The 557,549-nt window shown below is 40.6% G+C and overlaps 24 protein-coding genes and 1 long non-coding RNA gene across 48 annotated transcripts in view; 11 read left to right on the top strand and 14 right to left on the bottom strand.

The window, feature by feature from the left end:
- The first annotated feature begins 17,476 nt into the window (after positions 1 to 17,476).
- LOC141773345 (caM kinase-like vesicle-associated protein) lies at positions 17,477 to 31,971 on the top strand. The gene is made up of 11 exons (XM_074645247.1): positions 17,477 to 17,617; positions 26,742 to 26,882; positions 26,983 to 27,114; positions 28,438 to 28,512; positions 28,664 to 28,802; positions 28,924 to 29,044; positions 29,152 to 29,227; positions 29,329 to 29,459; positions 29,575 to 29,653; positions 29,780 to 29,867; positions 30,524 to 31,971. Exons 2-11 carry the CDS (start codon positions 26,788 to 26,790, stop codon positions 30,836 to 30,838), a joined length of 1,251 nt encoding a protein of 416 aa, XP_074501348.1. The 5' UTR covers positions 17,477 to 17,617; positions 26,742 to 26,787; the 3' UTR covers positions 30,839 to 31,971.
- Positions 31,972 to 33,934: 1,963 nt separating this feature from the next.
- rbm6 (RNA binding motif protein 6) lies at positions 33,935 to 47,109 on the top strand. Its single transcript, XM_074645244.1, has 23 exons — positions 33,935 to 34,136; positions 35,358 to 35,426; positions 36,279 to 37,812; positions 37,912 to 38,001; positions 38,168 to 38,237; positions 39,145 to 39,218; positions 42,443 to 42,517; positions 42,634 to 42,931; positions 43,074 to 43,231; positions 43,356 to 43,456; positions 43,551 to 43,620; positions 43,712 to 43,787; positions 43,898 to 43,956; positions 44,054 to 44,177; positions 44,513 to 44,610; positions 44,731 to 45,078; positions 45,168 to 45,326; positions 45,460 to 45,525; positions 45,717 to 45,944; positions 46,031 to 46,105; positions 46,197 to 46,288; positions 46,375 to 46,426; positions 46,513 to 47,109. The coding sequence occupies exons 2-23, from the start codon at positions 35,380 to 35,382 to the stop codon at positions 46,606 to 46,608; spliced, it is 3,990 nt and encodes a 1,329-aa protein (XP_074501345.1). The 5' UTR covers positions 33,935 to 34,136; positions 35,358 to 35,379; the 3' UTR covers positions 46,609 to 47,109.
- Positions 47,110 to 103,391: 56,282 nt separating this feature from the next.
- Positions 103,392 to 161,383, top strand: LOC141773305 (semaphorin-3F-like). 2 transcript variants are annotated; one of them, XM_074645208.1, is made up of 19 exons: positions 103,392 to 103,752; positions 105,586 to 105,739; positions 135,160 to 135,320; positions 135,409 to 135,471; positions 138,166 to 138,285; positions 139,672 to 139,758; positions 140,976 to 141,069; positions 144,199 to 144,318; positions 146,796 to 146,935; positions 148,021 to 148,135; positions 153,627 to 153,696; positions 154,517 to 154,661; positions 154,812 to 155,034; positions 156,198 to 156,286; positions 156,449 to 156,490; positions 157,152 to 157,309; positions 157,395 to 157,477; positions 157,599 to 157,732; positions 158,635 to 161,383. In XM_074645208.1, exons 2-19 carry the CDS (start codon positions 105,628 to 105,630, stop codon positions 159,061 to 159,063), a joined length of 2,385 nt encoding a protein of 794 aa, XP_074501309.1. In that variant the 5' UTR covers positions 103,392 to 103,752; positions 105,586 to 105,627; the 3' UTR covers positions 159,064 to 161,383. The 2 variants fall into 2 exon arrangements, with proteins under 2 accessions (XP_074501309.1, XP_074501317.1); XM_074645216.1 differs by having other exon boundaries at positions 103,393 to 103,752; positions 157,410 to 157,477.
- A 1,590-nt stretch (positions 161,384 to 162,973) lies between these two features.
- gnat1 (guanine nucleotide binding protein (G protein), alpha transducing activity polypeptide 1) lies at positions 162,974 to 166,939 on the top strand. The gene is made up of 9 exons (XM_074645236.1): positions 162,974 to 163,277; positions 164,908 to 164,950; positions 165,041 to 165,182; positions 165,275 to 165,432; positions 165,514 to 165,642; positions 165,733 to 165,862; positions 165,965 to 166,118; positions 166,223 to 166,439; positions 166,519 to 166,939. The coding sequence occupies exons 1-8, from the start codon at positions 163,172 to 163,174 to the stop codon at positions 166,411 to 166,413; spliced, it is 1,053 nt and encodes a 350-aa protein (XP_074501337.1). The 5' UTR covers positions 162,974 to 163,171; the 3' UTR covers positions 166,414 to 166,439; positions 166,519 to 166,939.
- Positions 166,940 to 167,293: 354 nt separating this feature from the next.
- Positions 167,294 to 179,312, bottom strand: edem1 (ER degradation enhancer, mannosidase alpha-like 1). Its single transcript, XM_074645228.1, has 12 exons — positions 178,651 to 179,312; positions 174,949 to 175,021; positions 173,984 to 174,087; positions 173,562 to 173,733; positions 173,209 to 173,392; positions 172,849 to 173,023; positions 171,880 to 172,000; positions 171,616 to 171,786; positions 171,447 to 171,520; positions 171,242 to 171,338; positions 170,434 to 170,619; positions 167,294 to 169,393 (listed from the first exon to the last, which is right to left on the bottom strand). The coding sequence occupies exons 1-12, from the start codon at positions 179,139 to 179,141 to the stop codon at positions 169,304 to 169,306; spliced, it is 1,938 nt and encodes a 645-aa protein (XP_074501329.1). The 5' UTR covers positions 179,142 to 179,312; the 3' UTR covers positions 167,294 to 169,303.
- A 2,943-nt stretch (positions 179,313 to 182,255) lies between these two features.
- On the bottom strand, positions 182,256 to 188,913 carry arl8ba (ADP-ribosylation factor-like 8Ba). Its single transcript, XM_074645196.1, has 7 exons — positions 188,673 to 188,913; positions 185,380 to 185,460; positions 185,190 to 185,263; positions 184,973 to 185,066; positions 184,813 to 184,880; positions 184,277 to 184,347; positions 182,256 to 183,200 (listed from the first exon to the last, which is right to left on the bottom strand). The coding sequence occupies exons 1-7, from the start codon at positions 188,793 to 188,795 to the stop codon at positions 183,151 to 183,153; spliced, it is 561 nt and encodes a 186-aa protein (XP_074501297.1). The 5' UTR covers positions 188,796 to 188,913; the 3' UTR covers positions 182,256 to 183,150.
- Positions 188,914 to 191,757: 2,844 nt separating this feature from the next.
- On the bottom strand, positions 191,758 to 196,959 carry LOC141773290 (tumor necrosis factor receptor superfamily member 5-like). Its single transcript, XM_074645183.1, has 6 exons — positions 196,822 to 196,959; positions 196,575 to 196,697; positions 196,316 to 196,447; positions 194,831 to 194,932; positions 194,590 to 194,730; positions 191,758 to 193,975 (listed from the first exon to the last, which is right to left on the bottom strand). The coding sequence occupies exons 1-6, from the start codon at positions 196,946 to 196,948 to the stop codon at positions 193,809 to 193,811; spliced, it is 792 nt and encodes a 263-aa protein (XP_074501284.1). The 5' UTR covers positions 196,949 to 196,959; the 3' UTR covers positions 191,758 to 193,808.
- A 4,717-nt stretch (positions 196,960 to 201,676) lies between these two features.
- On the bottom strand, positions 201,677 to 206,477 carry LOC141773275 (uncharacterized). Of its 2 annotated transcripts, none has more exons than XM_074645167.1 (7): positions 205,861 to 206,477; positions 205,643 to 205,753; positions 205,245 to 205,379; positions 205,088 to 205,160; positions 204,679 to 204,941; positions 204,491 to 204,586; positions 201,677 to 203,930 (listed from the first exon to the last, which is right to left on the bottom strand). In XM_074645167.1, the coding sequence occupies exons 1-7, from the start codon at positions 205,952 to 205,954 to the stop codon at positions 203,845 to 203,847; spliced, it is 858 nt and encodes a 285-aa protein (XP_074501268.1). In that variant the 5' UTR covers positions 205,955 to 206,477; the 3' UTR covers positions 201,677 to 203,844. The 2 variants fall into 2 exon arrangements, with proteins under 2 accessions (XP_074501268.1, XP_074501273.1); XM_074645172.1 differs by having other exon boundaries at positions 205,088 to 205,154.
- A 6,174-nt stretch (positions 206,478 to 212,651) lies between these two features.
- Positions 212,652 to 223,388, top strand: ddi2 (DNA-damage inducible protein 2). Of its 3 annotated transcripts, XM_074645153.1 has the most exons (11): positions 212,652 to 212,786; positions 212,907 to 213,116; positions 214,975 to 215,104; positions 216,228 to 216,548; positions 216,655 to 216,781; positions 217,031 to 217,158; positions 217,605 to 217,733; positions 218,052 to 218,155; positions 218,293 to 218,485; positions 220,402 to 220,450; positions 220,772 to 223,388. In XM_074645153.1, the coding sequence occupies exons 2-10, from the start codon at positions 212,979 to 212,981 to the stop codon at positions 220,410 to 220,412; spliced, it is 1,281 nt and encodes a 426-aa protein (XP_074501254.1). In that variant the 5' UTR covers positions 212,652 to 212,786; positions 212,907 to 212,978; the 3' UTR covers positions 220,413 to 220,450; positions 220,772 to 223,388. The 3 variants fall into 3 exon arrangements, with proteins under 3 accessions (XP_074501254.1, XP_074501234.1, XP_074501245.1); XM_074645133.1 differs by lacking the exon at positions 220,402 to 220,450; XM_074645144.1 differs by lacking the exons at positions 212,652 to 212,786; positions 220,402 to 220,450 and having other exon boundaries at positions 212,837 to 213,116.
- A 1,262-nt stretch (positions 223,389 to 224,650) lies between these two features.
- On the top strand, positions 224,651 to 229,171 carry LOC141773256 (rho guanine nucleotide exchange factor 19). Its single transcript, XM_074645105.1, has 12 exons — positions 224,651 to 225,075; positions 225,162 to 225,329; positions 225,400 to 225,464; positions 225,548 to 225,849; positions 227,046 to 227,206; positions 227,279 to 227,431; positions 227,517 to 227,646; positions 227,752 to 227,826; positions 227,980 to 228,072; positions 228,179 to 228,327; positions 228,453 to 228,617; positions 228,708 to 229,171. Exons 1-12 carry the CDS (start codon positions 224,858 to 224,860, stop codon positions 228,751 to 228,753), a joined length of 1,725 nt encoding a protein of 574 aa, XP_074501206.1. The 5' UTR covers positions 224,651 to 224,857; the 3' UTR covers positions 228,754 to 229,171.
- cplane2 (ciliogenesis and planar polarity effector 2) lies at positions 228,993 to 232,289 on the bottom strand. Its single transcript, XM_074645121.1, has 5 exons — positions 231,880 to 232,289; positions 230,846 to 230,998; positions 230,607 to 230,731; positions 230,369 to 230,508; positions 228,993 to 230,253 (listed from the first exon to the last, which is right to left on the bottom strand). Exons 1-5 carry the CDS (start codon positions 231,992 to 231,994, stop codon positions 230,031 to 230,033), a joined length of 756 nt encoding a protein of 251 aa, XP_074501222.1. The 5' UTR covers positions 231,995 to 232,289; the 3' UTR covers positions 228,993 to 230,030.
- A 2,385-nt stretch (positions 232,290 to 234,674) lies between these two features.
- LOC141777530 (heat shock protein beta-7-like) lies at positions 234,675 to 236,526 on the bottom strand. The gene is made up of 3 exons (XM_074651849.1): positions 236,254 to 236,526; positions 235,962 to 236,095; positions 234,675 to 234,822 (listed from the first exon to the last, which is right to left on the bottom strand). Exons 1-3 carry the CDS (start codon positions 236,327 to 236,329, stop codon positions 234,685 to 234,687), a joined length of 348 nt encoding a protein of 115 aa, XP_074507950.1. The 5' UTR covers positions 236,330 to 236,526; the 3' UTR covers positions 234,675 to 234,684.
- Positions 236,527 to 237,823: 1,297 nt separating this feature from the next.
- Positions 237,824 to 252,242, bottom strand: epha2a (eph receptor A2 a). The gene is made up of 17 exons (XM_074645092.1): positions 252,068 to 252,242; positions 250,698 to 250,765; positions 248,211 to 248,847; positions 244,323 to 244,478; positions 243,885 to 244,217; positions 242,824 to 242,951; positions 242,542 to 242,719; positions 242,345 to 242,447; positions 242,032 to 242,084; positions 241,810 to 241,935; positions 241,532 to 241,717; positions 241,369 to 241,430; positions 240,803 to 241,012; positions 240,468 to 240,617; positions 240,022 to 240,215; positions 239,582 to 239,737; positions 237,824 to 238,646 (listed from the first exon to the last, which is right to left on the bottom strand). Exons 1-17 carry the CDS (start codon positions 252,141 to 252,143, stop codon positions 238,538 to 238,540), a joined length of 2,925 nt encoding a protein of 974 aa, XP_074501193.1. The 5' UTR covers positions 252,144 to 252,242; the 3' UTR covers positions 237,824 to 238,537.
- Positions 252,243 to 258,823: 6,581 nt separating this feature from the next.
- Positions 258,824 to 272,498, top strand: h6pd (hexose-6-phosphate dehydrogenase (glucose 1-dehydrogenase)). 5 transcript variants are annotated; one of them, XM_074645016.1, is made up of 5 exons: positions 258,824 to 258,945; positions 268,136 to 268,802; positions 268,899 to 269,016; positions 269,880 to 270,149; positions 270,257 to 272,498. In XM_074645016.1, exons 2-5 carry the CDS (start codon positions 268,161 to 268,163, stop codon positions 271,600 to 271,602), a joined length of 2,376 nt encoding a protein of 791 aa, XP_074501117.1. In that variant the 5' UTR covers positions 258,824 to 258,945; positions 268,136 to 268,160; the 3' UTR covers positions 271,603 to 272,498. The 5 variants fall into 5 exon arrangements, with proteins under 5 accessions (XP_074501117.1, XP_074501107.1, XP_074501126.1 ...); XM_074645006.1 differs by lacking the exon at positions 258,824 to 258,945 and adding an exon at positions 261,297 to 261,466; XM_074645025.1 differs by lacking the exon at positions 258,824 to 258,945 and adding an exon at positions 266,664 to 266,780.
- Positions 270,477 to 275,178, bottom strand: LOC141773237 (uncharacterized). The gene is made up of 6 exons (XM_074645069.1): positions 274,287 to 275,178; positions 274,105 to 274,167; positions 273,939 to 274,018; positions 273,711 to 273,841; positions 273,562 to 273,628; positions 270,477 to 273,473 (listed from the first exon to the last, which is right to left on the bottom strand). The coding sequence occupies exons 1-6, from the start codon at positions 274,358 to 274,360 to the stop codon at positions 273,394 to 273,396; spliced, it is 495 nt and encodes a 164-aa protein (XP_074501170.1). The 5' UTR covers positions 274,361 to 275,178; the 3' UTR covers positions 270,477 to 273,393.
- Positions 275,179 to 276,927: 1,749 nt separating this feature from the next.
- cenps (centromere protein S) lies at positions 276,928 to 282,032 on the top strand. The gene is made up of 5 exons (XM_074645077.1): positions 276,928 to 277,142; positions 277,250 to 277,373; positions 279,736 to 279,769; positions 279,910 to 279,976; positions 280,790 to 282,032. The coding sequence occupies exons 1-5, from the start codon at positions 277,113 to 277,115 to the stop codon at positions 280,901 to 280,903; spliced, it is 369 nt and encodes a 122-aa protein (XP_074501178.1). The 5' UTR covers positions 276,928 to 277,112; the 3' UTR covers positions 280,904 to 282,032.
- On the bottom strand, positions 280,759 to 289,072 carry tardbpb (TAR DNA binding protein b). Of its 4 annotated transcripts, XR_012595040.1 has the most exons (7): positions 288,283 to 289,071; positions 285,650 to 285,697; positions 284,896 to 285,059; positions 284,661 to 284,801; positions 284,396 to 284,566; positions 283,221 to 284,305; positions 280,759 to 282,543 (listed from the first exon to the last, which is right to left on the bottom strand). XR_012595040.1 is itself a non-coding variant. In XM_074645048.1 (6 exons), the coding sequence occupies exons 1-6, from the start codon at positions 288,521 to 288,523 to the stop codon at positions 283,805 to 283,807; spliced, it is 1,266 nt and encodes a 421-aa protein (XP_074501149.1). In that variant the 5' UTR covers positions 288,524 to 289,071; the 3' UTR covers positions 282,614 to 283,804. The 4 variants fall into 4 exon arrangements, 2 of the variants coding, with proteins under 2 accessions (XP_074501149.1, XP_074501161.1); XR_012595042.1 differs by lacking the exon at positions 285,650 to 285,697 and having other exon boundaries at positions 288,283 to 289,072; XM_074645048.1 differs by lacking the exon at positions 280,759 to 282,543 and having other exon boundaries at positions 282,614 to 284,305.
- A 3,044-nt stretch (positions 289,073 to 292,116) lies between these two features.
- Positions 292,117 to 305,401, bottom strand: gnb1b (guanine nucleotide binding protein (G protein), beta polypeptide 1b). 3 transcript variants are annotated; one of them, XM_074644841.1, is made up of 11 exons: positions 305,258 to 305,401; positions 299,663 to 299,771; positions 299,466 to 299,504; positions 299,278 to 299,384; positions 298,906 to 298,969; positions 297,380 to 297,542; positions 297,214 to 297,280; positions 296,890 to 297,091; positions 296,543 to 296,759; positions 296,291 to 296,406; positions 292,117 to 293,855 (listed from the first exon to the last, which is right to left on the bottom strand). In XM_074644841.1, the coding sequence occupies exons 2-10, from the start codon at positions 299,717 to 299,719 to the stop codon at positions 296,300 to 296,302; spliced, it is 1,023 nt and encodes a 340-aa protein (XP_074500942.1). In that variant the 5' UTR covers positions 299,720 to 299,771; positions 305,258 to 305,401; the 3' UTR covers positions 292,117 to 293,855; positions 296,291 to 296,299. The 3 variants fall into 3 exon arrangements, with proteins under 3 accessions (XP_074500942.1, XP_074500934.1, XP_074500951.1); XM_074644833.1 differs by having other exon boundaries at positions 304,945 to 305,362; XM_074644850.1 differs by lacking the exons at positions 292,117 to 293,855; positions 305,258 to 305,401 and adding exons at positions 293,946 to 295,793; positions 304,945 to 305,167.
- A 163-nt stretch (positions 305,402 to 305,564) lies between these two features.
- On the top strand, positions 305,565 to 314,209 carry LOC141773170 (calglandulin-like). Its single transcript, XM_074644925.1, has 5 exons — positions 305,565 to 309,047; positions 309,220 to 309,394; positions 312,489 to 312,633; positions 312,905 to 313,005; positions 314,108 to 314,209. The coding sequence occupies exons 1-5, from the start codon at positions 309,045 to 309,047 to the stop codon at positions 314,149 to 314,151; spliced, it is 468 nt and encodes a 155-aa protein (XP_074501026.1). The 5' UTR covers positions 305,565 to 309,044; the 3' UTR covers positions 314,152 to 314,209.
- Positions 314,210 to 314,514: 305 nt separating this feature from the next.
- c1h3orf18 (chromosome 1 C3orf18 homolog) lies at positions 314,515 to 321,630 on the top strand. Of its 5 annotated transcripts, none has more exons than XM_074644913.1 (6): positions 314,515 to 314,951; positions 316,598 to 317,037; positions 317,255 to 317,280; positions 318,309 to 318,438; positions 318,826 to 318,860; positions 321,005 to 321,630. In XM_074644913.1, the coding sequence occupies exons 2-5, from the start codon at positions 316,774 to 316,776 to the stop codon at positions 318,829 to 318,831; spliced, it is 426 nt and encodes a 141-aa protein (XP_074501014.1). In that variant the 5' UTR covers positions 314,515 to 314,951; positions 316,598 to 316,773; the 3' UTR covers positions 318,832 to 318,860; positions 321,005 to 321,630. The 5 variants fall into 5 exon arrangements, with proteins under 5 accessions (XP_074501014.1, XP_074500984.1, XP_074500993.1 ...); XM_074644883.1 differs by lacking the exon at positions 318,826 to 318,860 and adding an exon at positions 316,400 to 316,422 and having other exon boundaries at positions 314,531 to 314,951; positions 321,005 to 321,619; XM_074644892.1 differs by lacking the exon at positions 318,826 to 318,860 and adding an exon at positions 316,400 to 316,427 and having other exon boundaries at positions 314,531 to 314,951; positions 321,005 to 321,619.
- A 932-nt stretch (positions 321,631 to 322,562) lies between these two features.
- LOC141773177 (uncharacterized) lies at positions 322,563 to 335,732 on the bottom strand. 2 transcript variants are annotated; one of them, XM_074644947.1, is made up of 6 exons: positions 335,445 to 335,732; positions 331,323 to 331,492; positions 330,770 to 330,853; positions 328,765 to 328,815; positions 328,592 to 328,627; positions 322,563 to 327,065 (listed from the first exon to the last, which is right to left on the bottom strand). In XM_074644947.1, exons 2-6 carry the CDS (start codon positions 331,425 to 331,427, stop codon positions 326,982 to 326,984), a joined length of 360 nt encoding a protein of 119 aa, XP_074501048.1. In that variant the 5' UTR covers positions 331,428 to 331,492; positions 335,445 to 335,732; the 3' UTR covers positions 322,563 to 326,981. The 2 variants fall into 2 exon arrangements, with proteins under 2 accessions (XP_074501048.1, XP_074501038.1); XM_074644937.1 differs by having other exon boundaries at positions 331,323 to 331,523; positions 335,445 to 335,731.
- Positions 335,733 to 337,773: 2,041 nt separating this feature from the next.
- On the bottom strand, positions 337,774 to 357,313 carry mst1 (macrophage stimulating 1). 2 transcript variants are annotated; one of them, XM_074644759.1, is made up of 19 exons: positions 357,251 to 357,313; positions 356,671 to 356,729; positions 355,172 to 355,316; positions 351,865 to 351,980; positions 351,662 to 351,776; positions 350,660 to 350,796; positions 350,075 to 350,195; positions 349,748 to 349,866; positions 347,114 to 347,288; positions 345,962 to 346,092; positions 345,243 to 345,345; positions 344,209 to 344,345; positions 344,043 to 344,075; positions 343,830 to 343,944; positions 343,671 to 343,748; positions 342,337 to 342,483; positions 342,098 to 342,204; positions 341,657 to 341,796; positions 337,774 to 340,381 (listed from the first exon to the last, which is right to left on the bottom strand). In XM_074644759.1, exons 2-19 carry the CDS (start codon positions 356,717 to 356,719, stop codon positions 340,220 to 340,222), a joined length of 2,130 nt encoding a protein of 709 aa, XP_074500860.1. In that variant the 5' UTR covers positions 356,720 to 356,729; positions 357,251 to 357,313; the 3' UTR covers positions 337,774 to 340,219. The 2 variants fall into 2 exon arrangements, with proteins under 2 accessions (XP_074500860.1, XP_074500852.1); XM_074644751.1 differs by lacking the exon at positions 357,251 to 357,313 and having other exon boundaries at positions 356,671 to 356,928.
- Positions 357,077 to 364,950, top strand: abhd14b (abhydrolase domain containing 14B). The gene is made up of 4 exons (XM_074644862.1): positions 357,077 to 357,291; positions 360,012 to 360,226; positions 361,265 to 361,506; positions 363,605 to 364,950. The coding sequence occupies exons 2-4, from the start codon at positions 360,013 to 360,015 to the stop codon at positions 363,782 to 363,784; spliced, it is 636 nt and encodes a 211-aa protein (XP_074500963.1). The 5' UTR covers positions 357,077 to 357,291; position 360,012; the 3' UTR covers positions 363,785 to 364,950.
- Positions 364,951 to 367,727: 2,777 nt separating this feature from the next.
- On the bottom strand, positions 367,728 to 542,542 carry LOC141773060 (voltage-dependent calcium channel subunit alpha-2/delta-2-like). Of its 4 annotated transcripts, XM_074644714.1 has the most exons (39): positions 541,965 to 542,542; positions 535,590 to 535,671; positions 492,377 to 492,493; positions 452,130 to 452,189; positions 433,503 to 433,547; positions 428,453 to 428,591; positions 413,983 to 414,114; positions 413,697 to 413,754; positions 401,022 to 401,072; positions 400,593 to 400,692; positions 398,979 to 399,140; positions 396,510 to 396,620; positions 395,589 to 395,667; positions 390,630 to 390,679; positions 387,961 to 388,050; positions 386,506 to 386,574; positions 385,866 to 385,940; positions 385,700 to 385,774; positions 385,505 to 385,576; positions 385,287 to 385,358; positions 385,047 to 385,108; positions 383,049 to 383,125; positions 381,947 to 381,961; positions 379,399 to 379,459; positions 378,452 to 378,549; positions 377,166 to 377,256; positions 377,021 to 377,083; positions 376,761 to 376,864; positions 376,544 to 376,642; positions 376,247 to 376,338; positions 375,390 to 375,437; positions 375,211 to 375,282; positions 374,969 to 375,121; positions 374,741 to 374,793; positions 374,518 to 374,573; positions 372,741 to 372,867; positions 372,325 to 372,434; positions 371,997 to 372,079; positions 367,728 to 371,660 (listed from the first exon to the last, which is right to left on the bottom strand). In XM_074644714.1, the coding sequence occupies exons 1-39, from the start codon at positions 542,078 to 542,080 to the stop codon at positions 371,538 to 371,540; spliced, it is 3,342 nt and encodes a 1,113-aa protein (XP_074500815.1). In that variant the 5' UTR covers positions 542,081 to 542,542; the 3' UTR covers positions 367,728 to 371,537. The 4 variants fall into 4 exon arrangements, with proteins under 4 accessions (XP_074500815.1, XP_074500824.1, XP_074500830.1 ...); XM_074644723.1 differs by lacking the exon at positions 381,947 to 381,961; XM_074644729.1 differs by lacking the exon at positions 433,503 to 433,547.
- Positions 542,543 to 544,566: 2,024 nt separating this feature from the next.
- The window catches only part of LOC141777523 (uncharacterized), a 20,373-nt gene continuing 7,390 nt past the window's right edge, over positions 544,567 to 557,549 (bottom strand). Inside the window, exons 3-5 of one of the 2 annotated variants that reach the window (XR_012595913.1) lie at positions 547,372 to 547,507; positions 547,102 to 547,199; positions 544,567 to 544,635 (exon numbers count right to left, since the gene is read on the bottom strand). This is a non-coding gene — a long non-coding RNA (uncharacterized LOC141777523). Of the gene's footprint in view, positions 544,636 to 546,887; positions 547,200 to 547,371; positions 547,508 to 557,549 lie in introns of those variants that run through there. The other variant, XR_012595912.1, reaches the window with a different exon arrangement.

The following is a 557,549-nucleotide window of genomic DNA, read 5'->3' as shown; positions in this document are numbered from 1 at the left end:
AGTTTTTTTAGTGCCAATGTTTCCTGTTTCTGTTCTAAGTTGTTAAGGGAGAAAGTAAGCACTCTCACTCTCTTTTTTTTTGTGTAAAATACTGTACATCAAACATTGAATGACATCAGATCTAAAATGTCATTCGTTCATTTAGCGCATAGATTTCAAAAGTGGCAGATCAAATTTCTGAGTGGCAGACAAAATGAATACTTGGCAGGCAGTTTAAAAAGTTAATTGCAGACCCTGATTGCACTTTGTCTGTTTTACATTCAGGTTAAATCACCTTGAACGACAGAGTTCAGCTGACATGAGGCATCCATGTTTGCCTTTTCATGCACTTTATGCTAAATCAGATATATTGCAAGTTTCAGAACAAAAACAGCTTCCCTTGTAATAATTTTTTCTAATGTTGACATGATATTTAAAGGTAAAACCTAGTATGTACAGTAACTCCAATATGACATGGATGTGGCATAAGCCTAACTTGAGATAACCCATATGACATCACCAGGGTTATTTTCTCTTTAGACAACTCCTCCAGAACCACAGCAGACATTATATAATTGTTTTCACAGGCTGAGTAGTACTAGCCATGAAGTGCAAACTGAGTAAAATTCCTCTTTAGGGACAAATAATTAGCTGAAGAATGATTGAACCAACCATCAATGAAAATCCTGATTCTCACAAAAGAGTCCCGAGCACCTACACCAAGTCTCAGATGGTCTATTTATTCAAAGGCACCACATATGTTCCTCCTCCACACACACACACAGACACACACACTCACACACACACAAGACACACACACACTACCCCATCCAAACCCAGTAGCACAGTGAGGGGGAATAGCTGCACTGAAACAAGCTGAGAGCAGATCCCTCAAGTATCTCTGGTCTAAAATTCCTTTTGTTGTCTTCAAGTGTATATATTTATAAATATTTTACACTTTTATTTCACACTGCCCCGGTTTTGAAGCCGGGTTTCGGTTGAAATCTGCGAAACTGCAAATATCATACAGCAGCTGTTGTGTGATCCATGACAAACTGGACAAGGGAAAAGAAACTGTGGCTAGCTGTTTCCTGTCGAGATTTATGCAAATGTGTCCTCCACAGACTAAACGGAAGAGCACAAGAAGATTAGGACAGCCAATTAGCACTCCTAGTGTAGCTGCCAACATGTAATTCTTAACTATTAATCATCGGTGTAGGGACATTAGAAAAGTGGAGTGGGGTTCAAAATCAACTTCTGTGCATGGGTGTCATTTTTTTTCTAGCCAAGAACTGAAGTGATGAACAAGGAGCCAATATCGTGAATGGACCAATGCTTTTTAAAGTTCAGGGATGCGAGAGAGACTGTGCTACATGCTTAAATAAAAACGAAATTCTGCACGGATATGGAGTAGCCAGCCAATGGGAAATAATTTGTCCATAAAGGCCCAAACTTGGTTCCTCTGGCACACTATTCCATCATATACACTGATTTGAATTATTGCATGTTTTAATGAGTTTGCCTGCCTAACTGTAAACATGTAGTGAATTATTGTAAAGGAGAATTAGGCTTCTTGTGCGTTTAAGCCCACACAGTCTATAAATAACTATTAATATTTAAAACCACACCTATTCCTGACTGATCAGAATTTATAAAGAATCATTAGACCTTATTTATTATTATATATATTTATTTCTTTATTGACACCTTCGCTGTTATGTTCATCAAGACATGCCACAATGTTGGTTAATGTATTGTTTTACTAGAAACATAAATGCACTCTTATTCAACAAAAATGAACAAGGTTATTTTAAGGAGGAACATGTTTCAAATCCCATGTCTTATCTAGCCTAAACCTAGCCCTGTGATAGTCTGGTGACCTGTCAAGGTTATACCCCGCCTTCACCCAATGTCAGCTGGGATCATCTCCATCTCCCCCCCCCCCGCGACCCTGAACAGGATAAGCGGTTACAGATAATGGATGGATGGATAAAATAAACCTATTACGAAAATAACTCTAAAATATCAAAACATGTGAATCACTTGACTCAAATCATGGGAATCTAATGTATTATCTCAACTTCTAAAAGCGCAGTGTAAATAAATATAAGTCATTCATTCACACTGAGCCATACAGTACTGGGAGCGAGTGGTGTGTTCACAGACAAACTTCCTGACGTTTATTTGGATTAGCTAATGATGAGCTGAGTGAGCTTTAGCATTCTGGTTGTGTATGTTGAACATATAATGTAAGCTAAAACATATGTGGTCGTACCGGGCATCAGATGTTCTGCACTGCACCACTTGGTATGAAATGGCTTGAGCAGTAGAGAAAAAAAAACCCAAAACAAACTTGCCTGATTCACTGTTGTTGAATCTTTCCTTGCTGGTGTTTTGAACTATGCATTCACAGTCTGAAGTTTTTCAACATTGCTCGAGGTCTCTCAGTTTTTCAAGATGTTGGTGAGAAAAAGTCTGCAGAGGAAGACAAGGAAAGAAAAATGCGAATACAACAAAATATTTCATATTTGATTAGTCACAAGCAAATGTACAAGGTGTTGGGCTGTCTGGTTTCTCCATTTGTACTTTCATTAAGAAAACTAACATTTAACAAAATAATTCTAAATCCCTCAACGTACAGTACAATGTACTTTTCTCAATAATATAGACAAAGTTCTTAACAAATATGCATATTTAAAACATCTTCAAAATTACTATAAAATTACTAGTAAATAAGTTAACATTAAAAGTGCTCTATGTCTATACGATATCCAGAGCATTAATGCAGCATCAAACTATTTGCTATGTAAAGATATAGAGGCGTAATGTCTACCTGAGCAGAGAATGAAGTCACTCTCCCTCTGTTTGTGTTGTAATCAGAGCTTCTCCGTGCTTTGTTGACATCGCTGGCCGGCCACGCATGCTTTTAGTCTATGTTCGTGCATTTGAGCATGCCCCGCAGGCTAGCCCACGGCCGACGCTGTTAGCACCGTTAGCGCCGTTACCTGCGAGTTGCCGGCTCAGCTGTCACCATATTGAGAGTCGTGCGGAGGCAACAGAAATGCACTCAATCTTGCAATTAGCACCTTTAAGTTTGTTTAAAGTTTGTTTTGCGTGTGTCTTTAGTGACATCAAACCTACAGCATGGTCTGTCATATTGCATTCTCATAAAATCATATCTTTAATAACCATTTTTCTTAAGAAATGGGCTGACTCCTTTCCATCTTAAAAGCCTAACTTTCTGTGCAAAATATCTTGCAAGTGGGTTTGTAGCCTTTCTCACACTTTTGTTCTCTGAATTGAATCTGCTATCCTTGAGCTTGTGTACCAACGGTAGATACCTGAATAGCGAGGCAATCTTCCTCCCTCTCCCTTGCTCTTCTCCATTGTTGCATTGCATTCAGAGGGAGGATGAAGAGCTGGAAGGTCACAGATGGAGAGAAGTGTTATGTTGTTCCCGTCTCTGCACTCTGAGTGAATGTCTCCACAGATGGGATTATATTGAAAGGCAAACACAAATTTGCAGAGCAATGAAAGCGCTTTAGAGGCACAAGGCCATGCCAGGCACATAGCTAACTGTACTTGTTAAGAGTTTTTCATCATCCATCTTGTCATCAGTATGCCTCAGTATTTTGTAGTTTAAAAAATGCAGTGCCCACTTTGTTGCTGCAAAGATTTCTGTTATACACACTACATGCTGAATATGTTATTAAGATGAGCACACAAAATGCAATTAGAGGAGATGCAAATATGTTCAGACTATAGACTGAATATAGGCTGACCCTCTATGTCATCATTGCTGTTTTTATGTAGTGGCTTATAGTTATTTCTGCATTAATAATTAAACAGATTTCGTCAACAACCATGCTTATTAATTTTTCACACTGCGCATGTAACAACAAAAAATGTGCATTCACATAGAAAACTGTGTGTTTATCGGTTTTATGTATAATACTACTAAAGCGGAATACTGTTTATGCCTTAGTACTCCAGACATGCATTGTGCGTTTCAATACCCATACTATCATACTGTTTAGTATGCCAGAAAAAGATTGAGTATGCCCAAATACATTGTATGTCAAATGCAGTATGCCAAAAAATACCAGGATGTCCTACTGGCTATTCTGAACCACAATCCTCTGCGCCACGGATATATGAGCAAGAGGGTCAAAGTTCAAGGCACAATGTTATGAAGAAGTAGTAAGTCCCAATTGTATGCATACTGCATGCAACAATATGTACGTACTAAAAGTAAAAAGAAAAGTATGCAATTTGGAACTTAGCCACATATTCCTTATGTATAAAAGATTAAGTAACCAGCCATGTTTATATCCACAGAGTCAAAAAATGAAATTCAAGTTTGGTTAAACAGACAAGAAACAGTAAAACCAATAAACTCACCTGTGTAACCCATTCCTAGGTAAGTACACCCCGCTCTAGGTTCAGAAGTTTTGAGTGCAATAAGCATAAACACGACAACACAAGTGAATTAAGTAAACTGCAACGTTAGTTTGCCTATGAATAGCAAAACAAATGCAACAGTTACATGGATATTTTTACATGGACTGTACAATAAATTGTACAATAATTCAACTGTGCAATACTCTGTCATTAATACTACATTTATACTGTACATTTCAATAAATATTCTTATTTAATTATTTCTTATACTGTTCTTGCATTTCTATTTAACCCACTTAATAGATCCCACTTCTCAGCATTTTTGTATTTACTTATTTACACTGTGGTTATATATTGTATGTGTTTGATGCACATTTTTGTACATATTTCTTATATTTCTAATCTCTTATTTTTTATTATTTATTTATATTTATTTACATATACTTTGTTATATATTGTAGCATTGTGTACATAATGTACATGTTAAATACTCCCTTATTTCTATTTTCTTATATTTCTTTATGCTTTATATTAGAGCAACTGTAACGTCCCAATTTCCCCCCGGGATCAATAAAATATTTTTGATTCTGATTCTGAATAATAAAAGAAGTTGGCCCTTTAAACCAAAGAAAATTGTTCTTTAAATAAGCTTGGTTTGGTGATCACCTATTATGTATATTTGTCCTTATGTGGGATTCCTCCACAGTTTCAAATAACTTCCAAGTCAGTGTCTGATGACTTTACGGAAAATTGGTCAAAGTCAACTTTGTTTGAGTTCAGATTGGATGGAGGTCTGAGTGAGTCAGAGTTCACTCCCTAATTGTATGTTAGAGCTGGTACCAGTCTGGGTGACTGGCACGATCCTACCACAAGCAGATCCGTCATCCGTCTGTTTCAGTGGCAAAGTAGATCCAGGTTCATGGAAATCAAACTAGAAGGCTCGCCATCTACTGGACTGGAATCTTTGGATCTTCTTCACTGGATCTTCTCACTCAATAAAAGACATGCAGACATTTACAAATATGCTTATAGCCGCTGTTCTGCTTTCCTTCATATTTCATAAATGTTTCTCTTATGTTGCACAACATCATACCAGATACTCACATCAAAGCAAACGCTGACTGAGTGCAAATATTTATCCATCCATCCATCCATCCATCTTCAACCGCTTATCCGGGGTCGGGTCGCGGGGGCAAAAGCTCCAGCAGGGGACCCCAAACTTCCCTTTCCCGGGCCACATTAACCAGCTCTGACTGGGGGATCCCCAGTAAACACAGAAATCTTTACAAATACTCTCAGCAGTAACAGTAAAACCAAATTTCGTAATTCAATGTTTCTTATCAAAAATACTGATTGACAAATCACTGAATTATCTCTAGCAACATGAGGAGTATGTGATTAAGAACTCCAAAGAAATTACCTTTTTTTCTCTTTTAGTAACATGGTGAATATTACTAAGATATTAAAACTTGCAGTAGGCAAAATATTTTGGGCATCATTGGACAAACATTCCATAATAACCTGACTTCTGCACCTCCTCATGGCTCTGTTTTCAGGCCTTAAAAAATCTAGCCCGTGACGGGAAACTTTGGCCATTTCAGAGAGAGAGCGTTCCTATTGGCTGTTCATTCAACGGAGGCAGCTGTCAATCACTCGCGAACTCCGATCAAACGGTCAAACTAGGCAGCGCTGATCAAATATGAATCAATATTCTGTTACTGTAATGCCTATTTCTCTCCTCAAATGTTGTCAGAAACATCTTGTAGTGTAATGTTTAGCTGTAAAATGAGAACGTTTGTGACCCATGAAAACATGTGAGGAGAGAAATAGGCATTACAGTAACAGAATATTGATTCATATTTGATCAGCGCTGCCTAGTTTGACCGGAGTTATCGAGTGATTGACAGCTGCTCAGAGACGGTAGGCTCCAGCTCGGCTTTGATTGGTTGTTTTCCTCCAGCCTGAGAAATCTTGCAGATGCCGTTAGGAGCACCGGAGGACACAGATTTTTTCAGATGACCTGTCTCATGCACTACTGTCAGGATACAGTGACTGTTTTATAAAAACAACTTTTTTTTAAAATCATATTTGCTCCATTTCTACCAACTTGCAGCTTTAACGTACACTTTAAACATCAAATATATTTCCCTTTAGACACTTGATATTCACAAACCACAGTAAAATGCTAGAATAGGCTTTACAGGGAAATAACTTTGTTACTAGCACACAACAAAAAATAGAAATAGAATAATTAATAATAATAATAATAATTAAGATGAAACCAGCACTTCTGGCGGTCTTGTGGCTTCTGCAGAGAAACCATTTCACTGTCATTCGATATCTGCTCGACTTCAACAACAGTTTGACTTAGTTCCTACTGCTTCTCAACGTTTGTGAAGCTCAACTTTGTTACGTGGAGCAAATACTTCTAGCTCAACATAGCAACTCGGAGGAACTCTCTCCCGACATCACGGATTTACACCTGTGCTCAACTGCACCTGAGCATCTCATTTGACTGCACTGCAAAACTTCAGGTTACTTCTTTCTTCTTCTCCGTTGGCGGTTAGCAAACCACTTTATGGTGCATTACTGCCACCTACTGGTCTGGAGTGTGGATCAAGACTCTAGAAAAGAAAGAAAATGAAAATAATAATAAAAAAACAATAAATAATAAAATAATAATAATAACGATAATAATAATTATAAATAAATAAATAAATAAAAAAAGAAAATAATAATACAAAAATAAAAATAAAAATAAAAAATAAAAAAAATAAATACAAATAAATAAATAAAAAGGAATGGGTAAAACAAAAGAATTGACCAATTATCACAACTGTAGTGTCTTAAAGGTCCCATATCGTGCTAATTTTCAGGTTCATACTTTTTACTATTTTGTGTTTCTACTACAACATGTTTACATGCTGTAATGTTCAAAAAACTCTTTATTTTCCTCATACTGTCGGCCTGAATATGGCTGTATTTACCCTCTGTCTGAAACGCTCTGTTTTAGCGCATTTTGACGGAATTGCAACAGAATTGCGTTTCTAGGCAACAGCTTGGGTCCATGTGTACTTCCTGTCAGCTAATGACATTCACATACACTGCAACCAGGAATAAACTGGGACACCTTTATAATGTTTACGTTTAAATCTGTGTCAAGGGTCTAAATATTGTATATTGTGACATCACAAATGGACAGAAATCCTGACAGCTTGTTTCAAATGCAGAGTTTCTGAATACAGGCTGTGTGTATTTCCCTGTGGATTGAGTATTTCGATACTTTCACAGTATTTATATAGGATTTTTTATAATATGGGACCTTTAAGTTAAAACTTAAGTCAATAGTTCAATTGTTTAACTTTAATTATTTATTTGAACCCATTTTGTTCAGCTGGGTTACACCTGCATGGCTCCTTACTTTAGGGGAATCTTGCACTGGCCTATGGAGGGTGTGTCTCTTTCTTTATGTATGCCTATGAAATTATTGAACCTAAATCCTACAGATAAATGAGATCCAGCTATACCTCTACGTGAGGTACAACTATATGTGGCTGCAGTTATTTTATGTTGGCAGTTGTACCACTTTAAAGTAGTTTTGAATACTTAGAAATACTGGTGTTCTATTACATACAGAAAAGACAACCCTAATGGAAAATGATGTCATCTTGTAGGCATAATCATTTTTGTATTACAGATTGGTTGGTCTGCAGTGTAACTGCACTGATGAATGATTTTGTTCACATGATCCACCATGCGTTGGCAGTACTATGCTTTCTCCTCATCCATTCAGTTTGGTTGTTTATGGATACTGCTTCAGCCCATGGTATTTTTGGGTGACAGGATAAAATCCATGTGAGTCTCATGAAACTTCCCCTTGCTATCAAGTCCCAGAAAGTCAGGTTGGTTATGTTAAATAAGGCAACATTTGGTATTCACTGTCTGCAAGAGAGCCAGTCAGACTACCCTTAAACAACCAGCTTATTACCTGAAGTTAGGAGGAGGACAGCACCAGCATGCATTCAATCATTACTGTCGCTCATCAAGGTTGTGCAACGACACACTTGGCTGCCATATGACAAATCAAAAAGCCAGCCAGCCAGTGCTTCAAATGATTATTTATTTATATTTAAATCATATTTGGAAGGGAACTCTCAATATCAGTTAAAAATAGTGTATCATCCGCATACATTGACACAAAATGTGTTGTGGGATGTGTGTTTTGATTGGTCAGATTAAAATGCTATTGGAAATAAACTGAGCAAGTGGTTCCATGAAAAAGTTGAAAAGTAGGGGTGAAAGTGGGCAGTCTTTTCTGGAACCTCTAAATATGCCATTTAGTATGTACAAGACTAAAAGTCCCTTCAGTCCCTTCTTCAGTCAAGGACTGCATCACCCCTCCTGCTGGCAAAATGTGTCTGAGGGTTTACTGGTAAGAAATCCTACAGTGAATATCAAAAGCCTATTCAACCTCACAATAAGGTTTCATGAACAACTAAATTTAGCCATGATTAATCAACTTTTAACAAACACAAGTTTAACACACGTTAACAAACCGTGCTTGCATTCTCACCTGGAAGTGCCACAGGACCAATTTAATATTTTGGATGATCAAGACAGGAAATTAAACTACAGTTACAAATGTTACATGTTACATAAACATTATTTGATATCACAAAAAGTTCACAGTGATGTTTTCATTTCTAACCTCCATTATTATAGCTAGTTAATTAATCTTGACAATATCTTGACACCAAACTTGATCAAACTGCGATATGTTTGAGGTGTTTCTTTGATACGTTTGATATATTTTAATTATCGTATTGTTTTTTTTTTCTTTACAGACATAAATGAAATGAATGAATGATAATAATTTGATCCACTCAGTGCAAAGAGATCTCAAATACACAGAGAGGTTAATCAGATGCAGGGGAACCTCATCGACCAGCTCGACCAGTAATTCCTCCTTCATCAGCGTCCTCCTCATTAACAATGGGTTTGAATCCTTCAGATTTAAAAAATATCACACATCGACATTTGCTGAAAGTGTCACGTTTTTAGTTTCACACTAAGCCCGAGCAACAGTGTGATGTGTTTCAGTGTCTGGTGTGTACTGACTGTAATGGACTGACAAAACATTCAGTCATTTCCTGTCAGTGTCATATCATGTAGCTTCAGGCACATTGAACAAAAATGTCCATACCTGCAACCAGTCAAGCTGTTTTCTTCATGACAGTTTAATTATGACGAGTTTAATTATTTCTGAACTCTATTACATTAATTAATATTGTTAAAAGAATATAAGGGCTTGAGTTGAGTTTTCTCTCGTGTGTTGCATGTGCATAATTACAAATATTTAAATGATGGTCCCTTTGAGGCTTTTTTTTTTGAGTAATTTGTTTTCATTTCCTAGCAGCTTAGAAAACAGCTGCACACCATTAATTTAGGATGCTTATGTGAGAGCCATTTCTGGGATAAATCCAACAAAATTATAGTAATACGGTGTCAAATTTTCATTAAAACTGTTGTTAAAACCAAGTAACTGTGTAAATGGCAATGTTCTTTAAATATCAGTGGGCTACAGTATATGTTTAATATGAGCAAAGTAGTTAACATCAGTAAAACTTAAGCTAAACTTGGATGTTTGGGACAACCTGTCAGTGCTAGATGGGAAGTTGTATCAGAATGCTGAAACTAGACTACAACATCTACTTTACCATGGAGTCATTGATAGAGAACATGCCAACTTCACACAGATGTTTCTAGATTGGGTTGAAACGCAGGCCCGTCTTTAAGTGTTGCAAACCACTGATCCGCCATGCCACCCATCCCTGAAATGGCACGTATCTATTAGTGTATGTTATTCAGTGACAACATTAAGTTGCCCGTGTTACCAGTCATGTCGTTGTGTCTTGTAAATGAGAGAAGCAAAACTCAATAATGTAAGCTTTCGTTAGCGGGGTTTTAGGACAGGTTTGTCGACAGAAAAGGTGGATAAGAGAGATTTTCTGTTATGCTGATCTGTATTTGTCTTCCAAAAGCCCTGTTGTGGCTTGTGAGCCTGTTGCTATGGCAACCACCATTTGATACCAGTGGTGTGTAGGAAGGCATAGAGATATGGATGGAAATTAGCAAACTGCTTTATGCATGTTTTATAATCTATTCATAATTTTCACGTATGTGTGTTTGTCTCAGGGTAATGAATAAAATGAGTTTGGAAGAGCAATACACACAAAATAACATCCATTCATGTATTGAGCAACACAGGGTCATATTCCATCCCATGATTAATTCAAGGATTATTATACTGTATATGCCTCAAAGTGAATTCTTTACTGTGAGTACATTGAATACATATTTTTCTTTCACTAACTCACTGAATTGCATATTTTACTCATCCTCCTTATGGAGATAAGGTGACCCACATCATGAGAATCAGCACCAGCCCAGTCCCCGCAAGTAACATATGTAATCAAATGATATGTTATTTCATATGGGTATGTAAAAACACCTTTTAGGGGATTTCGAATTTGGACTTTTGAAAATGCTTTACTGACTGAAGACGAGTGATTGTTTTCAAAGTAGTGGATAGTGACCATTAAACCATGTCGATATAGACGAAAGTAGGATCATGCTGATCATCACGGTAGGTCTTATTTAATATTAACATGATTAGCAACAAAGGTGTAATTCATAGATGAGCAGAAACTACATCCAATTATCTTTCTAAAATTATGACATTTTGTCATTTAAAGGTTAAAGTCATGTTTCAGAAAAAGAAAATCCATCACAGTTTTTGCATAAAACTAATCTGCAAAAGCTATTTTAAAAAACTGTGGACATAACACAGTGTATGAGACGTAATAGTTCTGCATCAGCTGTAACCTGCAGCAATTAGTAAACAAAGTCCCACTGTTTATGGAAGTGGTTAAGTGTCGGTGCAGACCCAAAGGCAGCCCTCATAAACTCTGAATTAGCACAAGAGAACTCAGAGATAAATTGCCTTTCCACATGAGCAGAGAGACCACAGTAATTACCTTTAAAGAACGTTCATTTATTTATTGTTGCTGCTTTGTCCCAAGAGCACGAACCAATAAAAAAAATGTACCAAGTTTGTTAACATTGAGTTGTACTCTTTTCACCGTGTTCATACTTTAAATTAAAAGTTGGGGACTTGGGTTACACAAGATATTTTGCAATTTACCTCATTTCTCTTCGCCATGAAGTGGATTGTTTGCTTTGACACAGAAATCATAGATGCACCACCTGTTACGAGCTGATCAACATTATGGACATCCGGTCTCGCTGTGTTGTGGTAGCTATGGTAACCTCGAAGAGCACCAAATGTTCTACTTGAAGTGTGAGGGTATCATCTGTGACACTGTGCCTCCCTCCCTGTATGGAAGCAAAAACTTCTCCAACTGTCGAGATGATTTACTCTTAAAGGGCCGATCAACCCAAATTCCTAAAAACAAAAACAACAGCATATTTTCTGAGATTTCAGCCACAGTTCCAATAGTTGGGGATGATTTAAATGTCATTCTTGGTGCTCACACCATAATCATCTGCAACATGTCTTTTATAGAAACAGTGTCACTGTTATTAGTCTGGATAATCCACAGAACACACTGTCAACAGTTTTAATAGGGACTGTTTCATTAGTAGATATAGTGTCATTGAAAATTGCCACGTAAAGGATTTTAATTTTAATTTTTCAGAATGTTTGAGCAGCACAAACATTTACATCCGCTGTGGGAGATGGACAGGCAAATAAAATAATAATTAATAAATCTATCTGCAAGGCACTGAGTCAAAACATATTTTGTTGAACTGACCCTTTAAGTGGAATTTTGCAATAAAGTGTGAATTGCAAAATAAAAGCATACATATAGTATACTGAATTAGGAATTCATAAGAAAAGGGTTGATGAAACAACTCAAGCAAGCAGCCGGATTTGCAAATGTTGAAATTACATTACATTTATTTAGCTGATATCCAAAGTGACTTACAATGAGAACATTCAACCATGTGTACAACCACAAAAAAGTGCAAGAATAAAATAACAATCAGTTGCTGAACTTTTCCTTGTTATTGTAAAATGCTGCATATTGTAGGAATACTAGAAGGCATGAAACTTGACTGTACATATCTCAGAATTAGGTGCATTTCTGCTACATGAATATGTCTGAATTATACGGCTGGTTTAGTCATGATTCCATTCATCCAAAACATATTTCCAAGCCTTTTGAATACAATCCACAAGGACCTTCAGAGCAAAATACTTTTTTATATATTTTAAATAAGTTCATATATAGCACTTTTCTATAGCTGAAACCTTCTTTTACATTATTTATTTTCTGATAGAATTTTAACAGCCATGATTTTATGTATTCACTTACATTTGGGTTATTATTTTTAGCACTGTTTACATGCTACATTGTATAATTGGAGCTGTTTTCCCAGGAAACATTTTAGAAACTGCTGTAATAGCTGTCAAGGTCTCCACTGATGCTTGTGAGAAGCATGCCTTCAGCCCTTCAAAGGTTTCCATCACAGACCCCATGACTATTGGTTTTGGTTTCTATGACAACTAAATTGAACTATAAGTTGACTCATCTTTTACGAGCTTGAGTACAGGATTGTGTAGAAAAAATATTTTGGTCAGAATATGATTTCAGGGCCAATCCTGCACTGCAAAAACAAAAGAGAAAAATCCAATTTTCTTAAAACAATGTAAAAAAGTCTGCAGTCTTTTTTTCACCTGCTACCAGAATATTTCTAAAGCAAGGGAAATTGCACCAGGATCCATTCATGTCAGGTCTGAATCTGAGGCAGTGTGAGTTAAGAAGGATATTTTTGCCGTGTGTTTTGACACATAGTCTGCTGTACGCCTTACCCTGCTCTGGTGGGCAGTTTTACTTAGCGTCTGTGTTTTTAAATACATAAGCGAGGCCTTATTTACATTTTTACATATATAGCATCTGCCTGCTAAGAGAGAAATACACCTGAAATAGAGCTTGTCAAGTATGATGATATTGATATTTTCATCACTGTTTCTCACTTTGTTTTCCTAAATCCCTGTGAAACAGCGCAGACATCTGATGTGATACAAACATAGCCCACATTATCTATTTAAAACTCCTCCATGAAGAGACTGTAAGGGAGAAGACAGACATGTAGAAACAGTGAAGCAGGGGAGTTACTCGAGTCCATTCATAGACTTACAAATGCTGGATTAACTAGATGCAGCCATGGTAACATAGGAATGAGCAGAGCATTGATAGTTTCAGAGAAGCACAGTGAGGTACTGCCTGCGAGCTTCGTGACGCAGGTTCTACTTTTGCGTAAGCTTCTACTGTATGACAGACTAATAAGCTTTCTGGTGGATAATTACAGCAGATATAAATCACATTAGAGGAATATACTAAACGGGGTATTGGAGGCACTGTTTTCAATGGCAGGCACAGAGAAAGGGTTTATTCTAATGTCCATATTGTAAAAAATAACTTGAGCGATAGCGATGACGTGTAGGGATCCTTTCAATTCTACATCGCCTAAACAGCTACAGTTACCAGTTTGTCCTTTATCAGACAGCTACGACTGTTGAAGGTCAAATGTCTATGTGAATCTACTTTCAAATAGCAATGCAAGTGACGATTGTAACTGATTTCATGGCGCAGCTTCAAATATTGAGATAAACAGATTAACTGAATTAGGACTGTGACTAATAAAGGACAATAGAGGATCCCCGAATAATAAAAGGAGGGTGCACTCTGAGTTCAAAGTCAGAGAAAGACCTACGAACTTAGTCTACAAGACTCATGAAATCCTCTAATATGATTATGCAGACTATCCAGCCACCAAATTTATAGCATTTGAGTTTAAATTTAGCAATAATCGTCATTGCAAATATCCCTGGAGTCTCATTGGTTTGAAAATGATCCTCAAAGTAGCTTTAGGGATCCTCGCTGTGAGATTTGTTAGTGCAAAATGACTTTTATTATAGCTTTCTTCTTTCAAATGGCACTAAACACTGCAATATGTATGTCCCTGAAGAGGCTGTTACTATGGCGACAGCGCACCAAAATCGTAGATGTAAACGGCAATTTAGCTGTTGTAATAATCGCATAGACATGCAATTATTAGAGCATAAACACGTGAGTATGGAGTTGAGCTTTATTTTGTAGAATGTAAAAAATCCTTCAATATACACTGATGAGGTGGCCGGCAGTTCAGATAAGACACTGGAGAGTTCAGTCTTAATTCTATCATGTTATGTTTATCATTTATATATTGTGCTAAACATATTTGTGCTTCTGGCAATATATGTCATACGGCTGTCTCTAAAAAGGGAGATGCCTCACCTTTAATCTGAAGAATATCCAAATCTAGGGTGTACCTGAGCACTAGTTGTGATACAAACTCTGCACCTCCTAACTGCCTTTGGTGAATACATGTTTTTGTTCTGGTTATATTTCTATTTCCAAGTAATTTCAAACTTAAACTTAAACTTTATTACATTTGTCAAATGGGTACATACACAAAATTTGACCTCTGCATTTAACCCATCCTAAGCATTTAGGAGCTGTAAACATCCGGGGAGCAACTTAGGGTTTAGTGTCTCGCTCAAGGACACTTTGACATACAGACAGTAGGAACCGTGGATCGATCCGCTCTGAAATAATGACAGTGATATAAGGGATTCCAGGACTCCGATTTGTGATACAGCACAACCTGTATTGCTACAGTAAGTTCCGGAGAGCCATGTGATACCGGGAGTCAGAAAAGAGAGAGTAGGTGGTTTTGTGGGTAGGTGGGGAGCAGGTTAAAGATGCTCCACCACTCTCTTTCCTGTTATCCCAATGGCCTTTTAGCGGCATTACTCATTTTAGGAGAGAGACACTCATGTTACATAAGCCAATACAGAGTCTGCCTACCAGCTAAAATCCCTGCAGATCCTCTGTATATACCTGTACATAATTGCAACGTGCTACCGCTGGTCAGATCAGTTTTTTTCTCTTGAAACTGCTCAGCTGCCACCTGCACACAAAGGTCTCTGTAAAAACGAAACATTTCTGTGGTAGCCGGGTAACTTTGAAGTTTTTAAAGCCAAATGTTGACTTCCTACTTCCATAAATGTACATTTTCACAAAAATGTTAGGATAGAATGTACTCAGTCCCACGCAACATGACACATACTGGTCTCATCCATAACAAGTACACGATCAAAACACTCACATATACCTGGTCTCTCCCCAGGTTAATTTTTACGTAATGCATACAGCCATGTATTATTAATATTACTTAAATTACTGTCAGTCAAAGCTGTTTGGGAAATGCATTTTCATACCTTCCAAGCTGCCCTGGTTTTAATTCATTTTAGTACAGTTTTGAATCAAAGTTGGTTGTTTCTCCAACATATTTAATTTTTCTACATGTGACCAACAGGTATTATTATTATTACCGACTTGCATTATGTAAGGTCAATCAGGCTGTGGTTGGGCCGTGTTTTCTACCTTCCTGTCCACATGAGCTAACCTGTGACCAGTCACTGTATCTGTTCATCTTTTCTGATTTAACTTTCATGATAAAAAATATGCAATAATGTACTGATTAAGTTTGTAAATAAAACATCCATGTGCCATCTTGTCTCTCTCTTGGTCTCTCTAAATAAATACAACTTTGAAAAAACTCTGTAATATCAAAGGGAATCACAAACAACTGGTATTTAAAACCAATGAGGTTCAGGTTCAGGTTCAGGTAACTTTATTTGTACCCGTAGGTAGATTTGTTTTGCAACAAACAGAGGATGGCATCCGTATTGACAATAAGGTAGAGCACAGACAAGAGACCGACATACCAAAAACATGACAAAGAGTACTCAAAAGGCTTACTGGGATCAGGACCCAGCAAAAAGAAAAGAAGGCCACAAGAAAAATATAAAAGAAACCACTGAAATATCAGGACAAAAAAAGACACAATAAAATGAGAAAAGGGATAAACTTTCCATAAATATGTGCAAAAGCTGCTAGGACTTATTTAATGAGCAAGCAAACCTATGACCACAGCTGTCCTCTCTATGTGGGGGAAATCAGGGAGATTGTGCAAGGAATTAAAGGGACTATTTGAAACTTTCAGAATTGCTTGTTAACAGCGACACCTGTGGCTGTTAAGTCAACGAAAGTCAGCGTAGGGCTCGCGCTTGCCCGCTCTAAATAGACATGAACGAGCATCGCTAACACAGTGAGGCGACACATGTCAGCTAAAACCACAATATCACTGTATATTTCAGCTGCTTGGCAGTAATGTTAGCTGACCAGACGGAGGTCTCTCCATGAATCACTGCTGATCCTAGTGATGGCTTTTCCTGCTTCAGCCTCCGGGGCTGAAGCAGGAAAAAAAACAGTTTCGTCTCCGACCGTGGTGGAAGGGAGACACCGGCACCCGGTCGAAGACGATGACGTTACTCGCTGCGGGGCCCCGTCACTTCACAAGACAGGGGAAACCTCTGTTGATCTGGAGGAGCTGCAGCAGTTATTTCTGCACAAACGTCCACTGTACATTCACTAGATATTCTCACTACGCACTTCTGCAGTGTTTAGTGTGCGCGCATGAACGTGAGGTGGAGCGAGTACGAGCGCGTTGTGTGAGTGAAGGCAGGCAGAGGAGCGGTCTGAACAGCGTAGCCACACGCGAGCGCGCATATGAGAGCGTGCATGGGAAAACCGACCGGGTAGATTTTTATGTGTAAAAAGTTACAAACAGTCCCTTTAAGTTTTTTTGTTTTTTTTGGAGAGATGGGAGAAGCTGCTTTTATTCTGGGATCAGATCTTATTGAATAAGTCTCTCCAACTTCCGGAGGGAAACAAATCTTTGGACCCTGCTCAATCACTGTTAAAAGTCCTAAACATGATGACACTATTATCAAAACATTTGCTGCACTGTGCGTGCGCACACGCACATTGTAGTGGTGCACCGTGCACGCGCGCACACCCTCCCCCCCTCCTTCCTGCATCATCATAGCCCGCTGTTACCATCACACGTTCACGTAATACTCCCGTGAACAAGCTGACTTGTTGGAAATGCTGGAGGATCTGAAATCTCTCTGCGAGCACGCTGGCTGCTAAAAAAATCAGAGGGAGAAAAAAAAGTGAAGCCGCAACAGGAACATACTGAAACATTAGAGACACAGATAGAGCTGGATATTATTGATTATTACCAGTTTACTTCATTGAAGGTAAGTGAACGTCATTTTGCGTAATCTTTTGGTTTCCCATCATAACATTGCTGTCAAAGGATGTCGAGGAATGTTATTCTCAGAGGTTTTTATTCATTCAGTAACTGTCGTCTTGACACATAGGACGCATGATTGGTTCAGAAAACTTTTGCGACAATAAAACATTTTTGGGTATAAATATCAGACGCGCTCACGTGATTGTGTGACTGTGAAGAAAACCTGCAGGAGAGTTTTCTGCAACATCAGTCTGCTGGATGATGCGCAAATACTCTATGTAGCCTTATATAGCCTTAGTATTTAAACTGTCAAGCTGCTTATTGAGCAGTGAGGTTGTCAGGATCATCACATCTGTCAAACCTGTTTAAAGTCAAAGTTTAGGCATAATTCTGCTCAACAAGTCCATTCACAATCTGAGCTTCATATAGTTCATAAAGACTTGCCCAAAACTGCGCTTTACAGATTTACATAAGGCATGCTGCTCATGCACTCAGACTGCAGCACCTCTTCACTTCACAGTCTCAGTCTCGCGTTGTCCCTGCCTCCTTGTCAGTTATTTGCCATCATTTCACACCTAAAAGAGCTTGTGAATGCAATACCCACCACTTAACTTTGTCAATGCTATAAGCCGCCTCTTCATACACCCCAGAAGGAAAGAGGGCAGGAAGTTCTCTGACAGTTCAAGGTTTTGATGAAGGTGGCTGTCATCTATACTGAATAAACCCGTTAAAGAGAGGCACACAGGTGTGTGGACCTCCAGAGGTCGGTACTTGCAAGGGCTCCAGTGTTGGGAATTTCAGCATTGGGGAAAAATGCACTTGGATCAGTGACAGGGCTTCACATCAGTATAGGCTACATGTGAATTGTGCAAAAAAAAAAAGTTTGGGAACGCTGGCTGCTGGACTGCCAGTTGGTTTGACGCAGGAAACTTGCGATAAGAGGGGATCTTGTGTTGGAGCACGCTTAAAGACCGGGGTTTTATAGACACAAGATGATGCTATTGGAAAGATTTACGTCTAATGCATCACTGACATTTAAAGACTAAACAAGATCTATAAGGTTTATAAAGGAAAATCGTTGAAAAACAATAGAGATACTGATACCTGATGTACAGTAGCTGCTGCATGTTCCACTGCTTTTCAGAAATACTGCCACACACCTTTGTTTTCTCTATTTTTTTCTCTTCCCCTTAACCTTGGTGGTTCGTTCTGAGAAACAGTGAAAGATTCATCATTGAATCAAGTGTTTAAAAGGCTTATTTGAATAGAGTTTTGGCCTTTTGTTTATATAACAGGCTTCACACTGAATTGAATGTGTTACCTGAGTCGTGGTGCCTGTCATTGGGCGTTCAGGAACTGGGCACACAGTGTTTTCAGGTTGACATGGTAAAATGAATTTAAACACAATGATTATTTGTCATAATTAGTTTGGTTAATATGCTGGACTTTGTTTTGTAAACTGTGTTTGAGTTCAGATCAGTAAATGGAGTTTGCAGTGGCAGTGGTCTCGGGCAGTGATGTCGACGAGTACGCAGAGAGCTTGTTCTGCACAGACAGTACCACGGTGCATACTGTATGTAGCACTTGGTGACCATGGCAACAAAACAACATCAGAAGAAACTGGTCAGATGAACCAGTGATGCCCGCAGAAGAGATGAATGGTCGACTCAACGCATAGCAGAGTCAAGCACAAAGGAGGACTGATTCATACTCATCAAAATGTTCTCCTCTCTCTCTGGACAAACACATCTCCGTGCTTCTGTTCAAGTCTGAGATAATGTCCTTGAAAAATAGAAGTGTGAATGTGTTCTTTGTGTTCACAGCTAGCAAGAGCATTAAGGCCATAAATGAGGCATTACAGGCTTTCAAATTTGGCTTAAACTTCACCGTCGCCATCTGCCTCGTCACCAAGCCGTTCCCTTTGAAGAGGCTCGGCTGTGGCCAAATCCACGGCTCTCTCTGGCCCGCTGCCACCGTCTGACGTGACTTTGAACAACAAAAATAGCAACACGATTATTTTTACGTAACTTGTATGCTTGTATGTTGTTATGTAGCAAATAAAAAATCACAACAGTAGCCTACATCTTCATTCAGTGATCTAACAGAAGAGACGGGCTGTCTCGGAGCCCCCAAAGTGCATTCAGAAGATGCGTGAGGAATTTCAGTTGATAAATATCCTCCTACACACACACACACACACACACACACACACACACACACATAGTTACATGCTCCCAAAAGATGCTGGTAGAACAAACAAGTCAGCTCAAATTAATTTCTATAGCCCCAAATAAATACACAATAATTCAATCATTTAATCATTATTTGCTGTGTTAACGTGACATCATGCAACCGTTTTCTATTAATATTTTAATTATTTCCGAGGCTATACCTTACGTAACTGTGACTACCGCATGAACTGTATGAACAAAGAGCTACACCTGAACAGCTCCTTAGCTTCTTGTTATGTTGTGTGAGTGTGGCTCGTGGCTGAAAGATGAATGTCATACATTCCCCCCACACACATATACGCTCGCCTCTTTCTTTGCTCTTGTGAGACCTTCTGTCAAATTTGAGCTTGTCGCCGGTGTGGGAGGCGTTATGTTTTTGTGTTGTCTGTACGTCTATCCGGTCCATGCTCGTGACCGCGATATCTCAGCAACGCCATGAGGGAATTTCTTCAAATGTGGCACAAAGGTCCACTTGGACTCAATGATGAACTTACTAGATTTTGGAGAGATTAAAGGTCAGAGGTCAAGATCACTGTGACCTCATGTTCATCCCATTCTCGTGATATCTCAGGAACACCTGGAGGGAATTTCTTCAAACTTGGCACAAACTTCCACTTGGCCAAAGGTCACTGTGACCTCACAAAACACATTATGGCCATAACTCAAGAATTCATATTCTAATTATGACAATTTCACACAAATGTCTAATAGGATAAAATGATGAAGTGATGACATGTTGGACAGACATGGATGTAAACTGCAACTTGACAGGTTGGCGGAGGCGTACAACTGCGAGGCGGTAATTCTAGTTTCCCCCTGATTTGCAGTAGTTGTTGCCATTTTTAGTTTGTATCATTGGTCCTGTCACTGCCAGCCCCTCTGTTTGCCTCGGGGCAGTGATAATTTTGCTCAAAGTCATTTTACACAAGCTGGTTTTATTCCATAACACCCACAAACATAACCTGACTCGTCTGGAAAAGCTGATTTGACACCATTGTCTCGGTGGCAGTAGGCCAAGTACCCCGACCTCAGAAGCTCCAGCCTTGGCTATTGCTCTCATGATAACAAATTACTTATTTTCTTCATTCAATTTTTCATAAAACCATGCAGTAAGTCATCATTTAAAATATTACTGACATGTAGAAGAATTCATGCAAGTTGCTAATTTTTGCAATATGCCTGTTTGTATGTTATGGCCATTATTTGAAAACAAAATAATCTGAATTGAAGAGGCTTTACCTTTACCTACTTTATGCTACTGGAAAATTAATTAGACACAGATTTGAAATCTGTTTATCAAATGAAAAATAACTTTCCCTTTGTCCCCCAAGGGTGTCCACAGTTAAGTTCTGTCAATGCCGAGCTCTGCGACAGTCTGAATTTGGAACGGCATTTAGATTCCCATTAATGAAGAACACTTCATTCAGATCGTTCAAAAGGCAAAGATAAAAGAGCCCTGATTCAGCAATAGTCAAGTGCCTTCTATCTTTTTCTTCCTGTGGTGAAGGAGAACAGCCTTTTATCTCCAAGATTACTTTGAAAGGGGGAAAAACAAGTGCGCACAAAATTGTGTCTGACTTATCATACTTACTGTTTAGTGTTTGGCGCATTGTGGCGCTGTGAGTCAAGCTTCCGAGAACAGGTGAAGGGGTGAGTCACTGAGGTATAATGATGGCATTACTGTAAATGGTCCCACGTCAGACCCTTAACTCTGCTTGACATGTATGCTATTGTACGTCTACGTGAGGTGGCTATCTGGAGGTGTGGTTATTTTGAGAGAAAGTGTACCAAAGAGGCCCATTCAAGATGAGATGACATATATTGTTTGATACATTTGGTTTGAGCCCTTTCAAGAGTGACCATGAATCTGATGACGTCTGTTGATTTAATACACCTTGTAAAAAAAACATTATGGAACAGTTTAGACATGAAAAAAAAGGAAATGAGAAGTATTTTTTCTAGTGTGCGTCATCTGTGTGCTTATATTGGTCTGATCGAGCATCACGGCACAGGATTGAGGCATGTATTATGAAAAGAAATAATTCAGATACCCAGGCAGGCAGCGCAGTTGTGTGAATTTAGGTGAGAGCCAGAACACACTAAGGGTGAGTGTATATTGTTCTGGCAGGAATTCATGCAGAGGATGTGATTTAGCAGGAGCACATAATGCGTAGCGTACTTCAGACTAATTGTGAACTGACCGCCCTCCTCTTTAAGACAGAGGGGCATGCTGTAAGTATGCCGCATGTTGATCAGGCAAGTGGTGTACTGAAATACGCCACAGAAGAGATGGGCTCCAACCCTCTTTACTCGGCCCTTGGAAATGTGTTCTTTACTTGTACATACTTCTGGAAAAAGTACAGCCTTGAGTAGAAATCTTTGTCTGGGATGAACTTAAACAACAAAGGTAATGGCTGAATGGAAGAGACTTGATCCCTTTGGCTACTCCAAGTTGACCTCAAAATGCACTTAAACAAGATTAAATCAAGTCTGGCTTATTATAGTGGCATGTGGTTTACTTTTTATTACGTAAAGTAATAGTGACTTAGAGACTCTGGTAGTTGGTGCTTGCAATGACATGCAGTACAGTTGATAAACCACTGTTTGCTCAGCTCGTGTTTCAACCATTTTGACAGACAGACATTAGAGATATAAAGGAAAGGCAAAACTGGAGCTGCTCAGAAACCGTCGTGTCTAGAAGGTAACCCACGACTAGGAAAACATGCAAAATCTCTTGGGAGACTCGCTGCCCGACGCTCAATAATAATCTTTAGTTATACAGCACTTTTCAAACCACAGTTACAAAGTGCTTTACAATATAAACAGAACACCTTTAAAACACAAGGATATGTACTAAAAGCCAATAGCTAAACACATAAAAACCCAGAGAGTAAAACAACTAAAATGTCATAAAACATAAATAAAATCACAGAAAAGCAATTCTAAAAAAGTGTTTTTAAAAGTGATTTAAAAGACGCGACAGAGTTTGCAGCCCTGATCTCCTCAGGCAGGTCATTCCTTTGTCTATGCCTGACTGCAAAGGCTCTATCACCTTTGTGAATGAATCTAGACTTTGAAACCACAAGTAATGATGCATCTGAGGATCTCAGAGTGCATGAAGGGATATAGGGCAATAACAGATCTAACTAGAATGACACTCGGAGAGCGCAGACCTCCGCCAAGGTGCGTGACTTTAAAAACAGATCACAGCTCACAGATGGCGTTACCGTGAGGTGGTCGGCTTATTATTAACACGGTGTGTTTCCGTGTAACGTATCGGCGGATGCCTCTCTCATTCAGCAGCCTTGTTATGTCTGTATAACGTTACACAACGTTGTCTCTCATCCCGTCATCTACCACTTTTTTCTTTCTCACCACGGACGGCCAGCACCTGCCGCCGCACCTCGGAGTCTCGCCACACATCCACACACGTATCACTCTGCTCAAAGAAGGAGGAAGGTGGGGTCACGCGTCATCAACGCGTCATCAGTTACACTGCGAATGTGTTATACCCTGTGGTCATAATGTTACGGCTGATCGGAATCCGTATAAAAATTCCTGAATCCAGATCATGATCCAGATCGCCGCCAAAATCGAATGGATTGTTCATTGTGCCACACCTCACTCCTCCAAAACATTTCATTCAAATCAATCACGAACTTTGGGAGTAATCCTGCTAACAGACAGACAAACAAACAAACAAACAAACAAACAAACAAACAAACCAATGGCGGTGAAAACACAACCTCCTTCAAGGCCCCTGGCCTTGGCAGAGGTAATAGATAGCTTGGGGCGAGGCCTCTCAGGGCTTTGTAAGTCATCAGTAATATTTTAAAATCAATTCTAAAAGCAACAGGTAGCCAGTGTAAGGAAGCCAGGATCTGTGAGATGATAAAAATACTGCCTCTGTTTGATATTAACAGCACCACTTATGTGCCGTATATAGCAGGGAGCGTTCAGCTAAAAGGACCTTGCTTGTCCCAAATAGTAATTAACTGCATTGAAGATCAGTAACCTACATATGAAGCCCCACTGAGAAGTTTAGGTATAACATCAGGGGCAAGTAAGAGATTGAGCACATCTTAGAGAGAGGGAAGTATTACCATAAATGTACTAAAAATGTATCTTGTTTCGCTTGTGTAATTCTTCTGGCAGAAGAAGATTCACACAGTATTTTTGTCGATGTGTGACATACCTGTCCTTGAGAATCAATCTAAAGTTGCAGAAAAAAGCAGCTTCCTACTAATTGTTTGGGCGTTTTTCATATCAGAAAGGGTAAAGTTACCAATGTCAGATTGTTTCTCCCAGTCCCACGAACATGTTGAGACTAGTAGTGTCTATTAAAAGTAACCAATGCCGCTGAAAAACGAATATTTAATACCAATTTTGACTGGCAGGTTTAAAGATGTGACTAGATATTGTATTGACATGTTGACCAATCCCACCATGTGAAGAAAAAAGGTCATGTAATCTGTCTGTGGGGGAAAGAAAGAGACCTGCAGAACTGGAGCACAGCTACTTTAATACCCTGTTGATGTATAGGACTGTATCCAAATGTATCGAAAACCGCATTAATTATTTTTTCTCCCCGCAGTATATGGATCAAAGACAGATAAGCTCCATTAAATCAGTATCAATAAAGAGGCTAAAATGAGGAACATCAGTGGAAACGGAGTCTCTTAAGTTATAATAACCAAGCAATTTACATAAGGTAACACTTTTTATAATGAGCTCCACAGCGGAGATCTGAGGAGACTGGATCATAGAGTAATGAGTCCCCTTGTGGACAGTAGCACACTGCGTTCACTACAGCCTACTGTCTTCAACTAAAGGGCTCTCTCTTGATTCACAAAACATGAGCTCCTCGGCTTTGTTGCTTGCAAGTAATAAACAGTAATAAAGCGCATAAACAGACCGTCCCCTTAACATGTGCAGTCTTCAAATTCCATTTTTTTATTTATAATACCACTATTTGTTGTACTACAGATACTATGGATGCTAAAGTCTCTGATAGGGTCTTGACTGAGGCTCCAGACAGCACCTCAATCAGAATTTCTCTACTCCCACTCTCCTGTGCTGGCTGCCATTTCTACTGTAAGGCCTGCCAAAAAACTGGGTCTCTTTTCCATACAAAGCATCCTATTTCACCAGTAATATTTAGCTTCTAGTGGTGCACCGGTATAGGATTCTGCTGTGCAGCCGCAGCAACTCAAATCACCCTTATTTAAAGTTGTATATTTATATGTGTAACTCCACTTCTGCAGTTAATTGCAACTAAAAGGGTCCACTAGTAACTAGCATCCTTTACTAAAAACACACCAGGAAGTTACTAATGAAGTAGACATTTAATTCAAAACACTAAAGGCCTAATTGCTCAAGCTACTTCAGAAAAATGTTAATAAGCCAGCTGTGTTACATCACCCCATATCCATGGTGGTTCTTCAGTTTTCATGGTGAAAAAAAGCAGCAGGGTTATGTTATTTATTAAGTTATTTATTTATTTATTTTGAGGCTGTGAAATTGGCATAAAAATGTGTTAAAGGACTTCATGTGGGTGAACTTAATTTATTGGGCCTTTTGTTGTCTACAGTTAGAAATGTTATGTTGAATGCAATGATTTATCTGTTCAGATATACAGTCAGCTGTGTTACCTTGGTCAGCAGAGTGACCACTGAGTTTGACTGAGAGTGTATTCATTTGTTTACACTGCTATTACGTATGGTTGGACAATATGACAATATATACTGTGAGATTATATAAATGTGTCTACCATCATAGATTTTTTTCCAATAATATTAACATTGTGGTATCTATTACTTTACAGTAATATCTATGGCTGTATAAATCCATTGTGGGCAATGTTGCAAATCAATGAGCAGCTCTGCTTTATGGTAATATTGGATTTCTGTATGATTTTTGCATCAATGAAATCAAGAGATTAGTAAGAAATATTACTATATTTTAACTAAATAATATCTGAAATTTCACACTGTGATACAAGATTTATCCATATCGTTCATCCCTATTGTTAATTCCAAATTATAGCTCTTTTTTTACTTGTGTGACACAAAAACTACATAGCACGATTGTACTTTAATCATAGCAAATGTCCTATGATCATGCAGTATATTGTAATGCATATACAGTAATTGTTATGCTGACCCCATTAAAACACAAAACTCTTCTATGTTTGTTTCTCCAGAGCTGCAGAGATAATAGCTTTCAAGAGTCTTTCAAATTATAAAAAGAGGAGACAAAAGTTAGAGCAACAGCACGGGGTCAAGTCCATCTGAATATTCTTTTCTGTAAAAAAGCAGACAGATTAATAATGTTACAGCTGCTGCTGCTGCTGCTGCAGTACAGAGCTGACTCACTGCAGAGTTGAGAGAAACAAGCCTGGCAGTCTGACAGAGTTCACTGAGGATGATTATGTTATTTGAAATTTTTTATGTTGTTTTGCTCTTGTGGTAATTTGAAATAATTCGCTCCCACAAGCTCAATTACACTTATACCTATTCTCAGATGTATGAAACCAAAAAGGTTTCCCAGAAAGAAATAATCATGTGCCCGCACTGCTCCCTGTAAATGTGTGCATTGATTTACTGCATTCATTTTGTGTTAAGTGCCATCACTGAGCAACACTTTTCCTCCATTTCTATTATTGCCATTAATGAAACATTTTATTTCTCTGTAAAGCAATTTGCGCTGCATCTTACATTTACAGTAATATTGTTTTATGTTATTCAGTAATGAGCACACAGCTTCAGCTCGGTGGGCTTTTCGATTCAGGTGCTCACCCGTGTTCAGATCCGCCTTATACTGCGGAGATGCACATCTGTCTAAATGATGAATGCTGTACTACTCAGGTTAATCTAACATGTTGCACTTTGTCAACAGGTTGTGTTGTGGCAGGACATTCCCTGGCTATAGGGCACGAGCTGCCATGCCATTTGGTTGTCTGACACTCGGGCAGAAGAAGGATTACAACAATCCTTCAGATGTGGCTGACAAATATGACCTTGGAAATGTTGTTAAATCGTGAGTACATCAACGTTGTAATCTTGATGAGTGCATAAAGACTTCCTCTCTGCCCAAAATATGATGTACTGTATGCTTCTTCTTGTCCTCATTTTAACAGAGAGGAGTTTTGTGAGATATTCCGGGCGAAGGATAGGAACACCTTGAAAATGTACACCTGTAAAAAGTTCCACAAAAAGGACGGAAGGAAAGTGAGGAAAGCTGCCAAGAATGAGATAATGATCTTAAAGATGTAAGTGAAATCTTTCTCATTATAGACGTCTGAGGGACTGTCCCAGCACTGAGACAACGTGTAATCACAAGCGATCAGCATAATAATTATTTCTTCAGGTCGAGCCAAAGACACCGCAAAGTGTGGTGTGCAAAAGCTCAAACCAACCAACATCCTGAAGTTTTGCCTTTGGGCATTCTTAGAGTAATTCACAAAGATAAGTGTGGGGATATTCTAAATTTTTCTTTAAACCATTGCACTAGATGTCAGGTTCCTTTATTATCATAAATATGGGCACTGTAGTTTATATACACCGTCCCGCTGCAATACTCATGAGCGTACCAAATCCACAGCTGAAAATTGTCCCCAACAAATACACTATTTACTCCTGTTTGAATAATGTGCCCTTCTGTTTGAGGAAATTACTGAGCCTTTTTTATATATATATGTTTATTTATTTTATATTACCATATTTGTTTTATTGACACAATTAATTTATGTAGTGGTTAGCACTGTCACCTCACAGCAAGAAGATCAAGGGTTCGATCCCCTGTCTGAGCAGGGCCTTTCTCTGTGTGGAGTTTGCATGTTCTCCACGTGTTCATGTGGGTTTCCTCCGGGTTGTCCGGTTTCTTCCCAACACCAAAACATGTATCTCCCCCAGGTGCTGTGAATGGGGGGGTTGCGTCAGGAAGGCCATCCGGCGTAAAACCTATGCCAAACTAAAAATGGGGATCATAAAATCAGATCTCCGATGATCCGCAATCGGGAACAGCCGAAAGACAAACAACATTTTTTATTCAAATTGTTTTTTTAGCTGTTTTTTAGGTTCATGTCTTCAGTAGGAACTAATGGGTTTGTGGCTGAGTGCCAAAGACAGGGTAGGAAAGTCAGAAAGTATTAAGTGATGAATTATCACATTGTTGTTTTTGATCATGTCATTGGATTTGTTGACAATAAAAGAAATATAGAATGTCACCAAACTTATCCTTAGGTTGGTGGTATCGTCATGTCTTGGGAAATAATTGATGCTGAAATCCAAGAAACAATACATAGTAAAGACCAACAGGTCCACTAGCAAATGAAAGGATCATTGTAATAATAAACATGCATGGCCCACAATTATATTAACCTGGCAGTTTTCAAATGTTGTGAAAAATGTCTGGTGTAGTTATCAGTTAGTAATTTTACCTCAACAGTCCTGAATGCTTGGCATAAGACCGTGTAGCTCTATAGCTTGCACTACTCATTGATTCTATTTATTGCTCATTTTAACCCCACTTACATCCCTCCATCCTCCTCCCCCTCCTATTACTGTCTTCCCCTTTTTTCTGCTTTTCAAAGGGTAAAACATCACAACATCCTCCAGCTGGTTGACGCTTTTGAAACGAAGAAAGAATACTTCATTTTTCTGGAGCTGTGAGTATTATTAGAGGCACTTGAGAGAAGTGTTGGCGCAGACTGGTGTGCACTGTGCTTCCTCAACTCACATAAAACTGATGTTTTATTCAACATGTGTTGTCATTCAATAAGTGGCGTGCATTCAATTTGGATTATCCTGTCTCTTCAGCGCTACAGGCAGAGAGGTGTTTGACTGGATCTTAGATCAAGGATACTACTCTGAGAGGGACACCAGCAACGTTATGAGGCAGGTGTTGGAAGCTGTAGCTTACCTGCACTCTCTGAAAATTGTCCACAGAAATCTTAAGGTATGTTTCACTGCTGACACCTAGTGAAAGATAGTAGCATTTCACCACAGGCCAAACAAGATTAACCGCTCTTTGGGAATGCTTTGCAGTTAGAGAAACCTGGATTTGTTTACTCACACAGCTGGAGAACTTGGTGTACTTTAATCGTTTGAAGCACTCCAAAATTGTTATCAGTGATTTCCAGCTGGCGAAACTGGAAAATGGACTCATTAAGGACCCATGTGGGACTCCAGAATATCTTGGTAAGTGACATAAAACCAGAATGTAGATAATTAAGTTTTACTAAGTTCAATTGATAGGTCAGTAGTCGTACAAAAAAAACAAACGTTGTTTCAATTGTGTTGCTCAGCTCCTGAGGTGGTCGCGAGGCAGAGATATGGGAGACCTGTGGACTGTTGGGCCATAGGTGTCACCATGTATATACTGTAAGTGCTCAGTAATGTACTGCAGTGATTTGATGTATATTTAAGTGATTTTATCAGAATGTGTGTTTTCCTATAATGCTCTTATTCTGCCAAATCAACAGTTTGTCTGGAAACCCTCCTTTCTATGACGACGCTGATGAAGATGATGATCGTGATAAGAATCTTTTCCTAAAGATTTTGTCAGGGGACTACGAATTTGATTCACCATATTGGGATGACATTTCAGATTCTGGTAAGAAATACTCAGATGCATATCAATGTAATTGTATTTCACAGATGATGTGTTTAAGGTCTGAATTTTGGAGAAGCAAGTTCAATGTTGTTATTATTTATTTATTATTTTACAGCCAAAAACTTAGTGGCATCTTTGATGGAAGTGGACCAAGATCAGCGATTAACTGCACAGGAAGCTATTGCCCATGAATGGTAAAAAAGTTAATCAAATATGAATAGTCACTCCAACAAAACTTACATTATGAACTTTGTTATACAGGGACAAAAAATATAATAAAATGCTGGGAAAAAAAATCGTTCTCGTATTCCTTCTGTCAGGATTTCTGGAAATGCTGCCTCAGACAAGAACATCAAGGACGGCGTTTGTGCTCAAATAGAAAAGAACTTTGCCAAAGCCAAGTGGAAGGTATATTACTTTTCATATATCTCATGTATCAGTACAGTTTTGCTCATATATCATTAATTATTACACCTGTTGGACAAAATGTGTATATGTTCATATATATATAATAATAATACAATATATTCCCAAGTCTCCAAGTACGGTAGGAGGACTGTACTGCAGTGTCTTATGACAATATTTTGGTTTAAAATATATAATTTTTTTATATTACCACCATTTTAAACTGAAAACGTATACATAGTATATTCACTGCTATTAATGACTATGATAACTTTAATCAGGTGCTGCAACAATTCCTTTATGTTATCCATACATATGGTTTCTCCCCTTATTTCCCCACAAACATAATAAACTTATCATGTGTAAATTATCAAAAACACATTTATATATCCCTACAATTTGTCCAATTTGACTTAACTGCAGTTTAAAACACATTTAAAAGTTTAGAGAGACTGCGTGTTCAGCCTAAAAAAATATAAGAAAAAAAGTTAGTTATCAAAGTAGCAGAGCAGCAAATTTCTGTACACCTTCATATTTGTTTTAAAATATGATTCATTTCAGTCATGCCTTCCTCAGAGCATGTATCAGGATCAACCGATAAGGTTTGTTGCATGTTATCACTTAATTTGACCCCACCGTATTTTTTTAATTACTCACAGAAAGCTGTTAGAGTGACCACCCTCATGAAGAGACTTCGAGCGAATGATCAGGGGGAATCTGGGGCCTCCGGTCTCGCTGAAGGGGCTGCAGCTGACCCCAACACGCCCAGCGGCGGCGCTCCTGCTCCTCCAGCTGGCAGCGGCGATGGTGTTGCTGCCAGCATAAAGGCTGCCCTTAGTGAAAAGGCTCCTGACACACAGACTGCCACCGTCACTGCACTCTCCCTGCCCAGTGCAGCCAGACAGGAGGAGCAGCCACAGTCGCGGTGCAACGGCGATGTTCCCCAAATGTTACCACAAAGAAAGGGAGACTAGGTGTCAAACAAATACAAGAAGAGGACCCTCGCCATCCAACAAGCACATGTGCAGTAGAGCCAATACATTTGGCATGATGATACCATGTCTATGCTGTTCGACTTCCTTCCCCCAGTTTGCAGAGTTATTTCACAACACCATGCATTTCATCATTTTGCCTTCTGTAGTGATTAGTCTATTGAATAGTGTTCTCCACTCTCCCTTGTTATTTTGTGTACAAGTCCCTTTAAAGCTAGTTGCAAAGTAGCTCTTCTGTTGTTTCCTTTTCCTTGAAAACTGTAAAAAGTCACAGTGTAATTTAGTGGAATCAGCTCATATTTATTCATCATCTCATTGTATATAGGTGTATTTGTCTGTTTCAACAAACTGCTAGTTTTCAGCTTCAGAACTTACAATCTTGAGTTCATGTCTTGTGACTTAAAATTATGAGTTGAAAGATTTGGTTAATTGATCATATCAAGATTTGAAGATACGTTAATTTACTAAAATACTTTCCTGCATGCATATTTGAGTTAGCTCTTCAGAAACCATGCCTCTATTTGGCATGCATTGAGTTATTGTTAGTTATTACGTAACAATCAGATACAATCATCAATTAGTGGATTCATGGTAACACCCAGACTAGACATCTGCTGGTTTATCTTCAGTGCAACTTCGGTCAACTTACAATTTTAAGGCAGCAAGAAAGCATATTTTTAAGTTGAAGTGCCTTAATATTTGTTGCAGTAACGTACTGAAATGTTTCAAAAGAAACAACTTGATTATAATTACTTGCTGATTTCTTTGAAACGTTTTAGCTGTTTTCATTTGCCCTTCTGTTTAGTTTTATGCTGCTGTAATGATACTTGTGTTCTGTCCACTTTCACACACACACACAATTAAAACACAGAAAACTAAATTTAGAGCGTTTATGTGGAGTGATGTTTTAGCTGTCGTTGTTGTGTTGTCACTTGTAATAAGTAAATTTCAGAGTTTATAGCCGAGTCCATGTACTGTACCACTATGTATTTTTGCATTGTATACATGTGTATTTTTTTATTTATGTGTGTATTTAGCAACATTTAGCTGAGCTAACGGGTTGCTACAACGCTTGTGAATGAATAAAATGAGCAATACTGATATTGCTGAAACTGTGACATTTTTCTCAAGTTGTCCTCGCTCACACTGACACTGTATTTGACAACACAGGCCACCAACCACCATTTCACTTTCATCCAACTTTTTTATTACACAAAAAATGCAAGCAATCTTGGTCATCAGGTTATATTTTTACTAGGGCTGTCAAAGTTAATGCTATAATAACACATTAACGCCAATTCGTTTTAACGCAACTTGCTTTTAGTATATTTTTTTATGCTAAATGCAGAACATGTGAGGGTTTCTGGACAATATTTGACATTGTTTTGTGTTATTAATTGATTTCCAACAATAAATAGCCTATATACACACATTTGTATAAAGCAAGAATATCTGTCCATTCCCATGTTGATGAGAGTATTAAATACTTGACAAATCTCCCTTTAAGGTACATGTTGAACGGATAAAAAATGTATCTGCGATTGATCGCGATTAACTATGGACAATCATGTGATTAATTGCGAGTAAATATTTTATTCGACTGACAGCCCTAATTTTTATATAGGCCTACTTGTTTTTTGTCAGTATAGGTATTGGTCAATATACAGTATATGCTTTAAGAGGACATACTGTATTTGACATATGAGTGCTCATATCAGAACAAAATTAACATAATGTTTTAGATGTTTTATTTTCTGTAATAAATGTCAATTAACACAGAGGATGAATAATGCATGTGACATATGCATATTTTCCACTTAATAAAAGCCATAGCAGAAGTATAATCTTTGTTATGGCCTCTCGATACTGATGTAAGCCATGATATTTTTAAGCCAAATTAAACAAATTATGCAGTGGTAAATTAAATAGCAGAGGAACTGTTTTTTTTCAACTAAAATGGATCTGGACTTCAATCCAATAACCTGGAATCTTACAGGTTTTGTAATGTATCAAAGAAATAGTAGTTTGATTAATTTCAATTCAAGCTTTTGCACTGATGTTGCTACTGAGATTTGGTGAGGCTGTTTAAAGGTCCCATATTATAAAAAAGAGAGATTTTCATGTTTTTTTATTATAAAGCAGGCTAAAGTCCTATATAAATACTGTGAAAGTATCGAAGCGCTCAATCCACAGGGAAATACACACAGCCCGTATTCAGAAACTCTGCATTTGGAACAAGCTGTCAGAATCTCTGCCCATTCGTGATGTCACGAATATACAATATTTAGACCCTTTACACAATTTTAAACGTAAACATTCTAAATGTGTCCCAGTTTTTTTCCTGTTGCAGTGTATGTGAATGTCATCCGCTGACAGGAAGTACACATGGACCCAAGCTGTTGCCTAGCAACGCAATTCTGTTTCAATTCTGTCAAAATGCGCTAAAATGGAGTGTTTCAGACAGAGGGTAAATACAGGCATATTCAGGAAGACAGCATGAGGAAAATAACGTGTTTTTTTTTAACTTACAGCATGTAAACATGTTCTAGTAGAAACACAAAATACAGGTATGAACCTAAAAATGAGCATGATATGGGACCTTTAAAACCGAAATATAGCCTATGGTCTTTTTTTTTTTAGATAGATAGATAATTCAAGTTTCCAGCATCACAGTTCCATAGTGCAAAACATGTTAGTAAAAAGGCAGTAAAAAAAGTTAGTAGAGCAAAGTAAAAAGTACAAAAAAATATACCAGATATAAAAATACAAGGAGATGAAGAAAACTGTTAAAACTGAATATAGTGCAGGGTAACAACTGTGATACACGACTATTAGAAAGTGCAGAAGAGACTGTTAAAAATGAGTATATTATAGGGTTATGGTTAGGTTTAGGGCTCCTGAGATACATTGATTTTCTATGGCTCCTAGCATGACATGACATGACATGCAGTGATGTTTTTTTATTATTATTATTTGTTGTTATTTTAATCAAGGCCTACATTAGGTCTGCATAAAACCGACTATGACAGGTGTTGCATTCAATGACCGCTAGGTGGGAGCAGTTCACTACAGCACACTACTGTGTGTAAACCGGGGATTCAACGAAGAAGAAGAAGAAGAAGAATTGTTCTCCGCTGCAGAAGCAGCAGAAGCAGCAGAAGAAGAAGAAGCAGCAGCAGAGGACGTTGTTCTTCGTTTGTCATCAGACGCTGAATCAGCCGTCGACGGTCTGAACAACAAGCCGCTGCAACATCCACACTGAGCTCCAAGAACAAGCAAGGTGGGCCTTTAACAAACACTATCTACACGATAATAGTGAACTACATGGTCAGTTAAATATGTTTATCTTGTAACGGATGCTGCTCGCGGCAGGCTAACGCAGAGCTACCGGCTTCTAACGGTAGCACAGTTAGCTCCGACAGCGTCACCTATATCTGTTATAATGCTCTTTACATCCATACTTTAATCACGATAACATTGAGATTACAATGCCATCGTTCCTTTTAATGCGTTTGCTTAGCTCAGTACAGTCCGTTTAACACGTATGTGATTTATTTGTGTTGTGGCGCAGATGTGTGAGGCCTAGTAGTGTTAGCTGTTAGCTCTGTGGGCCAACATGATCATCCCACCAGCTCAGAGTCACACACAGACCACTGTGACGTGTGCAGACATCTTTTATGTGACGTCACTGTAGCACCAAAATAACACACTCAACCATCATATCAACCAGCACTCCGTCTTCTTATATGTTTACAGTATATATACAAGTTTCGTTATCCTGATTGCTGTGATTTGACGTTGGTCTATTCTTGGGTTATATAATTAAAAATGCATGTGACTGTTCTGGGGTACTGCCGGTAGCTCAGTCCATAGGGACTTGTCTTGGGAACCGGAGGGTGGACGGTTCAAGTCCCCATATGGACCAAGTACTGAGTGTGAAAAAAAACCAACAAGTAATTAGAAATCACTTCATGTCATGCTAGGAGTCATAGGAAATTAATGTATCTTAGTAGTTATTAAAAAAAATACCATAGGCTATATTTCGGTTTTAAATAGCCTCAACAAATCTCAGTAGCAAAATCAGTGCAAGAGCTTGAAGTGTGAACTGGTAGCTGGAGAGATGCCAGTTTGCCTCTTGGGCACTGCCGAGGTGCCCTTTAGCAAGGCACCAAACCCCCAACTGGTCTGACCCCCTCGCTCTGACATCTCTCCATTAATGCATGTATATAGGTCCTATTTTTGCACATTTGTGTATTTCAGGCCTGTGTGTACCATGTACCATTGAATCAATAAAGTGCCTTTCTTCTTCTTCTTCTTCTTCTTCTTCTGTGGCCATGGGCTCAAATATTTCTAAATCGCTCTAATTCCTGGTTGTGCTGTCAAAGTCCATTTCTTATCAGTTTTATTATGATGCACATACCTGGCCCACGCACAAGTCAAAAATGTAGCATTCTTCTACCTTCATCATAAAATGATGCAAACCCTTTAACTTTGCTTCCAGATTAAAATACTGACTTACAAACATGTGGGATGGACCAGGGCAAGGACCACGGGGAGGACCACCCTTTCGGTAAGCAAGCATCTTTTAGTCATAGGCATTGATTTAAAACCTATTTCAACTTGGTAGTAAGGAAGAAACGTGATTTTTTTTTTCTAGTAACTGCAATTTGGTGTTTGCCTGTAATACTGTTTGCTAGGAGTGGGCAATATGTTAAAGGAGACCTATTGTGCTTTTGTGCTTTCTGCCTTTCCTTTAGTGTGTTATATTGTTTTTATGTGCATGTAAAATGTCTATAAAGTTATAAAGCCCACTGTCCATGCCAAAGGGAGTTACTAAGTAAGATGTCACTGAGTAAAACACTTTGCCTAGTGGCTAGTTTGTCACGCCCCTGAACAAAGCTAGATAGAGCGGAGCTGAAGTGGAGTCCAAAATGTTAGGTTTGGTTGACCAATCAAAAATCAATGTTTTTTTAACATTAAAGCATGTGAACATGTTCTGGTAGAAACCTAAAATATAAGTATGCACCTGAAAATAAGCATAGTAGGTCTTCTTTAAAATCTGGTAACACATATGTAATTTTATAATATATGATGTATATGGTGATGTAGCCTAGTGTATGTTTTGGAAATCATATAGTGTTAACTGTATTTGTGTACATACCGGTATTTAGTACGTAAAATCACAATTCTGCATTTGATGGCTCCCCTCCTTTTTATTTCTTTAGGCTCATAGTACTCGTTACCAGACTGCCAACCCCATCTGCACACCTTTAGGGTGATTGGTTGGGCAATTTTTAAAATTAACTTATATTATATTTTTTCCCCTCCATATTATTGTGTTTGTAAGCTTTATTCTTTGCTTTTGTGCATTTCAAACAAATCAGTAACCTAATATGTTGACATATATATATATATATTCCAGTGGTGATCATCGTGGAGAAAGGTTTGGTGGCGGCAGAGATCGTCCCATGCCTGATTATAGAGGTAGAGATGGGATGAACATGGGTCAGATGGGCCCAAGACCTCTAGATCTGCCACCTATGGACATGAGAAGGATGGATGGGCCACCCATGAGGGGGCGCGATATGGACCCTCGTGATATGCGAGATAGAGAGCAAAACAGAGATTTTTGCCGACCTGGAGAAGAGCCAGACTTCAGTCCTAGAAGACACTATGAAGTTTCCATCAGAGACAAACTGAATTCTTCTGGTTTCCCGGGACCCGGCAGGAACTCGGGAGACATGGGAGGGAGGGGTATGCCACCACGGGAACCAAACAGCAGATTTACGGACATGAGAGACAGAGAGTCATTTCATTATGACATGCCACCGTTCAACCATCCCAATGTTGATGGAAGAAGAGGGTTACCCGTGGACCGAATGGAGCGAAATGATGGATTTAGGGACATGCGAGACAGGCCCTCAATGGACACAGGTGACTGTGATGGCTATGATATGGACTTGCTGCCACGTGAAAGGAGACTGATGGACACTGACCGAAGAGGAGGGCCACCTCTCAATCCAAGAGGTGGATTTGATTCAGATATGGATTTCAGAAATCGTCCATCAGCTGAATTTAGAGGTAGGGATCGATCTCCCTTAAGATTTGGAAACAGTGATGTCCCTCCAGTGGACAGGTCAAGATCAGACATGCCTTCAGATGTTGCTGGCCCTCAACGATCAGCGTTTAGGGGTGCAGAAGACGCACCCAGAGAGAGAGAATATACAGATTCAAGTGGCAGCCCCCTTATGGATTATCGATGTGGTGAAGAGATGACTCTTGCAGAGGAATGGAAGAACCGTCGAAAGGACAAGAGTCCTTTCATAGAAATGGGTAAAGGTATGGGAGGTCCACCCAAACCTGGCTTCCCTGTAGGTTTTGGCAGAGATGTGAATGTTAGAGATCCACCACCATTTCAGGAAAGGGATAGGCCATCTGTTGATTTCCCGGGGAAAGATGTTGGCTTTCCTCATGGTGACCACTTTCCTCCTATGAATCTACCATCAATTGCCAGCAAAGCTCCACAAGACCATCCACGCCAGGAAATAAGTCCCCTAACCGGCCCTCTTGGGAGAGAAAATGAGAGTGAACATTGGCTTGGAGAAAGAAACCCAAAGCATAGCCAGAATAAATCAAATCGTGACGAAAGGCTCCCTTACCATCAAGAGAAGAATCAGCCCTCACATATGATTCAGGAGCCAAATGATTGTTTTAAAGGGCTGAAAGATATCCCACACAATCAAGGACCTGCCAGGGGTAAGATGGGGGCAGAACGTGATTTCCAAAGCAGCAGCAGCACTGTACAGACGAGAGACCAGGACTACCGGGACATCGATTACAGAACAGGGTCCGGGAGGGTTTTCGATTACAAGCACGAGACGCTTCAGGCACCAGAGAAACTCATCAAGGAGTCTAAACCAATCGCACCGTCGAAATTTAGTGAGTCTGTTTCTCAGGTGAGTGTCTTTTTATTTTGTCGCCATTTGTTTATAAATTATATTTGCATTTATTTTGATGTTTCATAACCCGAATTTTCAAAAATATTTCTGTGAAAGGATCAAGATTACAGGAATGCATCAGTGGAGGACAAAGTTTCCAATACAATATCCATAATTGGTATTCCAAAGACTGCCACAATGGAGCAGGTAATAATCATACAGAAAAGCAACTTTGTGTGTGTATTATTATTATTATTATTATTATTATTATTATTATTATTATTATTATTATGATGGTTACCAGACAGTGTCTGTGTTAGTTTGCATAGAAAGCCATGGCATAACTCACTCATTTTGACACTTTCTTTTGCAGATTCTTGGTGCCTTTGCAGTCCGTGATGGTGTGCCAATGCAGGGGATGAAAATCAAGAATGTGGTGCCAGGTAAGAATTAAGTTTCCTTGTAGAGCTGTTTGGGGCAGTCGATCGCTAACATGTCCCTCAACATTTCGCTTTTACGACATTCGAAACTCCGCATTCTCTCTTTTTTTACGTTGTTGGTTGCTTTTGTTGTTGGTGGTCTGTGTGAACTCGCTCAGTAAAGAACGAAGGGGGGGGGGGGGGGGTTCTGTTATGCCATCCTTTTTTTTATGTCCGAGGATGTCGGGTCATTGTGACAGTTAGAGGACTTACCAAGGATTCAATATTAGGAGCTTCGGAGTGGTCAGTCACACAAGATATGTGACAAGTGACTCACTGAACGTGTCACTGTGACACTTCTAAGTACTGAAAAAAGAATGTCAACAAACCTGAAATGGAGACGGTGTTGTTAGTGCTTGGTCCATCCTGCTGATTTAAACATCTGCTTTAGAGTGTTTCCCCGAGTGGATCGCTGTAGACATGGTTATAGATGATGCTAAGCCTTTTTGTGAAGATTATTATGTTTTAAAAGGCTGTTAATTTTGCATAATACACCAAACTGTCCATCACAGAAAAAGATATTAGGTGCCTTTTTTTAAATTTGATATAAATACTGTATGACTGGCAAACTTTCTGTCTCCATGGTGCGCACCACGCAGTCATTCACTGCCACTGGTTTGGCTTTGATAAAGCCAAGCCTTAACAGACAAAGTCTGATATGACATCAGTCGTCAGAGGACTGAATAGGAAAAAAAAGAATAAACAAAATGTGTTTTCCTGAAAAAGGTATGTGTTTCAGTAAAGGTGTAAAATTTCGCTCACACTGATCTCGATGTATTCACGAACTGCTGTCTTATATGTTTTAGTGGGTGACTGTCATTACTGGCATTGACTAACAAAAACCCATCTGTATTTCAAATGCTGTCCCCAGGTTACAGCTACGATACGGCCTATGTGGAGTTTTTAAACCTCGAGGATGCAGTCCACTTCATGGAGTCCAACAAGGTGGCCCATCCTCGTCACTCTACGAAGGCCGTCTCTCCCATCAGGATTATGAGGGGTTGAGAGGGCATTTAGTAGATGGGGGAGGGAGAGAACGTGGGAAGGGGTTGCTTTTACTTCATAGTGAGCTTACTTTGGTTAGGAAATGATGTCAGTTGTTGACATTTTTAGATGCTTTAAACCTCAACAGCTGGCCATAGTTTTACATAAATTAAATTATAAGTACTTATCCACAAAACCATGGTAGTACTTCAGGTTACTTTTAGGACTTAGGAAGATTTAGAAAATATATTTAATCATTTTCAACTGTGTATGTGCACAGACATACAATAGGTTTCCCTCCCATTGTTTACTTGGCCTACTAGTTTCAACCCCAAACTGCCCTGTAATGGATTTAACCAGAAAATACAGATGTTTGAGAAGAAAAATGTGTCCTTCCGTGGGACTGTCTAACAGTTGGGGCTTTCTAATTTTAGGAAGACTAAATGATGACAATGAAGGTACTGTACGAAGCCACCATGTCATGTGTTGTGATTTAGCCTTTGTTACGAAGAGGATCAAAGGAAATTGTTACCACTTGCGGCACTTTCAAGACTGTGTGTCTTAGAAAATATTGGTTTCCTCTTTGCTATGCGCGACCCTCTGTTGTCAAGGAGCAACTGCAGATTTTCCTAACCAATGCCATAGCTGACGTTCAGACCGCAAACAGACCCACAATAAAACAATGCAAGGGGCTGGAAGGAATGCAAGGGTATCTTATCTTTACTCGCGATGTCAACAGTAGACATAGTGTGTCAGTTTACAAAATAATCTACCAGGAATGCGTATGTAACTGAGATTCAACTTTTCTGCTGGACAACCCTGCGTTTTTTGCTGGAGGCCATTGCGTGGGACTGGCCTCATTCAAATGGCACAGGGCGAAAGCTGGTCTGAACACAACCTTATTAGTGAGAACCCTGCAGTTACAGTTTAACTGTTAACATACAGTTGTTAGCTTAGAGAAAAGACCATTTTTGAGATTAGAGTAACCATGAAGAAGAATATTTTTTTCAATAGGAATTTTAGGGCAGGTAAAGCATTGTAGTGATCCATGACTTTGGTATAATGTTCTCAGCCATGTATAGGTCTACATTGCTTCTAGGTTTTTTAGCCATGCTAATGGCGTGGTTCTATGGATGACATTGTTGACCGGTATTGGTCCACCACTTAGGTACAGACTGAAATATCTCAACAACTATAGGATGCATTGCAGTGAATTTTTGTACAGATAATTGTGGGCCCTGGTTGACAAAGCCTACTGATTTTGGTGATCCCCTGACTTTTCCTCTGGTGCTACTCTGAGGTTGGCTTTTTTTGTTTTTTTTTGGTGAAATGTCTCAACAACTATTCTCGTTAAATTTGGTTACAGATATTCACAGCGTCCATACGATTTTGGTTATCTCCATTACTTATCCAGTGAAGTATCTCTACATCTACTTCTGGCACAACCTTTGATACAGATAGTCATGGTTCCCAGAGGATGAATCCTAATAACTTTGGTGATCACCTGACTTTTTGCTCTAGCACCACCGTGAGGTTGAATTTGTGGTTCAGAGTGAAATTTCTTGTCCAACAACTGTTGGGTTGATGACAGTCATGCATTTTGATGCAGCCATTTATGGTCTTCGTGCACTTTGGTGATCCCCTCACTTTTCATCTGGCACCATCTAGTCAAATTTTTAATTTGTCTTAATACTTTCGCTTATCTATCTAACCGTTTGGTTTTCTTCACATTGAGCATTGCAGCCTCACAAAGCCGCTGGTGTGCCTGCAGACTCTTGTTGTCCTTCTGTAACAAAATCCTTTCACCAGTTCAAGGCATTTTCAGTAATCTGTGACTTTCCCGAAGAGTGCATGTCCTCTTGATGATATTCTCTTGAACTCATCATCAATGAACTTTGGGCACCAGGATTTCCACTTTCTCTTTAATTGCTCTGAGCACTTTGTGAATGAAGTTCACATCTTGACACAATGAACAAAGTCTTGCAACACTAGCCGGGATTGGTGTGCTTTTATTATGTCTGTACAACAATGGAGTAACCCATTAGCTTGGGGTTGTTGGGATCAGTTCAGTTGTTGCTGAAATGTGTAGCAGTTTATTGTTTGGCTTTGCTTTTGCTATTATTGGGAGTATTTGGTTGCTTTTGGCACAATGTTCTTGATAGCTCAGAATAAAAACTAGATGATGCAGGTAGTTACGTGGTCAATGATTTGAATATCAACGATTCAAATTGCAACTTAGAAGCTATGAGTGGTGAAGGATTTTGCTTTGTGCTTTATGGAATGGCTTATTGTATGCTTTTAATGGTAAATTCAGTTTTTTGCAAACGAGGTATTCTCTGGAATTAACCACTGGATTTAAATACAGCTTTCAGATGCACAACCTGAATACGAATTATGGATAGCACAGTTTAGCGTGGTGCTACCGATTTGCAAAGTACATTTAGATCTGCCACGATCTTCCCTTTTGAAACTGCTGATTTCTTATACTAATGCAGTCTAGCTTTGGAAATGGGGGGCTTTTACGATGGCATAGTTAGATTAGAACACTTAACCTACCGAGAGAACCGTTCTTATTTGGCACTAAGTAGTTCTGTTGTTTTCTTTTGGATTATACTGTGCACAACTATCAGCGCCTATTTTGCTCATCAATCGATTTGTTTTAGTTATTTTCAAGCAAAAATGCCAAACTCTCCCTGGTTCCTGCTTTGAAGTTGTGCGGATTTGCTGCTTTTGTTTCGATTTTGTGGTAGTAAACTGCATATCTTGGGGTTTTGGTCGGACAAAACAAGCTATTTCGAGATGTTACCCTGGGCCTTAGGAAATTGTGATGGCCACTTATACCCTTTTCCTGACATTTTCTCAACCAATCGATCACTTGATTAATTGTTAGAATAATTGGCATATTAGCCAATTATAATATTTTGAAACCGAAAATAATTTAGCCACAGCCCTAATTTGTAGTTCCCTTTTAAATTATTTAGCATAGCGTGGGGGCAAACTGCCTGTGTGAAGCCTGATCCTCGATCTGGGCTTTGCTCACCACCATAGATGTTCGCCTGTCATCCTCAGCAGGGAAGAGGAGGGCTAAACCTGCCACAGTGCATGTTGGGTATCATTGGTATTATTTCAGATATAAGTCACCTATGTCATATCATGCTGATTGATTATTGCTGTTCTTCTTTCAGGGATCCCTAAAGGTTGGCACTAGAACGACATCCATGAAGTACATTCAGCCAGACGAGCGGGAAAGAAGTGTTCATGTGAGTGGAGTGAGAGAAAATGATTATCTGTTGTGTTTTTATCAGAAATACTCAGACAAAAAAGTAATGGAATGTGTCCCTTCCTTCCTTCCTTCCTTCCTGTCTCTGTGAATTAGGAATCAGATCACAAAGTACCTCAACTCAACAAGGAGCCCCAGTTGCCAAAACCAGATGAGCCTTTAGAGGAGTTGAAGACCAACCTGAATGGGTCCAAACCAAAAGACCCCATTGAGCCCTTGTCCCACAGCCAGTGGCAGCGTAGCTCTGACCTGACTCCCGAGGCCTGGCAACAGCAGGTGGACCAACAGCTCCAACAGCAAGAAACGGAGCAGCAGCAGGCAGAGTCTTGGGGCAACCGCAACCATCCTCATCACGGATCACACCAATCCGACTCCGTCTTTAGAGACAGCAAAAGTATGTCGACTTAAGCTCCTGGTTCTTTCTCTAAAGCTTGTAGCCATAAACACGAGCAATCCCGTGGACATATTTGTTATGTGCTATTGTAATTCATGACCAAGTCGAGTAAACAACACTTTTCCCTCGTGTCTCTGTACAGCCATGATAATAAAAAATGTGAAGCCCACCACCACCGTAGAGAATATCTTGAAATGCTTGGATCCCTTTGCATATCTGGATGAAAGAAATGTTCGCCTGGTCAAGGCCAAGCCACCAGGAGCCAAGTGCTTCTGTTTTGTTGACATGGACTCCCATGAGGTACCTAAAATATGAATGCACACAAGTTTGCTGTTGATTTATAATTTCACATTCTATCAGAGTTTGTGATTGCCATCTCTGTCCAGTGTTTCCCAGCACTTACCCATTGTGTCTTCTTTTGTAGCAAGTGACGCGTCTGGTTGAGCTCCTCACTAAACCCAGACCCCTTTATATTGATGGAGTCAGAGTTTACGCTGAGGTTGCAAAACCTCTGAAGAACCAAAAGTAAGTCACCTTTTGTGTAATGGTTTCCTTATCGGCTGTGTCTAGCAGAGGAATCCCATCTCATTTATTCCTGATGGTTTTCTTTCTGTTTCAGTTTCAGAAGAGACTTTGATAAACCAAACAGTTCCATCCTCGGGCATCCACCTGAGTCCAGCATGATGGGGGTAAGTTGTGGTCTTAATTGTGTTGTTTTATTATTTATTTATAAGTTATTAAAAAAGAAGAGGGTGACCTGTGATTTCACTTCTTCTTCAGCAGCAGCAGTACCCACAACCTCCACAGCACTTGCAACCTCTGCAGCCTCCCGCTGGTGCCCCCGCTGGAATGCAAGGTTAGGACTCGGACACACATTCTTGTATCTTTTTCCCTAAGCACTGTTTATTATTACTAAACTGGAACATAAAACTGTCCCTAAGTAGTCTCAATTTTTTTTGTCACCAGGTGATATGATGACAAGCATCACTAATCCTGCTCCGTCATCAGACCCCAGCATGGGACAGGTAGGTTACAAAGCAAAAAGCAAAGCCTTTTTTAAAAATCGATATCTGGTCTCAAAGCTGGGCACTAAACTGTACATCTCCTTTTAACACCTCAAAGGGAGTAGGCTATGGTGAGCCTCCAGCTATGGATCCGTCGTACCAGGCTGGTGGACCCCGTGTGCCCCCGTGTGAAACAGCTGGAATGCCAGTCGCCGCAGATGGATCACAGCCATACATCTATGGTGAGAAACAAATCAGGCGTTCAAATCAAGAAAAGTATTAATCATCTTCTGTGTGTATTGTTAAAACAGTCTTGTAAAGTACTCCAGTGTGGCTGATTTGTAACAATAGAAAATGGTGAAAAACTATAACTTAAATCTGACATTTTGGCAAAGTGACAACTCCAGAGAAAGGGTCTTAAATGTATAAGATGGAGAACGTTGAACTGAATGTTGAGGCACTTTTTTCTCAAAGACTTGATCTACTCTGGCTTGGATCGCACCTCATTTCTACCTTGCTTTGGACAAAAGCCAATGCCAAATGAATAAATATAATCTTTTTGTCCCAATTCTTCCAGGCTCTGAGATTCCAGACATGACCAATTACTTGTACGATTCCACATCAGGCTTCTACTACGATCCTGAGACGACACTGTACTACGACCCTGCCTCCAGGGTGAGAATACAAGACAACACAGTTATCCAATAATGTACAGCAAATACACATCTTATGTGTCTTAAATGATTTGGTTTTGGTTGTCATTTGACTTTTTTCCCCTCAATGTTTTGTGTCCAGTATTTCTACAATGCTGTAACCCAAGAGTACATGTACTGGGATGCTGCATCAAAGACCTACATCCCAGTTCCAGGAGGGAACCCTGCAGCGACCCAACCTATGATCATGACCGCTGAAGACCAGGCCATTCTTTCCAACCCGGCAGCAGATGCTCCTCTGGAAATGAAGAAATCATTGGAGCCTTCCGACACCGCAGCAGCTCCGGCACTAGTTCCCGTTCCTGATGCCGGCTCTGCTCCGGAGCCTGCCCCGACTTCTTCAGCAGCTGCTGAGAGGAAAGACGACGACGACTCCAAAAAGGACAAAGACAAGGATAACGACAAGCCAAAAAGTCTTGCTGCTGTCAAGGTAGCACTTTGGTTACAACGCCAGTACACAGAATGTGAAATACAGTTGTGTAAAGGGGAAATAGTGAAGACATTTGTTGCCGTTTGCAGATCATGAAAGACATGGAGCGCTGGGCAAAGATCCAGAATCGTCAAAAGGACAGTGTCCGCTCGGCATCACCGGTCATCATCGGTCAGCGGATTGTAATGGACCATGATAGCAGGCAATCCAAGTCGGCTGACGCTGGTTTCGCTATCTTTGAGAGGAAGGTTAGAGACTCACCTTCAACAACCACAACTATTCTCTGCATTCATTTTTTTTACAATGACTGTAGATATAAGAATGATTTATTTATTATATCTTGTAATTCATTTTGGCCCTTTTCTTGTTCTACATCCTAAGATATCGGGTGCAGATGATCTTTTTAAGAAGCCCCTTGCTCCTCCTAAGAAAGATGATAAGTCAAAGGTAAGAATCCTCATGTTCAGCCCATTTTGCATACTTTCATGGTGCACCTCCATACCTGACTCACTTTGTTTACTTCCTTCAGAACTCCATTTAAAAATTGTAAAAGTGACCAACATTTTTAAACAGACTTTTTTTTTTTACATGATTGAGAAATTGTTAGTTTTAAGCATTTGTCTGGCTTGTTTCCCCAGCGTCCAATGGGCTCCCTCGGTATGCTAGCGTCAGACTATGCAGCTGGAAGTGATGAAGAGGTGGAAGAAGATAAGGACGACGGAGCTAAAGGCAGTCAGGGCGGCCAGTCCGAAGACAAAGACACCAAGCTGACAGACTGGAAGAAGATGGCCTGCCTACTGTGTAGGAGACAGTTCCCCAACAAGGACGCTCTGATCCGCCACCAGCAGCTCTCCGACCTGCACAAAGTACTACCCATTAACCTCTGCATGAACAAAAGTTGACAGTGACTCTATAAATATAGCATCTAATACTCAACGTATTGTCTCAACAGCAAAATATGGAGATCCACCTTAAGATTAAGAGGTCGAAGAAGGAGCTAGAGGCACTGGAGAACCAGGAAAAAGAAGTAAGTGAAAATTAAACGGGTGTGGAAAATATGCTGAGTATCATGTCAGGTTGTCGGTTGATGACTTTAAAGTGAAATGTGTCGTTCACAGCTAAATTCCAAAGAACCTTCCGGGGCACCAGAAGCGAAAAAAAGAAAACACCATCAACAGCCGCAGCATCACGGTTGGGCTGGAGGCTCCAGGTAGGTGTGCTTTAACTGACTTTGTCATTTAAGTGACTTTATTACTGACATTTCTGCCTTATAACCGTGTGTTCTCTATGCTTTAGGGAGATGAATAAAGTCAGCGATCGACCCGGTTTAGGAGCTGAACCTGCCCCGGTAAGTGTGAAGCTTTTTATTTCCATCGCACAATGTGGTGTCTCTTGCTAGTTTATTAAACCTTTCTTTGCACTTTTTCTCTCCAGCCGAGGAAAAAGAAGGAGCCCGTCGTTTGGGACCACGCCACCTACAAACAAGCAGTACGCAAGGCCATGTTCGCACGGTTCAAGGAACTCGAGTGATCTCATCTGAACACCTCCTCACTTTTGATAATATGTGAATTGTTAATATGACATGCTTGCCCCACCTCAGCATGAGAAATCCGTTTGACTGTCTTTACTGTTTCTCTGCCTTGGACATTATTACATTATAGAACCACATTTTTCTACACTGAAATGGTGTGTAAATCACACTACAAGGCTACAGTGGAGCTAAAAAACAAAACCCCTCAAAAACAAGAGTTATTTGACGTCCTTGACAATGGATGTTGTACAGAAAGTGTTTATTCATGCTGTTAATCTCTGTATTTTCGACCATGTTTTGTTGTGTGTGGCCTGTATGTAGAATTGTGAAATGTCTCCAGGTAGTCTTTTTTTTTTTTTTTTTTAAATAATACTGTCAAACTGGCCACAGTTACATTTCGTTTTAAAGCTGAGAAATTTTTACATTTTCATTTTCATGGGTCGGAGTTGCTACTGTATGTATACACATTTTTAAGTAAAAAAAACAATATTATGGACTAACCTTTCTGCTTCTAAAGTGTTTGCTTTACTTGTGTTGATTATGTTTAGCAAGATCCTGTTTCTGCTGTGTGTGTGTGTGTGTGTGTGCACCTCACGTTCACTAGGTGGCAGCAAGAGACCATGTTCTGTTTTGTGTTAATGGGGAAGTATCCAAGCAAGAACGCTGAATCAAATCATCAGTATTGGTACTTAATATCAGTATTTACCAAAATACGTGATACACTTCAAGTGTATGTATATGCAGTCAGGATTTTGTCTCATGGATTCCACTAAAGACTCTTAAAGGTTTTGCCAACTTGCCTTTATGCATTTGACATGATTTCACTTCTTAGTAGATGCAGCTTTAATGTTCCCCAGTTGTGCACCGCAGGAGTTGGAACATGAAGCCTCCCCTCTGACCTTTACTGATATGAAGGACCGAGCCGTCACCCTCCCTATGGCTGTGGTTCAATGAATGTAGAGGATAGCGTGGGTTTAGCGTGCTGACATACTAGCAGCTCCTCTGAGAGCAGTAACAAAACACTGGGGAGCCTGAGGAGCTGCAGTCAATGACAAACAGCAGAACCACTTGAACACTGTGGAGAACAGGCAGCCAACACCTTTTCATCTGTACAAGAGCAATCATGCCTCCTGTTGTGTGTTTACTTTTGGACGGTAACCTAATGCGGAGATTTAGGCTTGTGTCGATCAACAAGTAGCTTGCATTTTGCTTTCATGCCCACCACGACCTGGTCTTTCTCCAACCAGCAGTGGGTATAATGGGAAAGGTGGACATTATTATTTTTTCAGAGTGACTGACAGTATATGGAGTCTCTCTGTCTGAGGATACAGCACAACATGGTGTAAACTGTTCTGTGGCTTGGCAACAAAACAGAGAAGCACAATAAGGTTCAGATGTGCAGTGAAAGCCTGACACATCAATGTTCCGTTGCTTTTGCTTTTCAGTTATATAATCTACTTTAGTAACCCATATTTATATTAAACAGTTGGTGTTTTAAGCTCAACTCTGTCTAGAAGGGAACAGAAGTAACAACTCTACACCATTTAGTTTAAAGTCATTAAAGCAGAACTGGACAAACTAGTAGGATTGAAGGTGAAACCTGCAGCCTGCTGTTGTCAAGGTGGTCAGGATTCATCCCTCTTTATTTACACTTATATCTAAATCACATTCTTTAAAGTTCGCCAGCCGGCTTTCAAACTCTGCATCACACCTTCCCCTCGGGAGAGGAAACATGATGTCGTATTGAGTTTAAACTTGTTCTGTTCATCTTAAGGCTACATGTCTGCTCCTTACAGAGACATCTGTTTTGTTATGTATCTAATGTCGTATCTTACTATTATACTATACTACTAGTCTAAAGATGGTCATCAACATTCCCCACAGCCTTCCAAAATATTAACTTTAAAATATATATATTTTCTCAGTTACATGCTTCAGATCAGACAGGTCATATCAAATGAGCCAATGTTACGGTTTTAATGCAAAAGTCATCAAATAAAATAATGTCTGTTCTCTGTTTACACACAAAACCCCGCACAGTTGAGCAGATTTTGCAGTGATATATTAGGGACCACTGCTATAAAAAGGAAAACAATTAGACTTAGGCTTTATTTCTCTTTAAAATGATGGTAGTCCTTCCATGTATCCTTGAAATAATGGACTGCTGGCACGTCTGCTGAAGTCCAAGGTTTGATCACATCTTTAGATGTTGTGAGGTCTTTTAAATTACTTCCATATTTGCAGTATTTTTTTCTCTGTAGGTCAGTAGGCTATACATACAGCCTATATCCTATGACATCAATCAAATAAATACATTTTCAGAGCAACAGATTTAGCCACTCAATTTAACACACTCAGTGTGTATTTGCATATAAATAGAGTATTTATTACCGAGATTCACATGGTGTTAGGTTTTATACACTTTATTTTATCAGCCCGGTCATGAAAAGATAAACTGCAATCATACAGAAGAATGAAATACACATTTCAGATTACAGTCTTGGGGAAAGCACAAACTGCTGTTGGATAATGGAAAGTCTTTGCTGATACCAAGGTTACCATCCAGATCCTATAAAATACAATTGTGTAACACATGTGCCAACAATATTAGTAGATTTTGATTTATGCAGACATCTCAAATAAAAAGCCACCGGGTGAGGGACTAGCTGGCATTTCCTTTTCCCCTCCCAAATAGCAGAAGGGAGGGGGGGGGGGCATTTGCAGAAGGAATCTCTGCCTATTTTCTGTTATTTTATGTGGACTCATTTCCATTCCTCTTTTCTCCGTTCTGTCACAAGACCCCAAAGACACCCCCAGCTCCCAGTGACAGATGTCGTCATTACCCAGTCCTAACCGTCTATGGAATGAAAATGAATGTGCAGTTAGTCTGCGAGGATGGGCACGGAGAGCTGCCGTGTTAGTGTGAATGTCAGAGAAAAGGTGGACAGGGGGGCCAATTATCCCAGCTGGACGGCTCTTAGCAGCAGTCTGGGGACGAGACGGGAGAAGAACACAGTCAGCAGGACTCTCAGATGTTGAGATGTGCTGTCAGTCCACACGGGCGAGGAGAGGAGGGAGAAGCATCATTTGATTGCTTTTAATGGAGGTCTGACACCCTGCTGCTGCAGATGGACAAAGATGCTCTAAATGCTGAAAACACATCAAAAAATCTCATCAGACTTGTATATATTTAGGTTATTTTTTTTAACATCCATCCACATCAACATAAATAGACAGGCAGTTCACCAGACACTAGTTTTTCCAGTGTTTTTTTTTTTCCTTTCAAAGAAGCTGATTTCTGTATGAAATTAAATCCATGTAGTATTAAACATGAAAAGGATTATTTTTACAATATGCGTACATGTTGGATGATGCTGTGGTTATCTCAAATCTCTTCTTTGTCCGTTAAGACAAATGATCAAAAAACATGTCCCATGTAGAATGAGTCCCTCAAGGAATAGCATGTGTTTGTGGTCACTCCATGCAAACAAAAGAGACTATATATACCATCACAGGCTCATAGGAAAACCATGCTTGTCTGAGCAACTTTCACCATCTGGCTTATCCTTTCAAGTGTAAGTTGAAAAATGATGTCTGTTATTGATTGCTTAATCTATAACATCATCTTGAGAATGTCCTTGTGACTGTCAGGCGTGGGACATACTTCAGAGCACAGCTTATGTTGAGTTTGGACCATTTCTCGCAGCAGAACCAATTCCACTGGCAGACTGTCACTGAGAACATTATATACATTCAAAACATTTGGAAATGATGTCATGGTTCTGCACGCCAGCACTGACGGAGAAATGACAGCAGCGGTAGTAATATATTAAAATAGACATCTGGAATGTTTCCTTCTATTCTTTTCTGATACTGAAAAAAAAAACATTGCAGTTTTGAATAATTTACAGTTGTCTCATTTAATTATCACTCAGATGACTTGACGACGATGACGTCCTCGTGCACATTATTACAACTGTGAATTGCTTTTGTAAACACTGTGGGAAAAAAACACATTATGAGAGCTGTCAAAGATTAGTGCAGCATTTATGAACTACTCAGACTGTTACAATTGCACTGTAACCCTGCTGCCATAAAATTGAAAGTTCTCTACATCATTTTTATGTCAGCAATTATGAAGCTTGGCACTTGGTCTGAATGCTCTGTGAATTATTATTATCCTATGGCAAATAATAAGGTGTATTTGACCAAGTTTAGACCCAAAACATTTCCTTGAAGAGCCTTTAACTGGCTCTCTTGCCTCACTTTATGTTCGGTAGTTGTAGTTGTCTTCACAATATTAAAAACAAAACTTAAAAGTTGGTTTTAAATGCTTTGTTCACTTACATGGTTCCGTGACTACAGTAAGAGACAGAGTTGTATGCCTGCAATGTCACAACCTTCTTCAGCTTCACCTTCTTCTTCATTCTATTCTAGCTAATTTGAAAATTAAAAACATGCAGTTGAATTATCAAATATTAGATTGAAAAGATAATAAGATAATGAGACAATGACGTAATGATTTTGTATGTACTGTGTAGGCCCATAGTGGGATTGGGTGCCACTGCACACAGATATCTATATGTATATCCTACTAGTGTACTTGCACCTTGCCAAATGGCAGTTCTCATAATACCCTTCCACCAGACACAAACCTATTTTAGATACATGAGTATTTATGCTAATTGTTTTGTGTGGGGACAAGGAGGTTTCTTCCACCAAAGTCAAATGAGTATAATAAGGAAGCATTATATTTGCCCGAGGGCAGCAGCATAACCCGTGTGAGTAATTGTCTATTCAGTCTCCTCTCACAAGATCAGACCTGCTGCGTCTACCAGGACGACAAAGTGTTTAATAACCTTGGTGTGATTAATTCATGTCTAGTGGGAATTTACGGACCTTACTTCACCAGTCGGCTACTCAAGTAACCAAAGAACTAAATAAAATAATAACAACTTGCCAAAAGAATTGATTAACTGGAGTGTGTAACGTTTTTCTCAGAATCAGGTTCTGTCCGGCTTATGGCCATGGAGTCCAAGCACTCATCCTTGTATATTATTAATGGCCTGTTTCATTTTTAATGTAATACAAGGCTGAGTGAGCAAAGGGCTGAGGGACCATGAGGTTGAGGGAAGAAACAATAATATACTGAGTCAATATTAGCAGGAGGGAATGTCTATAATAACTAACTAACACGGTCAGGTAGCACATCTGTTCAATAATGGGAGAAATGGTATAATGACTTTGGCTTTTTATTTGTACGTTTTTTTTTTTCATTTGGTGTGGAAATACCTGTCAGTAATGCCGTTAACATTTTGCAGTAATAATGATAACCCATGGGAATATGTCTGATGAATTTAACATAGGGGCCATATGGATGAAACATCATTTCAGGTCAATTCCCTGCCTCTGTTTATTATTGCAAGTCACATGAAGTGGAAATAACCGTCTGTGCAATCAGCCATTACTGCTATATTGTGCATTACAATGTTACCTCTAATAGACCATTTTGATTCCATATTAGCTGCTTTTGATCCATCATCTCCTTCTCACGCCTGCATTGTGTCTTCTCTTTATCCAGTTTAATCCTCTACAGTTGCATAAATGTACATCAGTTCAGCCTGCAACCTGGCAGCTGATACCTTTGTAGCATGACTGTGCTTGTAGAAAAATTGTGTTTATTAATGTTATAGGAAAAAAAAAAAAAAAATTATAAGCGTGTTGCCTTTATTTGTCTGCTGTTTGAGAACTAGCTGACCATCTTGTCTGACATTTAAAGGGCCCTTTTTAATTTTGAGGTACATGTCTGTAAAAGGAAATGTTCATCTTTATTGTGCGTTATTGCCAGACAGGTCAAATTCTCTCACTTTAAAAAACCTTGACTTTTTCTGATTTATTGTGAAGTCTTGCCACATGAAAGTTAACTTGGAGCTCTTTGCGTTCAACATCTGGAAGGTCAGTAGTGTAAAATGTAGTCCCCCTCCATCCAGGATGTCCCACCTTTTGCATGCTGCCAAATATTATGCTGGGAACACCGTGGGGAGTTGAAGCTAAGACAGCAGAACAGCCTCACTCCTCCTCTGGAGCTCTGTCTGTCTGTCTGTCTGTCTGCTACTTTCTTTCCCTGTCATAAAGTTCACAAACACAGCCTCCTCAAAATACTTCTGGAAGTGAGAATGATCATCTCCTGCTGCCGTACCTGTATTTCTCAGGATATCACTAACGTTTTACACGGCAAGTACACATTGTCACAGCTGGAGCACAGACCCTGGTTATGGACCCCTGATGACAGAATCATGGCCGTGCTTTTCAACCTTCTTACGGGGCAATACCTGTGTAGTGGGGCCCTGTAAATGTGCACTGAATCAGAGGGTGCTGAAAGGTGCTCACGACACCCGCGTTTTACCCCAAGAACAAAAGCTCTCCTCCACTCCGTCTTCCCTCTGTGGGAAGGAACCAGAGAACACATGGCTAGTTTCATCAGCAGTGGGTTTACATTAGTTCTCTTCAGCTGATAAACCTATCAGCACAGTGTTGGGAAACAGATGAAGACGTAGCGTTGCTGCCTTTTCTCATTTGGCCGACGTTACAACTTGATCCGCTCTAAACTGGCTTCGGGATATTTTCATTCCTGCTCTTGGCTTTACAACGTTCGGTGCATTTTTTTTTAATACGACAGCATTGTTGTAACACAATCACCTGCGCTGGAGTCAATTCCTGGAGTGAAAATGACTGTACAAATTATTCATTGTCCTGGAGGCACAAACCAGTACAGTGACAACATTAACAGCCATATCACGATTGTCAGCTTTGAGGGATTATAGCAATCTGTAATGTTGCCTGCACTCTTACACAAATGAGAATGGGTATAGGGCTGGTGGGGAACATGCAAATGTTATTGTCTCCTCTTGATTTTCCCCTATGACAGGTAAGTCCCTATTTGTGCTTATCTACCGTATGTAATGGAGTTTGCATATCAAATCTAATGTCTATATCTGTGCATGAAGAATGAAATCAGGACCACCATTTGCTTCCTGTTGCTGCTTGTAATTGTAACTTGACATCAGTGAAATCTAGGAGAAAGTCAACTGAAAGAAACACCGTTTCTGTAACAAAGTCAGCGTGTAAATGTGAAAGGAACAGAAGTCTTTGTGTCTTGTTAATGTCATTTGTCTTCAGATGAAGTGCTTGAAGCCCCGTGGGTGACAAACGGAGGTCATAAATCATTGTGTGTCTTTCCGAATCACAGACCTCATTATACCAGCACCAAATCACGTCAGATAAAATGCCTCCATATAAGATTTAAGTGTATTTAAATTGCATCTAAATAGCTTTATGTTTAAAATGAGTCCACCTACCCACCAGCCTTTAATTTCCTCTCCTTCTGTGCCTCACACAGAGCCTCTTAGACACTTTCACCTCCCAGGAGAGAGTACTGACGACAACGCAGCCATTTGGGGCAGCCGATCCCTGAATGCCGCGTGGGTGTGAGAGCAAAGAGAGAAGTGCTGTAAATGTGTGTGTCTTAATGGGAGCCTGTTAAACCTCAAGTGTGGAAGAGCATCTGCATGTTAGCAGGGGTCTAGTTTCTAGAGAATTTCTCAGGTTCAGGAGAGAAATGGTTCTGGCAATTGGGCTTTCATGAAATGCATTTACCTTGGGATTGTAATGAACCAGCTATTTCCTGTTGGTTAAATTATGCTTTTACTGAGAACTATGCATAGAGTGGTGCAGGAATGAGTCCTAAAACCTGGAAATGAGTTAGCCTTTTTGCACTTCCGGCTCCCTCGTCTCGAAGTCAATGGGTTTTTTGAATGGGGTTTTAGTTAAATGTCTAAAATAAGGTCTGTGGCTAACACAAGCTTAACCTCTTAAACTGGATGCTGGAAGGTGTGGTTCGCTTAGACAGACATACTCAAAATAAATCAAGAATAGCTCCACAACTACCAGGTCTATATGCATGATCTTGGTCTCCATGGATAGGTAAGACTTCAGAGAATTCATCCCCATTGTAAGTAACATTGTGACTGTTACTATGTCTGAGTAAATTGTGATGAAATTTACATTTTTATCCTCGCCTAAAATGTTTTCTGGATTAGACAGTGGATAACACCGTTATAGCAATGACGCCACGCACAGAGATGCCACTGAATTCAGCAGCTCCTTGACTACAACTGTGCCAAAGCAGATATAAAGAACACAAAGCCCATAGATTCTACAAAGGTTTTAGTAAGGATAGGACCAGGCGGACTCGTCATTTGGTCACTTGGATACCCAAAGTGTGCCAAATGGGTTTTCTACCACTTGAAAGGGAATCTGGCTATAAAAAACTACTGATATCCACTACAGGAGGCTATGTGCACACAATGGAGCCTTTGGCCATGACATTTGCCCTGTGCATCATCACACTGTGCACAGTATAAAATCGATAAAAAACAACTAAATTGTATAATTTTGACTCCAAATGGAGTAGTTTTATTATAATAATGAAATATGATCAAGTAAAACTTAGATAATAACAAATAAGATCAATAACAATTTAAATAAGATTAAAAAAAGAATCCAAAGTCAAGTATTTTTTATTTGTATTATTTATTTAATAAAAAACATTTTAATTTGTATTTATTTTCTTGGCTTATGTTTTTCGGTTAGGCTGTTAAACAGCAGATAATAAATCACCATAACCAGTTCAGATCATTTATTGTGATCTGCACTCAATATATTGATGCTCCCTTCAGGCACTTGTGTCACTTCTGTTTAGTCCTCCTCTCCGTCTTTGAATATCTTTGCTCAAAACATCTGCATGTAAATCTATGTGTGCTGCGAGCGTCTTTCAAACTGTTTCCGTCCCATTGCATCTGATCTCAGATTCTTACCTTTGGATGTCAGACTTTTTCCCAAATGTTTTTACAGTTCTAAGTTCTTCCACTCCGTAATTAATGTCAACACCGTGACTCTGGCCTCTTACGCCTCCACATGTTCTTTTAATCTCGCTTCTGCTCGTCACATTGGTAAATCTTTTCCCTTTGAAATTTCGCAAAGCAGAAATGAAAGACGTCTGTGGAGCTGGTGCATTGAAGAACCAAGTGTACCAACTTTAATACAAACAGGAGGAGCCACATGTTGCTGTGACCCTCAGTCACAGATCAGATTGCTATCAGGGCCAACACCCCCTCTACCTGTCCAAAGAGCCTCAACTGTGAATGATTACTGTCAGCAGGTCTGATTGATGGCTTCACAGTGCAGAGGCAAGGCAAACAAGTCTGGAGGGGTGATTTCCCCTTGTCTTTTGCTCTGGCCTCTATAAGAATGACCATGGCACAGTGATTACTGATGCAATTTTTCATATCAAATCTCTATCCGGAGTACAGATCTGAGTTCAAAGCAACCATCACAGTAAAGTGTGACAAGGTTACGAAGGGCCTTTTGCATCAAGTGTGCTTTAATTAATAATTGTGGGTTGTAAAACTGTGATGCATCATACAAATCACTGGACTACATCTTGATCGGATCCCATGTAGCTGTCTATATGTCGATTTCATGCACAAAAAATACAAATCCCAGTAAACTGTAAAACCAAAGCAGCATCCACTATAATATCATGCATGAGAGTCTGTTATGAACGTTCAAATCTGGACTGCCATGATTGCAGTATGATTGGATTTAGATGTGGGATTACTCTTCATCTGTGCACGTTAGGACATTGAAAGATTTATAGGATTGCAGTTATTTAACAGGACCTTAAAATGACACATCTGGTCTGGCCTTGCATTGAAACTGTAATGGAAATGTTGGTCCGCTGGTCCAGAAATAGCTCAACTGAAATTTTGTACAGATATCCACGGTGCCCCGAGGATGAATCCTAGTGCCTTTGGTAATCCTCTGATTTTTCCTATAGTGCACCAACATGAGGTTTACATTTGTGGTTTTGACTCAATATCTATTGTATGGGTTGCCATGACATTTTGGACATACATTCACGTCTCCCTCAGGACTAAATTTAATGACTTTAGTGACCCAATGACTTTTAATCTAGTGCCATCATCGGGTCAAAATGTATTTTGCCCATATGACCAAATGAATACAAAACCAATGGCACTGCATTTAGTGCCAATTAGCAAATGTTAGCCTACTAACACATTAAAACTAACATGGCAAGCATGGTCAACATTACCATTATACATCAAGCTATTAACATTGTCATTGTGAGCATGTTAGCATGCTGAAGTTAGCCTTTCTCTCAAAGCAGTGCTGCTGGCTTGGCTGTAGACTCTTTCCGTCAGTACGAGTTATTCTGAAAATATTGAAATACGACTGAAACGTTTACTTGCTTTAAGGTAGGAGGTCGTTAGTTTGTAATATTTGCCATTTCTCCTTTGATATTGATGAAATGCTAATTGTTGCAAGACTAAACTAATGGCAATGTCTAGAAGGTAACACGCAAATTGTGAAACTCTCGCAAGCTGGTTAAGGTTAGGCATTGACCTCAAATAGTTAAGGTTAGGCATTGACCTCAAATAGTTAAGGTTAGACATTGACCTCAAATGGTTAAGGTTAGAAACTGACCTCAAATTGTTAAGGTTAGGCATTGACCTTGAATAGTTAAGGTAAGGCATTGACCTCAAATTGTTAAGGTTAGACATTGACCTTGAATAGTTAAGGTTAAGCATTGACCTTGAATAGTTAAGGTTAGACATTGACCTTGAATAATTAAGGTTAGGATAGTTCGTTGAGTTTTTGCAAGTGTTTGCGATTTGCGGATTACCTTCTAGACACAACCTAAACCAACGGTTATCATGTAGATACATACAGTGTATAGTAAAATCGGTATATGAGTGCATAATAATGACTTTCTGTCTCAGACTCAAATGTTTCTCGCACGTGGCCTGTATACGTGTCTAAAATTGTCCTGAGGTTTACATAAGGGTCACATCACACATGTGATCTGTCTTCATTTTCATGCATTTGTTCGATTCTGTTCGGCTCTGCCATTAGGCGTCTCTGACCATTGATCAAAATGTTATGATAGTCATGGTGTGCTGTTTGGGGCCCGTGGTCCAGGAACACAGATCATCAGTACTATGCTTGGATCACCTCCAAGAAGCTAAGACTCCCAGAGTGCCTTGCATGTCTTCCCTTTGACGTAAACCTAATCACCATCATAGATCATCGAACTGTATCTGGCTGAGGGACAGAGGAGATCCTGTTACAGATGCACCTTTATGTTGCATTTGTATCGGGCCTGGCTGGTGTGCGTGCCACCTCTGCAGCTGTTCAGGCATAAATCAAACAAGGAAACTTGATGAGGCTCTCTAGTAGAAAGCGTGTGGGCTTATTTGGCTAATCAGTGACCATGAATGCCCTCAAACTGGATTATCTCGATCCCACCAAGTGTTCGAGGTTGTTAACAGTGCAGTCAACGGAGGGAAACATTGTTTACTTTCATAAATCTAAATAAATGTTGTTTCTCTTTGAGACCTGATGCTATAATGTGACCTTCCCCGCTAGAGTATAATGATGTGGGTCTTTACTAAGAGCTTGTTTTGTGTTGCACGGCGTTCTCCTGAAATCCTAGAAGGTGTTTGATCTGTTCTGCATGTGGCCCGGACCATTATATGTCCTTGGCATATCAAATGGTTCAACAATGGCATGTTATCCCTCCTGGCCTCGACTTCCATTTGAATATCATCTGTCAGGCAGTACAAGAGGAGACCTGCTCCAACAGAAAACGCCCATAGCATCTGAAATTACACAGCAATTTATATGTCATCTGTAATCGTTCTGCATCCACTCCGTATCCTGTGACAGCCATTAATTATCAGTACTTTTTGTCTCTCTCTTCTGCTTCAGAAAACTACCTGGATTCTCTGGGCGTTCAATCACCACACAAGCTTTGATATCGGAGACAGTTCTGATAAAGGTGGACTACATTATACTATAGGTGCTGATAAGATTTCAGAGCCTCCGACTGAGAAGCGAAAAAGGCAGTTATCTGACCCGCTTTGACGTGTTGTGTAATAAGGTATGAGATGGATATAGTAGCTGTACGGTTAGATGAATTATTCCCTTAAATTGAGCTGCTGCAAGCTGTTAATACAATGGCTCATACAGTTTTTTGCCCTAAAGGAAACAGGTAATTTCTTTTTCTCAGGTCAAATAAAAGATCAACGCAGGATTAAGTTACTGCGGCTCCGTGCATCGGGTGCCAAACACAACAATGTATGGCCAAAGAAGTGTCGCCACACGCATGCAGCCAGAACAGAGATTATATGCACAATGAATTAACCACAGAACAGACTCATTTAACATTTTATAAACTATACAACGCCACATTGTGACCACATGACTTGGTCATATGTTTAACAGGGTGCTTGCACTTAATGACTATACGTAAATCTGCATCAGTGTTAGTGATTTTTTTTTTTTTTTTTCATTTAATTTTTTTAAGATTATATTTTGGGGGGGCTTTTTTATTTTTTGATAGTGACAGTAATGACTCAGCCTTGGTTTATCGTGCGACAGCTCTACCAGGTAAGCTACCAGGGCACCCCATCATTAGATTTTTCATTTTTTAAATGAAAGGTTAATTTGTTTTATTTATAATATAATAATAAAAACACATTTTTAGTCTCGTGGGTGGTCTAATCACCAAAAATCTCCTCATGATGTTTTGTCACATTTGGTGGGGTCACATTTCCATAGATTATTGTTTTTCTTTACATTTTACATTTCACTTTACTCGTATCTTTGTAATAGTGTTGTTTGTTGTAATAGGCTTACTGAGAGATTTTTCAGGACATTTCTGTGCACAAAATAAAATCCCTCATCTGTGTGTGAGCTAAGCTTGGGCGTACTATACGGAGACAAGGTAAATAAGCTTTGGACAGCATTTATAATCTCCCTGTTAAGGCAAAATACACGATCCTGTATCCTACAACTGAATGTGAAACAAAAGCATACCTAAGTGCCCATTAGTTATAAATTAATTTGGAGTTGTGAACATTGATGTTTGAGGTTCAACGCTATGTAATATTTGCCTCATCACTCTAAACACAAGTGGAGCAAACGCCTGGAACTGCCACAAAGTCTTAATCACAAAGCACCTCTCTTATCCAGTGTAAGGTAACTGTCCATCACTGGGATAGAAACAAAAAGACATTTCTCAAAATACACTGCTAGTTTCCACTCCTTTTACTTCCTGTCGTCTTAGTCCTTTTTGTGCTATGTCAGTAATTTCAAAAGTGCCTACTCAAAACTTATTTTCACGTCAAACACAAGGCAGAAAGTTTCATGACAAATGTTGTATTGGCTAAAACGTTATGTTATCACCTCGGCCAAAAAGCTGTTTTTAAATGTGTGCTTGTGGGCAAGCGAGGAGTCTCAGTCCACCGTGGTTCACCGACCACAGTCCTACTTCAACATCAATGCACTACTGACACTGAAAGCACTGTGTTTAATACAGGCGTAGGAGATATATAGCTATTTGAAATTATCTTTAGCCATTTACATTATATAACAGTTCAAAAGTACAAATTATATTTGTTATAATGGAAGGGTAAATTTTAAAAAGTAACCACTGCAGAGACAGTCTTCATTAGGACTTTGTCTTCAGTACAAAATAGTTCCAATGAAAACGGCTCACAGTGTGGTCTGTGGTTTATGCTGAGTGACTAGGGCATTGTTTCTGGAAAGACACACTGTTTTTTTCACTGGTATGAGCACCATAAATTTAATTCCATTCAGCTCTATTACAATATACTGAGATGTCAGCAGAAATCTCAGATCCTGATATCAAAACCTGGGTAAAATAATAAAAAAAACAACATCTGTAGATCTAGAGCTGTCACTAGAGGAAAGTGAGAACATGTGTAATTTTGAGATTCAAATGACCCGACTCTTTATGTTTTTTACATTTGCCTGTAAGGACAAAAATAAAACAAACCGCTACAGTCTCTTTGTCCCACTGCTTCAACCTGAGGCTCATGAGAAATAGTTCAACAAAGAAAAGATAATTGGATAAATCAGGCTGCATTGGATAATCCTCAGGTCTGTAACATGTCTTTTTGTCATGGGATCGCTTTCACTGACGCTATAGCTTGAGACATATATAATCAGCACAGGAATTGTGAGCAATTAGTCGTATCTCTGCGTCTCTAATCCTGTTCAATAGACTGTCCGTGGAGTTTCCCAAGGATGAGGAATTCACGTGGCCTGGAAGTGAACTTTAAGCATGTCCAACACATATCAACCTCTGACCTGTGGCGAAACAAAAGAAACAAAAAAGACACATGATTATGTTCTGTAAAGTTTTACTGACTGATAAGAAGCATAACAAAAGTCCCAGGTTGTTAATGAGGCACATCAAAACCTTTGCCAAAGAAGTCAAGTAACTGATTTCCATATAAATAAGTCATGTATTGTCTGAAACTGCACCAACAGAGCTTCCAATTATATATTTTCTCTTTTTTTTCAATTTGCTTTTTCACATCCTTTATCTTCCTATCAAGCTGAAAAATGAAGCGCCTAAATTATATCGCTGTCCCGCCGTAAACTCGCTTAACATTTCTGATTTCTCTGTAGACTGCAGGCTTAATCTCCTGCATAGTTCAAATCACCACATCTGTCCAATCTCTATACGCATCATCTGACATCATGCAGCTGTTGCCATGGGGAGCCCTCCCTGCTAGAAACGAGCTTTGCCTGCACTGTACCACAGTCACAGTTTACACATGCTACAGTAATATCGTAACCAGTCCTCCTAAGTGTATACATGAACACACTCAAGCGCACTTTCTCCCCATCATGGCATGAAGTGTCAGTGGAAATGGGAACCCAGAAACTGTCGGACACCATATGACACCATATTTGATGTATTACATAAACTAAATGGCAAAACGTCATTATTGGCTTTATGGGTGTGTACCGTCGTCTGTATCTGAGTAGCTGAAAGCTAATATTACTATCATATAAACACGCAACCGGCTAGACTTGCTGCACTTACATAAGCCGAATCTTTTCTTTCAAATTAAATAAAAAAAAAAAAATGAAAAGCTGTCCAGTTCACATGCTTCACAGTAATTCATCACAAAAAAATGTCTCTCACATTAGCAAGACATTAAAGGTGCAGTGTGTAGGATCTGGCTGCATCTAGCGGTGAGGTTTCAGATTACAACTAGCTGAAACTTCTGCCTTGTGCCAAGCGTGTAGGAGAACTACGGTGGCCAATGTGAAAATGTGAAAACACGAATGGTCCTATCTAGAGCCAGTGTTTGGTTTCTCCGTTCTGGGCTGCTGTAGAAACATGACGGTCGGCTCCCTGAAACAGACTCAACCCGTATGTAGATATAAACAGCTCATTTTAAGGTAGCGTAAACACAACGATTCTTTTTTCCAGGTGATTATACACTAAAGAAAACATACTTATTAATATCATATTTAATTTCTGCCAATAGATCCCCCTATTCGTTACACACTGTTCCTTTAAATCCATCATTTCACGGTTGGTGAACTTTTGAAAAAGTTGTACATGATCAGAGAGTGCATTTTAATGACCATTTTAGGAAAATTCATGGATTATAGAAAATTATAGAAGGTTTAAAATTGAATAAAGAAGGTTTGTATGACCCTTTTCAAACACAATGGACCAAGTAAATGATGTATTAGTGTATCATGTTTTAATGCACCATCAAACAAGCCCTTCTTAAATACATAAAAGCACTGAATCTATGGGTGAACATGCACCTCCATGTCAGAAATCAATCTGAGCAGAACCTGTGGCAGTTTGGTGAGCCCCCGGAGTCTGCAGCTCCTCTCAGTTCCGTGCATCAGACAGGGGCCTCATCTGGACCACATCTGGACCTCATCAGGCCTCCAGCCAGCGGAGGGGGAGGCGTGAAACAGTCTCACACAGAGCATGAGGGTGATCTAGTGAGGAAATTAAGGAAACAAAGGTGTGACACCTGGGTGAGCCAGAGTCACCTTTAGGTCTCACTTCATTTTCAATTTAAGTTTGTCCAGATGAGTTCAGACTCATCTTAAAGTCAAAGCTTTGATATAAAAGCTGTGTGGACATGAATAAAAGAGGGCTCTGGAGTACATGAGAGTTACAGCATAATGTGATGAGATAGGACTTTTATTCAGTGCTGGTCTTCTTTGTTTTTAATGGATTTAGACTCCAAAAGACTGATTCAGACCAGCCCCTATCATTTGACATCAATATATATCCATTTTGACAAATTCCACAGCTTCCTTGAGTTAGTTTCAGGTCACATAATACTTCCCGTATTTCAGAGTGAGAGTCTGGTCTCCAGAGAAAGGTAAACCAGTGCAAGATGGAGGGAGGGCATCATGATTACTGAGTATACTTAATACATATAGGACAGCTATTTTCTTCTTTCATGTAGTGATATCATCCATGCCGCATTGCAAATGGTCTTTGGATCCAGTGACCGCTAATCCAAAAATTGCATCGTGAAACCATGATCAGAGACTGCTGGTGCATTACCTTACAGAGATGTCCCATAAATACTACCATTCACTCAGTAGTGAGGTTAGGCAACAGCTAAGTTCTCCTACTGGTGAGTTGGGTCCTCGTGCAGTTAGTTCATGTTATCAAATAAAAGTTTGAGCTTGGAACTAAGACACTTTCTTGCAGACAGGAGACAGTTTTATTTCAAAGACATGCCCTTCTCTTCCTGTGGTATTTAGCAAACTTCTCTGCGGAAACGGCCACTTGGCGTGGTGTCCAAGCTGTTCATGTTTAGCGCGTTGACAGTATATTTGACACAAGTCTTGCTCCAACTTCCTCTCAGCCATAACAGACCCGAGGGCAAGAGCAGGAGGCAGCGGTGCGTTTTGAAGGTTAACGCTGCTAATGAAGCCAGGCTGGCCAGCAGGACAGTCATCCACATGCCACTCTGCTGGAGAGCTGGACTGAGAGGGTCCTCGTGCTTGTTACCAAGCTGCTGCAGGCAGCACCACGGACAGCCCCGGAGCAAAACCACTGTTAATGAGGAATGAGTCCACTCAGTTATTACTTCCTTGAGACGGATGCTGATCAAAATACAACAGGGGGCACTTTTATGCCAAAAGACAATAAACTGCTGAAGAGTTCCAGTTTACAGACTTACAGTAAACGGTTCATACAGTTCAAATTAACCCCTTAACTTACAGTTATTTCCCCTTTTGTAAGTCCCTTCAAAGCTGAAGTAGGCGAGATTGGAGAAAATATGATTAAAAAAAAGTTATTTTTATAAAACGGTCACTATATCGTGACAGCGGTACATGAAAACAGGTAACCTGAAAAAAATCATGTGCCTTTGTGTCCTCCGGTGTCCTCCGGTGCTCCTAACGGCATCTGCAAGATTTCCCAGACTGGAGGAAAACAAGCAGTAAGAGCTGATCAGAGGTCTGCTGTCCAGCTGCTGTCTATGAGAGCCGGCTGTCAATCACCCGCATACTCTGACCAAACGGTCAAACTAGGCAGCGCTGATCAAATGTGAATCAATTTGAAGGAACGCCAAGTTCCGGTCACATGACCGAAGCACAGCCAATAGGAACGCTCTCTCTAATGACCTGTGATTGGTCAAAGTCTCCTGTCATGGGCTAGATTTTCTAAAGCCTGAAAACAGAGCCATGAGGAGGTGCATCTCTCAGAACACTTGAATTACAATATGCTGAAAGCTTATTATGGAATTTTTGCCAAATGATGCCAAAAATATACTGTCACTACTGTCACTTTAAGGCAATATCTTATTCCACACTGTCTGACAGTATCATATACTGCATATTCAACATGTTCTCATCCCAACTCGTCACATAGTGCTGCTTTGTCACGGATAGGTTTAGGGCAATAAAACCACTTAGTTAGGTTTAGGAAAGAACTTCATGTTTGGACTTAAAACTACTATGTTTGTACAGTGAAATTGACACTGAATGTTGTGAACACGGGACACGAATGATTGATTGTAACGTGAAACTTAACACACAGTACACGGACAGCGATCTCCTAGATGAAAGCCTTGTCTTTTCGGTCTTTAAACTGCGTCACCACAGTCACTCCTGGTGCACTGTATCTGACTGTTGCCGTTGATGGGTTTAGATTGTAGATAATGGAAAGCCCGGTGCGTCTCATACCGGTGCTAAAGGGTGCCAGACGGCCGTGACAAAGTCTCAGTATTTGATGCCCTGGGAATGAGAACAGTTGTGTATCAAGTTGGTGCAGCTCTTCATAGGAGCTACAGTATATGATTTTTACACTGAATGAGATAATCAAACCCAAGACTCCATGCTTTTTATGGCTGCACCATTCCATCAAATGGAAATATTGTAGTTGCATTGTGCTTAAGTGCATAATTGTTAGGGAACTTTAATCTCCACTAGCATTTATAATAGAAATCTGTAGGTTTGAGCAATATTCAGCTGCACATCAGCTTATCGTCGTTCTGCTGCTAATTGAACAAACAGAACAGATCCGAATGTGACCAAATGAGTTTTAGGAAAAAACATTTTTTTTCTTTCATCTGATTTGAGAGACAAATGCCTCATCTATCTCAGAGTTGAGTGTTTTATATCACTTTCTGGCCCGACTTTCTACACAAAAAAGTGTGAGAATGTGAGGGATGCATGAACTGGAGTCAAAGGGTCAGGAGCAGTAGAGGTTTTACTCCCAAAACTGGCCTCATTGAGGTACGGCTAATGTAGTGTGACTGGAAGTTTATTGTGATGATGTGTTACAGGACAAGAGACTAATGCAGATTCAGTAACAGGACAAAGAGCTTATTGATAACAGAATACTATTATAAGAAGTTGATGTAAGATTTATAGCAATACAAGAAGTTATAATTATTATACCCATGTATTCTCTTGTATTTCAACACACTGAAATGCTTTGAAATGTCTATGACTGTTTGGTATTGCAGAAATGTCATTGCCGCTAGCATGCGGTCAGATGACTGGTTGAGTGTCCTGATTCTCTGTCATGTACAGATGCCACGTGGACAGACGGTAATGAGGTGTCCGCCTAGAGTCTGGGATGTGCTGGAACTTTCCCTCGGTTGGGATAACGCTCCCGCTTTGGTCCTTTCCTGTTATGATTTCCCCTGATACAAACACCCGTTTTGTTCTGTGCATGCGTGAGGAGATGGAGAGCGATTCTGCTCTGAGTGACTGATTTGTGTTCACATCTGGAAGTACACTCGCTGATGAGGAGCTCATGGCTTATACATGTACAGCTGTCTACTTAAAACACTCTCCTGATGAGGAATGTTCAGTACACTTTAAGTCTGTCTGCACATCAGGACAGGTGTGTGCTTGTGTGTGTACATTATCTAATGTTTGCAATGTCTGTGCATCTTTAGGCATGTGCATAAGCAGGCTTGTTTACCTGTGTATATATACTGTGTGGGAGACAGAAAGTGCATTGATGAGAGAGGAATGTACTGTTCTGGACTGTACGTTGGTGGTCTTATGAGTATTGTTACCAGTTTACACGCACGCAATGAAGGCTTAGCATGAGATTGCATCTTCTGCCTGTTTATTCAACATTTCAGCAAAACACGGTGATTTACAATCCCATTTTTGATCCATTTCAAACAATTGGATTAGAGTCCGTTTTTGGCCCGACCCAACGTAATTTATGCCCCGAAAGCAAACTTCTGTCACATTGCTTTCATACCCATGACAAAAGATGAAAAAGACTTTCTGAGGATTTAACCTTAGTTCATGTCTCCGATACAGGAGGTGGGGGTTGGGCTGCGGCTTGAAATGGAAACTAATCCAGTGTGAAATGGGCCTTGAGGCCAATCCGTCGGACCTGTCCAAAAGGAAAACATATCACACGCAGAGAAGTCTGATGTCATCAGGATCTGGGGGAGAGAAACCTGACATGTTGTTCGCTCAAGTGGCTGTTGACAGCATTTAAATTTATTGTCCCCTCATTATTTTTGTTCCATGATGAGGTATCAACAATCTCAATAAGGGAGTCAGAATAACAGCCGCAGCACTCATAAATAATGCAGCTGCTTGACTGGATACAGGCTGAATGGAGACTCCAAGGGCTACAAACCCAAAGTGAGCTCCCAAAGAGACCTCACAGAATGAGCTTAGGGAGGTTAAAAGGCCTGTCAACAATATAAACAACATCCTGAGTGAAAAAAGAGGGGCCCTCCGGTGTTTTAATCTCTCCTTTTTCCTCTTGCTCCGCTTCTTTGCAGCTTTTGCAGAAATATGTGGTCGTTTTCCATTTCCCCCCTCGCTGAAACAAAAAGAGCTGTCTCCTGTTGCTGAATTCTTCTTCTACACCCGGTCCTAATCCTCATCTGAAGTGACTCTCCAAAGAGCTTAAGGCATCTCGGAGGTCACTGGCGGGATTGTTCAAGCTGACACTGACACAACAACCAGAGGCCTATACAGCCTATAAAACTATAGTTGTTATTGCACAATTGGAAGAAAACCACTTGAAATGTTATGTCACGTCAGACGAGTTCATTTACTGCCTGTGTGCTCACAGGAGTCTTCTTAAACCTTTCATTTGAATCCCCAAACTACAATTAAATTATTGGTTGAAGCACAGAAAAACATCTCTTGCACATTCGTATTGTCTCTGTTATTCATTTAAGGACTTCTTTGTATGTAGAGACAGGCATTGCTGGTGTATTGCACATCTGGATTCATTCCAGGAAGAAGACATTTATTGCTCCTCTGTTCCCACTTCATACTCAATCTCTCCTCCCCGGTCCATCTCTCCGAGCTAACAACACTCAGTCAACCATGTGCATTAGCTTGATCTTCACAGAAGTATCGACCGCTGGATTTCTGTGTTATGTTAAATTTATGTCAGACTCTGGACATCTCTCGGAGGCTGCCAGCTCATCAGGTCTCTGATGTTAAGAAGAGTAGAAAACTCACATCCTGCTCAATGAAACTGAATAATTGATGCTTGTAGCACTCATTACTCCATTCAGGGCTCGTGGTACTGCCCACCTTGAGTTGTTTATTGATGGAATGGCGGTCAAGGTTTTTAATGGCTTTGGTTAATACAGCTGTTTGTTTGCACGCAGGTGACATACTGTATTTACTGTATGTTTACAAGATGATAAAGATATCCTCCATCATTCACTGTTTTCATGAATAACAGTTGTCAAATTATTCTAGTGACATGCATAGCAGCTATACTATCAAGATGCACCGTCACATAAGTAACTCAATCAGTGTAAGTGTATTTTCATGGTGGAAGCCATACTTCAAATACAAATTGATCAGATAACATTAGTATGACTCTATTGAAAAATTCCATAACGCAATGAATGACATAATATGAATGCATAGATGTAAAGAGAGAAGTAGGTATTTTATATTAAACATTACTACTAATATATTGAAGTATGAGGTTTAGATTGGGTCAAGCGAACACCTTAAAGGGGTATTTCAGTGATTTAGAATTGCACTTCCATAGGTTGAGTGACTAGACACAGATGCAGCCAGCCCATTGTCATTCCCAGGTTGTAAAATACCAATGCTTTGTCAAACCCTTCAAGTGTGATGCCGACGCACAAGGCAACCTTTAGCGCCTGTATGAGATGCACAAGGTTTTCAAGTAACTACAATATAAACCCATCCACATCAATATTAAACGCTCAGGGAAATGGTCGGGGAGTGTGGTGATGTAGTTTAAAGACCAAAAAAACACACACAGGACGGGTAAGAGGGGAGGTGGACGGGCCCAACAAACACAGGTCTTTCACCCAGGAGATCGCAGTTTGTGTCTTGTGCATTAAGTTTCACTTTCACTTTACAATCAGCTTTTCATTTGTGCCCAGTGTTCACAACGTTAGGTTTCATTTTCACTTTACAAATGTAGTAGTTTTAAACCCAATCATGTTGTTTTTCTCCTAAAACTAACTTGTTTGTTGCTAAACCTAAGCAAGTGTTTTTGTTAGAATTCACAATGTTAAGCATGTATTTATCGCAACTGTATGCCAAGGGGTCTGACAAAGCGTCAGTATGTGACGAGTTGGGATAAGAACGCGTTGACACAACAGATTCAGAGATATCCTGACTTTTATTCCTGATATGGATCAAGCTCCTAAAACTCTAGATTCCGATTCCTATAATGTAATGACATTTGATAGCATCTGTCATTCTAACATGTTATCATCTCAACTGGTCACATACTGCCGCTTTGTCACGCCCCTTGGCGTCACTTTAGGTTTAGGCAACAAAACCACTAAGTTAGGTTTCGGAAAAAACAACATGGTCGGGCTTAAAATGACTACGTTTGTAAAGTGAAAATGAAACTGAACGTTGTGAACACATGGGACCCGAAAGAACTGCTGATTGTAACGTGAAAGTGAAACTTAAAGCATGACAAGTAAACTGATCTTGATGTGTATAATTGGTGGAGTGCCCCTTTAAACCTCCATCTCAGAGCCACATTCAACTTTTGTGATTGTGTGTGGGCCTGTCAAACATGATATCATCTCTCGGTTCACATTTGGAGTGTTTTGGCAGGCAGATGGACAGCTGTCACACATCAGGGGACATATTAACGTCCAAGGAGGGAGGTTCCCTCAGTAGCTAAAGGGAACTCCCTGGCCCCGCAGTGTCCCTTCAGTAGTTGTGGCAGACTGTCCCTTGAGACCCTCATTAGCAGAGCAGTGATGACTGCGACTGAGTGAAAGCTGTGTGGTGGAGGTCCACTGGGGGCCCCAGTCAGGGTGACCATGCCAGTGGGTTGATCTGGGCAAGAGGAGGGGGGGCCGTGGACTTGAAAGAGCAGGGGACACAGTGTGTGCAGAGAAGCTCTCCAGCGGCCCTTTTAGTCAAGATCAGGTGTCAACACCGCATGCCAGAGTTTATATAGCATCGGGCAACAAGTTGTGAGGAAATTTGATCCTCTTAGAGGCGGCGGGTTGGCTTTCCTCACACTCAGGCAGCCCTGTGGCTAGCCACCAAGCCACGGTTGCCCTACTACTTGAGGTGTGTATTACCTCTTCAACAGTACTAACCCATCCCTCCCTCACCTCTTGCCCCCCAGAGTGAAGCCTGTCCAGCTACGCTCAGGTTTCACAGACACCGCTGGTAAATCCCTCTGACGACAGCCCTGTCGGCGGCGTATGAAACAGAAAGAGGATCGTCTGACGTGGGCCGCTCCCCGGGCCTGGTGTGTGTGGAATGGCCCGGAGAAAGAGAGGAGGACATCGCCACTTCTAAGAGGACGACACTCATCTCTGCATGTACATGTAACACAATCTCTCCTCGCGTACTATGGCAGTGTAGTTTACTCATTTACTCTGATTGAACTTGTACCTCCTCCCTCCACCACCCATCTGACTTCATCCTATCAATGTCTCTCAGGTCAGAGCAAGCTTGGGTTATCTCTTCAGATGAATGGGGATGATAAATCATATCTGCATTTAATGGTTGGATGAAAATGTCAGGTGAATATAAAAGAAAACACTTGATCCTATTGACAATCCCTGAATGATGCTTTCACTTCAACTCATTATCGACCGATAACCCGCACTGAGGGAGAGACAAGAGGCGCCATCTGGCACTGGCACAAGAGGTGTCCTGAAGAGTCACATCTCCATGGGCGACTTGGTAAAAACAAACAGAAGCACTAACTATGTTTACAGTAGTCTTATAAAAATAAGATAAATGCAAAATGAAACAGAGAGATTGCTCATGGCGGGGCACATCAATCGTCTCCGAAATAAAGGGGGTAGGATTTAAAATCTCAGAAAGCAATTTATGGGACTCCTCCTCATGGGAATAAATCAGTTTAATTGGTAATGCATGTGTTGAGCGTGATGACTTCTCCATGAAACTCATTTGTGGCCCAAAGAGGGAAAAGCTCTGGCAGGACACGTTGCCCGATCCACACTCTCTGAGCCTGGTTTCGTTCTGAAGTGAGTATTCCCATGATGCTTCACTTTATATGAGCTCATTCTGGACCGCTATGCGAACTGTTTTGTTTTTGCTCCTCAGCGAGGCATGTCCTGATAGCAGCAGATGGATGAGCTCTGTTTAAAGTGTGAGGATAAGTCTTCTCTACTTTGAGAAATGACCCTCGGGGAAAGTTGGAATAAGTAAGATATGGGCATTCCTTAACTTGATAAAGTGTAGTCTAACATTCCTTTTTAAGTCCTATATCCTGTTATATTTGGGTGCATTATATGATCAGCTGTACCAGGCACCCAAAGGCACACTACTCTTTTTAACAAGAGGATACAGAAGATGTAACACTGTTGTCTATTAATAGTTTTATCTGAAGACAAATGCTTTCACAGATGCCGTATATAGCTCTGAAGAGCCTTCTCTGCTCCTGTAAACAATCCTCTCATGTATGACGGCATCTCTGACAGGAAGCCCAGTCAACACTCTTTAAAGTAATCCAAAATAAATGATCCTCTCATTTGGAGATATAGTTCGGATGTTGTAAATATTGCTTTAAAATGGTTTACACATGGAGGTGAGAGTTATTGGTTTATGCAATGTGAGGCTGGTGATGAATACAACAGATACTCAAACCTCACAGTCACTCTCCAGGTGATGTATTATCCTACCAAATATTTGTTTCCGCCTCCTGTGGCGACCCTCTCATTGTGTTTACTTTCCATTCACATGGCTTACGTTAGACTGTACCACCTCAGTGACTAATACAGTTCAAGATAACTGTGTTAAAAGCCTGTCTGTGATTTAACAAAGGCTTTGGTTTTTGCACGGCTTAAACAAACAACATTTAACGTATTAATTGTGATAATTAGTGCCATGTAGGCGGATTTTGTTACCTTTGGACAGACCATAGACTGTTTATGTAAGAATTGGACATCGTCACCCATTGGTTTGTGGACTGCCGTTTTGAAGCCTCGAGGTCGGCATTTTAGCCGTCCTCATCTTGGCTTTTTGCAACCAGCAGTGACACGAGAGGGTGATACAACCAAACGCTGAATAAGACGTTTTTAGGCGACCAAAATGGTTATAATTAACTTTCATGAACTGAAAACACACTGTGAAAGGGTCAAAGTTCTACAATGAAAACATGGACAACTCCCAGACCGGACAACGCCGTGGTAGCAACCTTTCAATCACAAGGTAGCTACGCCCTAAAGCATACCCTGCTTTATGGTCTAAATGGGACCATAATTTACTAAATGAACGTCATGCTGTATAGAAGAAGACTTGAAACTAGCAATTGAGACCATAAACTCATGTTTACAATGTTTACTGAGGTAATAAATCAAGTGAGAAGTAGGGTCATTTTCTCATAGACTTCTATACAATCAGACTTTTTATTGCAACCAGAGGAGTCGCCCCCTGCTGGCTGTTAGAAAAAATGCAAGTTTAAGGCACTTCAGCATTGGCTTCATTTTTCAGACCTGGAGGTAGCCCTCTGGTACAAACATGAGAGTGGTATGGATCTTCTCATCTAATTCTAAGCAAGAAAGTGAAAAAGCGTATTTCCAAAATGTCAAGCTATTCCTTTGAATGGTCGGCTGAGAACTCTGTGCTGCTGAGGAATCAAGAGAAAATAGAGAGGCTGTTATAACCCAAACGATCAACAGCAAACAAAGAGGCTAAACAGGCCAAAATGCTGCCTTAGCACGCAATCAGTTTGGTGAGGTAACCATGACGACAGATGCAAGAGCTGGTGCCAAGGTGGGTCGCGCGTGTCTGAGCAGAGATGATAACCTGTAACCATAGCGTGTCGTCTCCTCTGGACGTTACGTCTGCGGCTGGATTCCACCCAAATCACTCGCAGATAAGAAGTCTAAGGAGATCAAAACAAAAAACCCAGATCACATCTCCCCCTTCAGTCTGTCAGCTTTACCAGAATGGCCTCCGATAAGGCCAGTCCATCATGCCATAAAAAGCAACAACATCACTGGGCTGTCTGTCTGCAGGAGTCTGCTTTGCCAGTTCCTCCTCCAGAAAGGCAGACAGCTTGGGAGCATGAGAAAGAGAAAATATGAACTCCATTCACACATTTGTTTTGTCATCACATTGCAAGCTTTCCTTATACCTAAGAGTAACCGACTCTCAAACATTCCCAAAAATAATAATCAGCATCTCAGTATGAGCAACTCTGTCAGCATGAAAGAGCCTTGAGTGAAATGACATCTGGGTGCTCCAAATGTTATCCAAGAGATCTAACTCAAATACCCCCATCTCCTCCATGCAACAACAAAGGGATGCTCTGCTGATAATCTGTATTCCGTGCATTGACAGTGAAAGGGAGGCGGGAACCTACAAGTGAGTTGAAAGCAGCAGGAGCATCTTTAGCGTCTGTTAGACAATGTTTTTTTTGGAGTGACTCTTGTTTGAAATGGGAGATAAGAAAGGCAGAAAAAGGATGAGAGTCCAGCAATACCCAGGAAGCAAATAGCGTGCAAAGCAATGGCAAAACAACACTGGCGTGGTCATTATAATACAAGGATACATGAATCCAGACATTAAATGAGACAAAGCCCTTATCATAATCTAAATACACAACACATTCTTATCCCAACTAGTCACATACTGATGCTTTGTCAAACCCGCGGCATCACTTTTCGGCCACAGTAAACACGTGTTTAATGTTGTGAATCAAACAAAAACACCTGCTTAGGTTTAGGCAACAAAATCACTCAGTTATGTTTGGGCTTAAAATTACTACATATTCATAGTGAAAATGTGACTTGATGTTGTGAATGCGGGACACAAACAAACAGCTGATAGAAATGTGAAAGTTAAACATAACGCACGGGACACCAACGGCGCTCAACACTCTTTAAACTACGTCACCGCACTCCCAGTGCACTTTCTATGAGCATTTACTGTTGCCAAGGATGGGTGTATATAGAAGTTAATGCGCAGCCTAGTGCGTCTCATACTGGGGCTAAATGGTGCCTTGTACGGCGGAACCAACACTGACGGCCGTGACAAAGCATCGGTTTTTGATGCACTGATGAGCAGCTGAAATAGGGCACTAAGAGCATATATATGGCTTTGTTTACTACGACTGTGAGGGCATTCTGGTCATTGACTCTAAATAAGGGCTGATATGTTGATTAGAGGCATGTTTAAGGAACCGGTGACAAAATACGTGAAACATTGAAAGGCTAAATCACGTTCATTTGTATTCTAGAAAGAAATAGTCCAGATCATAACCCTCTGTAAAACCACAACTTGTTGTTTTTACATTTGTTTCTTGTACGGATTAAACAAACAAGATGAAACATGTCAATTAGTGAGCTTTAGAGGTGGAATTTGAGCCAGTTTGGCTGTTTCCCCGTTTCCAGTCTTTAATGCTAAGCTGGGCTAACTGGCTGTCGATGTGAGAACAGTGTCGCTCTTCTTAGCTAACTCTCACCAAAACTATTCCTATAAGTCCAATTCCAAAAGTCCAATTCACTCTGAATTCATAAAACATGATTAGAGCAGGCGTTTCCATCTCTGCTGTCCAGAGATGCATGCAAATCACGAGTCCATCACTTGTGCTTCATTGTTACTGCAGTGGTTGAGTGTTATGTTCCAATATTAAGACATGACTGCCAGTAAATGTCTCAATTCAGAGACATGGGAGGTTGGAGTCTGAATTCTCCCTGTGCAGTTCCCTTAACATGTTACATCTTATCATGTTATGTCTTGAGCGGAGTGGATGTGCTCCAAGTGACATTATAGTTTTCCACAATGTTATCCAGTTCTCAAGATCCCCATTAAAGCTGAACAACTGCTGCCAGAGACAAGAGAGAGCCAAGATTTTTAAAAAAAGAAAATCACTTTCTTAATGCTCTAAAATGAAGGAAGGAGGACCTCAGAGAGGAGAAAGAGGAAGAGAGCATTTGAAGAATGGATGCAGGGTCGTGGGAAGTTTCTGTCATCAGAGCAGATACTTCAGAACTTGAAAGTTGTCACGACAAATTGTAGCGGTGACATTGTGCAGATGCAGAAACACAACAGTTCAAGGGCTTACAGAGAAATATTCTCAGACTTTTTAGTATTCTGCTATGAAACTTTCTCTGTTTTGATGAGAAACATTCTGACTTCATTTGAAAGAACTTTTGACATATGGAAACCATATATTTTTCACCGTGGCAGGGTGCATAACTCTGACTCTCTTTTGGCATGTTTTCAACTTGCAAGACATTTGTGAAGCTCTTTATTTCATGCTGTCATTGATGGTTTTGGTAATAATAAAAAACAGCCAAGTATCCTAGGAATTACATTCATTGGACGATTCTGCATCTCATAATTTACACGGAATGTTCAAATGTCAATGCAGGAAGTAGTGTGCCCATTATGTAGAGAAGCGAGAATTACGGGCGGAGGTGGTGGATGGTTGAGTAGCACGTCTGACTTTCATGCAGTAGATAGATGCCCAAACAGATGTAAAATTTATGTTCGTCTTTTTATTAACCGCAACCCCAATCTTTACATTCTTTAACCAGGTGTTTTAGTTGGCTAACCATAAGCTAACCAAATTTCATTTGTTGTAGCCATAATCTTTCTCTAACCATTGCCATGCACAGAGGGTTTTAAAAACATTGCCATTAAAAAGCATTTATTTTATCTGGGGCTTTACAGCAAGTTCTTTTCCTGGCGATATATTCCAGCCCTAAAATCATTACACATTTTATAAGGATACGATATTGTTGTCGTAAGTGTCAGTCAAGGATCGAAGAGGGAAAAAGAGGACACGATTTAGATCATCTATGATCTAAAAATGCAAGTTTTCATGACCTCTGAATTGCATTTTCATCACTGGACATCAGTTTTGAAACTTTTGATACAGTGAACACATATTTATCAAGGCAGGTGGACTCCATATTGCAACATAAATGTGTGTCTAAACTAGAAATGGCCAGTTGAAAAAATAAACTAAAAGTTATTCAACAGTTGTAATTCATCCAGATTCTATTTTCTACGAAAGAAAATGTGAAGACTTAGAATAATGTAAAACACAGTGCATGATGACATTAACATCCCAGGCAGACACGTATGATGGACTGATGGACACTACAGTGAATAGACCAGATGAGGCTCCACAGTTCTTGCAGCCTGACAAACATGCCCTGATTTAAAAAGTCCATGCTGAATGTTGCTTGATGGAAAATTCATTTAGAGGCAGACTGAATAATTATCACAATTAGTTTCTGTGTATAAAGGCCTCAGCTCGCTGACACTGACTGACAGGCACCCCTGCAGACAGTGAACTGGTGGAGCCAATACAGCACACACAATCAGAGGAGAAAGGATAATGAAATGGAAGTATTGTTCATTCTTCATAAACAGTGAATCAGTGTGGTTGACTTTATAAACAGGTCACAAAGTGGAATTTGGGTCATTTTAAATATATGAGTCACCTTATCTCCCCCTCTATGCATTTAAATAAACAAACTGCACAAAGTAACTTTTTAGCTGGGCATAATGTATTCTCTGCGGTCATTGTGCCGGTGTTGTTTTGTGCCGTGGGCTCTCATTCAGTTTAACAAATGGTGCCTAAGACAATTGTGGCACTGGGTAAGCCTTGGCCTAGTTCTGCGGCCGCACATGCTGTACATAATACCACATGATGTGATGTCAAAACACCCAGCCATAAAATGGTCGACCACCGGTTTAGTCAGTATTTGTTGGACGTATAAAATCTGGGCTCCGTATAAAAGCTTGGTGAAACACATTTAAAAAAAAAAAAAAAAAGACAGAGGCTGTCAAGATGCTGGAGCCGGATTCACGGCCAAATTTGAATTAAATTGTTAAATTGGAGTTGTTTTCTTTTACAGGGGAAATTTTCATCTTCCAGTGTGAAATGGCATTTGTTCATACTGGCTCACACAAAAGCAACAAAATGAGCCATGCATGTGTGTGTGAGTGGATCATTCTCTCAGTCTGTGTCTTTGCATTGCATGCCTGGCACTCCAACTATCTGTCTGCTTTGGCTGTGGCCCGGCTGTTGTTTCTCTCCAGGCTCACGCTCTAGAGATAAGGACAGGAGAGGAGTCGAGATAACGCAGAAGCCCAGACATACCCCCCTTAATCCCCGGAGAGCCAACACTGTGATAGCCTCATTCCAACCCTGATTTAGTGACTCTGACACTACATAATTACCCCGTAAGCACAGATAATCACAATCTGTATCAATGAGCAATTAGTGTAGACATGGGCGGAAGGCTCCCCCGGGGATGCCAAGTCGGAAGCTTGCAGGGATGGTGAGGGAGGACTGGTGCTCTATCTGGAGCGCTGAAAGACCTTATGACAAAATGTTGAGCCACAATTAAGTATGTATCTTCCGTTACAGACATCTGGTATTGTATAACATTACATATTTGGCCCTCACAATAGCTGCAACATCACTTCGGTACGTCTTTGGATATCTGGAAGCAAGATGTGATCCAATCCCACTGTTTTGACGATCAAATTAGTCCAGCTGTATACTCCAAACACAAGTGAATTTGGCAGGTTCTCCAAGGCTAATGAACTGCTGTTGAATGTGCTTCTGCAAACAAATGCCGCTGTGGCGCGGGGTCTGTTTGTGTAATAGCAGCCACGTCATCTGAAGGAGCATGCAAGTTCAATGGGGAGCAGACCCCACTCGCAAACCCCTTGAAAAATTAAGTAAATACTCATCAACTCACTTGTGCAAAATGTCAAACAATCACATGATATTGCTGACTGACTGGACAAATTCAAGTGGCAAACTTGTGGATGCTGAAGTGGTCAAAGCACAATGAGGGGTTCCTTTTTGGTTGAAAACTTGCAATTTTGCGAGCGTGAAAATGTGTGAAAATGTATATTTTGCTTGGAGTATCCTACTGTTTTGTGCTGCCTCTGCTAGTTTAAAACCATGTCTAAAATAAGGTATTTTTAAGCTTTGATGACATGGGATCCATGTATTTATCACCTCAGACGGCTTCCTTTTTCGTAAATCCAATCTCAAGTCAAAAACCCTCTCTCCCCTGTTGTTAGTACCTCCCACCGACCAGTCCCCTAATTCCTGACCCCTTGCCGTCTCGTCAGTGGCGTCCTCGGACTCCCAGACCCCTTTACATGTCGGAGGAACAGACATAACCCAATAAGCCTGTTTACTGCAGCGGTCAGAGGTCAGACGTTTTAACAGACAAGTACACACACACGATCGGCTTCTGCTTTGGAAACTGGAGATAACTCATAATTTGTGCAAGTTAGCAAAACATGAAGGTCACTAGTGTGGTAGTGAAGAAAATGTGATTTTCCTGCAAGAGTAAAAAGCATTGTTTCCTAGTATCGCAACAACAGTGGAGCCATACTTTTAAGTTACGAGTCTCTTAAAGTTTAAAAAGCCGTCACTTCTGTCTTTGTAGACCAAAGTTTCCATTACAAATATGTAGTTTCTTTCAATTACATGGAGGACTTGTGTCATCTTATATCAATTATATAAAATTATTGATTTTATGTGCTAAATAAGTCCCATGTGTTCTGAGTAGAAACTGGGTTAAGGGCGATGATTCCCAAAATAATAAAGAATGTTTTTTTTCTTTATGGTGAATTAAGAAAACTGAGTATAAGAGATTCCCTGACCTCCCCTCTGTTTCAGCTTGCTAAAATGTTTGAACATGTATCTAACCGAGGGAACACCCAGCCATTTCTATTAAGCTGACATTTCATGTGGATTGGCCCGAGGCAGGATGTGAGAACAGTGATCCCCGCAGTCTCTTAAGACAGCATAATTGAATAGTTAAAAGGCTGCACCATGATAACTGGCTCATAATTGGCTTTATTGTTCTAATCTAATTTCCCTAATTTTATTTTCCAAGGGTATGCGCCAGGCTTCTACCAGGCATTTTCCTTTCACTTGCATTCTGCGAAGCACTATAGTTTTGCAAAAACACTCTCATAAAGCTCCCTCAGATTACAAATTCTGACCCAGAGACGGCTGCAGTGCATTATCATAAGCACTCTTGTTTTGCTGCCATGTCTTTACAAACCTAAGTGCAATGGTTAGAAAGGAAGCTGCAAAAATGTTTTTCTCCTGAGGTTTAACATTCCCTCACTTCATCACCTCTTTCCCAGCAAGTGTGTCCGAACAGAAAGTGGAGGCCTGCTCAAATCAAGGGCCTTATGTAATCATACTCCAACAGGGGCAAAACAATCACAACTCAGCACGGCAGAGAGTCAAAGTTCAAGAGAGACATGTTATTCATTTTGAGAGAATTCTCCAGGGTCCTCAGAGCAACTTTGTTGGATAGACTTTCTGTCAGGAATGCGTGACGATGATCTGATCAGTCGAAGCGGCCGTGTTTTTCCTCCCGAATCCCCCAGAGAGAGGTTATCACTCCACCCAACCAATCACACATACCTGACCACTTTGTTTTGCGATTGCATAGTTTCCAAACGTATCTACTGTGTTGTTCACTATCCTATAAAAGGTATGGTATTATTTAATTTTTTTGTTAACAAATCCCATGAATTAATTCTAACAAGTAGTAGCCTACCTGGTAGCCAACGTCTGATGCAGCTTATTCTTCTGTGCCATAGACCTCAATCTTTGTCCAAAACCTGTTAAAACCCATCAGTGAGTCACGCTGTTGAACTGCAGTGACATGTTCCTTCATTATGATGAACATGGGCACTAAAGCACCAAATCTGCAGCTGAAAATAGTCCCCAATAAATACACTAATTACTCCTGTTTGAGTAAGGTTTGCTAAGAACTACAATGGCCAGCTGTTTTAGGAAATGATTTAGCCATTAACAAATGGGCTTGGATCTGAGTGCCACTGACAGGTAGGGTGGGGAAATCAGAAAGTACTGAGAGATGGACTAACACTTTGTTGGAGAATATTGCCAACCATATCCTTTAACTCAATATTCTGTAGATAAATAGATAGTGAAGAATCAGCAATCATGTTATTGTGCAATATGGGTATATGCCATATATATATATATATATATATATATATAGTGATATGCACTACAAGGGCAGAAGTTTAAATTCCTCCTTAAAGTGTTGGATGGAGTTGAGCTCAGAGCTCTCTGCAGGCCAGTCATGTTCTTTCATATTTAATGGTCCAGTGTGTAGGATCTGGCGGCATCTAGCGGTGAGGTTGCAGATTGCAACCAACTGAAACTTCTCCCATGTGCCAAGCGTGTAGGAACTCTACGGTGGCCAACGTGAAAACGTGAAAACATGAAAACGTGAAAACGTGAAAACGTGAAAACGTGAAAACGTGAAAAGCTCTATCTAGAGCCAGTGTTTGGTTTGTCTGTTCTGGGCTAATGTAGAAACATGGCGGCCGGCTCTGTGAAGAGGACCCTTTCTGTATGTAGATATAAACGGCTCATTTTAAGGTAACGAAAACACAACGATTCTTATTTTCAGGTGATTATACACTCATAAAAACATACTTATAGAGCCAATAGATCCCCCTCATTGTTACACACAAGTCCTTTAACAAAACAATTTATTTATGGACCTGGCTTTGGGCACACGGACAAGTTGAAATTGTCAAGTTGAAACAGAAAAAGGGCCTTCCTCAGACTTATCTAAAACTTAGAAGCACGCTATTGCCTAAAATATCAGTGTGTGTGATGTAGCATGAATATTTCCCTTAACTGGAACCACCTAACCAAAACAGCCACTAAACTACCAAAATGTATGTAAGCAGATACTTATGGCCATATACTGTACCATGTAATCTTTTAATCAAATATTGCTCAGTGATGTTATTGCCTTATGTGAATCTGACTATCTGGCATGTCCACGTAAACATGAACTCAGCTGTATTTGACCTTTGACCTCATGCTGCTGGATGAGCCTCTGATGACACTGCAACAGCTGTGGCTACTATTCTTTCAGCCCACAGACGCTGTGTGAATGGAGCATCGTGTTTGAAGCGTGAGGAGTGAGCACGGACAGTATGTGAAGGACTCTGTAATTAGAGACCCTCGGTGCGCAGGGGGAGAAGTCAGTGAAGCTGTAAACACTTCCGAAGAATATCCCTCTCCTCTCCTTTAGACTCCTGCCAGTGCGTTAAAAGTGCTACAGTAAACATTGCTGCCCCTCTGGTTTCAAACATGCTTCCAATAAACTTTCAAATTTAAAAGCATCCAAGCTGTGTGGTGCTGTCTTGGCAGTTTTCTCATTTTTAATTCCTGTTTTCTACATTACACAAAAATGGTTCCAATCTACAAGGAGCTCCATCAACACTGAGTTAAAAGGTATTTGTTTAGATTTTATGCATGTGCAGATTTATGTGTGTGGGTGCCGGGGTCTGTGTCACTAAGGTTGATTCATTCTGACACAGGTTGACAGTTCTCTTGCAGCAGTGATGTATTTTACCACACATGTGCAGGGGATTGGAGAGCATTTAAACTGGTCACCTTTCCCCTGTGAGAGTATCCTTTTAGCTTGATAGCTGTGAAACAGGTCTGTCTCTCCTAATCTGTCAGAGCGGCACTGAAACGGCTTGTGTGATTGAAGTGTAGTGAGGGAGCTAGAATAGTAATAACAGGCTCAACTGAGACAACCAGGTGGTTTTCCACTATCAAAACAACATTTTATTATTTAACATTTTAACTTATTTTTTGATTGTGTTTAGTGAGAGAGTGGAAGGCTCACTATTTGTATCTGAGATACAGATTTTGGTCCCATCCATATCAAGACTCAGGTCAAGGATAGCCTTCCAACACTAGAATATATATATAGTAACTTTCCGAAATACAAAATATGTCAATCACTCCCACTTTACACAGCAATTGGCAAAAGAAACACACAAAAGACCACAGACTGTATATAAGAAGTGGATGTAGTCACGGTGACGTCACCCATTGGTTTGTGGACTGCCATTTTGAAGCCTCCAGTTTTGGCTGATTTTGACTGTTGCCATCTTGGTTTTTGCAACCAGAAGTGACACGAGGGTGGAGCTTAGTACAACCGAAAGGCTGAATAAGACATTTTTAGACGACCAAAATGTTACATTAACTTTCATGAACTGAAAACACACTGTGAAAGGGTTAAAGTTCTAGGACGAGGTAGCCACGCCATAAAGCATACCCTGCTTTATGGTCTATTCGACTCTAAATGGGACCATCATTTACTAAATGAACATCATGCTGTATTGAAGAAGACTTGAAACTAGAGATTGAGACCATAAACTCATGTTTACAATGTTTACTGAGGTAATACATCAAGTGAGAAGTAGGCTCATTTTCTCATAGACTTCTATACAATCAGACTTCTTTTTGCAACCAGAGGAGTCGCCCCCTGCTGGCTGTTAGAAAGAATGCAAGTTAAAGGCAATTCTGCATTGACTTCACTTTTCAGACCTTGGGAGTTGCCCACTGTAAAAGACACAGAGGTCATGGAGAGAGATCAGGGAGGCAGTGTTATGCAGCCAGGAGGCAGCTATGACGGTTGGCTTTTGGCCCAACCTTTAAGCATGTCCATGCTTTTAGCTTTTAGACATGGTATAGGGTGACACGTCATATGACCAAATTTGTTTCAAGCATATTGAACCCTTTACATTTGTGATATGTTAATTGGTCTGTTCTGTTTGGCAGGTCATGGTTATGAGGGAGCAACTAGATTGTGATTTTTTTTCATAAATTAATTTATTAATTAACTCTCCTCATATACTGTATATAGTTAGTATGACTAACTGGTACAGTCTGGGTAGTCAGTGTAGAGTATTCAATCAGCAACTGTGCAAGAGTTTGGATTTGATCAACCCAAATATGACACTGTGGAATTATATGGGGCACAATGCAAATATCCATCCAATGAGGGCACAGCTCAGTCATTATCTGAATAATATGGGAACAAGATCAAAGCTTACTAGACTGTAAACAACACCCAGGGTATGTGTATTATTAAACTAGCTATGGTTATTATTCTTTGGATATTTTAAGCTGTAGGCAAAAGTCAAAACTGCTCTGCATTGTCAGAGTGATTCAAAAGGCTAACAGACGTCAACAGCCAGCCCATTACAAGGTCCAAACCTCCAGGTGGAGTTGGTGTGGACAGGCCATTTCGTTGTCAAAGGCACACAGAGAGACCGACCCTGGGTAATCCCATTAATCTTTTGTCCCGTGACACCCAGACCAAAGAGAATAACAAGTGGAACAATGCCATTGGTGATCTCCTTAAATGCATGAAGCAGCTCATCAGGGTTTGATTTATGGTGTTACTCGCTTTGGGACCGAGGAAGAAGAGAGTAGCAGATCTACAGTGACAGCGGTTTGAATTAGTCACCGTATACGCGCTTGTATCACAACAGTCTGAATGAGATTATTTATGTAACACACTGTGAGTTATATTTCCGTGAGTCTTTGGATTTGAGTTTTTCAAGTCATCATGAGAGAAACAGGTCATGTCTCCAGATTTTCACATTTATTAATATAATTCTGGCACATTGAAGTAAGCGACACTGACATATTTTAGTATCGAATGTACAGTAAATGAACACTGACAAGCTTCAGTATGCCAACACCACCGCCCCTGCTACTTTTCTCCTACCAGGCTGTGTGCTGAATGATCCAGGGGGATTATGGGATGCTAGAAGCACCAAATAAAATGCCATCATGTTGACAGACACGTTAAGCTGTCTACATCTCCTGTGTAGCTGTAGCTGGGCATACGTATCAAATGTGAAGCAATAATTGCTTGCACTTGTTCCCAGCAGGCTGCTGTGCAGTAAACGTCTAGCATACAGCATCTACAAACATAAATGAAAGAAATCAAAGGTGTGTTCAGTAGCTACACTGCTGTGGCTGTTAAACTTGGTAGAAACTGTGAGCTGTAGTAAATAAAACATTTATAATGTACGAACATTTCAAACAATATAAGAATTATGGGAGTTTTTATTATTTTTAAACAGAAATATAGTGTAAAGTAGTCTAACAGATGTGGATGAGGTCAATCATTTCCCCCAGCTGTTGCTTATTCCCCTCGAGGTCGTATGACCTTTACCTGAAGCTTCTTGTTGCAGCGCCTCAGACATTAATTGCAGGCAATGCTAAACATGTCACAGAGCCTGAGTGGATCTGGAAAGGAAGAGCGTGCCGCTTAGGAAGTGGAAATCTCTCCGCTCAGTCATCAGTGGTGAACCGTACAGTACGCACGCATCTCACAGGCTGCCTGGAGGCTGCTCAACGCTCTCCAGAGCAGATGGACTTCCTTTAAGGTGCAAAGGGCAGAGAGTTTATTGAGCACAAATCCTATGGGTGTCTGACTGACTGAAAAAGGGGAAGTTCGTTCGACACATACACACACACACACACACACACACACACTGTATTGAACCAAACCGACCAGGAGAGATATGGTTTTTAGTGTTGTGGCCGTTGCACCTGGGGTCTGTCATCCTAGTCTGGAAAAGGGCTTCTATTTCACAGATGGCAGAGCCGATGTGGGCCGTGGGGTTTTTGATTACATGACCTGGTTTCAGGGCTTGAGAAAGGTGTGGAATGTGGAAAACAGTCTCTCTGACAATGTGCAGCTGGTTTAAAAAACAAGAAATCAATTCCCTCTCTGCCGTTAATTAAAACGTGTGACTGTAGTAACATAAAGCACAACTTGCTCTGAGTGTTATCGTTTAAAATGATTTGGACAAAGTCATTCAATGAAGAGGAAATTGGCCTATTTAAAGCTGTAGTAGGTGAGATTGGAGCAAATATCATTAAAAAAGTAATTTTTATAAAACGGTCGCTATATGGTGACAGTAGTACATGAAACAGGTAACCTGAAAAAAATCATGTGCCTCTGTGTCCTTCGGTGCTCCTAACGGCATCTACAAGATTTCACTTACCGGAGGAAAACAAGCAGTCAGAGCTGATCTGAGATATGCTGTCCAGCTGCCGTCTATGAGAGCCGGTTGTCAATCACTCGCGAACTCCGACCAAACGGTCAAACTAGGCAGCGCTGATCCAATATTAATCAATATTATGTTACGTTAATGCCTATTTCTCTCCTCAAATGTTTTCAGAATCATCTTGTAGTGTACGGTTTAGCTGTAAAATGAGAAAGTTTGTGACGCCGCCGCCATTGTGAAATCTGGTGAAGGAACGCCAAGTTCTGGTCACATGACCGGAGCACAGCCAATAGGAACGCTTTTTTAAATCCTGAAAACAGAGCCATGAGGAGGTACAGAAGTCTAGTTATCTCTCAGAACACTTGAATTACAATATGCTGAAAGGTTATTATGGAAGTTTTGCCAGATGACGCCAAAAAATATACTGACTACTGCCACTTTAAGCATGTGTTGAGTAAGTTGCCTGCAGCATTATCTGCTGGAGTGTCAATAGACCTGTTCATCGTTCTCTAAAATAAAGGATTTTTTTTGTCCGAGATGTTTCACCAACAGTAACTTCGTCATCGATCTAGTGCTGTTCTCTTCATATACTCTGGAGACCACTAGATTAATATGTGTTGCCTTATTCCATTGATCCACTCCACTAATCCACTCCCACATGTCATTGTCAACACCTCTAGGTGTCAAACGCATGCCCTTGTCTTGTCGGAGCATGAATACACACATGACACCGAGGCATTTAAATGTGCACGAAATATAAACTCTGCGTAATTATTATCATTGTTAATATGCCGTTGTAATCTATACTATTATAATTTAAAGGCTTTCCATTTTTGCATGACATTCGACATAATTTGCATTCTTATTTATGGACGTCTCCTGTGACCAATCAGAAGTTTGAGTTTGCTTGTTGACGAGGCAGAAAGTCTTCAAGGTCATGGGAGTCAGAGAAAATCCTGTTTTAGCAGCCAAACGAGCCATCTGCTTTATCTCCGCTGTTAATTGGCTGCAGTTTCCATCCTTTATCCCGCCTCTCTGGACATACGGATTTATCATTCATTAGGTCTGATGTCACAAATGGAGGTAAGGAATATTATTTATCTTAAAAGTTCACTTTTTAGAGAACCAACCAATAGATATATGCAATAAGAACATTTTGGTGTAGTAATTATTTTTTCTCTGCTACAGTCAGATAGTGTTGCCGTCAGGCCAAACTCAGCTAATAACCCACGCTGCTTCCCATCACCTGCCCCTACCTAATGACACCAGCCCCCCCTTGTATGTAAACACACACACATATTCACGCACAGAAACACACACCCTGCCTCATTAGTGGGCTTGGTCTCCATGGAAACACTAAACAGGTGACAGTATTCCAAAGGGGGAAGGTTTGGGGAACTGACAAGGCTAGCATCCTGCATGTGTATCTTGGAACGTGTGTGTGAGTGTGTGTGTGGTTATCTGTGCTTCCTGCGTTGGCTGTGAAGCGTAGGACTTTGGCTGTGATTGCGCTCAGGCTTAGCTGTGTCTGTCTGGAAAGGCAGGAGAGTGCCAGGTCACAGTGACAGGACGTGTCAGCTGCCTCCGGCCAGTGACGTCCTCCTCATGCCTGAGACTCGTGCTGTACATGTAGGTAGCTCAGTCCCTTCGCAGAACCGTATCAACACACACCTCTGAATAAATTCAACACACAAAACGACACACACACACAGAAGGAACGTGGCTGCATTATCTATCGTCTTGTACAGCTGTTCCCGAGGATACGATATCTCCGGAGATGCCAGAGGAGAAAGAGATTATCTATGTTTGAACTAGTATGTGATGAGCTTTTGATAATAATCTATTAATTCTACCAGTCTGTCACTATTATTAAGTCAGTTTATTTATAGAGCGCATTTTAAAACAGCAAATGTTAAAGTGCTTTACAGATTGATGACACAAAACCATACATAATTATGAAAAGAAATTAAGAGAAAAAGAAAAAGAATCAATCATTTTGGATCAAATTAGAAAATCACAACAGGCGTAACCAAGAAAAGAGATGGGTCTTATTATGGTTATAGCTTTACTTCTTCCATTTTCTATGTAAAAGATATTTATACATACTGCATTAATTCAGTATTTGGGTCAAATTACAACAGGATTATCAGAATATCATGATAATCATTCCCCACACGCCCCCATGAAGTGGACTGGTGACACTAGCTAATGCCAGCGAGTGAAAGTCAAGGAAGTGGTGGCTATAACAGTTTACTCAGATGTAAAGAAATGCTTCGATGTGATGGCACGACCAGACAGTTGAAAGTGTGGCATTTCCTCTTCATGCCTTAACAGCAGGGATGAATCCACAGCGGATTAGTCGACCTCCTTTGTAAATAGCCTTGTTACCACAACAGATAAGATTGTTTGTGCACATAAGGAGAAGCAACCAGAGGGTGGTCTGTCGGAGTGGGTGCAGGGATAACCCCAATTCAGAGCATGACCAGTTTAATATGTAGGGCAGCCGTACCGTCATGCCCGTGGGTCAGAGATAAAAAGGCACGGCGTGCTGACGGATTTCATGTGGGGGGTCGGAGTTCATCACGCTGGGTAGGTTGGGAAAAGCTTCACTTGGTGCTAAAGTGCGACAAAGGTTAAAAAGACATTGTTAGAGCCATTTGTTCAGTAGCAATATCTTTGGTTAATTTACATGTTGTTTTATTTGCTTGAGATAAATAACTCTGTAGTTTCACTGCAGTGTGCTCAATAAGGACCAATTGTGACTGCAGCCAGTCCTGTATTCTGAATGGGCAAAAGCTAAATTGTGCTGCATGTGCTCGTTAAACGATTCAGTTGAAGCTATGGAGCCTGGAGAGCACACTAGTCTTTGAACGTGCTTAATAAACCTGTTCTTACCTTTTTACTGCTTATGTTTTTGATATTTTGTTACCATTTTTGTATTTGAAGACTAGAAATATTATCAGTAAACGGTTGAAATGAAGCACATGGACTACGGCGTTTTATTGAAACACGCGTCAACTACATGCTTGGACTCTATAGCTAAAGTGGGCATTTTCAAGAAATAGACGGAGCCCCACTTACAGAGATGTTGACTGAACACTGGCGAGCCAGCATGCACAATACCAGCTGAAGCAGCTAAATGGAATTCAGCCATCATTATGTCAAAATGTCTTCAGTGATAAAAGCCTATAGGAGATGCAACATAATGACAATAACTTTAACATGAATCCCCTTTAGAGACATGCTATATATCCCGCTGTGCCTGTAGACTCGTTGCACGAGAGGTATCCCAGAGAGAGTTGTACAGTTTACATCGCCATGGTAACAGAACTCAGATGGGACTGGAGGGAGGGGGAAAAAATGGTCAGGCGTGTACAGTATAGATTCATATGGCGCTACAGGTGAACACACATCACCCCACATGGGCTCTGATGCTCTGACATGCGGGGGCTCTCAGCTTCTGCACCGAGGGATGACATACATGTAGGGAGGATGGAGGAGAGACTTAAAACATCAGCATCTCTCTCTCCACGGTGGGCTGTCAGACATGAACGAGGTCTCCCTCCCTTCCTCTCGCTCGCACAGTCCGCTGCACTGCAGGTGAGTGTCAGGCTCCAATCTGCTGAAGCTTCATTAATATTAAAAATTGAACCCAACAGCAGGCAGCGAGAACAGCTGTGCCTGAGTACTCAATGTGGGTGAGGCGGAGAGCTCCTCCTGCTGTGAGAGAGATCTGCAAAACACTGAGAGCATGGGATCTTTCCTGCACCTTCCTGATGAAGGTGCAGGAAAGATCTTTGTGTGGAACTATAAAGTGTCATGGAAACGGTCCAATTACAGAGCAGCCAAAGGCGCAAACTGTCACATCACATTTTTTTTAAATGCCATTCAACAGGAAGTACCCATAACTGCAGTTTTTATTGGAAGTAGAGAAACTCACTGTCAGAGGTTTAAACAGGTCCCTGTGTGGATATATACAGTAAATGAGTGCCCTCCTCTCTTACCTGACTTCCTATGTTAATGAGAAGTGACACTAAAGATGTGGCTGATTTCCTACATGGCCCCGGCAGTCGCTTTGCATTAGCAGGGATGACAGATGATTAAAGGGTGAGGCAGAAAGTGGTATCTCGCTGAGTGACAGTCAAATAAGGGGAACGCAAGTAAAGCAACAACCTGCGAGAGGCAGGAGCTTCATTACTCGATCGCTCCCTCTCTGTGTGGCTGCTGTGAATACATGCAGGCTCCCCAGCCATTTTTAATGAGAAAAAGATGCAGATGCAGATAGTCCAGCTGAGTATCTATTAGCACTGGAGAAAAAAAATAGACATTGAATGAATTTTGGCACGTGTTATTATTTATGCAGCGTAGAAAACAACACTTAACACCTCAGAGGAATCTGAAGATGTGCCATTTATAGACTTGTAGCTTTTTTGCTGTTGGCATTTCACTATTTGCATCTGGCATTTAATCATGGCACATCTTATAAAAATGAACAATAAACCACAGTAGCTCAAAGTACATAATGTCATTGTGTATATAGTGTATCATTGTTGTTCTGATGTTATTTCTGTTAGTCTATGCAAACCTGCAGACCACAGTATTGACTTAACACACACTCCTAAACTGAATGCAGTGAGAGGTCACCTAATTTGTTGGTTTGCTAAAAGCATCTCACCATCCCCCTTCCTTCATTCAATAGCCGTTTCCTGACATTTACAAGTCTGATAGTCATTGTCTGGATAATAAGGGGTTTCCACAACCCCCCCCCCCCCCTCCCCAAAAAAACCCCTATTTGCTGGCATGTCAGTCCAGAGGGGACCAAAGAAATGTGGTTGCTGATGGTCTTGGCGCCTCAGGGAGAGCCACGTGGGGTTTTCCCCTACTGTTTTCAGGAAGGGATTAGTACATTTATTGTGATTACCGCTGCTTTGTCTTCAACCTCATCTCTAGTTGTACACAAAGCACCAAGGTCTGCTGTTCCTCCAGCGTCTCAGCCCCCGATGGCTCTCATTTGAATTTAATCCACATTACACTAATAACCTCAACTAATTAATTACCATGTTCTACACAAATTAACATGCCTCACCCAATCTTCAAGACATTTCAAAGGAAAACAACAAAGCATGCACGCCGCTTAACATTTCCCATACATATCAGTTTACATAACATTGGTTGGGCGAGTGAGTACTGGAGAGGTGAGGGGTCGTGTCAGAGCACAGTGACCCGGGTCGTGGGCGTTTCAGGAGGGAAGTCCCAGCATGGCGTTCTGGGGTGGCTCATATTGCAAAGACGTCTAAAAGTCACAATCCTTCAGGAAAAGAAGGCAAGTATCACATCCACTGCTGCGCCCCTCTGACCCCTCAGTCAATGTGACGAAGACTTCAAGGCCTTAATTTTCCCCCAGTGACCTCCTAATGCATGCAAAAAACATATCTGCTGGTTCGCATTAAAAAAGCAATAACCAGCCATCTATAGTTGTAATTTCATAAATCCATTGACATGTTCATGCTAGTGCTGGGAAGTTTGAGTGTTATGTTGCCGTGGTACCCAGTTCTAGACCTCTAAATATATCCATCTTTTGAGTTTTGGGTATTTTTGAGTATGCTTTGCATACCTACAGAAAGCCCTGAGGGGGAAGTCATGCAGACCTACTCAAGTGAGATACTGTAACTCTGTTCAATGTATCCTCATACAACAGTTCGTATAATATCTTACGAAAAGTTATTTCTCATTTTTTGTGCGTTCTCCTTCGAATGTCCAGCAACACAAGTTTTAAGTGCGCCTGCCCAAGCCCCTGCAGTGCAGAACCTGTTTAGGCAACAAAACTACTTGTTAGGTTTAGGAAAAGATTGTGGTTTGGGTTAAAATAAGTATGTTTCTTACAAAAATAAATTACAGTTGTTACGTACCTTATGTAGGTGACGTTAGAAAGTTAGATTGCAAAAGTAAGGTAGGCTAAAATAAGTCAACGTTGACTTGGTTTCACATGGGACACGAACGGCAGTCTCCTGGGTGAAAATCCTGTGCTTGTTTGACTCATCTGCCTACCCCATCCTCCTCACTATGCAGACTTGGTCATTCTTTATATTACGTCCTTAGAGGCAGCCTTGCATGTCCTGGCCCACGATTACAGTGCATTACTTTTCATATGTATAACTACAAACAGTGGATAAGAACAGCCTGCAGTGTTTAGGGTTGTACTGTAATGCTTCCATTTAGATTGCTGGCAGTTAGATTGGTAATATATAAAAACATAAAAACAGAATAGACGGAAGATGTCCTTTTGTCATGTCAGATTTAGATTGCGAGGCTGTGGCTACTTCCTGGAAGCAGTCAGTGCAGACCTCAGTAGAAAAGATGTTTGTTGATTTTTGCCTGCACTAGTTCGTGCTCGAGAGCGGCACTGCCTCGTATCTGTCTTGACCCACCTTTGGCCTTTATCACCACGGATGCATCGAGCATGACGCACTGCATGCCGATCAGACTCCAGCATGGATTAAATGTGGGATACTTCATATATCTCCGTGGGTTGTCACAAATCGAAATGCTGATGAGGGTTATTAAACACTGACGCATTTCCTAGCGCCCATCCTCAGCTCTGTAAATAGCCCAAATTATTTCCATCTTTTGCCAAAACTATTTCTCAATTTTACCAGCCCCAGATTTAGACGTAATTCAAATGGACTTTGTATTACGTCAGCCAGCGTGTCAGAGATTGCTGGGAATCCTGATCTGCTTTGAGTGAAGCTAGCACAGCCTTGACTAGCATGCTTGTCAAAGTGAGCCATCCATGGCCCCTGTCCTGGGCATCATGCCACAGGTCTATTGCTGGAGACATGAACTCTTGGGAATGTTGGGATAAACAGTAGGTCACTGTGCGATTACAGCGCATGTTCTTTTTCCTGTAAGACAACAAGACTGAAAAGAGGAAGAAACTGAACACGGAGAAAGGCGGTAGACGTATACTGCTACTAAACAGCATTCAAATCAAGTTTATTTATATTTTATAATATGTTGCAATCAATCAGTGTTTGCCTGAAATCCATTCATTTTTCAAAAAAAGACATTCATTGTTTAGTCTGTTTTGGCAAGTTTTAATTAACTTAATCCCAGCAGTGATTTGCATATTCACAGTTATATTGCTATTCATCTGCATGTACTGATGGTACTCGACATTTTGGGAAATGTGCTTATTCGCATTCTTGCCGAGAGTTAGATGAAAAGATGAATACCACACTCATGCCTTTATGCTGATATGGAGCTGCCACCAGCAGTCAGTTATCTTAGCTTAGCATAAGGACCGTACAAAAAGCGAATTATAAAAACAATTTGTGGGTTTACGGGGGATCATGTTATGTCTCCTGGCCGGTGCAGTGACTTCCTGGAGTCTTGTTGTCACTGCAAATCAGTGGATTCAGTGGAGACACAAGTCACCGTGGCCAAGAAACATAACATAACCCCCCGTAAAACCACAAATCATTAAAAGTATTAGTGATACAGAGTGTGGCTAGCTGTTTCCCCATCTCCAGTCTTTATGCTAAGCTATGCTGACCACTACATACAGTAGGCTATAGAGAGCCGAAGTCGTTACGTAAAATATGGGTTGCAGTTGGATGATGTTTCCTTTATTTGTTCAGTTATGTTTTTTTCCGGTCATACTTATAGAGTTCTTGTACTATTTGTTCTAAATGAACCTCTGTTGTTGGTGTCAGAAATCTAAAATGCACCACTTCCTGTGTGCAGAAGATGAATCACAGAGAAAACCTCACCAAAATGTATAACACTGTAGATGAGTTGAATATGTTACACTGCATTTCAGTGATAGAGAATACCAACATTTGCACAGAACGACTGTACACAAAAAATGTTGCTGGTCATATCGTTATCCTCAATTTGGGAAGGAAAGCCTCAGATTTCAGAAGTGCCGTTTGTGAATTATGATGTCAGCTTTTGACAAACGCATGTTCAACTCTCAGCAAAGTGTTTGAGTTGTACAGGCTATTTTTCATACAAATAAAGCAGTACAGGTTCAGAGAGGCCTGTGAGGCTGCAAAACAACCTGATACACCGGGGAAAAGGTGGAAAAGAAAAGGTCTGCTACCACCTGCCTATTGACACAGCAGGTGGTTTTTCTTCCTTCGGATTTGAGGTGGATGTGCTCGTTTGTTTCTGTGATTGGCAAGCCAGAGGTGAGAGGTTTGACGGAGGCTGCGGGGCAACCATAAGAGTCTGCCTGGACCCACTTGGTATGCTGCGGGCTCTCAAGGGGCAGAGAGGAAGGACGGGGGGCTTCTGTCCCTGCTAATCTAGTTGGCAGATGACTGACGTCTCCCTGTCCATCAAAGTGTGACCCGGGGCATACTTTTAATGAGATCCATTCCACATGACAGGCGCCACCTCTCCGTGGGCCGTCTGTCTGATCGCCGCCTCTGTTCCAATCAGATTGCTGACTACATGTGTTGCTGCTTTACGCACAGAGTGACTGTGTGTCAATGTGTCTGAGTGTATGAGTGCATTGTGTGTGTGTGTGTGTGTTAGCTGCTCAGTATGTCTGTTAAAATGTCTCAGAAAAGGAAGTGCTGTTGAGACCTCCGCCAACAAAAACTGAGTGAACATGTCAAACTCACTCACACAGGCCTGTCAACTGCTACAGTCAGCCACCAACTCATTTTATTTAGAAAATTAGCCCGTCAATGTTCAAGCCCTTACAGCCAGTACAAAACTCACGCTCAGACTAGAGATGCTCAACAGTTTACATTGTGTAACAGCAAAAAATGTGCCCTACGTGTGTGAAGACGAGGGTATTTATTCAACAGTTGAATCTGTCAACCTCGCTTTAGAGTGCATGTGCTAATGTGGAATCTATGCACAGGCCAACATCCATCACACGCCCAGAAGAAAACTGCTGGAGCATCTAAGCCTTGGCTGAGCTGACTTGGCCCGTTGGTTTGTATCAGAAACACATCTTGCTGGGAGGTTGTGCAACCTCTGCCACACATCTTTTTAAAAAAAAAAAATACTCAGATTTAGAGAGACAGAAACAAAGAAACATATCTATACAAGCTAACAGAGGAGAGACACACGGAATCTGGGATCCTGGCTCCTCCAGTATTGCCCAATTTTTCCAGTAATTATTACTTGAAAGCTGGTATCCATGTGGTCTAAGACAATAAAATATCTGCTCTGTGTGAGTTAACAAAGTGAAGGAACCTCCTTTCGAAAAATGACAAATTCATTCAAACACACACACAGTCTCAGTCCACTTCATTACCGTGGACAACAGCAGCAGGTGGGAAAATACAGAGGCAAATTATCTCTCTGTCCACGTCACACAGAACAAGATGAGGTTAGTTTACTTTGGCTGGCGACTGCTGGCACAACTGGTTGGACTGAGGGCTCTGCTTCTTACTGCAGAATTAGGAGCCAGATGTGCCATTTACTGGCAGCTGTTTGGGGCAGGACACTGTCCCCAGTGACTGACCATTAAACTGTCAACATGTGGTAATACCAGAGTGTAATATTTGTGAAGCAAATGGGTTTTAATATCTTAAAAGTTTAAAAACTGACCATTGTGTTAACAATTTGTGACATGTTTTCTGTTTCTGCCAAATCTAAAGGAACCACAGCTGAGATGCAGACCAAAAGATAATTCAGACTTGAATGACTAACAATACAACAATCCTGCGAAACAGAATTTTTGGGAAATGTGTGAGACCGAACAGTAACTCGAGTGTCGGGAGTGCTGATGGGAAAGCAGACGGTGATAAGACTGAGGGACTTTCTTCTGGGATTGACCGGGGGAGCCACCGACAGTTGTGACATCCCCCCTACAACATTTTCACAGTTAATTAAATTGAGGACTAAGCCACAGAGAAAGACATAGATCGGAATATGCGCTTGATGTGCCATACTGTCTCCAGACAACTTACTACAGGATCTTTTACAACACAACTGCTGCTGCAAATTCTGGGAACAGATGTCCACGGAGATTTGCTCTCTTTCTGCAGAGCTGAAGAGAAAACTTTTCTTTTAGGCCGTTGTTCGATTTTTCATGTTACATAGAAAGTATTTCTTCTTATCGTCCCTATATCTGTTTCAACTGAACTACAATGTCATGAAAGCTTTTGTCTTGTATAAACTGTTTAATCTGTCACTGCCGCCAGCTCTTCATTACTTCTGTTACTTTCGAGTCAAGATGGATTTCATTAACTTTAATTTAATTTAGGTGTGTTGTGTTCTGGCAACAGGCTGGCAGTCTTGGCGGAGAGAGGAATCTGAAATAACTCTGAGAGAGAACTAAAAGAAATGTGGCAGCAGGCTTTGCACAAATTATCAGCAAAAGCACCAAGTAAACAATTTTGTATTTTGTTTGTTATTGTTGTTTTTGGCCCCTTCCTTTTTTCTTCTTTCTTTCATGAACACACGCAAAATCTTTCTCTGCTTCTCCCTCTCACACACACACACACACACACACACACACACACACATAACTGTTTGGTCTCCATCCCTCCCATGTCATTTTGAATTCTCAGGCCACCTGTTTCACGCACTTCAGAGCAAGTGATGACAGGAGGATGAGACGGGGAGAGAGGGGAATAAGGGTGAAGGACAAGGGACTCGGCATAGTGCAGTTAGAGTTGTTGCAAAGGGAGGGTAAATTAATAACAGGCATCGTAAATATATATTTTAAACACTGTTTACTAAAGCTTTCAACCTCGTATGAGCACACATAGCCCTGTCCTTGTCGGTTGTAGATTGAAAACAAGATTCTGCAGCCAGCAGAAGCTCTGTGAGGCTGTAGTTTACAGCAGTGCTTTGAGTTTACCGCTAACATCGGCTCACAGTGACAATGTTAACATGCCGATGCAAGTATAATGTTTACCATGTGAATCTTAGTTTAGTGTGTCAGCGTGCTAATGTTTGCTGATTAGCAATAAACACAAAGAAAGTTTAAAAAAATACATTCTGACCTGATGAGGACATGATGTAAAGTCAGAGAGAGAGAGCACCAAAGTAATTATAATTCATCTTGAGGGGGACATAAATGTGTGAACCAAATTCCATGGGAACCCCTCTAATAGCTGTTGAGACATTTCACTCAAAACCACAAATGTGAGGTGGCAAAGAGGGGATCACCAAAGCTATTAAGATTTATCCTCTGGCAACCATGAATGTCAATCCATCCAACAGTTGTTGAGATATTTCGGTTTGGACCAAAGTGGTGGATCGACTGACCGGCATTGCCGTCAGAGTCATGCTAAACAGGAGCGACCTGACAGAGGAGATTACACCGGTTAAATCTGCATCTGCACAAACCTTGTTAATTGTTCTTGTCTTAAGTTATATCTAATATTTCTTTCCATACAAATCAGAGGGAAAAGAGGAAGGGTAAAGAAAAGGAAGAGTGGAAGAAGAAGGGAAGGGACTAGTCTGTGATGCGGTGTATTTTGTTAAAGTAAGCCAACACTTCTTTTCTCAGTCTTTCAGTAGCTGCAACCAAACATAATGCAGGAAAATAAGCAATAAACCATTGAGAAGATTTCCACTCTGAGTCATGGCAAAAACACAAAAGTCCCATGTATTCCCCTATCAGACCACAGACTACATTAGATTGAGTCCAACTACAAAAGCTGACCACTTTTGAGTGCAGCGTCGAACAAAAAGCACAGTCATTTCCTTTCGCTGTCTTCAGTCTCTCCTTCTGGCCAGAGACCTGCGGCTGGATGCCGATGCAGAATGACACTGACGGACCGGACCCTCAGGAGGCCCACGCCAACAACGCTGCGTGGGAAAACTATTACACAAACCCCCCTCTACCAACCACAGGTAGCATGGCCGGGGCACCTCCAACCACAAAGTCATGCTAAATATAAAACCATTGTTTATTCTCACAGTACATTTTACTGTGAAGAACAAAAAGACAAGCGGGGAAAAAAGAGCTGATGTAACGTAATATATTCTCTCCTCTGGTTGATACTGGTGGAGAGAATCCGCCAGACAAGCAGGGGACAGGATCAGACCCTGTGGAGCCTGTTAGGAAACAGCTTTAATTCATACCAAATCATCCCACCACAGCTGCCCTCCTCCCTCCGTTTCCCAGGCAGGAGACGTGTGAGCCAGATACAATGAGACAAACTTGTGTCATTTAAAAAAAGACAGCTGTCCCATTTTTAGCCCCGCAAAGCTCCAGCTGAGTCACAGTCAGCTCCTGTGACAAAAGACGTAGAGACAAATACGAGCAGAAAAATGACAATCACGCCACACACAGCGAGATGTGGATGAGAATAATGTGCATGAAGAAAAGTCTTCTACATCTATTAGCATTACAGAGACGCCATTGTTTAAGCTTCACAGTGTCTTGACTATTACATTGTTAAAGTCAACATTGCCAGCATCACGCCAGGCCAACAAAAATAGCCCAAATCTAGTTCGGGTTCACTCACAAACTAACAGTATGTGGTCTGAATGGGAATCTCCAAACAAGGGCTGGATGTCTCTCCAGCAGGCATGAATGTACTTGAAGAATAATAGACACATATTGCTGTATTTATTAAGAGAAAACAAAGAATTGTGGCTCTAATATTACAGTCTGGAACAGAGGCTGACCTCAGAGTCAACATCTCTGTTTGAGTTTTTACATTCAATTAACTTTTGTATTGTTTTGCTACTGAGCACATAAAGGAAGCACTCTGCGACTTACGTTACCGTATTTTCACAAGCGTGTTGGAGAACTACGGTGGTCTTTGGGTAACGTACAAACGTGAAAGAGCCAGTGTTTGGTTTGTCCATTCTCCCCGCTCACTGTGTAGATATGAAGGGCTCGTTCTAAGCTAACAAAAACACAGCGATTCTTAGTTTCAGGTGATTATATACATTAATGAAAACATAGTTATGAATATTATATTCCATTTCTGCTAAGAGATACCTCAAAGTGTTACACACTGGTCCTTTAAAAACAATATATTTTTTGCCCAAATTGTATGTATAAAGTTAGATACACTGACGTTATAGTATACATGAGGTATAAAAGCAAAATAAAACACTTAATGACACAATATCAGTAATAACATGCCACTATTTCCACTCCCAGGTGTCTAAATACAGCCAAAGTTTTCAGGCCCTGATTCAAGTTTTCTCCTCTGTCTGCCAGCTTTGTGATGGAGGTATGACTCTGCGAAGTGCGGCGTTATCTTTTTCCCATTTAAATGCTAATGAGCGTGCTGCCGTACCAGTCAAAGCGCTGCGGAAACAGTGTGAATTTTTAATATCTTATCACACCAAAAGGTAACAGCTCTCCCGGTGAGGTGGAGGGATGAGTACATGCTCCCTCATTAAATTCCACACAAACGATGTGTCCCTCCGAGAGCGCTGAGGGCCATTCTGTGTGTCACAGCATCCTTAGTGTGTGTGTGTGTGTGTGTGTGTGTGTGTGTGTGTGTGTGTGTGTGTGTGTGTGTGTGTGTGTGTGTGTTGCTAGTATAATGTGCATGGTCAATTGTGTGCACTCACATCTGCCCGTGTCATTTAGATGTGTGCGTGCATGCAGATGTGCACAGCGGTGTGCGGGTGCACTTGTTTCTTCACCTCATCAGTAATGAACAGCTGTTAATTGCCTCCCCATCATGTGGCAGAGCCACAGACAGAGGTTAAGGTTGTCACAGCCTGTTAATAATTACTTTCCGCGGCTGGTGGAGTCATTGATGGCAAAAAGGTTAGAGGAAAATTCATTGAATGTAATGAAACTCATATGAGAGGGTGACCTCTGCTCCTCTACTGCCTGGATTTGTATTCCCCTCTGGCACCTGTTTCCATGAAAACCACCAGTGTCTTCTACAGTAAGTAGATGTTAATGTGTTGTATCATTTCCTTCTTATAGAGTAGCAGTGGATAAATAAATGTAAAGCGTTTCTTATGAGCAATCCTCAGAGAGCTCAGTATGAATGATAACAATAATCTATTCAGCGTTGCGTTCATGTCCTCCAGGAAAATGACAAAAAATTTTAAATAGATATGTTCGACTTGGAGTCAAACTCGCGTTGTTAAAAACTGGCAGGTTCAATTTGGCTGATAAAAGTGAAGCATTAGAAGTGAAGTGATGTCACAGACATAAAACTTCTCCAAAGAAAAAAGAATAAAATCTCCAATCAGCAGTATTAAAACTCAGATTTATAAACCTGGCATCTCCTCTGCAGAACAAAAAGACCTTAACGTCACTTCTTTTCTTTTTTGGTCGCAGAATTCCTCTAAATGTGTTGCCGCTGTGGTTTGGCACCCAATGATGATCTTTGGTTTCAACATTATCTTTCACATTGTACTCCTCACATAGCTGCTAGAGAAAGCAACGCTGGAGGAAAAACTGGAAAGCATGAGGGACTTTTACGAAGGCGGGCGCTCCTCAAAGCCAGGATTCAATAATTGCTTTCCTCTTGTCTCACGCAAGTGACAGATGGTGAGGCCACCAGAGGCCTGAAGATGGGAATAATATTGTTGATTAAAAAGAAATATAGGAAACAACATGCAGCTGTTGGCTACAAGACAGATGAGGGAAGACAGAAAAAGAAAGAAAGAGAGAAAGAAAGAAAGAGAAAATAGGAGCAGAGCTGGGAAACAAAAAGAATATTGCTAATGACACAATTGCACTTGGCTGGCCACAACACATTTTGATTGGAGATTGTTTGAACTGCTGATATGTGAAGTTTGAGGAGAGATTTTATTGTTTGACTGTTTTATTCTTGGTGGGTCCTGAGGGATTATGAGTCGTGTTCCAGGTATTTATGAAAGTTGTTATTTATTTGGCTCTGCACAGTGTGGTGCTCAGACCACCCTTCAAACATGAACGCCCACCTGCACATGTTAAGCAGTTTGTGAGAAAAATATGATTTTTCAAGATTCAGACGGTCTAAAAAAGAAATATCAATATCTTCCACCTTGTGTGCATGAGCTCGTCAGCGTGGGGGTAATTGTTTCCCACAGCTCTTTGCCGGTATCAAGGGAAATTTAACACTTTTAATGGCAAATGCTGATGCTGAGCTCTCTCTTCCTTTTTTCTGCTATGAGCATCAAAGCTTGGAGTCACACTGCGAAGCCTCTTTTGCATAGACTAATGTAATGATTGTCTTTCAAAGGACAGAAAAACTCAAAGTCACAGCCGGAGATCCGGTATCTTTTTGTTCACATTTAGCATAAAGGTGCCTTTTTGTTATGAATCCAATTTATTCCCCGCAAATCAAACATTAGAAAAAAATGGAAAGTATACATGTTTTTATCAAAATAAATGACAAAATCAACATGCAAAGTCATTCGTCACCAAATTGGTTATTTTAAATGTGCACGAGTAAGTTTCAGTGAAATTACCACCCAGTGTGCAGCGGTGCAGGTTTTATGGGTTTGTCAATGTAACATTATCTTTCCTGTGAACTAACAAAGGAAGCAGTAAATCAGCTACACGGCCACGATTCAATGAGAGAAAGTCATTGTATCCTCCAAATTCTTATCTGATTCTAGACATTTCCGCAATAGTAATGTACGCAAGACAAACCTACGCTACTGTATTTATCATTTATGGAGTAATAAGCATGCACACTGGGCGTCAGCTGCGTTGTGCGTTGACTGGATAAGAAGCGAAATAAGCCAGTGTGATCAGGGGAGGGATCGAGTGAGATTAAAAGATTTAAGGCTCCATTTGCCCATGAATATCTGATGCCTATCTGAGGCGAGAGCCAGTGATCCTCTGTCAGGTCGCCGAGGTGTCGGAATAAATCTACCTTATCTCCATCTGGCCACTTTTCAACTGTTTCTGACGTGAACGTGCGGCCACATTCCTGTCTAGAGTCACGCAGCAGCTGTTTGCATCAAATATGAATGTTTCTTCTCATCTGAAATCACTGCAGCTTGGTTTTATTCTATCTTCTACTCCTGAGTCAAAATATGTGATTCATGTCTCATTCAAAAAGCAAACACTGTTTCATACTGTGAGACTGCCAATACCAGCAGATACTGAACAATTGTTTGGCTCAGACCTGGCATCTGAAAGCTTCTCAGCACAACTCCATGTTGGCACCAGCCAGCAAATAAAAATCAGTAACTGGCAGTCGCAAGCTAATGATCAAGTTTTGAAATGACCTCAGTCCTATTTTGATACTCAAGTTTCTTCTGGACATTCATCTATAGAACTGAAACATCTGAATTCAGTGTTTTAGACCTCATTGTTGAATGCAGTTTGGACACAGGTTGCATTGTTGTGGATTTCTCACGGCAAAATATCACTTCTTTGAGGCAAAATATAGCCTACATTACATTAACACAGCTCCCATGTGTCCTGTATGACAGTGAGTATGTGTATTTTGCATTGTTTATTCTGCAATAAAGTCATTATGGGGATATTTTGATTGGAAATGTTTCACTGTTTGGGAGCTCTTGCCTTTGCTTGTTTTATCTTAATCTATCTTTATCTTAATCTTGATCTTAATATGTCTGGTGGCAAAGATAAATGGTAATGGAAATGAAAACAAACTGCATAATTCTATCCAACTAAAGGCTTTAGGTTTCGTTTTAGTATTTCATTTCAACAGAAGCAGAAGTAGCCTAAAAGCAACTGTTGCCACACTTTATAAGAAAAAATGAAAACCCAAATTCCAAGTCTGAATATATGGGAGATGTGATATGATAATTACTCGTCAGCGGGAAATACTAAGACACTGAGGACGTATGCACAAATATCTATTGCCAAATGCTATTAAAGATTGTGACCATTTCTATCACCTCTGCACGGCTCTCAACATGATGAAAATGAATATGTTGTTTTTGAAAGGCCAAACTCCAACAAATATGGATTGAAGCAAAATATGTCGTTAGATAAAAACATATTGTGAAATTTGGAAATGATTACATCTTTCTTTTTTTCAATAAATGTTGACTTTTGGACTTTACAACGCTCTGGACTTATTGGAAATATTTGGATCGCATGGGTCGGAAACAATCCTACGCAGCCACCACTGGAATCTAATTCTACAAATCGTATGATACTAATAATATTACTGGAGCCTGATCTTTGTCTGCAACTGTGCACAAATACTCTGTTTAAACAGAATGTGGCCTATGAGAAACACAACATATATATATTTTTTAATAGTTTTATATACAGACTTTTGTATAAGTTATCCAGTGTGTTATCATGATTTTAGTTATATGGCCCAGATACACTAAACCGAGATCAAAGAACTAGCGGCGACAAGTTGCACTTGAACACACCGCAAAGACTACAGCCGACGGCCAGTTACAGTACCATGTACGTTCTGCACCTGTGTGAGATGAAAAAACTCTCCACACCACCAGGCGGCAGTAGTCTGTATTCGTCATTCAAAAAAGGAAATCGGAAGACCGAGGACGGCGGATATACAAGCCGTCGTTATGATACGTACATGAAACAAAGCAGCATTTTGCCGAACATTTTCGCACCACTCTCACTCACCACTTAGCTTCATTCCAGATGATCATGTCGCTGTAAAGATATCCGTGTATCGGAATGATCAGATGAGATGAAGATGAAAAATGAGAAGAGCCTTCTGTGTGTGCCCTCCTGACTTTACTGGTTTTCTTGCTTTCCTCATTTCTCATGTCCTGCACTGATTCGTTTAAGCTGAACAGCCAATCAGAGTGATTTATCTCACCGACAGTTAACGCCACCATTTCGACGTGCTGAATCGGCAGAAAAACCTCAGACACAGGCAGACTAGAGCCGACGATGCGTGACACATCGCAAAATCTAGGCCGACAGACGCTCACCTATACGGCTCCAAACTGTCCAACGGCCGACCGTCGTCGGCTTGGTGTGTCACGGTCTATACGTGTGCAAATCTAATTTTGACAACTTCAGAGCAGGCAAATCCTGGAACATACCTCTGTGATCTTTGGTGCCCCCCTAAGTGGGACCCGAACCACAGGTCGGGAACCACTGGTATAGAGCTCCTTTAAAGCCATTAAAATGAGATTTAAAATCTAAATGTCTAAATCTTTATTAAAGGGACTGTTTGTAACTTTTTACACGTATAAATCTACTGGGTCGGGATCCCATGCCCGCTCGCATATGTGCAGTCGCGTGTGGCCGGAGTCTCTGCTCCTCTGCTTGCTTGCCTTCACTAACACACCGCGAGTGTTCTCGCTGTCTCGCTCCACCTCTAGACGTGAACGCGCGCTCACTACACACTGCAGAAGAGTTAGTTTAGCTCTGAGAATATCTAGTGGACGTTTGTGCAGAAATAACTGCTGCAGCTCCTCCAGACCAACAGAGGTTTCCCGTGTCTTGTGAAGTGACGGGGCTCCAAAGAGAGAAACGTTATCGTCTCCGACCAGGTGTCGGAGGGAGACACTGGCACCCGGTCGGAGACGATGACGTTTCTCTTCCTGCTTCAGCCCCGGCATCGACCCGCTTTTCCTGCTTCAGCCCCGGAGGCTGAAGCAGGAAAAGCCAACACTAGGATCAGCATTGATTCATGGAGAGACCTTCGTCTGGTCAGCTAACATTACTGCCAAGCAGCTGAAATATAGAGTGATATTGTGGTTTTAGCTGACGTGTGTCGCCTCGCTGTTTTGAGCGATGCTCGTTCATGTCTATTTAGAGCGAGCACAAGCGCGAGCCCCAAGCTGACTTTAGTTGACTAAACGGCCACAGGTGTCGCTGTTAACAAGCATTTCTGATTCTTACAAACAGTCCCTTTAAAACGAGATTTAATGTTATCTTTTTTAAGGGAAACATATGTTTTGATTGAAGTAGAGCATTTTGGACATCTCCCCCTAATGTTGAAGGGAACATGACATCTCCTCCAGCTGCCCTTTATCCCATAGTATAGTTTGTCCTTCATCATTTTAAGTGAGTTTACCTCTCTGGAGTGGAAGAAGATGCAGATCAGACTTAGTTTCGTGCTATATTTTGGGGCGTTACAGAGTTTAGGGATGCTAAGGTAGGTTCCTCCCTCATGGGTGTGTCCACTCAGTGCCGGAGACCTCAGTGGATCCTCAGTGGATCCACCTGCAGAGCGCCAGCCTCCTTCCTCCACTCCACTGTAGAGCGCCGCTCCGCACGGTAGACGCGCCTCTTCTCCAGGAACAACTCCTCTTTGTTTCTAACCTCCTTCAGTGGAAAGTACAGAAATCTGTTGATGCGATTTAGAGATCACTTCAAGTTAAAGCGACTGCGTCAAGTTAATTTCAATCCAAGCTTTTGTTTGTTGCTCTGGGAGATAATCGTGCAGGATCTGCGGCGGATACACTGAGACTCCTGCGTGCAGAGGACAGAGGAGCTCAAAGGATCTGGACTGGATGCTTTTAAATGTTGACCCGCTTTATCACAATAAGATTCACTGGACTGCACAACTAGAAAGGTAGGTCATATCATGCAAGTGCTTTGATGCATACGTGACATGTCAGATAGATGATTTGTATTGAGACAGATGTGCTCATAAATCAGAAGGAAGGCACATTGGTGGAGTAGAAGGGAAAGGAATGATGCATGTGTGCAAGATTATAGGGCTCAGTATTTAAAATATGTCTTTAAAGTTCTGTCAAATATTTATGTCCTGAATATTTGGAAGAGTTTATTTTAAGCAACAGACTTCAGTTTGCCTATATTTATTGCTATGGTGTGTTTTTCTCTTTTTTGCGTATGGGACATATTAAATGAGCAATCCTCTCAAATACACATTTAAAATCCTGCAAGAGCAAAGAGCAGTGTGTGTTTGGTGGACACTGAAAGTTTTATCTGCATGTGATGCTGTATCCTCACAATCTGATATTCACAGTAATTGAATGTGTACAACTACTTTTTCCTCAATCTAAACCCCTCTTATAAAATGACACGTGGTTCATGTTCATGTCCTCATAAGTCAAAAGCTCAGTCACGCTTTATTTTGGTTATCGGTCTGCTTTGGAGTTGTGCCTTCAGGGCTCAATGTGGAACTTGATCTTAAACCCTGACTGACAGTTTGACCTCAGACTCAGATCCACGTTTACGAGCTGGAGATCAGTGCCATGCATGGAGAATTACAGCAAAACACCCTCTCTAAAATGCTTTATTGTCTCCACAGTTAATTCATTGTACTAAGCTTTTTTTTTGTGTGTGTGTGCCACATCACATGCAGCCTGATAACTTGGAGCGTCTTTTTATATGTGGATATTATTAACTTCAGCTCCCTTTGTGGCTGATATGTTGATGCGCTCTTGGTGAAATTCAGCTCTTGGATGTGTAATAGTGATAATATTTCTTGACTAGCGGCTTTCAGGAACACGTTTTGTGTCCATATGTATGAAAAGAGAGTGGAAAGGTGCAGGCAGCAGCGGTGGCTCCTTCTGGTCTCTCCAGAAGGAGACTTCGTCCAGCAGCAGACACCACAGGCAAGAAGAAACTGTGGGCGGTGAGGAGAGGCACATCATTGCAATGAGAGATTCATCATAAAAATCCAGTAGCAATGATGGAAAATCAATGCTGAACCAGCAGAGTTTCTTTCCAGACTCCTATACAACCCTCAGGTTTCATGGTTCAGGTTAAGTTACTGGGTCTATACCTGTTATTATTGCACACCCTATAATAGAATTACCTGGTCAAGATTTTAACCATTTACTTGCAACATTTCAATCAATTAATCGATTAGTTGTCAACTATTTAATTAATCGCCAACTGTTTTGATAATCGGTTTGAGTAATTGTTTAAGAAAAAAAAGGTTTACATTTTCTGATTCCAGCTTCTTAAATGTGAATATTTTCTGGTTTCTTTACTCCTCTGTGAGAGTAAACTGAATATCTTTGAGTTGTGGACAAAACAAGACATTTGAGGATGTCATCTTGGGCTTTGGGAAATACTGATCGTTCTTTTTTTTTACCATTTTCTGACATTTTATAGACCAAACAACTAATCAATTAATCGGGAAAATAATCAACAAATTAACCGACAATGAAAATAATTGTTAGTTGCAGCTCTTATTTATACTCCCCCATTAGATATTCATCCATTAGGCAAAACACTGCAGATATATAAGGCTACATAACAGATCCAGTTTTTAGCTTTGTGTCTGAGTCCCTGCGTGATGTTGACTTCAGTATCCAAAAGCTGTACTAAGACTGCACGATGTAGCTCAGTGGCCGAGAACTGTTGCTGCAGGTGGTTTGTGAGGTGGAGGTTCAGGCTTATTGTGTGACGCTCGTCCCTCTCTGTCCCTCAGCTCCTGGATTCTCCTTCTCCTCTGTTAACAAACAGAGGGACAATGTTGTGGGACAAACTGTGCTGGCTAGCGGCCCTGCTGGCCTTATCGTCCGGGGTGCTGCCCGCCATCAACGAGCCCCTCTCTGCTCCCAGGATCTTCCTGTCCTTCAAAGGTAAGGCACTCACAATACTTGCTGTTGTCTGTGACCCACTTTGTTTAGCTCTTGTGTTTCTCTACAGACATGTAGATGTGATCACCGGCGTAATGGTCGCTTCTGTCATCAGTCTTTTATTTCTTGGTCTTGTTATGGGTAAACTATTGGCACTCTTTGAATTCATGGCTTGGCAAGCCTGGCATGTATTCCCTCACTGCCTGACAGAGAGTTTGATTGTGTGTCGGTGTGAGAGAGGCGTGATGATGAGAGGGATGAGGAGATGTGCTGCTGATGTCCCGACTATTCAGGACCAAGAGAATATGTCTTCATTTAATCGCCTGGCTGCCATTAGTTCCTCCAAACAGGCCTTTGTGCGACCTCGGCTCCCTTCTGAAATCAAGTCAGATTTAACACTTGGCTGGGCACACACTCAGGGCGCACATCCAGCATGTTATGAATGTTTGCCAGTGCCACATGAGACCCTGTGTGTGTTGAACTGTCCTGTTAAAATAGGTCTCAGCGGTGTGCAGTCTCCGGTGCTTTGTCATTCCAGCGCTGGCGTGGCCATCGTGTCCATGTAAAGCTCTCGAGGTTTTATGGTGTCTCTGAAGGAGACTTTAATAAGCATCTGTCATGCGGAAGAGTTGGGAATACTGAATGGGAACTGGAGGTTTCTCTGCAAATCATGGCAGTGAAATCACACATGAAAAATTAGTAGAGTTGTGGAAAATCCTGTATTTGCATGACGTTTACGATAATGTCAAGTGTTTAAATCAAATCTGCCCTGCAATAGCAGAAGTAACTTCTTTGCTTTCATTTGTTTGTTCATGTTGTGATATTTCCTTAAGCTGATTGAAACTTTAAAGTGAAGGGCTTTGTGAATTTCCCAGATTCTTCCTCTAGTTCAGACATTTTGCTTACCTGTTTGTTTTCTCTCTCACCATCCCATCTCCTTCTCTCCGTCTGTAATCGAGTTGGATTTCACCCTCCGCTGGTCTCACATTTACTTGGTAGAAAAGAGTTAATTTATTTTCTACTTCTTTTAATTGAGTTCCTTTTTGTTTTTAATTAGTTTTGGAGGTTACTTTATGCCTCGCGGAGCAACTTCAGATAGCTGGAGACTAGAAATGCACCCTAAAGCTGTGCATCCCCTAATTGTATTGGTTTTGCACCGTGCTGCTGGGAATAGCTCCGTAATGTGCTTTTATTAATTTTTGATGTGCCGGTGTACTTAACCAAATAATTGGCTTTAGGTTTCGTCATGATAGCTGTCTAGTGCTGCCATACAGATTTGTGCTTTCTGATAAAAGAATCCAAGCAAATTTTTTTATAAGCGTTTCAATTTTGATGATAAAACACAGAGACGAGCTACAAATGTCGGCTGCCAACTGTAGCAGCTAATAGAATCACTGTGTTGTTGAATTTGCTTCTGTCTGTGACCCAGCCCCACATGTTTATCCATAAAGGTTATGACACAGTATCACATCCTACTGATTATTTGCATTTTCTAAAGCTGGTAGAGAAGTTGCTGCTTTTGGCTGAAATCCAAAACTTTGACACAAATATACAACACTTTGTGTTTGCTTTTCAATTATTTGCCCTCTATGGAAGCAACAGACAAGAGGTTATATACATACAGTAGATACACACACATTGCTCTAAAGAAAAACAATAATATCTTGTATGGCATATATAGTAGACGTTATCAGTACTGCATTTCAGTTTGACTGTACATACACTGTCATTTATTTATCTCTATACCTTTCAGCTGTGTCTGTTTTGTGCTGTTTGTACAGTTTTCATGGAACTCTGCATAACTGAAAGCTAAAGGATTCCCATGCATAAAAGCTTCACCAGATCAGATCACATGCAACATCACAGTGACATAACAGGTTAAGTCTAATTGCTAAAGAAAATCCTGCACTTTGGGATGTGGCTCCGATTTTATTACTTGAACCAGTAATTATGTTTTAGTTTTTGTACGTATTTTTATTCATATTAATTGTTTTATCATTTCACCTTTTATTCAATAAATGAAATTTAATATACTAGTGCATTTTATGCACTTGTAGTCGGTTCATTCTTGTTTGACATTTAAACTCCATGTCTGCGGGATCCCCTAATAAAAAAAACAACAACAACAACCCAGTCAGTATTTTTTCATCACCAGATTACTGAAAACTACGGCTTACAAAGTAAACAACCGTAAGCAACCTAAGCTGATAATTTAGTCTAAAGTAGCTACTGAGTGTGTTTGTGCAAGCTGAGTTATTAACAGTGATAAGGGCCGAGGGAGCAAACCGAGACCAAAGGAATGTCCATTCAGAGCTCGAAGGGATAGATCATCAACCCAGACTTCAAAAGAAGTGCACATATGCACACACACACTTACAAAACAACGGGCTGCAATGCATCTCTCAAACTAAACATTGTGTGTTTTCCAAAAAAAGTACAATTTAACAGCATGCTATATTCTGCACTGTAACTTTTTTCTCGTTTGATTCAAAAGTGTAGTTAATTTATTTTACAAATAATAGTTATTGGATGATATAACATAAACAAAAGGTCACGTTATGTAGGTAGGTGTATTCTTCTCTCTCATAAAAGACTGGACGAAGGCTGGCTTAGATCAGCTGCCGAGAGCTCCTATATTTACTTTTAAACAAGGTCTATAATCACGTGCTATTTTAGTGTGCAGGGCTCCGCGAGGTTGTGACCCTTTAAACAGAAGCTAGTCACACCCGAGGTTAACTGCCCTCAAACTGTGGGAGAATGGCACCACATTAACAAGTAATAGCTTGTTACGCTAATCCCCGGGCCCATTCGAAAGTGTTTAACTTTGTTTCTCTTCGGCCTCTTCAGCCCTCGGTGGAACACCTGGGTGCAAGGTTAGCTCTGGGAAGAAAGCCAGACAAAGCCAGGCGGTCCTGTAATTCTCAGGGACAATCTTAAGGTTACCCCCAGCCTCTGCACTTTTCCCCCCAACAGTCTTTGTGTCCCGCGTAATGCGTCTATGATTGTCACGCCGGAACAAAGACTTCAGTATCGGCTCATCTCTCTCCTGACAGTTTTCAGGGTTAAGATCAGAAATGTCCTCTCCACCTCTTTCCTCTTTGAATAATTAAGAGCTAGTACTGAGTTTGAACTTGTTCCCTACAACAATAGACCTCGTCTTCCACAGATTATGTTCTATATGTGTATATATAGGACATGAGAAAAGCCCTTTGTCTTCCTCAAGTTATATCAGTGTGACGTTCCTTTATGTACAGTAGGTGGTCCTGTACTGTTGGTGTCCTTTTGACTTCTCTGCTCAAAGAGATTTCAATCATAATCATCCTTCTCATGCACCGAGATATTACACCTTTTTCCAGATTGTAAGAACGATACCAAAGCAAAGTTTATCTCCTTGCACCTCGCCCAGCCTCTTCGCTTCTTATACAGTATATATAATTGTGACACTGGAGACAGAGCAAAGTGCCTCAGCCAAGCCTCGCTGCAATCAATGAGCTGCTGAAAGCTTCTCTACAGCTAACCTATCTGCTAGCACATGACCCCCGGACTCTACCCTGGATGGATCTTTAGTCCGGCCAGTGAAGTCCAGACAAACCTGACAGAAAAAGGTGTTCACATGCAACAATGCCACAGACGCAAAAGGGGGAAAAAAAGCATAAAAAATCACCATAAGCCATCTAAAGGTGAACCAGGCTGCATGTGATCGACTAATCATCAGGGAGATCGCTTGTTCTCATAACCCAGAAACCCTCCTGCTGTAAAAGTATTGTCATTAATTAACCATACTATTATCAGACCACATTACAGTGCATTATATTCCATGCATCATCAGAGATGTTTACCATAATGAGACATGCATTGCACAGTGAAACATCCCTGGCAGATTGCCACAATATAATCGTTAATTTATTGGTAATAATACGCAATGATAATAAGAGTCATCTACAGTGTCAGGTGCTAATGTTATTGCTTTGCCTGATGAACATTTATGTGTGGTATGGAGGTGGTCAACATGCCCAAACATGGAGGGAACAGAGGCAGATTGTTTGTAGATTGATTTTAGAAAGAGACGATAACAACAAGCAATGTTGAGCAAAGAAAAGTTTAAAGCTTTAGGAAATAAATGACGTGCCGGAGCAACATTTCCTCAAAAGTACATGTTTATTTTTGAGAAACAAGCAGCAACCAGCAGCAACACTGGTGTGTCCACTGTGCACCATTTGAACCACTCACATGCAGCGTTATCTAATTCACATCCTCCGCGCCCCTCTACCTACCAGCTGTGCTTGTTTACTTCTTTCCCAGCAGATAATCATCATCAGCACATGAGGGTTTGTCACAGCCTTTTACTGTTCCTCTCCTTTCAAATTCTTAGAAATTATGGACGGTAATAACTCCAACCTAAATTGGAAACTAATCTGGCAGAACATCCAACTATCTTCCAGGAACCCCAACCATCAAGTTATACATTTCAATTTCATACACAGAACATATTTCACCCCCCACATATTGCATAAATTTAAAGCTTTACCATCACCAAACTGCACCTTATGCAATCAAAATGCATTAGGTACTTTTTTCCATATGGTTTGGGGGTGTCCAAGGGTTGCAGAGTTCTGGAAAAAGGTTGCAGAGATGCTATCAAACATATTGTCAAATACAATTCCTTATTCACCTGAAGTCCTGTTACTTAATGACAGCTCCAACCTGGAACTCTGTGTTAAGCAGAGACGTCTCTGGTTAGCTGGCCTTACAGCTGCAAAACGACTAATAGCTTGCAGATGGAAAGCTCCACATTCTGTCAATATACAAAGATGGCTTCTTGACTTCTTAGATATAGCAGGTATGGAACACTGGGCTGCAAACATGCATTTGGCAAAAAGGGAAAATATATCACATTGGAAACAAGCAATCACTACAATTAAATCCTTCATATAATTGTTCTCCGTGTCCCAAAGGTCTAGGGTGGGTGGGATGGGAGGGAACCAAAAGGGAGGGATTCGGGGGTGGGGGGAGGGGGGCGCAGAAGTTTTTATTTAAATGACTTTTTGTTGTTGTTTGTTGTTATTTTCCTTCTTCCTGTTTGTTTGTTTTTTTTGTTTTTCATTTTCTTTTTTCTGTAGCTGCTTGCCAATTCTGTATTGATTAGTACATGGACATTTTTGATTATATATATATATTGTTTTACTTTATTGGTGATCTATCAATTTGTAACCCCACCCTATATAATTTTGCTTAAATACCAATAAAAAAATTTATCACAAAAAAAGAAATTATGGACGGTAGAATGCTTTTTGATCACGTTGCTGCTCATTTGTACATACAGTACTTGGTTGCAGTTTTCTCTCTTGGTATGCATCACGCATGCAACATTGTACCTGTTGGCAAAGCAGCCCAAAGCTGCCTCCCTCCCTCCCTCTATTATCTCCATTAGAGGATGTCAGGGCCACTGCAAAATGTTTCCACAGAGTAATGTGTGGCGGCTATGGCACGCAATCCCGCAGCAATTATTACAATACTTTGCTACTTTCTCTCCAGAGATGCTGCTGATGGAGGAGGGGAGGAGGGGAGGAGGGGAGGAGGGGGTGTAGTGCATCCCAGCAACCTCTGCTCTGCAGGATGCATGCTGTCAAACTATGATTATTCAGGAGAGAGAAACAGAAGGCGACAGCTCCATTGCTAAATATAGTGTCCTTCCTGTCTGTTTCTTTCTCTTTTTATCTCCCTCTCCTCCTCCTCTGCCTCATCGTCGTCGTCGTCCTCCTCCTCCTCCTCCTCCTCCTCCTCCTCCTCCTCCTCCTCTGCCTTTACTCTACACTCACACACCCTCTCTATTTGCTTGTTGATAAGAGGCTGGCAGTGTGAGGTGAGGGAGGAGAGCATCCAGTACGCCGCCTACAGCAGCTGTTTTAGTACACTCATAAGGTGAAAGGGGACAGGGCGGTCTCTAAAGTGCCCCAACTTTCCTTGAGAGGAAGGCACAGCGGTGAGGGAGCAGGGGCATGTATAAGGGAGGAGTGGGTGGATATATGCACAGAAAGGTTTTTGCATACCAGCTCAGCAAACGTGCAGAGCGCTAACTTAGATCGCAGGCTTGAAAGGAAATAATGTGTCTCCGTTCATTGTGTTGCCATTTTTTAGTCATTTTCACTCAATAAATGTCTCTGCGGTGTCACAGAGAGAAACACAAATCATCGCTCCCAGTGAAAAGCTCCAGATTGAAAACAGTTTTCTGCGATTTGAATATTTCTTCTGGCAGAGCCCATGCCTAAGCACTTATTAATGCTGGGATCTCCCCCTGCGGTGATACAAATGCACAAAATCCAAATGAAATCACTCTGCTATTTATTATTCCAGTCTTTAGCTATTAGGCATTTTAATCATAGATTTAATTATTTGTACGGGGGGAGGAGCAGATCCACTCATCCAGCCTCCTCAGAATGAGCTCGTCGTCCTCGGTGAGATGTGTTGAAGAAGATTCAAACAAACATGCACAGTGGAAGTGCAGCACCTCGTGTGTATTTTTAATGATTAAGGTAGTTTGATGACAGTGTAGAAGTTTTGTTCAGGACTAGTAGAGACATAGAGAGAAACCTTTTGAGTCACAAGAGTGTGGTGTAGACAATGACGTATATGTAATGTTATATTAGGGAGCTGCCAACAGACGACATGAGGTTACTGTTGGTGCGAGCAACTCTCTAACTACTACACATTCACATCTTTAACCTAAACTCTCTCCCCCTTACCTTGCAGTGAGACTGAAGATGTGCTAAAACTTGTGTCTTGATGACTTTATATTTGATTTTATCTGCGTGTGCTTCCTGGGAAGTTTTATTCTGTCACAACTCAGGTGACCAACAAAGTAAAACGAAGAGGTAGAAGCCTATAACACCCTCAATGTTCCTCCACTTGGAAGCACAGAAGTCTGGATAATGTACCAATGCTAAAGGTTTATCATATGACTGTCAGTTTATTTTGTTTCAACTTTGTTTCTGAGAAATCTGTCATTGGTTTGATACAACAAATGGCTCTAAATACCACAGTACCCATGAGCATCAGTCAGCATCGCTACAGAGAATAAAACACTTTACCGTAGTTGCTGATTACATCTGACATTGAGGCAGAAATGCGAAACTAACCTGATCTAAACTTCTGCATGTTTCATCAGGTTTCTATGAACCATCAATCTCTAGCTTTCGCTTTCTGTTGGCATTGCACACAACAGAATTTTAAGCTCTGTGATTGCATGTTCCTAACAGAAACACTGGACTTATCTCCTTATCGTGTATGCAGAGTTGTTCCATTGACTTTGCATCAAAGAACCAGAGATTTTCAAATGCACTTTCTCATCTTTTGCACTGTTGATGAAGAGTTTGATTCCCATCCAAGCCTCGGAAGTGCTTCAACTAACCACAGTCACCTAATGATGCAAAAAAAAGATCAGGACTTTAAAGACATTCTGTGTTAATAGTATTTTGTCATATGTAAATGATAGTTTACTGCACGTAGGGGATGCTTTGGCAGACTCGATAAATAGCCATTCTTCCTCTGTCTGATGTGTAAAGGGGGGCAACACTCAGCAGGGGGTGAAAGACACTATGATGAAAGTGTGTGTGTGTAGGTGAGTGTGTGATAGACATCCTGGTGTGTGTTTGTGTCTCTTGGTTTCCTGCTGCAGCCAATGTTTTAGATCGAAATGTGGCAGACAGGATAAAAATAGGCACAAGCCACAGTGGTACATCAGACCGATGTCATGTTTGAGGAACTTGATTGGCTTGTGCATATTAAAGTGGTTAGTGTAGTCTTTGTAATTGTATTCTGTCTGAGCACTTTACATAATGTCTGAGGTGTGATTTTAATCATTATTAGTGGCAGATTATTATGCCTGGCTGTGATCAACCTCACCACCTGCAGAAGAAGAGCAGGAGGGTTGAAGAGGACGGCGGTTGTTGCGGTTAGAGAGACGGAGTTAGAGAGCGAGTAGTGGCTTTTAAAAGAGGTGGTTCTCTAAAGATTCAAAGTGACAGAGAGGAATGGGGAAGAGTCTTTTAATATTCATCATGTCAAGTCCATATGGTTGTGTCTGCATTGTTTGTGTGTGTGTGTGTGTGTGTGTGTGCTAGCAGAGCTTCTGTAAAGAGCTATATATGTGACACCGCTTTGGTCTGGTTGCCATAGCAGCGTCTACCTGTCACTCCTCACAAACCGAAATCGGGTTCAAATGATTCTCTCTCCACAGAGGAGAGGCGGGATGTAATCACAGCACCGTGCTTATTTCCCCTGATGTCGGCTGTCTCGTCTGCTCTCAGGAAACCCTGAAGTGGAGCAGCGCGGAGGCTTCAAGGAGTTATAGTTAAGACGAACGATAAAATAAATTTGCTAAAACTGTAGGCTTTCATAAGGCTGCTGCGGCGTGGTCTTGTGAAGGTGTCGGGGAGGGTTGGAGAGTTTAGGGAGCGAATAAGTGAAGGTTGCTCTCCAGATGTGTGCCGAGGTGTGGGAGTCCTCTGGGGGTGGGGGTGGGGGTATTGCAGCCCGGACTGAAATTAAGGAGACAGCGGGTCAAGGGCACCTCTCTACTTGTTTACTCAGACAGCTATCATTCATTATCATTTGTCTGTCAGTGTTGGGATCATGTTACTGCAGTGCCATTGACCTCCTTCATATGGTGGCCATTGGGAACACTTGGGGTGGGAAAACTATGGGACACACACTCTTTCCTATATAGCTACATATACGTCGTGTGTGTGTGTGTTTTGAAAGTTTGATCCAGTGTTACTTTAATATGGGGAAATCAGATCAACTTGCAAAGCTACTTTTGTGTTAGCTTAGATGATTCTACTCTGTGGTTCAAGGTAAAAAGTAGGGAATGAAATTGTGTTCCTTCAGTGCTACATTGTACACAATAAAGAACAGAAAGGTACAATACAAAGACAGTAAAGTGCAAGTAATACCTGCAACCGATATTCCTTTAACTAACACATCATTTAAAGTTTTATTCAACAAATCCTTCAACTGATTCTTCCAATAAAAGAAAATTAATTGGCAACAATTAGAATTTTCTGTCAAAGCTTTTCGCATAAACAGTGAAACCTGTTTAAACAAAGCTTCGGTCCAGTGATTCAGATTCTCCAGACTTTGTACCACTTACATGACTGAGGTGAACAGACAACAATTTCAATAACCGATTAATCATTCGATCTACCTAACAAGCAATAATGCAAAGCATTTGCTGTTTTCAGCTTCTTAAATATAAGGATATGACATGTTTCTCAGTTGTATTGCATCATAAGTTTGATGCTTTGGGGTTTTGGATGGTTGGTCAGACAAAAACAAGCAGTTTGAAGATCTCACCCTGGGCTCTGGAAAGTTTTTACTATTTTTCTGACATATTATAAATCAAATGATAAATCATGAAAGTACTTAATAGATTAATTGATAATGGAAATAATCATTTGTTGCACCCCTTATATATGCAATGCAAATTCATTGACATGATCAGACAAAACAAGGTAACCCAGGTATCCAAGGTTACAATTGTCTACACTAACCAATGGATAATCATTATTGCAGCTCTGCTGGACAGGGAGTAACTGTTGGAGGTGGAGAGCTCACACTGTAGGAAAAGACAACAGTTTGGCGGTCCTATCTGTGATAACAGGTGTGTCTGACGTTACATTTGACAGGCTGGAGGAGAGTTATCTGTGTCTAAGGGGATTTTCGGCAGCCTCGTCACATTAATGTTATCTGTATTGTACATGAGTGACTACAGACTTGTTCTCCTCCCCATGGACAGAGGATGACACGTTGAACTCGACGAGCTCGCCTCGTTCCAGCTCAGACATCCTCCAGGAGGAGAGGAGGAAGGGAAGGAGACAGAGAGACAGAGATAAGCAGTGCAAGAGTCAAAGTGAGGACTGTCAGGGAGATAGGGTGAGTGGAGGGAAATGTGAAGGGAGCAATAGTGCAGACTGAGACGGGACTCTCTGAGAGCACTAATGGACTACAGGGCATCAGTTTCAGGTTTGCTGTCTCAGCCCCAGCGCGGTGGATAGATGGAGGGATTTGAGAATGAGAAGGAGGAGAGGAGTGTGGGTGCGCAAAGGCATACTCGGGACAAATTGTGTGTCTGCTTCCCATTAGCGGTGTATGAGTGTCGGTTGAGATGGTTTACCTCAGCTGGTGACTGTTCAGCTCCGTGCCAATGCCCCGGCAGTAACCTCGCACCGCAAGGTTCGATGCTAGAGTCAATGAAAAGTGCTGACTTTATTCACACTTTCATATTGTCACACAGATTGTCTTAGTGTTTTTGGCACCTGGGAATATTTGGACTAAAGCCCAAAGTGCGTTCCGAAACACACGTCTATTCATCGACAATACAAAATGAGCCAAAGTAGAAATATTTCTTTTTGCGGAGTGTTTATACGATCAAAGTACTGCAGCCTGCTCCGTGCCAGTTTGGCAAAGTTTTATAGAAAGTGCTTCCTTTCATAAATTAAAGGTCAAAGTTATTTTTCAGGCAGAAGCTGGGTAACCTCAAACACCCACAACCTCATGAAATGTTTCAGGTGTGGGAGATTCAGACTAATAGTCTATCAATCCTCTCTGTGTGTGAACAGTGTATGTTGGAGGAAAACCAAGTGGCTGTCTATGTGATTATGAGAGAAATTAGGCCTGTGGTTGAGCCTGACCATGATCCTGTGGGAGGCTGCAGTAGTTGTGTCTCACTATTGGATTTAAAAAGCCAGAACATTCCTCTTCCTCCTCCTCCTGCTCCTGTCAGAGCTGTATTTCATCTTTTAGCTTCAGCCCTACGCTCCACACACATACATCCTTTCTGCAGGATGCATAATTGGTGAAAACTGAGCACTCAGTCAGATGCTAACATCATTACAAAGCCCACCTTCAAGGTTCGAGATGTAAATGCTTGGTAAATAGCAAAGCCTCCCTTGTCAGATTGATCTCGCTTCAATCGGATTTGTATTCCCCACGTTCCATTAGCCGCTGTGGCTTCGGGCGAGTAATGCCTGAGTTTGAAGGTCAGGCCTCTGAGTGAGATCACGCCTGTGTGGGCGAAAACCCCCTGAACCCATCACGTCCTGGAAGAACAACAGAGGAGAGCCGAGCGGAGGAGGAGGAGGAGGAGGAGGAGGAGGAGGAGGAGGAGGAGGAGGAGGAGGAGGAGGAGGAGGAGGAGGAGGAGGAGGAGGAGGAGGAGGAGGAGGAGGAGGAGGAGGAGGAGGAGGAAGGGCAGAATGTGGTGGAACATGAGGTTTCCAGGCCTTGTTTTCTGGGTTCATGCACTGATGGGCTTCCTGATAATGTGCTGATTGTGGAGGGGAGGAGATGGCCTCTCATCCCTGATCATTGTGGCGGTTGCATTGACGTGATGCCAAGATTTTTTCTCCATGCCTGCCCCGTTCACACCCCCTTTGCCTCCACGCTTTGTTAGCCGGTCCTGTTCTCAGGAACCCTCTCTAGGTGTCCCTAATGGCATGTTGGCAGTGTTGTCCGTGGTATCTGTGCCATATGTGTGTGTCCGTGTGACTGCATACATATGTATGAATGAGAAATAGGAGCAAGGGCCTCCTATGTTGCTGTTGTTATTGTTGTTGTTGGTGTCGACGCCTCACTCATCCCCGTGAATGGACTGCTCGGTCTCAATAGAAGAGGGGCGTTTGTGTGGGCTGGGTCCATCATTCATTTACTTCATTCATGTCCCGGGGGAAGCGGAGGGGGAGTGGCATACAACACAGGCGCGGCATTAACGCTCAAAGAATCTCCGTCCGTTCCTCTTCCTCCCTCTCTTTCTGTCTCTCATCGTTCTCGTCTCTCACTTTTCCTCCTCTTGGCACGAATGCTGAAACAGTCATCACTCAAAGCTTGGCCGTGATCCGGGGCTTTCATGTTCTGTAGGATTTCATGTTAGATGAATCGATGTGCTCCTCTGGACCATGTGCTCCGTCGCACCACAATGATGGAAGACCACAGACGGCCCCTCGGAGAGCTTATAGGACGCAGCACCTCCTGGCACAAACACAGAGACGCAAACTTTTTTTTTTTCCACGGCTGACAGATCGCGTTTTAATGTGGTCGACTCGCACAGAGGAAACAAAAAGTGTCTTTTGACATTGGGAAGATCTCCAACCTAAATGATGCTTTGTTCAAGTGTAATCGCATTTAGAAAGTCTCAAAAGCTTGGAATTCATTAGTCTGTGGCTTTTTATTATACCGATGTCACGCACATAAAGAAGTGGTGCACAGCGTGAAATGTACCTTTTCACCAGCGTGGCCAGATTACCCTGTCCTATTAAACCATCTATGCGTGATTAATTAGTCGCAAACCATTGCAATGCATTTTAAGCAAATTAGACCCTAAAGACAGCAGGAACTAAACCGCACTGTGTTATGTGGTGTTTAACTGGACTGTTCTGTGTCACTAAAAGCCACATTGTTTTAATTTGTAGTTGCAGAGATATTGTTATATGCAAAGTGTTTACAGTGATGCATGCTCAAGTTCTGCAGATGAATCGTGTTGTCGTTACTTCTTGACAAACTACCAATATATTCATGGGCCCAGCATCACTGCCCAGCGTTAACGGGTACTATAGTTAACTGTTTTTGTTGATAGTAGAGTTAAATACTGTACCTCTAAACATGTAAAGACCCTTTCAAACACAGCGCAACAACGACACCTCTGCGCTCTGAAACCCATTATTTCCAATGGCTTGGGCTGCGCCACGATGGCTTTTCGCTGCGTCAGGCAAATCACAAGTGCACCGCCCGGCGAGCTGTTATGAATACCCACATGGCCAATAGAAACGAGATAGCCAGCCTGGAGGAAAAAGTAATCTTGTGTGTGTGTCTCAGTTCCCTGAACTGTACAACACAAGTTTGCGCTTGTATCGAGACCTCGGTAGCTGAGCCCCGTCTTTGAAACACGTTTCCAACCAAGTAGGCATATCAGGTGTGCTAGCAGAGCTAGTTCTAGCGCTTCTTAGCACAGGACGGATGCATCTTTGTTGCTGGCAACTACCAAATGACGTAGTCCTGCTAGAAATGTTTTGAAAACTTTTGCTCTGTCCTCTGAGACTTCTACGAACAGTGAGTCAGATGTGCCCTGAACCCAGCGGCGAGCTCAGGGCAAATTGCATTGTTTGAAAGGACTTTAACTGCTCCTAAAACTTCAATGATTCATTATGACATCGTATACACAAGGCTCCACAAGTAATTAAAACAGTGTGGAGTTGTTGGAAAGGGTCATTTTTCACTTTTTAGGAAGCTACATTAGCTCCTTTATGTTACATCCAGTTTTCCACATCGCTGTATGTGATTTACATCAGTCTTTTAAAAAATCAACTTTGGGCAAGATGGATAATATGTTTCTCCAAATATTGGGTTGTTCCTTTAAAGCTATTAAAAGCAGATTATCTCAATGCTAAATATCATAATTTTGTAATGAACACAGAAACCATTTTCACCATCAATCCACAAAATGACATAAACTATTAAGATAAGGAAGCAGCTGTGGGGATAACTTGCCATAGAAATGTCATCATCTGATCGGACTGTTTTGCATCACGAGACGTCCTTGACACACTTTTGGTATCACCGCAGTCTTGTGGCAGTGTTTTATTGCAAGAGCTGTTTGTGTGACGATCAAAAGATAATTACTCATCGATCACTCCAAACTCTTTCTTGTGTGAATGTTGGGAATGATTCACCAGTTCTTCAGATGATCATAACCAGACTTGCTGGAAAAGCTACAAGAGAAAATATGGCAAGCTGCAAACAAACAAGCCTCAAAGCAGGAGAGAAAAAAAAACTTGTCTTCTGTTCAGATCTGATGAATGAAAAACAGATAACGAAGATAGAAGATGGGAGTGTGAGAGAGAGCGAGAGAGGCCACTCATAAAAGAAAAAAATCTCTCCCCATTCCTGGTGCGGATCAGTCTGTGTTTGGTTGCCTTATCAGTGCAGAGCGGATGGCTACGCAGTGATTTATGAAAAGGTATGACAGCGTAAGATAAGAGGGTTTTTAGCCTCCATGTGTCCGTGCAATCACCGGCCTCCTTCAACACCCCATGTGAGGACGGATGGAGGGACTGTGACTATGATTTCCCTCTGTCACGCATGTTGCCTCCTAACTGATAACACTCTTGCCTTCCTCTCTTTATATCTCGCTATCTCTCTCTCATTCTCCAATCAAAACTTCCAGCTAATACTGTCTTTTGTCACAACTGTCTGAACATCTTCCCCCTGGATGTTTGAGTACAGACTTGTTGCTTTCAGTACAAGTGTGAGCCTGAAGCCAAATAGCTACGAATTGCTGGATCCTCCTGTAAAAAGTGGTTATGAGACACTACCGCTATGGTTTTGAAAGCGTTATATCATGACTGTTTAACTGTTGGAAAAGGTCATTCCGACATTTCTTATCTACAGTATATCCATTTGTGTGCATACTAAATCTCACTGAGCAGAACTGCCAACAATAACATGCCAGAGAGAGAAATCACACTTTTTCTGATTGGCTCTTGGTATTTGGGTGCATAGCCTGTAATTTGAACAGGGGGGCAATCTTATTTGCCCATGTCATGCCTGGTTTGCAGTAATTGCTGCGTAGTTTACGAGACCCAGAGGCCTTAATGTGATTTGTGTAGGGCGGACATGTTATCTTGTATTATGTTTTTTATGATTTCATCAATCTTTTACTCTCTTCACTTGTGCCTCTTTTGTCTGCAAAACCTCACCGTTAAACCCCCGCAATTCAATTTGGGAAACCTATCCTTATTAATATGAATTTCTCACTAACTAGAGCCATTCAAATATCCTCTCCCCACTCGCTGCCCCTAAGCAGCCGCACCGACCCTTATGGTCACGGGTGAGAAGAAGGTCGCGGGGTCACGGGGTAGGATGTCCCATCTGTCCATCAAACATGAAAGCAGCCGAATCAACAGGCGCTGGTGTTTTAAATGGGAGGGGTGAGAGCGTCACTCAGCGAAGGGAGTAAAAAGGCTGTGGATTACACAGACGGACAGTAATCTAAAGGTCTGTCAGCCTGTCAGTCAGCCTGACCTTGGGTAGCTTTGCTTTAATTGCAGGCTGGGATGAGAGAGTGGGGGCCCGCCTTCAGCAGACAATTCACATTATCCATTTAAGTTGTAATGGCTGCCAACATGTTTCATCTTGAATGACATTTTATTTTTTGCTTTCAAAGCACATATTTAACCTATTGGAATGTAAATGGATGTTTCAGCCTGTAATTATTTTCTGTGAAGCCCCCTCGTTTTTTAAGTAATGCAGGCCGTTCCTGCTGGGAAAGAGCATCACATGCAGCATTCCTCCGTTCACATTCTGAAGTCAGCGCTTCCTTTTTTGGAGGATACTTGAACAAACATAACTCCAATGCTCATGGTGGTCTAGGTTAACCGCTGCCCCGTGAGATTACACTTCAACACTGCACCTGTTTGCTGTTTCCTGCGACTGTGTGATGTAGGTCTTCCTGCACACCTCCGATAAGCCCGGCTATCACCTTGTCAAATTATCACAGAGACCCGTTGACCTAGAAACAAGACAGGTGGCATATGATGATGAATTGCAAAAGTAAAAACAACCATAGTAGATATTTGGCATCTTGCGATAGCTTAAAGGTTCATTGCAATGAGAATTTGACTTCATATTCTCTTTTTACTGCAGATATAACAGTTTGAATATGTTCCCAAAGCAAACTATTTCCATAACAATGTCCTACAGCATTCCTTTCTGCCACCTCTTCCCCCACTTTGCTCCAACTCCCTCCATTCCCACTAACATCATCTCCCATCATGCAGCCACTCTTCCACTTAGAAAAGATGAATGCCCTTGACTGACAGTCATCATCCCCTACTCCTCTGCTCCCATTTATGCCAAACAGACAGCAAATGGACAAGTTAACATGGACTCTGTGTCTCACAGCATCCAGTCAGCAGTTGGTCTCCCTACTTTCTTTTCTTCCCACAGCTCTCTCCAAACTTTCCTGCTGTGTTTCATTGAATGTTTGGATCAAATCTCTCTGTGTGTGCATGGGGTCTTTTTTTGTGAGTGTATCTGTAAGAGGCTGTATTAAATGTCATGCTTGTAAATGTACCAAAAATAAAAACAGTTACTGCTGAAGGAGGCACTTACAAAAGACGGATGTGATGAAAAGAGGCAGAAACGGGATGCTGTCAGCAGTCAGTTTACAGTCAGTTCTTGCACACTTGAAAGTCATCATGCCATCAAAGAATCACTAAAGGACAGACTCAAAGACATACAGATGAAGCTGCTGCTTGGTCTGTGAAGGGTTCAGTGATAGAGGATACTTACTATAAGCAGAGCCAGTGTTGGGCCCAAACCCAAGAAGTGAAACACTTGCAAATAAAATGTCACATGTATGGGCCTCAAGCAGCTCTCACCCAGGCCATAAGAAGAAAACATAATATTGTTTCTGGGCTGCTCCCGAGTAATAACAGCTCAGGAGTTACCTGTAATAACTATAGGGGGATATCTGTGTTTTTTTGTTTGAGAATACACTCAAGAATCGTCCGAGTACGTTGCTGGTTAATTTATTTTTCTTAGCCGAGCTTGTGATTGCAGAGCTTAAGAGACTGGAGAGGCAGAGTTTGTGATGTGAGTGTAATTACCTTCAGAATGATCTGCTGGGGTCAATGCCATATTGATCTGTTGGTTCACCGGTGCACAGTCGGCCACTAATGGAGTGGATTACCAGAGGAATGTTATGTTTGATTTGTCTGCAAAGAAACTCTCTTTAGGGAGTGTGTGTTTGAGAAATCTTGATCTTCTACGTTCATGTAAGTGCCAATCAACCAAGACTTGAAGTGGCAGCTACTGAACCAAATGTTTATATTTTATTGGATATCTCTGTAGTACTTGTACTTGTCAAAGACAGTAAGGAAGTGAGCTTAGCCACAAATGATGTACTGTATTGAGAAACAAGACTAAGAGTCTACAGCCATTCTAGCGGCTACTACATCAGCATGCTCACATGCTCACAATGACAGCGATATATAATGATGTTTAGCATGTATAATGTTCACCATGTTCACCAACTGTCATTAGTTGTGCAGGTTTTTGGTCATAGAGCAAAGTAATGAACATTTTGACTTGGTGATGGTGCTAGAAGGAGACCAAAGTTCATCCCAAAATTCATACTGAAAGGAACATGAATGTTTGATTGAATCTTCGTCGTAATCCTTCCAATAGTTCTTGGGCCATTTAACTAAAAACCACAAATGTGAACCTCATGGTGGCGCTAGAGGAAAAGTCAGGGGACCACCCTTTGTTCATTAGAGTATATCCTCTGGGAACTATGAATGTCTGTACAACATGTTGTGCCGATCCATCTAGTAAATGTTGAGATCACAGGGTTAGTGAAAACTTTGACCTGCTGGTGGCCGTATCAGGAAAAGTCAGAGGATCACCAAAGTTACTAAGATTCATCCTCTGGGGACCATGAATGTATGCACCAAATTTCATGGGATCCATCTAATCATTGTTGAGATTTTTCAGTCTTGATTAAAGTGGTTAACCCACCAACAGACAGCTGGTCTTATGGTTATGCATGCCTGTCTCAGTCTTTGTGGCAAAACTCCCACTCGCTGTTAACTGAGCACAAAGCCGGTCAGACAAATGAGCCGGTTCTCGCTGCAGGCCCAGACTCTAACACCCCATCTGAGGACCATGCCACGCTGCTCAACAACCAGCCGCCTGATTGTTGAGCATTATCTGGTTGTCCCCTGCCTGTCATATGGCATTAGTGCACGAGGCTCGACCCGGGATCTGCGCTGACACGTACCTGGTTGGGGGGTGACCCTGCCTTTGTGAAGCAGCCACGTTGGGTCAAGTGGATGTGTGCAGCAGCAGAGCATGCAGTATTATGTCGACCGTGCAGAGGCAGATGGGCTTCTGGCGCTGGCCCATTAGTGGCTTGTGGTATGATAACAGATGCTGGTGACCCCGGAGCTCGACTAGCTGCCCTGGCTGACCATTTGGGACCGAGGGAATGTTTTATATTCACATCACAAACCTCTAATTGAACCTCTCGTTTCATGGCCAATATAGGATAAGGCACCAACAAGGCAATGCAGTGCATTTAACAAAGAATACCACATTTTTCATTTGCACATTTAATGCAAAAGCTCCAGCTGAGCTTATTGAGTGCTTTTCCTTCCAACTGTTTTAATGCATATTTGCAAAAAAAAGTCAAGTTTTGTCGCTTGGCAAAGTTCAAAAACATTAGCCCCGTCTCTCCAGGTGGCCTGTTAGTTGAAGACACATACTACAAAACATCCCCAGTTCAGCTCCAGCCAGTGGCCTTAGCTGCTTGTCATCCTGTCGCTGTCTCTAGGGGAGCTGACAAAAACGCCACATGGTGTGTGTGTGGACAGAGGAAGACAAAGTCATTCATTAAAATAACCTAAATGCCATCTTAGCTGAGAAGCAGCAATGAAATGCCATAACCACAAGCATTTTATTTACTAAACTTTAGAGAAATTGACATAAAACTTGCACAACATTTCGTTGGAAGCATAACTGAATCTCATTAGACATGACTCTTAACTCTTTTTCACTCTTTCTTCATGCTAAAATGAAATACCTTTAACGGGTTAAGCACAAGTCTGACAGTAATAGGAAAATACATCATCACTGAACACATCATGCACGCATTTCCCCCATCACCCTGCTTCTTCCACCTGTGGCATGTTGGGTGTTAAAGAAAGGAGCATGTGTTATCTCAACAGGTTGGTATGCAGACAGGAGCTACTGGATGCTGGCAGGATCAGACAAGCCGAGGAAAAGGAAAGGTGTCAGAGGAAACTAGGTGATAAATCAAATGGAGAGATTTAAGATAGACGGGGATGCTATAATTGGTAGAGGTGCATGCATCACAACATCTTTTAAAGAATCCGTTTCAATGTTGTACAATGGATGGTGTGCGAGGCTGGCGGAAATGCTCAAACAATCGTGTGAGGAGGCTGATGCAGGGCGGGAAAGTGATAAATGATTGTTGAGATGTTTGTTACCTCATCACTCCTCGCTGAGAGATAATTCAGTTTTATTTTGTAAAACAGAGGAAGCAGCATTTTGCTTATCTGACTTTGGCCATTGCTTGCTGTAAATTGGAAATCATCCAAATGAATGGTTGATTGAGAAAAGGAAGAAAATGTTTTGGCCTGTTTAATATAAGAGAGGTTTGGTCTTAACTGCAGTCACATCTCCATATCAGATGGTGTTCAACCTTATCTGGATGAATAGTGCTTGGAGGATTGAACCCTTAGACATAAAAGCACAATGGTGTCAGTACTTACAGTACTTACAGTTTCCTCCACTCCATCTTCACCATGTTGGGACCATAGAGATTATCAGCTGCATCTCTGTCTGGAAAAGGAAGTGCAGACTGCAACTCATTCAAAACAATAAATCCTCCAAATTAAAAGACCTAATCTGTCTTTGCACGTTCCTCCAGAACGACACACATAAGCGTTTTCTGATTGGGACTTGTTGAGGGAAACATCTTGGTCATGGTTAAGACGTTGACGATCGATAGGAAACAGGAAATTAACAGAATTCTTAAGTGTCAAAGTCCAGTGATTTGTTGACCCATCCGTCTACCTCGACTACCTCCCTCTGCGGACTTTGTGGCTTTATAACAACATCTCATAACACTCTCCTTTACTTAGAGTCATAATTCACATGGAATATTTTTGGGGCATTTGCTGGGAGGACAGGGTGTCTACCATAAATGCTACAAAAGCATTGCACTAGCACAGCTAACAATCCTCCCACCCAGCCAATAAGCTGTTTGCCCACATCCCATCAGGGAGAAGATTTCCAGAGCATCTCAACCATCACCACCGGGTCACAACTCCTTCCCAAAGGCCATTAGAGTCCTCAACACCCCCCTTCATTATCATTTGACAGAACTGATCTGAACTATTTCTTCCCCGCCTACTAGCACATGCCTCTGCATCTGGTGCATTTACAAAAATAGAGAGCCAATAGCGAGCATCTTTCACGTCTTAAAGAATAGTGCTTATTTGCTCATTTGACCTACCTATGTAGCACGTAGCTTCTTAAATGCAGGTTTGTTTACCATGTGAATTTGGCTGTCTGTATATACATTAGTGCTTGACCACCACATCTTGCTCCCTCATTACTTCCTCAACCCTTCTCCTCTCTGGGTTAAACTGGACTTTTGAAAACGCTCCTCTCTTTCCACTCCTGCCCTCTACCTAAGCCGGCAGCTGAGGTCTCAATCAGTGTTTTTGGGCACACAATCAGGGTGTTTTGTGCTCCGTCCAACTCATGATTAGAATACACATTGGAGAGCCTCTCTGTGCCTTTGTGAGCTGTGTTTTCTGCCCCTTCAGCAGCAGTCGAGGGATCTCAGCCTCTCTGTTGGCTGCACAGAGGAGCTCTCTCAGTGTTCGACTCAGAGTTTCCATGGCTCTCTCCTGCCCGCTTTGATAAATGGAAGTTCTTAGCTTCGCTGTCAAGCTCCTCTCCCCTCGGGACTCTTTCCTCCATTCTCACTCCTCTACCACGCCATTTGCTGTTGGGGGTGAAAAATGACCTCAGGGAATATATTGGGCTCTCAGTGCTGGACTGGAGAGTGGAGGAACACCCAAAGAGGGTAGAGGTGGCTGTTGTCCCCAGTGGACCCTGAGTCAACACTTGCTCCTAATGGTCTCTCTAAATATACCTCCTAATTAGCCCCCTCTTATTGCCCCCAGCTAGCAACACTGTGGCCGTGACCTTGATACACGAGGAAGCAAGAGGGCGTGCTTGAAATGATGCTTTGTTCAGTTCTGGTTAAAATCAGCAGGACGAGAACGGGTTTATCGACATCTTGGCTCAGGAACTATGCAAATTTTAACACTCCCAATCGAATAGAGGATTAGGTGAAATCATTAAATAAGAATGAACAGACTCCTCTGAGGAATCATTGTGCATCTGGGTGAGTGTTGGTGCAGCTGACCGAGACGGAGAGTATTTGTTCATGAGTGCCAGGTCAGAGGTCAGCCAGGGAGAGGAGGGTTTTTTACTCATTCACACCGGCGCTGTCTCATTATTCAGCCCTTTTCCATAATCCCTCTAACCTGTGTTGTCACTGCGCTGACCACCGCCGCCGCCCTGACCAGCTCGCTGCAAGCGACAGCACAGCTACAACAACAAACACAGCTTCATCATCATTACAGCAGCTTGCAGCATCTGCACCACCCCAATCCCACACACACAAACACTTACTTTCATATAGCCAGCATTGGGTCCAGACAGCGCCCAGGGATAGAGCATTTTATAAACAAAGTAAGGAGCCAACCAGTGTTTTTCATGCTTTCCAAAATCCAGAGATTAGTGTTGTAAAGGAAGAGAGTCGGGCAGACCTGCACACTGATTTCCTGCAAGGCACGGCTTTATAATATTTACAGCTCAGCATGAATATGGATTTCTCATTTCTCTTGCCACCTCACGTTTTTTTTCCGTTAAAGGAACAGTGTGTAGGATTTAGCGACATCTAAGTCACCGAAGCGAGTGGTGAAGCAAGAGAGAGAGAGCAGCAGCAAATGTGTGTGACCGAATAAGTGAGCTAGTGGAGCAGAAAACGTTAACACAGCGTTTGGTTCGTCCGTTCCCACTACTGTTGAAACATGGCGGCTGGCTCCGTGAAGAGAGGACCGGCTCCCTATGTAGATATAAATGGCTCATTCTGAGGTAACAAAAACACAACGATTCATATTTTCAGGTGATTATACACTAATAAAAACATATAGTTATTAATATTATATTCCATTTCTGCCAATAGATCCCCTGAATGTTAGACACCGGTCCTTTTAAATTTGAAGTTATGCTTAAGAAGTACATTTTATGCTGCTTGAATGTATTCCACTAAACGTATGTGTAACCAAGCAGAAAATTATTAGAAAAACTGTGAATTGGCGACAGTAAACGCATCGTATCTCAATCCATTGCACTTTAAACAGCTGCAGCTACAACAGCATTCTTCCCTCCTCTCAGACTTCGGAGGTTCATTTCCCATCTTTCCTCAAACCATCCCACCCCAGTATCCCCAGTATCATGACCACCCTGCTTTCTCCTGACCCAGCTTGGAGCAGGCACCCTGCCTGACCCCCCCAGAGATAATCCTGATTATGCTGAAGTGTGTAAGGAGGCCAGGGATGAGCTTTCACCCCAGACCCCTCGTGTCCTTTAACCTTTCACCTGCGGCCCTGCAGCAGGGCTATAGAGGGCAGCTGTCTGTGGCAGTGTGTGTGTTGGTAGTATTCACATGAGACTCCTCAGGCTTTTAGTAGTCACACTGCATTGGTCTTTGCTGAATGTATATCCAATGAACCATGCACAAAATATGAGTTTTTCATCACTGAAAGTTACTCTTTTTCTGGAAAATGATGAAGAAGAACTTATTATAGTTCATCCTTTTGTGTAATAGATGGAAGATTTGGAACGACATGCTTTGTACTTCACCTCTAGTCTTCATGTGATCCCACTGTATCCTCTTCTGATGACTAAATAACATGAACTTAATGAAGGTTGGGTTAGCAGACCAGACGCAGTGGAATAAAGAAACTAAATGACCTTTCCTGTCAGTGGAACCAGAGTTCCTCCTCTACTCCCTCGTGCTTTAATTAACCTTTCCTGTCATTCGAAACAGCAGAAGTAGATTTGTTATAATCTCTCGTTGCCACTCAGACAGCGAACTCGCTACTTAAATCAATCTGTCTCTGCTCTTGATTTGTGCAGTGGGAGACAGGTGTCCCTGATTTAATGTGAGGATCAGAGAGCTCTACTTCTATTTCTATACATACACACACACACACACACACACATACACATACACAGTGTATCAGTGGCAGACAAGCGTGAAGAGCATCTGAGTGACAGCATCCGGAAGCTCCGAGATAAGACGTAATCTGGTGCCAATTATTTGTCCTTGACAGGCACAGGTAAGCAGCAATCAGCTGCAGTGACATGTGTTCTGAGTCAATAGTCCCGGCCCCAGTGGGTGGTGAGAGGCTGATTATGAGGTGCTGAACGGAGGAAAACACAAAGCTGCGACAGGTTGGGCTGATAAGGATTCCCGCTGCTGTTCAGCCCCTCTGATATCCGCGATGACCTCTCTGTCCTGTGTGTGCTTACACTTACAAACATACACTCAGTATGCACTTGGGATTTACACTGAACATACTTTCAAGCCTTGATTGTATACATTTACAATACACAGATGAATCCAAAGGTCCTCGTACCTAAACAACCGAGGAAAGGTCTGCTTGTAACTTCTCGGATACGGGTAGGGAAATGTTGTGATTATGGTTAAAGTAATACTTTGACAGTTTGGGAAATATGCTAATTCACTTTCTTGCCGTGAGTTACACGAGAAGATCTACTCCGCTCTTGTGTCTGTACGTTAAGTATGGAGTTAGAGTCCGGAAGCTATTGGCTTTGCTTCGTATAACGGAAAGCAGCGGGAAACAGCTAGCCTGAAAAAAAAAATAATAAATAATAAATCAATAAACTTACTTGATAAATAAATAAATATGCCATTAAATGTTCCAAAAATAATATTAAAAATAAATTAAGGCATTAATTAAGTGATAAAATGTGACATAAATTTATATTTCTAATTTAATTTGCTTCATTATTTATTTACTTTTGTATTAATTCCCCTATCTATACTCTTTTATTTAATATCCACTTTTATTTAATTTTTTTTTTTTTAAATGTATTTATTTAAAATTTAATTTAATTAAATTTGTTTATTCATTATTAAATTATATTTATTTATTTATGCATGATTTTCCCTTTGCATCCCCCCCTACCCCCCTTCCCTCTATTTATTTCCCCATCTTATATATTTCTGTATTCTTTTCTTTATAGATTCATTTTTATATTTCTTTATGCATTTCTGCCTCATCATGCAGATGAGGGGGCTGTCATTCAGCGTGTGTTATGGGGTCAGTCTCTGCCCAAAGCTAAAAAATCTAAAGCTCGCTAATTAAGATGTTATTTCTCATTTCTTAAATCCTTACACAAAGAGAAAAGTAAAAATAGGAAGTTGTATTTTTACAAGGAGTTGCGTGTTGTAATTTCTTTGCAAACAGCGACTACTTCCTTCCTGTCAATTAATAACTTGCCTTTTTACATTTCTGTTTCTGCATCGATTAAACAAATGAGATACAGTAAGTTACAACAAATTAATTAGTGAGCTTTAGAGGTGCTGGTAGGTGTATTTTTTAACTTTTGAGACTACTGTGCTTCCAGTCATTTTGCTAAGCTAAGCCTCCTGGCTTTAGCTCCATACTCTGTACAGACAAGAGATGGGTACTGATCTTCTAATATGATGTGATGATATAAGAATGTCATAACTGGCACAAACATGATATCGACGTCATTTTAAGTGTTGTAACAAATAACCGCTGCGGTCTTTGTCCCGTTGAGGACAGTCCTGATATATAAGCTATGTGTATCCCTGAGTTGATGAATAAAATCCACATAGGGACACATCTGTGCACGCTTGGCTGCAGACAAGCTGCAGCAAGGTGGGGCAGCACCTCGACTTTATGAGAATGTGAACATGAGTAGATGGTGGGGAATTCAGACAACATGCCGGGGATGCCTGGACAGGTATGTGGGGTTTTCTGCTGCCTGCTTCCTCAGACCCCCCTCTTCTCTTTCAACCGTAACACACACACACACACACGCACACGCACACGCACACGCACACACACACACACACACACACACACACACACACACACACACACACACACACACACACACACACACACACACACACACTGACGGGAAAGAAGGGGAGATCTGCGAGGCTGATAATGGCATGAAAAGAAGTGGCAGCGGTGTCTGAGCCCTGCGTCTTTCGACATCTCCGTACTGATACAAAACAGAGGGTCCTTCATGTCCCTTTGAGGGTGACCCAGGAGAACCACGCAATGGTACAACTCTTGGCCGAAAGGCTACATACCTTGGCTGCAGAACAAAGCAGAGAGTGACCACAGTGCAGAGGGATCACATCAACAGGTGGACAGACTACAGGCTCAGTTTACCAGCAGATGTCTTATTCTGGGGCAGTGGTGGTAGGAACAGATTGTGTTTTTTATCCAACAAAAAACATCTTCAACGAACCGAAGACAATTCACACGCACACACGAAAAAGAAAAAGACAATTTAGCTCTGTCTGCCTGTGCGTCTGGGAGTGATTACAAAGCCCTCGGTGGGAAACTGGGTGATATACACCAGATCCTGTGGTCTTTAGAGACAGACACTTGCACCCTATCATTGCTGAATTTACCAGCTGGTTATAAATTCAACCGTTTAAGACGATGTCAAGGCTGCGTTTTGTTTTGTAACATTTTTCTTGGCTTCAGAGGCATGCCCGATTTAGGCTGAGCTGCAACACACAGGAATGCTTCTGAGAACATGAATTTGTGCTGACAATAGAGCGTCTGGGCGCTTTGAGGTGGACTGTTATCATGCCTTAGTCCTTATCTCACCACGCCACAGGCATTATTTCAAAGAAAATGTGTTTTAGCATGTCTCGTCTCGCAACGATGTGGCATTTCTCCTGATTGCCACTTCATTTTCACAGATTAAAATGGCACGATGAATAGAGTTAATGTACAGTACCACTATAATGGAGTCATTGTATTCTAGCTGAAGGGACATGTAGTCTTTATGTAGACTCTAAATGCACTTTGGAATAATGTGCTGTAGATGCAGTCCTGCAGATTCCTCTCATTATGTCTCATACATTATGATCTCCAACGCAATTTTATGTAGCTTAACTACGTGGCTGCATAGAAAAAAATGTGCTGTGATGAGCATATAAGCATGTGCATACTCGCATTTGACGCATAACCCACTGACTGTTGCGCTTTGGCCAGTCACGATGAGTTATCAGAGATATGCAGACTGCCATGAAAAAGATGTCTTCCTCTTCATGTAATTTCTCATCAAACAAAGCCAAACATCTTTTCCATTATGTGTCAGTGGTTTGGAAAAAAGAGGCAGGAACAGTTTGTTTTTTTGTGGTTCTTGAATGATTAAAAGTCGTCCAAACCACAATGGGATAATAATTTCCGGCAGATTTTCAGAAACAAGATAATTATTCTATTTTCAAAGTGCTTCACACAGTTTATTTCAGTGTAATTTAGAATCTGATGTATTTTGTTACACTACCAAGAAATGTTTTATGTCGTTGCTACAAACTAATCTTCCCAAACTGATAATTATTTTGTACTACGTGTTTTTTAGCATTCAATGTTGATAAAGAGTTGAGTTTGGACTTCACTTGCTGCTGCTTTTTTATCTTGAAATGTGGATCATTCAGGTCATTTTTGCCAGGATGAAATTAGGTCTGCTCCAAAAATGATAGATATTGATTCAGTGATCCTGAATGGAGCTAGACTAGAGGAGAGGGAGACAGATGAAAGGTTGTCAAACACTCACAGTCAGTAGCTGCTAACTGATAATGTGATTTGATGAATGCTTATTTGTAACGCAGTAGGTTATCTGTCTGTCTGGTTTGTCTCGTCCGTCTGTCTCTCCACTCTCATTGAACTTCTCGGTGACCTAACCGCTGTCGGACTTTGTGACAGCCAGTCACCACCGGCGGGCTCCCATTCAGATGGCCCCGAGTGTGAATCTGAGTGTAGAGGTGATAAATGTGGGATGTCAGCTGGTGACGTCTGGTGTCCCTGAAGCTCCGGTATCGTTGGACCGCTGGGCCTGCCAGAGCAGCTTGCTGGCTGCGTGTGTGGTTGACGAGCAGACAAGGACGGAAAATGAGACGGGGACGTTTATGGAGAAAGAATGGAGATGTACTGTTTTAGGATGTTGTGCGAGCATGGATTTTAACATAGGACATCCAGTGGGGCTGCGATCCATCATCGTGTTGCTGTCACCGCCTGCACCCGTGTCCTACTTTACTGAGCTCATGCATGTGCTCTGATCTAGGATTGGGTGATATGTTAGAGATCAATGTTAATTCAAGTTTTAATCCTTAACATTTCAGTTCTGGTTGATTTGGCAACAGCCTTTGTTACTGATGGGAAACACAAGGCGGTTTAATAAACACTTTTTACGATCGCTGTCTGTGTTGACCTCCATGGAAAATACATTTCCTGGCTTCTTTACAATAAAAAACAGCACAGTGATTCACCAGTTGAATGCCTTTAAGGCAGCGGCTCACTGCAATAATTAAATTTTTCTGCATCCATAAATTCTTTGTAACATAGGTCAACATGTCACAGAAGTCACAGGATCTGTTTACTGATTGGCTGCGGGTATTCTCTGGCCGCACTTCGCCGCTGCTGCTTTGTTTAGCAGTAACTTAACACAGCTCTGACACAGTATAAAGTGAATGAACAGTAAACAGTGAGGCTGATATTAATGAGATAAGATTAGAAACAATAACGCTGCATGCATGCATCATTTCCTGTAGGCAATTGTAAGCAATATGAATCACGCATGGGAATGGCAGACTCCGCCACTAACGATAAACCACTATAAAGAGAAGGAATTATTGAATTTAAATACGTTGAATGGGTATTGCTGAAAGAATGCTGGCCAAAAATAGCACCAAAAATGAAATATTTGATTTCAAATTTAATGTCCAATGCCATTAAGCAGACAGGAAAAACTCATGTAAAACAAGCTTTAAATTTTCTTAATATTTCATTTTAAATTGGATTTGAAAGATTCATTTTAATAGATCTGTCCAGAATTCTGTAAAACAATACCCTGATATAGTCATGTCACCGCAGTATGACTCCACTGAAAATCCATAAACACCCACCATACCATGAGAGTGAGAATGAGTATTAAAGCATATGTGTCTTTGGAAGCAACTTATGAGAGTGACACGGGTGACAGCGATGTCTCTTCATATTTACTACCATATCCACCCCACTGTGATGCTGCAGCGTGACATCAGCATTTCACAGCTCCTGAAGGAGCTCAGAGCACCTGCAGCTGAGAAGCTTTCTGGTAGAGGATTCATGTCAGTATTACAAAATGTCTTGTGCAGATGGAGAACATTATGCTGTCTTTTATTCCCAGTAAAAGTATCAAGACTTTCTGCTTCCTCCTGGTCAAGGCAAAGCCGTTTCAGGGAAGTCTTTCTCAGCATCAGAGAGTCTCAGACTCGGCTGAGGAGAACAGTAGGGGCGTTTGTCTGGTCCCATTGAAGTGGAACATGAACAGGTCCTCGATCTGGTCCTCTCTGCAAATAGAACATTACAAGTGGCGGCTCAACTTTCTCAAGCTCCACTTTCCCAAGTTGAGTTTTGAAAGAGCGCGAAAGAAAGAGAGAGAGAGCTCCTATCAAATTCTCTTAACAGCTCAGGAGGTAATGGGAGGACCGGGAGAAAAAGCAGCTTTCCGTTCACCAGATCTCCACTTATCTCCCCTCACACCCCGAGTGTAACTGAAACTCACACACCGGCGATCTGCCCCGGAGCAGTATGTGAGCCATTTGAGACAAGTTTTATGTCAGAATAGTTTTAATAGTGATATGGAGGAAAGGATGTGGCGATGTGTTGTGTATGATATGGTGTGAGACTATAAGCCCGGGAGTGGTCGGCATCTTCTCTGCTGCAGTTGAAATGGAGAATTCACAATGAGAGATTAAAGAGAAGGCCATCATCTCCACCACAGCTCGATAGATTTAAAAAAAAAGGTGATGGAAAGAGAGGGTCAGACTGCCAGGTCCTGAACATTATCTGCTATTTGGCTGTTATAATGGAAGCCATGTTATGTGATGCAGCTCAGGATACCAGTAGTGATGAAGCGTAGAGGGAAAAAAAACCAGCACAGGCCAAAATGAATGTTCATTTAGAGTTTTCTTGACACCTTAATGCTGCCATACATCAGTGAGTGATTTATGGTTTGTCGGTTGCCATTCATGTCTGACTCTTGTGAGATTTACTGTTCGCCTCCTTGCTTTTGTCAAACCTGCCATAACCAGATTTAGCCTGTCCATAACCCCATAATGGCAGGATGTAATTGTACTTCTGGAGGGGGAAAAAAGAGCAAACAGCTTCTGTAAATTAATTTAGGAGAGTCCGAGGGACGATTTGGCGCACCATTAGCATACTATCATGACATCAGCCTTCACATGTGTGTGTGGTTTAGATTTGTAAAGAAAATAGAGAGACGATCACCTCTATGTACAGAAAGAATGAAATAACTTTGGCAAACCGAAGGGCATCTCTGTGCCAAAAATGAGCAGCCTACACACTTCTCTTGTGACCATGTCTGTGGTTTGTGTTTCCCAATTGCTTTGTATGTTATTCTAAGACAGTATTTTGAAGGAAAACTCATTTATTTCTCCACTCTCTTTTGCCTGTTCACAGAGGTAAAGTCCACCGGCACCGCTCACCACTTCTCCTTCTTGCTGAACTCGACCGACTATCGGATCCTTCGCATGGACGAGGACCACGACCGCATGTATGTGGGCAGCAAAGATTATATCCTCTCTCTGGACCTGCATGACATCAACAAGGAGCCGCTCATAGTAAGAAATGTCTCACACAAAGAATAATCCTGGCTGAGCTCCACCACAGGTTTACATCTAACCAGCATGTTGATCTCTCCCCCGTCAGATCCACTGGCCTGTTCCCCCCCAGAGGAAGACTGAATGTGTCCTGTCAGGGAAAGACACCAATGTAAGTACTCCAATAGCGTGATGTAGCGTAGTCACCGTTACTGGAATTTCTACCCTCGATACAATACCTTGAAAAAATATCTATTTTCAATACCATTTCCGATACTACTAGGAAAAATTGACAAAACGTTGAGGGCATAACATTTTAGATTTTTATTTAAAGATAAATAATGTGTGTATAACCTGTGTATCGACACTGTGGAAAATTAGAAATGAAACCATTTCTAATATTCAGTATCGATATGTATCAATACTTCAATATTTTTGACAACACTAACGTAATGGAAAATTAAAAGGAGTGGCGAAACAATTAGTTTTCTTAATTAATCAGTCAATTACCAACAATTTTAAATAATTTGATCATTTTTTTCTGTCTTTATTAAGTAAAAAAGCCAAACATTTCCCGGTTCCTGCTTCTCACATATAAGAATTTAATGTTTCTATTTGTTTTATATTATTGTGAATTATTTATATCTGGGATTTTACTGTTGGACTATTGTCAGATAAAATGAGCATTTTAAAGATGTGCTCTATATTGTTGTTTTTTATGGATTAAACGATTAATCAACTAGCCAAATTAATGAACAATAAAAGCAATCACGAGTTGCAGCTCTAATTTAAAGTCCCATGCTGGTGACCTCCTGGCTATTTTGTAGATTTTCATTCAAGCCTTTCAAGCTATTCATCAACCCTCAAGACCTGTGAGAGTAACAGACCTTCCAATGATAAAATCACAGCTGTAAACCATCGTCCCTTTTGACCTGCTGCACATTTAAACATCATTTAATCTGGTGGTACCATTGTGTATAAAAAAATCACCAGTGTGTTTTTGGTCGTTTTTGGCGACACGTATGATTTGAATGTGGCACCGGGGTCAGTGGAGGACGTTTTTAAGCTCCTTCCAACGTGTGACTCGCTGTGAAGCTCTTATTTACTGTCGCTGTGTCACTGATTGCTGATTGCATCCAGCTGCCACCAATTAAGCTCTGCCAGGAACCGGGAACGTGCGACATTCAGTCGAGCTGAAAACATATTCCGTACACATCTCGTATAGATGTTTCTAATCAATGTTTTAACATAATCTAATTTTATTTTTTTATTTTTTGCACAGTAATTATTTTTTTACCCTGTGTTGTCCAGACAGGCAGACAAAATGAGTCAGCCACTGGAAGCCTGTCTGAAGTGTTAATACGATTCAGACGTTCAAACGCAGCCACCGCCGGTGCAGCCCCCGCAAGGAAACTCATCATTGAAATTCATATAAAAACCAGATCCTTCTCTTTTGATTTTGTTCACACAATCTGACCCCCCCACTCCCCCAAAACACACAAACGTACTGACTCGTCTCACCCATGTTAGGGGTGAGCGCTGGCAGGAGCGGTGAGCACCGACAGGGTGATGAGGCTCCGGCTAATAACCCTGCCCTCCCCTGCTGGTAGAGAGCGCAGGCTGCTGTTTATCCAACTGGAATGTTCATTTATGCGTGTTTGGTGACCCACGCCTCTCACCGCCTCTGGCTACACTGTACTGGCCCTTTGTGTGTATATACTGTATGTATGTGTGTGTGTCAGAGGTGGGTTCGAAATTTCATTACTAAAATAAGAAATAAAATTGGCTACCGAGAGACATCTTGGCAATCCTGGTCCGCTCTTTAGGGAATGACAGATGATGACAATTCAAAAGCAATTCAGAGGGGATGTCGGTTCAGGCAGGAGGTCAAAGGCAATCATCCCCACTGTGCTCTCTGCGGGGGGGCACAACTGTGCGCTGAATAATACACGCAGGGGTAAACACACACACACACACACACACACACATACACACACACACACACACACACACTCTCTCAAACCTCTGACTTGTGCATCTGTCGTGTTGCTAGGATCTGCCAAAATGGCTCATCCCCCATCCTGCATACAATCTTTTTTTTTTACGCTTGGTACATCCTTTCTACTCCGCCAGCTGTCACTATAGCAGCCGACATGACGGACAAATCTGAACAGACATCATCGGCCTGTACATTTCTGTAGCTGGGAGTTTTGATTTGGGTGGATTGAGACCAGGAAGGCTCACAGCTGGTCGGACAAACAGAGATTAGAAAGCTGCAGACCTCGAAAGCACAGAGTTGTTTTCACCAGCAGCACCTCTTTGTTTGCTCTCCCAAAAGAAAAAAGTCTTACCGCTTAGATAATTAAAAAAAACCACATCCGTGTTGAGATTTGAAAAAGCTCACAACAAGTCTCTTCTAAAGAAACCTTAATTGCATTTTAGAGTCTCTGTTTTCTAAAAACCACAGTTTTCACTCAACAGTGTTGTTTGTCGCCAAACTGTTTTCAAGTCTGACAGAACATTGAATTGCTTCTACCCTCATTCCCCGTCGCAAACACACTTCACAGCTGAGATGCACTGCTTTTCATACTGTTATATGGTGTTTGGAAACATTTTCCCCTCTGACAGTGTGGTCTGATGTGAAGCCCGAGCCAGGCCGACACACAGAGCCAGGAAACAGAGCTGCCAAACACGAGCCAGCCAGCAGCGGAAATGATAGATGGGATGGTTTTAAGCCAGGCAGGCAGAGGGGTTATTAACCATCAGTGGGACATTATGTATTATGTAACCCTTTTTTTCCATTGCATTTTCGTGATCAGAGTATTTTTTTAACCTAAATCTCTAATCCTGTTTTGCTCTCCCACAGGGAGAATGTGGAAACTTTATCCGTCTGATTGAGCCGTGGAACCGGACCCACCTGTATGTGTGTGGAACAGGCGCATACAACCCCATCTGCACCTACGTGGACCGAGGACGCAGGTCACAGGTAACCAAAGACGCGGCCGGGCAGCCGTGGAGACATTTTGACCTCCGCTCTCCGCTTCTTTTTTATCTGTAAATCAATCTCGGGTCAGAGAATCTCCTTCTGCTCTTGCTCCTCGGCTTCTCTTCCATCATTTTCTGCCTCTTGCTTTTCATCGATTCGTGCTGTTTCATGGTCTGGAAGACTCAAAGTAAAAAGCTCATGGCCAGTCCTATCTAGATCTCTATTATTATTGCAAAATTGCTGTTGGTGAGGTACCTAAGTGCCACCGCTTAGAGATCGTTGAGACACCAATCTTCTTTTACCGCTGGGAATAGCACGTTGACAGTATATCTATAGCAAATACCCTTCCTCGTAGTCCCCCCCCACTCACCTGTTTATACACAGCAAAGCCTGTGGCCTGTCTTTCTATCTGGCTGAGAGCCTCTGAAAGGCCATCATTACTGATGGAGCCTCTCATCCATCATCAGCCTTGTAGCTCTCCCCTCCCTCCATCCCTCCCTCCATCCCTCCCTCGCTGTAGCACGGCGGCCACGCAGAGCTGCAGCAGCTGCCGGCCGGACTACAGTCCACACACACTTACATTCACCATCTCACTGTTCAAATGGAGGGATCAGATTTCAATGTAAAGGTCAGTCCGGCCTCTTGTCATTCAGCTTCTCCCCTAAGGCCTAACTGCTATGTTACTTCACACTGTAAAGATTTTCTCCCGCAACAGTGGATGTAAACAGAAACCAATTGTTTCAAAATTCTCCCGCTTGGTACACGGAGGGCTTCACACGTTTCCAGTCCTCATTTAACTCAACTTTCTGCCTCAACTGCAAACTTTTTCCTTTTAACTGCATCACTCTTTGATGCTGTTTCAGAGCTTGTTTTGCAGAGTTTGTGTCAACCTGTCGAGTTCTACATGAAAAACCTGCACATCCAAACTAGACTGTTTAATTTAGGAGTGTGATTCAGTCATGTAATTTACTATATTCCTGTATTTGTTTGAATTTGTTCTATCCTTCACTTTATTTGATGCTGCTATATGTGATGCATTTTTTCAATTGTTGCTTGTCTCATTTTGTTGCATTTCCTTTTCTGTTTTCTTTCCCGGTCCTGCATGGTTAATGCATGGAGTTTGCAGCTGTGTTTGCTTGACACTGAGTCTAATCCAACCTGGGTACTAAATCACCCACCAGGCTCTCTTCACTCTACCTTGACCTCCACTTTGACATTTTGCTTTCCATTTTTTTTAGAATTGTTCGTCTTCGTCGAGTCTACTTGTTTTTTTCCGATCCTTCGTTTTTGCACTTTCCTATTTTCCTCTTCTGTTTATGTTTATCAAGTTAAATTCAATTTGAATGTCGTAATGAGGTGGCCTACTGTGCCATGTCTGTGTTTTAGGGGTCCCACTACCTACAGGCACCCCAATCTGGAGGGAGAACGAGTCGGGCAGCAGACTACACTACATCAGAGCCTTTGGAGGCGAAGGTGGGCTGAAGGGAGTTTTGTAAAGGCTCCTAAGTTTTGGTGCCCACCTGGAGTACTAGTTCAGTATCAGTTGGAGTGGTATAGGCATAGCACAGCTATCCAAAATGAAACTGGTTTTCACAGATGTTGGAGTTACAAAAACAGCTTGTTGCTGAATCTCAATCAAAATATTAAGAATTTTTTGTAAATGTAGAAAACATGTTTCCCTCCAACAGCTGTCAACACAAAATAATGCTTTGGAAATGTGCTATTCTCGTGCCAGTAGAGCCTGTGACGGCTCCGAAAACATTATTTTCTCCATCCGAGTCTTACTATGAGGGATGGGCTCCAACATGAACGTAAAATTTCCTCAAAATGTCAGAACTATTTTGGGTTTTTTTCACAAGAAATGATTCTATATTTTTTTTTCTGTGAATTTTGCAACAGTAATAAACTCTTTATAGATATCATAGGATATTTTTTTTTTCCCGATACATAAAATGATGCTTATTTAGCCATGAAAATTACTGTTATAGAAAAATACTTAAGATTTGAAACTGGTTTTGGAGGCTTTAGTGCTGCAGATGGTAACCATAATAATAAAACTGTGTTGTTGACTGAAGCGGTTATCACCTTAAGAGGTTTATTGTTTTTTCCAAATGGCCGATTTTTCATCCACACACATATTTTTGAGTCAAACTGTAGCTTGTTACTGAAACAAATATCCAAGAACAGGTTAAAAAAGCAGCTTTTCGGCATCATTCTGCTTTCCTTTACATATTTCCTACTTGTCAGACTTCATCAGCCGGCTTTGAAGCACCCGACACAACTCCATGTAGACACATACCCAGTGTTGACACAGATGTTCAAGATGTCCTCTTGCACTGTGGAATAATGAATTCTTGTTTGAGCCACTAACATCAGACGCATGGTGGATGAGTTTTGGATTGCTCTCAGCATTTTCCTCCACCTCTCCATCTCACAGATAACCGGCGCTGTGTGCTTTTTGTTCCCCTCAGCAGATCCAATAGTGCTGCTGTGAGAGAGGCTGTTTAAAAACTGCTTTTAACATCCGAGTATACTTCAAAGTGCCTTGTACATTTTGCATTCAAAGAACAACCTTCCCCCATACACACATAAAAATGATTCCTTAAACACAATAAATCTGTTATTAAATGAGAAAAGAAAACAAGAAAATTTATTAATGATGCTTTTCCTAATTCTTTACCATTTTATAGGAATACATTTTCCGACTTGAACCTGGCAAAGTGGATTCTGGGAAAGGAAAATGTCCATATGACCCCAAACTGAACAGCGTCTCAGCTTTGATCAGTAAGTCCCTGCTTGTTTGTTTTTTTCCCCCTTCATACAATGTGAACATGTAGCTTTAAATAGCTATCTGTGGAAAACAAAGACGTTCTGTAATGTGTCTTTGGCTTTAGTCTGTGCATGTAACCACATGAAACTTATTCCTGCCTGATTTAAATCATTTCTTTCAGTTTTTGATATTAATTACTGAAATGTCTTGTCACGGTCTGCAATGCGAGGAAACAGTGATTGGACCCAAATTCAGACAGACAAGGAAGCAGCAGGCTAAATTCAGTGATTCATTTTCAAAAAAGCTTACAGTGATCGAGGGTCCAAATGGCAGATAGCACATAACAGACAGGATGATGATCTGACAACGGAGCACAGGCAGTACACCGGTATATGTAGCGACTGACTAATGGGGAAGTGGGAACAGGTGAGCAGAGTTCTGGTGAGAGCAGGGCTAACGAGGGACAGGTGAACCTAATCAAGGAGGCGGGGAAACACAAGAAGGCAGGAACTGAAACGACAGGAGAAGTTAAGTCTTTCAAAATAAAACAGGAAACTAGGAACCCCTGACGAGAAACATCCACCCATCCATTATCTGTAACAGCTTATCCTGTTCAGGGTTGTGGGGGGGCTGGAGCCGATCCCAGCTGACATTGCGTGAAGGCAGGGTACATCCTGGACAGGTCACCAGACTATCACAGGGCTGACACACAGCCACTCACACCTACGTGCAATTTAGAGTCAACAATTAACCTCCATGTCTTTGGACTGAGAAAACCTAGAGAAACTCCAGACTCCACACACAAGGGCCCGACCCTGTTGCTGTAAGGCAACAGTGCTAACCACTGCACCACTGTGAGGGACAAAGAAATCATAACCTTAGACCACAGCAGATTGTGACGAGTCAGTTATTACAGTATCTGCTCCTATAAGGTAATAAGCTCCTCTGATTATGGGTGACGATTTTAAATCATCTTATTGTGCATTAGATTGCACCAATGTATGGTTTGGGGCTGCAACTAATTTCATTATCAATTAATCCGCCCATCATTTTCTCCATTAATTATTTAATCGGTTTGTATATGAAATGAAAATGAATTGGGTAACACTTTACAGGTCCACAAATTTCATGGTAATTAGATGATGATTAGAAAGTAACTTATTTGAAATTTCTTTTTTTTTTAAGTTATTTTTTTGGGGGCATTTTCCATTTTTATGACAGGACAGTGGATAGAGTCTTGAAAGGGGGGAGAGAGAGAGTGGATGCGGAAAGGGCCACAGGCCGGATTCGAACCCGGGCCGCCGCGGTCAGGACCAAGCCTTAATAGATGGACGCCCGCTCTACCAACTGAGCTAACCCAGGCGCCGACTTATTTGAAATTTCTTTGGAATTACTGCCAAATTACCCCAATATTTACCTCAATATTTACCTCAATATTTACCCCAATATTTACCTCAAAATTTACCTCAAAAATTATCGAAAATTACTTTGTTTGGCTGTCTTCACTTGGGACTTGACTCTGGACTTTTATTATTATTATTTGACATCTAATATAAACATTATTTAATAATTATATTCCGCTATTACCCAATAAGCAGTAATAAATAGCTGGTCATTTATTTAATACATTTCCAGGAAAATAATACAAAGTTAATTGATAGGCTTTATTTCCATGTCTGCTGATAAATAGATAATAATTAGCAAATAATTTATTTGAAATTTCTTTAAAAAACTCCCTGAATCATTACATCAGCTACCAGGTTACATTTGTTTAGACAATAAGTCACGATGGTGAGATTTGTGTCTGCTCAGAAGTGTTTTCTATTAGTTTTGGTTTTCCACCTCCGATGAAGAGCAGCACACAGCCGCTTCTCAAGCCTAAGGGCCCTATTTTAACCATTATATGCTATTTTAGCATATAATGGTCAAATAATGTTTATAATAAAGTAATTTTAGATAAATTTAGGTAAATATTGCTGTAATTTGGCAGTCATTTCAAATAGGTTAATTGCTAATTATCACCTAATTACCATGACATTTGCAGACCTTTAAAATTAAGTGTTACTGAGAATTGTGACCCAAATAAAGTAAAAAAAAATGCCCAGTAGCATTTTTCTAAGACCAAGGCGATGTTTTTAAATCGCTTGTTTTGTCCGACCAACAGTCCAAAACCCAAAGACACTTTTCATCATATGAGACAGAGCAAATCAGCAAATCCTCACATTTAAGAAGCTGCATTTTGTGCTAGTCATTCATGCTCTAGTAGAGTTCTAGTTGTATCAATGTTCACTTGTTCTGTCAGACTGATGTGTGTGCTCTGATGTCGCTGGGTGGTCGTTTGTTGTCAGCAGCTTACAGGTGGTCAGACATTGCTGTTGATCAGTGACCTCCTGTCCTGCATGTGTTTGCGTTTGTGTGTGTGTGAGAGAGAGAGAGAGAGAAAGACAGAAGGACCTTCACTGACTATACTATGTCAGCTCAATTCCAGCTGACCTGAACAAAACTGTAACACCAAGAAAATTAGCTACAGGTTGGCTCTCACAGCTGGCAGGGCCAGAGATGTACCACACAGAGGACAACAGGAAAAGCTGGAATTCCCGTGGTTTAGGCGTTACGAGTTATTTTTTTACACTTGCTGCTTTTCTTACCACCTATGACTAAGTTTCACCTTTTTTCATGCACTGAAAATGACCTTTGTGTTTGATGTCAGACGATGATGAAAATGTGTAACTCCAGCTGTCCTTTGGAATTACCCTGATTGGCCTAATGAGTGTGATATAATAATAAGTATGATTGCAATATAATTGCGAGGTCAACATTTCCAACCCAGATGTGACATTTCTGACATTACTGGACCGACTTTGATGAGATTTTCAAATTATGATGTGTTTTGGCACTGTACTGTGTTTTTTTAAAGACATAATAATCATCATGCAGAGTAGAAACATCTAACTGTGAACAGGGCCACAGCTGCTGTACGTGCCATCAGTCTGATTTCAATGACACCTGGAGGGATGATGCAACTATTTAATGAAGTTTCAATCAGACGTGGTAGACGTTGTGTTCATCTCTTTAACCTGAACATTTTCTCATCTGTCATGACTTCAACACCCTTTCCCTCCTTCTCTCTCTGTGACTGACAGATGGAGAGCTGTACTCGGGAGTCTACATTGATTTCATGGGAACAGACTCGGCTATCTTCCGTACGCTGGGGAAGCAGACAGCCATGAGGACGGATCAGTACAACTCCAGATGGTTAAACGGTAAATGTCTCAACTCGAGGCTTGTTCTGCCGCCAGCATCGTTTCTTTCACTCATCTCTTTCCAGACTGTTTTTTAATTTATTCCTCAGCTCCTGAGAAATGTTGCTGTACCGTTTCACGCGACTTCCCGTATGTAGCTTCTGCATATCGTCTGTTCCTAGAGCAGTGTCGTCTAGGAATGAGGTTGTTGATCTTTCCATCCTGCCCCCACATGACCACATGATCATTTGACTGGAGGCATAAAATGCACTACACTAATTGTTGACTGCATGCCTGCGGAGCCTAGACCACAAGGTCAGTAGTGTCGTAGCAGAGGGGAATCACTGAACGTCAATACTGAGTGAGAGTAGCCTCCGCTCTCTAATGAACCGGGATTGCCACAGCATTTTAAATGCTGGTCGGGAGCTTTCGGTTGATGTTGCCAAATCAATCACGGCCTCCCCCGGTGTCGCTGGCTCCCAGATTTTCCTCTGACCCTGTTGCCCCTGACAACAGTCCCCTGGTAGTGGTACACTGAATCGGGACACCTGAGTCCTGCTAATCAGCCATGTGGAATCCCTCGGATATTTCCCCTCCCCCCCAATTACATGGTTCCTGGTTACGCCCCTCCTCCTCCTGGTTTTGGTTTGTCCTCATTTGGGACCCTGGTCAGTCACAGTGAGGGGGTGGGGGGGCACCCAGCGGTGACCCAGTAAGTCAGCCAGTGGGAGCGCACTGTGATGCCATATTAAGCATTGTCACTAGGAAGAAATAAAGGGGTGGGTTCAGGACAGTAGAGGTCTATTCTGAGCTCCGGGCTACTATTATTTAGGTTACAGCAGTAATCATTCTCAATAGACCTCAGCCGCCGCATCCAGTTACTACGTGAGCCCTCCCAAACCTGGTCTTACATACTGTGATAGTGGGGGTGTTTGGCCCTGAGAGGCTAAAGTGTTCTATCAAACAGGATTTAAGACCTCGCTTGTTTCCATGGACATGGCTTTTTTTTTTTTAAACCTGTATTTATCCAGGATAATCCCATTGAGATTTTGAATCTCATTTGTACGGGGTGGTCTTGGACTTCAAGTTCCCGACTATGTAACCCATCTCAAAGTATTTTTCTTCGGGGTCTACTGCTTTCAGTGACAGTTAAATGATAGTTTCACATTTTTTTTTCAAGTCCATCTTTAAACAATAGTCATTGAATCCATTTTTTGCTTGGTATAATAATTTCTCTTGTTCATACCGGCCACCAATGTAAGTGATGGGCACCAAATCCACCTTTGTTTTTTTTTAATTGAAGACAATTCATTAATTTACAAACATTAAGGCATAGTCACATAAACTCAATAATACCTGTTAACATACAGTACAAGGCACAATTGGATTGGAAAGATAACTTAGATTATTTAAAATAATATAATAACAAAAAAATAATAGAGAATAGAAAATAAATTAAAGGGATAAATAAATAAATTAATACGTTAATAAATAATAAGACTGCACTCTTTCATAGTAGCTCTAGGGGTCATCATCATATACTGTATGCTCAGTTCTTCATCAGCTCTGAGGAGAGACTTTGCATGTTTTCCTTTCATTAGTCTTTGGATGCGTGGATGAAAAATGTCTCCAGGAGTATCAGATTGTTCAATATCAAGTCACTCTTAATGTCCTTCATATTAATACAAAAATCCACAGACCTAATAGGCCCTTTTCACAGCAGCTATTTTGACATGTAATTGCAGGGTAAACACCGGCGTAATTGATCAAATTAAATATGGTCCCGTTTTATTTATTGTCATTCCAGTGAGCCAGCTTTCACAATACCAGTCCCCTGGCCCACCTAAATGGAACAGGGCCATAATTAATGTTATTAATTACATCTGTGTTTACCCTGCGATGACATGTCAATATGGCTGCTGTGAAAAGGGCCTATTCTGTGTAAAAAAAATACATGTCAAAGTTAAGCTTAAACTAATATGAGGCTTCAGCATTCTGAGTTAGCCACATTAAACAGATATCTTACAAATTTACAGTCTTTTTAGTGAAAAATTCCCTGTTTCTGTTATTGTTCCTCCACCGCAACTCAGCGGGAAAACACAAAGAGGGAATTTCAAACTATAAAGAATGTAAATTTGGAGGATATCCATTTCATATGTCTGACTCTGAGTACTGACGCCATATATGGTAGCTACAGCTGGATTTTAGAGTGATTTTTCACTGAATAAAGTCCCCTATAATTTACATTGGAAGCATGTAATGAAGGGATCGCTTAACCCGTGTACATATGGGCATGTGAGTATTGTTTAAGACAGACTTGAAAAATGTGAACCTAACCTTTTAATGGATAAATAAAACAGGACAAAGGCTGAGGTTGTTATGCACTTTGAGTACTTTAATTGTTTGACACTTCTAATATTTTATTCACACCAAAGCCTCAGCTGGCGATCATCACACCATAGCCGGTCTGATTTTTTTTCTTCTTTCTTTTTCTACAGATCCCACATTCATCCACGCACACCTCATCCCAGACAGCGCCGAGAAGAATGATGACAAGCTCTACTTCTTCTTCCGCGAGAAATCCTCCGAGATGGGCCAGAGTCCCATGACCCAGTCCAGGATAGGGCGGATCTGCCTGGTGAGTTATCACATCCATCAGCAAACCTCATGTTGGTCATCACAACTGAAAGGTTTACATGTCTCTGTAATGGTGAGTTATAGTCCGTCGCCTGTTTCTTAGAGGCCCATAAAGACCAGCTCCCCGTGATCATCCGTAATTGCTGAGCACGAAACAGTAACACACATCAATTACCATCAGAAAACCTTTGCTGTTTGGAAAAGTTTGGGAAAAAAGTTGTTATTTTTGTTCCTCTGCACGAAATGTTTGAGCGGCAAGGTTTACTTTAGTCCACATCTGTATACATGCATATACATCCATACAAAGCCAGAGCTGTGTTTACTCAGCGATGTCGTGCTCTGACCCACGTGTTGTTTATCCATAAAATAGATGTTTCAGTAGATTGTAGATATTTCACTGACTAAGTGAAAAGTGTGACCTGCTGGTGGCGTTAGAGGATCACCACCACCGAAGTCATTCAAATTGAGGGAATTTAAGCAAATTTCATGGCAATCCACCTGACGGTAGTCAAGATATTTAACTACAAACCACAGATGTCTAAAGATAGAAGAAGAAAAGTCAGGGGATCATAAAAGTCAGTAGGTCTCACCGTCTGGCCACCATGAATATCCATCCTGTAGCTGTTAAAATATTTCAGTCTGGACCAAAGTAGTGCACCGACTGACATTGCCACCCTAATAATAACAATGTAAAACATTTCTAATCTGTGTCTGAAAGATATTAAAACATGTTACCCCAGAAACTTTAAGAACAGGACTTGATGTTACAGTAGATAAAAAAAAGAAACCAAATGTCTTCCAGCTCTGCAAATCCGTAAAATGTGTTGAGTTCCAGCCCATGAATCATTTCCCCGAGGCTTTGAGTGTGTACCTCAGTGCAGTAGAAGTTGGCTGACCTCCTGTACAGATGGGCCGAGCTGAAACACAGAGCTGATCTTTATTCATACAGGCCCCATAATAACAACGGACCCAGTGCAGTTAGTTTGGACGGTTGTTTCAAACAGCTGCTAGTCAGACGTTGGTCAGACTCTTTCCGTAGAGGTTTGCTGGCTGGCTGGATGTATGACTACTGTCTTCTCCCTACAGAATGACGACGGTGGACACTGCTGTCTGGTCAACAAGTGGAGCACGTTCCTGAAAGCTCGACTCATCTGCTCAGTGCCTGGAGTTGACGGCATCGAGACACACTTTGATGAACTAAGTGAGTTATTATTTCCCGGTTTAAGATTCTCCCTCCGTCGCTGACCCTTTCAGAGCATCTTCCTTTCATCTCCAGACATTTACACACCCCGTCCCCTCACCAGGTGTGTCCTGTGTGTCCACCACCTGTTGATCCTCTAGTCACTGTTTGTGATCTTAAAAGTTAAACCAGATATCTAAAATACTTTTTAACAGATCATATTCCACCACTCAGGGAACATTTATTGCATCTGCTTGGCGTTGGTGTGAAGCACGTAATGAATACGTGGCAGATGGAAAGTGAGAATTCTTACGTGACCGTGCAACTACAATTCAAAACAAGGGTCTCCAGATGGACCTCTCGTCGACAGACTCAGTATCAACAACTCGCTCATTTGCAGAGTTCTCGTCACATTTTGCCCTCCATTTGCTTTGCATACTTTCACCATGATGTTAAGGCCTTCAGCATTAGCGTCTACTCAGATTTTGCTCCAGTGTGTGTGAGCCAACTTGCTCGCTGTACTGGAGGGACTCACAGCCAGCACACCAGCGTTTACAGCAGCATGTGTCTGCTTATGTGCAGCGATGCTGGGATTCTTCCCAGGGAAGCTGCAGCTTTAGATTAAGGTATCACTGACTCATACATGTTAAGCTTGACATGCCTATTCCTTTGAACATCAACATGGCTCCTGCACTGTAGGTAATATCCTGAAAGGTAACGCCCTTACTGTAAGACCGTGATCGCTCCGCTTTTCGAGCACCATCCACATGTCTTTGCAGGGAATTTGTAATTAAATAAATAAATTAAAAAAACAACAAGAGATTGAAAAGCAAATACACGCACGCATCCAGAGTAATTAAAGTAATGAGCAGCGGGGATCAGTTCGACCCCCATGTGGATCATCCCGGCCTGTCCGTCATTCACATGACTGACAGGATTAACAAGGGATTTGTTGTAGCCTTGAAATCATACTGACTGGTGGTATGAGCAGCAAATCTTTCACAACTTTCCACTGGTTTTTGCTCAGTTTTAGTCGAAAAATCTTCTCTCGCTGGGGATAAAACACACAAAATTCAGTGATAGAAAGAATTGATTGATGATTTCAACTGTAAGCTTAAATTTACCTTGACAACTCAAATAGAAAATGCTCAATCAAGTTCCAAGTCTTCTGTTTGGCAGAACTTTAAAGAAATAGCACAACATAAAAAGTAATCTTAGTTGCCACGTCATTTTGTGGCACGAAATGCTAACCAAGTGTCTCCAAATGTCAAATACTTAGGAACTTGTATAGATAATCACGTAAATTTTGCAGATAACACAGATTATGTTTTTAAAGCTATGCAGAGGTTACATCTACTCTAATGACTTTAGGGTGAGCCATGATATTCTTGAAATGGTGTACAATGATCTGGTGGAAAGCATCTTGTCTTTTAACATGGTCGCGTGGTGGTACGGACACTTGCATGTCAAATGTAAAGGGAAACTGTCAAGTGGTTAACACGACCAGTAAAATTATAGGGAAACCCACAGATGCAACTAAGCGGCAGGCATGTACTGAATACCAAGAAGAAAGCTCTTGACATACCAAGTGATCCGTCCCATTCATTGTACCCACAATCTGAATTGCTTCGCTCAGGAGCGAGCTTTGGACTGTCACGAACCACCAAGAATGTCTACAAGAAATCATTTGTCCCAAACGCATTTAAATTATTAAAAACAATCACACACCATCACAATCATCGCTGAATTTTTCACATTGTATTTTTTGTAATAGACCTATTGAGCTGTATCAATACTATTGTCTTATTTGTTATTCATGTTGATTGTGGTGACGCCAAAGACAATTTTCAAGACAATAAAGTTTCTAACTAACTAAAATGCACTTTAATCAAAGTGTTTAAAGAAAGTAGTGTTCGTAGTAGTAGAAAGTATTCGGTCCGCTTCGCGTCAGGGTCTCTCATCGCCCTGTCCAGGTTTATTTCACAACAACGATCAGCTGGCTGTATATTATCCCACTCATTACACGGCAACTTAATTAAAGGGACTATTTGTAACTTTCAGAAATGCTTGTTAACAGCGACACCTGTGGCCGTTAAATCAACGAAAGTCAGCGTCTGGCTTGCAATTGTGCTCGCTCTACATAGACATGAACGAGCATCGCTCAAAACAGTGAGGCGACACACGTCAGCTAAAACCACAATATCACTCTATATTTCACCTGCTTGGCAGTAATGTTAGCTGACCAGATGAAGGTCTCTCCATGAATCACTGCTGATCCTAGTGTTGGCTTTTCCTGCTTCAGCCTCGCTGCTTCAGCCCCGGACGCTGAAGCAGTGGGGCTGAAGCAGGAAGAGAAACGGTATTGTCTCCGACCGGATGCCGGTGTCTCCCACCGGCACCCGGTCGGGGACGATTACGTTTCTCGCTGCGGAGCCCCGTCACTTCACAAGAAACGGGAAACCTCTGTTGGTCTGGAGGAACTGCAGCAGTTATTTCTGCACAAACGTCCACATATTCACTAGATATTCTCAGAGCTACGAAGTCTTCTGCATTGTGTAGTGTGCGCGCATGCACGTCTAGAGGTGGAGCGAGACAGCAAGAACGCGCGCGGTGTGTGAGTGAAGGCAAGCAGGCAGAGGAGTAGAGACTCCGGCCACACGTGAGCGTGCATGGGATCCCGACCCGGTAGATTTATACGTGTAAGAAGTTAAAAACAGTCCCTTTTAAGAAAGCAATAATTTGACACAAAAATGGTCCTCCAAAGTCCGACATCAGAACTGCGTCCATAGCAGCGATCTGCTGTAAAGAAATAACAGACAGTAGAACGCCGTGATTGACCAATCAGAATCGAGTATTCAACAAAGCCATGTAATATATACAGTACATGGCAATACTTTCTTTATACATATTTTGACAGTGTTAAATAATTCACCCAGTAACATCAAGCAGAGCTATGAGCTAAATGTAGAGCAGCATCTCTTATTCCCGCTGTGATGAGGCTTTGCGAGTTGCAAATGTGTGTTGTGCATTAAGAGCACTCCATGTCGGTGACAGAGAAACGCTCTTCTGTTGGCAGCGCCGCTGCACACAGCAGGTCAGTTGTAGCCTCAGTGCAGACGAGCACTCGTGGTGAGGTCATCGCGAGTCCTGAGGTGCAGTGTAACATCCCACGGCTCTGTGGTCAGTCTTCCCACAACCACAGGCAGTCTGGTAGAAATGTGTTCTGTCTCCAGTCCTGCTGGTCCTGATGAAGCCCTGTAGAGGTTTCAGAGTGGTTGTGTGAGGACTCGGGGGACAGAGTGGAGTAGATTCAGATGGTGAGGCACAGTCGGGGCTAACAGAAGAGAAAGCATTCAGTGTTGCATCGAGGGACGGGAGCAATATAAAGACGCAAGAGAGATGAAAATGTCTGCCAGACAAAAAAATGAGAATGATTGTGTGGGCGATCAAGTTTTATTGCCTTTCCTGAGATGTAATTGTGGAGGAAACGTTGTCTTTTCATTGAGTTATTTTCTAGTCCGCAAATCCCTAAACCTCTTTACTATATATGAAGACATAGATCCTTTATGTTGGTGCTTAAGGCTTGTTTTTCAATTTCCCCTCTAAGTGGACATTTCAGCAACATATTTCAGGAGCACATCCTTCAGAGTGGGTATCAAGGAGCCAGTGATATACTCTCTGCAGTCACTTGACAGTTCATCCAGTTTTCACTTTTCCAAAACAACTTATTCATCCCCTCTCTTTGTGTTCTTTATGCTTTCAGCAATCAGAGATGTGTCTCTGCTAAAGCAACACTGAGAGCGCCTCAAAGACTCTTTGTGATCCGACACATCAGAAACTAAAGACGCAGTGACGCAACTCGTTCTAGTTCCACTGCTGATTTATTTCTTTTCTTGTTCACTGCGTTCGTTCTGCAGCCAGGAGGTCTGTCAAACTGGCGTCAGATGGGTTATGAATTCCTACTTTGTCTGCCAAAAAGTTAATTTTCGCTTTAGTGTGCAGCCATTACCTGCCATTTTCATTTCATACCTTGGCATGTGAGGAGGCCTTTCTCTGAAATGATTTCAAACTCGTGATCAAAGGGAGAGTTTGTTGATTTTACAACTTTGCAGAGTCCAAAATGATGTTTTTACACGAGCCATGTGAGCTTAAGCTTCCTCGTGTTGATTTTGTTGCACACTAGATAAATCCAAGGGCACGAGGATCAAATCATGCGTTGGTACATTTCTCCCTCAATTCCACATGTGGCTTAACATTTTGTTCTTTTACATGCTGCGTCTCACGTTGATTCAGGTGATATTTGACAGATTAATCTGACTGAGATGTGGCAGATTAATGTTTTCTAGCCTCACTGATAACAACGAAAAAGGTTAGAAAAGAGAGGATAGGATTTCTTGCCTATTTATTGTAATTGGTGTGTTTTCTAAAGACTTCTGACTATTGTTGTCCTTCTCTTTTCAAGGCCATTTAAAACAAGCGAGCTGAGCTCTTTTCACTGGTTTCCCATTGGTGCACAGCATTAAATGGACCTGTGTGTTATTCCACTCAACCTGTCTACCTTAAATTTATTCTTCCTTATTGTTTTTCCTTGCACTTTTCTCTCATTAAGCCATCAGGAGGATACGCAGGGTTCACAACGGCCTCACCCCCACAGTCGCTGGATGCATATGGCTCCTATTAAAGTCATGTTTCACCAGAGATCTCTATTTCACTTCTATTCCCCGCTGAGCCTCAGGAACTGTAGTTTCAGCATTGGAAGAGTTTGGATTCAGGATCTCATTGAGGCTCTGCTAACCGCAATTCATGAGGAAGTCTCCCTTAACGCCCCCTCCCAGGAAGCACAACGTCTCCATATGTCACAGTTACAATTACTTTGGGCTGGAACCAGGTGCATTCTGGGAACTAATAAAGCCTTGGGATGATTTGATGCGCGACGCAGACACTAATATTTATTTAATACGCCGTGTTTTCTTTGTCTGACCATTCATCATGACACGTATTGTGCTTCTGTGGAAACGCTGGCTTTTTTCATCAGTGGTGGAATGTAATTAATAATATTTATTCAATTGCTTAAATAATGTTTTGAGGTGCTTATATTTTCATTTTATGCTTCTTTATACCTCTACTTCATTACATTTCAGAGGGAAATATTGTGTTTATTGTTCTACTACATTTATTTGACAGCTGTAGTTACTAGTTACTTTGGTACTTTGGCTGGTATCGGCTCCAGCCCTCCGTGACCCTGAACAGGAAAAGCGGTTACGGATAATTAATTAATTAATTTGATGTATTGATTGCTGTCAGGATATAATGAGAATTTCAACTACTATAACAAAAATGTATTTGAGCAACACTACAACCTTTAAGTAACATTTTGAATGCAGTGCTTTTACTTCTAATGGAGTATTTTCTGATTGTTTTCAGTGTAATTTCACTTAAGGATCTGAGCACTTTTGCTTTTCATGGTTTACCGCTGTGACTAATTATGATAAATGCTGTCTTTATCTTTTAGGGGATGTGTATATCCAGCCAACTCAAGACAACAAGAACCCTGTCATCTATGGAGTCTTCTCCGTTTCAGGGTGAGTGACTGACAGCTCTCTCAAACTCTCCAACTTTCATGCAGAAGGTGTATTTTGGTTTCCTCCTGCAGTATCTATTCATTCTCAGTCAGCCTGAAGGTGTCAGCTCTCTCTCTCTGATATTGAAATGCCGTGTTGCGTATGGCCTGTCAGATTCAGGCTACAAAGACAAAACAGGCTGTGACTGTGGAGCCCAGAGGGAGTCGCGCTCCTCTGAGAGACTGAGGGAGCCTATACAGTAGCTCCTCATAGGTCAGGTTTGATAGCAAGTTGTCATTCAATGCGCAGCATTAAAATTCAAGGGAACCAACCAGACATGTAAATTTGAGATTCTGACTGCACACAAGCAGGGAGAGGAGCGCACTGAGTCACAATAAACACATCTTGATTAATGTATTTGAGGAAACAAATACTGTTATTGTTTCCATCCTCCCCTCAGGCATCAGGCACGTTGAAACCCAGCTGATAAAAACACATGCGGTGCTAATGATAGAGGCCCGTGACAGGAGTTACAAACATAGTACACCCACCACACAGCAGCGAGAGCCTGAGCTCTGGCGATTCTCTGTAGTACGTGGGTGTTTGTATGTCAGTGTGTCAGACAGCTTGACTCTAGTTGAGTCGGTTTTGAGAGTGTGTTTGTGCGTCATGATGTTTCATGGCGTTCCTGTAAGAGGGCCAGCTGAGTACGTGGGAAGGAAGTAGATCCCACCAGCCGCAGAGAGCGCTCGTAGTAATTATCTCAGGGAGTTTATTCGTATCCTCTAGCTGCATGTCTCTGCTTTGTGTTCACCCGTTTTCTTCTCCTGCCCTCCTCCAGAGCTGTGTTTAAAGGCTCGGCAGTGTGCGTCTACTCCATGGCTGACATCCGTATGGTCTTCAACGGGCCTTTTGCCCACAAGGAGGGGCCCAACTACCAGTGGGTGGCGTACACTGGGAAGATCCCCTACCCACGACCTGGCACTGTGAGTTCTAAACAATAAACAATCATGACACCTCCTCCCATTACACGCACAATTGTCTGTCATCCGTTTTATAAGAACATGTTTTTACTGCAAAAGGAATTTAGTAAATTGCAGGTTTCACAGCCAGATCTATTATTTTTTTGTCAACAGTGTCCCGGAGGCACTTTCACCCCCAACATGAAATCCACAAAAGATTACCCTGATGAGGTTATCAACTTCATGAGAAACCACCCCACCATGCACAATGCTGTATACCCGGTGTACAAGCGCCCCCTGGTGGTCAGAACCAACGTGGACTATGAGTTCACCACCATTGCGGTGGACCAAGTGACAGCTGCTGATGGGAGCTACGAGGTGCTCTTCCTGGGCACAGGTCAGTGTTTTTCAGGCCTTGACCCTAAGAGGCTCACATTTTGCCTTTTTTTAGGGGGGTACAGGGGGTCTTTAAGGTGAGATAGCAGGTCAGCAGTATAGATAGATAGATAGATAGATAGATAGATAGATAGATAGATAGATAGTAACTTTATTGATCCAGAGGGAAATTCAAGTTTCCAGCATCACAGTTCCATAGTGCAAAACATGTTAGTAAAAAGGCAGTAAAAAAGTTAGTAGTACAAAGTACAAAAAAATATACCAGATATAAAAATACAAGGAGATGAAGAAAACTGTTAAAAGTGAATATAGTGCAGGGTAACAGCTGTGATATAGGACTATTAAAAAGTGAATATAGTGCAGAAGAGACTGTTAAAAATGAATATAGTGCAGGGTAACTCCAGTAGCTTAGTCTATGAAAGTACACTATGTGCATTATTATCTGTCTGTATATGTCACATAGAAGCGGTGTACATCACCATACATGAGATGCAGCTCAACACTGTGTCAAGTTGTTCTGGTTGAAAGTGTATAAGAGCTTAGAACATTATGATGGAAGTGTATGGTTGTCATTCCCGTGCTCTATTATGTCTCATGCATTGGAGCAATTTTTTGGGGGTTGATACTATTTGTTACAAAACATTTGGTGCTAAATTTAACCATTTTTTACCACTCGAGAATTGATAAAAAGGATCAATAATCCCTCCATAATACCACACTAAGACCCCAAAGACCTTGAGGAACGCCATAGAAAAAGCCATGCCGGGATTTGGTATAAAAAAAGAATTGCATTTCATGGCGATTGGATGGTGAGCACTTCTGTTCTGGAAACCGCTCAGAAACCCCCTTAATGTCGGCCGAGATCGCCGGTGATCCCGTGGGTCTCAGAGGGTTTTTTAATTGACATTATGTGACGATTGTGTAGTAATCTAATAGTCAGTTTGAAGTTCATTGTCAATTATAAGTCCTCTAGCCTTAGCTCTATCTTCACACAAGTAGAGGATCTGCTTTGCCTCTTCATCATAGATGGGTTGCATGTTGCATGTTGGGAGTCTCCAAAGCAGTTTTCTGTTAAATAGCAGATATTTAAGTGGATGGATGAAGCCTAAGGTTAGAGGTCCATGGCTCAAAACATCAACAGGGCTTCTCTCTTGTGTTGTACAGATCGGGGGACAGTCCAGAAAGTGATCGTCCTGCCTCGAGACGACTTGCAGACAGAGGAGCTGGTCTTAGAGGAGGTGGAGGTCTTCAAGGTTAGTAGTCTTCTGCCCTTATTCTATTTACTCTTTTCTCTGTGCTCTGTCTTTGTCTGTACATTGCTTATGTTCATTTTGTTTGTTATCTGAGACAAAAAATAACACACTGAATATTCCTTGTCTGCTCATTTAAAGCTGTTGTTAACTGTGTCACTGCAGGTTCCCACGGCGATTACCACCATGAAGATTTCATCAAAACGGGTACGTTGCTTTGAAGAGACCAAATGGTTAAAGAAATAAGTTCATTGCAGCAAAGCAATCAGACGTCTGAGAAAACATGTCACTAATTCCAATAAGAACATTTTATAATTTTGGTAAAATGTTGTCATGATTTACAACTAAATGTGGCAACGCTTTACTTTACAATTCCTATCATTTCCTACAATTTCATAGAAAGAAATTCATGACTGTAACTGTAAGTTCATAGGAAGGTTCCTGGAAAGGACAATGTAATCTGGTGCTTATTATATGGAAAATGGACAAAATGGTAGATTTACAGTTTATCATTGCAGGAAGGATTTTTAAGCCGGTGCACTGCTGAATATGCTATAATATGGATTTTATCTAAAGGCAAGCTTATAGTCTGGAGAATAATGTTCCCAATGACACACTCAATTAATAATGTCTGAGGTCTTTCAAGGGTATTCATCGGGAAAAAACTGTTTATAAACTCAACATAAGTAACTAATACCTGTCTCACTTCTCTATTTTCTTTGAAACCGGACCAAATTTCCCAGTTCCTTCCGTCAATCTTTCTGGGAATTCATTAAGAAATTACAGACCTGTATAATAAAGTGGTATCCAAACTGTTTATATCTGATTATTAACATTTTTGACTCTTTACCTCTTTGTTTTTTTATAGCAACAACTGTATGTAGGATCGGTGTTGGGGGTGACCCACCTGGCTCTGCATCGCTGCGATGTGTACGGGGAGGTCTGCGCTGACTGCTGTCTGGCCAGAGACCCGTACTGCGCCTGGGACGGCAAATCCTGCTCCAGATACTCGTCCTCACAGAAGAGGTGAGGATCAGTACATGTTTCTTCTTACTTTGCATGTCATATTTTCTAAATATGGTGAAGTTAAGCTTTTTATTTTTGATTGTTGATCTGACCCCTCTAGACGGAGCCGTCGGCAGGATGTGAAGTACGGCAACCCGATCCGCCAATGCAGAGGTTATAACTCGAACAGTGAGTATCAGGCCTGCTTTGCATAAGGCCCATGCAGAACAGGACATAGGAATATTGTTGAAATGATTATTGTGCCTCTGGCTGGTTATTCTACAAATATATTCCACATATTGTTTTATAGCCAATAAGAATACTCTGGAGAGCGTTCAGTACGGGGTGGAGGGCAGCACTACGTTCCTGGAGTGCCAGGCCAGGTCTCCTCATGTGTCTCTTAAGTGGCACCTGCAGAAGGAAAACAGCGACCGGAGAAAAGAGGTGAGCAACACTTTCACTGTAGAGCAGCTACAGTTGTGTTTCAAATGATGTTTTTTCAACCTGGACCCTATTTTCCCATGTTTTTTGTGTCTTACTGACTCTAATAGGGACAATAACGTCTGAAATTGGTCCAGTATTGAGGGAGAGTGCTGTAGGCGGCAACTGCTGCAATGTAATCCTATAGGGGCAAGCTGGCACTGTCATTTACGTCCACTAAAAGAGCTTGTTTTTACCATGACAGGCTCTAATTGTTATTATAAATGTCTGAAATTATGGAAAGAGTCTCACGCAAGGAGAAGTCTCGTCCTGAAATCTGGCGAGGTGACGTGTTGCCCAAAGACAACGGTGGAATAGTGGAACACATCCATGGTGGAAACCTAAGTGTAGCTTAGTGTTATCTAAAAGATTTTCAAAGTCATGGCTGAATATTTACCAGACTTCCACAATGTGGATGAGGTCTTTGAATTCGATTTGAGCCAGAGGATACGGATATTCAGATTTCACAACAAGAATTCTCCTTGTTCGGGAATTGGACACAATAACAAACAGACCAGATCAAGAGAAAGGTGAGAAAAAGTTGTATTTCTCTGTAGGGTCCTTTCCATAATGTTGTCAGACACTTATCATACCAACCTGAGGCTGTCAGTGAAAAAAAAAGCACTTTTATTGAACATAACGTTACGTTCACGCTACTAACTTGCCCTCACAGCACGTTTAGCGGTTGCAGGTTACAGCGTTCTGCCTCAATACTGGACCAATTTCAAAAAGTGTTGTCCCCATTAGTCACTTTGACACAACAACATGGGAAAATAGGGTCCAGCTTGAAAAATACAGAAGTTACACTTTAACATCTTAAAAAATTACAGTTTTTGAATTGTCCTCTTTGTTGTCCTTCCTTCCAGATTCGCTCAGAGGGCCGCATCCTAAAGACAGAACAAGGTCTTCTGATCCGCTCACTGCAGTCCTCTGACAGCGGCATCTACCAGTGCACATCCACGGAGAAAAACTTCAAACACACGCTCGTCAAACTGCAGCTCGTGGTCCTTTCCAGTCGCACGGTCAACAACGTGTTGGTGGAGACAGGCAGCCCGGCCCTCCCTCCTCTGCAGTCCAGCGCCTGGACTCCGAGCGCCGGTCAGTATAAGGACCTGCTGACCATCCTGAGCCAGCCGGAGATGGGCCTGATCAACCAGTACTGCCAGGATTACTGGCAGCTCGGAGACGGCACCCTCGGGGATAACAAAGCCAAAAGCCTGAAGGAGCTGAAAGAACAGAAGAAGCCTCGCAACCGCCGGCATCACGACGAGGAAACAACTCCAGCTGAGACATGAGGAGCTGGACCTCATCACACTCCTTCAGTCTACCTTTTTCATTTTCACAGCACCTCCTAAACACTGCAACCCTCCATTTAGGGGAATGACTCCAGTTAGAATGATCATAACGGACAAGACAGATACTGCAACCAAAAGCAAACAGCGTCAAACAGTTTCTATGTAACTGTTGGGGAAAAAATACACAATATTTATTGTAGGTTGTAAAAAGTAATTCTTTGTACCTATCTAGAAAAACTTGTTTTTTTTTTGTGAATAGGTAAATTTGTGCAAATATTGTTGTTATTATAATATTATTGTTAGTGTTATTGTTTATTACAATGTGTTATTATGTTGAGAATATCTTTATGTTTGGTGTTTTTGAGAAACAGCAAGAATAACCCAGGACTTTGGGAGCGTCCACACATGGACACGGACCGCTGAATACGTATTCAGAAACTGTTAGAGGCGACCATGTTGGATCACTTGACTGCTGGCAGTATTCAGTGTCTAAGCTGGAAGTCGAGTCGCTGCTTCAGTGAAACTCTCGAACTTCCCTAAACTTCTTCACCAGAACGCTCTACTGTATATCAGACAGTTTTCTTTTTTTAACTGCAAGATACAAGCTGTTGACAGAATGACGATCGCATTTCTTGGGGACACAAGGATAAAAGAAATGCAGCTGTGATAACGCGTCACGCTCGTACAGTCACATGGTAATGAAAGGCCCTGTGTGGCAGGTAAGACGTCTCTCCTCTCATGTTTGTGGTCCAGCCTGGCCTCAAGGAACGATGTTACATCACCCACCCAAATTCTTCCAAAAATCAGTTGCTGCCAAGTGTTTGTTTTGTTTATATGTGAATATCACATCTCAATGTTGTATCCTTAACGGACGTGATCTTTGTGATAAGCTGTTGGGGGGGAAAGGGTCCTTTAACGACACAAAAGCTGAAAATATAACATTGCCTTCTCTTTTCTCTTTGGAGATAAGAAATTCCAGCAGGCAGCTATATGTGAGTTTGTGACAGTGTGTGATTTAAAAAAAAAAAAAAAAAAAATACTAGAGACAAAGCACCTTCTGTTGCCAAATTGGTAATCTCAATAAAACAATAAATACTTCACATGTATCTGTGGCATATGCAGTATATTCATATAAGGTTGGGTTTGTTTTTTTAAGCTTTCAATGAATCCAAAGTTTGCATTCCTGCCAGTTTCATGCTAAATATTGGTTTCACTAAGTGAATATTAATCATGTAATTAGGGCTGCAACTAACAATTATTTTCATTGCAGATTAATCTGTCGATTATTCTCTCGATTAATCAATTAGTTGTTCTGTTTATAAAATGTCAGAAAATGTCGACCAGTGTTTCCCCGAAGCCCAAGATGACGTCCTCAAATGTCTTGTTTTGTCTAACTAAAAGATATTCAGTTTACTGTCATAGAGGAGTAAAGAAACCAGAAAACATTCATATTTAAGAAGCTGGAATCAGAGAATTTAAAAAACAATTTGTTAAAAAAATTACTCAAACCGATTAATCAATTATCAAAATAGTTGGCGATTAATTTAATAGTTGACAACTAAGCAATTCATCGATTAATTGTTGCAGCTCTTCATGGAATCGGTCTACACTTCTATTTCCAAATGTGCTGATTGCAGTGCTCGGGAATTGCCTACTTTGATTCTGTATTTTCTGTATCAGCTTGTTACCAACAGACTTCTGTTTTGTGTCAGTCCAACGCAGGGCCATCCTGCTATCATATGTGCCACAGACTTCATATAAAACTTCCATACAGTGAATAAAAAAAGAAAAGTCACAAGTACAACCACTAACGAGCTGATCGCCACCAAACCTGAAGAGACACATGTACCAATATCTTCAGAAGGTGGCTTCTCATTGTGCATGGCATGTACAGTGTAATGTATATGGTATTTGTCTAAAATGCTACGTTGCTGTGGATGTCAGTGAATGTCTTTCTCGTCGTGGGAATATGGAAATACTATCAGTGCAAGAAAGATGCTGAAAGTACAGAAAGGTCGGATTGTGTTTTTAAATCCTCCCTCCTTCTCTCTCCCTCTCCCTCTCTCTCTCTCTCTCTCTCTCTCGCTCTCTCTGTATGTCTCTTAGTCTCTATTTTTTCTCTCTTGTTCTCAAAAATGTGCAAACGTGCATCAATTTTATTTTCTCTGTTTGGCAGACTTTGTTCTGGGTCATTGAGGTAAAGTAATGTATGATATAATGCACAGTTGATGTTATTGTAATGACTTGTAAAAAAATTACTATCTCTTCTTCCTCATCAATGTTGCTGACTAATAAATTAAAGCTCTATATTTTATAATAACAGAGGTTCTGTTCTGTTTGCCACATAGTCTGCAGGGTTCGTTGTGTGATATGTAACACAGTGATTTCAGTGCTCATTGTGTTACTGATCTGCAGTGGTGGAGGAAGTAAACAGAGCAATACCACACTGTAAAATACTCCATTACAAGTAAAAGTCCTGCATTGAAAAGGTTACTTACTATTAGCAGCAAAATGTATTTTATTATCAAAGGTAAACGCAGTGGTCGAATGTAACATTGTACATTCATGTAAGTACATTTACTCAAGTACTGTACTTAAGTACAAGTAGGCCTCCAAGGTACTTGTACTTTTCTTAAGTACTTCCATTTTATGCTACCTTATACTTAAACTGCACTTCATCTTGGAGGCAAATCTACATTTATTCGACAGCTTTAGTTACTTTGCAGATTCAGATAAATAAAACTTAATATAAATCAGATAATAAATTATGATATATTGTTATAGATTAAACTACCCAGCAGTAAATAAAGTAATTAAAATCAGCTCCACCTTTACCAGCTGCATCATTAAAGTGCTGTACACATGAATGCATCAATAATTATAATCCAGTAATATCAAATATATCATTCTAAAATGGGCCATTCTGCATAATGAGTACTTTTACTTTTGGTACTTTAATTTTGATGTTAATACATTCGTACTTTTACTTAAGTAAGATTTTGAATGCAGGACTTTTACGTGTAACAGAGTATTTCTACACTGGTATTGCTACTTTTACTTCAGTACAAGATCTGAGTACTTCTTCCACCACTGGGTAAAAGTACACAATGCAGAAAAAAAGGCCCCTTTGAGTGATATACTATTACACATATCATTAGATTATTATTGTACTGGATCATGGTGGGGCTATTTTTAACACTTTTATTCGTTATTTAGTTGTTTAATCTATAACATTTTATCATATTTATAAAGTAAAACATACAATATTTACCTTTTGAAATGTAGTGGAGTAAGAGTATACAGTAAAGTTACTGTATGTGTTGGAAAATGCTGTGCAATGCTCACACACCCACACATACTGTATACATGCTTGCATACATAATTGAAAGTGAGTAGATTAGGATCCTTAACCAGCCTCAGATTGAGGTCAATGAGATCTGTCAGTTGAAACTGCAAAGCTCTTTAAGCACTTCAGAGCTCACCCTTCTGTCTGCAGTATCCATATGAGAAATGTCAGTTTGTCTTCCTTCATGTTTGGACTGGGAGGTCTGCTTATCTATTTCAGTGACCCCATTTGCTGTGATTGTTTTGTGTATTCTTTTGTTTTAATCCCTCTATTCGACCTCTTTGCAAACACCTTACATTCAAGACCACACATCTGGTTTAATTTTGGTCCTGATGTGAGATGAATCTAGTTTGGACCACTCTCAACACTCAGCACCAAGTTATTTAGCTTCACGTGCTCTTCCTCTTTTAAAGGAGAACTGCCCAGAGAGATAAGCACTTGAGCCGATGTTCATCTTCCGCTGAGCGCAGCAAAGTCCCCCTAAAGGTTAGATCACTCCTACACTGATGTGTGTCTGCTTCTCCTCACACCTTTGGCTCTGCCCTAAAACGCTCCTGTCCTTGTGCTCCATTGGCCCTCCTCGGTCAGGTGGGCAGAGGATGCCCGAAATCCTCTCCTAAGACAGGAAAATACTCAAACATCCTCCAGTGTTTGCCGCAGCCAGTTGACAGTCCGAAAGGAGGCGATCAGCTAGGACCTACTTCCCTTTTTTTCCTGACACTTGGCTTTTTGAGCAGAGGGGCCCAAGCCGGGAAAAGTAGGATGGGTGCCGGAGCGAGCGCCGAGGAGAAACACTCCAGAGAACTGGAGAAGAAGCTGAAGGAGGATGCCGACATAGATGCGAGAACTGTCAAGCTGCTGCTGCTAGGTAAAGACAGTCAAGTTGGATGCAATAACAGGAAACTTCATCATCTTGGGTTCACATATTTAAGGGCCCCATAAGGCCCCATGGCAAATTTTTCTTTTAACTTAAATCCTACAAGAGAAATAGTAAACCTATCTGTCTATGGGACATTAAAATATTAGTTTAATCTTTCATACACTTGACCTTGTTTCTAAGTTATCAACACAGACAGATGTTGTTGACTGAAGTTTGTTATGGACAGACCATATTAATTTGAATAACCTTTAGAAACTTACTAAATTGCATAATTTAAAAAGACTGTTCATTAATATTAACTGTGATGAAAACAAGCAACATGTTTGAGTAATGTACAGGCTTAATAACCCGTGTCATTGAATTGCTTAGACACTTTAATAATCACTCAACCCAATCCCCTGTTAATCCTGAGACAACAGGTCGTCCAACACAAAGGGCTTAACCCTGAAGGACACAGATACACTACTGTGGCATTCAAATACAATAACCTGAATACATCACAGGCACGATGTAATTAGTTGATCAAGGGGGAAATTTTGTATTTTTAGGTTTTTTAATTGAAGGACCAACAAATTCTGTACACCCAAATATCTGTCGGCCTATATTGTATGTAACAATGTTGGATTTAAAAGCAATTACAAGATTATACTGGTAAATATACTGTTCTGAATGTCTCTCAGGTTGCTACAGATATTGTTTCACAGTCAGCTTAATCATCTCCTTATGACAATGTAGGTCAGGGGCAGAGAAAGTTCTACCTGACATCAGCTTTGAACAAGATTAGACCTGAAGTAAGACGCATTATGACTTGTTGGGATCCTGTCTGATGAGTTAATATCATTCTTCTCTCACATTTATGAAACCCACACCCGAAATAAAAGTAATCAATCAACCAATCAAACTTTATTTGTATAGCACCTTTCATACAGGTTCAAAATGCTTCACAGATGACTGACAAACCAATAATAAGACAGTGTTTACCTTAAAAACAACAGAAAAGACAAAAACAATTCAGCAATTTAACAATGAGATAATATGAGGCCAATGCACGCGAGACAATAAAATTATAAAAATGTAATGAATTAGAATTAAAAGCTATGATAACAGTAATAGTAGTAAAACATTGTGGAGTAAAAACTACATTCATAAAATAACAATAAAATGGAATAAAATTATACAAATTAAATACAATAAAATAAGTGATTAATAAAATAACAATAAAATAGGATAAAACTATACAAATGAAATGCAATAATATAAATATTAATAAAATAACATTAAAATAGAATAAAATTATACAAATGAAATACAATAAAATTGGTGATTATTAAAATGACAATAAAATATAACAAAATTTTACAACATAAAAACATTAAAATAAGTGAATAAAATAATAAAAAATACTAACCAATCTTGATCAAAAGCCTGGCTAAATAGGTGAGTTTTATGTTTACATTTAAAGGTCAGATCCTCAGACTGTTCCAGCGGCTTGGAGCGTAACAGCTAAAAGCTGCCTCAACAAAGGTTTTAGACCACTATGGTTAAGAATTAGTCATATTTCTCCAAAATCCTTATAAATGTTGACTCAAAGCATTTAATATGTTTTCTATTTTCATAGGTGCTGGAGAATCAGGCAAAAGCACCATCGTCAAACAGATGAAGTAAGATAATTGACTTTTGCGCCGAAGCGATGTCTCATTTCTTCTCTAACCGGCTGTGAATCGCATACTAATGTTGTATTTTCTCACCAGAATTATCCACAAAGATGGTTACTCACTTGAAGAATGCATGGAGTTCATTGTCATCATCTACAGCAACACCCTGCAGTCCATGATGGCCATTGTGAAGGCCATGGGCACACTCAATCTTAATTATGGCCACGGTGACCAGCAGGTAAAAGCTGAGATCAACTTTAATGTGTTTTGCATACATTTATTTCATATTTGTAGCAGAGTACTAAACATAAATTGTGTATGTCCCTGCAGGACGATGCCAGGAAGCTCCTGCATCTTGCAGACACCATCGAGGAAGGCACCATGCCTAAAGAGATGGCAGACATCATTCTGCGCCTGTGGAAGGACACTGGCATACAGGCGTGCTTTGACAGGGCCTCCGAGTTCCAACTCAACGACTCCGCTGGATAGTAAGAAATCACCCAAGCTGAGATTTAAAATGGTCACATTTAATTAGTGTTTGTTATTGAATGAATCTCATGTTCCCTCAGCTACCTGAACGACTTGGAGCGACTGGTCCAGCCAGGCTACGTGCCCACCGAGCAGGATGTGCTGCGATCACGAGTGAAGACCACCGGTATCATCGAGACCACGTTCTCCTTCAAAGATCTCCATTTCAGGTGAATCAGAGAAGTATTTCTCAAGAAGACGGCACCAATGACTCATCATCACTGCAATCATAAAGATAACATGCTTCTGTTTCCCTGCAGAATGTTTGACGTGGGCGGCCAGAGGTCAGAGAGGAAGAAGTGGATCCATTGTTTTGAAGGTGTGACCTGTATCATCTTCATTGCTGCTTTGAGCGCCTTCGACATGGTGCTGGTGGAGGATGATGAAGTGGTATGATAACTATACTTTTTGTGTTTTTTTTCTTTTTTGGACAAACAGCTGGTTAATTTGAAATACTTTGCATTGGTAAAAAAAAAAAATCCTTTCTTTCAGAATCGAATGCATGAGAGTCTGCACTTGTTCAACAGTATCTGCAACCACCGCTACTTCGCCGCCACCTCCATCGTACTCTTCCTCAACAAGAAAGATGTGTTTGTTGAGAAGATCAAGAAAGCTCATCTCAGCATGTGCTTCCCTGAGTACGATGGTGAGGTTTATCAAAAACACACAAATTGCAGCGCATTTAAGGACTTTTAAAAAATGACAAACTGATTAAAATGTGCCACTTTATCTTGATATCTTTCCGTTAAGGCCCCAACACTTATGAGGACGCCGGTCTCTACATCAAAATGCAGTTCTTGGACCTGAACCTGCGTAAAGACATCAAAGAAATCTACTCTCACATGACTTGCGCCACGGACACAGAGAACGTCAAGTTTGTGTTTGACGCCGTAACCGACATCATCATAAAAGAAAACCTGAAAGATTGTGGTCTCTTCTAAGAACCATGCTGAGAAACCCAATGAAGGTGAGTCAAGTTTGTATCGTAATTCAGATTCAAACTTGTAGACCAGATAATAAGTCTTTCTTTCTTTCTTTCTTTACAGGGTGATGTTTTAGCCCTGTACCATTCCACAAATCCCCTCTCAATTCAAACTGAGGACTGAAGATGAAAACTATTCCCTCAAACCGGCGAACGCAAAAAAATAAAAATCAATTTGTTGTGTTCAAAATTAAGTTGTGGCTTTGACCAAAGACTTCGGGTCAACTGAGACCAGAAGACAGCTCTTCAGCCAGAAAATCCTGTGCAGATTTCAGATGAGTTGATTTTTTAGTCAAGCTAACTTTTCTCTCGAGTCTCTTGAACTCGTCTTTTGGAGGGCTATGCAATCTGTAGTTAAGACATCAAAAGCTTCTGCCAGCATTACATGATTTCTTCTCACATGCACTACTGTGAATAGATGTCAGGATAACGCATCTTCGCCCCAGTAACTGGTCAGTGTACAGCCAAAAAGCAAAAACAAGAGGGCCTCACCACCTGCAGACGCACTTCAACCTGTTAGAGATTTTAACAAACTGAATTTTTAAGATAAAAAGTTAGAAAATGTAACTCTTTGCAATAGTTGAAAAGGACCAGTGTATATAATTAAACTGTTTTCTATTGGACAGTTCATGAAGTGTGGTGATACCATGTGGATCTGTAACACTGTCGAACGGTAGATGTAATATACTTCAACTTCAAGATCCTTGAATCTACAGGCCTTTGAGCCGACTATCCTGTACAGAAACCAATATTTGTAAACCTTGACTAAACCTATTAAAGCTTCTGTAGAAAACTGAGTACTTTCCCATTTTTCACAAATAAAAACCAACACAGCAATATCTTGTTCATAATCTGTTTATTCTGTTAATCTGTTTTTTTTAATTAATTTCACAGAATGTTTTTAGGTTCCTTTTATGAAACCACTCATGTAGAATTGAACTGCCTATACCTATAATTTCAGACAGATGAGATGACATTTTGGGAAATATGCTTATTTGCGTTCTTGCCGAAAGTTAGATGAGGAGATCGATACGACACTCATGTCAGCAGCTGGTTACACTTAGTTTAGCTTAGCACAAACACAGGAAACAGAGGTTAACAGCTAGCCTGGCTAAAAACTAGCGGTTTCCCCGTTTCCTCTCTTTGTGCCAAGCGAACCAGTTGCTGCGGGTAGCTTCATATTTACTATCCAATTAATTTTGATAATAGAATTAAAACACCATACTTCTGACCAGAGCATGAGCATGCCAGAGCCCTGAAGGACTTGGGTATTTACTGTATCTGCAATCATGAGCAAACATTTGTGAGACATGACGCTCCCACCATTTGTGATTTGTGAAACGGGCCCCAAAAATGGTATCAAGTGGTATCGATCTTTGCGTCTAACTCACAGCCCAATTTAAAAACTCTAAAATATCCTTCCTATCAGGCCTGGAGCAGTTGTTTAGGCAACACTTGAGAATTTGAACAGTTGTCTCCCTATAAGCCAAAGAAGATGCCGACGCTGTGATGTCATCGAGCCACGCAGCCTGTGAAGCTCTGCTGGACTTTACAGACGCTCAGGATGTTTTGGTAAAAGAAGAGATACCTCAGTAGAGCTGTACATGAATCAATCACACATTTTTCTGTCTGTGTGGAACAATAATGAATATTCACAGTACAACTGTGCTTCAGTTCAGTGCGGTTCTTCTTTGACCTCAGAAGATGGAAGATTTGCAATAGATAGATACCTATAAAGACTATCCTAAGACATTGTAGGCAACAACATTTCAAGAAAGTTTAATTTGTTGATGAAAGCATTCATTGATTTTTTGTTTTTCCTTTAAACCCTGAGTTCTCACCACATGATAATTAAAAAGGTATGATGATGTGCAATTATGTGACAGAGAAACAACAAATGGTGACTCCCATCTACTCTAAATAAGAACAAACTGTGTACTAATATGTCCAACAGAACAATCATGGAACATGTTTTCACTCATTAACATTAAAAAATACATTTTATGGCTTGTTTCGTCTTGTCTAAAAAAAAAAAATTAAAAAATTAAAAAAGCTGAACGTCATAATCAGTGTAAAACTGTACATACACATGGAATGACACCTATTGTGCAATATCGACAGTGGCTTTCAAAAACAATACTTGATAATGATGTCCACCAGTAATATGCGCCGTACAGCATCCAGAGAAAAAAGACCAAGAAAAACTGAAGGCACTTTATAAAACAGCGAGACGTCCTGAGCCTCGCTCTCACTGTCATTAACATGCAGCCCTTATTTAAAAGCACTGACCTAGTCAAGTGAATCTACTGCAAACAGGCACTAATCATCGTGTTAAGAGGTGAGTGTTTTCATAGGCTATACATTGTACATATGCGTGGCTAGATGGCACTGTTCCCAAAAACACATCATGATTCACAGCTCAGCTGTCATTTCAAATATGCATACACACACACACACAATCACTCACACACACACTCGTACCTGAACCAACACCTAAACAGACCAGTAATTCTAAAATCCACTTGCTCAATCTCAATTTGTCACCAGGCAAAAAGAAATGAAGCACTACTCCTCGTTTTCCAGCACATAAAAGTTGTTCACCTTTGTTGACCACATGCTCGCTCGCCCACCACACACACACACGTTTAAGTTATACAGCAAGTGATCAAGCTGCTTTCTCAGGTTTCCTTTAGTGTCCGTTTCCTGTCTGGATCCTGAGCAACGGGACAGATGGGACGAGGATTTTGACCAACAGTGATTTTTAACCTCACTGCATCAGCACCTGAGGGGGAGGGGGGGGGTGTACTGAAGGCCTGTTCATGTCAACGCCACAACATGCATCGTCTTACTCAGAAAAGTCCCACCATGTGATCGATCTGCCTCATGTAGACACTCTTCAATGGCAGAGTGTAGCGCCGCTCCTCTGGGATACGGTTGCACTGTTAGAGAGAGAGGAGAAAGACAGAAAGTATATGATGGTGAAAAGTCACAAAATCATAACACATATTTTAAGATTTAAGACGATAAGATGTGATTTATTTGTTTTTAACGGGAGACTCTACAGGTGAATAGGGTAAAAATGTAACTAATAGATATCATGAAACTTCCCCAGTTCATTACAATTATTTTTTGTATTACAAGATTTCTGAAAATGTATGTTTAAATATGTAAATGAGGCATTATCTTATTAAATATGTGCTAATTTGCATACATTTTCAGAACAAAAATCTGAACACTGGATAAAGCCAGGATCAAAATTATTGTTTTATTTTGTTGACATTTTAGAGTCAAAGATTTTTACAGTTTTTTTGGTCATTCCATGAATCAGAAAATACTGTCAACAGCCATAAAAAAAAATCAATTTTCACCATGTTTTTAGGAATAAAATATTCTATAAATCAGGCTATGAATGATATATGAACAACCCCCTCAGTAGAAACCTTCAGAATATAGATAGGAATGAACCTGGAAAGTTTGGTGTATAAATGCTGCTGAAGTAGAGATTTCTGGCTCAGAGTGAGAAAACGGCCTTTAAAGATATGGATTGTAAAATTCCATACATTTTGAAGACACTACAGGTGAATAGGGTATAAAAATGTAACTGCTAGATATCACCATGAAACTTCCCCAGTTGAATACTTAAATGAAGGCAATTGTTTTTTGTATCACAAGTTTTATGAAATGTTATGATTAAATATGTAAATGAGGCATTATCTAAATGCTAACTTTTGGTGAATTTAAGTGAAATCTACAGATTCAAGCAGAACATTTTTAGTAAAATAAACACCTAAATGTGTATTTTCTTTCCAGTAGTGTGAAAGAATAATAGAGAGAAAGAATAAGCAAAATAGCCCAAAATCTAAAAATTGACCGGTGCATGAAAAACAATGTTTTTTCCTGGTGTGTCTCGCCTTAAATCACAATATAAGTTACATATGTGAACAGGTGAAAGGGGGGTGGGCGAGGATGAGAGCCTTACATTGCTGGTGTTGCTGGGCGGTGGCCGGTTGTTTGTCTCTTGTTCTGCCAGCACTACATCGTCACAAGGAAACAAGTCATTCCACTGTTTCTCCCTGAAGCGCTGGTCTATAGGCACGACGTGGCCCTCCGTAGTGAAGATGTACTTGTTATCGGATTTGTGAAGCGGGTTGTCCTCATCGAACAGCTGCAATGCAAGAGAGACATTTTTTGTTTACATGACAGTATAGAAAGATTTGAGCCAAACGTGGGCCTGCATTGTATTCCGAGGACGGCTGGGTGAAGCCAACAAAATCAAATAACATTTTTTATTTAGATTTTTTATTCCAGCTGTCAAATGTTGGGATTTGCTGCTTTTATCTGTTTTATATCATCACTGTAAATTAAATATCTCTGGGTTTGCAACTGCTGGTTCGAAGAAAAAAAAAAGCTATTTGAGGATGCTACCTTGAGCTCTGGGAAAAATCACTGTTTTCTAACAGTTAATCCATTGATTGAAAAACATATATATATATATATATATATATATTATCTATAAAAACATGTACATTTATTGCAGCAATAATCCAAAATATAAGAATATATAAATGAGGTTATAATGAATATTTTGCTCAGTCTAGTTGAAAAAGATTGTACTAGTTAACTGCACTCCGGTCTTTAAATCCAGGAAAAGATAACATTTTGTCTATTGCAATAGCTTCAATTGCAATTATCAAAACTTAACAACATATCTAGCATCATAATATGCTCTCAATTCATTCTGTTGTATCACCTAGCTCTATGTCTGGCAGGCTCAGGCTGTAACTTACCAGGTAAAGGTATTTGCATGTCTCACTGAGGAAGAAGCTCTCCATGCGATCCTCTTTGGATTTGTCCACGACATGGTGGAGAGTGGCGTACCCACATCTGCAAAACGACACAACTCAGCTCAGTTTAAAGTATCAAAGCATTGTAAAACTCTGAGAAAAGGGTATATATACATATATATATATATATATATTACATGTTCCATACTTGACTTTGGCATTTTTCTCAAGGCTCAGAAGAATATCCATTCCAACATGCAAATAGAAAGGATTTTTGGTTGCCTGTGGGAAACGGAGAAAAAAAATGAACTTGTGAGTTAAAGATAACAAAGCAGCACCACCAGTGCTGCTGTGTTGCAACAGGCCAGTACTGTTACCTGGTACAGCAGGTAGGTCGACTCCACCAGCTCTGGTCTTAAGGGGTAGAAGAGCACATCGGGAGCCTGCAGCTGCCAGTTGTATCTCTCTGGCAAAGCGCCGAAGCGCTTCCAGATGGCATAGTAGAAGGCGTGCAGGCAAATTGCATTATCTACATCCCCATTCAGCACCTAGTGCACAGAGTGGCAACACCTGGCTTTAGTTGAACACATGTTTTACACTCGTACATAAGACCTGTCGTAGCTGAAAGTGTGCAATCTAACCTGTAGCCCAGGAAAGAAGGCCTGAAGGGAGTCGATCCAGGTGTTCATTATTTCACCACTGAACATGTTCACATTAACATAAAGAGGCGGGTCACCCTCGCCTTCATTACACGACTCTCTCCTGGAAAAACACAGAGGCACAAGAGGGTTCACAAATATGTCATGCTACTTGAGCGTGTTTGCTTTTATTCCATCAACATCCAAATAATGTGTTTTTTGTATTCACATACAGAAGCAAACACAGTGCATTCTTCTGCTGTTTGTCACTGGCCAGCTAAACTAGGATAGTGAAGCTTGTGTCCCTTGCTCAATGGCTAGTTATCAGTGGTTGCTGAGGTGGAAAAAAAGTGTTGACATAACACTTCAGAATTCAGCTTTCCTCATCCTCCAGTAAGACAAACGATACTGGAAACCATCAGCAGTTTCATTTCCTCTTTTGTTTGTCCAATCTTGGATAGAGATTCATTTACATAACAGAGAGTTTCCCGTTTCAGGTGCACCCTCATGTGAAGCTCCAACACGTTCTCATCCCAACTTGTCACATACTGCTGCTTTGTCACGCCCCCTTGGCGTCACTTTAGGTTCAGGCAACAAAACCAGTTTAGGAAAAAAGTACATGGTTGGGCTTAAAACTACTACGTTTGTAAAGTGAAAATGAAACTGAACGTCGTGAACACTGGACATGAGCAAACAGCTGAATGTAATGCAAAAATGAACAGTGTTGTTGGACCCCTCCCGCCTGCCCTTAGTGTGTCTTTTCGCTCTTTAAACTACGTTACAACGGTCACTTTCTCTGAGCGTTTGCTGTTGCCACGAATGAGTTTACATTGTTGTTAATGGAAAGCCCAATGCAGTAAAGGGTGCCTTGTATGTTGGTATTTGACGCCCTGGGAATGAGAACGGGCCGGAAGTCACACCTACTGTCACCCAAGTGCACACAGTGTCACATTCCTTCAGTGTGGGACTCACCCTCTCCTCATGTGGTTCTGAATGCTCTCATAAGCAGCTTGGAACATCCTGTGGTCCTCTTTTTCACCAAAAAGGATGTACGATTTGAGCAGATACTCATAGAAGGAGTCCATACCAGCTCCCAGACCACTCTGCTTGCTGACCCACTGGCCTGTCTGGATATTAACTACATTCCCTAAAGAATCACAGATAGAAATCACAGGAAAAATGCTTTAAATTTACGATAATTGTAGGCATCATTTACATGTTGTAGACTTAACCATGCTGGGTAGAAGCTTAAATAAAAAAAAAAAACAAGAAAGCGGATAAGAAATAAAGAAAAAAAGGAGTCTTTTTATGTAACTACACAGCTGTACGTACCCAACAGACCGGTTTCGTTGCTCCTTAGGTTCCACAGAGCTCTGACGGCTCGTCGGGCGACCCACTCAAATGTGGAATCTCCAATTAAGCGGCTCAAAATCCCAAACTCCACCAGCAGGGAACCGGCTCCTGCAGTACACGTCTCGTTGATGCTATCAGGAGGAACGCCAGTCTTCAGGTTCACCTGCATTTTACATACAAAGCAATAAAGATGCTGAGTGACATTTCAATCTTTACAGTACGGTTTGTATGAGGTCACACGATAACTACTTTAGGTAATAGAGAGTACCTTGTGTGTATATTAGCAGGTATCGTGTGAAAATGTACCTCTACGTTTTAACAGTCTTACTCACCCTGGGGTAAGGAATGCCTGTGCTGGTGTTCTCAAAGGCCGGCAGTAAGCGGACGGCCAAGTCATGAGCCAAGTGAAGCAGCTCATTATCGTAGCCGTCAAAGCCGATCTTGCCAAATGGATGTTTCGGGTCTGTCAGCAGGATGTGAGATGAGATAAGGCTTCCCAGGATCCTTCAAAGAATAGAGAAATATTACACTGGAGTGGGGTGGACCTCATGGTAACCATCAGTCAATATGTCATGTTTTGGCAGGCATTATAAATTATTTATGAAATAATAGGTAGCTACAGAAGTTATCATATACTGATTCCAATCAAGATATCGTCTCTCATGATTACTGTGCATGTTTTGTTTTAATGATTTGAATCTACAGCAACTGTTTCTTCTTGTGTATGACTGTAAAAATAGCAGCAACCATGTACCTGATGTTGGCCTCAAACACTTGCACAGTTGAGTCCTTGTCAAAAGATACAGTGTCTATAACCAGCTTGACGGCTCTCTGGAACTCTGTCACATTGCCGAGCACCTGTAGAGAAACACCACGTTATGTAACCACGGTGTACTGTATCAACAAGCTCAGATGGTCACATGATAACTGCTGAATGGCTTCCTGGTAGTTTTTACTCAAGTTCTATTCCTATCATTATAGATGGAAACCATTGTAAAGATGATAATATATAATCTGAGCCATCCAGTTACAACTTCATAAAAGAGTCTAGTGCATGTTTATGTAGGGAAATGATTTTGGTGCCTTAGGACAAGGGGTTTTCAAAGTGGGGTCCATGAGGGGCTTTCAGGGGTCCCCAGAAAACAGAGGAATCATTTAATTTCACTATAATTCCATCCATAAGTAACACAATGACAGAATGTATGACTATTTTGGTCAAGGGTTTCATACACTTTCTGTGATAAAACATTTAAAAGTAAAATTACTAACAGATGGGGGAGAAATTCTTATCAAATGGGGGTCCGTGGTCTAATTTGTGTCAGTTTAGGGGCCCTTGACATGAAATAATTTGAGAACCACTTCCTTAGGAGACATCCTGGACTATCATTTATAGGGCTGACACAGTTACTTTCACCTACAGGCAGTTTAGAAACTCTGCTCCACCTGACTGCATGTCAGGGGAAGGTTTGTTTGTGGCAGAAAACACACAACTTACAATACAGGAAGTGCTAACCACTGTGCCACTGAATGTAGGACAAAACACTGCTTTTTACAAAACAGGTGATGGGGGAAAATACTCACATTTTATACCTCACACAATGGGTTAGGCTGCTTTCCAGTCTCATATTTAAATATCGCCAAATGCCAATACTAATCAGAGAGTAAAATATTACAATCAATCCTGCAAAGATCCTATTTTTGTAATTCTGTGTAACTTACCAGTAGGGTGTCTAAGGTGTCAATCAGTGTAAGGGAGTAGTTCCCCAAGACGTCGTTTATGTTGATGTTTGACCTGAAATGAAAGCAGTGAAACACACTCAGTGGTGTCGTTGCAAAAGACAGAGAAAGAATTAACAGATCACAAAACAGAGAGCATCTTTTAAATCCAACACCAAAGTGGAGTGTTTAGATATATCTTACAGGATGGACAGAACAGAAAAACACCACATCAAAAAAAATGTTAATTAGAATTTACATCCTCCCACTAGCGAGAGGGTTTCCTTCTTGAATTGTCTGACTGTGACATCAGGACTTGACTTGAGAAAACAATCACCAAAGCTGATCTGAAGACAACGGGTGGTTGTTCTCCCTCATTACATAGTTGTTCTTAGTACAGGCCACCTGCAACTAACAATTGTTTTCATTATCGATTCATCGGACGATTACTTTCTTTATTGATTGATTTATCATTTGGTCTATACAATAGTAAAAATGGTCACAAAATGTTGCTCAACCAACTGTCCAAAATCCAAATATAATCAATATCTTATTAAATGTGACATAGAAAAGCAGGAAACACTTACAACTCAGGAGCTGGAACTAGTGAATGTTTGGCATTTTTGGCATGTCAAATGTGCTTCTGTTGAAACATTAGCCTATTTAACATATCTAAACCTCAGTTGTCTTTTATTTTTGTCTATTACACACTCTGCCTGAATTAGTATCACTTTGTGGATAAAAGGTTGACCCTGAAAGTCTATGATAAGAGTGTAGGGAGTGAAGCTTTTGATTAGATGTTGCAGTTATTTACATCTTTCTGTTTCATTGTTCAACACAAGGGAATAACATGCAGTGTTTCAGTTATACTTTTAGACATTTTACTCCCCTGAGCGTAACATGAAAACTGTATTTGGGTATGCAAATACTTCTTATGCTTGCTTGAGTTCTTTCTCTTTTTTTGTCTTGGGCGTGATGTTTTTATTAACCAAGGTAATTGGATAATCAGTTAATCTTTCTAGAGCACTCTAGTCACTCTAGTAGAGCTGCAACGATGAATAGATTAGTTGTCAACTATTAAATTAATAGCCAACTATTTTGATAATCGATTAATCGGTTTGAGTACGTTTTTAAGAAAAAAAGTCTAAATTCTCTGATTCCAGCTTCTTAAATGTGAATACTTTCTGGTTTCTTTTCTCCTCTATGACAGTAAACTGAATATCTTTGAGATGTGGACAAAACCATACATTTTAAGACGTCATCCTGGGCTTTGAGAAACACCGATTGACATTTTTCACCAAAACTAATAAAATAATCGACAGATTAATCAAGTCAAGTCAATTTTATTTGTATAGCCCAATAGCAAAAATCAATTTTACTCAGGGGGCTTAACATTCTGTACGGGATACAACACCATCTGTCCTTTACAGTACGACTGTCTAATCAAAAATAATTGTTAGTCGCAGCCCTGATTCTAAATATTTTTTTAACAAAATGCCAAATATTTACTGGTTCCAGCTTGTCAAATTTGAATATTTGCTTACACTTTTGTAATAATAAATAATAATTATCTTTAGGTTTTGGACTGTTGGTTGTACCAAACAAGCAATTTGAAGATGTAACTTAGGACTCTGGGAAAGTGTTTCACTATTTCCTGGCATTTAATAGACCAAACAATGAACCGATTAAATATTCAGCAGATTAACTGATTAATTTTCTCTACCTTCATTAGTTTTCATATTTCCATATGAAGTCTAATAATCATAATTTCAAATGAATGAAGTGATGAAGCCATTAAACAGTCCCTTCATGTGACAGAAACCCCCTGCAGCCCCTTTAGTGATACCTGGATGCCAGTTTGGGACCACCTATACCAGAGGTCTGCAACCTATGGCTCCGGAGCCACATGTGGCTCTTTAGCTCCTCTCCAGTGGCTCCCTGTGGATTTTTAAAAATGGAAATGAATAACTGTTTTTTGTTTACATTTTCATTTTTATTTGTCATTGTTGTAGGTCTATGGTACGACAGTACCATAGAGTATTAGGGCCACAAAAAAATAAATCTGAGATTTCGAGAATAAAGTCATAGATTTATGAGAAAAAAGTCGGAGTATTATAAAGTAATAATTTTACATATTATTTTTTTTCTCGTAATATTCTGACTTTATTTTCGTAATATTACAACTTTTTTTCTCGTAAAGTTATGACTTTATTCTCGTAATGCTATGACTTTATTTTCGAAATATTACGACTTTTTTCTCGCAAAGTTATGACTTTATTCTCGTTTTCTTACAACTTTTTTTCTCGTAAAGTTATGACTTTTTTCTCGTAATATTACGACTTTATTCTGTAAATCTCAGATTGTTTTTCCCTCAATGTGGCCCTAATACTACGTAGTACATTTGCACTTTGGCCCTCACTGTATTAGACTTATAAACTAAATACTTAGACTATCAACTGTGTTACCTTCATCACAATGATCAGATGTTTTGCAGCTCCAGACAGATTTTTTTCTGTTCTTTTTTGTGCCTAAAATGGCTCTTTTGATGGTAAAGGTTGCTGACCCCTGCACTAACCTGTCCAATGCAAAGGTGTGTGAAACATGAGCTATTCATGACTGAGCAGCAGTGGGCAGCACTGAGAGAGCAGTATAGGATTACACTACAGGCTAATGTGATTACAAAGTACATGCAAATCTTACAGGCTACAGTCTGCAGAGGACAGTTAGGATGCAACTGTCCTGCAGCAGCATGGTGTACTGTCTGAAACCACCACCACTAACAACACAACTATTACAGGTTCTTTTAACATGGTCATGGAGCATATATACTGTATATTTGTATTGTGGGGGTATCGTTCCTATGCAGAGGGTAGTTTAGTTTTTTATTGACTACACTGAGATCGTTTTATATTTTAATAATGTATTTATTTATTGTGTTGTAGTTGAATGTGCTACTTATTTTGTACTGTAATTACCATGTCCCTTTTCTACCTTTTTTCTTTTCTTAAAGCTGACTGGGTGTAAATTGCTCAGAATCCCAATGTACTTATAGGTGCAAATGGCAAATAAAACTTTTGAATCTATTAACCCTCCTGTTGTCCTCGAGTCAATTTTGACCCGTTTTCAAACTTCATTATATCATAAATTGGGATTTCTTTGATCTAATTGCCCCAAAATAACATGGATGGTTCCCTACTATGGTCTTTGCAAAACAAAACAAAAAAAATACATTGACCACTACACTACGATTTTGGGGTATTCTATTCAAATTTATAGCATCTGTGACAGGTGTCATTATTTGCTGCCATTAAAAAAAAATTGAAATGGTTTCCAAAACAATGTTCTAATTAAACTTTGACATAAACCAGCCAGTGATAATCCATCAACATTATGTTCATCTGATAACTATAGTCAAAATAATTCATAATTTCTTCTTTTTTTACTCAAATGTTGTATAATTTCACAGAAATTATGTTTATTAACGTTAATTTCCCCCCCAAAAAAAATGTCTACAACTTGTGGTAATGATTAGGAATGAAGTTGGCCAAAAAGGTGTAACACAGAATTGGGTGATAATTTCTACTGTATGCTTTACAAACAGTCAAACCAGGCGGGAAGACAATAGGAGGGTTAATACACCTGTATGAAAGACATGAACCTGCTGCAGGTGCACAGGTGTAGTGATGACATCTCTGAATGACTCACGGGTTCAGCTTGTCTGGTCCTCTCCCTTCACAGGCGATGGGGTTCAGCTCGTCCTCAGGAAAGGCATATTTCATGTAATTATCATACCCGAAATAAAACATGTCTTTGGCCATGTCCTTCATCTTGGCTTTGAGTGCGTCCGGAAAGGAGCTGTACCTTCTCACGTACTCGTCCTTGTTGCCATCGAAGAAGCTCAGGTAGGACCTCTTGTGTGACTCCTCTCCTGCAGCCTTTGAACAGGTGCTCCTCTTCCTCTCCTCCTCTTCTTCATCATGTCTCTGGGTGTGGACTCGGTGAGACCAGGACTGTCCCCTCGGGTCTGTGCCCTTCTCGTCCCTGAAGATGAGGTCTAGTTTGTGCAGACTGAAGCTGAGAGGGAAGTTGAAGCCCCAGCAGCTGACGTTGGGTCCCAGTCCGAAAGCTAGCCACAGCACACAGCTGAGGGACAGCCTCAGCACCACCAGACCCACCACTATTGACCTCCATTGCATATTTGCTCGCTCTTAAAACGCATAGTTTAAGTCCACACACGTCCGACAGGTGAACGTGAATGGTAAACCCTCTTGTTAGTGAGGCTAAACTACAACAAGCAGCACAGAGAGACAGACGTGGTGATTCCGCCCCACACGCTTCCTGTCAACAGACCAGCCCCCCTCACACAATCCTGAGCTGTGATTGGGCGTTATATCGTGTCGTCATGCGGAAACACGAAGCGGGCTCGTCCTGTGATTGGCCGCCGAGCTGTCAATCTCTTGGTTGCGTTTCGTGGCAGTCTTGACGTGTCGTTAATTTAACTTCTGCTCCAATAGGAAACAGACACCAAGAGTGAGGCGTTCAGGGGCACACTGCTTTAAAATCAAACTTCCATATTACTGTTGGTATATAGTTTAATGTGTTTCATTCAGAGTTTCTTTCTTACATTCATTTCAGGTGGAATTTCATTCATTCATTCATTCATTCATTCATTCATTCATTCATTCATACATTCTGTATTCTTCACTTGTATCACCATATCTGAATTACTGTGTGGAAGTTGGGGTAACACTTATAAAAGCAACTTACAACCTTTATGCATACTACAAAAGAGAGCAATCAGGATAGAAAATAATGTGGGATATAGGGAACACATGAACACACTGTATTTAAAGTCACATGCATTGAAATTCATGGATTTGGTCAAATTTAAAACTGCAATAATTATGTTCAAAGCAAGACATAATTCATTTCTGGGCAATATTCACAAAATGTTTTGTGACAGGGAGGGGGGTTATAATTTAAGAGGAAAATTGAATTTTAAAAAGCATTGTGTTCGTACAACAAAGAAGAGTATGTGTATTTCAGTTTGTGGGGTGGATTTGTGGAATGGGTTTGGTGATGGGTTGAAGGGGAGCACAAATATAAATCAATTTAAAAAGCTATACAAAAAATATATTTTTGGGAGGTATATGGTTAAGGAAGAGTTGTGATAAGGGTTGTGATAAGGGTTGTGTTAAGGGTTGGTTTATATCTACTTTTTAACTCCGGATGGATGTGTGGGTTGTAAATAAACTTGGGATGCTGTTCATATATTTAATTTGGGAGGTAAATACATCTGGGATAGTTTATATATTATATTATAATATCATTCTATGATATGTGAGTTAAAAGAGGAGAAGTGAGAAAGGGGTAGGGAAATATAAGTTTACTTCTACCTACTCCTTTTTGGACACTATTACTCTTGTTTTGTTTGTTATTATTTTGTATTTGTTTTTATTTATTTTATGTTCGAAATAAAGTCTTTCATTCTTTCATTCATTCATTCTCACTGTGCAATATCATCATATCATTTTCCACTTGTGCAATTTTATTAATAGTCTGTTTATTGTCAATACTGTATATACTGCTCCCATTTTTTATACTTCCTTCTATTTAAATGGTTCATATTTTGTTACACTTTGTTTATCTTTTTTTTTTTACTGTGTTAGCTGATGCATCTTGTTTTTTGCACTATCCCCTTTGCTGCTGTACACTGCAAATTTCCCCACTGCGGGACTAATAAAGGAATACCTGATCTTATATTATCTTATATGAAAGCCCTTAAAGTCATGAAAAACAAAATGCATTGAAACTTCTTAGTATAATAGAAGAATATGAATTACAGGTACAGCCCTATAGCCCTTGATTTAATTTGTTATTATTTTCATGTATAATTTTAGATATTTGATCTGTTCATGTTCTGTATGCACCTTGTCCTTTTACTCGAATGCAATGATCTATGAGCCATGTTGTTGTAAATCTGAATTTGTTCAATGAAACAAACAAAAAATCAAAAAAACTGTTGGTATATAGTTAGGAGTCAAAGTTATAAAGCCTGCCCTAGTACGTGAAGGCGCCTTGAATACTGTCTGTTTTGTGTTCTTAATTGATTTCCAATAATAAATATATACATGCATTTGCATAAAGCAGCATATTTGTCCACTCCCATGTTGACAAGAGTATTAAATACTTCACAAATCTCCCTTTAAGGTACATTTTGAACAGATAATATTATAATTATAAATATAAATATAATTATATTGTGATTAAAGCTGAAGTAGGCGAGATTGGAGCAAATATGATTAAAAAATGTATATTTATAAAACGGTCGCTATATCGTGACAGTAGCACATGAAACAGGTAATCTGAAAAAAATAATGTGCCTCTGTCGCCGGTTCTGCTAATGGCCTCTACAACATTTCTCAGACCGGAGGAAAACAAGCAGTAAGAGCTGATTTGAGGTCTGCTATCCATCTGCTGTCTATGAGAGACGGCTGTCAATCCCTCGCAAACTCCGACCAAACGGTCAAACTAGGCAGCGCTGATCAAATATGAATCAATATTATGTTACGTTAATGACTATTTCTCTCCTCAAATGTTTTCAGAATCATCTTGTAGTGCACTGTTTAGCTATAAAATGAGAAAGTTTGTGACCTAGCCGCCATGTTGAGATCAGGTTGAGATGGCTTGAAGGAACGCCAAGTACCGGTCACATTCTCTCTGAAATGACCTGTGATTGATCAAAGTCTCCCGTCACGGGCTAGATTTCTTAAAGCCTGAAAACAGAGCCATGAGGAGGAGCAGAAGTCTAGTTTTCTCTCAGAACACTTCAATTACAATATGCTGAAAGATTATTATGGAATTTTTGCCCAATGATGCCAAAAATATATACTGCCTACTGCCACTTTAATCGTGATTAAATCTTTTAGTCGATTGACAGCCCTAACGTATATACATACATACATACATACAGGCATGTACGCACATACATACTATTGACTATACATACGCATACATATGTATGGAATGAGCTCTCAGGGCCACCATATAATCCTCTACATAGCTCCAACCAACTTCAACCTGAGCAGTGGTGCAAATTTTTACATAGTGGTGTAGCTACTAGTTGTATTTGAATATTTTTTCCAACACTGACTCTGTAAAACTGACCTCAGAGACCAGTTCAATTAAAAAAAATGTATATATATATTCTCATAATGATTGCATCAAAATAGAATTAGTGCACTAAAAAGTCTCCATACATCCATAGTGATGTAGTTCAAAAGTTGGTGTACAAATAACAGGACAATGTCTAAATTAAAAAGCATGCCTTTTTATTTTTTGAATATATTGAAGTGGTGTTTTTTTACTCTTCCCAGGTAGGCACACCTTGCACGCTGCTTTGCTTCAGAGGTGAGACATTGCACAAGGCACTTTGATTTCTGCCACTCTCTCAGCTTCGAGGCAGCACAAACGACATCATTCCACCGAGGCTACTTACAAATAAGAGGCCAATATGAACCACACAACTCCGTACAGCTTTACTTTTAGTACATTCAGACTTTAAATAGAATCATATATTCATACACGCACATCTCACATCGGTAAAAATCATACTAGCTTGATATTTGTACAGACCTGCGTCAATTGACTTACTTAAATGCACAGTTTCTCTAAAACAATAGACGTGTCCTCGAAAGAAGAAAACCTGATCAAGCGAAGGGTGACAGTCATCAAAAACAATCACAGAGTACAGCTCGACAGAAATGGAAACACCTGCATGTCCACATCAGCAATCTCCTGGCATCATATCTGACCGTGTGAAGAACACTTACACCTGTTTGACAGAATCAACCCTCCTGCAAGAGGGTGATGTTGTATACCCAATTAGCGTTATAAACCACTGGGTATGATCAACCGGGTAATGCCTAAATGGTGAAGGGTAGATCTGAACTTAGGTTCCAACTCCAAGTTAAAGTACAGCTTTACAGGACGAATAATGCCAATAACAGACCTTAAATTTGGTACCAGAATCACATCTTTAGCAGTGCACTCTCAGGGTTTGTGAAGGAACCACAAGGTGAAAAGGGGAAATGTACGTGTGTCACAAGCAGAACAGAGCAGCATGTGAGTTGAAGTGAGTTGGGATGGGGGGGGGGGAGAAGATATTAACATGGCAAACACAGCTGGAAAACAACTTCTGCATTTTCAGCTCCTCCTGGATTTTGAGTGCTGGATGAGCCACTGAAGTGTGATGTCTGGAATCAGAGAAACATGCCGGGTCAGTCTGCGAATCGGTTTATGATTCAGGCATACAATTTTGGTACAGATTTAGCTACACAGAACCCCATTAAAATAGTATTATAATTATATCTAGTGCTCGCCATAATGATTCTCCGGTCAGTGTATGTTTTGGTCATTTGATTTTCCTTTCACAAAAGGATTATAAAATACAAAAAAATGTGTGGTTATTTGATTTTCATTTTAAAATACAAAAATTAAAATACAAGGCGTTTTTCTTTAATAGGGTCAAAAAGGGATGAACCAAAGCTAAAAAAAACGGGTTGATTTTCATTTTCTATTTCTAAAAAGAATAAATAAAATCACTTAAAAAAAAGAACGGTGCTGCTGTGTAACTGAAAGTGATGGACATGGATCAGTACGTAGTTTTCCGAAAACTGTACTGACCCATGTCCATCACCTTCAGTTACACAGCAGCACCGTACTCTTTTTCTCTCATACATAGCACCGTCCTCATACGCGCTCTTGAGCAACTTTCGGTCACAGAATATGAAAAAAACTGGCATTTTTTCATTTCTGTCTTCTAGTGATTTTATTTTTTGTACTGCTATTTGTAGGTTTCTTGTAATGCACTAATTGTTTTCATTTTTCCCACTTGTATCGCACTTTAACTTAAAAAGTAATAAAAAAAAAAAGAAAAAAGAAATTAAAAATGAAAATCAACCCGTTTCTTAAGGTTAGTTCATCCCTTTTTTGACCCTGATAAAGAAAAACTCCTTTTATTTTAATTTTTGTATTTTAAAATGAAAATCAAACAACCACAAATTTTTTGTATTTTAATATCCTTTTGTGGAAGGAAAATCAAATGACCAAAATATACACTGACCGTCCCCTCACACTTATTTTGCAAGTGAACACAAAGGTGTAGGTTTACAATGAAACCAGATGTTCTTAAACAAACCAAAGTAAAAAAAACAACAACAACTAATTAATCAATTAATTTAAAAATAATTAAATAACTAAATAAATGCAGTGTAAATTCCTACATTATTAATGTACTAACCAACCCTTAGAGTCATTATCTGCAACTCACCGATGTTGTCTTTCTCTTTGCAGGAAATGGAGTAGCAGCAGATCTCTCTGTCCTGAATAGCTGCCAGATTCCTTTGAAGGGCAAAAAAGTGCATGAACAAACAAATAAATATGAGTAAGTATGCATTCAGGTTGATCATCAATCTCACTCATCTGCAGTTTATGGTGCACTGACAGTGCATGAACACAACTCTCAGCTCATGCTTCTAACCTGACAGCAGAGGGAGCCAGCTCCTGACAGTAAACTACTAAAAATTAAAATAATTAAAGAGAAAATAGTCCGGATTTTTTTTAACCTGTTATTAGCATAAAGGTGGTTCAACTGATGTGGGACTAAAAAAAAAAAACAGATATAAGTATATACATATAGACCAGACATAGTTTAAAATAATATTTTAATATTAAATCCCAAATTAATGAATAAATAAATGGGGCCATTTTCATGACATAAAGAGTCTGCAATGCACTGCTGTACAGAAAAAAAAAGACAGAACTGAGCATTCAGCTGTAATCTAATTAAATACATTTCATACTTACATTTTTTCAATGAGCTGCTTCTCATCTAGAGCACTGGGGAGATCCCTTTTGTTACCGAGTACCAAAACCTAAAAAACAAACACATTACAATTGAAATCGGCAACGGCAGCACAAAATCGATGACAGAACCCACACACCGATTTGCATGTCTGACACTTACAGGAATTCCTTGCAACTGAGGTTTGTCTAATAAATTATGAAGCTCATTTCTCGATGCCTCCACCTTTTCTCGATCTGCTGCGTCAACCATGTACCTGAAAATGAGCAACACCAAAACTACTAGTTAGACGTGTTATACATACATTTACAGTGCGTCCAGTTTCCTCTCATTCGTTCGTCAGACAAACTTAAGAAATCGAAACTCGATCGCTACTCACACGATTGAATTAACTCCCCGACAGTACCGCTCCCACATGCTCCTGAACCTCGGCTGCCCTCCTATATCCCAGATCTACAGAATAAAGGGCACATCATCGTCATGGGATATTCCTCCTTGTGAAACCAGTGTGCTGGTTTCATGTCATTAATTACAGTTACACTGTGATAAAAGCAGAGGGCTTAAAATACCTTGATGGTGACGTTTCCTTTGGTGACCTTCCTCATGTTGAACCCGACTGTAGGGATCATGTCTTCGCTGAAATGCCCAGACTGAAAGGAAATACATACGTAGAAGTCATTTCTTATAAAACTGTATGAATTTTGATGGTTGAAATGGTTTAAAGCATGTGTGTGGGTGGGATAGGCATATACTGTATGCATATGTACACAATTAATAAACTAGTCACACTATATTGAGACTGCATATAGCCACTTCAAACATTTCAAAATAGCCATACTACATAATAGGGTATGTGTCCGGCCCAGTAAGAGGACAGAACAAAGTGAAACAGTGAAATTGATCACTCAACTGTATCATGCATCCATATCAAAGTATAAAGGAGGTTCCCAACAAGGAAACAGTAGGAGTCATATGTGCAGCTCTGTGGAATCATTTGATCAAATGTAATATAATTATGACATGCCTCATGGGATCTCTTGTACTTTTTACAGGTTTACATACTTTTAGTAGCTTGGATTGAAGTGTAATAAGCTCACTATATTGTATTTAAGATTTAAAAATTGAGTATAAAAAAGAAAAATGTTGCAGACTCTAAAAATGTAGTTTATGTGTATACATACTTTTGATGAATTTAAAACATTAATGAAAGACCTAGAAGCAGAGTCAATCGGGAGATGTGTGTGTTTCTGATTATTCTCACTTTAACGTTTTGCTTCAAACACTTGATTTTAATGTGTTTTGTATGATATTATGCTATGTATTTATTTGGCATTTGTTTTATGTTGTGGCGTCTGAAAACTTTAATGTGTGTTTAAATGCTGCTGTCTTGGGCCAGGTCTCTCTTGCAAAAGAGATTCTTAATCTCAATGAGTACTACCTGCTTAAATAAAGGTTAAATAAAAATATATATATATATGTATGTCCAAACCTGTGAAAAGGCAGCGGCTGGTATCTCAACTAAATGTTCGCTTAAAACTAAAAAAAACACACACTGAATAAATGATTTGACACCAAAATGACAAACAAGCCAAACACTATATCTCCACATGTTCTGGCTTTTGTGAGTGCTTATTACTGCAAACTGAAGTGGGAAGGAAAAAAAAAATCTACTTTCAACACACTCAATCTGTGGCATTCCCCTTTAACATAAAAAACTCACAAGCTGCGTCTATTCCTACTCCCTGCGCTCCTCTGTAAACCCGCACTGTCTGCTGAATGCACATTTCACAGCACATGACTTGCCGGAGTCACCTGATGAAGCTAAGTGGAAATGGGTGCAGCGGTCTTATGACTGAGGAAGGAGGAACCACCCACGCAACCATTCACTCCCTCTTCTGTGTGCTGGCGGAGCATGTTTTTCATCTCTTCAGTGTTTTTGAAGGAAGATTTAGGTTATGTTCCAACCCAAAAAAAACAACTTCCTCCTCAGACACCAGGCCTGGTATCTGATGCCCACAGCACACTGAGATCCAATTTGACAAACTGTGAACTTTTCTGTCACGACATTGTCTTATCTTGAATATGAATGCACAATGACATATGCACTAGTGGTTTGCTTACATCAACACTGGTAGTATGAGAGCTCCTGCCTGGTAAAGGTTACACCAGTTTCTTGTGCTATTGAGATTTTCATCGTAACTCTGTGTTTCTTTAACAATAATGTTCATTTTCATTTAATATACCAGTTGTTTTCTTGATTAGTTGATTAGCGGTTTGTTCTTTTAAATGTCTAAAAATTGTGAAAAATGCCTGGCATTTTCCTAAAGCCCAAGGTGACCAAAACATAAATATATTCAGTTTATAAAGATATGAAACACAGAAAAGCAGAAAATCCCTCACAAAGGAGAAGCTGATCAACTAACTGATTACTTGTTTCAGCTCCAGTGGAGATATGTATCAAATTAAACCAAAACTTGAAATCCTGTTGAAAAAGCTTTTCTTTTTTCTTTTTTTTTAACTTGTGAAAATTAAAATAACTTGACCAAACAGAGCAGACTGCCATAGTCTCACGAGAAATTTGATTGGTCACCAGAGAGAGAGAGAGCTGAAAAGAAAAAGCATGAGTGCAAAATGTCATGAGAGCCATCACAACCTCCAAACAAAGCCATGAAACCGTGAAAACGTTTCACAATATGCTGCAACAACAAAAAAAAAAAGTTGCCCTCTTGTGATTAGCCAATGAAAAATTGCTCCACCACTAACCGCCAGTTTTGAGAAATCCCTGCAAAGTTGCACAAAGTTTTGCACAAGACAAATGTCTCTCCAGCCTCAGTCACAGCAGGTCACAGCAACACAGATACAATCTGTGCGTGTCACTTTATCACAATGTGCATCATCTAAAGCTGCAGTATGAGTCATGTCCGATGGTTACAACAGAAAGCATCATCAACTGCTTGTTATATGCTACATTTAACTTGTTTATGCCACCAATAATAACTAATGCACAGGTATTTATGTAAATGTGCAAGTTTTAAAAACACCTGACCCTGTCCTGTACTCATTGTCAGTGAGCCAGCTGCAGTTTTAACCTCTTTCTACCAGGTTTCCTAAAATCTTTGGAGGTCAGATTCAACTTGCAGGACACCTGTAACTTTTGTACAGGTGTCCTGCAACAACACACAGTCTTGTATGAGTCATGTCAGATGGTTACAACAGAAAGCATCATCATCTGCTTGTTGTATGCTACATTTAACTTGTTTATGCCACCAATAATAACTAATGCACAGGTATTTATGTAGATGTGCAAGTTTAAAAGGACCTTGTACTCATTGCCAGTGAGCCAGCTGCAGTTTTACCTCTTTATAACCAGGCTCCTAAAATCTTGGAGGTCAGTTTCAACTTGCAGGACACCTGTAACTTGTTGTACAGGTGTCCTGCAACAACAGTCTTGTAATGTTAAACTGTTTATGTGTTGTTGCAACATGTTTTTTAAGTTTACTTCAGTGTAACTCAGTGTAAAATGATCCCACAGTTTGGTAGAAATACTATTTAAGGCAAATATGTGTATGCTGTGTTTGAGTTGAGCATGCTAACACAATCACAACACAGCAACTAGCTTCACTAAGGAGCCCAGACTAGTGAGCTCAGCTGACTTGTTGACACCCGTCCAACATCCTGACTCAGTCTCAGCTTGTTTTTTATGAATGCTGATGTGAAAACAGAGTCACCTTATTTAGTTTGTTAACCCTTCAACCCAGACATTGTAGCACAGCCACAGTTAGCCTAACCTTTATCCCATTATTAGCTCTAATAGTATTAGCTCCTAGCCCCTTAGCAAGCTGGCTAGCAGCTGGAGACTCACAGCGATCACGTTTACAAATGTGGTCTTCCCAGAGTACTGCAGGCCGACCAGCGTCAGCTCCATCTCCTCCTTCCAGAACAGAGACTTGAACCAGTCCAGCAGCCGGTTCACTAGAGCCAGCATCTTGAGGTCCTGTGTGTGGCTGGGTCTGTGTTTCTACCTCCCTGTCTGTCTGTCTGTCAGATGTGGCGTTTTTCCAGCGAGGAAGGGAAGTGGGACTGCAGGCAGCTGTCATATGACCAGACTGACAAAACACGAGCTCAGCAGCGCCCCCAGCGGCCACATGCTGGAACTACACCCAGACCAGTATCACACACTCCACCTACACCAGGGGTCAGCAACCTTTACTGTCTAAAGAGACATTTTAGGCAACAAAAAAAAGATAAAAATCTGTCTGGAGCCGCAAAACATTTGAGCATTGTGATGAAGGTAACACAGTTTATAGTATATTAGTCTAATGCAGTGAGGGCCCAAATGCAAATGTACTACGGAGTATTAGGGCCACATTGAGGGAAAAAACATCTTAGATTTACAGAATAAAGTCATAACTTTACGAGAAAAAGAGTTGTAAAAAAACGAGAATAAAGTCATAACTTTACAAGAAAAAAAGTTGTGATATTACGAGAATAAAGTCATAACTTTACGAGAATAAGAGTTGTAAAAAAACGAGAATAAAGTCATAACTTTACAAGAAAAAAAGTCGTAATATTACGAGAATAAAGTCATAACTTTACAAGAAAAAAAGTCGTAATATTACGAGAATAAAGTCATAACTTTACGAGAAAAAGAGTTGTAAAAAAACGAGAATAAAGTCATAACTTTACAAGAAAAAAAGTCGTGATATTACGAGAATAAAGTCATAACTTTGCGAGAAAAAAGTTGTAATATTACGAAAATAAAGTCCTAAAATTACGAGAAAAAAAGTCGGAATATTACGAGAATAAAGTCATAACTTTACGAGAAAAAGAGTTGTAAAAAAACGAGAATAAAGTCATAACTTTACAAGAAAAAAAGTAGTAATATTACGAGAATAAAGTCATAACCTTACGAGAATAAAGTCATAACCTTACGAGAAAAAAGTCGTAATATTACGAGAAAAAAAAATACGTAAAATTATTACTTTATAATATTATGACTTTATTCTCGTAATACTACGACTTTTTTTCTCATAAACTTATGACTTTATTCTCGAAATTTCAGAATTAGATTTTATAGACTTACAACGATGACAAATAATAATGAAAATGTAATAAAAAAAAGAGTTATTCATTTCCATTTTTAAAAATCTACAGGGAGCCACTGGAGAGGGGCTAAAGAGCCACATGTGGCTCCGGAGCATCAGGTTGCTGACCCCTGACCTAAACACTGTTTGATTTGTTTTCATTAAAGCTGAAGTAGCAAATGTGATTAAAAAAAGTTATTTTTATAAAATGGTCACTATATCCTGAGTAGTACATTTAATACAAGCCTTGTTGGGTACGTTTCTTGGTGATGGAAATATGGCTTAAAGGAATCAAAGAAGGAAGCCATAAAAATGTTAATGCAAATTAATTTTAATGCCACTAATATCTTTAACGCATTAACACAAATTGTAATTTTTTGTTGTTGTACCGGGCTCAGTTTTAAAGCTAGAGTGAAGACACTGGCATCATATGAAACTAGGAAACCTAAGGAATCCACCATGCCATACTAGGAGGAAGCTCCAAAGTCATAGTCAAGTCAGCACACTGACACACTGACAGCTGTTGTTGCCTGTTGGGCTGCAGTTTACCATGTTATGATTTCAGCATATTTTTTATGCTAAATGCAGTACCTGTGAGGGTTTCTGGACAATATTTGTCATTGTTTTGTGTTGTTAATTGATTTCCAATAATAAATATAAACATACATTTTCATAAAGCAGCATATTTGTCCACTCCCATGTTGATAAGAGTATTAAATACTTGATAAATCTCCCTTTACGTTACATTTTGAACAGATAAAAAAACATGAGATTATATTGTGATTAAAGCTGAAGTAGGCAAGATTGGAGCAAATATGATTAAAAAAAGTTATTTTTATAAAACGGTCGCTATATCCTGACAGTAGTACATGAAACAGGTAACCTGAAAAAAAATCATCGGGGATCCCTTGATGGGTCTCTAAATTATAGAGTCTGGTCTACACCTGCTCTATATGAAAACTGCCTTGAGATAACTTCTGTTATGATTTGACGCTATATAAATTGAATTGAATTGAATAACTGACAAATTATTTAATGGATTGTTGATGATTCAGTTTCTGTCAATTTGACTTGCTAATCATTTCAGCACCACTCAGCAGTGTTTAGCATTTGCCAGGAAACTCCCCCCCTCCTGCACCAAATGTCAACAAACCAAAGTGGACAGCAGTAAATTCTTTACACATCATAATGCATTTTATGTACGCATGCTTCTTAGAAGCTATGACCAACGGGAAAATCACATGCTTACATGTTGTACATATTGTAGGAGTGCTAAACACAGCACAACGTATTTTAAACCGTCAAAAAGCCCCAGTGCAATAGCCTAACCACATGAGGAAAACAAGCAGTAAGAGCTGATCTGAGGTCTGCTGTCCATCTGCTGTCTATGAGAGCCAGCTGTCAATCTCTGCGAACTCCGACCAAACGGTCAAACTAGGCAGCGCTGATCAAATATGAATCAATATTATGTTACGTTAATTTCTCCCCTCAAATGTTTTCAGAATCATCTTGTAGTGTACTGTTCAGCTGTAAAATGAGAAAGTTTGAAGGAACGCCAAATTCCGGTCACATGACCAAAGCACAGCCAATAGGAACGCTCTCTCTCTGAAATGACCTGTGATTGGCCAAAGTCTCCCGTCATGGGCTAGATTTTCTAAAGTCTGAAAACAGAGCCATGAGGAGGAGCAGAAGTCTAGTTTTCTCTCAGAACACTTGAATTACAATATGTCGCAAGGTTATTATGGAATTTTTGCCCAATGATGCCAAAAACATACTGCCTACTGCCACTTTTACGAAAAATGTTAAAACATAAAAATAACGCATTTTACTCAACAAATCCGGCTCCCCCGGAATATTATGCAATTTTTTTTCACTTTATTTTTTATTTTGAAATAATAACATGTCAGGAGAGCAACGTACACATATGGTCACACCTGTCCCAGCATGAATACTGACATATACACATATATACACATAAACTAGAAAAAAACTAAAACTAAATCATTTCTGCCAGTCTGCCAGGATAATAATCTGTAACCAAAAACTAGGCCTGGCTATCCTGTCATTATGTCCTTAGTTGCAATGATTCTCAAAGTGGGGTCCGTGGAATAATTTGCTATAAATTATAAAACTGTGCTGTATCCTTAAAAAGGGCAAATCTACAGATGGGACCATTTGCACCCATAAAACAAGCATAATGTGTCCATTACTCCCACCCACGTTCACTTTGGGCCAATATAAACTCTGATATGACTGTGACACGCAGTAATAAGTTCATTATTAGCTGAAAGTCAACTTCAAAGAGCTGCATTTATTAGGATTGTGCTAGTCTTGCTATTCATTTCCAGAAAGCTTTTAAGATCAATTATTTGAAATGTAGACTATGAATGTTGTCAAGTTGGGTCCAAATGCAGTTTGAATAAGATCACCCTCTGTTTGAAGGTATATAAGTGGTATTAACATTCAATAACATTACACATTTCAAATTGACATGGTTTTTCTTTATCACTATGAAACAGGTCTGAAGTATTGAAAGTTTTAGAATGCTAATAGTTCCAATGGCATTTATGAGTACAAATAGTGGTAAGCATATGCTTCGGTGTACGATAAACATTTCTCCCCTGTAAGGGGTCCCTGGCACCAAAAACTTTGAGAAGCCCTGTTTTGTTGTATGGTACGATACAATCATGTTTGTTTGTTTGTTTTTGGTGTGGTTGGAAAAAACTGTGCATAGATGCAACAGTTAATTAGAATTACATGAGTTGGTTAATACACTTACTGTAACAGTATACTTTGTATAATACATTGCTTTAAAGGGACTGTTTGTAACTTTTTAAGCGTATAAATGTAGCGGGTCGCCACACATGCGCGCTCGCATATGCGCGTTCGCGTGTGGCCGCTGCCTCTCCTCCTCTGCCTGCCTGCCTTCACTCAGAGAGCGCGCGCGTTCTCAGCTCGCTCCACCTCTATACGTGAACGCGTGCTCTCTCCACACTGCAGAAGAGTTAGTTTAGCTCTGAGAATATCTAGTGAATGTACAGTGAAAGTTTGTGCAGAAATAAATGCTGCAGCTCCTCCAGACCAACAGAGATTTCCCGTGTCTTGTGAAGTGACGGAGCTCCTCAGCTAGTAACGTTATCGTCTCGTTACCGACTGGTGCCGGTGTCTCCCTGCTCTCTCCGGCTGCGGGCGGAGAGAGCAGGGAGACACGCTGCAGAGCCCCGCTGCATCAGCCTGCGCTGAGGCAGTAAAAGCCAACACTAAGATCAGATCTAAGTCATGTTCATGGAGAGACCTTCGTCTGGTCAGCTAACATTACTGCCAAGCAGCTGAAATATAGAGTGATATTGTGCTTTTAGCTGACGTGTGTCGCCTCACTGTTTTGAGCGATGCTCGTTCAGGTATATTTAGAGCGAGCAAGCGCGAGCTCGACGTTGACTTTCGTTGATTTCACGGCCACAGGTGTCGCTGTTAAGAAGCATTTCTGAAAGTTACAAATAGTCCCTCTAATGCATGTATTTTTTCAATATTTACATTAGAATATTGGACCGTTATAGTCACTTTATGAAATATGTCTAGAAATATATCATATATACATATAATTATAACCATGATTCATTTTTTTAACCAAATCAGGCAAGAAAAAGAACAATTCTCATCCAAAAAGCTGAATGTTGGACTGATGAACTTCTAAAATTACATATTTTTGACTGTGGTTTCAAACTTTTCTCATCATACCTTCATATGTTGGTCAGACAAATGCTGATCTTTCCACTTTCCTGCTGGAGGTCGAACCAGTGACCTTTCATTCAACAGGTTTCTTAAATGTACGCCGATACCGAGCGAGATGCTTTGAACCATTACATCAATATTATTATAGTGAGCAGACTGATCGTGTCATCGTATTCTTGTTATCAACAAGTGCAGTCGACTTCTTCCAGATGCAGGAGGCCAAAACTGTTGCTGTTCTTGGATTCATCCTGCATGATGAGCTTGAGCCCACTCTCCTCCTTCGACAGGTTAAAGTCACTGGCGTTGGTGGAGACTGGGAGGACTTCCGTAGGTTTATTCTTCATATTATCTGGAGTAGAGAGAATAAATACAAACAAAATATATTTGAAATCAGTTGCATCATAAAATACCCACTGCGTTCATGTCATAATCTTATAGTAGCCTACCAGCCAACACATCACCCACACAGTTTCTCACACTACTCTCTCAGTTTTGGTCTATGAATGTCCAATTTAATCTGTAGATTTCATTTAGTTTAAACATAAATTATTGTTCTCCATGGATGTCCGTCAATTGCTGAGGCTGCTTATTTTAAATGTGTCTATAATGTGTAAAGGTATATATAATATAGATTTTTTTACTGTAGATATTTGTTGTTTTCTTATCTTATCTAAAACATTTTCTTACATTTTTGTATTAAAAATGCTAAATATTGGGGTGAAAAACAAAAAAATGCAAGGATCTGAGAGAAAAATAAAAATGCAACGGGCGGCGCAAACAACTGAAAAATGTGAAATGTGAATACTTTTTAAAGGCTCTGCGGAAATGAAAAACAATTTATCTTTATTTACAGGTGTGATCCTTTTAGAAATCTTTGTATGTTTGTGTGGAAATCAGTTCATCATGTTCATTATGTATATATACAGTATATAACTATACGTATCTCCATTAAGGTCCACTTACCTGCTTTGAGCTTCCTTAGGTTCTTTATACAGGCATACGATAGAAACACGAAGAGGGTGAGAGAAAGCAGAACAAAGCCGATGCCAAGGATCACATGAACGGGGTCTATACCATCTCTGTGAAATGCGTCTCTACGCGTCTCTGGTGAAACATCAAATGATAGTCAAGTTAGGTCAACTCAGCTACAGTGTCATTTGGTACTGGTGTATAGTAGCAAAAACATTTATTTGCATCTACTTACTGCAGATATCCTCTTTCACATCAAAATATGTGTTATGAGGGCATGAAGGCTGAGGCTCACAGTGATATGAATACTTTATCAACCCGAGAACCGGTTTACTCTCTGCAAAGAAAGACACACAGAAAGATACGTGAGTCCACCACCATGTGTTCAATCAAAAAGTCCTAATTTTTTGTGTAATATTTTTCCAAATTTAGTCCAGACTGAAATACTGTCAACAACTATCGGTTGGATTACCATGAAGTTTTGTAGACAATCACAGAGCCCAGAGGATAAATCCTGATCCCCCCTTGGTAGTTTCTCTATCGCCACCATGAGGTTGACATATTATTTCTTTGGGAAATATTTAAAGGGACTGTTTGTAACTTCTTACAGGTATAAATCGGTCGGGAGGCTGAAGCAGGAAAAGCCAACACTAGGATCAGCATTGATTCATGGAGAGACCTTCGTCTGGTCAGCTAACATTACTGCCAAGCAGCTGAAATATAGAGGGATATTGTGGTTTTAGCTGACGTGTGTCGCCTCACTGTTTTGACGGATGCTCGCTCACATTCACGTAGCGCGTGCACACTGGCGAGCGCGAGCAACAGGATGCTGACTTATGTTGACTTAACGACCATAGTTGTCCCTGTTACAACCAATTTCTGATTCTTACAAACAGTCCCTTTTAAACTAATGACATTCCCATCAGCCTCAGCTGTACTTTGTGTTTAGTGCTAGTTAGCAAATGTTAGCATGCTAACACACTCAACTAAGATGGTGAACATGGTAAACTTTATACCCATTTATAATCAGCATGTTAATATTGTCATTGAACATGTTAGCATGCTGACATTAAAGCCCTGCTATGCCTAAGTGCAGCCTCACAGAACCGCTAGCATGGCTGTAGATTATTGTTCAAGTCAAACCACAACTGACATGAATGGTGTAAAAATCGTGTGATATTAAGTAGGTCTGTGATTTTTCTTCCCCATATCTGAAGATCATAGAGATTCATCTGATCAGGGAACGGAAACACAAGTATGCCAGTCAGCATTTCCTGAGACTTCAAATGTGGCAAACATTCAAATGTCCTGACATTGTTATAAACAGGTCCTTTAAAGTAGACCAGCAGTCACAAAGGACCACATCAACACAATTATGTGTGTGGACTGAGATATTAAGACATTTTAAATTCTTGCATGAGCTCTCAATCAATACATTTTGTATCAATTATGTAATAATAATAATTATTATCATATAATGATGGGGTATAAATTAGATTTATCAAGTGGAAAAAGTGGGTTGATTGCATTACTCCAACCTACATTTCTAATACATGGCTGTGTAACCCACATTTATGTCCATTTGAGACCCCCTGGCATGACACCCACAAGTACATGATACCCACAGTAATTGACATACTGTAGTCAAACCAGCTTTGTTCCAGCAGCAATTAATTTTAAAACCACAACTTATTTATTTGAAATATACACCCACTCTCACCTGCCCTCTGCAGTTTCTCCCCTATGACGCATTTGTTTTCCTCACACTTTGAACAGAGATTGTTGGAGCACAGGAAACCATCGCGGCACGAACAGTTTGCATTTGTGGTCGATGTACATTTCTCAGCATATTCTGCAGGCAAGACAAGAATTCAAACCACAGGACTTCCAGTTGATTTTCTCTTTTATGAGCTTAATGCATTGTCAAAATCAACTTTTTTTTCTAAATAAAAACTTTTTATCATTATATTCAGTCTTACCATGATGGCATGACCGACATTCCTCACATCTGTCTATCATGTTATGTTGGTCCGAGAAGAAGCCTTCCTTACAGGGGCTACACACAGTTTGCTGCTCTGCGCAAAGCTCTTTCATATATTCACCTTCAAAATAACAAACACATTGAATCAGCCACTCTCAATAATATTCACACAATTAGATGAGACAGTTTAGCAGATTTATATAAAACACATCGTATTTTAAAGATTAATCATGAGTTTGTTTTACCTGGGGTACAAAGGTCACAGCATTGCCCATCCACCTCCTCCTGTCCAGCACCACAGTCTGCAGCGTATTCTCTGGTCCAGATACTCAACACACATATTACTGCCAAGGAAAGCCTCTGAGGATTCATTATGACCAGTGCTCTGCTCCTGCCTTCAGGGTTTTATCTTGGCTGTGTGCTGACGTCAGCGTGAGATGCGAGAGTGTGGTTAGCTCCCCGTTCCATGATCTGACATCTACAGTGGTTCAGGAAGTGAAAGACCACTTGTACTCGCACGTGATTTAACACCAGTATAAACTGAACAACAACAGTTGACTAGTTAATTTAGTATTTTTGTTTGTTTTTTACCTGTATGAATTTTCTAGATGTCTTTTGATTTGATTTTATTGTGAAATTGTATTCTATAGATCTAAAGCAGGGCTATTTAGCTTGGCTTTTTGGGTGTTTGTTCATCAAAAGCAGACATCTTATGTGATGTGTACAGGCAGGACAAATTTATAAAGACAAAATATTATGCAATTATGGATCTGTCTTCTCGAAGCTTTCCCATAAAGCATGTGTTGGTGTTGGAGGTTTTGTTTTCAGGTTACGTCACGTCTAACACTTCTGCGGAAACTGTGGATTACGCAGTTTAACTACTGGCTGTATATATGATCATATACATGATTAGGATACAAATATCCCCTTTTCCTTTTCGTGTTTTTGAAATTGAATGAGGAATGAGCCCACAGGTTTCAGGTTTGGTCACATAGAAGAAGATTACATGTTCCACTTGTATCCGATGTTGGCTGCTTTTTGTCCGTAAAGGATCCTTTCCTAAATAGTAAGACTGAAAATCCGTTCTGTGAACCTGAAGGTAAGATTTTACTTGTATCTAGTTTTACTCTTTAAAGTCTTTTGAAAGTTTTATATTTTGATGGACTACATGAGGTAGAAAGTAAGGGATGCAAACTATCCGTTCCCCTGCCCAGCAGCATCCCCAAAAACCAGAGCATTAAGATAAGTATTAGAGCAACAGATGAAATATTCTAATAACATTTTAGAGAGTTATATGCTGTCAGTATTTCAAAGATGTTTTTAAAATGTGAATCGTTTCTCAGGCTTGAGAGCCATACATTACAGAAAAAAAGTTTGAAATGTGGTTAGGCTATTGCACTGGGGCTTTTTGACGGTTTAAAATACGTTGTGCTGTGTTTAGCACTCCTACAATATGTACAACATGTAAGCATGTGATTTTCCCGGTGGTCATAGCTTCTAAGAAGCATGCGTACATAAAATGTATTATGATGTGTAAAGAATTTACTGCTGTCAACTTTGGTTTGTTGACATTTGGTGCAGGAGGGGGGGAGTTTCCTGGCAAATGCTAAACACTGCTGAGTGGTGCTGAAATGATTAGGAAGTAAAATTGACAGAAACTGAATCATCAACAATCCATTAAATCATTTGTGAGTTATTCAATTCAATTCAATTTATATAGCGTCAAATCATAACAGATGTTATCTCAAGGCACTTGCACCAGACTCTGTAAGAGACCCAACAAGAGATCCCCCATGAGCATGCATTGTTATGCAACAGTGGCAAGAAAAGACTTCCCTTTAATGGGTAGAAACCTTGGGCAGAACCCGGCTCTGGGTGGGCGGCCATCTGCCTTGATCGGTTGGGAGGAGTTATGAGATATCAAGCAACATTTGCTGGTTCCAATTTATCAAAATTTGGGGATTGCTTGAATATCTTTGGATTTTGTACGGTTGATTGCACAAAACAAGCAATCTGGAGACATTTTCTTGACCTCCTGTAATGGAAACATCTTATATACCACACTATTAAAGTGGCAGTAGGCAGTATATTTTTTGGCATCATTGGGAAAGAATTCCATAATAACCTTTCAGCATATTGTGATTCAAGTGTTCTGAGAGAAAACTAGACTTCTGCACCTCCTCATGGCTCTGTTTTCAGGCTTTAGAAAATCTAGCCCGTGACCGGAGACTTTGGCCAATCACAGGTCAATTCAGAGAGAGAGCATTCCTATTGGCTGTGCTCCGGTCATGTGACCGGCGTTTGGCGTTCCTTCAAGATATCTCAACATGGCTGCCGGGTCAAAAACGTTCTCACTTTACAGCTAAACCGTACACTACCGTACACTTTGGTCGGATTTCGCGATTGATTGACAGCCGGCTCTCATAGACAGCAAATGGACAGAAGATCCCAGATCAGCTCTGATTGCTTGTTTTCCTCTGTTCTGTGAAATCTTGAAGATGCCGTTAGGAGCACCGGAGGACACCAGAGGACACAGAGGAACAGGATTTTTTTTTCAGGTTACCTGTTTCATGTACTACTGTCACGATATAGCGACCGTTTTATAAAAATAACTTTTTTTAATGATATTTTCACCAATCTCGCCTACTTCAGCTTTAATCATGTTATCATAAGATAATCAACAGACTAATCTATAATAAAAACAATCATTGGTTGTAGCCCTATTGTTGTTGTTATCAGGGTGTTGTGCTCCAGAGTATACGCTGATGAATAACGTCTGATAACTCTGATTATGTGTTCACACTGACTCATTCTGAAAGCTTATAAGTGATTAATATTGATGCATGACTTGTGGTTCTGTACATTTTTACATGAGAGACTGATGTTTGCTGTGGTTTTCAGTCATTTGCATGGATTCTGAGTACTGAGCTTCGTTCTGTAGAAGTAATTGGTGTGGAGAGGGCACTTCAACTTCACCATGTGCCATTGGTTAAGCTACTGCGTGCCACCATTGGCCTAAGTTTGCAGACTCCTGCCTTAGATCATGTATATTGTCATATTTTGTTAAATGTATTAGTGACATCCCCCAGCTGGACTCACACCAATCAAAACCTCTTTACATATGAGCCGTACCACCAATCAAACACATTTAGCTCTCCCTCTGTCACTCACACTTACTCACAACCACACGGTCGCATGTTTGAAATCTCCCTCACAATGTGAGAGAACTATGTAGACCAGTGGTCTCAAACTCAATTTACCTGGGGGCCGCTGGAGGCAGAGTCTGGGTGAGGCTGGGCCGCATCAGGTATTCCACAAAAAAAGCTTTGTTAAAAAAAAAAACAATCTTCTCAAACGTCATTATTAACAGTTCTTTAACTTGAATGGGTTCTTCTGAACATGAACTGTCCTGAACATTAATGGAACATTGAAGAACATGAACGGTTCTTCTGAACATGGCCTCTATTGCGTCTCCCACTTTTCCTGAAATTGTCTGTGCTCGTCACCAACCTTTCTCTTCACTGCAGGCTTTGAAAAAGACATGATTGGGGCTGTGTGACAAGATATATATTCATTCCACTTGGTGTCACTCCGCAATAAAGTTGTGCCTGCTGTGTTTGTGTTGCTCTGCAATTACACCACCAAACCGCTAGTTGGCGGCGGCGTCTCTATGAGTTTCCTTCTTCTTCTTGTACTACAAACAGAAACTGAGTGGAGTTGGAGCTAATAACTGTTGAACCACAGAACTTTTACTGATATTACTGCAACGCCGAAAAGAGAAAATATATCTGAGTGGATTTGTGTGAACAAACATTGAAAAGATGGAGGCAGAGAGAAGTAGAACTTGGTCCTGGCCGCTCAGCATCGCTGAGAGACTGGACCAATCACAGCTGTTGCGGTCTGCGTCGCCGCGACGTGTAGTTACATTTCTGGAGAGGTGCACGTCAGGCTACGGCGTCGATTCAACGCAGAAGTATAAATCAAGCTTTAATCAAGCTTATGCGATGTTACACGGGCGCCGCCACAGTTGTTGTGAAATGTTTCTCTGCTTGCATCAAGCCCGGCCGATTGCCCGTCCCCGGGAGCCATATACCCCGCTGTGATTGGTAGGTTCGTTCAGCTCGGGCTCGCGCAACAAAGGGACCTTCAACGGCAAACTGTCATTCACATAAAACTCGCGGGCCGAGGGCGCCTGGTTAGCTCAGTTGGTAGAGCGGGCGCCCATGTAACAAGACTTGGTCCTGACCGCGGCGGCTCGGGTTCGAATCCGGCCTGTGGCCCTTTCCGCATCCACTCTCTCTCTCCCCCCTTTCCAAGACTCTATCCACTGTCCTGTCAATAAAAATGAAAAAATGCCCCCAAAAAAACTTTATAAAAAACTTTATAAAAAAAAAAAAAATTTGCGGGCCGCACTAACATTAAACTTTCATATCAAGGTGGGGGCCACAAAATATCGTCTTGCGGGCCGCAATTGGCCCGCGGGCCGCGAGTTTGAGACCCCTGATGTAGACGTACTGATTATACGCAGTTCTCAGGACTGTGAATCGTCATTGTGTAGCCACAAAGGGCGATTTAGACACTGTAGACAGCTGGATTTCCCTTCACAGTGCTCTCTGTGGGCGTTGTGGTGAGGGTGGGCGGAAGACGTGCTGCTGTAGCTGAGCGTGATAGTATATAAACTAAAGGTTACAGCATGGCATTTGATGACACTGAATACTGAAGTAGGCTACAGTAGGCATCACCCAGCACGAAAGATCTTTCTCTCCTTTGAAATCTGACAACCACAGAACCCACAGCTTAGTATGGAAAATACAGTAAACTATTCACCACCCTTAGAAGATTTCATGTTTTATTGTCTTAAAGGGGAACTGTTTATGTGTCTTGTGCAGCAGGCTACTACTGCACATGTGGGGGAAACGTTGTGTAAACCTTTCCGTGGCTCTAGGGGGAGCTGTGTGCAATCTGATAAATCAGAAAATTGCTAAGAATTTGGGGTGAAAGAAGTGATCTCACCAGACCTCTGTAGCCCACTCTTCATCTCTCAACAGAGAGATCAAAATCAATTACAAACAGAAATAAGCTACAAAGACAAATGAACTCTCCAAGAAAAGTTTTTTATTGAAACAGTAAGAAACAAAGAAAAACAATACTTTAGGTTTATATGAGTGTGATTGTTTCAGTTAGCTGACAATATGGTCTACAATAACAGTCGTCTGAAGGACAAACACAACTGTTGCCTAAAGTGACTATTTAATTAAATCAAGATATAAGCTATAATCACCTTTACAGAATTAATAGCACATACAAAAATAGAATAGCCCCTGCAACCTGTTAAAAAATGCATAATAGAAAAAAATATAAAGATATGTACAGTATATGCACAAGGGATGCGTGTTATCTATAATCACCTGGTGGCATTAATTATTGTTATTCAATGAGTTAAGTTGCAGCTATTTCTACGAAAACAGAGGGTGTGGTTAACGTGCTGTATGTCTTTGAAACCACACCGACTTCCTGCATTCACTGAAAGTATCTAGAGGAACTGCTTCCATTGCACAGAATACAGATAATCAGACTCATTTAGGTAGTTTAGTTGTACAAAAACCTTTATTCACACACTCTCAGGACATCACAGCACAGTTTGTACTCAAGTAATGTACTTAGGTACAATTTTGAGGTTGGCCTGCTTGTACTTTACTCGGGTATTTCCATTTTACGATACTTTATAATTGACATCACTACATGTCAGAGGGCAACATTGTCCTTTTTTACTCCACTACTTTTATTTGACAGATACTGTAGTTACTTTTCATATATATATATGTACTTTTATTTTACTACTTTTATTTGACAGATACTGTAGTTACTTTTCATATATATAAACTTTTATTTTACTACTTTTATATATATATATACTACTACTTTTATTTGACAGATACTGTAGTTACTTTTCATATGAAAAGTAACTACAGTATCTGCCAAATAAAAGTAGTATAATATATATATACGTATGATATGTATGTGATTTCTGTAGATTTAGATGTAGATTTAGATTTAGTAGATTTTCTCTGTAGAGTACTTTTACTTTTCATATTTTCACATTTTACTGCTAAAACATTTATACTTTAACTTGCAATAAGTAGTATTTTTACATCGTTGTATTAACACTTGTACTTAAGTAAAGGACCTGAATACTTTGTCTACTGCTGTTTTTAAGAAGAAATGTTTATTTCTTATTTCTTCCGAAGTATTCTAACAGAGGTCGCTGTCAAAGGAATCAATGAGTTGGAAACAAACTGCACATTGCCAGCCAGGTACACACCGAGCCACCTGTGATTTGAAGGCGTGTTTATCAGATTTCTTTGCAAAAACAGAAGTGAATAAAATAATGAGGGCATGCTTTCATAACTCCTCTGTCTACTGATCTGGGGAAAGTCTCCAGTGAGGTATAAACAACATGAAAGACTTCACATTTACAACATCAATCTTTCCAACGGCTGAAGCGAAAACATGAGAGGAAGTATCTTTCAGTGGGAAAAAGAGGCACATTTAAATCCACATGGGGAACTCCCCCAAGCCCACACACCACTGAAAGCATGTTTTTTTTACTGTTCTCAGCTTTACAGATGTGCTACCAGTGGAAAAGAACTGAATGAACAAAACATGACAAAAATAGAGACAGAGAGACTACACAAATTATAGTAGAATGTTTTTCTAAGGCTCTCCAGCAGTTCACAATCAGTGGTTTTGATTGTTACTACCTTTACTACAATACTATTCATATCATACTGTATATTTCTCAGAAACATGTCATTTGCCCCATTAAACCATATCACATTATATAATGTCATAGGGCTTAAAAAAAAGCTTCAAATCATTTTTACATATGTGCATTTTAGCAAGAATGGTAAATACTATACGGTATTTAGTGGCATGATCTCTGAGGTTATTATAAAAAGTAGTAAAAACTACCTACTTTAAATTGATCTAAAGTTAAATGACAAAAAATTTGATATGATTTACACAAATCTTTCACATTATTCACCCAATATTCTATTACAACGGAACAAAGAAAAGTCAAATATTGACGATACTGCAGATTGTGAATACACCTGCTACAACACAGACACAGTAAATCGTTTTTCTGATCTAGCTATTTTCTAATGTAAAACCAAGAAAATATAAGTGATCAGTCTGAAAAGATTCATATGATGATTATCTGATCTAAATATTCACAGTCTTAGCTAACGTATTTGAGATTTGAGACCTCAGTGCCCGCCTGGATTCAGTTTGAGAGAGGACAGACTGTCGTCGCCGCTTTCCTCCACTGGCCTCCGACACAAAGAGTCATCTCCTGAAAACAAACATTAAAACATATTAATAAAGAAAACAAATACTCTTTATATCCACAATTAATATAAAGATATTTCCTTGTCTTTTAAAAGAAATCATTTGGTATTGGCACAAAGTAAAGAATGAAGGAGCAAAGGTGGTTAATATCATGTGAACCATTAAAAAAAGAATAATGCCTTTCACTTTAGCATGTGCAAGGAGTTTAATGTGCAAAGGAATAAAATGACGGGAAATGTGCTTATTTGCTTTCTTGCCGAGAGTTAGTTGAGAAGATCGATACCTCATGTCTGTCTGCGTGGCAAATATAAAACTACAGCCAGCAGCCGGTTAGCTTAGCTTAGCAGAAAGACGGGAAACAGGATGCTGCTGGTTTTACGGTAACCTCACAGCAACTCCGGGAAGTTACCGTGAGTGGAAATAGTCCTGCATATATAAATAGCTTCATATTTGGCGTACAAACACCAGAATGGTATCAATCTTCTCAGCAAGAAACCAAACACCATGTTTCCCAAAATGTCATTCTATTCCTTTAAGTGCTTTACTCTTAATCCTGTGACATACTTGGTGCTGCTGGTTGACGAGTGATGTGCAGCTTGCAGGTCACAGCGGTCAGTACTACAAGCAGTCCAACAATTACCAATATGATGATGGCCGTACCTGGACAAGACAAGCAAGCTACAGGTTACTTAATATTACTTTTTATGAGCATAAAAAGATAGCAGCAAATGTTTTACCTGTACCAATGTTACCTGTCTCTGGAGTGTGGAGAGTTTGCCCTTTGGTGACTGTGTGACCTGGAGCAGCCGTGGTGGTGGTGGTGGTGGTGGTAGTGGTGGTGGTTGCCCCCTCATGTAGATGATGAGATGTTGAGGGTGGGATTCGAGAAAAAAATGTCTTTGATGTGGGGGGAGGAGTGACGTAAGTGTTACTTGCATCACTACACCCCTCTAACTCTGCCTTACAGATGACGTCTGTGGTCTTTGTTCCATTTCTATTTACTCCACATTTACATCTAGAGTGAAGGATAAAGGATACAGCCGTAAATAACAGGTACTACTTTAGACATTGTTGTGATTCATTTTTTATATATAGTTTATATATTTATATAATGCATGTACAGAGTTTTAAAAACACTATGATATGATACAGCGGACATACTCTTTCCATTTTTGACAGGGCGAGTTCATACGTGGGCTGAAATATCCATCTTCACATTCTGAACATCCTGGCACTGAAAAATAATGAATCATTAAAATTACTATTTTCTTTGACATACGTATGTGGTATGCAGTGTTGTGTGAGCCATCTTATGTACCTCTTCCAGGTTTTAGTCCAAATCCAGAGTCACATTTGCAAGTGGTAGAATCTGGGTACCGGGGAACAAATCCTCGGCGACACTGACATTTTGTGTTTGTCTCTTTTGTGCACGTCCCTTTAACAACACTTGTTTCTACAAAAACAAGAACAAAAAAACATCAGATCACAGGAGACTTGAAAACCAGTCACTTCATTTGGAGAAAAGACAAAGAAGCTTTCTTCTTCAGCACAAAGGGAACCACATTTTTTACGAACCAATTTGATCAGAGTTAATAGATTCGTTAGTAATTCCAGCGTGAGTGAAATAACATGTAGGTTTCTCAGCTATTGCTCACAGTATTGTGTTGTTGTTGTTTTTTTTTGTAGAATACATCAAACCAAAGCTTCAACACTTACCCTCATCACACTTTGTACACGGTTTGCAGTATTTGGAGTAATTCACTTCAGGCTGGTAATATCCATTGGGGCAGATTTCACAATCAACTTCGTCACGAGTTATTTGGTGACCTTGATTTGTTTGAAGGAAAGAGGAAGTTGTAAAGCCAAAAAGTGTTAGTATATTCTACAGCATTATGCCAAATGAGGAGGATAATTACTAGAAAGTCATACTTTACCTTTTGGGCAATTCAAGATCAATGATTTGGCATCCAAATCAACAATGAGGTCATAAAAAGTTAAAGTGAATACAAGCAGTTTGAGCAGAACCATGTTCAATACTTGAGTGCTGACAACGTGCAACTGAGAGTTTCCTGTGGGAATCACCACCTTATATAGACATGAAAAAATCACGTGACTCTAACATGTCGATGGAATCACATTTACAACATTACTCATTCAATGAGCAAAAACCCCTTTTTCTTTACATTTAAGGTTTGATTTAATAAATAGGAGTGAGGACACTAATAAGCCCAAACTTATATGTCTTAATTGTAATACTTTGCAATGAGAGTTAAAAACAAAACAAAATAAGGATAATAATAAGTTACAGTTTTAAGTTAGCACTCATGCAGTCTGTGTGTTATCTGTTTTCAGATTTTAAATCAGCAGAAAATCTCGAAAATATCTTGAAAACTTTTTACAAACATTTACAACATTTAATCTTGCAGCATAATCGTTGGACAAAACTAGCAACTGGACCTAAAGATAAGTTTTGTGTTGTAGTTTTTTTTGTCAAACTACTGTTTCCAATGTTGGACTTTACTGTAACACTTAACATTTTAGTTGTTCTTATTTGCCACTACAGCAGGCTCTTTCATTGTTGCGGGGTTTGTTTTTTGGCATAGATGTCATTTTATGGCAAGTTTTCTGTTCACTGTATATGACTTTACATGAAAGCTCAAAGGTGAATTTTCTATTTACAGTAAATGTAACACATTGCTAAACAATTACATTTACTGTATATCACACATGTACATATCCTTTTTCTGTGTACTACAGTATTGACTTTTCCCACTAAATGTTGTCCTGTGTTAAAATGGGAATCTAAACAGCTCAGTGCGATACACATTCAGCCAGACAAAACTGACATGCTGGTATCGTACAGTAAGTAGTCAGTGTGAACAAAAAAAAGTAGAACAAAACAGTGATTTTTCGTATAAGAAACATTTCCAGGCTCGCACGATAACAAAACAACTTTTCATTTTGGTGACATTGGCCAGTTTACTGACACAATAACTGGGTTTTGAAGCATGAATGAAATGTTTTGGGTGAGTTACGACCTTTTGCAGACATGCAATGGAGTTCTGATTTTCCATCAAACAGTTATGACTATTGTACTTACAGTTTAGAGAAAGTTAAGACTGTTAAGACCGAAAAATGAGCCAAAGAAAAACTGTAAAATAGTGTGTTCTGTTTCGAAATGTTTTAAACAATACATGTATATTAAAATAAATTTCAAACTGCTAATTCATATAAAATGTTCTTGAAATTAGAAAAAAAAAAAAAAATTATATAACAGACATACATGACACTTTAGTAACAAAATAATTAGTGCTTCTCCATAATAGATAGATAGATAGTATTATTTATAGTAGTAGTACTTTTCTGCCATGATGAAGGAGGATAAATGCTTCTTTCTGCACTCCACTAATGAAGTATTCAGTTCAAACAGCCATTACATTTCTGACTCAGCTTTTAACTTAAATATATATTTTTGATTATGGTACTTGACAAATAATTAAATACCAAAGTTAATTTTATTGTTATGAAATAAATAAACAGAATGTTATCAGCTATAATAAAAAAAAAAGAGCCTTAGAGCTATTTTGGCATGTTTATTAACCTTTATCTTATTGTTTCAGGATTACTAGGAAAATAGGTAAGAACTTTGTGGTTTAACTATCGGAAACTATGCAGCTTCATGTTTTTCTGCCAGTAAGAACATGACATGGTACCTTTGCATATGGACTCAAAGAGCAGATGGAAATAAAATAACCACATATCCTTGATCATTTTGCAAGATACAACCACTCAAATGCTAGCTTGCTACTTGAAAACGGATGTTGAAAATACACCTCCGCTAAAAATTTAAGCTGGCTGTTGCTCAGTGAAATAACAAAAAAAAACAAAAAACTTTTAATTAGGGCATCACAAAATTCTTAATATGTCCATGTTCCTGTGACAGGTTGTAATCGTAATACAATATTAACCTAAACCAATATAACAAGCTAAAAAAATGAAAAAGTAACTTACATGATGTGATGAGTCAGGCTGAGCTATTTGCCCAGATGTTTATCAGTAGAAAAGCCCATTGTTTGTCTCTTTCTGACATCACAGAAGGTTTTAATCAGGCCCCTACTTCTGTGGTTTCTACTGCAGGAGAAATAGTAATAATACATAATTCCTGTACAGAAATAGTGTACAGGAATGTCCCTCGCTGTCTCTGTGCAGAAATGTTGCACCTGAGACAAAAGCAAACAAACTCCAAGACAGGTTTCATAGCATGTCAGGGAAGTAAGACTCAACACTGTTCTTATAGTTTCACAACACAGCAAGCTTCCTCCCTTTGTCTCAACGTGATGATGTATCATGACACTTTTTGGAGTTGTGGCAACTTTTCACTTCATTTTTCTGTATCAGTCAATGTATCACACTAAAGTTAAATTAGTGTCCTGTTAATTTACTCTTTTCTTTATAGTTCAGTCAAACCATGATGTTTCATTCATACAGAGTTCTCTTTAAAGACCCCCAGCTGTTTTCAATCACAATCACAACTCAGGTCAGGTTGGAGTTATGGTGGGAGTTACGCTGTGTCACCACACTCTGTGGACTAATACGAATGATAAAGGTGTCCCTGGTACTGTTGATCAACCTTTCAATTCAGAAGATTGTGTGGAAAATAATTATATCAGATGTACTAACGTACTGAAAGAGAAGTGCTCTAACAAAAATATTAGGAACACACTCAGTATATGTTTCTGTTCCTTCATCTAGATGTTTTTGGTCTTCCTTATCTGATGATAGTGGGGGAAAGCTTGGGAAATTTATGATACTGTATTATTAACAAACTTAAGGAAAGTGTCTTTCAAGATATTGCATATAATTTACCCAGTAAAACTTGTGTTAGAAAGATTCAAGCTGGATATTGATTATAGGTGTGATTTCTGTGGACTTGAAGAAGAGAGTATTTCCCATCTATTTCTTCATTGTATATATTACAAGAATGTTCTGTAGCCAACTTTCTACAAAACAAACTTAAGAAGAATGTTGAAATAAATATGTTTGATGTAATGCTATATTTTAGTCAAGATAAAATTGGAAATAATATGCCGTATATCATACAATTATTTATTATTTTTGGAAAATTTCATATTTAAAAATGGTCAGGAACCAAGCAAACTTTCCTGCATTTTATTAATGAATTCAAACAATATAGCACCAAAAACAAAAAAAGCCATTAAGACCTCTAAATGATTAAATAATTATAATATTATATTTATAACATAAACTCTGGCATTATGAAATGTATATGTAATTATTTTTGTTTTGTCTTCTTTTTTTTTCAATTGTCTATGTATCAATGAGCATGTGTTCAATAAAGAAAGAATTTAAAAAATGATAAAGGTATCAATAGACCCTTTTCACAGCACACATTTTGGCTCGTCAAAGCGGGAAAAGCATAGGTGTAAATAATCACATTAATGCAGCTAACTGGAGACCGAAGGAGACGTCAATCAAGCACAGTCTTTACACGCCCACACAATCTTAAGAAGCGGGCTAATCAGGCAGCATACTGTGTTGTTTGACTGTTGGTGTGTGGGGGCTTTAACACATCCTACTGTATATGCTTTCTCATGGGCATACACTTTTACATTCCCATAATTCTGCAGTAAGATGGAGCATATGTGGAATAAATGTTGTTTCTATTTACACACAAATATATGTAGTTTTTGTCTTGTTCCGTTGAATTGCAAAAAGTTTTAACAGAAGTTAAAATTGACATTACGACACAAGACTGAGAAGATAAATGAGCCAGCATTAGCAATCTTCTTATCCTCATTACCAATACACCGAAAACTACCTCCGCAGGCCTAGATAATGGGACTGCACCCAGGTTGAGAACACAGAAATGAAAACTGAACATTTTCTGTTTCAGCGTGGTGAGTAAAATATAGATAGCTTATACAGCTAGAAGTTTTTCTCCCTACTTTTTGCTGACGAGCAGGCGATAGTGATTAGAGTTGATTACTGTCTCTATAAGAAATGTCCTTTTTACCTCTTTCACACTGAAGGAGATCTTGTAGATTGAAACGTTGTCTCGAAGAGAGAAATAACCTGTTGATTTGGAGCCTAACAGTGTGCAGACCTCCTTTGTGCCCTGCAGTTCAGTCAGCATAGTGCCATAGTGACTATAGTAGACCTCTGAATGCATTCAAAGCAGTATCATTTATTTGCTTTTGGGCTCAAAACGTGCCACTGACTGAAAGTAGGGTGTACGGAGGAGAGGTTTCATGCTTACCAGAATAGAAAGTTCACTTATCGGTGGCTGTGGGATTTGTATTAGGTCTTTTTGAACTGCGTATTTCTGAAATCTGTATGTAGGTTACCATTACCACCCAAACAAAGGTTGTATAAGATCACTCATACAGAACATTCATGGTCAATTACACCACACAATTCATTGTTCATACATGAATCTGCATCTCCCATATTCCCTCAGGTTGACACTGAACTCACTTACCTGAAATATGATACAAGTAACATGTGTAACATTATGTAAATAATAAAAACAATGAGAAGCACTCTTCATTACTTAGGCCACTGTATTCCTGTCATATTTAATCTATATATATATATGTAAATATATACAGGACTATTATCGTAAAAAATATGTATATATAAGTATAACTTTCTGCTGGAGAACTGTTGTATTTATCAATTTATATGTTTTTATTAGGGCTGTCAAAATTAACACGAGTAATGTGTTAATGGAAATTCGCCCCTTATTTCCTTAATGCATTAATGCTAGAGTGAAGATACTGATATCATTTGAAACTAGAAAACCTAAAACCATTGGTACCAACCCTACTAGCTTGTAACGAAGGAGGCTAAATAACGATCCAAACTAAATTTTGGCAAGGAAAAACTGTCACGGCCATTTTCAAAGGGGTCCCTTGACCTCTGACCTCAAGATATGTGAATGAAAATGAGTTCTATGGGTACCCACGAGTCTCCCCTTTACAGACATGTCCACTTTATGATAATCACATGCAGTTTAGTGTAGTCATAGTCAAGTCAGCACACTGACACACTGACAGTTGTTGTTGTCTGTTGGGCTGCAGTTTGCCATGTTGTGATTTGAGCATATTTTTTATGCTATATGCAGTACCTGTGAGGGTTTCTGGACAATATTTGTCATTGTTTTGTGTTGTTAATTGATTTCCAATAATAAATATATACATATATTTGCGTAAAGCAAGCATATTTATTGATGAGTATTAAACACTTGACAAATCTCTCTTAATGTACATTTTGAACAGATAAGAAATGTGTGAACAATAAAAAAAAAATATATATATATACATATATATATATATATATATATATATGTATATATATATATATATATATATATACATATATAAACTGGGAAAAGAAAGTTTGGAAACTTGTGTTTGGTTGATTATTTCTCTGTTGTTACAATGCTAATGGTCATTGTATTTTACATCGTTGGAAAGCCTGTTTATTTACCTTCACAATGATGTCCAACTTGTAAGGATCATGCATTTGTGGGATGAGCAGCACAGCTGATTATGTGGGTAGCTCCCAAGAAAAATTTGCCAAAATGCTCCGTCAATGGTAAACAGTGTATTCTCCTGTTGGTGTTGACTCTTGTTTTGAGTTGTTTGGTGGATTGGATGATTGAACTCTCTATCAGTAACAAGGAATGAACAAGACATATTGGCAATTTTACACTTTATTCATTTAATACACCGTCAGGAGCCTCTGTAGCGGTGGAAGATCCATACGCAGCCACAACAGCCTGGCACCTCCTCCTCATGCTGGTCACCAACCTGGTCACACGTTGCTGTGGGATGGCGTTCCATTCCTCAACCAGGATTCGTTGCAGGTCAGCCAGCGTGGTTGTGTTGGTCACTCTAACACGTACAGCACGCCCAAGCTGATCCCACAAGTGTTGAATTGGGTTGAGGTCTGGACTCTTGGCGGGCCGTTCCATTCTCTCTACTCCCACATTGTGGAGGTAGTCTGTGATAACCCTGGCTCTGTGGGGGCGAGCGTTGTCATCTTGGAGGATGAAGTTAGGTCCCAGATTGTGGAGATATGGGATCGCCACTGGCTGCAGAATCTCATCCTGATATCTCACTGCATGGAGATGGCCTTCAATGATGACAAGCCTTGTTTTGCCAGTGAGGGAGATGCCGCCCCACACCACGACACTGCCCCCACCAAAAGCTGTTACTCCATCGGTGCAACAATCAGCATAGCGTTCTCCACGTCGTCTCCATACTTTGACCCTGCCGTCCAACTTCCGCAGACAGAACCTGGACTCATCACTGAACATGACATTCCCCCACATGTTCAGGTTCCATTGTCTGTGTGGTCGACACTGTTTACCATTGGAAGAGCATTTTGGCAAATTGTTCTTGGGCGCTACCCACATAATCAGCTGTGCTGCTCATCCCACAAATGCATGATCCTAACAAGTTGGACATCATTGTGAAGGTAAATAAACAGGCTTTCTAACGATGTAAAATACAATGACCATTAGCATTCCGAACTTTTTTCCCCAGTTTATATATATATATATATATATATATATACACACACACACACACACTTGCTCTTTTATGAGAACAGTGTTGTTTCATGTGTGTAATTTCCAGATCTCTCCAGGAGGTGGTGGACTCTGGTTGTCAGTGTTTTAAACAGTAGAAGAAGAAACGCCTCACGACTGCAGCTTCTGTAATGCGACATGTCGTAAAACCATCCTGATGAAATGCGGCACTCCTGAGCTGAGCAGTAGACTTGATGTTGTTTAGTTGTTGTTGAAAGAGAAACTGTCACATCAGGCTTTTACCCAGTAAGTGCAAAGCAGTTTCGGTTTAATAGTAGTCCCCCTTTGACGCTTTTTGTTACTGAAACACGTCTTAAAACTGAAAATCCACATAATAACTGGGTGTTTCTCCTCCTGTGGAACAAGGAACTCCACTCACCGCAGTGTGTAGCAGCAGCAGCGGGTTCGTCTAGAGATCCAGACCCGAAACAAGAAGCGATGCTGGTCACCGTGTTCTGCGCTCCGAGGGACAGCCCAGAGACCACCTTCGCTCTCGATGTGTCCCCGGAGCTGGAGCTCAGAGACTTTATAGCACTGTGTGAGCTGGAATCAGGCATCCCAGCTGGGGAGATACAGGTAAGACCCAGAGAGCTAACCTAGCTAAGACCCAGGCTAGACCCAGACTCGCTGCCATGTAGCCACAGAGCTAACCTAGCTCAGAGCTAAGCTAGCTGCCGTGCTAGCATGAATCGGACCTTTGCTGTGTTGTTGGACGAGGTGTTGCGAAATCTTCGTTTATCAACAACAGACAGATATGCTTGTCGGTGGCCGTAGACCTAACTGGAAGTCAAACTAATGAAGCTAACTAACAGTTGTCAACTCATGTAGCTAGTTAACAGATCGTTAAAGGCCAACGGTTACACGAAGTTAACCTAACGGACTGGTGTTCTAACGGCTTTGTCGAGCCGCATGTTTAAACTGATGTCAGTTGACGTTAGTTGACGTTAACGGCTCTCTAATGTTACATTAACGTTTATTCAAAATGTGTGTTGAACTCTGCATGGATACAGTGATGGTCACAAAGACATGTTAGCCCAACACACCTCTCACAGTTTGATGTGTTAGGGGCTGTGTGATGAGACTGTTGGTAACGTTAATGAGTGAATAGAGTTTTAAAGTGTATTGGGGAAGTGGAGCTCTCCGATGTCTAGTCCAAAAAACATTTAACGTTAGGTTAACGTTACGCAATGACCTAAACACATTAAATGTGGCCATGCTATATAAAACCGCCCTAGCATAGGCTCTTATTGTGGTGTTGTGAGGCTTTGTCAGACAGGTTTACTCTCAACTCTATTTTAGCTTTAACAGCAGTCATTTATGTTGGATTGGTGCAAAGTAACCCAGCCAACATGGGTATGTGGGCCCCACATGGGTTATGCTGGGGGTAACCGGGAACCAAGTGGGTATGGGCCCAAAATGGGCATCTTATCTGGGGCCCACTTGGATCAACTAAGTAGGTCCATGTGGGTTACCCAAGTGGGTTCTAGGTGGGTCACTAATGGGAAATTAGTGCATGGGCTCAGAATGGGCAACACAAATGGCGCCCACTTGGGTCAACTAAGTTTGTCCCACTTGGGCTCCCCACTTGGGCTCCCCATGTGGGCCCCCTGTGTGGGTTCTAGTTGGGTCACTACTGGGAAATTAGTGCAAGGGGCCGACATGGAAACTGTGGACAAACCCACCTACAACCCATATTTCAGGCCATGTAGCCCCCATGTAGTTCCCACATAGAACTTAAACCTGGGGCCGAGATGGGTTTTGGTTTATGTTGCCCAGATTGGGCCCATATTACACCCATTGTACCCATTATGGAACCCATGGGCAATCCCATATACGGCCCATTTTTCAGCCCATTTACTACCCACATGGGCCCCACATACAAATGTTGGCTGGGTAATTTGACCTTCTAAATTATAAGGATTTTCTGCTTTTTTTGTACATGTTGTTGCATATACCTGCTTCCCCTCCCTTTCGTAATTAATACAGCTTGGTCTGTTGTGAAATATGTTTGTGGGCACGCAGGAAACTGAAAGTGAAGGTGATACATTAACCTGAAACAAATACACTGACCCCATGACAGTCACAGTACTATAACTTTGTTGTTCTGGGTTGTAAAGTAGTTATTGCAGTCAGGTAGACCAGTGAAACTATAGGTCTATAACATTTACAGCACAGTCTGGTTTACTTACTGAAAAGTAGAGTTTGTAAAAGCAAGTGCCACCTAATGAGTTGTGGCAGTTGAGCTCATGAAATATCCTATCTGTGTTAAGCATGCTTCTCTTATTCAGTCATGGATTCTATTCATATGGACTGTTCTCGTGAACACGGTAAACACGACCCCGTTTGAAGGCACCAAAATATACAACGGAAGCAAGAATCTCTTAATCTTCTGCATGATGATATAAAATGTAATTCTGTATTTTCCCATAAACAGATCACATATGTAGAACAGCACCTAAAAGACACCACTCGTGCCTTGGGGAACTATGGTGTTAAGGATGGAGATGTGGTGGTTCTCAGGCAAGCTGACAGAAGGCCACCTCCAACTCAGCCAGCCTTTCCAGGTAACATACGTGTTTATTGAGATTATGTGGAAGCTATAGATTTAGGTCTGTTGCCAAGTTCCAGTTAAGATCACAATTACTGTACACGAAGGTCCCATGATGTTTTTCCACAAGAAGACAGATGATGGGTTGGGACTTTGAGAGTTCAGAAATATTATTCACAATGTTGTTGACTAGTTTACTAGTCCCTAGGTCTAGTTAGCAACCCTCTGACCAGCATCAAAAGTATGAGGAAAGTAAATGCAGGTTACAGGAAGAGAAAGGGTTGATTTAAAAGAAAAAATTATACAGAGTTATACATCTAGGGACACAAGGCAACACTCTTGAAAAGACATCAAAGATTCATGCATCTAGCATCTATTTAGTGAGTTTTTGTTACTTGCAAAAAGTTAATAACTAGTTCACACTACTCTACTTTAGCCCTGATTTTCCGCTCCCTGACAGTTTTTGGAGCTCCCCGACAAAAGCCCCAGATCAGAGGCAAATCGCCGTTGCCTCGCCACTCGCACACCGCCATTTGAGCGTCATATGTGAACTGCTTAAATACGCAAGCCGAGAGGCTCGCCGATGCCCCACAAACACAATTCCAGATATCTAGCATGCTAAATACCTGGACCTGTCGGGGACTCCGGCCACGAGCTACAGCCAGTGAGAGCGCAAGACACGAGTTGAGGGGAAACCTGAGGGAGGAGGGGTCACCTGTAACAATAGGAACTTACTGGATGTGTTGCATGTGCAACACAGAGCAAAGTTGTTGTTTCACCTTGAGGAATAAATAGTAAAAAAGAGTGTGGAAACAGGCTATATTGAGAACACGTGCCAACAATAACATCAGCATGTGTCTCACGTGTGGTATCAAATCATTTACCGTGTATTACTCACATGTTTTCGTGATAAAATGCTAGTTTGGAGACCTCATCGGGGATTCCTCCCAGTGAAAGATCTTGTAGTGTGTGCCCCCTGACGCCAGTCATCTAGTGTGAAAACCACAATGACTCAAAAGACTCCCGATTACAAGACAGCAAGTTTTATAGTGTGAACAAGTCTGCGATCTGACAATTTTGAAAGTTGTGTAGTGTGAACCTAGCTTAACCTCTCACCATTTGTCCTTTGTGCTCCTTAGGTCTGCCCCATATTGACTTTCGTTCCATCACAATCCCCGGCACCTCTTCCTCAACTAGTCAACGTGGTGCCATAAGACCGCAGCAGCCACAAACTTCACAGCAGCAGCTGCCACCACAGCCTCAGTCGCAGCCTCAGCCTCAACAGCAGCCGCAGCGCGCCACACAATCTTCCACGCCAACGGCCTTTCGCGGCTCCTCTCCTCAGGGGCTGGATGACCCCGCCTTACTCCAGCAGATGCTATTATCCAATCCACATGAGCTTTCACTACTCAAGGAGCGAAACCCGCCGCTTGCTGAGGCCCTGCTGAGCGGAGACTTGGGTAAACAAAGAAGAGCTGTTGATGTTACATGCCACGGTTTCTGTTGATGGTCTTTTACTTTTAATCAGATTTGAACCGGTCATGTTGTAACCGACTATTTCCTCAGAGCGTTTCACCAAAGTGCTGGCAGAGCAACAGCAGGATCGAGCCAAGAGAGAGCAAGAGAGGATCAGACTTCTGACTGCTGATCCTTTCGATTTGGATGCCCAAGCAAAGATTGAGGAGGACATCAGGTATGGGGCGGAGACCATAGGTTGTGTTGACCACTTGTGAATATTCATAACACAACACATAATACCCTTCGTCTTCAGCATGGTACAGCCTCAGTTTTTCCTTCCGTAACAAGATATTGTGGTGTAATAATATGTCATATAATGATATTTTCATGAATTTGACTGTACTATTTAGAACTAACAAAGGAAAGCAGCATGTTTTCATTCTTTTTAAAAAGTCCCTTACTGTTGGATTTGTGCTCATTCCAGGCAGCACAATGTGGAAGAAAACATGACCATTGCGATGGAGGAGGCCCCAGAAAGCTTTGGACAGGTGGTTATGCTCTACATTAACTGCAAAGTCAATGGGCACCCTGTGAAAGCTTTTGTGGACTCAGGTAATGAGCATTAAATCCTGATCCCATTTGTAATAGTTAAAATTTTCTGGCCATGACCCGGAATGGTTCTGAAATGTTGGTGTGCTACGTTGTGGTTTAGTTTTTGTGTGTGGCTTAATAGATAAACAAGATAACAGTGTATTTAGTTTGCCATTTAATGTGCTCAAATAACAGACTGATTCACACAGGTCTGCATGTCTGTAAATGATAAACGATTTCAGCCGCTTGTATCTGCGTATTCATTCCCCTTGTGATCTTTACAAGACCCGTATGACTCAGCCAATGTCGGGAAGAGTAACCTCATCCTGGAGCACAGAAATATGATCCACTTATATTGTACCGTCTGGATTTACACAGCATTGTATTCCCCTCTTCATTGCAAAGGCCATTTTCTATTTTTGTTTAGAGTAAACATTTTGTAGAGCCCTGACGTTCCTTGTTTTTAGGAGCCCAGATGACCATCATGAGCCAAGCGTGTGCTGAGCGCTGTAACATCATGCGGCTGGTGGACCGTCGCTGGGCCGGGATTGCCAAGGGAGTGGGCACCCAAAAGATCATTGGCAGAGTTCATTTGGGTGAGTGTTGGGTTTTTGTTAAGTAATAGTAATACACTGCATTATAACATCAGACTAGTTCCCAGAAAAACATTAAGGTAGGATACTCTCCTACTTACCAACAGTCAGACAAAAACTCTGCATGCCATTTGAAAACGTGCTGAATGGTTGGATAGCCTAGCTTAGTACAATTACTGTATGTCTTTGTGTCCACTTCCTATTTATGCTCACCCATAGTTATGGAGTAATTGATCTATTCCTTCAACTGCATCCATATTCAAGTCTCTGCATGACATTTCAGTGTAGTTTAAATTGTGTTGTCTCGTTGCGTTCATGTAGCTCAGGTCCAGATAGAGGGGGACTTCCTTCCGTGTTCTTTCTCCATCTTGGAGGACCAGCCGATGGACATGCTGCTTGGCCTGGATATGCTCAAGAGACATCAGGTGTGATTCCCTTTTTTTATCTGATCACATTTTGACATAATACAGGGCTTTCTATTTCCTGTTCTCTGTATACTGTAATGTACAGGAAAGTTGGAAGAAAAATCAGGGAGCATCATTTGTCCTGTTTTTCTTTGTAGTGTTCGATCGACCTGAAGAAGAACACACTTCTAATAGGCACCACAGGCACCGAGACTCGCTTCCTGTCTGAGGCGGAGCTGCCAGAGTGTGCCCGACTGGCATACGGAACAGAGGGGCGCGAAGACGCCCGTCCGGACGAGATAGCTGACAGAGAACTGGCAGAGGCACTTCAGAGGTCCATACAGGAAAGCGGTAAGAAACAGTCTCCCATCTCTGCACTTCAGCCTGTTTTTCATTGGGCTTGTTTCAGCTCTGTTAGAACCACATTTTTGCATGTGCCACTTAAAGCTTCTTACTCTCAACCCCATTTTATGCAGTCATCTGAATTTTCAGTCACATGATCACTTCATGTCATCACCTCAGCAAATTAGATGTGTTTTAGAATAAGATGAGGTCTGGAAATTGAGAGATGTCTGTCAGCAAAAATATAAGCAGCACATGTAAGAAAAGAATCAAGCTTTTTAGGCTTAAAGGGAAACACTCGTGATTAGGTTTGGTTTTCGCTCGTTTCCTGTATGTAGAGTGTCCTTGGATTATGTGACAGTGCAAATTTATTCTAATGATTTGAAAGCATTTATTAGGGCTGTCAAAGATAACGGGTTAACGCAAATTTGTTTTAACGCCAGTAATTTCTTTAACGCATTAACGCAACTCGCGATTTTTAGGTTGTGGCGGGCTCAGTGTTAAATCGATTGACAACCCTAGTATTTATATTTAGTGGTTATTTAACTAACGCTTCATTAGCAATCATTGTCTCTATATGATATTTAATATAAACTATATATACCACAGAACAGTCTTCTGTATGCCTTTTGCCTAGTTTTTAGCTGCCCTTTGTGTGTGATGTTGTCGTCATTTACTATGTTTTTAAACACCTATATCGAGAGGAACTTTGAAGAAAACACTTCAGCACCGATGGCTCCGTTATCGGTGCTAATCAACAGTAGTGAGCGTGTCTTATTGCAGTGAGTTCAGCATTGACTGGTACATTTTGTCAGACTCTGTGTTAGCCAGCAGTGCAGATGGATCTCTGAAGGAGTGTGAGAACCAATACCAATAGAATAGTGCCAATAGAAATGTAGGTGGTTATTTGTATGAGCAGGACTATCACACACAGTAAGTCAGTAGGAGACCACAGCAACGCTACAGAAATGTATTTAATTCTTCAAAGGATAACAAAACTGAGACCCTTTCTCATAATTACAATTTCTGTATGAACAGGTTGAACAATGACTGAAAAAAGCCTGTACAGTGTTGACACACTAATGACTATCCCGCAGTGTTTCAAACAAAAGACTTGCAAGTTAAATCAAGTAGAGTTAAACTGTTAAAGTCACATTGTTTTCTCAGATATGTGAGATAGCTTTCTAGTAATTATGAAATGACAGCGGTCTCATAATTATGAGAGGTTTCTCTGTATTAATAGTTTGTAACTATAATAGTTTGTTTTGATTTTTGTCATGATATACTGTATAAGAATATTGTGATATATAAAGTTACATATTCTGTGATAGAGGAGTTCCTTTCCCACTCCTACTTGGGTGTAAAAGTAACTGTCCGAGCTGTGAGCAGAAAGTGGTGCCGTCTCCGCCGGTTGGAGGTGTGTTGTAACATTGGAGATTGTCAAAATCACGTTAAGTGTTTCCCTTTAATGCTTTTAAGGCTTACATTAACATTTGTGCGATCGCCATTGATACACTCAGTCTTTTATTGTTTCCATCGACCAGTCATGTCCGGTAATGGCTGCACATTGCAAATGGAATTCAGACAAAAAGCATAGAGCAGTAGAGTTGCAATGAATTTGTGGGGCCATGTTGTGGAATGAGCAAATCCTCCACTAGAGAAGAGGCGTCAATCATATGTTGAATCAATTTTAGTCTTGATTTTAAGGGATTTTGATCAAATGTCTTACTGACGTGACCTCAATTTTCTGAGTTGTGACAGGTCATGTGAACCTGTTAGGCTCAAGTTGTTTTTTTGGATGACACTTTTCACATCTGCGCGTGTGAAAAGGCTGACAGGTTGGTGCATGCTCTGTGTGTGACCGCTAACTTTCTACCGTCCCTTTGCATGATGTGTGTGTGGTGTGTGCCCTAACCCCTGAGCAGGACAGCACTGATGCATTTGGAGACAGCTGGAGAGAGCCCGACCAACCAGGTACTGCAAATTCACAAGTCCATTGCGAGTGCTAAGTCCATTGCTATTTATGTTTTTTAATTTGCTGTTATTTTGCTGCTGCATTGGTTAATTGATGTTGTACTTTTGTTTCTACATATTCATGTATTTATTCTGAATACATATAACTGTTAAAAATAGGAAAAAAGTAGCACAAACTACGTATATATGTGCGCAGCAGGTATTCAAGAATTTTACATGAGTGCCTGTAAGGAAATTTGTGTTTTGGGTTGTTTTCTTAAATGCATATTATCCAAAGTCCACACACTGTTTCATTCCCAGTTATATTTTCTCTTACAATAGACACTGCAGATGGACAAACTACCTCACCGCAGCCCCCACCATTTACATTACCCAGAACCTTAGACCAAATGTCCTCATCCACCTCCTCTTCCCAAAGCCCTTCCTCTGGCCAGCCCCAAACCCTGGATCGCTCTCAGTCTGCCCCGGGCGCCATGGAGCAGGCCTCAGCACCAGGGCCATGCCATGACCAACCTGGCATCCAGGAGCTTCCTCGGCCTTCGTCCTCAGCAGAGGATGCTGGTTCTACGTCTCATCAGGTCCACCCTCACCCTCTGCCTGTTCATAGCAACTCCAAAGTGCCCCCTGCACCCAGTCCATCAGCAGACGTCCTCCGTACATGTTCCCCTCCTGCGGACATGACTACAGTACCCCAGTATCTGGGGGATGAGGTACAGCCTGGCAACACAGAGGGGGATACTGAATCAGATGAGGTGATGAACAGCCCCATGCGCCCCCATCCAGAGGAACTTTCCCCCATTCAACCCATGGAGCAGGAGGCGACTGAGTCCGACACCGCCGACGCCACAGAAGCCTATCCGGGTGCTCCGAGCCAACCGGACTCGGTCGAGATGGAGTCCCCAACCGCCTCCCAGGGCGTCGCGTCCTCTGAGAGGGACCAGCCCGAAGGAGAGCACTGCTCCGGCTCCGACAGCATCCCGTCACTGGCGGCCGCTCTGATGGAGCTTCACGAGCTCCTGGTGTCCAACAACCGCGCACAGTCCCAAAACCGGAGCACCTCCTGCTCCCCCTCGCATCCATTCAAACAGGAAACAGACGAAGAAGCGGCTCCCGAGCCGCGTCAGCCGTCGCCCGAAAACCCCCAGCATATCCCCTCTACTGCCATCACAGCCGGTGCAGAACCAAGCGATGCCAAAGCCAACCATGCTGCTGCTGTGTCTGATGAGGGACCATCTAAGTGTCTTGCGCCTGACCTCTCTGGCCAGGATGAGCATCTGGGCGGGGATACAGCAGAGACTGTGGAGGGACAAGGACCACCACAGTGTCCAGATGGCTCCGGGGAGAGGAGGGCAGATAGATGTGGGCAAGATGAAGCAAATAACATCAGCAGTTGTCAGCCTGAGCCAGAGGTTCTTCCTGATCCCGCAGGGGACCTGGAGTTCAGGGAACCTCCCGAGGGGCAACAGGGGAGAGGGGTCGCAGACGGACGAGCCTCTGGCACCAACACCCCAGACACTCTCGGCCTCCAGACTGAGCACACTTTCCTCAGCCCTCTGTCTATGGCAGTGGGCTCACCGGAGGAGGTCTCCAGCACCTCCTCCCCCTCTTCCCCTCCTCTCGCTCAGGCTCCCCAGCTGACATCTCCAGCCCCTCTTCTCCCTTCTCCGCATCCCTTTATAGAACAATTTCCAGCTGAGCACATCCAGAGAATCCAGGCAGCAGGGTTTTCTGCCGGGGAGGCTGCAGAGGCACTGGAACAAGCCCATGGGGTCGTGGAGCTAGCCCTGCTGGCACTACTAGCCCGCAGTATCACTGTGCCCACCTAAGACTCATAACTACGTCATACGAGTCCCCAGCCTCCCAACTCAGCATCTGTCTTATTTATACCTTGTTACTGATCCAGATGTCTCAGTCCCTTCTTAGCAGGGAGCACGTATAAACACAGGGAAACGCTGTCTCTTGGTTTTGTCGTACAGAATATCCAAGGACAACTGGTGATAACTTTTCTGGATATTGCAGATATGTGAGGTGTGTTTGCATGCAGATGTTTTGGGTGGCCACCATTGGTTTTTAGAGATTTGGTATGGTAGATTGATTTTTCTTCTTGTTTTGTCGTCCAACATTGACACATTATTAAATGCCCAATGTATGATTGATTTTTTCGCCATTAAACTTTATTATAATTTCCCCCTTTTGATATGTCACAAAAAAATAATATTGTTTAAGTTGTGGAACAAAATCAAAAAAACGGAGTAGCGTTACTCCTACTCGCCGTTCCCGAATAACTGTCTGGTGAGCTTTAGATTATTCAGCACAAATATGGATTATTTGAATTGAAGCAATTTGCTGATGAATAAAGCATCATGTTGATTTTTATGTTTGGAGCTCCTTCAATTCACAAATCAGAGCCCAATGATGGAGATGCTAGATTGTGGGAAGCGCCGCAGTTTAGAAGTGTTGACCATTTATGATCAAGTTTACAAATCATTTCTCCAGATAAGTGGAAGCCCCCCCCCTTTTATCCACGGCCGTCATCGCACTGAAATATCAAGTGAGCCACAAGTGCGTTTGTTGACGTATGATAGGAGATGGCATTTTTTCGATTCAGTATGTGTATTACAGAAGGTATCTTGTACTGTATGTATTATTTTCCACAGTTTGGAAGCTTTGCCATGTGTAGATTACAAAACCGTTTGTAGCTCCTGTTCAGAAAGTCCTTTTTATTTTGTGTCAAATCATCACTGTGTGTGTTCAGACCTTAAAAACATCCATTTTCATTTTGTAATTGTTAGAATATTGCCATGTCAGTACGTCATATATCAAGGATTTTAACGGCTTTATTTGAGTCATATACCAACAATGTTCAGGCAGATTGAATTATCTACTTTTATCTTGTATGAAATTTTAAATTGCAAATAAAATGGAACTAGTATTTGTACACTGCGTGTGAATTCATTTAGTACTTCCTGCAAATAAATGCAGTGTGATTAGAGCTGCATTTTAATGATCAAGTCATCACATTCTTCATATATATATATATATATATATATATACACAGTGGTAACAACAACAAAAATCAATGTGCTCAACTAAATCAACTTTTCCATACAACAGGAAACAAACAGGAAATGCTACAATGTGTGCACCAATGCACCAACATGGTGTGAACAAAATGTTCGAGTGGAGTGACAGAAATGCTCTTCAGATTAACACAAAGCAAACGGAAGAAATTGTATTTGGTTCACCATCTGATTCTCATAAAGTTCCTATTGTTATTCATAACGAAAAAATCCTGCAGGTATTTTCATATAAATATTTGGGCGTAATGATAGACCATCTGTTATCTTGGAAAGACCACATTGAATTTGTCTGTAAAAAGACAAAACAAAGAATTTACTTTCTCTGCCGCCTCAGGTCTTTTGGGGCGAGTAAACAAATTCTTCTTTTGTTTTTTACTTCTGTGATTATGAGTGTTCTACAGTATTGGTATACTAGATGGTACAAGAGTTTGTCCACTACTTTAAAGTCAAAACCGCTCCACCAAATGAAAATCTGCTCAAAGATTGTAGGTCAACCCCTTGAGAAACTCTATGAATCAGCCCATCATAATAACATAATAAGGCTGGCTAAAACACCATCGTCTCTGACCCCAACCATGTTTTGAAGAGTGAATATGAATTGTTACCATCAAATCGGAGATACAAGGTTCCACGATTTAATAAGGTTAGACTGAAGAAGCACTCTTTTGTACACCAATCAATCCTAAAACTAAATATGGAGGCTAATCCCAGATCAAATGTGCGTTGAAGGGCCCTGAAATATTTTATTCTTTCCCTAAATGTGAGAAGCTCCTTTGTGTAATGCATTGTGGGAAAATGGTGTTTCTCAGGTATGCATACTGACCTTTTTGAGTATATTTTGCCACTTTTGTAATGTGGACACCTTACTTACTCAAAACCTGCTAAGAATTACGGCTGTTACTATTATCAGTTCATCTGCCAATCATTTTTTTTTTTATGAATCATTTGGTCTATCAAATGTCTGAAAACAGGGAAAAATCTGAATTTCTCAGAGCCCAAGGCGACATTGACAAATTGCTTGTTTTGTTCAACCAACAGTCTAAAACTCCAAACTATTACATTTACATCCATAAAAGACCAGCAAGCCGTCATTCATTCAATTTTGAACTGGGACACAGCTAGAAAAAAGAGCCACACCTGCTTCCTGTTTCAGTGATTGCTGCTCAGTGAAGCTCAGACTGCATCTGACGACGGTGTGGCTCTGGTGCAGATTAAGAATGCTTCAGTAGATAAACACATCCACTGTTGCACTTTAGTCATAGTTTGAATATAAAGAGTCCTGGTGGTGGCGGCCTTGTGTGAAAGATCAGTTCCAGACTGAGGCGTTATGGCTCAATTTGACTGCACAGATGAAAACAGCCAGTGTTTCTCCAATCAACACTCCTACTTTGGAGATAGTCATCCAGTGAATCATTTGATTTCACAAATACAAACCATGAAGACAAGAGAGCCACTTTCTCCAGGGTTTTCTCTGGAAACCAACAGCACACTGGAGGACACCGGAGGCCTTGGTGAGGGCAGTGACTCCCTGAATGAGGGTTGCAGGTAAGGAGGACCACATGGTGCATCTAGAAAACGTCAGTAAACTTTGTAAGATTGTGAATATGAAATATATTTGTCCTTTTTTTTAGTCCTCCCACGGACATGTCTTCAGCTCTCAGGTCGGTGGCCTTAATGCGCACGTTGGATTTGAAAAAAATGCACGGTGCACATGTGCCCAAGCTGTTCTCCGTACCGAGACTTGAGGAGGACAATCCAGCTTTGTCTCCATCAGATGATGAGGATGAAAGTACAGAAGGGTAAGAGATGCTGTAAATCTTTATAATCTGTTCTACTTTCAACTAAATGTGGCCTGCTTAACAAACGCAGGGCAGCAGATCCAGCTGAGGAGGAAGCGCTGACTTTAACATTCCAGTCAAAGTACATTAATTTCTGTAAGTTTACCTTTCTACTTGTCAGTCATTGAATAGTGTAACCTTTAATGTAAAGTACTTAAAGTCTGCATTTGTTCCTGCAGTCCCACTCTATCAGGACTACTGCCTGCAGGCGGTGAGAGATGATCTGTACAGACTGAGCCAGAGTTTTGTGTCTGAACTGATAACGCCCCAGCATCTGCCAGGTCTGCAGTCCCGTCTTCTCTCTCAATGCGGCTCTGAAGCTACATCCCCTCAATTAAACCTTCCAGCTTCAGCGACTCCATCCTCGCCTCTTCCTCACACAGTCAGGGTGACTCCATGCACCCTTTGGCGAGATCTAAAAGAGGTGAAGGCGTCCGGCCTGCTCGGCAGCTTGACAACCAGAGAGATTTGCCTTCAGGAGGTGTGGAAAGCTCATTATTTCATGTTTTACACTTCATTATAACCAATATGATGCATTCTAGAGCAGCCTTATCTAATTGGAATCTTGTGACATTAAAATCAGATGACATAAAAATGAACAAGACAGAAGTGTAAAAAAAAAAGATTGGCCTTGTGGCACTGAAATGCTCGGAAAAAAAACAAGCTATTTGCCACTAATGTCATTATAAGTGTAAAGTATGGCAACACTGAACAGACCTATAGCGTGTCATGCTCAGCTTTATGGCTAAACCTGCTGTACCCATCTTTTCAGCATGTTGACGTGTATGTTAGGCTACTGTTGGATAACCATGCTCATGATCAGCATACAGCATTTTGGATCAGATTTTGCGAGTGATTGACAGCTGCCTCTGCTGAATGAACAGCCAATAGGAACGCTCTTTCTCTGAAATGACCTGTGATCGGCCAAAGTCTCCAAAGAGAGCCTTTAGCGTTTTTACGTTACCTGAAGGCCACCGTAGTTCTCCGTCACACTTGTGAAACTGCAGTAACGTGAGCCGCAGAGTGCAAAACTGTGGTACCATCAGCCGCCGTCTGACTTCCGTTGCTCCTAAAGCCGTGTTATTATGGTAAGGTTGACCTCTGAGAGAGGCAAACAGTCTTACCATGGTTTTGCTCTCGGCGGCTCACGTTACCGCAGTCTCGGAAAGACAGAAGTGAGCGGTGGGGTACTCAGTTGGTTGCATTCTGCAACCACACCACCAGATGCAGTCAAATCCTACACACTATACCTTTTAATACTTTCTGCCTTCCCTGCTGTATCTGGTGCACTCGGCCTCTGCATGCATTCAGCTTCCTTTCTTAAAGGCTCAGTAGTTTCATAAACAGATGGCCACTGTAGTTTTTGGGAAACCTTTGTCAAACAGGAGTTAATAGTGGATTAGCTGGGGACTATTTTCAGCGACGGAATAATACACGTTATGCATTTTTTTATAGTTTTTGGAATACAATGGCGGTTTATGGCAAAGGGGAATGAGCTTTGAATACACAGGCAATACTTGTTGGTAGGATCAATTCAAGTTTGTGTTTTTCATGCGATTTGCTGACAACAAGAAACAGAATCATCAGCCTCATCTCTTCACTGTTTACAATGCTTTTTAAGGTTTAGTGTGACAGTAGAAGTCTTAATTCTTGTTCTCTCATTTTCTTCCCGTGAAGACGATGTTCGAGTTGATCGGCTCTGAGGCGTCTTACCTGAGGAGCCTTGGAGTTGCTGTCAATCACTTCTATTCGTCGAAGCCCCTGAAACGGACCCTGAAACAAATGGAGCATCACGTTTTGTTTTCCAACATTCGGCGCGTGATGGCAGCCAGTGAAAAGTGAGAGCTCCACATACCAGTTCCCCTTCTTCTATTTTATTGGTGTCTGAGCTGGTGTCCTGTCTCTTCTAGGTTTCTTATGGATCTGGAGATTCGACTGGGAGAGAGCGTGTTAATATCTCAGGTTGGAGACATTGTGCTGCAGCACTGCTCCGAGCTTCGCAGCCTCTATGTGCCGTATGTGACTAACATGATGTACCAAGAGGCTCTCGTCAACCAGCTGCTGTAAGTCTCTGTTCTGTACTTGATATTGCTGCTGGTACTTATCATAAGACAAATTCAATCACATGACATCTCTTCCTTTTTCAAGGCAGCAGAACAGAGACTTTCTGTATTCAATCAAGAAGCTGGAGAGGGACCCAGTGTGCCAGAGACAGAGCCTGAAGTCATTCCTCATCCTTCCCTTCCAGAGAATTACTCGTATTAAACTCATCCTTGAGGTAGACGGCTGATATTTGAATTAATATGCATCCAAATATATATTTTTTTAACTTCTTTCAGAAGTCAACTAAGGCTTCTGAAAGAAGGGTTTTCTTTCATTTCAGAGCATCCTGAAACTGACTGAACCAGGCTCCGACTCCATTTCAAACCTCCAAAAAGCAATAGAAGCCATCCATGAGGTAATGCAGTTTTACATTCAAGTGTTCGGATCTGTGCATTCATGCTGAGACGGAGCTGAACAGCGGAATGAGCTGAGCTTGTTATTGGAAGGCAAATTAATAGGAATTTCCATTTAAAAATCAAAAACGGTGTCTCTTGTCTGCTCTGACCAGATAGTGAGCGAGTGTGACAAGGGGGTCCGAAAAATGAAACAAATCGAGGAGCTGGTCTGCCTGGAGATGCTGCTGGATTTTGGCAAAGTTAAGGTGACAAGTTTCTTTTTTTTTCTCACTAAGATTTCTAACAGAATGTATTGCCATCTGCAGGTTACATAACAGAATCAAGTCTGTTGTAAATTCTTCCTCCATCCAGTCTGTCCCTCTGGTCGTAAGCGGGCGTTTTCTGGTGCACCAGGGTCCCATGAGACAGCTAACTGTGGAGACCTCTTACAACTCAAGGGTGTCTTCCATCAGCGTCTACCTCCACCTCTTCAGTGACCTTTTGATCATCTCCTCCAAAAAGTAAACGGGGCTGTTACTAACCATTACTTTTCTACTTTTTTTTTTTCTTTTTTTTTAACGCCACACATCCTAATTTTGGTAATACACTTTAAACCAGACTGTGTTCTCTCTCCACATCACGTCAGGGCTCAGAGGTTCATCGTCGTGGATCATGCTGAATTCCCGGGACATGTGCACGTTGAGCGTCTGAACACTGCGGTCCTGGGTCTACCCTCAGACTCCTTCCTGTTGCATCTCTCTCAAAGTCACTCCGGACAACCGACCGCCATGATACTTGTTGCCCACACAAGGTACGAGTGGACATCTTCTATACGGTTTTAATGACTAATAAATCTCCGTTAGCATCCAGTCATCCATCTGTTTTTTTTTTTTAATTGCAGGTCAGATAAAGAGGCGTGGATGAAAGCGCTGTCGTCTCAACCGTGATGGAAACCTGATTCTGCCATTTTGATTTTATTCATCAAACTTGGGTCGTTTTAAATTGCACATTACTAAGATATATATATATATATATAATTGAAAGACTTTGATAACTTGTTCACTCTTTAGATTTATCTTAATTTGACTGTACTTAGTAATCTTGATAAAGGCACTATAGAGCACCATACGACACAAGTAGGCTTCAAACATGCACTGAATTTGTCACAATTAGCAGACACACAAAATGTGAGAGGATAGTCTTTTAATTATTGGGAATAGATTTTTTTTCACTGGTATTAAAATGATGGTCTCTTTTAAGCAATGTGCCCTTTATTTTCTAATAAAAAAAGGTTTTCTGACCTTTATCAGATCAGCCACAAAAATGCCTCAAACTGAATAAAGATGGTAACGAGTACTTGACAAGTCCCTGATGTTATCACTGTGAAATACTGACAAAATACTGAATACAAAACCACTAAGCAAACTGTTTAGACTGTGTGTTGGTGCTTTTAGGTTATATTAACAGGAATCCATGAAACACTGGAAAAAGACCAGGAAAATAAAGCATTTTAGCTTTATCACGTTAATATAACCACAGAAATATAACCCTGCTGACATAAGATGGGAGAATTTAAGACATTTCAGAATTAAAAAATCAAACTTGACAGCTGTGATTACAGCCTTAGAGAAAATAATCTATTTAATCTCAACAGCAGCTTCCTCCATCTCATCCTGAGGAATCTGAAACACTCCCAGTTCAGCTGTTAAGTGTAATCCCTCAAACACAGACACACAGAAATTACCTTACCTGGACCTCCAGTTCACCTCAATGGCCTCCTTAAAAATCATGTTCAATCTTAAAGGGGACACACTATGCTTATTTCCAGGTTCAAACTTGCATTTCGGGTTTCTACTAGAACATTTTTACATGCTTTTATGTTAAAAAAAAAAAATTCTCATACTGTCTGTCTGAATATACCTGTATTCACCCTCTGTCTGAAATGCTCCTTTTAGCGCCTGTCTCTTTAAGACCCCCGCCCTAAAAAGCCCAGTCTGCTCTGATTGGCTTGTGAGGAGAAATATGGTGCACCTTTGCAAAAGTAGTTCTCAAACTGTGGGCAGTATATTCTAATGAGCCTGCATGTGACATAGGAAGAGGAGCCAAATCTGAATGGCTTGTTGAATCACATGTTTTCTGTCCTAGGCAGCCCACAAAAAACATGTAACAAATGTACTGTATGTGCACAAGCCCTGAAAAAGTGAGTTTTTCATATGTCCCCTTTTTAAAGTGGAGTCACTGCCTCCTGCAGTGAATGGTGACTGGCTGATGCAGCCGTAACACAGTCCTGATGCCACAGGTTCTCCGCCAGGCAGTTGAGGAGGGGGGCTACGTCACCCAGCCCGTCACTGACCTCCCCGCCCACACGCAGCACCGGTAAGCTCAACGTCTCCTGGAAGTCCTTCACGTCTCTCTCTGCCACATCACAGTGCATGAAAAGGTCAAATCTGAACGAAACATTAAGGAGGAATGTCCATCTCTGTGTTGATAGTAGTTATAAAGTAAGTCCTAAACTGAAACTGTTTCATAAAATCAACATTCAAAAAGAACACAAGAGGATACTTGGTGCCAACCACCAACTTCACGACACGACCCTCAGATGTTCCTGTCCATTTAGCAATTTGATTTGACAGATCATCAAAGGATGTCCTGTCAGTGAAGGAGAACAGGAAAAGGACGGCGTCCACCTGCTCCTTACAGGCCTGGAAGACATAGGGAACAGTGATTTAACCAAACGTCTGGTAGATGGTGTTAGGGTACTTAGTTGTTTTTGATCTAGATCTTTATATTTTATACATACTGGGAGCAAATGGTCAAATCTGCGCAAGGCGTTCTCTCCACAGTCCCACAGCTGCAGACGGAAGAAAAGCACTCTGCCATTTTCTCTCAGCTTCACTGGCCAATACACCACCGTCGTCTCAATACCTTTAACAACAAATTGAGACAAATATGTGTTTGATCTGATTAACCTTTAAACTGAAGTTTCTAATTGTGTTAATGACTCTAAAAGCAACTAACTCTCACTGATTCTGGACCTACCTGTGGTTTCATAGTGCAAGTTAGGAATATTCAGTCCTGCAAGACGTGCAGCGAGAGAAGTTTTCCCGACTCCACTCTTGCCAGAGATGAAGATCTTATAGTGAACTGTGTCCACAGCTACGTGTGGGGGCATCACCGGAGACTCCAACAGGCCTGCAAACAAGTTTTAAAAGAGACGTCTAAATATTTACTTTTGTGTACTGCTTGGTATTCATACTTTCCACAATCATACTCTTTTACAGCAACAGCTTTTCTACATGGACCTCTAGAGTTGTGTTGCTGTATCCCAGGCGGCTACTGCTGTATTTCAGTGTCAAAATGGTGTGCAGGGTCAAAGATCACAGTGTCACTTAAAGGTCTTAAAATTCTTTATATTCTACATGACAGCATGTTGGTAACTCCCAAACAATTACAGTATATAGAAATCCTGAATTATTTCCAGTTTAAATTATTTTAACTCACTCTTAGAAATCTGGAAATCAATATCCAGAGTTGAAAAACTGAGTCATTAGACATCATCACAAATTCTTTAAAACAGCAATTAACATACACAAACCACAATCTGAGACTGTTTTGTTATACCATCTTGTTTTTAGTGATTTCATGTTGATTGTCCTGTAAAACAGAAACACTGAAACTCTTTGAGACAGGCTTGTTACGTGTATTTTCTTTACGTAGTTCTGTTTCCTCTTTACACAACCTCAAACATAAGTTACGACACATTATTTGTATAGCCTCATAAGACAATTTAATGTTTATAATCAGGGACGTTTTCCTTTATGGACACCCTTTATGGTAGTGGAGATTTATTATATTTGTGACTGCTTCCCACTGAAGCATTGACTCAAATGATGAAATGACAACAAAAGTCTCTGCTTAAGTTTATAAAGTGTCAGCATGTGAAGTCTCAAACATGTAGCGTACTTTCGAGCAAATGTCCTGAAATACTTAGTTGTCTGATGAAAGCCTGGTTACACATGAATGATATGCTGCTTTTAAAATTCAACCAAAATGTTACAGTTTATTTATCATACCGAAGTTTCTGCGTCTCTTCTTGTGTAGGATTTTGCTGAAATACTCTTTGCTGTCTTTACATCGATGCCAGTCAGCTACTAGGATGGATCCGGAGGAAGGAGGAACTAGTGCCATGCTGTTATCACTAGTTAACGTTATCTGTGCTGCTCAGCTAAAGCTAGCCTCACACTGCTACGGTCAGTTTATCATCACATAAAGTCAGACTTATAGCAGCAGAAGAGAGCTAATGAAACCGCTGTTACTATCGAAACATTGTAGACAGTCTTTTGTCACCATAACGCGCTTCAATGAGAACAACTGTAGCCGGTTAATAGCATGTTTTAGTGTCAGAGTGCAGCCAGCTGATAACTACTTCCGTCAACTAAAACATCCCTTGACAACCGCTTCCTGACGTCACGTCTCTATGGGCAGGAACACAAGACGTCACTTCCGGTAAACCACCATGCATGGGACCTTATTATGGAAAAAAATGAATATGTATGATAGTCAAATATTTCTTTTATCCCGTTTGAATTGCTTTTGATCACAATAATTGCTCGTTCTGTGATGAACACATTGAAACTACAGAACATTTATTTTATGGATGTATTTTTGCTAATGCTTTCTGGGATGATTTTCATTATTGGTTGTCCACTAAATTTGTAAATGTTTCTAATCTAACAAAGGAAAATGTTATATTTGGTACGATTGTGAAAGATCCCGTTACATGACCTGGCAATCAATTCCATAATCATTCTTGGAAAGTTTTTTTATACATAAAAATAGATTCCTGAAATCAAGACCATGAGGAGCTGTGTCTTTACTTTTCATCTCTGAAACATATGAAGAAAAAGAATGCTATGAAGCTTTCAATGTTAGTTGAGGATCTTAACCTTACAGAGAACCCCTATAGCACTATTAGCACTATTCACACATTCCCTTACTTTTATTTTTATTTTGTTGTGTTTGTTTTGGAGGTGTTTTCTCTCTTCATCCACACTCTTATGCACTGTATGCCAGTTTCCAGGCTCGTCTGTTCCCTTGTAGTTGTGGACTGTTCTGTACGATGCCATATTGTAATGTAAATGTATCAATACAACATAATAATAAATAAATCCAGTTTGAACTGCCCCATGATTCACTCATATGATGTTTGTCTATTTAAAACATAATATTTCAAGTCAAGAAAGTCTCAGTTTGTTGTAAAACTGTTGAAGTATCAGACGTATAAGAAAGACTACAAATGTCGCGTAAGTGACGTCACTCAATGAAGCTGGGGTTATTGTGTTTTTAACGGGTCTCGCTCCTTCTTTCTCTTCCCAGGCTGATACTAAAGAGCAGGAGTCTCTGGATGAAACACAGCAGGTCAGATAACGTTTCATTTGTGGGACATATAAATTAGCTAGCTAGGTAGTGTTGGTGACGCATATTGTGTGAGACGAGAGATGTAGTTCAATGAGCGGTTTCACACAAAACTAACTGATACAACGACAAACTGAGACTTTATTGACTTACAAACGTGTCTTTTAAATTGACAAACATCATATGTGTGATTCATGGCGCATTTCAAATGGGATGAAATCAATATTTGTGTCTCGTCGTTGACTACATGGATGTATTAAGGTTGACTACTCTTCATATGTTTGTGTCCACCTCTGCCTCTCTGTAGTTTATCATGCTGCCTTCAGGTGCTTCAAAAAGTCGTCAATCACGACTTTGTTTCTGGCACTAACCCCTAACCCTAGCACAGGGGTCTCTAAGCAACCTGCGGCTCTTTAGCTCCTCTCCAGTGGCTCCCTGTGGATTTATAAACATGGAAATGAATAACTGTTTATTGTTTACATTTTCATTTTTATTTATCATTGTTGTAGGTCTATGGTACGACGGTACGACGGAATATTAGGGCCACATTGAGGAAAAAAATAAGAGATTACAAGAAAAAAGTCAAAAGTTCGTGAGAAAAAAAGTTGTAATATGAGAATAAAGTCATAAATTTAAGAGAAAAAAGTCATAGTATTGTGAGAATAAAGTCAATATTATAAAGTAGTAATTTTACGAGTTATTTTCTTTTTTCTCGTAAAGTTATGACTTTATTCTCGTAATATCACGACTTTTATTCTCGTAATATTATGACTTTATTCTCGTAATATCACGACTTTTATTCTCGTAATATTATGACTTTATTCTGTATATCTCAGATGTTTTTTCCCTCAATGTGGCCCTAATACTCCGTAGTACATTTGCACTTTGGCCCTCACTGCATTAGACTTATATACTATATACTTAGACTATAAACTGTGTTACCTTCATCACAATGATCAAATGTTTTGCAGATCCAGACAGAATTTTTAATTTTTTTATTTTGACTAAAATGGCTCTTTTGATAGTAAAGGTTGCTGACCCCTGACCTAACCTGTCGTTTGGGGATGAGAACAAAAAGTGAGTACATACTGACATTAAACCAGTTGCAGCAGACGTGTTGATGACGTCTCAGTTAATCTGTTAACAAAAGATGTGTAGGCCTACATTTATTTCAGCAATCATTCACAGGTTTCTGTGCCGTCCGCTGCTGTTTGGCCTCAATTGCCACATCACGTTTATGAGAGCAGCCTTATTAAAAGGATAGAAAATCATACTTTTTTTTAAATATCATTTCTAATGTTGTTGGGTTCAAATCATGGATGGTTTTCATATTTCCGGTAGTACGTGAATGGTGCAGTGGTTCTCTTTGGCCACCACTAGAGGTCGCTGACCTCCAGCGTTGAGCTGCAGGGAGGAGAGATGAGGCCTTATTATAATAACACCCTGTGAGGAGATATGAGGCATTATAATAACACCCTGTGAGCTCTGACAGTCAGGGCCCCACTGCTCTCCACAGTCATGCTCACAGATGTGGGGTCCACAGTCGATGGTAGTTTGCATCGGTGGCAAAAAGTGTTTGTGACTGCTCCATCTGCTCCCAGCTGCATGAAGAATGAGAATATAAGGAAGGCAGAAATTAGTGTGTTACAATAAGTTACACTCAAAGAGGTGTTTAATTTTACACATTTCTTTCTACACGTTGTAAGCACAGGTAACCTATCCTTTCAGTTCTTCTAAATTTACAGTTTAAAAAATGTTAGGCCCTAAATCTAAGTCACTTTGAGATGTTCTGTATCCTAATCCAACTCCAGTAATCAATCAGATTCAAGCTATTAAAGTGACTGTTTGTAACTTTCAGAAATGCTTGTTAACAGCGACACCTGTGGCCGTTAAATCCACGAAAGTCAGCATCGGGCTCGCGCTTGTGCTCGCTCTAAATAGACATGAACGAGCATCGCTCAAAACAGTGAGGCGACACACGTCAGCTAAAACCACAATATCACTCTATATTTCAGCTGCTTGGCAGTAATGTTAGCTGACCAGACGAAGGTCTCTCCATGAATCAATGCTGATCCGGTCGGTAACGAGACGATAACGTTTCTCTCTGCAGAGCCCCGTCACTTCACAAGACACGGAAAACCTCTGTTGGTCTGGAGGAGCTGCAGCTGTTATTTCTGCACAAACGTCCGCTGTACATTCACTGGATATTCTCAGAGCTACTAACTCTCCTGCAGTGTGGAGTGTGCGCGCATGCACGAGCGCGGCGTGTGAGTGAAAGCAGGCAGGCAGGCAGTGGAGCAGAGGAGCAGAGCACAGCAGAAATCTCCGGTCCTGGAGACCAAAGCTACGGTCTCCCCCGCGTCCTCCACCCGCGGCCAACACTGTTTTGCAAGACGGGCTTCACTAGATATAACTTTATGGTTTTGGTGCTTCCGTGTAGTTTGTGTCGGAGTCTGAGTCTGAACAGCGTAGCCACATGCGAGCGTGCATGGGACACCGGCCAGGATTGATTTATACGTGTAAGACGTTACAAACAGTCCCTTTAATTAATTTCTGTCGATATTATCTTCATCTGCATTCACGTAGGCTGCGAAGAATAATCTGCAGCTGAAATTCAAAATACTTCTCTCATATTACCTATAATTCCTTTGAAGCAATCAAACAACAGGCCTCTTTACTGTTTTGTGGTCACTATTACAGATTTTCTAAACCAGACCGACTGCCTGACTGCATGGCTCACCTTCTCAGCGTGCACCTCTATCAGGTTGTTGGAAGATGTGATGATAACATCCTCTGGAGAAAATTCACTCACATCGACTGTGAACTGGAATATGTCTCCAACGAGCTGGATCTTCCCCGTAGGACACGAGTGGCCTGAAACAGAAATCATTCACAGCCTGTAAATCTTGATGATGACCACATGACACAAACTGAAAGGCCGGCAGTCATCAGGTTTCTAAAATTCACTGATTTTATTTTATTTAAAATCAGGTAAAACATGCTATATAAAATCAGTTCTTTGTTTATCTGACCTGTAAACTTGCTGTCTCTACAGGTCTGCTGAGGTGATCCTGAATCTTCAGAGGAAATACCTCGACCTTTCTCCATACAGGCTCAGGAAGTGTCTCTATCTGTATCTCCGGTAAGAGGTCATTCTAATCTCCCTTGTGTCACTATATATGAGTCTTTTATAGTCTACCGAGAGCCACTGTGTGTGTGTGTGTGTGTGTGTGTGTGTGTGTGTGTGTGTGTGTGTGTGTGTGTGTGTGTGTGTGTGTGTGTGTGTGTGTGTGCGCGCGCGCGCGCGCGTGCGTGTGTGTGGTCAGTGCCTGAATGATTCAGCTGCACTGGAACATGACACGGTTTGTAGATATTCAATGTGTCAGAACGGTTGTTGAACTGTTGTCCAAGAGGTCCTAAATTTCTAGCCGCACCCCAGACCTGGAGCCTATGAGTCTTTGTGTAGGTGTGTGAAAGGGTGTGGAGCTGTTTCAGGCTGAAGGAATAAGCTATAATTATCAGGTGAGATAAACAGCATTCACAACTTATGATAAAAGGGGCAATATGACGCAATAAAGAAGCTTTTAGATCAAATTTATAATGTAATTGGGCTTTTTAAGGCTAGGATTTGTCACAAAAATGACACTGAATCCCCCAGTGAAAACCTTACAGAGGGGGAAGTTAACATGTCTGAGTGACGGTGATATGATGGAGCACAGTAATGTGTAGGTGTGACATTCTGCTCCACCTTGGCAAAGTCATCGAGGTTGATCAACTCCGTCCGGATGGCAGGCGTCACCGGGACGAGCCCTGTGAGGCTGGTAAATTATAAAGAAAACCAAACTTTTAAGGTAGATACATGTTGAGGTCTGAAATTTGATTAGATTTTCACCAGTCGTGGTGAAGTAAACATATTAGCTGACCAGAGGGTGGTGTCAGAAGAAGAAAGGCCTTTAGAAACCTATATTAGAATAGTTCATCATGTTTTGAGCATGAAAGTGTAAAGAGCTATGGACTGTATGGCATCAGTGCATACTTTATTTGTAGGCAGAAAGGTCATCATATATTAGGTCACTTCTGGTGTTGAGTGAGCAAATAATATTAAAAGTTGGCTAGACAGATGTAAGGAATACAGTTTTTATTTTATTTTTTCTGAACATTTAGGCTTGAAGTATTCGTAATATTTGTTTTATTGTCATCAGTGTTTTCATCACGTTACTATCCTAGTTTCATGTGATAGCAAGCTAATAGTTGCTAATAAGCACAAGGGACAGCTGAGGCTGATGGGAATGCCAGTCATTTTAAAGGTAAGTATTGGACAAATTACATTTTTGACCTGATGAAAAGTCACCAAAGTTCACAAATAGTGTGAATGTCTGTAACAAATTTCATCTAATACTTGAGACATTCCTTTCGAAACAAAAATGTCAACCTTGCTGGTGGCGCTAGAGGAAACGTCAGGGGATCACCAAAGTCAGTAGGGTTCATCCACAATAAATCTGTTAATATGTCTGTTCTAAAGTTCAATCCGTCCAACAGTCGTTGAGATATTTCAGTAAAAACAAATACACGTTGACTACCGAGTACAAGAAAGTGATCCAGTCACGAGGAAACACTGATTTTATTTTAAACACAAAAATATACTGCCTGCCTGGCAAATATGCGCCAGATCAGAATTATTTCTCATGTAACAAATGACATAAATACAAAATGAAATAAATATTAAATAAAAATGGACAGTTGTATTAAGACATGATGTAAACAAACAAAAGACTTGCGATAGCGAGACTAAATACAAAACATAAGAATGTGTGATTCTTTGCCCTGAGTGGAATAATCATCCCAAATTTATAAGTAAGTCTCATTGATCATAAAAATAAATGTAGAAAAACAAACAGATTTAAGGATCCAGAGCCGCTGGCAGGATAAAAGGGAGTGCTTGGATGAAAACGCCCTTAACCATGAAGAGCATTAAATATTTCAGTCATTCAGTAAATGCAAACTAAGCACTCTCACATTGTGTCACATTTTTTACTTGTTTTATAATTGTTTTATTTACTACATCACATAACTGTTCAACATATAAAACATTTTTACATAAAGATAAATTATTCGTCTTCTGTTATCATAAAGTACATAAGTGTTTTTGTTTTTTTATCTCAGTCCTTTCTGAGTGGTTTAGAGGGTCCCTTTCAGTCCCGCCACAGATGAAACGCCCCGCTGCTGAAGGGTAGCTCAGTTTCACTGCAGCCATCTTTGTCCGTGAGTGAAATGGCATGGTCGGTCAGTGCACTTTGATTTGGAGGAATGCTTAGATCATACTGCAAACACGCTGAGGGAGCTGGTCTCATCTTTCAGACCCAGGATGCTGTACGCTATCCTCTTCATGTGACCGGGCAACCGCACTCCGATGTTCCTGATGTCTCTGAAAGGACAAGATAAATGAGAACACATGAGACCCCCGTGGGACTGGTAGAGCAGTGATTCCAAATATGAAGTATCTCAACTAATTTGGGGAAAAAAATTGAAATTATGTTTCGATTAGAAAACAATATCCATATATTGCCGCTAAAAGCAATTTTTTGTAATTATTTGATTTTAATAGCACATATAAATAACATTTAACAAATCAATATAAATTAAAAAAATATATATAATAAATAATTATTTATTTAACAAATCAATATATATATATTAAATAAAAAAACATATACATATATTAAAATAAAGAAATAAAAAATTGTCACAGATAAGAAAAGTAATATAAAAAGTAAATAATCGTAGCAGAAAAAAAAAAAAAAACTAAAAAAAAAAGAACCAAAACTAAATCTTAAAGTGGCAATCTGGAAGATTTTCATTTAAATTAATGTCTGTTACGTCACCATCCATCGCCAAATGAGGCAACACAAAGGTAACTGAGCCCATGGCCCACCAATGAAAGCACTGCAATATCTATACATTTGCAGCACAGCAATCTGGACGTCTGTGGCGACATTCCCGGAAAACATGAAGCTCATGTACAATGTATAAATGGTTGAGATAGATTGCTTAAAGTAATGAATTAAACAATTCAAATAGTGAGCTAAAAGTAACGGATAACATGTTGAAATAGCTCGTTCATGTGACAGGGCTCTGGGGTTACATCAGATTTAAAAAAAGAAAAAAGGCCCCTGCAGTAGAAGTTGTGGTGGTAAAGAATGAGAGGAATGACATGGAGAGAGGAGGAGTGGAGAATTTCTGCATTCACAAACTAACAAATGGTCAAGCTGAGAGCTCAATACTCTCTCTGTGTTACTACAAAGTGTGGCCCGGTGCCAGATAAATCAGAGCTTGCACCTGTGCCATCATGTGTCCACTTACTCGTGCCTCAAGGCGAGCACCTGCTCCATGCTTGTGATCCCGGCGCGAGCGAAGCTTTCGTTGTACTGGTTCATTTTGATGGACTCCAGCCACTCCGGCACCGACCTGAACATGGTGCCGTCACAGCCGCTGGTGCTGGGCAGGCGGATGGAGACACTGTGAAGGGACAGCGGATATGACTCAGATTACTCATCATTTACTGCTACATTATGTACAGAGTGCATTTGATGATGTTTGAACAAGAGGGAACCAGTTGTACTGTCAACATACTGCGGACTGTTTTAAGAGACGTTTCAATCATTTGTAATTTTCTAACGGTAAATACAGAGATTAATACTGCGTTAGTTAAAGAAAAAGTGGGAGGATTAGTGACTTTTATAGTAGTTCTTTGTCTCTTTTACTTTGTTACCAACCCATAAACTTCAAAATAATGTTCATACCGTGGGTCGAAGTCAGCGATGGTTTTCAAAGACTCCGGGCTTCGGAGCAGTTTCTCCAAAATGTTGACGATGTCTGAGAAGCGAGGTCGCTTTGAGCGGTCATTCTGCCAACACTGGAGCATGAGCTGGTTGATCGCGGACGGGCAGTCCATCGGAGCAGGAAGCCTGAAGGCCTCGTTGATAGCCTTCATGACCTGTGGAAGAGTGAAGGCAGCGCTTAGATCTAAAGTGTATTTATGAGTGTGGTGACAGACGGTCGGAAAGAAGTGCTGTGTTCGTATGTTGACATTAACAGTTCATTTGAAGACGATGGTGGGAAACTACTCTGGATGTCAGAGCACAGACTTTCAGCGGTTATACACATTAAAGGTTGACCTGCACAGGCCAAAACAATCCTTCACCTCAACCGTGAGAGCTGGAAAGACGATGTGACAGATGAAACATACCTCATGGTTGCTCATGTCCCAGTAGGGCCGTTCTCCGAATGCCATGACTTCCCACATGACGATGCCGAAACTCCACACGTCGCTGGCTGAAGTGAATTTCCTGTAAGCGATGGCCTCGGGGGCCGTCCAGCGGATTGGGATTTTACCTCCCTGACAGAAGACAAACATTAACAAATCATATTTAATGAGTGATGGGAGTGGAAACACGAGGCGCTGACAGACCAACACTTTAGATTGGACACTTGAGAGTGAAAATACCATTAACAGTCTGGCATTTGTTACTAGCTCTCCCTGTGCTCGTAGGTTGTGAAATGTAGCCGATGATATAAACTCACTTTTGTTGTGTAAGTGCCCTCAGCATCGTCTTCCAGCACTCGCGACAGCCCAAAATCAGACACTTTACACTCCAGGTTGCTGTTAACCAGAACGTTTCTGGCTGCCAGGTCACGGTGGACGTAGCTCATGTCTGAGAGGTATTTCATGCCGGCAGCTATTCCACGCAGCATCCCCACCAGCTGGTAGCATGGAAGCTCTCCATCACGGTCCTAACGGGAAAACAAGGCAGCTATTAAATACGCTTTTTTTTAATTTATTTTTTATTTCATTGCTAAAAGATTTTTAATGTGACATAAATTAAAACTTTGATTAATTATGCAGCCCTACTTTTAACTGTCTGTGCTTCATATACATTAAAGGAATAGTTCAACATTTTGAGACTTAGATGGTAAAATCAATACAACCACTTTAATATAATCCAATATAAGGAAATATACAGAAACATAATTTCCCTTTGATCTTTGATGAAAAAAGAAAAGGACAAGGAATACAAATATTAGGGACTAAAAATATTAAGTCTAAGTCATTTGACCCTTCCCATTTACAACTAAACGCATGCACGTACCTTCAGATATGTGTCGAGAGCTCCGTTCTCCATGTACTCTGTCACTATCATGGCGTGTTTGACTGAAAATTAAAAAAGTTAGGTTTAGTGAAGGCAGAAGTATAGAAGCAGTTGATACAAATGAGTTGAGAGTGATCGTTTGACGTTTCTCTGACTGACTCACATTTGGTGACGACTCCCTCCAGGCGGATGATGTTCGGGTGCGAGAACTGACCCATGATGCTGGCCTCGCTCAGGAAGTCCTGCCTCTGTTTCTCCGAGTACCCTGGCTTCAGCGTCTTGATCGCCACGGCCACCTCCCCTCGCCCGGGAGTCTTCATCACGCCCCAAAACACTTCCCCGAACTCTCCTGATCGGCAGAGGGAGGAGATGTTAGAAACTGCGCTCTGATACTTCACTAAATGGAAGTTAAAAGATTTTTCTTTTTTAAAAAACACTTACCAACACCGACGACTTTTTGTTTGCTGATGGCACTGGGGTCAATTTCTGTGACAAACTTCTGGATGGCCATGTTAGGGTCCTCATACATGTGTGGATCAACGTAAGTCTGCAGAGGCTTGAGCTGATCTGAGGAGAGGAAATAATCACCAGAATATTAGACTAAATAATAACTTTAACTTTAATAATAACTACTATTGCATGTACAGGATTTGGTTTTCTAACCTTGTGCGAAGTAGGGATCTTCAGGTCCTCCCCTGCCGCGAGAGTTCAGTCTCCTGAGAGGAAAATATGAATAATCACTACCGGACTAAACAGGATACAGGCTGGCTATTTTAGTAATTGCAGGTCAGCCTCCAGTGAAAAAGACCAAAGCTGTATTCAATAGCAGCACCAGCTATTACTGATAAACCCTCCCTGAATATCTTTAATTTACTCCAGCTTGTGGCGGATAATCACACAGTTGGCGGGACTGTAGATAACATTTATGTGAATGACACAGGCGTTGGATGTGGATATGAAGCATGTTGTTACCAACCGTTTACGCAGCAGCAGGACGGCCACCACAATCATCAGAATGATCGCTACTCCGACTACAGCTCCCATCACCATGGTGGAGTTGCCCTGGATCTGAGACTCAGCTGTGAAAATCACAGAGAACATTTATCAGCTCAAGTATGTGACGTTTATACGGAGAGACGTTTGAGAAAGTAGTTTCTGTAGATTTTAAGGTACCTAATGATGAAGTGAGGAACTCTTGCTCCACGCTGTAGCTGCCGGGGTGTCCTTCAGGACTCAGCGCCTGGACCCTGAACATGTAAGTAGTGTCTGGGGTGAGGTCATTAATCTGGACGGAACTTTTCTCCAAAATCAGAACTGTGTAGGTAGTCACATCACGCTCCCCCTCATCATCCTGCGAAAGGAGGAAAAGTGGATGGATTAGAATAAGTTTGGAATAATTTACAACTTTGACCAAGGGGAAGGGGAAACAAAAGAGCACAAAGCACTCTGTCTTACTTTTCTGCGGTACATAAGCTCGTAGCGGTGATTGATGTGGGCCGGAGGCCTGCGAGACAGAGTCCAGGACAGAGACAGGCTGGTGGGGCCGCGATCATCCAGATGGATCAGCGTCACCTTTGGGGGATCTAACGGTCGGTGAGGGACAGAGAGCAAAATAATGGTTAGTGACTAATCATAGTCTTTGGAAATGAAAGCCTCTGGGATTCAGTGGGTCAGACTGGATTTTCCTCTTTGTGTAGTAAGCCCTTCTTTTGTATGCTGGTTTTATTGACAAATACAATATTATATGAAATAATGTCTAAATGTCTAAAAAAGAAAAATGTATGTTCTAGAGACAGCAGACCCTTTAAACAGCTCAACAAACATATTTAGAGTAGTTTTATAGTTCCTGACTTTTGCTTTTTAACATGATTTTGAACAGATGACATGTTTCAGAAGTCCGCTACAGAAAAATATGAAATATTAATGAATAAAATATTTAATTATTTGGTGTAATAATTAAGTTTTACGGTCACTTCTTTACCAACACGTTCAGTTTGTGGCAAAGGGAAGTGTTTTTTATAAGGTTTTTTGGTTTTGTTTGATTTCAAAATTATCAATATTATTTTCACTAGAGCTGCAACAAACGATTAATTTCATTGTCGATTAATCTGTCGACTATTTTCTCGATTAATCGTTAAATTGTTTGGTCGATAAAATGTCAGAAAATGGAGAAAAATGTCAATCAGTGTTTCCCAAAGCCCAAAATGACGTCCTCAAATGTCTTGTTTTGTCCACAACTCAAAGATATTCAGTTTACTGTCATATAGGAGTAAAGAAACCAGAAAATATTCACATTTAAGAAGCTGCAATCAGAGAATTTTGTACGTTTTTCTTACAAAATTAATCAATTATCAAAATAGTTGGTGATTAATGGAATAGTTGACGACTGATTGATTTCACACATAGAGCAGGGGGGTTTGTGGGACCCCAAACAATGAGGAAGTAAAGCCAATTTGAGCAGAACATCAGGTCAAGTCAAAGCAAAAAGAAAAAGCTCTCCACGTGATTGAGCTCACCTGTGTAGTCCAGAGTGGTGGTGATGGTCGCGATGGGCCTGTCGGTGCCGAACTGGGACACGCCGCTGTGAGCCTCCACCGTGAATGTGTAGTTGAGATGAGAATCCAGGTCACTAACGACGACCGTGGTGTCCCGCAGGTCTGTGGGACCTGTCTCGAAACGGATCTTCTCGCCACAGGGCACGCACGAGGCCCCGTCGCAGTGCTCGCACACCACGCTGTAGGTGAGGTCACTGCGGCCCCCGGTCACCAGCGGCGGGCTCCAGGACAGCTGCAGCCTGCCCTCTGCTGACAGCGTGATGGAGGTCAGGTCATGCGGGGCGCTGGGCGGAGCTTGGGGAGGAAGTATAAGACAGAGAACAGTTAGACTGATCTTCTAACACGCCTGTAATGACCTCACAGTTGACTTTGACACAGTAACATGAGCGTGGTTGTTACCAGAGCAGGGTGACGTAGGAGGGTCTGAAGGCGAGCGGAAGAAACCTTCCTCACATTGGCATTCGGTGGCGCCGGCTGCAGAGGGCTTGGTGTTATCAGGACAAACCTGACATAAGTCGCTCGATACAGACGGCTTGAAGTAGCCTGGTTTGCACACTGCGAGAGAGAGAGAGAGAGAGAGAGAGAGAGAGAAGGTTTGTGTTAGTTTAAGCTTGACATTAGGAGTAACAGACAAACACAGGAAGGGATGACTGATCTAAATGCAAACAATGAAGCTGTCTCTATAACGCCAGCCCGTTCCGCCCGACAGGAAGCATTTGTTGTGAGCAACCTATAATCACCGAGGCTTTGTATCCAGAGGAATGAAAAGGGATTTCCCTGACGATCTGCCTCCACTCGCCTTTTTCGCCTGAGGGCCTAATCTCAGGTCACACTGCCAGCGTCAACCGGATGACAGCGGCGCATTAAATCCGTCAGGTGATCTGATCTGCCTTTCCGCTGTGAACTCCCAGCTCATATTCTCTGGCAGATAATATTGGTGTTTTCGCCAAAGGAAACTGGTTGAGAGTCGTGATGAACATTTCAGCACAAAACAGCCTTTCCAGGGCATGGGAGGTTAATGAACGTGCAGAGTGGACAGAAACCAGAGCGCAAGAGCTGCAATTCAGTCCGAGGCTGATGTTTCCTCCCTTTCTTCCTTCCTTCCTTCCTTCCTTCCTTCCTCCTACTAACATCAGTCGCAAATTACAGCATCCAAGGTTGAATAATCAGAGGACGACAGAATCAGGAAATAGCTGGAGACGAGTGTGATTTCCAGAGTGTTTATGGAAACACGGGCCGATAAAGGGCTCCAGCACAGTAAAATAAAAAACCTTTAAAAGAATGGATCTTATGACAGATCTCCTCTCTCTGCTCTCATTCTGCTGTCTCCCTAGGGAGCGGCCTTTCATGTGGCCCCTGTGCTGGTGGCCGTGAGAAGAGGTCGGCTGAACCCTGGATTGAAGACGTGGTCGCGTTACTTCGCCATTCAGGCAGAAGGACCTTTGCACTCCAAGTACTGCCGCGGTGGAAGAGAAGGAGCAGGTTGAGTTTGAGTAGGAGGGATGAAGATGAATAGATGGATGGATGGGGGATGGGGGTTTGGGGGGGTAAAGGTCTGGAGCACCAACAGAAGTTCTCTCTGGGGAGTCACTTGGCGGCAGTGGGGGTGTAGCGGAGGTCCTTTCGCATAAGAAAAGGGGGCCAGCCCATTTCATCTTGAGCTGCAGCAGCAGGACCTCTGTCACGTACCAAAGAAACTCCGGCCCCATTCATCTATTGTCTCTGAGATTGGACAGAGTGGTGCCATAAATATGTTGCACCGCTCATTATACAGCTCGCAAATAGCGGCATGTGTGCAAAGTATGAATACAAACAATGGATTCTCACAATTTAAAGATTTTAGGGTTGAAATATTTTCATTTGATCGAAAAACTTTCATTCACCTAACTTTTTCTCTTCTTGATGGAATTTGTTTGTCTAATAGTCCCACGCTCCTTTTTGACTACGACACACACACACATATGTGAAAAGGACTTGTGATCCGCACCGGTGCATCTGTTAATTGAATCTGTTTTCTGCTCTTTGTGTCGGCCCATTGTTCTAACGAGTGGGAACACGGATTAGGGAGCTCGTTGCGTGTGTTAACAACCGGATGAAAGCGCAAAGGGAGGCGAAGCGGGGCATGTCATTGGCTAACAGCTGTCCTGTTGCTCCACTAATCCTCTTGACTAAATTACACTCCACACCTAACTAAGCAGCCACGAAACCAACCACCCTCATGCGCCAACTGTCGACCGACTCCCCCACCCTCTGACTCCGAACCGAGGACAGCCTTCTCATTTGTGTCAGTCAGCATTCCTCCTCATGTCGCTTCACTTCCTTTTCCCACAACAGTTGTGCTCCTCAGTGGAATGCACATGAGCCTGTGAGGATATCACTTTCTCTGGTTAAATGGGGAGTTGGAACAAACTAGAACATAATGATTGTGTTTTAACTTCTGTAATAAAACGTGTTTCCTGCGTCCTAATACTCAGGTCATCCTCCAGACTTTGGAATCGCAGTTTTTCCTGTCTTTCTCTGCCAGCTTCCTGTTCAGGTGCTCGGCTCAGAGTCCACCTGTGGTCAGAAACCTCAAAGACTGAAACATTCCTCTGCCGTGACTTCCTCCCCGCCTTCCTCTCTTTATTCTGTCTTCATTTTTTACAACCTCGGTTCAAGATCCACTCTTTCAAACACTGTACTTGTCTATCGATGGTATGTCGGGCTGCAACTAGCAATGACTTCCACTAACTATTAATCTTGCAACTAAAAGATTATTTGTTTGGTCTATATAATATAAAATAGATAAAAATGCTTGTCACAATTTCCTAAAGTCCAAGGTAACATCTTCAAAAAAGCTATTTTTCCCCCCCCCTTTTTATTAGAAAATAAAAAGACTTAAACAATGAATCAATCATCAAACTAGTTGTCAACTATTTCCTATCAACTAATTAAATTCTTTAAGCTGGTAAGAATGATCCGCTTTCATGTCAAAGGAACTGACTCAAAGAAGAGAGCAAACTCTGCCAGTCAAGGTGACTCGGATAAACCGCAGCCTGACTCAGTCTAACCCCTGATAGGCGTGCCGGTCCCATCCCTGTAATCTGTGGTTCCTGTCGCCTTAGCAACAGGCTCAAAACAAATACTTGCGAGGAGAAGACGCACCACTCAGGTAGTTACTCTGACACATTCACACGGCCCCTTCCTTTAGTCAATCACTGCTGTAGGTGACGCGAGGGTGAAAGAATTCCTTTCAGAAAATCCCTGCAGCGTACTGTGCCCTTCCTCCCTCCCTTGCTCCTTCCTCCTTCCTCCCTCCTCTCTCTGTACCCTCTCTCCTCCCACGTTTCCTCCAGACAGCTCAACACACCACACCCGAGGAAGCCAAAAGACAAATTCCACATACAGTATGAACACCGCAGCTATGTCTTTTACTGTATTTGTTTTTGTGTATATGTACTCACAGGTCTTTCTCGAGCTTATTTGTTTTTAAAAACAACCTGGATGGTTAAAAAGTTTACCCTCCTGTCCCTTTAAAGAAGAACTTTTTCCCTATTTCATACTACATACCAATACTATACAGTATTTCGATTTGTATACAAGAAATGATTGCGCTTTACTATTTTGGAAAGGTGCTGTACACTTGAAATCTCTTCCAAACAGAAAGTAGAAAATGTTTTTCCAAACATTTAATACCTTTTTTTTTTGGGTTTCAACTCTTTTCCAGCTTTAATTAGCTTTTCTAGTTCCACTGAGCAGTGAATTGTGGGACGACATCAACACCACATTAAAAAAACAATCCAATTCAATACACAAACTGACTGATCTTTGAGTATATGGTGTCAAATTTCCAGTGTAAATGTGGGAACTGGGACACAGCTTCTTGTACTGTACATTATCGCCTCCAGCCATCAACCTATCCATAAAACAGCCCAGCCCCATTCCTGCGTCCTGAGAAAAAGACAGCGGAAAGAATGCGCTGTTGGCCAACAGGTGAGGAGATGATGCATCGACTGGGTGGTTTTTATCTATATCACATGGGGCAATCGAAACAAAACAAACCGGTTCAGACATCCTCCTTTCCCCATGATTGCATCCTCATACTGTACTCACTTCTACACAGATATGACACAGATTTAATTTTGTTTTTGTGATAGATTTTTTAAACGAACCAAACACAATTAACATTCCTCCGTGCTCATTCCTCACACACCTTGCCAAAGTGGTGGTTGGAGGAGTTTCATTCACTACAACTCGCATGGCAGCACGTCTCAGTTGAGTGCGTGGCATATTTCTGGCAGTGCTTACCTTGGCACGAGTCCCCGGTGGTTTCGTAGCCGGCGAGACACTGGCACTGACCCACGGGAACCACCCATTCGCCCTCAGCTGTGCAGTAGATGCGCGGGGTGGCCTGACTGACGGCATTCTGCACACAGGCTCCCTCCACCTCCCTGAGAGCGTCCGCCACCGTCTCCGGGAAGGCCGCCAAGCTCTGCACCGTGGACGGGCACGTCTTGTAGTACACTCTGACAGACAGCAGCGCCACACAGGCGCCCATGTCCTGAAAGGCCAGGTAGAAGCCCTTACTAGACAGAGGCCCCACGGTCCTCGTCTCCGTGTTGACCTTCTGCACGCGGTCCCGCGTGACCTCATCAGGAGCGATGGTGGCCACTTTGCGGAACTGGCCTTTACGGAAGTTGGTTCCCACGTCGGCATCGGCCTCTGAGATGAAAAGGTTGAAGGTTTCTTTGCAGGCGACAGAAGCACCATCAAAAGTGTTGCAGTCTCGCACGATAAAACGGAGCTCCACGGAGACTCGTGTCGTCCCCGGGCGCCGCTGGATGAATGTTGTGCGTAACCAGTTGTCCTGTTCAGTAGAGTCTATGCTGCAAACAGTGTAGGTGTAGAAAAGTGAGCCGTTCACCACCGTCTGGACTATCTCCCACTGTACAACAGAAAAAGATAAAGACAGAGGAGGGGGATTAGTTTAAGGGGCAAAAGTCGCGGTTACCAAGCTACAATAATGAAAGGAGAGAAATATCAGTAAGTATACGGTTCAGAGGCTTTGTTCAGGCTGAGAAGCAGTTTTATTGATGAGACACCTCTTCCCTTCATGCTGACTGAGGAGCTCATAAAGTGCAGAAGTGAGCTGGAGCTTTTTTCCACACATTAACATTATTGGCCTGGACATGTGCCGTGCTCACGACGTGTGTGGTTTTCCACCAACACACGATGAGGGTCCATGTGTGTGTCACACACACACACACAGAAAAATCCAGCAAACACTGTAGACTACCAACTAAAATTTATGGCAGCTTAAATGAGGTTTATATGCACAGTGGCAGCAAAATTGGCAGCAATTAAGAGTTTTTAAGAGAGGGAAGCAATGACGAGCAGGAAGATTAAAAGCCTCCATTTAACATTAAAATTTAACACCTCATATGTTAGCGCTGCAGTGGGCTACTGGGGTGTTTCAAGAAATACATCAATGCTCAACCTTACCTGTTGTTAGAAAAGAGAGGCAAAAACATATATATTTACACTGTTTCAAATAAGTTAAAATGGTATCATTAGATTCTTTAAAGTCTGGGATTTTCATAGTTACACATATTATATTTTGACCAAATTGAATACTAAATTTCAGGCAATTACTTGTGATTACTAGGCTGTGTATTTGTAAGAATCTGGCGATATGGTACATATCATGATACAGGGGTTATGATTCAATATATTGCGATAGTGTAAGCAAGGCGATATATTACGAATTTTTTAAAATCTAATTTTAGGAAAACTGTCACAGTATAAAGAACACAATGCCATGTACATAAAATTAAGTTAAAAAAAAGTTGAAATCAGAACAGTGGAATCTGTATTTGCATTTCTCACAGTCCCTGTAACATCCAACATCATAGCTCTACTTTGAGAGGGCACATAACTTTGCAAATTAAATAAAGTATTAGCTGAGTTAATCTTTGCATGTAAACTGTTAATTAAAACTCAAAACAGTTTTTTTGAGAGTCGATACAGTCTCATAAAACATAATATCGCACCCCTAGTAATCACTATCCAACTTCTATAGTCTACACTGCATTTAGGAAATAAACTGTTCAAATTTGCCGAAGCCAAGACCACAAACAGTCATCCCTGGTTTACATCTAAGAGTAAGGAAGCCAGATTAGAACAAAGCAAAGTTTGACGGACGAGGGGGAAATCCCATCAGATAAAACGAGAGCCCTTTAGATCTTTGAGAACGTAAGAAGAAACGTGGCCCACACAGTGGAAGTGGCCGTGTCCTGCTGCTTTTTTTAGATGGAAAGCCACTGAACTATAGATAGAGGGATGGTTCTCCACACATGGACCAGTCTCTCTTTCTCTTTTACTCACGTCTGGCCACGACTTACTACACGGATCAACTCGCTGCTGTTATCTCTAAATTCAGAGAGGAATCACAAGGAAATCTTAACATTTAGTTCAGTGTTGGAGTGATGTCCTGTGAATCGGTACTGTAAATTTAACTGTAGGTTGACAGTTTGATGGCTTTCATAAGTTCTTTATGAAAGGGTAGCGTTAACACAAGACTAGATGAGCTCTGCCAAACCTCATGGAGCTGCCACTCATTCCATCTGTCCCTTTGAGAGCTTTTTAAGTGGACTGAATGAGCAGAAAGAGGCCTCGCTTATTGTTAGCTAAATCAAATTCTCACACATCTTCATTTGTTGTCTTTCACCAGAGAAAGACAGTTTCAAGTCCTGGACCTGAAGGCTTAAAAATGCCTGTTGAGGTATAAATACTCACTCCGTCCTCATGTGGCAACGTCAACCAGCCCAACTCTGATCCTGAAGCTCTCATATCCAGCAACACTTCTACAGAGACAAAATATACGACATAGTTATACGACAAGCACAGAATGACACTCGATGCATTAAAAACAAATAAATAGATATTGAGTTATTAGAGAAAATGTTTAACAGAATACACTCTCTGGCACAGACATTGTATTTGTTCATACAGTAAAGGCTGTAAAGTAATTAGAAAGTGACTGTGATTTGACTGAATCCTCTGCCTTGATCTCAGGGGCCAGCAATTTTATGGGGGGCACATGCCAGGCTTTGACAGACTAATCAAGCATGTCGGTCGGATTCAGGACTTCATTTACCGTGTCCTCCAGGTCCAGGATACAGGACTAATAATGTCTGAGAAAGGCGTGGGCAGTTAAATTGCCATGACTGAGAGAAATACATGAATCTGTAGCACCAGTGACACAAAAAAAGTCTGACATGTTGAGACATCTCACAGATGCCCTTTAACCCTAACTTGACAAAGGCCAGTATGACAAATAAGTAATTCACTTAAAAACACTGGTAGGCCTATATTAAAAAGTGGTAATTGGTTCGCTGACAAGGGTAGTAGGCACCCACTCCTTTGTCATTTTTAAAAATATTTTTAATATTATTATTTATTTTATTTTATTATTATTTTTTTCTTTTTTTCTGTTGGTAAGGCAATACACTCTTCTGTGAACCATAAATTAGTATTATATGACAGAAAAGTCCGACATGTTGAGGCATCTCACAGGTGCCCTTTAACCCTAACTTGACAAAGGCCAGTATAACAAATAAGTAATTTAATTAAAAACACTGGTAGGCCTATATTAAAAAGTGATAATTAAAAAGGGTAATAGGCACCCACCCCTTTTTCATTCATATTTTTAATATTATTATTTATTTTATTTTATTATTTTATTATCTTTTTTTCTATTGGTAAGGCAATACATTGTTCTGTGAACCATAAATTAGTATTATATGACAGATTGTTTATTACAAATGTATCATTATAATTCTTATACTATACTATACATTTAATTTATTCTAAATAGTTTAGACAAAGTTCAAATAGTAAAGGAGTATTTTCAAAAGAGGCATTTACCACACTATATTACATGTTTTTGTACTGACTGAAAAACAGAAGTAAAAGTCCTCTATAAATCACCTTTAACTAAAAACAGAAGTAAAAGTCCTATAAAAGCACCTTTAACTAAAAACAGAAGTAAAACTTAGAGCAGGCTCTCAGATTCCAGCCTCCTGACTCACTATGTGCGGTTAAAGCCAGGCTACTCTTTAAGATACTTTAACAGTCTTTTTACACCAAAAGAGTGATAAACTTACGTTCTTTGGACTGCAGGCTGATAAATACTTGACTGAAGGATAAAAAAAGGAACAGGACGAGCCGACGGAGCGCCATGATTCCACACAACTTGTATAAAAGCCGTGTTTTTGCTGCTCTCCTCCGTCTAGTCCCGCTGGCTGCTCTTACTCCAGATCCTTGACTCTACCGGCTCAGTGAGCAGCAGCTCATTCACTAACAGGTGGCGTCATCGCCCCGCCCACCGACAGCTCTGGAATGTTGAAGGTCTCCATATAAGGTCATAGAGGGGCGGGGCCACAGGGCTGGTAGACCGCACCTGTTTCATTGAGAAGATATGAAGGCCTTCATAAACTGCACTGTCACTGCAGGGATGTATGTTTGATTAATAAGTCAATACCAAACTCTTGTAAATTACTGCTCAGTGCGTCCAAAAATATACATACTGCTGTTTATTCACACAAAAGTGTGTTGAACGATAGTACACATATTGAGTATGTAGTGCGTAGTATGTGATTTTGGACGAAGCCGAAATCCGATAAAAAGCGAAAAGAAAGCCGATATAAACTGTTTTAAAAATCTGTTAAAGTCTATTGTTTTATGTTCAGACATATTGTAAAATTACAAAGAAAAACAATGTATGACTAAAATTACAATATATTTACTTATGCACTGAAAAATGAACTTCCATGGCCTCTGCCATTTCTGACGTCAACAAACACGTCACAACTGTGTCAAGCAGTGATGGAAGAGGTACACAGATTTATTAAAGTAAAAGTAGAAATACCCCAACGTAAACCAGCATTTAAATGTGCTATCAAAGTAAATGTAGTCTATTATCAGCTCAATGTGCTTAAAGAATCAAAAGTTAAAGTTTTTATTATGCAAATGAACCCTCCCAGAGGATGTTATTGTATTTAATCAGCGGTAGACTTAGATCCCTTACTTAAGTAAAAGTTGTACTACCACAGTGTTAATACTCAAAATCAAAAATGTAGCTACTTAACTAAAAGCACATAAGTGTTACAAGCAAATATGAAATATACTTAAAGTATCAAGTTATATTATAGTATAGTCATTATGCAGATTCACCTTTTTTAGAGCTGGCGTGGAGCTAAGTTTAAATACTTTACATATTATTGGGTAGATTGATCGATATCAACTCATCCTTCTTTAGCAGTTGATCATCTGTTTTATATCAAATATTATCCTGTAGAGTAACTATTACTACAACTATAACTAATATACAACAAAGAAGAAAATATACAACAATGTGGAGTGGATAAAGTACTGACATATGGAAATATTCATCCAAATACAAGTACCTCAAGGAAGGCTACAGTAATAAAATGGAAATACACAAGTAAAATGTAAGTTCCATGAAACTGTACTTAGACTAAATACAGTATAGTGGTGTAAATATATAGTTCACTTTCAATAGAACAATAGTTCTAAACTTGGTAGTTATTAAAAGATTAAAATGAATAGTAAGCTTTTGAAATATGATTTTCTCAAGGTGAATAATTCATATTTGATGACTTGTTTCTTGTGCTATTGTTTTATGTGTATTATGTGCAAGGAGAATGTGAATACACTGAATTGAACTCAGTTGCATTATTAAAAGCTGAGCTTGAAGCATTTTTAAACAAAGCAAAAGAGACTTTTTTTTCTAACATACATTAAAATGTTATCATTCTTCATTTGAGTCTTTCTTTGAGTTTATCTGCATGAACTGTAGAGTTGGTGTCTTGCGCATGGCATGATAATTGAATTAAAGATAGGCCACCAAGCTGTACCATAGTGTGGATGTAAAGGATCCATTCTAGTCCTGCTTGGGTACATTTTGCACTTGGTGTTTAACTATACATTTAGAAACCTTCTTGGGTGTTTTACCGGTGCTGGGATATTAAGTCCTGGTTGTAGGCTAAATGTTGCAAACAATGCGTGTCAGTAATACAGTACAAATATGTTTGGGCTTTACTAGTCTTTCAAAGTGAAAGTGTTTAAGCTGGACAATCTTTTTGGACCGTCTTCCAAGTAATTGCCTGAATCGTCCACATCTCGTCCAGGACTTGTCTTTCCCACGACTGGTAAAGGAGGGGTCAAGTGGGAGGGGGTGGTCTGGTATGAATATATGACTACTAATGAGACGCTCCTCATAAAGAACCTTACAATTTCGGTATGAATATGCGACCACAAAGAAGATCTGACAATAGCATCACCTAGCAACTCTTATCTGGAGGAATTTCAGAGTCAAGTCTTCTCTGTGAAGCGCCGTGTACTTGGAGAGAAGAGCCCCTCCATTTGAGAGCCAAACACAGCCCGCCACCCTGACAAAGACCCCCCAAAAAAACCAACTGAAGAGGCGGACATTGTCTTGTCCAACGTTACCATACACGGACATTAATCATACAACAGACAGAGTGAAAGATGTTGGTGAAATAATAGATTAACAAGTTAAGTGTGGGCTGAATTATGGCTTCCTGACCTTCAAATGACAATTACTTCAACTGCTTACAAACACAAATTGTAGTTTAACATGATAAGTTTCATTCTGACAGGACGGGAAAAGCAGGAGTAAACTGGCGTCTTCCTGTTGAATCATGCACTGCAATTAAAGATGAGTCGCTTTTCTTATAAGGACATTTAGTTTCAGGTTGAACTTGTTTCTCTAAATGGTGAGAGAGGTTTCATTTTTAACACGATTCCTCAAGCGGTCTGTTTGAATTCTCTTTTCCTCGACTGTTTGTCAACTTAAGCTTGCACAAATATTAGTTTGTTCATTGTTCAAATATCAGTTGTTTTTAGTAACCAAATTTCAGTTTTATGTCTCTATCTGCTTTTCAATCCACAAAGCTCTGACACCACGCTTTAAGATCCAGATATCCTTCACTTTCAAAATGATCCGACACACTTTGTTTTGAGTGTGAACTGCCACTTGAAGGAAACTTCCATCTTAAGCACTCGAGCAGGCCTTTCTCTCCTGCTCTCTTTATTGGTTTTGATACACACTGAGGTGCGCTAAGGTGTTATTTTCGAGTGTGTTAACGCTCAGACTCCGAGAAGTGGTTTCTGTTGTCATCCAGCTCTCGGCGGTGTCAAAGGTTAACACCCCTCTCTAACACACAAGTATGCAAATGCTTTCATTACAATACAGGCTTCTTTTTATTCACCTCAGACCAGTGCATGCGTGCTGCTGGAGAGCAGACCTCACATCGGCGCTGAGCCCTCCGGGTGCCCAAACACCCCCTCCCCGCTGCCCCTCTGGTCCCGAGCTTCTGAGGGTGATGACAACACAAAAGTGCTTCACACTGGGGGCTGGGTCTGCATTTTGTGGGTCAGTGAATAGCAGGCTGAGGCAGCAACGCCATGTCATTCAGACCCGACTCCCCTCGCACCCCCCTGCTTTCCTTACACTTCTCGTGGTATCAGCAAACAGAGAGGTGGGAACACTACTGAAAGCACCGGGGAGTTTTTGTGTACTGCCAACATAAAATGCTCCTACTGTTTTCCACCATTCCACCGTCTCAGCGAGCGCCCCCCCCCCCCAAAAAAACCCTTGTTAAGAGATGATGGATTCACGCCTTTTGTACGTTTTCATGACTATAGCTTAACCATCAGTGGTGGAAGAAGTACTCAGCTTATTTACTTAAGTAAAATAGCAACGCCACACAATAACCAACAGCAAACACAAATAAAAGTCTTACTTTTAAAATTTCACTTAAAGGGACTGTAAGTTTTTACGTGTATAAAAGTTTTTTAATAATTTTTTTATTGCTAATGTTTGAACAGATTATAACCTAACCTAAAAAATTAGACTCTCCGCGCCTTTCAGCCTGTAGACTGCTTTTAATGTAAAGAATGCAGGCGTTTTTTTCCGGGAAAATCCAACGGATGTGACGTTGCGAGTGCCTTTATTTTCAGCTCAGCCTCAGGGCTAACAATGTGCAACTAACCACTAACGCCAACAAACAACCAGCCCCAACTCAGACTCCAACTCAAACTCCACGGAAGCCTGAAAAACACAAAGTTATATCTAGTGAAGCCCGTATTGCAAAACTTTGATTCATGGAGGGACATTCATTCGGATTTGTTTATCAAAACGGACCCCAAGCTGACAAAATTCCTATTGGACAGGTAAGCTAACATTACCGCCAAGTATTTGAAATATATAGTGATATTGTGGTTTCAGCTGTCAATCACGTTCATTCTGGTGTGTGAGTTTTGACCGATGCTCGCTTGCGTAGTGCGAGCACAAGCAACAGGACGCTGTCTTAACAGCCACAGGTGTCACTGTTAACAAGCAATTTCTGATTCTTATGTAGAGCCCCTTTAAGTAAAAGTACAGAAATATTTGCAACAAAATGAACTTAAAGTATCAAAAGTATTCATTATATAGAATAGATTGTCGGTGTTTCATTATTCTGTTATGCAATTATTTTTATTGATGCTTTAACATGTAAGCGTACTTTAATGTTGTAGTTAGCTAAGGGTTTTAACTCCTTCATTGGGCAGTTTAACCCATAACAATGCATCATATTTTGCAAAATTATCACGTTTTGAATGAAAAATTTTGAACTGGAAAGTAACTACTAAGTGTAACTGTTAAATATATGTAGTGGAATAAATAGAGCAATATTTACCTCAATGTACACAGTTACACAGTTTCACCATTTCTAACAGTGCCTGAGTATATTTATTTTTTATTCTTGGTGCTAATTCAGTCTTTTCCTACTTGTTTTTATTGTTAAATAAAAAAAATCCCATTTGTCTCAGTATATGATGCATCATAATTTCATGCAGTTTCGGAAAAGCTAAATTTCTCAGAAGTTGGAATAAACAATTTAATCTTTTTAGTCATAGAAATCATAGTAATTATACTTGTGATGAAATAAAGGAGAGCTTTCTTCTTCAACTATGTATCCTGGTGAAGGAAAGCTTGGTGACTTCAGCCTGATAATCAGCACTGAAAACACCGGACATGTGGGTTCTGATTCAGAGGTCTGGAGCGAGACTAAAGGAGACATTGCATTTTTTAGATAATCCTGTTGTTTTTAAACATTTTTTATGAGCCTATGAGGTAGGACTTTTCAACCCACAAAGGAGTGTGTAATCCTTCTGATAACATAAAAAGCACACAAGGCAAAAACAATCAGATGTGACGACAAAAACACGAGATATCTTAGACCAACAACCACGACATTGTTCAGTTCACTACTTGTATTGACACAATATGAAACCATGTACTGATAAGCTTTACACAAATAAACTAGTCACTAATCTCTGCAAGTTCAATACGGGTACATAAATACCTTCACAAAAACTGAATAAAAACCACGCGACCACATATTGTAAAGTAACTGAAGTGTGCTCTAATAATTACGCCAACCACCGTCCTTTTATGTTCCTGACAAACAGGATGGATGTTGTGGAAGCTTCTTTATTCTGTGCTCTGTTGTCTGGACTGAAAAGTGCATTGTTTTTTCCCTCCGTGTCCTCATTCATTTCGTTTTAAAAGCTCCACAGGCCACCTCTGAAAAAAACACTACCTCTCTTCATTGGAATTTGGGGTGGGCGTCTGTTGTCTATGTGGGCTATTTTGTGTGCAGCGTAGCATGCAGAAACAAAAAGAAGAACACGCTCCGACAAGTTTTTGTCTTATGAAGGGAAGAAATGTGAGAATGCGGTTAAAAACACGGAGCATTAGTCATAAGTACATACCCGGATCAGTCATCGCTGCCTGCATTGGCACTGACCTCATCAAAGTGCAGTGAACTCTGCAGGTATAGACAGATATTTTTAGTAATAATCCAAACAAAGATTGTCTCACCTTTGAAATATACCGCTACTAATTACCTTTGCCATTACAGTATCAGATAACCACCCACAAACAACCATAAACAAATCCGCCTTTCTTCATTGCTCAACATTATGTTCTCTTATTAAGGTGTAACAGGTTGTGTATTCAAATGTATCCCAGGCTGAGGTCACTATAATCCTCCTCGTCTGGCAAGTAAGAGTGGGGGGGGTACGACTGAGAGTGAAATCTCCTTCAGTAAAGACCCGTGTTAAATGTAATGGGTGTTGGCAAAGGGGGCCTAATAAAGATGACAGCACACATTTATATGCATTCGTTTGTGTGCTCAGCTTGACGAAGTCTGCCTCGCAGGCTTAACAAAGGAGAGGAAGGAAGCCAGGGGCTTTTGGGAATGCCTGAGGGGGGTGGGATGACAACACACACACACACACACACACGCACACACTTACACAGTAAGGCCCTCCAGCTTGCGTCCTGTGGTCTCTCAAGTCTGAAGTTATAGCAGTGACAGCTGGGCTAGCACGCTCTGCATGGGCTCATTCTCTCTTTAGCAGCCAACCCCTCCTCTCTCCACACACACACACACACACACAAGCACACGCACACACACACGGTGTGTGACACACACTCTCAAACAAGCGCACACACACAGGATGCTCCATCCTGTTTACTGTTTACATTTCACAGTGGCCGGCCAACCTGGGAGGTGATCACAGACATTACAGCTGTTTGTAAGGTATTGATGTGGGATGGTGTGTGTGTGTGTGTGTGTGTGTGTGTGTGTGTGTGTGTGTGTGTGTGTGTGTGTGTGTGTGTGTGTGTGGCCCATGTTAGAGTTTGGGATTAAACTAAATCACGTTGTCGAGATGAGAAGTTCATTCCTTACATTTTCTACTTTCAGCTGCTAACTTACATTATGTGTATCAGATGGGGCCATGGAGCTGCTGAGTCATGGTCTGCGCTGTAACGACCACAACTGTTCAGAAGAGGAAAAGGGAGGACCAGAAGGGGCGACTGGCTGGCAGTGTGGTCAACAACAATCGGATCATTATTGTGGCCAAAAGGGCACCTGCTTTGTGTGAGGTAGGTGTGGATTCAGAGGGTGATGTCATGAGACAGCTGGACAATGCAGAGCAAACAGAAGATAATGTTTATCCACTCAAAGTCAGCAGTTTGTGTTATTCTTTTTGCCTTTTTTTATTCTTTAAAATTGGAGCTTGTTGACATTGCGCTGGACAGCTGTTATTTTTTCAGGTTGAGATGGAGCATTTAGAGCTGCTGGCATTTGATTGATGAGCTTCATTCAGACTGTGAAAAGTCAATGACTCAAGTAGAAAGCAGCTCTACCACACACACACCAGCAGAGGTCCCTCTTACCCTGTACAACACTCTGCAGTCTGCAGCTGCTCCCAAGTGACAGCAGGCAACAGCCAGGGACACTAACAGCTGATTTAAGACTGTGTACTAAGTAGTGAATTATTCATCAACATAAGTAAATTCATTTAAATGTGCTAAATAAATAATTATAGACATGTTATACTCTTACTCTTTTAATTTAAGATGTAAAAATTACATTTGGCCTCTAATACTAAAATATTTCTTTTACTGAGAAACGCGTTAAGCGTTTTGTAACATTGCTTTGACTTAAATTACACTGATATTCCCTGAAAGTAGGCGTATAGACTTTCAAACTTTGCAGAGAAAGACAGGATTAAACGGTGAGGAGAACAACGTGCATTGAGGGCCCCATCCACTACTTTGGTCTATTATGTGTCCACAGGCTCCGTCCTTTCCACGCTTCCCATTCATTGTCTATGTAAGCAGCCGTGCAATGTATTCTGGTAGCGTGGCGGTTCGATTCGAGACGGGGCGTCACACTAGCCGCTCCTCATTTGCATAAAGTTGTGGTATAGGCTACTTTATGCAAATCCCGGGCATCCAGTGCGACTCGCCGCCTCTGGAAACTTCCGAGAAACTTTTAAACTAAGCGTTGTCGATCCAAAATAAAGACAGATTCAGCAACTGCATGTCTTAGTTCTCGCATAAAATGTTTTCAGAAACACATTTCAGTAAACTATTTTTTTCGTGATACAAGAAAAGAAAGTTTTCAAACGAGCCGCCATGTTGGTTCCGGGTTGAAACTGGGAGCAGCAGCCCATGAGGGAAAGCGTTCATCCAATCAGGTGCATAGTGCCTACTGTCTAGTGGCAGCCCATCAAGTGTCCAATTCTGGGAAACGAGGCGATCCCTTGCGATAAAATACGCCCCCGTGGACATGTACCATAAGGCTACTTTAAATCCAAATCCACAATGTCAAATCTACTTAATATCAATCAATTATCAATCTAATATCTACAGTGTATATAATACAGTACAATTATCATTCTGAACTGACTGTGCCAGTTTTACATATTCATATTTTATTTTGCACATTGGAGTTAATTTACAACACAACATGTGTTAAAGGAACAACCTCTACACCTGAAATCATTCAAAAATGTAGTGTAACAACTTAATTCTTACTTTCTTTCACCAAGAAGAGAGCAAGCTAGTTTACAGAAGTCATAGGCTGTTGTGGTTCTGACCTAGGCCTATATATAGTCAGGGCTTTGAGCTGTGTCAAAGGCTATAATACTGTAGGCTACAGTCATATTGGCTTATCTCCACAGCACCTTCTGGCCAGACACCCAGCTATTTTCTTTCTTTCTTTACTATATTTTCCGCAAAACATTTGAGCATTGTGATGAAGGTAACACAGTTTATAGTCTAAGTATATAGTATATAAGTCTAATGCAGTGAGGGCCAAAGTGCAAATGTACGACGGAGTATTAGGGCCACATTGAGGGAAAAAACATCTGAGATTTCCAGAATAAAGTCATAATATTATGAGAAAAAGTTGTAATATTACGAGAATAAAGTCATAACTTTACAAGAAAAAAAAGTTTTAATATTACGAGAATAAAGTCATAATATTATGAGAAAAAAGTTGTAACTTTACGAGAAAAAAGTTGCAATATTACGAGAATAAAGTCATAACTTAACGAGAAAGAGTCGTAATGTTACGAGAAAAAAAGTTGTAATATTACAAGAAAAAAAAAGAGAAAAAAAAGAGAATAACCAGTAAAATGACTACTTCTATGACTTTATTCTCGAAATCTCAGATGTATTTTTTTCCCTCAATGTGGCCCTAATACTCCGTCGTACCATAGACCTACAACAATGATAAATACAAATTAAAATATAAACAAAAAACAGTTATTCATTTCCATTTTTAAAAATCCACAGGGAGCCACTGGAGAGGGGCTAAAGAGCTGCAGGTTGCTGACCCCTGACCCCTGACCTAACTGAATCAAACAGGGGATTGGGGGAAAATATTCCAAATATGGTGTTTTTTTTAAAGTTTTCAATAATCAATTTAATCTTAAACTAATTATTAAGAGTGCAACAATGTAGAGTTCCCAGACCTCCAGGTTTATAAACTACAGACTCTCAGCCTCCATCAGCAGCCTGCAGGATGAGCAGCAGCCCCGCGTCATCACGTGACGTGGGGCAGGAAGCGTTAGTTGACGGTGGTGACGGTACCGTTGATGCCACCACGGGGCAGGTTGGTATCCAATTAACTCTGTACGTTGTCTGTCAGCAGCCGCTGCGTGTGTTTCTCCGTGCTTTAGTCTTATGAACAGTTTGTCCATATTGCAGTCGCAGATATAGGAGTTGTGTAGCAGTGTGTGTTAGTACTGTTAGCGGAAGTGGAGTTAGACAGCTAACCAACAGTAGCAGGTGGAACCGTTGGTGAACCGTTGGTTAACCGTTGGTTAAACGTCTCCCCGCCGTTCATCTGTCGGTGTGTGTCCTGTAGAGTAAACCACTACGGGGGAATGACTTGTAACGTTAAATACTAACGAGTGTGTGTCGTTAGAGTTGCTCAACATATAGTTTACATTGACTCCACCGTGTTTGAGATAACATTATGACGCTAACGGACGTTCACGAGCCCAGAGCGGTTGGTTAACGTTAGTTAACGTTCTACTGATGCTGCCTTCATTCCCGCAGCTAATGTGTAGATAATGTTTAGATAATGTTTAGATAGTGACGTGTTTATCACACGTTTGAAACGCCTGACACCGAGAAATAATACCCTCAAGTTGTGCTATTCTGTTTCTTGGTTGTTAGTGAGACTACAGTGACAGTGAGAGGGGGGTTCAGGATCTAGTGCAACACGTGTGAACATGATGCGTTCAGGGACCCTCTTGAACTGGACATGTGTGTTGTTTGTGTTTCCAGCTGATCAGTGTGGTGGTACACCCTCTGTGAGGGTCAGGGGCTGACACACTAACAAGCCTTGCACACAAGCTTGGGTTATCATTAAAACAAAAACCCAAGTGTAATTATTGAGTTTTCAACATAACTTCTCCAGTGTTTCAGAAAACATTCAGACAAACAAACACAAGGCACAAGGCGCTTTCTAATTATACTATGTTTTGACAGGGCAATACATACATTAACTCTCTACAACACCTCACCTCTGTCTAACAGAGAACCCTCAACTCCATAGTTTCTGTCTCAACCAAACTCCATCCTGTTTTAGTCTGTAATATTCTTGCACATGTTGAATTTTGCTCAGCTACATTTGCACATTTACTACCTCAATTATTTTTTATTAAAAAACAAAACACTGTAACTTGGACACACTTGCTAATGTATATAGTGGGTTATTCTGTTTTTATAATTTAGATTTAATTATGCTTGTTGTAGTAGTCAGGTATATTTATAGTGTATTCCAGTATTCTTTATATTTTGTATTCTTTGGCTATATTTCTTTAGGATTGACATGTACATTTTATGTACTGTTCCTGTGCATTGCTTAGATAACCTGCTGCTGTAACAATAATTTCCCAATTTGGGATCAGGGTCTGTAACATATGCTAGAATATCCAAAACTTCTATCCAGAAAGCTTGGATAGTTGGGCAGTCCCATAGGCAATGAAATACGATGCCCTTTGTTCCACATTTACCTCACAGATCAGGGATGATGGGATTCAATTTTGTGTTAACATTTCTGATAATAATTATATTAGAGTCACCGTGACTGTAATAGTGTCCCTGGGCACTGCACATGCTGGCTTGTGTTGTAAAGAGCTCTGAGCTGGTCGCTAGTGACTAGGAAAGTGCTATATAAATGCAGCTCAATTAAAACATACCAGTAATTAAAAATGAATAGAACTGGTGATTGTTTTTCGTCAAGAAAAATGCCGCGGTTCCCGTTACACTTGTACACCCTGAACGGTCCAGCCCAGACTGACATCATACTGTTCCCGTAAAATGCCTAAACCTGAACTCCTACTTGAATGGTACAGCATTGAGTTAGTCACTGTAGCCTACTCATTTTCTATGTGTTATAAATAAAGTTGCGTCGTTTAAGTGCAGTGACTGTGCAGTCGGCTTGTCTTAGCACCGCAAATGTTTTGTTTTAAGTCTCCTTCACATCTGTCCTTGACCTCATGACGTTTTCCGTCAAGGAAAAGTGGTTTTACAGTCTGTGGTTGGAAGTGAAGGTTAATGATTATTAGTCACAAAGCAGGACAGTCGAATGGGCTCACCAGTTTCTTATGATAATGAGTGAATAGTTCAAACATCCCTGGCAGAAGACTCATGTTATTTACTGCAGACCACTTGGGTGTGACAAATGTGACCACAAAGATTCAAACAGGATGCAGCCTCATCCCTGCAGTGCTTTCTTCAGTGATCAACAAAGCTGCTCAGTCCTTAGACACGTCATCATTGTACATGTGTGTACTGGTTAATGTGGTTTTGCTTGGAAGTTGGCACGCTGATGTTTAATTGCTAAGAAATTCCTTGAGGAAATTTCCATTTCGCCAGAATAAAGGTCAGTGGTCAGTTGAGGGTCATGTGTGACGGCCCCTTAAGGAGTAGAGAAGATGCCCTTTTTGGCTCACTCTGCATGGCAAGTTTGATGGATGGATGGATGGATGAGTCAATTTGGACCGTGTATGTGGTTTGAGGGAAGATTTTCTACGCTGATAGAAAATAAAAGCAGCTTCTGATTGAGCAGGAGTCATGTGTTGGAATTAACTGGATAAAGTCTGGGGAAAAGCTGCACGGGAATTAACTCAAATGCTGAATGAAGATAGTGTCTTTTCAGATGATATGCCACTGAATTGATTCCTGCAGTGAAATAAGCAGAAAAAGTAATCGCCTGGAAGCCAATAGAGGAAGAGATAAGAGTACAAGTGGTATGTAGGTTAAAAAGTACGACAGAGTATTTGGGCCACATTGAGCAAAAAAAACAGCAATCTGAGATTTCGAGAATAAAGTCATAAGATTACAAGAATAAAGTCATAGGTTTACCAGAAAAAAAGTTGGAGTATTATGAGAATAAAGTCATAATATTATAAAGAAGTAATTTTACGTGTTATTTTAGAGGGGAAATAGAGCAGTGTGTCGTCTGTGTGAAAATGAGGAATGTGGAGCATCTTGTGAAGTTATACTTTAGTATAGGTTTCACAAATAATACTTAATAAGTATCAGGACCTTGAAAAGATTGTGCAAGAAACTGCTTTTATTCCGAAGAAAGAACCACACAGACCTGGGGGAAATTGCCTCTATTGTGGAGGAGGAAATGACTCTTTTTCTCGTCATATTACGACTTTTTTCTCGTAAAGTTATGACTTTATTCTCGTAATATTATGACTTTTTTTTCTTGAAATAGTATGACTTTATTCTCATTAAATTACGATAACATTTTCCAGCTGCCCTGTGTATTTTAATAATATTCATATAACATGTGACAAGTGTTATTGTATTGTTAAAAAAAACTAACAGGTATTTTGTCTGCAGTAATCTTTAACAAAGTAAATCCAACCTAAAATGTAGCTGTTGTTGAAACAGTCAGCACTCATGAGGTGGCCTTTGCTGTTTGCGTTGTCGCTGTGCAAACATGAATGTGTAATGCAGGGTTTCCAGATGTTGCATCCAGTCATAAAATGAGCGTCATACCGTGGGTGTCCTGTTCAACGTGTACAATTTTCAGTCTACTTAGAGAGAGAGAGGGGAAAATAAAATGTCCTCTGTCATTAATCAGGTTTATAACATCTAGACCTCGGCTTTAACTATAGCGCTATAATGCTACGCAGCTGCAAAAATACAGCTGACACAAACTGAGATTCCTCACTTTTTGTGGTGGTTTTTCATATAACAAATGTCAGTGAAGGTAGTAATGAAGACATATTATCTACACCGAGACACTGATCATTTGAAATGTGTGTTCGTGTCCCATTTGCATTTTGTTTTACACATTGTAGTGAGTAGAGTTCAGTAAGTGCCTTGAGAAGAATTTACCTCTGACTCCAATAGAGTGGTGCAGGGATGACATATTTTTGTCGGCCAACCAGGAAGCTAGCATCGCCCTGGTTCCCTCGACAAAACGCCAATGGTATGTTTCCATTGGATTTTGGATTATCGCAAGAAATAAGCTATGTGATAGACATGTTTATGATACATGTTTTGTTCAGCAAGATAATCTTCACAAATGAACACTGGGTTTCAGGAGTCATTCCTGCACCACTCTACTCTGTTTGCCTGTTCTCATATCCTTTATAATACCTTATATGCTCCAGATGTTGAATGAATTGAATATTGAAGCCCAAGAAAAATGTACATGAAAAGTTAGGCATGAAAAAAAAAATGGTCAAAAGGTCAAAGTTAGGACTTTACCATGAGTATTTTTATTTTCATCATGCCGCCTACCCTTTAACTCTTTTGTTTCGGATGGGAATGGGGATTCCACAATTGAAGGACCGATTACAGGTGCATAATTTTCCCTGAGCAGTTTTGACCTTTTTCAGACATTAACATTTCAAGATGTGGTTTAAAGTGGAACTCCACCGATTTTACGCATCAAAGTCTGATGACGCAAAAAGCCTGAAGCTTTTCCAGTTAAAGCTGCAGTGGGTAGAATTGGTGCAAATATGATTTAAAAAAAGTTATTTTTATAAAACGGTCACTATATCCTGACAGTAGTGCATGAGACACACGCCTCTGTGTTCTCCGGTGCTCCTAATGGCATCTGCAAGATTTCACAGACCGGAGGAAAACAACCGATCAGAGCCGAGATGGAGCCTACCGTCTCTGAGCAGCTGGCAATCACTCGCGAACTCCGGATGTTTCTGAAAACATTTGAGGAGAGAAATAGGCATTACAGTAACAGAATATTGATTCATGTTTGATCAGCGCTGCCTAGTTTGACCGTTTGATTGGAGTTCACGATTGATTGACAGCTGCCTCCGTTGAATGAACAGTCAATAGGAACACTCTCTCTCTGAACTGACCTGTGATTGGCCAAAGTCTCCCGTCACGGCTAGATTTATTAAAGCCTGAAAACAGAGCCATGAGGAGGTGCAGAAGTCTAGTTTTCTCTCAGAACACTTGAATTACAATATGCTGAAAGGTTATTATGGAACTTTTGCCCAATGATGCCAAAAACGTTCTGCCCACTGCAGGTTTAAGAGCAAGATTGCATTTTTTGCACAATGCATTCAATATAAACAAAAAAAAAATATATATATATATATATATATATATATATATGTGTGACCAGACATGGTGTCCAGATAACTTCGGCTGCAAATCTTTGAAACTATTGGGACCCTGATGCCTTCAATAAATGACAGCAGTTAAATCAGAGCGAGCTTTACTCTCTTGCCCAACATTGACTCGATATTGCTTTAATACTGGCCTCTCTGTACTGGTTGCTTGCCAAATGCAGAATTGATTTTTTTTTAGATTCTTTAACTCCCTTACAAGGCATTATATATTTTTTGATTGCTTACTGATTTCCTCAGACAGCAGCACACAGGTGTAGTTTTTGGCCATTCTGCATCACTCACAGGCCTACACAGGTAAAATGTAATCTGTTTAAATCGCAGCATCACTAATACACATGTTAACCGCTGTTGTTGTTGATTGGCCACATCTGGTCGGGTGTTTTTAAGTGTAACAAGCTTGAGGAGATTTGCGTTTCACTCTGTCACTTTTCTTTTGAAAACTGGGTGTGTATTTGAGTGATCACTAAATTGTGTTGCTGTGAACTGACGCAGTTGTCTTGGCACACAGTCCCTACAACTCTGTGTCTTTTGTGTGCGTGTTCTGAGTTTTATTGAACACACTTTTTTCTCACTTATCCCCCTCCCAAATATCTGACTGAAGATTTTGCCTTTGCTGCAGCCGTTCCTATCTTGCTAAATACATTACCTTTGGGTCATTTCAAAATCATCGAGTTGATCAGACTTCCCAGCACTCACTTTATCAACAGTAGAACAGTTTGGGAAGCTCCATGCCCCTGAGCAAAGTGCAAAGTCTACTCCCCTGCTCCGCCAGTATACTAACCACTCATCATTACGCTCATGACAATATTACTGCACACCATCACCAGCTCTCTCAAGGGACTTGACAGCTGGAGAGTCATTTATTGCTTATCTATTTTTTCTTTGGAGATTTGTGTAAGTTCCAGTATATTTCATGGCTATATTAACTTTTTTACTTTCATAGTGTTCAAATTATTATCTATATTGGCTCTTGTTGATGTTTAAATGTGACTTTTAAGTTTAGTTGTTCTATGTTTATGGATTTTTCACATTGCAAAAGAAATACAGCAGTATCTTTTTGCATGTGTACACTGATAAAAATGTGAATGGGACTTTATTTCTCAGTTGTAGCTTGTGGAATTCTTAAGGCAAAGTCTATTTCATTTAGTTTTGGGGACAGAGCGACCTTCATGTTTAATTTGCTTTTTTATCACAAACATTTAGAGCTGAAAAAATTGGCTGATCATTCAATTAGTTGATCGACAGAATATTGATCAGCAACTTGATTGTTGTTGATGATAGATTGCCACAAATGCAAAAGATTTGCTCTCTTGATTGTGATAGATTGCTGCTTTTTTTTGTCATATGTGGTGATAAACTGAACATCTTTGGGTTTTGGACTGTTGGTCAGATAAAAGACATTTGAATACATTACACCACATTATTATAGACATGTTTCACTATTTCATTTTATAGATAAAACAAGCAATCAAAGAAAATAATCTGCAGATTAATCGGTAGTAAAAGATAATCGTTATTTGCAACCCTACAGACAAACATGTAATGCTTGGTGTCGGATCATATGTTTAGCTTTGATACGATGTCTTATTTGCTCCGTGGTGCTGGATAATTGCCTACATGTAATATGTCTCATTCCTGTGTTCATACAGGAGTTTGGACGGTTAGGACCAGAGCATGTTTGGGACTGTGGTCCTGCTTCTGGTCACTCTGTGTGCCCAGGGAGGAAATGGCGAGGAGAAAACGGAGGCACAGAGACCCGGCCATGTTTCGGTGGTGATAGTGGGAGGAACAGGTGACCTGGCGAAGAAGTACCTGTGGCAAGGCTTCTTCGAGCTGTACGTTAACCAGATCAGTAGCGGAAACACATTCTCCTTCCACGCCGGAGGACTGTCACCTGCCGACCAGGCCACACCGGTCTTCTTTGAGATCCTAAAGGCGGTGTCCTGCTCAAAGGATGCATCACAGGAGCGCTGCGCTCTGCTGAGAGAGCAGTTCCTGCGACTCGCACAATATCGACAGCTGAAGACCCTAGAGGACTACCAGGAGCTGGCCAAGCACATTGAGCGAGAGCTTCAACAAGAGGGAATAGCGGAGGCAGGGAGGCTCTTCTACCTCTCAGTACCAGCATTTGCTTATGCAGATATTGCTGATAAGATAAATAATACTTGCAGGCCGACCGGCGGGGCGTGGCTGAGGGTGGTGCTAGAGAAACCTTTCGGACATGACTACAGGAGTGCTCAGGTACTTGCAACTCAGCTTGGGAGCTCCTTGAAGGATGAAGAGATGTACAGAATTGACCATTACCTGGGGAAGCAGGTAAGGAAATCCTACACAGTGTGTGCCTGTCACCCATGACTCTGTAATTGTAGATTGTTTGATTTCATGGTATGTTTCTCTGCTTTTTGTGAAAAGGTGGTTGCAAAGATACTTCCATTCAGAATAGAGAACAAGAAGTTTCTGGATCCCATCTGGAACAAGCACCACATCGACAGAGTGGAGATCATAATGAAAGAGACCCTCGATGTTAAAGGTGATTAAAAATTGCGTTGATAATGTTGTAATTAAAGGAACAGTGTGTAACATTTAGGAGTAAACATTTAGTTAAAGCTGCAGTGGGTAGAAATGGAGCAAATGTGATTTTTATGAAGTTATTTTTATAAAACGGTCACTATATCCTGACGGTAGTGCATGAGGCAGGTAATCTGAAAAAAAATCATGTGCCTCTGATGTCCTCTGGTGCTCCTAATGACATCTGCAGGATTTCACAGACCGGAGGAAAACAACCAATTAGAGCCAAGCTGGAGCCTGCCATCCAGCTGAGTTGGCTGTCAATCACTCGCGAACTCCGATCAAATGGTCAGACTAGGCAGCGCTGATCAAATATGAATTAATAATCTGTTACTGTAATGCCTATTTCCCACCTCTAATGTTTTCAGAAACATCTTGTAGTGTATTCTTTAGCTGTAAAATGAGAAAGTTTGTGACCCGGCCGCCATGTTGAGATCAGTTGAGGAAATACCAAGCACCGCCCACCAGCCAAAGCACAGCCAATAGGAATGCGCTCTCTCTCTGAAATGACCTGTGATTGGCCAAAGTCTCCCGTCATGGGCTAGATTTTCTAAATCCTGAAAACAGAGCCATGATGAGGTGCAGAAGTCTAGTTTTCTCTCAGAACACTTGAATTACAATATGCTGAAAGGTTATTATGGATTTTTTGTCCAATGATGCCAAAAACATTCTGCCTACTGCAGGTTTAACATTTAGTTGCAATCTGCAACCTCACAGCTAGATGTCACCAGACACACACCTTACACACTAGACCTTTTAAGTGTTTTGAGATATGAACAACTTGCAAGAATTCTTAACAAACAATCATGTGTTTGTGTCTTTAAGGTCGTATTCCCTTCTATGACCAATACGGGGTGATCAGAGATGTGCTACAGAACCACCTGACTGAGGTCATGACCCTGTTGACCACGAGGCTTCCCATGAATCTGAGCAGCAGCGAAGAAATCCTACAAAACAAGCTGCAGATCTTCCGTTCTCTGCTGCCTTTAGGAAAAGATCAAGCTGTGGTCGGCCAGTACCAAGCATACAAAACAGCAGTTCAACAGGAGATGAATAACACAAAACATCATGTCAGTTTCACACCAACATATGCAGGTGACAGCTTTTCTTTTTAATCACGATGTGTTCTTCTACTGTTGCAAAACACTTGCTATACAACACAAATAGTTCTTCTAATAAGTGATCCTGTTTGTGTCTTTCAGCTGTGTTGGCGCACATCGATGACGCCCAGTATGAAGGTGTGCCAATTCTTTTGATCTCAGGGAAGATGTTAGATGAACGGGTGGGATATGCACGCATACTTTTCAAGAATGACATCTTTTGTCTTCAGAACCACAACAGCGTTCACTGCAAGCCCAAACAGATAGTGTTCTACTTTGGGCATGGCAGCCTTCAATATCCAGCAATTCTTGTGAGTAAGAATTTATTCAGGCCAGTTTTAAAGGACGGTGAGTGGAAGGAAGTGACGGAGCATAAAGATGTCAATATTCTAGGTTTACCTATTTCAGACTATTATGTGCAAACTCCAACAGAGCAGAGGGAAGCCTACTCAGAACTTATTTCTCACATTTTTGCTGGACGTAAGAATAGTTTCATTAGTGCTGAAAACCTGCTGGCTTCCTGGGGCTTATGGACACCACTGCTCAGTAGCCTAGCCAGCACTTTACCCCGCATTTACCCCGGGGGTGCCGACAACGGAGACATGCTGGATGTCCATGTGAAAGGGAAAAACATTGGCTACAACAGCGAGGTGGTGATAATCAGCCCCGATCAGATGGGTGCCATGTCAGCAAACGGTTTCCAGGTGACGCAGGGCAAATTTCGTAGTGCTGACATGGTGTCGGCCTGGGCCGAGGAGCTGGTGGAGAGGCTCGCTGCAGACATTCAGGAAGCGGCAGAGGCAGCGGTGCGCGAGGGTGGTGTTTTCCATCTCGCCCTCTCTGGTGGGTCCTCTCCCCTCGCTCTGTTCCACAGGTTGGCTCTGCACCACTTCTCCTTCCCCTGGAGGGACACCCATGTGTGGATGGTGGACGAGCGATGTGTGCCGCTGACCGAACTGGAGTCGAACTTCCACAACCTGCACGACCATCTGCTGCAACACGTGAGGATCCCCTATTACAACATCCACCCCATGCCAGTGCAGCTCAACCAGCGTCTATGTGTGGAGGAGGACGGAGGAGCGCTGCTGTACGAGAACGATCTCAGCAAGTTAGTCAACGGCTCCAGCTTCCACTTTGTACTGCTGGGAGTCGGCTACGACAGCCACACGGCCTCTCTGTTCCCTGGCAGTAAAGCGGGTGAACTTGGGGAGCGTCTGGTGGCCCTCACCGAGAGCCCCGTCAAGCCTCACCAACGCATGAGCCTCACTTTCAGTGCCATTAACCGAGCTCGCACGGTTGCTCTTTTAGTGATGGGCAAAGGCAAGCATGAACTGATCACCCAGCTGAGCCGAGTGAAGGACAACCCAGACAAGTGGCCTGTCACCGGGGTGAATCCTGCCGACGGCAGACTCGTTTGGTATATAGACTATGATGCACTTTTAGGATAGGAATTACATTCCTAACTTTCAATCAGACACATGTTTGTTGGAGCTGCTTTAATTGGACAGTGTGTGTGAAATGCATATGCAGACTTTTTATGGTTTATCGAAGCCCAATCATGTGTGAGATTAGTGGAAATCTAGACAAATACAAGTATACGTGTCTAGTTTACAAAGTACAGGGTATGTAGCACTATATGCATATCTGATGTCGTAAACATCTGGTGCCAAAAACAAATTCCAACAAACAGAAAAACATATTTACTTATAATCTAAGTGCTTGTATGATCTAGGGCCGTCCCGAATACCATTTTTTAGGCTTCGAAGCTTCAGTTAGAAATATTCGAAGGTAGTCAAAGCTTCGCGGCACAACGCTGTTCTTCTGTCTGTCTGTAGATGTGGATTTATACTTTATTATTACATACTTACATATAAATAAAAAAAATAAATGAAGCATTCAAATACTGATTTGGAAGCATTCGGGTCAGCCCTAGTATGATCTCAGGTGATTTTGTGAACTTGCAGATAGGCTGTTCACTGTGTAATTACTACACTTGATTGTATGTTTTTATATTTTTGAGAGGCAGTCACCCACTTAAAATGTCATCGGTGAGTTAATAAAGAGCGAGTGTGACTGGTCCCATTAATAATATATTGTCTTTGTATGTTAATAACAGAAATACAAACGTTTGTTATTGAAATGTATCAGGTAATTCAAGATATTTGGTGCTTCACTAATAAAAAATTAAAAAAAGCACATTCCTGACCCATTCACATTCCACTTAGAAAATTCAATACCGGTGGTCTTTAGGTGCTTTTTATACATGGAGTCCAAACAGGAGCAGCTTTATTTCAATCAATAGGTTGATTTATAATCCTTTGAATTAAAGTGCTACTGAGTTTCAGCAGTTGTGTTATTGTGCCTTTGTTTGATCCATCTTGATGGGCGTTAGTGTTTCAGCTGAAGAGAGGAGACAATGTCCCGCATATCATACAAAACAACAGTATAAGTCTGTGAAGAACAATTTTAAAAGAGACTGAAAAATAGTCTGATGTACTGTAAATACATCTACAAAATATGTTCTCATGCACTGTAAGGTGAGCACTTGGATGCATCACATTGGCTTGGTGATGCATCTAAGGTGATGTAATATTGAAGGTGCTAAATTCGATATCAAGAGCATTAATATAGCATCAAACATCTATTTTCTATGTAAAGATATTGAGGAGTAATGTCTACCTGAACAGAGAATGAAGTCGCTCTCCCGCAGGCTCACCGTCACCTTGTAGAGAGCCGTTGAGAGGCAACACAAATCCTACCAATCCCGTATTTAGCACCTTTAAATTATTTCCTACATGTGTTTTGATTTTCATTCCAATTTTCCAGTTGTTTTAAAATTTGGCTCATACGGTTTGAAAGTTACAAACTGATTGAAATTGAAACAATACCTTTTAATTTTCCTGCTATAATCTGTTGCTTTAATTTTCAATGAGGAAAAAAAATCACATTCAGTACTGTAATGATAATTATACACTGAATCTACAGTGTAAAGTACATATTTACTAGCTTTCTATGACTGTTACATGAAACAAATGTCCAACAAATAAAAAGCAAACAGCTTTAAAAATTGAGACAAACACCTGTTTGATGAGGTTTGTTCTGAAGTGGGCATTAAAGAGTGAGAAGGATTAAGTCTCTTTCCCATGGTTTAAAGTTACCAGCGGCCGGTGGCATGGAAACCTCATGAAATCTTAATTACGTTGAGTATCAGATGTCAACGTGGGACAGCTGGACTGCTTTTACTGCTCATTGTTTCTGCTCGGGTCCGTCACAAGCTTCCTGTTAGTCAACCAGAGTCGTCCTCTCACCAAGAAAAACCCTGAACAGACACAAGCAGGTGTTATTCCTTTGAACAGAAGATCCAGTGTATGAATGAGCCCATATAATTTAGAGGAAATGTACTTCACCTGTACTGAAAATAGAAGCGACAGTTAGAATAAGGGACATGTAGTACAGCTCAGGGGTGGTTTTGGCCTGTGAATATACATACGTAAATCATTTTGATGCTGCAGTTTCTCCATAGAACTTCATGATAACACATCAGTCTTTGTCTTACACATGCTGCTGCTCTCAGAGTCAGGATGGCAGTGCATAGTCCTTGTCCGCATGTCAGCAGCCCAAACACATGATAGGAGGCCCACAAGCTCTGAGGAACTGGGTCTATCAATGTGAATATCACCGAAAAACCTATTGAAAGAGTTGAAGTTATGTCCGTATTAATCCTTTTTTTGCTTGTCGTATGTTATGCATGTTTTTGAAATGTGTCTGATGTGATGGGATTTACCTGAAGCTACGAAGGACAAGGCGATCGAGGCTGACAGGTTGTTCAGAAGGGGCTGCCTGCAGTATCTTGAGGATGTTGGCCTTTAAACAAAAAAGTGTTTAACGTCACGTTGTACAAATTACCCATGAGCTCTGCTGCTCGATGCCATCACCTGTGTCCTAGTTACCTTCCCATGACGTAGAGCTGAGGGACCAGGACGAGCGCCGCAAACACTGCATTCACTATTTGACTACAAATGGAATAAAACACAAGTAGTATAACCTGTAGCAATGACAGTTTGAATTAACACACATGGTATTTTTGTATCCGATCAAAACAGAAACATGACTTATGAAAAACAGCACTTACAATTTTAACCTCTGATTCTTTGGTATCCATCTGCTGCTATGATACGCCATGAAGATCAGCATGTAGAGAAACATGGATGTTACACACTCAGGCCGACTATACTGTAACACTACTCCTGATGGACGTGTTCACCTGAAGAACTGCCAACAGCTCTAAATGTGAGCCGGACGAAGGATTGTGTTTCACGCTGCACGTGTACAGAGACTTCTGCTGCATATTGTATTCCCTGGGAGCTCAACATCTGCACATAAATTTAAGCTTGAAGATTAGGTTATGTGTTTGATCAAAGCTGGCAGTATTAAAGTGTTAAATATGCAATATACTCATAAAATCTAACAATGAAGCCCTCTATTGCCCCTCCTTAGCATGTGCCAAATAGATGCAGGCGACAACATATCTCCCCATATGGACACGCAATGAAACGTCCAGCGAGATTGGAGTAAATATGATTAAAAAAAGTTATTTTTACAAAACGGTCGCTATATCGTGACAGTAGTACATTAAACATGTAACCTGAAAAAAATCATGTGCCTCTGTGTCCTCCGGTGTCCTCCGATGTCCTCTGGTGCTCCTAATGGCATCTGCAAGATTTCACAGACCGGAGGAAAACAAGCAGTAAGAGCTGATTTGAGGTCCGCTGTCCAGCTGCTGTCTATGAGAGCCGGCTGTCAATCACTCGCAAACTCCGACCAAACGGTCAAACTAGGCAGCGCTGATCAAATATGAATCAATATTATGTTACATTAATGCCTATTTCTCTCCTCAAATGTTTTCAGAATCATCTTGTAGTGCACGGTTTAGCTGTAAAATTAGAAAGTTTGTGACGCGCCCGCCATTGTGAAATCTGTTGAAGGAACGCCTTCAGTGTTTTCCAATCCGCGTACTTCCGTACTTACACTTACTATTTTGAGTGCATAAGTGCGTTCACACTGTGATTCATTCAAAGCCTTTCGCTCCTTTGTGGAGCATAGGCCGTTGACCACAGTCCGCCAGAGTCTTTTGTCCTGGGCTTTCCTCTCCAGTTGTTTCCATGTCAGCCCGCTCTGTGTGATGTCCGTGTCAAGGTCCCTGCGCCAGGTGTTCTTGGGCCGGCCTCTCCTTCTTTTGCCTTGTGGGTTCCATCTAAGGGCCTGCCTGGTGATGCTGGTACCGGGTTTCCGGAGTGTATGGCCAATCCATCCCCATCTCCTTCTCCTGATCTCTTCTTCAACAGGTTTTTGACCTGTTCTTTGCCAAAGATCATTGTTACTGATGGTATCCGGCCAGTGGATGTTTAAGATGCGCCTCAGGCAGTTGTTTATGAATGTTTGTACTTTTGTTGTTGTGGTCTTTGTTGTCCTCCACGTCTCTGAACCATAGAGGAGTATTGGTTTAATGTTGGAGTTGAAGAGTCTGAGCTTTGTCCGCCGGCTGATTTCTTTGGAGCTCCAGATGTTCTTTAGTTGTATGAATGAAGCCCTTGCCTTGCCGATTCTGGCTCTGACATCTGCATCCGTTCCGCCCTGTTTATTGATGACACTACCGAGGTATGTAAAGGCTTCTACTTCTTCCAGTGCTGTTCCCTCCAAGGTCACTGAGTCTTCACTGGTTGTGTTGACCTTGAGGACTTTACTTTTTCCTTTATGGATGTTGAGGCCTATTTGTGATGATGTGTCTGCCAGTATTGTTGTCTTTTCTTGCATCTGTTGTCGCACTGTGAAGCACGGTAAAATGCAGCGCACTCGAAGTACCCGGATGTTGTACTCAAAGCGGTCAAATCGTTCAGTGTGGAACGCTGGACACTTTTCACACTCAATTGTCGCCATCTTGGCTACGTAGCAGAAGGGGCAGGACCACGACCACTGTTCAAACATGTGAAAATGGCGGCAGATGATGCAGGAGCCTTTGCGGTGCTGAACAACATACCTTAAAGATGTCTATGGGCTACGTAGATAACAGAATAAAACAGTACGTAAACATACCGGTGCATTATCAGCCAACAGGAGGACACATCGTAGGCGGAGGCAGCGACGACGTTGGAAACGTAATTTCCACTTTGCTTTCATTTTCTGTGTATTCTTGATCAACAAAGCAGGCAGATATTTTGGCGGGTAGTTGACGGGTAAAACCTGAAGGAGGCAACAATGCAACACAAAGGATGCCAGCTGCCGTAAAACCTTGAAGAAGAAGATATTTTGGCGAGTAGCGAGCCGCGGTGAAATGTTGCGATCGTTATTTCCGGTAAGCGCACCGCATAGTATTCGATTTGAGACGACCCTACCCCCGTTGAAATTCACACACTACTCAAGTAAGTACAGAGTGCACACAGTGCACTACATTGAAGTGTACTTATGGAAGTACGTGGATTGGAACACACTGCAAGTTCTGGTCACATGACCGGAGCACAGCCAATAGGAACGCTCTCTCAATGAAATGACCTGTGATTGGTCAATAGATTGCTAGATGTTTTAAAGCCTGAAAACAGAGCCATGAGGAGGTGCGGAAGACTCGTTTTCTCTCAGAATACTTGAATTACAATATGCCGAAAGGTTATTATGGACTTTTAGCCGAATGATGCCAAAAAATATACTGCCTACTGCAGCTTTAACACTGCATTAATGACATGTTTAAAGGCTGTAGTACCTCCTCCGGACCACACAGTGGTGCTGTACAGTAAACAGTGATTAAACTCAGCAGTCTCTGACTTGCTGCTGATTTTGTGCCGCGAGTTTTTGTTTTCCAGCTGACTACTTCAAATATGTGTTTATGAACTGCGACTTGTTTCGTCTGTCGTAGCCTGATTTAGTGAGATATTTCCCCGCTTCGTTACTTAACAGCAGCCAGAAGATGTCTGTTGATAAAGACGAGGTGCAGCAGGTGAGATGTGTGTTTAGACGTGTGTGTTTGGCTAATATCAACAGGCTACAGTAGCAGACAGGGACCTGTTGATTTCTTGTAATATGATTACATGTTTTGAGTTCCAGAGGTTGAAGGCAGCAGTCCATTACACCGTGGGTCGTCTGTGTGTGAAGATGGGAGAGGACCAGCGGAGACCGTTCAGCAGACAGGTCGTAGCAGCGATAGCAGAGACAACCTTCAGACAGTGTGGTGGGTGTCAAACAGCAGCATACACCTCCACAGACACACAGTACATTACATATATGTTACAACTAGGGCTATATATTTAACGCTAGAGTGAAGATATTGGCATCACATTAAACTAGAGAACCTAATGAATCCATCGGTACCGATCATGTCATCCTAGCTCGTCTCTAAGGAGGTTAAATGAAGCCCCAAACTTGAGCTAAATTTTGGGAAAGGAAAAACTGTCATGGTCATTTATAAACGCGTCCCTTGATCTCTGACCTCCAGATCAGTGAATGTAAATGGGTTCTCTGGGTACCCACGAGTCTCCCCTTAACAGACATGCCCACTTTATGATAATCACATGCAGTTTGGGGAAAGTCATAGTCAAGTCAGCACACTGACACACTGACAGCTGTTGTTGCCTGTTGGGCTGCAGTTTACCATGTTATGATTTGAGCATATTGTTATGCTTAATGTAGTACCTGTGAGGGTTTCTGGACAATATCTGTCATTGTTTTGTGTTGTTAATTGTTCCAATAATGACTACATGTATATGCATATATTTGCATAAAGCAAGCATATTCTCCCACTGCCTTGGTGATAAGAGTATTAAATACAAATCTCCCTTTAAGGTACATTTTGAACAGATAAAAAAACTCATAGGCGTCCTATTGCCAAGCGTAAGTTACAGCGTCAACTTACGAATCGCATCTACTTTCCTGTTTGGATAGAGCTCATATATATATTTTAGATTTGTTCACTAAAAACAAACTTTGTTCAGTGTTATCTGCCTTAACAGAGCCACAGGGATTTAAAATCTCTATTGGTGTAATATGTGTTACAATCTAAAATGTTTACTTACATATCATTACAAAGTATAACAGTATTTAACTTTATACAACCTACCAGCTGATCCAGTCGCTTGAATCAACTGAGTTGCCACTTTATTGGGTCCATTTGTACATGTTGTGTTAGTGATGCACCGATCCGACTTTTTCAGTCCCGATACCGACAGTGATACCTGAGCTTTGGGTATCAGCCGATACCGAGTACTGATCCGATTCCAGTGTTTAATTAATAAGCTGTATGCCTCACTGTGTGGAAGAGACTGGGATCATTCTTTTATGTGTAAGACAACATCAGGCTGGACTTAAACATTGCTTTCTTAACCTTGTAAAACAAAACATAACAAATAAATACATAGAAGTGAACATTTTTATTATTAAAATAATAAATCGTACACCAGTAACTCGGTAAAAAATCGTCAAAATTAACAGGAATTATAATTCAAGTGTAAACATTTTTAATGAAACAACAAATCAAAACTTAAACAGTATTCAAATTACAGTATATAATGTATATTGTATATAAACATAGAACTGAATTGAATGAATCAGTCCCATTGTCACCAATACCCGATCCAGCTATTTGAGTCAGTATCGGCCCGATATCCGATCCGATATCGGTGCATCTGTATTTTGTGCAATGTAATAATAGTTCTGAAAGTAAAAGTACTCATCATTCAGAATTTCAGAATAATGTATATTACATTATTGGATGTACATTATACTTACACTCACAATACAATACACTCACAAAATGACCTTGAGGCCACTTTCCTTAAATGATAAAATGGCAATTTTGTGATGTGAATGATGAATGTAAGATGGTGAAAATGATGAAACATGGCTCTGTTTTCATCATATCACAACTGTTTTAGTCAAATCACCTTTAAATTAATCAAATCAATTGATAATTTATCATTCCACTTTTTGAATACACATGCATATTCAACACCTCCATTTTTATCAATTCATTTTTGTGACTTCCACCCCTCAAACCCTCTCCACAAAATAATCTCTTTGCATGCCCGATGCATCCCTGGCAATCTTCTGAAAATATGTTCATGTGTCCAGCGTTAATTGCACTGTTCCGACACACAATACACTCCTCTCCATCTCCGTGCCACTTTTCCTCCTCTGTGTCTAGCAGGGTCAGTGTTTACGTATAAAAGCTGGTTCCAAAGATTTGCTGGGTCTTCAGCTAAACGGGACTTGTCTCTGGTCTTTTAATATTTTTTTAAATCGTAGATGCAAAATGAAGGAAATTGGTGTCTACTTAAATTATGTTATTTTATACAATATGGTATGTTAAAAATGTGCAAACAAAACTTTAAATGCAGCGCTTTGCAGCTGTTTACTCACCCTACTCAGGTTGAGTATAAAAAATAAAAAAAAACACGTTTTCAATTAACTCAAGTTATCCATCTTAGTCCACATGGACATGTTGTGTTAGCTGTGTGAAGAGTACTGACAAATACTTGCAACTAACTGTAAAGTTACCACAGGTCAGTCTTAACTCAACGTCCTCTCATTTCTTTCAGATATATTTGCTAAAGACCTGGAGGCCTTTGCAAGGTGAGAATGTGTTTTTTTGTTACCATATTAACAGATGAGTGAACAATGCACTGTCTTTTAATTTATAAAATACCTGGTGAAGTCTTTAGTTATACATTGTTCATAATACATGTGATTTACATTCTCAACTCTGATTTCAGACATGCTAAAAGAAGCACAGTGTCCTCAGAAGATGTAAAGCTTGTGGCCCGTCGCAGTACTGCATTGGTGAGTTATTGCCACTGTATTGTCAGGAAGGGATTATACAGCTCTTAATCATGTACTGGTATGTCTAGTAACTTTTGAGCCACCAAGTCAAACTCAAATACATCATAGTTATTAGGGGTGGGGAAAAAATCGATTCACCTGTGTATAGAGATTTTTCTGAATACTGAAAGCGATTTATTTTTTTTAATGCCAGAATCAATATATTGGATCATATTTCTATTTATTGGATCATCACTTCTATTTTCCAGAAGTATAAACATGTTCCATGTGCCTTATCAATTAAAAAAGGAAATTTGTGAGGGATATGTCTTTATTCTTTGATTTTTGGGTTGCTGGAAAAAATGTAATAAATAATTCCTGACAATGACTGATATATATATATATATATATATATAACTTCAGGACATCTCTGACTACACACAGTACATGCTGAAAATCAAACATTTTACTGTATTCATTTCGATATTTTCCAAAGTACAAGTCCCTAGAAGTGTATGATTCAACTTTTCCCCATGGTCTAGTTTTAAAAAAGTTAACAAAACTCACTAATCGTAATATTTTTAAATCGCAATACTTGTAGAATCACAATTTTTTAAAAATCACAATACATATCGAACCGGCACCCAAGTATCGTGATGGTATTGAATCAGGAGATCGGTGTATATCGTCCGAGCCCTAATAGTTATATCAGTCAATGTAGGCCACTCAAAACCATTTCATTCTAATGATGCAGTACACTGGAACTATGTAGGGGTATATATATTCTACAGCAGACAGCACACTTAATGTTTAATTTGCCTTTATTTATTTCAGTCCATCTACATACAAAATAAAAGTGAAGAACTGAACCAGGAGCAGAGGGATTTGAAAAAGAAGAGTTCTGGGAAGAGGAAGAGCAGAGACACTGAGGAGGAGAGCAGAGAATAAGGACAAGACACAGGCCGGCCGGCAGCCTCTCACTTGTGCCCAACATTCAAATAAACATGAAGGCTGACTAAAACATGACAGAAAGTTAAGAGTCATCAAAGGTGTCATAGTCATTCTGTTATGGGAAATATGCATTTCAACGTTCAATGATTCTACAGCATGCAATTATATATTACAATAGTTTTATGTACACTTTCTACAGATTTAGAGAAAATAACTTCTGACTGTTATCTGTCCTGGGACCTGCTGATGCAACGTCAAATTCTAGTGCATTTGGCACTGGTTTGACATACAATAATAAATTATCATTTTTGAACTTATTGGAAAGTAGGAACTCTGCTAAATTATATTCCTGCCTTGTTTCTCCAAACTAACACAGATGTTCTAAATATGTATTTTTCACTTGGGGAAATCTCAAATGTACAGTTAAGACTGCCTAGCAAACTATCCATAATGGACACTTCATTAGGTACACCTGTATAACCTACTGCAATCCAATACACCTGCCATGAAGTCTACTTTTATGATGCCTATAATTTTCTTTTTTGTTACTTTAATAAACTATGACCTCCATTGTTAGTTGTGCTGTTCTGCAGTTTATTCAGAGGTGTTTCTAACATTCTGCCCCCCCTCATGTATAGGAGTGAAAATATTGAATATCACGATATTATGTTTTGTGATACTGTTTCAATTCTCAATTAATAGTTCACATGCAAAGATTAATTCAGTCAATACTCTATTTCATTTGCAAACATGTATGCCCTCTCAAAGTAGTAGTATGTTACAGGGACTGTGATAACCGTAAATACCAATTCCACTGTTCTGCTTGTGTAAAAAAAAAAAAAAGTAAACCCTTTTTCTTTGTTCTTTATACTGAGTTTTCCTAAAATTAGTTTTTGTTTTTTTTAAATCTCAATATATCACCTTGCTTACAGTATCGCAGTATATTGAATTCTTAACCCTTGTATTGTGATACATATTGTATCGCCAGATTCTTGCCAATACAGTCCTACTCATGTATGTAAATAAGGAGGACCAAAAATTTGTAACGCGTCTCAATTCAATGTAGTCCAGCACACCACCTGTGACCTCAGTGTGACACATAATTGAATTTACACATTTCCAACAATATCAACAAAAAAATTTAACAATTAAACTTCCTGAAGGTAGAATGTATGGCAGAACTGTTGTATTGATTTGCAATGGATTGTACAGGTGTACCTAATAAAGTGACACTAAGTGTATAAGGCCATCTAAAAACTCCAAAGCAAAGTGCCATTAGTTGTCGATTACTGAAGCCAAATTAGGGACAACACATATTTTGGAGAGGCAATGCCACATTGCTGAGCTCAACTATTTAAGGTTAAAATGAAAACAAAACATTTCCTATTGACCCTGCGTTAACCTACATATGACTAATAAAACTGAAACTTCCCTCCAACTTTAAAAGTAGCTGTGGATAATCAAAAAGGGATAATTAACTCTGACAAGCCATCAAAAGCAGCAAAAAGACAGGTACTACCCCATGTCATGTCTGAGAAGGCCACACACTGAAAGTGTTGGAACTTCCGTCTTCGTCCTTCAGAACAGACTTCAGTCAGGGTTCAAACGGAGACCTCGACCAGCAGAGCCCAAGGTCCCTAGATATGTGAATCGAATTAGATGTTTTTTTATTTGACAAATGGACCCAAGTAAAATATCAACTAAGCATCTATTCAAATGAACTTTATTAGAGAACTCCCTTCATTTGACAGGTCTTTAAACACCTCACAAACAACACAAGAGCTACTGGGAACCATTGGACACACCACTCCACGTTCTCACACTATCACTCGCGTCCCCCAGAGTCTTCAGCAGGTGTCATCCACATCAAGTACACACTTACAGATCAGTTCAATAACATGAAAGCACACACCATACAGCATTCAAATCAGATAATATAAGCAATACAAATATTCATCACAACATTCCACTACATTTTTGATATTTCTGCATTTGATCGACATACTTAAAGAGTAAGGAAAAACTTGCAAAGATTTAAAAAAAAAAAAAAAATCTTGAAGTACTACTTAAAGAATGTCCATGTTAGGGGAGGTCGCTCGTAGCATCCGCAGCTTCCACTCACACATTCAGAAAGCAGTCAAATTGGGCTCTTTCATCGCACAACCAGTCCCGTTTTCACGCGTCTCTCTCCGTTCGCTCACTCACCGCTTCATTCTTCGCCACAAGCCATCCTCAATCGCACTCATCAGTTCTTAAAATGTCAGTTGCGCAGTTCTTTCCATTTTTAAAAGTGGATAAAAGTGAAAACACCCACCGTCTCTTAGAACATGCGGAGTGAAGCCGTTGTTTGATGGCATAGCATTTACAGGTGGGAAGAGGGAGAATGATACCGATATCACCCCAAGAATGCTGCCAAAGAGGAGCTTCCTCACAGGAAAATGGAAGAGAGGTGAACTGCAGAAGAGATTTCAATGAAGGCTTTTCCACAGAACTTGACTGCAAATAAAGTTGCACTTAAAACATTTAGGTTTCAACCAGATTCTTCCCAATGCAAGATTGCTCTTTTTAAGTCGATGACAAAAAAGCCGGATAATGGTGAACCACAAACATTCATGCAATTTTTCAAAATGGTTATATCACATTTCACAATACATGCATTAGAGAATCCAGTTGAAATGGATACAAACAAATGAAAACATCAAAAATAGCACTTTAAGTCAGACATCCTGGTAAACAACTCACTTCAACACTTTCTAAATTAAATCTTTAGCATTTTTTTCCAAATGTACAAAACATCTTTCCACAAAAGTGTTAAGTTTTTCAGATACGCATCAACACCAGAAATAAATTTTTAAAAGACTCATCTGTGTCACAATACTTACCATACAAACAATTAACTTACATACCCCACCCAGATGACTTTGACTCCATACTGGACCCAAAACCTGAGCTAAACCCACTACCACCGGTTGTAGAGTTTGACCCTGTTCCCCAGCCGAGACTGGCTGAGCTGGTGCCGCCGTAGTTGCTGTTGCCGCCTGTACTGAAAGACTGACTCTGGTCCCTGCTAGAGCTTGTCCCACTGGAGGTGCCGCCTGAAGTGGATGTCTGCTGCTGGCTAGCCAGCATACCCATCATCCCCCAACTACTCTGCAGAGCAGCCTGAGCAGCAGCCATCATAGCAGGGTTCAGACTGAAGGAACCAAAATTAGCCAGACTACTGTTAGTGCTGCTCCCTAACCCACTTCTACCGCTGCTACCAAATGCTTGAGCTCCAAAACCATTCCCAAACCGCGCTGTACGATCAAACTGCCTATTGCCATGTTTGGGCTCAGCATTCGAGATGTGAACACTGACGCCTTTGATAATAAGGTCCTCTCCACAGAGAGACTGGGCAACCTGTGGGGGAAAAACAAAAGACATGAATCAGGTCATCTGGATAGTGGTACCGCTACAACAGGAAGTGCTTTCTACACATTAACAGTATACCTGATCATCTGCAAATGTGACAAAGGCAAAAGCACGGAATGGCTTTGGGATGAAGACATCTGTGACTTCGCCATACTGCATAAAGAACTGTCGTAGGTCGTCGGTGGTCATGTCTTCTGTGCAACGGCCTACAAACACTTTCCGGCTCCTCAATGGCTCATCTGGACCTTGCTGTTCACAAAAAGGGAAAAAACACTACAAGTTATAGAGTAACCACAACAGTGTTAACATAGTTTTAATTACACTTGGACATTAGCAGATTCACCTTCGAATTAGGGAGCTTGCAATCACACCATCTCCCATCAATCATATGACGCTGGGAGATGACCTTTTCTTGAGCCTCGTACTCTGTGAACCTCACAAAGCCGAAACCTTTAGAGTTTCCGGTCTTGGCATCTCGTTTCACCTGAGAGAAGAACAAGTATCGAGCAATGAAGTTCAATTGTCACCACGTACAACTCAAAGCAATGTGTATTGTATTGCTATTACTAATGTTATACCTGGACCATGATGACTTCTCCAAACGTGCTAAAGTAGTCTTTCAGGTCCTGCTCGGATGTTTTCCAAGGAAGCCCCAGTACGATCAGGTCAGATGTCTTCATGTCCCCTCGCTTCATTTTCACTGCAGAGGAGGCGTCGATTTCCTCCATCTTCCTTTTGTTGTCTAAAATGTGATCAACACAGAAAAAAAAAATCATTGTATACCTGACAGCCATAAGATATGACTTCCCCTGCTAGCACTACTGACTTCATGGCTAAGAGCATAACTCCATTCACTTTCTATGAACAAAACAAATGATAAATATTTTCCTCACTGTTCTGTTACTCATTTTTTGCAAACATTTTTGATGTTAACATTTGTCCATGGACTTCAAAGCCCCCTCCAGTGTATTTTGGCATTTCTATACTGCATATTTATTTTAGTCATTTCCTGACATATATATACACACATACACATACACATACACATATATACTATAGTTGAAGCTGCAGGTCATATGTCATCCTCCAAGCTGCAGTTGCACTCATGCTCATTTGAGTCTGATCAGCAGCAAACTGATAAATCTTTGTCTTTCAGTTTGTCTTTCTAGTTAGTTAGCTAGTTAGGTGTAATTAGCCAGCCCAACTTGTTGCATTAGCTAACAGCTTTTTTGTTTCTTCCACTTTAGTTTAGCGTGTTTATTTTCACAATGGCATTTGTGTGTACAGTGAACAGGCATACGAAATCCAACCGGCAGAATTAACCCAACACACCGTCTCTCTCACTCGCTCTCTTCTTTATCGTCTCCTCCTGGAGATCCTCTGACAGGTCCAGACGAAGGGGAGCGCAGAACAAGAGAAAACAAGAGAAAAGTCCCGTTAGATAAATAAAGGAATCACAGTGCAGCCCGGTGCGTTGTTGGTGCTGGGAGTTGAGGCCAGAGCGGCCGGTGCACCTCCAAAACGTCCCGAAACTGCATTTCAAACGGCACACCTCGGCAACATGTCTATCCGTCCTCCGGTGCTGTGTTGCCGGCGTGCGGCTGCTCGGTGCAGCAGCAGCTAAACCGCCGCCAGGAAAGAAGAGAGCGAGAGAGAGTCGTTGTGTTGAGCTAATTCTAATCTCATTTGCGGTCTGATAAACAGTAAATTCATCTTAACTAGTTTCATCTAAACTGGTTTGAAAAACTATGCAATCTGGTTGCCATGGTAATGAATTACGTCTGACTATTAACCACACCCCCATTTTCTGTTTGAGAAAGAATATTAACCAAAAAACAGGACGTAATACTGGCTGACGGGGGCTTTAATAAGTTGCTGTTACACAAGAGCATAATCTTTACTATCTCTACAAATAGAATGATTATAAACCAATTAGCAGCAGATGGGTGTTAACATGCATGTCTTTCATGTAACTGAATGATTATGCAGTTTTTAGGACCTACAGGTGTGCAGTTTATTGGGTACACCTAGCTTAACAAACTACAACATGCCTCCGATAAACCTTTCTTTTACATAAATCCCATGTTTTTATAGAAAAAGTTTTTTTGGGTTTTTTTTTTTAAAGCGTCAAGTCATTTTAGAAGCTGTAGTTTGAGGTCTTGGTAATGACATTGTACTTTGGCCAATCACGGGTCATTTCAGAGAGAGAGAGCGTTCCTATTGGCTGTTCATTCAAGGGAGGCAGCTTCAATCACTCGCGAATTCTGATGAAACGTTCAAACTAGGGAGCGCCGATCAAATACAAATTAATATTCTGTTACTGTAATGCCTATTACTCTTGTAAAGCATCTTCCGGCTGGTGGGCGGTGCTTGGTATTTCCTCAACTGATTTCAACGTGGCTGCCGGGTCACAAACTTTCTCATTTTACAGCTAAACCGTACACTACAAGATGATTCAGAAAACACAAATAGGCATTACAGTAACAGAATATTGATTCATATTTGATCCGCGCTGCCTAGTTTGACCGTTTGATCGGAGTTCACGAGTGATTGACAGCTGTTCAGAGAGGACAGGCTACAGATCAGCTCTTACTGCTTGTTTTCCTCCGGTCTGTGAAATCCTGCAGATGCCATTAGGAACACCGGAGGACACAGAGGCACCTGTCTCATGCACTACTGTCAGGATATAGTGACCGTTTTATAAAAATAACCTTTTTCCAATCATATTTGATCCAATTTTACTCACTCATTTAACAGTTTTTCTTCATCACCTTGTATTTTTATATCTGGTATATTTTTTTGTACTTTGCAGTACTAACTTTTTTTCTGCCTTTTTACTAACATGTTTTGCACTGTGGAACTGTGATGCTGGAAACTTGAATTTCCCTCAGGATCAATAAAGTTACTATCTATCTATCTATAAAGGACATTAAAGAGGGACACAAATACCCCACACCTCACCTCCATACCATTATTGACACAGTACACCTGAACTGAACGGACTGTAATGCTGCGCAATATGCTGCCTTCCACTGTGTAATTGTCTGAAATATATTAATTATTTATTTTTTAAATATTTTGGAAATTTACAAGTTCTTTTAACATGGTCATGGAGCATATATACTGTACATTTGTATTCAGGGGTATCGTTCCTATTCAGAAGGTAGTTTAGTTTATTTATTAACTACACTGAGGGCGTTTTATATTTTAATTATTTTGTATTGTAATTAACTTGTGCCTTTTCTACCTGTTTTCTTTTCTTAAAGCTCACTCTGTGTAAACTGCTCAGAATTCCAATGTACTTATAGGTGCAAATGGCAAATAAAACTCTTGAATCTATTTATCTATATTTCATTGAAATTCATCAACACCAACAGCCTCAATAATGACTCCCTCTGTTTCAATAAAGTTACTATCTATCTTTCATTATAATTAATTGCTTATTTGTTTTGCACAATTTAAGACTATACAACATAACAAAAAAAATAATGAATAATATACAGTGCAGGAAGAGGCAAAAAAAACACTGGGCTTATCTGAAGCCTCCACCTAGGGACAAGATTAATATATAGAAATAATATGACTACATAATAGTGATAACAAAACAATTAGGACGAGACATATACAACAACAACACAGTAAATATATAAAAACAGACAAGTGTGTGTTGCATGGAAGTGTATGATTCATCAACACCAACAGCCTCAAGAATGAGCAGAAAGTTAAAACTGTCACTTCAGTTTCAATACAACATGTAAACAAGATTAGCTTGTGTGTTCATATTGTCTCTCTCATTGTTGAGAATGGATTTAGCAAGCTTTTAGTGGGCGTGGACAAACTACAGGTCACGTCATTGTCATCTATTCTCAGTGCATCATGAATTATAAATACCGTTATACACAGCTGCTCGGATCAAGTGTCGTGTGTTAAAGATACATGTACAGTACTGATATATATATATGTACCTTTCGGGTAGTTGACCACGTACACCACGTTGCCCCAGCCGTTCTCCGGAGCGTGCAGGACCCCCTCCACCAGCCGGACTCCTCTCATGCACTGGGACACGGGGCTCCTGAACCGCAGGCCGCAGGCTCCGGGGAACTGCGCCGCCACGGTGGAGAGCAGCACCGTGCCGTCGTCCTCCGACGGGATCTCCATGGGCTCCTCGTTCTCCTCCTCCGCCACTCGGATGTACACCTCAGCCATGTTGCAGCGAGAAGCACAACAATGCTAAAGCTAAGCTAGTTAGCAGCTAACGTTAGCCGACGATGCTAACGGGACTGAATGAGACTAACTGGTTCGTTAGAGTTGGAGGAATAAAGACGTATCAACTTAAAATACTATAACAAAACAAAAGTGTTAAGAGTGAGGTTAATTTTAAGTTATTTCATGAATAATATCGCGGTTCTATTCCGCGGTTAACGGTCGTGCTATCGGCCTGTTTGTTCCTTTGTTCGCTGAGCAGCGGGGATCTGTGTCGTCAACACACCGAGCAACGGAGATCAGCGAGCCGCGGTGATGAGACACTGCGGACGGTCCCAAGGTAAATAACGGTATAATACGACTAAACGACTTACTTAAAACGAGTTGTGATGAAACTGTCCACCGTCAACAAAACGTCTGGTGTTAAACGCGCAGTAAATACAGCAGGACTATTTGTTTTCCACGAGGAGACATGTGAAGCCACCATGAACGACTGCGTTTATCTAAAGGAAGACGGAACTACGTCACTAGATTGGACGGGTTCATTCCATGAGGGGGGTGTTTGTTTCTAGAGCGTGTCACTAATATAGAGTCAGTAATTAAATCAATTTTCTACTTTATTTTTTCCCTTTTATTTCAAGGCTGTTTTCATATATGCAATCCACTGTTCGTAATTAGATCAGTCTATAAACCAACTTTTAAGTAGATGACCTTACTATGAGGACTTTAAGAACTTTAACGGGACTATTTGTAACTTTCAGAAATGCTTGTTAACAGCGACACCTGTGGCCGTGAAGTCAACGAAAGTCAGCGTTGGGCTCGCGCTTGTGCTCGCTCTACATAGACATGAACGAGCATCGCTCAAAACAGTGAGGCGACACACGTCAGCTAAAACCACAATATCACTCTATATTTCAGCTGCTTGGTAGTAATGTTAGCTGACCAGACGAAGGTCTCTCCATGAATCAATGCTGATCCTAGTGTTGGCTTTTCCTGCCAGCACAGCAGAAATGTCTAACAAACATAACATAACCAAACAAACAATAATAATACAAAAATACGAGTAATAATAAATCAAATCAAAGAATAAGTTAATAGAAAATAAAAGGGGGTGGGGGGTGTGCAAATATATTGTAATAATATTACTACACTAATAAACTACACTAATACTAACACTAATTAATACACTAATACTACTAACTACAACAAATTAAATTGTCAGTATAAAGTTGTGAAAACAACACTGCTGCTTTTAGTTTATGCTTGTTATTTTGTATGAAATGTAATACAACTTCAATTAATTGTGTTATTGATAATCAATTGAATTTGGCTCCCCTCCTGTAAGGAGTATGATAGGCCAGGTTTAGTACATCCCAAGGCCTATGGAAGGAGGATGGGACACGGGTCGCGTTGTATGGTGTATTACGCATGCGCAGTGTAACTCAAGCTGCGTTACGATTGGCTCAACTTCGACGAGTGCAGGCCAGATCTTACTGCGCATGTGCGATACCCCCCGGAGATATGACGCCATGATGTAGCCTCCTTTCCATAGGCCTTGGTTCGTCCACTACAGCAGCGTCCGTTAGAGGGTTGTTGTTGTGTTAGAGACGGCAAGATGGCGGTCGACTTCAGCCCGTACACACTTTAGAATAAAAGCTCTTCAAAGAGCCCTTACACTCCTCACAGACGCTGTCTAAAGAGCCTTTACACTGATCCACGCTGTCTAAATTACTGTGTTTGATATGATAGAATTTACCTTACATTTAAAACGTTCTCATCTATGTTACATCATCTTTATTTCCAACAATGATTACCTCTGCACATCACGCTGTGTGTGTTTACAGGTGTGTGTAAATGTAAACTATTAAAAAAAAAAATGTATTGAACAAATTCAGATTTACAAACACCATGGCTCATAGATCATTGCATTAGAGTAAAAGGAAAAGGTGCATACAGAACAAGAACAGATAAAATATGTCAAATTATACATGAAAATAATAATAAATTAAATTAAGGGCTAGGGCTGTACCTGTATTTCATATTCTTCTATTATACTAAGAAGTTTTAATGCATTTTTGTTTTTCATGACTTTAAGGGCTTTTATGTAAGAAAGAAACTCAGAATGAAACACATTAAACCTAGGTTTCACTTTCATATACTTGGATTTGTGCAAATAACCTTTTCAAAGAATGAGAATGTTATTCACCAGAAAGTCATCTTTGTTATTGTCCATGACAATATCATAAACAATGTCCTTTTGAGAGAAGTTTCCCAGATGAATACATACAATGAAAAAATAAATGATCAGTTGTTTCAGTATCATCACAAAATACACAGTTATTGGTTTCAATTCCAAATCGTTGTCGCAACAAATCACTGGATAGATACACTCCGTTTTAAATGTAAATGTAAACATTGATGGCTTAGTTAGTCATCTAAAACCAGATGTTCATGTGTAACAGTAACTGACCGTTACATCTTCAAATATTGACATTCAGTGTCCATGTTGTGTTGTTGCAACGGGATCTCTGTATGGAGAGGACACTGGTATATCTAAGATTATAAAATACATTGCAAGTCTGTTTTAAGTTTTAAACGTTAATAAACAAGTTTATAAAGAGGATGGTATCAATTCATTTCGCAGTGTAAAAATCTGTAAATTTATTCAAATGCCATCCAACAACATTAGTTTAGCTTTTTTTTTACATCAAAATATGCCAAATCCTGTAAATGTATCAAAAATAAAAGATAGTATAATACAGTTAACATGAAATAGTCAACTCACCACAATGAGTTTTGATTAAGACTCAGATTAATGTAATCGCAAACTACAGTATTTTATAGTGCTGGTTTGTCTGACAGTGAAACCTTGTGGTAAAAAGATGCTGCCCTTAACCAAAAATAATTTATTCAAGTGTGCTATTAGTATATTTCTTTTAAACTTAAAATAAGAGAGTATGCTTTCAGCTTACTTTTGATATACTTAAAAGTATACATAAAAATACTTGGTTTATGCTTAGTATTTACTTAGTATTCTTGGCTCATACTGACAAGTATACAGAAATGTCTAAGTATACTTGGCTTATAGGTCTACTTGTACTTAATCTTTTGATCGAGATATACTTAAGAAAAGTATAATTAAGTATTCTTGCTTTATAGGCTTACAGAAAGGTATACTTTGCTTGTAATTGTGCTTACTTTTTGATAAAGTTGCCAATTAAAGTGTGCAAGGCAAATGTAGAGCGCAACTGTAGCACTAGTCCAGTGTTATGTTTGTTAGCTTTAGATCAGGGCAAAATCTAGTAAGCTGAGCAAAAGTATTTTATGGTCTTAAAAACGAACACAGGTCTCAGAATCTAAAACAAGTAAAGCGCTACCAACAATCAACTGGTCATTTTTTTTTTTAACCTTTAAATTTGGTCTTGAGTTGCTTGCCCTCCCTGAACAATAGTGAAAAAGCTATCGCTGTTTAACTACTACTAGTTACTGGCCAGAAAGCAGAGAAATGTTAGATCTGGATGACACATCAATGTACTTCTACTATGTACAGAATAAACATCCAATGCAGCTTTTAAATTCCACTCAACAAAAAGAGATCTCAAACAGCTTTTTATTACATTTTTCAATCAATAACAGTACAATTTAGTACAGTATCTATCTTGCATCCAGCTCACCGTGTAACACCAACAGACTGAAATGAAATACAAAAAGTGAAAAGGTACATAAGGGGTGCAGAGCTCTATAATATTAATGGAAAGAGAAAAGGGAATCCATCTCTGTTGAATTGCATTTTCACTTGTGGCCACACACGAATACATCACATTTATTGTACATCATCGCAGAAAAAAGAAAAGTGAAAATATGTCACAACTTTAACAAAAGTGCTTCTGTATACAGTGAAATGTTGTCATTCAGATGCTCTGATTTTCAATTTAAGACCAAGGAAAAAAAAGTACAAAAGTTTTTAGTATGGACAGTATGTGAGGACGTTTTTGTTCCATTGAGTGTGAAGATTTGAAGGAGAGAAAAAAAGGACTCGTCAAGGATAGAATTCTCACAATGATTGTTATAATTATTACAAAAAATTGGCATCAATAGAACTGGTAAGCATAAATTTACACTAGGTATGCAGTCAATATTAAGTCTTTCTCCATTCTTGCTCAACTCTGGTGCATAGCGTTACCAGTATTAGTATGTGATGTATGCAGAATTTGAGCCAAAAAGAAATTGGCTTTTATTAAGTTCAATCAATAGGTTACTCTCCTTTTTCAGAAAAAAAAAAAAAAAATCTAGGTTTTTTTTTTGCACCATTGAAAGCAAGTCTACAGCATGCACATCTAAATTAACTCGTGGCAGACAAAATTAAATGTCTTAACTTAAAACATCAGACCATTATTTTCAGACATTGATTTGTACATTTCATTCACAGAGTTGCAACTGCAGTCCCAAGCAAAGGAAGTGTCTATTTAGTCAGGTGAGGTGTTTCACTCAAAGTGGATACTAAACATAATCCCCCATCCATATAATAAAATCCAGCCATGCCCCAAATTATCTCAGCACCTACCTTGCTACCCCCACCCCTTTCCCACCCAAAGTCAAAAGGCATGTACAAGAATTAAGGGGGTTAACTGGATAAGTTACTCGTAATAACTCCTTTTGTACTGGAATGAGCATTCATAACTTATAGCATGTGCTTGGTTAGTTAACATAGTATTAGTTGAGAGGCGAAGCTTCTTCATGTGCAAAAGGCTGTGATGAAACAAAAACAGCTAGTATATAAATACATCATGGACATTTTGAAAGCTGCTCGTGTAATATGATCCAAGCTTTTACTTGCATTACTTGCTGCGTGTTTTCTCTCATCTGTTTTTATATGATTTAACTGGATTAGAAAGACAAGCTGTAATTCAAACATATCTAAAACCACTAAAAGAAATATGACAAAAAAAAAGAAAGCCATCAAGAATAACAAACCATCAGAATAGAATTCTTTAAAAAAAAGAAAAAAGAAAAAAAAAGTTAAATAATTTGTACAATTACACTCCAACATTTGCTTTCAAGACGCACACATTTGCATGGGATGATAGTGTTGTTTTTCTCTTTCAAGGTAACATAAAATGGTCCAAGAAGGAATGCACAAGTTTCTGATTTGATACCACAGGAGATCCTTTCTTAACTAGGTGATAAACAATTGTGCTCTTCTTTGTGTAGGAAAGGCATTGGTTTCCCTTCGTTTTTGTGGTGTCCAAGTCAGTTTAAACAGTGTTGAAGAAGATGCTGTGAACATTCTGAAGTTGTAATGGTCTTCCAGTCAACTTTGGAGTTAAAAGAACATCTGGGAAACAAAGACAAATGAAATTTAGAGTTTAACTTATCTAATTTGATCAACAGTTTAGCCAATTTAACCTTCTGTAATTGTAAGACCAAATGGGCAATAACACAGACTGACATGAGAATGTAAGAGGCTGCTTGTGTTCATTATAGGTACATCGGATACCAGCTGCAGAGCGAGCTTACAGTTTTATTGCCTGTTGGGGAGCCTGCCAAATCTAAGACATAATCTTTTCCAAGAATTTGGTGTAATGAAAATGTGCGATAACACAAAATCGTTTTAATGCCACTTATTTCTTTAACACAGCCGATCATCATCCAGAGGTTGTAGCGGAATCAGTTTTAACGCTAGACTGAAGATACATGGCATCATATGAAACTAGAAAAACCTAAGGAATACATTGGTACCAATTGTGTCACTCTAGCTTGTCGCTAAGGAGGCTAAATAACGCCCCAAATGTGTGCTAAATTTTGGCAAGGAAAAACTGGCATGTCCATTTTTAAAGGGGTCCCTTGACCTCTGACCTCAAGATATGTGAATGTAAATGGGTTCTATGGGTACCCACGAGTCTCCCCTTTACAGACATTCCCACTTTATGATAATCACATGCAGTTTGGGGCAAGTCATAGTCAAGTCAGCACACTGACACACTGACAGCTGTTGTTGCCTGTTGGGCTGCAGTTTGCCATGTTATGATTGGAGCATATTTTGTATGCTAAATGCAGTACCTGTGAGGGTTTCTGGACAATATTTTTCATTGTTTTGTGTTTTAACTGATTTCCAATAATAAATATATACACACATTTGCGTAAAGCAAGCATATTTGTCCACTCCCATGTTGATAAGAGTATTAAATATTAAATACTTGACAAATCTCCCTTTAAGGTACATTTTGAACAGGTCAAAAATGTGTGATTAGTTTGCGATTAATTGCAGTTAATTATGGACCATCATGCGATTAAATATTTTAATTGATTGACAACCCTAGTAAATATATTAAAATCTTAAGTCATTGTTAAAACCATAACCATACACTTTTTATAGTGAAATATTTCTTTCTGCATTTCTAAGGGCAGAAACGTCTCAACAGCAATGAAACTTCACTTTTAAAAAAAGTTCTGTTATCTTAGTTAAGTTTGATATAATATCTATAAACAGATATCTGCATATGGATGCAGAATATGTAGGTAACGGGACAAGATTTTGGTATTGGAAGGGTTATAGATATACTTTTAAAAATGTACATTCTTTGCTTGTTGTCTCTGCATGTGCATAATGGACCCTGTCTGTTATGTCAAAAAGTAAATATAAAGAGTGTCAACATGTTACGGCGTCATTAAACTTTTGATCATTCCAGTATAGATGTCCTATATAGTTCCAGTTCCCATGACAGACGGCAAACGATCCCATCTAGGTCTTTCCAATCACATGAAGATAATACGAGTAGAGAAGTGGCCAAATCAGTCTCTTGTCTTTATGAAAAGGTTTCATAGCATTTAGGCTAATTAGGAGATGATGCTGTGATGTTTCACCATTAATTGCCTCTTAAATACAGGAGTGACTAATTAAATGCACACCACGGGCATACCGTTAGCTTGAATATTTACATTACGGCAGAAAGCAGGAGTAGTAGTCGTTTTGAAGGATGACATACTGTTTTTATATGTTATTAGCATCAACACAACAGATGCACACTCTGTCAGCACGGTGTCAGCACGGTTCTGTGACATACTGACTTCAGACCAGCGTTCACAACCGGAGCCCTTCTGCACGGCACGCTGTTAGCTCGTCTGTGAATATTAGCTGCTAGCGCTATATGATGTTAATGTTTCTCCAGCTGTAGCTTCAGCCGTGCTGCTTTGCTCTCCGGGTCATGTGTCAGCGTGGCTGCAGTAGGACAACAGAACGCCAGCAGATCTGGGACCAGCTGACCACCTGCCTCTTAACGGATCATGTTGGAATAAAATAATACATTTAAGTAGCGCGATGAATGTATCCAAAATGTAATGGAGTAAAAGTCATCATTTTTCTCTAAAAATCTACTCAAGTAAGAGTAAAAATTAAGCTGCATTAAAACTACTCTGAGGAGTACAACATACTCAAAAAAATTAGCTTGAGTACATGTAACTCGTTACTACTACCTAGATGCAGTCAAGTCAAAAGGTAACGCCATGATCCATTCAAGGTAACGTGTTTCAAATATGCAGCCCAGCAGAAGATTAAGAAACAAAGATATTTCATTGAACCCACAACGCTCTTAAACCTGTAAGGGGACAAAAGTAGGACAAGAGCACATCAGCTTCCACCACAGCCAAGGAAAGGATGAGGCTTCAACAAACAGATACAGGTTTAGGACTAGTACTTTACTAGGAGTAGAATAGACTTAGGTACAAATGTAAGAAAATGTGAAACAATAGTAACAACAATAATAAAAGAACCTTCAGGCTTCAATTCCAGATCTTCAGAAAACTGTCCCAGGATCCCGTTGCAACTGCCATGCCATCATCAGTAACTCCCAGGCAGCTAACGCGGTTGTCATGTCCAGCCAACACACCTAGACAAATACAACAATTGTAATTTAGTCTACAAGACAGCAAGCAAGTATGTTTTATTATTGACCCAAGAACATTTTTGTAACATGTTCCTTCATGTTACAAAACTTGGGGCTGCTATTTGCTTCAACTACTTACCAGCACGGTCAGCTTTTAGTGTGTCCCACACGTTACAGTTGAAGTCATCATATCCCGCCAGAAGAAGACGGCCACTCTTTGAGAATGCAACGGAGGTGATGCCACATATGATATTGTCGTGAGAGTAGATCATTAATTCCTGATCAGCACGCAGATCAAACAGCCTGCAGGTGGCATCATCGGAGCCCGTGGCAAAGGCATTGCCATTAGGAAAGAACTGATAATTACAAAAGAGAAAATCATTAATGCACAATAGAGGAATACACAAAAACAAAAAGTAAACCTATATAAATGATTGTTTTTCAAAAATAATCCCATGCAGTACAGATGGTTTTTTAATAACTTACACAGATGGCATTGATGTCAGACTCATGGCCGGTGAATGTCTGTCTGCACATGCCCTCTCGAACATCCCAGAGTTTAGCAGAGGCATCACAAGCACCAGAGACGAATAACCGGGAGTCAGGGGCCAATGACAGGCTCATGACATCACCTGTGTGTCCAGCAAATGTGGTTGTCTGCTGGCCAGTCTCGATGTCCCAAAGTGCACTATGGAATAAAATGAAATACACGATTAAGATACAGGTTTGCTATTTTTCCCAACGTCCTAGCTTTTACACAAAAATGTTGACTTGATAACAACAACGCCGTAAAGCAATCCTTTTACTTACCAAGTGGTATCCCCAGAGCTTGTAACAATCTGGTTGTCATCAAGGAAGCGACAACAGGACAGGTATCCTGATATGCAAAGAATCAACAGAGGAGTTATTAATATGGAATTTCATGTCAGCTATATAACTAACAGTAGAAAAATAACCAGCAGAGTAGATGACATACCTGTATGTCCAGCGAGCTCACGGCTCACACGTACATTTCCCTCGCGTGTTTTCAGGTTGTAAATGGAGCAGATGTTGTCTAAGCCACCACAGGCCACATAATTTCCTGAAGGTGCATATGCGCAAGTCATGACCCAGGAAGATCGAAGTGGGATGGCATGAACCTACAACAAATGTGACACACACAAATACATTAATTTACATAAAAGTCCATTTTATAGTCCGTAAGTTTACAGTGGCTGGTTTTACTACTCTGCTAACTAAAAAAAGTCATTTTTTGGAGAGCAACATTTTCTGAAAAGTTTTCATCAGTAAATATTAGGGCTGTCAAACCTAACGCAATAATTGTTTTAACGCCACTAATTCTTTTAGCGCAATACATTTTTCGGAGGTTGTAGCAGGCTCAGTTTTAAAGCTAGAGAGAAGATACATGGCATCATATTAAACTAGAAAACACAATGAATCCATTGGTAACAACCATATCATACTAGTTTATTGCAAAGGAGGCTAAATAACGCTCCAAATTTGCGCTACAGTTTGGCGAGGAAAAACGGTCATTGCCATTTTCAAAGGGATCCCTTTGACCTCAATACATACATTTGCATAAAGGAGCAAAATCAGAGTAACATCCAGGCCGGGTCACCAGGTGAAGCTCCCCCGACCCACGTAACAAGAGCGTGTGGAATGAGCACAGAATGTACCTTTTTAGACATTAGACAGCATCCTGTATAATCACGCCCGTATTATTTCCATTTTTGATGGAAACATGATAGCATATATCAATCAATAAACTGCTCCTTAGTGCCATGCACAGGCAGCATAATGCAGCAGCTTAATTTGACAAAGGCCGAAACAAGCAGTGTTTCTATTTGTGAGCCCCTATACGCATTAAGGTATCCCATATACAATTCTGACCTCAATCTGGTCTGCAATCTTCTCAGTGGGTTTATAGACATTGGAAGAATGACCCTTTAATCTTTTAATGCCCAGTTGGATTTATTGCTCGCTGTATCAAACTCAGTGTTGTTTCAGTGTCACCACAAAAGCTTCTTCAATATACTAGAACTCCACATAGCATACTTGTCTATTTTAAATTTTCTCTCTGTGGTGGGGAGGGCCAAATTCCCTATTAGGTACACAAACTGCACACCACTTACACCCATCCCACTTACTGCACACCAGTCCCAATTTATTCCAAATGAATGCAGCCGAGATAGTTTCCCTCCCTCTACTTCTAGTATAACCTTATGAGTTAAGCTTAACAAAGACACAGTCATTGATGTGAAGCACTAGAAACCAGGCCCATAATCATTCATCTGTATCTGCTTTTCCTGCAAATGCCTCAAGTTTGAAAAATGCAGCAGCTATTACTTTATTTGCATGTAGATGGCAGCACTGACACGCCTACATCTGCAAGTCTAAACTGCTGCCATTATTACTTTGCTGTCCAGTTACTGTAGATGACACAGATTGCCGTGTGCAGATTCAACCGTTACTTTATTAATCCCTTCCAAACACATGACTTACCTTATTTGTGGTATAGCTGTCCCAAATAATGAGTTTGCCATCTTGAGAGGCACTGACCAGGAGCCTTCAAAAAATTAGAACAGCGATGTTAACACCACCGCAACAACAATTGGAGTCGTCGCACAAAATCTATTTTTAATCTAGAATCACAAGCCAAACACTGAGGAAAAGGGACTGCACGAAAAAAGATGCCTGCCACACTGCTGAAAAAACATAATGAAATAATACGATATTAACTGCATCAGTGTAACAACACTTACATTCGTCTAACTTTTGCACTCTGCTCAACATTTGACAATGCATGAATCGATCGCAACCACAAACAAAATCTCCATTTACACCATTAGTCATAAACTCTGGTAGTTATTCTACCTGGAATCTGTTCCCCAATGCATGGCATAGATTTTAGCCAAATGACCCCGCAGCGTTCGTCTTGTACGCATCTGGATTCGGCCAACGGGGTCAATATTAGCTGTGATCTGCAAAACATTAAGTACTCCGGTTAATTTCAGACTAAATTCTTTTCAACCTAAGACAAAGATCATGGTTTTAAACGTTACCTGTGATAGTGTGGCATCTGCACATGCTTTCCTGGCATCCTGGATAGAAGAAAAACGCAAATATTTAGATGCAGGATTTCTCACATCCAACTTTGTTGTATACGCTTAACTCTGACTTAACTTGTAAATGGCATGTTTAATAATAATTGATGGTATGGCATATAAAAAAGTGTTTAAAAAAAGAACCTGTTACTTACTCTGATCTGATTTTTGAGCTGCTCTGCCTCTTGGCGTAACTGGTCCAGTTCACTCATTTTATCCTGCTTTTTTAATTACCTTTCTCCAGCTACCGGGGCACTTGTTGATCTAAAAAAGAGGAAGCGAAAAGAGAGAAGGACTTTAATCATTTGCTTAAATCTTCATCATATTTATTTTGAAGATCATTCTTGGGGCTTTTTTTATTAGATGGTACAGCCGAAGATAGACAGGAAAGGGGGAGAGAGGAGGGACGACATGCAGCGAAGGGCCGCGGGTCAGATTTGAACCCAGGCCGCTGCTAAGGACTCAGCCGTAGTGCACAGGGCGTCCGCTCTACCAGGTGAGCACCCAGGGCACCCCAAATCTTCCACATTTTAGATTCAAGGTCATATTTTCAACTGTGAGAAAGTGGGCCTAACAAAACCAAATCTCTTAACAGTAGAGGAGGATTTTCAGCCAGCTCACTGTCACTTTAACTGACTTTTCAATCGACTAAATGGTTTACCTGCTAGTACCTAACCTTTGTAACGTACAGGTAACGGTTCAACCTTACTTTCCCACCTCAATGTCGCCAACATAATCCTGATAAACAATTTAGATTGCCAGACAAATCCTGTTAAGGCATGACTTTCCAATGATCCGAAAAGCAGTCGTTATCCTGTTGACCTCAATCCTTGGGATATAATTTTAACTAAGTGATCAATAAGCCACTTATATGAATACAGACAGGGCCTCAAGGCCGTCTCAAAGTTCATCTAACACAATAAATTATGAAGATTAACGGCATGTTCCAAATATAGTGACGATATCTTGAACTACATCAAGTCTCACTTATCAAAGTAATACATTATTTCAAGTCCATTCATTGACCGTTAAGGAAGCCAGAACAATGACAGCAAATCCTCCAGCTGTAATGACTTGTCCTGTACAAGACACTGACTAGATTTACAAGGACTGTGATATCACAATAGAAACGTACTAAGACCATTACTGGATGAAACAATGCTCCATGGAAACCCTGTTTTCAGATAACCTTAACCACAATAAAAAACTAAATTTTGAGTAAGAATAAGAAATGTATCCAGTATTCTTGTTTTAGTTGCATTACTGATGAGAATTTTACGTCTGTCAATTTCTGCAGCATACTTTGACACATATGGAAATCCATCTGTTTGATGACACATTCAGGTTTTTGTAAATGAAGCACAATGCAACAACATGACCGCAAACAGTTGTTAACAGATTACTGAACATACTGTCTTATTTTGAATAAGGTCAGTAATTTGGAATATTAATTTGTGAAATAGTCACCGATTGCCTATCAACTCCAGTTTTCTTGGAAAATGCATAACCTTCAGCTCAGATCCATCAATTATTCAAATGTGTCAAACATAAGTACATTAGGAAAACAAATGTAACTATACTCTGAATGTGAGTGAGTTTGTGTATGTTTAAAATGGTCAGACTCGTCATTTCTGACTACACCCAGAAAACTGGTTAAAAGAAATTGAGTATGCATATACAATTTTGACCAAATGCAACATCAGTTAGGATGTTTTACATATTAAGTAAGAACACTGTTGAGTTAATTTATAAAATGACTTCCAAAAGGCCACTTTCTGGAGATAGTTACATCTCATTGTGAGATTACAACCCAGAAACCACATTCTTTAAGTTTTACTCATCACTTAAAACTTGTAAAATCTACAGTCTGTGCAAGCTGTCTTCTATGAGAGACGTATTACCCCTTGTATCTAAAAAAACAAACAACATAACAGATGTTTGCATAATGCATGAAGCAGCTCAAAGTGCAATATTACAATGTTGAGAAATGATCATTAGCACAATTGATAAACTATATTCTAATTCAGATTTATCGCAGTTTGCAAACAGCAATGCCCCTTTTAGTTGGACCAACCGTGCCTTTCCCGCTACCTTACCTGGTGTAATTCAGTCAGCAGGCCTACTGTATGTCACTGGAGGTTTCAGGACAAGACAGAAAATCTTCTCTACCTGACTATGTTATCCTTTAGGTCCTCTGATTGGTTGACCTTTTTCCCACAGGTTATCCTCTTACACTCATTAATCTATAAATAAACATGTCATGGAATGCAATTACTACGCAGCATCATCAAGTGACAGCAGAATGCCATTCTCGCCTTGAAAACCACTGAAAATCTTGTTGAAATTTAAAAACAATTTTCTCAACTTTTTAAACTCAAATTGATATTTTTTTTCTCTGAGAAAATTAAAGTTGAATCAGCTGTGCCGATTTGCATTTTCAGATAAAGTTTACTAATTCCCACTGTAGTGTATGTTACACATCTTGTGTTTGCTGTCTCTATAAGTACTGTATTAACATGTATTAAGCAAAGAACAGGCAAAGAACAGACAACGGCTTTCAAATACAGTTCTGATTAATCAAATTAAAGGATTTTTAGGTAAGCCTGACAAGTCTCTGTCACTACTAACTGGTGAACTCCTTGAATGGTTATTAATTTTATTTATTAACTTTGGTGATATATTAAATTCACACTTTGTTCTCGATCAAATAATTACAAGACGCAATTAATTGTCATGCTTGAATGTTTGTATACCAAACCTTGAAACTACTATGATAAATCCAAAAGTGGGACGGCCTGGAGTGATGTTATCGGCCCGAGTTTTAAATACTCCACATTCGGAAATATTATTTCCCATTGACCTCTGTGGATGCTTACAGTTAAGGAGTTCCTCTCCCTCATCACTTCTCCTTTCCAAGCGCCTGATCAGGGTCAGCTGACTGCATGATAAACAATGAGCAGTGGCAAAGCAGCCTGGAGTTGTAGCTCACTAAGTTAGCTGTTCTCAGGTCCCTTAAGGGCAGTATGTGCCTGCTAAAAGGTGTCTCCTACATTTCCAGTTAAAATATTAAAAACATGTATCTCTCCGCAGTAGTTCACATCTGTTCTCAAAGAACAAGTCTGCTTATCTGTACTTTAACGATGATAATGCAATGTTTCACAGGTCTAAAGCTGGATCATAGAAAAAGCCATAACCAGCAATATCACTGAGCAACTACATAATCCTAAAAGCTAAAATCCTCCGTCAATGAGTCTCTAATCCTATCCATGTCGTCTAACATAAGCAGCTGGCAAAGCCAGCCCGAGCATTAGAAATATGTTTTCCCAATCATAAAAGGATGAGTTTAATCTTAATTCTTTGACACACAACATACTTAGAGAAAGTGGCTGGATTTTCACACTGCCAGTGAAATCACAAACCTAGTACAGTCCAACTCTTTTCCAGTTTTCCAGTGTGACCAACTACTGTACAATTAGTACCACTCTTAATTGAATAAACTAGTTGCATTTTCAAGGACGCCATGTGTATATTAAATTAATTTGAAAATGATATACACAATTGGCACACTTAAAGAGTAATGTAAAGAGAATTTATCAAACTACTGTGTGACAGAAAAGATACAAGAGTACAAAACAATCAAACATACCTAACATGCATATTTTCAAAATGATGTTTGTGCACAGGTTTACCAAACACTATGTGCTGTACTGATAGTTGACTTAGTCACTGTGTGCAGTACTGTGATTTGCCTACAACAGTAGACTAGTTTGCATTGTATTTGAATGGCTGCTGGATAGCTGTTTTCAGTCAGTTTGTTACTCTAGTACGTTTACAGGGTTGGGCTGCTGAGGCTCTACATAGATATCAGGATAGTTGCAATTCAGCAACATATAACGTGGCAAAATTAACCTTGATTAGACTATTAGTATGTGACTACGTCTGATCGGATGTGTACATTGAATGAACGCTGCACTGTGTATTGATAATATGACTTGCACTGATGGAAATCTGAGAAGATGCAGCTAAACGCCATCTTGCAGACTGCTGTCCGCTAGTTAGCTAGCTGCTAGCAGGCTTTACAGTGTAGGCCTGCAGGCAGGGCACAGCTAGTACTGTAGAAAGCACTGTAACGCTACTGGCACTGTAATTAGGAACTATTTCACTTGTGATTTATAACAATGTCCGGCAGACAAGCAAAAGCTGAATTTCATGAGAGACAAATCAAAGCTCGTAATGCAAAAAACATCTGCTTCAGTGTAGACTCAGCTGCTCTTCTTCCGCAATTACACCGAGAGCTATGATAGTTAGCTGCTAAGCTCCAGCACTAGTCTAGTGGGTAAAGCCTGGAAACACGGTGGTTGCTTTGGCCTACAGAAAATCCACTTACTCACATACTAACAAGCTCGTTAAAGCCGGCAGTGCACAGTTGATTTGATTACAGTATATTCATTTAGTTTCTCTTTAATCCTGAAGTGGAGCTGAGAGCCTGTAAAAACACTGCAAGGTCGGTCGGGCGGCGATGGCCTGTAAGACTTCACTAAAGCAACAAATGCGGATGATTTGTCATAAAAGTAGATGACCATCTATATCACCCATCGGGTGCATAGCACACTAAATAACGTTAGCTATAACTGGTTATACATGAACTAAGGTTACTAAGCTGAGTTAAAGGCGTTACACCGTGTCGTTGCAGGAAGGCAGCAATAACTTATTACTGTGGCTTGTAAAAAAAGGAAAGAAAAAAGGGTGTTAACGCCTCTATAACTCACCTTAATAACACACACATATAGATAGAGATATATAATGTGTGCAATTTCCCCGTTAGTCAGGGCTGCAGGCTGCTCTGCTATTACCAATAAACCAATATTTGTTGTTAATTTGTTTACGGGACGTTTATTGTTCCAGCCCAACCCCAGTGAGTGTGTCATCATTAACCCACAGCTACAGCTTTATTAATGATCAGTAAGAAAAGCTCACTATGAAGCTAAAGGTGCCATCATTATGTCACTACAGTTCTCCTATATAACCCTTCTGGTCATTCACTAACCAGGTAGTTGTTAAATACAGTATGTTTAGGCCATGAAGCAGCTCCGCAGGGCCATCACTGACATCAAGCAGTACTCCAACACCAGCCAGCAGCTCTATCTAACACTAGTTAACAGAACTCTAGTGACTCAATGCATATTAGGTAGTTAATGTGGAGATAAGTTTAAATGGTTTATCCAACACAATGCTGACTTGTAGCTTAGCAACTCCTGATCAAACTTAGCTAACCGCAGCTAGCTATAAGTGGCTAAGTGGAAGCTAGCTGTTGCTATCGTTACCCCACCCCCGGACGGTTATAGTTCAAACCGCCACAATTCAACGGTTAATAACGGTTTTAACGGTTACATTGCTGTGAAAAGCAGCATAGTCGTCGCTTTTTAATTCACCTTACCTGATTCAATGTGTGTTTGGGCATTGACTGGAAAGCAAGACGGCGTATACCTCTCGGATCCACGCATCAACGGAGACACCACAGACGCTAGCTCACTAACTAGCTAGCTAAGCCGAGCTAACGGTAGTTCACCGAGGAGGAGGAGCAGCCTTCCCGGTAGAGAGCAGCAGGCTGGACGGCTAGAGGGAGCTCGACTACCTCAGTCAACCAACCGGAGAGGTGGTGGTGGAGAGGAGGAGGAGGAGGGGAGCAATATCACACCCACTAGAGACACTGCCCAGGCAAGACAATAAAAGGCTAATCTTTAAAGTACCTCATTCAACAGGACAGCCTACTGTCTCCCTGTTAGCCAAGCTTAACATCTGCCCTGCTTCTCTCCGTAGTAGGAACACTCTCGTCCGGCCATGGAGCGACGAGCTGTGTGGAGATGGGCGCGGTAACCCTGCAGTCAGCGCTGGGAAACCCCACTGCAGCAGCGATGGGCACAGACAAACTGGGTTTCATATCTACAGCTGGATGTTAACAATCACTTTGAACAATGTTTTCTTTTTTTGGTGTACTGCATTTCACTAGAGAACATGGTGTTCGTCTGTTTTTTCCCCAGTTAAAAGCTGAAAAGGCTGAGTCAGTTTTGGTCAGGCCACAAGTTGGCTCCTGAAGTAGGAAGTTGTATAATGATTTCAGCAGGGCTCTCTTTATAGCTATAGCTAATAATAGCACTGTCAACAGCAATAATCTGGCCATGGTTAATTAGGAGTGTGTTCTCCTGTTAATGTGTAGTGATGGTTTATACTGTGTTTCACAGGTACATTATAGCGAGGGCTTGGAGTCTATAAGTGCCTTATAGCTTGCCATTTAATGAACATACTATTTGATCTTTTTGTTTTATCACACTGAGCATCACTATAAAAAACAATATTGCTACAGTTTAAGTTGAAACATGTTTATTAAACATTTTCAAAATAGCAAAAGACGGAGCTACACCTTTTTGGTAGGCTACAAACATTTCCCCCAATAGATTAAAGGGACTGTATGTAAGTTTATACACATACAAATGTTTTTTAATCGTTTTTAAAGGGACTGTTTGTAACTTCTTACATGTATAAATCACCCGGGTCGGTGTCCAATGTGCGCTCCCGTGTGGCAACGCTGTTCGGAGAAGACTCCAACACACGGAAGCACCAAAACCTCAAAGTTATATCTAGTGAAGCCCGTCTTGCGAAACAGTGTTGGCCGCGGTCGTAGTACGCGGGGGAGACTGTAGCTTTGGTCTCCAGGGCCGGAGTTTCTGCTGCACTCTGCTCCTCTGCTCCTCTGCCTGCCTTCACTCAGCTCGCTCCACCTCACATGCATGCGCACACAATACACACTGCAGAAGACTTCGTAGCTCCGAGAATATCTAGTGAATGTACAGTGGACGTTTGTGCAGAAATAACTGCTGCAGCTCCTCCAGACCAACAGAGGTTTCCCGTGTCTTAAGTGTCGGGGCTCTGCAGCGAGTTACTTTATCATCTCAGACCCGGTGCCAGTGTCTTCCTCCGGCTGCGGTCGGGAGGCTGAAGCAGGAAAAGCCAACACTAGGATCAGCATTGATTCATGGAGAGACCTTCGTCTGGTCAGCTAACATTACTGCCAAGCAGCTGAAATATAGAGTGATATTGTGGTTTTAGCTGATGTGTGTCACCTCACTGTTTTGAGCGATGCTTGTTCATGTCTATGTAGAGTGAGCACAAGCGCAAGCCCGACGCTGACTTTCGTTGACTTAACGGCCACAGGTGTCGCAGTTAACAAGCATTTCTGATTAGCTAACGTTCTCTTAGAAATAAAATCCGCTAACGCCAACAATCGACCAGCCTCCACCACAAGTCAGACTCCAACATAAACTTCATGGAAGCACAAAACAACCAAAGTTATATCTAGTGAAGCCTGTCTTGCAAAACAGGAATGTGACTTACGTCGGCGGGGGGGTGGGGGAGGACGACAACGACTAAGATCAACATTGGCCGGGCCTTTGGTTCATGGAGGTACCTTCGTTTGGTAAGTTAATATTACTGCCAAGCATGTGAAATATATAGCGATATTGCGGTTTCAGCTGGCTAATGTTGCTAATGGTAATCAAAATGATGCCTGTCAATCAGACGCTCACATCTACGTAATGTGAGCACGAGCGCGAGCAACAGGACACGGACTGTCATTGACTTAACGGCCTCAGGTGTCACTGTCAACAAGCAATTTCTGATTCTTACATCTAGCCCCTTTTAAAGGTATAATATGCAAGAATGAACTAAAAAAAAAAATATATATAGACTGATAAAAAATAATCCCTCTCAATCATCACTTGTGCCCCACTAAAAGTGTGTGGCGGTGTCTGTTTCTGTAGAGACCCTGCAGCCCTCTGCCTGTATTTTCTCTTTTCTTATTATTTTGCTTTAGTCGGGATGCTTCTGGGCGTCTGCAAACAGCCTTTAGGTCCCACGTAGGGATGTAAACCCCCGCCAATAACAGCACGCAGGGTGTGTGCAGCCCGTTCATGTGGTCAAATATCGCAGCTTTGTCACGCCCCTCAGCTTCTGATACCAATTGGTACAAGTCCCCCTTTAAGTGGCCGTATTTAACAATCAGAAAATAATGTTTTATTTCTCTGATTAGCTGCTTTGTTCTCAGTAACGCCGCTCCCTCTCTTCAGTCACTCTATAGATTGCTCGACCATTGCTTCTCTCTTTCTCCCTCTCGGCTTGTTGAGCCAATGAGGAGTGGCCAAATTTGAATGCAGTGTGTTTACAAACAACAACCGACAACGGTTGCATATTATACCTTTAATGCCGAATATGGGCATATGTAAGTAAATGTATTAAAAACAGGTTGATGTACATGCAGTTTTACTAATTAGTTTACGTGTTTATAGAGTTTAACAGTTTTTAAACGAAAAATCAGTATCAGTTGATTTGATACGTTCCTTGTAGCCTAGAATTTTAAAGACCTTGGTGAAAGTTGCTGAGCATTACTTGAAGATGAAGATATTCATTCTTAACTTTTTCAGTGTGATTGAAGTGTAATTAATACATTTTAAAGGTGCTCAATAGGGAATTCAGAGCATTTCTATTGCCTCCACACGGCTCTCAACATGGTGACGGCTGAGCTGGTGGCTAGCAGCTAACGGGGCTAGCAGCTAACGGTGCTAACAGCGTTAATAGTGCAAACAAGGGCAACAGTGCATTTTACATTTTTTATAGTACTTTTTTTCCCCCACAAGATTGATCCAAGCTTTAAAATGAACCATTTTCTGTTATGGCTCTGTCTTACATGACTTCCTTTGAGGTTCAGACTACAGCCCAACACTGAAAATGTTCATCATGAGTGTACAAAAATAGAATATAGGATAGAACAATACACATTTCAACTGTATTTTTTTTATTGATTAACTTGCTGACTATCAGATAATGTAAATGTTAAGTCCCAATACCTTGATAATGTCTGTTACAGTTTAATTTTGGTTTACTGCATCTTATTTTACGCATGCAGCATACAGAGATTCATAGCCCTTGCTCCTGACTAACAAATGTGAAATGCTTAATGTTCCCATTGCAATGTTGGAAATAACTTCTTGTAGATAAGTGCCTCCTTATTTGGTTGTCTGCTTCCATGAGAGTCACTGGGGGCTGCACAAAACACCTGCTATGGCTAACAGCAAGCTAATTGCAGTTCCCATAAGTGGACCATGTGATGTTGAGGTCAGAAAATGCATCTGATAGTTTTCGCATTTTGTCGTGTTGTCTGTCTATTGTTCTGTCGTGGTTACTTTGAGAACATTATATTTTAACTAATTACAAGTTGACCAAACCAGTTATCACCCGATGTTATATTCCAGTATAGCTTTTCTGTTTACCATTTGTCAGTTGAGATCAGTAACCAAATATTCCTCATGGGTGATTAGCAAGTCCACCCTTTAAGTGCCATAAAAGGCCACGAAGCATGTTCGCCTAAACTCTGGGGAAAGAGCATTAGAAGTGTACTAATGACGAGGCTAAGACATCCTCTCATTCTACAGTAACTGTTGCCACAGTGTTTGTCCTCAGCTGTGTTTGGACGACCAGAAAAAAATGGTGAGAACTTCACAAACAAAATTGTTTATTCCACTGTACTGTATGTTATTAACATTGTTAAATTCAACATGGAGTATTTCTAGAAGCTTTGCTGTGCTGATCTATTTCTCCTCTTGATAAAACTGCTCATATCCAATACTGCTAAACAACTCCCTTATTTTCTTCCACGCAGGCCAGCAAGTTAACACAAGAGCAGATCACAGAGTACAAAGGAGTTTTCGAGATGTTCGATGAAGAGGGAAATGGAGATGTGAAGACACAGGAGCTGGAGAGGCTGATGAGTTTAATGGGGATCAATCCTACAAAGAGAGAGCTCATCCAGATGGCCAAAGATGTGGACAAAGATGGTGAATATAAACCTGCAATGACTGTAAACCCTTTATTATGGAAATCATTCTGTATTATAACTAAGCTTTTTGACCTTTATGGGCCTCTGACTAAGTTTAAAATAATATAGATTAGGTAGTTAGGATATTATACACTCCTGTGACAGCACATCACTTCAACTTCCACTTTTTGGGGTATACATATATAATGTAATCCAGTACAACAGCCCTGCCATAAATCATACTGTATCTTTTTAAAGCATATAATGTTAATCATTTTGGTTGCACTGTGTCTGAAAGCTGCTGATCCAATTGTTGATTTCCATACGCCTTTAAATACTTTAAGCAATGCATTACATGTATTCTGGGCTGCATCTGGAGGTGAGGATGGAAGTAGAAGCTTTATCTGTCTAAAGTTCAGCCCAAACCAAGCAGGTAATTAAAATGTTAAATTAGACTCTGTAATGATAGCCTGGCCATTAACATTAGCTAAAGTGTAGGAAGGTAGATAAAATGGATGTTTGCCACTTGTTCTGATAAGGTTAACCCTCTGAGACCGACTTTACTCTCTTTCCGAGGCTGTAGCAGGTTCAATTTTATAGCTAGAGTGAAGGTACTGGTATCATATGAAACTAGAAAACCTATCCACTGGAATCCAGGAATCCGTTGGTACCAACCATGACATTCTAGCTTGTTGGGAAGGAGGCTAAATAACGCTTCAAAGTTGTGCTAAATTTTGGCGAGGAAAAACTGGCGTGGCCCTTTTCAAAAGGGTCCCTTGACCTCTGACCTCAAGATTTGTGAATAAAAATGGGTTTTATGGGTACCCACGAGTCTCCCCTTTACAGACATGCCCACTTTATGATAATCACATGCAGTTTGGGGCAAAAAACATGCAGTTTTTGTAATGTAGTATTTTCGCCTATACTCAAATTGTGTATTTGAATATTTCTGCATACTGGGGTCCCTAAACAATCTTGGAATTACATAAATTAGGTATCACTGTAAAGCTGAGACTCTTGCGGATCCAAAGAGCCCAATTGTATTCATGTCTGATTATCTTAGTCCCCATAGTAGCCATTTCATTGTATTGACAATATTTTTTGAAACTTGACATCACTGTATAAAATGACCTGTGGTGACCTCTAGGATAATCACAGCCTCATGAAACTTTACAACCACAAACTACAGACCTAGAGCATTCAAAAGATGGATGGTTTTCCTAGCTAGATTGACAATAGGGGGGTTTCTGAGCAGTTTCCAGAACAGAAGTGCTCCCCATCTAATCGCCGAAAAATGAAATTCTTGCAGAAATCTCCAAATGTCAAAAGTTTTTTATACAAAATCACAGCATGGCTTTTTGAATGGTGTTCCTCAAGGTCTTTGGTGTCTTATTGTGGTATTCTGGAGGGATTATTGATATTTATTTATCAATTCTCGAGTGGTAAAAAATTGTTAAATTTAGCACCAAATCTGTGTGACAATTAGTATCAACCCAAAACATTACTGCAAGAATTTATGAGACATAATAGAGCATGGGAATAACCATCAAAAACTTATATCATCATGTTCTACGCTCATATACACTTTCACAATTTATTTTAATTGATTAATCTATTTATTGATTAATTGTTATTTTTTATTCATTACTAGAACAACTTGACACACAGGGCTGAGCTGCATCTCAAATTAATCTTCAGGTTTCCAGCTTTCAGATGATGTACACCACTTCTATGTGACATCTACTGTTGACTATTTATCTACCACTGAACATCCACGGTCCCCCACCCCTACACCTTTAACACAGAGGGCCGAATGTTAAGGGGTTAAAGTGTTGAATTAGACTTTGTAATGATAGTCTGGCCATTAACATTAGCTAAAGTGTAAGGAGGTAGATAAAAACTGATATTTGCCACTTGTTCTGATGCGGTTAATCTTAAGACGTATTTGTAAATACGTTTTGAAGGCGATCGAATCTGGATTTTAATTGCAAATCTAGATAGAATTTGGATTTATGCAACTTTTTAAAAGAGTAACAACTTCCAAAGTGCATTATAAAAAAACATAACATTATCTAATACTGCAGTATTCTGTTTTTACTGCAGGTTACCACATTAATCACTAGGTGTCAGTGTTTCACTATGTGTGAGTTAAAGCTAACATCCTGCAATAGGACAGTTGGAAAAGGTTTGTTTAATTAAGATGTTATTTATTCGTTTCCAATTAAGATTCACACATTTTCCCTACAATTTACAGCCACAATCCAAACAATTAGTTCCCTAATAATAATAACAAATAGTTTCCTGCCATCACTTTGAAATGTAGTCACACAGAAAAGTCAGAAAATAAAATAAAAATCTCCAGTCACTGTCAAGTTTACTTGAATAGGGGCTTCATTATGTGCCCAGCAAAGCATTGAAATACTGCACCATTTACTGCCTTCTGCTAATTGAAGGAGGACATCTTTTGAGGTGACTATTTCTAGTATAACTTTTATGTCAAATGAAGTTCCCTGTACATTAGGGCTAACCTTAACTAACACATTTTTAATTTGACATTTCCGTTCCAGTTTCCTTCTTTATGCCTCCCATCTCTCTCTGAACTGAAAAGAAAAAAGAACAAATATAATGCTTCCATTTTCATTAATTCTATTTTGGCATTTCGATGTCAAAGATGTATTGCAGAAATATTTTGCTTTACAATAAATTGTGATTAATGATGACTCAATTCTAGCTGTTAAACAGATTTTTAAATGTCAGCCTCATACATATTAATGCTTTTTAAAAAAAAATCCAAATACAATAATCTATCTAAAATGTTTTGGTTCTTATAAAAATGTAAGAAAACGAAAGATGTTTTGCTAAAATATCCATCTTTTTTCAGGATAATTCATCTATTATTACCTCTGGTGTTTTTCAGAAATACATTTTGTTGGGATGCAGATAATTGTGGTTAGATAATGCAAAGGCTGTGATGTTGTGATTACGTACTTAAATCACATTATCTCTAACGTATTGCTTTTCTCTTCTATCCACCAAGCTATCAAACAAAAGTTGCTGTGCTGCACACTGATAATGATGTTTCGTTTAAACTGATTATTTTTGTGACACTTTAGGTAGAGGGATATTTAACTGTGACAGCTTCCTGGGGCTGATGGCGCTGTACAACGAAAGAACCAAGAACCAGAACGCTGAACTCAGAGCTGCTTTTAAAGTGTTTGACAAAGAGGCCAAAGGGTATATTGACTGGAACACACTCAAGTAAGAATAACATAAGTGATAGAAAAGCAAAACATAAACATTTCCCCTTCACTGAATAGGTACATTCTTTATTAACACTTAACATGATCTATTGTGTACTGGATTACACTGCACTATTAACTAGTGACACGTAATTATTTATTTTGAGCTCAAATTAGAATCCAGATAAAACAAATGAAATTAAAAAAGAAATGATGCCCACCAGTTTGTGTTAGCATTATCTTATTGTCATCATGTTCCTTCAGTGTTTCCTTCATGTATTCATCTCCAGATATGTACTGATGAACGCAGGGGAACCACTTAATGAGATTGAGGCAGAGCAGATGATGAAGGAGGCGGATAAAGATGGAGATGGAACCATCAATTATGAAGGTTTGGATGTATATTTTACCTACAGGATATAACCACTCTAAAGAAACTTGTATTTTCTTGAAAATATAAATTTAATGTTAGATAGTTATAATTGTGTTACTGTTTTGTTTCGTATACATTTTGTAATTTTATGTTTAATTTCTTTCTGTCAGATTCAGTCAGAATTGTTCCAGTCTTAAAGTAATTACTATTCAACAAGATAAATCCATTATGTTTTTACAAATGTATGTATGTATGTGTACATTTAAATTAGAACACTGCAGCCTTCATCAATTTTTTAATTTTTTTTTATAAAGATTTCTTTTTATTAGTGAAAGGCTTATTTTACAATTCAATTTCAAGGTGTATCAACATTTCTTTTTAGTTTTTAAAACAAATATTCAAACCAGATAAATAAAATAAAATCACATAAGAAATTAATAATTATAGGGAAAAAATTTGGTAATGATATATTATTGATAATGAACCTAACCTTGTATCGAATATACTTTACATAATAATAATAATAATAATAATAATGAGTAAATGAAAATATAAAAATATAAGATACATTCAAAGTAATGATTGAAATAATAAAGAAAAATGAATAGAAAAAAACATAAAACCATGTAAACAAATATATACATATTGAATACATTTTATATAAATAATAAACACATATCTAGTGCACATACATGTTTATAAATCTGAATGCGTTAGTAATGATCATGGTTTGAAGAAATAATAATAGAAAACAAAACTGCATATCCCCCCCCCCCCCCCCCCATTTCTTGTGATAGTTTGTGGTAACAGAACTCGTATCCAAAAATGTGTAAACTTTCATGAAAAGTTACACTGTTGTTTGCTAATGTTTCAGATTGACTCCAGAACTCTTTAACCTGTCAACTACTGTTGTGTATTAAGAAATTAAATTACAAAATGACATGATATCATAGTGTAATTTCTGTGACAAGGATTGCATTTATGTAAAAAAAAAAAAAAAAATGTATTAAAAAATGTCTGAATACACTTGTATATTAAAAAATGTGTCCTAAGATTGAAATAAATGTTCAGACGAGGTAATAAGTCAATAATACAAATATTTACTTCTGATTTTTTTCAGAATTTGTGGCCATGATGACCGGAGACTCGTTCAAAATGAGCTGAAGACTGTGTGCATATTCTGCCGCTGTTGTGTTACAAGTACACACAATTATAAAAGAAATATTATACTACAACAAACAAGTATATTGTGTTCAACATATTTCTAGTCGTAGGCTATAAATGTCATGTGTGCAATCACATGAATAACTGTGCAAATCCTTTGAAATTAAAGTAAAAGAAATCTATTTAAGTGTTTTGTCTGTTTTGTTATACAGTCAATTCAGAGAGTTTAAAGAGTAGACATCATAGGGTTAAGTTCCTCAGAGCTGCCACCCGGATGCAGTCATTCACATGGGCTCTGACAGCATCTGGTGTGCAGGGCCTTTATATCCCATTCTCATCCCTGCAAAGCCAAATAGACAGCTGAGGGAGCCAACAGCATCCCTCATCTTGAAGCCATCAGACCAATAGCAGGGTGTTGGGGGAGGGAGCTGGCCGAGCTCAGCTCTCCTTGCAGCATCCCTGGAGCAGCCTCCTTTGTTGTGTGAAACACAAGAAAGGACAAGACGAGGGGGGAGTGGATCCAAGGAGGCAACCTGAGAACAGGAAGGTGATCTCCTTTAGGCTGCCGGGATAGGGTTACTCTAGTGTGTGGAGTCCATCTTCACAGAAAAATGGCTGTTTTGTCAGTGTAAACAGCCTGTGCAGTACCTGCATTGCTAAAGGGGAAAGCAGAAGAAGAGGAGGAGGAGGAGGGGCAGCTGTTGGAGGAAATGCTGCCTCTTCCAATGAAATTTTCCCCTCTTTAGCTAACCCCGGCCTGCAGCAGACCACTTCTGAAGTCATGCATGTTGCATGTTAAGGTACGTATGCCATCTCTAATCTGGGAGGACACATGGAGTAGGAGGACCTCTGGTCACGTTGGCAGGATTAGCTGCTCAGCTGAGCTACAGTGTGCATGTAGACTAAAAATAACATGTTGTGTATCAGTAACAAGACCATAATAACATGATTCAAACAAAGATGTTTGCATTATCATGTCTTGTTGCAGTGAATGGGGGTTGATAATCAGACAACAGTAGTGACTGAATCCAGCCTTTGGTTTTCATTGGTTGTTTTGCTTCAGCTGCACATGTTCCTCATTAAGGGCACAAGGAGAGAAGAATAGAGCATGTGTCTATTTTCTGCTTTAAACCTGCAGTAGGCAGAACGTTTTTGGCATCATTGGGAAAAGATTCCATAATAACCTTTCAGCATATTGTAATACAAGTGTTCTGAGAGAAAACTAGACTTCTGCACCTCCTCATGGCTCTGTTTACAGACTTTAAAAAAAGCTGAGCCCGACGGGAGACTTTGACCAATCACAGGTCATTTCAAAGAGAGAGAGCGTTCCTATTGGCTGTTCATTCAACGGAGGCAGCTGTCAATCACTCGCATACTCCGATCAAACGGTCAAACTAGGCAGCGCTGATCAAATATGAATTAATATTCTGTTACTGTAATGCCTATTTCTCTCCTCAAATGTTTTCAGAAACATCTTGTAGTGAACTGTTTAGCTGTAAAACGTTTGCTCTGGCTGGTGGGCGGTGCTTGGTATTTCTTCAACTGATCTAAACATGGCTGCTGGGTCACAAACTTTCTCATTTCAACAGTACACTACAAGATGTTTCTGAAAACATTTGAGGAGATAAATGGGCATTACAGTAACAGAATATTGATTCATATTTGATCAGCGCTGCCTAGTTTGACCGTTTGATCGAAGTTCACGAGTGATTGAGACGGCAGACTCCAGATCAGCTCTGATTGGTTGTTTTCCTCTGGTCTGTGAAATCTTGCAGATGCCGTTAGGAGGACACCGGAGGACACAGAGGCACATGATTATTTTCAGATTACCTGTCTCATGCACTACTGTCAGGATATAGTGACTGTTTTATAAAAATAACTTTTAAATCAAATTTGCTCCATTTTTACCCACTGCTGCTTTAAAATTAAATGTTTTAAAACTTATAATATATTCAGGATACTCTTCTCTCATGGGATGTGTTCAGTGTGTGTGGGTGGGAGGTACATGTACCGAGTTTTGGATTCAGTGGATATTTATGGAAGCTGTGTGTGTGTGTGTGTGTGGGTGTAAGTTTGATTTTGACGTTTTGAACGAGCTGCCAACACATTTCCTCACAGTGCACGTTACAGTTTGAGTGGTTAGTATTCCTCTGTATTTTATCAAGTTTGTTATGCCACCTTCCTCCTGTGCCTTTGCTACCCACATCCTGCCCAAAAACACCCACCACAACCCTGCTGGCACAATCAGCCGTGGTCTGACTGACATCGAGGGTGAGGTGTGCCAAAACGAAAATGTTTTAATACAAAGATTTAAGTAAATAATCAGTGCACAGAAGTAAATTGGAAATTATATTTTAGCGTTTTGGCTGCAGTTAAAGGATCACTTTCCCTTTATTCATGCTCTCTGCAATAACCCCTTTATTAATCCCACTGTTTATCCTTTTAGTTTTAGGTTTTATTGTCCAGATCATTTGGCCAAAGCATCATCAATGCCTCAGCAGACCTCAAACCAGAGGGAAGACACCTGTATCGACCATGAGACGCACTAAAGGCTGAGCGACACGACAACATCCACCCAGAGATTGAAGAGACATCCTTCAGTTGAAACTGTTACACCTGACCATGGCTGTAACTGCAGCTACGACAACAACAAGTTTTCTCTCCGCAACCGCCACGACCACCGCAATCCCCTTCCTCTCAACGGGCAAGAGCGCCAGAGACAATGTCACCTCCAGGACGACATTAATGACTGTTACTATAACAACAACCAACGAAACCAGCTTCAATGCCACCACGTTTCCGGAGGCGGTGATCGAGGGCTCAGGAATGGGAATGGTGCTCGTACCCTTTGGTATCATCACCGTCATTGGCTTGGCAGTGGTAATTGTAAGTAATAGTTTAAATGTTGTCTCTAAAAGGGCATTTGGTTCAGTAGAAATACATTTTCTCTGGATGAGCTGTAATGTCTATCGGATTCTGTACCCAATGTGTGTATGTTTGTCTTGACACACGTCCCATATAGGCTACTGTACTTCCACTCAGTCAAGTCACTTCTATCAACAACACTGCTTGTTTGTCATTATATCTGTCTTTCTCCATCTAGATGCTGTATATTCGGAAACGGAAGCGGTACGTTTTTTTTTTGCTTTAGTTTATACATGCCATTTGGTTTCAGTAATTTCATAGTTTGCAAAAGTTTCACCACTAAAACAGGGGCCCTGTGTAAAAATGTAGTTTAAACATCTATATTATTTTAGTTTATTACACAGCTTTGCTGAATACTGGTCAATCATGGCGTTCTACAGTCTGTTATTTTTTTATAGCAGACCATTGCTAGGTATAGCTGACCATAACAGACCGTTGCTATGGGCGCAGTTCTGATCGGACGGTTTTTGTATCAAATCTTTGATTTCTTAAGTAAGTAGCCGTGTAATAAGCGGGATAATAGCTAGCGGGTCATTGTTGTGAAATGCCAAATCACCCTGTCGGGGTTTATTTCACAACAATGACCGGCTTACTGTACATTATCCCTTACTTATATTGTGTCCACGTGGTACATAATGCAACACAAACAAACACAGGTTATTTTGTGGCTGTGTGTTGCAGAGGGGCAATGTCTAAGAATCTAGTTTAAAATTATTATTATTTGCATTCAGGGCTGTAGTCAAGACCAACTTAATCAAGTCCAAGTCAAGTCCAAGACCAGGTCTAGTTGAGTTAGATTCAAGACCGAGTCCAGAGCAAATCGAGACCAAGTCAAGACCGAGTCCAGAGCAAATCAAGTCCTGTTCAACATCATAATAGGCAACAATGTCTTTCCAATGCTAATATAGTGATTAAGGAGATACGATAGACTTATAAACAAGGTCGTTTTACCAAGACAATGCCGAGTCCAACAAGGCACAATGACCAAGACAAGTGCAAGACTTCAAAAAAGTGGTCTCGAGACCAATCAAGACTGAGACTGGACTCAAATACTACAGCCCTGGTTGCACTAGTGTGAACTCAAAGACAACAGGGTACATAGGTGGAGGGTTAGTAGGGGCCGGCGAGTTCTCGCCCATTTTGAACTTCCTAGGTTAATCCGGCATTGCAACGAGGCATTTCTTCTCACTCAAATGCTGACTGGTCTTCATCTCTAAACTCTTGTCATACAGGTTGGAGAAGCTGAGGCACCAGCTCATGCCCATGTACAACTTTGACCCGGCTGAAGAACAGGATGACCTGCTGGAACAGGAACTACTGGACCACGGCCGGGACGGCAACCTCACAGGTCCCAATGCCAAGGTGAGCTTCTCACAGTAACCACTGTATCTCTTAACGAGGGTGAAAGTGCTCCCGTTCAGACCACACGTGGTGAATGGTTTGATTGCCACAAAAGCCACAAAAGCCACGATAACCATATTGCAATGACATAGACATCATCAACAACAAAACACAGACTTTTATCAAAATGTGTGGCGCATCGAAGCAATTCTTCTGGCTGTTATCTGTATATTTTACATATGTTCATAATTTAATAATTTCTCTATTTTTGCCATATCTCAGTACATCTGTGCTTTATTTTAGGCTACTGATCAACAGTTTATTTTGTTCCATTTATAGCTGTAAATCTGTAACTTTTTTGTTGTTTTTTGACATAATTTATCTTTATTTTCTTTGATTTCTTTTAAGTTTTGACAATGGCAAAATGGTAAAAGGCAAACATGGTAAAGTATCACCTGGGTGTCTTTCGAACCATCTCTCTGAACCTCTTTTTTTCCCTAACAATCCTCATTCTGTCATTATTTCAGCATCTCAAACAAACACTAGTAGGTTAGATGTTGTGTAATGTTGTCATTTCATATTAACTAATCTGTATTAAAGTAACAGAGGACACACTCAGTCTTTACCTTTGAACATCTATATTATCTTTCATCCTTTCCTTTGTGCTCCCTCAACTTAATACATTATTCATTGAATATTCCAGGGGCCACATGCACATAAAACATATGCAAAATACCGCCTTATTTTTGAATAATCCATCCATTTATGTGTTTAATACACACACACCATCACACATAGAAGGCTTCAAGTGGTAGAGTACAGTAAGAGCAATATGTTGAGAAGCACTGATAAAGACAAATATAAATACTGTAAGTGCAGTGTTGTTAATTAGTTTATTTTTGTTCAGTAGCCAAAGTTTCATAACATGAATGTAAGCTCAGGATCTCAAGCTCAAGGCCCACTTACGTACTAGCTGTTTCCACAGCTTTCAACTACATCTCACACATGGCAACTGAGCCAAACAGGCGAAATGACTCGCTGGCACCCCCTAAAACGTTGGAAAAATTGAGCCCCTCATTCAGGTTTCACCTACATGTATGAAATTTTGTAGGCAGACGTAACATGGGGAGACGCACAAAAAGCCTCTTGGAGGTATACCCAGAATCCAACGGGAAGTCAGCCATTTTGAATTGAACGGGCCATTTTCGCGGTCGTGTCTATAAGGGAACCAGCAATTTGCGGAATCTGATCTGAGATCTGCAAGACTTGCAAAGGCTCTCGCGAGACTCGCTGCCCAATGACCTATCCGAAACTTAACCATTCAGTCAATGCCTAACGTTAACTATACAAGGTCAATGCCTAACCATAAATATTCAAGGTCAATGCCTAACTTTAACCATTCGAGGTCAATGCCTAACCTTAACTATTCAACTTCAACACATAACCTTAACTATTCAAGGTCAATGCCTAACCTCAACTATTCAACGTCAACGCATAACCTTCATTATTCAAGGTCAATGCCTAACCATAACTATTCAAGGTCAATGCCTAACAATAACTATTCAAGGTCAATGCCTAACCATAACTATTCGAGGTCAATGCCTAACCATAACTATTCAAGGTCAATGCCTAACCTTAACTATTCGAGGTTAATGCCTAACCATAACTATTCTAGGTCAATGCCTAACCTTAACTATTCAAGGTCAATGCCTAACCTTAACCATTTGAGATCAATGCTTAACCTTAACTATTCAACGTCAACGCATAACCTTAACTATTCAAGGTCAATGTCTAACCTTAACAATCTCGCAAGAGTTTCCCAAGTTTGCTGGTTCCCTTCTTGACATTACCCATTTCTGCCCATTTTCAGCGTTCTTGAACAAACTCCTCCTAGAGAATTCACCTGATCGACTTTGAATTTGGTCAGTATCATCTAAATCCCTTTGCGATCAAAACTTATAAAACGTTTGCGTTTTCATGCAACATTGGTGACTGGGCTTGCAGGCGAAAAACCACCTTTTGCCATAAAACAGAGAGTTGTTGTAACTTCAGCATACCACTAATTCTCAGCCATGATGAGGGTCCAGGCCTGAGGACATTAACATACCAATATAGACTCATAGCCCCAACCTTTTCATAACTCATGAACCATTTGTTGTCAACGCCATTCGTTGAAGAAGTACATGAAATGCAGTTGAAAGCCTGCAAAATAGCTAGAAACTGGACCATAGTTAAGATTATTTAGTCAAACCCTTTGTTTCTGATGAAACAATGTGCCCATCAACACTACAATTAATTATCACCCAATTTTTACAATGCAGGTTGCCATTTTTAATATACTAGTGAATTTATTACATTAAAGTTTGCATTGTTTTACATGTGGTCTCTGGTCCTAACTTTTCAGTAATCTGTCACTAAATCCTCAACTATTAAGTTGATTTAGCTGCGTTGATGGTCCTAAAATTAACAAAACAAACAACTAGCTGTCATCACTGTTTCTTACAATCCAAGGCTGGAGTCCCCATTTGATCTTAATGTCACTGACAGTTTTATCTCCCATCTGTCCTGCTGCCCATCTCCTCTGCAGACTCTCACAACCTCCCAGGGGACCATGCAGAGGCCCAGTCGTCTGGTCTTCACAGATGTAGCCAAAGCTCTCAACGCTTAACAGCTCTCTTCCATTAGTTGATTCATCGAGATACAGACTGTCTCTCAGGAAGGAAAAAAAAAGGGAAAACTGGACTGTTTTTGGGAACAACTGGAGCTTTGGTGAACATTTTCATCACCACGACACAGTATGTGAAAGTAAAACAAAACAAAAGCACGTAGGGTGTGCATGTATGATAAGGGAGCGTAACGGGAAGCATCACATATGATCTTGCACTGTTATCGTTTGGCACACAAATGCAGCGTGATGCACTTTTCTTGAATCATGCGGTGTCATTAGTGTTAAAATGTTTAGTAGCTTGTCAGTGAAGTTCTTCCGAGCTTCAATATCTACTTCCATGTTTGATAAGAGAAAAGTGTAAATTTGTGTTATACTGATTTTGTGGTCTTTCGTCTCTGACAAGCTTGAACTGGATGTGTTACCATCCTTCAGTGAACTGTCCCTTTCCATTTTGTTTCTTCTTTATCAAGCAATGAAGGACTGTTTCCGTCTGTATACATTAAAACTATTTAAACCAATTTGAAAAAGAAGGGTTTTGTTGTACAAATCTGTAACGAAAAGAGAGTCGATAGGTGTGATATTTTTTTATTGATAAGCGATAAAGAAGCAGAATAACACAAATCACATGGTAAAGAATCATAACAAAATATATATCACAGGTTTGTGAGTTGTATTAATGAAGTGGATGAGGACACATCAATAACATAACTACAAAATGGTGTTAAAAGTAAGGCATAAAAGATGATTTCTCAAGTTACACTTCAACTTTTTCAATAGTTGAAAATGGATCAAGTACTGTATGTTACTATATCACTATCAGTAAGATCACAGAACAACGTTGTCCCCATATAAGAGAGTAAATATCCAGACACAGCTTGTGTAAAATAACATACATTGACCCAGCTGTAGTTAAATTAAGATGCACCCTTCTGGCTGACTTCCATTCATTTTGGTGACATGAATGTAGTGAGATGAGATGAGTGGACTACAACAGTAATAGTTTAACAGTTAGTTCAAGATTTCATTATCGCCTGCAGGTCTTTACGGAAAAAGGTCAGATATAACTGACCCAAACATTTCCTCAGAGACGTCCCAGGCTTGTGAGTTTTCAGAGGTAGTCCAGAGGGCAAAAACAAAGTAAAGTCAATGCAGTTGAACAAGAAAACATACCTGTCTGTAAATGAATTAAGCTCCTCTGGCAGCAATTTAGTCAACAATGCTGAAATACATGAAGTATTGGGATACAACAGGGATAAAATAAGAATGTTTTAGGTGGAGGAAACGCTTGATATATATACAGTAAATGATATTCAAGTCAATTGGTAAGTAATATGTATGTTGGATAAACGTCTACCACGCATGATGACACAGGGACTGAATGAGGAAGTGAACGTATTTGCAACAAGACAATAAACAGAATGGAGGCTGAAACCTCTTTATTTAAAAAATCCCTCCAAAATAACAATATTATTTTACCTACCGGTGTATGAGCACAGAGATGTTATGCTTAGTTATTACTCATTCATTACAGATAAAATGTACTAGTTTTTTTTTTTAAATTGAGTTTTTACACATCTTAACCTCTAGTGGTGTCTGATGATACAGATAGTTGTGTTTCTGTGTTCAAAACCATGAGCACAATAGTGTGACCACAAACAGAATCAATTAATTTCCATTGAATTAGAGTCTTAGGTATTTTAAAACGATCTGCATGGCTGGACACGAGAGGTAAGTGAGAAGATAGTCTAAGTTTTTGAGGTAAAAATCCTATAATAATCATCATTTATAAATGGTAAATTGAAATTTAGTTATTTTACTGTTATCAAACCATGAAATTATAATTAATAATGTTTACTTATTATTAGTAATGCTATAATTTTACTGTTATTTTAACAGTTTATTGTTGCACATATTATAACATTTAATATACTATATTATAAGTATTTGTTAATGATTACGAAATTATTTGTAAACCTTTTAAGAAATGATTTGTGAAATATCTATAAACTTTACATAGATAGATTGACTAGGTATTTCTAAAACTTTTTCAATGGTTAATAATTGGTTTGTTTTACAAACAATTTCTTAAAAGTTTACAAATGATTTGGTAATCATTAACAAATACTTAGTATATAAAATGTTATAATGTGTACAAAAATAAACTCACATTACTTTTCTAATTTAATCAGAATGTAATTGTTATCGTCTCCGATCAGCTATGACACAATTTATCATTTTTCATATTACACAAACTGCTGATAATAATTATAGCATTACTAATTATTAGTAAACATTATTAATTATCATTGAATTGTTGGATAGCAGTAAAATAACTATTAACTACGTTTAATCAATTTATCATTTATAAATGATGGTTATTATTAAGTGATACCACTTTTTTGTAATTTGGGTGAACTGATTAATTATGTAATGTTTGACAGAAGAACACATGAAAAGTTGAATTAATAAGCAATAAAACAGCTCAATTCAGCACAATCAGGTTTTTTTTCTGCAACAGCCTCACTTGGTCACTTGGTAGATGTTGGGTCGGTTTGCTCATTTGATAACTCATTTCTACTCATGCTTCTATTGCACTATATTTTTGCATTTACCACTCACCCATTACTGTCACATTGTGGCCGCAGTGGTTCAGCTGAGACAGACTCCATTTCTAGCCAAATAGGAGTGTTAGGAACAACTTTGGTCCTTTTTTCTCTCATAAATTGGTAAAACAAAGACAGGGTTACTGATGCAGTGTTTATATTGACCAATTTTCCACAATTAATTTGGCAAAGTTGTCTTGTCGTCTCCCAAAGCTGTCATGTATTTCAACTCTGTGTGCTTATTTGCTGCCCTTCCTTTTAAATCACACGTATTAAGAGTGTCACACATACAATTTACAGTGTAAGAATGAGAAAATACATGATGTAGTAAAAATGAGAAAGACCCAAAAAAACAAAACAAGTATTTCATAAGGAACTACACCCTAAAAAGCAAGTATTTTTATCAAGTTGTTGTAAACTATTGGCTGCATTTTATTTCCCAGGAGAACAAACCAAGTCTCATTTCAGCTCTTAACCAATATAGGTTGGTTATTTTAAAGAAATGACACTTGTGCTTTTATTTGTACACCGATAGTAAAATCCTTTGTGGAGTGTGACGTCTGCTTGTATGTGTTGGTGTGTCGGCCTGATAACTTGCCTGTCTGTGTTGTGTATCTGCACATGAACCTGTGTGTGTGTGTGTGTGTGTGTTTGTACAGTAAGCGTGTATGTCGTAGCTGCTGAGGGAGTGGAGAGTTGCTTTGTTGTTGTTCTTATGTGTTACTGAGGTAGTATGAGAGATTAAGAAACTTGAGGGCAACTGAGGTTTAAATGAGGTCTTTGTGTCAAGGCATACTGGTAATGTCAAATACAGATCAGAAATGCACAACAAACACAGCACAATAATTATTACTGAGTAGACTGACAACATGTTCCTGAATAGTTTTGTACCTGAGGTTTCAATATGGTGTAAAAGCACGGTTAATAGTAAAATCCTGAGTGTGGTAAGATTACATGTCAACACCGTTGTTGACTAAAGTATAAGAGTTTCTTTCCAAGTATGAGATATCCGTTTAAACCTTTTGGTGCTTTTTTCTTGCAAAATCATTGAGGTTATTAATGTGAACTGAACTCTTGCTTACGTCGACATTTGAGCGTATGTAATTCTATCTTTTTTTTTTTATTCTGACAGACATTTCTCTCCTCAGAAATTGGATATTTCATTTTGGAATAAAACCTTTCATGTCAGCTTTCATAATAATGACTTCAGCGCACCATGTTTATATTGTAACGTCGCTAAAAATGTCCCCGTCTTGCTACCATTTCATATGAGGATTCATGACACTTGATTTAGAAACATGTTTCAATAAAACGGTTCAGGTTGGTTCCTGTTTTCTGTACCCCCCCCCCCCCCCCCCCTCCTTCTCATTTTAACCCGCAAGCCCATCCCCTCTCCACACAACCACCACACACACTCACACAGACACACACACACCGAGAGGTTCAGGAAAGCAGGCATCCTTATAACAATAGTTGAACATTTTAGGAAATACGCTTCTTGGGATTCTTCAAGTCAGATGAGAAGATTGTAACAGCAAAGGACGCTTAGCTTAGCACAAAGACTGGAAACAGTCAGAAACTCAAAAGGCACATGACCTTCGTAAACACTAAACAAAAAAAAATGTTTAAATGTTGTTTTTTTTGTGTGTACAGATCCAGTGTTGCAAGATGTACAATAATTATCGTATTTGTACGATAATTTTGACCTCTGTATGATCAATAATACCCAAAATTGCCATCATGTACGATAATTTGGCCATTTTGTGACACTTCGTAGTTGTTTTTAGTCTGCGCTGTCTCATTTCAATTAATTTCCGGATGAATCCTACATCTACGTTTATGCATCTCTTCTCATGTGACCTCTTTCCAGCCAGTCATGCTTGGTGTAGGCTGTGATGTTGATGAACGTGACTCACGATCGCAGCTGCTCAACGCACATTTAAGAGAGGGTTTGCACGAGAGACAGCTTTGAATGCACCAGAAGCCCAGTTATTTCTTTAAAGAGGACCTGTTATGCTTGTTTTCAGGTTCATACTTGCATCTTAGTTTTACACTAGAACATGTTTACATTCTTCAATGTTCAAAAAACGCTTTACATTTCTCATACTGGCTGTGCTGCAGCACCTCTTTTCACCCTCTGTCTGAAACGAGCCTCTGCCACTCACCCCTCCCGTTCAGCTCTGATTGGTCAGCGGGTCCACTGTTGAGATGGTAAATTGAACAAAACTCTTTGGACTCCCTCGAGCTCCGCTATAACTAGCTTTGTTTGAGGGCGTGCCAAACTAGCCGCTAGGCAGGTATTATGGTATTATTATTAGCAGGCATTATGCAAATGTATACTTGGTGACATCACAACGTTACGGAAGAAAAGGTGGGACTTCAATCAAGGTGTTTCAGGCAGTTCAGGAGCAGCGTTTCTGTGGGGGAAAGTAGCTCCCATTGGCGTGGACTTTGGGTTTTATAACTTTGCAGACCTTCTATATGCACAAAGAAACAATATAACACACTAAAGGAAATGGAAAAAGCTTAATAGGTCCTCTTTAATTAGGTTATGGCCTTCACTGTTTTCATACAGAATGTGACCAGGCTTCCAGTCGTGCTGTTTTGTAATTTAATTTTGTAATAGTAGGCTATTACAAAAATTGTCAAACTGATGGACTTGTGGAAATATACCCCCTTCCCCGTCAGCTTGCTGAATATTTACACCTATTTGATCTCGTGGCTATGACTCGCATATGATAATTTTCCTTAAAATATGATAATTTGAAGCCTCTGGTACAATAGTTTAATATTTCCCATCTGGCTGTACGGATCAAACAATTAAGATATAACCTGTTAATTATTAAGATTTAGAGGTGCTGGTAGGTGTTACCTCTGGACAGAGCCAGGCTAGCTGTTTCCACCTGTTTCTATTCTTTGTGCTAAGCTAAGCTAACCAGCTGCTGACAGTAGCTTAATATTTACCGTACAGACATGAGAGTGGTATCAATCTTCGGCTGTAAAGTGAATAAGCGTATTTCCCAAAATGTAAAACTATCCCCTTAAAAAAAAAGTCATGTCTAAAGATCGAATTCTTCGATGTTACAACAGAGTTTGTTCACCAAACTCTTACAGTGAACCAATAAAACCAGGGTACAGTATCAGATCAAGAGAAGAAACCACTGTTTGCGATGATTTTTGTGTGTTTGTGTGCATGTGTGTGTGTGATCCTGAATCCCCATCACAGATAGGAGTGAGACAGCACCCCTGTTTGTTTGAGGCCAAACCTTGAGGTAGGTCGAGAGGGGTCCTATCTACTCCCCTTCCTCCTCCGCTGGAACCTGAGATGTGGAGGGCTCGATCTGCGACGGACCCTCCTCAGCCTCGTCTGAAGAGTCCTGGAGCAGCAGGGGACCAGAGAACAATGTCACTTTGACTGTTATCGTCAGAGTGACTCAACATGTGCAACGTAATGAATCAACTAGAATTAGAAAGAGCACGAGAATACGAGAATGAGTGTCAGAACTTCATCGAGTGATTGCGTGCGGGGAAGTAGGTCCAGCTGTCAGACCTAGAAATGTGAGGAAGACGACGGTTATGTCAGGAAACCAAGAAGACAGAGGAAGAGAGCAGTTAGATCAGGTTTCCCCTCTCGACATTGACTCATTCTTCCCCTTCGCGTGCGAAGAAATGGAGTCTGTCTCAACGGTTTCAGTTCTCAAAGCATCTTTGACAAACTGCTCAGAGGAGAGGATGCGATAAGGCAGACGAGGGGCATCAAGAGAGCTGCCCGCCTCGCTGACAATGGTTGTGCAATGTTTTGTGTTTGAAAAACGAACAAGGTGGCTAAAAGAACCAACGTTTCTCAGAAACGCTGGGTGTACATTCATCAAAACTGGATGTCACGAAAGGATGTTCGGAGGTGGATGTTCTGGGGAATTCAGCACCGCCGTCTGTGCTTTTCAAAGAACTCGTCGTATCCTCACGCAGTCTATTTACGTAAAGCACTAAGGAACATGTGCAGTGGTTGTTTTGCTATATGTGCCAAAGCAAAGGAGTTTTATATTTGCCTGATAGTGTACTAGGGTTCAAAGGTAAATATGTAGTGAGATGCAAAATGGATAAGGATAAGAAAAAACATATAAAAAGACAGGGCATTCTAAATACATGCAAAAAAGTCACATATGTCACATGTGCATGGCACAAAGGATTCGCTGTAGACAATGTGCTGCACAAGCTGGAGGACACACAGAAGTCAGAGGAAAGAACCACGAAACCAGGAACAGTTGTTTTACACTATGATTTTGTGTGAGTGAATCTAAAAGTTATTAGGACAACTTATATATGAATGTGTTATTCCCTCTCTTTGTGTTTCTTGTTTTGTTAGAAACAGCTCTCCGTATAACACACGGCATCAGTGTTAGATAAATGCATCTTATAACTGAGCGTACATCAGAGTGGTCCGAAGGCCATGGTTTGTTTGCAGCAGTTTTCAAAGGGAGGATGAGATGTTCATGAATAGTTAAATGAGATCAGTCCCTCGTCATTACATGTGACGGATATTAGTCAAAAGGTAAAAAGGTGTGACACAAACTGAGATTTCTGTTCAACTGAAGCAGACGTTGCATTTCTCCATAGTCACAAGTCACTATAGCTTGATGTAATAACTAACTAGTGACTCATTCTTTTGTGAAAATACTTTAGAAATCTGCAGCGGAAGAGTATTAAATGACAGAGTACACATGCTTAAAGGCTAAAAGGACTTAATGCTTTAAAGATTATGCAGCAAACCCACTGCTCAGTTTGTTAGATTCAGTCATTATAACCAACTAAATCACAATACGTTTTCAGTCAAGGAACCAGCGGTTTACACTAAAACAAAAATCGATCACCCTACAACCTTGATAGATTTTGTTTTCCTCACCTGCTGCTCCTCAGCTACTTGAACTACTTTCTGGGGCTGTGGAAAGAGAGGAAACAGAATTAATTAAACATGAGGGAAAAGCCGCCCTGGAGGACTGTACAGCTCCAGGAAGGAGACATCTTGGAGGCTTTGGACACCATGATGTCTCTTAACTGTCAACGATTGCTCCATACCCATTTCCTCGGTCGCCCACGTGGTCGTCTCTCCCCAACGGGCTCTACTTTCTGAGAAAGGTGAAACAGATGGATGGTTAAAGGGAGGTTTCACATTTCAACAGTCCTGTCATACTGATCAATAACTAAGATTAAGGCTCTTATACGTTTGAGACTTTGTCAGCAGAACAAACAAAACTACAGTCTTTAGTGATAAACAGGGACAGAAACAGTTTCTCTCAGTCAAATGTCATCATGTACAGTGCCTGCACACATAAAATCCTGCACATGCATCAGCGTTTACAGCATGTCTATCTGAATATAAATGAGTGAGACTGTCTCAAACAATCAAATTGTAAAATATCAACATCTAAGTTCACATATTTATGGCATATTTTGCTTTTATATCTGACTGTTTTTTCTAATTACAGGCTCATACATGTGTTGCTCTGCTTTGATGCAAGAGGTCGAACAAGTTCAGTTGCTTCAAATGAATTGTTTCTCCAGAAATAGTGATGAAGCTGGAAAACTGCCGGCAGGGGCAGTACAACAACCTTTCCTCCTAATACGTATATATGAAATATCTGAGTGCATGTTTGCACAAGTGTACAATAAATTCATATGAAACAGCTATCATTAAAAACGACAGCACACAAAAAGACAAGTCAACACTTTTTAACCGCCCTGTTAGCTATCACACAAACATGACAAGTACAGTGATCTTTTAGTTTTAAAAGGTGTTTTTAAGTGAATTTAAAAAATGCAGTTTTTAATTGATTGGGAATTAGATCCGATTGATGCATTTATGTTCAATAAGGATTATAATACTGAAGCCGGACTGGTCAAGATGGAGCTAATTTCAACTACTTAACATACTATGCAAGGCATTTAGCGTGCAATAAGAATGGCTTTCTTGCTTTCTTGCAAGAAAAGAATAAATCACTGGTTGGGAGGGGACGTGGATGGGTTCAACAAACACAAGACTTTTAACCAGGAGACTGGTGTTTTGTTTTGCAAATTACGTTAGTGACGTTTGTCACATGATTTTTAGTGACATGTTTTCCGTACTTATGTTACGTTGTTTCCGTGCATATTTTACTTAGTTTACGTACTTATTTTAAGGTCAATCATGACGTTTTTTCTTAAACCTAATTAATTGGTTTTGTTGCCTAAACCTAACTGCGGACATTACCGTAGTTTTGTTGCATGGCGTACAAATGACATGCAAAAAGCCTCAAATGCGCCTTATGACACGCAGAATATCAATGTGATATTGTGCTATTTATACGCCTTCCCGTGACTGGCTTGGATATTTCATAGGATGAGAGAAAATTAGAATACTTTGTGTGTAAAGTAATTAGTAACTATATCTGTCACATATACTAAAGTTCAGTATTTGACTTGATGATGTTATAGTGACAGACATTTCTCTGTTATTCCTCAGAATAATAATAATAGCTACGTCTGCACTGACCAGTCCATCTTTGACCTCTGACCCTCAGACTGCAGCATGACGCATAAATACTGCATTGATTTAATCACAGCTTGTCTGTTTTCAGCTGACATTTTCTCTCATGATGACTGCTGACTGTCTTATAGTGTCTTACAAAAGACATAAACTCAGGAGGTATTACATGGAAAACTCTCAGATGCACAAACACATCTAAAAGATGCACTGGATAGATAAACCCACTAAGATCCTATAAGCAGTATGTCATAAACATGTAGACACTACTATCAACTGGAAGACAAATATGTTGTCTGTTACTTCTTTTTTCTGGAGTCAGAGATATCAAGGTTGTTTTGACTAAAGTAAGAAGTCACAGATACGTCCAAATTCACTAATGATTATTTGCAGTAAATTCACAAAACATTTCTTAGGATTTAACAAAAATGTAAAAAATGTAATTCTGACTCTGAATGCAGATTGTCTTACTATAGTGCAGAAACAAGGCACTGAAATCTAAGTTCAAATATATACAGTATATATATATATTTATTAACATCTTAGATGCTCAGTTTGAACCTTCAGTGCAGTTTTGGGGCCTTTGTTCTTGCTTCCTTTCGGTCGTCCTCTCGGTCGCTTTGGAGTCGGTGGTCCAACAGGCTCCTGTAGACAGAGATCACGTGTGGAGCCATAACTAACCAGTGAAAAACATTTCTTTTAGGGCTGTCCTCCAACAAAGAAATTCTAAGTCGACTAATACTCTCTTCAATCGACAGATCTGTTTCTCAGCAAAGAATCACACAAAAGCACCACTTTTAATCTTGTGTTTACCAGAGATGTGCTCATAAGTTTCTTGGAAATGAGTCATTCAGCATGAAAAAAAGCATAAAAAATGACTAATCGACTAAAGAAATCAGTCGACTAAGACCAAAATGACTGATTAGTCGACTGATTGACTCAGAGGGGGAGGCCCGAATTTCTTTGCATGAGCTGTTTTCTACAGCCAGGAGACAAATAGTCAACTAGTTTTGTTTTTCAGAATTACTTTTTTAATGTTTTCAATTAGACACCTATTGATTGAAGGTCAAGGACAGAGCTGATCAAACTGATCTATTAAAGAAGGCGGTCCTACCTGCTGCTGTTTCCGTGGCCGACCCCTGCCCCGGCGCTGAGGCTCAGGAGGTGACGAGGCAGTGCTCGGCTCGGGAGACGGCTCTTTGGTCCCACTGCTACTCATGCCTGCGTCTGTCCACCTGCTTCAGAGAGTGTGGGCATCAAAGCCTGGAGGAGCGGCCTCGACGGCTTAAAGGGGAGAAGACCTGAGGATCAGGAGCTGGAGAGGTGAGCAAAAAAAAAAGGTGCTACTTTTGAATGCAGCAATTTCGGATAATCAGCTATATTATACCACTTCAAATCTTTTTTTCTTTTCTTTTTGCACAGAGTGAGTTTCAATCAGAGCTTAATATCATTGAGAGGAAAACTCAGAATCACACAGGATCCTTTTCCAAGAGCAAGCGTGGGAACTGCTCATACATAAGCCTTGGCACCAGGTTGATCGGAGCACAGACAGGGGTCTGGCAGACGCAGGGAAACATGAGAGTGGTGTCCAGCGACTAAAAGTAGCACAGATATTCACAACTCAGTCCGCCATCCAAAATCAGCATCTGCTCTACTGTACGCTGCCTTTCCATCTGCCCTCTGGGAGGTATTTCTCAATGAGGTTGTGTATGTTGTAGCTGCGCTGATGCTTGCAACAACCTTTATTTTAAAACTGAGACAAAAACTACACACAAAATCGGAATGGAAAGAATCACTACAACGTGACAAACCTATAGTGAACTTTAGAGCTGCAACGCTTAGTCGATTAGTCAATCGGCAGAAAATGTGTCTGCATCTATTTTGATGATTGATTAATCATTTACATACATTTTCAAGCAAAATTATCAAAACATTCTCTGGTACCAACTTCTCAATTTTGAAGATAGGCAGCATTTATTTGTCTTATGTGATAGAAAACTGGATATCTTTAGGTTTTGGACTGTAGGTCACAAAAAAAGAAGACATTTTGGGCTTTAGAAAATTGTGACAATTTTCACCATTTTCTGACATTTCACAGACCGATTAAATAATTGATTTATCAATAATCATTCATCTCTACTGATGAATTGTCCAGTCAGTGGAAAATAGTGATAAATGCCCCAAACAAGTTCCCAGAGCACGTGGTGACATCTTCAAACTGCTTTTGTCTGATCAACAGTCCAAAACCACAAAGATAATCAGTTTAGGGCTGCAACTAATTATCATGTTCATTGTCAATTAATCTGTTGATTGCTTTCTCAATTAATCAATTAGTAGTTTGTTCTATAAAATGTCAGAAAATGGTGTAAAATCAGTATTTCCAAAAGCCCAAGATGACGTCCTCAAATGTCTTCTTTTGTCCACAACTCAAAGACATTCAGTTTACTGTCATAGAGGAGGAAAGAAACCAGAAAATATTCACATTTAAGAAGCTGGAATCAGAGAATTTTGACTTTTTTTCCCCTTAAAACAAAACTCAAGTTTGTTATCAAAATAGTTGGTGATTAATTTAATAATTGTTAACTAATCAATTAATCATTGCAGCTCTATTTTTTGATAATTGATTAATCATTTACATATACATTTTCAAGCAAAAATGCCAAAACATTATTTGGTAACAGCTTCTCAATTTTTAGGATAGACAGCTTTTATTTGTCTTGTGTGACAGTAAATTGGATATCTTTAGGTTTTGGACTGTAGGTCACAAAAAACAAGATATCTAAAGAATGTGATTTGTGATTTCTACTGATGAATTGTCTAGTCAGTAGAAAATAGTGATAAATGCCCCAAACAAGTTCCCAGAGCCCATGGTGACATCTTCAAACTGCTTTTGTCTGATCAACAGTCCAGAACCACAATGATAATCAGTTTAGGGCTGCAACTAATTATCATGTTCATTGTCAATTAATCTGTTGATTGCTTTCTCAATTAATCGATTAGTTGTTCAGTCTATAAAATGTCAGAAAGATGAAGTCCTCAAATGTCTTGATTTATCAACAACTCAAAGACATTCAGTTAACTGTCACAGAGGAGTACAGAAACCAGAACACATTCACATTTAAGAAGCTGGAATCAGAGAATTTTAGTTTTTACTTAAACCGATTAATCGATTATCAAAATAGTTGACGATTAATTTAATAGTTGAAAACTAATCGATTAATCGTTGCAGCTCTACTTCTGAATAATCCTCATCCAAAAAAAACAGCTTTTAGTAAAATATAAGAGGAAGAGTTGTTTGTTCACTGATTTTGGATTTTTGGAATCAGAGATTTTTTTTCTTTTACTTAAACCGATTAATCGATTACCAAAATAGTTGGGGATTCATTTAATAGTTGAAAACTAATCAATTAATTGTTGCAGTTCTAATAAAGTCTATACCTAAGACATAGAGAAGGAAGCAAATCCTCACATTTGAGAATCTGAGACTAAAGGGAATAGTTTGCACTTTGAAACGATTAATCAATCATTAAAAATAGTCTGATTAATAGCACCCCTATGCAATGTTTACTTTTGTAATTATATTTCTGGTAACTTCCAAAAAAAGTATTAGGCTACTATATGACTGACTTTTTCTTCATAGAGTGGAGCAGAAGTGTCAGCTTTATAAACTAGCTGTATAGTCTCAGGGTGGTCAAGAAACCAGAAAACATTCACATTTAAGAAGCTGGAATCAGACAATTGTTTTTTTACTTAAACCGATTAATCGATTAGTTGTTCAGTCTATAAAATGTTAGAAAGATGACGTCCTCAAATGTCTTAATTTATCAACAACTCAAAGACATTCAGTTAACTATCACAGAGGAGTAAAAAAAACAGCACACATTCACATTTAAGAAGCTGGAGAATTTTTTTTTTTTACTTAAACCGATTAATCGATTATCAAAATAGTTGCCAATTAATTTAATAGTTGAAATTAACTAATTGATTAATTGTTGCAGCTTTAATAAAGTCTATACCTAAGACATAGAAAAGGAAATCCTTACATTTAAGAAGAGACTAAAGGGCATAGTTTGCACTTTGTGCTTGAAAAATTACTGAAACGATTAATCGATTATCAAAATAGTTGCCGATTAATTTAATAGTTGAAAACTATTAAACTATTGTTGCAGCTCTAAATAAGTCTATACCTAAGACATAGACTAAAGAGACTGAGACTAAAGGGCATAGTTTGCATTTTGTGCTTGAAAAAATGACTGAAACTATTAATCAATCATTAAAAATCGTCTGATTAATAGCACCAATATGCAATGTTTCCTTTTGTATTATATTTCTGGTAACTTCCAGAAAAGTATCAGGCTATATGACTGACTTTTTCTCCAGAGAGTGGCCCCTACATGTCATCTTTATAAAGTCTAGCAGTGTATAGTCTGAGGGTGGTCGTTCACCATTAGGTCTACTATAGCTCTGCTCTGGGAGGAATGCGCCAAACACTAATTGCCAACACAGCCTATCACCGAAGCAGGAAGTTGGGACTCATTTCACAAATCTTACGTCCCTCGTTGAAACGATTTAAAGCAAAACGAGGAGACGCACGACGTCGTTTCGTTTCGTCGCTTGTAAACTGATTTAAGGAGCAACACAACAACAACCAGAGACTTCTTCTTCTTCTCCTCCTGCAGCAGCAGCAGCAGCAGCGGACCGTCCGCTTCAACCAGTCCGTGTTTTGGCAGCCCAGCACTGGGACTGAATGTACTTTTTTTCCCTCCATATGGGCGGCAATTGCAACCCTAAAAACACGTTATTCCACGGCGTGTAAAGACGGTGCGTAACTTGCTCCTGCAGCGAGACACGGAGCTCAAACCAACCCGACTTTGGTGCATGTTAAAACGCCAAAACAACCGCCGAGGCCGTCGGTGTTTTTACGCGTAAAAGTGGGCGCTCATACACACACACACACACACACACACACAACATCCACCCTGCTGCTACCATCACTTGCGCAATCCAGCTTTAAAATGTGTTGTGTTTTTTTTTTTGCAGTGATAACATGGAAGAGCTGCAGAAAAAAAAGTTTACCAAGAAGGACAAAGGAGAGGAAACACAGGTGCAAAAGCTCTCCTTCACAAAAACCATGAACACACACAGCATGCATACATCCAGACTATATATATATATATATATATATATATAAAGGCTCCATGTACAACCAATGCAACAATGAGAGAGCCGAACTTACCTTGAGTTGTAAGTTTTACCTGGAAGTTCACACAGTCAGCTCACTTTGTGCTCCTGCACAACTATGAAAATGTGAGTGTATCGACCGTCTCATTGGTTGGATTGAAAGGGTAAACTCTCTCTCTCGCTCTCTCTCGCTCTCTCGCTCTCTCTCTCTCTCCTCCTCTAATCGGAAATGTGTGTGATCCCCCCAGACGTCCAGTCACGAATACCCCAGTTGCAGTATAATTGGGGGGTTGTAGCTGTAGCAGTATGCATTGCATACTTTCTCTATTAAAGCATGTTTCAAGAGGGAACGAGGAGGGTAGGAGGGCTGAAACAGAGGACCCCGCCCAGAAACAGCTCACCGGACCACCCACTGGAGAGAGAGGGAGAGACAGAGAGAGAGAGAGAGAGAGAGAGAGAGAGGGCATCAGACAGGAGGGTTAGGGTAGAGAGAGTCTGGTTCCGGGGTTCCCAAAGTGGGATCCGGGGGCTGGGAAGTTCCCCCACAGACATAGACTGGAGGGAAAGGTTCAGTAGAAACTCTGCTGAGATCAGACTGTCTAGACTGTTACCAGCAGAGGTTTCTCTCTCTCTCTCTCTCTCTCTCTCTCTCTCGCTCTCTCTCTCTCTCTGCTGTTATAGATCCACACCTAGTGTTAGAGATATAACTCTGTAAAGTCATAACAAAAGGACAGAAATACCAAATGTGTGAACAAAGTCTGCAGGGGCAGCTGTCTGATGTGCATTAAGTTTGCATTGTTCTGGGATTGACCAGTTTGGTGCACTGCATGCAAAATATACATAATAAAAGAACTAGATGAGGGTATGACCCCCTATGTAAGCAAAAGGACACATTTCCATTTTCTTTATGTAAGAACTTAGGCTGTCAAAGTTAACGTGATAATAACGAGTTAACGCAAATTCGTTTTTAACGCCACTAATTTCTTTGACGCGTTAACGCAATCGATCTTTTGGAAAGATTGTAACGGGCTCAGTTTTAAAGTAAGAGTGGCTTAGCTCGTTGCGAAGGAGGTTAAATAAAGCTCCAAACTTACGCTAAATTTTGGAAAGGAAAAACGAATAAGATGCATTACATTTACAATATGGGCTGTCAAATTTGACACGTTAATAACCCATTAACGCAAATTTGTTTTAAGGGCACTAATTTCTTTAATGCATTAACACAACTTGCGTTTTAAAGCTAGAGTGAAGATATTGGCATATCATATGTAACTAGAAAAACCTAATGAATACATTGTTACCAACCAGGTCAAATAACGCTCCCAACTTGCACTAAATTTTGGCGAGGAAAAACTGTCATGGTCATTTTCAAAGGGGTCCCTTGACCTCTGAACTCAAGATAATGTGAATGAAAACGGGTTCTCTGGGTACCCACGAGTCTCCCCTTTACAGACATGCCCACTTTATGATAATCACATGCAGTTTGGGGCAAGTCATAGTCAAGTCAGCACACTGACACACTGACAGCTGTTGTTGCCTGTTGGGCTGCAGTTATGATTTGTGCATATTTTTGATGCCAAATGCAGTACCTGTGAGGGTTTCTGGACAATATCTGTCATTGTTTTGTGTTGTTAATTGATTTGCAGTAATAAATATATACATACATTTGCATAAAGCAAGCATATTTTCCCATTCCCATGTTGATAAGAGTATTAAATACTTGAGAAATCTCCCTTTAAGGTACATTTTGAACTGATTAAAAATGTGCGATTAATTAATTAATCGTTATTAACTATGGACAATCATGCGATTAATTCCGATAAAATATTTTGATCGATTGACAGCCCTACATGTAAAATGTATTTATCCAACGCCATCTATAGTGTGTATCACTGTGTATTATCAAACATTAATGAGATAAAAAATTAAAATCACATCCTCCCTGAGTGGAAATGTAGTAGTCTATTTTTGGAATTAAATCCTCTTTTCGTTGCATTTTGCTGCATCCAATTCTTGTCTTCATGATTTTCAAAAAGGTAACTTTGTAAATTTGCACAAACTGATAAACACAGACAGAAATGTTTGAACCACGGTGAATACACATTCCAGGGGCGGCTAATGCCGGACCGACCGCTGAATGGAGTCATGTCAGGTGAGCCTGCTGGCATGAGACCAAAATATAAAGCTTTAAGTTACAAAAATTAAGCACAGGGCTCCATTTGAACGCATTATATTGTCAGTTTCATGATGTAATTCAGAAATTCCCAATCTGAAATCTGAATATTACATTTCGAAGATTCACAAAGATGCAAAATGTTTTTCTCATGCAGCCTCCACACAGACATTTACCATAAGATGCATAAAACAAAATTACAAAGAAACTATTTGCATATTTCTGTGGAAGCATTTATTACAAATTATTCAGGTTTCCCAGAAGCTTTAAGCTTAAACAGTTAGTGAGAACTGGTAGTCATATATGAATCTGATTTGTCATCCACTATAAATATTACTAAATGAAAGTGAACAGAATCATAACTGTCAACTTGCCATTTCCCAACGCTGTGTCTGTGGATCATTGTCATTCATTAGTTAAAGAGAACATCTTCTACACTTCAGTCTTATTAGTTCTGCAGAAGATAAAATGTCAGTATCTTCTGATTTTGTGAGACAAAAGAAAAAAATGTTGGTGTGAAAAATTCTAAGCGACAGAAAACAGACAAATATAATGGGGAATAAGACAGAGAGAGAGGGTGGGGGTTGCGTGTGTGTGTGTGTGTGTGTGTGTGTGTGTGTGTGTGAGTTCAGTGCAGGCTGGTGTGTCTGAGATTCGGTCGGACTCTGATCTTGAGGTTTATTTAAGCTGAATTCCGTGGGCTCATCAGGACCGGGTTACAAAAATCCTCCTATAGAACTAGAAAGAATGTGCAGCGCATACAGTTCTGCATAAGGCACAAAGGCATGTCTTTAGAGGTGGGGGCAGGCATCAAAAGACAGGCAGAGGAGGGATTTCTTTAGAGGCTGGGGGCAAAGAAGGTATTTTGGAGCTCCATTCAATGCCAGCGAGAGGAGGGGAGGCGTACAGTTTTGTGGTAAAGGGTGCATTTCCAGGGGATGTTAGGAACTTAAAATGTGTGCTGTAAACCCCCAACACCTCCCCCGTTATTGGGAGTTACTTATTCTCACTTATTCTACTCTGACCCTGACGGGCTACAATTAGTTTTTATCCCTGAAACCCTTTTAGTTTTTAGTGAATAAATAACAAGAATTGCCAACACTTTACCTTAAGTCCCCATATTTAGCATTTATAGTATATAACCATTTAAAGGTCCCATATTGTGTTCATTTTCAGGTTCATACTTGTATTTTATGTTTCTACTAGAACATGTTTACATACTTAAATGTGAAAAAAACACCTTTATTTTCCTCATGCTGTCTGCCTGAATAAACCTGTATTTACCATCTGTTTGAAACGCTCCGTTTTAGTGCATTTCAACGGAATTACAACGGAATTGTGTAGCCAGGCAACAGTTTGGGTTCATGTTTACTTCCTGTCAGCTGATATCATTCACAAACACCGCAACCGGAAATAAACTGGGACACATTTAGAATGTTTACGTTTAAAACTGAGTAATGGTCTAAACGTTGTAGATTTGTGACATCACAAATGGATAGAAATCCTGACAGCTTGTTTTAAAAGGCACCGTTTCTGAATACGGGAACGCCCCCCTCTTGTGGTATTCACGCCCTCTTATGTGGAAAGTTTCTAAAAGCTCAGAGTTCACGAGTTTTGACTTGTTTGTTGACATTTTCAGAAATGGCGGAGGCCATGGAAGGTTTTTTTGGGTACATAGTGAATATATTTTAATTTTAGTCATATATTGTTTTTCTTCATAATTTTATAAAATGTCTGAGGAAAATGTTGATATTCCCAACTGCCTCATCTTTTTCCTCTGACATATACGCCTTTGCATTTCCTGCATTATGTTACCCGCTTGCTATCTTGCTAAACTGTTAGCCTCTGTGGCTTCTAGATGCCGACAGTGACGTTAATATTGATGTTGCTTAGCAGCGGAGTTCTCACAACTTAACCACTTCAACGCCAAGCATATCATATACACGACTTCCCATGTTGTAAACACGAGCTCAGGAGTTTTATTTGAACGCACCAATAGGAAGGGGAGTTGACTGAGGGTTCTTATTTCACAGTTTGTGTGTTGGTAGGCACTTCGGATACCCAAAAGTATGTGTATGACCACTGAAAGGTGAGTTTTTCCATAAAATGTCCCCTTTAATTAACACTTAGAAATGTCTTATTGTCTATATCTGAAGAAATGTGTATATCTTCTTACAACTACATTATAGTTTGAATGTTTGTTTAATGGCTTATAAACGCTAAACAGGGACTTCATGAAAAGTGTCGCTCAAAAATGTGTAGAATTTTACTTTAAATTTGAATTGTACTTTTAAAAACTACATTTTTATTGTATCTCAGCGTATGTGATTATGTTTTGGGAATACAAATGTTTTCTGCTTATTCTTTAAATGCGCTCACTGATTCACTTAAAGTTAGTTACTCTGGCTTCACTAAATACAGATGCACATAGGAATTCATTTTAAACAGATATACTGTAACGAATTACATTATTGTGCTGTCTTTGCATTTTCTCCATGAATGAATGATTTTTTTTTTATGGTGTAGTGATGTTATAACTATTATTAATATATTTTTTTAATGTAAAAGTGACATTTGAGACGGAGATGTGTACATGGTTAAGTGGATGACTGGTTGAGCAGATTTGATCTCAGTTCCTGTCGGATGACAGTCTGTGTCTAAGCCATCTCCATGACCTTCTTGATCCAGTCCACGTAGACGGAGACACGGATGAAGATGTTGGGCTGCCCCGGGTGTCCGCAGCGCCTCATGGGGATGATCACACCCTCGAGTACCCAGCAGTCCCTGTTCTGACACGCTAGAGGGCCGCCGTAGTCTCTCTGCAGACACACAGGAACGACACTCTGGAGTTATTATTTGTCTCTGTTATGACTGGCTGTCACTGCTGAGGATGGGAACATCTTGCAGTCACATCTCGTCCAGTCCACCACCTCCATTATCCAAATGGTGAGTGTGTTTGATTTATATGAACATATAAATAGCTGCATGTTCTTTACTTCAAGTGATTTTCATCATCAAAAGATGAAGATCATCAGTATTTCATTTTGGACCCGCCAAAATTTTTTAAATGATTAATTAAAGAACTTTAAAAGGAATAGTTTTGCTTTCTTGCTGAGAGATAGATGAGAAGACTGATACCACTGAAGCTACAAGGAATGGTATCGATCTCATCTAACTCTAAACTAGAAAGCAAATGAGGGTATTTCCCTTTCCTTTCAATGCCACTCTACACTGCGGTAAATGTCAAAGAAAATGGTCAGTTTTGGGGTGTCATGGTGACTTAGTTGTTATACCATATTAACCACAATGCACTTCTACTGTAATATGTCCAATAAAAGGCGCAATGCAAAAGTAAAACTAAAGCTAAAAAAAACAAACAGTGAATGAAGAATCTCTGGCCCCTTTCACACAGAGATTACACAAGACTGAAACAGCGTCGGCGTCTGGTGTGCGTGTGGTCTCGCCGTTCCGGCTTTCCCTTTCACGCAGATATCGACTTGGCTCTGTGATTACCAGCGCTGCTGAGCCGGCAGCGGAACAACTCAGTCTCGCCATTTCACCTCTGTACCTTTCATACAGAACAGCGGGGAGGGATAATGGCGCAACATTCCCGCCTTGAACAGGTTGTGTGAAAGGGGCTTCTGCTCCTACTTAAAATGGACAATAAAGCTTTAAAGACACAGTGTGTAGTATTTGGTGACATCTAGTGGTGTGGTTGCAGATTGCAACCAACTGAGTACCCCTCTGCTCACTCCTCCCTTTCCAAGACTGCAGTAACGTGAGCCACCGAGAGAACTACGGTGGCCTTCAGGTAACGTAAAATGTGAAAAGCTCTCTCTAGAGCCAGTGTTTGGTTTGTCCGTTCTGGGCTACTGTAGAAACATGGCGGACTCCATGAAGAGGACCCGCTACCTATTCCGATATAAAGGGCTCATTCTAAGCTAACGAAAACACAATAATTCTAAGTTTCAGGTGATTATACACTAATGAAAGCATAGTTATGAATCTTATATTTCATTTCCATTGCTAATAGATCCACCGAAATGTTACACACTGTTCCTTTAATGCTGTGCACAGTTTTCATGGACACCTACCTCACAGGCACCCACGCCACCCTGGAAAGAGTTGGTGCACATCTCATTCTCACGGACTCGACCTCGGAAGTATTTGTTGCATTCCTTGTTACTGAGAACTGATATGTGGGCCACGTTGAGGACAGTCTCATCTCCGGTCCCTTGAACAACAGCGATAAGGAGGAATGAGTTAGCAGCCAATGTGTGCAGAGAGAGATGGAGAAAAAGAAAAAAGGAAGGTGGACAGATGTTGAATGGTTCTGGAAATAGCAACGCCATCTGTTGCTCAACGGTCTGAATAGCGCTCTCATTTAGATGCAACATTACTTCAAGGGCAGAAACAAGATGCTTGTTCTAAGGAAGTCATTTATTATCAATTACTGCAACTGAAGCATATTGTAGTTGCATGAAGCGCAGCATGTAGCTAATTCAGTGTCGTCACTTCCAAAGGATTATACTTGCCTCTCGTCTCACCCCATCCTGCGATCTCACAGGACGTCCCCTCAGCCACAATGTAGCGCTCAGGAGGGAGGCAGATCTGAGAGATACGCTCATTAAACTGGGCCGGGCTGCAGAGAGAAGAGAGAGGCAGAGGGATATTATTGGTATGTCTGACTGTGTGTGTGTGTGTGTGTGTGTGTGTGTGTGTGCGTGTGTGTGTGTGTGTGTGTGTGTGCTGGGAGCACTTGTACAGTACACACTATTCCAGTTGTAGCATGACAAGCTGAGACTCTGAGGGTCCACAGACGATCTTGGTGAGAGGGATGGTTTGCACGTCAGGCTCTCCATCTTGTGGATCACGATACAGTGTTCCCATCCTGGCCGAGTACCCCGGCAGGTCCACGTAGCTGTGCACACATGCGGACAAGCAAATACAATTATTTTTATTTCATGTTTTATCCTGAGGAACTCAAGCAGTTTAACATTGCTCTTCCATAAAGATCCATAAAGGACAAGGCAAGACAGATTTTTAAACAAGACAGGAAAAAAGTTTCCAACAAGAAGTTCCTGGTAATTTAGTCCTGGGACTACTTTTGGTAACACTTCATTTTACAGGTTCATGGTAATTAGGTGATAATTAGCAAGTAACCTATTTGAAATTTTTTGGGAATTCCAGCCAAATTACCCCAATATTTATCCCAATATTTATTGAAAATGACTTTATTATAAACATTATTTAATAATCAAATGCTAAAATAGCATATAATAGTTAAAATATGGCCCTTAGGCTTGAGAAGCAGACATGGAAATAAAGCATTTCAATTAACTTTGTATTCTTTTCCTGGATATGTATTAAATAAATTACCAGCTATTGGGAAAAAGCGGAATATAATTATTAAATAATGTTTATAATAAAGTAATTTTCGATACATTTTGAGGTAAATATTGGGGTAATATGGCAGTAATTCCAAAGAAATTTCAAAAAGGTTACTTGCTAATTATCACCTAATTATGAAATGAAATTTGCGAACCTGTAAAATGAAGTGTTACCTAAATACGCAACATGACATGGACGACAGTGTTTGATGGTTATTTATTTGTGCTTTAGAACGTAACCGCCGAGAAACAATCAGAAAAGAACTTTTTTTTCTCTCATTCACAGCATCGCTGCGGCGGCGGTCTCTTCTGCTACTCGCCCTCTCAGCTCGCTTGCGTCTTTTTGAAAATAAGTGCATGTGGTTAGATGCCTAACTTTGCTTTTAATGTTATCAAACAAAGAGAAATGCTCTCCCCTCGTCCTAAAATGGTCCTAACTCGATACTAGATTTGTTTTATGAATGAAAACGGTACACGCGTTGAAGCAGCGGCGTTGTGTGTGTTTCACCAATCAACGACGGTCATCACTGCAAACCCCATCCCAAAAGTTCCTGTACTTTCAGAAAGTACCACCCTCGACCAGGGACTTTTGGGGGGTAAAATGTCCCCATAACTTAATGTAGACCCCGGTCCCTGCGGTAAAAACGCTTTGAGCTAAATGCTAATATGTTCACGATGCTAACACCCTGCTGATAGGCTTTAAGTAAATGAGGTTTACCAGGAGGAGAAACACTGCTTGGTGCTGATCACCCATCTGGGGTTAACCAGGGATCCTCCACAGAAATGGTTTCCTTTCCTGCACACAAGAGGTCAGAGGTCACACTCGACGTAGCAGAGTGTATTTTACGTGTTCATGTCCGTCAGCTCTCAGACTCACCTGTCTCTGAGGCTCACCGTCCACGGCGAGTTCCCAGGAATCCCATTCACGATACGCAACCTCGTCCTCGGGAAGCGGTCCTCTCTCTTCCCGCACTCACTGAACTCCACTTTCTCTGCGTTCACAAAAAGGTGACATATTATTGTAAAAACACACACGGGAAGACTTGTTGTCCACATCTAAATGTTGCTTCATCTTCAATCAGAAACTAACCTACTGGTTCAGTCACGGTCACTTTCTCTCCAGCTGTTTGAAAACAACAACAAACAGATGAGTGGTTAAAGTCAGAAGACAGAAGCTCTGGGTGAACTGTTACCACACAGAGTATTAAACTACTCTGAAGGATGTTGAAATGGACAAAGAAAGCAGATTTGTGTACCACACTGTTTGATGGCACAGTAGTCAAACTCAGTTTTGGGGTCGGTGGTGTAGCACCAGGGTCCGTGTTGGTCCCCATCCGGGTTACGGCAGTAGTTCTCTGTCAGGTTGGCGTCAGGATGCGTCCTTTGGTTTATTCTGGAATATCATAGTGATAAATACTATCATACTAGAGACATACCACATGTATCCATTATGTACTAATCCTGATAGAACTATTTTGTAATAACTATAAATATCAACATATTTAACTTATAACCACGATGCTGATAACAACTTAAAGAGACCGCTGAATGTTTTTTCCAAAGATGTATTAGTTATTTCTGTTTTGTGAATGTGTTCTTGGAGCTGTTTCACCACCATCGACAATTTTTCCAGCTGTGAGAAGCCCCCCCTTCCTACGCATTGCATTGTGGGAGAATATTGTCCTTCAAAATCATACGAAAAAAATCAAAAACATATTTTTTTCTCCAACATGATTGTGAAACTGAGGTAACGTGAGCCGCAGAGTGCAAAACCGTGGTACTGCCAGCCCCCGTCTGACTTCTGTTGCTCATAAAGTAGTGTTATTATGGTAAGGATGGCCTCCGAGCGAGGCGAACGGCGTTAACGCGTCTTTGCACGTCTTAGAAAGGGGAGGAGTGAGCAGAGGGGTACTCAGTTGGTTGTAATCTGCAACCACACCTGTAGATGCCGCCAAATCCTACACACTATATCTTTAATGTGAAAATAAATGGATTGACATATCTGGCTGAAGGTTTTGGCTTTTTGGCAGGTTTTTTGGTGGTGACAACAGAGGACAAAGAGCCACGCATTGGAAGCATGCCATCTACACTTGACATACAACCACTGACCAAAACAAACGGTGCGTCAACAATACTCAACACCTGCTTAGAATTGTTATGCATTTTGGATTTTGGCTTTAACATAAAGGCAACAAGCAGGGCCCGTTCAATGTCACAGATGACCACACAACTGCTTACAGACAAAAAATACAAATCATCTGTATTTGTAACACTTAAATGATCATCGTACCTGGTCAGGTGAGGTGTGTTGACGTTCCATTTCTGGCAGGTGATCCCCTTACGCGTTTTGCGGACAATGCCTCTGTAGTTTCTTCCATTTTCGTGGTAGCAATCTGAAGAAAAAAAAAAGAGATTATTATTATGACAGCCACATTGATGAATCATGGCACACAGTGAAATGTTAAAAAGTTGTAAAAATTGGATACAAAGGTGAAACTCCCCATTCTCATGCAGGGCCGAAGCTATTATTGAGGACAATGAGGTCATATACTAAGTATTTGGAGGGGAATTTGGGGGCTTTAGTAACACTAGGGGATTTACATTCAACACTAATAAACATTTACACTGATCATGTAAACTGATATTTTTTGACTCAATATATTACTACTCTAAGGTGCATTTTATTGCTAAGTTGAGTTACAAAATGTTGCTTTAAAAATAAAATATACAGAAGTATAACGTACATGTACAGTTCACTGAATAAATAAAATATGATGAATCCAAGTACTTCAAAAAATAGGTGCTGGTCCAAATATTGTGGCGACTCATGACCTCAGCGTTTCTATAATCATGGTTGCTGCCCTGAATGTTCTCATGTAAATATTCATACAGTCTCAGGGCTTTTACAACATCATCTTTATCCAGTACAGTTGACAGTAAGTAAGTCAGTAAGTCAGTAACTAAATTCCTCTTTTGTTTTGCTAAAATCTGAATAAAGAAGCGGTATACCTTCAGCTTCTATGTCGTCTGCACAGCGTTTGATCTGTAAGCAGAGAGCAGTCCTCATCTCGGGCACAGATGTGAAGCACCAGGGAGCCTCCGACCCATCTGGGTTACGACAGTAGTTCTCCTCCAAACCCCTGGATGAGATGTAGCACACAGTCAGGCAGGCAAAACTGATTTGGTTTTATTCTGGCGTGAAACAACCGATACACAACACACTTTTCCACATAATCGCTTACAAAACAAACAAAATAAAACCAATCATAAGCAAAGTATTATGCATAAAATTGAAGCATGAAACAAGATAAAAACTCTAAAAGTAAAATATAACTAATTTCCCTGGTGGTCCTGGCCTGAGAACATTTATACCTGATCTGGTAAACTAACCAAATTGTATAGATTTAGATCCAAAACTACCATATAGGCCAGCTAGAATTTTGACAGAATTTTGACAATGGCAATTGTTACACACATGCTGGTCTCTTATGCTCAAACACCAGTAAACAGTCTGGTACTTGGCCATTTAGGCGTTTATAAATAACTATAAATTTATAAATGACTTGCAAGATACTGAACCCCGTTAGCAACGTGTAATGATTTAAAATGTCCTAGTTAAATGCATAGTTAATTCATGTGTACCCAAGACCACACGAACTATTTAAAATGTACAGTCATTACAACCATAATGTCCACTGTCTCATCACTATGACCTGTTACACAGACATACTTTACTGTTGTTTACTGTTTCATTTAGAGATATTACATCATAGTGAAATAACATTCTATTAAAATCCAACACTTCTTGTAACTTCTACTAAAATGAGTGATTGAAACGCTCCACATCGATTTAGGCATGATGAATGATTATACCGCATTACAGATAAACTTAATATTCATTTCACATCCTTATTGCCACTCAGAGTGAGACCCGCTTCTTAATCTGGAGCTGCTGACCATTTATCATCAACTGTCAGCAGAGAAATAAGATCGAAAGAGATTTCCCAGCACCGACATCTTGACATTAATATTCATGTGTGAAGCAAATAGAGCACTTTCAAACTAACAGGCCATGAGTGCAGATAATAACCCCAAAGTATCTTTCAGACACACTCAACTTCTTTTCCTCCATCATGCTTCATGTTGTGTTTTTGTACTTACTTGCATTCGTATGTGTTTGGGTAGAAGGGATGCTCATGAGGCTCTTGGGTATCCCATTGCTGACAGGGGATACCTGATGTTGTCTCGTTGACTTTACCTCGGTAATCCTCCCCACGGCTGCGGAAACAGTTGGTGGTGAAGCTGGAGCGTTGGCGTTTCTCCACCCGCACCTCAGCTGGAGGGAAAGTGCAAGTTGAAGAGGAAATAGATTAGTGTTACAGGTGAACTAACCACAGAGGTGAGGTTAGTGTACTATACTCCCTCTGAGCAGGACTCCACTGGATGATCAGAGCATTTATGTTGTGTTATTGTAATGTAATTAAAGTCAAAACAGAAAGGATTATTTTGGTTAAACTCGTTCTTTCTCTTTTCCAGTACATCCAATGTGATGACAGAATGACTGAGGCTCCTAACTGCAGCACAGGTGTGTAACCGGATGTGTTTACAGTGTGTGAAACTATTTAAAGCCCCCTTCACTAAAAAAAGATGTATCATGTGTATAGAGTTTGACACAAGGAGGCTGTTTTCAAATCCATCTGCTGACGATGAAGCATTTCTCTGTGCTCACATTAAAGTTTAAGACGTGTATTCGTACAAGCAGGAATTTGTAACATCACAACTATTGAAAGCCAATCACTGAAAGCTAATCATGGTTCAGTACGTAACTTATAGAAGTGTGATGTGGGAACTTGAATCCTCCAGCACATAGAGCCCGAGAACTGACTTTTTAGTGAAATAGGAGACATCTCATGTCCAGCAGTTAAAGGTACGAGTGATAACTTTGGACAGCTTTGATGGAGACACCAGTGACAAACTCAGACATTTTTTCCTCACTAACTGGCAACTTGATCACTGGCGACCCAGAGATACCGCGTGATACCGGCCGGTTTTACTATTGGCTCACAAGCCTTGTTAGAAGTGGGAACCAAATGTCAGATATCTTTCACAGAGGTAAACAAAATGTTCATTTTGAACCCGTCAAAATTAAAAAAATTATGAATTCAGTCATAATAATTTTTTTAGGAAAAACCATATTTGTATGCAGCCCCTTTCTAAAGGCTCTGTGGATGTATTCTTTTTTTTAAACAATTTGTCTACATAAAAATGCTATCAATAAGACCTTTAAACATTTGAAACTAACGATATTTGAATATTCATATATTCTGTATCTTTCAATAAAGGATTGTATAAATTTTGTATCTGTGACAGATAAATCTGTCAAATAAATACACTGGATAAAAGAAAAAGGTTGAACTTTAACTTCTTTCTCTTCTTATATAAAAACACCAAAATAAAAATGAAGCCATGTGACGTTTTGTTTTTATGTTTTTGTTAATCTATGATGATGATGATGAGGATTGATTTTTGAGCAGTGTTTTGTTTCTTTGACTCGACGCTGCCTGCACCACAAGATGGTGCTACAGTATCTTCTAGATGTTTGGCCCCAGTGATCTCTGTCCTCTCTGTCAGTGGAAATCCCGATGTTGACAGGGTCGTCTTGCACAACTTGTGACGAAATTTTGGAGAAAACACTGATGTGATGCTCTGTTTGGGTTTATTTATTTATGTATTTATCCTCTGAAGTTAAAAGTTCATCATTTGAGTTTTCCTTGTGATGTCATTTATTATATTAAACATAGTCACAACTTCAAAATAGTTAGAATCAGAGGAAAAAAATAAGCCTAAAAAGTATTAATTTTGAAAGTATAATTCCATATTAACAAACCACGTTGCAAAAGTACAAAATACTTTTAAATCAAATTTTTATATATATATTTGAAAAATAATTGTATTACTACCACTCCCACTAATCCTAATGAAAGCTAAAAACTCACATCAACTAAATGAAAACTAAAACAAGCCACATAAAGACAAATAACATAATAAAGGAAACATTGTAATTAACCTTTAATTAACCTGAAACCCCGAGGGACAATGCAGGGCTTGAATCACTGTCAAACATGTGCAGACTTTTACTCTTAAATCAAAGAGAATCATTGGGGCAATTGTAAAATGTCACACAATTTGGGAAGTAATTTGCACAAACACCAAAAAGGTGATTTTTCTAAATTTAATTACAGCGACTTAATGAGACTCTTTAATTCCACTGAGTCTCCTAACGCCGCAGGAATCAACTCAATTTAGCTTACGTCTCCTCGGTTGTGCCCGAGGAAACTAATGGCAAATGCAAAACACAAGAAACAAGCAAGAAGGTCTCTAGAAAACATACCAGTCATATCTTATTTAGGGCTGCAGCTAACGATTAATAATCTTCCGGTTATATTATCAGTTAATTAATTCATCATTTGGGCTATAAACTCTCACAAAATAGTGAAAAATGCTCAGAACTTCCCAGAGTCCATGATTCAAATGTCTTGTTTTGTCCAGCTACTATAGTCAAAAAGATAGATATATTCAGTGTACTATCATAGAGGACAAATAAAAGCATGAAATCTTCACATTTGAGAAGATGGAAATATTTGAATGTTTGAATGAAGAAAAAAACCCGACTAATCCGTTGTCATAATAGTCGTCAATTATTTTTCTTTCTATCTTATCAATGAATCAACTAGTTGTTCCATCTTTAATCTTATCATGAGTATTTCTAATAGTGTAAAAAAGGCAACATCTTACTGCACTTGCTGATGTCACAGTTCTCTCTCTCCACCTCAGTGTCTGTGGTGTAACACCAGGGCACCGGAGAGGCGTCGGGGTTACGGCAGTAGTTGTCATCTAAACTCTTATCAGGATACCTGAAAAATACATGCATTTCTTTTTTTTTACATCCACAATAGCAAAACAAAGGACTTAAACAGTTCACATGATCAATTAATTTGTTTGACATGACAGGTAATTTTTTTTGACCTTTATTTAACCAGGTAAAATCAATTGAGAACCAATTCTCATTTACAATGATGACCTGGCCAAGAGGCAGTAATGTAGAGATGAATACTCAAGTACTTCTCAGGCTGGTAGATGTGTTGGTGAGGGTACTGCTGGTCCCATCGCTGACACTCGTTACCGCTCACAGTGTGGTCAACCTGCCCTCTGTAGTCCTCTCCATTACATGTGATACACACCTCTGCAAACAAAAACCACAAACATCACCCAGACAGAAACATCGCATTTCACAGGTCCCATAATATCCAAATAATTCCCTTGAAAGTGAATGATATAATTGTAATTTCTTAGGAAGGTTCCTGGAGAAGACTATATGTAATTTGGTGCTAATTGGTGTTCAATTAGTACACTTGGTAATTACAACCTTCTTTTAGCAAAGTAACCATCTTTTAGTCGGTGCACAGCAGGTTAGCTGAACATGCAAACAATGTGAAGTCTGTTTTTCTAAAATACACTACTATGAAACTACATTTACCAATTCTTTCTTTAAAAACTCAAATTAATAAATGAATTACCATATACACTTTTTTCAGAATATTGTCTCTATTTCCCCTAAAATCATGTTCCAAAAAAGCTTCTAGAAATGTTTTTCCCATCACACTTGTACGCCCTTTTCATACAGCATGGGTGATGTATGGGATGTACCGTCTTTGCACTGGGGGATGTTACAGCTTTCATAACGGCGCTCAGGGTCGGTGGTGTAGCACCACGGACCGATCCGATCCCCGTCTGGATTCCTGCAGTAGTTCAACTCCAGACCGTTAGTAGCTGTGGGAGTCCACCTGAGACGAAAACAAAGAGTGTTACATTTAGTAACAGACTGTTTCAATCCTCATGCAGTACTGTCACAATGTTAGCACAGTGTTGTTTCTTTTATGAGCTCTGTAGCCCGGCATTGGAAATGTAATATGTTAAAGTGAGAGTTGGAGCCCTTTTTTATACACAGTCTCCCAATTTTAGAGGACAGAAAATAATCGCAGAAATTGATATGAACTTAAAGCTATATCAATTGATTTTGTGGCCACTTGGTAGCAGAAGAAATGCACCATAAACTAAAATCACACAATTCTGACATATCAAAAACAGCTGCCACCTGCTGTTGGAAACAAGGTTGATGAGAGTCGAGTGCATGGACCATAAAACCAAAAACAATGAGCTGATTGAACTGCAGAGTCAGGTGGGTTCGACCCCTTTCACATCACATGCAGTCATTTAAATCAGATGTTTATATACAAATTTAGTGGAGCTTGAAATAAAGTTGTCATATTTACTATTTTGTCAATGACAGTAAGTGTCTTCTCTGCCAGGCCTGTACTGCAACCATCTTCGCTTCCTGCTTGTCTTGGCGTTTTCAGTGAAGCAAGTGAAACACACCAACAGTGGGATTGAGATTGGATTGGAAACATTGAACTGTTTGGCCATAAAACATGTCTACTTTGGCTTTTCTGTATGTTTAGGATCTATAAAATTGGAGGATTATGTATAAAAAAGGGCTATAAGTCCTTCACTGTTCACCCAGTATGGATGTCGGCACCTTCAAACTCCCTAAATATCACAGTCTGTTTAACCTCATAATCCTTCAGTCATTGATTACGCTGCATGAAAGACTGAACCCTCTAAAATGATTGACCCGAGGAAGCTTCTCACCTGTGGTCGTGAGGAAACTTGGACCACCACTGTTGGCAGGTGAGCCCGCTTCTTGTGGTGAAGACTTTCCCTCGGTAATCTTCTCCTTTACCCACAATGCACTTTCTGACATAGACTACATAATAAAAAACAAACAAATCAAACAGCTGATCCAGTACTGATCCGTCACATTGATCTCTGTTACATCACACGATGAGTCTTACCTTTCTTCTCATAGAGGTCACAGTTGACGTTCCTCTTCACCTCTGCGTTGCTCCCGTCGCCCACCCAGGGCAGATGTTTACAGGAGACAACCGGACGCGTCTCGTAGTTGAACGCTCTGGTGTTGAGGGATAATTTAATTTCATGAGCTTTTGCACATTGATGGATACAAACTATGAAACTATAATGAAAGGGTTTATAAGGGTGTTTTCACATTTGGTGCCTTTCAGCCCTCCGAACGAAGTGATTAGTCAGCATTTTTTGCGCATATGTGAAAACTCTAAAAGAACTCAGACGCCTCTGAAACAAACCGTACTCAGACTTCCTTGGGAGGTGGTCTGAGCACGGTTTGCTTCAAGTCTGCGTTGCAGTTCGCTTAACCTGTATAATGTGAACACAAAGCGCTCCAGGTTCGCTTTAGGGATGTCACGAGAACCGATACTTCAGTACCAAGTCGATGCAAAAATTCTGAAGACGTGACGGTACTCGTTTTTCTACAGTACCGCAGGTACCGTACGTACCGTCGAGGCTCGAGACTAATGGCGTCCCGTTGTCCCGGGGACAAAAGAAATGCTGTTGGGATTTTGCCGAGAAACTTGAAAAACTACAGTTGTTTGAAGGTGGTGTTTTTACAGTTTTTACAATAAAGAGACACTGTGAATGTACATTTTATGACCACCGCTTGAGGATAGATAAATGTGCCTTTCTGTCTGTATCAGTTCTTTTCCCAAATGCTCCTTATGATTATAATAATTGATGACAAAACGAGTAACGTTGCATCCAAGTAAAAGAAACTATGTGGGTCTGAGCTCCAGAGAATCTATAGTGTGAACAGGAGGAGGACTGAGGCTCCATTAGAGCTGAAGTGGACCAGAAAGGGAAATTAGTCCTCTTTCAAATGAACTGACAATGTTAACGCAAAAAGAACTGAGTGCCTTTTCTGTTGGTCCACTTTTTGGTCCACTTTAAGAGGACTGAGTTTGGTTCATTTAAAAAGGACTATATGTGAAAACACCCTAAGTTATCAAAAATCGCTTTCTTAATGTTGAGAAATTGATCCGTGCGCATCATTAATAGGATATTATAATATAAAAGATCTCCGGGGTTGTCAGTCTGTGAACCTAAATTTTATGGAACAAAATTCTGGTTTATTACAACTCTGCTTTCATTTTCACTTTCATGTTACAGCCATTATTTCTGTCAGCAATAATAACATCAGTTGCTTCTGATCTTGATACATGCTGGCAAGAGACACAAGTAGTCAGACCTCCCAATAAAATGGTTTGGATGAGCTGGTTAAACTGCTTGTTGATACTGACGTTATCATAACCAATAGATATAATGGTCAAAACTATGAAATTTAGACGCAGGTTGATCATATAACACAATTATCCTTTAAGCAAATTGATTGGTGTCCTTTTACAGTAGGTATCTTATTCAGTAAGGACTTTTTCCACAGACTATTCCTTCTGGAGGAAAGCCTTACCACCATTTATTAAAGTGAAGAAACTGCTGCATCATCTTATATTTTTCTTTTCGTCAACAAATGCCACGAAAAGACCAAAACCGTTCATCTCTCAATGCTTTTGGATTTCCCTACCCTATTAGCAAGTAACCTATTTGAAATTTCTTTGGATTTACTGCCAAATTACCCCAATATTTACCTTCAAATTTATCAAAAATTACTTTATTAAAAAACATTATTTAATAATTATATTCCGCTATTTCCCGATAGCTGGTAATTTATTTAATACATTTAGAGGAAAAGAATACAAAGTTAATTGATATGCTTTATTTCCATGTTCGCTGATAAATAGATAATAATTAGCAAATAACTTCTTTGAAATTTCTTTAAAAACTCCCTGAATCATGACATCAGCTACCAGGTTACATTTGTGTAGACAATAAGTCACACAATGGTGAGATTTGTGTCTGCTCAGAAGTGTTTTCTATTAGTTTTGGTTTTCCACCTCCGATGAAGAGCAGCTCACAGCCGCTTCTCAAGCCTAAGGGCCCTATTTTAACCATTATATGCTATTTTAGAATATAATTATTAAATCATGTTTATAATAGTCATTTTCGATACATTTTGAGGTAAATATTGGGGTAATTTGACAGTAATTCCAAAGAATTTTAAAATAGGTTACTCGCTAATTATCCCCTAATTACCACGAAATTTGCAGACCTGTAAAACGAAGTGTTACCTGAAGATATTTAAAAAAAAAAGGGGGGGTCACAAATCCAAAAGTTACCTTTAAACACACGGAGCAAAGGCAAATGTTAATCAAGAGAAGTAAATAGTGAACTTGTTATTCTCAGCTGCTGATTAAAACACATTTGGTGCCTTAGTGAGTATTTACAGCATCAGGACGGTATGACTATTGACAGTGTGTGTGTGTGTGTGTGTGTGTGTGTGTGTGTTTGTGTTTGTGTTTGTGTGTGCGTGTGTGCATGCGTGCCTGCGCGTGTGTGTGTGTGTGTTCATGGTAATAAAGGAGTAGAGTCATCCAGTGCAACAGTGTGGCTCAATAATGTGTTTTTAATATATTTCGGAGAACAATGGAGCTCTATGGTTGTTAGTATGATCAATTCATTGTTGGTTTTGGTCTTTTCACGGAACTCACTGACAATAACAAAAATATCACCAGATGTGTCCTTTAATCCACTTTAAAATGAGCCATCAAGTTTACAGGTCTAACAATATTACTGTCTTAAATATGGGCTCACAGGGTCTTTTTATGTGAAATAAAGTTGGAAGTAACAACTTAAAGGGGAAAAAATTATACATGTTATTCCTATGGTCTAAGACAGTCCAAAAATATTAGTAAACATGAACAACTCTCACCCAAATCCAAAAACGAGTGCTAAAACTTAAATTTGTGATGTCATATAGAGTATAAAGAGTGTAACTGCTCCATAGACAATGAATGGGGAGAGATGTTATAGGCGACAATGAGAGCACCCAGGGGATGATCTGAGAATATGAGAACATTTTCTGTTTCACAACTGACAACACTACAGTAGAATAAAGCTCATTTGGGTATAAAAAAAGACAACAAACAAAATCAGTCTCCCATTCATTGTCTATGGAGTAGTTCCAGACTTTATACCCTATGACATCACAAGTTTGAGACTTACTTCTCTGGTTTCTGGCTTTGAGAGAGAGCAGCTCATGTTCACAGATATTGATTGAATTTTCTCAGGCCATGGAAATAACATATGGGAATTCTTAATTTATGTTGTGTTGCCCTTTAACCCTTTTATAATTGTGGCCTTACAACCTTCTGTGTTAAAGTAGAGGGTGGATACCTGCAGTCCAGAGACTGTGAGCAGTGTGTGGCGCATTCCTCCAGGTTCAGACCCGGTAACAGCGACACCAGAGCTGCGTTCCAGGGGGTGGGAACCAGCTCTCGGCCCTCTGAGCGCTGGAAGTCATTCAGTGGACTGCGGTAGCCTGAACACAATAATATAAATTGGTCTGTATGTCTGTTTAGTCATGGGGTTTGCTCACTGGCACCATCGGCAACAATTTGGGCACGAGCCTGCACACATATAACCTTTGGACCAAGACGCTGCTGGTTTGTGAGACCAGAGACCAGAAAAAAAGCTTTAAATAGCAACTCAGTACACATCTGGTTGCTAAAACAGACTAATACTATGACTATTACGTGTATACTTTGATGTAGTGTTAAGATGTATAACATAATAATCCTACTACTCACAAAAGAATATTAAATTGAAAATAATTGGTTGTGTTTTGGGGATTTTTTTGTAGTTTACACATTTCTATATACACAGTTACTAAACAGGCCTTCACTCTTAATCTGATGTCAACACGGACAATTGTAACATTTGCTCAAGTACTGTATTTAAGTACAAATTTTAAGGTACTTGTACTTTACTGGAGTATTTCCATTTTATGTAACTTCATACTTCTTCTCCACTTCATCTGAGAGGCAAATATTGTGCTTTTATTTTTACTCCACTACATTTGTCTGACAGATTTAGTTTCTAGTTACTTTACAGTGTAAACAAAAACATTTTTTTTTGATAAACTGAAGAATGAAGTGTTCCTTTACTGGTTGAGAAAACCCCCGTACTTCTTAAGCTAAATAAACAATTTAAAAACATTCATGGATCGGCTGGAAAATGCATCACCACAAAGCTGAAAATAAGCTGTTTTTCTCAGGAAAAGTTGACTTTTTTAGAGATATGTGGTTCTCACAGGACAGCGACGCTACAAACATAAGATGATCTTATAGAATATGATGCATTGCTGTAGATTAAACTACCCAACAATATCTAAAGGAGTTCAAATTAGCACAACCTAAAACATCTACAGCAGAAAAATGCAACATACACATTAAATCCAGCAGTAATATTAATCCAAAAGCATCATATATAAAACAGTAACGCACAATGATGCTACTTTAAATACATTGTGCTGATAATAGTTATCAGGACAGTATAATACAATGCAGGGCTTTTACTTAAGAATGTTTTCAAAGTATGATAGTGATACTTTTACTTAAGTAAAGGATCTGAATACTTCCTCCACCACTGGCATCCATGCAAATGTATTATACATAATAATCATAGTACTCTCAAACCTATTCAACTAATAATAAGTGACTACTTTTGTTGTTTACACATTTCTTTATATAACACACAGACAGAGACAGCTACTGAACAAGCCTTTACTCTTACTCTGATGTCAAAATACAATATAAAATTCAGACTCATAACAACACAGACAATTAAATAACTGTGAGTGATTTATAATGGAAGACAATGAGGATCATAATTACCAGTGGTCAGTCCGACTGTCAGGAGAATAAAGGGCAGCAGCAGTTTCATTGTTTGTGGTCTGTGGATGATAAAGATTAAAGTTTTATAACACTGGAATAGTCAGAGCTCTGCTCTGAAGTCCTTTTTGGAGATTAAGAGAGAGAAAAAATCCCCTAAAAAACGTCAGTAGGATGTTAGAAATCCACGCAGAAAACACACACAGTGCTGACTTGAGCACATGTAGCCACCCACACTGAACACTGAGCCCTTTACTCAAACAGAGGCCCTAATCCCACAAAACACAGCAGATCAATACTGAGTATTAATCATTAATGAAGACATCAGTCCTGGTTCATGCACTTTCAAATATGCACTCTGACAGCAAAATATACCTGATGATTAAACCAAATACTCTATTTAAAAAAAAAAAAAAAAACTACACATGCTGTCAGAATAAAAGTAATTCTCTTCACAAACGCTAGACGTCAGTAGAATAATCTCTAGAGGAGTTTTGTTCAACTTGTTTTTCCGGTAAATGAAGTGAAGCTGCAGCTGGTTTCAACACTAAACTGTTGCTGCTTTATTTTGCAGGTTAATCACCACTACTGGAGGCTGTCTGACTGTCTGTCTGTCTGTCTCAGGTAAGAAGACGTCGTGTTTGTGATGAAGTGCTGCTGAGCTCGATATTACAGATGAAATGATCTCATCTGGACTTTGATCAGCCTGTTTTAACCTGCCAGCTGTCCACTAACTCTGATTTTACTCATTTAACACTGAACTGGACAAGACATGTCTGCGTTAACTGCAGTGACAACAACAACAACAACAACAACAACATACAAGTCCAGTTTATTTAGACATGTAATCGCGTAATGTGGACATATTAGTGCCAAACGGTGCAGTCAGTCCGATGCAATACATGTCTTTGTGGAGCAACTTGCAATGTTTAACTTGTTGAAACTGTGCCAGAGAGGTTGTTGTTGGCAAACTGAAATAAACGTGGCTGTTGAGTTACTAAACAGGCCTTTACTCTTCATCTGATGTCAAAATACATAATAAAACCAAAAAAGTTAGACTCCTCATAACAACACAGACAATTATTATAGGCATTTACAGTGAAATGTAACATTTGCTCAACTGTACTCAGGTAAAAATTTGATGTTTAATTGTTTATTGTTTATTTATTTTGCACAATTTAAAACTACACAACATAACAAAAAAAAAAAGAATAATATACAGTGCAGGAAGAGGCAGAAAACCCACTGGGCTTATCTGAATCCTGATTTCAAAATACATAATAAAACCAAAAAAGTTAGACTCCTCATAACAACACAGACAATTATTATTATAGGCATTAATAATAGAGTTACAAGTTTATTATTTTTCACAAAAAATCCTAACTGGATATTTAAAGCAGTTTTTCCTGCCTTTGATTTATTAACAGATTTTATTTGTTATTTTAAAATGTCATATAATTTGTACCTTTTTAGAATGTGTTTTTTTATACACTTTAATTATTTGAAAATATAAATTTTTCATTGAATTAGTGAGTTACAGGCATAATGCTAACAGGTTGTTAATCACTCTGGGAGTTTAAACCTTTGTATATTTTATGGAAGTTATTGCCCAAGCCTTCTATTGTTTTTTTTTTTTTTAAATTGTGAAAATTGAGCCAAAAAAATCACTGGTAAATTCTAAATATGTTATTTAAGGCTGTAAACTAACAAGTATCTTCATTATTGATGAATGTTGGACTGTTAATGTGAAATGTAACGTTTAATGCTGAACCGTACTCAGGTAAACAATTTTAGGTACTTGTATTTTACTGGAGTATTTCCATTTTATGTAACTTTATACTTCTACTCCACTTCATCTGAGAGGCAAATATTGTGCTTTTATTTTTACTCCACTACATTTGTCTTACAGATTTAGTTTCTAGTTACTTTACAGTGTAAACAAAAACTCTGAAGAATGAAGTGTTCCTTTACTGGTCCCTAAATCCCCTTAAATCCCCTTACTTCTTAAGCTAAATAAACAATATAAAAACCCTTTAGATCAGCTGGAAAATGCATCACCACAAAGCTGGAAAAAAGTAAACTTAGATATGTGGTTCTCACAGGACAGCGACGCTACAAACATAAGATGATCTTATAGAATATGATGCATTGCTGTAGATTAAACTACCCAACAATATATAAAGGAGTTAAAATTATCACAACCTAAAACATCTAAAGCAAAAATAGTAAGTACAAAAAGTAAAATGAATAGTAACGCACAATGACACTTGAAGATACTTTTGGTTTTGATACTTTAAATACATTCTGCTGATAATAGTTATCAGGACAGTATAATACAATGCAGGGCTTTTACTTAATAGTGTTTTCAAAGTATGATAGTGATAGTGATAGTTTTACTTTAGTAAAGGATCTGAATACTTCCTCCACCACTGACATTCATGCAAATGTATTACATAATAATCATAGTACTCTCAAAAATATTCAGTTTTTTTCTTCTCTAAACTGAAGAACAAAGTGTTCCTTTACGGGTTGAAATAAACTTGTCTGGTGAGTTGATGTCAGCAGCTCGTACCTGATTCTTCTGTAGAAAAGCCTTGGTTGTATATAGAGGCCTATACTGTGTTGTAGCTTGTTGTAAAGTACAGTCTTGAGGTCTTGTGTTTTTTCAATTTATGCTACTTTATGCTTCTACTACACTACATTTCAGAGGGATGTACTTTTTCACACATTCAACAGGGTAACACTTCAAGTACCCTATATAACAAACATTTAAAATCCACCAAAATGTAGTCGTACGCAGCTATAAGGAGATATAGGTGTCTATTAATCCAGTGGTTCCCAAACTTTTCACGTCAAGGACCCCTAAATTGACACAAAGTAGACCATGGACTGGGGGTCTGTTTGATGAAAATAATGGACAAAAAGCCTGTCCGGTGGCATCAAACACAATCTGTTTAGCTTCGAGAGTTTTACTTATTTTTGTTTTCTCAAATTAGTTTTCAAATGTACTAATTAACAATCTGGCCCCAGAGCCTCTTTCCAGATATATCACTGTACATGTAAAAGCCCAACTAGGGACAAGAGTTGAAAACTAGCATAGCTATAAACTCTCTGTGCAGCACATCAGTTTCATGCCCTGTATTGGAACTATGTTAAATTGCATCGTCCCTATCAAATAAAAATATATAGAACAACAAAAAAATCCAATCAAACTTTTACTTTTGATGTTTTTTAGTATATTTTGATGCTAATACTTGTACTTTAATTTTACCGCACCACAGTAATAGTGTGTAACAAGAAATGTGTGAAGTTATACGATTGTTTTGTGCTCTTTTTCTGTTCAGGATGTCAGCCGTTAAGATGACCGAGGGGAGTGTGCAGGTGGAGAGCTGCAAAGCGCCGCTGTTCTACAGACAGAGTGAACCTGCCGCGGGGGAAGTAAGGATGTCAGTTTTACTCCTTCACGGCATGCGTTTCTCATCAGAAAACTGGCTCAACATCGGCACTCTGGAGACTCTGGCCAAAGCAGGATGCCGTGCGGTCGCCATCGACCTGCCAGGTGAGTCTGATGGCCCTAAAAGCCATCCGATGTGAAGGGCTATTTATGATGCAAATTGGGGCAATCGGCCTTAAAGGGACTGTTTGTAACTTTCAGAAATGCTTGTTAACAGCAACACCTGTGGCTGTTAAGTCAACGAAAGTCAGCGTCGGGCTCGGGCTTGCTCGCTCTAAATAGACATGAATGAGCATCACTCAAAACAGTGAGGCGACGCACATCAGCTAAAACCACAATATCACTCTATATTTCAGCTGCTTGGCAGTAATGTTAGCTGACCAGACGAAGGTCTCTCCATGAATCAATACTGATCCTAGTGTTGGCTTTTCCTGCTTCAGCAAAAGCGGGTCAGTGCTGGGGCTGAAGCAGGAAGAGAAACGTTATCGCCTCCCGACTGTGCCCGCAGGGAGACACCGGCACCCGGTCGGAGACGATAACGCTTCTCGCTGCGGAGCCCCGTCACTTCACAAGACACGGAAAACCTCTGTTGGTCTGGAGGAGCTGCAGAAAATATTTTTGCACAAACGTCCACGTCCATTCACTAGATATTCTCAGAGCTAAACTAACTCTTCTGCAGTGTGGAGTGAGCACGCGTTCATTTCTAGAGGTGGAGCAAAACAGCGAGAACGCGCGCGGTGTGTGAGTGAAGGCAGGCAGGCAGAGGAGCATTGACTCCGGCCACACGCGAGCGCGCGCATATGTGAGCGCGCGCATGGGATCCCGACCTGGTACATTTATACGCTTAAAAAGTTACAAACAGTCCCTTTAACTGATTCCATGAGCTGTGTGTTACAGTCACTGGTGCAGCACCGACTGCTGAAGGTGTTGGTAAGCGGGCCAAATCGGCAGCTTAACCACAATAAATAACTGTTGTTTTTACAACACCGGCATGCACCTGTTCCCTGCCTCATGCAGTGTCTTTGCCTCACGTCTCACAGTTTGAAAACCTCTGATCTAAAGGTTCCAATAAATGTGAAAACTTGCTGCCCTCGGTTTCTTCTTCATTAGTCTGCCGTCCCCCCCGTCTCTCTCTGTCCACAGGACTCGGCAGGTCTAAATCAGCCGAGGCCCCGACACCGGTTGGAGAACCGGCCCCTGCAGGTTTCCTGAAAGAGGTGTGCGAGCAGCTGAGCCTGAGCCCGGTGGTGGTGATCAGCCCATCCCTCAGCGGGATGTACTCCCTCCCCTTCCTCCTCCAGCACCAGGCTCTGATACGAGCCTACATCCCCGTAGCTCCCATCTGCACCGAGAAGTTCACAGCAGAGCAGTACCAGAGTGTAAAGGTATACAGTCTGTGTGTGAGGTTATACTTTATATTCCTTTGTAGTTTTTCCTTTCCTGCAAAACCGTTTTTTACCGTGTATTTGCTCTTCATTTCCTCTTTAAAAGGAAAACTCGATCAACCGTGAATGTCAAGTCTATTTTCCAGCACAACCTTCTCTCCCTTTTACATGCCACCATGAGAGGAGCAGATATCATGTGACTTTCACAGCGGCTTTCATCCAGCTCCTGACAATTTGAAAAACATTTCCTAGATGGCAAACCAAGTGAAGGTGCATTATCCATGAAGGTTTGTTACTGAAAAGTAGTTCCCCTCCAAAAAACAAGCAAACATGTCTGAGTAAATGAGAGCATCGTGGCTGCTTCATGTTCAGTGATTTGGGGAAAAGCAAAGCAAAAAAAGCAGCGACATGATATGAAAGTGAGATGTTGATTTAAAAATAACTAAATACATACAGTACTGTAAATAAAATGGATTAAAAGCAGGTAACTTGACTATTTACTTTGCAGGTTGAGATTTTACATACAAAATATGAGCGTATAACATATAAAGTTGTTCAAATTAGCTCTGTCTTGACATAATACAACTTTATATTATTTTTTATTTATTATTACTAGTATAACACAAATTTTTCTGCATAATGACACAAATGACTTTAACATGATGATGACATTACCATGTCATCATCAGGGTTATCTTGGTTTGGACCCCTTGAATGTCATGTCCAACTTCATCAGAAGGCAAAAGTTTTAATATCTTTTCCAAACGGAAGAAGGGGTAAAAAAGCGGGTTGCCCTAGAAAGGAGAGAGATGCAATAATAGTTTGAATATGGGAATAATGACGCACATTTTCAGAAGGTGTTGCACTCAGTTGTTCACGCAAAAAGCGACAGAAATAGTTGTGCCAAGAATGAAGAAAGAGAGCTAGAGAGAGAAGTTCAAACCCTTGCTCCTTTCTCACCTCCACACAGCTGACCAATCACGCAAGCAGGTATGAGTGTGAGATTGTGCGGTTTCGGACAGTTACAGAAATTGAGGGACATAGCCCCTCCTAATCCGACTTCGGAAAGTGTGTTTAGAGGTTTTCTTAGCTGTAAAAGTCATGGATAACTCAGCCTCTATTGCTTCAGTCTTTGTTTAATCTTCGTCTTGCAAGTCCCCCAACTTTATGTAAATGCAAAACTAAATCTTTGGAGTGTCCCTTTAATGCAGAACTTTTATGGTGCCTTCAAATGGGGTCGTGTTTACCGTGTTCACGAGAAGAGTCCATATGAACGCCTCACTCTTGTGGTATTCACGACCTCGTAAGAGAAAAGTTTCTGAAAGCTCAGAGTTTACAGCTTGTTACGTGTTTGTTGGCGTTGTCAGAAATGGCGGAGGCCATGGAAGTTAATTTATTGGTGCATAATAAGTGAATATATTCTTCATAATTTTGTAATATGTCTGAGGAAAATGTTGATATTCACAACAGCCTCATCTTTTTACCTGGGTCATTATGCCTTTGCATTTACTGCATTATGTTTCCCACCCTCTAGCTTGCTAAATTGTTAGCCTCTGTGGCTTCCAGATGTCAACGGTAATGTTAATATTGACGTTTCTTAGCAGCGGTGTTCTTCATGACTTAACCACTTGAATACCAAGCATATCGTGTACACGACTTCCAATGTTGTAAATACGAGCTCACGAGTTTCATTTGAAGGCACCATTACTTTGTAATGGAGTATATTTATATTGGTGTATTGTGACTTTGATTTAAGTAAAGGATCTGAATACTTTGTCTGCAGCTGAAACAAAAACTAATATTAAAGTCTGCCTGACTTGTCTGTTCTTACTCTTTTAGTTACTTTCATTATAAGTCACACCTAATAATAAAAAAAAAAACTTGCCTCTTATCTTTTTATAAGACCTGTTTGGATTTTTTTTTAACTCGGGGTAAAATAGAGGACATCCACAAAATCCCTTTAGTTCTGGGTTTGAATTTAAAAACAAACCAAAACAAACAGGTTTTATAAAAAGGAGAGAAAGGACTCTGGAAATGATTCATCAGAAAAATTTCTTTACCATCATGTGTGTGTTTTTGTGCCCTGTCTCTCCTCCAGGTCCCGTCGATGATCATTTATGGTGACCAGGACATTCCGCTCGGGGAACTGTCACTGAGCAACCTGAGAAATCTGGCCAACCACAGCGTGGTGGTGATGAAAGGAGCGGGTCACCCTTGTTATCTGGACGACCCGGACACTTGGCACAAAGCTCTCACTGACTTCCTTAATACGCTGTGAAGCTCCTCACTTTGTATCAGTGGGGAGATTATCAACAATCATACATAAATGACTCAGAGGTGCCACACAAAGAAATACAGTAATTCATTCTTGAGAAATTTATGCCACAAACGCCTTCCTGCACGACCTGATTTTTACTTTTTAAAGGGACTGTTTGTATGAATTAGAAATGCTTGTTAACAGCGACACCTGTGGCCGTTAAGTCAACGAAAGTCAGCGTCGGGCTCGCGATTGTGCTCGCTCTAAATAGACATGAACGAGCATCGCTCAACACAGTGAAGCAACACACGTCAGCTAAAACCACAATGTCACTCTATATTTCAGCTGCTTGGTAGTAATGTTAGCTGACCAGACGAAGGTCTCTCCATGAATCACTGCTGATCCTAGTGTTGGCTTTTCCTGCCTCAGCCTCCCGACCGCAGCCGGAGGAAACGGGATACACCGGAGTTTTGGTTGGAGACGATAACGTTTCTCGCTGCGGAGCCCCGTCACTTCACAAGACACGGGAAACCTCTGTTGGTCTGGAGGAGCTGCAGCAGTTATTTCTGCACAAACGTCCACTAGATATTCTCAGAGCTACGACGTCTGCTGCAGTGTGTATTGTGCGCGCATACTGAGGCGAGCGAAATAGCAAGAACGAGCGCGGTGTGAGTGAAGGCAGGCAGGCAGGCAGAGGAGCAGAGACTCCGGCCCTGGAGACCAAAGCTATGGTCTCCACCGCGTCCTCCGACCGCGGCCAACACTGTTTTGCAAGACGGGCTTCACTAGATACAACCAAGGTTTTTGGTGCTTCCGTGTTGGAGAGCGCGCATGGGACACCAACCAGGATTGATTTATACGTGTAAGAAGTTACAAACAGTCCCTTTAAATAGTGCCAGTGTTTTGTTCTTTTTCCCTGATGATGAACCTTGAGGCTAAATAATCATAGATGATGTAAATTAATGTGAATTGTATGAATGTTGAAAATTTGAATGACTTTCTTTTTAATGTAAGGCAGTTAAAAGTGAATATGAGTTGAACATAGTGTAACACAAATATGAAGTTGTATATAGTATGTATATGATAAATATGATTTACTGAATTTCGGACCCCAGGATGACTAGGTGGTGCCATTGGCATCAGCTAATGGGGATCCTTTTTAAATAAATAAATAAATAAATAAATAATGGGACGTGTAATTATTTTATTGTTGCTAAGCACCGCATTGTCAGCAGATGGCGCTCTCGCTCTATGCATCATACAGCACATCAGTAGAGTATTAGTAGAAGAAGAAGAAGAAGATGACGTCATTAGTGATGAGTTCAGGTGAGTTCAGGTGTGCACGTCACAAAGAGAGAGCGCTTCTGACTTGTATTCTCATATTTCCAAGAAGTAAACTGACCATAAACACAACCCTGGTAATAGACAATAGTAGTACACCTGAGTAAAGCCTTAGTTCGTAGCTGTAACATGCGGAGACACTGAATTTGATCATAGATGCAGGTGAATGTCATAGTTTCTGTTATTATAATAGCGGGCGTTGATCAGAAGAAGTCTGCTAATGTTAAATATATGAAAACCAATAAGACCGTCCGGTACCTTTCTGTGTGAGCCAAAGTCGCTTTAATGAATGAACAGAGTTAGTTAGCTATATAATAATAATAATAGTCTGTGTGATGTATGTTTATAGCATCATAGTTTAGTAGCGTTACGGTGTCAAACAGGCTAGAAAGCTAATTGTTAGCTTAAATGTATCGGTATGCTAATGCTAATATTACAGCCCATGTGACGACGCTATCCCGTCTACGTCATCGGGTTAAAACTATGTTTCAAAATAAGAGTTCACACGATATTCACTGTTGTTTTATTATCATTACTGTGAGTACACTTGGAATAGATTACTGTTGAGTTAGATGGTGTTAGTTCATATTGTATAATTCTTGTTGGTTTAAAAGTGGTAATAAGATACTAAGATATAAGATACTAGAGCACTGTTAAATACATACCCATTAAATACCTGAGGCCTGTACTAAGAAGCAGGATTTAGGGATAGTGAGGTAACTTCCGGTTTAACCCTGGGTTTTCAGTCCACACTACAATTTTCTTAAAGGGACTGTTTGTAACTTCTTACACGTATAAATCAATCCGGGTCGTTGTCCAACGCGCGCTCGAGTGTGGTTACGCTGTTCAGACTCAGAATCCAACACAAACTACATAGAAGCACCAAAACCGCAGAGTTTTATCTAGTGAAGCCCGTCTTGCAAAACAGTGTTGGCCGCGGTCGGAGGACGCGCGGGGAGACCGTAGCTTTGGTCTCCAGGGCCGGAGTCTCTGCTGTACTCTGCTCCTCTGCCTGCTTGCCTTCACTCACAGCTCGCTCCACTCTCACTTGGATGCGCGCACACTCCACACTGCAGAAGACTTCGTAGCTCTGAGAATATCTAGTAAATGTACAGTGGACATTTGTGCAGAAATAAATGCTGCAGCTCCTCCAGACCAACAGAGGTTTTCCGTGTCTTGTGAAGTGACGGGGCTCCGCAGCGAGAAACGTTATCGTCTCCGACCGGGTGCCGGTGTCTCCCCTGTTCCCTCGGGCCGCGGTCAGGTGGCTGAAGCAGGAAAAGCCAACACTAGGATCAGCAGTGATTCATGGAGAGACCTTCGTCTGGTCAGCTAACATTACTACCAAGGAGGTGGAATATAGTGATATTGTGGTTTTAGCTGACGTGTGTTGCCTCACTGTCTTGACGGATGCTCGCTCACATTCAGGTAGCGCGTGCACACGGGCGAGCGCGAACAACAGGACGCTGACTTTCATTGACTTAACGGCCATAGGTGTCGCTGTTGCAACCAATTTCGGATTTTTACAAACAGTCCCTTTAATTAATAATTTTAATACAATTAAGCTTGTATGAAAATGTGGTTTTAGGAAAAACTAAATGATTTCTGTGACACTGGGACTGGGTGCACTATAATCTGTCAAATATGTCTCGCATGAATGAAATCAAGTCATTTTGAGAGATAAATAACCTTTCAGTGACACAGTAGGAGCTGTAATAACTTTTTAGCAAGTGGAAAACTGCATTTTATGGTTTGTTTTGAGACTTTAAAGGTATTTCAACAGGTAAAAGAGACTGGTTGGGCCATAATCTGTCAAATATAACTCGCATGAATGAAATCAAGTCATTTCAAAACATAAATAACGGAACCTGCCAAAATCAAAAATAAATGAATGAATAAATAAATAAATATTAATAAAATCTTTAAATGTAGCAAAAATAATATCAAAATAAATGTAGCCATCAAATAATTGATAAAATGTGACATAAATTGATATTTCTGTTTTAATTTGATTCTCTATTTGCCATCCTTTACTTTGAAATCTGGATTTCAAGTACAGGATGGCATGTGGTTTCATGTCCATTATTTGTAATTAAGGAACAGAACAGTAGTTTGAGTTTAATATTGTTGGACTTAATATTTCTTAGACTACATGCACAAATACTATGAACTACTTTTACTGTGTACTTTTTGAGTGATCAAATGTCAAAGTCCCTTCTTGAGAACAAGAATAAGCTTTTTTGTCTTAACTTTGAAGTGGAATAAAAACAATTCCTTCAATAAGTAGTTTAAGAATCTAATATTTTTTTATTTAATACTTCTTAAACTACTCGCACAAATCATATGAACCACTCTGTTGTAGGAGCTCAGTCTAATACTAAGCTAATGAGAGTCCTAACGTTAACCCAGAAGTGACCAGTTTGACGAGCTTCGTTAATTGTTAGCCTAGCTTACACTAGCTAACGTTACCATCTGCGGTGTGTTGCGTTGCTTACAGGATCTGCAGAGTTGTTTTTCTGTTGTAGAAAACAAAATTATAATTAATAGTAAAGATACAATTATGGAAAATAAATGAATCTCCACGTGTGTCTCGATTGAAAAAACAAAACACCACGCTGAAAAATGAAGTGAAAAATATGAACATTATTTAATAACTGATTCTCTGTAATAAACAATTTGAAAATATTTTACAAGGAGTCACAGACACAATATTTTACAAATTTTGCCCTCTTCTTTTTTTTTTTTTTTTTTAGCTTCATCTGTACAAAAGAATGGAGCGACATGGACCAGTGCCCAGAAAAGAAGGAGCTAAATCTTCCACGCACACAAACATTCACACTCACACACGCACAAGAAATAAAAACAAAAAAATAATTCAAAACATTTTGACTTCAGATCTCAAACTTATCAACAGTGCTGAATTCCTATATTTTTTATAACGTCACTTAAAATTCGACTGATTTTACTCTTTTTTTTTTTTTCTCTAAATGTTGCTGTTATTTTTTTACACACTTGTCAAACATGGTCACATAGCACCAGACTACAGACTACAGAATCACATACACACGTGTCTTTCCCACAGAGACGCACCAACACAGATGCAGCGAGGGTCGGGAGGGGGCGAGAGGCTTTATGAAAACCATCCCCTACTTATTTTAGGGTCCTGTCCTAAAGCTGACCCCTCCCTCTCATCATCCCCAAGCTGGTCCAATTTTCTTTTTTTTTTTCGTTTTGTTTTTTGGCAAAAGTAAATTTGTCAAACCACAGAAATCAGACGTGTGGTCCCTTCAGAAGACGTTTTTTTCCCGTCAGGATGCACACACAGACGTCACTACATGATTCCTCCATGACCTCCTGTTGGACGGGCCCGTGCTGCTCTGTGGAGACCCACTCCCTGAGCTTGCCTCTGACATTCCACCCGCTCGCCAAAAAAAACACCCGGGAAGTGACGTCCTTGGCTTACCTCTGCCTGGTGCTTGACATCTCCCAGCTGGGCATAAATACGTGTCATTACATGTTCGCTTATAGGTGTGTTGTGCATAATGTCTCGGTGCAGGTGCAAAAAAACTGTAGGCCTACATATTTAGTTTGTGTGTGAGGACTGTAAGCGCATAGAGCCAGGAAAAAGAGAGGAAGTTGCAGGGGGTACATTTCCACAGGCACGTGTAGCGCTCATTTACAGACGGTGGAAATAGGGAAATAGACAGAATTAAATGGCACAGGACAGAGACAAACAAATGCCAGAAAAGTAAAATTGCATCCGGCATCAGATGATACTCAACACTTAAAGGAGACAAATTGGAAATACTTTTAAATTGAAACTTTCTAACAGTCTTTCTGATTTGTTTCGGAGCCGCACTGCAGTTACTGTGCCAGCATGTTTGTCACATCAAATAGTACCAACGACTGTACAGAGTGTGTAGTTAAGGTTCAAATTGTCGCGTGAGTCGTCGTCCCACTTGAGCAATACGGTGAGGTTCGGGTGGGCGTGAACATCGAAAGGTTCGGAGGCTTTTTGAAATTTAAAACTCCCACTTGGCTTTCAAGCATTTAATCAAAACAGGCATCGATCAATAACGAACCATTCCAAGACGCAAAAATACAAAATTAGAGCTCACTATACTTACTGCGGAACACCAAGAAAACCCAGGGAGTGACTATTTTGGGAGAATTTATCAGTGTGTGTACGTGAGTGTACATGAGGGAGGGAAACGTATCACAGCTCCGTTCTCTGTGTAACACTAAGGCATTTAGAGAGGCTTTGTTAGCTATGTTGCATTTGAAGCAGAAAACACTGATGAACTACACATTCTTCCTCTACTCCCTTTAGATTAACATTTAGGCAGACTGATGGTTAAAGACGGATTCTTTTTGTTTCAGTGAAATCCCGTTTTTTTTTTCATCCACGACAACACTGGGTTTTTGTCCGTTAGCAACATATGAACAAGAAAAAACAGCTATTCCTACCACAACTGTCATCCCTCTCACACTCCACAACTCATTTTAAAGACATTTCCCTTTGAGGGTTTTTAACGCAAACTAACAACACACACGCATCCACACACAAACACATACGATTCAGGCAGAACTATAGCAGTCAGGTGGCCCTAAAAATGCTCTATGGCCAGTTAAGTCGCTGTATACGGATCATAGCTCTATACATGGCTTAGTAAAGGAACGGTATAGTAACTCCATATGATGGCAGTCAGGTGGCTCTGGAGCGACCACAGCCGAGAGGGTAAATACATTAAGCTAGAGCCGGTCAGTGCGATGGCTCCGTGTAAAGCTATTTTCTATAGCCGACAGATTCAGTCTCACAGGCTCCTGCGTTATCCAAAGCCTCAAAGATGGCTGCTCTATAAAGGTACTATACAGTAGCTCTACTCTTATACAGCCGATGTGGTCCAAAACAAAGTGCATCAAGGCACTATGAAACAGAGCGGCTCCTAAACATCGTAATGATCAAATGATGAGCTGTGACGGATTACAACCAGACTACTACTGTACGTGATCACCATATTTAGTTGCCTCTTCTGCACTTTTGCTGGAAATGTTGATAAGCCCCTATCCCCCAGCAGCGAATGGTTTTGAAGTTTTGAACAGCATCAGTCAAAAGGTAATACAAGCCCAGAAAAACAAACAGAAAAAGAAAAAACCCACCCGCTATGAGACGGTCGTCATGAGGCAGAGATCTTTGTGTGTCTGTCTAGTGGGACCAGAAGTAAAGCACACATATACAAATGGGGATTAGGAGCGTTAGTAGAGGTTACTGGAGAAGCCTCATGAGGATTGGCAGAGGTGAGCTTTCGCATCAGAGAGCACAGGGATTTTTTTTTTTTTTTTTTAACATCAGTCCAAAACCAGAGGTCAGAATGGTCGATTGATCGTCAAAGGAGAATAATACACGACATCAACGATGCTCCGAATCTGCAGTCACCGAACACTGATTCATATTTTACAGCTGTCACTAGCGTGTGATCCAGATAGCGCTAGCTTTAAATATGAGGAAAAAACACTTCAAGGAATGCGATTACCATCGAGTCAATACAATAATCCCCAGTGGACATCTTTTAAAAGCATTAATCTGCAATTAGGCGCCGCAACAAAATGAATCAGCGTTTAGTTTCTTCCTCTCGCGGTTTATCCTAAATCTAAATCAGAAGCCATTTTCCTCCTCGTGTTTTGACTATAAAAAATAAGACCACATGAAAGTCTATCTCATTTTGGCAAGTAGATATAGTGCATAAATTAATTATTTTTTAAATAAACACCTAACGACTTTCCTTTTCAGATCAAAGCCTAAATATACTGTATGTTTGGAATACTCATCACTTCAGCGGTTTATACTTGACATGTTGTATACTTGACAGTTCTTTTTTTTGTCTGTTATTTTCTTTTAAGGTGGCTATAACTGGCTGAATGGTCCACGGCCTCTTACGAGAGGCGAATGACAGAGTGGCGACACTCTGAGATGGAGGAGAACAAGAAGAAGGAGAAGTCCCACCGTCTGTCTGACGGACAGACGACCTCAACTCTCCAGTCTGTATGAGGCGGGAGGTCTGCGACGAGGACATCGGCCTGTCCTCTTTCCCCTCCCTTCTCCGGATGGTGGAGGTGGTCATGGGGGGTGGACAGGTGACGGGTGACGTTGCCTCTGATGATCCAGGTGGTCCAGCACCACCCAATCCTCCTGCAGATGAAGGTTAACTGGCTGAGGACGCAAACGTCCGGCAGTTGTCATTAAGCGACACAAACTGAAGCGAGCTGGGTAGCGCGGCACTCAGGGCTTCCAACCAGCCGTGAAGGGAAGTCCCATTATTACCTATGACTATATCGGGGTGGGGAGGGGCAGAGGGGCATGGAGGTCGGAGGTGGGGTCGGAGGGTTCTAGGGTCGAGAGGGCTAAAAGGAGGATAAGTGGAGGAAAATGTAATTAATGTAGTAGAGAGTGGAAGTGGGGGCTGACGGCTGGATAAAGCAGGAGCAGCTGAATGAGCAGTAAGGTGTAGAGAGACGGACTGAAGGAGTGTCCCCGTCCACAGTCTGACGTGTTCTCCTGCAGAGACAAAACTAGAGCTGTAAGGACACATCTAGTACATCGTATGCGTGTTTTAATTAAGGTTTAACAGTATACCGTGGTATGAAAGACAGTTATATACTAAAGTACTTTAGTGAGTATCACTGATTTTCAAAGTGCGTCACTGCTTCTGTTCTTTATAGTATGAGTCAAACCTTCACTAACTTAACTTTCAGTTTTCATTTTGCCTTGCTAAGAATCATTAATCTTCCACAGGAGAAAAAAATCCAACATTATAAAATTATAAGACCGAATCATCGCAATATGATTCTGCTGAGAAACAAATTTGCCTAAATGTGCTGATTGATATCTTACAGTGTTGTTATTGTCAAAGCAGGTGGAGGGTCCTTTTCGATAGCGTGCCACCGCCATTTCTTCACATGGATTTTCCTCCTTGACTGAAAATTTACTCGATTAAGGAAACATTTTAAATCCAGTGTTTCATCATTATCCGCCCACACACACTGATTCCTCACGCAGTCCTGTAGACGTTAAATGACTGGTCATAATTCACTGCATCATGATAAAAATAACCTTGAAATGACTGTGACACATCTGTGTTTCCACAGGTATGGTAATAAGGAGATAGAAATCTAGTTATTCTTCTCCTCTGCCAGCTGGTGTTGAATGTGAGAAAGGATACACTCCTCCTCCTCCTGGGACAGCTTCTCTATCTCGCAGGTGTTGCATGGCATCTTCTCTGCCACCACAAACAGCAAGTTGGTGTTGTTTATCTTCTTGGCATGAATCAGCCTGCAGAGAGAGAGAGAGAGAGAGAGAGACAACTCTGTCAACAACCCCCCTCTGCTCGCTTACATCACAGCCTCATTTGCTAATGGATCAGCGAGATTCATGAGAGCGTCTTGTAAGGCTCATTTAGCCAATGATATGACCGTTTCATTAAAGCTGATGCGGTTTAATCATCAGCAGAGTTTATTAGCTCCGACAGAAAGATGAATCCGTCTTGCTAACTGTGCCTCTGTCACAGTGCGATTTCTTTTATGGTGTGTATGTGTGAGCGCATGCATGTGTGTGTGCAGGTTATTGTGTGTTACAGACCTGGAGCAGTTGCCACAGTCCTGCAGTATGTTGTAGGAGCTGCTGAGATTACTTAAGTAGTACTGCGTCTGGATCATTACACAACTCCGCTCTTTGGAGGAGTCGATTCCTTCTGCATCCACCTCATCTGCGGCATCAGCAGAGCACAAAGACATCAGAGTTACACTTGTCAGCTCAGTTGATTTATAAGCTCTCATTCTAAAAATGCGATTACAAAGATGAACGTCTACACTTGGTCTGGAAAAAGCTGTAAAACCTCTCTCCTTCATTCCTTTACAGAGTTTGTATTTAGATATTCTGCACTCAGGCAGGGGAAGTGTAACTGAGGACAACAAAGTAATTCCACAAGAAAAATATGCACTTTAAATACAGATGCATTTATCATTAAGCCGTTAGTCAGTGCACTTTAAAAGTCTTGGCTCATAACTCCAATTTGATTTGAAATGGTAGTAATAATATATATAGTATATAATATACTGCGTATATATTCCCCTCAGCTTCACATTTAACACAAAGATACGAGAATGGTATCGATTTTCTCATCTAACTCTTGACAACAAATCGAATAAGTGTATTTCCCCAAATGTTCCTACTCCTTTAACCCATTTGTGCCCAAAGACATTATATTTGTTCTAATTGATCAATAGTCTTGAAATTTGATACGGACATACTTTGCACAAGTATCTAACAGCACAACTTTGAAATTTTTAGGTCACGAAAAGTCATGAAAAAATCACACTTTATTATTAGTCAAAGTTCAGGGTTTTTGAAAGATTAGGAAAAACACTAACATTGTGTATATTAAATGTTTTCCACATGAAATACTTATTTTACACTGCACGTGTGTGCTTATCTTTGATATTCAATTTGTTATGAGTTCATAGATACTTGATTGAGCTCCTTGTAGTTTCTGAGATACAGACATTTTCCTATCATACTGTATCTAGTATTTGGGCACATGGGACTACTGTTTTTTCCTTAAAAATAACAGAGTCTATAGAGTGCTGCAGGGATGACGTCATTTTGTAGGCCATCCAGGAAGTTAGCATCGCCCTGGTTCCCTCGACAAAACGCCGATGGGATTTTTCCGTTGGGTTTTGGATTATTGCAGAAAATAAGCTCTGTAGCAAACACAAGTTTACGATACTTACACGTTTTGTCCAGCAAGATAACCTTCACAAATGAACTCCACTTTCATGATTTTTGAAGTGTGAACGCAATCACCAGAAGTAAAAAGGTAACGTTAGGCTATAAACTACAGCACGGTCGCATGGAGTATACACAAGGAGGCTGTAAAGGTGGACGAGTCGGCGTGAAGACGTTTAGTAGTCTCAATTAGCCGCTTGTTAGCAGCCGCCTTTTGTAAGACACAAAGGCTTCAAAATTCACAAGTGGGGTATTTATTGATGTATTTTATGTCGTAGCTTGTGTTAACCAGACTTTATTTCAGGCATCTAACTAAAAACCCATTCAAAAAAACACATTGACTTTGAAGGGAACCGGAGTCCTAAAATGCTAACTCATTTCCGGGTTTTAGGACTCATTCCAGTAGCACTCTATTGCAGAAACAGTGTTCCCATATGCCCAAAGACTAGATATAGTATAATTAGAAAAACTCACTTTTCAGCCAAATGGTCACATTTGTGCTTTGGCCCAGAGAACACTTCCACCAAAAGGAAATTAAACATTTTAGTTGCGGACACAAATGGGTTCAACTTTACATGCAGACATGTAAAACACCAAGAACACATTAAATGATTGTGTAGTTTGCACCGACCTGTGACGAACCAGCTGTGATAAGCCAGTCCATACATAAACTGTTGGAACAAGGACCTGCGGAGACAGCAGATGGGGCTTAGTGATAACATGCAACAATGCATTTTACAGTGAATATGGTGCTGTGTACTAGGAGTAGCCATCAGATCTCTTTCTTCAGGTACAGTATGTGCGTATTACAGTTGTGTTGTTTCTTTTATTTATTCAAGCTCGACGACTCTCACCATGCAGCTGCTGATGTCCACCAAGCCACGTTTACAAAATCTGCAATTGTGGGCTGCAGATACAGACGAAAAGAGAACAATTGAAGAACGTGCATTTCATATCAACTGGATTACATGCATATTTCAACCAAACATCCATCAGTCTCACTATATGCCATTAATTCAACGCATTATCATTTAAATGTATTACTTCTCGTCCTCTCCGGTGTGGAAGTTTACGTTTCTTACCACAAACACTCCTCTGGGTGCAGCTCCAGCTTCACTGTTGGGCATCCGTTCACACACAGACTGGTAGTCAAATGACTGTTTGCGGTTGTAGAAGGAATTATTGTACAGTGCGTGCATCAAGTAGGGATCAACATCACTGAAGAACATGCCAACCTGCAGGGAATAAGAGACACTGGTTAAGCGCAGAGTAACGATTTACAAGAAAAACATGGTAATTGTGAAAATTAATTTATTAACTGTACCTTGTTCCAGTCCTCCTTCTGATTAGACATGATTAGGAACGCACCATCATCTATTAAATAACACAGGAGATCCTGCACAAAGAGGAAAAGAGGGTGTTAAATAGAAGCACAAGATGTACAGTGCTATGATACAGTGGCTGAATACAGGAAGCTCATTAGAAACTAGTAGAGATACTCACCTCACTGTTGGCTTCGCAGTCCATTTCACAACCTCTGTTTGGTCCACACTGTCACAGAGGAAAAATAAAGTCAACAGCTGAACATCTTAGAAATACTGCTGAAGACTTAAGCTCGTAAATTAGGCCTGTCAATCGATTAAAATATTTAATCGAGATTAATCGCATGACTGTCCATATTTAATCGTGATTTACCACAAATTAATTACACATTTTGTTCTGTTCAAAATGTACCTTAAAGGGAGATTTGTCTAGTATTTAACACTCTTGTCAACATGGGAGTGGGAAAATATGATGCTTTATGCAAATGTATATATTTAATACTGGAAATCAATTAACAACAAAACAATGACAAATATTGTCCAGAAACCCTCACAGGTACTGCATTTAGCATAAAACAATATGCTCAAATCATAACATGGTAAACTGCAGCCCAACAGGCAACAACAGCTGTCAGTGTGTCAGTGTGCTGACTTGACCATGACTTGCCCCAAACTGCATGTGATTATCATAAAGTGGGCATGTCTGTAAAGGGGAGACTCGTGGGTACCCAGAGAACCCATTTACATTCACATATCTTGAGGTCAGAGGTCAAGGGACCCCTTTGAAAGTGGCCATGACAGTTTTGCCTCGCCAAAATTTAGTGCAAGTTTGGAGCGTTATTTAACCTGGTTGGTAACAATGGATTCATTAGGTTTTCTAGTTTCATATGAAATGCCAATATCTTCACTATAGCTTTAAAACGCAAGCTGCGTTAATAATGCATTCAAGAAATTAGTGGCGTTAAAATAAATTTGCGTTAATGGGTTATAGCGCGTTAACTTTGACAGCCCTATTGTAAATGTAATGTATCTTATTACCGTATTTGAGCCCTGATGGTTGTCTGTATGGTTGCTGGCAAGAATCTTAAACTTATCCGTCCAGGCTTCAAGGTCTAGTTTCACTCCGACCACTGAGAGAAAGAGAAGTTAAAAATAAAAAGACAGACACAAATAAAAGGTCCAGCAAATAGATGCAGAGCACGGACATGTCCAGACAGGGTGACAACAAACACAAACACAAACACAGACGTGTAATTATCTTCGCCTTCGCTCTGAAACATTTTCTTTAACATCTATCATTAAGGATGTTGTCTCGTCTCTCAGAGCTGAACCCACCTGCAGGTTTGATGGTCTTCCCTCCTACTGTGATCTCCACCGCCGTGCTGACCAGGATCCCTATGGTGTCGTTCTCTGGGTTCAGCAGCTCGTCCCGGGCTTCAAGAGGGAAACATAATAGAGAAACAAGCCGGGAGAGGGAGGGGGGTTAGAAACAAAGAGCCACAACACATTATGTGTGAGATATATAACCCAAGACCAAGAGAGCATCATTCACCTGTTCGATAAGGCGCTCGGAAGATGTAGCCCTTGTTGTCGAGACTGCGGCGGTAATAGCTGGCGTTAAATGGCTCAGGGTCTTCCTCCCAGGTTTCTGCAGCCCTGAGATTTAAGAGCACCAACACTGGAGCTGTAAATCTCTGATGTACAAGCCTCTTGCTATACTGAAACATCTTAAGTCTTCACAACTTACTACCTTAAAAGAGAATAAAGTGAGAAACATAACAGACATTCTTTATTGATGAGGAGTGCACTTACTTGTTGGGAAACACTCTCGTTACACCTCCATCTGATGCAGCGAACACGGCCAGAAAGCCATACCTGAACGTCAAAAGAGACAGAAATCAAATCAAAATCTTATTCAGAGTCAAATCTAAAAACTCAGTTCCCTAATCACACTCACGTATTTAAGTCTTTATTCTTCCACACTTTCTCCACCAGCTGCCTGATGATGCCAGTGTCCAGAATCAGGTTATGAAGGAGCAAGTTGTCACCTAAACACGATGAGGTAGAGAAACCAACAGAGACAGAATATCAGCTATAGCCACATCAGATGTAGATTTCTCTTCTCTGAATACATTGCAAGACTCATTCAGTGACCTTTTCGTCAAAACCTAACCAAACACAAAAAACTTGTGATGGTAGTGGATATGAACACATTACATTTCCCCCCCCAAATTTGACAGTTTCACCAATTTCCAGCCAAGTAAATCTACAACCAGGCGTTCTTGAGATAGCGTTTACGAGAATGGACCGGATGGACGTACGGTCAACAGGAAAACATAATGAAGCTTATGCGTAAATTCAGTCAGGAAGACTAGGGGTGCAATCTCATTCATTCACATTCATTCTGGGTCTCTCTCTCATGTCAGCTGATTATTTTCAGTGACCAATCAGATCCTGCCATATCTCCCTAAACCAATCACATTGCTGCCGTCAAAAGTTTAAAACTGTTCTCCTCTATGCTGTTCTCAATGTCAGTATCAGCACAAACTGATGCGACCCTCCACCACCCCATCACCTCCAGATTCATCACATCAGAGCAATCCTGCTCCACTTCATTCATCGGATATGCATCAATCTTCACTACCACCATCACCAGTGTCTAGACCCGGAGGAATAATCCTAATCCAACTACGGCATCACTTCCCCCTTATTATGTCACATTGGGTCTAAATCGCCAAAGACTGTTACTATTCATAAATTTGTGCACTTTGTAATAAATCACCATTCAATTCATACGAGTCTCTCCTGATTGAAATGCCTTTGGCCACGGCTGCCGCTGGCGCTGAGGCCTAAAAATATAATACATCACCAGCCTTAACCATTAAAGTTACAGTATGTAGGATTTGGCGGCATCTAGCGGCGAAGTTGCAGATTGCAACTAACCGAAACTTCACCCATTTGCCAAGCGCGTAGGAGAACTACGGTGGCTGACGTGTAAACGTGAAAGGCGGCCGTCTCTTTGCAGAGGACCCGCTCCGTATGTAGATATAAACATCTCATTCTAAGGTAACAAAAACACAACTATTCTTATTATAAGGTGATTATACACTAAAGAAAACATACTTATTAATATCATATTCCATTTCTGCCAATAGAGCCCCCTAAATGCTACACACTGTTCCTTTAAAGCCGATCTTAAAGTCTAATTTAAAATCAGTGAGAGTGAAAAGAAGTGAAACTCACATTGTTTGGAGTCCGGTGTCACCTTCTCCATGAGAGCAATGAAGTTGAGCAGGAACTCAGTGTTGTTGTTGGACAGTTCCAGATCATTGCAGTACTCCCTGAGGAACAAACAAGGCAACTCAGAGAAAGAAGCTTAAAAACTGCATGTGTATGCAGTATTTACACTCTGCCCTATTTCTCCTTTATAAAGAGACACGCAACAGAAAGCGAGGATGCATAAAGCCATATACTGTACATGTTACTTGGTGCTATCATGTGCAGCATGCATGTTTTAAAGCTTAAATTCCAATAAAACGTTGATTAAATACAAAATGTGGATTGGACTGCAGAGCAGAGCGCAGGCATCACAACGAAGGAGTGACTTTTATCAGTGTGTTTCAGAGTTCAGGTGGCAGCTGGAGGCCAGGAGGGTTTAATATCAAAACAACACATGCAAAGAGGATCTATTTTACTCTTAGCGTTACGTCGTACAACCAAACCAATAAGACCTAAATGTATTTGTGCAATACAAACAACACAACACCGCAGTAGCAACATGCAAAGGACATTTAAGGCTGCTTCAATACTTTATTGAAACTCAGGGAAGAGAACGGGTAAATGCAAAATATATATACATATATATATACATATATATATATATGTATATATATATGATAATGTTATGATGAATTTTATATTTCCCCTCAAATTTGTTACTATAAGTTAAAACACCACTCAAAATGAACAATGAATGAAACACAACCACTTACACACAGTGCAACTCAACATCACAAAATGACAAAACTTGAGAAAGCAGATAATAAATAAAGAAAATTGCTGATTGTGGAGCAGCAACAACAACAACAACAACAACAACAACAACAAAAATAAGTATATAGTGCTTTGAAAGACAAGACCAAACAGTGATGACCATCAACGACACCAAGCATTCACACACACAGGGCTACCTGGGAGCAATGAATACATGTCCTTCAGACTCAAAACTGTTTGGCAGCAGTGATTCAAAATCTGCAACAGAAAGGGGAAGATTATCGGGGAAGAGCGGTGGGCAGGGCAGCGGGGAGTTGTGGGTAAACAGCAGCTGTTCTTCAGAGGTGCAGGGACGCAGAAGGGAGTTTACCATAGCAACACTGAGGTATCATGGGAACACTAGCGTTAGCCAAGATGGTGCCAAAAATAGAACCTGACTCAATGAACGACTGCTTTAGTTTCACAAGCACTCACACCTTTTGTTTCTTTTTGTTTATAACAAAGATTTCAGGATTCGTTTTTGGTTTCAATCTAACATATTTTGGAGGTCTGAGAACTGACTTGCGAGACGTGATGAGTCAGGAAGCAAGTTCTCAGACAGATCATCCGTAATGAGTGCTTTTTAGATCAGGCAGGCATCAACATGGCCAACTATTGCAGGGGGAGGTGGGTGAAGGTCCTGATGGAAGTGGTCACCCCTCAGACTGGCAGCGGAGAGGGCTCAGAGAGACACATAATCAGAGGAAATGCATTGCATTGTGAAGGGCATGTCGTAAGGGCAACTTCATTTCATCTAACACAGACAAAACCGAGCAAAAACCATCATTAAAGCCTCAACGGGTGAGTCTGCCACGAATCCAACCTGTGATTTTCTCATTATGTCCAGAAGACCTGTAACTGTGTACAGCAGAGGAATGAAATTTTTCAGAGCTAGAATAGAGTGCCCAGGTAGTTTTCCGCCCACAATGCCGTGCACATCCGGGGTCAGGTTTAACTGAGGAGTGCTGGGCCGTGCCCCTGGCAGTCTGAGGGGTGAGGAGGGAGGGAGACAAGCCGATGGAGAGACAGGGTGTACAGAGGGACGACACAGGAAGTCAGGCGCTGCGCCGAGCGGCACCCTGACACCTGACAACATGGGAGGACCTGGGTGGGCAGGACGCAGCTCAGCCCTGAGGGGTCAGTCTGCAGGCTGCAACGTCTCCAACTACAGTATATAGACCAGATACTACGGCAGCTAACAAACATTAAATAACTGCTTTCTTTATATGATAAAGTATAGCTACGTAAACATATTATAACCACAACAGATCCCTATTTACTCTACTATAAATCAATAGCAGTATTTACATATGTATGTGCTGATGCAGTATAATAGCTGAAGTGTACTGTAGCACTACAAAATTAATTCATTCAGTTTGGTGTGTTTAACTTCCTACATTATGAAAATGTGGTAACACTTCATTTTACAATTTTATGGTAATTAAGTGATAATTAGAAAGTGACTTATTTGACATTTCTTTGGAATTACTGCCAAATTACCCCAATATTTACCTCAAAATTTATCGAAAATATCTTTATTATAAACATTATTTAATAATTATATGCTAAAATAGCTTATAATAGTTAAAATGGGGCGTATCCTGGAAATGTATTAAAAAAAATTACCAGGTATTGGGAAACAGCAGAATATAATTATTAAATAATGTTTATAATAATGTCATTTTCAATACATTTTGAGGTAAATATTGGGGTAATTTGGCAGTAATTGCAAAGAAATTTCAAATAGGTTACTTGCTAATTATCACCTTATTACCATGACATTTGTAAAATGAAGTGTTACTGAAAATGTTACAGCAAACAATTAAAAATCTTTTACTGAAAGCTCAATATGAATTGATGAGCTACTGCACTAATAAGAGGGAGGTTTTATTACATCTAATTAAAGATCTGTCAACACCTGAGCCCTAGTGTGAGAATTAGTTAAGACATTTATTAACTAATGACACTGTAAGAAAAAGACAGAAAGAGAGAGAGAGAGACAAGAAGGTGAAAGAGAAATGGAGAAAGAAGATGAGGAAGAGAGAGAAATACGGTCAAAGAAAATAAAAAAAATGTAAGAAAGAGACAAAGAGAGAGAGAGAGAGAGAGAGAGAGAGAGAAGAGAGAGAGAGAGAGAGAGAGAGAGAGAGAGAGAGAGAACAAGAGAGAGAGAGAGAGAGAGAGAGAGAGAGAGAGAGAGAGAGAGAGAGAGAGAGAGAGAGAGAGAGAGAGAGAGAGAGAGAGAGAAAGGAGGCAGACATAACCCATTTGGAGCGATCCACAGAAGGAAAAGGATTAAGAGGGGGGACAAAAGACAAGTTTTAACAGAGAACATGAATATCTGTCTTCCTTGGGTGCAGTAGGTGTTTTGTTTTCGCAGCGGATACGTGGGGAGGAGGGTGAGGTTGGGGACCGGAGGAGCCATCGTGAGAGATGTGGGATCTGAGCTGCAGCAAGAGGGTGAAAAGGAGAAGGAGGGATAAAAGGAGGAAGAGGAGGAGAAAGAGGAAAAAGGGAGGAAGTCCTGAAGGCAGGACGGGCAGGAACAGAGGCAAGCAGGCTGGGACAGGTGAGGGTAGGAGGAGGAGGAGGAGGAGGAGGAGGGGGCAGCAGGAAGAGGTTAAGGACGAGAGGTGTGGGAAGGAGGCAGCGGTAGGGAGTAGGAAGTAAAGGAAGGGAACGTGGACCAATATGGAGTATACTTGCCCTTGGTGTATGGCACTGTGTGGATCCATCAGAGAAGGAGAGAGCAAGAAAAAGAAACAGGGGGTCGGGTGGGAAGGGGGGGATCACAGACAATATTTTATTCAATTACTGTTTGAATAAAAATATTGTTTTCTTGAAAGAAAGAAACCAATTTAAGTCAAACAAGACAAGAGAGAAAAAAGAAATGAAGAGCAAACATCTTATTTGCAAGAGCAAACGAGGAAACGGAAAACCAACGGAAGAAAGGAAAAAAAAAAGAAAAAAAGAGGGAAATCCAGGAAAGACAAAACCAGTAACTGTGAGAGATAACCAAAAAAAAAGAAAATCAAATGAAACAGGAAAAGAGGGGAGTAACTGGACAAAGAAAGAATGAGAGAGACAACATGTGTCCCCATTCAGACCCACAAAAACCCAAACTCCCACATTAGACGAGCCCTTATCCCGGGCCGTGTGGGAGTTTATATACTGAATGATTCCAAAGCTGAGAAACATCTCACACAATCTAACCAAAATAAAGTAAAATAAATCACACACATAACAGAAGGAAAAATTCCCCAAAATCATAAAACTCATCATAAGGAGTGAAAAGCATGCGTGTTTTCACGGTTTCTTCAGAACATCAAATACTTTAAACACAGATGCTTCAGAATCATTACTTGGTGGAGAAGAGGCGAGAGCATTTGGCAAAAAAAATAATAGCACGAGAGTCACCATTATTTTCACCTGAGTAACACAGTAAAACCACAGCTTTCACCTTTCTGTCTGTTCAGTTATTTTTTTCTTCAGCCAGTGTGAAGAAAAAACATCACCATTTTACAGCACAGCATGAAGACAGGAGGGAACAGGGGGCAGTAGAGGAGTCGGGGGACTCAGGTAAGATCCTGCCTATCAGAGAGACTAGAGAGGGGGCGGGGGGGAGAGTAGGGGGCCACGCCGCTTGGACATTCCCTATGATGATGTTGAAGACCCAGGACAAAGGACTGAGTAAGAGCATAAGGTCATATTCGGGAGAGAGAGAGGAGGAGGAAGGAGTCGAGAGAGAGAGAGAGAGAAAGAGAAGGCGAGAGAGAGCGAAGGATGCTGGGTATTCCTGGGTACTTACACTGCACCTGAAGGATCTGGTCACTCAGGTTGGCCTTGATGTGGTTCTCACTATATGTGGGCAGTACCAACCCTAGACTGAGATTAATGAGGCAGACGCAGAAAATCAGGTTATGAATGCACATATAAACTCTATAAACATACGAACACACACAGCCAGCCAGCCGGGCACGCTCACTTACAACCAGTTTAAAGGTCCCATGAAATGGTATCATTACCTCTTTAATGGGATGTGTGAGGGATCATTCTTAAAGGTACCCTGTGGAGTTTTTGACCGCTCGTAGCACAATGGAGGAATGTTATTATTATCCTTGTTTTGTTTGTGTATGCACACACTCACACAAGATGCACACGTGCAAATGTGTCAATGTGAAACACATTCCTGTCAATGGTTTCATAGTCCTCCACTGATTGTCAGCTGATAAAATAACTAGATAAAATATTGAATTATGTCACTATTCTAGTTAATTTGTACCCCAAGATAACTTACAAAGGCCCCCAAAGCACTTAAAAAATATGCAACTCAACTGTATACTACTTACTGTGTACTTCTACTTCAGAGGAAAACATTGTAGTACTACATTTACCTTACAGAGAAATGTTACTGTTTATGTTGCAGATATATAACAATTGAAATATGATGCCTTATTATTCATTATTACACAGCTTCGTTGAATACTCGATTCTGATTGGTCAATCCCGGCGTTCTACGGTCTGTTATTTCTTTATAGCAGACCGTTGCTATGTATAACAGGCCGTTGCTATGGCCGCAGTTCTGATGTCAGACTCTGGAGGATAATTTTTTGTGTCAAATTATTGATTAGCCATGAAGATGCAGTTTTCCAGGAAGTTCAATTCTCCAATTCAGAGGATCAAATCAAATAATCTGAATACACAGCTGGCACGTCGTCGATGCCACCCGAAGGCCGGTGCCCGTTCCAATGCAAAGCAACTGTGTTTGAAGCGAGTACACTAGTGATTGCTTGATATTTGCAGCACATCGCTGATTGTGTTTCTGTTTAAGTCAAGTGAAACTTCAAGGGGGATCAAACAAAAGAAAAAATATCATTTTCACTTTGTAAAATGCCATCCCCACAGCGTCGTCGTTTGACCTACATATTCTTTATGTTACTAAGTATTTACTCTTCTACCAAAGCCAGAAATTAAAGAGAGGAAAAAACATGTCCCATCTCTTAATCTGTGGTGCCATACAAAGCTAAAATATAACCCAGTAAGAGGATTAATTGGAACAGATAGAAAATCAGGCTGTGACAGTATCAGGTTCAGACTGAGCCACAGCTGCAGTCGACTATCTGTAATATAAAGCTCATTTAGATTTAAAGAAGCATCCGACTTCACCAGTTTTACGAGCAAAGAAAGTCCCTAAACTGTAAAGTGTAGGAAGCATGACAGAGCGGAGCTTTGAATGTCTGCTTAGAGTAGATTTAACTGTTGCAGGCCATTACAGTAACACACACACGGGTTGTTAAATACACTCCCTTTGAGTTGAAATAAATAGAACGGTGCAGAGAAAGCCTGATATGGAGTCGGCCTTGACTAGGCACACTGCCAGCAGATGTAATAAAAAACACACATCAGGCATTTGTAGGACTATTGAATATCATAAACTGTAATTTGCAAAGTGTTGCCTGGAGGAAATGTCATTACGATGCAACCTCAAATGTTCAACCAAGTTTTAAGATGAATAAACTCTGCAATTAATCGTTGCTTAGAGTAATGTGGAAGGTTTTTACGAGAAAGGGAAAGAACTGTTCTTTAATTTGGGTGTTTCAAATGAATTATTTAATGCAAATACAGAAAGCAAATGCTGAAGTTGACCTTTATTCAGTGATATGTTGAGTCTATGTGCGTGATAGTGGCAGCTACAGTTCACAAACACTGCGCCGTAAATCTGAGACTCAAACTGGACGAATCAAAAGCATCAAAGTTGGATTTCACTCCCAGTTTCAAGTCGATGCATGTTTAATTTCAAACTTACCTGTAATCTGTGCCGTTCACAGGCGTCCACGTGTACGTCCGCATGGCCTCGTCGATGTACCTCTGTTGACAACCACAGAGAGAAATAAGTAACGCCGCCGCATCCTCAGCACATCTCTCTTCCCGTAATTGGCGGGAAACAACAGATCCTAAACATACTGAGTCATTCAGGTTCATTACAACACCATTCAGGAAGGTGCTACTTTGGATCATGATTGAGTCTCATATATTGATGACTTGCCTCATCAACTGACTTAATGAGCGTCTTGATTTTCCTTTGCCCTGGTTTGCCATCAATCATCTGTCGACGGATCTGGGAAAAGAGAGAGGGAGAGATGCCGCAGCGTGAGAACAGCGTACAGGTACATCACAGGGGGAAAACAACGGACAAATAAAAAAATGAAATGTATATTATTAAACACATGTAATGATGATGTTTCAGAGAGGTTGTGTTTTTACCTCCTCCTTGTTGCTGTCCTCCAGCTCTGCATCCAGAAAGTCCAGAGTGACGGGCTCCCTGAAGTTAATGATCTGAACAAGAGAGAGAGAAAGCAGGGGAAGACGGAGGAGGAGAGTTAACGCCAGTCAGCAGGAAAAAGAAATGTCCAAATTTGGCTTCAGAAGCACGTCATCTCATTAGATAGCTGGACGTACTTTGGGTCGCAGGTTGGGATGCAGCAGAACGTAGCCATTCGGGTCGATGGCAAAGGTGTAGCCATTGGCTCCGAGCTGCACATAAAAAGAGTGAATGGAGATGTGATTCAATATTCATCAAAATGAAAGTGATGCGAGAGCCTAACTGAGTGTACGACATGCTCACTCTGTATGTAGGTGTCTTCCTTTTGATTTCGTTGATTGCGATATCTACTCCCATGACTCCGAGGATGAGCTGGTTCTGTAGGAAGAACATATGAGGTAATCATTATGGCATCAGAGAATCACAGAGAGCTGGTAGCTGTGCAGTGAGAGTACTGAGAACATCTCCAAATGTCAGTCAATCTTAAATCGGGCGGCAGCATCAAGCCGGTGTAATAAACTCAGAATAAATACTTTGGTCATGGATACTGAAAACTGGATGTGCTCTCCGGATGATAACAGATACTACAAGCGGGTGGCTGTGATGTCTGATGTCACCTCAGGGGGGAGGTGTTGCCTAGAAGAGCAGCAGCTGGGTGGATGCCATTACAAATGACTGATGATGGTCAACAACAGCAAAGAGACGCAAAATAAAACCCAAAGCCCGTCTGCTACACCAACTCCTGTTTCTGTTTGAATAAGCTTGTGTAGCTTTAACCACATGAGTGACGATAAAAAACATTGTTCTTACATAATGATGAAGGTAAAGGCTCATTAATATGAAGGATGAGCCGGGGTATGAGTCATAATGTGTGCTGTGTAAGTAAACAAAAGTCCAGCTATTTTAAGCTCCATGTCTTGTGTTGCATGTGTTGTGTTTTTACCTGAGAGCTCACAGTATCAATAGTGAGGTTGAAGACCGGCATCGTCCCAGTGATGACAAGACCCAAACCCTGGTAACACATAGTAGAAGTCCAATTAAAAAGGTTATGTTATGTATTCAAAGAGCTTTATATAATAAAATCCAAACAAATAAACACAATATATGCAAATAAATCAACTGAAATTCTAAAATAACTGAAAAAACTATAAAGTGAAATTGAATAGATTAAAAGGTTGTGACATCAGAACTACCTGTAGGATAAGAATAATAAACTGTGATGACATAATCTTATACTATCCTTATAAGACAGCGTAACAGAAACCGTGCTTGTATTTGGACCAATTTAAAGGTCTTATTTGTAACATTTTTAAGTCGACGAATATTTAAAAAAATAATACATCCACAGAAAGAATGGTTTTCCTAAAAAAATATATGATTGTGAATTTATCATTTAAAAATTGTTTGCGGGTCCAAAATGAATGTTTTGTTTATCTCTGTGGAAGATAAATGCAATGGAACGAGGGAGGGAGAAAGCGACATCTAGTGGCTGAATGTTATCATTGTTATCAGTAGCACCTTTAAGAGGTCATCACCTGAATATCTTATTGCGTATGACTCACTAGGGCTGTGAAAGGTAACGCGCAAATTAGTTTTAACGACACTAATTTCTTTAACGCATTAACGTAATTGATCTTTCGGAGGTTGTAGCGGGCTCAGTTTTAAAACTAGAGAGAAGATACTGGCATCATATGAAACTAGAAAAACCTAATGAATCCATTGGTACCAACCAGGTCATGTTAGCTTGTCATGAAGAAGGTAAAATAACTAGGCTAAATTTGGCGAGGAAAAACTGTCATGGCCATTTTCAAAGGGGTCCCTTGACCTCTGACCTCAAGATATATGAATGAAAATGGGCTCTATGGGTACCCACGAGTCTCCCCTTTACAGACATGCCCACTTTATGATAATCACATGCAGTTTGGGGCAAGTCATAGTCAAGTCAGCACACTGACACACTGACAGCTGTTGTTGCCTGTTGGGCTGCAGTTTGCCATGTTATGATTTGAGCATATTTTATATGCTAAATGCAGTACCTGTGAGGGTTTCTGGACAATATCTGTCATTGTTTTGTGTTGTTAATTGATTTCTAATAATAAATATATACATACATTTGCGTAAAGCAAGCATATTTGTCCACTAAGTATTAAGAGTATTAAATACCTGAGAAATCTCCCTTTAAGGTACATTTTGAACAGATTAAAAATGTGTGATTAATCACGATTAATCATGGACAATCATGCAATTAAATATTTGAATCGATTGACAGCCCTGTGATTTACACATCGAAAGAAGCAGATGGACTAAATGAATACATATAGAATTAGAAATACAGTAACTGGAAAATCCTATAACGGTTACTTTAAGGGGTAATGAAATGAAGTGTCTTGTCTCTCACCAGAGCATCCTGGTAGACGTTTGTCCACTGCACCTGCTTTGCTTTATTCTTAGCCAGCGCCATGGGCCGACCCAGGACATCCAGGTACTCCTGCAACAGCAAAAACACACACATGCTAGTGTGACTAAACACAATAAACTCATACAATCAAACAAACGTTTATAGCGCTCGTCATGTAAAGGCGTTAAAAGCAAAGAGCTGGAAGAGCCAATGTTCATCTGTCATAAAACTACGAGACCCTGACCGGCCTCCTCTCTGTCACCACATAAACCAGTGGGCCACCAGCAGCAGCATCCCGGTCCTGCGGAGCCATAAAGCCTCCAGTCCTGAGCCACTCAAGGCCGTTTCTCATCATTATGAAGGAGCTATTAAAAACACATTAAGGGTGTCAGTGGCACGACGTGCAAACAAGCCTTTCTCCCAGAGGCTCTACTGTCATCGCTGGCTCTATGAGAATGTCCCACAGCTATTGTGAATAGAGGTGAGGGGTTAAGTCTACTGGTAATACATCATATTCACCATATTCTGCTGTTCTCAGGAGCCAACGCGCACACCAGCTGAGATGTCTTTTTTTGTAAACAACCTATTGATTCTTGACATTTTAGAGATGGTGTGTAATTGGTAAAATTATTGAGTGATTGACCTCATGACATGTGCAACCGCTCGGTTGGGACAATCTCACTGAGAGCCTTCAGCGTCTTGTTATTATAAAAACCAGCGACATTATTCTCTAACTATACTGACTGTATACGTTTGCCAACATTTACAAAAACACAAAATTCCTCCTATCCTATTCAGCAGTCGCTGAGTTATAATGCTAAATGTCTATCTTTATGTATCAACACAATACATTGTAAATGTAATAACAGGATCAGTGGAAATGCAGCAGCTCTCTCGGGGTCAAGCGCTAATTTTAAAAACATTATTTTTCACATGATGACAAATTTTCACCCATTTTGCAGCGCAAAGGGAAATATTAACGCAGATTCCTGAACCCTTGTGTCTCCCCTCAACACACAAAAAGGGGCTCCCCGTATAAGCGCACAGCTATTTCAGTACTATGCTTTTGACCGTTTGTTTTTCCATCTCCTGAACAGTGAGGTGCTGACAGGCGTAACCTATTCTATTATTAGCTCAATAAAAGTCCAGTTTAACGCGCCACAGGGAGATATTCCATCAGGACAATGACAGCCAGACCTTTTCACGGGATATGGGGGGAATTTTCCGCCTGGCTGGAACAATCTAGGAAACATAAAAAGTCAGCAACTGGAGATATGTGGTTCAAAGGAACCGGAGCCATATATACTCCAGCAGCATCTCTGCACGTTGATTAAACGCTATTGTCTCCCTGAGTACCGTGACAACCATGAACGCAGAGAGGGAACTCATCGGTATGTTCAATCTAAAGACAAACATCCTAACTAAAGATCCTATACAAAGAAGGCAGAATGGATGACATTGGTCACTCTGAACTTCAGTCTCAGATAACTACGCAGAAACACAAAACACAGCAACAGTTATTTTAGGGGTGTAAGAAAATATCGAAAAAATTGAATATTGCGATATTATGTTTTGTGATACTGTATGCTCTTCTCAAAGTAGGGCTATGATACTGGACTGTGATGAATGCAAATGCAGATCCCACTGTTCAGATTGCATAAAAAAAGTAAACTTTTCCTTACTCAGATTTTATGCATATGGTGGTGTGTTCTTTATATTATGGCAGTTTTCCTAAAATTAGATTAAAAAAATCCCAATATATCACCTTACTTACAGTATCGCGATGTATCGCAATATATTGAATCGTAACCTCTGTATCATGATACGTATCGTATCGCCAGATTCTTGCCGATACACAGCCCTAATTTATTTCCAAAACTGTTCCTACATAATGGCATGACTCAGGACGGTATGAATAATAATATTCTTGCCATCTATGGTCCATCTGTTACTTCCGTTAGTCGAGTGAGACTATGTGATGAGTGTGTGATGTTGAAGGGCAGAGTGCGATTAAATAATGTGTCTTCTGGGCCTATACAGAGAGCTGTAGTCACCCACCTTCAGAAAACCTATTAGAGTAAGTGGCAGTTCTCAGAATATAAATATGCTGGAGTTAATGGAACAGCTGACAGTATATTCTGGTGCCGGATCGCTCACCGGGGCCGAGGGGGGGGTGGGTTGGTGGTGGTGGTGATGGGGGAGGAGAAGGTAGGGGAAGGAGGGGTGTGCGGTAGCTCGCCACCTCCCAGCAACTGAGTCAATTTCTACAGCTGGAATGAGGTTATCCCAGGGGCCTCTAGAAGCTCGTATAGCCTCGAGCAAGAGAGGCGTGTCAGGGCCCTGGGTGTGTGAGGAACCCGAGGTGTGTGTGTGAAAGAGAAAGTGATAGAAAGAGAGCAAGAGATCTTTACTTCAGAGCGTCCAGAAACGTTCTCATAGAAAGACCACAACCCTATTTGTTATCACTCCATCTCCAGCTCTGTCACTTCCTTTCTGTAGTCATCTCGCTGTGTCGTCTTCTGTCCCTTTGTCTTATCTACAATCTGTATAATTATCATCAAAGCAACCGTGAAGGAAGAATGGACCAGCTTCCTGCTTTAAAATTGCATTTTTTTCTACGGATTCATAAAGGTGCAATCAGGGGCTTGTACACACTCCATATACTTTACCTGGGTATTGATTCTGATGGCTCCGATCGATGGGATTTCAAAGTAGTAACCTGCAGATGAAGAGCACAGGATCAATATGTTATTCCAACAGAAAGCTCTGCATCCAGCCCGCGTCATATTCTGTCTACATTTTCACGAGTTAAACAGTTATAGTGTGTACAAAAGCTTTCCATTTGCAGATTGGAGTCTAATCTCTTCTGTGTTATTAGCTACACGTAACGCCATCATCCGCAGCTGAGGGTGTTGGGCCGAGCAGGCGCGGTGGAGCTCGTGGCCGCTGACCTCCCAACACTCGTGGTTGTGCTGTGGGATGTAAATGTGGAGGCTCATTGGGAATGCTGAGCCTCAGGCACCGCTGCCGCTGATTAGGAATGGAGGAGAGTGACCGACTGGGTCAATAACCACGCCGCTCCCCAAGTTATTAAAGCCATGAGTGTTTATACAAAGAGCGGCGAAATAGAGACAGCATCCCCAGAATGTTAAAAGGCTGAGATGACTCTCATTATTTTGATACATTATGCGCCGAGCCGCAGCGGTTTGTGTCGAGATTTGCCTTCTCTGTCTCATTCATTTGCACATCTGAGCATGCTGACATTACGCACATACATACACAGCCTATATGGCTCACACATACACACACAGACAGGGCAGAGCTATTTGTTATAGTTCTGTTCGGAGCAGCGGTTTGTCCCAGTGTGTTTGGCAGCGTGCCAGAGAGGTGGCATCTGTGGGTGTAGGGCAAAGCTCGGCGAGAGGTGAAGAGAGGAAAGTATAGACAGACTGTAATGTAGATCTCCTCTGTGCTGTGCAAGTTAAAAACGGACGTCTGCTGTGTGAGGGGCAATTATGAATTTAATCAATAAGCTATTTTCTTTCTGAAAACTCATTACATAATGCCTCTGTACTATTCGAAGTCAGTCCTCCTCTATCGCATCCTCAGATTTATGAAGTAATTTGGGTCATTTGGACTAATGTATAAAACATATCACATCCATTTATTTTAAAATATATCATGTCTTTTTTTGACTAAATGGTGCTTTCTAAATAAAGTAATTGTATGTAGGTGTTATAGTTGGGGCTGCACAATTGATCGAATATTAATCGCAACCACAATTTTGGCTTCCCACTATTAAATGAACACGATCAACTGCGATATTGACGTTTAAAATGCTCCGCTCAGAGAAAACTCTGCTGCATATCAAATCAAGCGCTCCCTAAACTAACAGTCAGCAACCCGGAGGTGATTGAGATGTTTTGGCTTCACTTTTGGGGAGCTGTCGTGGAGACCGGTGTTCACGTCCCATGTGAAACATAGCAATTTCTTGCGTTTTCGTTTTGTTTTTAAGTAATTTCATGCCAAACCACGATGTTTTTTTCCCTAAAACTAACCAAAAAGTTTTGTTGACTAAACCTAACTAAGTTGTTTTGTTGCGTTCATTTTGTTTTTGCAGTTTAGTTGTATAAGAATGTAATTTTGTGGGAGACAGAGTTGGAATATGGTCTGTCTCGTATGTGTTACCTAGGGCTGTCCTCGACCAAAGACAATCTTAGTTGACTAACACTCATACGACTTTGGCGACTAATCGATTAGTTGATTTAATCGACGGATCTGTAAAACAGCATTTCTTCACAAAGAAGCACACAAAAGCACCACTTTCAATCTGGTGTTTACCAGAGATGTGCTCATAAGTGCTTCCTTAACTAACAGCCAGCCACCAGGGGGTGATCCAGATGTTTTGGCTTCACTTTTGGGGAGCTGTCGTGCCGCTGTGTGAGCACCTTACAGCGGCATACTGTGAAGAACTTTCCAGAATGTTGTGGCTGCAGTCCAGAGAGAGTAATATACATATATTACTCTCTCTGGACTGCAGCCATTTTTTTGTTTTATTTTGATGCTGTAAGAGTTGTTAGCCTGATTAACAGGAATGTTGCACAACGTGAAAGTGAAAAGCAGTGCTCTGTTGATTTTATTTTGGGTAAAAAAGTTTTGGTACAATTTTATTTTGCTTCTATGAGACACACTGTGAATAAGGACCAGTCTTATTTTGATACAAAGATTTGTACATTAGCAGGAATGTGGCAAGACGTGGAAGTCAAAGCAGTGTTCTGTTTATTTAAATGTGAAAGTGCAATAAATATATTTTGTCCCTACAATTAATGAATAATCGTGATAAATAATCGTGATTATCATTTTGGACATAGTCGTGCAGCCCTAGTTGTAGTTTATAAAGTATATGCTGCGTCAAGTATGAGTATGCATTTTCCTGCAGTTCTTTCTATTCAGTATTCTTATCAAGATTGTTGTTGTGACACCCTATACACTGGTGTAAGTTCACCCAATAAAACTATTCTTCTATTATGGATGTCCATCTTGAATTTATGGGATATTTTGTTCCTATTTTTGGATTATAAACAGTTCTTTTGTGGAAGTATTAGGATCACCAATGCAGTATATATTGTATTTGCTGCTTTTATCCTCCATTTCACCTATTTTCTTTCAAGAGAACTCTCTTTCTGTTTTCTATTTTGTTACACCGTGCGAGAGCGTGGAGAAATGGTTTCATTGTCCTCAGAGTCACAGAGAGGTTACTTTCGTCTTAAGATGGGATTGAAGCTCAAGTGAGACAACAGCTAGCATCTCCGAGTGGCCTAGTTGTGTGTGTGTTACTGCTGTTTGTCCAATGTGTGTGAGTCACGGGTGAAGGGTTAGGGCCTGTGAAAGTGTAAGGGAGCTGGCTCTGCTGGAGTGAGATACCAAAGAGTAATAAGTACTGAAGATATAAGAGGACAGCCCCATTGAGGGTGGCGTGTCACCACTATTGTCTTATGTTGGCATAGACTTTAGTACCATGGTAATCACTACAGTCGCAAACAGCAGAGAGCATGTTGGCACAGAGGCGTAATCCCGGACTTTCCCCAGCCTGACAGGGAGATGGGACGGTAATCATCCTGCTACCAGACTCCTCCTGCTAATTAATAACAACTTCTGGGGAGATACTTCTGAAGCACTCGGCTCCACTGGCAATAAGCTAATCAGCAGCAGCCGTTAGCCGAGGCTTCATACGGACAGCTAAAGGCCTCATAAAGGAGCAGATTCAGATAAACGGCAACACTAAGAAACAATATTGAATCAAGCCACAAAAGAGAGGAAGAGAAGTGGGCTATGGATTAAAACAAAATAACAGTGTTCTAAACTGAGCACAGCAACAGCAGCCGGAGTTAGGTTGGGATTAAATGTGGTGAGTCAAGATGAGATTCATGCAGACAAAGTAGCTAACAGGAAGAGCGGCTGAATCATATGGGCTGTCAGGCGGCCTGTCAGAGGCAGAACTGCCTGTTTTGCTGGGTTATTTTAGGGACTCTGGATGCTTTAAATTAATAAAATATTGATTTGAACATCATGCGCAGTAAGATACATTTTAGTGATGATGGGTTTGTAATGGGGCGAGCAGGTTTTAATATTTAATTTATTCTATTAATATTTACCCCAAAACAAAAAAAGCTAGAGTGAAGATACTGGTATCACGTGAAACTAAAAAACCTAATGAATCCATCGGTACCAACCATGTCATACTAGCTCGTCGCAAAGGACGTTAAATATCGCTCCAAATTTTTGCTATTTTTTTGCGAGGGAAAACTGTCACTGCCCTTTTCAAAGGGGTCCTTTGACCTCTGACCTCAAGATATGTGAATGAAAATGGGTTCTATGGGTACCCACGAGTCTCCCCTTTACAGATATGCCCACTTTATGATAATCACATGCAGTTTGGGGCAAGTCATAGTCAAGTCAGCACACTGACACACTGACAGCTGTTGTTGCCTGTTGGGCTGCAGTTTGCCATGTTATGATTTGAGCATATTGTTTTATGCTGAATGCAGTACCTGTGAGGGTTTCTGGACAATATCTGTCATTGTTTTGTGTTGTTACCTGATTTCCAATATTAAATATATTTAAAACAAGCATACCTGTCCACTCCCATGTTGATAAGAGTAGGAAATACTTGACATATCTCCCTTTATGGTACATTTTGAACAGATAAAAAAATGTGTGTTTAATCGTGATTAACTATAGACAATCATGCGATTAAATGTTTTAATCGATTGACAGTTTGGCCTCACAGCAAGAAGGTTGTGGGGTCAGACTGATCCAACCCCCCCCCCCCATAGTAAAACTGCCTGTATGTGTGAAGATGGTCTGTCTAGTATACGTTAGCTAGGGCTGTCCTCAACCAAAAAAAATCTTAGTCAACTAACACTCGTGATTTTGTCGACTTATTGATTAGTTGATTTAATCGTGCTCATATGTTTCTCAGAAATCCGTCATTCAGCATGAAAAACGCATAAAAAATGACTGAAGAAATCTCAGTTGACTGAGACCATAACGACCAATTAGTCGACTAATCGACTAAGAGGGGGCGGCCCTAGTGTTAGCTATTTGACAGGAGCACCTTTTACCCATATCATGCCGGGATAGGATCAGTACCCCAATGACAGGGAAAGGGAGTACAGAAAAATGATGTATCAAAACAGTTGTAACTTTGTGATGGCACACGTTCTGAGACTCTTTCTTTTTAATCTACACTCTTGAGCAGACCACACCTGTGTTGTTGTTGTTGTGTAGTTGTTGTTGTGTACTGCTCAGGTGTTCTCAAGAACAAATGCAACACTTTCATTTATAGCTCTTTTGTTAAGATTGACTGGGTTTTACATTTCCCACTTGAGAACGAATTGACTTGAGACGATGTTATTCACCACAATGCTCCTTTAACACTGTATTCCTCAGGAGGTATCCGATGGATTATGATGGAAAAAATGTGCGTATCTATAAAATCACTATCGGGAGCGATGTGGACACGAGGAGGCAGGGATCAAACCACCAACCCTGCACCAACCCACGTTTCTCTTTTATATTTTGAATACAAACATATGCTTTGACAAAAAAACACCTCATCCACATACCTTTATTGGCACAAGCTATCCACTGCAACGGGGTGACATCATAATTATGCTGTCCAACAGAGAAGGTGAACACACGCACCTGGATGGAGGAAAAGACAAATGGTAGGAAAAAAAATGAACCATCAATGCCAGAATAAAACCAGGCAAAGACAGCAGAGACATCTAATAGAGCGAAACAATGTCACACAAACCTCCTTCTGGATGGCAATAAGGCCACTGTCATGTGACAACTACAATGCACAAATCTTGAGTATGATTAGATTAGCCTCCCAGTCAACTCTCACAAGTGTCTCCAACACAAGACTGCAGTGAGAGAGTTGTCAAACTGCAGATTATTCCTGTACGACAGCAGCCGTCAGGAGGGGATCGGATAGTAATGGATATAAGAATAAATATTGGTGGGGCTGTGGAGTGGGGGAAAAGGAAAGGAGAGGGTGGGAGTGGAAGCGAGGCTGGAACAAAGACACAAACTGAGTATCTATTGGCTGCAATTTCATAGGCTCTGATGATAAAGTGGCTAATTAGTCAGCAGGTCAGAGCTGTTAACACCAGCAGCAAAACAACAAAAGAGACGGAAGAGGAGAGAAAGAAAGAGAAAACAGACAGAGAGAGATGGAGGGAGAGAGAGGAAGAAAGGCCAAAGAGATGAATCACAAGAGGAAAAAATCCAAAATTGAAAATGCATGCGAAGAAAGCTTTGGAGAGGAAGTTATGTGCACAGATTGGAGTGCTTGGCATGTCCGACAGAATAACTAACACAACTGCCGGTGCAATAATGAGACCATGTCAGCAGAATACGGTGGGAGACGGGGAGGAGTGAAAAAGGGGCCCTTGCTAAGACAGTTCCTGGACACGCATGATCTCTCGGGATGGCAGAGCGATGTAGCTGAATAGATAACAGCCTTCTGGGGACAGACTCACCGTTTTGTTGGGCCAGTTGTACTTCTCAAAGATTTCCTGCGCACGATCCTCCCCGCCATCTGTAAACATCATTATCATCTTATTGCAGTTGGCCCTCGGGGCGCTGCTCTCCTGTGGCACACGAAGAGAGACGAGGGAGGAGAGAAGAGCAGAGAAAGAGGCGGGGAGACAGGTTAGGTACATACACAAGAATGAGAGGCGAAGGTCATCATGCTAACACATCATTTAAAACAGTGTGGTGCTGTGGTAAATAGATGTCAAATAAGCAGAGGGGGAAGATAACACATACAAAATATTACATAGATCATATTTAGTTATATATAAACATGAAATAAATAGTTTATAACACACTATAATGCAGCTGTACGCAGATATCAAGTGTTTATCAATGTATTTGTCACCCATAAGTGTATTAACAGATAAGGAATGACCATATAGTTAAACACATATATCTTATTAAGACAAGTTTTAAGTGTTGACAAATAGTGTACATTATTAAACACTTAAAAATGTCCTTATAGCTGCTTATAACTACATTTCAGTGTCATAGACCATTTATTAAGTGTTTGTATACTGGTTATTAATGCTAAATAGTGGAAGGGAGGGTTAAAGTAAAGCGTTACTGATATTTTGCATCATGACTCCGTAGGGTAAAACTGATTAAGTAGGGACCTTCCTGTATTGTATATGGGAATGTACATTGATTAAACCATTACTGATCAATCAGCAATCTATTTAACTCCTGATTTAAACTTACTACATGTATGGGGCAGATTGCAAATACCAAATCAATCAAACTGTGTATTTTTTAATTATTAGCAGATATGATTAAAGCTCCCAGGATTATTTCAAAACATTAGACCTAGAATTAAAGATTGGATGGATGCAACGGTAGAGATCTTAGTAGATCCACTCCATAAATCTCACCTCAGTAGATTAAAAGGTAGTTTGGAAGATGGGATCTCTGCATAGGACCCTTTTTCATTAAAAAATCAATTTATGTCTATTTAGATTTAATTTATTGCAAAGAATCTCCTGTGTATCAGATTGTTCTCCTTTTTATTTTATTTCATTGTGGACTGGGTCTTCCACTTTTGTTTGTGCTACTTATTTTTATTATCTGTTCTTTCTTTTCTCTACTTACGATACTATATCTTTTGATAATGTCTGCTCCCGATGATGTAAAGCTCTACTTGTTGCCATGTACCAAACCCGTTCTTTAAAATGATCAAATACTTCAAATAAAGGTACTGTCCCTTATGTTTACATAAGTGTGCGGGTACGTATGTGGTTGTATTTATTATTTATTACTGATGGCTAACCTGGTAAATTTCCAGTGTAACATTACTCAGTGTAACAACCACTCTAACATGAATTCACATCTTTAGTGTTTAAGCGTAGTCTACTAATGCATCGTATGAGCAGATAGAAAGAACCCCTTCTTTCTATATTTTTGTTTACCCCTGGAAATATGTTTCCCTCCATACTGAGGTAAAATTATTATTCTTCGTCCACATCATAGTTTTCACATACTACATTTAGTTGCAATAAACCAATCTAAGCTTCGGTTACAGATTTCCTACCCGGGTTCCTCCCCCATATAATCATCATTTTAGGATTTCATTTGAAGTATACAATATTACTCTAGCGTTAAATTAGATTTCAGCAGTATATGCTCATAGCCACGCACCACTTTTTAGCATTCAGCTTTGATACAAACTCCCCCCGCCTGCCTGCACAGCAGCTGCCATTGATATGCAGGCCAGTGGCATGTCAATCTGACAAGATTCTAATAAAGATAAATAATATTGCTACAATTACATATTTTTATTGTGCTTCTGCCACCAATCACGGGAGTGGGTCTGCCACAGACAGCGATTAAACGGGCCTTTTTATTTCTCATTCTGCTGGCAAGGGATGGGGGGGAGTGTGGGGGTGGGGAGTGAATGGGGGGGCAGCTGGCACTTGGCTCTATGCCTCCAAGCCCACCAGAGGAATATAAAGTGTCTGTGGCTGATCTCCTCTGGGCTGCGCTCATCAATCATCCCATCAGAGCCCATTAGGGTGGCAGCCTCTTAAAATACACAGCAGCATACGGAGCTGAGGCAGCACCTGTGTCGAGAGCACGTGGACGCCTGCTGCTGACAGACCTCACGACGGCGCTGGCTTGCTGCTGCAAACGCTAGCGTCACTCCGTCGCAACGGCGGCTATTATCAGACCTACCTTCGACAACGACAGAACTCTGGAAATGTCTTACACAAACCTGGACCGCTCACTGTCAGCACTGTTTTATCACCGTTAATCTGGTTTTATTAACTGGATCTGACAGGACGTATAATAACATGCTGGAGCTTTAGCACATAGTTCCAGCATGTTACTGAAGGCTTTCTGGAGGCACACGATTCCTCCGCCACAGACAAACATCCACCCTTGCGTTGCCCTTCCCTGAAAGGCTTGTTGGCGCTTACATTGAGAAGCTGTTCAAAGGCAAACGTGAAGCCAGACTTGTAATCTGTGGTTCCTTTGGCTTGCATATGCCCGACGGCCTCCTTGAAGATCTTCTTGTTCCGAACATTGGCTTGGACCAAAGTCCTGAAGCATGGAACGACAGCATCGGCCTTCTCATTGAACTAGAAGGGGGAAATGCAAACACGCACGTGAGCAAAATGTGCATTCAAATTTGTGTCCAACTGTTGTAAGACCGTGTATCTCTGTGTGTTCGTGTGCGTAGTTCATGGCGGCAGGATGCAGACGTGGGTGTGCGCAGATGTAAGCTGCCCTGCTACTCTCTGGCTGGCAGTAAACGCTGGTAATTACAACTTTCCACACAAAGAACAGGTGCACCTGCAACGCCAGTGCAAACCACTGAACAGAAACCCAGCCAAGGTAATATCATCTGTCTCATCTCATCCACCAAATTAGCCTAAAACTCTACGTGTGTGTGTGTGTGTGTGTGTGTGTGTGTGTGTGTGTGTGTGTGTGTGTGTGTGTGTGTGCAGGTTTGTCTGTGGCGTATATTTTCCTGCTTGTGTGTAGTGTATATGCGCGATTACAATATTAGCAGCAATGTCTGTAATAGCAGGGTTTCAAATGCTGTTTCCTCTTGAAGGTCAACCTCAAAATCTACTGACATTTTCAGGACAGATTGATGTAAAACATTACGTGCGAGAAAAGCTGGCATTTCTCACAGGTTGGTGTTGTGTCATATTTAAATTGTCAGACACCGAAATCAAACGCAGAAAAGTATTTAGAGCCACATATTCGATATTCATCACTGTGTCACTTCTTAATATCACATTATGTGAGGAAATACAGTAGCTGTGAAACAAGATTAAGAAAAAACAAGCTGGGTTTTACATCTACTATCTATAACGAATAAAAAAAAGTCCTAAGAAATAAAGTCTGTATTATTATAACTAATTAAATCACCATTAAAGAAGTGAGGCCACAGTTTGTCATAAAGAAAAGTGCTGAAGCATGTAGATCGCATTGACGGCAGTTTGATTATTATTTTCAGTTCATTTTTGGTCATTAATGTCTTTTGTGTTTGCAAATAATTCACAGCAAGCTTTTGTAAGCCCTCACTTTCTTTATAGGGGTGAAATCAGATGCGTTCCCACCCAGATTACCATGCTCATTTCTTGCTCTTAGAGCTGGGATTTAGAGGCATACAGTGGCTAAGAGCAATGGATTATGAAGGATTACCGAAGGAAGTCTCCAAACAGAGCCACCACACCAAGCATGTGGATGTGTTTGTGTGTGTGTGTGTGTCCGTCCTGCAATATAGGATGACGTTAACGTTTCCCTAAATATTAGTCCTAATAGAAAACTTGGTAATCAGCAGAGAGAGACGGGCACAATCCCACTCGGACAACGGTGGTGCAGGAAAAGTAAATATGCTATAATGAGGGAAGTGCAGTGTTTCCACTGAGAGCAAACAACTGGGAGCAGTGGGAGCGTTCACTGACTCCCTGCTTGATTACCACCTGCTTAATGAATACGACAAATATTTGTGTTAGTGGTGCTTTCAGGAGTGATTTGTATCATTCATTTTCAAATCATGCTTGCAAGCTTGTACTCACCCTGGCCACGTTCACATAGTCATCATCTGATAGAGTTTCCAGCATCTTCACCACGGAGGTTTTCATCAGCTTCAGAGTGAGTCCGCTAACACTTCCACTCCTGCAGAAAAGTCGCACTCTTAGATCAGTTATGAAAAAGATAAGTCCTCATCCTGCTTATGTCCATTTTCCTAACTTGTGAGGGACAGGTTTAACCGTTTTCTCACTAGACCTTTCACATTTAGGCATGCATTCAAAATCTACATGTTTTAGATGGTGACACAATGGCAAGTGGACTTCAATCAAGGTGAGAAAATGAGCAGCGTTCGCCTCCCTCTAACTTTTCCTCAGACCAACAGGTGGCACTAGCGCCCTTTGAAGCAGACATCCACTCCCGCCAGGGGGAAAATGTGGAAAGGGGAGACAGACTGAGGGAGTAAAGACACTCACACGTCCACAATGATGACCATGTCCTTTGGAGACGATGCACCTTGGATATACCTGTACAAAAGACACAAAGAACGGACTTTAATTTGTTCCCATAATCTTTGAGAGTTGGCATTAAAGAAAGGAGCCAAAGTCACAATGAGCCGAGCCATGATAATATGGAGCGACCACGGCTGAGCCCACTTAAGCCACGGAATACTGAAAAGGCTTATGTGCTTAGAAGAGTTAATAAGTTGTGTTATATACTTCAGTGTTGGCTCCAGCTACTGTCGGCTGACTTCAACAGAGATACTCCTCTTTACTGAACAACAATGCCTAGTCTAAATAATTACCGCATAAGCCAGAGTAATTGCTAGTTTGTGGTCTAAGTATTTAATAACATATTCACTGAAAGTGGCCTGCACGGAGCTGTCCAACTTCCTAAGCACACAAGCTATCTCTATAAAGCCCAATACGGAGTCTAAAAGGTGCAAAATTTAACATATTGTGTCTAAACAGAAGAATCATATAACCCAATTATTAATATGTTTATAAAGGCTAAGATTCTTTGTGTTTAAACAGGTTCAGATATTACTATTTATCTTATATCCTGCTTGAATTAGCTTGTTTCTTCTTTCCTAATCAAGAATGTGACATTATTTATCAGTTACAGGCCACAATAAGCCGTGCTGGAGACCTGTTGATGTTGTTGGAATTTCCTTATTTCAGGTGACGCTTAATTGAAGTTGTTGCTTAACCCTTTAAAAGTCAATTTTCTTTAAAAAAAAAAATATCCAATAGATCAACATACTGCATAAGCCAAAGTAATTGCTAGTTTATGGTCACTTTAAGGTGTTGAAACTCCTACTGTAAGCACACAAGACATCTCTGTAAAGCCCAATACCGAGTCTAAAAGGTGCAAAACTCAATATCTTTGGTCCAAACAGAGGATTCATATAACACAGTTATTTCTATGTATATAAGGGCTAAGATTTTTTGTGCTTAAACAGGTTTTTGAAATGCAGATATTACCATTTATCTTATATACTTCTTAAATTAGCTTGTTTATTCTGTCTTTTCCAAGAATGTGACATTATAAGTTAAAGGCCACAATAAGCTGTGCTGGAGACGTGTTGATGTTGTTGGAATCTCCTCATTTCAGGCGACGCTTAATCAAAGTCGTTGCTTAACCTTTTAAAAGTCAAGTTTTCTTAAAAAATCAATAGATCAACTTACTGCATAAGCCAAAGTAAATGCTAGTTTATGAACACATTCACTAAAAGTGGCCTGCACGGAGCTGTCCAACCTCCTACTGTAAGCACACAAGCCATCTCTGTAAAGCCTAGTACCGAGTCTAAAAGGTACAAAACCAGAGGATTTGTATAACCCAATTCTTACTATGTTGATGAGGGCTAAGGTTTTTTGTGTTCTGCGTTAAAACAGGTTTTTGAAATTCAGATATTAGGTGATACAGGTGACGCTTAATCAAAGTCATTGCTTAACCCTTTATAAGTCTTAAAGCCAATATGTTGACACACTCTATTATCAATACCATCAAATAGGTCTTCCCAAATCAAATGATCACTTTGTTGTAGTACCTTACTTGATTATTTAAGATACTGATAATTATTTCAAGAAACACAAGTATCTACTTTTGAAATTATTTAAAGACAAAAAACATTTTAGGAGTTCAAATGAGCATCAATTACTTCTAAAGAAGTTTTTTTTTGTTGCAGTAACGCTATGGTGACTCATCGGTCTAATGTGCTTTATATAGTCACTTGAAATTTGTATAAAGTCTTGAAGGAGCAGCCTGAGTGGTGTTGACCTGTGCTGAGCTAAGTGCTGTCAGTAAAATAAGATAGCTGACGGTTCTGCTCCTTTGATGACTCATCAGTTGGGCGTCAAACACATTATCTACTCTGGCGGTCCCTTTGTTGGGGGGAGAGGGGGCTTAATGTGACAATTATGCTTCTGCTGCAAAGCAACTCTTATTATAAGGCAGTTCTGGGTGTGTCGGCCACGGCACGGCGTCGGGCCACAGCTGAACTAGCACGGCCAGACAACTTGTGTCCTGGAAGAGGCGAGCACGTAACATCTGTCCACGGTTGATAGAGGATGACATACAGAGAGAAATCAAAAAATCCCTCATTCTGTTCCAATGGCAATTAAATTCACATTTACCCCTGATACAAAGAGAGCGGAGATTGATGGACATTGTAGGCTTTTCTATAGCACACTGCGGAGGGGGATGGGGGATGGGGGGGGTTTCAAATGTGAGGACTAGTTTGACATTCTGAGGAGTGAGCAGGCAAGCAGTTAGCAGCCGTCTTAGGCAGAGGCAGAGTAATCATCAGGGGTCTCTTTCTGCTGATTATCAGCCGTTCCGCTGAGTGTGGAGAGAAGCCAGCTGCCTGTGGGCCAGAGAGGCTCTTTTCTTATGCTCGGCCAAGCTGATACGGAGGTAGAGCAACAGAGCCCCGGTAGGCTTCGCACACTGCTCTCACAAGTCTCGCCGCTCCCACTCACTGGCAGGAGCCACTCCAACCTGCAGCATGACCCCTGACCCTTCGTTGAAGTGACGTCCCCGAGCACGCCGCCTGGGCTGCTCAAATCCGTTTTTCAGACACAACCTGGGCCACAGAAAAAGCTGCCTGAAACCCCCAGATGGAACAGAGACTCGGCACCAGCACTGCCACGCAAGAGGTCGATTAACTGAGCATGCCCAGAGTGAACACGGGTAAAATGTGTGTGTGTGTGTGTGTGTGTGTGTGTGTGTGTGTGTGTGTGTGTGTGTGTGTGTGTGTGTGTGTGTGTGTGTGTGTGTGTGTGTGAGAGAGAGAGAGAGAGAGTTGGGGGGGAGGGAGAATCCAATTATTTTCAATAATAAAGAATGCCACATCAAAGGTAGAACTTCCGCAGCTCTCCACAACTGTGTGGCGTATGAAATCAGGTCTGGAACCATGAGGCATATTGGCATGCATGACTTTTATCAATTTAATTACTGAAATCTTAATTTGAGGGAGTGAGAGGGAGTGGGGAGTGGGGGGGGGAGCTGAGACTCCACACAGTGACTGCTTCTTTTTTTTTCTCGAGCGGATGGGGTTTGTGAAAGCGATCATCGATGCAGGACGGAAACTTGGTCAAAATGTGGCCCACGTCTCCACTCCCCTCGGGCTCGGGGGACGGAGACACTCCTTCTGGAGATTGAAGGAGGGTCATTTGGTGACGGCTGATGCCTGCAGACCAACTGCAGGATTTCATTAACTTCTCTGGTCAGTCTATTTCTCACCGAGGAGAATAGTCCTTTAATGGGACTTCCGCGTTATTTTGAAGGGGCTAAATGTTAATTATAAGGCAATGCAGACCTCTATTACTGGTAGTCATTATGGGTCATCTTCCACACCCCCCATGTAAAATCTCACAATGAAGAACTGTGCGAGAGTTGGCCCTAAAATCTGCAGAGAAAATATCACTTTCAAGAAGATCATTTCTCTCTAACTGTGAAAGAGGCAGCATTGATCAGCAGTAATGGGGTTTAGGAGGAATGTGTGAGCAGTGATGGAGTAGAGGGGAGTACCACATGAGCCAGGATAGCGTCACTCAACACTGAAGCTATATAGTGCTGCCATGGCTGATTTTCCCCACAGATTGTCTTGGCGTATCAGCACCGCTCTCTTTCTCTCCCTTTCCATTGCCTGAAGCACAATTGAATTTTCTCTGTGCCTCTGAGCAGAGGACATCAGGATCAGAGAGAGCGGGGCGGAGTGAAGGATTTTCGGTCTCCGGGCTTATACGCGGTTCTACGGTTCCGACAGATACAAATCATGAATTGAGGCCGGTATCAGTGTATAATCCTCCACATTTTTGACTCATGCATCCAGATGTGTTGTTTCTGCATGGATTCCAGTCAGTAATTACCTCTCAGCTTCTGCCCACTGATGCCATTCTTTCCCTGTCATTACCCAGTCTCCGGCGTGCCAAGGCCAGGTGACAAGCAGATGGGCCTGGCTGGTGCTGAACTGAGCCCTGTCGCCCATTCTGTTCCACCACGACACAACCATCAGCCATCAGCCGGCAGACACAACATATCAACCCATGGCCTCTCTGTCCGCTCGCTCAAAGTTATGGTCGGTGTCTAACCACGGGTGCTCAATCATACTAACTAGTAAGAAGACTGTATTTCAGACATTACTATTGTATTTATCTTTTTTAAACTGTGAGAAGTTCAATACACAAGATATAATAATGTGAAAGCTTCTGAGTTCCAACTGCACGTGATTTAATTTAACCTTTTTATTCAAGTGAAACCTAAAATAAAAGTAGAGCAGTGGCTGTTGTGTTGGCGATGTGACTGCACCTGAGTGAGTTCACCTGCCTGGTGGTTAACTAGCCAGTTACAGCTACAGGAACAATAAAAATAAAACACACATACAAACAAATATCTGGTAACTTAGTCCTTATATCTACATAAACCATAATACACACAGTAAAACAGCCTCTAAGAACCCACAAAAAGTGACCATGTTTCTGAATATTATAGAGATAATGTGATATGATGCAGTGTGGAAACATCATAATCATATTATGTTTAACTGAGACTTTGCTGTTTATTTTGCTGTAAAATATACATTTAAGTGACCTTAAATCTTGTATAGCTGATCCGGTCTTTTGTTAAGACACTGTGGAATTAATTATTAAAGTCAGTTATCAAAAAAATTACGAATATTTGCTTCTCAAATGTGAAGATTTACTGTGCTTATTCAATCTTGTGAAGGGCTCATTGCATGGGTGGAATATGGTCTTAAAAAAGTGCAACATTTTTTTTAATTATTTTTGAGGGAAACTTGCATTTTGTACTTTTTTTGAGACCATATTCCACCCATGCAATGAGCCCTTTACAAGATTGAATAAGCACATCTGAAGGATCCAAAGAGCACCTGTATGTGATCATCACCACAAACACCCAGCAGCGCTTCTACTCCATTGTATTCGTGAAGATTTACTGTTTTTGTCTTTTTTGAAGAGATGTAATTGAATATTTTTTTTGGTTTGGACTGTTGGTCAGACAAAAATAATCGTGTTGTCATCACTTTGAGCTCTGAGAGCTTGTGATGAGAATTTCTGCTATTTTTTTTAGATATTATAGACAAAAAATCAGAGTTCAACAACAAGGATTGCCCACTGGCCCGGGGGGGGGGGGGGGGGGGGGGGAATAAAAATGAAACACTTATTTTTTTTCCGGAGCTGATGATAAAAGTAGCTAAGGAGTGAGCCATCTCGCTTCCTTCTCATCTCTGTTGAGAGTTGCACATGTGCAGTAACGATCTGTCGCTTTGACAAAGCTCATGAGCTGAAGCGCGAGCGAACATTTCAATTATCCTGGAAACAGGAGTTTAGTTGGGTGTCGGTAGAGGATGTGGGTGAAACTCCAAATTAATTCACTTTAACAAAGATTAAACATAACAATTAACTTTAGTCTTTGTTGTTACTTGATAACCGCTAGTATATAAAACAATTCATACAGGGGCAAGTCATAATCGACTTCAGGCAAGTAGATTTCTGAAAAAAAAAATATTAACGTTCGACTAACTGATTAATCAAAAACAGAATTCACAGATGAATTGACAAGGGAAATAATCGCTGAGCAAAGTATAAATGTTTGCAATATATCACCCACTGTAACAGAAGGCATTTCAGCTAATAGCAGATAACACGTAACAGCCTAAGGTTAAGTGGCCAATGTTTTTTTTTTTTTATCTTACGATATATTATTAAGCCAATATATTGAAAAACAGGTCTGGCTACAGCAGCAGCAGTGACTTTACACCCATAAAAAAACAGCAGAAAGCCATTACCTACATCATGTATGTCATGATATGAACCGTCACAATATGTACAATCAAGATAAGTCGTGTGTGCGGCCGACATGTGGTCTGTACACTGATGTGGAACGAGGTATTGCTCTAAATGAGAGGAGATTAAAGCGGCAACATTCACGGCCACCCCGCCCTTACAACACGCCACCACCCGCCATCAATCTAAAAGAAATGCATTACACAAGCAACGAACACAATGACATATTCGGCGTTGTGGTGATTGTATTTTTGCTCCTTTTGCAGCCGTCTGGTAAAAGGAGTCTCATTGGAATTCATGAAATAGTTTTATCATGGCGCAGCGCTGTAAAATCAATACATTAACTGTGCCGGGGGGCTAACTCTCTCGGGAGATTGTGTTTATGCACCCTGACCCATTCCACAAAGCGTTGCGCATTACATTTAAATTGGAGGAATTATCTACTACATACATTTCAGAAACATGCAATAGATACATGTAGCATGATACATGGAGTGGCTCGGGCTCATTTTAATGTGCTACAGTAAGTGTGGAGGAAAAGCTTACTATATGCTTGTGTGTGTGTGTTCATGTTTCACCATTTCTTTTTGTTGGAATCATGTTTATTATTATATAAATAATGAGTGGGATGTATATACTACAGTACCATCTGCATTGTATGTCTTTGTCCACATTTAATGTGTACATTTTCTTCACAGCATGACATCTGATATGCATCCATCATGTACAGTAGATGTAAGCAGAGTAACTGCAGAATAATGGGAAAACTGTATATAACACAGAAAGACAGCTAGTGTGTGTATGTAGGTGTGTTCGTGTGCATGCTCCCATGTGTGTGCGGATTTGCGTTGTGCTGATGGGCTTATTATTTTATGGACTGCTGCTCTCTTAGTGCTCCTGTGGATGTGGCAGGCGAATAAAGATTGAATTAAGATTAAAAAAAATATATATAGGAGGACAGCGCCCAGAGAGCCTGCAGGAGAAAGAGATGTTGTCTGCCGTTTATTTATTCCACTTTCTGTTGATTATTGGAAGTGTTGCTACCAAAGATTCACATTTCCATATTTTCGGTTATGCCTAAGAAGAACACACAAAATGTTATGCTCAATTTTTCAACCACTTTCCCGTCTGAAAAAAAAAAGTCAAATATATTAAATTAGTCATGCATATTGGAATACATCAGCATCAATTATTAGCAGACGAGTACTACTCTGTTACTGTGGCTCTTTGAGATGGAATAAAAAGTACCCCGCCGTGTCTCTCACATTTTGGCTCAAACTGAAATGTCAAATATTTCATTGGGACTGTTAAAGCCGTGTGTCACCCTTCAGTCTCACCAGAAACACACTGGTCTTTCTCTTGACTCTGTATTCTCTCTGAAGTAGGGTGAAGAGACTGAAAGAAGGGAGATACAGGGAATGGTATTTTAGGGGATTCGAGGATTGAACAGCAGTCATAATATTTACAAAGAGGTTAGATTGACTTCTTGAAGAAATCAATATGTGATATAGCCTACATGCTGTTGTGAACCTGGGAGGTAATGGGATCTTTGCAACGCTTGGCTAACAGGACTCCATGCCTGTCTGGTTATTTCTCTCCTCGCCCCTCTGCTTCTCCCTCTCCCTCTGCCTCGCTTCACCCTCTGCTTCGCTTCCCTTGATAACACGAACAGACATTATAATGGACAAATGTTAATAATTAATGTCAGAGCAATTGGAGACAATTAAGTGTGTTGACTGGACCATTAATTTTCCTGGGGCTGCTGGTGGGGGAGCAGACGGGGAGAGAGCCCATCTGTGGAGGCAGGCGGCCCTACGCTCTTTTTCCTCAGAAGTGCACCTGGACAGCTTTGGCCGGGTCAGCCGCGCCGCCATCCATCCGTCCCAGGAAAGCTACAGGTCTATTACGCTACAAACTGGCCGTGAATTCTGGCCCCTACTTTGATTCTCCATAGTAAATCACATCTTTGACTGGAGGACTCTTCCCGGAGGCAGTCAGTGCAAACGTTACTGAAGCATGTTCCCTGCGATTGCATCTGTGTATTCCAGTCGCTATCGTTGCATTTGTGAAGTTCTAGTATCTATCGGGCGTATCAGCCACTGTGATCTGATGTATCTGTGAGGTTTGTGAGGGGAGGAGTGATGATATGTGTGTGTGGGAGGATGTGTGAAACAGTGTGTGCTTTGTCTGTACTTGTACATTATTTACTTTACATTAGGGCTGTCAAGTCGATTAAAATATTAAATTGAAATTAATGCATGATGGTCCATAGTTTATCGCGATTAATCGCAAATTAATCAAACAAAATTTAATCTGTTCAAAATGTACCTTAAAGGGAGATTTGTCAAGTATTTAATACACTTATCAACATGGGAGTGGACAAATATGCTGCTTTATACAAATATATGTATATATTTATTATTAGAAATCAATTAACAAAACAAAACAATGACAAATATTGTCCAGAAACCCTCACAGGTACTGCATTTACCATAAAACAATATGCTCAAATCATAACATGGCAAACTGCAGCCCAACAGGCAACAACAGCTGTCAGTGTGTCAGTGTGCTGACTTGACTATTACTGCATGTGATTATCATAAAGTGTGGAGACTCGTGGGTACCCATAGGACCCATTTGAATACGACCATGACAGTTTTTTCTCGACAAAATTTTGCCTAAGTTTGGAGCGTTATTTAACATCCTTCGCGACAAGCTAATCTCAATGTACCAAGTACCAAAGGATTCAGGTTTTCTAGTTTCATATGATGCCAGTGTCTTCACTCTAGCTTTAAAATTGAGAGCAAAACCGCGCAAACGCAGTTCGTTCGGCTTTGACCTCTGCGGCTCACGTTACCCCAGTTTCACAAGCTTGTCGGAAAACTACGGTGGCCTTCAGGTAACGGAAAACGTGAAAGTCTCTCTCTAGAGTCAGTGTTTGGTTTGTCCGTTCTGAGCTACTGTAGAAACATGGCGGAGCAACATGGTGGACTCCGTGAAGAGGACCCGCTCCCTATGTAGATATGAAGGACTCATTCTAAGCTAACGAAAACACAACGATTCTTAGTTTCAGGTGATTAGACACTAATGAAAACATAGTTATGAATATTATATTGCGTTTCTGCTAATAGATCCCCAGAAATGTTACACACTTAAAGCAAAAAAACTCCCCCTGGCTCAACACCCTCAGTGGTGTTAGCTTATGGTGGCTCATGTTAGCACACCTGTGTAACTGACATTTTGACTCTGGTCTACTTGTGCTACTGTTAAACTAAGTTTTAGCATTTAGCATTATGCTGTGGCCTTGTGTCTTATTCTCAACGTTCACAAGCTATTCAATACTGACAGTGCGTCACAAAACAAATGTCACTCAACTGTTGCCATGGGAAACACCCATCCAGACGCTTGAAGTTTAGATGCTGTTTCCATAAACTGTTTTATCCTTTTAAATATTTTGAAAAAAATACACACAATAACTTTAGTATAATAATTATAGTTTATATTTCCTTACACAAAAAGTGCTCAAATGTCAGTTTGAGTTTAACACCAAGTGTTTTGCATGAGTCGTGTTCATCTTAGCATCCGTACGACTTGAGTAAATGCTCATGTTGTTGTTTGTGTGACGGATGCTGCTATCTATTGCTGTCACATAGGCACACACGACGGGCTTACCTAACCCCTGTGGACTGTTTTTGTAACGTGTGTGATTGGCCGACCTCTCCGCCGAGTGTCAGTCGGAGAGACAGCATGTTAGACTATAATAACACAAGTCTGACCTGACATATCATGACACTCCCTGCCACGGCCCCGCCACTCAGCGCGGCTGGGCGCAGGTTGCTAAGCAACGGGCCACAGCAATGTCGAAGGCTCCGACACGAGGAAGAGCTCGACAGGAGTGACAAACATGGAAGACCAGGGGGGGAGACAAGGTGTTCCTGCAATAATACACCTCTTCCTTCTGTCACACGCGCTGCTGCCGCTCAGCAGCGTTCGCTCTCCTTGTGCCTTCCTGTCTCCGGGAGGAGTCCCCCAGTCAAAACATGTGTAAGAGAATTAAACTCGGCTGTACTTTGGTTGTAGCGCTGACAGATCAGAGACAGGATCGTTGTTTTAACTTATCCTGCTACACGGTGCCTCGTGTCTCCGGCATTGTTCACGTTTACAGTGTTGGGTACGGTGACAGTGGAGCGCTAGAGAGACTTGATTAAACTGTCAGGGAAAACCTTGTTAGTCTGATGATTGCAGATACATTGAGGTAATAGGCGAGAACTTTTAATTTTTTTTTTTATAAAATACAAAAGAAAATGGTGTCATCCAAATAAGAACCTGCTATCACTTCACAACTGATACTGACAGATTCAATTATTTAGTTATATCTGAATATACCTGCGATTCTCGGTAAATGGTTAAAAACTCTACTGATTCTTATTCTCTCTCTTTTATCCAACTGGGGATATAACCACAACGTTGTACAGTAAGGAGGGTGTAAACTGTGATTTTAATATATTTGAATGTTTGTTTTGATGGTTCTTTTTGTTATTGGATATAGTTATATGTTGTTTTTGTTTTATGGGTATTTATTTCCTATGTTTTGGTTGATTAGGGTGAGAGCACTGTAATTTCCATGTTTTTATGGATGAATAAATTGAACCTTGACTGAGCCTTTATCAACATCAACATTTAATTTACATCTACAGATGAATGGATTCATTCTCTTTCAGAAGTGGCTACATTTAAAGATGTCAATATTGGGGCATTTTGGATCTCGACTTTCATATAAATAAACTTCATCACAACGCGAAAGCTTCTTTTGGTTATGTCTTTTGTTTGTTTGTCTGAGCTCGGTGACTTCATCTGACAGCCTGGACTGACCTCAAACAGCCACTCAGGTTGAGCTGGATCCAGACAGAGATGGAAAACGGGGTCAGGTCTAATCAACATTGCTGTCATGATTATGTCCAGTTCACTCCAACCTGTAACCAGGCAACAGGCAGGGCTGCCACAAAGCCGATGTGACAGTGGCAGGTAGATTGAACGTGGAAGGGTGGACAGGAAGCTCGGGCGGGTGGGTGACGGGGCTGTTTGGCCGAACGCAGCCTAGTTCTGTCCAGCCCGTCACACTCGCCACCCCGGCACTCTGTGCAGAGATCAGCTGTTGCACTGAGAAGCGCAGCCAAAGGTGGGCACTTTAAACAGAAAACATTAGCCTCTATCTTGCTTTGTCCTTGTAGCGAAAGACAATGCACCAACATTATCACTTACGGAGATAAATACGGGCCGGGAAAACGTTTTGATCTCATTGCACTAAACAATATCCGTTATTTAGCTCCGGGCTAGAAAGAGCACAGAAGGTCTACAGGAGCCAAAGACAAAGCACTGTACAGGAATCATAATGTACCGTAAGGCTGCACTTAACAGCTAAAGCCTTTTTGTGTGTGCTTGTGGTTACATTTAGCCGCCCACTAATGTGCAGATAAGCAGCCAGTTTAGGAAACAATATTACAAAATATTAAAAGCTTGTTTTCTATACAGGCATTATCAGAAACATATTTATATTACTGCATTGATGCTTACATGATGTTACCGTTGTAGTGAGTATTTTAGTGTAGTTCAGTGAAGTACATGTAATAATTGAAAATAGTTGTATGTAAGTAGGTAACTCCTTTTCACTCCAGCACTGAGCAAAAAATTAAGAAGATTATGAGGATGAAAAGACTCAAATCATCTTAAATATAACAAGAAAAAGCAGCACATTCAGTGGCAGAGTCTACCGACACCTGGTTTATAGCACATATATTAAAAAAGTCAAATGTGTTTACACCATGTGTGAGAAATTTGTCACAATTTGAAGACAGCATGACAGTGGTGCTGCTGACAGCACAGGCATTTGCAATGACAAGTTAAATTTCTGCAATTTTCTGCACTTTTCCTCTGCTGCTCTCTGTTTGTGTTGGTTCGAGGCTGTCCGCTCTCAGCCAGACAACCTCCTTTACTCTCAACGCTCAGCTGGACTCTCACCTGGTGCCCAAAAACTCACACCTTCCAACACTCGTCTGGACCGGGATAAAGCAGCAAATTGAGATGTGTGTTATTTGAAATATGGCAAATTTATATAAGAATTTACCAAATCTAGAGCTGATTTAGTCATAATGAGAAAAAACTGTTTATAGTGTACTTTATATATGTTGATGCTACTTTATCGATGTCAAACTTAAACTGAATGTGTAAATCCAAAATCAATGAGTAAACAACTCTTCCTCTTATATTTTACTAAAAGCTGGCATGAGCTTGTTTTTTTGGATGATGATTATTCAGAAGTAGAGCTGCAACGATTAATCGATTAGTTGTCAGATATTAAATTAATCGCCAACTATTTTGATAATCCATTAATCAGTACATTTTTAAGAAAAAGAAGTAAAATTTCTCTGATCCCAGCTTCTTAAATGTGAATATTTTCTGGTTTCTTTACTCCTCTATGACAGTAAGCTGAATATCTTTAAGTTGTGGACAAAACAAGACATTTGAGGATGTCATCTTGGGCTTTGGGAAACACTGATCCGACATTTTTCACCATTTTCTGACATTTTATAGACCATTAGTTGCAGCCCTGTTCAGAAGTACAGTACATTAACACCAGTGTCATTCTTTTTATCACCATTATAGCTGCTGAAGAGTCCAAATATGCCAATTTAGTAAATAAATACCTCTGAAAACTTCAACGTTCAAAAACATTGAAGATGATGGATGTTGTTTTTTTGTATTCTTCCTACAATTGGCCAATAGGCATTAATAGTGTAAGAAAAGAAATAAAATCACTCTGATCCTGGTAAAGATGGAACTTACCAAGGTCTTCTGCGGACGTCGTACAGGTCAATCTTGTTGGGAGCCCTCCATGGAGTGGCTGGAGAGAGCAAGAAAATAAGTTATAAGCCGTACAGTGCACTGTAGGATAATTCATATCAGATTAGATCAAAGTAATCATAATTTCATTCTGTCCATCGAGTTACCAGTACGGCCATCTGATAAGAGATTGCCAATGTTCTGCAGCCGAGGAGCCCTAGGGTCAATTTAGACGCTATCTTGCCGTGAGTTATAAGGCAGACTGTTGACTCAGTACCCTGCAGCCTACCTGGGTAGTATCGAGTCACTCCTGTGGCACTGCCAAACACCTGCCAGCGCAGAGAGCTGTCCTCCTTACGGTTTTCAATGAAGACCCTCTCCAGCGCCTGGGTCCAGTTCAACTCGTTCAGGATGACCGGGGCTGTAGGATCACACACATTGATAAACACACATCAGACTCAAGTATAGTTAAGGCTCATTGTTTCTCGTTGATCAGTTTACACAGAAAAATAGTTACTCAGTTTTTCACAGACTTTCACCCGGATTTTAAATGTCCCCATGCATCCAAACATTTTTGTGATTCCTGATGCAAGAGGACACCATAAACCCCGGCTTTCAGAAAAAAAGCAAGGTCCTCTTGCAATGAGCTCAGAATATGCTTCTGGTTATAAAAGAGAGAAAATGTAAATGAGTTGCTGATTATGTGCCATAGTCCCTCAAAGTAAGTATAAAAAAGCAAGAAATGCTTAAACTACAGGCTCTAAAAATATGTTTTTTTATAATCCGATTTAAACCCACAGTTTTGTGATACTGGTTTCTTTTTTTGCAACTGTTTTTCCATGTTCAGAATAAACACAGAAAAATTCCCTGATTTTTAGCCAAAAAAGTCAAACAAAAAGCCCTAAATGTAAAGTAACCAAAGTGCAAAACACCAGGTTTTACTCTGTCAGTAACCCAAAGGTCAACTCTCCGTGCTGAACAACCTTGTCCGTGCCAGCAGCAGCTGAGCTGAGCACATAAGAATGGATGTATGCAGGCAGCTCGGCCGGCGGTGGCCCGGAATCCGCCTAATCTGGGTGATCTCTGACGAGTGCAGGAGGAGGAATCTGAGATGACCTTGGAGGAGGTCATGTGTCACTCGCAGCATGTGGAGGCAGAACATTTTTGAGAGCAAAGAAATACAAACTATTCCTGCAAAATGTCCATGAATGTGTGTCTGTGTTGAGAGGATTTGTGGATGCGTGATAATGAAAAAGAAAGCGCTTGTGAGTGCGCGGCTTAACGCATCGAGGTGTGTGTTTTGAGTTGAAACGTGAGGTCACAGATATATCTAACAGGTCAGTGGTGGTGAAATTGATTTATGGTTGTGGAGAGAAGTATTCATCATGTAGTCAACAAGAAGTGGAATAACACGCTGCTGGTGGAGGTGGAATAACTCTACGACCACATCAACCTGGGCCTCGTTTATGATCCAGATTATGCTTTTTCTATGTCTAACAAAATGCATCCACACACACACACAACCACACAAACCAAACATGCTTTCAGTGTGTGTTTAATAGCGAAGCTGAAGTCAGAAGATGGGGAGTGCAATCAGAGGTTTAATAGCCACCTGATTAAAGAGGAAACAAGACGAGGCACTGAGCTGAAGAGAACTTCACTCGCTTCTCTGATTTAATTACTCAGCCAACCAAAACTAGACGAGCCTCCGAAGCGACAAGTCCGGCTTTCCTCAAACCGCTGGTTTGAATTTCAGACAAATAAACGATCATTATCCTGTTTCCCCCGTGCTTTTCAATTACAGCTCAGTGTTTGACAAGCTGTCAGTTTTAGAGGTATTAAATACGCCACGACCTTCCCCTAATCTACTGCTCACCTCCTTTACTGTAAGCCTCTGAATAATCACAATCACAGAATTGCCTAAAAAAAATATCATATTGTTTTTTATATTTCCAGGTGAATGTTCACTCGAACCCAAAATTGTAGCTCAAAATAAAAAGCTAAGTTTCATTACTCTTTAGTATCCTGTAAAACAAATGCACACAAACAATCACACACACACACATGCACGCAGCAGCACTAAGCAGTGTCTGGAGGATAGGAATATATGAAAGCCAAATTGCTGCCATCACCAAGGGGAGCTCCTCAACATGTTTTTCTCAAAATTCATAGACGTAAACACAAAGGAAGAATGGAGGAGGATAGAGGCAGCCCTACAGATGGGGATAAACATAAAAACCCAGAGAGAGGGGGAGGACGATTGATGGAAAGCAACACAGAAATTAACACGAATGAGTGGCTGCTTTCACAGCCCGAAAAGGCAATTTCTCGCTCATGAGGGAAGGAGAGAGAAAGAGAAAAACACACAAACTAAACTTCACTTTAAACTGCTAAATTGAAAATGGCAGAATCAAAGACTTAGAGGTCAAAGAATTGATTATCTGTGGTGTTTTCACATTACGTAACAAATGTCAGATCACATTTGTCCTTTGCTTTTGTAGGTGAAACAACTAGCTGGTGAAAAGTTGTTAATCACAGTTTTATAGTTGGAGTTGTTGGGACAGCTGAGGCTTCACGATCGCTGTAAAACATTACTATTGATTTATTGGAAAAATCGTATCGATCTAATGCTTTGTCGGCTTTTTCGTTGTGCGGTTATTTGAGGACTAATTCCTGAAGAGTGTGTACTAGTGAGTGACACTTCTGCCACAAACTTAATTGCATTCTTCCAGAATTAGAAAGGGAGCTTTATGTTTGATCTCTCATAACACAGAGTTTACATTTGCCAAGCGTCCAGATGGAGTGAACTAGAGAGAGAACTTAGTGAGACTCTCAGTATCTCTGCAACTTTGACTATGAATTTTCAAAATTTGCCGCAGTCGCTCCCATGACTCCGATTCATTTCCGACTAGTGGCTACATTTTACTGATGTTTGCGCGGAGATTATCAGGGAACCAAACCATGCATTTCAATTTCATCTGGCCAACACTCTGTGGTCAAAGAGCCATCTGATTAATGTGTAAAAAGTCGTATCCTTTAAGCATTAGCTATCACAGCGGGCTGCTGCGGCGGCAGCCTGTGTGCTGTGAAGTCCTGGCTGCTCTTATCAGGAGAGGCACTGGGTCTGTAATGATAGCTGTCCCAGACAGGCCAAGGGCAAACAGACATCCTGCGACCTCTGTTTAAAACTAGCACCATCTCAGCTACCTTGACTAACATCAAGGGCTCAACCGAACTCTGGCTATGCAAGGATTATCAGCTGCAATGCTGCCCAGGGCTGCACACACACGCACGCACGCACGCACACACGCGCACGCACACACACACACACACACACACACACACACACACACACACACACACACACACACACACACACACACACACACACACACACACACACTCCTGACTGTGTGTTCATGATGTGTGTGTCTTTTAAGGCTGTTCTTGATGTGAATCTTGTGTTTACCAGAGATGTGCTCATAAGTTTCTTTGAAATAAGTTATTCAGCATGAAAAAAGCTTAAAAAAACGACTAATCGACTACAGAAATCTTACGTCGTCTGACACCAAAATGACCGACTAGTTGACTAATCGACTAAGAGGGGTGTGTTTATTCACACCAAAGTGTTGGTCAGTCTTGGTCTTTCAATCAAGGTTTAATAAGACAGACCAAAGTGTGTTTATGATGCCAGCTGAAACTAAAGGCGGCGGGGGCATGACGAATAAACAACACAAAAACGTGAAATACTCGACTGCAAATATTATATGTCTATATCTTTTCTTTCATTTTGAAAACTCTCGAGAGATGGTAAAGGTTAGGCATCGATCTTGAAAGGTTGAAAGGAGTGATAAAGTTTGCCGTCCTGGTTCGGCCTCCGTGTTGTTGTTTCATTAATACAGGTGCAACTCAACTCACAGCGTGGTTGGTTGACCCCTTAAGCTCAGAAAATCGACCGTGTTACGAAAAAAAGATTATGTCGCTTTCTCGCCGCGTAATATTAAACGTTCTGTGACGAAAACAACAGTTTGAAAAAATATATTGACATGTGATTTAATCGCACAAAAAAAACATCCTCGGTGTTTGATGTGAGCCACCTCGACTGTCAGGCTAACTCTGCAAACACACACACACACACACACACACACACACACACACACACAGACACACAGACACAGAGACACAGACACAGAGAAACACACATCTGCTGGTGATCTCTACAGAAAAACGGGGACATCAGAGATAAGAGAACGGAGCGAACTAATTCTCTTTGATTTATTCATTTAGGATGCGCTGTGACTTCTCTGGACAGTTGATAAAAAGACAAATTTCCCCTGGGGGGGAAATATGCTCACACAGGCAGACAGGGCCTCCGAGCGCTGTGTTGGGCTCATCTTTCACATGGAACGCGCCGCTCTCTGATATCTTTAAAAGGTAATTCATCAGCGCGCCGCTCCCCTGACATTTAGAGCACCCTTGGCTTTGCCCCTTTATGGAGCAAGACTGCACACCAAGTAGGGAAACAATTATGAGTGGGATTTATGGAGCATCTCTGCGTGAGATCATTTCTCAACCCCCCCCACCACCACCTCCTCCATCCTATGACCCCCACCCCCCCAAACCCCTCACACACACACATTATTCACACCGATATAGCCGAGATAAAGAGCCATCCACAGCGATCTGCGCCTTATGCCCTGTATTAATCCAACATTATAGAAATAGGTGCATGCGTTTACTGTACACACAGAGGCCGGTAATATATCAGAGCGGAACACCAGTGGTCCCTCATAACACATCCATAACGGTAATGGAGCTGAAGCTATTAGCTAAGTCTGTCGGAAGAGTCATAACCATTATCACCGTCATCGCCATGAAGCGTTTACATATTGTACTTTTTAAATAGAGTGACTAAGTGGTGGTGGTGCAGTTTGACATATATGTAGGTGACATTACTCAAACAGACAGGAGACAAATACAGCTTGTTGTGAATCTCAGTGAATTAATATCCAGCTGGCATATATAACCAAAGCCATATCTTAAAGGGACAGTTATTTTTCATACTGTATGTTTAGGTAATGTATAAAAAATAAGGGGAGTTAAATTTGTTTATAATTCACTGACACTTTACAGCTTCTCACACTTTTTTGGCAGTAAAATTGAGTAAAGAGTGATTTCCGATAAAAATTTTTCCTTCCCGATACCGATCCGATACCTGAACTTGCGGTATCAGACGATACCGAGTACCGATCCGATACCAGCATGATAAAAAAATATATAATTTATTATTATTAACCTATTATTATTACCTAACAGCTGTTTACTACTGACCATGTATGAATGTGATATGATTACTATCTTTGTTGTATGGCCTGAAAACATGAACAAATACATACAGAGAATAAATGCAATAGAACTGTCTTTTATTATTCAGTTTGTCAAAGAACATAAATAAATGAAGCTAGGAATAAATAACAATTCTCTTAGCGGTCTCCTCAGTAGACAGCCTGTGTGCTGATTTACTTATTACTTGACTTATTACTTACATACTGGACATATCGCCATTTTACTTGTTGGATTTTCCACTGTGAAATATTGTCAATTGGCTGACATTTTCCTCGCTCTGGCTACCGTTACACTCTCCACTAGCACCGCACTGTTGTTGTTTGCTATCGTCACCTGACAAACTACCTGCAATCAGTTCTTCTTCGCTGATCTAAAACAGTAGTTGCCAGTGGCAGCCATGATACATCCAGGTTCGACAGCACAGTGAAGGCTACTGTTTTGGAGCATCAAAGAAGAATTGATTTCCTTGTTGTTGACTTTTTTCTAAATGATGGTGTCAGATCGGAGCATAGACCGGCATACTCACCGATACCTGATCCCCAATTTTGGGCCCGAACCGGAATAACTCTGACTCAGATTATATTAGAAAACCATCGGTCATTTCAATTAAAGGGTCAGTTCACCCTAACTACAAAAAATATACAGACTGTTGGACAGTTTTGTTTTAATTTCCCCACATTTTGACATATCTGCCCCTGACGTTTTTTTGCTTCCAGTCCAAAACAATGAAGATTAATATAATTTTGTTTGTGGCGCTCGCTGCATTGAAGAGTCACTTTTACAAAATTCGACAGCAAGATGCATTTCCAGCAACAGTGTCCTAGTTACGCTGCAGAATTTAAAGAGCTGCCTGTGATCATTTCAAATAACACTAAAGCTGAGTGAGAAAACAGTTTGTTGTAATTTGGGTGATAAAGCCACACCTTCCTCTTTACAGACCAGCGTCTCTGCATCTGCATGTACCACCTCCATCTGTGTCTCTCTGTATTGTCAACCCAATTCCTTCTCCACCCCCCCTCTCTCCTGTTTCCTCTCTGTCTCTCCTCCTTTTCTCTTCTTTGTGGCCTGGCTGAGTGTTAAAGAGCCCGAACATTAAACCTTTCATCCTGTAAAGGGAAAACGGCAGCAACAGGAACTGGCAGCAGCTCACACATCCACAAAGACAAGCTAAAACAAAGTCTAAGCCTTCCCAGAGAAAAAATGTGTCTTTTTGTAGAGAAAAATAACGTCCAGAAGATACTGTATAACCTAATTTGTATTCTTTTGCAGTGTGCTTTACAAAAAAACGGGTCTCCATGAATTTCTCTGCGACTGAAACAGCAGCGCTTACTAATTATAATTAAAATTCATGTGAAGGATTGAAGCAGATTCACTCAGGAATAGCATTTACTGTGAGTGTATTTGTCAGCGAGGACCTCGGTTTTGCTAAATGGTAATCTCAGACTGTGAAGGAGGGGTGAGAAATGGAAATTTCTCAGAGGAGGGATGATTATTCAATATACAGAATAAGAAAGAAGGGGAGAGATTTCACCACACCTCCAGAGAGCTCCTCCAAAAATTGTTTCTAATTAAAGAAGAGCAGTAAATAACAAACACATGAAATGTAATTTGTGAGCCTGGTGGTGAGTGAAGTAGAGTTGTGCTGTGCTGACTGTTCTAATTAGTGTGCTGGTAAATGATAGTGCCCCTTCGCTGGGCACACACTATAGGGGCGGATGGGTGAGGGGCAAAGAGAGAGAGAGAAAAGATGGAGTCTGTAAAGTCAAGAATGACAGAAATACAGCCCGCAGTGTTTAGACTGTCTTTCTTCTCTTTTGGTTTAACTTTAAATCCCATTTCCCTTATCCCCCTCTCTCTCTCTCTCTCTCTCTCTATCGACTTCTTTTCCCCCCTTTTTTTTTTGTTGCACTTTCACTCTTTTTTTCTTCTTTCACAAATCACTTTTGCTTTTTTTCCCACACATTTAAATCTGGTTTGATATTGAGACGGGCTGAGTTGATCTCCAGCATGGCGTGAGTTGGTTGACAGGGAGGCTTCCTCCACTGGAAGGAACCTGGGGCGTGTGAAACGAATACAGGGCTGCACGTACTGCGCGTGCACAAACACACACACACACACACACTCACAAAGATGACATTTTACATTTAGCTGAAGCAAATCTCAAGATTTACAGCTTACAGTCTGACTTTAAGATGACAAATGTAGCATGTTATTATAGAAATCTATGGCAACATCACAAAGTAAAATGGGAACATGCACTAATTGGAGCCACGGCATACAGTATAATTCGACTGAGGAACAAAGCATCACTCTCGTTCTCACTCTCCTTTCCTTTTGTGAACACATCTGAGTCTGTCTATCACAAGACGCCTTTGTCCCTCCACTACCAGGTGAGCTGACTTCTCTCCAGATCCATTTTAAACAAGATGAGAGACAATCAGAGGTAGTTTCACTCAGATGCAAATCTTTCCCTTCTTTACAAATCGCATACGACACCGGCGTTGACTCTCTATCTGCTGCATCTGTTGCACTCAATTTTCCCCTGCACATTACATACACCCCATGCAATTTGCTCTTTACAAAGGTGAGTTGGATGATTTCTTGCCAGGAGCTTCCCAGAGGGGATCCAACCACAGACCAGAGAGCGCAGCAGAAAAATGGAGGCTAACATTCAAAGGGCAGGGAGTACAAGCTCGCTGCTGGTTTAGGCACTGATTCTCTCTTGTTAATGAAAGACTCATAAATAATTAAACGTTTTAATTTTTATTGCATACTAGTCTACATATTACTGCTGATACTACTACTCTCCAAAGCATAACATTTTAGCCTGCAAATGGGCAGACATACAAAGTTAGCAGCTAGCTGGAGAACATATAGTGCAGCATTTAGCATATAAAGAGACAGATGTTTCCCTCAGGAGTTGGTGGAGAGCAAAAACTACATGGAGACTGAATATTGGGACTTACATCTATTCGAACAACAAAAACACAACTCCAAAAGAATGCTAATATTGTACTTATCTGCTGGATGTTTAAATAAGCAACTTTAAGCAACTTAAAAGGTGATTAAGACTGTATGTAAAGATGGACGACATAACAGCTCCCAAAAGTGAAGCCAAAACATCTGGATCGCCCCCTGGTGGCTGGCTGCAGTATAGGTCATAAATCCCACCCCCTCCATGTTAGCGGATGGGACATGGACCAAACTAAAAAGTCAAAGTACACGCCAAATACATTTTTCCCAAAGATGGTTTCTGTCATTTTAGGTAGTTCTTATCACGCTGATGTACAGTATGTTCAAGTGTTCATTTTTCTGATAAGTTAGGGGGGTGAGATGTCATGATTGACAGCTGTGATTGACAGCTGCTGTGAGTGAAGTAGTCGCAGCCGGAGGCTTGAGAATTGTACGAGAGAGGAGATGTAACTTCAACTTTCCATAACCGTCACAAGTCTGTGTAAATAGAACATGTGTCAATTTGATCATAGATTTAGTTATAGAGATATTACGGTTAGTTATTGTGTCTTTCTAGTCAAACAGCTACCGTGGTGCTAGCGTAGCAGCTAGGGGGCTCATGTTAACAAGCAGTGGCCGTGGCCATGCTCGGCTCATGATTGGCTCATGATTGGCTCGGGCGGGTGTGTGGGCGGGACGTCGATAACGCAGCTCCAGCCAACAGATCACCACTGCGCAGACTCTGGCTCCAAATGACGTGGGAGGAAGTGGAGACGTGTCTTCCATCTATATATATATACAGTCAGTGGTTCAAAGTCTTGGAGCATCCTTGAATTCACCAACAAGAAAAAGTCATGGAAAACAATAGCTGCATAAAAGGTAGAAAATTAATCTAAAAAAGATGGTATACTTTGGAAAATGTAAACATATAAACCCAACAGTGAGGTCCTAAAACTAGGAAAGGAGGAATTGGACAGTCAAATACAGGGAAGGGTGGTAATCATGGTTGTCATGTCTGTGTGTGTGTGTGTGTGTGTCTGTGGTGGGTTGGGTTAATCGCTCCATGCAAAACATTTAAGCTCTGCTCTTTCATCTGCACACACAGTTGGCCGGTCCTCGCCATTCATTTCTGATAACCAAGTTTCTCACTGTGCCTGACAACAATAGCAAACTGACAACATGACGTTAGGCCGCCGGAAAAAGGCGCCGCATGCAACGGATTTAAACTTCAAATTCAATGAAAGGGCTTCCCACATTCACTGGTGGCTTTCTTTATTCCCTGCTGGGAACAGTGGCTGCTTATTCTCACACAAACACTAATGTAGTCACACACCATGTCTACACTACACACACATAATTGCTACCTTCTTTTAAAAACGGCTGATTTACAACCTTCTATATTTGCAACATGTTATAATGGACATGCAAACTGCAGTGGAATGACCCAATCTGGATTAGCATCCTCTATCTACCGTATCGACTCGGTCCAATTACCAGCGAGATTACACTGAATCTGCAAAATAGTCGCCAAAGAATAATTTGCGTATTCCCTCGCTGTTTTCATCCTTATTTTTTCGGTGATTATTTTTAAAGATTATATTCCCTCCTCTGCAATTATTCAGCAAATCCCTGTCTCTTCCTCGCCATTTCTGTAACATTCGCTGGGAGAATAAAATCTGTTTCTCCATGGGCGACACCACCCACATCAATTTATTCCTCTGTGGCCGTGTTGCGATGTCCGTTCTGTAATAAGCAACGATAATTAGAGGAAAACTGTATGAATGTTTGACCTAAGCTAATTAGAAAGTTTGCAGACTTGGCAGCAGGAATCAGCAGTGGGATAATGAATCATAAAATGGTTCATTACTGCGCTCAGGGAACACTCTCAATCTCAATAAACGGACATGGGGCCTAGCAGACAAATCAAACCAGGACGCATGCACCGCCTCATTTAGCTGCTGAAAGGATCACAATAAAAAAAAAGAAAATGCTTTTTTTTCTTCTTTTTTTTGCTCTAAATGGTTTCTATTATTAAAGTGTCTCTTTCCTCTCCCCCCTTTTTCTTTCTATCTTTCCTTCTATCTGTGCCTCTCTCTCTCAGTCCATCCCCAAGGACACCCATTTTGCTGTGACTGGCAATTCATGCTGCCAATTTCTGGAAAACAGTCAATTTATTCAGTGCATTAACAGTGTGCACAAATCAAAACAAGCTACTCCAACAACACAGAGCGAGCGAGCGCTAATAAACAACACTCGAGTATTTCGCAACAACTGTTGAACATTATGCTGCACTTTGGCCTGTGCTCCATTCTTCCTACACTTTTCTTTTCTCTGCCTTTCCTCTGGCCTCCCCCTGAGGAGCGAGTGCTGAATCTACCCACTCCTGCTGCTTCTCTTCTGCTAATCCTAAACCCACAGAAATAGTGTAGATCCAGACCTCTCCAGACCCAGAGGACAACAATCCGCCCACATCCGTTTCCTCAGACATCCTCTCCGAGGCACCCTGCAGGCTGCCACAGGTGAGACCAGAGCAGAACACGACATGCAGATAACAATCCCCTTTCATCATCATGCTAAAGCAAACAAAGCTCCCGTGAAATGAAGGTGATGTAAATTACTGTATAATAAGTTAGATACAAGAGTACTCCTCTTGTTTAGCTTAGTTTGCACTCCTACAAGTCAAACACATTGATTGCAGCAGAACCAGAGATATCGTCTGTTTTATTCCACATATTCTTCTTCCTTGTCAAAACTTGAAGCCACATTATCCTTTATGATAGTTTGGTCAGAGATTCAGGTGTGTTATGTTAGTAACGGCTAATGTAGCCTCAAGCAGAGATGAGATATAGAGGTCTTGTGGGCTTTCTAAATTCACAACCCCCAGATTTTTTTTACATTTTCAAACTCGTAGTCTTCAGCCACGACCGATAAATTTACCAGACTTTGCGCAGCTCCCTTTGGAGACACAAAAACGGTATATATGCAGTAGTTCTCCTCATGAACTGTAAACCGACCATAGACTGTATATAAGAAGCGGACATGGTCACCGTGACGTCACCCATTGGTTTGTGGACTGCCATTTCGAAGCCTCGAGTTCGGCATTTTGGCCGTCGTCATCTTGTTTTTTTGCAACCAGAAGTGATACGAGAGGGTGGAGCTAAGCACAACCGAATGCTGAATAATATATATTTAGGCGACGTTACAGTTAACTTTCATGAACTGAAAACACACTGTGAAAGGGTTAAAGTTGTAAGACTAAAACACAGATAACTCCCAGACCGGACAACGCCGTGGTAGCGACCTGTCAATCACAAGGTAGCCACTCCCTAAAGCATACCCTGCTTTATGGTCTATTTGACTCTAAATGGGACCATAATTTACTAAATGAACATCATGCTGTATTGAAGAAGACTTGAAACTAGCAATTGAGACCATAAACTCATGTTTACAATGTTTACTGAGGTAATAAATCAAGTGAGAAGTAGGCTCATTTTCTCATAGACTTCTATACAATCAGACTTCTTTTTGCAACCAGAGGAGTCGCCCCCTGCTGGGTATTAGAAAGAATGCAAGTTTAAGCCACTTCGGCATTGGCTTCACTTCTCAGACCTGTAGGTTGTCCAGTGAAACAGACTTTGATGTGTAAAATCAGTGGAGATCCCCTTTAACCTCGTCTCCACTGCATTGCACAGTCGACATCTCAACATTGTTGATTCTAATATCTACATTTGTGCCTGGGACATTTAGTTTGTTGGCAAAGCGTTATTAAAAATCATTGCACAATTGGGCAGTGACATGCATTTCAACAGTTTATTTATCAGCAACGTCTAAAACACCGCACTCGTGTGCATAATGGAGTTGGCACAAAATCTCCAGTTGGCAATCTCAGCACAGCAGACCGCGCAATGGGAGCTAACCAAACAACATCAATAGTAAACATTTTCCACATGTAGAAGTGAAAAAGCTAATTTCATGCACTGTGCCGCTCTACTCTCGTAGTCTCCACCAGGCTCAATCAAGAGGCCTTTATTCTCTGACTTATATCTTCAGACGGGGGGAACCAGAGCTGGCACAAAATGGCTCCGGGAACAATGCGCGGGCCTGATTGCTCTATTGTGAGTTAGCTACGGCCTTTGACATCTCCTCCTGAACCAAGAGTGTCTAATTCTGACAAGATTTGTCTGGAGACACAGCTGGAGGGCATTGTCACAGACAGGTGCCATACACTGCCTGTTCAACAAAGAGAGCAAAGAGCTAGACAATAACAGAAAGGAAAAAAAAGAAGAAATGCCACTGTGGAAATGGCTGTCTGTCTGCACACGCTCCGGTTTTTGAGTCTTTAAAGAGGCAGGCAGACTGTGTCCAAAAGGTTAGAGGTGGATAACAGAGGGAACATGCCAAGCGAAATCAGAGTCCCGGAAGGTACATGTGTTCCCTTTTGTCCATTTGGCAGCTGCAGACTAAGGAGGGTGTTATGTCCGCAGGGCAGCACGGTGCCAAGCAGGAAGGGTCCACGAGCGGGCGAGACCATGCCCACACAGACAGAAAAAAAAAATACAGTACAGATCTGGCATGAGAGACCGTCTGTCAACTAAAATCATGTTAATGTGCTAAAGTGATGGCTGATGTAAAAGAGGGGAGATCGAGCTAACATACAAGGTCAAGTCAAGACTGTCATCTATCCACTGCCCAGCGGGGTGTGTGAAAACCAGGAGGAGACATCGTGGTACATGCATGATACAGGTAAACCTCTGGATATGTGTTATATATTACACATTCATTATTTACCATTTTCTTACAGGGCAGATTTTTGTCTGCACATGTCTGAGATTATTCAGCATACAAAAAACGTTTTAGAGACTCAATGACATAAAAAAAAAACATTTTCAGAGTTTTTATCCTGGGTTGTGTCATCTCTTGGTATACTTTATATCAAATATATTTCAAAATCCCTCACTTTTATCTTCTTGTCAAACACTGACTCATCCTGGACATAGGCCATATACATACATTTATTCAATCAATTGTAATTTTAGGCGACGAGCTGACCCCTACCATCATATAAAACCAGTTAGCTTGTGGTTCATAGTAGAGGCTGACATTCCCGCAGGAATATCAACTATTACTATCACCGTTCATCACGTGACTCGGACAGGACAGGACTGGAATCATAATACCAATAGGTCAGTAGAGATGCATCGATCACCAGTCTCGGTTATAGCCGATTCTGTGCCGGTCAAATTTACACGCATGCGCCGCACGATGGTTCACGTCGCATGCCAATATTTGCAACGGCAACAGTGTCTCCCTCTCCTCTTGCTCTGTGTAGTCAGTTCTCCGTGGGTAAGGGGGCATCTAGGGGTGCTGGGTGGGTGTTAGGGGAAACTGGGTTTTGGTGAGACGTATGAGGGCTGTGTTGTTGAATATTCACATATGTTTGTGTTGCGTCTTTATGCGTGGACCACAGGAAGGATAGTTACTACCCTGGTAGCAACTAATGGGGATCCTAACTAACAAAAAAACAAGTAGGTGTGGGGAAGGCAAGAGGATGCTGCTCGCCGCATGAGTTAATATAATATAATACACACACCTTTACATTCTTGTAAAAAGATCCTGATTCACAAGTAGTTTTGTATAAATAATCAGATAAATAAATACATAGTTTTAGATAGATGAATAGTTGACGCTGTATAGAATAATATGGTCTCTGATTCTTCTCTGATATGTAGGCTACTGTAGATACTATTTACATATATTCATAATTCATGAACATATAATAGAATTTTCCGTTAAAGAATAAATAATATTTATTTTACAATGTTTGTGTATGCTGTCAGTTATAGTTCTTATAAAGAAAGAAAATCAAAATCGGCCAAGAAAATTGGCGTCGAATTCTAATACGAATAAACACGGGAACGGGATGGGATTCATTCCTCTGGGATTGGGATGGGACAGGATTTTTGTTTTGCTCTGTCATTGGATTTGGACGGAACAGGAGTTTTTTCGTGGGAGTGGGACGGGACAGGAGTGAAAATCCACTCAACATGGGTTCTGAGGCGTGTTTTAAAATATCAGCTGACAATAAAACGTTCAAACGATCGTGGTTGAGGTCTACTGTATTAATTTTCCCCCCTCGTCCTCCACCTTAATCTACACAGATGAGAAAGGTGCGGGTACAGGTAAGCAGTTTTCATATCTTTGTGCTTGTTATGCTATGCCTTCTATGTGGTCATTGATTTGTTTGTGTTTAATACTTCTTCTTTTCAGAGGGATTACACTATGCACATTTTTGGCCACATAAATTAAATACAGTGTGCGCTCACACAACAGCCAGTGTGGCAGAGGTCTTGAGGTAAACTTGCAGTAGGTCTATCATTGGCTGATTCAGTACATGTTTATATGAAGCCTATGCACCTTTCCACCAAAACAGTAATAGAGAAAAGGTATTCTTGTGTACTTACAGCCTTTATATATGTCTGTAGGAATCTGGACCGCACTGGAAGAGTAGTTGACCTTGTTTTTAAAATTGGGATCGTCCACAAACTCCAGCTCCAGAGACGTCGCGCTCTCCAGCGGGTTCTCCTCTTCTCCATCCTCCGTCTGCACACACACACACACACGAACACGAACACGCACGCACACACACACAAATCTGAGTGAGCATACAAATAAAAACGCGTGGATACATAACACAGCAAATACAGCAACCGCGTTCTGTCACCTCGCATCTTGTGGCTTTACAGCGCCCATCTGTGGCTCTGGTACATACAGAGCAGTGTATTGTCTCTCCGTCTGACTCACACAGCATTTGGATAATGTTAAGCACAGAAATAGCAATTTATTCCGCCTTCAGATTTAGGTGGTTCTATAGTCTCCCTCTCATCAGAGGACAACAGCAGGTATCAGAGAGACTCATTAGTAACCGAGATGACTATCACAGACACATGAGGTGCCATACAAATTAACCCAGACAATAACTAGCAACAAACACCACTTAATCACGGTTTAGTCTCCCACCCATTGGAATGATAGCATATTTCATAACAGACTGCCTTCTCTCTCTCTCTCTCTCTCTCTCTCTCTCTCTCTCTCTCTCGCTCGCCTGTGATTGTTTAAACAACAAATGCTGAATATTTCTAACATGTTTTACAGCTGCTCAGTGTGGCCATTGTACATGATGAGAAAGTCTGACACATATTGCATTAGGAAAGTGTCAGATATCAAAGAAAGCCAGAAGATAAAAGAGAACTGACATTTAAGCTTTTTTATCTTGACAAAGTTATCAATGGAGTCCAATCTGTGCCCGCTCCCACCGGAGGAAGTGATTGTGGGATGTGGAGAAAAAAAAAATGGCAGCAAGATATAACCCCACTCTCCGGCTCAGTTTATTGGCTGATTCTTGATCAGATTTCAGTGCGTATCTTAGAACCGCTCACTAAAACCTAGACGCATCCTTAGAAAACAGCACAAAACTAAAACAAAAAACTCACATCTCTGATCATTCCTCACGTATTCTGATTGCTGAAGAGCAAAAATGTGTGACTGCAATACGCACTTTTCATTTTTAATAAAGCAGCGTGGGTTAATTGGATCTGACATGATAAAAACTGTTTGTTTTTTTGGAGGAATTAAATCAAAACTTCATGTCCACGGCAGAAAATGATTGATGGGCCAACTTTAATTGACTATTAAAATGCAATTACAAGCTGTTGTTGGGACGAGCACGGGGGATAGTTGTGCTGAAGTCCCATTGAAAGTCAACATAAGGAACGATTCAGTGTTATGACAGAGACCAGCACATGAGAGATACGACCACATAATAAATATGTTAGGACAGATAAATGTGGTACTGAGCAGACACAACTGGCATTCAACAGATAGATTATGACTTAAATACCAATTATCAACTAGTTGATTGAAATTATTACACATGGTCTGGCGTCAACAAATTAAAGGTTCAGTAAAAAGTGTTTTAGATGTTTAGAGCATTATATATAACAATGGTAGAAATTTAGAAAAAGTCTATTTAAATGCACGAGAACATCTGTATGAGACACAGCTGTAGCACTTTCTATATTTTCTGTGTGACAAGTTGGAAGTGTTTCATTGTCTCACATTGTTAATCACCAGACAGCACATCTGGATGAGTGAGAGGTTGTGAGACAAGAACTTGCTGATATGTTTTACTGGAAAGAGTCCTTACGGTATATAATGCAGGTTAGACATGGCATCTGTTTTATTAGTTTTAGTCTAGCGCCCTGTTGAGAAAAGGCTGTTCACCTGTTGTTTTTAGTTTACACCTTTGGGACCTGATGTGAGGCTGTAATCTGACAATCACAGAGTGTTATATTACCACTGTTTAAGCAGTGGTAAAATGATCTTTTCCTGTTGTTCCAATTCAATCCAGATGCTTTATTTTGTTTTATTAATTTGGAGGGAATGACTGAGGCAGAACTAAACAGGGATGCAGCTTACTAAACAAGAGAAAATATAAAAAAAGTGATGACTGTTTGCAGGTCATATCTGCCTTTAGCTGCATAATAAAGTAATTGTAATGATGTGAAAGAATGCTGGCTTTTCAACAGCACTAACTGTGAGGTTGAGGTGTTTGTTTATCACTCAGTCTGACACTAATTCTGTCAATGTCGGGCAGGGAGGTTTTTTTTTTCTTCTTCTTCAGAAGAGCCCAATCATAATTAACCAAGGCAGCGTCTAATTAGGAGCTGAATAAATCCACGCAGGAAAGACTGATTGGTTCATTTTCTTCAACCATCCACCACCTGTTTTGCTCGATTCATTACCCAATTTGTTAATTTTATCTCCCCGTTCTCAAGGTTTAATTAAAGGCTGAAGAGGCCAGAGATGACATTTTGAAGATTCTTTCAGTCCCGCCTTCAGCCAACCAGGGCTAACCTCAAACATGTCACTTAAGACCCTGTATGTGTGTGTGTGTGTGTGTGTGTGGGTGGGTGTTTATTTGAAAGACTGCAGGCATGAGATAGAGGAAAAGCAGCCCTTTAAACAAACAAGGAATCCTCCAGAAAAAAAATAACATTACAATTGGTAAATAGCTGCTTTAACATATTAACATGTAGTATGCTACAACTAAAAACAGCAATAATAATAATAATAATAATAATAATAATAATAATAATTTAAAATATATATATCATTATTTATTTCAATTTTGATTAAACATTAGAATAATCAGACTTGTTATAATTTATCTATGTGATGGTTGTCTTCTAAGTAAATAACTACCACGGGACATGATTGACAATATTTTTCTTTTATCAGACGGATAAAAGTATTGCAGTTAGGGCTGTCAATCAATTAAAATATTTAATCGTGATTAATCGCATGATTGTCTTTAGTTAATCACGACTAATCACAAATTAACCACACATTTGTTTATCTGTCCAAATGTACCTTAAAGGTAGATTAGTCAGGTATTTAATACTCTTATCAACATGGGAGTGGGCAAATATTCTTGCTTTATGCAAATGTATGTATATATTTATTATTGGAAATCAATTAACAACACAAAACAATGACAAATATTGCCCAGAAACCCTCACAGGTCCTGCATTTAGCATAACAAATATGCTCTAATCATAACATGGCAAACTCAACAGCTGTCAGTGTGTCAGTGTGCTGACTTGCCCCAAACTGAATGTGATAATCACAAAGTGGGCATGTCTGTAAAGGGGAGACTCGTGGGTACCCATAGAACCCATTTCCATTCACATATCTTGAGGTCAGAGGTCAAGGGACCCCTTTGAAAAAGACCATGCCAGTTTTTCCTCGCCAAAGTTTAGCGCAAGTTTGGAGCGTTATTTACCTTCCTTCCCGATGAGCTAGTATGACATGGTTGGTACCAATGGATTCCTTACGTTTGTTGGTTTCATATGATGTCAGTATCTTCACTCTAGCTTTAAAACAGAGACCACTACAACTTAAACATTGCAAGTTGCGTTAATGCGTTAAAGAAATTAGTGGCGTTATTATCACGTTAACTTTGACAGCCCTAATTGCAGTGAAAGTGGGATCATGCAGACCAAAGATTATTTGCATTTTCACTCTCTGCTTTGATAATATGAATACGATCTTGTCTGTAGTAAGTATTATGACAAAGAAGACTTGAAAGTCATAATACTGTTCAACTTGCACACAACAGGACAGTCTCCAAAGGAAGCCATTAAAGGAATTCAAATATTAATACAAAGAACCCAAAGGAGGCTGGTAGGTAGTTGAATAAGAGAAATAAATAAAATGCTCTTCAGACATGCTTTGGCACATGGACAGTTTTAAAAATGAATTATCACATTGCACTTTTATATCAAGGGTACAGTGACAAGAGGAGAGGAATTACCAGGGTACAGGAGTAGAGAACAGGATAGGGAACAGAGGAGACAAGCCTTGAATAAGAGAGCCCGCCAATCACTTACCTTCTTTACAACGGAATTCTTATCATATCCCCCTGATAGTACAGTACAGGACAGTAGAGTGATATTTCACTCCAGTGGTAAAGCCTTAATTGAAAGGGGTCATCGTGGGAAGAATCAAGATTCAGATATGAGAGTACTGCTGGGATGAGAAATGACCTCTGACTGACCTCTGCCACTGTCTTTGGGTGGTTGTGGGGTTGGTAAAGTGGGGGTCAGGGGTGTGTCACTGGCTCGGCCTCAGTGTGCCATGTTAATGATGACTGATGTTCTCCAATTAGATGTGCTGACAGGCCCTAAAGCGCCGTGTCATTAATCACAGGAGTGGCGTGCACAAAGAGAAAATCACACCATGATTTATTACTCCTCCGCCTCACTCTCTTCCCCTCTCTATCTCACTCTCTTCCCATCTCTTTGTGCTTTGGTGATGTAGGGGGGGGGGATTCTTGCACTCCTCCTTGAAACTTAATCAATCAGCGGGCACGGGCTCCGAGCGTGACCTATCCCGAGGAGGAACTGCAGCCGGAGCGGTGGCGTGGTGAGAACAAACAGCGGGGCTTTTTCTGGAGGAAAAACTGCGTTACCCAGCCTGCAGGTCGTTCCTTGAATGTCATTCATATTCTTCAGTATGAATGACACACGTGATAGAAATCCTCGTGTATGAAAGTGAGATATGACTCGTGTTTTGGTGTGAGGTGTATGGCTTAACAACCCCCGCAGTTCGGGTCTGCAGACGACACAGTTAGGGTCCATGGGGAGGGAGAAAACTCTGGGAATACGACTGGGGGAGGACAGCTGAAGTCACTGTCACATGCACGTCGGCCTGCTCTGTCACACCAACTCAACGTAAAGCAGTGTCACCTCACTAACACACACAGACATCCCAGGGGCCTGTGACCGGAGGGTGGGGGGTGGGGGGTGCATCAACACCGACGAGGCCAGGAGGAGAGATGGGATAGGGGTTGCAGGGAAGGGTGGTAAGGGGTGGGAAGTGGAGCGGGTAGGATTCGGGGTTTTGAGGCAGGCAGACGGAGGGAGGTGGGGAAGCAGTCCGTACTGTACTCACATAGTCTGAATCCGCTTTGGAATCGTAGTATGAAATGGCATTCTCCTGTGCAGAAAAGAAAAGTGAAAAGACAGGTGATGAGAGAAGATATAGCAGCGTCTATATCAGCCCCGACCCCTCGCGGCGGCGAGCTAGAGAGAGAGTCGTGGTTATATTCCATCACACTGTTCAGCATGAGAATATAATCAGCATCACAGAACACAGGAGGAGTAGTGTGATGTGGAATGACAGTCATGAGAAAGGCGAGCAGATAGCTGTATGTATCTGGGCAATGCTTTTGTTAAGAAGATGCGATGTATGTGGCACATGTTCGAACCTGTGTTAAAAAAACACTGTAGGAACATTTCATGTGTTGTGGAGAAAAAACAATATCTGCTGTGGTATGGAGCATAGTTTGCAGTGAAAGAAGAATAAACTCAAAATATGACTCTCTCTGGGAGTCTTATCAACCTCAGCTCGCCGTGTTTTCAGTCTTGGAAAACAGCTCGCACAAAAGGAAAGAAACAGAAAAGGGAAATAATGTAAATGTATGCAATTTTGCTGCACTATTTTGTTCTAATTGCCGACTGAAGCTACCAGCCGCAAGCCGAAGCCCCGGATGCAACCTCTCACCACCAAGCTCTCGGCCTTTACCCCGAGCGAAGACCCCATACACCCCGGCTGCTACCCTCCCTGCCGCCCTCGTCTCCTCTGAACTGGCGTCCTTATCTCCGGTAGAGGCAGGCGTGAGGGCGGGCAGGGGTTGCATGCAGCGAGCGGCGTCCGTGGGGCCTGCCTCATTATCATGAGGAGGCTGGCTGAGGGCGCGCTCTCAAGGGCGCCACAGTGACTGACTCGCCCTCACTGGAGGAGCTGTGGTCATGGTCTGATGAGGGAGGACGGCTGACGGAGAAAGAGAGACTCTACTGTACAGGTATACGGTGAGTTTTACACACGACTTACGTCGCTTTCACTGTTTCCATCTCTCACCTGCTGTCTCACACACACACACACACACACACACACACACACACACACACACACACACACACACACACACACACACACACACTGCTCTCTGTGTTTGTTTAACTCGTACAGCACCTATATGCACAAGCATTCCTCTTTCTCTGTCAGCCCCCATCTCTTCTCTCAGCTCCCTTCAGCGTTGAGAGCCTCTCCACACACCACGACCGGGGTCTTGGCCGGCCTCCAGTGCTAATCAGAGAGTCAGTCATCAGCTCGGCTCAGTCCCTAACAACTCAGCAAAGAAACGCAGTTATGATCAAAACTCACACTGACACCGAACATGGGGCGGACCAGCCTGGACGCAGCTTGTGTCTTTGGGTAATGAGCGTGGACAAGATAGAGGAGGAGCCGAATCGGCCCCCTGACACATCTCCTCAACTTACCAGCACTCCCCCGGCCTCCTCAGCTCTGTCGGAGAGATCAGCGGCGAGGACGGAGCTGAGCGGAGGGATCAGAGCGGATCGTTCAGGGAGTACATTGGGTTAAGGTGGAGGGGTTAGTATGGAGGCTGAGGTCGGGGTGATATGAAGGGATGAATTGAGAGGAGAGAGATGGGTGGTGGTGGTGGGTGCAGTGGGGAAAGAGCTGCCAGGGCTAAAAATAGCCCATGCCTCTGCAGAGAGAGAGAAGAGAAGGAGAGCGAGCGAGACTGTGGCAGAGCAACAGTGTTGTTGTGTCTGCCAGCAGGATTGATCTGGAGCCCAGTCCTGCTTAGACTGGTCCCTCGCTCCTAAAGAGTTTACTCTCACTACTGCGGCATTACAACTCATTATTCAGGACTGCTTCCTGTAAATAAACGCTCGGTTCCTCGCACCCGAGGGACACCGTCCAGCGGCTTTAGTCAAACAAATAATATAACGGAAAAAAACATACCACACATTGCTGAGGAGAGAGTTTAGAGAGAGGTTCAACACTGGAGCTCCCTTGCTCCCAACACTTCGTCGTTGCACTGTTGTTTTGTACCTATCCCTTATTGCTGCTTTTTATTGCAGATAATATAATAATATACAGTGGTATATGTGATAAATCAAAGGAAAAGCCTGGATAGATGAGCGGAGACACGTACAAAATGAATGCAAATGCTTCCATACAGGGCACAAGAGGTCACTGGATGGTTTGATGAACATGGAAATTATGTGAATCATGTATGCTACAGTTTGCTCTCCTTCCAGTACAGTTCCACAGACTACTAGATTATTTGCAAAAGAGAATTGAAGCTGTTTTTGTGGCACTCAATACCTTTCTAACACATTTTATGTTGTTTTTTCCTTTTATTTGTCATCCATCTGTCATTGGTATCATATCTGTTTGCACAATACTTTTTTACTTTACTTTTATCTTACACACAATCCTTTGTATAAATTGCGTTAGTACAAGTATTGGTAGCACATAATGCCTCCTTGTGCAACTGTCTTTAATTACATTACCACGTTTTATACCAAGTCCCCTATTTACCTTTTTTAATCAGTATATATATAAACATTTAAGACATGAATTATAACATATATTAGTGCAGTAGTTGTAAGAAGACATAAGGACATTTTAAGTGTGTATTAATGTACAGCAATTATAACTTCTTCTATGAAGACGTATCTTATATTATTGCTACTGTTTTACTATATTTTTAATTCATTATCTGTTTATAAATCAGCCTCAACGTAACGTAACACAGGAGGAGTTATAGTTGTCGACAAATATAGTGGTACAGGGGTGACTTATTTTTGTAGGCCAACCAGGAACTTAGCATCGCCCAAAAAACAATGGGATTTTTCTATTATGTTTTGGATTATTGCAGAAAATAAACTCGGTGACAAACACAAGTTTATGATACTTACATGTTTTGTTTTAGATAATCTTCACAAATGAACACCACTTTTATGATTTATGAAGGGTGAATGCAGTCGCCAGAAGTAAAAAAAAAAGCTAACATCAGGCTATAAATGAACTACACCACGGTTGTGTGAGCGCGAGTATAAACAGCGAGGCTGTAAAGACGGACTAGTGTTCGCCGTGATGACATTTAGTAGTTTCATTTAGCCACTTGTTAGCAGCCGCCTTTTTGAATACACATAAAGGCTTAAAAATTCACTTATTGATGTATTTTATGTGGAAGAACAAAACCTTAAATCTCTTCAGCTTGTGTTAACCACTGACTGACTTTATTTCAGGCATCTAACTAAAAACCCATTCAAAAAAACCGTTGACTTCTAGACGAAGGAACTGGAAATGCTAAAATGAGAACTCATTTCCAGGTTTTAGGACTCATACCTGCAGCTCTCTATAAAGTAATAAACACTTATATCTGCTTTTAATACATTTATTAAATGTATATACACTGCTTATAATTGCTAAATAGGGGGACTGAACATTTAATTAAATATAAATAAAAAGATGTAGAGGAATCAGGGGTGAGATTCTGGGATTTTGTAAATTTAAGCTTTAATCTGATATTCAGAGCGCGGGGCACAGCAAGGATATTCACTGGATTGAAAATAGTAATTCATTACAATACATACAGTACTACTAAGTAAAATAATAATCCCTTTGTAAGCATTACAGCTTCTAGTATTCTAAATTACTTAGGTACAAATGGCAAATAAAACTCTTGAATCTTGAGTGAGATAACAATAATTATACTCATTTGTATTGTTTTTAAGTTGTTGCCTTTTGCAATATGATGAAAATAAGACCTCTAAACAGTTCCACTGATCCTACTCATGAACGCAACAACCTCTGCCTCCAACCGCACACTCTGACACCACACAGACATGCACAGAAGAGGTGGCTCCATGTGGACGAGTCCGAGGCCACCGTGACCCTCTGAGCAGCCCCCAGAGGGTAGCATGGCCATCTGCTGCGGCTGGTCACAGGTCTCTATGGGCTCAGGGTCTGGGTTAAACACTCATCTGATACAACACCAAGCCAACAGCAATTATCCCACATTCTCCTCTCTCCAACTCCACCCCTGCTAGTGCACACATATACATATATAATACATATACTGAATGCTCACAGACAGTCACAGACAGTCACATACAGCGCGTACGCACCTGTGAGTGTACAGAAAGAGCGAGTGCACGTGCAAGGCCGAGTGTGTGTGCTCACAAACACCACGTGAACGAAAAGAAACACACAAAGTCAGAGAGAAATTCCCACTGACACAAAGTGCTATCAGTAAATTAAATCTATCATGCTGAGTGGACCAACAAATTCCAAACAGGAGACAAACACTGAGGTCAGGTGATGATCTCCAGCCCCTCCCTTACATCAATCTTCCTCCGCTCATCTCCTTCCCTCTCCTCACCCTTATCTTGATCTGCTTCCTCTCTCCTCCCTTTGCCACCTCTCTCCTCCTCCTCCTCCTCCTCCTCCACCCTGCCCTGTCTTATCTTCATCTTTCCCAATCTCTCTATCCTCAATACCAGCCTCCTCTCTCGCCAATTTCAGATTTCAGCAAAAGCAGCGGCGCGTAGGTTAGATGCCTACTGTTGCTATAGAAACCGCCCCTCTGCTCTAGATTACAATGTGACTTTGTCTCCTCGCCAGGGCTACAATGTCTGCTCGTTTTCATGTCTGACCAGATACATGCCTGCCTATCTTTTGTTTGTCTGAGCGCCTGTCAGTCTATGAGGTTGTTCTTCTGCCAGCGTCTTTTCTTCTTGTCATCTCTACATGCCGTTATTTTAATGTCACCCATTGCTTGTAGTTACACATTTAAACTTCAAAATCTCCTGTCAAGTGAAGGTCGGAGCCTTTAAAGCCCCCCAAAATTTCACCCGATATGTGAAGAGGACCTTGACAGAGGATTTATCTGGTAAAGCCCGGGTTAACAATGCGTGATTGAAAAAATGGCTGTCATATGTAGGGGGTACATGTAAATGACGGAGTGTGGTCGCCGGGACTAAATCTTTTGAATTTGAATCGGTGAGCTCTCTCTATGGGCTGGCTGAGACAGGTTGACATTTGAGTGTGAGACAAGCGCTCCATCACGGGTGGGGACAGATTACAGTCATATTCATATCTCCTCTGGACACCTGCTAATGATTTTATAATTACAGAACACACTTTGTGCCTCCGCCGTGCCCTGGGGTGTGCACACAAGCACGCAGAAATGCACACATACACACCGTCTTTCACGCACACGCACGCACACACACACACACACACACACACACACACACACACCGCACCTCTCTCCTGGCCTCGATAGTCTAGCAATCATTCGTGGCACCAGTTTCCCTAATGGAAGCTGACATTATATCAAACACAATAAAGGATTTCATTTACTGCTCTTCATTAACCCACGCACATCAGCCCATAAGGTACACACCGACACACACACACACACACACACACAGCTCACTTAGTGTGAAAATGCAACCAGAATAAAGCAGGAAAAGCTAAACAATGGGATTTGGCTGCAGAGAAGAACCGCTTACGTAAAGTTTGAAGCAAACCTGTTATGGAGCTATACGTTCTAACCCCTTTTCTTATCTCCCCCACTCCAATCTCTCCTCATGTCTCTACCTATCTCTCCCTCTGTCTTTCTATTTCCACAGCTTCCTTATATCCCATCTCCACATGTCAAACGGTATGAAACTCAAAGACATTCGAACTAGATAAACACTCGGCCATATGAGCTGGTGAGACCTCTCCAGTAAGAGGGGGGAATGCAATCCTCCAGGCTCAGCACATACTCGTACACTTTGACTCCGGTGCACACACACACACGACACACAGGCACATTACAATTTATGTACGTTAAGTAAGAAATGACTGACATCCAATTTGATCTGGAAAATGAAATGTAAAGGAAATATATACACAAGGGCGTTCGCGCTAAAAGGAGAGACGTCGAGATGAAATCACGATACGCCATCAGAAACTAATCAGTTCAGCTCATTTCCTTTAGTTTATATGGCCCACAGGTTTGCACAAGTGAAACGTGAGCTCATGAAATATGATTTTCAAACTGAGGTAAATTAATCAAAGACGTGTAGAAATTTGTCAGAGATCTGAAAGCCCTTTAACCACTTTGATCTTGAATTGCAGGGGTGCCTGTGAATAAAATATGAATCCTTGTTCTTTGGTGGAGTTTTTGATTCACAGGATGTTAAATCCTCTCCTTTACTAGGCACAGGCTTATTGCTTATTCACAGCAATGTGGGAAAAAAATACAGTATGGGGATAAAAATGATTTTTACTTGTACCTAAATTGTACTTAATGGGGTATCTAGCAGCTATCAGGTTTAAATGGAGTTTAAAGATAATCTTTTACTGTGTTGCTCTCCAGACAGCAGTCCAATATCTACCCAGATGGCAGTTTATTAGGCACACCTAGCTAAAACGAATGCAGTCTAATACAACCGCCCTGTAATGAATCCTTTCTTCATGAAGGTGATATTGTTCAGCTTTTTTCAACTGTTTTGAACGTTATGGTCATCTTGTTGGCTCTTCTTTGTGGTGCTGCTGAGTTGCACAGCATTATACTGGGAGTTGAGAGTAACTAAGTAGTTCTGTTGCCTAAAACTAAATAAATAGTTTTGTTGCCTAAACCTAACTAAGTAGTTTTGTTGCCTCAAATAACTAAGCAGTTTTGTTGCTTAAAGCTAACTATGTAGTTTTGTTGCCTAAAATTAACTTAGTAGTTTTGTTGCCTAAACCTAAATACATAGTTTTACTGCCTGATCCTAACTACGTAGTTGTATTGCCCACACCTAAACAAATAGTTTTATTGCCTTAACTTAACTAAGTAGTTTTGTTGCCTAAACCTAAATAAATATTTTTGTTGCCTAAACCTAATCAAGTTTTTTCCTGTGACCGTATGCATGTAACGAGCGGTAATTGACACGTGGTGCTGGACATTCGAAGGAAAACAAAAAGGTGGAATAACTTTTTGTAAGATATCATACGAATCGTTGAATGAGAATACCCTAATTAATATTAATAGTTAAGACAAAATACTAGAAAACTCTCTCACTAAAATGTGATACAATTCAACAGCACCACAAACTACAGTCCCTAAGACGAGCATATAAGTTCAACAAACACTGAACATTATAACATTTACAATGCAACTGCTGATCTACTAAAGACCTAAATCTGTCCATTAAAACTATTGTATCGTCATCATCTCCATTATCTCATCATTGTTCAGGTAAACTCTTCTGGCCACAATGATGAAATAAAAAAAAGAATAAGAACAATATAATAGCCAAAAAAAATAACAGAATTACAAGCAACTTTTAAATAAATAAAATGTCATCTTTATTTATAATACAAGGGCATCTTTAAATATAACTTGTTGCAATTGATTTTTTTTTCTATATTTAAAGTTAACCACTGAAGGTTACCATAATGCCTCTTCATAATGTCAAGTCAATAAAGAGTCAACCTGCAAACTGGAAATTAAACTGTTCGCCTGGAAGACAGAGAGAAGGAGAGAGCTATTGAGCTGGAGTGAAACTCAGATAAAGGAGTGCATGACGGAGGCTTTGGGCGCGGCTGCCTCCCTCTCTCTCTCTCTTCTCTCTCTCTCTCTCTCTCTCTCTCTCCCACTCTCTCTCTCTCTCTCTCGCTCTCTCATTGGCATGCTCCGCATCTCCGGGCTTTTAAGCGATTAGGGAGCTGCTGAGACCACGGCGTCCAAGCATAGCTCCATGCAGATGTTCATTTGTATGCCAATAAACAAATGTGCCCCCAGATTAAAGCTCCAATACACAGTGCAAATTCAGCAAAGTAAATGACATTCTCCATGCACATCTCATCAATGTCTTGCTCCTCTTCAGACAGAGCGCCATGCCTCCTCTAACTGCACGCTCACTTCAAAAGACCCTCACAAAGATGGGCAGCAACCCAGGAGATAGAAGAGGGAGTGAGGAAGAGGGAGAACAATTGAGGAAGAGAGAAGTTGAGATGATTGTGAAATTAAGACTACACAATTTAAAGAAATATGAAGGTTACACAGTTACATTTCATGCCCCCAATTTCACCCATGAATCTGCAATTTCTGCTCTATAAATCTCTCTTTGTAAACATCCTGCAGGTCACAGAATCCCATTTTTCTCCTCTTTTCCTCGCTCCCTCTCTTTTTCTCTCTCTCTCTCTCTCTTTCTTTCAGAGCCTGACACTTCCCCCTTGGTAAAAGCAGTTAAATCTGTCTGAATATTCCAATCCTGCGATAACGAAAGAGGGCTTTGTCCTGCTGCACTCTGGGTAATGCTGCTCTCCATTGTTGGCTGACAGGGCTCCATTGAGGAGCAGGTTTTAACGCTGATAGCATCACCACACTGCACGGACACAGTGCCAGATAAAAAGCCTATCCAACATGACACACGCATGCCAACACCTCCCAAACAAGCCCCCAATCTGATCATCGGAGGGGGAAGCAGCAAAGAGGTGCCGTAACACCAAATAAAGACAAATAAGATAAACAGGCCATGGCAATATTAACACTATCATTGGATTCCAGAGGGATTTGATAACGCAAATGCAATTATCTACGTCGAACATTTTTTACGGCATCTGTAGCCGGGGTGACCAATCACAAACAAACCGGTGCTCGGTTTGGACGTCCCCGTCCAATCCCACTGCGGCCCTGGTATGACACTGGAGCTCCACTTACATGTGTGAAATGTTTCCAGGTTCCATTTTCCTCGAAGGTTGAATACAGCTTTTCATTTCACTGCTGTTTTTCAGCCATTTTACCACTGCTAGTCCATAGAGTCCTGAAAAGTCACCCACCCCCTCTTCACAGGCTGACTGAGAGTGGCCAATCAACAATCAGCGCCGACCAAAGGAAACCTGTTATTTTCGACCCCATAATCATTTCCATCAGATGCCTTGCTGTCCCTCACAATGATTTGAACATTCAAATGACAAAGGGAAGCCTGCTTTAAGATATCTGCAGACAGGCACCAAGGACAGCAGGGACAGAATACACCGAGCAAACACTATAACCAGAGAAGGCAGGCAGGTCATCACGCACAAAATGACAACCTGCCCGCTCACACGCATCGCTTTCCTGGAACACCTTGGTAGACTGGAGCACAGTGAAGCCTTGGAAATAAAATATAAATGTTTTTTCTAGAGTGGCACGGTGGTGCAGTGGTCAGCACTGTCGCCTCAGCGAGAGGGTCGCAGGTTCGAATCCGGCTCGGGGCCTTTCTGAGTGAAGTGTGCATGTTCTCCCTGTGTTAGGTTGGGTTTTCTAGAAGTAGAGTTTCTTAGAGTTTTTTTACTCTAAATTGCCTGTAGGTGTGAATGTGGGCGTGAATGGTTGTCTGTTTGTCAGCCCTGTGATAGTCTTGCGACCTGTCCAGGGTGTACCCCGCATTCGTACGTTCTACGTCTGCGTGAGAGGGAATAACTCTCCCTACCAGCATGTCGCGGTAGTCTGTATTCGTCATTCAAAAAGGGAAACCAGAATACCGAGGACGGCGAATATACAAGCCGTTGTTATGATACGTACATGAAACAAAGCGGCATTTGCCGACCATTTTCACACTACTCTCACTCACCACTTAGCTTCATTCCAGATGGCCATGTCGTTGTGAAAATACCTGTGTATTGAAATGATCAGATGAGATGAAGATGAAAAATGAGAAGAGCCTTCAGTGTTTTTCCTCTTGACTTTACTGGTTTCCTTGCTTTTCTCAATTCTCCGTTTCTCTTCTCGTGCACTGATTCCTTTAAGCTGATTGACCGTCGGCTTGGTGTGTCCGGGCCTTTAAATGTCTGACAATAGTGAAAAAAGCCCATCACCAGAGCACAACATGACGTCCCCAAATTGCTTTTTTTGTCCAACCAGCTGTCTATAACCCAAAAATATTCAACTCACAATAGTAGAAAGGCAACAAATGGTCACATTTTATAAGCTGGAACCAGCAATTTTTTAAAAGTAATTAATTTATTTTATACATATTTCGGTCTGGATTATAATTGTTATCACGGTGCATAACAATTATATACAGTATATATAAGGGACAGGCCATGAACCACAGCATCCCCGCTCAAGCTGGGAACCACTGCTATTATTGTTCTCATGCCATCTCTATCCCCTCATTTCCTGTCATATCTAATGTCAACTCTGATAAAAAAAAAAAAATGGCCATAAAATGGCTAAAACAAATGTTTGATGTTGAGTCATTTTCTGGCAATAAAAAAATCTATGTATCATTTAATGACTAAAGCTATAAAAAAAGTCTACATTAGAAAAGAGAACATATTGACATACAGAAATAAACCAAACAGTCCATTTTCCCTTCTGCTTTGACCAGAAGGGCCTTAAAAATAACATTTCATGGGTGTTGGCTATGTGTTGAAATGGGAAAATCAAGGCTCGCTGGATTTTCTCTGACTATTGATTGCCGTCTCCCGTGAGGCAGGGGGGATCGATCAGTGGGATTTAGACATGGAGGCCACTCTCTCAACCCTCCCTCCTGGCTAGCACGCTGCATCACAGTTGGCCACGCTGCGACTGACCGAGGCTTACAGCGTTTCTCATTACCTGTTCCAGTACTTCAGTGCTTCTTCCATTCCGAGTCATTTTAGACTTCGCCAATGTCCCCCTTCCTCGAGTGTAGAACAGCACGAGTTTTCAAGAGGTCTCTCTTGAAGCAGCAGAGGAACATTAGGGGCGAGATGTGGAGAAACAGAAAGGGGCGGTGGAGAGAAAAAGAGTTGGAGAAAAGGACATTTCTACCTTGGAGAGCACCACTTACGCAAATTACAGTGGTCTGCAATCAAGAAGCTGAAATTACCAAACTGTTGGGTCACCACAGCAACCAGACGCCTGATCAGAGCTGTGAGCAGAGCAGCGGTTGATAGAAAGTGACGACAGGAGAGCTCAGGAAGAGGGAGAAGCTGCAGTTAAGTCCTGTATTGACATAATACTAATTGATCAATTGATCAAATGATGCTTGATCCACACAGACACACACTGAGCTTTCTTTTTTGTGCGTCCATTACAGATGCATCTCCGTATCGAGTATAAGTAAAAGCTCGGTCCAGTTTCTACCGAGGCATCCACACCATCAGATACATTTGATCGGGAGGAGACTGCTAAATTGCATACTGTAGGAATTTCTCTCCACATTGCCCCTCCTCATTTCTTTCCCTTCCAGTGGCGAGCAGATGGAAGTCCGCTCCATGGCTCAGGATTCAGTGATAACACTGTTTATGAGTTCCATTACGTGCTCGGCAGGCTGCGAGCGCTCTGTCTCAGCGCCACCATAAGGAATAAAAAAAAAAAAATGCTCACAATGAAAATAGATGCAGTTTATTTGCGATTATACCGTGTGGCTATGCTTATCCGTGTTTGAAATAAGCACGGTGCATTTAAAAAAAAGGGTTCACACACGTAGCTATATTCCAACCTCCGCCTCTCGGGCCTCGGCTATGGAGATCCTTTTGAGTTTCGGTTGTTGTGGTGCTGACAGTAGATGGTTGGCAAAATCAATTTTGTTATTTAGAAGGTCTGCATCTGGCTTTAAAAACGAGGGACAGATATGCAGTTCAGGAAATACAGAACAGGCAAAATGAGCACAACATGATAGTAAGAAAACTGATATGAATCACTTGCAGATAAAACACCACTACATGCTAATTATTATCCATCCTGTTGGTTCAGCTCAACTAATGACAGTAGGGGGAAGGAAAAATGTCACAATTCAGCAGGAAAAGATTTGCTAGCAAACACTGAAATGCATGTGCTTGGATGAATGGTCAATTGCTGCCTGTTTTAGTTAATCCAGTGAGAGATGAAAACAAGGGTTTGGCAATGTTTCCAAAAGACAAAAAAAGGAGGAGAAATGACATTAAAAAAAATGAGAGTAGAGCGCGGTGAAACAAAGCCAGAGTGAGGCGTCCCTTCATTTCTGTCTATTTTACCAGAATCTGAATTTGAATCTGTCAAAGGCAGCCCTCATAAGACTAATGTATTCTGTGGCTAATGGAGCTGGTAGCTTCGAGGGCTGGGCTGAGAGTCGCCACAATGATTCTCACTCATTTCCTCTGAAGGGCCAATTATCTCAAATAGAGGCATTATGAAAGGAGCCGAAGTTGGTCAAGTGAACAAACCCTTGCAACTCTGGCTAGTGCGCCTCGCACTTAAGGTCATGTTACACCTCTGAGGGGACCTATTGTGACTTTAAGACAGTAAACGTGGCTGGAATACTGGCTAAATGTAGCTACCGTTGATAGCCACTGAAGAATTTACAGTATCTAATTAAAAACATTGGCAAAGTATGACTGAGAAAAGCGCAGGCTATTAGCATAGGGGGAAGAACACTGTAGGCTATGAATTGTATGACTATTATTGTAGGTACCAATGAACATACATGTTTGAAGAGCAAGAAAGAGGTCACATGAATACCACTGTTATGTATGAGAGTGGGTGGCTGAGTGGAGATGAGGAGAGAAAGAGGCAGAGGGAGAGGAAGAGAAAGAAAAGGAGAGATTGTGTTGTCCTATGATGAAAGGCTTGATTGATTAGAGAGTGATGATTGCGGTAAATGGCCTGGAAGATGGCTCCATCTCTGTTTCCTGTTTTCTCCGTCTCTTATACCTTCTTCCCTCACTCACTTGCTTCCTCACTTGCACCTCTCTCTCCCTCCGTGCCTCTCTTTGTCACCACCCTCTCCCTGGTTTCATCATGGCAACCCATCAACAGAGTGCCTCTCTCTCCCCTAATGGCACCGCTATTAGCACTAATGCATTTCAAACGTACAGCAGCTGCCACATCGCAATCTGATGGAGAGTACATGTCTTCCTCCAATCTCCACAATCTCGGGGTCCTTTCTTTCATCCAATCTTGTGTCTCTGTTCCAACGTGTTGCATTTCGTGTCGACCCTCCTTCAGCTAAGCGACAGTGGTCATCATCTGGCGCCACTATATGATGGGAGATGAGTGGCTGAACAGCCGACTGATGATAATGTAGCTGTTATCATATTAGTAGTTTGAAAATGATGCTAACCGGAGCCAATTTTCCAATTAGTTAATTAGCAGGATAGTTTGGTTTTGGAATAATTTCACAAAGATTTAAAAAAAACAAAAAACTAGTTGATGCCATTTTTATATCTCTGTGCAGTTCGGATGCTTATTATGTTGAAAGGTGAGATGATCCAACTTTAGCTTAATCACTGAATGTTTATAGGATCAATGGCAACTCCGCGCAAAGATAGGAAAATACATCTTTAAACCCACAATAACTGACAGAAACAAGTTGTGAACACATTCTGAACACATTAATACGTTTATATGACTAACATTAGCAAACAGTTGCCTGATACAGAGCAAACATTATCACTACTGCTGCTGGCCAGAGGCTAACGGCGTGATGCTAATACACGCTAACTGCTAGGTTCACAGAATTCACGGTTCGGTTCATATCACGGTTTTGGGGTCACGGTTTTCGGTTCGGTTCGGTTCATTTATGTTACAGCGAGGAGGTCATGTTCTGATTTCAACATGCTTTTCATTTATTTGGCAAAAATAAGTTAACAAATGTTTGCTTTATCAAAAGTATGGCTTCCATAAGCAACATAAACGCTTCTTCATTGACAAATATTAATTGAAAGGTAGGTCTTCTACAGTAATTAGAGCAAACAAAAAAATGCAGCTTTGTTATTTTCATATAAATATGATGAAATTATAAACATTGAAGCATAAGCTCAACCAGAACTGCTAAAAAACGTAGCTTTTTATCTGCCACTCATTCAACAGTAGCTCATTGGTCATAATTCGTACTATAGCGGTTAAGGCACTCAAATACTGACATATTGTCAATGAGATTTTTTTTTTTACAAAAATAAAATCACAAATGTGTCTAATGTTCCATCTTAAGGCTTTTGGTAAATCCTCAACTGCTGCTTATGCTAGTTTGCTAAAGTGCTTTAATTCTGTATAGTTTACGATGGAGTGTGGTCGTATATGCAGCGATAAACACTCTTCTAGCATTAGATATTACTTTGGCACGGTGTGAATCTGCAGTGGGAGGCTGCCTGAATGCTGTGGGGGAACAGACTCTCCGTCCAGTCTGCTTTTGTTTTGCTCCGCTAATCGACTCATTCAGGTGATGCCATCGTAAGTGTCCACGTATAAACCCGACTTCAATTGAACAGTGTCGGCGTGCAGTTTGACCAAATCGTTGTCAGTTTAACTCGACTATCATGAGCTACTGGGCGCTACAGCGCTGCTAACATTCCTGGTGCGCTGCCAAAACTTTCCGGGTAAAACTCACTCTCCTGAGTTTCTGTTCTGCGCGTGCGAATAGTAGACATAAACAGCTGTTTGGGTAACGGCGAACCAAAAGGATGTCGCGGACCGAATCGAACGTTGTGAACCGAACGGTTCGGGTCAAATTCACAAACCGTTCCACCCCTATTAACTGCTATCAGTCACACCGGAGGAGCGGACGGGCCACCGCTCGAGTGTTTTGACTTTGGACTGCTGTACCCATTTTAAAACGCTAGCTGTCAGTGCTACATATTGCTCCTTTAAAGTTTTCCAAAGATGGATGCTTATTCAAACTAAAATAAACTTTGTAAGCTCACATATTGCTGACTAATATCACTAATCAAACTATTTTGAACGTAGTTTAAAGCGTAATAGAATTGTTGAATACAGTACATGCTCCCACAGAGGGAGGAGTATTTCAGATGGTTATGTAATCGTGAGGGTATTGTTTGTACTGTCCTTGTGTTAACCGTAGGCTAACCATTACAAAGTATTAAACCCTCAGCATTAGTCATTGTCACTGAACCCACACACATGCATGACCTGAGCTAAACTAGGCCAAGCTCACCATTTATCATACATTCAAACGGCATGCAGAGACATAAAAGAAGCATCTATGATATTTCAGTTTTTATCTTTCTTTCTAGGTTTGGACAGAAAACTGTAAAACTCCTCAACTGCGAATGCATTATTGAGTCATAATTACATTGTGATCAGTCGGACCAAGATATCTCCAAATATATTTTTATTGGTCAGAAGTAGTTTTAAGATATGGGATCAATAATAACATTACAGACGTAAAGAAGCCATTTTGTCAAATGATAGGAGATATCTGCGATTCTGACTATTATAAACATTTAATTCAGATATATCAAATTATATTTTAGCTGGTCAAAATACTAATGTGTCATAATATATTAAAATGTCATAATATATTGTGTATGGCAAGCTGCCATACACAATAAGCTGGTTCCAGAAGGTAATAGCACAGGTGGCATATGGTGCACAAACCCAATCTGGTGCTATTTCTTCCCACATCGTCTCTCCCACCAAACCTAGCATAAGTAGTCAGCCTCATCATGAATATGCACCAACATTAATGATTAATACAATTAAATAAAAGTGATATCCACAAAGATAACGTCATTTAACTTATCTGAGAATTTGGTTGTCAAAGAATGACAGAACTTTGACTTCAGTACTTAAAGTGATAAATAGGGTTGGGCGCTTGGACGAATATATTGGCTATCGGCAATTGGCTAAGTACATCCCCAGTTGGTTTTTTTTGGGGGGGGGGGGCAATTTTTTGGCCGATGTTTGTCATTTTATTTAGCTAATTTAATGGAGAGAGAGAGAGAGATAGCGAGAGCCGGCATATTTTCACATCTAACTCTGTGAATTAAGGGTTTATTTCGACCAAGTAATATTTTTACAAGGCCGGTGTTTCATTATTAGACCTACTGTACCAAGTCTCTACTCTCCACGTTGATAGGTCATCAGTCCTTAAGGCCTTGGTTCAATATCATTTCTTTTGTTGACTTTCAGCCATTTTTATGGTCTTTTATAAGAATAATAAAACATAAATCAATATTCATTACCTGAAAATGATTGCCACATTTCTGGCATCGGCGTAATATCCACAAATATGCTTTGCTCTTTAATAAGCCCGAGATTTTAAGAGACCATTCTGCATGAGTGCATTCAATCTCTAAATGGACAATAACACAATCATCATTTGATTGATTTTTTCAGCTTCAAACAACTAATTGATTAGTCAAAGAATTCTTATGAATATTAGCCAACTAAGACTTCAGCTGTGATTTATATCAATTCTTTTGGCTGGCTGACTGTGTTCATTTTATTATTGTGTTTAAAATGTCTACAAGTTAAAAGTGTTTCTCTGAAATATTTAAATCTGAGTATCGACCTTCTTACTGTAGATGTGTGTTGTTGCACTTTGGCTTCTTCTATGGAAAAGCAACATTTAAATCGAACTAAAACGTTATTCGCATTCAGCTTCCAGGTCAAAGCTGTAGGACCCAGGATCGTTTCATAACATCATAATGAAATAGAAAAATTAGAGATGAGTGATGTGCTAATGCTTTCCGGAAAGGTTTCATAGTACTCTGCTGCCAATTTTCAGTTCACCAAACAGAGAAGAGTTTTGATATTTGGCTCTGAAGTTGCTGGTTCTCCCTCCTTCCTATGAGAATTGCAAAGCAGCACTGAAATGACTGTGTCACCTTGGGATGACTCTGTTGCCAACACAATAGTGGAGTGTCACAGAGGGATGTGCTCCTGACCTTGAGAAATCAGCAGCAATCCAACACTTTAATGTCTATTTCACACACCATTTCATTCCAATGGATTTAAAACCCCGAACGACCATCACAACAGTTGTTACGATCAACATTTTGACATCCATAATGTCAAGCAGTCGGGATGGTCAGAAAACTGGCTCTGCAGTTAGGGCCGGGAAAAGGCTTGAATGTGTGTGTGTGAGACAGAGAGGACGAGTGAGGTCTTCCCATTGCTACGGTAACAGCTGCGATGGCAGCCGCTATGAGGAACAGGCGTATCATTGAGTTTCTATGATGTCACCAGTTTGGCGCGGCGAGCAGATGGGCTGGGCCAGGTACAGAACCTGCCGTTAATAAACACATGCAAATAAATACCTGCTCGCCGGCAAACACAAACAACCACATTACGTTTTTCCAACACCCCACCCCCCAACCAACCACACACCCACACTCACAAATTCTATCAAAACGCACTGTCACTCATGCATAAATACCTTTTCTCTTCATTTGACAGACTGCTCCACCTGCTAGTTTAAGATGCAGTGCATTTCTCCTAATATGCCCAAAGAGCATGCAGCCCTAATCTAATTAGAGTGTCAGTCAGCAGAGTGTTCACCTAAAGAGAAATTAGGAAAGCGCAAAATCTACAAACAGGAAAAATCTTCGTGCAAGGATGTGGCATATCTACCGCTCCCACCCCTCCCAACCCTCCCACCCCTCCACCTCTTTTTTTTAATGGTTTCACGGTCGCCCCTGCTGAGATTCATTACCTGGCCTAATTATAAAGGCAAATGAAATCAGCTCCAATACATTATTAATAGAGGCGCACCATTAGGATTCTTTTGCGGTATTTGCAACAATATGATATATTCCAACTGTTTCATGCCTGATTAGAGACACATACAGATAACGAAAAAGGTATATGAATGTGAAGGGGGGTGCAGAGGGTGAGGGTGGGGATGAGGCCGGTGGACAGAAAGAGAGACGGAGACAAGAAGAGAAAAAGAGAAAGAGGAGAAACAGAGGGAGAAGAGAGGGGTTTTGGTGCGGCCGGGTTGGATTAAAGAGAATGCTGGCTTTTCCACTCGAGGAGGTATTGATGCCATATTAGATGCAGCTACTTATGAACAGGTGTGCTGTGTGTGGTCACTGTGACCCCGGCTCCACTGCCTGCATGGCTACACATCCGATCAAGGTGCATCGGAGCCGGGCGGGGAGAGGCAGGCATCAACCCCCCTCAGGCCTAAGATGAAGGGACAGCCGCACTGCAGCTCCCTCCCTCGGACCAGCAGGTAGGGGGTGGGAGGGGTGCAGCCCAGCCACCCCAAGACTACAGCTTCAGAGTGTAAGCAACCATGAATAAAAATGGACTTTGCAGGGAAGTAGGGCTCATAATTATTCGTTTTAAATCAGTTAAAGCCTTTTCTCAAATATCCCCCAGGAGGCGCTGGGTTAAAAATCCATTTGTGGGAAGTGTACCATGACAGCGAGCTCGTCTCCCTGGAGACAGAGGATATGACAGTAGGGAATGTGCATGTGTATCTGTCGGGTGAGGCTATCTAGATATGTGTGTGTGCATGTGCATCAGTATGCATGCATGTTCATGGGGCATTTGAGTGTTTGCAAATTTGAGAGTCAGTGGAGCACGCAGGCTCACGAACACACACAGTCAAACACACGGACCAGAGTAATACCATTTCTCCTTTCTTTTTTTTTTTGGATTTCAAAAGCGGATCTCTTGTGTTTTAAAGGTCAGCTGCAAGAGAATGCATTGTTCAACTTGCTGTGGCCTGTGAAATAAAACGGACAGAAAATGCTATTAGATAATACTGAACACTATGAACATAACAACCCCAAGAGTACGCAATTACAGAGTGCCTGCGTACATGTGGACTGTGTTTGTGTGTGTTATTGTTTTTTTTTCACTTGTATAAAATTAGGCTTCATTACCACATTGTCTCTGTGATGCTGATCACATTGTCATTAAAGAGTTAGTAAGTAAAATAGCCTGGAAAAGAAGAAGGGGAAAAAGAAAGAAGAGGTCTCGGAGAAGGAGGGAGAGGAGCGTGTGTCCTACTTTACCGTCACACCGTCTTGCCATTCATGCTCCTTCTGAAGCTGTTCCGCTTCCCAGGCCAGTTTCTACAAGGAAACAAGGAAACACAAAAACAGCAGTGTGAGTGTCAGAAGTCAATAGGACATTGATTTGTTTGTGTGTGTGTGTGTTTGTGTGTATGAGCAGGTGTGAGAGAGAGACAGACAAACAGTTGGGACGATGGTGACTGTGACCTTGTTCCCAGCAAAAGCTGAGAGGAGCGCTAAACCCCAAAACACTGCTCTCCTTAAAGAACCAGTCCAAACTACAATACGGCACAACACGCCTTGATGAGAAACTGCGTGTACACGGCCACAAGGTGAACCAGCTAAACAGAAATGCTTCTAGAAGCTGCAAGTTGTATCTCAAAACTGGATTTGGTTTGAAAGTTCTAATGGAGGTATCTGCATTAGTGTCTTTAAAAAACAATGAACTTATTAACACTTGAGAAACAAACTCAGGGAAATCAGGGTATCATTATAAATATAGAATCAAATTGAGGAAATGTGTGTATTTATCTGACTGACAGCTGAGCTGGCAGCAATATGAGACACAATGTAAACAAAGTTAAGCTAGTAACAAGCCAAAGCACAAACCAGTATTATCAGTGGTACTGATGTAGATCCACACCAGTCCATATCCATAATGACTAATCTTCACATGTGAAGGTTAGTTTTTAAGCAGTGTGTAAATTCTCCTGGTTTGTTTGCCAACGAGCCAGAAAGATATCTGTCCATGCTTGTAGGCAGATATTAGCTAGAAAGGTAATGTTCGCTGTCAATCAAAATTAGTGGCTTTAGCTGTTGTCAAGTGTCATAGTCGCATAATATAGTTCCAGACACATGGTTTGATTGACTATGTATAGAGGTCAACCCATAGTGGGTTTTTAAAGGCCGATAAAATAATAGTTTGGAGCAGGAAAAAGTCGATTACTTGATTAGTTTGACACTGTCAGATATCAACAATCTTTGACTATATTACAAACTATAAACTATAACTATAAACTAACTGATATCTAAGTCTAAGTAATAAATACCTAAATAAATATATAAATCTGGAACTGAACATCAAAACCAAAGAAGGCCCAATGAATAAATCTAACTATATGTTGGCAACTGAAACGTCTGCACACCATAACTTGTATAGAATATTTAATGTGCTCATTAAATGCATTAAACACACACTAAGGTTGACCCGAATGCTTCGAAGCTTCGACCGTTGCCATGGTATACGACCTCCAAATCACTATTCAAATGGTTTGTTTGTAAAAAAAATTTTTTAGTATGTAATAATAATGTACAAATCGCCAAATAGCCCATTAAAATAAAGGAATAATCCCACAACATTATTAATTATTCATAGCCAACATTAATTATTATTAGTTATTCTCAGATGGACGTCGCTGTTTGTTGTCGGTCCCGGGCACTGAAATGGGGGTGATGGAGATGGACAGACAGAAGAACATGTCAGCCTCTAGTGCTGCGCTGCTCCGCGATGCTTTGAATGTCTTCGAATATTTCTCACCGAAGCTTCGAAGCCCCAAAATTGGTATTCGGAACAGCCCTAACACACACACACATATTTATTGTTTGATTATATGCCTTAAAGTTCTCCATCTACATACTGTAGTAGGGCTGCAACTAATGATTATTTTCATTGTCAGAGCAATGCTCTGTTACATCTCTGTTACAGCAGTTACATTTCTATGAAATGTAATATTCTATAGTATCAAACCCACTGATGTTGTCTTAAAGATGTGCTTTAGTAGTCTAACATAATTTACCATGATGTACCTTGGTCTTATCTCTGAAGAAGCTTAAAGTACATAGGCTCCTCATATAGGAAATCATCCAAGTGGCAAATATGGTAAAGCCTCATCGTCTCTCTCCTTCCCTCTTGTGCCTCAGTATCTAGGTTTCCCCGAGCCTCTAGGGGGCGATCTTATTCCTGTCCCAGAATAGTGTGATCAGCCGTAAAGTCCCCGGGGGCCGGGGCCCTGAAATTACTCACCCTATTTAGACCCCTGCTACAGTATGAGCTCATTCATTTGTGGAGCCACACTGAAGGAACCGGTCCCCTACCACGGGAGGCTTTTTATCTACCAAAAACACACAAGACATAAACTCTCATTATGGTGTAAGCTGTCCTATTTCTATTAAGAGCCCCGCCCACCTCATCTCAGCTGACCCTCCCACTCACACACAGACACAATAGTGCTCCACCTCCTCTTCACACACACACACACACACCGGGCCCAGAGTATCAGTCCAGGCCCTCGTCGATGTCGTATGGGGACGTTAGTGGAGCATTTTGGTTTCAAGAGATGTGATATCATTAACCTAATTTGTGAAAATCTGGATGTGTCTTTATGCTTTTGCATTGTGCTTTTAATCACCTGAACAAGCCTTAAATAACAACGATAACATTTCATTCATTTCCTAATGAGACAATAGGCGACTGGAACAATGAAGCGAGGATCTAATTAGCCCATTGAAATGATCACCAAAGAGCCTATTAGGAAAAGACAGCGATTGTGTGGCTTCTTCGTAAGAGAGGGTCAGTCTTCCTAAAGGGCAGCGCCACGGTGGTAATCTCTTGGTGAAACTATCAACACTACATTTTTCAATTAGGGGTAAACACTGAGCAGCTGAACAATAATCTTGCTGCATTTTCCAGCTCTGAGATTAGCCTGAAAATGAAAGCCATGTGATTTCACTCTCTGTCACAACAGCTGGAATATGTAATATGTTTTTTTATTAATATGCAAAGTTCGTTTTGAGGACATAAAAAATAAGTTGTTTGAACTTTTTCCACCCTTTTTTTTTTTCTCCATCAACCCCCTGTCATGATCTTTGATCTAGCTACCCTTTCATCCCCTCGGCTCAGTCTTTTTCTCAGCATTTAATCTGTCAGTAAGAATCTCTACTTTGTCCCTTTAGAAAATCCATTTCTCTCCCCGAGTAGCCCACACATCTTTTTTTCCAGGTCTGTTTCTCCAGCTGCCTCTCCCTTGGTATATTTCCTCCCTCTCCCTCTGTTAGGCCACCATTTCTCCAGGACCCTATCTCTTCCCTAGCAGCTTAATGCAGTCCCCCTGCTCCAAAAAAGCCATGTGTCTTCATGTGTCTTTCCTTCCTCTGTGTTGGCCCAGATGGATGGGCAACACAAACAGCCAATGAATCAGAGTGAGAGATGTGGGAAGGAGGGGGGCAGGGATATATCATCTATGCTGGTGGCTGGAGCCCAAGCAGCTTAGAGCACTGGATGAGCATAGTGAGATCAGCACAGTACAGCACAGATAAGCTCGGTACAGGCCCACACAACACAGCAAATAACACTACAGCACGCAGGCCACAAAGACACCAGACGAGCTGACGACGTGAACGCGGCCCTCTAATGTTATTGCCATTGTAACCTTGACACGAAATGCATCACATGTTGGGCCATTTGTCAGCGAGCCTTCAGGCAAGGTCAGGAACCATAAACACAACTCTGTAATGGATAGTGGCATGTGAAGTGCCTCCACAAGGTCTACAGCCTTAAACAACACACAATAGAGTCTATCTGTGTATGCAAACGGCGTACATAATGGTGCAGGTGATAAGTGTAATTGTACGAACAGCCCAACAGCAGGCTGTGCAGCTTGGTGATGTCTCCGCTGTCCAAGAACCCTGACGGTGAAAAGGCGTGCTCCCTGACTGTGAACTCACAGTGCAAGAAGACAGCAGGGGGAGAAAAAAAAAATAACAAAAAGCTCAGCATGAGGCGATTAGGATCTTTAATATTCATAACTGTTCGGTTTGCTCTGTTCCAGAGGGGAGCAGTTTAATCACTCGAAGTCATGTTATTTCTGGGAGAATGACAGCTCACCGGGGACGGACAGCGTCATGCTGTGGTGGTGAGTGCCAACTCGACACCGGGCCGCCTGATTGCTGCAGCCAGTTAGGCCCTTCCACCGAGCATTAACTTAAAGGGCACTCGACGCACCGCGCTGTTGTCTGTGTGATCTGGAGGGACACTCCAACGCAGCCCCACAATGTGTGTGTTTGAGTGAGAGGGCACTCGAGAAAACGCGACACGGTCTGTACATGTGATTGCAGCCCCTGAATCGAGGTACTCAACATGTTCCAAATGACCCCCTCAGCTCGGTTTCTGGGAACGCTTAAGTCACCTTGGGGACCAAAAGACTGTGAAATGACTCTGCTGAGGTCACTTAACCTTCTCGGAGAGACTAACGCGGCGAGGGAAGACCCTCAGTAATTTTTTACAATGATTGGCTGCTGTGGACGGTGACAATCATAATGGTAAGCCACTAAGCTCTGTGAAAAAAGACGTCTAAATATAGAACAGCTTTCTTAAGGGTCCTTCCCACATTGTTGAATTAAATATTCAGACGCAGCATCACTAGAAGCTACATCTAGTGACACATGGAGGATCAGGAAGAAGCATCAGTAATGGCATGTTTACCTAGTAGGGCTTGGACGATTCACTTATCCATCCATCCATTATATGTAACCGCTTATCTCATTCGTGGGTCGCGGGGGGGCTGGAGCCGATCCCAGCTGACATTGGGCGAAGGCGGGGTACGCCCTGGACAGGTCACCAGACTATCACAGGGCAACTATTCACACTCACATTCACATTTAGAGTGCGATTCAACTATCTCCAAATTCAATACTATCAAGTATTGCGACTTGATGTTACGATTTATTGCTTTTTTAACGCTAGATCATGGGAAAATGTTGAATCATACACCTCTAGGGACTTTAAATTTTGGAAAATATCTAAATTGATACATTTGATAAATTGATAAAATGTTTGATTTCCAGTATGTATGTAGTCAGAGATGTCCTGAAGTCAAATATATCAGTCATTGTCAGGCATTAGTTATTACATTTTTCCAGCAACCCAAAAATCTAATAATAAAGACATTTCCCTCATAAATTAGTGGTATTTTCTTTTTAATTTATAAGGGACATTTAATGTTTTATACTTCTGGTTAATATAATCCAATCAATCTTATTTCCATATATGTATTTTGTATAAAGTTAAATTTGTTAACACCTTATTTTGAAAACCGGACGTAGTCACACATGTGTACTTCCGCTAACTTCGCCAAGTCCGTCTCTAGCTCTCCATGATCAGCTCCATCGGGGCCGTCTGAATGCATTTAACATAAATGTCAGTATATGGGTGTTCTAGCATCGGCTGATTTGACCACGGAGATGAGAGTGACGGCTGGCTTGATTGCACATTACCGCAAAACGATAATGTTTCCTGTCCGTGACAGAGTTAGCATGCAGCTTTAGCCGTGATGTCTAGCTCTGCTTTTCCTGACAATGTGTGAAATCCAAAGTGTTTCCATACTTTACTGTATGTGTGGTGTTTACCACGTTGAATTTAATATGTGAGGGTGAAGGCCGGATCCACGCAAAGTCTCTGCCGTTTTTTCCATTTTCGTTTCGGCTCACTGCGGCCGGCTGCTGTTTGTTTTGGTTGACGGATACGGAACGGATATGACGTCACATTACTCAACCTACAACAATAAAAGCGGTAACTTCCTTTTACCTCTGCATTGACTCAAATAAAGCAAATATATCGATTCTGGCATTAAAATATAAATTTCAAAATTGTAAAAAAAAAAAAATTGCTATACATAGGTGAATTGATTTTCTTTTCCCACCCCTATTACCTAGAGACAGTGTAAAGCACGTACATCTGTGGGCAGTATTACTTCCATGGTGTATGAAGACATATTGAGGTCATAATCATCACAGACATTGCATTAACAGTTGAGTGAAAACTGCTGTTTTTCATTGGTGCTGACAAATGACATCAACATGCCACCACTGTGTGCCTTAAGAGCTGCTCAGTGTGCTGTAGTAGTGCAGAGAGGTGCAGTGTCATGCAGCAGTTGGTCCATTAGGGGGCAGCACACTGAACGTACCAGTGAGCCCCACCAGCAGCAGCAGCAGCAGCAGCAGCCAGTGGAGCCTGTCAGAGTGAGAGCAGTCTGCTTTAAGCTCTTCATTCTGTCTTCTCCACTCGGCCGGGATTAAGGCCAATCATAGAAATCACTGAGTCAGAACCGTCCCACAATAACAGATGGAGGGACTTTCCACTCCAGAATTTTAAAACATCACAGACAAACTCACTTTCACTTCGCCTCGCACCCTCGCTGCTGCAACCGCCGTCCCCCCCACACCACCACCACCACCACCACCACCGCCGCCGCCACCGCCACCTTTCATTCTCTCGCCATCCTTTTATCTCTCTTCTTCGCTCTGCTGTTTTATCCTGCCATCATATGCTGTACTCCATTTCTCTCCATCTGTCTCAGTTTACTGCCCTCAAACTTTCTCCCTCCTCCAACGCCATATTAATCCCGACAACACAGTCACAAACCAACTTCAGGACTGTTTAATTGACTTCACACGGCACAGTACTTGTCAGTGACGCCGGGGAGGAAACGGGAAGAAGCTTGTAAACCTATGACATGTTTTTTTTTTATTGCTCGCATTATTACACATTCTTCTCGGCGGCGACGATGACAGAGCTTCCCCATTTCAAGTTCCAGTAACAGGCTACTGCGATAATAAGAATAGGCTATGCTCTTCAGAGTGGCCAAACAATGTTAAAGTCCGTAATGAGGAGAAATAATGACCCTTAATTCCAGGTCCCTGGCTGGTTTGCGACTGGCAGCTGGGTATTGTAGTCCTTATTAGCTAACTCTGACAGAGGATCTGCATGGATGGGTGGGAGACCCTGTCTTTGTTCTGCGATCCAAAGCACCCCGTGGCAGGCCCGTTTGCAGAGGCTGTGTGTGTAGGGCTATTGTAGCATGTGCTGAGATAATCCCTGCCTTTGTTTCCCCCCTCCCCGATAATCTTCCCCCTCCACAAACGGAAATGTTAACACTTTCTTTTTCGCAGCACGTTCGCAACTCCGCTTTGCTGTTTCCACGGAGACCGGATCTGGAAGACGCGAGCTGTCACCTACCCGCGGCAGCAGCAGCAGCAGCAACTCACCAGCTTTTTTGAAATCAAACAGCAGCTTTCTGCGCTCCACACAGGCCCACAGAAGCACCATGTTTTCACAGTAGATTGCCAGCATTGTGCTGAAGCTTCTGTGTGTAGTTCAATGGGACAAGAAAGGCAGCTGTCTTTACTGTGGAACAATACAGCGGCTCTCCGCAGCAGCTAAACTCCCTCATTACTGTTCTTCAGAGCTACACAGGAAATAATCAACCTTGATCATAAGCTCTTGTGTACTTATCAGTCGACTTCTAACTTTATAAAATGGATATAATCAAAATACGATTATGTTAGAAGCAATGTCACAGGAGCAAATGAGCTAATCTAATATATTACTGACTGCTGAAGTATCTCCATAAAAACAATATTAATTCTCTTCTAATTGGGGCGCTTTTTTTTGTTTCATTTGAGATACTCCATTCAAAATAATATGCATTTCGCTCATTAAACCACAGAGCCTTTGAAGCTAAGTGGCAGACTCATCATAGCACAGAACGGGGCCAAAGACCATTGTGCTGCACATTATCATTCACTGGAGCAACTACCATCGTAGATTCAATTAAACCTCCTATGGGACGAATGCTACAAACAGCTTCACCACATCATTTACTCACAGGCACACATGTACACGCAGGTCACGACGCACATATCCAGCGCAAATTTAGAAGACGTGAAGGTCGAACAAGGTCGCTGCGGGAGCATCGCAGTGAGTCAACACCACGCAGGTCTGCAGCCCTGACTTTCTCGCAGGTAGCAGAGTGTCTAGCGCGCAGGGGGCCAGCAGGGGGCTCAGGGTGAACGTGCAGGCGGAGCGGTGAGTCCAGGATCAGCTCAGTGACATGTGGGTGTCTGGCTGGTTGGGCTCACTGTCCATTGTTTGACAGATAGTCACAGACATGCCCAAACTGCTGCCCGGCCTTTCCTGCTGTTACTGGCATCAGTCGGACAACAGAGGCACAGTGAGAGAGGGGAGGGAGCCTAAAGGCGGCGTTTACACAAACAAATAAGATTCAGACGTCTTGTTTCTCTAGCGGCCCATAAGGCATCGACCTTGCAGGTGACTGAGAAGGAGAAAATTGCATACCCATTGTCTGGAACAAGCAATAGCTAAAAATAAATAAGTCAAAAAAGCCAAGTGACATTCCACTAGAAAGAGAGAGAGCACATGAGTGCTCTTATAGTTGGTACATCTGTTGACAGGTCTGTGCGATTGCCTGGATGACCTGCTTGTTTTGTCCGTCTCCTCAGCCGGCTGAGTGGGGAGGAGCAGAGCGAAGCAGCATCAAGATGCAGCACAAATGTCTCCTTGATCAGAGGTGAGAGCGATGTACTGTATACACACACACACTCTGCGACACGAACACAACAGAACCAGACTGCGTACACTCATCCACAACAAGCTGCTATCTGTGTCACGTCTTGACAAAAACTCTAGTTATGCCAAAACACACACATTATGTGAAAACACACACACACACAACATACGGCATGAAACTCCTCAGCATCTCGTTTGGAAGACGAGCATGATTGTCCCGGCATATGCGCGTGTGTTTAATGCACATAAGACACACTCTCAATCACCATTGGTCACATATTACACCCACACAAACTTCATTGCGCACACTGTACACTCGCAATCAGCCCTCACTAATCAACATGCAATCAATTATACACACATTTTGTATTCTCTGTGCCCTTTTCTTTTGGCAGGCTCAAACTGGCTGCTGAGCTTGGATGCAAATACAGTCGGAAAGGGTCAGATGTGAGTTGTTGAGACAAATTAAAGAGGGGTAGGGGGGAATCCCTTTTTGGACTTTCACTGAATATTACCGTAATGTGTGATCAGTGATTTTGTAAGGACAGCTGTCACTGTTTTTCTGTTATATGCAGTGGGCAACCTCTGGGTCTGAGAAGTGAAGCCAATGCAGAAGTACCTTAAACTGTCATTCTCTCTAACAGCCAGCAGGGGGCGACTCCTCTGGTTGCAAAAAGAAGTCGGATTGTATAGAAGTCGATGAGAAAATGAGCCTACTTCTCACTTGATGTATTACCTCAGTAAACATTGTAAACATAAGTTTATGGTCTCAAGCGCTAGTTTCAAGTCTTCTTCAATACAGCATGATGTTCATTTAGTAAATGATGGTCCCATTTAGAGTCAAATAGACCATAAAGCAGGGGATGCTTTAGGGCGGGGCTACCTTGTGATTGACAGGTCGAATATCACGGCGTTGTCTGCTCTGGGTGTTTTCTGTGTTTTCGTCTTACAACTTTAACCCTTAACACAGTGTGTTTTCAGTTCATGAAAGTTCAGTGTTCTGTTGTACGTAGCTCCATCCTCTCGTGTCACTTCTGGTTGCAAAAAAACAAGATGGTGACGGCCAAAATGCCAAACTCGAGGCTTCAAAATGGCAGTCAACAAACCATTGGGTGCCGTCACGGTGACTACGTCCACTTCTTATATAAACAACCTATGGTTATATGTAGTCGTCTACAATGGCGAGCACAAACAACCAGACTGATTCAGAGATGGCCAGGACGAAAAAGAGGCGGTTGGACAGAGAGAGAAAAACCTCCATAGGAGGGAGGCAATTTTTTTAAATTTTTTTTTACACAAACCAATATTATCTCAGTCCATCAGCTTAGCAACCTTCCTTTCACCTCACCTCTCCACAGCACCGTCTGCATCTCAAGGGCAAACAGTTTATATTTGCTGTCCATTTTTTGCCCTTTACTTCAATCATCCTCCCTCTTACTTTAAATTGCTGATAGAATAATGAAAGGAGTTACGCATTCATGGCTTATAGGGGGGTTATTACTGAACTAAAAGGTCACGATGCGTTGCCAAAATGATATTTTGTGAATTTACCTCACTCCCTCCCCTCTTCCCCCCTCCTCTGCTACAAAGAGAAAGTGTATGGTATCTGACAAAAGCCTTGTCAAAGTGCCAGAGAGTCCAGTGACAGCAGCTGGTGTTTGACAAAGTGTATCATTGACAGTGTGTGGCCAGGCAATTGTTCGGGATTTACACACATGTGCACACATGAGTACACACCTTCAGTCATATTCATCCATGCACACACACACACACACACACACACACACACACACACACACACACAACACACACACCCCATAAAGTATTCCAGCAGACATAAGAGAGGAAAACATGCAGACACGGCCGTCTCTCAAAGCAATTACAGCAGATTGAAACCAAATTAAATTTGAAGCCTAGAGCAACACCAGCGACTGAATGTCTATGACAGATATGACAGGGGAGGAAGGGGAGTGCTGCGGGCCCAAAGGGTGGAGGGGATGTTGGAGAGAACGGCAGGTGTGGGTCACAGAGGAAGAGAGAGCTACTTGGATAGGAGAGCAATCACAGACAGAAGTAGGGCAGATATCTGGTCCCATACAGAGAACATCAGGAGGGGATTTTAAGGACCATGCAGATGATTTTGCATGTTTTAGACTATTAACTATAAACTGTGTATTCTACATGTTACTGCCGACAGATTTCGAAAGCGTACCATATGTTTTAAGACTGATTTCCTACCTTCAGGGCAGCCGCTGGGTTACATACATTTTTAGTACAGAATGAACTCGGAGAGCCTTTAAACTCGCTTGTTATAAGTAATCCATCACAGTAAATGTTTTGTCACCTTTATCATAACACTCTAACATCTATGACTGGAAAAGTCGGCTGCTGAACAGCAACCTCTTAAATTCAACAAATGACCGTATACACACTATCTCTTTTCTTGACATCCGTGTTTGCCTATGTTGTTTGTGTTGTAGCTCAGGAATGCCACGCTTTTCTGCAGCAGTGATAACAAAACGAGAAAAATAATACATCAATTAATGTAAGATGATTTTCATACGGAAATGAAATTAATACAAATCCACGGCTGAAAATAAATCTAAACCATATGGTATGCTTTGGGATATTATCAGGAGTAATGTAAAAAATATGTGATTTGCAGTTAATGGACTAAAACATGCACTAATATGTTCCTTTCTGAAAACGGGATGTGGTTTACAATGCCAAGCTATTGCATTTAGTGAAAATACAATGCTCTATGCAAATTATGTTAACGCTACTACAAGGAACTTTAATTTTGTGTTGATTTGGGCACAAAAGCAGTAGTGTTTCCGAGCACCAGAGTCCCTTAAGAAAACACCTAATTTTACTGCTGTCTCTTGAAAATTATGTTCCCATACAACTAAACTGCATTCTCAATTATGTTTGGAGGGAATGTATTTTGTCGTGGATTACGTTTGTCTTTGAAGTATCACAAGTACGTTTGTAATGATAGTCCGCGGAAGGCCGTAGCAAGTGACGTAGTACAAGGTGCGACGCACATGGCAGGTGACGTAGTATATCAAGTGTTAATAAAAGTTACGTGGTATAATAACGAGTATAACAAGCGTAGAGTCCGCTACGGGTAGGTGGGACGGGTGTCGGATGGGTTAAACAAACACAAGACTTTCCCCTAGTAGACCGCTGTTGGTGTGGTTTAAATAACAAAACAAACGTTGTCATTTTAATCCAAACCATGATGTTTGTTTTACTAAACCTAACCAAGTAGTTTTGTTGCCGAAATTTAAGGAAATAATGTTGTTTTGTTTCAATTTACAACGTTAACTACATTGAAAACTGTTTTAAACTGCTATCGTAATCTGGGAGGAAATACGTTTCCCTCAAAAACGTAATTGAGAATGCAGTTAATTTGTACGGGAACATAATTTTGTAGAAAACAGAGTTGGATGGTCTGTACCGCGAAATCCTGGTTCTGGTTCTCCGAAGGCGACAGCAAAGTCGGATCTGGGTCAGGAGTTTCTGGTGAACCTGCATGATTTCGTCTGACTTTGCGTAGAATTGGACCCGGTGGCACCAATAACAAGCATTAAGAATAACTATATATAAATCTTCTCGCTGATGGTCTGGTTTACTTATGTAGGTCAAATACCGGCATCAGTATTAAATTGAGATGGTTTCATAACCAGTTAAAAGTTCCTCACAGTAACTTTAAATATAGCATATATAGAATAATTCTACAAATATAATAAATCATTGAAGAAATAATAAAACAGCAACACTACATCCAATAAAACTCATCCCACTGTAAAATGATCCCATGCGGGTAGAAATATACCATAATCTGTAGACCGTTTAGCAACCACAAACATGTGCTCGTTACAGGCACACAGATTAGCTCACTTTCCAGTTCTCCAAGAGATATCATTTCTCCATTTTCATTATTCTAGTCCAAGAAATGACAGGATTAGTTGTGGCGGCTTTTAAACATCTGATGTTATCTGTCTCTCCTGGGTGAACAATTAATCCCTCTCATTCCTCTTCTTCTCATCACCCTCTCTCTCCCCCATCCAGGCTTCATCTCGCCTCCATTTCACTGTTCCTCTCTTCTTCTCTCTATCCCCACCACAGTGTCTATCTCTCCCAGAGGAGATCCTTTTTACTAGAGAGAAATGGAGCTAAGTGCCCTGCAATTTAAATACCTACAGTGTACTGTGAAGCTATATGAAAGCACCCAGTGATGGGGTTCCTGTTATCACTAGTCGCTGGTCTTACAGTATGTGCTCACACTTACAATTCAACACTTCAGCAGCATTTGAGCTGCTTTTTAAAATCCTTGCGTATGCTGTTCCCGAAATGTATGATGTACTTCAGTCATCCAGATCCAGAAGTATTCACGTTTAGATGTAATCTAATACAATCTGAATATTCAATTTCCATTAGCAAAAACAACATTAGATGGTTCTATAATTGCAGGAACAGTATGATGAAATTTCAAATGATAATCCGTCACATTTTTATTTCAATAGGTCTTCTGACTAACAAATGAAGCTGTTTGTTTTTATGGAGCATGACTATCTTGCTAGCAGGTTTCTTATGTTAATGCAAACAACATCTATGTAAATGTTTGATCGCTCTGCTGTGGCTCGTCCTCACACTGTCTATACTCCTCGGTCACCGAGAGACGATTCTCTGAATATTCAACAAGGGGATGATGTTCAGCATTCACAAGTGTCCACTGCGAGTAGTGGTACCGTAATGTAAGATCTCCAATTTGTAAAACACACCTGAATACACAAAGGGATAGGTATGAGAAAAAAAGACAAAATGTTTAAAAGGTTTTGGTAAATAAATAATAAATAATTTCATTCCAAATGACTGCATGCACAATTATAGCTCAATCCATCTTTTTTTCATTTTAAACTCCCATGATGATGATTTGCTCCCTCCCAGTCCTGTCTAAGAAAATAATCCCACAGCTTTCTTTTCATGTCTGTCAGATGTGGATTGAGCGTGCTCTATTTTCTGAGCTGATAATTCACCAGAGTGACGGGTAATACTGTATATCATGTTGTATTTTATTAGTGAAATATCATCTGGAGTTCAAAGCGTCCAAAAACCACCTGCACTTACTGAAGTAATACATATAGTATAGTAATACTATTCTGCATGTTTGTATTGAGGAAGAGTTTGAAATAAGCCTGTTTTCCGTCTCACCCAGAGCCAAACAAGGAAATCAATCTCAGCGTTGTCATCGAGATACTAATGGTCGTGAATGTGTTAAGCACAGCAAAGAAATGTCTTTCAACGACGTCCATACTGTCTTTAAATTGTTTAGTTAAGAAACATGGAAAAAAAGGGGTAGGGACTGTACACAGCCTGTCAAAAGACCTGTCATCACTCAGTGAGGCTGCCTATAAAACATATAAATAAGACATATTTAGGGCTGCTGAAAAGCGCATTTTTCACATATTTGAGAGAAGCTAACTACCCTCTGATAAAATGGACATGTCGTGAAAAACTCAGTTATTCAGTGCTTATGCTCATACATTTGGGTATCTGGAGTGCCTACCAGCCCATAATGTATGAAATAAGACAACCCAGTCAGTTTTTTTGTGGGCTGTCTAGATCAGAAAATGTGATTCAACAAGCCATCCAGATTTGTCTCCCCTCCCTGTGTCACATGCAGGCTCACTGGAATATATCTCCCATAGTTTGAGAGCTACCTTTGCAAAGGTGCAGCATATTTTTCGTGCAAGCCAATCAGAGCAGACTTGGCTTTTTGTCAGGAGGGGGTCTTAAAGAGACAGGAGGTAAAACAGAGCGTTTCAGACAGAGGGTGAATACAGGTATATTCAGACAGACAGTATGAGAAAAATAATGTGTTTGTTCAAATGTTCAAACCCAAAATACTATAATTACTAATATTGAAATACTTCCATCTGTTTCAATGCACATTTTAAATTTGCGTACAAAAAGAGCTTGATAAACAGAAAATGCCGTAAAAGGTGATGACATTTTTCAAATACAGAATGCAAGAATGACCAAAAAGTAAAGTATCAAACTAGCCATTAGGTACATATGGAGTAACTGTAACTGCAATGTCCCTTGTTTGAATTGATCAATGAACCTTTTCTAACATGTCATCCCTCTCTGTCCCCCATGTTGGCTGACAAAAAACGCTAAATGGTGCATGAAGACAGAGGAGACGAATCCATTCAATAAATTGACATTCATGCATGCTAAGGGGAGAAACCCATGAAATGCCGCTTCACGCTGGTTTAATTACCGTAATCTTTTTACATCCGTTTGAAAATATTCACATTTTCTCTTTTTGGAAAATTTGCTTAAAAGATGTGTAACATTTGATTGGATACGTACCTACTACTGTAGGATAAACACATGAAATTGAAGTGTTCACCTGTCCGTGAGTAAAACAAATAAGGGTCAGACTGTTCTTTTAATGAGAACTACCCTGGAGTTTCTTTTTATGCCAGTTAATTTGTTTATTTCATGTAATTAAGCCATTCAGGATGAAGGTTGTTAGAACCTCCTCTGTACTGTATATCCCCGAGATCAGTTAAAGGAACACTTTTTAACTTGTACTGAGAACTGTAGATGGGAAATTCACTACACAGCGGATGTGATATGTCATGTGAGAGAGATGAATTGGGCTAATTTATGCTGACCATTAGAATAAAGCAGTGCTCTGGATTAAATGAACGAGACGACAAGAGGTAGAGCCCAGGGCGTACAAGGCCGTTCCCAAGTCTAATCAGTCTAACAAGGGTGAAAACACACACATTCGAGACGTCTCAGACTCAAATTATCAATTTTAAACTCATGCACACATGTACAGACTCAGAAGCGCACACACTTATGGCACTCAACCAGCACAAAGATGCACAAAAGCCATCCACACGCATCTATTTTTAAAGAACCCAGGCACTCAGCATTGTTGAAGGGCAGAGAATGAAAATGCCTTATTTAAATCATTCCACAAAGAACAAACTCATTTACGAGAAAGCTTCAAACACACAGCTGCCTGCTGTTGTATTCAGTATCATTATAGACCAACATTGGTCAAAGATTATACTGTGCTGCCCGTTCTGTCTGTGCATGAAGTCAATTTACGAGATGGCATTTTCAGTTTCTCATTACCTGAGTGGTATACACTGTGTGTGTGCCTTTTTATCTCACCTATAACGTGCTAAACATATCTCCTGTTAGGGAAACAACACACTGCCAGAAAGACAGCTACATAATATAAAAGAGCAATGTGGAATATGTAAAATTACAGAAAAACCCTTGCGGGAGAGAAAGAAATGGTGAAAGATAAAAGGAGGGAAAGTAGGCGAATTTAAGAAGATGAAGAAAGCAAAAGTGTGACAGAGGGAGGGAGAGAGGGAGGAGGAGGAGGGAGCTAGGTAGCGCTGAAGCAGTCTAACCTTGACAGAGAGCATCTTCTGACAAGCATCTGCCTCCTGTAATAATTTAGAAATAATCTCCATCCACAAAGGCCCAGCAGTCTGGCAAAGCAAATGCTCTGTGCCTGATCGATCACTCCGATTCAGCCAGCTGCCGCTCTCTGTGTGCGCAAGCCTAACATCGATCTCAGGCCTACCCCCCACTCCCTCCCTCCCTCTCTCTCCGTACAGAGTAGGATGATAGAGTGAGGAAGAGGATGAAAAGGTGAGACTAGAGATGGGGGTAGTGATGTCAAACTGAGAAAAACAAAAGGGGATGCAGAGGAGAGATTCAAAAGCAGATTTCAGAAATAACAGTACAAAGTAAAAGGAAATAGTGAAGGCTATTGGAAACTATTTTATAACAACGCAGTATATACATCTCCACAAACTCCAGTACAAACTGAATCCAGGTTATTACGCTGCTCAGCAGCAACAGACAGTCCTATTGTTGGGAGTTTTTGGAGGTGCAGTAGGTGGCCACCCAGCTCCAGACATGAGGAATACACACCAGCGCACACAGGCACATCCCATCAACACATCCAATTACTACTCAGCGTTGTGACAGCATTAACTGCCACTGTGCATTTGGCCCCTAGCAATTAATTGACTTTTAAATAGTCTGCCATTAGCACCAATTTAAATGAATAGATGTACTCCTCCGCCTTCACTTAGCATAGTTTGCCGTGGCTGCCCTTAAGAAGCAGCTCCGCTGTCTCATCGGGAATGGCCGAGCAGCAAGCCATGGTTTCAAAGTGAGGACAAAGTGAGCCATGCCTCTAAAATATGCCATTGTCATGCATAAAGGCCATGATTACAGTATCAGTATCACATTTGACCTTTACACTGAAGCACCTGCATACAGTGTGTGTGTGTGTATGTGTGTGTGTGTGTGTGTGTGTGTGTGTGTGTGTGTGTATTGTGACAGCAAGGATTTAATTTGTAATGGAGGGGCTGGAAATTCTACTGAGGCTAAACTACAGATACCTCACATCCACCACACCCAAAGTTTGAGTTCCAGTCTGGTCGTCTATTTAGGGTCCCGAGGGCCAGTATGTAGGAAGTCTTTTATTCCCTATGCCATACAGGCACTGAACTCAGAATGACTGCATTCAGGGAACACTTATTATTTTATAAGATGTGCTCTCTTTTATTATTGATATAACCTGCTGCTGTCTGCCCATTGCACTATATTATATTGTTTACTGTATATTTGTATGTTTTAATGGCGTGTTGTGTTATGTGTATTGTATTTGCTGTATTTGGAGAAGCCAAAGACAATTTCCTCTAAGGTGGACAATAAAGGCAATCAATCTATCAATCTATCTATACATACAAGAGCACAATTTACATGGTGGATGTCTGTAGCTGTAGCCCGAGACAAAGACTACAGGCAAGAAAAAAATGTAATCTATATTTTTGTTTATAGTTAATATTCTCCAAAAAGAAAAAAAATGCTAGAATTCAATATCATTCAACGATGAAGCAGTATAGGATAGTGCTTTATGTGGTAAAGATACACGGTAACACTTCATTTTACAGGTCCACAAATTTCATGGTAATTAGGTGATAATTACCAAGTAACCTATTTGAAATTTCTTTGGAATTACTACCAAATTACCCCAATATTTACCTCAAAAATTACTTTATTATAAACATTATTTAATAATGATATTCTAAAATAGCATATAATCGTTAAAATAGGGCCCTTAGGCTTGAGAGGCGGCTGTGCGCTGCTCTTCATCGGATGTAGAAAAAACCAAAACTAATAGCAGACACTTCTGATCAGGCACAAATCTCACCATTGTGTGACTTGTTGTCTACACAAATGTAACCCGGTAGCTAATGTAATGATTCAGGGAGTACTCTAAGAAATTTCAAATAAGTTATTTGCTAATTTTTATTTTTTATTTATTACTGCTTATTGGGAAATAGCAGAATAATATAATATAATAATACAATAATTTTCAATACATTTTGAGGTAAATATTGGGGTTATTTAGCAGTAATTCCATAGAAATTTCAAATAGGTGACTTCCTAATAATCACCTAATTACCATGAAATTTGCAGACCTGTAAAATGAAGTGTTACCAGATACATATATCATTTTCATATCATCATCATTTTGTATTGATGAAAACCAAATTAGTGTAAAACCTAAATGAACATAGCATTAATAATATTATCATTCATTAAGAAAGCCCAATAACAAGTTTCATAATAATGCCGAAAAATGCAGGAAATAGCATATTTTCTGTTTTGTTTTTGGGAGGTTGGTACGAAAAACCTCTGACTTAAGGCCGCTATACACTAGTGGTGTTTGACGTCGCAGGTCAATATATTTTTTCCAACTGTTGTTTTTGTCATGAGTACTTTCACACAGAACGTGAATATTATGCGGCAAATTTTTTTCAGGAATGTGGTTGATTTTCTGAGCTTGCGTACAGTGAATAAAGGCATCGACCAATCACGTTGTTCGAAACCAGCTTATATTTACAACATGAAACAACAACACGGAGGCTCTGTAGTCCAAACCAGGTTGGCAAACTTTATTACTCCTTTCAACCTCGACAAAGGTACCGCAGACCAAATCCACTATTTTCGTTCTTACCTTTCACAATAAAAGCCCAAGACATATAATATTCACAGGCAAATATTTCGCATTTTCATGTTGTTTATTTATCAGGTGTAAAGGCCTTTAATATGCCCCCCCACCCCACCCCACCTGCACATACCTGCACATACCTGAGAAACCAAACCTACACCCTCGGGTATATACAGTACGTGTAATGTCTGGTGTGTTCAGTATTATAAACTGTACATTATGGGAAGGAAGGGGGGGTCAAATGGTAGAGGATTATTGTGATAAGCTGAACTTGAGCTTGTAATTTTGTAATCAATGATAGGGATTAATGAGTATCAAAGAGAAGAAAAAGAGCCAGGTTGCTTTTATCTGAGGTCGTAAAGATTACAGGAGCAAAGGACACACATGAAAAAGAGAAAGAGAGACACGAGGGGAGGGAGAGAGAGAGAGACAGTAAAAGAGGCAGGAGGGGAGAGAGGGGGACAGAGTGAGATAATTATTATCATAGTGGTGGTTTTCCAAGGTCAATATTTGAGATTCTCCTCAACTGTCTCCCCCCACCACCCCTCCCTTCAGCACCTCCTCTCTCCACCGCCGCCGCCTCCAGGCAAACTCCTATCTTCCCCTCCCTTCTTCTCCCGTTGCAACGCCTTTCCCCTGTCACTCATCCGGCAGAGGAAGGCAGCGTCCCATCCTCCTGGTCACTGCCTCGAATGAGCCAGGGCTATAGCCGACAGCCGCCGTATAGCTTTTCAAACGCAGCGGGATGAATTAAATGGGCAGTAAACAAACAAACAGGCCTCCTATCTGTGTAGTTTGGGAGAGCCACCTGTCAGTCAGCAGAAAAAACAAGGTAACTGTGCATCAAACCACATCTCCAAGCCCCTACTTCATTGGCCCGTGAGAAAAAAAACACCTGCCAATCATGAGAAGTGTTAGGTCATTATGTTATGACAGGCTGTCAAAGCTCAAGACAGTGGGGCAGAAATCACGGATGAGGAGGAGGAAGAGGAGGAGGAGGAAGGCACTGGGCTGCAAAGGAGAGGCAGGTGTACCAGAGTTTGACAGCGTGAACTCAAAACACCACCTGAAGAGTTGAGAGTACACAACAGACTATTTAGATTATTTTAGTCTTTCAGTTCATAAAAACAATTAAACACATATGAGGTTCAAACAGGTTTTGAACATTAGTGAGAGTTCATTGAAGTCACAGTGAAACAGCAATTAGAGTGTTTTTATCTTCCTTGTGGAGAAACTTAGTTTTACAGATCAACTAATAAATCTACACTGTAAACAATTGCTGTTAATTTACAGCAGGATTTCAACAGTATCAACCTGTTATTGCTTAAAACAGTGCTTTACTGTTAATACAAAAGAAAACCTGTTAAATTACGCTCATAGGCCGTTTTTTAACTGAACTATAATGCATTCTTAAAAAAACTTTACTTTACCTCTGATCAACTGTCTAAAGTATCATCAGTAACAGTTTCATGCAGTATTTGTTTAATTCTGGGACCTGATCTGCTCATGTGAGGCTGGTACATTGTACATGATTGTAAAATCAGTGAATTAGCTTTATTGTTCTTCACTCACATGTTGTTCTGGTTTGCATTCTGTACTTGTAGCCAGCTATAGACAGACATTTTGGGAAAAGTGTCAACAAGTCTATTATAGCCTTTTTCCCAACAAGTGCCTTTAATTGTATTTAGTGTAACTATTCCTATGTCTGTAACCTGCTAAGTCTATTCATCTAGGCAACAAATAATGTTTATTAAAATGTATGTAAAAAATACAACCTAAATAGTGCATTAAAACAAATCAATAAGATAATGTAAAAGAAAGGTGAAAAACAGCTATATAATGTATCTTTAAACAGTAAATTAACTGTAAGATACTGTGAAATTAATAAAAAGAAACAGTTCAAACTGTATTTTTCATTAACAGTATAAAGCTGTAAATTTCAGCGACAGTATAATAATGTTAATTTTACAGTAACATAAAGGCAACCCTGCTGCTATCAGTTCTTTACGGTTATTTTACTGGGAAGTTCTTAACAGTGTAGTTGAGAAAATTGTATGTGTTAGTCAACTAAGAATTTCTTGGGTCGAGGACAGCCCTAGTTGCAGTCCTAAAATGTCGATGTCGGAACAACAAAACATGCATTTAAAAGCTGGTAAACATCACCAAGCAAGATTTTGAAAGTCACCGAAAAGTCCTGACCCTAATGTGTGAGAGCCCTCTGGGAACCTTGACTTGCACACACACACACACACACACACACACACACACACAGCATGTGTGAACCAGGGCCACCAGGGGGGCTCTGGGCATTAGCCTCTGCAAATGTGCTCTAACACCAATAAAAGCCCTGTTACATTTTTTGCATAACCACCATTGCAGGCCAATGCCACAACTGATATGAGACGATGCAACAAGTTGAGACAGACTCTGAACGGCTTCCACTTAGGAAACAAACACAACAGAAGAGAAGTGACAGCGCTCTGCAAATGAATGCAAACTTGGGGAGAAATGGAACGGGGAGAATAATTCAATCTGCAGCCACCTCCTCCAGTCAGCCAAGGAGAACTGAGCTGAGGGGAAGGCAAGGGGGAGGGAGGAGGAGACGGAGGAGGAGAGAGGGCTGAGGCGTGTGATGCCTTTTCTCCCTGGGCAGGGGCTAGGGTGGCAGGCGCCCAGATAAGCCTGGGCCGAGCAAAGATTAACTGCTTGCTCTGATGGAAGAGCAAAATAAAGGCGAGCCTTCCCTTGGCCTCTCCGTGTGAGTGTCCTTACTCTGTGGGGACGAGTGGTGCGGATTGCGTACATTAACCATGATGAGAATGTTTAAACGGAGTCAACAGACGCCCAGGCAGAAATAAACTAATGTCATTCCTCCTGTGAGCAACATGAGCCGCACGACCTCTCATATCCTTTCAAACTCATCCCTTTTTGTCTTTCAGACATAAAGTCCAACTTTTCATTTCCCGCAGTCCTACACTGCAGACTAATATAATATAGCCTAGGGTTGGCACACCTGCAGAGCTGGAAAACGGCTCCTCTGAAGATCACTTCTAATTGCTGAAGCACAGACGTTACAATAAGACAGAGCTTTCCTTGGTGAAACTGAGCTGTTCTGCAAGAGCTGTAGTGGTCCAGTAAAGCTGATTTCTTGGATCATTCGAGAGCGGTTGAGGTCAAGTGCTAAAGCTGCGTTAGCTCTGCAAAGAATAGATCTTTCCTTTTACTCCAGGCACTTTTTCAATGTCCCCGATCAGAAGAAAACCAACACTGGCTACTCAAGTTAGTATTTTTACACACAGTTACACTGTAAGTAAGACCAGAGCCTTCTCACTACAGAGTTTGACATCTTACTATGTCGCTGATCTAAATGCTCCATAAAAACAACAACAAAAACCTAATTATTAAGTTATTATCAGTGGGCAACCTCTGGGTCTGAGAAGTGAAGTCAATGCTAAAGTGCCTTAAACCTGCATTCTTTCTAACAGCCAGCAGGGGGCGACTCCTCTGGTTGCTAAAAGAAGTCTGATTGTATAGAAGTCTATGAGAAAATGAGCCTACTTCTCACTTGATTTATTACCTCAGTAAACATTGTAAACATGAGTTTATGGTCTCAATTGCTAGTTTCAAGTCTTCTTCAACACAGCATGATGTTCATTTAGTAAATTATGGTCCCATTCAGAGTCAAATAGACCATAAAGCAGGGTATGCTTTAGGGCGGGGCTACTTTGTGATTGACAGGTCGTTACCACGGCGTTGTCCGGTCTGGCAGTTGTCCGTGTTTTCGTCTTACAACTTTAACCCTTTCACAGTGTGTTTTCAGTTCATAAATGTTAATTGTAACATTTTGGTCACCTAAAAATGTCTTATTCAGCGTTCTGTTGTTCTTAGCTCCACCCTCTCGTATTACTTCGGGTTGCAAAAACCACGATGGTGACAGCCAAAATGCCGAACTCGAGACTTCAAAACAACAGTCCACAAACCAATCCGTGACGTCACAGTGACTACGTCCACTTCTATCACATGTATACAGTCTATGGTTTATATCAATACACTAATATATATATATATATATATATATATATATATTTATTTATATATATATATATATAAATAAATACTGTACATACAACATGGGAGTTGACAAATATGCTGCTTTATGCAAATGTATGTATATATTTATTATTAAAATCAATTAACAACAAAACAATAAGAAGTATTGTCCATAAACCCTCACAGGTACTGCATTTAGCCTCAAAAATATGCTCAAATCATAACATGGCAAACTGCAGCCCAACAGGCAACAACATCTGTCAGTGTGTCAGTGTGCTGACTTGAACTATGACTTGCCCCAAACTGCATGTGATTATCATAAAGTGGGTATGTCTGTAAAGGGGAGACTCGTGGGTACCCATAGAGCCAATTTACATTCACTTATCTTGAGGTCAGAGGTCAAGGGACCCTTTTGAAAATGGCCATGCCAGTTTTTCCTCGCCAAAATGTAGCACAAGTTTGGAGCGTTATTTAGCCTCCTTAGCAACAAGCTAGTATGACATGGTTGGTACCGATGGATTCATTAGGTTTTTCTAGTTTCATATGATGCCAGAAACTTCATGCTAGCTTTAAAACTGAGCCTGGTACAACCTAAAAATCACAAGTTGTGTTAATGTGTTGAAGAAAATTGTGGCGTTAGTGTTGTGTTGTGAGACTCAATTAAATAAAATTGATTTGTCCGTCTCTCTGTATTCTCTGCAGTAGAGACAGAACTAACTTGAAAAATGTAATGCATGTGTGTGTGTATGTGTGTGTGTGTGTGCGTGTGTGTGTGTATGTGTGTATGTGAGTGTGTGTATGTGTGTGTGTGTCTGTATCTGGTTATGTAAGAGCGCCATACTGCGAAAACAGCCCCTGTTGTTCTGATCAATGGTTTGTCAGGAACTAACTGCTCCTTTTCAGGACACAAGCCCCTTATTTGCCTTGTCCATTCCACGAGGGGGAGAAGAAGGGACTCGCTCGAGCAGAACCCGATTCTCCATCACACTGGAATTAAGCCACGGCCTCCCAGGGTCAGAGGCAGGCTATGGATATCAGGACAGCTTTCAGATGAGGATTATTTACCTCACCATCAACAGCTACTTCGCCCACAAGCAAACATCTGGCCTCCCACTCGTGATCGGGGTTAAAAAGAAATACAAACAGCAGAAATACTTCAATTATTGAACCCAAATACGCTTTAAAGATGTACACGGGTAATGCACTGCCACATAGATTTATATGCAACGAACCACTGAGGCAATTAAGCAGCGTTTAATACTGGGTAGATTAAAAATGGGAGGTTTCTCCATCTCTGTGATCTGTAGCCACAAAAGTTTGCACATCGACTTCCTCCCATGGGAACCATTTTGCTATATGGCCTCTCAGCTGATGATGCCGATAAGAGGGAGCTGGCGGATAATCGCCGGGATGAAGAGGAGGCAGCGGAGGTGGAGGGATCTGATAGGGTGGAGGGCTGGGGGGATTGGAGGTGGGGTGGATTTCGACCTGCTTAAAACAGTGAACCATGACATATTTTATGAAAAAATATTATTTTCCCATTCTACAAAAAGCAGATGACCGCACCGTGCCGCTTTGTCATCCGAACAAGGCACTATTTTTGCGCAGTGCTTATTTAATTTCTTTATTTTTTTCACCACAAAGCGGTATAACATATATTTTCTGTTTGATTGCTGAGGCGTTTTTCAAAAGCCCCTTTCATAAAAATGATCTTTTTCAATTGTGCCCTCTAGGAAAGAAAACAACGAACAGACAACAGTACTGCCTTGCAATTGAGAAGAAAAAAAAATAAAAAAGGCGTCTGCGTTTTTAGCACAGCGATTCCTGATTCAAGTGTCTCCATCTCTCCCCTTTCTCTCCCCTTTCTGCAGATACAAAATCGCACATGGGAGACTAGAAATATATGTTTTATGCAGCTTGGAGAGACGGCTGCATAAAAGCACAAAGCAGTCATTTCTATTCATTTGTCTCTCGCTGACGGGGAAATGAAGGAGTGAAGCAGATGCTATTGCTACGTGAACAAGTTGCTTAAACACAGAAAGCATTTTTTCCTTTCGAGAAGAAGTTGGATAATTAGATGCTGAATCAAACCCCCTCCTATTTCCTGCCTGGAACCCATATTGTCACTCAAATGAATGGCTTTGTGTGCGGCAGGAACACGGCAAAAATATATAAATCTTCTGCTGTACACTGACATTTGTTTAGGAGGAAAAAAAGAGCATTCAAATGGAGCTGAAATTGGTACATTCAGAGCCAAAATAAATGTGTGCATTGACGATGTGAAGAAAAGTGCTGGAGGCAGCGTACTGCCACGAAGCAGATCAGGTTCTGACATTTTGTCTAATGTGAAATGCTGCCAAGGAACAGTGGGTGGGATGTTGTGACCTTTTATCAGTGGGAGTGATAGAATGACCCAATAATATAGATAGAATAATCTAGAGATACGACAATCTGTTTTTACAACACAACGCTGTGACCTATCCTGCGTGTGTGTTTGTAATGACCTCCCACTCTGTGCGTGTGTGTGTGTGTGTGTGTGTGTGTGTGTGTGTGTGTGTGTGTGTGCATCTGTAGTGGGCAGCAGCATAGTGTATTCACAGGTGTTTGTGAGTTTACAGGTGGTTTCTCCTTTGAAGGTTAAACAGACGAGGCTTCAGAAAATTCTCTCAAGGCTTAGAAGAAGTTGGTCGGCCATACGTTCAGTGAGGTGACTGTGCCCATTCATATCTGTGTGTGTGTGTGTGTGTGTGTGTGTATGTGTGTGTGTGTGTGTGTGTGTGTATGTGTGTGTTCGTGTGTTTAGTGTAATAGCTTTGCTGCAGGTTGTAACAGATGGTTGCTAATGGAAGTTCATAGATCTGAATGACAGGGGCCAGGGGATTGGGGAGGAGATTATGGGAGGGGATGTGTGATTCACTGTGTGTGTGTGTGTGTGTGTGTGTGTGTGTGTGTGTGTGTGTGTGTGTGTGTGTGTGTGAGTGCGCGCACGCGCGTGTGTGTGCGTGCGTGCACGAGTGTGTCTACCTCTGTGTACATATGCACAATTAGTGTGTAGATCACTAAGAAAGTAGACCAACTAATGCTTCTAGTCCTGTTAAACAGGCGTTTTTAGCCACACTAGTGATGCAGCTTTAGGGATAACGATATCTGTGTGTCTGTTGGTCGGTTAGTGCAAAAGTTTAGTCCAAACTGAAATATCTCAACAACTGAAAATGGATTGTCATGACGTTTTGTACAGACATTCATGCCCCCCAGAGGATGAAGCCTGCTGAACATAGACTGTATATTTTGATGGATGACGCGTCTACACTTTCTCCCACTGTACAAAAGTGAGGCAAAAATATCCCAGATATGGGAGCTGCCGTCTTGAGATTTTTATATCATTTGGAGCCAGAATCTGCGCAGTAGTGATCGGGGGGGGTCTGGAGCCGCGGTATTGAGATCCCATCCACCCCCCCCCACATGAGCCAATAGCGAGCCGAGCATAGCCGGCGCTTGTTAGAGCCACCTAGCTACGTTAGCACCACGGTAGCTGTTTGGCAAGAAAGACACAACAACTAACCATAATATCTCTACAACTACATTTATGATCAATTGACACATGTTCTAGTACACAGACTCATGATGGTTATGGAAAGTTCAAGTTACATCCTCTCTCTCGTACAATTTACTCAGAGCAGCTGTCAATCATGACGTCTCACCCCCTTTTTATAGCATCAAATAACTAATTAAAACCAAACTTATCAGAAAAAAATATATACTTGAATAAACATCAGCATGATAAGAACTACCTAAAATGACAGAAACCATCTTTGGGAAAAATTTTATTTGGCGTGTACTTTGACTTTTTAGTTTGGCCCATGTCCCATCCGCTAACATGGAGGGGGCGGGCTTCATGACCTATACTGCAGCCAGCCACCAGGGGGCGATCCAGATGTTTTGGCTTCACCTTGGTCTACGCTGCTTTCGTTGGTGATCCTCTGCTTTTTCATCTAGCACCACTAGCTGGTCAAAGCTCATTTATCCCATGAAATATCTCAAGATATACTTGATGAAATTTCAGTGTTTCCAGATGATGAATCATAAAGGCTTTAGTGATCCCTGAATATTTCCTCTAGCGCCACCATGAGGTTGACATTAAGGATTTTGAGTGAAGTGTTGTGACAACTATTGGATGGATGGACTGCCATGGAATTTGGTGCATTAACGTTACGATGAATTGTAATCATTTAGGTGATCATGTTTAATTTAGCACCATCATCAGGTAAAAATTTTGATTTGTCCAATTCGTGGTTTTATGACAAAATACTGGTCATTACTAAAGCCATTCCCATCAGCCTCAGCTGTAGGCTTATTTGTGTTCGGTGCTAATTAGCAAATGTTAGCATGCTCACATCCTAAACTAAGATGATGAATATTATACCTGCATCGTTCTTGTTGTGGAATTTTTTTTTATATTAAAAACATCTATGAGTATAAAATAGTTCATTCCCAGTTTCTGTTTACCTCATTGAACTGGATGGTAATGGGAAGTCAAACTGGAAATGTAATTTCTCTTGACATTCGTGAGTAGTTCTCTAATCATTATGGAAGAAAATCTGATTTAAAATTGCTTTGTATTGTTCGCAGAGACGATAAAACGGCAGATTATGACGGATGATATAAAAACCAGATGACAGATACAGTCCCTTTGCTATGTTTGTTACATTTTAATAACCATCAGGTGCACTAAAAACACTGCAGAGACATTTCAAACATCAAACATTTCCTCTAATATTTAATGGTTTTTGCAGTTGTGAAAGAAATGCCGAAACATCCTTCAAAACATCAGTTTGAAGGAACAGGACGGGACCCTAAAGGCGTACGTAAAAGATACCACAAATGGTGTATGTCCTCAGGAACCTGATGGAATCTCTCTGAACTACACCGACAGAAATTTGATATGCTTTTGCCAATCAGTGCACGCTGCAAGTTGTAAAGTTTTCTCTTCTATTTTTACCCAAGTAGAGCTCGGCCTACTTCCCTTGTACTTCCCTGATGGGACCTGAGAGTTATAACTGCCTCTCCAAAGGCCTACAGGAAATGAAAAACCAAATTACTTTGTTAGAGTCTCACGGTGGTGGTGGTGGCGGCAGCGGTGGTGGTGGTGGTGGTGGTGGTGGTGGGTGGGCTGGGGTTCTAATATGTAGCTATGTCTTCTACAACCGTATACACAAAATGTTCCACGCATGTTAAAGTTCTGACTGCTGATTGGGTTCATTAGTTATTCAAACCATCTGACCTCCCCACAGCACTGCTCAGACACACTCATTATGAAGCCCTTGTAATTCATTAAGCTCCCTAAATGAACACAAGCCATATCGAGGGGTGCTCGCTGTTACTGAGTGGCTTGCTGTGCCTCAGGGAGGTTAATAGTGAGTGTGTGGATCAAGTTTTAATGCTACGATGAGGGGCAGGGTTGGACTTTAACGGACTGACATCAAGAGGAATGAATGATGGGTTAGAGGAGGAAAACAAACTGCAGGGGGTGTAAAGATACAAGATATAAAGATACGTTTTATGTCCGTGCAGACTTCTATGCTCGAAGACTACTTTAACACCGATGGTAATTATGATCATAGCACACACATTCCCATTATATTCTCGCAAAATTAAAAAATAAAAATTCAACGTCGCCCCTAGAATGAGGTGCGAAGGGGAGCGAGGCTGCAGGGATATCTCGCTCCCTCTGAAAGTGAGAGACAACTCCTTCATTTGTCATCGCGTCACGCCAACAGGAGGGATATAATCACTTGCTGCCGGTGGTGTAATTCATTGTGGGCACACCAGCTGCTGTCGTACTGCTGCTGTTGGGAATGACAGAAACTTCGGATTGAAGTGTTTCAAGTGATTTAAAAAAGCTTGGCAGTATTTTTAAAGGTCTCTTTTAAAAGGATGTGTACAGTAGTTATTGATTTACCAGCACAGCAGGCAACATGCAACACAGCACAGTAGTGGATAACTGACTGAAAAGAATCGCCAGCGGCCGTATTCAAATCAGTAACCAGACCCGCATTAGATAGAGGCTTCACTTTACTAATCCTCTAGCTCTAGTACGCTACCGCTGAGGGCCAATCCAGATCCGAGTGACAGCTCTCACTACTAACAACAGCTTCACAGTGGTGTGATAGCAGGAGCCTCGGTTTTAGGGCCGGTGGCCCTTTAAAAGACCGAGGGCTAAATTTAGCTGTTATAAATTGGTTATTTGTGCCGGATGCCTGTTCAATTAAAGCCAGTCACTGAGGCGTCTGAGATCGCGCTGGGATGACGACTCAAGTCATCAACTACACACTCCAAGGAGGTGGTTTTTACTCCCAGTGCAGGAACAATAATTAGAACTGTTGATTTCTTGTTGCTTTCTGGCCCACTATTAACAAACGACTGTACAAAGTATGACTTATCATTTTAATGAACAGAGTTGCTGCCTTTTCATCAATTATGAAAATACTAAATGATCAAAGCTGCAATTCTCTGACGGAGACAGATTTGTTGAAACACCGGTCTTTATCCTTATAAAATATGTATCGGAGCAAGGAGAGTGTGGGCAGCTTCACCTCCTTTTTGTCTTGATAGATTTTCTGCAAGACAGCACCTCATCAGCCGAGTGTGCCTTTTCACCCCACTTCTCCAAAGCTACATTTCCCTCGTGGAAACAGGGAGGGAAATCAGAGAGAAGTTACTTCACACTACACAGCCAATCCTCCAGTGTGTGAATATACAATGAGTTGACAGGAGTTTTTTTTGACCACTCACAAAGCTGGTTCAGCTCTGGGGTGTTCATTCAGAGATCAAAACTAGAAGGGTAAACTGACAGTCAGAGATGTACAGTACCGATTACATTTTCTTGGCCAATTTTTTATAAAGTTTGACCTGCCGATTCTCTTTCTAAGAACTGTAAGTGACATAAAGGCTCCAGACTAACTGTTTTTACCAACGTCCTGATAAATAATTTAAACCGTCCCGAAGTCAGTGCAAACCGTCAAAAGAAATCTAAATGTTATTCTTTTACTGGGTTAATGTCATCTATAGTGGATATTTGCATAAAAACACACAATTCAAATGATTAGGAAATAATTTATTGTATTTTTATTTAAATACTTGCTTTGATTAAAATAAAGTCTTGGCATTAGTAGTTTTAATAATATATTATAAGCTGCTTAGAGTTAGTGTTAGTAGGTCGAACAGGTCATAATTCCCTCTCTAATATCTATTCTATATTGCTGTGAAAACATCTCCTCCTGTATTTATTCAAGTTTCTCGCCACAAACTAAATTTTAAAAGATTACATTTGAACATATCATGATAGCGTTAGAATTTACCTTAGTCCAATACGCAATGCAACCTCCGTTAACGTTAGCTGTTTAGCTCCGTAAAGGTCAGCAGACGAGCCGGTCACTGATTACTCTGAGCAGCATCATGGGAATGAATTACAATATAATAAGAGTCTGATTAAGTTAGTTGTTCCTAATGTTTTTAAGGTTGTTGCTCCACGGCTTATTTTGGTCTTGCAGTTGTGAAAAATTGCAGCTTTACGCCTTCTTCACTCGCGCTGGAGAACTTCCACACTGACGACATGTTGCGTGTATGTGTGTGTAGCTGTAACATTACTGTCTGTGCCGCTGTGTGACAGCGTAAATCTAATATGTGGTGGCGGCACCCGTGTGTAAATGTGACCAGTAAAAACAACGGAAATATGAGACTGATCGGATGACCACCGGTCATGGCCGATCAGCTGAAAACCGCCGATCGGTCTGTGCATTTCTATGATGGTTGCCAAGTAACAAAAACACATAATAATGTCAGAAAGACTGACTTGAAAACAAGGTAGTGAGGAAGCAAAGTAAGAGCATGACCGACAACCTGCTGCTACCACGTTGCAGTTCAATAACTGTTCAACGTCTGCTATAAGTCCTTCAGTCTCTTTTAGTGGAAACATGAGTGGGTAATACAGATGTTATTTCTAAGCACTGGCAAATAGATCCAAATGTTCACACCTGTGCCAACACGTGCGTGCTCACACTCCTTTCAGTATGCATGTTGGATGTGCGTGTCACGCGCGACAGTATATGTCTCAGTGAATTATTGATGGATGTAACGTGATGACAGATGACTCGGAGCGGCCCGTCCCTCCCCATCCCTGACCCGGCTGTGTCGTCTTGGTTTCCACGGTCAGGAGGAGACGGAGGCCCACGCAGTCTGATTGATTAATTCTGTCAAGCACACTTTTGCTGTCCCTGCACAGTGTCCGGTCCGAGCCCTCCTGCAATCTCTCACAATCACTATCAGCATGACTGCAAAAGTCACAGAACATCTCCGTCATTCCCGAAAGAGAACCTGCCCACCGTCCGCCATTTTCTTCAATATCGCTTTATGTTTTTCTCCAATCCAACAGGCCTGCAGGTTAATGTACCGTTAGTGGTTTGAAAAATCTCTTACTACAAAACAGCAAATTATCAACCCAGGTTTGTTTACTGTAACTGTAGAGGAAGCCCAGTGTACTTTTGAAAAAATTACTTTTTGACACATATGATGTAACAAACTACTAGAAATGCACCAATCCAACTTTTTCAGTCCCGATAGCGATACCTGGGCTTTGGGTATCGGCCGATACCGAGTACCGATCCGATACCAGTGTTTAATTAATAAGCTGTATGCCTCACTGTGTGGAAATGACTGAGATCATTCTTTTATGTGTAAGGCAACATCAGGCTTGACTTAAATATTGCCCTCTTAACTTTGTAAAACAAAATGTAACAAATAAATACATAGATATAAATTTAGTGAATTTATAATTCATTATTGACTACGTTTCGATCCCGTTTGGATCTTCGTCAGGTTAAAAATGTTTGAAAAAGTGGTAACCACACCCATCAAACACTTTCAAACATTTTGACCTGACGAAGATCCAAACAGGATCGAAACGTAGTCAATAAAAATATTGTGGCATGGAGTAGTGTGTGCAGACCTTTTTACTTTACTGACGCTGTTCTGAGAGCTTTGCACCTATGTGATGTGTGTATAATTAATCTTCTTCAACTTATTTTTCATTAAAATAATGAATCGACAACGAGAAATTGACAAGAAAATATTCAAAATCAACGGGAATTACAATTCAGGTGTAAACCTTTTTAATGCAGCAACAAATTGGTCAAAACTTAAACAGGAATTGAAATTCCAGTATATAATGTGTATAGTGTATAAACATAGAATTGAATTGAATAGATCGGCCCCATTGTCACCGATATCCGATCCAGCTATTTGAGTCAGGATCGGCCCGTTATAAATAGATAGATCTACATATTGGGAAAGACGTTTATTTATTTTCTCACCAAAAATGAGATGAGAAGATCGATACCACTCTTATTGCTGTACATTCAATATAAAGCTGCAGCCAGCAACCGCTTAGCTTATCTTAGCTTAAATTATCTTAGCTTATTTTAGTTTAGCTTAGTTTAGCTTAGCGTAAAGACTGGAAACGGGGAGACAGCTGACCTGGCTCTGTCTAACGTTAAAAAATATACACCAACCAGCTCCTTTAAATTATACAGTCAAAGGTGTTTAGAGGAGTTTCCAAGGTCAACAATGAATGTTCACACTCAATTGTTTATTTTGACGTTACAGACAGTCTCTCTTTAAACAATATCAATAATATAGCTAATATAACTAAATATCACCCTCCTTTTCTGTATCTTTCTGTCCCTTTGTCTGTCGGTTCGTTGCTTTATGAGCAAAAACAGTAACAACATACTATAGGCAGTTTGATCCTTCACCTTCATGCACCACCATTTAGACGAAAGTATACAATAGGAACGTTTTGATGCTGTGACATATCTCAACAAGACATCAGGGAAGCGGCTAGACGGGGTACAAATACACCTCAGGTATGAAAATCCCAGGTGCGCCTACACTCTACACATCAGTTTGACTTCTAGTCTAAAGATATTTACTGTCGCTGCGCTGCACACAAACCTCAAAGTGAATCATATCTATTTATATGGGTCAATCTTTTATTTCCATAGCGGCGGAGTGAACCACAGATCTCAGCATGCACACTTGTTTGACTAAAAGACCTCAGTGCTAACAGTGTCTTTCCCTTTTATTGTATCTGTGCGCCTGCTGCTAAGGTTTCCGCACTCACTTGTCAGTACATTTCCTTGGCTGTAATATTTTAAGAATATTCAACAAGGCCTCGTCCCTTCATCTTCCTGTCTCATCTCCGTGGTTTTAACTCTGCAACCATCTCAAGCAACCCAGTAGTGTGCTGGGTGTGAATCCATCAAACAGCGAGTAGCCCAGAGGCAGCCATCCTTCAGCCTTTAAGTGGTATTGGAATAGTATTGAGATCTGTGTAATTGGATTAGACCAACCTTAGTCCCCCTCTCTATTCCACCAGTTCCCTCTGTGAAATCATAACTTAAGAGCTTTGACAATGGGAGTTTTGCTGTGCAGCAGCTGATGGGAATGTAACATGATCTCTGTCTGCAGCTCCTGGCCTCATCTTCCCTCCCCGAGGCGGGAAAATCCCAGCAGCGGGCCTGACTGACAGCTCAACTCTGCCTGGCTTTGACTGACAGCGTACAGGATGTTGTGCTGCCTCAGATGGTTCTGAGGGGCCCAACTGATCTCAGGCCTCTGTGGCGATCATATGGAGCATCACAAAGAGCAGCGCAGGAAGGGATGAGGGCTCAGATCAGTCTGGGAGGTCTATCACACCTGTTTGGTTTTATACACATGACAGGTTACATGGAGGGCTGTGTTCTCTCTGGCTGCTCTGGGTTAAAAGGCCTGTCAGACAGACACTCTTGTATCATCGCTCAGGTGGGAGCCTGTTGCTCCGATAGCACGTAGCAAGATACAGAGAAAGCACAAAGAAGCACATGCACACTGGTGCATGTGATGTGCGCATGCACACAAACACTCACAGAGCTGCTGATACAGGCACAGTATACTGTAACCTCTCGACTAATATGAGCTAAGATAATCAAGCAACAGAGTTGTATAGTAAGTATACAGTATATCCAGTCGGTGATTTGAGGAGAATGAGGGGGAAACGTTATCGTATTACGGTAACGTGTGGTCTAGTCAGTAGCCACTCTCATCTCCGTGGTCAAATCGTCCGACGCTACAACAGTAGAGCACCCATATACTGATATTTATGTTAAATGCATTCAAACGTCCCCGATGGAGCTGACCATGGATGTATAAAGAGAACGGAGCTAATAGTAGAAGCTAGCGACGCACTTAGCGAAGTTAGCAGAAGTATACACATGTGACGTCCGGTTTTCAGAATAAGGTGTTAACAAAGGGAACTGTATATACAAAATACATATATGGAAATAAGATTGATTTGATTATATTCAACCAGAAGTATAAAATATTACATGTCCCTTATAAATTAATAACAAAATACCACTAATTTGTGAGGGAAATGTCTTTATTCTTTGATTTTGGGGTTGCTTGAAAAAAATAAATAAATGATGCCTGACAATGACTGATATATTTGACATACATGCTGAAAATCAAACATTTTTACTGTATCAATTTGGATATTTTCCAAAGTAAAAGTCCCTAGAAGTTTATGATTTAACTTTTTCCCATGGTCTAGTGTTAAAAAAGTTAACAAAAATCGCAATAAATCGCAATACTTGTAGAACCGCAATACGTATCGAATCGGGAGATAGGTGTATGGTCCCCTCCATGTCGTCTCACACACACATAAGCCACGCCCGTAGCTGCCAGTAGCTCCTCACCGGATGCTGATTGGTCCGTGATTTGGCTTGCCAGACGCATTACTTGAAGCCTGACAAGGTGGATTTTCGTTGGATTTGTGATCCTTGGATTTTCACCTGATCTCATGACATCGCGAGAATCCAGCTGTCTTGCAAGGTAAAGGGGACTGTAAGCGGTCTGCGACGTAAGTTTGATAAAGAATACATTTTTGGAGAAACGGCGGCGGTGGCCAATTACGTAACCGGCGATCCAGAACTGTACAACCCAGCCATGACGGACAGTAATCGTCATGTAGTTGCTTGGTGGGCCATTAAGTGACACTCCCGCACCGCCACAACCGTTGCTCTATATATCGCCGCAACACCTGATTTGGTGTGAATGCAGCCTTAGTAGCCTCCATCGGGCTCATATTAAATAAGCTCTATTGATTCTTAATTACAAAATATCAGTAAAGAATAGGCGTGGCTTTAAATATCAATAACAGAAGCCTAATTCTTCTTTACAATAATTCACTACATGTTTACAGTCAGGCAGGCAAATTCCTTAAAATATGCAATAATTAAAATCGATGCATATGATGGAATAGTGGCATTAAATTGTGCTCGAGGCCTTTTTCCTAACAATTTCCTAAATAGTTTCCTACTGTAGGAATAAGTAAATATTCATGTATTATTATTCATCATTCAATCATTGTAAATGTTATTCTCCAGATATTGAATTGTATCTTTGCTTGAAGACAAATATCACATTTTTGCATGTTCAGCTGACCTGTTGTGGACTAAAAGACACTAGCAATCAATTAGAATAGGTAATTTAAGGTGTCTATTCATCCTGTAATCAGTACCAAATGACATTTTCAGGAAACCTGGAAATCATTAGGGTATTATTCGAAAATTAGGGATCTGTAAAATTAAAGCAAACAGTCCTCTAAAAGACTTAAGTTTCACAAGGGTATGACTTTAAGAGCACTTCAGTTCCTGCTCAAATGTGCCACAAACAAAAGATGGGTATTATGGAACTAACACAGAACTGCAAAACATCAACACACAGAACCCTTGGGTTAAATTACTGTATCCAAACCTGACCGGCCGCAAAGTCAGCTCATCAACCCTCAAATAAAAACAGATGAGTCCAGGTGTCAGCTGCCACTCACAGAGCCACTGAAATAAGCTGAAATGTTAAACATCAGAGGGAGATTTCCTGGATCATATTTCAACCTGCCTCTGAAGACAAAGAGATTCACATAAAGTGTTCAGCGGCAACATGCGAGCCTGTCAGCCTACCGGGGTTTGTGTTACATTTTAATTTTGGCACCGACCTGAGAATCAGATCATTGTTTGAGACGACGGCTGGAGCCAGAGGCAAGAAAGAGAGATCAGACAGGGACATGGAGTGGAGGAGATTAAGACAAGGGAAGGAAAAGAATAAACATCGGGGAGGCTTTCGACAAAAAAGTAGCTTATGCAGCCTCCTATTTTTTGGACGAGGGGACCATTCAGTACATGGCATTTTGAATTATACTTTATAGACTTTTAGATACTGTGTTGATATTGGTTGTGTGAAAGCAAGTACACGTCGCTGTATTAGCTATGCCAAATGTGGATATTATAGCTGAAATGCAGGACACAAAAGCACTCTTTGTGTTAATTAAGCTGTCTTTTCCGACCGTTGCGCGCCACAAACTGCATCTCGTTCACTGTAATAACCCCGGCTCCATGCGTGAGCCCAGGCAGGTAAACAAATGAATGCTCACCTACTGGATTTTTCTTTTCACCCCTTTCCAAATAAGCAGAGCATTTAAATGATTAAAATGTGTTGCTAATTTAGGAATTAAGGCTAAATCCAGAGCGCTAAGAAATGCTTCCCTTCCCCACTTTATATCAGTAACGGAGTATTCAGAGTCAATGTGTATTTTCTCATTAGTAATATAAACATGAATTACAACGAATCACCCCAAGCAGTATTTAAATAGGTTGCAGAAGAATAATTTTCTTCTTGCATGCGCGCACACATACACACACACACACACACACACACACACACACACACACACACACACACACACACACACACACACACACACACACACACACACACACACACACACACACACACACACACACACACACACACACACACACACACACACACTCTTATTTTGAAATGTGTGGCAGGGAATATTTGGGACTAAATAACCATTACAGGGGGTAGAAACAGGCTGAAATATAAAACGCTGTCAATACTGCGCTGAGCCGAGTTTGAGACCTTCTTATCTACAGACTGCATTAAGACATGGCTTTCACTTTTCTCCCTGTATGAATAATAAGTCCACATGGATTTATTCGCCTACAGTCTTGAATTTTTAATTTAGTAGTAGAAAAAAAACATAATCCTAACCTGCCTAAATAGAACATATATTAACTTGTTGCATACTTTTTTGTCAAGATTTGTATTCTATAATGACATAATGGATCCCTATTTCTTTGCATTGCTCGTTCTCTCTTTCATTTGTATCACCTGGCTCTCTTTTCCTCTCCTTTCTGCTTTTGATTTTTTTTTTTTCCCCAAAACTCTCTCCCTCCATCAACCCCGACCCCGCCCGCTCCCTCTCTCCTTCCCTCCCGCTTGCTGCTCATTTTTAAATCTATGAATTTCTGAACATCATTTTCTTGATTTTTCCACGCCCCAGGGAGACATTCTCATTCCAGCCCTTCTCTTTTTTCACCTCATTTCCTCCCTCCTGAGTGAATCTCCCAGACAGGATGTGAGGTGACAGTGTGGCCTGTGGAGGTTAGGGTGGGGGGGTTGTGGTGTGTGTGTGTGTGTGTGTTGAGGGAGGTGGAGGGGATGAAGGTGGGGGTATAGTACTGCCTCCACTTTTTCCAAAAAACGGGGGTGGAGGGTCAGTTGCCATTCCAAATCCAATCCTACAGATGACCACAGGAGACGTGCAGCAACGCCTTCCTCCCTTTTAGGATCCAAGCTGTAGAATTAACCGTGCCTTTGAGAGACTTCTGCTCCTTGGCATGATAGCGCCTCATCCCACAAGACCTCATGCTCTTAAAAGATATACACTTCTGCCCCTTTTATAAGGCTTCAACTGTGTTAAAAACTGTCAATGCTTTCGCCCTGAGTGACCATATCTGGGCAGAAACAGAGGGAAGGAAAGTGGACAGTCACTCAGTCGTCCCCATCCTTAAATAAGGTGCTATGTGGATGAAATTCAAATACTGATGAAACCAGTGTTAGTAGTAGTAGGGGTGGAGGAAAAAATTTATACAGCATAGTATCGCAATATTTTGCGTGGCAATATTGTATTAATACATGGATGTCAAGTATCGATCTTTTATTATATCAACTATTAAGATCTTAACAATCCGGGCCCAGCCACTATTTTGTCTTTCAGAGGTTGTAGCGGACTGTCGGGATCTTTTTCACGACGCAACAGTAAAACAAATTGGCTTTTTATACATCTATGGTAGCAATGGTGTTCATTCAGACGGGTAGTCTGTACGTTTACAGAATGGACAGATATTTGACAGGGACAAAAAAAACAAACAGACGTTGCTTCGGAGATGAACAAGACAATGTGCTCATCTCACAGTAATCAAACAGAAATATGACAAAGTAGCCTACCTACCTAGCCTACTTTCCACCTTCTCTTCCCTCTTTCTCTCTCAAACACACACAGAACGAGCAACGCAGCGCTCCGTCCGTCTCTGTAATCGTCTCAGTCCTCAGTACAAAAGTCAAAATGTATTGAAAAAAGAGAGATTGTATTATTTCCAAAATTCACTATGTTTTTATCTAATGAAATATTCTGCTTCAATCCATATCTTTCATCGTTCAGCCTTTCAAAAACAACATTTTTTACTGCAATTAAAAACTGTTTTCTCTCCCGCACGCACCTGCAAGAGGGCGGTCTAGCAGCAATCCAACAGCACCATAAATTACATTTATATAAATATAAATAATAATGAGGGCGGTGGCAGATGAGGAGAGACCAGTGTGTATTTTATGTCTGAAAACTCTGGCAGCCGACAGTAGGAGACCCAACAAATTAAGAAGCCATTTAGAAACATTACAGCCCAGTCACGTCAATTAAAAAAGTGGCTTGATAAAGTTTAACCCTCAACCTACTGTACCAACCTATTTAACATATTAGGACTACAGACTGAATAAAGTACTGTAAGAAACAACCATCATAGGAAAACTTATTTCTTCTCAAAACATTATTAGTTATATAATTAAAAAAATGAAAAACAACAAATTATTTTTGGAAAGTTACAGGTAATTTGTAAAACGAAAAATAGACCCGAGCACATGAGTAAGTCTGTGTCTGCTGCATCGGTGTGTCTCCTTCAAAATGACTGACAGAGTGGCCCGACTAGAGCTGGCGAAGAAAAGCTGGCATGGCCATTTTCAAAGGAGTCCATTGACCTCTGACATCAAGATATGTGAATGAAAACTCTGAGATGTACGGAGTGAAAACTGTATCTTATTAGATAAAAACAGATGTTGACAAACTGCATTAATTTGCAGTTGAGAAAAGGTAATAAATTGTTATATATCTTATCGCAATACTCAGCATATCGTTTGTATACGTTTAAAATCGCAATAAGATCGTATCGTGACTTAAGTATCGTGATAATATCGTATCGTGGGGCCTCTGGTGATTCCCAGCCCTATTCAGTAGTGTAAGCCCAAGCTTTTTGTGATATGAATGCTTTTCTTATTTGTATGTACAGTATGTGAAAGGGAACCTATACATATCTAAATGCAGGGTAAAGTTTGAATGATATGTCAATAGCACATTACAGCCTCAACAGTTTCAGTGTGGGTGTGTAGCTCATGCAAGATACGATAAAGATGATCACAGTGATTAAAAGGAATCAGTGTGTGTATAGAGATGCGTGTGTGCAGCTGTATGTGTGTATGTGGGTGGAGATGATGAGAATCGCCAAACTGATTAAAAGGAGCGCCTCACTGCCATTGTGGGAAAAAAAGAACAAATTCAGCTTTAAATAGCGATAAATACAAATTCTAATCAGGTAATTTGGGAATGATATGCTCTCAAAATGTCCTGTGATATTAAGTGTGAAAATAATTTGAACAAAACAGTGAGACTAGACTACTAAACAGGGGACAACATTTTGATTTTAGAATCCAAACTTTGAGGATGAGCACAAATGCTCCTTTTCTTTATCTCTGACTTTTAGAAATTAAAAGTTGATTGTGTGTGCTTTTCTCATTTCCCTCCTTGTCAATCAGCTTCCCTGCTTTTTCTTCTCAGAGGGGTTACAGGTTCCCCGCTGTGAGGGCGAAACAAATTTTTAACTAATCACAGGGCTGTCTGAGCAGAACGATGGTAATAATTATAATAATTATACCCCAAAATGCAGGACATTGAAATGATAACCTCTGTAATAACCCGTCTTCTCATGCATCACACAAACTATCATTCAGAATATATGCCTCCAATATTAAACAAAGTGGGCAAAAAATGCAAAAAATAATTATCTCATATATATATATGAATTAAAGGGAGATTTGTCAAGTATTTAATACTCTTATCAACATGGGAGTTGGCAAATATGCTGCTTTGGTGGATATGAGGTTGGTACCAATGGATTCCTTAGATTTTGTCGTTTCATATGATGTCAATATATTCACTCTAGATCTAAAACTGAGCCCGCTACAACCTCTGAAAGATCGATTGCATTAATGTGTTAAAGAAATTAGTGGCACTAAAACACATTTGCGTTAACGCGTCATTATCGCATTAACTTTGACAGCCCTAACATATATATATATATATATATATATATATATATATATATCCGTCTCAGCTAATATAAGCAGAAGATTCTCCTCACGAGTCTTGAATATATCAGAGCTCAGAGGATTTAATGACGGCTTGTTTAGTGTGTTATGTTATATATACTGTATATATCTTATGGTGCATGTTTGTACACAGGTGCATCATCCTCTTACCTCCAGGGCTTTCCTCTTACTGTTGAGCAGCTTGGAGATGTCCCGTGCCACTCTCTCCACCAAGTCCTTGGGGTTGTTTCTCTTGATTTCAAACTGGCTCTTCTTCTCATTATAAATCTGCAGATGGAGAACACAGGGAATCAGAGGTCAGATTACCGGAGCCATTAGTTTAATTAAGAAGACCACAGAGGAGCGGTTTGATTATTCTCAAGGTAGCACACAAGATGGTAAACATTTACTGTAGAGCAGGCAGTATGCAGCCTGGCGTTATACCCATAAGCCTCAGCACTGTAGCAGAATTAAACACAGAACAGAGCCCTAATGGCAAAGCACTTAGCTAGCCAGCTGCAGTCTGGCAGTCAGGATCAAATTAAATAAATGCAAACTCCAGCAGATCCTCACTGCTGGGTGAACACCTTGTATCTCCACAATGTTAAGTCCTTTGGAACTAACACAAGCAGTCTTATTTACAGCTCGGCAACAACACATTTTGTGACTTAATCCAACAGGTCACTGAAGGCTACCCTAAACCAAACAGGCCGGAGAATTATTGCAACCTATGAATGCCCATAATCCCCTAGTTAAAGTGCAAGTAGGAATTACAACACTTTCACTCAGAAACAGCAATATATCAAGCGCTCTTACTGGGGCGTTACCTGAATGAAATCAGGTAAGACCCAAACAGACGCAGACTTGGCAAACCACAAAAAAAAAAAAAAAAAAAGTAAGAGAACTGGGTTTGGGATGCCACAAGGGACTGGGATGTTTGGAAAGTAGCATCCAGAGGCAGAACGACAGATGCTTGGACCGCTGACAGAGGAAAGTACTCTGGAGATTAGTCTGCTCCCCCTGGAAGAATTGTAAAGGCTGAGTCAGCGGCCCGAGCTCTATAGGATCTGTAGTCTACAACAGAGCACCACCCGAGGGATTACCACTTATCCCGCTGCCCTAAGACACCGCAAGACCCACTTTCACACCATAAAACCATTTTGTATAGTCCTTCTGAAGAAAACTGAGGAAAAGCCTGTTGTTGTTGAATATTTTAAAGCAATTAGGGTCTTTTTAAATCTTAAACGCGGGGCTTAAATGCTGCATTTACTCAGGTTGTGTGTCTAGTTAACTGCCCTTAGTGTTAGGTACTATAAATACACTTCTTCAATCATTTACTCAAGCAATTACACACACTTTAAACTCTTCATACATGATGATATGACGCAATGTACTTCACAGAGAATAACTACAATTGAAAATCAGTGAAATCAAGAACAAAAAGGTACATGTTAAGCTTTAGTTTAAGTCTGAGTAGCAAAAGCAAGTGTGAAGACACAGCAGCTAAAGGAAGCATCAACTAAAAACCTGATACTTAACATTGAGAGGTGAGGCGCAACACGGAAAATGTGACTGACAGGCAGCTGGTTTAGCCTACATACTGGTGCTGCAGGTATTAGCACTGGCTGTAAATCCGCAAACAATATAGTTAATATGAGTGAAATCTTGGATTTAAGAAGCTATGAATTTTTAAGAGGTTGAATTCAGGTTCCTTTTGTTTTCTTAGCAAGGCCTGATGTTGCTTGTTAATGCTTTCATCAAAAGCAGTTGGTCAATAAGCATGTTGGTTTTTCTCAGGTGGTCAAATGTTCTTTGTTATAGTCCTCATGTGTGGTTCAAAACTTGTGAGTATTAAAAATCTATTCATCTCCTTCACCGAAGCTCTTCTCAGGCCTGAGTAATATGCCAACCACACAGTAGATTAATGTCACAGATTTTAGTTAATGAAGGAGTCTAGTACAACATTAGCAGGCAAAACATAGATGTAAAACTGTGTGTCATCTGCACAGCAATGAAATCTAATATCACGCCTACTGTTGCTGCTCACTGAGCCTCACAGCATGACAAACGCAGAAAATAACTCTTTGTAATGAGAAATTGCAGATACAATCACAACTTGTGAGCTAGGCTGTAACACGTCTCTGGGAAAAAAGTATAATGGTCAAACCATATCAGATATAGAGCAATCAGATATTTAACAACCTTAAGCTTTTCATCATCGTGTGTATTGCATGTCAACTAGACCAGAAACTTCTGGAATAAGCTGTTTTTGTTTCAATGTTGAGAAGCAGAGGTTAATAATGTTTGTTCCGTACTGCATGATGTCACTGGTTGGTTTTCATTTGCTGAAGTGACACAACCAGACATAACCATTTCTCCTGAAGTGCGCAAATATGACTTTTATTCCAGTTACAGAGATCACCACTAGCAAATTTGGGCAAAGTTTGAAGTGAAATAAGGCAAAGCTTAACTATCTGCATCAATTGTTGATTTTATTAGTCTAGTCTGAATCCATCTGTGAAACAATGCTTTCTTATGTGTCATTAAAGGAGCTAAATTCGAATTGAGAGCATATCTATGATTGAGGGAATGCCTCCACGCGGCTCTCAACATGGCGACGGTTGAGCTGGCAGCTAGCAGCTAACGCTGCTAACAGCAGGAACGGTGCAAACACTGGCAACAGTGCTGACGGAGCTAAAAGTGGCGACGCCAGTGGGGCACACACACTCTGGGACTCTCGTGCACTAACATGCATGCACGACCAGACCGGCTATGTAAACAAAGCACGGAGAAGCTCAGATTACAACACATGCACAAGAGCGACTTCATTCTCTGCTCAGGTAGACATTACTCCTCTACTGTATATCTTTACATAGCAAATAGTTGTTTGCTGCTCTATTAATGATCTGAATTTCAAACCACCTTTAAACATCCAATAAAGCTCGGGACACCCTATACTTATTTTGACAACAAAGTGCAAGTAATTATTATGCACTGAAAAAAAAGCAAATTATTGAAAAAAATCGCAGCACTGCGCTCTCCTGCAGGACCCCTGCTTCTTGTGGGCTGATCAGTCATGTCTGTTCACAATGAGCAGATTATTGTTTGTATTTATCATGTGATTAAGGTTATGAATCAATTAGCTATTGAGGCCCATCAGTGACGATCCAGGGTGTTTGATATTTAATCCCCGCACACTACAGCACTCACGTCAATTAGATAAAACATGACTGAAATCAGTCCATCGTGCGAGAGCGTCATGATTGTTTATATAAACCAAACATTCTCATATTTGCCAAAGTAACAATCTTTTGCTTTGGTATGAAATATTATGTCTGTGTGGGATTGATGTGTTGATGTGCAGCAATTAGGAAAAGAAAACACTGGCGTCCATACGATCTGTCTCTGTCGAGCTGAAGGCTGGGCAGGCAGCCAGAGGCAGTTTCCCTCCACTGGCCCACTGAGCAGGCAAACCTGGCCCCAGAAGCTCCGACCATGCCAGCCGAGCACTCTGACGAGATTGCCTGGTGTCTTATTTTGGCCGCCCTCTGAGGGATAAAGGATCCTGCTTAGTTTCAAACAACACTTTAAACTACTTCTCAAAGTGAAATGTGAAGGTGAAATCTGCATACTCCATCACAACGCGACAAAAAAAGAAATCTTTTAAAATGTGTTTTGATGAGTGGAACAGGTGGTTCAATTCTTTTAGTGTTGTTTCTATCAGGTACTCATCCTGAAAAAAGTCATTAGTCTGCAATTCAGCAGTCCATGCACGTACACACACAAAAAAAAATGAGTCATTACCCCTCGGTTCTGAACGAGGCAGCCCTCATACCTGAGACCAATAATCACATGAGTATTTACGCACATGAAGTTTACGAACATACCCACACATTTGCGCACACACAGCGACACACACAGCGACACACACAGCATTTCATTGGGCTTTTTCTCAAGGTGGAAGAAGCCATTAATGGAATCTTATTAAACCATAAAACAAGAGTGAAGTTTTCTCCGCTCCATTGACAGACTACAAACCCCTGACTCTTTTAAGCAATGCATTTTTCAAGTCGATTTAAAAACCATGTCAAATTTGTTTTTAAATCAATATTCATTCCCTTAATGTGTGGTAGTGCTCTCTGGGTCTGCCTCACTGCGGAAGATTCATGGCCGTCTCCGGGACATTACAGGCAGAGCCCTCTCTACTCTGAGCTTAGAAACAAAACACAAAAGACAAAGACAGAGATCAATAAGACTCATATTGCTTCATGTAGGGATTCCAAAACTATTTTTCATTTATCATAATACGCAGTAAAGTCCACTTTTTTGTTTTTGTGAACCCTTTTCAGGAAAAAAAAGGAGCTGAGGGAGTATTCTCTGGGGGGAAAATACTTTTTAATGCATCTTCCAATACTTCTCCTACTATATTTAGGGATTTTAAATCATTCTGATGTGCGTATAATTGTGCAGTCTCTGCTACTACAATCATCAAACAGCCTTATTGGAACATGCACTGCTTAATTACCTCCTCAAAGCACAGAGCAAGCAAACCACTGACAAATTAAGTCAACCACTGTCATTGTGGTCCAAATTGTATGAAAATAAGCTGCTGCAACACAAGCTTACTTGGTAAATGCACACCAACACCCAGGTCTCAAATAAAAGCAGAGCAACTATTAAACTCTAGTAGGGTCCAGGCAAAAATTACAGATTACAATTTATTCTCCACTGACATGTATAGATCCTGTTGAGATACTGTGTCACATAGTTCTGATGAATAACAAGTTAAATTTAACCAAAATCTGTCACAGCATATTATCTTGACTATGTGAAAATGTTAAGATTTTGTCATACTAAAAATACAGATAGAACAACTTCACTCAAGCATTTTCAATTTTTTTTACAAAATATCATACCATACTGATATCATATCAGATTTTCACTATGCGATTATTGTGACCAAAATAGTTCACAATAATGATAACATCGCGATATCTATACAAATTAAATAAAAAATGTATTAATTAATTTAAAGAATAATCATAATGCTGTCAGTCAAATTCATCTTTAATTTAGTTTATTGTGCATTTTGTCTCTTTTTGGCAATGAATTACACTCAAAATACGAGTGTAGGGAGGTGGAGAGAGAGCCTGTAACCATAACTGTATCTATATAAACTGATTTATATTATTTACACAATATTATCATATGTGTATTATTAACATGATATGAACATTTCATTTTTTAAATATCAGGATTATTGTCAATACTGGTTTATATCGCAACACCCCTAATACTGATAAAGATTTCAAGCTTTGAAAGTTATTGTGATTATAATTCTGTCCATGTTTGCCCACCACTATTTGTACATAAAGCTAACAGATGACAGAACAGTATCATATAGCCAAGCTGGCAGGTGCTCTCTAAGTGTAAATGGGCACGACAGCAGTGTACAGTATCCTCCTACACACTTTGTCCTCTTCTCCAGTGACCTATGTCTATTGTATATCCTGTACTGCCGTGTAAACAGCACTGATATCAGTTACTCTGCCATTTTGTGTGTGAAACGCTACGGATGTTTGCCCGAGGAGTGTCTGTTTTATTCTTTTTATCGCTCTACATGGACTAATAACAACACAAAGAGAGACAAATAAAGATGGATAGTACTGTAGGGTGCTCATCTCTCTGACAGGTTGGCTATTACAAGCTCCTGTAACGGGCAGATGAGGTCCCTGTCCACTCTGGGAGAAGATTGAGCTGTGCTGTCAACCAGACAGAGCTCCAGCCCAGGAAGCAGCAGCCGGCCAATGAGCATTAGGCTGGAGGAGCGCCTGCCGCAGACCGACAGCACATGGTAATGCTGGCCACGATAGGCCTGAGGAGCTTTAAATCCCCTTTAGCTAGAGGTTGGAGATGAGTGACCATCATCGCTGAAGGGCCATAAGCACATCAGCCCGCCTGAAATTATATTTGAGGGCTTTAGAGCTTGACTCACTCACAGGTAATGGGGCAGCTACAGGAGGGGAAAAAACAAGCAGAGTGGCAGGAAACTTTACCGATAATCATATGCAGTGTTTGAGCTGCGGCAAATCACGTGTAGGTACAAAATAAACAGCAACAGGAAAAAAACAGAAGAAATTAAAAAAAACATTTGATTATGGTTGTAAAATTTGAATCTTGCTATTATTATTATTATTATTATTATAATATGTCTAAGAGCAAATTCGGTATGATTGTTTATCTTCTTTATCTACAGCAAAACTACTATTCATTCCAACTACATTTAAGAATCACTGGAGATAAGTACTCTACCTCAAAATTGTACTTATGTGCAGTACTTAAAGTCCCATATTGTAAAAAGTGATTTTTTTTAATTATTATGAAGCAGGTTTAAGTGCTATATAAATACTGTGAAAGTATCTAAGCACTCAATCAATGGAGGAATAAACAGCCCGTATTCAGAAACTTTGAAACAAACTGTCAGGATTTCTATAATTTTGTGATGTCACAAATATACAATATGAAGACCATTTCTTAACAAAGAGTATAGACGCAAAGAGGAGAAGCTCAGTGTTTTTTTGACAATGTCTGCTAGATGGCGCTGTAGTTGCGCTGCCGCCATTTTGGACTGAAAACACCAGTGGGTCCATAGCCATGGATGTATAAAGAGACGTCTGTAAATCAGAGGATCTATTTTTTCGATGTAAATCAACTTCCCAGTGCGAACACGCTCATAAGACATATCCAGTTCTGCCAGCTTTCTGCCAGCTGTATGCGGCTGTAATAATGGATATATTGGCTGTAATTCATCACTTTTATTATCTTATACTACACCCATGGGCTGTGTACTGTAAGCCTGTACCGTGGTGGATGTATTAACGTCTCTGTTCCCAAACAACCGGCTATCGGCCAGTGGCTAGTAGTGCTAGTAGCATGACATAAACAGAGTTTAATGTAGTTGTAGTCTATTTACCAATATGTAGGGCAAAAGCACAGGACACAACTTCTTATACATTCATGGTCTGTGGTCTATTAAACATCGACTTTGGAGGTCCTTGACATGAAAAGGTTTGAGATTGCTCTCAAAATCTGTGTGCTGGATTTTTCTAACTTCCACTTATGTCCACCGCTCACTTTATACTAAAAAAGTTAAATAAATAAATAAGTAAGTAAATAGTTATAATAGTATGCATATTTATAATATTTTTAATGTTCAACACAGGTCATTTTTAGAAACATTATAATTATGACAACAGAATAGAAATAATTTAGTTTTAGTTTTGTATGGTACTTTATAGGCGGACGTTTTTACCAGCGTCCGGTAGCCGCTTACAGTCCAAAATGGCGGAGGCGTAGCTTTGCCGCTGGGGGCTAAGTTGCATTGGAACGAACAATTGACTTTCTCTTCTTAGCAATATAAGTTCTTTGGTTTTGAATGTGAACATTCTAAATGTGACCCAGTTTGTTTCCGGTTGCAGTGTATGTAAATGACACCAGCTGACAGGTAGTAAAAACATGGACCCAAGCTGTCGCCTAGCAACGCAATTCCGTTGCAATTCTGTTGAAATGTGCTAAAACGTAGCGTTTCAGACGGAGGGTAAATACAGGCATATTCAGGCGGACAGATGAGAAAATGAGCATAATATAGGCCTTTAAGTAAATGTACTAAGTTCCTCTCAACCACTGTATATAGTACCGCCTTCGCAGTGAACGTCCCCACAATAGAACAAACAAGCTATTCTAAAGGGAACAAATACCCGCCAGCGTAGCCATTTATTTACTTGAAAGCATGTTGATGATTGATGTTTTTTTCCACTCAAAGATTATGGGCAAGTTTAAGTCCTATTTACATTATACAGCCATGTCAGCTCTAAGCAGCAATTTACAATATAAAAAATAGCACTCAAAAGAGAGAAAAAAAAAAGAAGAAAATGGATGTGACTGTTTTGTGGAGCCCGTCCTTTCTGTAAAGCGGAATGATAATTCATGGATTGGAAAGGCTGCGCAGCAATTTAGCAGTGTTAATCAGTTATGCTGTTGGCTCGAGGCTGTGACGCCTGGACAGCTTTCTGTGTAGGCCCGTCATTCTCACAGGAAAAGAGGAGAGGTGGCTCTGCAGAGCGCCACCGACGGCCAATCGAACCTTCTGCTGCTGACGCTCACACAGGATACGACAGAAGCGACTATGCCAAATCGCGACCAATATGCTTTATCTGGCAGTCAGGACAGTCAAGTACACACTGGGAAAAAAAAAAATCACACACACAGTGAGACATGCTCAAACTCACATTCGCGCCCTGTGTGCAGCTCATATACAGAACATGTCACACATACTCACATTCTCATCATTAGCCATGATGACTGGTTCCAGTGTGCCAAGCTCTGAGTGTCACTGTAAACACACAGATGGGAAGACAGAGGGTGGCGAGGCTCCAGAAATTACTGTTAAAAAGTGCTATGCAGAATCAGCTGGCACCCGACACTCAGTCGTGACACAAGTCCACTGTTTTGCAAGCCAACCCCCGTACTCCTCAACTTCAGTAGCATTGTAAAAAAAAAAAAAAAAATGTTGATGCGGCATAAAATTTAAAAAGCCAACTCGCTATCGCACAAACCCAAAATGTTTTAAAATGTTCCCCTTGTCATCGACGCAGCAGAGGAAAGTCAAAACAGTCAAAATGATAACAAATGAAAAAGATTTCTGCCACTTTCTATAAAGACTTATTTGTTGACTTTTTCACTATGTTCGCTGGTAGTTGTTCGTGTTGATGTTATTGTCCCTTCGTCTGTGTCTACGAGAGAGGACTGCTTATCTCGTTGTGAAGTCAGCCACAATAGGCCGCGTCTGGCTACTGCGGCGCGGAAGTTGACAGAGACAGATGCCACATCATTAAGGAATATTAGTGGGCTCTGCCGAGCAGACCCGGCTTCAACGGGCCCCAGGAAGAGTTCAATAAGAGAGAACACATAGGGAGCAGCAGCCCCTCAGAGGAGCTCGATAAGACACAACACACCAGAAGCCTCTCGTAGTTCAATAGGAATCTGGAAGCCTCCAGAGGAGTCCAGTCAGACGCAGAAAAAGCAGAAACATTGACTGCTATTGTGAAGCTAGTGACTCAGGGAGGTTTTCTGTCCCAATGAGACGGAGGAGAAAAAGAGACAGATGACTGTGTCAGCAATGGACAACATGTATACAGCTAATCTGCCACCTGCTTTGATGGCATATACTGCCTCTGACTGTCTACCAGCGCTTGGCACTGCATCACGCCAACAGAAAAAAACAAAAAACACAGTCCACCATGTGATATCTATGTGATATGTGATTCTATATCAGCCAAAAACAAGAATTTCGAAGCCTCATTTGCAATTTGCTTTTACAAGATTTCCTTTGAATCATAGGATTTTCATTCTGTGAATGCAACAGCACATTGACCGCTTGATTGTTCAACCAAAGCTTAGCAACCGTAACTAGGCGAGTCTGTTAAGCTTTGGATTTCTCCACATGCCAAAGCATGCGGCTCTGCATTTAAAGTGTTTGGTGGGTGGTGTCTTTTATTTTTATTTTTTTTAGTCTTTCGTAAAAAACAATGGATAAAACAGTGTGTTTATGTATTGTAACATAAACTGCAAACGTTAGCATGTTCGGCTAACTAGCTTACTACCTACTAGGGGTGGAACGGTTCGTGTATTTGACCCGAACCTTTCGGTTCAGGACATTCGGTTCTGTAACATAAATGAACCGAACCGAGCCGAAAACCGTGACCCCAAAACCGTGATATGAACCAAACCGGGAATTTTGTGAACTGTTCCACCCCTACTACCTACCTACAGTGGTAACAATCTAAGTTACATTAGTTTGTGGGTTACAGGTTACGTTAAAAAGAAAGCCCTGTTCAAGATTTGCACACCCACTGTGTAGCATTTCCTTACTGTGTGGTAGCACAGCAGCTTTGGTCCTTCATGCTATCAGAGTTAGGCTAACATTAGCAGATCTTATTTGTTTAGCCCTCATCCTATTCTAACATTTAACAGGAAGTAAGCCAAACAGAGTTATGTTAGGATGAAATAAGTAGCGGTAATAGTCTTCTAAATGGATCATTAACTGGGGAGGATGCTGGCTCCTTGTGTGGGACATGCAGCTTTGGCCTCAGTCTTTTAGTACAATATCATATACAGTATGTGCAGTGCCAGAAAGGAAAGCTTGACATGCAACAGTAACTATGGGGGTGTGGAGCTTAATGAAGGGTTAATTGATACTCACACACAGCCATGCCAGCCAGACCAACAAGGGCATCCTGTTAATTGTGAAATGACAGCTATTTACAGGTTGAGATATCCAAGGTCTAGCGGGTTAATTTTGCACAAATCTACTGTTGATGAAAGATGTGTAAAATAAGCAAATGCTAATAGAAAGCCAGTAACAACATGACATGATTCCAACATAGTCTCAGCGGCGACACAGGGTGCCAGTGCCAACACAAAGTAGCTGCATCCGGGGACTCATCATAGGAAACAAAGGCTGGGCTAAATATTTACATACACCCCTTGGGGAGAGTTTGAGATTAGAGAGAGAGAAAGAAGACATGGAGGGGGGGTTAGAGTGGGTTGGCTTCTGTAACATTATCAGAGGGATTGTCAACCGGTGATACAAGCAGGTCTGAACAAAGAAAAACATTATTTACGCGCACACAACCGCAACCACACACATGTGAACAAACACCCCACAGAGACAGGACTTTGCATACACTCAGCCTTGTCTAATCTCCTCGCTGAAATAGCGTTTTCACCTGCAGGTGCTGTATAGTCTCATTCAAATGTAATCAGTGTATTTAAACTTGCTGTCTTCGCCGCTTCATTGCATCTCACCAACATCCTAAGTGATACGATTATCATCTTCATCCAGAGCTCACTTGTGTCACATTATACAAGATGTAGAGGCTGTTCAAAGTGCTTGTAAATTCTAGTTTTAGTGATTGCCACGGCTTGGAGATCCGAATCAAAGAGCCGTGACTGATTCATCTTCATATAGTCCAGTTTAACTGACCAAGAGACAATAAAGATCCTTAGTAAAAACTGACCTTGAACACGCTATCTTACACCATTATTGATCCGCTTCCGCTCCCAAATGAGCAGATTAAAAAAATCGGACTCTCCAAACAGATAAAGCATGCCAGTATGACAGTTTGAGAGGGGATATTCACCATGCCAAGCCACAGACGGCGCACACCAACAGGCAAACAAGACCAGCTGGACAGATGGAGCCCACAGTGAACTTTTAACTGCCCACTTCTGTATATATTCATTAATTAGCCCCGTCAGCAGAATGCAAAGGGCCATGCAGAAGTGGTGCGTGATCGCAGGATTCGACGGGACCGGCCAGCCAGTTGGCAACTATCAGACGGAAGGATTCATAGTAAGTGACTTGTTGGAGCGAGGAAGGATGGAGGATGGAGGATGGAGGGAAATGTGGGGCAGCCTCTCCCTTGCTCCTCTCCTCCCTTCCATCCTCAGTCAGGGTATTTGTCTTTTAGACAGAGATAAACTGCAGCCTTTTTATTAACTTGCTGATGGTAGGGAATTGTTTTTCCCTTCCACTAGGTTTTCTCAAATAGACAGCCGCAAAAATATCCTCCCTATAATTCTTCCCGTCCACTATTTCTCTTATTTTCTTGACTTCCTCAACCCCCCTCCCCATCTCCACCCCCAGCCCCCCCATTCAATACTTTATGTTGCTCTAAAACTGCCTGTATATTGTCACGGTAATGTCTCAGGCAGGGGCTGCTGTTTATCAAACATACAATCATCCGAATTTCATCTCCCATCCCATCGCATTAAATCACAGCAGTAGCAAAAACAACACGTGATGTGAGCGCGCGTCGACGTGTGTGTGTGTGTGTGAGGTTGTTGTGGGCGTGTACATTATTTCTTGGGGCATGTTTGCTCCTTGTTTCTGTATCTCAAAGACTTCTAATGGGTGAAACTGTGCATATTATGTTTTGGGATGTGCGTGAATTTGTGTTTGAATGGTTGTGTTTTTTTTTCCGTGTGTGTGTGTGTATTTGAGTGGGCCGTGGAGGTCCTCCTGCTGAGGAGACAGAGCCCCAGGGGGTGTCTCTCTCTATGGCGTCTCCTCCACTTCCTCCTCATTTGACTAATTACTGCGCCACTTCCACGCTACTGATGAAGCCTGGCACCTGTCCATCAGACTAACTGTGAGCTTGGCTTGTTTCAGTCTATTGATACAAGTGGCTAGCTAAACATCCTGTGCTCTCTCTCTCCTAGTTTTGAAAATGACATGCAAAAAAAAAAAAGCTCTTTGAAAAAGCATATTGCACAGTGCAGCCTCTTGATAACGTTAAAGCTAAGACAGTGTTTTCACTTCATTATGTTTTTAAATAATCAATGTCCAATTGCATTATCTTTGCAGCTCACTGCTCACACTCCATAATGTTGGTCCTTGGTCATGCGTGCCAGAAAGTAAAGGCACCGCTGCTCTTTCACGCCATCTGTCTGTCCTCTTCTGCAGCTCATATCCTCTCATCATCTTTTACACAGACGCTAAATCTGTCCCATCCTGCATATATACTGCTGCTCTGCACATCTGACCATCTCTGCCAAGCTTTAGCAACTACGTTTAGACCTTAAACTATTTTCCATTTTCACTGTGTTGAATTTTATATATATATATATATATATATATATATATATATATATATATATATAAAAAGGCTTCTCTGGCAGGCTGACTACTCCTATAAAACTGTGTAAATAAGACAAGTCATCTTAAATCTCCCCCGCTAAGTTCCCTCTGGTAGAACATCAGTAAATATGAAATGGATAATGAGCTGAGAGTAAGCAACGTGCAGAGCCAGAGACAGCCGAGCGTGGATCAGCTATAATTTGGAGAAGAGACTTCATAGAGGTATTAGAGCAGCAGAGGTCAATGAGGTGTTATTATATAATGCAAATGGGGGGGGGGAAATAGCGTGCTTAGGATGCACAGCAGTAGGAATACAGTGCTCATTATCCAAACATGCAAGACGTTGTTTAATGCAGCAAAACGCTGGAAAAAAACCCTGTCTTAATCCCACATCAATCCAAATTAATTTGACTAGATTTTTCAAGAATTGGGAGTAATTTTCATGATTCTAAATTACATTCTGTAGACGCTTTTATCCAAAACAACTTGCATAGTTTTTTACCGGAAAAACACAAGTGTCTGGAACAATTTGGAGTTCTGTGTCTTATTCAAGGACACTTCAACACGTGGCCAGGAGAACCTTGGGAATCGGACCACCAACCTTACCATTAACAGTCGACCCATTCAACCACCTGAACGATAAATGGTAAATGGACTTGCATTTACACGGCACCTTTCTAGTCTTCCGACCACTCAAAGCTCTTTACACTACATGTCCCGTGAACCATTCACACACTGATGGCAGAGGCTGTCATACAAGGTGCCAACCTGCCCGTCAGGATCTAATCTAAATACTCATTCACACCCCGATGGCACAGCCGACGGGAGCAATTTGGGGTCTTGCTCAAGGACGCTTGGACATGTGACCGGGAGAGCCGGGGGATCGAACCGCAGACTTTCCGATTGGTGGACGACCTGCTCTACCTCGGAGCCCCAACTGCCTCAATCTTTTTTTTTTTTTCATTTTCTTATTTACTTTATTTTTTGTTGTTTTATAACAAAAAACAAACAATACAGACATAAGACAGACAGACAGGGTCATCCTGAGTGAGGTGAAATGCTTAACATCATATGACATTAAATACATTTGTAAGAAAAGAAGAAAAGAAAAGAAGCTATGTTACATAGCAGTATGCAAGTCAGTGGTTCCTTAGAGACCCAGAATGTCCTTTTAAAGTCTTAGAGGTCCCCTTAGTCCTTTCATTTCATTCATGGGAGAAGGCAGCAAAGTTTTCCACGACAAAATACATATACAATAAAGTCACTTCTCATCTCCATTCACTTAAGGTTCGCGTAAGATTTCCAGTTCTTCCAGTATTTTTCACCTTTTTTGGTGGCATGTCTCAGAGAGAAAGTCAGTTGTTCCATACTGTAAATTCCCTGAACTATTTCTTTCCATTCAAGGACTGTTGGAGATTCCTTATTCAACCATTTCCTGGTTATTGCTTTTTCTACTCGCAGCTAAAAGTATCTGTAGTAAATATGTGTCCTGCTTTTTCAGCCCAGTTGGTACATTTCCCAAATATATAACACTGAAGTCAGGCTCTGAGCTAATTACTGATCTGATCGCGGAGACAACGTCTAACTGCCTAAATGTTGCAGCAATCTGGCACATCGTTCAAAAGTGCGATGTTTGTTTTTAGAAAATTCCAGAAACTAATAAAACTTCGCCAGGTACAAATGAAATCATCTCATCTGTTGAAGTAATTTCATATTTTAAGAAAATGTTGAGAATAGCCAAATCTGAGATCAATGAACTGGTCAAGATTCAGGTTTTTTTGCAAAATCATGCAGTCTCTAGATGTCGGCTTTGAAGTAGCTCCAACCTTTCTATCAGATAAACAAAATGTAACACAGGATTCCAGTGTAAAAACATCACTTGAACAAGTTGAGGTTTATGTCCGACTCTGCAGGCCCAGCACATACCTGAGTGACAGTCGCTATGACAGCCATTTTGTTCTGGCCCACTTATCTCTGTCTTACCACAGGCAGAACAGAGCAGAGAGGGAGGAATCCAAAGACAATTTAAACTCACAGTGCAGATTACATTTCAAACCTCCCAGACTGAATATTTAACCCTCTTGCCTCTCGATAAGCGATAGGGGGATTTTCACTGACTCAGGAACTCAATTTAACCTCCCCTCTGAGAGATGAGGCTAGCGAAACGTCCTATAGGCTTGCCCTTGGTGATGGCCGAACCCCTTCCTCCTTCCTTCGCCACACTAACACACGGCTGTCTGCTGGGCCTGATAGAGAGCGGCTCCATGCTAAGTCATTACACGCAGAGCACAGCCTAATTACACACAGACAGCCCCCCATGTCACCTGCCAACAGGGTCACTGCTCTTAGAAGTGACGGCATTAAGGGGAACAGCGACGCAAACCCTGGTTGAGAGATAAGGGACGGAGGGGACGTCTTCAGCGTGCCATGTGAATGCATTCGCCCTTAACAACCTTCCATATTTCCCCCTGCTGAGAGCCGTCGGCTTCCTCCTTGTTCTTTCCCTTCCAAAAACGTCCAGGCTCTGCAGCACGACTCGCAGCCCCTAACAGGTTTGCAACGACACACTAAACTGGACAAGCTCTCAGCGGAAGGGGGATAGTTCTCCATATTGAACATCACAGGGACGCTTTTACAGCATGCCAATTCCTGCCAAACTGGCTGTTTCCATGGAAACGTAGCACTTAATGACCGATAACAGAGAACGACCTGGGAAAAAAAAGAAAGAAAGAGAGAGTTGAGAGCGAGGGAGAAAGAAAAAGACACTGACAGAGAGAGATGGGGAGAGAAAGACGGAGATCTTGTGGAACAAAAGAAGCAATTTAGTATCGGAGGACAGCGTGAAGCCTGATTATGTCGTCAGTGTAAATGATCATTAATTTCCTTCTGTCCAGCTGGGCCAGATTAATGCCTAGCCATTCTGCACTGTGGAAAGAGAGCCAGGGCTTAACCACTTCACTGGGCACCCCCGCAACAGTAACCGTGGCCTTTATAAAATACTAAGCTTGGACCACACCAACACCCGCAAATGGATAGAAAAAAAAACCTTTTCAGCAGTACAATATATCTTATAACTCAACTAATAAATACATTTAAAAAACTCAGCAATCACAAATAAACAATAAAATAACGTGAGCATCCAGTCCACTTAACTGACAATATACAATAAACACTTAAGCCCAGGTCTGACATCTATTGCCAGGATGTGTTGACACTCCTGTAAAAGCTGGACTCATATTACTATACAATCAATAAAAAAATATTTAATAGTAATGTGATTCGGTTTCTATTTTTTTTCCATTTTGATAAAGTCTGTTATTTCTTCATCCACAAAATCCAACACAACAGCACCACATTTAGACATTTTAAAGATAATATCCAGTGTGCAGTGCAATATCAAAAGTTTAAAGAGCTTATTAAGTGTTCAATTAAATGAAAAAAAATAAAAATAAATAAGTTTCCTGTTCAGGAATGACCAAAACAACAGAACATCGAAAAGTGGTTTCTTTTCAGAATGAAGCGATTAGAAAATGATCTTTGTGTTTTCATTTTCTTTGTAAAATCTTCTATTGTTTCAAACCAATGTTCAGCTCAACCATAAGTCGATAGTTTTCATTCCCGTAATGGCGATCTATCTTCACCAGCAGGAACCAAATTAACAGCAGAAAGAGAAGATGAAATTATGCATTTTAAAATCAATAACAATAACAAGACAACAAGTTGTTTTGAAGCAGGCTCCTGACCCGTGTACCCGTTGCACTCATATTTTTTGGTTGGACAACATATTTGAGGCCTTGAAAGCCCAGGCTAATAATGCCTCTGAGTGTGACTTTAACATTTCAATATTTGACATAATAGAACAGCTGTGTGCAACACACTGTATATCAAACCCTCACTCCACAGACGCCAGGTCAGAGGTAAAACGCCCTCTGTGATCACAAATCAGACAAGAGCAAACACACAGCCAACGTGTGCTTCTGCTTTGATGTCTCTCGGCGGTGCTCAGTCGCTGGTTTCCACATAACCGGGTCTGATCCCTCTCATCAGGACCAGCACGCTGTTTAGCTGCTGAAAGCCCGCAATTTCACTCCTCTATGCATGTTGATCAGATTATTCATAAAGCAAGCAATTAAACATCCATTAAACCTGCAAATACAAAAACCGGGATCAACAAAAGTGTCACAAGGATCAGGTTCATTACTGAAAACATCCACAACCTCTATGAGACAAAACCCATTCCAAAATCATGGTTGACTGACAACCAATTACAGTAAAACCCAACAACATTTCAGGTCCTCAACACCTGAGGACAAAATGGCAGTAAGAAAGAAAAGTTGACCTCTAAAGGTTTGCAACTGTTTCAATGTCAAATACACTTATTTCCAGAATTCATACCTCCAATAAAACCACTGCAATAGCTAGAGAAGAAAAACAACCAGAAACACAACACACATGATAATATTTTGATTTCCTGTAGCCTTATACACTTATTTTATATTTGATATATATACTGTATATAACAAACTGAAAACTGACAGAGTTTTCTGAAGTCAATTATAAACCACAGGTAGCATTAGAACCAACAATGTAGTTAATGTAAAAGTTCATGAAATAAAGCTTTAATGTGCTTAGTTTTAACATCCTTTTCCTTATTTACTGCAATAGTGATGTCAAAAATATCAATACTGAATATTTGAAAAGGTTTCAATACTCATTTTCCGCGGTATCGATACACGGGTACCAGCTGTGATTTCTGCTCTCTCTTCTCTCCGAAAGCAAGTTGAGACACACACACACACTGCTATTTATCTTTTGATTAAAATCAAAAAATGTATTCCCTAAATTTTGTCTCAAATTTTCCCTGTGGTATCGAAAATGGTATTGAATATCAATATTTTTCAAGGTATTGTATCGAAGTTAGAAATGTCAGTATCTTGCCAACACTACAATATACAATTTCATAACCCATTTCCTATAAACTAGCAGTACCAAAGAAAATCTATTAGCTCATAAAAGAGTAGGACTTGGATGATACGCCTATCTCCTGATTCAATACGAACACGATACTTGGGTGCCGATTCGATATGTATCGCGATTCTACAAGAACTACGATTCAATATTACAATTTATTGCAATTTTTGTTAACTTTTTTAACACTAGAGCATGGAAAAAAGTTAAATCATACACTTCAAGGGACTTTTACTTTGAAAAACATCTAAATTAATACAGTAAAAATGTTTGATTTTCATCTCCCAGTCATTGTCAGGAATAATTTGTTCAATTGTTTCCAGCAACCCAAAAATAAAAAAAATAAAGTAATTTCCCTCACAATTAAGTGGTATTTTCTTTTTTTTATTTATAAGGGACATGTAGTGTTTTATACATCTGGTAAATACAATCCAATCCATCTTATTTCCATATATGTATTCTGTATATACAGTTCCCCTTGTTAACACCTTATTTTGACAACCGGACGTAGACACACGTGTATACAAATGAAGCCAATGTATCGATTCTGGCATTAAAAAATCTATTTCAAAATCGTAAAATAAACGACTACATTTTCCCACCTCTATAAAAGAGGGCAAAATAAAGTAATGAAGAGAGCTAATATAATAATATACTGTAGCAGTTTAATTAGCTTATGTACACCAGTAAAACATCTCTCTCCTAAACCTGTTCCTTTTAAGTAGTTAATTTAATGACAGTATATTTGAAATGATGCCTTTCCCAGGATACTTACTACTATAACATGATCGCATTTTGCTTCCTTCACAGATGATACTAGTTCCCTCCACTACTTTTCAATAAGACAAGTTCAACTGATTGTAGCTGATTACAGTGTATAAGTACTCGTGTTGGGTGTTTACCTGTTTTATGAAGTGTGTAATTGAGCTTTCTGTGCCCTGACGTTAAACGGGTAATGATGGTCTCCTCCTTCGCAGTCTCTCTCTACCCCACAAGTCTTCCAGTAACAACATGCTTTTTTTGTAAAGCTGTCTTCCTGCTCCACTGCCTTCCCAGTACTTTTGCCACACTTTTGGCATATCAACTTTAATGAGTCCTAACTTTAGCTGTACTTAGTGGACCTTGTAAATCATGGTATATATACACATTTTCATTGCATTCCACACTCACATACTTAAAAAATATGCTCATAAAAACAGAAGTGTGGACTTGGAAAAATAGTTATGAACAAACTATTCTGCATATTATCCAGTGAATCTGAGAAAACGTGAGGAAATTCAAGTGTTTACCAATCAGTGACAAGCAGGACAAACATGGCACTCAAAGTCCTTGTTAGGAAAACAGACATGAGAGGTAACATCTCAAGCTTTATAGTATCCTTTGTTAGTCTGACAATTCTGACGCTACGCCGAAAAAAACTCTCATTTCATGAGCCGATATTGCTCGCCATATTCTTTTCAACCGAAACTCAATTCTGACAAGAGACAGTTTAGGACAACAAATTCACAGCGGCAGAGTCCCTCCAAAGTTGTGTGGCATAAACAAAGACAACAATCAAGACAGAGCTGTCAATCAGCATTTGTACAAAGTGTGTGTGACTGTACAACAATCAATGCGTTGAACATGCAGGCTGCTCTTTGAAAAAGCTCTACAAACGCTCTATTAAAATGGAGATCAATGCAGAGCCTTGCTTACTATGTTATCATTTACACACACACACACACACACAAACGCTGGGTCCAAATGACTGCTTTCTACTTGTAGAAACCATGCAAAACACATTTAACACAACCTCTCAGAAGCAAGGCTAAGACCCTGAGTAATGAGCATGTGGATGTATTATCTATACCACGCCTCAAGAGTCTTTTATTTCACAATAAAGCACTGCTGTAATATTCAATTTATCAAAAACAACAGTTACGCATCGGGAGAATTAAAAGGTTCCTAAATTGTTCTACAAAAAGTCCCAATGTCAAAATAATCCACATTTTGCTAAAGCTTCCTCTAGTCCCTAGTGAAAGACAATCAAGGTAATTTACATAAAATAACTGTGCCGGAGTGACTTACATAAACCTGCACTTATAGCCTGTAAAGTCAGTTTTGGATCACACAAAGTCACAGCTTACAAACATTCAATAGAAGAATCCCAGTGACAGAACATTGATCATAGTGTGTCATGAAAAAATATCAACAAAAATATTAAGCATCATATAAAAAAAGCATTGGACATTGTGATAGAACCAAGCAGCATACTGGATGCTAGATGGCACAGAGCTGCAGGCACGTACCGATGAATGATGTCCCTGCTTCATCATTTATGTCTCATATGTATGCTCGAGTGTTTGTGTGTGTCAGAAATATTTGAGGCAGAGGCACTGTGAACCAGCCTGACTGATGGCTGTAAAGAATGATCCTCTTTAGAGCCAGAAAGTTTACGCTTTGGTGCATAAATTTGCAAAGCTACAGTACAAAGGAAAATGTTTCATAAAATTCTCATTCTTCAAGCTGCAAGTTTCAATTTCCACTTTACTGAGTCTGTCACTGTGGTTTCTTTATGTCTGGGAGAAAAAAGGCAGACACAAGCGTCTGACCGTGGCTCTTTTACCTGAGTTGCATATTTTTCTTCTCGTATGTTAGATAATTTCTCCCATACTGCAGGATAATGGGAAGCAGAATGTGGTCATTTAAACACAATGAAGACTGAGGTAATATCAACCAGTTACATGTTTCAATTGGTCTCCAGTTCCAGGCTAATTTGCACTTAAAAAGACTTAAAATGCATCTCAAATATATAGAATATATATATATATAGAATAACATCTATTCAAAAATAATGAATAGATGTCCCAGTCGCTTTATGTCTTTTAGCATGTTTTTGTTTGTACATACCTGTTTGTATTTGGTTACCATTGTTAGTTATCTGGGGTTAATTGGGGTCATTTATCACCGCACTCCCACTAATGAAGCTTATGCAATTCATGAAGAAATCCCTTTACACCCACCCTTGCTTTTACTTTGCACAAATAATCAAACGTACAATGTTTCTCTAATCATCTAATTAATATTAAATGCAACTTACCATTATTTGTTTCATGGCTACAAATACAGATACGAAGGTCACTTGTTGAGCCCTATCCTTCAGGGGGAAAAAAACACCTAAAATAACTACCCAAAATGAATCAGGAATAGCTCCTCAACCATAAGGCTTATATGCATATATCTGGTCTCCTTTGAAAGGTAAGAAGCTAAAGAATATGAATCTATTTAAAGTAAACTAAACTATATTACCATGGAGAATACAACAGAGATGCAATAAGGGAAAAAATATGATTTTCCTCCTCGCCTAGTATAAAATCTAAATTTCAAAGGCAATATCACCATTAAAACCAAGATCCCATAGATAGACAATGATGCAACTAAATGTCTTCTGCTACACTTTGACAACCACTGTTACTATAAATCTGATGAAAATACACTAAAATACAACATTTATGATGCAATTTATAAAGATATACTCAGGCGGTCTCAATGTTTTGGCCATGGTTGTTGTTGATAGTTAACTCTTGAGTTTTACTTCAAAAAGAAAATGATTTCCATGTAGCCATTTTACAAATAACATAAATATCTCCAAAACCTTGAAATAGTTATAAACACAATGAATTCTGATCAATATTCATATATGACCATGCTATACAGCAGATAAATGCAGAATGGAAGGGCCCACAGTATTGTATGATATATCCACAGATTCGTGACAATAACGAAATGAATGATATCAGGCTGTTTAGTGTCTGTCGCTATCTGGTGGCTGTATCAAAGTACTAAGAGTTAAATGAAGAGAGTCTGGCTCTCTGGTGTTTTACAATCGCTGCAGGCATTTAAGTAACTAAAAACTGCTGGTGTGCCTTGGTGAAATACTTTGACAAGAACACAGATTTATGTCAGTGTGACTGTAAAATGTGAAGTTCAACTTTTTTGTTTCCCCGTTCCCCGTGTGTGATTCGAGTCGAGGTACGTTCAGTTACGTTAGAAAGGTTGGAAATTTCAAGTTTCCAGCGACGCAAAGCATAACATTGTAGACTTTTTGAGAACATTATCGCAGATCTTTTGATCAAAACTTGTTCTAATATCTACGATTTCTGTACGACTTCATTGTTAAAATACTTCGTAATAAGACATAGTTTGGACAACACACAATTGGTTTAGGGATTCTGAAAGCTGAGGACCTCATGTTTTCAAAACGGTATAACAATCATATCTTCTATAAATAGACGATTATGAAATATACATCACAGGTTGCCCCCGGTACCAGGGGCTCTCGGGTTCAAGTGGTTAAATGGACCTCTAAACCCTTCTGGGCCACATTAAAAAGTTTATTTATTGTCAGTGACTAAAGCCATCAGTAATTGGCACTACTAATTAACAGCTATGACTAGTCTAAAATAATGAAGACAACACTTAATTATTTTTTCCTAAGCCATTATCAGGAGGAATTGTGTTTTCATGCTTGATGTGCACTTCATGATATATGGTTACTATTCGTCTCTCTCAGTTGTAGATCTGTAATATTGCAAATTATTCTGTTTATTGTGACTTTTCTCATAGTGTTGGAGTTTGTGGCTTCCCTGCTCTAAATGTGCTGCATGGTGTCTCTCTATGGGTGCCCTCCCAGTCATGTGGAGGGCCGGCGATGGCATAACTGCTAACTGTCCTGCTTTCCTGGATTTTTATTTAAAGGCTGTCTACTGACCTGTTAAAAGATACACCACTGAGGCTGTATAGTTTGTATGCATAAATGATTTAAAGGTTTGGTCCGTGTCTGTGCCACTATTTTGAAAGTCAAACCAACAGATTGTAGGCCTGTTTTTACAACAGTATTTACCTTTTGAGTATTTTATTCATTTCCCATGGGTATATATTTGTGTGTATAATCCATACACCTGCAAGTAAGTGCAAAAGAACAGTGGTGACCGTATGAGTGACATCCATGCAAGAAACAAGTAGTTCAAATTGGATGTGATCTGGATTCCTAATGCATTGTAAAAAGCGCAGGTCCCTCAATCATCAGTCACTAGGGGTGGGAAAAATGTATTCACCTATGTATAGCTATTTTTTTTTACGATTTTGAAATTGATATATTTGCTTAATTTGAGTCTATGCGAAGGTAAAAGGAAGTTACCGCTTTTATTGTTGTAGTCTGAGTAACGTGACGTCATATCCGTTCTGTATCCGTCACCAAAACAAACCGCAACGAGCAAAATGACAGAGCAGAAAACGGCTGTGGGCCTGCGTGGATACGACCGGCACCCTCACATTTTGAAATCCACAGTGGTATACTAAACATAAACATTTGGGGTTTCACACATTGCAGGAAAATAAGAGCTAGACATCATGGCTGAAGCTGCAAGCTAACTCTGTCATGGACAGGAAACGTTATCGTATTGCAGTAACATGTGGTCAAGCCAGCCGTCACTCTCATCTCCGTGGTCAAATTAGCCGACGCTAAAACTGTAGAGCACCAATATACTGACATTTATGTTAAATGCATTCAAACGGTCCCCGATGGAGCTGACCATGGATGTATAAAGAAAGCTGAGCTGACGGAGATGGACTTGGCGAAGTTATCGGAAGTACATACATGTGTGACTACGTCCGGTTTTCAAAATAAGGTGTTAACAAAAAGGAACTGTATATACAAAATATATATATGGAAATGAGATTGATTGGATTATATTCACCAGAAGCATAAAACATTACATGTCCCTTATAAATTAAAAAGAAAATACCACTAATTTCTGAGGGAAATGTCTTTATTCATTGGTTTGCTGGGAAAAAAATTAATAAATAATTCCTGACAATGACTGATATATTTGACATACATGCTGAAAATCAAACATTTTTACTGAATCAATTTAGATTATGTCCAAAGTATAATTCCCTAGAAGTGTATGATTCAACTTTTTCCCATGGTCTAGTGTTAAAAAAGTTAACAATAAATTGTAATAAATTTGAATATCGAATCGTAATACTTGTAGAATCGCAATACGTAAAAATCGCAATACGTATCGAATCGGCACCCAAGTATTGTGATAGTATCGAATCGGGAGATAGGTGAATCGTCCCAGTCCTAGCATTTATCAGCTGATAAATTGATGCTTTCTTTTGGCACCTTTTTAGTGAGCGTTATATTAAAGTATGTCGTATACACAGAGAGAGAGAAGTGCACAGATGACCTCAGCCTTGGCTATCAACTCACACAGACTCTGTAGAGTTGAGTCATACAGAGAGCTGTGACTAAAAGCTGCTAATTTGAGTGCAGCAGTCCACTAGATACAGAGAGACTCTAGCTGTGTTAGAAGCAAGCCTTTTGAGACAATAGTCAAATGGCATAAGAGCCATAGAAAAGCTAGTGACTAACAGCCTGTTTGAAAATAGATACGTGTGGACAAGGTTATGGTAAAAAGGGCAGCTGAAATAAGAGTGGATAAACCTATAAGTGAGTTTATCCCACAGTCTCAGTGTGCCGTTTGCATGTCTGTGTGTCATGAGCTCATGTCGACTGGTCTTTTTGGTGGAACTGAGGTGCTAAGAGGAGTCCCAGCAGAAAGCTTTTCACAACACATTTAACAGTGAATTTAACATTACAGACCCTGGAGGCCATTCAGGGTTAACATCACTGGCAGATGAGACTGTTCCCAAACCCCCAATTCATACCAACAAAACCCCTGAGCCACCTCCAATGCCAAAATATCTTCACAAATACACCACACTAGGAGCAAAAAGGGATTTCACTGTCACTACAAATACAGTATATCTCCTTCTTTATGATATGGCCGTAACTGAATATCTTTCTGATGTGCACAAACATACACCTGCTCCACACACACACACACCTGCGCCTCGCTACGCTCTCGTATCCTTGAGTCCGTATTACATTATGAGGCTCAATCAGTCCTGGACGGACTATTTATCCTCCTCATTTGCCGCTAAATCCCATCCAATACAAACAGCTTTATCCCTTTTTCCCGCTCTGCAGACCTGTAACGTAATCTTTATCTGGAGCAGCTACAAACACGCACACAATGTACAAATGCACCAAGATCAGTTCAGCTGAGTGCAACTGAATAATTCATATGAGGAAAATTTACAACAAGCCTTCATTATGGGCAGAGACAAATGTTCTTTTCAGTATGGTATAAGAACTACAGGACAGATCTTAACTAAAATACCATCGTATAAGCAATGACCCATTACCGTTTTATTGACATGCAGAAATAAATTACATAAGAACTAGGTCTGAAATTAACTCTGGGAGGCTATAATTGCTTTCTGCAGGACTCTAAAAACAGCACAACACACAATGAACCATTTGACATACAGTTGAGGTCCTGACACAAGTGCCCAACTATGCCACTTTCTTACAGTCACACTCTTTATCCAGTAGGAACAGATTATGGACAATTTATAAATGCTGTGTCACCCCAGTTGTGTGAAATAAGTGTGCTGTGGATCGGCTGAAAATATTAAATAACACAATTTTTAAAGATTCAAAATGGCTGAAGATACATCCAGTAGAGTAACTGACGGTCCTATTGTCAATTTATGAAGTAAGTTTGGTTTCATATGTGTACAAAGTTTTAGAATTATTGTCCTTTAAACTTCACTAATTCAGTTGTCAAAACAATCCTAGCTTTCCACCACATCTCTCTCTTCATCAGCTCAACTTTTTTCCCAACAAGCTAGACTTCATCAGCAAAATTGATAGAACTGTAGATGTTCAAACTTTCCATTGAATGCCTTTTTCATGAAAGACATTTTGACACGTCACAAAAGCACAGGCGTAAATAATAAAATGAAAGATGGCTGAATTCCATTTAGTTGCGTAAGTTTCATGGTCTTGGTATTGTGCATGCTGGCTCACTGTCACGGCTTAGGCTGTTACACACCGGCTGCGTTTTTTGTTTTCGTGCGATTAATTCGCAGGTCAATATATTCTTTCAAACTGTTGATTCTATCATGAGTACTTTCGCACAGAATGCGAATATTATGCGGCGGAAAAACGACTTATCTATTTTCTGAGGTATCAACCCATCACGTTGTGCGGCACCGGTTGGGTTGCTTCTACATTTATGAAACAACAACACGGAGGCTCCATAATCCGAACCAGGGCGTCAAACTTTATTGCTCCTTTAAACTTTGACAAAGGCAGCGCAGACCAGATCCACTCCTTCCATTCTTACCTTTCACAATAAAAGCCCTTGACATATAATATTTGCAGGCGAGTATTTTGCATTTTCATGTAATTTACTCGCCATGCCCCCCGTGTGTAAAGGCCTTTACTCGGACATTTGAATAGAACGAAGTCATCGTTATTGTTATTAGTAACACCTGTGACTTCCATACTATGACAAGTCACCTGTAAAAGAAAATATTATAATATCTGGAATGGAGCACCTTTAGGACTTCCCGTTCATGTTGGCTTAAAAAAAAAAGTTGAACTGATGAAGGTTGAAATCTCATGTGAGTAAATGGACCTCAAATTGAGATTATTTTGTCAACTGAATTAGGGAAGTTTAAAAAACAGAACTGCACAACGTGGATCCACCCAGTGATAGTAAAACGTTGTTCACATATGAACCAAACTCCATACATTTGTCAGTGCGACAATCAGTGTCATGGATGTATAATAAGACCTGGATACGGTGCCGCTGCTCAGCCATGCTTCCAATTTGTTTCCAGTTGCCACTCGCGGTATTGCAGAAAAAAAATCCCCCTGCGGCTCAGAAAGCATTTTCCCCATAGAACACCACTGTAAAAGACAGGTTGGTAAAACTGTTGACAGGACATCTCGGACTGCAAACAAGGTTGATTATGACTCTATTACGAATTTTTGATCCATGGAGGCTTTATATTTGTAAAACCTTCGAGCCGCGAAAGACTATTTAGATATCTGTGACGTCACAATGTGAAGTCTATGGGCCGAGTGGGAACTCTCGGGCGGGGCCAGCGGGAGAAACACTACTGCACATATTCAGTAGGACGTATACTGAATGACAGTAAATCCAAAAACTAGAAAACATTTTAGGCGTATGTGCCAGGTGAGCAATATTCATTGGAATGAATAGGCGCCATCTTGGGGTCCTGTATCCAGTTCTTATAATACAGCCATGGTCAGTTTCCACTGGATGGGTCTTCAGCCATTATTTAAAGTCTTAAAAGAAGTAGCCGATACAGTTGAAAGCTCTGGAGCAAGCAAGTAAGGGGACCTTGAGTTGACATTGCTTTGTCAACTGCTGTTTCAAAGGTCTGTGCTTGTAGCGCCACCCTCAAGCCTGCTACAGTTATGCAACGACATGTCATCCATTGTGTTTTCTTTTGCATGGCTCTGTCTTGAAAAGCACCGGTGAAACAGTACTGTGTGTGGGTGAGCATGTGAAAAAATACACCCACACATATTCTAGACATGACAAACCCCTAACGTCTCTACACATACACCACGTAAAAAAAAAAGCAGTTGTCAAAAATTAGGAGATATTTATTTTTAAGAGCATCCACTTGTTTTAAGTAGTTTAACCTAACAGCTATTTGTGTGCATTTGTGTGTCAGTGGTATAAACGCTGCGTGAGCGTGCTTACACACAATAAATACAAGTGCAAGGGTGCATGCATAAAGTATGTGGGTGTATTTGAATTAACAGTGGTCCTATACACTGTTAAATTTAACCATCATAGACTCAGAAAGTGTATGCTAAACAGCCATGAGAAAAGACTTCCTACTATAGTACTTACAGCAGAGTGCGTATGTGTGTGGGTGCAGGTAACACAGTAGGATGAGGTAAGGTCTCAGTGGATTACTGAACAACCTCTAGAGGAGACAATAAGAGGCCGTCAGGGGGAGGAGAGGGGAGAGGCCAGATTAATGAAATATGAATGTGTTTACTGAATCGCTGTCATGGCAGCCTACTGATGGCTGGGAGATATTAAAAAAACACACAGTGCAGCTGATAGCTTCACCTACGCCGCAGCGACCCCGGCCATCTTCAGACACCGCTCTAATCAGCATACAACTCATCGCAATCACAATCACCCGCAGAAAATTATCATCATGGCGTTCTTCATCACCATTCCCATCCTTCGCCTGTTCATCTACATTATGGCTTTCATCGTGCAACGGAATCACGCCGCTGCAGGAAATTGAAGTTGGCCAGATCAATAAGTACAATATAAAATTAAATTAGCTGCCAGGATGAGGTGAAAATGAGTGTTTGGAGGCAAAAAGGGAGAGGTAACGCTATCTAGTCAAAACAATCAAAAAAACACATTTTGAACACACGAGCAAACATTATTGTGAGGGCGGCCATCGCTTCCTGTTATGGATTTAAAAGTGAGTTAAAAGAGGTGAGGCTCATATGCTTTGATGTGTGTACCTGTGTGTGTCTCTGTGTGTATGTGTGTGTGTGTGTGTGTGTGTGTGTGTGTGTGTGTGTGTGTGTGTGTGACCATGACATCATTTCTGCAGTGTCTAATCAAGGAGAAAAGGAGACGGCTTTTGCAAGAGGGCTGTAATGGAAACACAATTGACCTGCTTTAATAAGAAAAACATGATACCTGCCCTTTGCCCACACTTTCTCAGAGACACCGAACACCGTCACTACACCTGCGACGACACACGGCTTCACCACCTGCAAACAGATCCGAATGTATCTCTTGCTCTTTTGAAGTTTTATCTTTTCTCAGCGAGGGGTGGCGATTCGGCGCGTGGCAAAACTCCATCTGTTCATTTCAATATGAATGGGCATGTAAGTTTGGTGCCGCTGGAGCGGCAGAGATGTGAAATTGAGGATGGCATGCAGAGTGGCCCCGACACGCAGGGTTAATTCAAACCGCCTTTGATGTCTGTCTGTGTGTGAAATGAGCTGGTGGTCCAGAGTTCACACAAACACACGCCCGGCGCACACATACACGGCCGTGCGCGCGTATACACGTGTTGTAATCATCACACCGAAGAATTCGAGAGACCACTCGTGTAGCCACATGAATCCAAACACGCAGGAAATACCTCCGCTCATATCACGGACTGAATAGCACCAAAAACACCGATGAAAGCTCAACTTTACTGTGTCAGGGAGTCTTAAATCCATTGCACTCTTCAGGATTTCTCTCCTGAGCATGCCCAAACATTCACTCACATGCCATCCACATCCACATGACAATGGAAGCTAAGCTGCCTGTAGGCAAAACAGACTGCTGGCTTACACACACAATACCTATGTAAAGCAGATACTGCAGCTTTACAGCAAGAATAGTCAGAATGAATGAATGAATTTTAACATATCAGACTGTTTAAGATCTCAGTAGTCTGTAACCTTCATAAAAATAAAACAAAATCTGCATTCCTAAAGTTCCACAGTCTTCACACCTTTACAGTCACTAATGTGATTATATGCATTTAGCTTGAATTCAATTAGACCGACTGTGTCATTTACAAGTATGTGCTGAGTGATAGCAATTACAGTGTTGATGATAATTTAAAAAGCGATGTCATATATAACTGCAACAACGACAGACCACCACATCTAAACTGGCAAATTAAAAAAAGTAAACAAGAAAACAGTCTGAGTGCAGAATTATTAATAAACAAACTCTTGGATTTCAGTTTACTGGACAAGCTGTTAAGTTAGAAGTCCGGCCAATTATACCGAGCCAACCACCGTTTCCATGATTATAAACAACAAGCTTATGTAAGCAGTAATCATTGATTTGTTTTGGTGGTAGCATACTTTTAAACCTATTTGCAAAGTGAAGCTATTAATAAAATAACACTGCAGCATTAACAACGTGCTGGATTGAGGGAAAGCTGCTCAACAGTTTGATGTAAACAGTTTGAAAACGTAAACTGTAATATTGGTTGGGGGAATGGAAATGGTTTTCATTATCTTTCAATTTGACTGTGAAATGGCACATACTAGAAGCTAATGATGTTCTCTGTGTCTCTAATCAGTCTAACGTGTGATGGTGAGTCTCAGGCCTTTTTACTACATTCTGCTTTGAGCTCCATCAATATTTTATACTGGCCTGCGTTTATGACACTCTTCCTGGTCTATAAGTTTTGATGGTTAAAAAAGGATAAAACAGGCTAACATGTCCTTGTCTGTTTTTGTAAAGCTGATAATGACTGACGGAGCAGAGTTGTGATTGTATCAATACAATCAATATGACAATTTTTGGACAAACTGTTTGCTGTTCATTTATGCATTTTGTGTATAATGTACAGTGTTGGGAAGGTTACTTTTGATATGTAATCACATATTACTAGTTACCCTGTTGAACATGTAATAAGCAATGTAACTATTAAACTACTTCACGAAAGTAATATAACTTATTATTATAATTGTTTACTTTTTGATTACTTTTCTAACAAATGTTTGAAACTTGGTAATGAAGCTGCATGTTTTCTCAGGTTGACATTGAAAATGTTTCCTGTTTACACTGTACAGTAATGTTGCTAGTAATCTAGTTAACTAGTTAATCGATCCCAAAGCAACAGAATGAATGTTTTATTCGACATATAAGCTTTTTACTCAAAATAATATATTCAGATGTAACTCCCTTTGTAATCACCAACATTTTGAATAGTAGGCCTAACTGTAATTTCATATTTTTTCTCAGTAACGAATAACAATTACATTATTTCGTAATTTATATACGCAACGCCGTTACATGTAACTAGTCACTCCCCAACACTGGTAATGTAACTCCTCGAAATTCCGTTTATATACGAGGGATGAACAATTTCGAAAAATATATATAATTGTGATTATTCTGATATTGCGATATGATTTGTGATATCAGAGGGAATGGTCATTTTTACGTCATAATTCTCATTTTCAGTGAAAAACATAAAAATGGGATCGGTACCAAACAAAGATGTTTTCTTAAGTCTGTGAAATATGATGTGGAGGCCAGGACATCTCTGCAGCATCACAATATTTAACTTAAAATGGTATTTTGACACACATGTCGCCTTTAACAAATATTGCGCCTCCTGCGATTTGAAAATTGCAGTAGGCCATATTGTGATTTTTATAAAATCTTGATTAATTGTGCAGCCCTGTCATATACTAGTAATTTGTTTGGCCAAATATGTTTTGAGAGAAACCTAGTTGATGCCTGGATTACTGTATGTTCACTGTTTTTTAGAGTAAAGTAAGTGCTACTATTTTGTACCACACAAAATTTGTAGGCAGGCAGTTGAGGGACGGCTGGTGTTCAAACCACAGGACTTTGACACCTGAGTTCACATCCTGAGCCCTGTGTGTGGTTAGGTTCAGAAAACAAGAGCACTCTGGTTAAGGGTGGGGAAGATCATGGTTTCTATTGAAGGTTAATAAAATGAACTGGTCCTGTCTCGTGCTTCAACTCACTTTTGAATTTTTCAAAGTTAAACCAAGACCACAGCATTTCCCCCAACCTTAATCAAGTGCTAAAACATTATCATGAACACATTCATCATGCTTTAGTTGCATTTTACACACACTTTCAGTGTGAACATTTAGCAACGAGGCTGATACTTTCGTTTCCTCGTTAAGCTTATTAAATTGTAATTCAGCTGGCAATACATTTTTCTCAAAACGTATTTGCTGTTAAAAAATTAGTGGGATGACAAATGTCATTTGTAGAAGACAGGGTTGGAACACTTAATGGATGAATCGTATGTGTTTGCAAATATGTGCGTGCATGAATACACATGCATGAGTATATGTGTAACGCAGCGATTGTAGTGGCGGAGCACAAATCCCATCAAACAACGAAGCCCTGGGAAAAGGGCCAGAGGCGGAGATGAGAGTGAGTCTAGTTGGAAGCCAAAGAAGAGGGTGGATAGACCGAGCAGAGAGGGGGAGCTTCTCTTCCAGGTTTTACAGAGAACAAGGCAGGAAACACTACGATCTGCAGAATTAAAAAGATGTAGGTAGCACTTCTGAAGACCCCTCTCAGATGGAGAGTCCTTACTGCCTACATGATCAGAAATTAAAAAAGCTTTTGAGGACTTCCACAGTACCTTGGCGTTTGAGAACCACCCACTGCTGAGGCGAGCCAATTCAAGTTATTCAGAACTGTGACCAATCAATCACAGACTAGTGCAGGTGGAGGAGGAAGAGAAGAAGAGGAGGACAAAACCTCTGAGACTTCAGCGCACCCAAACGCTCTCACATGCACACACACACACACACAGACAGCTGTAAAAGAAACAAATACATTTTTGGTTCACAATGGAAAATAAACGCTGCACCTACCACTTCACACATAGAGAAGCACTCCCTCTGCAGCGGAATGAATAAAGCACTTCACACCTGGAATTTTCTAGGGCATCACGCCACTCTACATTACCACTGCAACCCACTCAGGGAACTGTACCCGCTTTTTTTCTCTCTGTCAAGCACAGATAGTACCAAAGACACGTCACGAGCGCTCTCTGAAACATCAAACAGAAGACGGGGCTGAAAATTACACAAGGATGCGCGCACACACTGCAAATAATAGTGTTGAGAGACGGAGACAAGGAGAAAAGATTTGCAGCGTAGGCAAAATAAAGCATCCTCCTCTGACAGGGCTGGAGCTTTAGCAGACCTCTAATCCTATTTTGACACATAATGCTATATTGTCTTCCTTTAAAAGAAGTGCAAGGCCTTCTTTTCTCCCCAGAAAACTAGTAGTATGAATGCATCTGCTTTTTGTTTTCCCTGAATTCATCAGGCAAACAATTAGTGAGACAAACGCAGCCCTCAAATGCACCACAGTGGATGTCAGCGAGGTTCAGACACTCCGACCGTCTCTGTTTGTTCTGTGCTGACACTAAAGGGCTTGTTTTCCCCCAGTGGGCTTTTACAGCTCCATCCTGGTAATTCACTGCATTGGAATCAACAAGCACATACACTGTGGTGTACTGTAAGATGCTTTTTAAATGTGTCCAGGGAAGATGTAAAACTCTGCACATGCAGCATGCACCACTGTGTCTTCAAAGCCTTCATTATTGATTTCAGTCAGCTGGCTTTACTCTGAGACTGAGCAATTAAAACCTGAAGGTAAAAAACAAAACACTTTTGTTTCAAGGCAGAGATATCTAGGAACTGACATATCTGCTGACAATTTCAAAATAAAACATCACATATTACTTAATTAAAGCAGCAGTGGGTAGAATTGGAGCAAATATGATTAAAAAACAGATTTTCATAAAACGGTCACTATATCCTGACAGCAGTGCATGAGACAGGTAATCTGAACAAAAAACATGTGCCTCTGTGTCCTCTGGTGCTCCTAATGGCATCTGCAAGATTTCACAACCGGAGGAAAACAACCAATCAGAGCCGAGCTGGAGCCTGACGTCTATGAGCAGCTGTCAATCACTCGCGAACTCCGATCAAACGGTCAAACTAGGCAGCGCTGATCAAATATGAATCAATATTATGTTACTGTAATGCCTATTTCACTACAAGATGTTTCTGAAAACATTTGAGGAGAGAAATAGGCATTACAATAACAGAATATTGATTCATATTTGATCAGCGCTGCCTAGTTTGAGCTGCCTCCGTTGAATGAACAGCCAATAGGAACGCTCTCTCTCTGAAATGACCTGTGATTGGCCAAAATCTCCCGTCACAGTCTAGATTATTTAAAGCCTGAAAACAGAGCTATGAGGAGGTGCAGAAGTCTAGTTTTCTCTCAGAGTACTTTAATTACAATATGCTGAAAGGTTATTATGGGATTTTTGCCCAATGATGTCAAAAATATTCTGCTTACTGCAGGTTTAACAGAATCATATCAACATAAATAACTGGTGAAGGATTGATTTGAAATACACGTCAGAATAAGAGTAGCATTTTCAGGTCAAATTCAATTTAAATGTTAAAATTCTGGAGGTTTTGCAATGGTTCAGCACCACAACAACAACTTTCTCTACATGTAAAATATCAGCAGTGATTATGGTTACAAAATTAAAAAAACTGAATATGAAACTGTACAGAGCAACGACACTATATAATCTGGTTTAGTTTTTCTAAACTGTCACATTTTTACTGCAAATCTATTTCAAGTAATTCCTTCTAACACCAACCCCGGGATATCTGCATGCAGGGCTGCACTCTGCAGATATATGTATTTTCATTTATATAAACACCGCCAACCAGTGCCAGGCCATCAAGCCGGCGAGCTGAGGAATCCTTGTAACCTTCCCCTGTGTCAGAAAACCAATAAAAAGGCAGGAAAATAAATAGTGTGCGTTAGTGTGGCTTTCTGTTCTCCTGTCAGCCCAGGGGAGTCTGAGCCTGAGAGTAAAGGTGCTGACCAGCTCTCACGCTGCTTAACGTTCAGCTCGCTACTGGTTTTATGTGCCTCTAATGTCCACAGTTGTTTGTTGGGTGTTTTATTTTTGTTTTTGTTTGGGGTAAATACACAGTAAATGCTAGAGTTGGCACAGAAACACAAAAGGGTGATACACAAGGGTTCCAAACTAAATAAAAAAGTGTTTCGCTAACGGACCATGTCTAAGCTTTTGTGGCAATGATGTGTAACCCCGATGACCCCCTATCCTAGGAATGGCACATGGGATGTCTGAATGGGAATGTAGCCAGGTTTAAAAATTGGGCCGAACACCCACAAGGATACATAAATGGATAGATAAACAAGGCTGTACAATTTATTTCTAATTAGCATGTATCATGATTAGAGCTGAACTTCAGGATGTTTTTGGTACCTGCCCCTTCGGCCGCATACAGACCAACTTTGGCACTGCATGAAAAAAACAACGTAGCTCCCTCATTCATTTGAATGGTGCCACACGGTGGTTGTGCCCAAGCAGAGGGCAAAGAACACCCGGTCATCTGGCAAGTAAAGTGAACCTGGCTCATGTTTTTCCTGAAAAAAAAGAGATGTTATCTGGGAGGAAGCTGTGTAGGTCAATCAAATAAATACAAGCACACTTTCCTGGTAGATTACTTTCTAACATGAACAACATATTTCTAATGTTTACCTCACAATCTAAGTAATTGGTCGTTTTTTCCGGAGCAGTAAAATCCTTCCTTATAATATTCAGTTAAGTCAGTGTGTTGGTGTCTGATAAGCCTTCAAATGCATCAATCTATTACTCAAACTGAACTTCCTGGATGGTATATCATCGTCTTACCAGTCCCTGAAGCAACCCACAACCCAACCACGCAGCTTCTTGCATTGTTGTAACACATGGCTGTTTTCGGTCTGAACTCAGCACTGAGTATTGAAAGCTGGAATCAAATGTCTGGTCAGATTCATGATCTTGTTTACTACAAGGTAGTAAGCAAGATTTTTGTACGACTGTTTGTGCTTAAACAATATTTAACATTTGAGAACTTTTACCTATTTTGTTAAATGAAAGTGGGATATCAAAAAAGTGTATATTTGTTTGTAGGCTATCAGTAACAAACCTCCCCTTTTTTCCCTCAAAACAATACCTAGCCCTAAACCTGTTTTTTTATCCGCCAAGCAAATAATTACAGAATTTGACAAATTTGAATCTGTTATAATTGAAGTGTGTATAGTTTCTATTCTGCTTCAGGAGTGGTACATCAAGTGCTTCCAGTGCACATGATCAACAACAAATTGTAAAAGGTGACACATGCAAATATCATTTTCAGAAAAAAACAATTACTAGGTACTAGAGATGTCACAAGAACCAATACTTCGGTACCAAGTCGATGCCAAAATTCTGAAAACTGACAGTACTCATTTTTCTACAGTACCGCGGGTACCGTCAGGGCATCCTGTCATCCCAGGGATGATAGAAAATGTGTTTGGGACGCAGTAAACTCACTATTCTTTCTCTGATAATACTACTACTTGCGAACAACAAATCTGTGTTGAAATCGTCAGGGTGAGAGCTAGTTAACGTTAGCTGTTAGCAGCCGGTTAGCAGTACAATCCTGCACGGAGCGAACAGCTAACGTTAATGGAAGGTATCATTACATTATGATGCATTCAGGCTCTATTCCGTAAAAATGAGTATTAGGGAAAGGTACGTTATAACGTTATCATGGTGTGTTCAAATGTAAGCTTGTAAAATGTATTTATTGTCAAAAAACTTGCTGTTTGACAGAGATGTTTTCACAGCAATAAAAAAATATATATTATGGGAATTCTGACCTGTTTAATTTCCTACAGTATGTAAACGGTGATAAAGGAGTGTATGTTGAAGTCCATGGGATTTATTGTTTTACTTTTGTTTTTTACTGTATCGGTATCAAAATGGTATCGAGAATTGTGTCATTTCACTGGTATTGGTATCAGCTACTAAATTTCTGGTACTGTGATATCCCTAATAGGTATGGGTAGAGTGGAAACAGCTCAGCTTAGTGCTGGAGTTGAAAAAAGTCAGAACATGTAAATCTTTGAGTTCCTAAAGGCTCAAAGGCTGTGCTGGGTTTGCTGCTGTTGTAAATGTGTTAAAATAGCAGTAATTATTTATTCATTAATGTTAACACAAAGACCTCAATAAGAGTAAACCGAGGTGTGTATTGATGCGTGCTAACACAATGACTGAGTGATACTTAAAACGAGCCGGCAGGAGAGAAAACCGGAGCCGGAGAGTAAACTATCTATCCTGCAGAAATAGCCTGTGATGTTTCACACAGCCAGATAACAAGCTGCTGTTGTGTAAGGTCCAGGCCAGAAGATGGAGGGGAGGCGAGAGGAGGGGAGGGGAGGGAGGAGAGCTGAGAGGGGAGCTCTCTCTCTCTCTCCTTTAAAGGGAACTTCTCATGGTGGGAGGAGGGACCTTCAACTCTCCCTGCACACCGTCTACAGGCAGAAGGAGCCATTAAATCAAGAAACAAATGGCACTGATCAGGCCTCACATCATCGTCCGTCGTGAGAGGGAGGGGGGTGGGGGCTGACATCAGCTTTTACAAAATGAGGAGGGGGGTTGTGGAGTGAGAGCAGGGGTGATGTCTAGTATAGCGCTGGGCATTTGAGACAGATTATTGGAAATTTCTGTAGTCAGCGATAGTGAGTAAATCCACCAGTGCACTTTATAGAGATATGTGTTTGTTGGGGCCGGCTGTCTTCTTTTTCTAGAAAGCAGGAGGTTTGCAGAAGACATTTGGCATTGTGTTCAGCCTGCATACAACATCTCCCTCAAGTCATAAAAGCAAACCTGTGCAGATCAAATATGAACCAGAGGCTTCAGTGATGTTAACGTCAAAAAAAAAGAAGACTTCCCGCACACACACACATTCGCAAGCATGCACACGTACACTGGAAGCACTAGAGGCAAGACGGTCTGTGTTGAACTGAGATAAACCTGCAGCCAGCATGAGGTCAGCGGGCCGACTGATGTAGTGTTGACCACACAGCACAAAGATAGACACACAGAGTGAAGGGCAAAAGGAAAGGGAATACAGCAAAAAACATACTTGTTCAAGTAAAAGGTTCAAGCTCAAATGAAAACTGGATCAATCCCACACCCATTAATTGGCACTCTGTCTATCCGCCCTGCTTCCATGTGTGGGTATATTGATCAGGATGTGCGTCGCTCTCAGGTTTCCAGTAATCAAGAGCAGCAAACAGCAGCAGGAGGAGGAGAGGGCGTGGAGGCGTGGCAGACAGATCCTCGGAGTGCAGAGTTGTAAAGTGCCAGGCTGAACCGACCGAGGGGTTCAGGAGCAGTCATGTGCACCAGGCTAAATTATTCATGCTGATTAGACTCTTCTTATTGAAATGAATTTGAAAGAGTTCAACATATGTTTCATGGCATCGCCGTTTAAGAGGTTTGCTAAATTGAAGCTGTGACTCTGTGCCAATTTGCAAGTGTGGTGGTGGAAAGTAACTAAGTAGATTCACAAGCACTGCACTTAAGTTTAGAGATGCACTAAAATTTTATTCCGATTTCTGATTTTTTTAAAAGTCTGACCTGCCGATTCTAATTGTTGCCAATTTCCGATTTTCTTTCTAAGAACTATAATTGACAGCAAGGCTCCAGATTAACTTTTTATTTTTATCACCGCCCCGAAACAAATCCCGAAAAATAATTTCAACCATCCCGAAGTCAGCGTAAACCATCAACGAATTCTAATTCTGTTACTCTTTGTTACTGTTAATGTCATCTATAGTTGTTATTTGTATAAAAATACACAATTCAAATGATTAGGAAATACATGCTTGTATTTTATCTAAATACTGACTTTGATTAAAACAACATTTTTGCATTAGTAGTTCTAATTATATATTATAAGCTGCTTAGAGCTAGTGTTAGTGTTAGGGAGTTAAACAGGTCATATTTCTCTCTCTATTATCTTTTTTATTTAGCTGTAAAAACATCTCTTTCAAACAACTGTATTTATTAAATTTTCTCGCCAAAACTAAATTTGAAGATTACATATGAACACATCATGATAGCGTTATAATTTGCCTTCGCCCAACTTCGCCCACTTTTCTACTGAATAGAGCTTGAACGTATTATAATGCAAGTCAATGCAACCTTCGTTAACGCAAGCTGTTAATTCCGTTATAAGCAGGACCGCGCGTGGGAGAGACACCGTGCTGTCGGCAGACGAGCCGGTCACTGTGATTACTCTGAGCAGCATGCATAGGAATGAATTACAATATGATAAGAGTCCGGGAAAGTTAGTAGGTCCAAAAGTTTTTAAGGTTGTGCCTCTACGGCTTATTTTGGACATACAGTTTTTGGCAAATTGCAGCTTTATGTCTTCTTCACTCACGCTGAAGAACTTCCACACCGACGACATGTTCGTACTCTAAAATACAACGTACTGTTAAATATTAACCAGAGGTTCCAACCTTTTTGGCTTATGAGTCCTTACAAAGAAACCAAATCTAATTGGGGCTCCTTGTCATGCTTCAGATGTCCAAGAGTTTTTTAGCAGTTCCACCAAAAAGATATTTCCCCTTTAAACTGTCTGAGATCGTTTCATTTAAATAACTGTTCATGGCCCAAAGAGGTCAACTATTTTACAAAAGAGAAAGATTCGAGAAAAGTCCAAAAACTGAATACACAATTTGTGTAGCAGAACCTTTTTCTTCTTCTTTCCTACCGCACTAATCATCACATGACCCTTCAGATTTATCTTGTGACCCAATGATGGGGGCCTGACCCCTAGGTTGAGAACCACTACACTAACCACCCAACTGTATAAAGGTAAAACTAGCTCCATTTGACCAGCTACAACAGTAAAATGCTACTTGCAAAGTAATCCAATAATGTCATTATAATTATTTATCAGTTACAGAGGCTGTTCTGCTCCAGAACGAGCAGTTTCACTTTTGATACTTTAAGTATATTTAGCTGATAATACCTCTGTACTTTTACTTAAGTAAGACATTAAAGATCTGCTACTTTTACTATCTGAATACTTGTTCCACCACAGGTATATGAGTACAGTGAACATGTGTCCACCTGGTGTCTAAATATGTAGATAATAATATTATCTGCCTGTATCTCTGATAAACCATCAAATCGCTATAATGACAGTATGTGGGTGAAGGCGCACTGCTCGTGTGTGCCTATTAAAAGTGTTCTGAAAAAGCCCGAGGATATGGAAACAATGCCAGTGTCCACCGCCGCCTCTCATCACCACATACTGTAACACATCAAACACAGCAGCACGCAGGATAAAGAGGAGGATAAGAACTATAAACAGCATTCGTCTGCTCACATTTAAATGTACCAATTCTCGTCCTTCCCCTCTATCATTTCATCCATCTTAAGTAGTTTGACTCTAAATATACACACAAAACCGCCTGAACATCCATCTCAATTGTCAAGCCATTCTTCATCCTTTCTCTCTCTGAAAACCCCCCTCCTCCTCCGCTCTAAAAGCCGCCCACTCTACTTGTCTATCCGCGCTCCACAGTCTTCCATTCGAAACTTCCAACTCCTCCGATACATCACTCAGCCTCCATCTTCCTTTTTCACTCCCCCCGGGGAAGAATAACATCTTAACCTGGGCAGAAGTATATTACGATGTGATTTTAAAACATTTAAATCACTTTCTATTTTTGGAGACACTTGAAAATCACAGTATGCACAAACACATCAAAACATTGCGCAACGCTGTTGTTTCTCATGTTGACCGATTCCAAACATATTCAGCTATTTTCGTGCTGCCCTGTCTCGGCCTTTCTGTCTCTTTCACCCGCTACCTCGCTTGTCAGAAAAAATATAAATCTCCACCGGGAGGAACTGAACGGACCACATTATATTCAACTTTACTTCCTTGTCTCTTTCCATGTAAGACAAACTCAAAAATAATTTGCACACGCTTTACATTTTTTTTTTGTCTGCGAGAATAAACTGCGCATGAAGAGGAAGGGGGCGCAGAGGGAGGCAATCTTGTTACCAGCCGGCATAGCCCTGGGAAGATTTCTATCAGACACACGTATAGAGAGAGGCATCCATTTAGAAAATGGCTTTTCTAAGCATGCTGGGCCATTTAGCACACCCTGTGACGACTCCTGTTTGGGGCCATGATAAATGTTCTCTCACACCCGCTCTGTGCACACTGTCAGACCAGCACACACAGCCATATGGGAATCCTACACAAGATATAACTGGGATGGGCGTAATATTTTTACAGAGACTGGCTTCACTGGGTTTGGCCCACAGAGAAAACTTCAGCAACATGTAGCCTCCATTAGTTTAAATCCACAAAACTTAACGTCACGTCAACATCACATCTCAACCCTCGGTCTCATTAAGCTCGGGATTTATTCAGCTATGTCCAAGTTTTACAACAAGCAGTCAAGAGACACTATAACATATTGAAACCGCACATACAGTATATCACTCTAAATACCACAGCACAGAAACAATTACTCAGCTAAACAATCAGGCGACTGACAGGAATGTATGAGCAACTCCTTTTTTTCCAAGCAAAAACACCAAACATTTCCCTGTTCCAGCTCCTCGTTTGTGAGGATCTGCTACTTTTCTTTGTCTTATGTGATAGAAGAGTCGATATCTTTTGGTTTTGGACTGTTGCTGCTGTCAGAGAAAACAAGCAATTTGATGGCAAGCAGCCGGGGCTTTATGAAATTGTGATGGACTTTTTTTCACTATTTTCTAACATTTTATAGACCACATGATGAATCAGTTTATCAAAAAAAGAATCAGCAGATGAATGAAAATTAAAAAAAATAATAATAATAATCAGGATAAATAATCATGCGGCCCTTAAATATGAATAGTATCACCACCAAAGTCTGCATGCACAATGAATTGCATCCAATAGAATAAGATAAGAACAGACATTCCCATTCAAATCAACGTAGCAGGATTGTCAGAACGGCGTCAATGTTTATGTGTACCGTTGCCATTGCGACCGTTGTAGCGGGCTAACTTCCGTATAAACTAAACCAACTTACGGCAAGTCGCGGACTACCTGAGGTGAGGTTTAGCAGTAACGACTCAAACGAGCAATGGAGTAGTAACATTACGAAGAATAAAGAGCCAGAGTAAATGAGTCAAATTTGACAACATAATGCTTCATCCACACACTCTTGGAGGAAAGCACATTGCTATCGACACATGAGTGACAACTTTGTTTGGCTCATTTTCTGTAACGCAGTGTAGCATTAGCGGACAGGTGGGTAGTTAGCTAGTTTGCTAATTCCGCCACGCTTTAATGCTACACTGGTTACAGGAAATGAGCCGGCTGGTGGCCAGCAGCAGCACTGGGTCTGACGTTCCCTCCGCTCCAGACAAGCTAACTAGCCAGCCAGCCAATTCCAGAGCTGCGTACTTTACAGCTCCACTGACGTGTGTTCTGTTGTCACCATAACAACAAACAACAATCACCATTTTCTTTTGTACTACTGTTCTACTCCTATTTTTTTTCTATGGTTGCATCATATTGTATATTCAGTAAAAAGTAAAAAATAGTAATATAGGAGTAAAGGAGTAGGGATGCACCGATACTGATCGGAAATCGGGCCGATACTGACTCAAACAGCTGGATCGGGTAACGGTGACAATGGGGCCGATCTATTCAAATCAATTCTCTGTTTATATACTGTATATATTATATACTGGAATAAGAATTCCTGTTTAAGTTTTGACCAATTTGTTGCTGCATTAAAAATGTTTACACTTGAAATGTAATTCCTATTTATTTTGAATATTTTTTACCAAATTTTTGGTGTATGATTTATTATTTTAATCATAAATATAAATTCAGTAAATCTATATCTATGTATTTATTTGTTACATTTTTTTTTTTTTTTTTAGAAAGTCAAGAAAACAATGTTTAAGTCAAGCCTGATGTTGCCTTACACATAAAAGAATGATCCCAGTCACTTCCACACAGTGAGGCATACAGCTTATTAACTAAACACTGGTATCGGATCTGTACTCGGTACTCGGTATCGGTCGATACCCAAAGCCCAGGTATCGCTATCGGTATCGGGACTGAAAAAGTCGAATCGGTGCATCCCTAAAAGGAAGAGGGAAAAATGTTGTGATCTTTTGGTGTAAACACTGCCTCTCGAAGTTTAGTGATTTTGTCTAAGTTTCAGATAAATAGAAGGATGACATACTTCTTTAGGAGTTGAGAAAATGCTCCTTCCTCTTTGGCTCTGAAAACTCTTTCAGAAACCCTCAAAAAATGCATCGTCACCAAGCTCAAATCAAGATTGTTTTTCTATAGTTTCATAGAATATTTATCAGACAGCAACAATATGCTTTCACCTTGAAACCATAACCATGAGTAACATTATTACAGAAGTCTAATGCCGTTTAGAAATCCACATTGCTCAGTGGGAATACTGAAAACATATTTGTACAAACTGCGAAAGGCAAATATTTTGATGGGTAAACATTGTCTGTTATGTGCGGTTTACACTGGATGAGTGCTAAAAATCAACCTCTCTCTATCATGTAGTCTGAGCGTCTTCTTGATACCCACTACTGGTCACTAACCTTTACGCCATCACTGTCAACTCACTTCCTCCTCTCTGGGATCCATCAACGTCGCCACACCACACTAACAGCCGTCACTGTTACTAACCACTGTTACTGCTAGCATTAAAGCTGCCACAGGCACCGCACCGGCTGGATGAATCACACTCACCCATACAGCAATAATGAAGCATTTATCTCAGGGTGCATTACAAACCCTGGAAGCACGGCGAACATGCGCACACGGCAGACATATGATGAAACAGTGTCAATCACACTCTGCTCAACCATCTGCTCTACCACAAGACAGACACGTGCTACACACAGCCTCATGCGAGGACGATGACACAAACTACCAAAACACCATATTCTGCTAAATGTGATTTTATATCATTAAAATCTCATGCTTCTGAAAACAAGTGAAAACATTTTGTTAATTTGTTGAAATAATTTCACTTTTTTTCCCCCAGTGTATCTTCACTTTAAAACACTGATTTCACAGGATCTTGATTAAGGAAGGTCAATCCAGGAGTGAAATCTGACTCTTGAAAAATAATTCTTGAAAATATAACTGATTAGTGGGGAAAAAGTAAATTTATCTCAGAGTAAAATTATCTTAGAGACTACAGTAAAACTATCTTTAAAAGATCAACATTTTTTGCAGTGCTCATACAAACGCACTTGGGAGCTTATGTCGTACAACCTCGCCCAGTGAAATCTTACTGATTAATAATGCAGGAAAAAAGCGCTGCGTCACATGCGAGCATGACGTCAACTTACCGATCTCATCTGCTGAGTCCCGGTGACGTGCTGCAGAACCTTTTCCAGCTCCTTCTCGATGCGTCCGGCCCAGTGAATCATTCTGGAAAAAATTAAATTAGACATTTTCAATCTGCATCACTCGACATTATCACCTGAGCATGTCATCATCATTCATTTCTCTTGTCAGTGGATGTGAGTGAGTGTGTTTGTAAGACAGTGTCAGAAAGAGTCACTCCCCATCTTTGTATATCTCTCTTTTCTGTTGTCAAACTGCCATACAGTACTCTCCCCCCATTCCAGATCCCTATCTGGACGCGTCCCTGTCCAACCTCTCCTAATGTCTGGGTTAATCATCAGCAGCTTCCCTCCCCATCACATCTTGCATATATCTGGTCGGCCCTGGCAGGACCGGTAGCGAACGTGCCTGTCTTGGCTCGGCTGGGATCAGCGGCTCTGCAATAAAACTACTCAGGTCTGACAGAAATGCACCCTAAGCAGGAGCTGATCTCCGTTAGACGGAGCCAAGTTTGGAATTAAGAGATCAAACGGCTCAAGCTCATCACTGTATATCTCCCAGCAAGCAACAAATGACTTAATGGATCAAGATTTTCACTAGATCATTTTAAAGCAGCAGGGGCTAACCTGCCAACCTGGATACAAGCTGAACAATCCACATGCATGGCCAACGAGAAATTCTCTACTCAAAAAAACATTATGAAAGCTTATCTTCCAGCAATCAGATGAATACATTCTGTAATGCGTTTGCGAGCCAACCACTGACTCCATGCCAACCTTTTCCTTTCAGCAGCCTGCAGATAGCTAATCACTAGCATCAACAACACAACACAGTCGTTTGTCTTTTAATATGATGACTGAAACAAATGTCATCTTTAAATGTCAGATTGGCTCAGAAGACAAGAGGGAAGACAGATTTATTAAATTTGCACAAATCTGCCAAGTAGTGACAGCGCTCGCCATAATCACAAAGCCGGAGCGGGCCTCATCAGGAGAGTAACAGCAGAGCAAACACGCCAGGCGCACTGGCTGTGTTTATAGGGGACGAGATTAAGAGCAAGCAAGAGGGCCTCCAAAAGGATGGTGCAGAGCGGGACCGCTGGGGAGAGGCCGCCGACTATGAAAAGGTCACCTCGATATGAAATGAAAACAAGCTTACAGTGAGAGCAGAGCCGAGGACGACGTAGTGATACTAACAGTGAGGGACAATACCTCTGCCCCAAGCCAGGCAGACTTCTTACGCAACTTCATTAGTCTACATACACACATACTGTGTGTGTGTATGTATAAATATATATACACACAGACACACAGCTTTGACAGAATGACATGCAATAAGAGGATCATGTTATGTCTCATATTGTAAGTGTATGTAAATACACATATACCATAGAGCTGGGCAATCTTAAACACTGAATTGGCTTTTTACTGTATTCATGAAATATTTGATTTACACTTTTTATGTGTGGATGATATTGATTATAATGTGGACTTCATGGCCAAGCAGGCTGACAGTTTGTTTTTTTATTCAAGTTACTACGAGGAACTTTCATTTTGTGTTGATTTTGGCGGTCCCTGTGGACAAAAGCGGTAGTGTTTCTGAGCGCCAGAGTCCGTTTAGAAAACCTCTCATTTTACTGCAGCAGGGTCTGACAGTCTGCCCCAGGCGGTCCTAGTTCTGGTCTCCCCGTGCCTCCCTTCCCTCCAGCGTGCCCAGCAATACGGCCTGGGTCTCCAGCAGCGTGGGCGAAGCTCTGGTCCTGGCCGGAGGAAGAATCGCTGGTGCTGGGCTCTCCACCGGGCTGGTCGGGAGGCCCCGCTGGAGTTTGAGCTCAAGGAGTTTCTGGTGACCATGCAGGATTTTGTCAGATTTTGCGCGGAATAAGACCTAGTGGAACCGATTACAAGCATTAACAATAACTATAATGAAATAGCCAATCTTCTCGCTGATGGTCTTCTTTACTTATGTAGGTCATATAGAGCAGTCGTTCCCAAAGACTGGGTCGGGACCCACAGGTGGGTCGCAAGACATTTTATTAGGGTCGTCATATAAATTTGCAGAATTTCTTCCATTGTGTTTTATTCAACATTTATATCCGCAGTACACCTCTGAGCCACATGACGCAGCCTGAATGTTTGTATTGTTCTGATAATTGTGGCCTGCTCATAACATTGGATCTAATATGAAAGGATAGCGTTTATTCTGTTTCTTTTACTGATGAGAGGAAAAAGACTAGAGCCTGTTAACTCCACCTAAATGCATTTATTGGGTCTCTTTTATAAAGTATTTAACATGTTTGTATTGCATGCATAAAACAGAGTTGGGATTTATCAAATGTATGTCTCTTCGAAATGGCTGATTTACGTATTCCAAGATAATATAAGGCGATGAGGAAATGGAAGTAAAAATGGTCAGGAACGTTCATTTATGCACAAATTCACTCTTCTCACGATTTATTGATAAGGCCTATCGCGAATTGGGTCGCAAGGATTTGTCCTTTCTAAAAAAGTTGGTCCCCAGAAAAAAAGTTTGAGAAGCACTGATATAGAGGCATCAGTAATTAATTGAGACCATTTCATAAAAGTTCCTCATAGTAACTTTAACAGAAAACCTGTATTTGTCTTAATTAGATAAATATGAGTTAAACATTTCCCCATGTGATATTGAATACTTAAATAATATCAAAAGGTATCATTAAAGATAATAAAAAGTGATAGTTACGGCAATATTAATTTTCCCCATGTTGCCCCACCCCTGTCAAAGACAGTTAAGAAAATACGTTTGGATGGACGCCCTGCGTTGTCAGCGACACACCGTCATTCGTTCATTCTGATGCAATGGATCCAAGTGCAACGCTGAAATATCGTGAAGGGCAAAAGGTGGACTATTGACTCCATTAACATCATCCTTTAAACTGTATCACAATATCGTGATAACAAAATACTCAGACGATATTCAGTTCCATATCACGATAAAATGATTACATCCAAACATGCACCAGCTGTACAGACACACCTGCACACATTAGCCTCGTCACTCCTCCTTCCTGCTGTTTCCATTTTCTAAATTGATTTCATTACAGTGAAAACGCCGTCTGATGACATACTTAAATATGCAGACTTAATATCCATGATCCAGTGACAGGCAGCAAGAAGTCGACCTTAACACAACTGACTTGCATCAGGCAAGATCACATTAAGTTGACCCAACAACATCTGTAAAATGTTGTATGATGACTTGAGATCTATGTCGGACTAATTGTAAATCAAAGGAAAACAATACTCGACAGTCCCAAATGTGCAGAACTCTCCATTCAGTACCAACTAGAGAGATATCAGGAGACGCTTCTTAGGTAAATTATCTGCACTACTGAGGCCTGATGTTCACTGAAGCTATGATCTCTCTTAAAAACAGAGGAGTTGTCAATGGGCACTACATGAAAGCCGACCGATGCTCTCTGGCTCTTTGTAGTCTGATGTAGTATATAACATCTTTGCTATTTGGCATCTTTTGTTTTTTCTGTGTATTATGATTTATGTTAGAGAAACATTACGGGGAAAATGTGACGAAATGAGTTTGGATGGACGACCTGTGTGTCAGCCACACACACCGCCACCACGTTCGTTCTGCTGCAATGGATCTCATCATTCCAAGAGCGACGCCGAAATATCTTTAAGGGCAAAAGGTGGACTATTTTCGTATGTGTGCAAACAACAACATTTGGAAGAAATTGCTCTGAGTTTCATATAATGTAGACTCAGCTAAGTGATGATATTTTGCATTCCTGAAGAAGATTGTACATTTAGATAGCAGTTATCGAAACAGGTTTCCTCCACATAATTTAGAAATGTGGAAATAATTTCCCCCATGCAAACACCTTATTCGTCTACACACACACACACACACACACACACACACACACACACACACACACACACACACACACACACACACACACACACACACACACACACACACACACACACACGTACACTGCGAAAAATTAGACCAGGCTTTTAGGTGTCAATGTGTAGAAAATGCACATTTTCTAAGCACTGCTGTAAAAATGAGCTATAGGACATTCTGCCCTCTCTTATGCACACATTTCCTCAGCTAGACCTCCAACACACACAAGCTGCAACTGGTTTGTGTGTGTGTGTGTGTGTGTGCGTGTGCGTGTGTGTGTGTCAGGCATATACACCTGATGGACGGCCACAGCCGCTCCCCATACACCTCAATTAGGTAGCTGGCAACAACTGGCAAATAGCACAAGATGTGGGTGACACAAAACCCAGTTTTTAAAACCCCAGAGATGCCTGAATATAACGTAGGTTACCAGACCGACACTATTTATCTCATCTAATGAGATTAACCCGGTTTTATTAAAACAGTAACTGTATTCAAGCATAGTTACAACAAATAATCGAAGTACTTCTGAAAAACATTAGGTGTATTTGGAGAGGAGATATTGCTGCAAGATTATAAACAATGCATTTTAATCATTGAATACAGGTGTAGATTTATAAAATAGATATTCAAATACAATAAATATAATTTTTAAAATCCACGTGAATTTGTTCGCAAATCCATCCAGACAAACCCCTTTTCTTTATGGTGCTTAACTTAATCAATGATGCAGCTAATTGTCCTTTTAAGTCAATCAACAGTAGGCCTAATATAAGATAAGTGATTTTCCTGTGAAAGTCACCTTGGCATTCAGGAATAACAAAGCGATCACCCAGAGGATGCCTCAGGGAGGAAATCATGTAAGATTCTTCATTTCTGTGAACCTGGTTGACTAATCACCACTACAGGCTGCATCATGTTCACATCAGATCATCACGTCATCATCACGTATAGACTAGGATGAGGGACTCTGGCTTCACTGGGTTTAATACTGGACTGAAAAATGTGAAAATGTAATTCCAAAAGAAGCAAAGGTCACTTTAAAAAAAAAAAAGGGCTAATTGTTTGAATAGTTGGGAGTCACAAAGCTGGTAAACTGCTGCGTGTGCAGACGTTATATGTTTCAGTCTGCCTCCGTGTGTCATCCAAGGTGAAATTGTCACATTTTAGAAGAAACTGCGCTTTAAAATGTATAATATTATCACAAAAAACTATTTCCCCAACAGGTGGACACTGGAAAAGTCCAACACTATAGTTTCCACACACAGCTATGCTCAGCTTTCTGTGCCTGCATGAGGTCACCTGGATAAAGCAACACACTGCCATACTGGCCTCAACTGCGTCTATACATTTCAACTATAAACATTTCTACAAGACTGTTCACTGCAACAACAACAACAACAACAAAAATGATGCTCCATTTGTCCTCCGTACTGAGTCATGTATAGTTTTGGGAGTTTGTGTGAGAAACGATCTGAGCTGCAGGGACTTTCACCTGAAGGTTCACCATGAGACCATGGAAGAAGCTATCACGCGTATTAACTAATTGGTTTAGTCTCTGAATCAGAATCATCCTGTTATAAAACACCAGTGTATATCCTGCTGTTGCTGCTGTGGGATATAGAGGAGTATTTCCACGGTGCGTGTGCAGCAGGATCCAGTGGAGGACTTTTTTTTAGTCTAGCCTCACTGTATAGCTCAGCCTATCCATCATCATGCGTAAATGGGATATTCTCCCACCCCATGGAGCGACAGCAAAACAACACATCCACTGTTATTATTATTATGATCATTTTATTTCTATCCCCATATGGATGTCCTAATGAATTCTTGCTCGCTTGGTTTATTCACCTACATGGCACCTGTGCATTCTCCCTACAGCTGACTATGACAGATTGAATAAGGCTTTTGGGTATTAAACTGTAGCTGTGTTGACCATATTCAAGATTCAAGATTCAAGAGTTGTATTTGCCATTTGCACCTATATATAGGTACATTGTAATTCTGAGCAGTTTACACTCTAGAGTCAGCTTTAAGAAAAGAAATAAAGGTAGAAATTACAATACAAAATAAGTAGCACAATTCAACTCAACACAATAAATAAATAAATTATTAAAATGTAAAAGTGTAGTCGATAAATAAACTAAACTACCCTCTGCATAGGAGCAATGACAGATGACAGATTGGATAAGGCTTTTGGGTATTAAATGCTGCTGTTGCTGCTGCTGCTGCTGCTGCACACAAACAACAACAACATTATGAGAGCAGACATTCATAACGTAGCATCAAGAGACAGGAAACTGCGTCTCCTGTTGTTTGAACATCATGGACAGCAGCAGCAGCAGCACGGAGGTAAACGGAGCTGCATGTGCATCATGTGCAGGCGGCTCGGTGGGGCCACCTGTCCTAGTTCCTGGTTCCTCCACTCCGCATCCAGGTTTATCACCCCCAAAACGATGCAGGGTACTTACGTGTAGTGTTGTGGGAAGAGGTGGGTCCCGTCTGTCGGCGTGGAGACGCATATGATAAGTACAGTTTGCATTGTGAAGAGGCAGAAGATACCGTACGACTGCGCGCAGATCGCCATTTTCCATGAAATATTCAAGAAACTGAGGATAAATAAATAAGAGAGAGAGAAGGAGGACCGGAAGGACACAGTCTCTCTCTCTCTCGGCGGCTGAGCTAAGAATAACCCGGAGAGAAAGTGTGTGTTGGTGGTGATGGGTTGGTGGAGGAGGCTTCTGCACACTTCAGCCGGGCAGTGGATCAACCTCAGTCAGGGACGCACAGAGAGGACTGGCAGCTGAAGAAGACACTGGAGACCAGAATGAGGAAGATGCTCTGCTGCTGCTGCTGCTGCTGCTGATGTGCCCGCCTGCTGCTGCTGCCTGTTTGCGCACTCGCTGCTGTCCTCCCTCCCTCTCCACCGCCGCACATTTGCTCCTTTTTCTCTCTCCCACTCTTTCCAATGTAACAACCATGCAGAGTAAAGCTCAACACCACAGTGATAGGGTGTCCTCCATCTATCCCCCCGGTTTTCAAAATAAAACCATTTCTTGTTTTGAGGGCATTAAAGGGACTGTTTGTAAGAATCAGAAATGCTTCTTAACAGCGACACCTGTGGCCGTTAAGTCAACGAAAGTCAGCGTCGGGCTCGCGGTTGTGCTCGCTCTAAATAGACATGAACGAGCATCGCCCAAAACAGTGAGACGACACACGTCAGCTAAAACCACAATATCACTCTATATTTCACCTGCTTGGCAGTAATGTTATCTGACCAGACCAAGGGATCTCCATGAATCAATACTGATCCTAGTTATCGTCTCTGAACGCAGCCGGAGGGAGACACCGGCACCCGGTCGGAGACGTAAACGTTTCTCTCTGCGGAGCCCCGTCACTTCACAAGACACGGAAAACCTCTGTTGGTCTGGAGGAGCTGCAGCAGTTATTTCTGCACAAACATCCACTGTACATTCACTAGATATTCTCAGAGCTAAACTAACTCTTCTGCAGTGTGGAGTGTGCGCTCATGCACGTGAGGTGGAGCGAGGACGCGCGCGGTGAGTGAGTGAAGGCAGGCAGAGGAGCAGAGGAGTAGAGGAGCAGAGGAGCGGTCTGAACAGCGTAGCCACACACGAGCGAGCATGGGAAACCGTCCCGGTAGATTTATACGTGTAAAAAGTTACAAACATTCCCTTTAAAAGGGGAATATCAACTTCTGCCCTCTAAGAGGCGATTCAGAGTCCCGACATTTAACCGCATCAGGCTAAAGAACAGGCTTTTGTCCATCAGTCCATCTTGTTGCTATAAATAATAATTAATGTGCTGCTAAAGACATGTAAATCCAGAGGACAGATGGTAATTTTGTAATGGCTTATGTATGAATAATTGTGATGTGTTTTGTTTTTTATTTCTGATGGGTCTTACTGTCTGTCTGTCTGTCTGTCTATGGTAACAGTATGTCTACTGTATGTGTACTTTTTCTCAAACTGAGCTGCCTATGGATGCAAAATGAATTTCAGAGCAAACTGACAATAAAGTTGTATCGTATCGTAAGTGACAGGAGAGTGTATATGTTATTAATCATATGTAACTATTGTATTCTCAGTAAAAAAAAAAGGCCCTAATGGGAGCACAAGTGCGATGACGTGGAAATATCCTTTAGAGTGAGAGGTAGTGTGCTTGTTTTACGCACATATAATACAGGGGCAACTTGGAAAAAAAAGGCTGTCTAATTTGGTAGCACATATTTGGCACAACATCCAAGCATTAAGTTCAAGTATTTATTTTAGGTGACGTTTTATTTTGAAGGTCCAATCACCTGATGTCCTGTATATATCCAGCCTCATCATGTGGCACTTGACTCAGCTGTTGGTCACAAGCGGTCCTTCTATTCTTGTGAGACAGACAGACAGACATCAGGCCACCTCCTCTTCCTCCTCTTCCTCCTCCTCATGTCCACTCTCCAGTGTCCTCCTCCTCCTCAAACTCAGGATTATGAACAGGAACCAGGGCTTTATTTAGATAATTAAGAGGCATGACTCTGGAGGGGTTAGGGTTGTATTAACTGGGGTGTAAACATTCAGCAATCACCTTGGGGTTTCCTCTCCCAACTGCATTTGTTCTACTTATTAGCACAGCTGGTCCAGTGGATCAACATTCAAATGAATGCAAGGAGAATTAATAACCTCATTTTGGAAAACACCTAGCTATTGTTTCACGCTGTCACCAGCTATTTAGACGAAGGGGGGCTTAAAGTGTTTGAAAATGGGACTTTACAGGAGGGCAGGGCATGTCTCCTTGTTTCTTGTAACTGGGGGCCTCTGAATAATCATAAGCTTGTTAATAAGGTCTGTTTTTAGTGGAGCAAGTTTTCCTCTGGACATGAAGTCAGATACTGTTCATTTTAACGGTAAACAAGGAGGAGAGATGCACTGAAACCTCAGAGTGAATCTAATTCAGCATGAAGTTACCCCCCGGAGAAGTGAATATCTCCCTCTATCAGATATGTGTGTGTGTGTGTGTTTGTGACTGTGTGCACATGTGTGTGTGCACCTGTACCTGTCTTATTACCTTTTCCTGCACTGCTGTTTGTTCTCTGATCTCCAACTGGAGGGCACGGTAGGGGTGACACGTTTGCACCTAAACAAAAACACATTTTTCAGGTTCATCCATGCGATGGAGAACTCACAATAAAGATTTATAGCTTTTACATGATGTGTTCCAGGTGTGTTTCTGCCCCCCGTAGTCCTTTACACAGAATAGTGAGGTGAAGGTGCAGGTTTTTTTTCCAGTTGTCTCCCACCAGTCAAATCCCAGGTTCAAGACTAGGGGGAGTCTTACATCTCTCAGCTAATTTGCTGGACACAGGGAGAGACAGACAGACAGAAAGACAGTCTTGTGGCTGTGGTTGTCCTTGGCTCAGTCAGTCAGCAGGGGACACGCAGGTGCTCTGCTACAGAAAGCCACACAGCATTGGGCAGGGTTGCTGCACAGCGTTTCTGTCTCTTCGCCGACAGGGAAGACGGGGCTGTTTTGGTAGAAAAGGACACACTGCAGGGCAAAGGACCTCAGCAGGAGAGGAAAAACCCACCTGATGGTGGGAATGAAGAGCTATACAGCAGCGGTCCCCTTGCTTATGTGCATAGATGTCACGGATCATTCAGTGAGAACAAATATCTAGGCTCGTTCCTCAGGAAGTGGGGGAAAAAAAAGTCTGCTTTTATTTCCCAGAGCTACTAGCATTGGAGACATATTGAGCAAGCGACTCCCCCTTCATCCACCCCTCCCAAACAAATCTGTGGCAGAGAGGCAGGAGACAGTCGTGCTTTTGATTTATTATTATTCCCTACGCGGAGACAAATAACCTTAATTGATGGCTACTCTCGCACATTAATTTACTGTACCATACTTCCCATCATGACATTAATGATAACAACAAACAGATACTGGTAGAGTGATGCAGCCTGGCTGACTCACACTGAACATTTCTGCTGACTCACAGCCACCCCTTGTTTTTCTCCTTCCTTTCAAACGTACATTAGGCAAACTTGTCTCCATTTACCTGGCTCGTGGGGCCGGGAGAAAGAGAAATGAATGCAAATTTAATTTGGAGTTAATGCACAAATATGTAGTTTTCTCCGAAGGCAAGAGCAGAGAGGGGGTTTAATCTGTGCACACAAAACATCAGGGGGTAGAGATGTTTCTCTGGAGGAATGGGATTGCCTCTGGGGGTTCTGCAATTGCCGAGATAATCGGCAACCAATTTAAGCAATAATTTCTGATGTACTGTATGGCCTTGTCACACTCGACTTCGTCGCACGAATACCTTAAATGCAAATTGAATTTCATCTGCCTGAATGTGTGCGGTGGTGATGGTCGTGGGGCAGAAGAGTGGCAGATTAAAGAGAGGTGATTGCCACCCTGGGGCCTTGGATCTCATTGAACACGCTGCGATGCTCATAGGGAATCCACTCTTTATTAGAGCTGATCGATAAGGCCAGCTAAGGGATCCGCTCAGTGAAAACACACAGATCAATGACCTTGAGCTCTGCTAACCCACCAAACGGTGAGAAAGGCCAGACAAGAGGCGGGTCTCAGCTGCTTAGGATCCCTCTCGTTGGCCGTGCAGTTTCTCCTTAAGAGACTGACCTGCCAATCTGTTATTGATCCGGCGAGTTGAGAGGAAGGAGACAGTCCTCGCTGTTCTGTATCGGACTTTTCTAGGGACTGCTCCCCCAGACGGAGGCCAAGTAGGTTGGAGTAAAATTAATCACTCCTTGTTTCCCTTGTCTCCAGTCCCCAAGGAAGTCACTAAAGGCGCACCCCACACATCCAGACACACACACACACCGGCCGCTTATCTTCCTTTTCCCTCTACCTTATCCATCTTTCTCTCCCTCCCTAACCTCCTCCTCTGTGTCTCTCTCTCTGTGGCCCGTATGCTGATGTTTTGCTGCGCTGGACAGAAAAGTGAGGCTTCACACTCTGTAAAACCTAGTCTAGTCAGCATGCTGAATGCTAAGATTTTATATTTCTGATTAGAGAAGGACTGCGCGTCGCACTCGTCGGCAGATGATAGAGCCAGCTGCCCTTGAGAGAGAGAGTCCCGACGCTCTCGGCAAACTTCAATGATCCCCTCAAGTGCTCTCTGTAAAAACAGGAGCATGATATACCGTCACTCATTTACCATGCACTTTCTTTGAGGCCTTTCTTTTTTTTCTTTTTCTTTTTTAACCACAGCAGAAAAGAGTCGGCGCGCTCTTGTCCTCTACGGGGATATATTGAAGAGATCGGCAGAGTGATTCCAGCAATCAAGGTTATCTTCCCTCTGTGTCCTTTTCAGCTTACTCCCTGCTCACCTCACAGCTTATCATCCCATTTAGTTTCATCCACTCACCAGAACAGAAAGATCCAATCTAAATAAACACACAGGCCTCCATGTTTACATCAATATTTGTATAACCCACATCCCTCATTATTTACTTTTGCTCTGTAATACTACAGAAATGACCTCAACGCTTTGCTAATATCAACAACAACAACAAAAATATCTCATTCAGACCACAGTGCTCTGCATACCTCCTGTACTGTAAAACACAAACATACCCAGCGATGTTGGGCCGCAAGGCACTCTGGGACTTTCATGCTCAAATGTCAGAGCGTTTCATGCTGATTGATGATGACTCACTCCCCTCGCTCTTAGTCTGCATGAAAGAACAACAGCACCAATTAATGACCCAACCTCCTCACGTGCCACAGTAAGAAAACATCCACTATATATCAAATGTTAGACAGATGAAAAAACTGATATTTATGATGAATTTACATTTAAAGGCTACATTTTATCACCCCTTAGAGAATCCCCCTCCATCTTACCCATAGAGTAAAGTGGCTGCATGTGAAAACAGAGCAAGACTCAGCACTCATTGACATGCTCTACTAGAGGCCTAATGGCCCCTGGGTAATGGCCTCTTTGGTCTTCAGGAAATCCTCCCTCATGCATACATCAAAGCTGGGATTGAGAAGGATAGAGAGTGGAAAATAGAGGGGAGGAAAGAGACATCAGTGCCACACACGGAGAGGAGAGAGGAGGTGAAGTTAACACGCTAAAGGAAGCTCTTGTAGGAGTTCCTTTTTGTTTATGATTTTCATGGCAAGGTCAATCCAACATGTTTTAGATTTAAGGTTCGCATCAGCGCGGTACACCGATGCTGTACTGGCACTCTTCAAATGGGACTGGATGTCAAAACTCAGTATGTTTTTGGTACGGTCTGAATGTGTCCATAGCCTGGTTTAGATGTGTGGTCTTGTTTGCTTATTATTAGGTCAGATATTAACTGAAATAAATCATAGAAATGAAAAAAAATCTGTATATATTTTTCATAGTATCCTTTTTTACGTCAGTACAATTCATCAAGTTTACCCGCCGCAAAATCAGAGCTAAAGTGATGTTAATTATGTAATAAGTCAATCAACAAGAAATTATATATAACCTTTATTTAACTTGGAAGTCACATTGAGATTAAAATCCCTTTTACAAGTCAGACCTAGCCAAGACAGGGTCAAATGACAGCATCCAACACATAACAAGACAACATTGAATCACGACAGCAACAATTGGTACGACAAAATACATTACATCATACAGTGCATTAACAGGGCAGCGTGTTGGTCATGTGTTTGTTATTTGATCTAAGCAACTGCAGCTCGCAGTGACCACTTCCTTTATTCTATGTTTAAAATCATTTAATGTGAACATTTTATAACTGGACTAAACTAATAATTAGATAATCAATTTATCAAAAGTGGTGCACAATTGTCAATATACTCTACTTCCAGCATCTGAAACGTGAAGATTTTCTGCTGAATATCGTTACGTTTTGGAGTGTTGGTCACACAAAACAAGTACTTTAGATGTGTCACATTCGGCTTCGAGAAACTATAACCGGCATATTCTGACATTTTACTGACAAAACAATTAACTGATTATTGGATCATTAGTTGCAGTTTTTCCAATAATATAAAGTTAGATCTCTTCATCCTCAATCCACTCCTCTATTTCTCTCTCTCCGTCTCTTTTTTCCTCTGCTGACACACAGCATCCGAGAGTTGTCAGCCAGCTGCTATAACAGGAGACCTGTTCCGTCGCCCCAGCACCCCCCGCCTCGCCCCACAACACCCCCCGCCTCTCCACACTGTCCATGAGCCATCTGCTTAGTCTGCATATTGCAGATCTGTCAATGCTATCTAATTATAATTCACACAAAAGTGTTCATTGTGACCCTGACTGTGTTTGTTTGCAAAAGTTTTGTCTTGCTCCATATGTTAGGTACACAGAAGGCACCTGTCTGTATGTAGCTATGCACGCACGTATGCATCTCTCTATCTATATGTGGTCTATCTCCTGTGAGTAAATACAGCAGAGCACGTCTGGACCACATTCAGAGAAAGCTGCGACCTCTACGTGTCCTACACCGTGCAGCAGAGCGTGTGAAATCTGCCCCTCGCAATGATTTTCAACTCATCTCCCGGTTCAAGTAAGACTCAGTAAGCCTCTTTTTCCAAATGCTTTTGTACAGTAGCAATCATATTTCTTCAAACATGAGATGGAATAAAGTGATCTGAAATTGATTGAATTTAGGTCAAAAGGAAGCAGGAGTAACTTCAAGCTGCTCCACAGTGGCGTGCCGACATCAAATTGGCCTTCAATACGTTTGCAGTGAGTGAAGCATTAGGTGTCGCCGTATAGAGCACATTAAACAGCGCCAGTGTTAAAGAGGCAAAACTAACAGGCCCGTGGCGCATTTAGTGGCTTGATAAGGCGAGCGGGTGGTCCTGTCTGAACGTGGTCTACTCCTCTTTTCTTGTCACTGTGGAGTGAGAAGTGCAGAGTCGCTTGCCCGCCCTGCCGTCACATTAAAGCGCATCTTAATTGGCATTAAAACTGGTGATAAGGGCTTAATGAAGGAATTAATAGATAACACACATTCTGGAGCTTATTCTCCACAGTCACACTCTGACAGACACATAAACACACACAGCTGTACTCAAACTGGCAGATTTTACAACCGCAGACAGAGCGAGTGAGAATTCATGGGGAAATAGGTGGCCTGCAGCGAGAGGCAGGACCAAGAGTGAAAGCCTCTAATACATCACATCACCCTGCATGACAACAGCTAACCTTCTCAGGCTGTGCAGCTGGGGCATTTAGCTTGTATGGGATGGTACACACTGCCATCACTCTGAGCTGTTAAATGGGGTTTTAATCTGATAGGGATTAAGGTAAACACTGCATAAAAGGACATTTATGTATAGAGCATATATCCTGTTGGTTTATTTATTTATTAATAGTTTATCTTTATAGGGCCAAGTACATAGAATGGATCGCTGCCACATACCACGGCATTATAGCCTTAGCTAGTATGCAACACTTAGATGGGCCTTTATACAAACACACACAACTCAACAGGAAAACATGATATGGAAACAATACATGACACAATAAAATAGAGATAAAATGATGAGAGACAACGTAGTGTAACGTTATACAGACATAACAAGGCTGCTGAATGAGAGAGGCATCCGCCGATATGTTACACGGAAACACACCTTGTTAATAATAAGCCGACCACCTCCGGGTACCGCCAGCTGGGAGCTGTTTTTACAGTCAAGCACCTTGGTGGAGGTCTGCGCTCCCCGAGTGCCATTCTAGTGAGTTTTTAATAGATGCTGTTTAATTGATAGTATATTAACCTAGAGCAATTGTTTTTTGACAACTTGGGGGACAGAAGAGCTTCAAAACAAGCTAACGGGCATAACACTAGGACACATTATTGCTTCCAAAATAGTTCTGGCTAATGTGTTAGCAAACAATTAAGTTAGCTAACGTAGCTACTGAGCTACATATTGAGCAGACACCTGCAATAGTCTCGTTCGAGACCTGTTTGTGGCCACCTGAGGAGGAATGAAACTTATAATTCTCACTTATTAAATCACTACGCAGTCATTTGTTTCAGTGTTTATATGAAAAATATTGATTATCATAGGTTTCTTTTGGAGCTGTGTTAGCTTGCTGTCTGACGTTGCTAACGTTGGGGCTACTGTGCAATGGAACTTAGATTGGATTGGTTAACGGCTACAGGGCTCGTCCAATCAGGAACATCGTAGGCGGGGCTTTGATTAAGCTCCAAAGCTTTCCGTTTAGACCACAGGTGATACACAAAATCCTGTTACCCATCAGATTCTGTTACATCCAGAAAGGATTAGCCTTAACTAGCTTACATGAAAAAGACCAAAGGGACCAACTGTTTAGAGTGTGTGTACAGTGTGTACTAAAATTTAAATTACAAAAAATGTGTGACCTTGATTGAATCTTGTCACTAATCTTCCAAATAGCCAATTATTGGGACACTATTTCTGGTAACACCCATCAAAATAAAGGCGTGATAAATTATGATCTGCAATGGCAAAATGGCTTCAATTTCTATTTAGATCATAAAATCTGATGAGTCACAGAATTGGGTTTAACACCCAATCAGAGGCCCAAATTAATAGCAATTATTTTGATTAATGATATCTTGCATATCTGTAAGTGATGTTATGCTTTTGATACAATCAGTCCATTAGTATACCGTACAATATGAAAAGATAATAAAAGGTGTGTCCAATTACAGTAAAAATTATGACCTAGAGGTGAAGTTTACCTGGTACAGAGGTAAACAAAGGCCTCTTAGTATCAGATCCGACGCAGTCAGAATTAAGATTGACGACATACACAATTGCACATATAGCTAAGGACATCTAACATCACATATGCCTATCTATACCAGGTAATAATTTTATGCCAAACAATGATCAATAATACTGCAGAATTATACTGCAGTGTATGCACACACAAAGGAACTGTTCTAACATGCTAATGGTGTATTATTTATATCATGCCATGTGTGGTAAAACTAAAAACATCCATTGTCTAGCATTTATATTATGATAAGGGCTGCAACAGTGGATAATTTTCATTATCAATTAATCTGTTGACTCTTTTTAAAATTAATCTATTAATCATTTAGTCCATAAAATGCCAGAAAATTATAAAAAATGTCCATTGCAATTTCCCCGAGCTCGTGGTGACACCTTTAAATTTCTTATTCAATCTGACCAACGGTCTAAAACCCAAATATATATTCAATTTACAGTAAGATAAAACTGAGAAAAGCAGCAGATTCTCACACCTGAGAAGCTGAAAACAGTGAATATTTGTCAATTTGAGTTGATATATGACGATTTATCAAGGATGTTGTTGATTACTTTTCTGCCACACCAAAGTGCTGCTGTTGGAGCGCAGTCCTACATCTTTTAGAGAATCCTTGAACAATATTTTATTCACGCATCCATTAATCACTAATGAGCTTCCTGGAAGGAGCTGGCTCATGCTTGTGTGATTTTTACTGTACTGCCTGATCAAAAAGTGCACATTGTATTTCCTTTATGCACGACTCTCCACGGTCCAAAGGGCACTTATTCCCCACAGCACAGCACAAAACAAAACACTACACACAGGAAAACTAACCAACCAGGTGAGACAGAGAGCTGGGTTCCTATTGGGGATACTCCTTCTGAGCACCTAATGAAGCCAGCAGTGTCTTCCAGTATTACAGCTAATGGTTTGTTTGTATAGTTATTTTATCCTGGGTTTGGAGACATGCAGAAATCGTTATTGTTATCAGTATTATTATTACATCACTTCCAGCATGTAGAGATAAGCAGCATTATATCCATGCAGACCAATCACATTCTCTATAATATACAATGAAAATGAGTGTGCAAACACATATTTGCACAAACGATTGTTGTATTTGTTCAGGCACATAAGTGTATATCTATTTGTGTGTGTCTGTGTGTCTGTGTGTGTCTGTGTGTGTGTGTGATTTTTCTCTCCATCCTCCTGAGCCGCAGGTTTGGGCCATTTTCCCAGAAATGTGTTAGACAGACAGAGGGAGGCAGATGCTTTCCTGTCCTCCCAGAGGAGACTGCAACACATGTGGAGAGTGGCGAGGCTGGTCATATTAAACACACCATGTGCACCCTGCATGTGACTGTGTGTGTGTGTATGTGCATGAGTGTGGCCTAAAAACAAGCACGGAGTGAGACATCTAGTGGCAAATGCACAGTACTTCAATAATAATGATAGGAATCAGCCTTGCAAACTGTGACTTATTGTATTTTTAAACGATGAAAACAAAACTTTATTTAATCTGCCAGATACAATTTGTACGGGGAAAATAGTGAATTTATCATTTTGTTGTACAGCTTGTGTGTATTTGCAGTTACAGTACGCTTGTGTGTGTGCATATCTGTGTGTTTGTATGATTGTGGATATTGCTGCAGCGTGATACCATCTTTCCCGCTGTCATAACAATAGATCTTGCAGTTGATGGTGATGTATCATCTGTCAACCTATCAGTGCCAGGACATGGTCCGCTGGTCCCATGAGGCTGCAGACATGATTCACCGCAGTTTTTTATGGTGGGTGTCTTCTTTCACCTCTGGAGTTGCCTCTGGACTGCTGGGTTGTGTGCCTTCGCCGGCCTCTGCAGGATGTTGTATTAACCTTGCACCACTAAGCGCCGATTATTTATACAGGGGATATTCAGGGTCTATGAGCAGCATGGAAAAGCTTATCTCAATTAATCTAATGGCTCAGTAATCAAGACATCTGCACACAAGTAAACAGGCCTCGGCAATCCCTCCATGGTTATTAGTAGCAAATCATCAGGCTTTTACATTTTGGATCAACGTCAAAGTCTGTTTCATTTGCTCAGTACTGCACAGTCCAACACGCTGTAAGCCGACACTAACCACATGTTGTGTACACCATAACTAAAAAGTCACAAGTTATCAGTTGTATAGTATCTGAGACATGTTAAAGTTACTTTAAGGGAGAAATGTGTAGGATTTAGGGGGATTTATTGACAGAAATGGAATATAATATTCATAACTATGTTTTCATTAGTGTATAATCAGTCCGCCATGTTGCTCTGTTATGTTTCTACAGTAGCCCAGAACGGACAAACCAAACACTGGCTCTAGACCTGTCACGGTGAGGAAAGTTTCCCACCAGTTAATACATTTGTGACAACACCGGTGTTACCGATTACCATCTTACAAGAAAAGATGGCGCTCAATATATATAGCGCACTTACTTTGATCTTTAACGTCGAATGGCTGTGTGTCTGGTGTCTCCGTTCAAGCTTTCGCTGCGAGGCTGCAGGTTTCCACCCAGCATCGCTGTGACCGCTCTGTCCGCACGGCGATTGCCTCATTAACGTTATGGTTCCCCTATAGCATTGGGTTTAAATCTGAAGTATTGCCAAATAGCCGCTTTTGCTTTTCGCTTTGACACCAAATCATCCGCCATCGTCTTGTCTGTCAACCCTCGGCCCGTGTGTGTGAAATCTGACTCCTACTACTCAGTGCTGAGACTCTGTATGGAGCAGACACTTCACCTTTCAGATTGTAGCGTCCATCGTCAGATTATGTATTAATAACATGCCGCTGATACGCAAAAATGGGGTTTATTTCTATAAAAAAAAAAAAGCCAAATGACGGTGGGGCCAATGGGAAAGTAATGTATCGGTGTGTAACACCGGTAACACCGACTACTGCAGCAAGCCTACTCTAGAGAGGGCCTTTCACGTTTTTATGTTACCTGAAGGCCACAGTAAGCTCTCTACGAAAGGGAGGGGTGAGAGGAGGGGTATTCAGTTGATTGCAATCTGCACCTTCACCACTAGATGCCACTCAATCCTACATCCTGCTCCTTTAAAGGGGAACTTTGACGATTTTGCACATCAAAGTCTGTTTATAGGTCTTGAGGAGTATTACTGCATAAAGCCTTTTGTGACTCCGGAAGGAGCTACACAAAATCTGATAAATTGCCTAAAGTGATGTCACTTGAGTCAGCATCAGTTAGGGGGTTAGATACCACAAGTTTGAAAATGAAAAAAAAAAAAAAATTCTGGGGGTGTGGAGTTTGAAAGAAGTGAGCTCACCAGACCTCTGCAGCTCCTCATCTCTGCTCAACTCTACATTAGTCGAAACTAGCATAACAAGAACACATGAATCTCCCACCGAACTCTCAGCAACTGAGTTGCATTGTGGGTAATGTGGGTCCCAGGTTTTGACCAGTGGGCAACTTCGGGGTCTGAGAAGTGAAGCCAATGCGGAAGTGCCTTAAACTTGCATTCTTTCTAACAGCCAGCAGGGGGCGACTCCTCTGGTTGCAAAAAGAAGTCTGATTGTATAGAAGTCTATGAGAAAATGACCCTACTTCTCACTTGATTTATTACCTCAGTAAACATTATAACATGAGTTTATGGTCTCAATCACTAGTTTCAAGTCTTCTTCAATACAGCATGATGTTCATTTAGTAAACTGTGGGCCTATTTAGAGTCAAATAGACCACCCTCTCGTGTCACTTCTGGTTGCAAAAACCAAGATGGCTACGGCCAAAATACCAAACTCGAGGCTTCAAAACGGCAGTCCACAAGCCAATGGGTGACATCACGGTGACTACGTCCACGTCTTAGATACAATCTTTGGTTTTGACAAGGAAGGAGAATGTGTGGAACAAACTGATCTCAAAATAAAGACGATATCTCTGATAATGCTGCACTAATCTTGCTACCTTTTTTTTTTTAAACTGTCCATCATGAGTAAACCTGCCATTCAGTAGTTTTATTTTACCACTAAAGCTGAAGCTCAACACGCCTTTAACACCTGTCCTTGCCCACACATGCATGGGCTTCAAGGCTACAACAGAGATAAACAGGTTTTATGGTGCATGCTTTGCCTGTTTGAGCCTCTTCATGAATCTCCAGCCTCTTTGTTATTACTAAACTGGGAGGCGGGACCTGCCAGTGGAGTAGTAGACAGGAGATTAAGACCTGAATCAAAAAAGCAGATTAATGGGCCTGTGTGTTTGTTTGTGTGTGTGTGCGTGGGTGGATGGGTTGGTGGGTATGTGGGTGTATGTGTGTTTGTATGTGCGTGTGCTCTTAAGCCCTACAAATCATCTAATTGAACAAATATGTCTATGTAAATAACATATGCACTTTGCAAGCTGCAATATCTCAGTAAGTGATTACATACACACATAAGCGACCACTTCTACAAGTCACACACGTCACCCAATCTCCCAAAATGTCACTTTAAAGCTTTGTAAGCAGATGCAGAATAATCCCCAGGTCCTGGCAGGCTGTGATCCCGCAGATAGTTTCAAACATTGCAGCGAACGACGTGAAAGGTGATTGTTAAGGGCACTAACATGTCATCCCTCAGCATACGTCTCCTGGGTGCCTCAATCCTCCCTCCACGCTCAGAATTTGTGTGCCGCCGCCGTCGTATCGCAGACCGGCCTCTGTAATCATCCCCAAGTGATCAGCAGAGATAACATCAAGGAAAGCTCGCTCTGCAGGACGACACTAACAACAAGTTTGCCTCTGAAATTGGGCGATAGAGCATAAACAAAGGCACACCTCGAATTCAAATCCCTCCACGGATGTTGTGATAATTCAGTTCAAGTCCATTGAACAAGAATAATGATTGTGGAAGAGTGCTTATCAAAAACTCCTGTGTCTGGGCCACCTGAAGCATGTCCTGGGCTACAATGAACGCACAAACTCCAGCCTCACATCTGCCCCTGCAAATGACTGTGCATGTAATTATGATGATGGAGTCATTTAAGTCTGTCCTTAAAGAAAAATTATGTTTGTTTTGTTTTTATGTAGTTTATTTTATTTCTTTATTGGTCATGATGACAATATATACTCCCTAAAGTCATTGCTGAGATCATACAACATCAATCAAACTTGATTATACCACAAGTCATACGTCAAATGCAACTCCAAGTGCATATACGAAACATAAAAAGAGTTAAACAGTTTTAAAGGTACAGGTTGTAGGATTTGGCATCATCTAGTGGTGTGGTTGCAGATTGCAACCAACTGAGTACACCTCCACTCACTCCTCCCTTTCCAAGACTACGGTAACGTGAGCCGCTGAGTGCTCACTCAGAGGCCATCCGTATTATAATACCACTACTTTAGGAGCAACAGAAGTCAGATGGCGACTGGTTCCACGGTTTTACACTGAAAGGCTCTATCTAAATTCAGTGTTTGGTTTGTCCGTTCTGGGCTACTGTAGAAACATGGCGGACTCCATGAAGAGGACCCGCTCCCTATGTAGATATGAAGGGCTCATTCTAAGCTATCAAAAACACAGCGATTCTTAGTTTCAGGTGATTATACACTAATGAAAACATAGTTATGAATATTATAGTCCATTTTTGCTAATAGATCCCCCGAAATGTTACGCACTGTTCCTTTAAATTAATAAATGAACACATTTAAATTAATATAGACATTTAAGTTAGTAAAATAAAGTATAATATAACTAGTAGCTAGGTAAAAGCCAGGCTAAAAAGGTGTGTTTTAAGTTTTTTTTAAAAGATATCCACATTCTCTGCTCCATTCAGGTCGTTCCATAGGGTGGGGCCATAAGCGAACTTGCCATTGGTCTTAGACCGGACAATGACAACTATCAGAGGATCTGAAGGATCTAGTGGGTAAAACTAACTAATGTAAAATGCTGGCATTGAAATGTGATATAGGGCAAAAAAAAGCCAACAGTTAAGCTTGACCATCTAAACCACTTTATCTAGAGGTTAAACCAGAAGTGAGGGTACCCAAAATGCCAGTAATAATGCCTCACTGCAGAGGAAAATTGTGTGCGTGCACAGCATATACAGTAGGTTAAAGTTGAACCAGGATGTCAGTCTGTAGATGTTTGAGTGAACCGTTTGAGGTAATTTCATTGTTTGCCTTTGTTTTCTCTAATTATCTGATGTTGTGTTTCTTGCCCCTTTGACGTCTTTTTCGCAGCGTTACCACATTCCCACATCTCAGCAAATAACTTAGTGAGTACAGTGTTAATATTACCAACAGGAATGATGGACATAACTAAGACAATAAGACCCTGTATGACAGTGATTTAGT

This window comes from Sebastes fasciatus, chromosome 1, assembly GCF_043250625.1.
Source record: "Sebastes fasciatus isolate fSebFas1 chromosome 1, fSebFas1.pri, whole genome shotgun sequence".
In the NCBI taxonomy this organism is placed as follows: domain Eukaryota; kingdom Metazoa; phylum Chordata; class Actinopteri; order Perciformes; family Sebastidae; genus Sebastes; species Sebastes fasciatus.
This window is presented reverse-complemented; position numbering and strand designations above follow the sequence as displayed.

Bases quoted from the DNA above. Each gene is read 5' to 3' on its own strand.
- LOC141773345 (XM_074645247.1), top strand. From the start codon at position 26,788: ATGCCATTTGGTTGTCTGACACTCGGGCAGAAGAAGGATTACAACAAT. The intron at 27,115-28,437 runs GTAAGTGAAATC...TGCTTTTCAAAG, and splicing joins GAGATAATGATCTTAAAGAT to GGTAAAACATCACAACATCC. The intron at 28,513-28,663 runs GTGAGTATTATT...CTGTCTCTTCAG, and splicing joins TACTTCATTTTTCTGGAGCT to CGCTACAGGCAGAGAGGTGT.
- rbm6 (XM_074645244.1), top strand. From the start codon at position 35,380: ATGTGGGATGGACCAGGGCAAGGACCACGGGGAGGACCACCCTTTCG. The intron at 38,238-39,144 runs GTAAGAATTAAG...TGCTGTCCCCAG, and splicing joins AATCAAGAATGTGGTGCCAG to GTTACAGCTACGATACGGCC. The intron at 43,457-43,550 runs GTAAGTCACCTT...TTTCTGTTTCAG, and splicing joins AAACCTCTGAAGAACCAAAA to TTTCAGAAGAGACTTTGATA.
- LOC141773305 (XM_074645208.1), top strand. From the start codon at position 105,628: ATGTTGTGGGACAAACTGTGCTGGCTAGCGGCCCTGCTGGCCTTATCG. The intron at 148,136-153,626 runs GTGAGTTATTAT...TTTATCTTTTAG, and splicing joins GACACACTTTGATGAACTAA to GGGATGTGTATATCCAGCCA. The intron at 154,662-154,811 runs GTGAGTTCTAAA...TTTTGTCAACAG, and splicing joins CCTACCCACGACCTGGCACT to TGTCCCGGAGGCACTTTCAC.
- gnat1 (XM_074645236.1), top strand. From the start codon at position 163,172: ATGGGTGCCGGAGCGAGCGCCGAGGAGAAACACTCCAGAGAACTGGAG. The intron at 165,433-165,513 runs GTAAGAAATCAC...ATGTTCCCTCAG, and splicing joins CTCAACGACTCCGCTGGATA to CTACCTGAACGACTTGGAGC. The intron at 166,119-166,222 runs GTGAGGTTTATC...CTTTCCGTTAAG, and splicing joins GTGCTTCCCTGAGTACGATG to GCCCCAACACTTATGAGGAC.
- edem1 (XM_074645228.1), bottom strand. From the start codon at position 179,141: ATGCAATGGAGGTCAATAGTGGTGGGTCTGGTGGTGCTGAGGCTGTCC. The intron at 173,024-173,208 runs GTACGTACAGCT...GTGATTCTTTAG, and splicing joins CAACGAAACCGGTCTGTTGG to GGAATGTAGTTAATATCCAG. The intron at 171,339-171,446 runs GTATGGAACATG...GTCGTTTTGCAG, and splicing joins GAGAAAAATGCCAAAGTCAA to ATGTGGGTACGCCACTCTCC.
- arl8ba (XM_074645196.1), bottom strand. From the start codon at position 188,795: ATGCTGGCTCTAGTGAACCGGCTGCTGGACTGGTTCAAGTCTCTGTTC. The intron at 184,881-184,972 runs GTAAGTGTCAGA...TTTGTTTTTTAG, and splicing joins CTCAGTTGCAAGGAATTCCT to GTTTTGGTACTCGGTAACAA. The intron at 184,348-184,812 runs GTAAGTATGAAA...TGCCCTTCAAAG, and splicing joins AAGCAGCTCATTGAAAAAAT to GAATCTGGCAGCTATTCAGG.
- LOC141773290 (XM_074645183.1), bottom strand. From the start codon at position 196,948: ATGAATCCTCAGAGGCTTTCCTTGGCAGTAATATGTGTGTTGAGTATC. The intron at 196,698-196,821 runs GTAAAACAAACT...GTTATTTTGAAG, and splicing joins CTGTGACCTTTGTACCCCAG to GTGAATATATGAAAGAGCTT. The intron at 196,448-196,574 runs GTAAGACTGAAT...TCTTGCCTGCAG, and splicing joins ATGTCGGTCATGCCATCATG to AATATGCTGAGAAATGTACA.
- LOC141773275 (XM_074645167.1), bottom strand. From the start codon at position 205,954: ATGGTTCTGCTCAAACTGCTTGTATTCACTTTAACTTTTTATGACCTC. The intron at 205,380-205,642 runs GTAAGTGTTGAA...TTGTTTTTGTAG, and splicing joins GTGTACAAAGTGTGATGAGG to AAACAAGTGTTGTTAAAGGG. The intron at 204,587-204,678 runs GTAACATTGGTA...TGTCTTGTCCAG, and splicing joins TCTCCACACTCCAGAGACAG to GTACGGCCATCATCATATTG.
- ddi2 (XM_074645133.1), top strand. From the start codon at position 212,979: ATGCTGGTCACCGTGTTCTGCGCTCCGAGGGACAGCCCAGAGACCACC. The intron at 217,734-218,051 runs GTGAGTGTTGGG...GCGTTCATGTAG, and splicing joins CATTGGCAGAGTTCATTTGG to CTCAGGTCCAGATAGAGGGG. The intron at 218,486-220,771 runs GTAAGAAACAGT...CTCTTACAATAG, and splicing joins GAGGTCCATACAGGAAAGCG to ACACTGCAGATGGACAAACT.
- LOC141773256 (XM_074645105.1), top strand. From the start codon at position 224,858: ATGGCTCAATTTGACTGCACAGATGAAAACAGCCAGTGTTTCTCCAAT. The intron at 227,207-227,278 runs GTGAGAGCTCCA...TGTCTCTTCTAG, and splicing joins GTGATGGCAGCCAGTGAAAA to GTTTCTTATGGATCTGGAGA. The intron at 228,618-228,707 runs GTACGAGTGGAC...TTTTAATTGCAG, and splicing joins ATACTTGTTGCCCACACAAG to GTCAGATAAAGAGGCGTGGA.
- cplane2 (XM_074645121.1), bottom strand. From the start codon at position 231,994: ATGGCACTAGTTCCTCCTTCCTCCGGATCCATCCTAGTAGCTGACTGG. The intron at 230,999-231,879 runs GTATGATAAATA...ACTTGTTTGCAG, and splicing joins GAAGAGACGCAGAAACTTCG to GCCTGTTGGAGTCTCCGGTG. The intron at 230,254-230,368 runs GTATCCTCTTGT...TGTTTCGTTCAG, and splicing joins AAGTTGGTGGTTGGCACCAA to ATTTGACCTTTTCATGCACT.
- LOC141777530 (XM_074651849.1), bottom strand. From the start codon at position 236,329: ATGGAGAAAGGTCGAGGTATTTCCTCTGAAGATTCAGGATCACCTCAG. The intron at 236,096-236,253 runs GTCAGATAAACA...TTTCTGTTTCAG, and splicing joins TAGAGACAGCAAGTTTACAG to GCCACTCGTGTCCTACGGGG. The intron at 234,823-235,961 runs GTGAGCCATGCA...TTCTTCATGCAG, and splicing joins TAGAGGTGCACGCTGAGAAG to CTGGGAGCAGATGGAGCAGT.
- epha2a (XM_074645092.1), bottom strand. From the start codon at position 252,143: ATGGCGCTCCGTCGGCTCGTCCTGTTCCTTTTTTTATCCTTCAGTCAA. The intron at 241,936-242,031 runs GTTAGAAAACCA...TCCTCTCCTCAG, and splicing joins AGATCCCTACTTCGCACAAG to ATCAGCTCAAGCCTCTGCAG. The intron at 238,647-239,581 runs GTAAGTGGACAC...TTGTCCTTTCAG, and splicing joins GTGCTCGCCTTGAGGCACGA to AGACATCAGGAACATCGGAG.
- h6pd (XM_074645016.1), top strand. From the start codon at position 268,161: ATGTTTGGGACTGTGGTCCTGCTTCTGGTCACTCTGTGTGCCCAGGGA. The intron at 268,803-268,898 runs GTAAGGAAATCC...TTTTGTGAAAAG, and splicing joins ACCATTACCTGGGGAAGCAG to GTGGTTGCAAAGATACTTCC. The intron at 269,017-269,879 runs GTGATTAAAAAT...TGTGTCTTTAAG, and splicing joins AGAGACCCTCGATGTTAAAG to GTCGTATTCCCTTCTATGAC.
- LOC141773237 (XM_074645069.1), bottom strand. From the start codon at position 274,360: ATGTTTCTCTACATGCTGATCTTCATGGCGTATCATAGCAGCAGATGG. The intron at 274,019-274,104 runs GTAACTAGGACA...TTTTGTTTAAAG, and splicing joins CAGCTCTACGTCATGGGAAG to GCCAACATCCTCAAGATACT. The intron at 273,629-273,710 runs GTAAGACAAAGA...GTATATTCACAG, and splicing joins CTCTGAGAGCAGCAGCATGT to GCCAAAACCACCCCTGAGCT.
- cenps (XM_074645077.1), top strand. From the start codon at position 277,113: ATGTCTGTTGATAAAGACGAGGTGCAGCAG. The intron at 277,374-279,735 runs GTGGGTGTCAAA...CATTTCTTTCAG, and splicing joins GACAACCTTCAGACAGTGTG to ATATATTTGCTAAAGACCTG. The intron at 279,977-280,789 runs GTGAGTTATTGC...TATTTATTTCAG, and splicing joins CCCGTCGCAGTACTGCATTG to TCCATCTACATACAAAATAA.
- tardbpb (XM_074645048.1), bottom strand. From the start codon at position 288,523: ATGGCTGAGGTGTACATCCGAGTGGCGGAGGAGGAGAACGAGGAGCCC. The intron at 284,567-284,660 runs GTGAATCTGCTA...TTTTGTGAACAG, and splicing joins GCAAGCTCCCTAATTCGAAG to CAAGGTCCAGATGAGCCATT. The intron at 284,306-284,395 runs GTATACTGTTAA...TTTCCCCCACAG, and splicing joins TCACATTTGCAGATGATCAG to GTTGCCCAGTCTCTCTGTGG.
- gnb1b (XM_074644841.1), bottom strand. From the start codon at position 299,719: ATGAGTGAACTGGACCAGTTACGCCAAGAGGCAGAGCAGCTCAAAAAT. The intron at 298,970-299,277 runs GTAGAATAACTA...AATTTTTTGAAG, and splicing joins CATTGGGGAACAGATTCCAG to GCTCCTGGTCAGTGCCTCTC. The intron at 296,760-296,889 runs GTAAGTTATTAA...TGTAATTATCAG, and splicing joins CTGACATCAATGCCATCTGT to TTCTTTCCTAATGGCAATGC.
- LOC141773170 (XM_074644925.1), top strand. The intron at 309,395-312,488 runs GTGAATATAAAC...GTGACACTTTAG, and splicing joins CAAAGATGTGGACAAAGATG to GTAGAGGGATATTTAACTGT. The intron at 313,006-314,107 runs GTTTGGATGTAT...GATTTTTTTCAG, and splicing joins TGGAACCATCAATTATGAAG to AATTTGTGGCCATGATGACC.
- c1h3orf18 (XM_074644903.1), top strand. From the start codon at position 316,774: ATGGCTGTAACTGCAGCTACGACAACAACAAGTTTTCTCTCCGCAACC. The intron at 317,038-317,254 runs GTAAGTAATAGT...TTCTCCATCTAG, and splicing joins TTGGCTTGGCAGTGGTAATT to ATGCTGTATATTCGGAAACG. The intron at 317,281-318,308 runs GTACGTTTTTTT...CTTGTCATACAG, and splicing joins TATATTCGGAAACGGAAGCG to GTTGGAGAAGCTGAGGCACC.
- LOC141773177 (XM_074644947.1), bottom strand. From the start codon at position 331,427: ATGAGTAGCAGTGGGACCAAAGAGCCGTCTCCCGAGCCGAGCACTGCC. The intron at 330,854-331,322 runs GTAGGACCGCCT...CTCTGTCTACAG, and splicing joins GGCCACGGAAACAGCAGCAG to GAGCCTGTTGGACCACCGAC. The intron at 327,066-328,591 runs GTGAGGAAAACA...CTGCTGCTCCAG, and splicing joins AAGTAGCTGAGGAGCAGCAG to GACTCTTCAGACGAGGCTGA.
- mst1 (XM_074644759.1), bottom strand. From the start codon at position 356,719: ATGAAACTGCTGCTGCCCTTTATTCTCCTGACAGTCGGACTGACCACT. The intron at 350,196-350,659 runs GTACATCCCATA...TTTTGTTTGCAG, and splicing joins CATCCCCCAGTGCAAAGACG to AGGTGTGTATCACATGTAAT. The intron at 342,205-342,336 runs GTGTGTACTGTA...TTCTCTCTGCAG, and splicing joins GTCATGCTACAACTGGAATA to CCCGGCCCAGTTTAATGAGC.
- abhd14b (XM_074644862.1), top strand. From the start codon at position 360,013: ATGTCAGCCGTTAAGATGACCGAGGGGAGTGTGCAGGTGGAGAGCTGC. The intron at 360,227-361,264 runs GTGAGTCTGATG...CTCTGTCCACAG, and splicing joins GGTCGCCATCGACCTGCCAG to GACTCGGCAGGTCTAAATCA. The intron at 361,507-363,604 runs GTATACAGTCTG...TCTCTCCTCCAG, and splicing joins AGCAGTACCAGAGTGTAAAG to GTCCCGTCGATGATCATTTA.
- LOC141773060 (XM_074644714.1), bottom strand. From the start codon at position 542,080: ATGGCGATCTGCGCGCAGTCGTACGGTATCTTCTGCCTCTTCACAATG. The intron at 413,755-413,982 runs GTAGGCTGCAGG...TGCTCTCTCCAG, and splicing joins AGTGACTCGATACTACCCAG to CCACTCCATGGAGGGCTCCC. The intron at 383,126-385,046 runs GTAAGTTTGAAA...CATTAATCTCAG, and splicing joins GTGAACGGCACAGATTACAG to TCTAGGGTTGGTACTGCCCA.